The sequence below is a fragment of the Loxodonta africana genome, chromosome 2 (assembly GCF_030014295.1).
Source record: "Loxodonta africana isolate mLoxAfr1 chromosome 2, mLoxAfr1.hap2, whole genome shotgun sequence".
Taxonomy (NCBI): Eukaryota; Metazoa; Chordata; class Mammalia; order Proboscidea; family Elephantidae; genus Loxodonta; species Loxodonta africana.
The window spans coordinates 40,692,801-41,167,374 of record NC_087343.1 but is presented as its reverse complement, the minus strand read 5'-3'; the positions used below and the strand labels follow the sequence as shown (position 1 = coordinate 41,167,374).

At 40.1% G+C, this 474,574-nt stretch overlaps 4 protein-coding genes across 12 annotated transcripts; 2 read left to right on the top strand and 2 right to left on the bottom strand.

Moving 5' to 3' along the window:
• Positions 1–45,913: 45,913 nt before the first annotated feature.
• Positions 45,914–80,797, top strand: UGT3A2 (UDP glycosyltransferase family 3 member A2). Its single transcript, XM_003407887.3, has 7 exons — positions 45,914–46,397; positions 48,896–48,997; positions 58,964–59,078; positions 71,486–72,017; positions 74,608–74,839; positions 76,353–76,572; positions 78,828–80,797. The coding sequence occupies exons 1-7, from the start codon at positions 46,304–46,306 to the stop codon at positions 79,075–79,077; spliced, it is 1,545 nt and encodes a 514-aa protein (XP_003407935.3). The 5' UTR covers positions 45,914–46,303; the 3' UTR covers positions 79,078–80,797.
• Positions 80,798–110,878: 30,081 nt separating this feature from the next.
• On the top strand, positions 110,879–247,993 carry CAPSL (calcyphosine like). 5 transcript variants are annotated; one of them, XM_023545421.2, is made up of 4 exons: positions 110,879–111,376; positions 111,666–111,875; positions 118,293–118,396; positions 135,241–135,991. In XM_023545421.2, the coding sequence occupies exons 1-3, from the start codon at positions 111,104–111,106 to the stop codon at positions 118,392–118,394; spliced, it is 585 nt and encodes a 194-aa protein (XP_023401189.1). In that variant the 5' UTR covers positions 110,879–111,103; the 3' UTR covers positions 118,395–118,396; positions 135,241–135,991. The 5 variants fall into 5 exon arrangements, 3 of the variants coding, with proteins under 3 accessions (XP_023401189.1, XP_064127317.1, XP_023401187.1); XR_010318360.1 differs by lacking the exons at positions 118,293–118,396; positions 135,241–135,991 and adding exons at positions 168,574–168,653; positions 247,074–247,993 and having other exon boundaries at positions 110,881–111,376; XR_010318359.1 differs by lacking the exons at positions 118,293–118,396; positions 135,241–135,991 and adding exons at positions 168,574–168,653; positions 208,944–209,697 and having other exon boundaries at positions 110,881–111,376.
• IL7R (interleukin 7 receptor) lies at positions 162,234–190,479 on the bottom strand. Of its 5 annotated transcripts, none has more exons than XM_064271213.1 (9): positions 190,313–190,427; positions 188,003–188,147; positions 186,213–186,367; positions 174,865–175,022; positions 168,143–168,300; positions 166,144–166,312; positions 164,928–165,021; positions 163,704–163,779; positions 162,234–163,292 (listed from the first exon to the last, which is right to left on the bottom strand). In XM_064271213.1, the coding sequence occupies exons 2-9, from the start codon at positions 188,009–188,011 to the stop codon at positions 162,789–162,791; spliced, it is 1,323 nt and encodes a 440-aa protein (XP_064127283.1). In that variant the 5' UTR covers positions 188,012–188,147; positions 190,313–190,427; the 3' UTR covers positions 162,234–162,788. The 5 variants fall into 5 exon arrangements, with proteins under 5 accessions (XP_064127283.1, XP_023401185.1, XP_023401183.1 ...); XM_023545417.2 differs by having other exon boundaries at positions 186,213–186,351; XM_023545415.2 differs by lacking the exon at positions 188,003–188,147 and having other exon boundaries at positions 186,213–186,351; positions 190,313–190,479.
• Positions 239,200–458,743, bottom strand: SPEF2 (sperm flagellar 2). The gene is given in 37 exon segments (XM_023545418.2): positions 239,200–240,243; positions 246,552–246,674; positions 246,892–247,119; positions 260,019–260,198; positions 263,815–263,907; positions 270,401–270,583; positions 271,825–271,931; positions 287,111–287,340; positions 290,529–290,667; positions 292,775–292,903; positions 295,133–295,277; positions 304,281–304,461; positions 308,016–308,167; positions 319,818–319,955; positions 330,898–331,036; positions 331,117–331,244; positions 340,111–340,259; positions 353,072–353,146; positions 358,713–358,886; positions 362,712–362,869; positions 364,264–364,372; positions 371,590–371,846; positions 374,684–374,787; positions 376,934–376,995; positions 378,541–378,601; positions 380,223–380,377; positions 381,839–382,058; positions 404,345–404,513; positions 409,316–409,503; positions 413,024–413,212; positions 418,660–418,846; positions 421,242–421,306; positions 423,299–423,439; positions 425,445–425,615; positions 429,261–429,513; positions 439,501–439,603; positions 458,501–458,743. Coding segments are annotated over 37 exon segments (5,433 nt in total). The 5' UTR covers positions 458,559–458,743; the 3' UTR covers positions 239,200–240,153.
• Positions 458,744–474,574: the final 15,831 nt, after the last annotated feature.

Genomic DNA, 474,574 nt, shown 5'->3' with positions numbered 1-474,574 from the left:
ATTTGTTTTTGTTCATACTTTGAAAACAACTTGAAGAATTTTTCTCATTTTAGAAGGTAGAGAATATGTGGACTTATCTTTTAAATTACTGTATTATATATTTGTAAATTATAGCATTGAAAAGGATAAAAGTGCTCTAATATTGATGTTATTACTTCTTGGTATTTAATTTTTATAGAATGTTTTCATAAGTAAGAAATTGTAGTATTGCTTCTAAGTAGTTTTTAAAACTTTCTCAGATAAGTTCTGCCCAGAACCTATTTCCTTCAGGCAATATTTTAAAGCTCAATTAGTCCAGTGTGAATTTGAAATACACCTACATCTCTTCAGTATCCTTTATGTGTACCAGTACCTCAGCAAAGTATACCAAAAGTGTAATTTCTGCATCTCATTAGTAAATTACTTATTTATCTAATTGAGTGGACTAAGTGAAGTAGAAGATGAGTCTTTTCAAATGTGCATCTGATCATGATTTTTCAAAAGGTTAATTAATTAATGTTCAATTTTGGTGTGTGATGCCAAATGTCTCTTTAATCAGCCGTTACTTCCTGATATTTAGTGGCAAATGTTTTCCCATCTGACCAGTGAGTTGGAGGTTTAATCGGCTTTCTCTCAGATTCTCTCTGCATTTTCAAATATGTATTTAGAAAAGGCTGCAAAGTGCTACCTGTCAGTAAGTTAGCATCTTTGGCTTTATCTGTGCAAAATGTTCTTTCAGTTTGGTTTTGACAAACTCACTGACTTGCAATTGCTTTATAGTATTTTAACTTATTGTTGATGTAATGAATTTTTTGAAATGTTTATTTGATTCACTGTTAAAATGGAGAAAATTACGTAGTTTTGCATGAAATAAAGTACATTTCTACAAGTTACTAAGAATTTTACTAATTATTTATGCATATTCTACTATCTTTGAGATTAAAATCTTTTACATAGATCTGGACATTCTTTTGTTCTTTACAAATTTATTAGCAAACACTACAAAAGAAATGCTTTAAGAGAAATAATTAAATACACGCACTTTAGGTTCCACATTATTTTATCTCATAATTAAAATTAATTTTAGTAATACTAAAACCAGATTTAGGCAAACCAGACTATTAACTTCTGTACATACCCTTTTACATCTACTTTTTGAGAATGGTATGAGAAATGAAGAGAGCTATCAAAATTAAAAATAACTTTTCTTTTTTCTTTTGGCCAGTCTTCATAGCCAGAAAAAAATCCTGTGACAGAAGTAGCAAAACTGAGGAGAAAATATTACTACCCTTTGACCTTTGCCTAGCTTTCAAAAGAATATAGGTTTGTTGTCTTCAAGAAATAAGAAGAAAGTTATTTCCATAGTGAGCTACTTAAAAAAAAAAAAAAAAATTTAAAATCCTGGAAATAGATCAACTTTCTAACACATATCTAAATAGCTAAAGATATTGTGTGGCCTAATTAACCAAGTGCAAGTCAAAGCAATTTGAAAAACCTAGGTTCTTCACTTATACACAGCAAGGTTGTTTTCTGAACAGGATAAAAGAAGAAATTTTTGGTCTCAATCTGTTTGATATATCTCCTCCCATTAAGGAAAAATATAACTTTTTGGTTATGTTTGGAGGTAGTCCTAGCCAAAGCCCAGTAAATGTTTGTCAACATCTAGCAAATAACAAGTAACTTAGTACTATGAGTCCTGAGAACTGTGGGGACAATACGTGTGAATAGGCTAGATCCTTCTAGAGCAAACTCTAATTCACCTATATCTCTTGCCCCTCCTTTTATAAAGCCCATATGCCATAGATTTCACATCCTGAAGAGATAACACTGCTCTATCCTATAAATAGCCCTGTGTTGGGTTTACAGAGAATTTGACCTCACAAGTTGAATTTTGATGAAGGTTCTTACTGAAACATTTAATTTTCAAAATAAATGTGAAAGCTGCAGACAAGTGTTTCAACTGTTTGTAGTCTAAATTAGCATGAACCCCAGATACGGTTTTTTGGGGGGGTTGTAATTTTTGTTTTAAATTTATTGTGTCTTACATGAACGTTTATACAGCAAATTCGGTTTCCATTTAACAATTTTTATACAAACTGTTTAATGACATTGGTTACAATTCCCAGGTAACAATTTTTACCTGTGGGGAACTATTTATAATTGATTACAGTGGTGTTTAGCTATTTTACTTCAGTATGTTTTAAGTTACCAAGTGCATAATTTATTTTTTTGTTCTGGGTCAGAGATTTTACAGGAATTAAAACTCTATAAATACAGTAGGTTCTCTAAGTAAAACATGGAATCTATCAAAACATGGATCTTCAGAGGTCTTAACTCTGGGCAGTTTCACTCCTGTGCCTCTCTTTGGGTGTGGTCAGTAAAAAAAAAACTGAATACATAGCACAGGTTTGTGGATCTTTCTTAAAGTTTCCCCTGCTCTGCCTGTCCTCAACTCAAGTCGGGAGGGCTCCAATATTTTCTATCAAACCGGTTTAGGCCTAGGCTTAAACTTTAACAGAGACTTTCTTGAACTGCATTGAACATTCCACTCAATTTTGCTGGATAAGAAGCTTCAAATGGGTAGATTTCCCAATAAGCAAGGTAAGCACAGGTTTACTTGTGCTTACTTACTAATCTATAGTGAAAAATTTCACATTTTTTCACCTCATCAAAGATTCTGCCTCTAGCTATGGCTGGCATCTGTCTCTCTCCCAACCCCACAGCATCATCCTACAGAATCAAAGCCTTTTTTCAAATTTACAATCTCTATGGGATTGTGCTTACTTATTAAACCGTAGTGAACAATGATGAAAACAATGTGAAACCATTCAGTACAGATTAGTAAGCACAAGTAAGGCTGTGCTTACCTTGCTTATTGGGTAAGCTGCCCCTGGCTGCAAAGAAGCATAGATATTGCCTTGGGGATGTGTGTGTGTAAAATCATCCACGTGTGGATTGTTAACATTCAGATAGAACTGTACCTCTACATGTGTCTGGCTAGTCTGCTTAGCATGAAGAGGGTTTTACCTCCTCCGGAGAAAGCAAGCAAGAGTTATCTATAACCATGGGACTGGAAAAAACATTTCCTCCTCTCTCATTCATGTTATTTTGACAATTATGAACTTAGGGACATTTGCCTTTGTGTACTTTTTTGCCAGCCTCAGGGGGTGGAACTCCAGTGGTCCCACCTTGCTCACCTGAAGCAGGAAAGGAAAGAGAATAATGGTCTAACAATCAGCCTAATTACAGAATTATCTCCCTACCACAGCTGACAGGTTCTACAGGTAACTACTCTTGCTTCTGTGCCATTCCTACAATGGGAGGGTTTAGGAGCACCAAACTCTGAGTCTTGAAGACATTCTTGCAAGGTTTCCCCTGGATTGGCTACTTATTTCCTGACTGCCCCTCCCCCCGCAGCTGATACACAGGCTTTTCTTCGGTGATGGCTTACAGGTTTCCTTTTCTCTCAGTGAAGTATTGAAACACACCTGGTACCCTCTTGGCCTTCTATTTTCTTCCTCTACTCATACACCTCTCCACCTCTTGTTGTTTTTAGGTGTTGTCAAGTCAATTCCAACTCACAGCGACCCTATGTACCACAGAACAAAACACTGCCCAGTCCTGGGCCATGCTCACAATCGTTACTATGCTTGACCCCATTATTGCAGCCACTTTGTCAATCCTTTTTTTCCAATGACCCTGTACTTTACCAAGCATGACATCCTTCTCCAGGGACTGATCCCTCCTGACAACATGTCCAAAGTATGTAAGACGCAGTCTCACCATCTTTGCTTCTAAAGAGCGTTCCCTTTGCACTGCTTCCAAGACAGATCTGTTGGTTCTTTTGGCAGTCCATGGTATATTTGATATTCTTCACCAACACCGCAATTCAAATGCGTCAATTCTGTCTTCCTTGTTCATTGTCCAGCTTTCACATGCATATGATGCCACTGAAAATACCATGCCTTGGATCAGGCACACCTTAGTCCTCAAGGTGACATCTTTGCTTTTCAACACTTTAAAGAAGTCCTTTGCAGCAGATTTGCCCAGTGCAATTTGTCTTTTGACTTCTTGACTGCTGCTTCCGTGGCTGTTGATTGTGGATCCAAGTAAAATGAAATCCTTGACAACTTTGATCTTTTCTCGGTTTATCATGATGGTGCTTATTGGTCTAGTTGTCAGAATTTTTGTTTTCTTTTTGTTGAGGTGCAATCCATGCGGAAGGCTGTGGTCTTTGATCTTCAGTAAATGTTTCAAGTCCTCTTCACTTTCAGCAGGCGAGGTTGTGTCATCTGCATATCACAGGTTGTTAATGAGCCTTCCTTCAATCCTGATGCCCCATTTGTCTTCATATAGTCTAGCTTCTCAGATTATTTGCTCAGCATACAGATCGAATAGGTATGGCGAAAGGATACAACCATGACGCACACATTTCCTGACTTTAAACCACTGAGTATCCCATTGTTCTGTCCTAACAACTGCCTCTTGATATATGTACAGGTTCCTTATAAACACGATTAAGTGTTCTGGAATTCCCGTGCTTTGCAATGTTATCCATACTTTATTTTGATCCACACAGTCGAATGCCTTTGCATAGTCAATAAAACACAGGTAAATATCCTTCTGGTATTCTCTGCTTTCAGCCAGGATCCATCTGACACCAGCAATGATATCCCTAGTTCCACGTCCTCTTCTCAAACCAGCCTTAATTTCTGGCAGTTCCCTGTCGATACACTGCTGCAGACACTTCTAAATGATCTTCAGCAAAATTTTGCTTGTGTGTGATATTAATGATATTGTTCTATAATTTCTGCATTTGGTTGGATCACCTTTCTTGGGAATAAGCATAAATATGGATCTCTTCCAGTCTGTTGACCAGGTTGCTGTCTTCCAAATTTCTTGGCATAGACAAGTGAGCACTTCCAGTGCTGCATCCGTTTGTTGAAACATGTCAATTGACATTCTATTAATTCCTGGAACCTTGTTTTTCACCAATGCTTCCAGTGCAGCTTGGACTTCTTCCTTCAGTACCATCGGTTCCTGATCATATGCTACTTCTTGCAATGGCTGAACACTGACCAACTCTTTTTGGTATGACTTTGTATATTCCATCCATCTTCTTTTGATGCTTCCTGCATCGTTTAGTATTTTTCCCATATAGTCCTTCGCTTTTGCAACTCGAAGCTTGAATTTTTTCTTCAGTTCTTTGAGCTTGAGAAATGCCAAGTTTGTTCTTCCCTTTTGGTTTTCTATCTCCAGCTCTTTGCACATGTCATTATCATACTTTACTTTGTCTTCTTGAGCTATCCTCTGAAATTTTCTGTTCATTTCTTCCTTTTGCTTGAGCTGCTCCATGCTCAAGAGCAAGTTTTAGAGTCTCTTCTGACATCCATTTTGGTCTTTTCTTTCTTTCCTGTCTTTTTAATGACCTCTTGCTTTCTTCAAATATGATGTCCTTGATGTCATTCCACAATTTGTCTGGTCTTCAGTCTTCAGTGTTCAGTGTGTTAAATCCGTTCTTGAGATGGTCTCTAAATTCAGGTGGGATATACTCAAGGTCATACTTTGCCTCTTGTGAGCTTGTTCTAATTTTCTTCAGTTTCGACTTGAACTTGCATATGAGCCACTGATGGTCTGTTCCACAGTTGGACCCTGGCCTTGTGCTGACTGATGATATTGAGCTTTCCCATTGTCTTTCCACAGATGTCGTCACTTTGATTCCTGTGTGTTCCATCTGGTGAGGTCCACGTGTGCAGTTGCCATTTATGTTGGTGAAGAAAGGTATTTGCAATGAAGTCGTTGGTCTTGCAAAATTCTATCATGCAATCTCTGGCATCGTTTCTGTCACCAAGGCTATATTTTCTAACTACTAATCCTTCCTCTTTGTTTGAACTTTTGCATTCCAATCACCAGTAATTATCAATGAATGCTGATTGCATATTCGATCAATTTCAGACTGCAGAAGCTGATAGAAATCTTCAATTTCTTCACCTTTTGCCTTAGTGGTTGGTTCATGAATTTAATAATAGTTATATTAACTGGTCTTCCTTGTAGGCATATGGCTATTATCCTACCACTGATAGCATTGTACTTCAGGATAGATCTTGAAATGTTCTTTTGACAATGAATGCAATGACATCATTCCTCTTCAAGTTCTCATCCCCGGCATAGTCGACTGTACGATTGTTCGATTTAAAATGGCCAATGCCAGTCCATTTCAACTCACTAGTGCCTAGGATATTGATGTTTATGCGTTCCATTTCATTTTTGACGATTTCCAATTTTCCTAGATTCATACATCATACATTCCATTTTCCAAATATTAATGGATGTTTGCAGCTGTTTCTTCTCATTTTGAGTCATGCCACATCACCAAGTAAAGGTCCCGAAAGGTTGACTCCATTCATGTCATTAAGGTCGACTCTACTTTGAGGAGGCAGCTCTTCGCCAGTCATCTTTTGAGTGCCTTCCAACCTGGGGGGCTCATCTTCCGGTACTATATCAGACATTATTCTGCTGCTATTCATAAGGTTTTCACTGGCTAATTCTTTTCTGAAGGAGACTGCTGGGCCCTTCATCCTAGTATGTCTTAGTCTGGAAGCTCAGCTGAAACCTGTCTGCCATAGGTGACTCTGTTGGTATCTGAATACTGATGGCATAGCTTCCAGCATCACAGCAACAGACAGGCTCCCACAGTACAACAAGCTCTCCGACACGTGGGGGTCTCCACCCCCGAGATGGGGAAATTCACCTATTTCAATTAAGTTATTCATGTATTTTCAACTTTAAAAATGGTTCTGACCCAAAAGACTTGAAAGCTGGGACTGAAAGATATACTTGCACACCAGTGTTCATTGGAACATTATTCACAATACCAAAAGGTAGAAACAACTCAAATGTCCATCAACAGATCAATGGATAAACAAAGTGTGGTATGTACATATGATGGAATATTATTCAACCATGAAGAGAAATGAAGTTCTGATACATGCTACGGCATTGGTCAACATTGAAAACACGCTAAGTGAAAATAAGTCAGACATGAAAGGACAAACAATGTATAATCGCACTTACATGAAATATCTAGAATAGGCAAATACATAGAGACCAAAGTTTATTAGTGGTTATCAAGGGCAGGAGAAAGGGAGGGGGATTCATAGTTATTGCTTAAGGAATACTGAGTTTTCTTTTTTTTTTTTTTCTTTCTACTTTTTATTGTGCTTTAAGTGAAAGTTTAGAAATCAAGTCAGTCTCTCACACAAAAACCCATATACACCTTACTACACACTCCCAATTACTCTCCCCCTAATGAGACAGCCCGCTGTCTCCCTCCACTCTTTTCATGTCCATTTCGCCAGCTTCTAACCCCCTCCACCCTCTCATCTCCCCTCCAAGCAGGAGATGCCAACATAGTCTCAAGTGTCCACCTGATCCAAGAAGCTCACTCCTCACCAGAATCCCTCTCCAACCCATTGTCCAGTCCAATCCATGTCTGAAGAGTTGGCTTCAGGAATGGTTCCTGTCCTGGGCCAACAGAAGGTCTGGGGGCCATGACCCCGGGGTCCTTCTAGTCTCAGTCAGACCATTAAGTCTGGTCTTTTTATGAGAATTTGGGGTCTGCATCCCACTGCTCTCCTGCTCCCTCAGGGGTTCTATGTTGTGTTCCCTGTCAGGGCAGTCATCGGTTGTAGCCAGGCACCATCTAGTTCCCCTGGTCTCAGGCTGATGTAGTCTCTGGTTCATGTGGCCGTTTCTGTCTCTTGGGCTCGTAATCGCCTTGTGTCCTTGGTGTTCTTCTTTCTCCTTTGCTCCAGGTGGGTTGAGACCAATTGATGCATCTTAGATGGCTGCTTGCTGCTTGCTAGTGTTTAAGACCCCAGACGCCACTCTTCAAAGTGGGATGCAGAATGTTTTCTTAATAGATTTTATTATGCCAATTGACTTAGATGTCCCCTGAAACCATGGTCCCCAGACCCCTGCGCCTGCTACACTGGCCTTCAAAGCATTCAGTTTATTCAGGAAACTTCTTTCCTTTTGGTTTAGTCCAACTGTGCTGACATCCCCTGTATTGTGTGCTCTTTCCCTTCACCTAAAGTAGTTCTTGTCTACTATCTAATTAGTGAATGCCCCCTCACACCCTTCCTCTCCCTCCCACCTCTCGTAACCACAAAAGAATGTGTTCTTCTCAGTTTAAAACTATTTCTCAAGTTCTTATAATAGTAGTCTTATGCAATATTTGTCCTTTTGCAACTGACTAATTTCACTCAGCATAATGCCTTCCAGGTTCCTCCATGTTATGAAATGTTTCACAGGTTCCTCACTGTTCTTTATCGATGCGTAGTATTCCATTGTGTGAATATACCATAATTTATCCATTCATCCGTTGATGGGCACCTTGGTTGCTTCCATCTTTTTGCTATTGTAAACAGTGCTGCAATAAACATGGGTGTGTATATATCTGTTTGTGTAAAGGCTCTTATTTCTCTAGCATATATTCCAAGGAGTGGGATTATGGTAGTTCTATTTCTAGCTTTTTAAGGAAGCACCAGATCAATTTCCAAAGTGGCTGTACCATTTTACATTCCCACCAGCAGTATATAAGTGTTCCAATCTCTCCACAGCCTCTCCAACATTTATTATTTTGTGTTTTTTGGATTAATGCCAACCTTGTTGGAGTGAGATGAAATCTCATTGTAGTTTTGATCTGCATTTCTCTAATAGCTAACGATCGTGAACGTTTCCTCATATATCTGTTAGCTACCTGAGTGTCTTCTTTAGTGAAGTGTCTATTCATACCTTTTGCCCATTTTTTAATTGGGTTATTTGTCTTTCTGCAGTTGAGTTTTTGCAGTATTGTGTAGATTTTAGAGATCAGGTGCTGATCAGAAATGTCATAGCTAAAAACTTTTTCCCAGTCTGTGGGTAGTCTTTTTACTCTTTTGGTGAAGTCTTTGGATGAGCATAGGTGCTTGATTTTTAGGAGCTCCCAGTTATCTAGCTTTTCTTCTACATTCTTTATAATGTTCTGTATACTGTTTATGCCATGTATTAGGGCTCCTAACGTCCCTATTTTTTTCTTCCATGATCTTTATCGTTTTAGATTTTATATTTAGGTCTTTGATCCATTTTGAGTTAGTTTTTGTGCATGGAGTGAGGTATGGGTCTTGTTTCATTTTTTTGCAGATGGATATCCAGTTATGCCAGCACCACTTGTTAAAAAGACTGTCTTTTCCCCCATTTAACTGTTTTGGGGCCTTTGTCAAATATCAGCTACTCATACGTGGATGGATTTATGTCTGGATTCTTAATTGTATTCCATTGGTCCACGTATCTGTTGTTTTACCAGTACCAGGCTGTTTTGACTACTGTGGCGGTATAATAGGTTCTAAAATCAGGTAAAGTGAGGCCTCCCACTTTGTTCTTCTTTTTCAGTAATACCTTATTTATCCGGGGCCTCTTTCTCTTCCATATGAAGTTGGTGATTTGTTTTCTCCATCTCCTTAAAGAATATTGTCGGGATTTGGATCGGAATTGCATTAAATGTATAGATCGCTTTTGGTATAATAGACGTTTTAATAATGTTAAGTCTTCCTATCCATGAGCAAGGTATGTTCTTCCACTTATGTAAGTCTCTTTTGGTTTCTTGTAGAAGTGTACTGTAGTTTTCTTTGTATAAGTCTTTTACATCTCTGGTAAGATTTATTCCTAAGTATTTTATCTTCTTGGGGGCTATTGTAAATGGCATTGATTTGGTGATTTCCTCTTCAGTGTTCTTTTTGTTGGTGTAGAGGAATCCAACTGATTTTTGTGTGTTTATCTTTTATCCTGATATTCTGCTGAACTCTTTTATTAGTTTCAGTAGTTTTCTGGAGGGTTCCTTAGGGTTTTCTGTATATAAGATCATGTCATCTGCAAATAGAGATACTTTGACTTCTTTCTTGCCAATTTGGATGCCCTTTATTTCTTTATCTAGCCTAATTGCTCTGGCTAGGAGTTCCAGCACAATGTTGAATAAGAGTGGTGATAAATGGCATCCTTGTCTGGTACCTGATCTCAATGGGAATGTTGTCAGGCTCTCTCCATTTAGGGTGATGTTGGGTGTTGGCTTTGTATAAATGCCCTTTATTATGTTGAGGAATTTTCCTTCTATTCCTATTTTCTGAGCATTTTTATCATGAATGAATTTTGAACTTTGTCAAATGCCTTTTCTGAATCAATTGATAAAATCATGTGGTTCTTGTCTTTTGTTTTATTTATGTGGTGGATTGCATTAATTGTTTTTCTAATATTGAACCATCCCTGCATACCTGGTATGAATCCCACTTGGTCATGGTGAATTATTTTTTTGATATGTTGTTGAATTCTATCGGCTAGAATTCTGTTGAGGGTTTTTGCATCTACATTCATGAGGGATACAGGTCTATAATTTTCTTTTCTTGTGGTGTCTTTACCTGGCTTTGATATCAGGGATATGGTGGCTTCATAGAATGAGTTTGGTAGTATTCCATCCTTTTCTATGCTCTGAAATACCTTTAGTAGTAGTGGTGTTAACTGTTCTCTGAAAGTTTGGTAGAACTCTGCAGTGAAGCCATCTGGACCAGGGCTTTTTTTTGTTGGGAGTTTTTTGATTACCTTTGCAATCTCTTCTTGTGTTATGGGTCTATTTACTTGTTCTACTTCTGTTTGTGTTAGTTTAGGTAGGTAGTGTGTTTCTAGGAATTCATTCATTTCTTCTAGGTTTTCAAATTTGTTTGAGTATAGTTTTTCATAGTAATCTGATATAATTCTTTTAATTTCAGTTGGGTCTGTTGTAATATCGCCCATCTCATTTCTTATTCAGGTTATTTGCTTCCTCTCCTGTTTTTCTTTTGTCATTTTGGCCAGTGGTTTATCAATTTTGTTGATTTTTTTCAAAAAATCAGCTTTCGGTCTAGTTAATTTTTTCAATTGTTTTTCTGTTTTCTATTTCATTTAGTTTAGCTCTAATTCTTATTATTTGTTTTCTTCCCGTGCCTGTGGGTTTCTTTTGTTGCTCTCTTTCTATTTGTTCAAGTTGTAGGGATCATTCTTTGATTTTGGCCCTTTCTTCTTTTTGGATGAGTGCATTTTTTTATATAAATTGGCCTCTGAGCACTGCTTTTGCTGTGTCCCAAAGGTTCTGATAGGAAGTGCTTTCATTTTCATTGGATTCTCTGAATTTCTTTATTCCATCCTTAATGTCTTCTATAATCCAGTCTTTTTTTTGAGCATGGTATTGTTCAGTTTCCAAGTATTTGGGAATACTGAGTTTTCTGATGAAAACTTTTGGAAATAGGTAGTGGTGATTGTTGCACAACATAGTGAATGTAATCAACGTCAGTGAATTGTATACATAAAAATGGTTAAAATGGCAAAATTTTTGTTACATATATCTTATTGCACATGCACATGCACACACACAAAGTGGCTCCCAAAAACCAAAAGATTAAATTTTATGGCCTCCATTAAGCCTATGTGGTCTCTGGACACCTAGGTTATAAGATACATAAAGTGAGGAGGGAAGAATCGCCATTATTCTTATTTGGACATTCAGTTCCCACAATACATAAAATATCCACTATCATCACCTAAAGCACTGGAATATCAGAAATATTTCAGTGAAATTTCTGGTTATATGTTAAGGATTTGTCTCTACCAATACCTTGAGAGTTCCTCAGGGGTACTATATCTGAGTCTGGCCAGGTATTTCACTAGAGGAGATGTAATAAATGGGATTGGTTACATATGTGTTAGACTTATGACTCAACCCAGAGAGCAAATCTCCAGAAAGCAGTCACCCCTAGGGCTGGGAAAAGAGAAGTGAAGCGGTTGGAGTTAGCAGATTGTAGAATTTGAAAGAGGAGTGTCTTAGGTATCTAGTGCAGCTATAACAGAAATACCACAAGTGGATGGCTTTAACAAAGAGAAATTTATTTTCTCATATTCTGGTAGGCTACAGGTCCAAATTCAGAGCATCAGCTCCAGGGGAAGGCCTGCTTTTCTCTGTTGGCTCTGGAGAAAGGTTCTTGTCAACAATCTTCCCCTGGGATAGGAGTTTCTCTGTGCAGGGACCCCAGGTCCAAAGGACACGCTGTGCTCCAGGTGCTTCTTTCTTGGTGGTACGAGGTCCCCCAGTCTCTCTGCTCAATTCTCTCTTTTATATCTCAAAAGAGATTGGCTTAAATTGTAGATTAATCCTATAGATTGAGTTTACATAACTGCCACTAATCCCATCTCATCAACCTCATAGAGGATTTACAACGCATAAGAAAAGCACATCAGATGATACAATGGCTGACAATCATACAGTACTGGGAATCTTAACCTAGCCAAGTTGACAGATACTTAGGGGGACACAATTCAATCCATGAGATTCCACCCTTTGGTGCCCCAAAATTCATGTCCTTGCCACATGTAAAACACATTCACCCCATCATATCATAGCAAAAGTCTTAAATCAACTTCATGTCCAAAATCCAAGAATTATTTTTCATCTGTGAAATCTAGAATACAAATTGTCTGCTTCCAAAGTACAATGGTGGAATAGGCACAAGGAAGACCTTTCCATTACAAATGGGAGAAATTGAAGGGAAAGAAGGGATAACAGACACCAAAAAAGTCAGCCCTCAAGGCTTGAAAATAACCCTCTGTTCTCTGAGATTATTTAGGCAATGGCCCTGCCCTCCAGACTGTGGGTGTTGGCTACACTCTCCAGATTCTGGGTGAAGGTCCCTTGGCCCTGGGCTTCAGCTCCACCTTCTAGGCCCACTGGAAAGACAACTCCTGCTCCCTGAGCTTTGGGCGGCCCCATTCTCCTAGCCCATCTGAGTGGTGGCTCCACCCCTAGGAACTCCAGTGGCCATGACTCCACCCTTTGAGTCCCCAGAGTCATGTCTATGCCCTTTGAGACTGAGGCAGCTCTGTTTCCTGTGTTACTTGTCTCTTCAGCTTCTGCTTCCTAGTTCCTTGGTTTCTTGGCCCCTCAGACCTCACTGCCTGAGTCTGCTCCTCTGGGGTGTTTCAAAGCTTTGCAGCTCCACTGATAAGTGCCTGGTGGCACCCCACTCTGCAGTAAGCTTTGGCCAGAAGGCACTCAACTCTCTTGCTCCATGGGATGGCAAGCCTAACTCCACCAATAGGTGCCCAGAGGCACCCCACTCTGTCAGGAGGCCTCCTGCTAAAGGCATTTAGGTTTCTCACTCTGTGGGTTAATGCCAGTGCTGTGTCACGCTGTTCTCCTGGTTCTGCTGCTGCTGTTTCTTTGCTGCAGCTTCTTGTCATCTGCTCTCCTCACTGCTTTTGAGTCCTCACCAGAATTGTCTAACGTCCGTAATTCCTCCAACAGTCTCTTTAAGGCAACCACTTCCACATTTTAGTTATCTGTTAGAGCTGCACCCCACTCTTGTTACTAAATTCTGTCTTAGTTTTCTAGTACTGCTCTAACAGAAATACCTCAAGTGGATGGTTTTAACAAAGAGAAGCTTATTCTTTCACAGTCTAGTAGGCTAGAAATCTGAATTCAGAGCTCCAACTCCAGCAAAAGGCTTTTTCTCTCTGTCAGCTCTGGAAGAAGGCCCTTGTCATCTATCTTCCCTTGGCCTGGGAGCTTCTCCACAAATGAACCCCAAGTCCAAAGGATACGCTCTGCTTTTGGCACTGCTTTCTTGGTGGTGTGAGGTCCCCCAGACTCTATGCTCACTTCTCTCTTTTATATCTCAAAAGAGATTGGCTTAAACTGTAGATTGAGTTTATATAACTGCCGCTAAACCCATCTCATCACCATCATAGAGATAGGATTTACAATGCATAGGGAAATCACATCATACAAAATGGTGGACAATCATACAATACTGGGAATCATGACATATCCAAGCTGACAGATATTTTGGGGGAACACAATTCAATCCATGACAAAGGGCATCATGGAGTCATCGCTCAGACTTCTGAGGAAGGAGTACTGCTGGCTGCTGCTGTACCTCTGAGGGAATGCAATGAGGCTGTTTCTGGGAGTGCTAAGAGGAGCTGGAGACCAAAGCAAACTGCTACTGCTGGAACAATGATGAAGGAAATGTTTAAGAAACAAGAAGGAAGCTTCTTCTCCCCTTCTCTTGCCTTACATTCTCCCTGTAGAATACCCTATCCTAGAACCTAACATAGAGACAAAGGAGACTGGAAATGTAGTTTGCAGAGTCCCAGACTCAGCATCACATGGCAGGATACAGAAAAGTAGGTTCGTAGCTGAGAGATAGTAAGTAACCAACACATGTAGGAATTATTTTGGCTCATTCACTTGGCCAAATCAAAAAAACCAAACCTGGTGCCGTTGAGTTGATTATGACTCACAGCGACCCTACAGGACAGAATAGAACTGCCTCATAAGTTTTCCAAGACTGTATATCTGCTCCTAATTCACCAATGGACTTTTGTCTAAATGTTTGAAAGGACAGATGATGATGATAAATTTAGAGGCTGCACTTCAATGTCTTTCCAGCTCATTTGGGTAATCTGGTAAGATTTCTGCAGTAGCATGCACCTGTAATAACAAGAAATGTTTCTCCTGGCCAAGAGCTCCTCAGAAATCCCCTTGCTGTGTTTTCCGCTACAGCCTGTTCCCAAACAATGTACGAGTTTCTCGGGGCTAGCTAGCTGAGAAATCATGTTCTCGGCCTTGCTGCTTGTATTTGCCAAAGAAAATCGGGTCTTCTCAACTTTGCGTATATGAAATTGTGGTTGTTTTGGGCACCATCTCCTGGGACCACAGTCCAGAGTACTGGAAGAATTCCTAAATGGGGCATTTCCTTAAAAGAGTAACTAAATGGAATTGTATAATTGTATATTAAATGTTAAATCAAAGACTATTTTGTTCAGCGCTATAAACACTAGTGTACCAAATCTACCAAAAAAAAAAAAAAAAATTAACATTATTCTAAAATTAGCATTCCACCACGTGTCTGTCAGGTTGTCATACTGTGGTGACTTGTGTGTTGCTGTGACACTGGAAGCTTTGTCACTGGTATTTCAAATACCAGTAGGGTCACCCTTGGTGGACAGGTTTCAGTGAAGCTTCCAGACTAAGACAGACTAGGAAGAAGGACCTGGTAGTCTACTTCTGAAACCTTACTAATATAAGGTTTACGCTATTAAAACTTACATTAGTATTTAAATTTGTATAAACATTTCTTGGCCTGAAAAGGATAACTCCAAGGTATTTAACAAAGACTAGATAAAGGGAAACATCCCTTTATGAAAATATTCCAACTAATAAATGAAAAATAATAGAATACGCCATTTTTTTTACCTTCTCTTGATCTAGGCATTGATCATCAGTAGCTGTTAAATCATTTTAAAAAGAGAAAACGTCAGTGTGCCTTCTCCTATAAGAGAACGCAACACCACCACAGAGGGTGAACCCAAGTCTGATCCAGCCTCTGGATTCAGCTGCCAATTTTCAGAAAATAAGGAGGAAAGAACATGTCGAACTGCACCACGACTATGCATTTAACAAAATCCAGACTATGGGAAGCTCTGCAGGTCCAATGTTCTAGGTTATTCAACTTATAAAGTATAAAGTTAAAAGAAAAAAGGGGGGGGAGGATAGAGTAAAACACATAGATTAAAAGAGAATTAAATGACTGTTCATTTTTTTAATAAACAAGACTAATCCATAGTGTGTAGGGATGCATACTAGTGTGATAAAAAAAAAAAAAACCTCAAGAAAGTATTGTGGTTGTATAGTTGATAGTTATAAGACAACAAGGCCATGTTTACTTGTGTGTGTATGTGTGTGGGATGAAGCACATTGAAGGCATTTCTGGAATGACTAGCAAATTTCTATTTCTTTACCTGAGTGATGGTTATGAAGGTATTCACGCTATAATAGCTGAGGTACACATTAATTTTTCTGGTTTTATACATATATGTCTTATTTTATAACAAAGTTTTCCATGGCTATGTGTGTATTTTGGAATTAACTGTGACATTTCATCTGTACATTCTACATTATCATGTTTTATGCTTATCATAAAGAAAAACGTTCATAATTTCACTGACCTTTTCAAAAGTTTTTTTTTTTCTAAAGTAATAAAGCTGAATAAGAGACGCAGAGCCACTGAAGTGGAGGGAAATTTTAATGAGTGGTTTCTACGAAGCTAAGTGAAGAAAGTTTTTAAAGAGGATTAAGGTCAAATACTGCGTGATAGTTTGATCATGAAAAGGTCTGAGAATTGGCCATCGGTTTTGGCAATACAAAAATCATTGATATAAGCAGTTTCAGTGCAGCTGTTCTTGTTAGTTGCCATCTAGTTGATGCAACTCATGGCGTCCACATGTGTGCACAGTAGGACTGTGCTTCCATAGGATTTTCAAGGCTATGACTTTTTCAAAAGCAGATTGCCAGGCCTGTTTTCAAAGGTGCCTCTGGGTGGGTTCTAACTGCCAAACTTTGGGTTAGTAATTGAGTGCTTAACCATCTGCACCACCCAGGGACTCCCTTCCATGGAGTTGTTGTTATGTGCCATCAAGTCGATTCTGACTCAGAGCGACCCTATAGGACAGAGTAGACCTGCCCCATAGGATTTCTAAGGCTGTAAATCTTAATGCCACATCTTTCTCTCATGGAGTGTTTGGTGGGTTCAAACTGCAGACCTTTTAGGTTAGCAGCCGAGTATGTTAAACACTGTGCCACCAGAGCTCCTTTCAGTGGGTTGTTGTTGTTAGGTGCCACTGAGTCAGTTCCAACTCATAGCTACCCTATGTACAACAGAACAAAACACTGCCCTGTCCTGCACTATGCTCACAATCACTATTATACTTGAGCCCATTGTTGCAGCCGCTGTGTCAATCCATCTCGTTGAAGATCTTCCTGTTTTTCACTGACCCTCTACTTTACCAAGCATGACGTTCTTCTCCAGGGACTGATCCCTCCTGATAACATGTCCAAAGTATGTGAGATGTAGTCTTACCATCCTTCCTTCTAAGGAGCATCCTGGCTGTACTTCTTCCAACATAGATTTGTTCATCCTTCTGGCAGTCCATAATATAAACAATATTCTTCGCCAACACCATAGTTCAATTCTTCTCCAGTTTTCTTTATTCATTGCCCAGCTTTTGCATGCGTATGAGGTGATTGAAAATACCAAGGCTTGGGTCAGGTACACCTTAGTCCTCAAAGTGACACCTTTGCTTTTTAACACTTTAAAGGGGTCTTTTGTTTTGCAGTGAATTTGTCCAAAGCAATATGTCATTCAGTGGATTAGTGAAATTAAAATCCTCAGGGGAGTAAAGGAATTTGCCTTAGAAGCATCAAAACACAGAAAGTGCAAGTTATAGATGCAGATAGGTTGATATTTTGAAGTGCATGGACCCTCTTCAGGTTGCTTTTCTTTTTCTCAGTAAAATAAGAAAGAATGCTGTGATCTGAGAGTGAGGGAGGAGGATAAAGTGTTAAAGGTTTCAGGACAAGGCATGAAGCAGTTGTCCAAGAAAGTGGACCAGAATATTCAGCAGAGAGATGAACTTCGGTTGTGCTCATGAATTTAAAATGGGACCAGTCAGCAAGGGTATGAGCTTCCACTACACGCGGTCTGCCTTATGTTTAAATAAAGAAAAGGACCACAAGACAAGTGACAGTCAAGGAGTCCCAGAACCTTCTGTGGCGGTGTTGGGAAACTCTTATCTTTCTGGGTATCTTCTGTATATTTGTTAAGACCGAAGAATAACTGTGACACACAAAGGGTCTGTCCCCAGTTGCTTTGGTTATTAGGGCTGAGAGGGCTGCAGACGGTGCCCAGAAGGGACTGGAGTAAGAAAGCCAGGCTAGACACCTTGCTCTGACCCGCTGCCAAGCAGAAACCACCCCCTCCGTGGCCTCCCCTCCCACCCTGCGCTCCTGAGTCCTCTTGCTGGAATTCGCATCTATCTCTGCACTAGAACAAGTACGCACTAGGTCCCTGCCCACGGCATAATGCGGACGGCACAAGTCCGCCTATTGGGAGTGAGCATGGCTGGGCAGCGGGCGCTGCTCCTGGGCTGCTTCATGCTGCAGGAGGTTCTGCTCCTGAAGGCGCCAAAATCCTGACGGTAACGTTGTTCGGTGAGTGTTCCTAGCGAATTCAGCGTGCACGCACTACAGCCGCGCTTGGGCAGTGGGTCGTTCCCAAGTGGTTTTCCACTCAGAGCCTGGGCTGGAGGCACTAGTGCCGCGCCTGGGCTCCTGGGCATAGAGGAACTCGCCTCACTCCTACTGTCAGGTCCTAGAGGCTGCAAGCTGCGCCTAGGGCCCTAAAGCTGAGAGCACTGCTAGGGGAAACTGGCCCTTCCTCTAAGCCATAATCCTAGGATCAGGTTCTTCTACTGCTTTCCTTATTCCTTTACGCAAATTCGGTCTGGTCGGTTTCCTGGGGAGCTGTGGCTGAATTCCAAGTGGATCAAAGCTTAGGCCTCAAATACGAACTTCCTGCCTGAAGTATTTACATTTAAAGGACATTTTTTTAGTATTAAGGAGTAGCTCCACCTCTTTCGGAAGCCCTGGCGGAGTAGTGGTGAAGGGCTACGGCTGCTAACTGAAAGATTGGCTGCTAACCAAAAGGTCGGCGGCTCGAATCTACCAGGCACTCCTTGGAAACCCTATGGGGCAGTTCTGTGCTGTCCTATAGGGTCGCTGTGAGAATTGACTGGACGGCCACTTCCTTGTCCCCCTTGGCTGTCTTCTGGAGTCACTTTCTAGCCAGTGTAGCAAAAACTTCCAAAGAGCAGGATCCCAGCAGTAACCATGAGAAGCCATTCATACCACTGTGTGCAGTTATTTTAGGGCATGACCAAGAGATCTGCCACCAATTGCCATAGTTCTGATTTCTACTCCTGGGGACCCCATGTGTGTCAGAGTAGAGTTTTCTATGGCTGATTTTTCCGTCTTTCTTCCTGGTACCTCTAGGTGGACTTGAACCTCCAACCTTTCAGTTGGCAGCCAACCCTGTCAATTGTTTGCACCACCCCAGGACTCTAAGGGACATGGCTCTTATTAAAATGCAGTATGTTTCCTAGGAAGGGGACTGCCTTAAACTCTAAGCCCCACAAAAGCTTATCATATTGACATGGAGCCCACGGGTCACAGAACAGGGAAAATTTGAAACAGGATTGTTACAGGTGAGAGGCTCAGACAGCCAGGAATCAACCAGCAGGAAGGCTCTGGGTATCCAGGCCAGAGTTGCCAGAAGGGGAAATGAAGGTAACCGTGAAGCTTTTCTTCTGCTCACCATTCAGCCAGGGTTTATTCTAGAGCTTCTGTGTCCCTATGCTCTCACCCCTGGCTTTTCTCTCCACTGACCTTGGACCCTCCATTCCAACTTCACAAAAATGACATACTTATCCTAAAAAACAACAACAACAACAAAAAAAAACCCAAGTCCATTGCGTCGATTCTGACTCATAGCAACCCTGTAGGACACAGTAGAACTGCCCCATTGGGTTCCCGAGGAGTGGCTGGTAGATTCGAACTGCCAACCTTTTGATTAGCAGCCAAGCTCTTAACCATTGCACCACCAGGGCTTTACTCTACTAGGGGGAAGTAATTATCTATCAATGAACCAGGTGTCGCAGGTTCTTTAAGCTCATGGCCATGATGTGATCTCACTTCAATAGAAAATACTTCCTTTATCAGATATCATATCTTCCTATTCAGTGGACCACTGCCATCCAATAGAAATATGTGAGCCACAAATGTAACTGTTAATTTTCCAGATGCTACATGTTTTAGTCAGGGTTCTCTAGAGAAATACAACCAGTGAGTAGGTGTGTGTGTGTAGACAGACAGACAGAGAGACAGACAGATAGATATGAATTTACTTATAAGGGATTGGCTGAGGCAGTTAAGGGACATGGCAAGACCAAAATCCATACATCAAGTGACAGCCTGGAGACTTCTCCAGGCTTACATCCCAAGATCTATAGGTCAGGAGACTGAAGAATGCAGACTCTGGGGGAGGAATACACCCTAAGGAAACTCCCTTTTCAACTGATTGATTACATCACATTAGATTGCATTATGGAAAGTGATTACATTACATTATGGAGCAACAACTAGACTAGTGTTTGGACAAACCAATGGAAACCATAGCCTAGCCAATTTGACACATAAAATTAACCATCACACCACATTAAATTTTTTTTAACTAGATTAAGTTAATTTTAATAATATATTTTATTTAAATCAGTATATCCCAATGTAAAATTTTGCTGAAGGTAATTCAAAAATGGTTTCCGCAGTACATTGACCAGGAACTACCAAAAATTCAGGTCAGAATTAGAAGAGGATGTGGAATGAGGGATATAATTGCTGATGTCAGATGGATCTTGGGTGAAGGCAGAAAACACCAGAAAGATGTTTACCAGTGTTTTTTGACTATGCAAAGGCATTCAACTGTGTGGATCATAACAAATTATGGATAACATTGCAAAGCATGGGAATTCCAGAAACTTAATTGTGCTCATGCAGATCCTGTACATAGAACAAGAGGTAGTCATTCAAACAGAACAAGGGAATGCTGCATGGTTTAGAGTCAGGAAAGGTGTGTGTCATGGTTATATCTTTCACCATACTTATTCAATCTGTATGCTGAACAAATAATCTGAAAAGCCAGACTATAAGAAGAACACAGCACCAAGACTGGAGGAAGACTCACTAACAGCCTGTGATAAGCAGATGGTACAACCTTGCTTACTGAAAGTGAAGAGGACTTCAAGTGCTTTCTGATGAAGATCAAATACTACAACCTTCAATATGGATTACACCTCAACATAAAGAAAATAAAAATCCTCACAACTGGACAAAGAAGCCACATCATGAAAAATGGATGAAAGATTGAAGTTGTTAAGGATTTCATTTTACTTAGATTCACAATCAATGCCCATGGAAGCAGCAGTCAAGAAATCAAATGACAAATTGCATTGAGCAAATCTGCTGCAAAAGACCTCTTTAGAAATGCAAATTAAAACTACGATGAGATTCCATCTCACTCCAACAAGGCTGGCAGTAATCCAAAAAACACAAAATAATAGATGTTGGAGAGGCTGTGAAGAGATTGGAACTCTTATACACTGCTGGTGGGAATGTAAAATGGTACAACCACTGTGGAAATCTATCTGGCGTTTTCTTAAAAAGTTAGAAATAGAACTACCATATAAAAAAAAAAATTTTTTTTTTTTTTTACCATACAGCCCAGAAATCCCACTCCTCAGAATATACCCTAGAGAAATAAGAGCCTTCACACGAACAGATATACGCACACCCATGTTTATTGCAGCTCTGTTTACAATAGCAAAAAGCTGGAAGCAACCAAGGTGTCCATCAACGGATGAATGGGTAAATAAATTGTGGTATATTCACACAATGGAATACTATGCATCGATAAAGAACAGTGGCGAATCTGTGAAACATTTAATAGCATGGAGGAACCTGGAAGGCATTATGCTGAGCGAAATTAGTCAGAGGCAAAAGGACAAATATTGTATAAGACCACTATTATAAGATCTTGAGAAATAGTATAAACTGAGAAGAACACATACTTTTGTGGTTATGAGGGGGGGAGGGAGGGAGGGTGGGAGAGGGTTATTTACTGATTAGTTAGTAGTTAAGAACTATTTTAGGTGAAAGGAAGGACAATACTCAATACACGGAAGGTCAGCTCAACTGGACTGGACCAAAAGCCAAGAAGTTTCCAGGATAAACTGAATGCTTCAAAGGTCAGCGGAGCAAGGGCGGGGGTTTGGGGACTATGGCTTAAGTGAACTTCTAAGACAATTGGCAAAATAATACTATTATGAAAACATTCTGCATCCCACTTTGAAATGTGGCGTCTGGGGTCTTAAATGATAACAAGCGGCCATCTAGATGCATCAATCGCTCTGAACCCACCTGGATCAAAGGAGAATGAAGAACAAGAACACCAAGGTCACACGACAACTATGAGCCCAAGAGACAGAAGGGCCACATGAACCAGAGTCTTACATCATCCTGAGACCAGAACTAGATGATGGCCGGCCACAATCGATGACTGCCCTGACAGGGAGCACAACAGAGAACCCCTGAGGGAGCAGGAGATCAGTGGGATGCAGACCCCAAATTCTCATAAAAAGACCAGACTTAATGGTCTAACTGAGACTAGAGGAATCCCGGCGGTCATGGTCCCCAAACCTTCTGTTGGCCCAGGACAGGAACTATTCCTGAAGACAACTCATCAGACATGGAAGGGACTGGACAATGGGTTGGAGAGAGATGCTGATGAAGAGTGAGCTACCTGTATCAGATGGACACTTGAGACTGTGTTGGCATCTCCTGTCTGGAGGGGAGATGGGAGGGTAGAGAGGGCTAGAAAATGTCAAAATTGTCACAAAAGGATAGACTGGAAGGGCTGACTCATTAGGGGGAGAGTAAGTGGGAGTATGGAGTAAGGTGTATATAAGCTTATATGTGACAGACTGACTCGATTTGTAAATGTTCACTTAAAGCTCAATAAAAATTATTAAAAAAAAGGACCTCTTTAAAGTATTAAAAAGCAAAGATGTCACTTTGGAGACTAAGATGCTCCTGACTCAAGCCATGGTATTTTCAACCACCTCGCATGCATGTGAAAGCTGGACAATGAATAAGGAAGCTCGAAGAAGAAGATTTAATGCCTTTGAATTATGGTGTTGGTGAAGAATATTGAATATACCATGGATTGCTAGAAGAACAACTATTATTCAAATTTATGCAACCACTAATGCCAAAGATGAAGATTTTTACCAATTTCTGTAGTCTGAAATTGATTAAATGTGCAAATAAGATGCATTGATAATTACTGGTCATTGGAATATGAAAGCTGGAAACAAAGAAGTATCAGCAGTTGGAAAATATGGCCTTGGTGATAGAAATGATCTTGGAGATCGCATGATAATTTTGCAAGACCAACAACCTATTCATTGGAAATACCTTTTCCCAAGAATATAAATGGTGACTATACACATGAACCTCACCAGATGGAATACACAGGAATCAAATGGACTATCTCTGTGGAAAGAGACAATGGAGAAATTCAATATCATCTGTCAGAACAAGGCAAGGGGCCAACTGTGGAACAGACAATCAATTGCTCATAGGCAAGTTTAAGTTGAAGCTAAAGAAAATTAAAATAAATCCATGAGAGCCAAATTATGACCTTAAGTATATCCCACCTGAATTTAGAAACCGTCTCAAGAATAGATTTGATGCCCACAGCACAATGATCAAAGACCAGACAAGTTGTGGAATGACATTAAGGATATCACATACGAAGAAAGCAAAAGGTCATTAAAAAGACAGGAAAGAAAGAAAAGACCAGAATGGATGTCAGAAGAGACTCTGAAAATTGCTCTTAAACATAGTGTAGCTAAAGCAAACAGAAGAAATGCTGAAGTAAAAGCTGAACAGAAGATTTCAAAGGGTGGCTTGAGAAGACAAAGTAAAGTATTACAATGAAATGTGCAAAAGACCTGGAGTTAGAAAACCAAAAGGGAAGAACACAATGTTTCTCAAGCTGAGGGAACTGTAGAAAAAATTCAAGCGTTGAGTTGCAATATTGAAGGGTTCTATGGGCAAAATATCGAACGTTGCAGGAAGCATCAAAAGAACATGGAAGGAATACACAGTCACTGTACCAAAAAGAACTGGCCAATGTTCAACCATTTCAGGAGGTAGTATATGATCAAGAACCCATGGTACTGAAGGAAGAAGTCCAAGATGTATTGAAGGCATTGGTGAAAAACAAAGCTCCAGGAATTGACAGAATACCAATTGAGATGTTTCAACAAAGCTGGAAGCACGCATCTATGCCAAGAAATTTGGAAGACAGCCGCGTGGCCAATTGACTGGAAGAGATCCGCAATTGTGCCCATTCCTAAGACAGGTGAATGCAGAAATTATTGAAAAATATCTTTAATATCACATGTGAGTAAAATTTTGCTGAAGGTAATTCAAAAATGATTGCAGCAGTACATTGACAGGGAACTGCCAGAAATTCAAGCCGAATTCAGAGGAGGATGTGGAATGAGGGATATCATTGCTGATATCAGATGGATCTTCAGTATGGATTACATACCTTTAGTATGGATTACACTTCACCATAAAGGAAACAAAAATCTTCACAACTGGACTAATAAGCAGCGTCACGACAAATGGAGATAAGATTGAAGTTGTCATTTTACTTGGATCTACAATCAACACCTGTGGAAGCAGCAGTCAAAAAATCAAATGACATATTGCACTGGGCAAATCTGCTGCAAAAGACCTCTTTAACGTGTTAAAAAGCAAAGATGTCACCTTTAGGAATAAGGTGCACCTGACCCAAGCCATGGTATTTTCAATCACCTTATATGCATGTGAAAGCTGGACAATGAATAAGGAAGACCAAAGAATTGATACCTTTGAATTATAGTGTTGGCAAAGAATATTGAACAAATCTGTCTTGGAAGAAATACAACCAGAATGCTCCTTAGACGTGAGGATGGCAAGACTTCATATCATGTACTTTGGACCTTTTATCAGGAGGGCCCAGTCCCTGGAGAATGGAGAAGGACATCATGCTTGGTAAAGTAGAGGGTCTATGGAACAGAGGACAACTCTCATTGAGGTAGATTGAGACAGTGGCCACAACAATGGGCTCAAAGATAGCAATGATTGTGAGAATGGCACAGGACTGTTCAGTGTTTCATTCCATTGTACTATGAATCACTTTTCTTTTTTTAATTTATTTTTATCTTTATGTTTCAGCTAAATAGTTTATACTGAGCTGTTTTCAAGTTCACTTATTCTTTCTTTTTCTGGATTCAGTCTTTTGTTTAGTATATCAAATAATGTCTTCATTTCAGATATTGCATTTTAATTTCTTGCATTTCTATTTTTTTTAATTTTTGTGGTTTCTGTTACTGTGCTGAAATTCCGTTCATGCGTGTTATCTACCTTTTCCTTTAGGCCTTTTAACATATTTTAAAAATAGTTTCTATAAAGTCACTGTCTGCTAATTCTAACATCTATGCCCTCCAGGGTTGCCATGAGTCGGAATCTACTCAACAGCAGTGGGTTTTTTTTTTTTTTTTTAATGCCCTCCATGTGTTTGCTTCCATTGACTATTTTGTCACTTGATTATTGGTCACCTCATGCTTGATATGTATAACACTTTTTTACTCTATGCACAACATTTATGTAAAAGTACAATAGACACCAAAGTTAAACGTACTTTCCCTTTCACCTGCCAGGCAGATTATGTGTGACTGAATCAGTCTCGTCTATGGCTGAGATATGTCTGGGGTTTGCTGCAGCTTAGTTAGATTTAGTTTACCATTGGCTTCAAATAATTTGAGAGTGGGATCAGAAATTTTCTTTCAGCCAGGGCTTGGGATATGAGTTCTGGTTAGGCTCTGGATATTTCTTCACACTTTACGGCCTACCTGGCAGCTTTCTGAACTGCAAGAGTTCTCTATTTTGTAGCCTATCAGCTTTTTTGTTACCCAAGGAGTGCTGTTTTCTTTCTGTTAGGGCTTCAAACTGGTTCATTCTGGTTCAAAACCCTGCTGAAAATTTGTAGTGTCACCCCAGATATACTAAATCAGAATCTACAGTTTAACAAGATCCCCAGGTGATTCTCATGTATGATAAATTTTGAGAACCACTGGTTCTCAGAATTGGTTCTGAGACTTGGTCCCTAACCAGCAGCATTAGCATCGCCTGGGAACTTGTTAGAAATGCAGATTCTTAGCGGGATGGTTAAGATTGTATGCCAACTTGGCTGGGCCATGATTCTCAGTGTTTTGGCAGTTGTATAATGTCGTGATCACGTTCCTGTTGAAATTTAATATGTGATCACCCCCATAATGGAATCTGCTGAGTAGTACCAGCAGGGGTGGGGCCCTGTGGTGGCTCACCATCCCATCAGCCCTCATCTCTCCACCTTCTGCCACCTACTTCCTTCCTGGTTGTCTTGCAAAGGTGGTTGGCTTGTTCTGGATCCAGCAGCTGTCTCTTGTCTGACCTCTAGTTCTTGGAACTTGAGCTAGCAGCTTACCTGTCCATCTTGGGATTTGCCGATCTTCACGGCCTGCGAGCAAGAGTCCTGCTCCCTAGCCTGCCTATCTTGGCTTCACCAGCCCCTGCAGCTAATTGACTCAGGAGAAACCTTGCAGTCTTGCCTGCGGACCTTGGGGATTCCTCTACTGTCACAATCTGTGAGCGGGATCCCTGCTCTCCAACCTACTCATCTTGGGTTCACCAGCTTCTGTTGCTCCGTGATTTGGGAAAGGACTCTATCCTTACCCAAGGACTTGGGATGTTCCAGCTTCTACAATCGCATGAGCTGTTTCCTTAATATAAATCTCTCTATATATATTTATATGCATTACTGGTTTTGCTTCTCTAAGAATCCAACCTAAGACACTTAGAAGGGTCTGAAGTAGAATGAACAAGTTCAAAGCCTCTTTGTATTCTCACCCTTGCTATTATTTCTAAAATCCCCCCAGATATTAGTGCCTAGGGATATCTCACTCCACCACGATGCCCTTCCCTCAGTTGTCAGTAGGGAACCTCCATACATTTGGCAAAGGCTCAGTGAAGGCACCTTGGGGAGATGTAGCTCAGCTCTCCTTCCTCACCCTCAGCCTTCAGTGGACCACCTTCTTGTATTCAGGGAAGTCTCTGTGAGCCTCAGGTATAATTTTCTAAGCTCTAGTGCTTTGTCCACAGCTTTTAGCTGACTATCCCATGATTTGAAGACCTGAGATGGGGGCGGGGGGGTAGAGAGGGCTAGGTGGTAGGTACAGTCTTGCTCTATGACTAAGCCATCTCAGAAATGTAATCTGTCATGCCAGATCACATGTGGCAATTAAAAGTTCATTTAGTTATTTTCTTACCTTTGTCTATGGCATATTTGGTACTCTTCTTGCCTTTCCACCAAAGGTGAAAGCAGACATTTGTTGAGTTCATCCTAGGAGAGAAGTGATTTTGTTTAGATTTATTTGAATCCTGAACTGTTTAAGCACAGTACCAAGTGTCTAGTCCATAACACTTTCTCATAAATGGTTGCTTCTGTGATGAAATGGATGGGAGTAGTGAGAAGCTCAAAAACCATTGTCTCCTTTTTTAACTATTGCTTCTGCCCAAGCCCTATGGCTTTACTAAGTATGGAGCTCTTGTTCCAGCTTTTCAGCCTCAACCTCCAGAAGCCACACCCTGCCCCAGACCCGGCTGCTCCAAGGTACTACCGCCTGTATGGAATTACCTTACAGACAGCCTACAATGCCTGCCTAGTGGTTCTCAGCTTTGGCTGCACATTGGAATCACCTGGGGAGCTTTAAAAACTACTGGTGCCAGGATCCCACTTCAACAGATACTGATTTAACTGGTCTGGGGTGAACCCTGGGCACTGAGGTTTTTAAGGCTTTCTGAGTGATTCTAATGTTTAGCCAAGGTTGAGAACCACCAGTCTAGAGGAATACTGGGGAAGGTTTGAGAGGGTTATGGTTGATACTGAGGCCAGAGCTACAGTAAGGGGAAATATTTCTAACAACCAAGACCAGTTTTCAGAGAGACATGGTGACATATGGGAATTGCGAGCTCTGACACAGTTGGTGTTGTACCATGGATATCTCATCAGTTATATGTGCTGCTTTGTTGTCAGGGCTTCTCCCAACTCAGCCTCAGGATATGTACAGCTCCAGTGAGCTATACCCCTCCGTGCTGGTGCTTCTGGTCATGCAGGTCATGCTCTGCATTGATTTTTCCTCAAAGACCATGTTTGTCAGGATTAGCTGGGATGGTTGCAAAAAGTAGATACTGGGCCCCACTTTAGATCTACTGAAGCAGAACCCCTACATGTGGATCCTGGTGATTGGCATTTTAAGAACACCCAAACTGCTCTTATATAGACCAAATATTGGAGAAGCACCACAAGATTTACTCTTCCCTCTATAGTCTGTGCTACGCCCCTAAGTGAACCTATACACTGAAAGATGTTTTCACTAGGAATTCAGCCTAAGAATGTTCTAAGAGAAATATGTATATAATGATGATCATTCTTCCCAGATGATAGTCTATTTCAGCGTTGTGTAGTAGGAAGAACTTAGACTTTGGGGTCAGACACAGATTGAATTGAATCCTGGTTCTGCCCTTTATCTAATATGTTCCCTTGAACAAGTGATTTGTCTTCTTTGAGCCTCAATTTCTATGACCATAAAAGAGGGATAACCTTAGCATTCAGGGTTGTTGACAGAATTGGATGGGATGTTTGTGGAATGCCATTACAGTGACTGGCATATGTTGGGCATACACTCACTTGGATTGGCCATTATTATTATAATTGCTATACCTTACCCCTGACAGGAAACCCTGGTGGTGTAGTGTTTAAAGTGTTGGCAGTTCGAATCCACCAGGTGCTCCTCGGAAACCCTACCCTGTCCTATAGGGTCACTATGAGTCAGAATCAACTTGACAACAATGGGTTACTCCTGATCAGTTAATGATAACAGAAAAACCAGAAATGCCACTTGGCTACTGTTACTGGGAGGCAAAGATCCAGCAACTTCTGTATCTTCGTATGTGCCAGGCTGGCTTGTAAGTCTTTATACATTCTTGAGAGAATTACCATCAGTTTTTTTTTTATTATTCTTTACGGAGGCATAACTAGGGTATGGCAGGTATTGCACCGACCCTGGGTGCATGGCATCTCTGAGCAGTTTCTATTAACCCAGTACAGCCAGCAATGATCTATGGAAAATGGCACCTATGGCAAGCACTGAAATTGTGCCCCTGTCCAAACATCAGAAATCCTGGTGGTGTAGTGGTTAAGTGCTATGGGTGCTAACCAAAAGGCTGGCAGTTCAAATCCACCAGATGCTCCTTGGAAACTCTATGGGGCAGTTCTACTCTGACCTACAGGGTCACTATGAGTCGGAATCGACTTGATGGCAGTGGGAGTTGACGGGTCCAAACATCTGACACCTCTCTTTTAGATAACTTTACCATAATATCAGGTCAAAAATACAAGTCAGGCTTGTTAAGCTTTTAATTAACACATCATCATGCTTGAAGAAGGACGTTGAGCCATCCAGGGTTAGTAGAAAATGCTCAGTGGAGCCATGCACTAGGGCTGGTGCAATACCCTAGATATGTCACTGCCCTGGAGCAGCCACCACACAGCCAGAACATGGGGAAAAGAATGGCCTCGACCCCACAAGAAGGACACAAATACTCTCCATCTTCACAGCTTGCCCTGTGTCAAAGCCCACATAGGTCCCTGGAACCTGTTAGATCTTTGAGAAGGACCTGTAAACTGTGACATATGTGTTATTTTTCTCTCTCCGGCTATCTTCCAGCCCTATAAGTTTCTTTGTCTTCCCTAGAAAGGGTAGATGAGATCCAGTTACTGACCATTTAGAGTCCCTGCTGATCTCCCAGCTCTTCTGAGGGAAACCGTAGTTCAGGGTGGGGGAAGGTGTCAAGAGAATCCTCTAGAGACTATTATTAAAAACTGTTCCTGTCTTCCTCTCTCACTTACAAAAGGGGAATTTGAACTTTAACTCATCATATTACAAAGTCTGGCAGGAAAGAATACACTAATTTTGATCCTGGAGAAGAAGGACAAACCATAGCTCAGAAAAATCTTTCTTTCAGACCATCCAACTGCAGTAGCCGTTAACCAGTGGGAAAGGGGTGGGGGTAGGAGTCTGTGCTTTACCCTGAACAGGGGACACACACAGAGCTCAGAAGAAAGATCTGCTCCATAAAGAACTTGACTATTAATTGGTGGCTAATTAGCAACTTTATTTTCTTTGTTCTCTCCAGGAGTTTGAGAACCTCATTGCCAAGTTTGGAGATGCAGGTTTTCTTCTTGTATCTCTGGGATACATTGTGCACACTGAAAAGAATGAGGAAATCCTGAAGGACATGAATGCTGCCTTTGCTCACGTCCCCCAAGGGAGGTGTAGGTGCTCTCACTGGCCAAAAGATGTCAAAATGGCAGCAAATGTAAAAATCATGGACTGCCTTCCTCAAAATGACCTCATGGGTAAGAACTTTCTCCTTCTACAAACAGTGGCCCTGTCTGCCTTTCTCATCTCAGTTACTTTCCTTTAGGGTTTATTGCAGTCATTACCTTGTGTTGTTAACTGCCATCAAGTTGGTTCCAACTCACAGAGACCCTATGCACAACAGAATGAAACACTGCCCGGTCCTACGCCATTCTTACCATCGTTATTCTTGAGCTCGTTGTTGCAGCTCCACCTTGTTGAGGGTCTTCCTTTTTTCCACTGACCCTGTACTTTGCCAAGCATGATGTCCTTCTCCAGGGACTGATCCCTCCTGACAACATGTCCAAAGTATGTCAGACGCAGTCTTGCCATCCTTGCTTCTGAGGAGCATTCTGGTTGTACTTCTTCCAAGATAGATTTGTTCCTTCTTTTGGCAGTCCATCGTATATTCAATATTCTTCGCGAACACCACAATTTGAAGGCGTCAATTCTTCTTTGGTCTTCCTTATTCATTGTCCAGCTTTCACATGCATATGATGCGATTGAAAGTACCATGGCTTGGGTCAGGGGCACCTTAGTCTTCAAGGTGATGTCTTTGCTTTTCAACAGTTTCAAGAGGTCCTTTGCAGCAGATTTACCCAATGCAATGTGTCATTTGATTTCTTGACTGCTGCTTCCATGTGTATTGATTGTGGATCCATGTAAAATGAAATCCTTGACAACTTCAATCTTTTCTCTATCATGATGTTGCTTATTGGTCCAGTTGTGAGGATTTTTGTTTTCTTTATGTTGAGGTGCAATCCGTCCTGAAGGCTGTGGTCTTTGATCTTTATTAGTAAGTGCTTCAAGTCCTCTTCACTTTCAGCAAGCTAGGTTGTGTCATCTGCATAACGCAGATTGTTAATGAGTCTTCCTCCAATCCTGATGCCCCGTTCTTCTTCACATAGTCCAGCTTCTCTGATTATTTGCTCAGCATACACATTGAATAGGTATGGTGAAAGGATACAACCCTGACGCACACCTTTCCTGACTTTAAACCAATCAGTGCCCCCTTGTTCTGTCTGAACAACTGCCTCTTGATCTACGTAAAGGTTCGTCGTGAGCACAATTAAGTGTTCTGGAATTCTCATTCTTTGCAATGTTATCTATAATTTGTTATGATCCACACAGCCAAATGCATTTGCATAGTCAATAAAACACAGGTAAACATCCTTCTGGTATTCTCTGCTTTCAGCCAAGTTCCATCTGACACCAGCAATGATATCCCTGGTTCCACATCCTCTTCTGAAAAAAACTGGCAGTTCCCTATCGATACACTGCTGCAGCTGCTTTTGAACGATCTTCAGCAAAAATTTTACTTGCATGTGATGTTAATGACACTGTTCTATAATATCCGCGTTTGGTTGGATCACCTTTCCTGGGAATAGGCATAAATATGGATCTTTTTCAGTCAGTTGGCCAGGAAGCTGTCTTCCATATTTCTTAGCATAGACAAGTGAGCACCTCTAGCACTGCATCTGTTTGTTGAAATATCTCAATTGATATTTTGTCAATTCCTGGAGCCTCATTTTTCACCAGTGCCTTCAGAGCAGCTTGGACTTCTTCCTTCAGTACCATTGGTTCCTGATTATATGCTACCTCTTGAAATGGTTGAATGTCGACTAATTCTTTTTGGTGTAATGACTCTGTGTGTTCCTTCCATCTTCTTTTGATGCTTCTTGTGTTGTTTAATATTTTCCCCATAGAATCCTCCACTATTGCAACTCAAGGCTTGAATTTTTTCTTTAGTTCTTTCAGCTTGAGAAACACCGAGTGTATTCTTCCCTTTTGGTTTTCTATCTCCAGCTCTTTGCACATGTCATTAAAATACTTTATCTTCTCGAGCCACCCTTTGAAATTTTCTGTTCAGTTCTTTTACTTCATCAATGCTTCCATTTGCTTTAGCTGTTCGATGTTTGTGAGCAAGTTTCAGAGTCTCCATCTTGGTCTTTTCTTTACTTGCTGCCTTTTCAATGACCTTTTGCTTTCTTCATGTACAACGTCCTTGATATCATTCCACAACTCATCTGGTCTTCGGCCACTATGTTCAATGCATCAAATCTATTCTTGAGATGGTCTCTAAATTCAGATGGGATATGCTCAAGGTCATATTTTGGCTCTCGTGGACTTGCTCTGATTCTCTTCAGTTTCAGCTTGAACTTGCAATGAGCAATTGTTGGTCTGTTCCACAATCGGCCCCTGGCCTTGTTCTGACTGATGATATTGAGCTTTTCCATAATCTCTTTCCACAGATGTAGTCAATTTGATTTCTGTGTGTTCCATCTGGTGAGGTCCATGTGTATAGTCACTGTTTATGCTGGTAAAAGAAGATATTTGCAATGAAGAAGTCGTTGGTCTTGCAAAAGTCTATCATTTGATCTCCAGCATTGTTTCTATCGGCAAGGCCATATTTTCCAAGTACCGATCCTTCTCCTTTGTTTCCAACTTTTGCATTCCAGTCACCAGTAATGATCAGTACATCCTGATTGCATGTTCAATCAATTTCAGATTGCAGCAGCTGATAAAAATCTTCTATTTCTTCATCTTTGGCCCTAGTGGTTGGTGGGTAAATTTGAATAATAGTCGTATTAAACTGGCCTTCCTTGTAGGCGTATGGATATTATCCTATCACTGACAGCGTTGTACTTCAGGATATATCTTGAAATGTTCTTTTTGATAATGCATGCAACACCATTCCTCTTTGAGTTGTCATTCCCAGCATAGTAGACTATATGATTGTCTAATTCAAAATGGCCAATACCAGTCCATTTCAGCTAACTAATGCCTAGAATATCGATGTTTATGTGTTCCATTTCATTTTTGACAGTTTCCAATTTTCCTAGATTCATACTTCGTACATTCCAGGTTCTGATTATTAATGGATGTTTGCAGCTCTTTCTCCTCATTTTGAGTCGTACCACATCAGCAAATGAAAGTCCCGAAAGCTCTACTCCATCCACATCATTAAGGTCGACTCTACTTTGAGGAGGCAGCTCTTCCCCAGTCATCTTTTTTTTTTTTTTTAATTAACTTTTATTGAGCTTCAAGTGAACATTTACCAATCAAGTCAGACTGTCACATATAAGTTTATATACATCTTACTCTGTACTCCCACTTGCTCTCCCCCTAATGAGTCTGCCCTTCCAGTCTCTCCTTTCATGACAATTTTGCCAGGTTCCCAGTCATCTTTTGAGTGCCTTCCAACCTGGGGGGCTCATCTTCCAGCACTATATCAGACAGTGTTCCACTGCTATTCATAAGGTTTTCACTGGCTAATTCTTTTGAGAAGTAGACTTCCGGGTGCTTCTTCCTAGTCTGTTTCAGTCTGGAAGCTCAGCTGAAACCTGTCCTCATGCGTGACCTGCTGGTATCTGAATACCAGTGGCATAGCTTCCAGCATCACAACAACATGCAAGCACCCACAGTACGACAAACTGACAGACATGTCGGGGAGTCATTACCTTAGCAGGGCACTTACCATCATGTAAAAGGAAAGTATGTGTTAGCTAAAGACAAGGCACCGGAAGGCTGGCACCTTGGGGCACTTCATTCACTTATGGCCCAGGCCAGTTGTCTACAGCCACTAAAAAACCAAAACAAACCTGTGGCCCACAGGGTTTCCAAGGAATGGCTGGTGGATTCAAACTGCAGACCTATTGGTTAGCAGCCAAGCTCTTAACCATTATGCCACCAGGGTTTCCTACAGGCACTAGTGATACTTAAATAGGCTTAATGTGGCTTCTGTGGCTTCTTGCAGTTCGCAGATGATCAGGATCAGCCAAATATCATCCAAGAAATGTCTGTAAATGCTCTAGGACCTATCTGTAAACACCAAAAGAAGGCGAGTCACTGTACCAGCCCGATTCCTTCTCACTAGATGTGTGAGAGACTTGGACGTCACACAATATTGACAACAGTGTATCTTTTTGATGTGACAAAATTCCTTCCTGTCCTTCCTGGCTGAAAAAACCTGGGCATTGTGGCCACAGAATCCTCTGTACTACAGCATCCCATGGGGTTTCTTTTCTGACTAGTGCTTCTTTTTTAAAGATACTTCACATATCTAGCTGCAGATTGGATCAAAATCACCTGGTGAATTTGAAGTACCAACTTCTGGTTCCACTCCTGCAAATGTATTTTAGTACATCTGTGGTAAAGCCTAAGAATTTCCCTTTCCAAAAGTATATCAGGGGTTCCTGAGTCCCTGGTCTAGGTAAACTCCTTCTCATCAACAAACACCTTATTTTGGTCTTAATGAGACAGGGACTATATGACAGGGACTGGAAATAATAAGGTGTGAGACACAGTCCTTCATTTCAAAGTGCATCTGACCTTGTTGAGGAGCTAAAACATGCAGATTTAAAATACAGTGTACAGAGCTTTTCTCCAACCTAAGCTAAAACTCCCAGCACTACTAAGATACCAGCCAACCTGTTTTCACTGAAAGCCAAGTTAAGGAAATGGGCTTACATTTCAATAACAGGAATTTAGGGTAGAAGCTAGGAAGAATTTTTTGTCTTTAAAAGAAACTTGACAAACGTTCTCTTTTGGAGTTTTCATTTCTTTTGAGATGTTTAACTTGCAATTCTAACCAGGAACAGGAGGATACTTTTTGAGAATTCTTCAGAAGTTTATTCTATGATATATCATAATTGCCTTTGACTGAATATTTAACATTCGGCGTTTTGATATTCCTCCTCCAAATATGTGTGTGTGTGTGTGTGTGTAGTCTCTCTCTGTGTTTCTGTGTAGAATAAGGTAGTTCTCACATTTCCCAGCTCCAATATGCATGAATTTCACTTATCATGGTTTAGTTAAATAACACCAGTCTCTCAACAACATAGTTCAAATTTTAGTTACCATGGTATATTAACTGTAATTTCGTAAGGCACAAACTTTGCTATTAGCTCTTCAGCCCACAAGTTACTGTATAAATAACAGCTGTGCATCACGATCAGTGACCAATCATGTCACTTTTTTCAAAGTCTGTCAATGATTGGTACTGTACATCTGTTACTCAGTTCATGCACCGACAGCAAAGTGTGTAGTTGTGTTGCCTCCTGTCTCTCAGTAATAAAACCACATGACATTTTACAAAAATGGATAGTCAAAGAGGGAATTGGCCAACAAAGATAAAATTACAGTAAAGAAATGAAAATTGATAATACTGGAAGTGAAATTTAAATAGAATATAAATGAAGCTATAGAAAAAATACCTGACCATAGGAATGTTGACACTGCCATTGTCTGAGAGACTCTAGATATGTAGTCAGAGGAATTTGTTGTTGTTGTGTGCTGTTGAGTCGATTCTGACTCATAGTGACCCTATAGGACAGGATAGAACTGCTCCATAGGGTTTCCAAGGAGCAGCCAGTAGATTTGAACTGCCAATCTTTTGGTTAGTAGCCTGAGCTCTTAGCCACTTCACCACCAGAGGAATTTAGTGAAGGAAAATTTATTGACATTAATAAGGAAAGTGGTTGTCATTAAAAAGTATAAAGATGTCCCAGAGAAAGTGATGCCAGCAAAAAAAAAAAAAAAATTCACATTAAAGGAACTTGTTGATAAATGTTGGAAGCTGATCTAAATTTAGGAGTATGACATGTAACTATTTACTTTAAAATCACAATATTTACAGTATACCAAAAAAGCATCCTATTGAATTATTTAAACTTGTGTTGAAAAAATTTTCTTACATTAAATAAGATGGGAGGCAGGCAATTGTTGGCATTGGTTTCATAGCTTGACAATGTCAGGAAGACTGTGTCTACAATTCTTGCCCTTTACCTTCCGGTTGCAAGATGGCCACCTAGTTCCAGAGATTATATCCATATTCCAAGGAAGACAAAAAGGAGAAGGAGCAGTATCAGCTATATATATCCGTTTTATCAGGAAAGTGCAAGTCTCACAGAATTCTGTCTCTACCCAAGAGAATTCTGGTTATTCCTCATTGCCCAGAATTCAGCCATATGGCCACTCAAGACTGCAAGGGAAGCTGGGAAAGCCTCTGCACTGGCAGCTGGCAAGGAAGAAGGGACCTGGACGTGAGTGTTGGGTTAACCATCCTGTAGTGTCTGAAGAACATGGCAACAAAAAAAACCTACAGAACGCTGGGCCTGATGAAGAATAATTTTCTGTGTTCTGATATTTGGCCTTGGCCTAGATTTATACGCCAAAGTAGAAAACAATCTTGGACATGATGGGAAAGAAACATTTCTGCTACTTAGACACAGCCTCTGGCTGGGCCTCAGGATGCTACCTGACAGACTTACTCAAAGACTTGATAAGCATGATGGAGACCATCAGGTAGGGAAGAGGAGGGATGATCTCAGTCAAGAAGCCCCAGTGCTTGATTCCTGTGTCAATAAGAAGAGAGAATGAAATTATGGCTTTTGATTCCAAGGTCAGCAGAGAAGGCTGTGTGCTGTCCGTCTAGGGGCTATTGCTACAGACCAGGGGGCGCCGGGCCTTAAGGGTCATAAGAAGGATAAAAGTTTGCCTACTGAGTGTTCTGTAGAAAATGTTCTTTGCAAAGAGATTCTCTTTTCAATCAGTATGGCTCTGAAATCCTCTGAGCAAAAGGCTTTGTAGTAATGACTAGTATCCACATTAAAATGTCCCCACATGTATGGGAAAATGGGGATTTTGGACAAACCAGTAGGTGGCAAAATTAATCTCAGCCAGTATTCATGCATACTGTCCTTCCATTAAGCCTGCCCACTCTTTGCCAACTCTCTTGTCCGTACACTGGCATTAAGGTGTATAAAATGCTGTGGTGGGTATCAGGATGGAGGGAAGGGAGCATGCCACTGGGAAGTATCCCTTTGCTCTACACCCCTCAACTGCATGCAATTAGATACCATATATACCATAAAAGAAGCCCTGGTGGTGCAGTGGTTAAGCACTCGGCTGCTAAATGGCAGGTTCAGCAGTTTGAACCCATCAACTGCACCATGGGAGAAATATGTGGCAGTCAGCTTCCATAAAGATTGCTGCCTATGGGGTAGTTCTACTCTGTCCTGTAGGGTTGGTGTAAGTCAGAATTGACATGACGACAATGGGTATATACCATAAAGATAAAAAGCAAATAATACAAGCATAACCCATGCCTTCCCACAAGTAGAAAAATAAATACAGGCATACCTTGGAGATATTGGGGGTTCAGTTCCAGACCACCGCAATAAAATGAATATCGTGATAAAGCAAGTCACATGAATTTTCTGGTTTTCCAGTGCATACAAAAGTTATGTTTACATTATACTGTAGTCTATTAAGTGTGAATAGCATTATATCTAAAAAACAATGTACATACCTTAATTAAAAAATACTTTATTGCTGAAAAATGCTAACATCATCTGAGAGTTTAGTGAGTTGTAATCTTTTTGCTGGTGGAGGGTCTTACCTCAATGTTGATGACTGCTGACTGATTAGGGTAGTGGTTGCTGAAGGTTGTGGCAATTTCTTAAAATAAGACAACATTGCAGTTTGTCACATTGATTGACTCTTCCTTTCACAAAAAATTTCTCTGTAGAATACGAGTATGTTTGATAGAATTTGAACTTTCAAAATTGGAGTCAGTCCTCTCAAACCCTGCTGTTGCTTTATCAACTAAGATTATGTAATATTCTATATCCTTTGTTGTCATTTCAACAATGTTCACAGCATCTTTACCAGGAGTAGATTCCATCTCAAGAAACCACTTTCTTTGCTCATCCATAAGAAGTAACTCCTCATCTGTTAAAGTTTTATCATGAGATTACAGCAATTTGGTCATATCTTAAGGTGCCACTTCTAATTCCAGTTATCTTTCTATTTCCACATCTGCATTTACTTCCTCCACAAAAGTCTTGAACACCTCATATTCATCCACAAGGGTTGGAATCAGCATCTTCCAAAATCCTGTTAATGTTGATATTTTGATATCCTTCCATGAATCACGAATGTTCTTAATGGCATCGAGAATGATGAATCCTTTCCAGAAGGTTTTCAATTTAAGTTGCCCAGATCCATCAGAGTAATCACTAGCTATGGCAGCTCTAGTCTTACAAAATATATTTCTGAAATAATAAGACTTGAAAGTCAAAGTTACTTCTTGATTCATAGGCTGCAGAATGGATGTTGTGTTAGCTATGAAAACATTAATCTCCTTGTACATCTCCATCAGAGCTCTTAGGTGACCAGGTACAGTGTCAATGAGCGGCAATATTTTCAAAGGAATCTTTTTTTTTCCGAGCCATAGATCTCAATGTGGGCTTAAAATATTCAGTAAACCATGTTGTAAACAGGTGTGCTGTCATTCAGGCTTTGTTGTTCCATTTATAGAGCACAGGCAAAGTAGACTCAGCATAATTCTTAAGGGCCCTAGGATTTTCAGAATGCATTGGCTTCAACTTAAAGTCACCAGCTGCTTTAGCCCCTAACAAGAGTCCGCCTGTCCTTTGAAGCTTTGAAGCCAGGCCTTGACTTATCCTCTCTAGCTGTGAAAGTCCTAGATGGCATCTGCTTCCAATGTAAGGCTGTTTTGTCTACACTGAAAATCTGTTGTTTAGTGCAGCCACCTTCATCAATTATCTTAGCTAGAAGTTCTGGATAACTTGCTGCAGCTTCTACATCACAACTTGCTGTTTCACCTTGCACTTTTATGTTACGGGGATGGCTTCTTTCCTTAAACCTCATAAACCAACCCCTGCTAGCTTCGAACTTTTCTTTTGCAGCTTCCTCACCTCTCTCAGCCTTCACAGAACTGAGGAGAGTTGGGGTCTTGCTCTAGATTAGGCTTTGGCTTACAGGAATGTCGTACCTGGTTTGATCTTCTATCCAGACAACTAAAACTTTCTCCATATCGGCAATAAGGCTGTTTCGCTTTTTTATCATTTGTGTGTTCACTGGAATAGCTCTTTTAATTTCCTTCAAGAATTTTTTCTTTGCATTCACAACTTGGCTAACTATTTGGCACAAGAGGCCTAGCTTTCAGCCTGTCCTGGATTTTGCCATGCCTTCCTGTCATGGATTGAATTGTGTCCCCCCAAAATGTGTATATCAACTTGGTTAGTCCATGATTCCCAGTATTGTGTGGTTGTCCTCCATTTTGTGATTGTAGTTTCACGTTAAGAGGATTAGGGTGGGATTGTAACACCACCCTTACTCAGGTCACCTCCCTAATCCAAGGTAAAGGGAGTTTCCCTGGGGTGTGGCCAGCAAGCAGAGAGTTGGGGACCTCATACTACCAAGAAAACAGCACCAGAAGCAGAGCACATCCTTTGGACATGGGGTCCCTGCACCTGAGAAGCTCCTCGACCAGGAGAAGATTGAGGACAAAGACCTTCCTCCAGAGCCAACAGAGAGAGAAAGCCTTCCCCTGGAGCTGACACCCTGAATTTGGACTTGTAGCCTACTAGACTGGAGAAAATAAATTTCTCTTTGTTAAAGCCATCCACTTGTGGTATTTCTATTATAGCAGCACTAGATAACTAAGACACTTGCTCACTAAGCTTAATCATTTCTAGCTTTTGATTTTAAAATGAGAGATGTGTGACTCTTCCTCTTACTTGAACACTTAGAGGCCATATGGGGTTATTAATTGCCCTAATTTCAATGTTGTCATGTCTCAGGGAATAGGGAGGCCTGAGGCGAGGGAGAGACATGGGGGAATGGCTGGTTGGTGGAGCAGTCAGACACACACAACATTTATTGATTAAGTTCACCATCTTGTGCAGGCACGGTTTTTGGTGCCCCAAAACAATTACAATAATAACATCAAAGATCACTGATCACAGATCACTATAACAGATATAACAATAATGAAAAAAGTTTGAAATATTGCGAGAATTACCAAAATGTGACACAGAGACATGAAGTGAGCACATGCTGTTGGAAAAATGGCGCCGATAGACTTCCTTGATGGAGGGTTGCCACAAACTTTCAATTTCGAAAAAATGCAGTATCTGCGAAACACAAGAAAGTATGCCTGTACCAAATTTTGACAGAACTATCTCCTGAACTCCTGCTACAAGTCTTGGTAGGAAGCTAACCAACCAAACCAATTGCTGTTGTGTCAATTCCAACTGATAGAAAAATAGTGCGGAAAAGAGAGAAGGGCCAAAGACAGCCTAAGAGTGAGCTAAAAGTGTGGTCAGAAGGAGAAAACCTACATTATGTATGCAAATTCCGATAAGGAGTCCCAGATCAAACCTTTGACTACAGGGAAGGGACATAGAGCATGAAGGACCCAAGGTAATGGTCTTGGAAAGGCTTCATTTCTGAGGGAGAAGAGGGTATAAAGGAAGCAGGGAGATACTCTGGATACTGGGTGATGAAGGAAAAAAAAAGTAAAAGAGGAAAATACAGACTCCTGTAGGGCAACTAGAAAACTAGAAAGTTTGATGATGCAAACTCCTAACCCCATTATCAAAAAAAAAAAAAAAAGCCATACATTTATGAGACTGGACCTCACAACACATTTATATAAAGAATTCTTAAAACTGATGGGAAAAACATCAATGAAGAACCCAATTGCAAAATGGGCAAAAGCCAAGAACATAAAATTCACACACGCACACACAACCATTATAAATGGTCCTTAAACATAAGAAAAGATGCTTTCCTTCACTCATGTTTAAAGAAGTACAAATTAAAGCTACATTCTGACACCAGTTCTCACTTATCAGATTGGCAGACATTACAAAGATTCAGCACACACGCTGTGGTGAGGCTGTGGTGAAGCAGGCATTGTCAGCATTGCTGGTGGGAAAGCAAAATGGTAGGGCCTCATGGAAGGGAATTTGGCAACACCTAACAAAACTACATATGCATTTTCTTTTTGACCCAGTATTCTACATCTTGAAGGTTAGCCTGAACACACCTCTAACAATATGAAAATACATCTACTCAATGTAGCATTATTTGCAATCAGTTGCAAAATATTGAAAATAAATGTCCACACATAGGAGATTTGTTGAAGAAGCTATGGTACGGCCACACAATGGAATACTAGGCAGCAATGTAAATAGAATTAGGAAGATCTCCACAAACTGATATGGAATGACTTCCTGGATATACCTTCTGTGTCAGAAGGATATGGTACCTCCTATATATCTGTTTATTTTTTCCAAAAAGAAATAAGGATCAACCAGACAAAATAATCATTTTGGTTATCCACAGGGGAGGGGCAGTGGGAGTAGGGAAAGGTGGGGAGTAAGCGATACCTCTTTTCTAGATAGTTTTGATGTTTGGAATCATGTTATTGTTTTACATAGTCAAAGACTTAAAATTACATTAACAAGTATACCAAAAACCTGTTGCCGTTGAGTTGATTCCAACTTGTAGCAACCCTATGGGACAGAGTAGAACTGCCCCATAGGGTTTCCAAGGAGCGGCTGGTGGATTCGAATTGCTGACCTTTTGGTTAACAGCCGAGCTTTTAACCATTGTGCCACCAGGGCTCCTTAACAATGATGGGGGTTGCTCAAATACAATCTGTTTTTCAGTAAGTAACATAATGACAGGAAGGGGAATATAATTAACGTAAGTAACTTTTGAACACATATACATCCTCAGTCTAAAGACAAATGCACCATAAATAAATCTTAACCTCGAATTAGCAGGTTTGCTTTTAACAGTGGTATGGGTTAGAAAATCTGCACCTATGTTCTGATTGTAGGATCGGGCAAATGCGTAAATATATCGGAGATGTAAGGAGCCAGGTTTCTCACTGTTGGAGAAAGAAAATACATACAGAAAGGGAGGAGACTGGGAAGAACCCCAGAGTATCTTTTTTTTTTTTTGCTACAAAGTAAGGAAGTGCTTACAAAAAAGAATGAAGACGTTTGAAAATCAAAAACAACAACAACAACAAATACCTACACAGCAGTCAACTTGAAGGAGTTCCCACCATTACCCACGGGGCAATTTGAGCATCAAAATAAATAATGCTACTAAGAAATTATATACTCCATCCGATGAATTTAAAACCATAACCTGCTGTGGACAAAAAGTAGTTAGATGATAGAAACATAGACAGATAGGGGATAAAGGAAATCTCTTCCTTACAAAAGCAAAAACCCAAACCCATTGCCACTGAGTCGATTCCAACTTACAGCCGCCCTGTAGAACAGAGTAGAACTGCCCCATAGGGTTTCCAAGTAGTGGCTGGTAGATTGGAACTGCCAACCTTTTGGTTAGCAACTGAACTTTTAACCACTGCGCCACCAGGGTTTCCTCTTCCTTAGAGTAGCATGTTTATCTAAGTAATATTGAAGAGCTAATGAGTTTAGAATATTACCATTTTGTAACTGTCATACTAATAATTGATTTGGCAAGAATTATCCATGGGTGCTAAATCCAGTGGGTATAAGTTTGAAGATAATTCAGAATCTCAAAACATCTCTTTGCACAGTAATTAAAAAAAAAAAAAAAATTTTTTTTTCAATTACAAGGGGAAAAATAATAACTAAAGTAGGGAAACCTGCGAGGCACACACCAGTTTAACAATATCACCAATAATGGGATAAACCAGTAGCATGTGCCTGGCGTGTTCTGTGAGGTCTCTCCCTCTGCCTGTTGGAACTGCTATGTCTCCTAACACTGAGAGATCTGTGGAATCTCAGTTCTGCCAGAGCTCAGGGAGTCTTACCCTGCACCTATGCAGTCTAGTATTTGGTCAAAGACTTAAGGGGGCCCTCATGCATATTTCTAGATCTCTTTCTCCATGTAGCTGTCTTCTCACTGGTACTCTGCCCAGCTGTCCTGAACTTTGATCTCAGACTTCCCAATTCTGCAAATTCACTGTACCCTGGGTGGCTCCTCCTGTCCCCCTGGCCCCTGCACAGCAGGCAGGAAAGAAACCTCAGGAGCAAACTGGGCACATCATAAGGCTCACCTTTCTCAGGGGTCACACTGCCTGGTGTCTAACATCTGAAAACTTGCCTCATTGATTTCTATCTCATTTTATGGGTGCTTAACCCTGGTGGCTTAGTGGCTAAGTGCTACGGCTACAGCTGCTAACCAAAGAGTTGGCAGTTCAAATCTGCCAGGCGCTCCTTGGAAACTCCATGGGGCAGTTCTACTCTGTCCTATGAATCGGAATCGACTTGATGGCAATGGGTTTGGTTTTTATGGTAGAAGGGATAATCTGGTCATAATCAATTACTCTATCAGACAAAATAGGCTTTAAGGCAAAAAGCATTACCAGAGACAAAAATGGTACCTACATAACGAATACTAATTGTTCCTGAAACTGGGAAGATTCAATATCTAAAATACATACATCTGAAAATGTGTATGTGTCTTACTCATCTAATGCTGCCATAACAGAAATACCACAAGTGGATGGCTTTAACAAAGAGAAATTTATTTTCTCACAGTCTAGTAAGTTACAAGTCCAAATTCAGTATGTGGGCTCTAGGGGAAGGCCTTCTCTCTCTGTTGGCTCTGGAGGAATGTCCTTGTCCTCAATCTTCCCCTGGCTGAAGAGCTTCTCAGGCGCAGGGACCCCGTGTCCAAAGGATGTGGTCTGCTCCTGGTGCTGCTTTCTTGGTAGTATGAGGTCCCCAGCTCTCTGCTTGCTTCCCGTTCCTTTTATCTCTTCAGAGATAAAAGGTGGTGCAGGCCATACCCCAGGGAAACTTCCTTTACCTTGGATCACAGAGGTGACCTGAGTAAGAGTGGTGTTGCAATCCCACCCTAATCCTCTCAACATAAAATTACAATCTCACAAAATGGAGGACAACCACACAATACTGGGAATCATGGCCTAACCAAGCTGACACACATTTTTTGGGTGACATAATTCAATCCGTGACAGTATGCATCTAATGATGTGGCCTCAAGGTGTATAGAATAAAAATTGAGAGAACTACAATAGAAAATAGAATTGTGAGAAGTACAATAGAAAATAGAATTGTAGTGGGAGAGTTTTAAAAACTTTTAAATAAAAAAAGTTCAAACATTTATAAAAGTAGAACTTCTTGGCGCTCAATACCCAGCTGTAATGATTAACTTCTAATTTTCTTTCCTTTGGATTCTTACCTACTTTCAATCTCTTCCCCATCCCCCCCCCCCAAAAATTATTTTGAGGCAAATCCTAGACATCGCAACACTTCATCTGTAAATGTTTCAGAATGCATACTTAAGAAATAAGGATTCCCTTTAAAAAAAAAAAAATAATAATAATTTTTTTTTTTTTATATAACCACAACAGCCTTAAAGCACTTCCCCAAATGAAAAGTAACTACTTACTATCAAATATTGTACTCACATTTCTCTGATGGTCACAAAATTTTTTAGAGTTCACCTGAATCACAACATATAGGAGTGTGGTACCTGACACTTGAATCCTCATATCTCTGTCTCTGCTTTATTTTTCTTTGTAGCATTTGCCACTAACATACCACATATTTTATTATCATGCTAAGCATCATTCTATTCAACAGAGAAGCATTGCTTGGCATTTAATTAGCTATCAATATAATTGCTGAATAAATGAATACCTTTGAAGTTAGTGAACAGATCCATCATGATATGAAGAAAAACAGTAGAGTGATAGATGGCCTGGAGCCTTGTGATGTCTGTAAAAGTTCTATCTACCCATCCACCCACCCGCCCACCCACCTATTTATCTATCTACTGCCTATCTCTGTCTCACCAAAATGGGGATGGCTATGTGAAAGTTGAACAAATTATAAGAATGTAATCCTTAAACTTCAGATGAAAAAATAAGACCTGTAGACAGAAAACAATAATAGTACGAACCAGAGTACAAAGGCCTGTTGTAGGGTAAAAAACATCACAAAGTTTGGCAAATCAAAAAGAAAGTTTTATTCAGCATATATTCAAAAAGGCAAAAGTGGGAAGCAGATAAGCACGTTGCTAGAGCCATGTCTGCCAGAGTCCAAGGAAATAGTACAGAATAAGCAAGAATGGGAAAATGGACAAGCATGCTGCCACAGCCATGTCTGCCAGAGTCCAAGGAAGGTTACAGAGTCATCAGTAATACGTTAACATTGCAAATGGGCAAAACCACTGAAAGCTTCACCTTTTCACACACTGGGTAGAAACTGTGATCCTACATTTTAAATTGACCATTTCAACAATCATTGGTACAGGTTTCAGTAAGGACAGTCAGGAGGGTCTTCACTTGTCCAACAAATTTCTATTCACTAAATGTTAATAGAAAAAGATAAGAGTGGAAAGTCTTTTGTGTTCTGGTTTATGTGAAAGGTTCCCTAAGAGATATTTTCCAAGATTATCTTAGCTATTGTCTTTTAAACCTCAAGGCCCAGTTTATGTGTCCTTGTGAGTCCTTGTGAGCCCAGCTCCAGCTGGGGTCACATTCTCTATGCTCAAGGACAGGGAATAATGATTCCAATATTATTTTCTAAATCAGGCCCACTTCATCCTGCAGACGGAATCCACTGAAGGGTGCTCTCCTGTTTTAGAGCTGCACCTCTACTAAAGGCAGCCTGTGTTGAAGATAGAGAATGCCAAGATGGCTTCAGGAGGTAGCCCTCTCTCTCCTCAAGGCTGACCTTACCAGGGGGCAGAATTGAAAGCTGTCTTAAACATGTCGTTCAGGAGACTATGGCAAGCCCCCCAATCCTATTTTCTGATGCTTATTCAGAATTATAGTCTCAGTTTTAGAGTTCAGTCCTCCAAGTAAAGACCTGGACTTCCAGAGGCGCTCAGCACTTAGGACAGGAGCACCTTTTCATAAATATGTTCCTTTTAAGGAGACCCTCAGAGGAAGAATTCAGGGCTAGCAGGTCGTCCTTTTCCCTGGAGATGAGCTTCCGGAGAGTTCTTCAGCTTGGGATACTACATAAAGAGTTTAAGCAGATGCCTGGAGAGACGGAGGGGTGGGGACGACAGTTAGAACGGAGGTGGGTTACCATAAACAAGGGAAAGGGTTCATGAAAGAGCGATGGGCAGACGTCACTTCGAGGTGGAGCTGTCACCGGATTTCTTAGGATTTTCTAGGCGGGAGGGACGTTAATTACATGGGCAGAGTGAAATTAACGATCTAACTTGCTAACTCGTCCTTCCCACTTCCCGTGGTGTGGTAGGGTGAGGAGTGTCCAGCACGAGCTGGGGCAGGAGGGGCAGAAGGGCGAGAGGAAAAAGGCAAGAGAAGAAAGGCGGGATCCTTACTCCTACCCGGCTCCAAACTCTCAGCCTGCGTGCGGCCTGAGGGCGCACAGGATCCTTTTGCGGGGCGCAGGACTCGGCCGCGTCCGCAGGAGTGACCATGGCTGCGCCGCAGGCACTGTTTCTCCTCTGCTTCTTTCTGCCTGGGGCCCTGCTCTCAGAGGCCGCCAAAATCCTGACTGTGTCCCTGATTGGTGAGTGCTGGCCCCGGGAATCCAGAGACCAGCGCAACTCGAACCTGCGCAAGGACGCAGGGACCCAGCACGCGCAGAGGGACGCTCCAGGATGTTTCCACAGCGGGGGTGGTGGCTGGGGGCGGATGGGGCGGGGGGAGAACGAGAAGAGCGCGGTTTGCGGGGCAGGGAGGGGGCTCTGCCCGCTGGGTTAAAAGTGCAGTTCTGGAGAAAATGGTACTGATTTCTGTTTCTCTTTTCCTCCTCAGGATGAGTAGGCAGTCATCCTAAACTTTGTGGGGAGGGAGAGTGCGCAGTAGTTTGCCAGCAGACAGTGCAGCCAGTGTTCGAAAGCCCTTGGCGCCCAGAAGGGTGCTTCTCGGGGCTGTAATACAAGTTTTCTGAAGCTACATCCAAAAGGGACGGAGGAGCGGAGAAAGTATTTCATTACAAACAATGAGGAGGCGGAGAGCAAATAGAGAGGAGGAGCAGGAAAAATGGAGAGCAGAGGCAGAGGAGAGGAACCCAGGAACAATCGGGACCTTCCTGGGCCTCTTCCTTTCACCCTTGTAGGGTCGCTATGAGTCGGAATCGACTCGAGGGCACTGGGTCTGGGTTACTGGAAGCTTTTGAGGACGCCTGGAGCTGTTAGTTCTGCATTTTGTTCCCCTGGTTTTATTTTTGCCATAAAGAGAATGGCAGAAAAGTGGGAAAAATATTTCAGGAAAAAGAGGTCGCCATGGGGTGGAGCTTCCCTCAGGCCTTTATTCAACCCACCTGAAAGGCTCCTGGGCTCCCCTTAGGTTGCTTTTAGATCACCAAGAATCTGGGGATCTTAGAGCTGGAAGGAACCTTAGAGTTCATCGAATTCGGCCCCTCCTTTGGTTTTCCTGAGAGGGAAACTGAGGGTCAAGGAATTGAAGCATCTTTTGCAAGATCACACTTGATTCCGACCCGACTCAGAGCAACCCTACAGGACAGAGTAGAACTTCCCCACAGGGTTTCCAAGGAGTGGCTGGTGGATTTGCACTGCCAACCTTTTGGTTAGCAGCTAATCTCTCAACCACTGTGCCACCGGGGCTCCTTCCTAAATAGCACAATCCATGAATTCACTCACATTTTTTTTACCCCAAGACCATCCTCTCGACGACTTCCACTCTCAAATCCTTTACAGTGGTCACTCTCAAAACCTTTACAGTGTTTTTTTTTTTTTTTTTTTTAAATCACCTATTCAAAAAAAAATAAAAAAACGTTAATAACCTTCCCTTGCCCCCTTCTCTGATTCTTAGTAGCAGTGAAGGAAAAAAGATCCCTTAGCTCTTGAGAGTTTGCTGTTGCCCTTCCTCAGACTACTGAAGGAGAGCTGAAAGCCCCTTCCCTGACCCTGGGTGCAGCTGTGCCCACCAAGACCCACCATGAATGCCTGAGCCCATTTTCCTCAACACCCATTTCTTACATGGATTAAAATGAACAGCAAAAGCAGGCAGTTGGAGGTATAGGGGAACTTGTAGTGTAGATATCCCTTGTTAGCCCAGACCACACAAATCTTCATGTAAAATACTGAGGCAATCCAACAGCTACAAAATCATCAGGACCTTCATCTCCCTAACACCTGCCTCAACCCAGCTCTTGGCATTTGCTATTTTCTCCTGATCTGCCTTTCTCTGTTGCTGGGGTCGTTAGATTCTAGCAAAAGGAGATACTGGTGTGCTGGAACATATTCCTTCTCTTTCTTTAAGATCCTGAGATTGTCCTAAGAACAGTGATTCTCCATCTCTCATGGATATGATATCCAGCAGACTAACTCCATGCCCCATAGCTGTCCTGTTAGGCCTTAATTACATGTGGAGGAAAGTTCAGGCTCAAATTGAGAAACTTCCTGCCAAATACAGCCAAGCAATAAGGATTTGGGCTCTAAATGGTGGCTCTACCTCTTTCTTCTCCTATGGGTGTGTTTTGGACTCACATTGTAGCTCCCATATTTCTGGCTCCTGCAGTAACATAAATTTTTAAAGAGAAGGTCTCAGAAATAGCTCTGATTGATTGTCTATTAAGAAACATTCACAGAAACAGCACCGTGACAAAATTTCCACCATGCAGTTATTTCTTCAGGACTTTTTGTCTCTACAAGGCCCATGGCAGAATGCTCTCCGGGGTGAGGAACTCCTTAAGTTCTGGGCTCAGAGAGTCTCATCACCCTTTCATGGAGATCTTGAGTCCTGGAACAGAACTTTTCAGTGGAGGATTGTAACAGCAAAGATTTAGGGAGCCAGGCTCTGAGTGTGTGGGCTGAGATGGTTACTGAAGGGAGACGGGAGGGACTGATGAAGCTCGTTTCCCTGTTTTACTACCCTTACTTGTTTTACTATTTCTCTATTTTACTACCCTTACTTCTTTTACTATTTCCCTGTTTTACTACCCTTACTTGTTTTACTACCCTTCCGCTCCTGGTTTTCTCCCATCAACTTCAGACTCTTTATTCTTATATTTATAAAAGTGAAATTGTACATTTTTCCTAGGTGGAAGCCATTATCTACTGATGGACCAGGTGTCTCAGATTCTACAGGATCATGGTCATAATGTGACCTTATTTCAACAGGAAGGACTTTCTTTGTTGTCAGGTATCTTTTCTTAAGAATTCTTAGATTATTTTATCCCAGGCAACAAGCAGCAATGCCTTCTGTATAGCAGAGCTTAGCAAAAATGTTTTAAAAATATAATTGGGTTACAAGAAATGAAAAGGTGTGTGTGTGTGTAAAGTGTTGGGTAACTTATTAGGCTCTGTTGACATGGTCTCCATACTCTGTATCTCCTTATTTCTCTCTCTTACCTGGATGTCAACTCTAGCCCAGGGTACTTTCCATACATTTTTTTGGATCATTTTGATAAGTACTACTTCATTAAGTGGGACTCAAACATGCCAATGATCATGGAGATGGCACAGGATCGGCCAACATTTTGTTCTGTCACCAAGAGTCAGAGCTATCTTAATGGCAGTTAGCAACAACAACAATGTGGTTTTAAAATCTATTGAACAGTAGTGTTCAGCCATATTTAACACTTTTAATATGTAAAGATCACTTCTCTTCCTGTCACGTAGGTTACTTTTTCCTACTGTTATGAGACCTGGATGTAAGGAATAAATAATAAGGGTCGCCTTATTTATGCAGCTAAATTCCGAATCTCTCTGTCTTAGGCTGGGTTCTCTAAAGAAGCAAAACCAGTAAAGCGTATAAATATATATATAGAGAGAGAATTATATCAAGGAAACAGCTGCCGATTGTAGAGGTTGTAACATCCCAAGTCCGTCGGTCAGGATAGAGGCCTCTTTCAATTCACGGAGCCATAGAAGCTGGTGAACGCAAGATCAGCAGGTCAGAGAGCAGGGCTCCTACTCACAGGCTATGAAGGTTGAGGAGTCCCAAGGTTGGCAGGCAAGACTACAAGGTTTCTCCTGACTCACATAGCAGCAGAGCTGGCGAACCCACGATCTGTAGGCCGGGGTGCAGGACTCTTGCTTGCAGGCTGTGAAGATCAAAAAATCCCAAGATTGACAGGTAAGCTGCAACTCAAGTCCCAAGAACCAAAGGTCAGACAAGAGGCAGCTGCTGCATCCAGAACAAGTCAAAAACCTTGGCAAGGGGAGCAGGAAGAAAGTAGGTGGCAGAGGGCAGAGAGATGAAGGCTGAGGGGGCAGTGAGCCGCCATAGGGCCTGCCCCCACCAGTACCACTGAGCAGATTCCGTCATGGGGTGATCGCATATCAGATTTCAACAGGGAAGTGGTCACAACATTATACAATTGCCAAAACACTGAGAATCATGCCCCAGCCAAGTTGACACCGTCTTAACCATCACACTCTCATTGAAGAATTCTTGAAAAATCAGTGGCTGCCCATAAGTATGTGCGTAGAGATATTAGAAGTTTTTAACTGAGTCATCAAATCCAAAGAATTTAAACTAACATGATGTCATAAATCTTGTCAACGCTTCTCTGTTGACAGATAAGAAAACAGATGGCCAGAGAACTTAAACAATTTGCTCAAATTCATGTCGGGTTAATAACTGAGGTGTGCAAATCTGGGACTTAAATCTCTGGGTGGCTCAATCTGAGAGTGTGGCTGAAGCTTTGATTAAAAAATAAATTAAAAAATTAAGCATATTTGAGGAAAAAAAGTATGTTGTTGCTAGGTACTATTGAGTGGCCTCCAAACTCATTAACAATTTGCGTTATGGAGATGACACAACCTTTCTTGCTGAAAGTGAAGAGAACTTGAGGCACTTACTGATGAAGATCAAAGCCCACAGCCCTCAGCATGGATTACACCTCAACATAAAGAAAACAAAAATCCTCACAAGTGGACCAATCAGCAACATCATGATAAACAGAGAAAATCAACACCCATGGAAGCAACAGTCAAGAAATCAAAAGATAGCATTGCATTGGGCAAATCTGCTGCAAAGGACCTCTTGAAAGTGTTGAAAAGCAAAGATGTCATCTTGAAAACTAAGGTGCCCCTGACCCAAGCCATGGTATTTTCAATCGCATCATATGCATGGGAAAGCTGGACAATGAATAAGGAAGACTGAGGAAGAATTGATGCCTTTGAATTGTGTTACCAAAGAATATTGATTATACCATGGACTGCCAAAAGAAGGAACAAATCTGTCTTGGAAGAAGCACAACCAGAATCCTTCTTAGAAGTAAGGATGGCAAGGCTGCGTCTTACATACTTTGGACATGTTGTCAGGAGGGATCAGGCCCTGGAGAAGGACATCATGCTTGGCAAAATTCAGGGTCAGTGGAAAAGAGGAAGACTGTCAAGGAGGTGGACTGACACAGTGGCTACAACAATGAGCTCAAGCATAACAATGATTGTGAGCATGGCACAGGACCAGGCAACGTTTTGTTCTGTTGTATGTAGGGTCACTATGAGTCAGAACCCACTTGACGGCACCCAACAACAACAACTTCGAGTGGGCTCTTACTCGTAATGACCCTATATACAATAGAACAAAACACTGCCTGATCCTGTACCATCTTCATAGCCCTTGCCATTTCTGAGTCCACTGTTGCAGCCACTATATCAGTCCATCTTGTTGAGTCTCTTCTTCTTTTTTTTGACTCTGTACTTTACCAAGCATGATGTCCTTCTCCAGGGACTGATCATTCCTGATAACATGTCCAAAGTATGTGAGATGCAGTCTTAACATCCTCTCTTCCAAGGAACATTCTGGTAGTACTTCTTCCCAGACAGTTTTTTTGTTCGGTCTGTGGTATACTCAATATTCTCCAACACCATAATTCAAAGGCATTAATTCTTCTTTGGTCTTATTCGTTGTCCAGTTTTCACATGTGTATGAGGTGATTGAAAATACTATGACGTAGGTCAGGCCCACCTTAGTCCTCAACACTTTGAGGACTGTATTCTAACTGACATCTTTGGTTTTTAACACTTTAAAGAGGTCGTTCGCAGCAGATTTGCCCAGTGTAATATATTGTTTGATTTCTTGACTGCTGCTTCCATGGGCCTTGATTGTGGATCCAAGTAAAATGAAATTCTTGACAATGTCAATCATTTCTCTGTTTTTGTGATGTTACTTATTGGTCCAGTTGTGAGGATTTTTGTTTTCTTTATGTTGAGATGTAATCCATACTGAAGGCTGTGGTCTTTGATCTTCATTAGTAAGTGCTTCAAGTCCTCTTCACTTTCAGCATCAAGGTTGTGTCATCTGCATAATGCAGGTTGTTAATGAGTCTTCCTCTGATCCTGATGCCCCGTTCTTCTTCGTGTAGCTCTGCGTCTAGGATTATTTGCTCAGCATACAGGTTGGGTAAGTATGGTGAAGGGATACAACCCTGACACACACCTTTTCTGGTTTTAAACCGCTCAATATCCCCATGTTTTGTTAGAACGACTGCCTCTTAGTCTTTGTACAGGTTCTACATGAGAACAACTAAGTGTTCTGGAATTCTCATCCTTCGAAATGTTATCTGTAATTTCTTATGAACCACACAGTCAAATGCTTTTGCATAGTCAATAAAACACAGGTAAACACCTTTCTGGTATTCTATGCTTTCAGCCAGGATCCATCTGACATCAGCAATGACATCTCTCATTCCACGTCCTCTTCTGATTCTAGCTTGAATTTCTGGCAGTTCCTTGTGGATGTACTGCTGCAATTGTTTTTGAATTCTCTTCAGGAAGATTTACTTGCTTTTGATATTAATGATATTGTTTGATAGTATCTGCATTCTGTTGGATCACCTTTCTTTGGAATGAGCTCAAACATGGATCCCTTCCAGTCAGTTGGCCAGATAGCTGTCTTCCAAATTTCTTGTACAGATGAGTGAGCGCTTCCAGCACTGCATCCATTTGTTGATTTTCACATGTATCCACTGAACTGTTCTCAGCTAAAGTGTCCAGCTCCAGAACTTTTCCTTATGCAGCTCTGTCTTTTCCAGTATTCTGCTTTGTGAATTCTGCTTTGGCTTCCCTGAAATTGATCTTGGCCTCCTCAACATAAAGAGACAGCTAGTCCAGATTTGGGTCCCCACTTTTGTGAGATGCACCCTTGAAATTCTCTCCATCTGGTCACTAATGTCCTGAACTGCCTGGTGTCCAAAGCCTTAAAACCATTTTTTCACATATTTGGTCTTTTTTTTTTTTTTAGTTGTTTAAAGTGGGAAGTTAAATCTGATCCCTCTTACTTCCTCATGGTCACTGATCAATGTTCCTTACCTTCATTTCTTTGAAAGAGCCTTATTGAGGTACAGCTGATGTGTAATAAATCATACATATTTCAAGTGTATACTTTTATAATTGTTGACAAACCTATACACCTGTGATTTCATCATGGCAATCAAGATAATGAATATATCTATTACCCCCAGAAGTTCCCTCATGCCTGTTTGCAACCCTACCCTCCTGCCCTTCTCACCTCCCAAACCCTGTTGTTTGGTAATCAATAACATGTCACCATATATTAGTTTTCATTTTCTATAGTTATGTACTGTTCTATTTTCGGTTCTTTTATTCAACATAATTATTCTGAGATTTATCCATGCTGTTTTGTGTATTAAGAGTTCTTTCCTTTTTATTCCTTAGTAGGATTCTCTTGGGTCCCTTGGTGGCTTTGCACTGACTATTAACCTAAAGGTTGACAGTTCAAACCCACTCAGTGGCACAGAGGAAGAAAGACCTGATGATCTGTTTCCATAAAGGTTATAGCCAAGAAAACCCTATGGAACAGTTCTACTGTGCAACACATGGGGTCATCGCGAGTCAGAATCACAGTGGGTGGGTAATATTCTATTATACTATCTCTTAGTTTCCTAGGGCTGCCGTAACAAAATACTACAAAGTATGTGTTTCTAAAGAACAGAAATTTATTTTCTCACAGTCCTGGAGGCTAGAAGTCCAAATTAAGGGTGTTAGCAGGGCTATGGTCTCTCTCTGTCCACTCTAGGGAGATCTTCCTTTGTCTCTTCCAGCTCTTGGTCGCCCTGGGCACTTCTTGGTGTTCCTTGGATTATAAGTGTATCTTCACATAGTGTATACCTTCCCCCTATGTGACTGTCTTGGCATGTCTATTCTCCCTTTTCATAAGACACCAGTCAGGAATTAGGACCTACACTACTCTGATATGACCTTGTTAACCGATGACATCTGCAAAGAAAAACCCTATTTCCCCAAACATAGTCTCATTCACAGGTATGAGGGTTAGAACTTCAACATGTCTGTTTTGGGGCCACAACTGAATCCATAACATATGGATATATTCCAGTGGGTTTATCCAGTTGTCTGTTGATGAACATTTGGGTTGTTTCTAGTTTTGGGTTAGTTCAAATAAAGCTGTTATGAACATTCACATATAAGCCTCTGAATGAACATTTCCTTTCTTTTTTCTTGGGTACATATGTAGGCCTGGAATGGCTGAATCACACGATGGATAGATGTTTTACTTTTTAAGAAAGTGCCAAATTGTTTTACAAATTGGGGATACCATTTTACACTCCCATCAGAAGTGAATGAGTATTCCTGTTCCTCGACATTCTTGTCAACAGTTGATATAGTTAGTCTTTCATTCTCGCCATTCTAATAGACATGTAATAGCATCTTTGTGGTTTTTAAGTATTTGCCTTTCCTTCAGGACTAATAATGTTGAGCATCTTTTTATGTGCTTATATTCCATCCATATTTCTTCTTTGGTGCAGTGTTTGTCATATATTTGCCCATTTTTAAATTGCATTGTTTTTTATATTGAATATTCAGACTTGGTTTTGTGGATTTTGTATCTTAGTACTGTATCAGATATATGCTTTATAAATATTTTCTCCCAGGCTGTGACTTATCCTTTCATTTCTTTCACGGTGGCTTTTGAAGAATACAGGTTTAATTTTGATGAAATCCGAGTTCATGCTTTTTCTATATGTATACAAATGAACATATGATTTTTCTTCTTTATTCTGTGAATGTGGGGATGTATTAGACTGATTGATTTTCAAATGTTAATTCAACCTCACATTCCTAAGATAAACTCCATTTGGCCATGATATATTATCATTTTTATATAGTTTTGATTCAACTTGCCTTGTTTTAATATTTCGCACCTACATTTATGAAGGATATTCTATATATATATTTTTTTTTGGTAAGGTCTCTCTCTGGCCTTGGTGTCAGCGTAATGCTACCCGCATAGAATGAATTGCGGAAGTGTTCCCTCCTCTTCACTTTTCTGGAAGAGTTTGTGTAGAGTTAGTGTTATTTCTTCTTAAATGATTTGAACGCTTCAAAGAAGGAGAATGGATCCCAACCTGTAATCTGATGCAGGTATCAAAATTGATGATGACACACACACAGAAGAAAAGGTTGTAAAATTGTTTATTACTCCTATAATAAGAGGCTTTATGTGGCGAGAAGGGCAGCTTCTAAGCAGGTCCAAAATTCACTTGAAGGAGCAGGGAAAGAAGAGTGGTTTGGGATTTTTATGGTAGTGGGTAGGGCTAGGGTGAGGATTCCCCAAAGTGCTTCGAACTTCCTGATGGCACCAAAAGAGGGAACATCTTTCTTAACAGTTGACGAGATATGAGGAAGGGGAAGGGAGAAGAGCGGGGCTTAAAAGCTTTCAGTAGTCAAATATAAAAAATGGTGTCAGACTCTATTGTAGCTCTTCCCTGATGCCTGACTGATGACTGAAACTTGCCATGCCTCCTTTAATTGGGTTTGAACTTATTGAAGTAAGTCATTTTGGCACTTTATGAGGCCTGTAGCCTAAAACCAATAAGGGAGGTAAATGTTCCATTGAATGTCTTGTTCAACAGCCCAAGATTGTGTATTGAGGAGTGAAATTTGTGCCTGGTTACTACCTGTACTGTCTGGACCTCTGAAGGGAATAGGTAGTGTCTTGGTGAGGCTGTGTATTATACTTTCAGTGGTCGGTAGTTTGAACCTACCAGCCACTCGTTGGAAATGCTATGGGGGCAGTTCTACTCTGTCCTATAGGGTCGCTATGAGTTGGAATCAACTGGATGGCTATGGGATTTTTTTTTTTTTTTCTTTAATGTGTTAAACCAAGAACCCAAACTTATTGCTGTATAACCTTTCTCTCTTTGTTGGTTGCTGGATATACTGTGGTGGGGGAGGGAGACTCTCTAACTTACTCATATTTAAAATTTTCTTCCTCCAGAGAGTCCCACATCAGTATCTTCAGGGTTAGGGGCCTCCTCCGTGGATGAGGGCTCCAGGCTAAAGTTAGGTTTGAATTAATCCCTTAGATGTGCCATGGAATACCATGGGTGTTTTTCCTCTATAACCCTGAGAATCAGAATTTATTTTAGCTATAAAGATATAAGTAGCAGCAGCAGCAAAGGCATTTGGTAGTGTCCAGTGTGCCACCTGCTTTTAGGAGTTTGGACCTCACCTCAGCATGTCACATAGTGGCTGTGTTCTTACCACCTGATGGGCCTGTATTTTGCATGGAGCATCCGTCGTTCCTCCAGGTACTTTGAAGAATGGGGCTAATGTCTGGTTGAGATACACAACCAGTGGTCACAGGGTAAGAATCGTTCCCTTGAGCCCAGCATTAGTCACAGCTTATACTGGAATTGAGACAAACAATTCAATTGGAGATATGTAGATAAGCCTGGGCAGATACATCAACAAAGGACCACTTTAAAGAGCCCCAATCTCATACTCCTGTCTCTAAATTCCAATTACTGAAACTTCTGACTTAGATTGGTTAAATATTTCACATAGGCTTGGAGCACTAAGCAGTAGAGTTCGAAGTGCAAGCTTGCCAGCAGGCAGCAATTCAAAGTCTGCTCACCAGCAGGCTCCAGTGAGCAGACCAAGGCAAGAGAGCAAAGACCCTTGGTGGTGTTGGTTATTACCTAGTCATTAGCTCACTGTACTAATTGTCTTGTGGTTGCCCCTGGGGAGTGGAATCAACCCTTTACCCAAAATTTGGTTCTGACGTCGAAAGTGATGATGGCACACATTCATCAAGAGGGTATAAAAAGGTTCGATAATCATATAATGAGGCTTTTTGGGGACAGCAGGGCAGGCTCCCAAGCAGGTATAAGAAATGGCTTGAAAGGGTACAAAGGGACAACTGGCTTGAGCTTTTATTGAGGGTCTGCGTTGGGATGGAGTGAGGTTTCCCCTACATGGGCATGGGCTTGCATGGTTTGAAGTTCCTGACAGAGGGAAGGGAGGGAGCAGGCAGACCTTCTTACCAGTTTGCTCTAATGAGGCACAGAAAGGGAAGAGGGAGGTGAAACTTGAAAGCTATCGTCAGTCAAGCTTCAGAAATAGAGTCTTTGTTTACACATGGGTAATTGAGGAGGACCTGGGTGGTGTAAATGGTTAACACACTTGGCTGCTAACCAAATGTTTGGAGGTTTGAGTCCACCCAGAGGTCCCTCAGAAGAAAGGCCTGGGGATCTATGTCCAAAAAATCAGCCATGGGAAACCCTATGGAGGCTTGCAAGTGACCATCCAAGGCAGAACAATTGGTCTCTATTCACCTGGGGCAACAGAGGAAGAAGGAGAGTCTGGAATAGAAGGAGGAAATGGATGTGCACCTAATTGCCTCCATGAACAATTGCCTCCTCTGCCATGAGACTGGAAGAACTGGATGGTACCCAGCTACCATTACTGAACATTTTGATCAAAGATTCTATAGAAGAATTTTGACCAAAAAGGGGGAAAATGTAGAACAGAATTTAAAATTTCATGGAATCCAGACTTTCTGGAGCCATGGAGGCTGGATGAACTCCTGAAACTATTGCCCTGAGATAATCATTTAAACGTTAAACCAAAAATATCCCCTGAAGTCTTCTTAAAACCAAACAGTGTTGTTGTTGTTAGGTGCTGTTGAGTTGGTTTTGACTCATAGTGACCCTGCGTACAAAAGAATGAAACACCACCCAGTCCTGTACCATCCTCACAATTGTTGCTGAGTTTGAGTTCATTGTTACAGTCATTGAGTCAATCCATCTCATATTTTGAGTGCCTTCTGACCTTCCAGCACTATATTAGACAATGTTCCACTGCTATTTCTCAGTTTAGCTCAACTAGTAAAGAATATCTACATTGATCATTATGCTATTTTGAGATGTATCTATGAGATCAAACTGACAACAACTTTAAAGATTAGATAGGAACCTTAGAAGGAGTGAGTTTATATTAATAAAAAAAATTGGGAAGGAAAAACTCAGAAAAGGAGCATGAGAATGGTTGCACAACTTGAAGAATGTAATCAGTGTCACTGCATTGTATGTCTAGAAACTGTTGCATTGGTGTATGTTTTGCTGTGTATATTCTCAACAACAACAACAAAATAAATTATAAAACAAAAAAGAAAACCCTATGAAGGAGAGTTCTACTCTGACACGGGATAGCCACGATCAGAGTTGACTCAGCAGCAACTGTAGTAGTAATGGCGGAGGAGCCAAGCTGGTATGCTTGGGAGCGCAGGGGACTAATATTTTTAATCTGACCTTTTAGTACTTTTTGACTGAAAAAAAAAAACAACTATTTCCATGTCTCACGTTAAAAAAAAGAAAACCAATTTTTCTAAAACAGAAAGTAAATGGGCTCTGTAATCAAACAGACTTGCATTTAAGTACAAACTCCACCACTCCCTATGTGTGCAACCTTGACAAATGACCTTAAACTCAATTAGCCTTTGTTTTCTCACCTATAAAACGGGACTAATAGCTATACATTTAAATGAAAGCTTTAAGTGTACGCTTTGAGACGTTTAAATTGAATGAAAGTGCCTGAATCGTTGTAAGGTTCTCAGTAAATGTTATCAGTTTGTATAATTGAATGAGAAAACAACAACAACAATGATGAAAAGCCCACAAAATTTGCATGTGGGAGGATGTGAATATTCGTTTATTTTGGAAAGGGTGAACAGTGGTAGGCACGTAAGATCCCGTCAAAGATGTCCATATCCTAATCTTTATAACCAAGACAAAGAAAAAAAAAGCAACATTCAGAGGAATAGAAAATTATTCATATAAACAAACTTGGTATCCTTATGCTATTAAACTTTTTTCTCTCATTGGTGTTTTCTTAGATTTTAAAGAGGAAAAAAAGACATACCAAATCATCAAATGGCTTCCGCCTGAAGATTATAAAAAAGAATTTATGAAGTATTTTGATTTCTTTATTGAAGAATCTTTTCATGGCAGGTAATTTTATTTTATTCTTTTAACCAAAGAGTCACTATTTTAGCGATACAAATGACTAGTTGGATGCTTGGATGCTTGGAGTGAGCATAAGTGAAAGGGATGGAGAGATGGATGGATGGATGGACGGACAGACGGACGGACAGATGGACAGATGATACAGGTGTTGCGTTCCAAATCATCCAGTCCAGTCCAGATGGATGGATAGATGAATGCATGATGAGTGGATGGTTGGGTGGGTGAATGGATGGATGGATGGATGGATGGGCGGGCAGCTGATGCATTCCCAATCATCTAGTCCAGTCACTGGAGATTCTACAGTACTCCGTTTAATTCCCTCTTCACTATAAAAAAAAAAAGCATGAATAAATTTCTGCAGAAATTGGGGTGTTGTTCCCTCTGGGCCTTTCTTGCAACACTTTGCCGACAATTTTTGTCTGTAATCTCTTGAGCACAGAAACCGATATAGGCACTTTATCTCCTCATTGTTGGTGGGGAAATCAGTGAATCTTTTTCTTTTTTTCCACTTATTTTTTTCCTCCCCTTTCCCCCTGTTATATTTTATTTGACTCAATGGCAACATTTTATTTCATTAATGGAGGGAACCTTAGGAACATTGATTTTGAAGACCTCAGGCTACTTCAAGTTCTTTTAATAAAAGCAATTAACCTGGTGCACAATGAGACATGAAGCAAACTCCTTTTTCTCTCACCTGAAATGCAAAGGAATAAGAAACTCCATTCTCTTAGACAATAAAAAGATAAAAATCCCTGCCTCTCTTGGTAGCTTCACCCCTTCTTCCTCTTCTTTTTTTTTTTTTTTTAATTGTGTCTTAAGTGAAAGTTTACAAATCAAGTCAGTCTCTCATACAGAAATTTATATATACCCTACTATGTACTCCTAGTTGCTCTCCCCCTAATGAGACAACACTTTCCTTGTCTCCACCCTGTATTCCCCTTGTCTATTCAGCCAGCTTCTGTACCCCTCTGTCTTCTCATCTCCCCTCCAGACAGGAGCTGCCCACATAGTCCCATGTGTCTACTTGAGCCAAGAAGCTCACTCCTCACCAGTACCATTTTCTGTGTTACAGTCCAGTCCAATCTCTGTCTGAAGAGTTGGCTTTGGGAATGGTTCCAGTCTTGGGCTAACAGAAAATCTGGGGACCATGACCTCTGGAGTCCTTCCAGTCTCAGTCAGACCATTAAGTCTGGTCTTTTTATGAGAATTTGAGATCTGCATCCCACTGCTCTCCTGCTCCATCAGGGATTCTCTGTTGTTTTCTCTGTCAGGGCAGTCATCGGTTGTACCTAGACACCATCTACTTCCTCTGGTCTCAGGCTGGTGTAGTCTCTGATTTATGTGGCCTTTTCTGTCTCTTGGACTCATAATTACCTTGTGTGTTTTGGTGTTTTTCATTCTCCTTTGCTCCAGGTGGGTTGAGACCAATTGATGCATCTTAGATGGACACTTGCTAGCATTTAAGACGCCAGATGCCACTCACCAAAGTGGGACGCAGAATGTTTTCTTAATAGATCTTATTATGCCAGTTGACCTAGATGTCCCCTGAAGCCATGGTCCGCAGACCCCCGACCTTGCTACTCTGGCCATCGAAGCATTCAGTTTATTCAGGAAACTGCTTTTGGTTTAGTCCCGTTGTGCCGGCCTTTCCTGTATTGTGTGTTGTCTTTCCCTTCATCTAAAATAGTTCTTGTCTACTATCTAATTAGTGAATACCCCCTCCCTCCTTCCTTCCACCCTCATAACCATCAGAGAATATTTTCTTCTGTGTTTAAACTATTCCTTGAGTTCTTATAATAGTGGTCTCATACAATATTTGTCCTTTTGCAGCTAATTTCACTCAGCATAATACCTTCCAGATTCCTTCTTGTTATGAAATGTTTCATGAATTCATCATTGTTCTTTATCAATACATAGTATTCCATTGTGTGAATATACCATTATTTATCCATTCATCTGGTAATAGGCACCTCGGTTGCTTCCATCTTTTTGCTGTTGTAATGAACATGGATGTGCATACATCTGTTCATGTAAAGGCTCTTATTTCTCTAGGATATATTCCAAGGAGTGGGGTTGCTGGATCGTATGGTAGTTCTATTTCTAGCTTTTTAAGGAAGCTTCAAATTGATTTCCAAAGTGGTTGTACCATTTGACATTTCCACCAGCAGTGTATAAGTGTTCAGTCTCTCCACAACCTCTCCAACATTTATTATTTTGTGTTTTTTGGATTAATGCCAGCCTTCATTGAAGTGAGATGGTACCTCATTGTGGTTTTGATTTGCATTTCTCTAGTGGCTAAGGATCCTGAGCATTTCCTCATGTACCTGTTAGCAGCCTGTTTGTTTGGTGAGTGTGTGTTTATATCCTTTGCCCATTTTTTAATTGGGTTATTTGTCTTTTTGTAGTTGAGTTTTTGCAGTATCATGTAAATTTTAGAGATCAGGTGCTGATCGGAAATGTCATAGCTAAAAACTTTTTCACAGTCTGTAGGTAGTATATTTACTCTTTTGGTGAAGTCTTTGGATGAGCATAGGTGTTTCATTTTTAGGAGCTCTCAGTTATGTAGTTTCTCTTCTGGCGTTTGAGCATTGTTAATAATGCTTTGTATACTGTTTATTCCATGTATTAGGGCTCCTAGCATTGTCCCTATTTTTTCTTCCATGATCTTTATTGTTTTAGATTTCATATTTAGGTCTTTGATCCATTTTGAGTTAGCTTTTGTGCATGGTGTGAGCTATGGGTCTTGTTTCATTTTATTTGCAGATGGTTATCCATTTATGCCAGCACCAATTGTTAAAGAGACTCTCTTTCCCTCATTTAAATGACTTTGGTCTTTCGTCAAAAATCAGCTGCTCATATGTGGATGAATTTATGTCTGGATTCTCAATTGTGTTCCATTGGTCTATGTACCTGTTGTTGTACCAGTATTAGGCTGTTTTGACTACTGTGGTGGTGTGATATGTTCTAAAATCAGATAGTGTGAGGCCTCCCACTTTGTTGTTTTTTAGTAGTGATTTTTTTTTTTTTTTTACTTACCCAGGGCCTATTTCCATTCCACGTGAAGTTGGTGATTTGTTTCTCCATCTCATTAAAAAATGCCATTGGAATTTGGATTGGAATTACATTGCATCTATAGATCGCTTTTGGTCAAATAGACATTTTAAAAGGTTGAGTCTTCCTATTCATAAGCAAGGTGTGTTTTTCCAGTTATGTAGGTCTCTTTTGTTTCTTGCAGTAGTGTCTTGCAGTTTTCTTTGTATAGGTCTTTTACATCTCTGGTTAGATTTATTCCCAAGTATTTTATCTTCTTGGGGGCTACTGTGAATGGTATTGATTTGGTGATTTCCTCTTCGATGTTCTTTTTGTTGGTGTAGAGGAATCCAACTGATTTTTGTATGTTTATCTTGTATCCTGATACTCGGCTGAACTCTTCTATTAGTTTCAGTAGCTTTCTTGAGGATTCTTAGGGTTTTCTGTGTATAAGATCATGTCATCTGCAAACAGAGATACTTTTACTTCTTCCTTACCAATCTGGATGCCCTTTATTTCTTTATCTAGCCTTTGTTTCTTTATCTGTGCTCTGGCTAGGACCTCCAGCACAATGTTGAATAAGAGTAGTGATAAAGAGCATCCTTGTCTGGTTCCCAGTCTCAAGGGGAAAACTTTCAGACTCTCTCCATTTAGGATGATGTTGGCTTTGTATAAATGCCCTATATTATGTTGAGGAATTTTCCTTCTATTCCTATTTTGCTGAGAGTTTTTATCATAAATGGGTGTTGGACTTTGTCACATACATTTTCTGCATCAATTGAGAAGATCATGTAGTTCTTGACTTTTATTTTGTTTATATGATGGATTACATTGATTGTTTTTCTAACGTTGAACTATCCTTGCATACCTTGTACGAATCCCGCTTGGTCATGGTGAATTATTTTTTTTGATATGTTGGTTGAATTCTGTTGGCTAGAAGTTTGTTGAGGATTTTTGCATCTAAGTTCATGAGGGATATAGGTCTGTAATTTTCTTTTTTTGTGGTGTCTTTACTTGGTTTTGGTATCGGGGTATGCTGGCTTCATAGAATGAGTTTGGGAGTATTACACCATTTCTATGCTCAGAAATACCTTTAGTAGTAGTGGTGTTAACTCTTCTTTGAAAGTTTGATAGAACTCTCCAGTGAAGCTGTCAGGGCCAGGGCTTTTTTTTGTTGGGAGTTTTTTAATTACCTTTTCAATCTCTTTTTTGTTATGTGTTTATTCAGTTGTTCTACCTCTGTTTGTATTAGTTTAGGTAGGTAGTGTGTTTCTAGAAATTCATCCATTTCTTCTAGGTTTTCAAATTTGTTAGGTAGAATTTTTCATAGTAATCTGATATGATTCTTTTAATTTCAGTTGGGTCTTTTGTGATATTGCCCATCTCATTTCTTATTTGAGTTATTTGCTTCCTCTCCTGTTTTTCTTTTGTCAGTTTAGCCAGTGGTTTATCAATTTTGTTAATTATTTTAAAAAAAAAGCTTTTTTTTTGTCTTGTTAGCTGTTTCAATGGTCTTTCTATTTATTTCATTTAATTCTGCTCTAGTTTTTATTATTTGCTTTCTTCTGTTGTTCTCTTTCTCTTTGTTCAAGTTGTAGGGATAATTCTTTGATTTTGGCCCTTTCTTCTTTTTGTATGTGTGCATTTATTTATATAAATTGACCTTTGAGCACTGCTTTAGCTGTGTCCCAAAGGCTCTGCTAGGAAGTGTTTTCATTCTCACTGGATTCAATGAATTTCTATATTCCATCCTTATTTTCTTCTATAACCCAGTCATTTTTGAGCAGGGTATTATTCAGTTTCTAAGTGTTTGATTTCTTTTCCTTGCTTTTTCTGTTATTGATTTCTACTTTTATGGCTTTATGGTCAGAGAAGATGCTTTTTAATAGTTCAGTGTTTTGGATTCTGTTAAGGCTTGCTTTATGACCTAATTATGTGGTCTATTGTAGAGAATGTTCCATGTGTGTTGGAAAAGAAAGTATACTTGGCTACTTTTGGGTGGAGTGTTCTGTATATGGATGAGGTCAAGTTGGTTGATTGTGTCATTTAGATCTTCCGTGTCTTTATTGGGCTTCTTTCTGGGTGTTCTGTCCTTCACCGAATGTGGTGTGTTGAAGTCTCCTACTGTTATTGTGGAGCTGTCTATCTCACTTTTCAGTGCTGATAGAGTTTGTTTTATGTATCTTGAAGCCCTGTCATTGGGTGCATACATATTGAATATGTTTATATGCTCCTGGTATATTGTCCCTTTAATCATTATATAGTGTCCTTCCTTATCGTTTGTGGTAGATTAAACTTTAAAGTCTATTTTTTCAGAAGTTAATATGGCTACTCCTTCTCTTTTTTGATTGTTGTTTGCTTGATATATTTTTTTCCATCTTTTGAGTTTTAGTTTGTTTGTGTCTTTAAGTCTAAGGTGTGTCTCTTTTAGGCAGTATATAGATGGATCGTGTTTTCTTAATCCATTCTACCACTCTCTGTCTCTTTACTGGTGCATTTAGTCTATTTACATTCAGCATAATTATGGTTAGGTTTGAGTTTAGTGCTGTCGTTTTGATGTGTTTTTTTGTGTGTTGACAGTTTCTTTTTTCCACTTAATTTTTTTGTGTTGAGTAGTTTATATATTGTCTTTTCCTCTTATTCATTGTTGTTGATTTTGTTTTTGGTGAGTCTTTATGTTTTTCTTGCATTTTATTTTGATGTGTAGGATTGTTAGTCTCCTAATATTTACCCCTATTTTTCTAAGTTTAAACTAAAATTTGTTTCTTTATATCGCCTTGACTTCTTCTCTATATGAAAGATCTATGACTACATTTTTTAGTCTCTGTTTATTGTTTTAATGTTGTCATCTTTTACATAATGATATCACTGTTTCGATGTTTTGAGCTTTTTTTTTAATCTTGATTTATTTTCGTGATTTACCTATCTGGATCTGTATCTGGTTGCTCTGTCTTGTGTTCTAGTCTTGAGATGATATCTGATATTATTGATTTTCTAACCAGAGAATTCCCTTTAGTATTTCTTGTAGTTTTGGTTTGTTTTTTTCAAATTCCCTAAACTTCTGTTTATCTGGATATGTCCTAATTTTTCCTTCATATTTGAGAAACAGTTTTGCTGGATATATGATTCTTGGTTGGCAATTTTTTTCCTTCAGTTTTTTATATAAGTCATCCCGCTGCCTTCTTGCCTGCATGGTTTCTGCCAAGTAGTCTGAGCTTATTATTATTGACTCTCCTTTGTAGGTGACTTTTTGTTTATCCCTAGCCGCTCTTAAAATTCTCTGTCTTTGGTGTTGGTAAATTTGATTATAGTATGTCTTGGTGATTTTCTTTTGAGATCTACCTTATGTGGGGTTCGATGAGCATCTTGGATAGATATCTTCTCATCTTTCATGGTATCAGGGAAGTTTGCTGCCAACAAATCTTCAATGTTTTTCTCTGTGTTTTTTGTTATCCCTCCCTGTCCTGGTACTCCAGTCACTTGTAGATTATTTCTCTTAATTGAGTCGCACGTGAATCTTTGGGTTTCTTCATTTTTTAATATTCTTTTATCTACTTTTTCTTTGCCTATATTGGTGCCAATTGTTTTATCCTCAACCTCACTAATTCTGCCTTCTATTTCCTCAGGTCTGCTCTTCTGACTTTCTATTCAGTTGTCTAATTCTGAAATTTTATTGTTAATCTGAATTTCTGATTGCTGTCTCTCTCTAGGGTTCTTGCAGCCTATTAAATTTGTCATTATGTTCTTGAATAACCTTTTTAATTTCTTCATCTGCTTTATCTGTGTGTTCCTTGGCTTGTTCTGCATTTTGCCTCATCTCTTTCTTGATCTCTTGAAGAGTTTTGTATATAAATCTTTTGTATTCTACATCTGATACTTCCAGGAATACATCTTCATCTGAAAGCTTCCTTGATTCTTTGTTTTGAGAGCTTGTTGAGGTGATCATGGTCTGCTTCTGTATATGACTTGCTATTGGCTCTTTTCTTCGAGCCGTCGATAAGTTATTTTATTAATTTATTTTATGTTTGCTTAGTGTTTCCTAGCTTCTTGCTTTGTTTTGTTTTGATATGCCCAAATAGGCTACTTGAGTGAACTAGCTTGATTATTTGTGCCTTTGAAGTTCTAACGTCCTGTCACCAGATGGGTAGAGCTGTTACCAGGTATATGAGCTTAGGAGTCCATTCACTTTTCTTGTATGGATTCAGCCCAGATGTTCAGGTAGTTGTTTATCAAGTGTGTGGTACAGGCTCTGTCATATAGTCTTTAGGCAGGGGTGATTGGTATAGGCACAGGTATCTGGTTGTAGCAGGGGGTCACGCTCTGAACAAGGCAGGGGGCTGACAACCGTCCCCTGAGTGTTTGTGAAGAAAGCATGTCCTTGTTCCCTAGAGCACACAGCGGGGTGAGTTCTGCAGCCGGACCATGGGCATAGTCTTAGTTATCTAAAAAAAAAAAAAATTATAGTTATCTAGTACTGCTATAACAGAAATACCACAAGTGGATGGCTTTAACAAAGATGAATTTATTCTCTCACAGTCTAGTAGCTTACAAGTTGAAATTCAGGGCGTCAGCTCCAGGGGAAGGCTTTCTCTCTTTGTCCGCTCTGGTGGAAGGTCCTTGTCCTCAATATTCCCCTGGTCAGAGAGCTTCTCAGGTACAGGGACCCTGGGTCCAAAGGATGTGCTCTGCTTCTGGTGCGGCTTTCTTAGTGGCATGAGGTCCTCAACTCTCTGCTGGCTTCCTTTTCCTTTTACCTCTTGAGGGATAAAAGGTGGTGCAGGCCACACCCCAGGGAAACTCCCTTTACCTTGGATCAGGGCAGTGACCTGATTGTGGTGTTACAATCCCACCCTAATCATCTTTAACATAGAATTACAATCACAGTATGGAGGACAACCACAAAATACTGGGAACCATGGCCTAACCATGTTGATACATACATTTTTGGGGGGACATAATTCAATTCATGACATTCCAAACTTTGGCCCCCCAAAAATCACATCCTTGCAACATGCAAAACATATTCATCCCATCATATCATAGTAAAAGTCTTAACTCTAAGTCCAAAATCCAAAAATTCCCCTTCATCTGTGAAATCTGGAATACAAGTTGTCTGCTTCCAAAAGTACAATGGTAGAACAGGCAGAAGCTAGAAATTTCCATCACACATGGTAGAAACTGAACAGAAAGAAGGCATAACAGGCCCTAAGCAAGTCAGCAGAACACATTACATTAGCCCTCAAAGCTTTGAAAATAATCCTCTTCTCTCTGAACACAATAACCCTGTCCTCCAGCCTCTAGGTATTGGCCACACTCTCCAGATTCTGAGTGGAGGCCCCTCACCCTGGGCTTTAGTTCCATCTTCCATGCCCACTGGGACAGCAACTCTGCTCCTTTGGCTTTAGGCACAACATTTTCCTAGTCCATCTGAGTGGCAACTCCACTCTTAGAAACACCAGAGGCCATGACTCCACCCTTTGAAACCCCTGAGGTCATGGCCATACATTTTGAGACTGAAGCAGCTCAGCTTCTTGTCTCTTCAGCTTCTGTTTCCTGTTTTTTTCACTTCTTGGCTCCTTGGGCCTCATGCCTGCATCTGTCCTGCTGGAGCAAGTGTTCCAGAGCTCAGTAGCTCCACCAATAAGTGCTCAGAGGCACCCCACTCCCCCCAGGAAGCCTCCTGTGCACAGGCACTCAGGCCTCTTGCTCCATGGGTCAGCTCCAGCACTGTGTTGCGCTGGTCTCCTGGTTCTGCTGCTGTTGGTGCTTCTTTGCCACTGCAGGTTCTCTGCTGTGCTGGTCATCTGCCACTGTTGCAACTCTATCCATTCGTAGTTTCAAAACCACTTCCACATTATAGGTATCTGTTAGAACAGCACCCCACTCTCTTGGTACCAAATTCTGTCTTAGTTATCTAGTACTGCTATAACAGAAATACCACAAGTGGATGGCTTTAACAAAGAGAAATTCATTCTCTCACAGTCTAATAGGTTACAAGTCCAAATTCAGGGTGTCAGCTCCAGGGAGAGGCTTTCTAACTTTGTCTGCTCTGGAGGAAGGCCCTTGTCCTCAATCTTCCCCTGGCCAAAGAACTTGTCAGGCACAGGGACCCCTGGTCCAAAGGACGTGCTCTGCTCCTGGTGCTGCTTTCTTGGTGGTATGAGGTCCCCAACTCTTTGCTTGCTTACTTTTCCTTTTATCTCTCAAGAGATAAAAGGTGGTACAGGCCACACCCCAGGAAACTCCCTTTACATTGGATCAGGGAGGTGACCTGAGTAAGGGTGGTGTTATAATCCCACCCTGATCCTCTCAACATAAAATTACAATAACAAAATGGAGGACTACCGCACAATACTGGGAATCATGGCCTAACCAAGTTGATACACACATTTTTTTTTAGGGGGACATAATTCAATCCATGACAGGCACCCAAAGCTTTTTGTTGTAATGACTGGTAGGCACCACTTATCCTTGGATCCCTGTTGCAGGTGGCTAGGTGATGTAGGTGAAGCCACCAGTCCTCAGGCCCCTGATGTGGGTAGGTAAGGATCCTGTTTAATAGACAAAGTGGTGTGAAACATCAAAAATCCACCTCTCTACTGCACAGCTGAAACAGTTGATGTCAGATCTCAAGCACATACACCGTTGGAGTAACAAGGGCCTAATTTCCTGAAGTGGGCCCACACAGGTCCATGCAGAGGTGAAAAGTATTCAAGGTCTGCAGACCATTTGTTCCTGGACAGGAGCCACTTCTGTCCTGAACTCCCTAGCTTAGTAGAGCTGGCAGATTATCTTTTCCCCCAATTGTTAATTTATTCCTTCTCCAAGGCCAGGAGGATGCCTCAGGACACACAGCAGGATCTATCTCAGGCCCAGGGAAACCGACAGCCACTGAAGCCGGCTTTGGGGCTGGGGGTGTGGTAAAATAAATGCAAGTACTTGTGTTTTGCTGAGAGCACTGTTCATTTCTGGTTCCGGAGGTGTGAGTGGATTGTGCGGCTCGCAGTATCTCCCTGAAGAAACTGCGTCCCGAACACTACTGACAGCCGTGTCGTGGTCATGCCAGGGGATTGTGCCTGAGGGGCGCTGGTTCCTGCTGAGTCAGGTACAGCAACTCCTCTCCACTTCTGAACCATCTCTCCCTCCCCCTGCAGCTCAGTCTGTTTTCTAACTTTGCCTTTGATGTTCAGGGCTCCTAGCTTGTCATATATATCATCGTTTCACTTGTTTTTTCAGGTCTTTTTTGTAAGAGGGATCACCGGAAGCATCTGACTACTCTGCTATCTTGGTCCCACCTTCACCGCTTCTTTTTTTCTGAGAAAATTCTATTTATTAGTGAAAATCCATTGCCATATAGTCAATTCCAACGCATACAGATCCTATAAGACAAAGTAGAGCTGCCCCATAGGGTTTCCACGGAGCGGTTGGTAGATTTGTACTGCCAACCTTTTGGTATGCAGCTGAGCTCTTAACCACTGTGCCACAAGGGCTCAATTTACTTATTTATTAGTGAAGGTACTGATCAAATGTGGCTCTTTGCATAAAGCCTTCTCCCTCACTCAAGCTGGAAGATCACATTCCATCTTGTCTAGGTCTGATCTAAACCACTCATTTGACACCTAGTTTATATTGTGTTGTTAATTACTTTTTAAAAGTACATGCCTAGTCTGTTCTCCCCCAGTTTGATATTTCTGAGGACAGGCACAGGTAGCAGTAACTTTCTGAAAGTTTTTTTTTGTTTATTTATTAATAATTATAAATATAAGTGTTGAATTATATTCTAGGAATTTATGCTGCATTACCAAAATTATCCAAAATATTTGGCAATCATTGTCATGTGAAATTCAAATATAAAGCAGAAGGTAATTTCAGCCCATCACCTTCGCGATGGAACTTGAAGTTGGTCCTAAAGACCAGCATATAGCTAACAAGTTCTCAACCTCTGGGCCTTCTCTGACTGGGGCACTATGGTTCCGTGGTGTATAGGTTGTAGGGGGGTGTCTGGGTATTGATTATCTTCTCCGTGTAGCCAGGATGTCCTGGGGCTTCTGAGCCCCTGTGCCTCTAGGGCATCCTCACCTATTTACAGCTATGCCGTATAAACAGGATTATTTTCGATGCAGCAATTATGGGCTTCGTATATTTCATTCTTGCTTTATTCTTTTTTATATATGATGTAAAAATGCGTGTTTCTAGTTTTTAAATTAATTTTTGGATAAATTTAGGGTAAAATGCTATTGAATAATCGGGAGTCCCTGGGTGGCACAAACAATTAAGCACTTGGCTACTAACTGAAATATTGGCGGTTCAAACCCACCCAAAAATGACTGTGAAGAAAGACCTGGCAACTACTTCTGAAAGAGCAGAGCTATTGAAAACCCTATGGAGTGCAGTTCTACTTTGAAACACATGGGATCTCCACGAGTCAGAATTGGTTTTTAATGATGGGAAATCATTGCAAGAAGAATGATCCCTAAAATGGTCCCATAGGCAAAAGTCTTAATTTAGGTGTCAGTAAAACTATGGCATTATTTCCTCTAAATATCCTAGTCAGCACTGAAGTGGAAAGGCTAAATAATGTGCTTCAAAACCAGGCTATTTATTTATTTATTTATTGTAAAGTTCTTAACCCCTGGACATAGGAGGAGCCATGGTGGCATAGCGGTTAAGAGCTACATCTACTATCCAAAAGGTTGCCAGTTCAAATCCTCTAGCTGCTCCTTGGAAACCCTGTTGTGGCAGTTCTGCTGAATCCTATAGAGTCATTGTGAGTCAGAATTGACTTGATGGCAACAGTTTTTGTTGTTGTGCATAGGAAAGTGGAATTCTTATTTTTAGCGGAGATTTCAGATGCTAATATCATCATCAAAGAGTCCCCTGGGTGAGGTGATCTGTCAAATGCAGAATACATACTGATTTAAAAATAAGGACTGTCATCAATATTTACGAGACTTTCTTCAAGTTGCACAGTTTGGCTGGGAAACAAGACAGTCGCTCATAAAAAGTCGATATGTAAATGAAGGCTAAACAGAGCATCACAGAATGTGTCAAGTAGAGAGAGATCTGTGAGGTCTGCTATGTTCACAGACAACTCCTAGAGCAGAGGGGCCTTGATCTGGGTGGGATTTGGGTGAAGAGTAAAAAGCAAGGGAGAAAAAGTGGAAACATTCAAGGGAGCAGAAACACCTAGACCAGAGTGACCAGGGTAGAGGGTATTTGTGGGACAGTAGACGAGTAAGTGAGCTGCTTCCAGATACACTCTTACTTACCTGGAATATTTTCTTTGGGTCTCAAGAGTCATTTATGTATCAAGAAATTAACACCTCTCACAAATATTTATCATTTGTTTTCTTTCTTACAAGGGGAACATTTGAAAAATATTTAAAGTTAATGGAACAACTTGGGATTCATTGCAGTCATTTGCTAAGAAGAAGGGATATCGTGGATTCCTTAAAGAATGAGAACTTTGAACTGGTAGTAGTGGAAACCTTTGACTACTGTCCTTTCCTGATTGCTGAGAAGCTTGGGAAACCATTTGTATCCATTCTTCCTTCCTCGTTCGGCCCTGTGGATTTTGGGCTACCCAGCCCCCTGTCTTATGTTCCAACATTCCATTCCTTGCTAACTGACCGCATGGACTTCTGGGGACGAATGAAGAACCTTCTGATGTTCTTTGGTTTTTCTATGAAGCAAAGGCAAATCCACTCTCAGTATGACAACACCATCAGGGAACATTTTCCAGAAGGCTCTAGACCAGTGTTGTCTCAGCTTCTACAGAAAGCAGAGTTATGGTTTGTTAACTCTGACTTTGCCTTTGATTTTGCTCGGCCCCTGCTTCCTAATACTGTTTATGTTGGAGGTTTAATGGCCAAGCCCATTAAGCCAGTACCACAAGTAAGTAAAACCTTAGCACCCAATTTGGGTTTCATGCAAAGGCCCTCAATGCAGTGTTGGTGGCTGCCTCCTGCCAGTGGGAACCTGGGCTTGAAGAAGGCAGGCAGGTGAGGCACCTAGGGGCACTATGTAAGGAGGTACTAACTCTCAGGGTTGTATAAGTACAGGGCCAGGTGTTGCATGACCCTGAGACTGGGGGTGTCCTTAAATCATGTGCCTTAGGCTCCTCTCTTTCCGTACGGAAGTCCTGGCCCCGGTGGGAAAAGCCATTCAAAAAGTTGATATTTTCATTTGCATTTTTCATAATTATGTATACAATAAGTCATGGCAGCCACATACTTGCAGAGTAGAACTGTTCCATAGGATTTTCGAGACTGACCTTTCAGAAGCAGGTTGTCAGGTAGGCGAGGCCTTTCTTTTGAGGCACCTCTGGCTGGGTTTGAACTGCCAGTCTTTCAGCTAGTAGTTCAGCACTTAATTGTTTACGCCACCCAGGGACTCCAAAGACTTGAAGACAACAAACAACAATAACATACAGTAAGTATGTGGTGAGCACCCATCACATGCAAGAATTGTTAAGGAGATGACTTGCAGGAAACAACGTGAGCCAGGCTGAACCCAGGGCAGAACTATGTGAGTCTGAAAGCAAGAGCCCTAGGCTTCACGTCTGGGATCTTCTGCCTGGAGAACCCTGGCTCCTGATACCATGTAGGCCTTCTGGTCTTGGTTGGCACCTGGGCACTGTCAGTTATCGAAGCTGCCCAGGCAATTCTAATAGGCAGTCTAGCCTTAGAACCATAGCTATAGAAGTTTTTAAAAGTGAGGAGTGCTAAGATCAACTGGCTGCTTTTTGCCTATCAGCACTTTCATGGAAGTTTTCTTATGTCATCTCCGGGGACCTGCAGAGAGGTGTGATGATCTCCATTCTTAAAGAGTAGAAGACAGAGGCACAGGTGGTATAAGTGACTTCCTGTTGCCATTCAGCTCAAAGGCCAGGTGAGTTGAGGTTTGGCCTGGGCTTTCCAGGCACCAAAGTCTCAGCCCTTCCTCTACTGACCTTGCATTTCGTGAATAGGAAGAGTTGGTGAAAGACACCTGGAGGAGATGGGTTTTGAGTTGGTGACAGGATATTTTAGGAATGGAACAGGGGAAGAAAGACTCACCAGGTGGTGAGAACAGGGACCTAAGGTGTGCAGGTAGAAGTGAGTTGGGCATTATATGGAATAATTGTTAAGGAGATGAGTTATAGGAAATAACAGGTTCTCTGATGACTCTGTCTAGACTGGAGTAGTGGATGATTCAATTGCATAAATAAAATAAAGCCAGGCTAAATCTGAAGGTCTTATGGTAGGTCAGGCCTGGGCCCTGGGGCTGGAGGAGGGAATGGTTAATGAGAAAAATGGGAATTAAGGGTTATACTGACTGTGAGATGAGATACTTTTTGAAAAAAATTTATCTTCTCTGCCTTTTTCAATTTTTATATAATGGTCTTACATTGCTTTGATAATTATGAAAGGATGATAAGGCTGTTTTTGAGTTATCCTTTGGGATGGTAGATCCTGCAGTATTAAGTTGAGTAGGGTCAAGTTCAGGCAGAGCATCCCAGTAGGGTGAAGGGCTGGGAACTGAGGGCAGCCACAGAAATGAGAGACAGTTAAGGTCTGAAGAAATATTAGAAAGTAAGAGTTAACAAAACTGTGCTAAAGGTAAGATTTAGTGCATTAGATCACAAAAAAACCCAAAACCAAACCCACTGCCGTCGAGTTGATTCCAACTCACAGTGAAACTATAGGACAGAGTAGAACTGCCCCATAGAGTTTCCAAGGAGTGATTGGTGGTTTTGAACCACCAACCTTTTGGTTAGCAGCCTGAGCTCTTAATCACTGTGCCACCAGGGCACCAGGGTAAACATCAGTGACTGAGAAAACCATAGAATATCTGTACAAAACATGCTAAGTGGCACATTGGGTAAAGAGCCTTAGCCAATTCTGCCTCCATTTGTTATGCTAGAGATCTCCAGCTTCTCCACTCAGCCCAATTCCCCCTGTTGGATCCGAACCCTCACCCACCTCTGGTCTGGCCTTGGAAAACTCCCAGAAGACCATATCTCCAGTGATCAAATTGGGTGGAGGGTAGGGGGATGACCCTGATGCTGGAGTTACGGTTTTTCAATGAAGAGAGATGTTCTCACTGTCAACTTCCCTCTTCAGTAAATTATTATTGTACATGAGAGTTAGATCCAGAACTGCTAGTGCTGTTTTATGCTATAAGGACCTCAGGTATAATGTGTCTGTTTTGGTAGCTGGTAACCTGGAAGCCCTCTTCGCTCCCATTTGTGATTATTTAATATTATTTATATGTGAAAATGTGCCCTGAGGTCTCAGAAAAATCAATTCCAGGTCAGCCAGACACAGCGGACGTGGGCACAGTACAGAGGGTGCTGAGTTGTTCCAGGGGCTCTGAGAGCAGTTTCAGGGTAATGAGGAGAAGGCGCTAAGAATGTGTTTAGTAAGTAACCTGATTTTCGTTTGGCCTCTAGGCTTTCATGAATCACTTCATTCACCTCCTTTCTTTTGTTACTTCTATCTAGGACCTTGAGAACTTCATAGCCAAGTTTGGAGACTCTGGTTTTATCCTTGTGTCCATGGGCTCCATGTTAAGTACCTATCAGACCCAGGAGATTATCAAGGAGATGAACAGTGCCTTTGCTCACCTTCCCCAAGGAGTAATATGGAGATACAAGCATTCACATTGGCCCAAAGATGTGCAATTGGCAGCAAATGTGAAAATTGTGGACTGGCTTCCTCAGAGTGACCTCCTGGGTAAGGGCTTCCCAGATCTGCTTCCTTCTTTCCATTTACATGTCCTTAGAGTTCATTGGAGCTGTGGTCTTCCCTTGGGCATTCCCAGCAGCACAGGAAGGAAGCAGTTGGCAGCTAATGGCAAGGCTCCAGAGGACAGGAGAGGAGCATCCAGCTGGAGTCTTGTGAATCAGGCTCTACTTACAATGATATCAGATGCCCAGATAACCATCCCCCCTTCATTCTTTTCTATGCCATGTTTTTGCAGCCAGAAACGATATCTGTCAGGTTCCCTTGATTCTACTGCATTTGCACTGAGCAAGGTCACCCAAATACGATCCATAACAACCGGTGATCTCCAAGAATACAGTCCAGGGTGGACACATAGACACACATCCTCCTTATGTTCTAAGGGTGTGAAGAGTTCATACCTTCACCATATTGATGCCAACGGTGTCTTTTGGATGTGCCAAAATATCTGATTGCCAAGTTGAGAAACCTCATTGCTGATTATTTTGCCCATAGACTTCTTTAGTACCAGATCGTCACCCACCCAAGGGTTTTTCTGTGTGCCCAGTCTGCTTTTTGGGCACCCCACACTGCCACAGGCACTGGCTGGATCACAGGGCTCATAACCAAGATTGTGGCTCAAAATGATCTGGGAAACTTAAGAAACATGTTTCTGGTCCCACCCCTACAAATATATTCCACAGAGTGGTGTGGGACTCATGACCCCCATTTTCAAAGAGTTCACAAAGAGGTTCTGATTGAGGCTGAGAGGTGCAGGTGGAGATGACATCTTCATTATCACCAAGCATTTTAGTTTGTTCTCAATAAGAGTGTAACAGCAAGGTAGGGACTGTAAATACAGTCCATAAGGTCCATTCTCTGCTTTCTGGGCCTTCTCATAAAATTGAGGAGAAAATTCATGCAGACTCTTAAAGATGACAATGCACTGTAAGTTTTCCAAGTGCCACATGAATTGTGGTGTCAGTGTGTCAGGAATTCAGAGAAGAGGAAAATAAGTGGGCAGTGGAAAAGATGAAGAGAGGGCAAAAAGCTAGAGATCAAATAGAGATTAGGGAAGCAAAGAAAGAGGAGACAGGAAGGAGAGAGAGGGATGGATCGATGGGTGGATGGATGGATGGAAGGAAGGATAGATGGGTGGGTGGATGGATGGGTGGATGGGTGGATGGAAAGGTGGGTGGGTGGATGGATGGATGGATGGATGCATGGATGGATGGATGGATGGATGATGGATAGATGGATGGATGGATGGATATATAGCACTCTTCTCTGAAGTTTTTTCTAGGATCTCAGTGGTTTCTGGACAAGGGAAGGAGTCTTTATACAGAGGTAAAGCTTAGGATCTTGAATCTTGGAACATGCACATTTGGGGTATTCCAAGCAAAACCAGTAATTACAATGGCTCCGATACAGCTTGAGATTCCCCTGACATATTCTTCTGCCATTGCTGTACTACCTGGTGTTATAAAATGTTTCATTCTGAAATGTCCTGCTTTCTTTGAAACAGCACATTCTAGCATTCGTCTTTTTGTCACCCATGGCGGGCAGAATAGCATAATGGAGGCTATCCAACACGGTGTGCCCATGGTGGGGATTCCACTCTTTGGAGACCAGCCTGAAAACCTGCTCCGGGTAGAAGCCAAAAACCTCGGCGTCTCTGTTCAGATAAATCAGCTGAAGGCAAGGACTTTGGCTCTTAAGATGAAACAAGTCATAGAAGAAAAGAGGTATGCAGCATTCTGGCCATGTGGTCACTTAGGCCTAAAGGAAGCATTACTTTATATACCAAAGACAGTGTGTGGGTCTCCTTTGTAAGAAAGCTAAAACTTCCCAGGTATGGAATAATAATAAACAGGTATGCTAAGAGCTGACCCGTTTCCTCTGAGAGCAAGACTAGAGCAATTTAGGTTAGATGCTGAGAATCATTTTTTACAGAGATACTTGTCTCTGATGTCAGATAGATCTTGATGAGGTTTTACGTGTTTGGAATCCTTATAGTAATATTCTACTGAGGCAGGAGTTTGCCTTTGTTCTCCCCAAATGCAGCAAGATCTACATCTCTGGTTCTTTGTCCAGGCTGTTCTCTAGAACACTCCATCGCTTCTCTTCCATTGGATGGATCTTTTCATGACATTCTGGGCCATCTTCAATGTCACCTTCTCACAGGGTCCTTCTCTGTCCACCCTAGCTAATCTCCTCTCTCACTCACCCCAATTATCTTTTTTCTTTCTTAACACACCTCGGGCTTTGTAATTGTCCTGTTGTTGGCTTATGTTCTTATTTCTTGTCAGTCTTCCCACACTACAGAGTCAGCTCCATGAGGACAGCAAGGTGTGTTCATGCATTCCACTGTGTTCCAGAGCCCAGCACAGGGCCTAACACCAAGTTCAGGGTTAATTATTTCTGTTAAGTGAGTTAATAAAAGGGCCCACTGACCTCCAAGGTAACTGCCTATCAAGCATAATGACCTCATTATTAAGAAGAAAAATATATTTTTCTTTTCTATAGCTAAGAAAGACTGAACCCCTTATTAGAGTTTCAAGTGCACACACCCTCAATCAGACTTCAATGCTTAATGAGAGTTCTTTGCACACAGGAGACCCTCAAAAATCTTTGTTGCATGCTTGTAAAACAACAACATAGCTGGTGGTGCTGAGTTTGAGAAACATAGTTAAGCTTCGGGGTCTGTTAACCCTGGGGATTTTTTTTTTTTAATTGTACTTTAGATGAAGATTTGCAGAACAGACTAGTATCTCATTAAACAGTATACATATTGTTTTATGACATTGGTTAACAACCCCACAATATATTGACACTCTCCCTTCTCAACCTTGGGTTCCCTATTACCAGCTTTCCTGTCCCCTCCTGCCTTCTAGTCCTTGCCCCTGGGCTGGTGTGCCCCTCTAGTCTTGTTTTGTTTTATGGGCCTGTCTAATCTTTGGCTGAAGAGTGAACCTCAGGAGTGACTTCATTACTGAGCTAAAAGGGTGTCCAGGGGCCATACTCTTCGGGTTTCTCCAGTCACTGTCAGGCCAGTAAGTCTGGTCTTTTTTTTTGAGTTAGAATTTTGTTCTACGTTTTTCTCCAGCTCTGTCCAGGACCCTGTGTTGTGATCCCTATCAGAGCAGTCAGCGGTGGTAGCCAGGCACCATCTAGTTGTACTGGACTCAGTCTAGTGGAGGCCATGGTAGATATGTCCATTAGTCCTTTGGACTAATCTTTCCCTTAGGGATTTTTTATATATTTGCTAGGTCACGTGTTGCAAATGTTCATTTTCTGAAGAATAGATTTGTGTCTTTCACTGGATTCTGAAAGATCTGAGACCCAAAAACCCAAGAACTGCTGCTCCCGAATAAGAGTCATTCTGACCTGGAATCTTCCCCAGACATTTTGCAACATCAGGACTGGCTACATAAATTGTGTGACTGGGTGCAAATGAAAACATGGGCCCCTAGCTAAAAATGTATTAAGAATTTCAAGATGGAGAACACAGAGAATAAGTCAAGTACTTGGTCCTTCTAAGTGCAGGGCCCTGTGACACTGCACAGTCCTTATGCCCACAGAGTAGCCCTGTCTCCTTGATGCTGTTAAGGTGCAGTAGAGTGCGGTATCTTCTTGACGTTCTGACAATCTAGAGTCATATTTGTCACATAGCCCAGAGCCTAACACCAAGAGGGTGTTCAGTATATGTTCTAATACAATAATTATGTCATATATAATTCTCCCATAGACTATCATTAGCTTTCTCAGGGTAGGATTAGTTCTTTGGACTTAACACTATTTTAATAGTTTAGCTCTGTTAGCATCATGTATACATCTTCGTATGTTTATTGAACTTCCCAAGGACCCAGATAGCTAGGCATGGCTAGATCAAAAACTGTTCTTCGAAACTTACTCTTTTATGCACCTAGAAGGAAAGAATCATTCACTGTAAATCTTCTGAGACCACATCAGTAATGCCCCCCACTGTCTCTGCCAACAGGTACAAGTCTGCAGCCATGGCGGCCAGCATCATCAGGCGCTCCCACCCCCTGAGCCCCTCCCAGCGACTGGTGGGCTGGATCAACCACATCCTCCAGACAGGTGGTGGGGCGCACCTCAAGCCCTATGCCTTCCAGCAGCCCTGGCATGAGCAGTACCTGCTTGACGTCTTCTTGTTCCTGCTGGGGATCACTCTGGGGTCCATATGGCTTTGTGGGAGGCTAGGCCGCTGTGTGGTTCCAGGAAGCTAAAACAGACGTGATGGGTGATTCTAGGGCTGGGAGTGTTGGGGAATCACTGGCTCTTGGGAGGCTTCCCCCAACACTGGCCACCCATGGTGTTCTCCCATCTCCTCCACTTGCTGGTGGTACTGCCATTTGCTCCTTATTGTTTTCGTCTCTGTTCTGAAATCCTTACTCAGCACCCTCTGGCTTCTCGCCTAGTTCCTGTGTGAATTGAGCCATCTCCACTCAGACATAAACCTTCACTAGCCAGCCATGCCTTCCTTATCACTCTCATCTCCTAGGCATAGTTCTCTGGCCATTTCATCTTTCTTGTCCAGTCCTTAAACTGGGAGAAAATATTTGTAAGACATATTTCAGACAAAAAAATTGTATCTAGATCATCTAAATAACTCTTCCAACTTAATAATAAGACAAAATCCCAATATAAAAATGGGCCAAACGGTTTCAACAGCACTTCATATAAGAAGATATGCAATGGCCAATATGCACATGAAAAGATATTCGACAGCATTAGTCATCAGAGAAATGAAAAATAAAACTACAATTAGTTACCATAACACATCTGCAATGTATACAATTAAAGACTGATAATATTAGTAGTTGGCAAGAATGTAGAATTACTATTTGTACATTCCTCTGTGGATGGGAAAGTTAAACTGTACAAGTACTTTTGAAAAACTGCTCCACAGTTTCTTAAAGAGTTAAGCATACACCTACTACTATATGACCCAGTCCGTCCTAGGTATTTACCCAAGTGAAATAAAAATGTGTTCCTAGCAGTTTTATTTGTAATAGATCCAGACTAAAAAACCAACCAACTAACCAACCAACCAAACAAAAAACAAATGCCAATCAACAGATGAGTGCATAAGGGAGTTAAGGCATATCCATAAAATAAACTACTGATCAGCAATAAAAATGAGCAAACTACCAAACTACTGACACATAAAATTGTATAGATGAATCTTAAAACCAGTGTGCTCAGTAAAAGAAGCCAGACACAAAAGAATACATCCTCAATCATTCCACTTATGTAAAATCCAAGAAAATGTAAACTAATTTATGGCAACAAAAGCCAGATCAAAAGTTGCACGGGACTGTGGGGTGAAGGAGGGTGGCCTGTAAATGAGGTAACTGAAATGTTCTGTATCTTGATTTCTGTTATGGTTTTGTAGGTGTGTTCATCTATGAAAACTAATGAATCGTATACTTTAAGTGGATGTAGTTTATTGTATGCAAATTATACCTTAATAAAAATCTCTGTGGGCTATGGGTGATATACCAGAAAGATGTTTACCTGTGTTTTATTGACTATGCAAAGGCATTTGACTGTGTAGATCATAACAAACTATGGATAACATTGTGAAAAATGGGAATACCAGAATACTTAATTGTGCTCATGAGGAACCTGTCCAGAGACCAAGAGGCAGTCGTTCAAAGAGAACAAGGGGATATGTGTGGTTTAAAGTCAGGAAAGGTGTGTGTCAGTGTGGTATCCTTTAACCATATCTATTCTGTCTGTATGCTGAGCAGATAATCCGAGAAGCTGGACTATATGAAGAAGAATGGGGCATCAGGATTGGAGGAAGACTCATTAACAATCTGCGTTATGCAGACGACACAACCTTGCTTGCTGAAAGCAAAGTGGACTTGAAGCACTTACTGATGCAGATCAAAGACTACAGCCTTCCGTATGGATTACATCTCAACATAAAGAAAACAAAAATCCTCCCAACTGGACCAATAAACAACATCATGATAAAGGAACAAAAGATTGGAGTTATCAAGGATTTCATTTTACCTGGGTCCACAATCAATACCCATGGAAGCAGCAGTCAAGAAATCAATGTATCACATGGGGCAAATCTGTTGCAAAAGACCTCTTTAAAGTGTTAAAAAGCAGAGACATTACTTTGAGGACTAAAGTGCGCCTGACTGAAGCTGTGGTGTTTTCAATCACCTCATGTGCATGAGAAAGCTGGACAATGAATAAGGAAGACCAATGAAAAATCGATGCATTTGAATTATCGTGTTGGTGAAGAGTATTGAATATACCATGGACTGCCAGAAGAAGGAACAAATCTGTCTTGGAAGAAGTACAGCCAGAATGCTCCTTAGAAGTGAGGATGGTGAGACTTCATTTCACATGCTTTGGACATGTTATCAGGAGGGACCAAGCCCTGGAGAAGGACATCCTGCTTGGTAAAGTAGAGGGTCATCGAAAGAGAGGAAGACTCTCAGTGTAATGGATTAACACAGTGACTGCAGAGATGGGCTTAAGCATAGCAATGATTGTGAAGATGGAGTAGTGTTTCACTCTGTTGTAGGGTCACTATGAGTCAGAACCAACGGGACGGCACATAACAACAACAACAAATCTTTATGGAAGCAGACTGTGATATCTTTCTGCTGAGGAGCAGATGGGTTTGAACTGCCGACCTTTTGGTTAGCAGCCAACTGCTTTAACCACTAGGGCTCCTACATTACAACCACCCATATTTTTCTTTGTAAACTTATCTACACTAAATGCTCTGTAAATCTCCTTTTCCCCACATAAATCTGTTGTTTCACTTATCACATCCTAATTGTGGGTATTGAGGGAAGGCTAAATTATTTATTTAAATGTAAATCAATTATCCATACGAAAGGAAGTAAAAGGAATTCTTGTGGTCTTATCCAAACTGCTATCAAGTAAAACAAAGAAACTATTCCTGAAAAGCAGGTTTTATATTTTAAGTGTCCTTTTTTTTTTTTATGTGAATGCATTTTACCCAGTTCAACAATTTGATTCAACCAACATTGATTGATTTCATGTTTGCAGAAGATACTGTGCTGGTACTTTGGAAGATGCGAAGGTGAAGAAGACTCTCTCCTGGTCCTCTAAGATCTCTCAATTGGCTGCACACTGTCTTACTAATTAGTTAAAAGGCAAATTTATCTGTGGTCGGTGGTGCATCATGTCTAGTGGCTGCTCCTTAAGAGCTAATTAGTTTAGTGTAGTAATTTCACTTAGTGAAAGTAAAAAGACACTGCTTAAGACCACTGGGTCAGCTGTAGAAAAGAGGGATGTTTGGGGATGAAATGGCTTTTGGTATGTAGAGAAGACACTCAGAACTACCTTGGGGTAGAGGTGGGAAGCACATCTGTCACCTGCTACTGACAGCACATTCTCAGCGGGTGTCGGGCACCACAGATGGGGCTTTCTGGAAACAGCATCCAACACCAAAAGAGAAACAGAGTGTTTTTTTTTTTTTGCCCATCAAATCACACCCTATGGAAATCTCCTCAACCAAGTCCAGTATTTATTAAAATCCACAAAGAATATCACCCCCTTTGTCTCCAAGACAAGTTTTAGAAGTTGACAAGGCAGATAAAATGTCTTCTTTAGAGATCTTACAGAGTGATGACCCCACTTATCTGAGAACACCTATGATGTAAGACGCAGAACAGAACGTGGATATCAGGTCTTCATAGTTCTAGTCCTGGTTTCCTTATACCACTTCGTGATGGAAGGCAGAGGAGGGGTGGGATTGTCGTAGGTACAATGAAAGAGGAGGATTTTGGTATTTTCCTCTAAACAAGGCCATTAGACTGCTTCTTATATGACAAACTTATTGCTGAGGAATGAGTGTAAAAAAGAAGTGAAAAGAGGAGAAGACAAAGAAGAAACCAAAGATGGAAACAGTGGGAAATGGCAGCGTGAATGCAGAGAAGGAGGTAGGACTTTGAATCACCTGTAATTACACCTGCCTGCTCTCGTGTGTTGTGGTTTTAAGTCTCACCTGGTAATAAGACACCCTTCCAGTAAGCCATCTGGAGACAACAGAAGGACAAGTAAATGCTACCTAAAAAATGTAAGACAATTTTCTGAGTATTACTTTATAAAACATAGATGGCAAGTTTTGTTGTTGTTGTTGTTATTTATTTTTTATTGTGCTTTAGGTGAAAGTTCACAGCTCAAGTTAATTTCTCATACAAAAATTTATGCACATATTGTTATGTGACCCTAGTTGCAATCCCTATAATGTGACCACACACTACCCCTTTCCACCCTGGGTTTCCTGTGTCCATTCAACCAGCTCCTATCCCTTTCTGCCATCTCATCTCCCCTCCTGACAGGAGCTGCCCATTTAGTCTCATGCATCTACTTGAACTAAGAAGCACACTCTTCAGGAGTATTATTTTATGTTTTATAGTCCAGTCTAATCTTTGTCTGAAGAGTTGGCTTCAGGAATGGTTTTAGTTCTGAGTTAACAGAGGTCTGGGGGGCCTGTCTTCTGGGTTCCTCTACTAAGGCAAGTTTTGATGCCATTCTAGAAATGAAGCAATTGCTAACAAAACTTCCTGCTCGCTTCTCTCCAGCGCCAAACAGCTTGGGCTTTCACCGGCGCCGGGATTTCCTAGGCAACCGGACAGTAAACTTGAAAAAAGGCAGGGCCAGGACAGGGATTGACAGCGAACACAGCCAATCAGGCTGTGAGTCTGCAGCCATGTTTCCCAAACTATCCAATTGGAGCTAAGAGGGCGAGAGCAGCAGGCCGGAGGAAGAAAGGTGAGAGGGAGGAGGTGAAAAGCAGATGGGAGGGGACTAGTTTTTTCAGAAGCTGGAGAGAGCGTCCATAGTTTCAGTTCGAAGCAACGGGATAGCGTTTAAGGTAAATAGATTTTTTATTTTATTTTATTGATTTGATTACTTTTTGTTTTATATTAGCCAAATAAAGAAGATGGGAGAAGTTATACTCTAAAAATAAAGCCTAAAAATTCCTGACAGTTTTTGGAGAAGCAGGCATAGGCTGTCCTCCAGAGAGGTAATGGCTTGGTAATGGGAGAGGCTGTTGCCATGAGATGCTCAGATAAAAACAGAGAAAAATACATTTCATTCAGTCAGTATGTACTAGGTGGTTGGGTGTGAAGTGTTTGGGTGAATTCCTGAAACTACCCTCTGAGGTAGGTTATCATCCATATGACTTAGCTTCAGGGAGGTTAAATATCTGTAAGTCACAGAGCAATTAAAAGATGGAGCTTGGATTCAGACCTTGGTTTGTCTGACATTCAAAGCTTATCCTATTTCCATCATACCCTGCTGAATAAGAATCAGGAGTCTTATTAAAGTGTAATGACACAGCTTGTTAAAAATGGTAACAGAGTTGATGTGATTAGTTCTGGAGTTGGCAGATTGTTAAATATTATATCAGAGAATCGATGTGATCAATCATGGAAGGGCCTTAGTAAATGGCAACACTATCCAGGTGCTCAGCCTCTTGTCTTCAGTTTGGGGCTTAAGTGAGAACATACTAGGTAGATGAAATTCTTTCCTGTTTTTACAGGTCTTGTTTTTTCCTCAAAATCTCACTAATGCTGAAATCTCCTTATTTTGTTATTGGGAATTTTAAATATCATGACTTAAGTTGTGGACATTCATTTGTACTTATACTTATGTTCTAATAGCAAAAACAAGTATCAGTTCTAATAGCAACCTAATAGTATCATGCTAAGTGCTGATGACAGGAGACACAAAGGACGCAGCCCTGGCATTTAGGACTTTTAGACTCTAGTAGGGTAGGCAGCTTTGAAAACAAAGAGATACATCATAATGTAATGTGGACACTATTCAGGTTTTGCACAGGTATACACAAAGGAAGATGTGAGCAGCTCTCTGGTGGTAGTGGTTATGTGAAGCATCACCACAGCGATTACACAAGAATGAGTAAAACTTTTCCTGGTCAACATGGAAGAAGGGTGTTGCTGAAAGTGGGGATTACATAGGCAAAGGCACAGAGATGTGGACCACCATGGCGTATGCAGGGGACTGTGAAGGGGTAGAGGTGCAGAATAGGTTTTCAAGGGGTTTAGGGGTTACTTGAGACAAGGCTTGAGAGGCAGGCAGGGACAAAGCATGCACCTGATTTCAGAAGTTTGGACTTGACCCGTATGCAATGGGGAGCCACCAAAGGTCTTTAAACGAGAGTATGAAGCTCAGATTTCCATTTTATAAAGATCGCTCTGACTGCCGTCTGGAGTTTGGGTTGGAAGGGTCAAAGCTAGGAAACAATTGCAGCAGTGGAAATGAGAGATGAACAGGTCCTGGACTAAGTCAGTATCCATGGTGGTGGAAGCAAAATGGAGATGCAGAAGGTGTTCCAGGTGGTGAAATTCCCAGGACTTGTTTGGTGATTGGATGTCAAGGGCAAGGAGGATGCTAGGATGATGTTCTCAGCTAATGACCAGGGTGAACGGTGCTACGATTTCCTGAGGCAAGGAATAATAAGGAAAAGATAATGGGTTTAGTTCTGGAACATTATATTTCCAGGTACCTCTAGGTCATTCAAGTGCATGTGTTTTGTGAGAAATTAGAAATCTGGCTCTAAAGGGAGTGCATGAATTGGAATAAAGGTTTAGGTGTCATCAGTTGTCAGTGGATATGGCTGAGATCGCCATAGGATGGTGTGAGGTTGAGAAGAGGACATATAGCCAAAGCCTGGGAAACAGTGGCATCTAAGAAGCAGGAAGAAGATAAAAAAGAGACAAAGTAGGAAAGACCAGAGAAGAAGGAGGAAAACAGAGGAAATTAGATTCATAGACATTAGAAAAGAGTTTCAGTAAAGAGTAATGAATAGAGTCAACTGCTGGGAGAAGTGAAATAGGGGCTAAGAGGGACTGTTCAAGTTGGCAATCAGGTTAACTGTGACTTATCAAGAGTTTGTTCATTGAAATGACAAGTGGTGGCCAGATGGCAGGGAGCTGAAGTATGATGGGGCATGAGAGAGAAACGAGATTCGTTCAAGTAGCCTGGCTTCAAAGGGTGATAGCTAGAGGGAGTTCAGGATTGAGGGACCAGAGTGGATTCATGAACTGAAGAGAAGGAGCTGGTGGAAAGAAAGAAAAGGACATAACTGGTGGCTTCGGATCCAAGTAAGGTTGAGATCTATGTCTTAGGTACAGAGGTTGTCTTAGATGGGAACAAGCTCAGCTCTGTCTTTAGGGGAAGCAAGGATGAAGTCAGGATGATCTCAGAGATGAATACCTTTATAGATGTGGAGGAGGATGGTGTGAGGGAGTTCATATTTGGTAGCTCAGTTTTTTCTGTTACTTTTAAGACAACGTGTGGCCAAGATTTGAATTAACCCCTGAGAAGACTAGAAGAAGAATCTGACTAAGGTCATATAAAAGTATAGTTGAGTGCTTCTGAAGACCAGCTGTAGTTAAAGAACAAATGTTCAGTGGCCCCATCCATCCTGGTGTATGGGTCAGTTGCGTATTACAGCCTTCCTCTGAGGAAGAGGAGCATGAAAGAATGGAGCCAAGGTAGGCTTTCATAGTGAGGACAGAAGATCAACAAGGGCAGGTAGAGAGTGGAGGCACTGGTAGGGGTGGTCAGAATGATACACTATATGTCTAGAATGGATAGGGAAGGGAATGGACCCAGAAGTCAGAATGAGGTAGGTGATTATTGGGGCAAAAAAACAGGAACAAGGGAGATAATAAGATAATGGAACTGAAAGGTAGAGAGACAGTGATTTTGAAGTTTGAGCTTTCAGATGGGACCAGCTTTGAATAATGACAAAATGTTAGACATGATTTTGGAAAACAATGCTGAATGGATGAACAGATGAAGTTGGTAGAAATTGGAGAGCTCTGAGAACTCCGTGGCTGTAGGTTGGAAGGATTTTCTAAATGAGTTCTGAGGTTTCCCAAACTGATGGAGGCACTAGGGACTAGAGGAAGTCTCAGTGATTTAGAAAATTAAAGTCAAAAAAGGACCTAGGGCGTATGTCCCGATGGGCTGTGTGTTTCAAAGAGGGACCTGAGAAAGGGTCATGATGTCGAGGTGGCAGGGTGATCTTAGAACTGTGTGGTCCTTTATCACACCCGTTACTGTTGAGTCGATTCAATTCATAGTCACCCTACAGGACAGAGTAGAACTGCCCCATAGGGTTTCTTTTCCAAGGGGCGCCTGGTGGATTTGAACTGCCAGCCTTTTTGATTAACAGCTGAACTCTTAACCAGTATGCCACCAGGGTTTCCGTGAGGTCCTTAGTACTTAGAATTTAAGATAAGAAGCAGCCTTCGTCTGAGAAATCTGCGGGAGAAGTAAGAGTTCCTTACACAAATTCAAGTCCTAGGTAGGCTAAAGACAGCGTACCGGTCAGCATCTGGGCGGGAAGTGGATGGCACATTCAAAAGTGGGAACAGAAGAGCGTTTAATGAAAGAACAATTCACAAAGATGTGAGCAGTTTCAAGGACATAGAGAGGGATGATGAAATACCCCAGGGCTGCAACAGCAAGGGTAACTATTATTACCCTTACGTCTGAAGGGCAAGAGGAGGAGCAGTTAGCAGATCTCAGCAAAAGCTGTTAGAGAGGGCTGCCTTCAGTAAAGGACTCCAGCCACTGACAGAGAAGCAGGGAAATAAATACCCCAGCCTCTTTCTCCTCCTGCCCTCTGGTCTCCCACCAGTGCTTCCCACTGGCTAATTCCACCTGGAATCCGGGCGCAAGGAAATCTGGTTCATGCAGACCTGAGAGGTTTACCTCCTGTAGCTCAGATGTGGGTGGAGAATGGACTGGGAGAGATGTCTGAACAAACAGAATGTTCAATTCAGCAGTGAAGATAGTTGTGAGAGGAGGACAAGGAGTAGGAGATTTTTATAATGGGAGGAGGAGTTGAGGAAAGTCTGGGTGTCTCTGCGTGGAAGGTGCTCTTGGTCTTAAGAAAGCCAAGTCTCTCCTAGTAACTTTTGTGTTGGTTGAGGTACCCGGGAGCAAGGAGTTGTGATGTTTAAACCAGTAAAAAACTAGTGGCTACCAGCTTGATCCCGACTCATGGCAACTCCCATGTATGTCAGAGTAGAACTGTGCTTCATAGCATTTTCCATGGATGATTCTCCAGAAGCAGATTGCCAGGCCTTTCTTCTGAGGTGCCTCTGGGTGGACTCAAACCTCCAACCTTGCAGTTAGAAGCCGAGTGTGCTAACTGTTTATACCACCCAGGGAACAACTACAGAACAACTCTTTTGGTTTCAAGTGTCACTTTAATCTATGAAAATCCGTGAGTCTATTTATGAATTAAATAAGACTTTTCACTATTGAACTTGTAAAATTTTGCTCTTCATTCTGATCCTAGGCAGCTTCGTGTAAAGAAACAATATCCAGTTTCATAAGAGCAGCTTTTTATTTCGGAGACGAATATGCAGGCATTTGGGAGAAGATGACATTACACAATGATTACGTTATTACGGAAAAGCCGCGGGTTGTTTTCCCATGACACCCTGAGTGGTCATGAAAATTTACGCCGCACGCGAGATGCTTTGGAACGGATTTTCTCACCTATTTCAAGTCACAATTCTCTTGTCATCCAGTATCTCGTTTCTCTCTTTCTGCAGCTTGAGAATAGTTTTTTTTTTTTTTTAAGTATCTTCTCATAACATGAAGTCAAATAAAATTAAAATTTTCCAAAGACTACAAACTAAAAGGTGTAATTTGAGAGAACAGGACAGTCCTTGGTGAAGAGGTGGTTTCAAGATGTTCTTCTTTTCTCTGAAAGCTCTGCTCTGTGTTTATCACCTCTACCACGGGCCCAGTGACCCCAACAGGGCTCTTGATTCGGAGGAAGGAGATAGGTGAACATTCTCCAGTAACTTACAGTGTCAGTTGTTCTTACTAAGTATGCTTTGGACTCGATATTGTTAATAAGCTTGCCCTAATTTTATATACCCTGGTGGCATAGTGGTTAAGTGCTATGGCTGCTAACCAAGAGATCAACAGTTCGAATCCTCCAGGTGCTCCTTGGAAACTCTATGGAGGCAGTTCTACTCTGTCCTATAGGGTCACTATGAGTTGGAATTGACTTGACAGCAGTGGGTTTTGGGGTTTAACTTTTATATGGAAACTCTGGTGGTGTAGTGGTTAAGTACTATGGGTGCTAACTGTAAGACTGGCGATTGGAATTCACCAGGTGGTCCTTGAAAACTGTATGGGGCAGTCCTGCTCTGTCCTACAGGGTCCGTATGAGTCAGAATTGACGGCAATGGGTAGTAGTAGTAGTAAGTATTATATATGAATGCCTTGTGGTAGAATTTTGGAAACCCTGGTGGTGTAGTGGTTAAGAGCTATAGTTGCTAACCAAAAGGTCAGCAGTTCGAATCTACCAGGTGCTCCTTGGAAACACTATGGGGCAGTTCTGCTTACTCTGTTCTGTAGGGCTGCTGTGAGTCAGAATCGACTCAAGGGCAACAGGTTTTTTTTTTTTTTTTTGGTTTGGCCTTGTGGTGGCAACAAGAATTCTTTGTTTAAGCAATGAATGTTTTCTGAAATGTTGTGGGTGATTTGCAAGACTGGGGTAGTGGCCGGTACAAAAAACCCTGCTCAGAATCCTGGTTCTGCTGCTTACATATGAATTGGAATTACCCAAAACTCTCTACATCTCTGTTTCTTTATTTTATCAAATGGCAATAGCCATATTCCCTCTAATGCATGCAAAGACACATTGCAAGAGTTAAAGAGTTGTTTTTCAAGGCTTACTTTATATCAGACACATTTTTATTTCTGAATAAACTGATTGTGAATAATTTGTAAAACACATTTTACCTCTTTAGCAGATAGCTGACATAGAGTAAGTACTCAATAAATGTTTGCTATTGTTTATCTTTTGCATAGTCCCAGGGGTTGGTCATTTTTTTTCTATATAGGGCCAGATAGTATATATTTTAGGCTTCGAGGGCCAGATGGTCTCTCTTGCAGTTATTCAACTCTGCTGTTGTAGTGCGAAAGCAGCCATAGATTACACATAGACAAATGTATGTGGCTGATTTCCAATAAAACTTTATGTACAAAACTGAGCAGAGGACTAAATTTGGCGCATGAGCTGTGGTTTGATGGCCTCTGGTCTGGATCATTTTAGGTTATACTGGCCTGAATTGAAGGAATCCTTCGTAACTGCCCACGGCGAAGTGAGCCTTATTTGCTTTGGGGGAACAGAGGTGGAAGAATGATATATGTATTAGGTGCTAAGTCCCTCAGTTTGCGATCAACCACTAACCTGAAGATTGGCTGTTTGAATCCACCCAGCAGTGCCGTGGAAGAAAGGTCTGGCGATCTGCTTTCGTAAAGATTACAGCCAAGAAAACCCTGTGGAGCAGCTCTATTCTGTAACACAGAGGGTTACCATGACCCAGAAATGATTTCATGGCAACAGGCTTGGTTTTTGGAATATGTGCTAATTTCTACTCCCAGAGCTTGCCTTAAACTCCTCCATTGGGGTGATCCGGTTGCTCCATCAAACCCGTTGCTGTCTAGTCTAGTCCAACTCATAGAGACCCTATAGGACAGAGTAGAACTGCCCCATAGGGTTTAACTCGTTAACTCAGTTAACCAGTTAACTCGTTGCTGTCAAGTTTGTTCTGACTCACAGTGACCCTAGAGGACCAAGTAGAACTGCCCATAGGGTTTCCAAGGAGCAACTGGTGAATTTGAACTGTTGACGTTTTGGTTAGCAGGCCTAGCTCTTAACCACTGGAATAGCTCTATTTCCTCTGCCAACTGTGGCAGAAACTGTAAGTTGCCTATGCATTAGCCAGTCTCCTCTTCTTTATAAACAGAACCCAGAAGGTGGCAAAGTACCCAGCTAAAAACCAGATTTCCCAGCCTCTTTGCAAAAGTGGCCAATGAATGAGATTTAAGTGGAAGGGTTTGGGTGGAGTCTTCTGGGAACCCTTAAAAGGGGGCTGACTCAACTGAAAAGGGCAAGCTTTTTGCCCTTGCACCTTTCTACTTTCTCCTGCGTGGAGTGTGGATGTGATGGCTGGAGCTATGATGGTTATTTTATAACTTAAGACAACTTTGAGAATAAGAAAACATGGCTATATAGAAAGATGGTAGTTTCTTGGAGCCTTGATGACTACCTGAATGGTCTGTCTCTAGGCTTCTTTTATATGAGAGGACGGTCGGCCCTTATCATTTTCAGAGACAACAGCCAGTTTCTGTTTGAGTAGCTGTACACAATTCATAACTGGTATGCCAGCCTACACTGGTATTGGCAATGTGACATTGGATTTCTACCCATGAATACCTCCTGGTTTTCTGAAAGTATCAGTTAAGAGCAGTTAGGATGCAAATAAATGGCTGGATTTCCAGGTGGCTATGTGGAAACCCTGGTGGCGTAGTGGTTAAGAGCTATGCCTGTTAACCAAAAGATCAGCAGTTCAAATCCTCCAGGCACTCCTTGGAAACCCTATGGGGCAGTTCTACTCAGTCCTTTAGAGTCTCTATGAGTCGGAATTGACTCGACGGCAACGGGTTCGGTTTTTTATACAACAAGCGTTAAATCCACACACGGCTCCAAAGGCGGCATTCTAAGTGACTACAAAATAGTTAATAAGTTAGTGAATGTGGTAATTAATGACTGCAAAAGGGCAAACCATAGCCAGAACTGTGATTTTACCTGTGTCTAAAAGGATGAAGAAAGGGTGTACCAGCGGGGCCTTGTCCTTGCAACGTAATTGAAACTGCGCCTGAAAAATGGAGTAGTTGAAAGTTGCTTGGTTGATTCTAAGAGCGTGGTCATTCAAATCAGGGAATTTGAAAAATTTTTTGTATTTTGTCTTCGTGTGTGTGTGTTTTGAACACAAATCCAGCCAAATCTTTGCTTACTTTAGTGTAGTTTTGGTATCTTCTTACTCTGTTTCTTTAAGATCTTTTATTTGGCACGCTGGCCTGACTCAGAATAGATTGCAAGTAATTCCTGGTAAACCCCCCAGAGACACGAGGCAGAGCAGAGGAGAAGGGCAGGTGGAGAAAGGGACTGCAAGGAGAGCGCTGTTGACACAGCCCATGCCTCCTGAGAGTCCCAGTGGATGCTCATTACCACAAGGACTGTGATCTGGGGCCTCTGTGCTTTGGTAAACCTGGGCTTGTGCTACATTGTGTTAGTTACATGGCCCTTGGATATCATGCTAAACAGTTCTTCTCACTGTCTTTCACAACGAGAAATGCTGGAGAGACTCCTAAGGGCTGGTCAAATTCTACTGAAAGAAGAGATTATGATGGACTTAACTTTCTCACTCTTCCCAGTTCTTTCTTAGGGGGGTTGAGTCTCTTCTTGCACCGGATTGCTAGTTATTTTACCCAGGTAATTGTCAATATCGAGAGTCAACCCAAACATTGCAGGAGTAAGTTTTGCCAATTGTTTGAGTTAGAATATTTTTGGATGCAAGTAAAAGAAGACCTGACCGACAATGGCTTAAACAAATATGCACTTACGTTTCTCACATGACATGAGTGTGTAACTGAATTGTTTGCAACTCAGCGCTGTCAGGGCTTCCTGTTGGTATCTCTGTGATTCTCTTGGCCCTTCCCTCATGATTGCAAATTGGCTGCCACAGCTGCAGACATCACATTCTTACTCAAGGCAGGAGGAAGGCAAAAGCGAGGAGAGAGGTCTCCCAGAAGCCCTAAGCAGACTTTCACTTTGGCCAGAGTCTCTTTGGACAGAACTGGCTCACATGGTCACTTAGTTGGAATTGGAAGGCAGCAGGGGAAAAGGGAATTGGGATGACATTTGAATCAACTAATTGGCTATGTCTGGAAACTTAGCTATAATTCAAATTCAACAAAGTTAAAACTGCTTGAAGAACATAAGCTTCTTGAGGGTAGAGACCTCAGCTGTCTCATTCATTGCTATTGTGTTGCACATAATAGCTGTTCAATATATGTAAGTTGAATGCAGGACCAGAACTAGAGTGAAACAAGGTAGGTGCTTTGTGTACAATGTTTAAGGAAACACTCCCAGGGCTGGGCAAGTGCTGGGTTGACATTTGTATGACCCTGAGAGCCAGTGCCTCCTTAAATTTTGTGCCTAGTTCTGATCCTGGTTGAATGAATACAATGAATAAATTAAGATTTATGAAGTAAATACAATAGTGATATTTATGAGACCTTACTCTTAAATTGTGCCATATTATAAGCACTAAAATGACTTAATTCACATCCCAAAGATCAGTGGAAAGACACAAAGACTGTGATGTAGCATTTAAATGGGCTCTGGGGAGACCTACTATTGACAATAGCTGAAACATGAATTTTCAGCATTTTGAGAAAATGCATTTTAGTGCAGAGAATATTTGGTAAAGTGCCAAGCTTCATTGACATTATACATGTTATTTCCACAGTATGCCTATGTCACTAACCAAAAACAACAAAAAGACAAACCCATTGCTGTCAAGTCAGTTCTGACTCATAGTGACCTTATAGGACAGAGTAGAGCTACCTCATAGGGTTTTTTTTTTAATTTTTATTAAGCTTCAAGTGAACATTTACCATTCCAATCAGTCTGTCACATGTAGATTTATATACATCTTACTCCCTTCTCCCACTTGCTCTCCCCCTATTGAGTCAGCCCTTACAGTCTCTCGTTTCGTGCCAATTTTGCCGTCTTCCCTCTCTCTCTATCTTCCCATCCCCCCTCCAGTCAAGAGTTGCCTACACACTCTCCTGTGTCCACCTGATTTAATTAGCTCACTCTTCATCAGCATCTCTCTCCCCCGCACTGTCCAGTCCTTTTCATGCCCTCATAGGGTTTTGAAGGATCGTCTGGTGGGTTCAAACTGCTGACCTATTGGTTAGCAGCTGAGCTCTTAACTACTACGCCACCTAAAGTGTAGGCCAAATACTGTCATACTTTAAGTGCTACTTGCACGTTGGCAATCCAAAGACCAGATGTTTTCATATATTCATACAGTGGGTAAATATTTTAAAAATAATTTGTGGAAAAATTGTAAATGTTATGGAAGATAGTCAGCATAGAAACTTTGTGTTCAGATTTTTAAAAAAGACCAAAAAACTTGACGTCGCTTTATTAAACAAACAACGACAACAACTTCTGTGGCAGCAGGAAGACACTGAGTGGAATTGTTCATCTCAACCAGGTGTTTACGCTGAGTGTTGCAGGTTTGAAAACCCGCACAAGGACTCTGAGGTGGGAGAGAACGGTCATGTTGGAGGACCAGTGAGAGGCCTAGCTTTGGTCTGCACTGCTGTTCCCAGTTCTCCTCCATGGTGAAATCTTATCAGCACCCCCAGGCAAACTTCATCGACCTTCTCTGAGCTCCTAAAGTGGCTTATTAGCACCTTAGCATAGCTGTTAAACGTGTTGATTTAGTCAGACAGAGCTTTAAAAACTTTAAGCCAGGCTTAACTCCTGTCCTGCCCATCTGTAATGGGCATCCTCGGGCAAGCAGCTGGCTCCTCTGGGTCTCTGTTCACTTCTCTGTAACATTGTTGCTGTTAGATACATCTAGTCAGCCTGACTCATGGTGATCCTATGCACAGTGGAATAAATGCTGCCTGGTCCTGTGCCATCCCCAGGATTGGTTTCAGATCAGACCATTGTGATGTATAGGGTTTTCATTGGGTGATTTTCAAAAGTAAATTGTCAGGCCTTTTTTCCTAGTCCATCTTATTCTGGAAGCTCCTTTGAAACCTCTTCAGCATCATAGCAACACATAAGCCTCCACAGACAAAGGGGTGGTGGCTGATTGACCGGGAGTAGAACCTAGGTCTCCCACATGGGAGGTGAGAAGTCTACCACTGAACCGCCAATTGTTGTTTCTATTGTTGTGTGCCATTGAGCCGATTCCAACTTGCAGCGACCCTATAGGACAGAGTAGAACTTCCCTGTAGGGTTTCCTAGGCTGTAATCTTTATGGCTTGAGAAGGTGAAGTAAAGTATTCTAATGTCTTATAATGAAATGTGCAAAGATCTGGGGTTAGAAAAGAAAAGGGAAGAACGCTCTTGGCATTTCTCAAGCTGAAAGAAGTGAAGGAAAAATTCAAGCCTTGAGTTGCAATATTGAAGGATTCTGTGAGGAAAATATTGAACGACACAGGAAGCATCGAAAGAAGATGGAAGGAATACAGAGTCACTATACCAAAAAGAATTGGTCAACGTTCAACCACTTCAGGAGGTAGCATATGATCAGGAACTGATGGCACTGAAATAAGAAGTCTAAGCTGCACTGAAAAAAAGGCATTGACAAAAAACAAGACTCCAGGAATTGAGGGAATACCAATGGAGATGTTTCAACAAATGGATGCAGCCCTGGAAGTGATCATTCGTCTATGCCAAGGTATTTGGAAGACAGTTAACCCAGCCAACTAACTGGAAGAGATACATATTTGTGCCCGTTCCAAAGAAAGGTAATCCAATAGAATGTGGAAATTATCGAACAATATCATTAATATCGTACACAAGTGAAATTTTGCTGAAGATTATTCAAAAACAGTTGCAGCAGTACATTGAGAGGAAACTGCCAGAAATTCAAGTCAGATTCAGAAGAGGATGTGAAATGAGGGGTATCATTGCTGATGTCAGATGGATCTTGTCTGAAAGCAGAGAATACCAGAATGATGTTTACCTGTGTTTTATTGACTATGCAAGGTATTTGATTGTGTGGGTCATGAAAAATTGTGGGTAACATTTTGAAGAATGAGAATTCCAGAACACATAATTGTTCTCATGCAGAACCTGTACATAGACCAAGAGGCAGTTGTTCCAGCAGAACAAAACACTACTGTGTGGTTTAAAATCAGGAAAGGTGTGCATTAGGGTTCTATCCTTTCACGATACTTATTCAATCTGTATGCTGAGCAAATAATCCGAGAAGCTGGACTATGTGAAGAAGAATGCAGCATCAGGATTGTAGGAAGAGTCATTAACAACCTGTGATATGTAGCTGACACACTTGCTGAAAGCGAAGAGGACCCGAAGCATTTACTGATGAAGATCAAAGACTATACAGCCTTCAGTACGGATTACACCTTAATGTAAAGAAAACAAAAATCCTAATAACTGGACCAATAAACAAAATCATGATAAATGGAGAAAAGATTGAAGTTGTCAAGGATTTCGTTTTACTTGGATCCACAACAACACTCACGGAAGCAGCAGTCAAGAAATCGAAAGACTCATTGCATTGGGTAAATCTGCTGCAAAAGACCTCTTTAACGTGTTGAATAGCAAAGATGTCACCTTGAAGACTCAGGTGCGCCTAACCCGAGCCATGGTGTTTTCAGCTGCCCCATATGCATGCAAAAGTTGGAGGATGAATAAGGAAGACTGAAGAATTGACACCTTTGAATTGTGGTGTTGGCGAAGAATATTGAATGTACCACGGACTGCCAAAAGGAAGAACAGATTTGTCTTGAAAGAAGTACAGACAGAATGCTCCTTAGAAGCGAGGTTGATGAAACTTTGTCTCAAGTACTTTGAACATGTTATCAGGAGGGACCAGTCCCTGGAGAAGGGCATCGTGCTTGGTAAAAGAGAAGGTCATTAAAAAAGAGGAAGACCCTCAATGAGATGAATTGACACAGTGGCTGCAACAATGAGATGGGCTCAAGCATTAAAAATTGTGAAGATGGCGCAGGACTGGGCCGTGTTTCGTTCTGTTGTACATAGGATTGCTATGAGTCGGAACTGACTTGATGGTATCTAACAATAATAACAACCATCTTTATGGAAGCAGATCGCCAGGTCTTTTCTCCTGTGGAGTGGCTAGTGGTTCTAACCCCTGACTTTCTGGTTAGCAGCTGAGCGCTTGCCTGTTGCTCTACCAGGACTCCCTGAACCACCAAAAATGCAGCCATATTTGGTAGTACCTACCTCTTGAGGTGTTGTGCTAATGCAGGTAAAGCAGTTAGCCAGGGGCTTGGTCCCTAGAGTAGTTATTATGAGTATCACTACGACTTCCCTTCCTGCCTTTATCTTATCCTTTTTTTTTTTTCTTTTTTTTCCTCTAACCTTCCCAACAAGGTCTTGCTCCTTTTACTAGAGGGCAACTTCGTGTCTTCCATGACTTACATTCTCAGCTTAGGTGTGCATTAAAATCACCTGAAAACATTAAAACATTGATCCCTAGTACCTAGACCTGGAGATTCCTAGTCACTGAGTTTGGTATCCAGCCTTTATTTTTCAGCACCACCCCTGGTGGTCCCAGGTCTTTCCCCATAGCAGGATTTCAACCTCAGCGCTATTGACGTTTTGCACCAGATGCCATTGTTGTGTGTGTGGGGATAGCCTGTGTATTTAAGAATCTCACCTCTCCCCTGCTGCATGGTTTTTCCAGTGCCTTCCCTTCTCCTGTTCACCTAATTCTGTCCCTCCCTCTCCACTTCTAAACAAGTTAGCACTCCTCCTCTGTACAGTTCACTCAAGTTGACTAAACTTGCTTCAGCTTCCTGGACTCCTTCAAGCAACCACTCTTTTTCTGAAAGAGAAAGCTCAGAGTGTAGTGTCAGAAACCAAAAAAGGCTGGAGTGGGGGGTGGTGGTTTGCAGAAAGTGGGTGAGAAGTTTCATTTGAGTTTTGCAACAAAGAGGATGTGGAAGACCTTGGTGTTTTCTATACGTGGATGCTTGAATAAGTGATCTCTGAGATAGTCTTTTAAGCTCTAAGATCCACTTCTGAGTCTGAAGGCTTTTTGATTTGAAGATTGTTTAGAAATGAGAAGCTTGTAATACAATTTGTTGCCACTAGAGGGAACCAAAGACAGCCAAATAAAGTGCAGGTTGTGACTTGAGCAGCTTCTGTCTTCCCCAAAGGGTCAGCTTTCTGTCTGTCCCTGAACTCTGTTGAATCCTACTGAGTATCATGATGAGGTAGACTTCCATGCATTTGCAGCTTCCCATATCCCATCCCACAAAGGTCCTAGAAATTCAAGCAGGCAGAGAGTGTTGGCCAGTGGCAGTCAGCTGTGATCCGAGAGATAGTGGACTGTGGGAACCTTAACTGGGTCCATGTGAGGAGACCCCTGACTGTTGCTGCAAAGTCTCCTTTGGCTTTCCTGCTGGCAGCTGCACTCAGTTGGTGCCCCAAACTCCAGCCCTCTGCGTTTCATTGACCCGTGACTGTCTCTTCCCACTAGCCCCTGGCGTTTGGGCTGGGAGTGGGGGTGGGAGGGGGTGGAGCAGCAAGTAAGAACTCTAAACATCATCAGTGAGTCCTCCCTCTCCCTCAAATGGCACGTTCTGTTACTCGCCATCTTGAATGTCTCCATCTCTCTGTCTCCACGGCCAACACCTGTGTTTGGACAGCACCGCTTCTCACCTGACGGGATACAGCAACCTCTTACTGGTCAGCCCATTAGACCTTCCAGTGGATTCTCCACTGTGGCCAGAGGGGTCTTATAAAATGCAAATGGCCATTCCCTTATTTAGAACCTTTTGTGGTCTGCTGTTACTTTCTGTACGAAATCCAAACTCCCTACCCTCCCTGGCATTCCAGACCCTGTGTGACCTGGTGCCTGCTTACCTATTCAGTTTCATCTTGTTCCAAATTTCCCTTTCCATATTCCCTCCCACCCTCCACAACTCCTTCTGTCTTACAGACACCTGCATGCATACACACACACACAAACACACAATCTCACACACCTCTATTCTCCAGTAGTACTAAAATACTTGCACTTCTCTAACACTACTATTTTCTCCCTCACCTTGGCCTTAGCACTTGGTAGATAATGCTGTCTATGATAAACAATGCCCTTCCTTCTTCTACCCCCAGCAACTTAGCCTAAATAACTACATCACCTCTTCCTCCGAGAAGTCTTCAGAAAGCCCCCCTCCAGGGCAGGGTTAACCGTTCCTATTCTGATTTGTTCTAGCTCAGTAATGGGACTGCATTTCCCCTCTAGACTGTAAGCACAAGGCATCTTATTCCTCCTTTGCCCCCATACGCTTGGCGCAACCCTGGGCACTTGCTAGTTGCTGTCTGTTGAGTTGATTCTGACTCATGGAGACCCCATGCGTGCAAAATAGAACTATTCCATAGGGACTTCAAAGCTGTGACCTTCCAGAAGCAGACTGCCAGGCCTGGTGAGTTCCAACTGCCAACCTCTCAGCTAGAAGCACTCAACCGACAGCCCCACCCAGTACCTGCTCGACACTTGTTGTTGTTGTTAGGTGCCGTTCAGTTGATTCCAGCTCATAGCGACCCTATAGAACAGAGTAGAACTGCCCCATAGACATTTGTTGAAGAATGATCCAAATGAGCACATGGCTGGGGGAACGGCACAGATGTTGTGCCAACACATGGTGGCGCTGCAGCCATGTGAATTAACAGGGGCAGCCTGGACTTAGCCTTTTCGGTGGCTATGAGTCAGAATTGACTCCATGGCAACGTGTTTGGTTTTTTTTTTTTCCCTGGTGGTACAGTGGTTAAGGGCTTGGCTGCTAACCAAAAGGTGGCAGTTCAAATTTACCACCTGCTCCTTGAAAACCCTAAGGGTCAGTTCTACTCTGTCCTGTAGGGTTCATGAGTGGGAATGGACTCAGCAACAACAGGTTTGGTTTGGTTTTTCCTCCATGTTCAGAAAGGGTCTTCTGGAGTCAGGGTGTCTTGAAATAGTGCACAATAAATATTGGATATTTATTGATAAACTGAGTACTACATGTTTAAAAAGGATGGTTTTTGTGGGCATTTTAAGTACAGTGGGAGGCTGGCAGGAGAGAACATAAACTTTTTACATCAAATTAGACTGCAGAGGTAATTGCCTACGTCATCACTGGATGGAGACAGCCTCAGGAGGTAGAACAGATCGGGACACTGGATTTCTCAGTGCTGGTATTCTGGACTCTATCCTGCTTTTCTAGGAGAGCGCTCCATCGACTGTGCGTGTTCTTTTACATTTCACAAAGGCAGTGGAGGAGGAATTTCCTCTTGGGCATCAGAAGCCCTGTGTTCAGTGTTGGTCAGGACTTTTGGGGCAAGTTACCTCACCAATGCAAGCCTCGGTTTCCACATCTGCAAGATTAGTGGGTAGCACTAGATGATCTTTAAAGGCCTTATAGTCCTAACACTGTGAATTCCCATGAACTAGACTGCGTGGCTGGGACAAGTTACCTGATTTCTCTGTGCCTCGGTTCCTTTATGTCTGAAATACTAATAATAGTGACAACTAGTGCATAGGGCTTTCATGAGGACTGGGTGCATACTCAGCACCTAGTAGGGGCACAAGAAATGTTAGCAAGGCATGCTTTTAATATTATTTGCGGGTGCAAAGTGGGCCCCCTTGGGGCTCTTGCTCTCTACGTTCCTGATTCATGCTCAGAGTCTCACTTTCTCCTCACCAGGAGTGTTTACTGTATGCCTGCCTCCACTCCCCACCTGTTTCCTTGGCAAACAGAGTAAGGTGGAAAGAGAGGGGAGAAACTGTGGGAAGTGACAGGTGGGTGGCTGGGGACAGCCATTGGGCAGGTATCACAGAAAGAAGTATCAGGGCAGGAAAGACTACAGGGGTGCCGGGAAGGAGCAAGGTGGGAGAGGTGGAGCTGGGCATGGCGGAATACGGTCAGGACAAGAAAGTCCTTCAGGAAAGAACAGTCAAGGAGAAGGTGACTAGTTGAGGATTGGTGGATGTGCACATGAACACAGGATTCTGATTGCCAGTGACGGATTCCATGGGTGGGGTGGAGTTAGGGGTGGGAAGCTGGGAAATACTCCTGGGAATTGTCAGGTTGAGGTCAGGCATAACTTGGTGATAAAATAGTAACAGGCCAATGCCGGTTTTAAGAATGCTGCCAGGAAAGTAACAGATCTGGGCAGCAGATGCCCTTGCGGGGTGAGAATTTGGAACTTACTCTTTGTATCTGCCTGACATGAGTGAAGATGGTGGCCTCTAAGAGGGGTGTGTGTGGCCACCTGGAATTCTGGGGAACCTCCGCATGCTGGGCTGGAGGCAGCAGAGGAAGGCTCTGTGTAGCTTTAGGCAGAACAATTTCTTCCTAAAATGCGGTAAAGAAACTGGGACCTAGTCAGGCAAAACCTCCTTCTTGGCTCAGCATTCAAGAGAGCTGGGAGGACTTGCTCCCATCTTCGCCCATAGGATGTGCATCAGAATGAAGGATAGGAAGAAGGGAACCTGTAAGTTGGCTGGTGGGAGGCTCCACAGGAAGTGGGCTGAGTTAAGCATACGCATCTGTTAGTTACTACTGCTGGCCTGTTTTTAATCTGAGGTCCCCTCACCCTCAAGTTAGATAATAACTTAGTGGGGGGAGACCTGTGGGCTGTATTGGAATAGGACAGCCTTTTTTTAAAAGAGGGAATCAACCTGAGCACTGCCATCTTTGGTAAAAATAATTCCACCCTAGTGTGGGAAATAATTCCACCCTAGTGTGGGCCTCAGGGGCCCTGGTTGCACAGTGGTTAAGCACTAAACTGCTAACCAAAAGGTCAGTGGTAAGAAACCACCAGCGCTCAGAAGGAGAAAGATGTGGCAGTCTGAGTCTGTAAAGATTAAACCTCTTGCTGTCTAGTCAATTCTGACTCATACTACTACTACTACTGCTACCCATTGCCATCGAGTCGATTCTGACTCATAGCGACCCTATAGGACAGAGTAGAAATGCCCATAGGATTTCCAAGGAGTGCCTGGTAGATTTCAGCTGCCATCCTTTTGGTTAGCAGCCATAGCTCTTAAGCAGTACGCCACCAGGGTTTCCATTCTGACTCATAGCTACCCTGTAGGACAGAGTTGTTGTTGTTGGGCGCCCTCAAGTCAGTTCCGACTCATAGTGATCTTATGCACAACAGAACGAAACACTACCCAGTCCTGCACCATCATTATAATCGTTTTTATGCTTGAGCCCGTTGTTACAGCCACTGTGTCAGTCCACCTCATGGAGGGTCTTCTTCTTCTTCTTGTCCTCTGACTCTGTACTTTACTAAGCATGATGTCCTTCTCCAGAAACGAATCCCTCCTGACAACATGTCCAAAGTATGTAAGACGCAGTCTCACCATTCTTGCTTCTAAGGAGCACTCTGGTTGTACTCCTTGCAAGACAGATTTGTTCATTCTTTTGGCAGTCCATGGTATATCCAGTATTCTTCACCAGTGCCACAATTCAAAGGCATCAATTCTTCAGCCTTTCTTATTCATTGTCCAGCTTTCACATGCATTAAGATGCGATAGAAAATACCATGGCTTGGGTCAGGCACACTTTAATCTTCAAGGTGACATCTTTGCTTTTCAACACTTTGTAGAGGTCCTTTGCAGCAGATTTGCCCAATGCAATGCATCTTTTGATTTCTTGACTGCTGCTTCCATGGATGTTGATTGTGGATACAAGTAAAATGAAATCCTTGACAACTTCAATCGTTTCTCCATTTATCATGATGTTGCTTATTGGTCCAGTTGTGAGGATTTTGTTTTCTTTATGTTGAGGTGCAATCCATACTGAAGGCCGTGGTCTTTGATCTTCATCAGTAAGTGCCTCAAGTCCTCTTTACTTTCAGCGAGCAAGTTTGTGTCATCTGCACAATGCAGGTTGTTAATGAGTCTTCCTCCAATCCTGATGCCCTGTTCTTCTTCATATAGTCCAGCTTCTCATATTATTTGCTCAGCATACAGATTGAATAGGTATGGTGAAAGGATACAACCGTGACGTACACGTTTCCTGACTTCAAACCACTCAGTATCCCCTTGTTCTGTCTGAGCAACTGCCTCTTGATCTATGTACAGACTCCTCATGAGCTGTTCTGAAATTCCCATTCTTCGCAGTGTTATCCATAGTTTGTTATGATCCACACAGTCGAATGCCTTTGCATAGTCAATAAAACACAGGGAGACATCCTTCTGGTATTCTCTGCTTTCAGCCATCATCCATCTGACATCAGCAATGATATCTCTGGTTCCATGTCCTCTTCTGAAACCAGCCTGAATTTCTGGCAGTTCCCTGTCAATGTTTACTGGGTGATATTAATGATATTGTTCTATAATTTCTGCATTCGGTTGGATCACTTTTCTTGGGAATGAGCATAAATATGGATCTCTTCCAGTCAGTTGTCCAGGAAGCTGTCTTCCATATTTCTTGGCATAGACAAGTGAGCACTTCCAGCGCTGCATCCGTTTGTTAAAACATCTCAATTGGTATTCCGTCAATTCCTGGAGCCTTGTTTTTCGCAAGTGTCTTCAGAGCAGCTTAGGCTTCTTCCTTCAGTACCATTGGTTCCTGATCATATGCTGCCTCTTGAAATGGTTGAACGTTGACTAATTCTTTTTGGTGTAATGACTGTGCATATTTCTTCCATCTTCTTTTGATGCTTCCTGCATCATTTAATATTTTCCCTGTAGAATCTCTCACTGTTGCAACTCGAGGTTTGGATTTTTTTCTTCAGTTCTTTCAGCTTGAAAAACAGATGTTCTTCCCTTGTGGTTTTCTACCTCCAGGTGTTTGCACATGTTATTATACTACTTAACTTTGTCTTCTTGAACTGCCTTTTGAAATCTTCTGTTCAGTTCTTTTACATTTCTTCCTTTTGCTTTAGCTGTTTGACGTTTAAAAGCAAGTTTCAGAGTTTCCTCTGACATCCATCTTGGTCTTTTCTTTCTTTCCTGTCTTTTCAATGACCTCTTGCCTATAGGTTTCCAAGGCTATAATCTTTACGGATGCAGACTGCCACATCTCCCTTTACCCCTCCCCCTTACATCTTTCTTCTGTGGACCAGCTGGTGGACTGGAACTACCGACTTTTCAGTTAGCAGACAAGCACTTAACCACTGCATTCCACTGCTCCTTCGGTGCAGACTTGGAAATTCCCCTGTCTTTTTTTATAGAGTAGCTATGAGTTTATGAGTTGGAATGGACTCCACCTCATCAGGTTTTTTTTTTTTTTGGTTAACGTGGGCTTCAGGGAAATTGTCAGGACCCATACCCTGGAGGGTACCCATGAGTCGCTGGCAGAACCATTCTAGCTCCATTTTTCTGCACCTTGAATGTTATTCTTTGCACATATATCAAGCTCTCTTGCTCCTTTCCTTCACAATTCACATTAAAGTACCTCCTAGAATCCCCCATTTATTGGCTTAGGGCAGCGGACTCAGAAGATGGTCTCATATGAGGATTAGAATATTTTTGAGCTGGGATGGGATTTAAAGACCATCTAACCCAGCCCCATTTCCCTTGAGTCGATTGTGATTCACAGCAACCCTGTAGGACAGAGTACTACTGCCCCACAGGATTTCCAAGGAGCGCTTGGTAGATTCGAACTGCCGACTTTTTGGTTAGCAGCTGTAGCTCTTAAGCACCACACCACCAGGGTTTCCCTCCCTAAGTGGAGAAAAGATTGAAGTTGTAAAGGATTTCATTTTACTTGGATCCACAGTCAACACCCATGGAAACAGCAGCCAGGAAATCAAAAGACGCATTGCATTGGGCAAATCTGCTGCAAAGGACCTCTTTAAAGTGTTGAAAAGCAAAGATGTCACCTTGAAGGCTAAGGTGCGCCTGGCCCAAGCCATGGTATTTTCAGTTACATCATATGCATGTGAAAGCTGGACAAGGAATAAGGAAGACCAAGGAAGAATTGACGCCTTTGAATTGTGGTATTGGCGAAGAATATTGAATATACCATGGACTGCCAAAAGAATGAACAAATCTGTCTTGAAAGAAGTACAATCAGAGTGCTCCTTAGAACAAGGGCGGCGAGACTGCGTCTTACATACTTTGGACATGTTGTCAGGAGGGATTAGTCCCTGCAGAAGGATATCATGTTTGGTAAATGACAGGGCCAGGGGAAAAGAGGAAGCCCCTCAATGAGATGGATTGACCCAGTGGCTGCAACAATGGGCTCAGGCATAACAATGATTGTAAGGATGGCACAAGACTAGGCAGTGTTTCGTTCTGTTGTACATAGGGTCGCTGTGAGCCGGAACCGACTCGATGGCACCTAACAACAACAACCCAGGCCCTCATTTAACAGAAGAGGATATGGAGATCTCGAGATTCACTCACGGCGTCCTGGGGGCATCAGGTCTAGCACCCAGTTCTTCAGGCTCTCAGTCAGCTGCTCTTTCCTCCTCTGTGCATGGTTCCTTCTCAGAACTCGAGTCTCAGCTGCAGAAGCTTGTATGCCCCTCAGTCAGCTCAGAAGGTGGTGCTTTGGGGCCATCTGTCCTCTCTCCTATTTCTGAATATTTAAAAATACAAAAACCAAACTGTAAAAAAAAAAAAAAAAGATCCCTTTTTCTGTAAGGTCTTATATAACAAATATAGGTAAGAAACCTTTTGTTTTTTTCCTTACACTTTGGGTTTTGAGTTTTTAAATGTTCAGAAATGGGAGAGAAGGGTGATTGTGGTTAAAGAGGTCCCTGCATGGTACAAAAGGTTTTTGCTCAACTATTAACCTAAAGCTTAGTGTTTCAAACCCACTCGGAAGTGCCCTGGAAGAAATGCCTGACACCTGCATCCGTAAAGATCATAGCCAAGAAAACCCTGTGGAGCTGTTCTACTCTGTAACCAACACATAGGGTCGCCATGAGTTGGATTCGTTTCAACGTCAATGGGTTTGGCTTTAGTATATATATTTGTCAGGAGAGGAAAGAGTGTCTACTTATCATTTTTCTGCCCTGAGAACCTTGTTAAGTGTTAATGGACACTAACAGGTTAATCAAAGGAAATGAAGTAGGTATTTGCAGACATCTTCAAGGCCAAAGTGTTGAGAATCTCAGTCAAGCCAGAAGCAGCAAAATCAATGTGCAGGCCAAAGAGGAGAGTATTAAGTGTGGGTCAAAGGGAATATAGAAAATTCTTAAAAAGAGAAGAAAACATATGAGTTTGGTTCAGGAAGGAGAGTCTAGGGAAGTGGACTTCTTTTATGTTGAGGAAAGGAACTTCCAGAAAGGACAAAGCATAGTAGGGAATGGCTGTTTATTTCAACCTGTTGTCCAGGCTTGAGAAACCACGTGCTCCATAAGTAAGTAATTAATACACCAGTCACACAGTTGGTGTAGTTAAACCTTGGAAATTCTGAGAGATTTGTTTCTGTTCCCGGGAAGGGGGTGACAGAGCAAGCTGTCAGTTTCCTTCTCAGGCTGTCTTCTGGGGGCCCTGCCCAGCCCAGGCCTGCTGTGAGTCTCTCACTCTGCTCATGCTTCTGTGACTTCTCTTCTTAGATGGCGGGGACAGCGCGCCATGACCGAGAGATGGCGATCCAGGCCAGGAAGCAGCTCAGCACGACCACTGACCCCATTGAGAGACTCCGTCTGCAGTGCCTGGCCAGGGGCTCCGCAGGCATCAAAGGACTGGGCAGGTACCATCTGGGCAGGGGATGGCAGGGAGATGGAGTAGAAAGACAGGACACGGCCAGGTGAGGCTAAGACTGGCTGTGTGATCCCCAAGGTCATTTCCTTCCGTGGTCACAGCTTCTCATTTGCAACCTGCAGAGTTTGGAAGAGTTGATCTCTGAGGTCCCTTGTAACATCTTTTGGGTCTTAGGCCCATGACTGCTACAGGAGAATGCAGCTACTGGACAGCTTCAGGGAAAAGGAGAAGCATGCTCAGCAGACACCTAGCGGGCCCATGAGAGACACTCCCTGAAGCTGGGACTAATAGAGGCTGGGTTGGAGGAGGAAGGAAGGAACAGTGATTTAGATGCAATTGCAGATTTGACAGTTTTGCTATCAGACAGTCAGGTCTCCCACCTCCAGAGGCAGTGATATTGCCTGTAGGATAATTAACAACCCATCACCAGTGGGGTTCTCCCAACAGGGTGGGTCCTGTTCTCAAGTCCTCTGATGATCTGAATGTTCCTCAGGACTGAGAAACCCAAAGCAAAAGAAACGTGTAAGTGTCCTGAAGGCAGGTTCTATCTCTTTTCAACAACTACATGAAGTGCCTGCTGTGTGTTTAACATTGTGCACATCGTGGGGAACTCAGCCATGAAGAAGACTTCTCCAAGCCCCATGGAGTACTTAGACTAAAAAGAGCATCTCATAATCGCTCTTCTTATTGTCATCTCAAACGCTCAAGTCAGCATTTTTTCCTTGAACTCTTACCGTGGTATTCTTACTGATTCCTCTGCTTCTAAGCTTTCAGTCCTCCAATCCATTTAACCCATTATTGCTAGAGTTCTCTTAAAATTTTATTTTGATGATGTCACTTCTTTTGAAAGTCATTCAGAGATTTTTCTTTTTCTTTTTTTTTTTTAAAGCACAGAAATTTATTTTCTCCAAGTTCCGAAGGCTAAAAGGCCCAGTCAGGGTCTCGGCTGTGGTGATTCCTTTGTGGGCCTCTCTCCTGGTTTCTGGTGACTGGCGGCAGTCCTCGGGCCTCCTATGTTTGTAGACGATTCAGAGATTTCTCTTAATAACGAAGTTAAACTCTTTAGTATTTAAGGATATTCAAGATTATTCAGATTCTGCCACCAGCCCAACCTTCCGTCTTAATTCCACTATTGACTTCTTTATAGCAGGGCTTCCAACTGATCAGAGTCAGTTCAGTCACGGCTGATGAAGCAAAACCAGAACAGACGTGAATTGTTACAATTTGGGTGATTCAGACTGATAACCAGAATGAGAAAAATTACGGATCGAAGCCTTGTAATGGGAGACTTAGAAGACACATAGTGAGCCCTTTTAGGAGCTTAATGGGTGAGATTGGATTATTGGCAGGACTGTGGAGAGCAACACACATTCAAAGCTGCATGGTCAGCCACCATCTTTGAGTGGGGCACTGCTGTTTCCAACTCTGCTCAGAACCCCGCAGGCAAGAGATTTGGTTGCTATGCAATGCATATGCAGCCCCTGTTTTTTTAAGAGGGAGATTCAATTTCTAGCAGGGCTTCGACTTGTAATCTTTCCCATTCGGATTATCGTTCTGGTTCACCCAAATTTTAAAAATTCAGATCTGTTCCGGTTTCGCTTCCTTGGCCGTGACTGAACCAGGAAGAGCCAGTTGGAAGTCCTCCTTTATAGCTGTTCTGTAGCTCCCTCAGACACCCTAAGCATCCCATCAAAACTTTCCTCAGCCTGAAGTTTATCTCTTCTCCCTTCACTCGAAACTCTTGCTCATCCTTCTGGTTACTTCTCTCTCTCTCTCTTTCCCTCAATAAGTTTCTTAAGGGTAGGGACTGAGTCTCACTCACCTCTATATTCCTCCTCACCAGGCTTAATGTGTTTAATAGACTTTATTTTTTAGAACAGTTTTAGTTTTATATAAAAATTGAGATGATAGTACAGACACTTCCTGTATACTCCTGGACCTAGAGGTAGCTAGCTGCTGTTGGGTCATCTCTGACTCATGGGGACCTTATGTACAACAGAACAAAAATATTGTCTGGTCTCTGTCATCCTCACAATCGCCAGAATGTTCAGAACCATCATAGTTTCCCCTATTATTAAGATTTTATGTTGGAACAAATGTATGGAACATTTGCTACAGTTGATGAACCAATATTAATACATTGTTATTAACTGAAACCTGTACTTTATGCTGATTTCCTTACTTTTTATCTAATTCCTTTTTCTGTTCCAGGATCCTTCCAGAATATTTCATTATATTTACTTATCATGTGTCCTTTAAGGCTCCTGTTGATTATGACAGCTTCTCAGCCTTCCCTTGTTTTCTTTTAACTTGCCAGTTTTGAGGAGTACTGGTCAAACATGTTGTAGTTACTCATCTACTAGAATTTGTCTGATGTCTTCTCATGATTAGACTGGGGTTATGGGCTTGGGGGACTGCAGATGAGAAATGCTGTTTTCATCCCATCTTGTCAAGGCTTATCACTGTTGAAGAACACGGCAACAGGATTGAAGCAAGATTCGTTAACAACCTGCGATGTGCAGATGACACTACCTTGGTTGCTGAAAGCGAAGAGGACTTGAAACACTTAATGATGAAGATCAAGGACCACAGCCTTCAGTATGGATTATACCTCAACATAAAAAAAGAAACAAAAATCTTCACAACTGGACCAATTAGCAACATCATGAAAAATGGAGAAAAGATTGAAGTTGTCAAGTATTTCATTTTACTTGGACCCACAATCAGTGCCCATGGAAGCGTCAGTCAGGAAATAAAAGGACATATTGCATTGGGCAAATCTGCTGCAAAAGACCTCTCTAAAGTGTTAAAAAGCAAAGATGTCACTTTGAGGACTAAGGTACACCTGACTTGAGCCATGGTATTTTCAGTTGCTTCATATGTGTGCAAAAGCTGGAAATGAATAAGGAAGACTGAAGAAGAATTGTTGCATTTGAATTGTGATGTTAGCAAAGAATATTGAATATACCATGGACTGCCAGAAGAATGAACAAATCTCTCTTGGAAGAAGTACAGCCAGAATGTTCCTTGGAAGCGAGAATGGTGAGACTTTGTCTCACATACTTAGGGCATGTTATCAGGAGGGACCAAGCCCTGGAGAAGGACATCCTGCTTGGTAAAGTAGAGGGTCAGTGAAAAAGAGGAAGACCCTCAACGAGATGGATTGACACAGTGACTATAATGGTGGGCTCAAAGATAGCAATGATTGCGAGGATGGTGCAGGACCAGGCAGTGTTTCGTTCTGTTGTTCATATGGTTGCTATGAGTTGGAACCAACTCGACAGCACCCTAACAACACCAGCAAGGTTGCTGTTGATATTCACCTTGATCTCCTGATTTGTTGGGTTTCTTCACTATCAAGTTCCTCTTTTTCTCCCCTCTTTCCGTATTTTACCCTTTGGAAGGAAGTCACTAGGTGCAGGTCCACTTAAGGAGTGAGAAATATGCTCCTCTTTTTGAAGGTGGAGTGTCTACATAAATTATTTGGACTTCTTCTGCAAGGGAAATTTGTTTATCTATTCAATCATTTATCTCAGTATGGACTCATGGATATTTATTTTATATTTTTGGTTATAATCCAATAGTACTTTCTTATTGCTCAAATTGTTTCAGCTTTTTCAGTTGGCTCCTATGCTCCTTTGACATATCAAACGTAGGTGGGATTTTTGTTTTTTTAGTTAGTTTATTATTTAGTACTTCCTTACTTTCTAGCACTATCAGATGCTCCAGGATCATCTTGTATATTTCTTGCCCTAGTCCTAGAATCATTCATTTCTCCAAGGAGCCCTGGCTCCATTTATTGGAGAATGGTATTAGAAACCATGATCTGGACACTAGGTGTTCTCATTGCTACTGGGGTGTTGTTGTACACTCAGGTTTTCTAGGCCCTCTCATCTGACAGAACAAGAAAATATATGTATATATACTAACCTGTGTATATACATGTATTTATAAATATTTTTGTATGCAAGCATCTATGTCTATATTAAGTTAAACATGAGTTCACACTGATATTTCTAACTCTAATCCATTAAACCCATACCAAACCTGTTGCCGTTGAGTCAATTCTGACTCATAGCTACCCTATAGGACAGAGTAGAACTGCTTCATAGGCTTTCCAAGGAGTGGCTGGTAGATTCGAACTTTTGGTTAGCAGTTAGCTCTTAACTACTGTGCCACCAAAAAAAACAGGGCTCCTCTAATTCATTGCCACATGGGTATTTCTACTATCCTCCCCTTGCTTAACTGTAAATCCCCATTCCAACAGTGAGAAACCTGACACCTACCTTCCCCCATCCGTTTACTTGTCTAATTCTAGTATACATGTATAGCAGTGTCAGAATTGTTAATCTGTACCCATATGAGTAGAGGGCTTATGTGAAGCTCCTTTTGTATTTAATCTTTCAGATTCCACTCATTTTCAAAGTTACTTACTTCAGCACCTTTTTTCCCAAATCCCTTTACTGAGGTCGTTTCATACATTTGTAATATAGTTAGATTTTCTTATTACAGTCTACGTTCTTTCCTGGGATTCCGTGACTAAAAATTTGATTAAAATGATTTAAAAAATGTATGCATCAAGCTTTACTTTTGTGCTGTGCAGTTCTGTGGGTTTTGACAAATGCAGAAAATGTCATGTGTCTGTCATTACAGTATCATAGAGAATAGTTTCACCACCCTAAAAATCCCCTGTACTTCACCTATTCAGTCCCCTTCTTCCTTCCCTCTGACAACCACTGGTGTTTTTACCATCTCTAGAGTTTTGGATCTTTCAGAAAGTCATATAATTGGAATTATATAGTGTGTGTGTGTGTTTTAAGGGTTGTTTCTTTTCATGAGAGGCTGAGAAGAGGCGGTCTGTGTTGGAAGGAGAGTGAAGAGCAGAATCTAGAAAAAAAAAAGAATCTAAGACTTCTGTATTTTAATTTGAAAAGCCTTGAGAATGGTTTTCTTTTTAACTCTTCACGCTTACACCTTGCTCTTCATGTCTTTTATTTATTTATTTTTTTGGTGCGTGTATGTGTGTATTTTCTTCAGAGTGTTTCGGATTATGGATGATAATAACAACCGAACCCTTGATTTCAAAGAATTTGTAAAAGGCTTAAATGATTATGCTGTGGTCATGGAAAAGGAAGAGGCAGAAGAGCTTTTCAGGAGATTTGATAAGGATGGAAACGGAACAATAGACTTCAATGAATTTCTTGTCACATTAAGAGTAAGTGGCCTTGTGAATCAGTGTATATTTGTTGAGTTTTGCTTTTATGTGGTTTGGTTTGGCTATTTCGAGGCTTTGTTTTCAGAAGCTGTTAGTACATTCTGGAAGGGAGGGGTAGGAGACCCAGAACAGGTTTAGGGACTTTTTGGAATAATCATATGCCTTTCATTTGATATCAGGCAAACAATTTCACAGCCCTAAGGGGCATAAGGTATTTCATCACGTATGATACAAAAAGAGGCCCCATTGTGTGTTCATGTCTATGAATGTGTTTTTTCTCTTTCTGTAGCCTCCAATGTCCAGAGCCCGAAAAGAGGTAATTATGCAAGCTTTTAGAAAGTTAGACAAGACTGGGGATGGTGTTATAACGATTGAAGATCTTCGTGAGGTGTATAATGCAAAACACCATCCAAAGTACCAAAATGGAGAATGGTCAGAGGAACAAGTCTTCAGGAAATTTCTGGATAACTTCGACTCACCCTATGACAAGGATGGATTGGTAAGTGAAAGAACTTAATTTAAGTGAAATTTCTTCTATACAAGTTTAAATCATAAATGAGAAATTGGTCCAAAGCTGTAAAATCTCAATACACTTATACCATATATAATATATATATATTTTTTATTGTATTTTAGATGAAGGTTTGCAGAACAAATTCATTTCTCATTAAACAGTTAGTACACATATTGTTTTATGACATTGGTTAACAACTCCACGACATGTCAACACTCTCCCTTCTCAACCTTGGGTTCCCTATTACCAGGTTTCCTGTCCCCTCCTGCCTTCTAGACCTTGCCCCTGGGCTGGTGTGCCGCTTTAGTCTTGTTTTGTTTTATGGGCCTGTCTAATTTTTGGTTGAAGGGTGAGCCTCAGGAGCGACTTCCTTATGGAGCTAAAAGGGTGTCTGGGGGCCATGCTCTTGGGGTTTTTCCAGTCTCTGTCAGGCCAGTAAGTGTGGACTTTTTTTGACAATACACTTATACCATATTTGTTGTAAATACAAGAGAAATAAAATATTCTTGTAGGGACCGTCCAGAGGGTTGAGAAAGGTACAACGTGCACACACACACACACACACACACACTCATATAGACAGAAATAGTATGGTATCTCTGTAAAGCTAACTACCTGTCATCTGGAGAATGGTATTTTGATTAAACATTTTGGTTCATGGTTACCATATTTACCATACACAGCCACATTCCAATGAGCTAGACTACAGTACTGCCATCAGTTTGTCAGTTTGTTGTACTGTGGTGGCTTTCATGTTGCTATGATTGTGGAAGCTATGCCACTAGTATTTCAAATACCAGCAAGGTCACCCATGGTGGACAGGTTTCAGCAGAGCTTCCAAACTAAGACAGACTAGGGAGAAAGGCCTTATGATCTACTTTCAAAAATTGGCCCATGAAAAGCCTATGGATCAGTAGAATAATGTCTAACATAGTGCTGGAAGATGAGCCCTTAGTTTAGAAGGCACTCAAAATACAAAGTGGCTACAATAATGGACTCGAGCACACCAATGAAAATGAAGATGGTATAATGATAATGAAGATGGTATAATGATAATGAAGATGGTATAGGACGGGACAAAGTTTTGTTCTGTTATACATAAAGTTGCCATGAGTCAAAGCCAACTTGATGCCAACTAATGACAACAACAACTGTGCCTAGACTGACATAAATCTGTCATTTGTCTTTTATCAACAGCCATAAGTGGATGTTTTTACACAAAGCCTCTTCTGCGCCCACGCGTCCTGAAGGCTGTGCTGATGGGGGCTGGAGTCATTTCCTTGGCCACAGTCAGCAACTAGGGAACCCTGGAGTGGGTTACTTCCTAACCACTTTGTTGCACAGGAAGGATTAGTGGCACAGTAGACAGGAAGAAGAGGTGGGGATAATAGGGAAAGGAAACAAGCCTTTCCCCTTCTGAAGGGAATTTCGCCCAACTTTTTCCATGAAACTTTTTGATGAATTCTGTTAGCAAAGGGTGATGAAATAGGGAGGGCTTTTAGGCAGAACACTTTCCTCTCCTTCCTGCTGACATTTCTTCAGCTAGGGACAGAGAAATACCCTTCGTTTTAGATCGAAGGTATTGTAGAAGTAGATAAACATGGGCCTAAATGTTTCAGTTCTTTGGGGCAGCAATGAAGGGGCCGTATGTTTTCTTGCAATATTGCTAGTCTTTGATGTCTGAGATGTCAGTGGAAAAATAGTCAACGGCCATTTCCCCAAATTAGCCCAACTCGACATGGGATCGCAGGCTGTATTTGTCTCCTTGCTGCAGGTGGTTCCTCCTCGTTGCCAGGGGAAACCTCAGCTGCCCTTTTCTCTAACCCCAGACAGAGTAGCCAGTTGTTGAGTTGGCAGCTGATTGAAAGTCTCTACTCCCGTCATTTCTGACATTTATCTTAATAAGCCACATTAAGCTCTCAAGTACTCAAGTACTTATTGGAATTTTTAGCAGTTACAGCATTTGACGTCATCTGAATATCATAGACCCTATATTATTGCCCATGAGTCCCTGGGTAATGCAAATGGTTGTGCTCAACAACTAACCTAAAGGTTGGTGGTTTGAATCTACCCAGTGGCACCATGGAACAGAGGCCTGGTAGTGTGCTTCCTTCCCTAAAAGATTACCACCAAGAAAACCCTGTGGAACAGTTCTACTGTGTAACAGGGGGTCGCCATGAGTCAGAATGGACTCCATGGCAATTTTTTTTTTTTTTTTTTTTGGTATATTAATACCCAACTCTGGCAATGCATGACAATCACCAGGGTGCTTGCTTTAAAAATAGATTCCTCAGCTGCCCTGCAGAACCACAGAATCAGAGTTCTGTTGGTGGAGCCCAATAATTTAGTTTTGATAACTGCACCATGGAACTCTTATACACACTCATATTTGAGATTCGTAGCTCTAAAAGATTCAAAAATACCCATTTTAATTACAAAATATAATATACTTACGAATGTCATTTAGCATAATAGTGGAGCTGGGTGACATTTATTGAGCATGTGTAATTTACTAGGCTTTGTGCTAAAGCCTTTACAGGGATTATCTCATTTAATAGACGAGATAAAAATGTTTCTGAGAAGTGCTGTGTGATTCAAACCTTTGTATGCTGAATCGTATTTTAAATGTACCAGGAACTGTTGATGTAAAGTAACCCTATGATGAATTCTTTTATAAAATGAATAATAGCTGTGGATTTACCTTTTGCAAATTGAGTTATTTTGTACATTAAGATTTCTTATGGTGAAGTTTAGCTACACTTGAAATCCGTAAGCTTGTTTATGGTTAAAAATATGTAGTTGATACAGGGTCCCTATGAGTAGGAATGGAAATCCTGGTGGCATAGTGGTTAAGTGCTACGGCTGCTAACCAAAAAGTCTGCAGTTTGAATCCACCAGGGACTCCTTGGAAACTCTCTGGGGGCAGTTCTGCTCTGTCGTATAGGGTTGCTATGAGTCAGAATCAGCTCAAGGGCAACGGGTTTATGAATTGGAGTTGGCTCCATGGCAACGAGTTTAGGTTTTTTTTTTTATTCAAATAAGACAGAAATTAGAATAATGAAAGCAAGTTAGTATAGTCCCTAGCCAAGGATACTCATAAAGGTTATTGGGGCTTGCAGCCGTCATGGAATTAGATGTTGTACATCCTGTACTAATACCCCAATCTGCTTTCACAGCAGCCTCTGCATTAGACGCCATTTTGATGAAGTTATGAAAGCAACTACATAGTGTTTGAAACAGCCTTCCCTCACTCTTATTCTACCCTAAACCCGACCCTAAATGGGTGAGACTTTTACTTCTTTTCTTTTTAATATCTAGGTTTTGAATTTTTCATGTGTATATATGACATTATGATCACAAACATTTTTTAAAAAGCCTGTTAGAACTGGATTAGCCTTTGAAGAGGTATGAATCTTATCCTCCCCTCATTCATCTCATATAGGAATTTTTAAATAAGTAAATATATTTTAGGTATATTATTGAGTGTATTTTAGAATTTTATAATCAGTCTGGAACTGACAAAAAGGGACTGTATTCTATATTGTGACTAAGGAATTTCCACTGTTCCCACCTGGGACCTCTCCCTGTGAATAATATATACCCTGTCAAATAAGGTTAGTATAGTTAAGAGGCTAACCAAATGCAAGGATGTCCATTCTCTTGATTTTTCTAATGGCAAACAAAATAAGTAATAATAGTTATTACCAATGAAAAGTAATTTGCTATGTTCAGGACCAATTAAGGGAGAAATCAGAGAATTTGTGACTCAGGCCACTCTAAATAGAAGTTGACTCTCATGAGAATAGTAGACACATAGTAAGAACAACTTATGGCTCCTTCTGAAATCATCAAACTTCTGGTTTTACATGCCTCACTTCCAGATGGAGTTTAACACCTCATCTCCTGCCTCGTCTCTGCTTCTTTCTCCATTCAGAGTCAACTCATCTCCAGGTCACCCCCCCAACCCCCCACTGAGGGAGTTTGGGATTGAGGGACAGGGTTATGATATCAGTCTTAAACATGTCTTGGTGTATTGATTAGGGGTTACTTTCAATCACAAGTCATAGAAAATCTTATTCAACAGTGGAATAAACAAATTAGGGATTTTTTTTTTTTCATTGTACAAAATGTCCTGAGTTGAGTGACTCAGGTATAGCAGAGCTGAGGTCTCTGTGATTTTCTTGGCCTTTACATGATCTCTAGATGGCTTTTTAACTTCAGCTAGAACTCCTGAGTTCTAGGCAGCAGGAGGGAGAAAGAAGGAGGAGGGGATGAGGAAGGGACAGAACCTTTATCAGGAAAGCAAAGGCTTTCTTAGAAATCCTTATCAGATTTCTAGTTATATCTTATTGATGAGGATTCTGTTACTTGGCCATCCCAAACTGTAGTTGCAAGGGACTCTGGGAAGGTGAGTTTTTAGTTTTTCAACTTTTGTAATAGAGGAAAGCCAGGGAAAGGTTTTTAAGAATGTTGTATTAGCAGAAATTGGCAGCTTGGACTGAAAGAGATAGACTGGACAAAATAAAAGAAGGTTGTTGGACTCCCCAAAATCTGCAGACTGGAAGCAGACTGATAAAACTACCCAGCTTCAAACATGTGCTACCCTTCCAGAAAAAGGAAGGATTACTCAGAGGCTGGAAGAGCCACAGGTACAGAGTCTGGCAGAGCTGCAGGACCAGACAGCAGAGCCTTGAGCCATAGAAGATTATTATCAGACCTTAAAACCTAGTGGAACTTTCCCTTCTGGATTTTGAACTTGCTTGGGATCAGTGTTCTCTTTATTCCTTCCATTATCTCTCTTTTGGGACACGAATGTCTATGACTATTATCCTATGGCCTGTACCATCACTGTATTTTGGAAGCAGATAAATTGTTTCCTAGTTTCACAAGTCTGCAGATTGAGCACAATTTTCCCCAGGATTGCTCATACCCAGAGTCTCACCCATACCTTATTTAGATGATTTAGAGATTTGGGAGTTTTGAACTGATGATATTTGGATAAAATTTTGGACTTCAGTTGAGACTATCAGGATGTTAAAATGGAATGAATGTATTGAATGTTGGATGGACATGAATCTCAGCAAGAGAGTGGACTGTGTTAAGTAGAAAAAAATGGCTTTCAGAGATAAATTCACTTCTAACCCGTGGAACTTGCGGATATATCTACTTGGCAAAAGAATATTACCTTATATGACAAAAGATACGATTAAGTTAAGGGTCTTGAGGCCCTTATTCTGGATCATTCAGGTGAGCCCTGCATGCCAGTAGCTGTATCCTTATCAGAGACTGTCAAAGGGAGACTAGATCCCGACACAAATTGAGAAGGTGATATGAAGTCTGAGGTAGAGTTTGGAGTGATGTGACCTCAAACTAAAGAATTCTAGAAACCCCTGGAAGCTGGAAGAGGCAAGGAACAGATTTTCCTCCAGAGTCTTCAGTGGGAGTATGGCCCTGCTGACAAGCATGGCCCTTGATCTTGGACTTCAGACCTTTAGAAGTGTGAGAGAATACATTTCTGTTCTTTTAAGCCACTAAGGTTGAGGTATTTTGTTACAACAGCCACAGGAAACTAATACACATATTGTTAGCAAGATTTATTGGTAAAGTTAGTCACAGAGATCAGTCGAGGAGGAGAGTTCCTCGAATTCTCCAGACAATTATTTCCCTGAATCAACCATTTCAGACAATATGAGTGAATTGGAGTGTACATATCACCTAAATTATTGAGAAATAAGGTTGATGACTAATGCTTGCTTTTTGTCTCAAAAACCGAAGTAATATTATGTTCTAACGTGGGATAAACACATTAGTTAATATTCCAAAGAGACAGTCATCGGTGTAGAATTGAGAAAGAATCCAGAGTAGAGTGGATTACTCATTCTGTGCTTTGAATGAGTAATTTGGACCTTAGAAAGCGTGCAACTGAGGTGTGTAACTAGAAACCTGTTTCTTTACCCTCAGGGCAGAACTCCAACTTTTCAAAGGTAAAGGTTCTGTTATCTTAACTCAAGGACATGAAATGTAGTTTCTGACGTGGCACTGAGAGACAGTCTTAATGACAGTTGAAAAACACTTTTTTCTTCTGAGTTTCTGTATCCCTTATCTGAACAGATGGGCTCTTGCTCTTAAAGAAAGTTGAGAACCAGTGTCTCACTTGGTATTTAGGTTGGTTTGGCAATTTTCAAGATTTTCTTCCTCCCTGCCCCTTCTTACCCTGTGCTACCCCCATCACCATCCTCAACTTCTCCATTTCTCTTGTTTAGATCTGTTGCTCAGCTGTGATCACTAAAGCCTCTGTGACTTACATTTCTCTTCCACTTGCAGGTACTGGAGATGAGCCTTTACTGAAAGAAACAGTGAGAATGTTTCCTTTTTTTTTTGTTTCTAACTTTTCCGCTGCAGGTGACCCCTGAGGAGTTTATGAACTACTATGCAGGTGTGAGTGCATCCATTGACACCGATGTGTATTTCATCATCATGATGAGAACTGCCTGGAAGCTCTAAATGTATGACCTGGGGCACCAAGGTCTTGGGTACAACTGTGTGGCTCCAATGATTAAACATCAGCTCAAAAACAGGCTCATACTTGATTCAGCCCAGTGTCCCTTCCACGTCAAAACGCACTGCATTGGCTATGACTAGAGAAAAAGGCAGAAATAAAGAGACTAATTAGTTAACCTTGACCTTAACTTAGTTCTAAAATAGGAATTTGATAAAAGAACATCTGTGAAACCCCTAGCACTGTGGTTGAAACCTTCAAGATGCCTCACAAATATGAGGTTTCTTTCTTGGCCATTGATAAAAGTTTGAATATTTTTATTATAACCCTACTATTTTACCCATAGTTTGTCTCCACCTCCTTCCAGATGGTCCATTTCTAGGTGGAAAAATCTATTTTTATGACTGATTAGTCTCAATTTCTACAACTGAATCTTGAGTTTCTTTGCCTGTGGTCTGGGGGAGCCTTAGCTCCGTAAACAGATTTAAATTGACATTTTTTGGACAACTGCCTTTTTCATCCACAAGATTGGTGTGAGCCTGTGGCTACTTCCTTGAGCAGTAGAGTAATGGATGTTTAAAGTGTCCCTGTGGTTAAAACTTTGAAGCTGGCCTGTGCTCTCAGGTTTTATGTAGAACCTCTTGCTCTGTGATTGCACAGACAATATTAGCAAGTCTTCACCTGGTGGAGTGTTTACCTCTCCCCTCGCTGCCATCAGCCAATCATGTTAAGGTTCCCAGCAGCACAAGGTGGTTGGGTTGACATAGACTAAGATCAGAGGCACACTCCAAAGTTGATTTTCCATCTTGACACTTTTAGCTCAAAGTCTCCTCTTCCCAGCATTGTGCTTTGACTTCATTTTGTTGGTATGTGGAATCTCCCCTTGAAAGGTGGGCAGAAGCAAAGGTAGCCCTAGCTTCTGGGAAATAGATGTTGAGACTATATCCCTCCATCTGTGTGTTCTGTATCTGGGACCAGAGATAAAAATATAGTGACTAACCCTCTGGTTATGGTGTTGGATGTCATTGGTTGAAGGAGCTGGTGGGAGAGAACAAGATGACTACCCTTCCTTGCTACTCAGGGACAGTTCTTTTTTGTGCCACCTTTGTCCCTGGTTGCACTTGTCCCCTGATTTAGGGACATGGATTGGGGCAACAGTGCCCTTTAAGATCTTATGTATTTACGTGACTCTGGGTTCCAGATCTGAAGACACTTGCCATGTTTTTGACCAATTCACTTGTTTGCTTTTTGTTGTTGTACTTTAGACGAAAGTTTACAGAACAAACTAGCTTCTCATTAAACAGTTAGTACACGTATTGCTTTATGACATTGGTTAACAACCTCATGACATGTCAGTACTCTCTCTTCTGTACCTTGGTTTCCCTATTACCAGCTTTCCTCTCCTCTCCTGACTTCTAGTCCTTGCCCCTGGGCTGGTGTGCCCCTTTAGTCTTGTTTTGTTTTATGGGCATGTCTTTGGCTGAAGGGTGAACCTCAGGAGTCAGTTCCTTCCTGAGCTGAAAGGGTGTCTGGAGGCCATACTCTCAGAGTTTTCCCAGTCTCTGTCAGACCAGTAAGTCTGGTCTTCCGTGAGTTACAATTTTGTTCTACATTTTTCTCCAGCTCTGTTCAGGGCCCTCTATTCTGATCCCTGTCACAGCAGTCAGTGGTGGTAGCCAGGCACCATCTAGTTGTACTGGACTCAGACAGGTGGAGGCCTTGGTAGTTGTGGAGGTCCGTTAGTTTTTTGGACTAATCTTTCCCTTGTATCCTTAGTTTTCGTCATTCTCCCTTGCTCCCAAAGGGGTGAGACCAGTAGAATATCTTAGATGGCTGCTCACAAGCTTTTACAACCCCAGATGCCGCTCACCAAAGTAGAATGTAGGACATTTTCTTCATAAACTATGTTATGCCAGTTGAGCTAGATGTTCCCCATGACCATGGTCCCCACAACCCCCAGCCCAGTAATTCGGCCCCTCAAGGAATTTGGATGTGTCTATGGAGCTTCCATGACCTTGCCTTGGACAAGTTGTGCTGGCTTCCCCAGTATTGCATACTGTCTTACCCTTCACCAAAGTCACCACTTATGTATTGTCTGTTTAGTGTTTTTCCATCCCTGTCCCTCCCTTCCCTTGTAACCATCAAAGATTGTTTCCTTTTGTGTGTAAACTTTTTCATGAATTTTTATAGTAGTGGTCTCATACAATATTTGTCCTTTCGTGATTGACGAATTTCACTCAGCGTAATGCCCTCCAGATTCATCCATGTTGTGAGATGCTTTGTAGGTTCATCATTGTTCTTTATTGTTGCGTAGTACTCCAGTGTGTATGTACCATAGTTTGTTTACCCATTCATCTACTGATGGGCATCTAGGTTGTTTCCATCTTTTTGCTATTGTGAACAATACTGCAATGGGTATGTTTACTTTTTTTTTTTAAACAGACTTGGAACTTGATACCATAATACATATCAAATTAAAAATTTTGAAAACAGGTGTTGCCAGATGAGAATTATAGCAGTCACTAAAGAGAGCACCTTGCTTTGTTTCTCTTTGAGAAGCTAAACTCTCACTTACCATGGCAACAGGCTGGAAAAGGGACCTTTTGCCCTTGAGGATAGGAACATTTCCACATTATGGAGGGCTAGTTTTTTTGAAATTTATTACGCAAGTTTGGTTTTCTATTGCCTTTATTACCTAGGCTTTCACAGAGGTAGACAGGTAAAAAGATGTCAAATGTTATGAGGAAATACATAGATATTAAGTGGAAAACCAGAAGAAGTGATGAAGAAACATGTAGAAAAGATATCCTTGTTTCTGCTGCCTACACCTTGCAGATTGTGGCTGAAGATAAGTCCTTAGTTTCCTGGTCACGGTGGGTTTCAAGCCTACTGCTCTAGATAGATCCATGCCTCTGATTTTGGGTATGACCATGCCCTGTTTAGCTGGGTCCATAGAGGTAGCATGAAATTCTGAGTAAAGACTAGGTTGCAGCTATCAGCTTTGTCTTCCCCAGTGGTACTTGGCTTCCTGTGTAACACGGGCACAGGGCACTGCTATCAGATTTCAGATAACCCGTGTGGCACAGTGTTTTTGGTCAGATTCAGTTCCTTCCCTTCTCAGTTTGGTGTTTAGGTGCCACAAGCAAAGACTCCACCAAGGCCCTCTCACTCTCTGTAAACAAGATCTCCTACTAAATGGATGGTCAAGGATCACACCCCTTCTATTCTGAGCCTTGGCTATGATTTCTTGCATAGTCAGGAATTGCTTATTATTTAACCATACTCCTTCTACGGTTGAGAGTGAGAGGAACAGAGAAGAGTCATTTTTTAAAAAAGTCATTTGCTAACACTTTTCTGGATATATTATTTTCTGGTCATTTAACTTTTTAAACATTACTCCATTTGCAATTAAAAAAGTGAGTGCTTGAATTGGAAGATGCTGTCGTTAGTTGCTGTTGAGTCAATTCCGACTCAAGGAGACATTATGTGTGCAGAGTAGAACTGTTCCATAGGATTTTCAAGGCTGGCTGTGACCTTTCAGAAGCAGACCGCCAGGCCTTTCTTCCAAAGTACCTCTGGGTGGGTTCAAGCTGCCAACCTGTCAGTTAGTAACCCAGCACTTGATTATTTGTCCCACCTAAGGACTCTGAATTGGAAGGTAAAACAACAAAAACCATCTAAAACAACCCTGGGGAGCATCTGAGCCATTGGGCTGAGAGCCAGATGGGAAATCAAGCAAACAAATAAGCCAAAGAAAAAAGATGAAATTAGCTGTTTATGAAAAAGGAACGACGTGATTTGGTTATAAAAATTATGAGAATCAGGGTTTGTTAGAGCTAGCCACCAATGACGCTGACTTTTGGTTGCTAACGCGCCCTGAGGCAAACCTATGTGAGAGCAGCAGGAGAACCTAACCCCAAGTTGTTAAGAGTAGGTACATGTTGTACCTTAATTCCATTGAGAGTGCAAATGAGAAACCTAGGATTCTCATGGTGAATTGTAGAGGGAGGCAGAATTCTCCCAGCCAGCAGGCAGTCTGACTTGCACAGTCATTTAAACCATGACAGAATTTTTTCTCAGGCCCAGATGGCACTCTGGAGGACAATGCACTTGCTCTTTTTTTGGTTTGGTAGTAGGCATGGAGTCACATTTTGTATCCTAATAGCAGCTTTCAGGTGGAGCTGAGGGCCCTCCACGTTGGCTGCAAGTTGACTTTGCACACAGTATGGATTTAGGGTAAAAATTTATCCCATCACCAATAATTTATTGAACCATTGCTAATGCCATGCATGCTGTTGTAGGATATGGGGATAGAAAATGAGCTATAATAAATGCAAATCAAACCACTGACCAATAAGTGCACCAAACCAAACTGACAGCCTCCAGTCCCTAAGAGGTACGGGGGGCAGAGAGGAGGAGGGGAAGCATGGTCGGATGAAACTCCCCTCTCTGAATCCTGTCCCAGCCTCTGAAGCCAGACAGTTGAAACCCTTCATATGACAGCATGTCGAGGAATTATGTAGTAAATTGATAAATGTAGACAATGTATTAAGACAATGCAGGTAAAAACTTATTCTTGAAGGCAGGTGATTGTCTTGGTCCTTCACTTCTGTCTTGGCCCATGTAGCTGGCCTCCATTAGCCATGATGCTAAAAGTAGTTGATTCCATTCTCACTAAGCTTCCTAAAAATGGGACTGTTCTGCTGATGTTTAATCAAGTGGAGAGATTAAATTAACCGAATGTGTTCTTGGATGGTGTGTAGGTGCCTTTCCATTTCTTCTCCATGAAATTCTATTAACACCCTCTGAGTAATATACCTTTCTGGACTTAAGCATATCTATTTTGGGCATTGAGTCAAAAGTTTCACAGCTTCCAGTTTTCCTGTTTGGTTGACACACTTGCATTCTAAGAAATTATAGGCTGTTCTTTTAAATTAAGAGCTTGGTGAATGAACTGGCAATGTTTGAAATTTTCGAAGTGTTTATGACTCAAAGGACAAACAAAGGTGTCACAGTTTGATAGATGGTCATATAACGCTATCGATTGTCATGTAACTTATTCTTTTGGAAGCCAATGTTTCTGAGCAGGCTTTCCTCCTCAATGTTGCTTTTGTGAAAAATACTTAACCTCGATGGGACAGCTAGTTCTTAAATAAATAAATAAATAAAAACCCACCAAGTTAATTTTCTAAAATTATTTGCCCTAAAACAGATGATGGGTGAAATCTGTTGAAAGAAACGTAAACAAATGATTGATGGGCTTCTGAGAACACAGCTGTGTGAGAGGAATTCTTTTTGCTGTCTCAGCTGGTGTGGTGAAAGGTTGCGGTGAAACAGCTCTTCCTCTCTGAGAATAGCATGACCTTCTTGCTTAATTCTCACACTTGCTTCGCCAAAGCCAGTTTTTTTTCTCCCAGCAAACTCTAGTGGAAGATGCTCTTCAGGAGTGAAATCCACTGAAAATATGAGCAATCAATTAGTTAGTAGCTGAGGTTTTGAGATAGACCCTTGCAACTAACAGAAAGGTATATTGCGTCAGGAAAAAAAGATCTCAAAATGTGGTGGCCTTTTTCTTTTGTTCTAGGTTCTTCTCCCTATTCTTCATAAATGGAATTTATTTATTTAATATAATATATGCTTTATAGGTGCTTGGATATGGAGTACTATAAAAATACTAGCATCCCTTGAATACTGTTGATGCAACGTTAGTTTCACCAGTGTCCTTGTGAGCAGCTTGGGCCCTCCTTCTTGCTCCCAACATTGGAACTATGACAAGCAACTCAAACTTTGCAATCTCCAATTTCATGCTGTTCTAGATCCAGTAATAACTTTACAGGGGCCTTGTGGCTCAGCTCAAGTACCTGAAATTTGAAGTAAGATATGAGTATGTAGTTGGAATCCCGTCGTCAAGACTTGAGTAACTTTTTCTTTACTGACCTTAACACTAGGCATTCAGAGTCTGGTATTGATTCTGGGAAGATCCTGCTCTTAAGCTTGAGAGGTTTGAGTTGCTGGTATCCCGGAAACGCTCAGGTCACATGGCGGACTGACGACAATCAGTTCTCTGAGGGACACTTAGAACAGAATGGGAACCTGAAATTGAGAGAAAAATGACAGCTGGCACAGTCGCTTGCTACTTGCAAGGTTGTGAGTCTCAGAGTGCTTCCTTGTTGATGGAATAAAGCGCTACACAAACGCAGGGTATTATCAGATGTCAGGCATTACCTTAGAAAACCCAGCTCATTCCTTTAATTTCCAAGAAAACTAGGAAATAAAGTTCCATTCCACAAGTTTCATAATTAGTCATGCCTAAAATCTCATTTAGCGGCATCGTTCAAAAGCCACTTGCTTGAGATTGTCAGTGAGGGTTACAAAATGTGTATACTCAATCACCATTAATTCATGTAATTTAATTCACCTAAATCACCATTAATCCTCTAACTGAGCTAATTTTGATAGGGTTTGAGTGAAAATTTACTTTTGCTTCATCAATACTAAACAAAAAAAAGCGAGGGGCCTGTAAGCAAATCAGTAATATAAAGATTATAAGGGCTGTGCCTACCTGTATTAATATGTGTTTTGCAGGTGCTTGGAGATATCTATTTGCATATAAATACAGTTAGTATGCTAATCATAAAAAGTTTCCGTATAGGATTTAAAATAAGTCTCAGACCAATTGTTAGTTAATAATATTTTATTTGCCAAGCTATAGCTCGTACTATTTTCTAGACAGTGAGGCGTTCCTATACATAAATTCAATCTTTAAAAAAAATTTTTTTAATAACATTTTATTGAGTTTTTGGTGAAAGTTTCCGCAGCAAGTTAGGTTCCCATTTGACAATTTATGCATAAATTGTTCAGTGATATTAGTTACATTTATCACAATAAGTCAACATTCTCTTTGGTTTTCTGTCTGTTCCATTCCAGGACTCTAGTTTCCCTGTCCCCTTATCTTCTCATCTTTGCTTTTGAGTAATTATTGACCTTTTGGTCTCATACTGATGGTTTTTACAGGTAATATCTTATGGGTAAGGAGCCCTAGTGGTGCAGTGGTTAAGCACTCGGCTGCTAACCAAAAGGTCGGCAGTTCAAACCCACCATTCGCTCTATGGGAGGAAGATGTGGCAGTCTGCTTCCATCAAGATTTCAGCATTGGAAACCCTATGGTTTTGTCTTAGATGGCCACTTGCAAGCTTTTAAGACTTGAGGCTACTCACTTCACTAGGATGCATATCATGATTTTCGTGATAGATACCTCTGGAGCCCTGATGGCACAGTGTTTAAGAACTTGGCTGCTCACCAAAAGGTCAGCAGTTCAAATCCACCAGCCACTCCTTGAAAACCCTATTGGGCAGTTCTATTTCATCGTATAGGGTTGCTATGAGTCGGAATTGACTCTATAACAACGGGTTTGGCTTGGTTTTTTAGCTAATGGCCGGCTAATAATCGTGAACATCTTTTCATTTTTTTGTTGGATGCTTGGATGTCCTTTTTGGTGAAAGTTCTGTTCATGTCCTTTGCCCATTTTGTGATTGGGTTGTTTGTATTTTTGTTGTTGAGTGGTTGCAGTTTTCTATAGATTTTAGAGATTAGACCCTTATCAGATAAGTCGTTTCCAAAGATTTTCTTCCAGTCTGTAGGTTGTCTATTTACTCTTTTAATAAAGTTTTTTGATGAGCATACATTTTTAATTTTTTTGAGGTCCCATTCATTTATTTTGTCTTCTTCTATTTGTGCATTTGTTGTTACGTTTGTCATCCTGTTTTTACAAAGGATTAGATCCCATAGTTTTCTTCCAGGGATTTTGTGGTTTTAGGTTTAATCTTTAGGTCTTTGATCCATTTTGAGTTAGTTTTTGTGTATGGTGTAATATATGGGTCCTGTTTCATTTTTCTGTAGGTGGATAACCGGTTTTGCCAGCACTGTTGATTAAATGGAATGCTTCTGCCCTATCGAATGGGCTTTGACACCGTGTCTAAAATCAGTTGTCCATAGATGTTTGGGTTTAATTCTGAGTTCTCCATTTTATTCCACTGGTATACGTGTCTATCATTGAACCAACACCAGGCTGTTTTGATTACAGTGTTTCTATAGTATGTTTTGATCTTGAGCAGTGTGAGGCCTCCTGCTTTGTTCTTTTTCTTCAATATTTCTTTGGATATTTGGGGTTTCTTTCCTTTCCATTTGAAGTTGGTCATTAGTTTTTCCATTTCAATGAATAATGTTGTTGGGCTTTGTGTCAGGATTGCATTTACGTTTTCACTATATTAAATCTTCCAATCCATGAGCATGACATGTCTTTCTATTTTTGTAGGTCTCTTCTAGTACGTCTCTCGTAGCAGTGTTTTATAATTTTCATTGTATAAGTGTTTTATGTCCCTGATAAGGTTAATTCCTAGGTATTTTATCGATTTGGGGGCTATTGTAAATAGTATTGTTTTCTTGATTTCTTTTTTGGAGTAGACTTTGTTAGTATAGAGGAACCCTACTGACTTTTGTGCGTTGATCTTATACGTTGCAACATTGCTAAATACTTCTGTTAGTTCTAGCAGTTTTCTTGTAGAATCTTTAGGGTCTTCTATGTCTAGGATCATGCCATCTGCAAATATAGTTTTACTTTTTCTTTTCCTTTTTGAATACTCTTTATTTCTCTTCCTCGTCTTATTGCTCTGGCTAGAACTTCCAGTGCAATGTTGAATAATAGTGGTGATAATGGGCATCCTTGTCTCCTTCCCATTCTCAACGGGAAGGCTCTCAGCCTTTCTCCATTGAGTTTAATGTTGACTGTTGGTTTTGCATATATGCCCTTAATTAGGTTGAGAAAGTTTCCTTTCCTATTTTGCTGAGAGTATTTATCAGGAAATGGTGTTGAATTTTATTGAATGCCTTTTCTGCATCAATTGATATGGTCATATGGTTCTTTTCCTTTGTTTTATTTATGTGGTAGGTTATATTATTGATTTTCTAATGTCGAACTACCCTTGTAATCCTTGTAATCTGGGTATGAATCCCACTTGATCATGTTGTATGGTGTTTCAGATATGTTGCTGAAGTCTGCTGGCTAGAATTTTGCATCTATGTTCATGAGATACATTGTTCTGTAATTTTCCTTTCTTTTTTTTTTTGTGATGTCTTTGCTTGGTTTAGGTTATCAGGGTTATGCTGGCTTCATAGAAAGAGTTCAGTAGTGTTTCTTCCTTTTCTGTGTTTTCAAAGAGATTCAGTAGAATTGGTGTTAACTCTTCTCTTAATGTTTGGTAAAATTCTCCAGTGTAGCCATCTGGTCCTGGGCTTTTTTGTTGTTGTTGGCAGTTTGTTAAATGACGTCTTCAATCTCTTCTTTTGTAAAAAGTCTGTTTAAATTTTCTACCTCTGTTTGTGTAAGTTTGGGTACTTAGTGTGTTTCTAGAAATTTTCCATTTCATCTAGATTTTCACATTTGTTGGAGTACAGTTTTTCATAGTCATCAGTTATGATCTTCCTTATCTCTGTTCGATCAGTTGTAATGTCACCAATTTCATTTCTTAATTTGGTTATTTGCCTCTTCTGTTTTTTTTTTCTTTTGTCAGTCTTGTCACTGGTTTGTCTATTTTATTTTCAAAGAAGCAACTTACAGTTTGTTGATTCCATTGTTTTTCTATTTTCTATTTCATTTATTTCTGCCCTGATCTTTATTATTTCCTTTTTTCTGGTAGCTTTTGGCTTCTTTCACTCTTCCTTTTCCATTTGTTCAAGTTGTCGGCTTATGTTAGTGATTTTCATCTTCTTTTTTTTTTTTTAACATAGGCAGTTATTACTATGAATTTCCCTCTAAGTACTGCTTTTGCTGTGTCCCAAAGATTTGGATATGTTCTCATTTTTGTTTGATTTTGGGATTTTTTCAATTTTACTTTTGATTTTATCCATGACCTAATAGTTTTTAGTAGTGTAGTATTTAGTTTCCATATATATATATATATATATTTTTTTTTTTTTCTCTCTCTTATTTTTCTTGTTGTTGATTTCTAGCTTCATACTGTTATGGTCAGAGAAGATGCTTTATAGGATTTCACTCCTTTTAAATTTGTTGAGACTTGTTCTGTGTCTCAGGATATGGTCTATTTTGGAAAATGATCCATGTGCTCTGGAGAAGAATGTGTGTTGTTGTGATGGCTGGGTTCAGTATATATATGTCCATTAGGTCCAACTGGCTTATGATTTTATTTAAGTTCTCAATGTCCTTAATGATCTTTTTTTTTAAGCATGTTCTGTGTATAATTGAAAGTAATGTGTTGAAGTTCCCTACTTATACAGTGTAGTTGTCCATTTCTCCTTTCATATTAGTATTTGTTTCATGTATTTTGTGTATTGCTGTTAGGTGCATGTATATTTATAATCATTATGTCTTCTTACTGGATTGACCATTTTATTGTTATGTAATGTCCTTCTTTATCTTTTGTAATAGATTTGATTTAAAGTCTGTTTTGTCTGATATAAGTATGGCCATCCTTGCTCTTTTTTGTTTACTGGTCGCATGGAATATTTTTCTCCATCCTTTGATTTTCAGCCTGTTTGTGTCCTTATGTTTAAGGTATGTTTCTGGTAGATGGCAAAAGGATGAATCATTTTTTTTTTTTTTTTTTAATCCATTCTGCTACTCTCTGCCTTTTGCATGGAGCATTTAGACCATTTACATTTAAGGTTATTACTGAAAATGAAGTGTCTACCTCACTCATTTTGCTACTTGTTTTTTAAGTGTTTCATATCATCTTTGTTTTTTTATTCTGATTTTTCTGTTTTTGTTTGTATTTGGCTGCTTTCTTGTGATGAGCCTTTTTGCTTTCTTCTTTATTTTTTTCTGAATGTTTTTCTTGGTGATTTTTTAGTAGTTAACACATATATAAATTACAATTGTAATAGTGTTTAACATTTGAACAACAGTGAACATACAACTTTAACAATCTATTCCTGATACGTTCCTCCCTCTCCCGTATCTGTTGGTGTGTTGCCATTAACATCAATATGCAAACTATATTAGTTTACTTTGTGCTTATTTCTTACAAACTTGATGTTGCATGTTGTATTGTTCATGAGATTTAATTATTGATTTAGTCCCTGAAAATATATACATGGTCCTTGTGATTGTTGCATTTTTTGGAGATCTCTTTCTCTCTCTTATTTATTTGTTCTTCTGTGTATAGATACAAGTATTTATTTAATGCTCTTGCCTTTCCGTTTGGAGTACGCCCTTGTGTAATACTCGCAAAGCTGGTCTAGTAGTGGCAAATTCCCAGAGCATCTGTTTGTTTGAAAATGTCTTGTCCCCCCCGCCCTTTTTTTTTCTTAAAATTGTACTTTAGATGAAAGTTTATGGAACTAGCTTCTCATTAAACAATTAGTACACATATTGTTTTGTGACACTAGTTAACAACCCCATGGCATGTCAACGCTCTCCCTTTCTTGACCTTGGGTTCCCTATTACCTGTTTTCCTGTACCCTCTTGCCTTCTAGTCTTTGCCCCTGGGCTGATATGCCCCTTTGGTCTCATTTTGTTTTATGGGCCTGTCTAATCTTTGGCTGAATGGTGAACCTCAGGAGTGACTTCCTTACCGAGATAAAAGGGTGTCTGGGGACCATACTCTTGGGGTTTTTCCAGTCTCTGTCAGGCCAGTAAGTCTGGTCTTTTTTTGTGAGTTAGAATTTTATTCTACATTTTTCTGTAGCTCTGTCCAGGACCCTCTATTGTGATCCCTGTCAGAGCTGTCACTGGTGGTAGCCAGGCATGATCTAGATGTACTGGAGTCAGTCTGGTAGAGGCTGTGGTAGTTGTGGTCCATTAGTCCTTCGGACTAATCTTTCCCTTGTGTCTTTGGTTTTCTTCTTCCTCCCTTGCTCCAGAGGGGCTGAGACCAGTGGATTATCTTAGATAGCTGCTTCCAAGCTTTTAAGATCCCAGATGCTACTCATCAAAGTAGAATGTAGAACATTTTCTTTATAAACTGTCTTATGCCAGTTAAGGTAGATCTTTCCTGAGACCATGGTCTCTACAGCCGTCAGCCCAGTTATTCAGTCCCTCAGGGAGTTTGGATGTGTCTATGGAGCTTCCATGATTTTGTCTTGTATAAGTTGTGCTGACTTCCCCAGTATTGTGTACTGTCTTACCCTTCACCAAAGTTATCACTTCTCTATTGTCTATTTAGTGTTTTTCCATCAATACCCTTTCCCTCCCTTGTAACCATCTTTTTGTGTGTAGACCTTTTCATGAGTTTTATAGTAGCAGGCTCATACAATATTTGTCCTTCTGTAATTAACTTATTTCACCCAGCATAATGCCCTCCAGATCCCTCCATGCTATGAGATGCTTCACAGATTCATCATTGTTCTTTATCGTTGCATAACACTGCATTGTGTGTATGTACCATAGTTTGTCTATCCATTCATCTGTTGATGCGCATCTAGGTTGTTTCCATCTTTTTGCTATTATGAACAACGCGGCAATGAACATGGGTGTGCATGTGTCTATTTGTGTGATGGTTCTTATTTCTCTAGGATATATTCCTAGTAATGGGATTGTTGGATCATATGGTATTCCTATTTCTTGCTTTCGAAAGAAGTGCCATATGGTTTTCCAAAATGATTGTACCATTTCGTATTCCTACCAGCAGTGCATAAATGCTCCAATATCCCTGCAGCATCTCCAACACTTGTTATTTTCTGTTTTTTTGAGTTGTGTCAGTAATGCCAGGGTAAGATGGTATCTCACTGTGGTTTTGATTTGCATTTCTTTAATGGCTAATGATAGCAAGCATTTCCTCACGTGTCTGTTAGCCACTTGAGTATCTTCTTTGTGAAGTGTGTGGTCATTTCCTTTGCCCATTTTTTAATTGGATTATTTGTCTTTTTGTTGCAGGGGTGTTGGATTTTCCTGTAGATTTTAGGGATTCAACCATTGTCTGATTTGTAATAGCCAAATTTTTTCCCCCAGTCTATAGGTTCTGTTTTTACTCTTTTAGAGAAGTCTTTTGATGAGCATAAGTGTTTAATTTTTAGAAGAGCCCAGTTATCTAGCTTCTCTTCTGGAGTTCCTGTGTTGTTAGTTACAATTTGTATCCTGTTAATGCTGTGTGTTAGGGCCTCTAGCATTGATTCTAATTTTTCTTCTATGATCTTTACAGTTTTTGGTTTTATATTTAAGTCTTTGATCCATTTTGGATTAGTTTTTGTGTATGGTGTGAGATATAGGTCCTGTTTCATTTTTTTGCAGGTGCACATCAGTTTTGCCAGTACCGTTTGTGAAAAAAGACTGTCTTTTCCCCATTTGATGGACTTTGGGCCCTTGTTGGAGATTAGGTGACTGTAGGTGGATGGATTTATATCTGGGTTCTCAATTCTGTTCCATTGGTCAATGTATCTGTCGTCGTACCAGTATCAGGCTGTTTTGCTACCGTGGCTGTATAGTAGGTTCTGAGGTCAGGCATTGTGAGTCCTCCTACTTTATTCTTCTTCAATAGTGCTTTATTAATCTGGGGCCTCTTTCCATATAAAGTTAATGATTAGTTTTTCCATCTCTTTAAAGAAAGCTATTGGTATTTGGATTGGGATTGCATTGTGTTTGTAGATTGCTTTGGGTAGAATTGACATTTTTACAATATTGAGTCTATCTATCCATGAGCATGGTATGTTTTTCCATTTGTGTGTATCTCTTTTGGAAACCCTGGTGGCGTAGGGTTAAGTGCTACAGCTGCTAACCAAGAGGTTGGCAGTTTGAATCTGCCAGGTGCTTCGTGGAAACTCTATGGTGCAGTTCTACTCTGTCCTATAGGGTCGCTATGAGTCGGAATCAACTCAACGGCAGTGGGTTTGGTTTTTTGGTTTTGGTATCTCTTTTGGTTTCTCACAGCAGTGTTTCGTAGTTTTCTTTGTGTAGGTCGTTTACATTTCTGGTTAGATTTATTCCTAAGTATTTAATTTTTTTAGGGGCTATTATAAATGATATTGTTTTCCTGATTTCCTTTTTATCATTGTCTTTATTGGTGTATAGGAATCCAACTAATTTTTCTATGATTTTCTTCTGTCCTGGTACTCTGCTGAATTTTTCTCTTAACTCCAGCAGTTTCCTCATGGAGTCATTTGGGTTTTCTATGTAAAGTATCATATCATTTGCAAATAGGGAGAGTTTAACTTCTTCCTTACCAATTTGGATGCCCTTTATTTCTTTTTCTTGCCTTATTGCTCTAGCTAGGATTTCCAGCACAGTGTTAAACAGGAGTGGTGATAAAGGGCATCCTTGTCTTGTTCCTGTTCTCAGAGGGAATGTTTTCAGTTTCTCTCTATTTAGGATGATTTTGGCTGTTGGTTTTGTATAGTCCTAGGAACCCCACAGGGCAGCTCCACTCCCCCGCACAGAGTCGCTATGAGTCAGAATCAACCCAGTGGGGGTTTGGTATCTTCTCCTTAGAACCCCTAGAGGACACTCTTAGTGTTTTTTTTTTTTTTTTCTTTTTTTCAGTACTGCTCCAGGAGTTCTGGATGCTTGATTTCTGGAATTTAATATGCATGTGCAGGAGGAGGGTTTAGCTGGTCGCAGATTTTGGCATAAGTGGTGAGACTCAACTTTCCTATGACAAGGCTAGGGGCTCTCTTTGTCTTTCCCTCACAGGTGCCCCTGCGTAGGCTCTCCCATGTTGTCCTGCTGTGGTTAGAGAGCCAGCTGTTTCCTTCTGTATTCCCAGTAAGTTTGAAGTATTCCTGTCACCCTGGTGCCATTGCAGTTCCTCCTGGTCCTAGTACCCGTCCATCTTGGGCCTCAATGAGATTCAACAGCACTCTCTTGAAGCGCTGTAGTCTTCCTTCAACTTCTCGCAATTGCATAGCCTGCAAACTCCCACCGCCAATTTGCACCACCTTAAAAAAATTGAGCTCCAGCTTCCTTAGATTAGCTCCCTTTCTGTGGTTTCTGTTTGGGGTAGTGCCCTGCCCCATTCTGAAATGGCTGCAATGAGCAAGTGCTCCGGATGATAGCGGGTAGATTCTCCCAGCTCATGTGCAGTCCTCACTACTCCTCTCTCCTGCTTCTGGACTCAACCCAACTCTCCATCACCTCAGCTGCCAGATGGAGTTCTGAGATCTCCGTGCTTATTTTTATTTGTTGCTCAGCGGGTTAGTTGCTGGCGAAGTAAACAGGAACATCCACTCACTTTGCGATCTTGCTCCACCCCTGTAAATTCAGTCTCGATAGCACTTTTAAATAGAAATTGAAGCTTAAAAGCAATGTTTCTTTAAGCAGAATTTCCGCAATATTTATAATATAATTTTGAAAAGCTTTTGTTTAAAAGGCATACATGCTTTTCATGGTAAGCTATGTGTACATTGAATGCAAGAATTTGTCTTAATGGCAGTAGCTGGGATATTATTTCTGTGACCAGAAATTGAGAAGGTTTTGAACTACAAAATGATATATTACTTCCTCGACAGTATCCACTTTGTCATTTTGCCACATGTTTTCAGACTGTGGCTTGCAATTAACATGGTTCTGATTTAATAGAATTTCTCCAACTTAAAGTTTGAAACATTACCAACTGTTGTAATAATTTACGTAGCTTTTGCATTTTTCATTTTGAAGCATTTCCAAAATATATTTCCTGTTATCAGCTAAGGTGTCGCACATTATGGTTCTTTTAAAAATTTACTTACCTCGTGGTGCTTTTGGGTCATTTAAAAATGTTGTTTGTGTTACAGCTGATAATTTTTTTTTTCATTGCAAGTGATAAGATCCAGTTCAGTTGTACTCTCTGGTATTTTTTAAAAGAACAAGACTTAATTACTTATAAAACCATTATTTTGACAGTGAAGAATGAGCATTTGAAGTTTTGATTTTAATATTCCTTTCCCTGCAGGGTCGAACTACTTCCGTCTAGGAGGCCAGCAAGTTCCCAGAATGCCCTTCTAGGACTGTGGGCAATAGACTCTATGTGCTGGTATTAAGGAGTTGAGTTGATTAACAGGGAGGAGAGAGGGATAGAACCTCAGGACTGATTCCTGCTCTTTGTATCTTTGCCCTTAGCTTCATTGCCCATTATGGGACATACAAGTCCAACCATGAAATAGTAACGCATATCCAGGCTAAACTGTGAAGCTGGGAAAGATTGTCTTCTAGCATCTCTCATATGGCTAGTTCACCTGCACCCCACCATTAAATGCCAGGCATAATGTTCTTCTGGGCAGTTCCCCATTCCCTCATTCTATCCCTACATATTGATTTAGTCTTCTTTTCCCTAAAGAACTTTTTCTCTGTTGGTTTATGCTGTAAATTTCTCTACTCTAAAGTATTAGTCATAACCACAAGTATGAGTATACAGTGTACACTCTAAAATAGCACTGTCCCATAGGGCTTTCTGTGATGATATAAATGTTCTATATCTGTTCTGCCCAATATGGCAGCCACCAGCCAATAACTATTGAGCATTTGAAATGAGGCTAGTGCTACTGAGGACCTGGTTTTTTCACTATATGTAGCCAATCAATTTAAAGATAATATAGCCAGATGTAACTAATGACTACCATATTGGATAGCATAGCGCTAGAGACCTTATCTTAATCCAGAGAAATGATGGCCATGGGGAATTGTAGACCCTATGGCTGGCCAGTGGGCAGGGGGGCCTTTGGCAGCACCTGCAAATGCCCCCCATCTCAGAAAGCCACCTCAGAGGGCCAAGGTAAGCAAGACTACCCTTGACTAACCTGGCCCTGTGTGATCGCCTGTGGTAAATACAACTTAATAGGTAACATTTCTGGGAGAACTTAAAATGCTCTGCTATGAAGTATTTTGACGCATTTTCTTTTTTTCTTCTCCTGCCTTTTTTTTACCCCCAGGTTTCAAAAGAAGACTTTTTGAACTATTATGCCGGAGTTAGTGCCTCTGTTGACACCGATGCCTATTTCATTTTAATGATGAGAAAATCTTGGAGATTATGACTTTTGTCTGTTAATTCTTTTGGGAATCAGGGACTCTCAGAGAGTGGAATTATTTCGAAAGAAGTTCAGTGCTATTGATTTTGATAATGTGTAAAGTTTCTGAAAGACCTGGATTATTAAAAGCTCTAGGTCTTCAGTAATCTTTCTTAATGAACTAACCCAAAAAATAGAACATATTTATTTTTCTTAGGGTATATTTTTAGATCAGAAAGAAAGTGAAAAAGAAAAGTATAGAAGAAAGAAAGACAGGAAGGAACAAAGGAAGAACACAAGAAAGAAGGGAGAAAAGAAAGAAAGAAAAAACTGAAGTGAGATTGGAAATTGGTTCCTAAGTGAAATAATGTACTCGTTTTTATAGGTGTTCCTCTTGTAAGTGTAAATATAGATGTTTCCCCACACCTTCACTTCATTTACTGTCTTGGGAGTCTGCAGTAGGGGGTGATAAAAGGAATTAAGATACATCCAACTGTGTAAAATTTCCTGGGCTGCTTTATTTTCATGTTTCGCTTGTCTAATTCTATACAAATAAAATTAACATTTATTTTATCCTGAAATGTAATGATTATTGTTGTTGTTTTTTGCTCAAATTTTAATCCAGGCATTTAAATTCACACATGTACGTGAACAGAGGACAAAGTTCTGGTAAGAAAAAGAGGTGAGCTGAGCTGGCCTGCTTGGCTGAAGGCTGGGCTTCAATGGAAGGGCTCACTTAGCATGTCAATCTGTTAGGATAAATGAGAGAAAAAAAAAAAGAAAGTGCCTATTTGAAGCCTTGGAGACTTCCTGGAGCTTTAGGGTAAACTTGAGAGGATAAACTTTGAGCCTGCTCTCTGGAACTCCTCTTTGTGAACCCGTTTTTAGACTCCTTCGTAAGGCAGGTCGATGTCAAGTTTTCTGACCGATATCTCTTCCTCTAATAACTGCTTCTCGGGTAATAAAAAATGGTTAGAAGTTGATGGCACCCATATCACAGACTGTTCATCTTGGAAAAAGAGTAGAAGTAAGAGTGGGAGAGGAGATGGGAGGTTAATAAGGCTGTGCTTCTCAAACCTTACTGAGCACACAGATTACCTGGGATCTTGTGAAAATGTTAGTTCTGATTCAGTAGGTCTGGGATGGACTGAGATTTTGCATTTCTAACAAGTTCCTGGTGATATTGATGCTAAAAAAAATATTGATGCTACTGGGCCTCAAATCACACTTTGAGTAGAAAGGGACAGAGACACAAGCTTGTGTATTCCCAGTGTGTTTGGTTTATTTGCCCATTTTTGGTTGACCATCAGCTGGTATATGATATTTTTAACTGTGGGGCCATCATCTGCTTCTCTTTAAAGTCACAAAAAGAATGAAGGAAGTATCAAAGAAAGCCTATGGGCCTCCAGCCATGTGTAGAGGAGAAAGATCGCTGCCAAGAGGCCTCATTTGGTGGCATTTTACTTGGAGAATTTTTCGTAGTCTGGGACTGTGAAACTGAGACTTTCAGCCTTCCGGCCCCAAAGATCTGAATCTGTCAGCCCACTGAGAGAAGGCCCATCACTAAAGAGAGACCCATGTTGTCAAGTTCAAATTAACTTATGCTAAAACTAGAACACCAACTCATTAATCTATAGAGGACACAATTCTCATGTTTCCTGAGGCTAGTCCAAAGAACATAGTCTGAGTTTGAAGATGGGAGAGAATGACAGCTTAGCTCTCAGTTCAGGGTTGCTTTTAGTGGTTTACTCTCAGATACCACTAAGCAGTGCTGAGAATATGCCCATGGTATGGTAGGGTAATGCAAGTTGCTGTAACAAATAAACCCTCAAGTTTATAAAAACTCAAACACAATATATATTTATTGACTCATTTAACAGTATCATATATCAGGTATTCCTGGTCAGTGAACAATTTTCCTCCAGGTAGTGATTTCCTATCCCAGGCTTCTTCTATTGTGCACTTCTACTGTTCTCTAGGGATGCATAGTCAATGGTATCTATGTGGCTGAAGGGGAAAAGGGTACAGAGAAGGCATGCCAGCTTATGAAAAGCTATGACCTGGAAGTCACACATATCACTGCTGCTCTTGTTCCATTTGGTAACTAGTCACATGATGAAGATCCCTAGGTGGTACGAAGAGTTTAGGCTCGACTACTAACCTAAAGGTCAGCAGTTTGAACTCACCGTCTGGTCCCATAAAACAAAGCCCTGGTGATCTGCTTCCATTAAGATTAAAACCTGTTGCCGTCGAGTCGATTCCAACTCATAGTGACCGTATGGAGCAGTTTTAGTCTGTAACACATGGGGTTGCTATGAGTCAAATTTGACTTGATGGCATTGAGTTTGATTTTTTTTTTTTTCACTAACACAGTGACATCTAAATGCAAGGGAGGCTGCGAAATTAGTCTCTGGCAGAAATTATTGCTAGTGAAAATCTATACGATGGGAAGAGAGTACAAATTTTGGTGAACTGGCTCTTTCTCCCACCTGAATACTAGTGGGTGAAGTAGGTTCCTATTGCCTTCCATGTTCTGATGGAAGCACGCTTAGTAGTCTTGTTTGCCCGCAGGGAGTGGGATATTTGCCATGTAGGAGGAGTGTAGAACTGAGGTCTCTCTAACTTTAACCATATTAGCAACCAGGAACAACTTGTGCAACCATATAAGGTAAAAATTCTCCAATCAGGAAGCCCTGTCACCTGGGCCTGATGTGTCTATTCTAGGCCTTGTGGTTATCTCTGTAACAACACTGAGAAACTCATCCTTTATCCACCCCTTATGCTGCAGGGCCTAGGACTTTTCCATCTATGCTCACTAGGGCTTTCTGTGGGAACAGTGGGTATGGCTTACCCACATACTGGACCACATTATTCATGTAGGTAAACGAGCAAATTTTTGCCCTAAGGATAGATTTCACCACTTGTCTGTTACTTTGTTGTATTGTGGTGGCTTGTGTGTTGCTGTGATGCTGGAAGCTATACCACCGGTATTTCAAATACCAGCAGAGTCACCCATGATGGGCAGATTTCAGCAGAGCTTTCACACTAAGACAGACAGAAGAAGGACCTGGTGATCTCGTTCTGGAAAATTGGCCAGTAAAAACTTTACGGATAGCAGTGGAACATTTATAAAGTGCCAGAAGATGAGCCCCCTCAGGTTGGAAAGCCCTCAAAATACTACTGGGGAAGAGCTGTCTCTTCAAAGTAGAGTTGACCTTAATGACGTGGATAAAGTTCTTAGGACCTTCATTTGCCAAGGTGGCACAACTTAAAATGAAAAGAAACAGCTCTGAACATCCATTAATAATTGGAACATGGAATGTATGAAGTACATATCAAGGAAAAATTGGAAGTCATCAAAAATGAAAAAATGGAACACCCCTGAGAGTATGGCTTCCTGGACACCCTTTTAACTCAGTACTGAAGTCACTCCTGAGGTTCACCCTTCAGCCAAAGATTAGACAGGTCTATAGAGCCAACAATAGCGCATGTGACGAATGTGCTTTTTAGTTCAATCATGTATACAAGACTAATGGGCAGACTAGCCCAAAAACAAAGATGAGAAGGCAGGAAGGGACAGGAAAACTGGACAAATGGAAACAGGGAACCCGGGGTGGAGAGGGGGAGTGTTAACACATCGAGGGTTGGCAACCAATGTCACAAAACAATTTGTGTATTAAATGTTTAATGAGAAACTAATTTGCTTTGTAAACTTTCACCTACAGCACAAAAACAAAAACAAGAAAACTATGCTTTCCAGGGTTAGTTCACACCCTTGCTATCTAAAGTTAAAATGTGCCATGATTATATAAGATGTTAATGTTAGAAGAAACTGAGTGAAGTGTATACAGAAACTCTTGGTACTTTGCACCTTTATTGTAAATCTAAAATTATTCAAAAATAAAAAGAACATAAAAAAATGAAATGGAACACACAAAGATCGATATCCTAGGCATTAGTGAGCTGAAAATAAATGCTGAGCAAATAATCTGAGACCTACTTAAAGTGTTAGAAAGCAAAGATGTCACTTTGAAGACTAAGGTATGCCCCATCCAAGCTATGGTATTTTCAGTCATCTATGCAGGCGAAAAATTTTTTTTTTTATGCAGGCGAAAGCTGGACAATAAATAAGGAAGACTGAAGAAAAATTGATGCCTTTGAATTATGGTGTTGGTGAACAATATTGACTATACCATGGACTGCCAGAAGGATGTACAAATCTATCTTGGAAGAAGTACAGCCAGAATGCGCCTTAGAAAAGAGGATGGTGAAACTTCATCTCACATACTTTGGACATGTTATCAGGAGGGATCAGTCCCTGGAGAAGGACATCATGCTTGGTAAAGCGGAGGGTCAGCAAAAAAGAGGAAGACCCGGGAGGAGATGGATTGGACACAGTGGCTGCAACAATGAGCTGAAGCATAACAATTGTGAAGGTGCAGGATGGGGGCCGTGTTTCGTTCTGTTGTATATGGGGTCGCTATGAGTTGGAACTGAGCTAGATGACGCCTAACAACAGCAACAACAAAGATTTCTATGTAGATAGCTTAATTATAATTATGAGGTTATTTGGTTATTGGACTCAGAATCAGGGGTATAAGGATTAAAATATTTAATAAAATTAGGCTGGCAGTTTAACACTTTCATCTTTTCAGTGGAACCATAGACTTCTTCCTCCATGTCCCTGGAGGTCAACTAACAGGTGATCTCTCTGAAGTCTCCCTCTTTGAATGCTTCATTGCTGACTAACTACACTCAGGAAGGACGCATTCTTTATTTCCAATAAGTCATTTGGACACGTTTGCACAATCAGGCAGGATCTGGCATATCTTTTCTGCCTCGAAGCGGGGTGATTTTTTTTGTCTCCTTATCGGGCTTTTACATGACTGTGCTCCAGTTCATTGTCTGTACATTTTCACAGCAATTTTAATGTTGCTCTGATGGCTATCTTATTTCCATGTTATTTCATGCGTACCTTACAGCCAATTGAGCATGGAAATCAGATGCTTTCTCCTTGTCATATTAGAGAGAAAGATTAAGTCAGAAGAGAATGATTTTATAACTAATCAACATAATGTAATTAAAAAAAAAAACTGCGTGGGAAGAAGACTTAAAGTCTGCGAGTACAATTATTCAGTTAGAGTTGAATATGACTGGAGATGGGGAAGAAACTGTAGAGGAAAAAATGTAGAATCAAGTAGAGGTAAAAATCAGTATGTTATTAAGATATCAGCTCTAACACATTAGTTATCAAAACATGGAGGGGAGGGGAAGAGCTTCCTTTCTTCAGTTGCAAGAGCCCAGATGGTAGATATTTGCACATCACTCACTTTCAATTCAAAATCAGCTCATTCAAAATAAAATTCATCATTTTTTTTTTTCTGCCCACCACTAACCCCACCCCATCGTCTACTTATATTATTCATGTTTCTAGGCCTTAATATCTCAGCACCAACCTTCCATATGGAGTTGCCATGAGTCTGAATTGACTCCATGGCAACTAACAATAACAACAAAGTGTGACTAATTTTTTCTGATTTATGTTTTCTACTGTGGGATTTTTTTTTTTTTTTGCAGTGTGGTAATTATCAACATTCTAAATTTTTTTGTAGTCAAATGTATCAATCTTTTTTTTATTATTATTTAATGGCTTCTGACTCTTATTTAGAAATGTTTTCTACATCCAAAAGGAAAAAAATAATTCATCCATGTCTTCTAACATTTTTATTTTCATTTTTGTAATTATTTATGTCCTTGATTGATAAGGGATTTATTTTGGAGTAAGAACCAGATAAACTTTGTTCTTTTTCTCCAAATGGCTACCGTATTGTTTCAATCCCCTTTGTTAAATAATCCATATTTTCTTCACTAATTAGAAATGGCATCTTCTGCACATATGAATGTCTTAGTTATCTAGTGCTGCTATAACAGAAATACCACAAGTGGATGCCTTTACGAAACAGAAATTTATTCTCTCTCAGTTTAGGAGGTTATAAGTCAGAATTTGGGGCGCCAGCTCTGGGGAAGGCCTTCTCTTTGTCGGCTCTGGGGAAAGTCCTTGTCGCCTTTCAACATCTGTGGGCCCAGCATTCCTTGAAGATGTCCATGTGTCTTGGCATCAATCTTCTCCTGGGTCTAGGAGGTTCTCAGTGCAGAGACCCTGGGTCCAAAGGACATACTCTGCCTCCAGGTCTTCTTTCTTGGTGATAGGAAGTTCCAGAAAGGAGTTGTGGTGGTCCACTTTAGAGTGGTTCCTGCATATCATGCAGAACCGTCTGTAACCAGTCAACTGATCATATGGAACTCCCCATGAGGCCATACGTGCAGACTGGGAGGTGAAAGGTAATGTGCCAGGAGTGGAGGCCCTGAGCATTTGAGTTCCTTGTGCAACTTACTTATGCCTTTAGGCTCTGCTGAAGCCCAATCTTGTATATGCCACTTCCATTTAATGGTGGAGTGCTGCTGTGCACATCCAACTTTATGACTCTGTGGCTAAGACAACACCCAGTTCATGATAAGCAGCTTAGACTGCATGGTGACTTGGTGGCCCATGATTAGGCAGTCAGCCTTTACTAAGGCCCAGTAGTAAGCCAAGGCTATTTCTCAAAAGGAGAGTACTTACCTGCAGAGGATGGCAGTGCTTTGCCCCCAAATCCTAGAGGTCTTCAATGTAGTTCACCAGTAGGGGCCTGCCAAAGACTCCAAACGGCATCTTTATCTACCACTAACACTTCAAGCACCATTGGATCAGAGGGATCATGTGGCCCAAGTGGCAGAGCAGCTTACGTGGCAGCCTGAACCTGTTGGAGAGCCTTACCTTGTTCTGGGCCGCATTCAAAAGCAGCAGCTTTTTTAGTCATTGATTGATAAATAGGCTGGAGTAGCACATTGATAGTCAATGGAATTGTAGTTTTTGTCAGGTGCCGTCAAGTCGGTTCCGACTCATAGTGACCCTATGCACAACAGAACAAAACACTGCCAGGTCCTGCGCCATCCTTAAAGTCGTTGTTATGCTTGAGCTCATTGTTGCAGCCACCGTGTCAATCCACCTCATCGAGGGTCTTCCTCATTTCCGCTGACCCTGTACTCTGCCAGGCATGATGTCCTTCTCCAGGGACTCATCCCTCCTGACAACATGTCCAAAGAATGTAAGATGCAGTCTCTCCATCCTTGCTTCTAAGGAGCATTCTGGTTGTACTTCTTCTAAGACAGATTTGTTTGTTCTTTTGGCAGCCCATGGTATATTCAATATTCTTCGTCAACACCACAATTCAAAGGCGTCAATTCTTCTTTGGTCTTCCTTATTCATTGTCCAGCTTTCGCATGCATATGATGTGATCGAAAAAACCATGGCTTGGGTCAGGCGCGTCTTAGTCTTCAGGGTGACATCTTTGCTCTTCAACACTTTGAAGAGGTCCTTTGTAGCAGATTTGCCCAATGCAATGCGACTTTTGATTTCTTGACTGCTGCTTCCATGGCTGTTGATTGTGGATCCAAGTAAAATGAAATCCTTGACAACTTCAATCCTTTCTCCGTTTATCATGACGTTGCTCATTGGTCCAGTGGTGAGGACTTTTGTTTTCTTTATGTTGAGGTGTAATCCATACTGAAGGCTGTGGTCTTTGATCTTCATTAGTAAGTGTTTCAAGTCCTCTTCACTTTCAGCAAGCAAGGTTGTGTCATCTGCATAACACAGGTTGTTAATGAATCTTCCTCCAATCTTGATGCCCTGTTCTTCTTCATATAGTCCAGCTTCTCGTATTATTTGTTCAGCATACAGATTAAATAGGTATGGTGAAAGAATACAACCCTGACACATACCTTTCCTGACTGTAAACCAATCAGTATCCCCTTGTTCTGTCTGAACAACTGCCTCTTAATCTATGTAAAGGTTCCTCATGAGCACAATTAAGTGTTCTGGAATTCCCGTTCTTCGCAGTGTTATCCATAATTTGTTATGATCCACACAGTCAAATGCCTTTGCATAATCAATAAAACATAGGTAAACATCCTTCTGGTATTCTCTGCTTTCAGCCAGGATCCATCTGACACCAGCAATGATATCCCTGGTTCCACGTCCTCTTCTGAAACCAGCCTGAATTTCTGGCAGGTCCCTGTCAATATACTGCTGCAGCCGTTTTTGAAGGATCTTCAGCAGGATTTTGCTTTTGTGTGTTATTAATGATATTGTTCTATAATTTCCACATTCGTTTGGATCACCTTTCTTGGGAGTAGGCTTAAATATGGATCTCTTCCAATCAGTTGGCCAGGAAGCTGTCTTCCATATTTCTTGGCATAGATGAGTGAGCACCTCCAGTGCTGCATCTGTTTGTTGAAACATCTCAATTGATATTCCATCAATTCCTGAAGCCTTGTTTTTCACTAATGCCTTCAGAGCAGCTTGGACTTCTTCCTTCATTACCATCGGTTCCTGATCATATGCCACATCCTGAAATGGTTGAACATCGACTAATTCTTTTTGGTATGATGTCTCTGTGTATTCCTTCCATCTTCTTTTGATGCTTCCTGCATTGTTTAATATTTCCCCCATGGAATCCTTCACTATTGCAACTCGAGGTTTGAATTTTTTCTTCAGTTCTTTCAGCTTGAGAAACGCCGAGCGTGTTCTTCCCTTTTGATTTTCCATCTCCAGCTCTTTTCACATGTCATTATAATACTTTATTTCGTCTTCTCAAGAGGCCCTTTGAAATCTTCTGTTCAGTTCTTTTGCTTCATCATTTCTTCCTTTTGCTCTAGCTGCTCGATGCTCAAGAGCAAGTTTCAGAGTCTCCTCTGACATCCACCTTGGTCTTTTCTTTCTTTCCTGTCTTTTCAATGACCTCCTGCTTTCTTCATGGATGATGTCCTTGTTGTCATCCCACAACTCGTCCGGTCTTCAGTCTCTAGTGTTCAATGCGTCAAATCTATTCTTGAGATGGTCTCTAAATTCAGGTGGGATATACTCAAGGTCATATTTTGGCTCTCGTGGACTTGCTCTGGTTCTCTTCAGTTTCAGCTTGAACTTGCATATGAGCAATTGATGGTCTGTTCCACAGTCGGCCCCTGGCCTTGTTCTGACTGATGATATTGAGCTTTTCCATCATCTCTTTCCACAGATGTAGTCAATTTGATTTCTGTGTGTTCCATCTGGCGAGGTCCATATGTATAGTCACCGTTTATGTTGGTGAAAGAAGGTATTTTCAATGAAGAAGTCCTTGGTCTTGCAAAATTCTATCATTCGATCTCCACCATTGTTTCTATCATCAAGGCCATATTTTCCAACTACTGATCCTTCTTCTTTGTTTCCAACTTTCGCATTCCAATTGCCAGTAATTATCAATGCATCTAGATTGCATGTTCAATCAATTTCAGACTGTAGCAGCTGATAAAAATCTTCTATTTCTTCACCTTTGGCCCTAGTGGTTGGTGCGTAAATTTGAATAATAGTCATATTAACTGGTCTTCCTTGTAGGCATATGGATATTACCCTATCACTGACAGTGTTGTACTTCAGGATAGATCTTGAAATGTTCTTTTTGACGATGAATGCAACACCATTCCTCTTTGAGTTGTCATTCCCAGCATAGTAGACTATATGATTGTCCAATTCAAAATGGCCAATACCAGTCCATTTCAGCTCACTAACGCCTAGGATATTGATGTTTATGTGTTCCATTTCATTTTCGATGATTTCCAATTTTCCTAGATTCACACTTCATACATTCCAGGTTCCAATTATTAATGGATATTTGCAGCCATTTCTTCTCATTTTGAGTCATGCCACATCAGCAAATGAAGGTCCCAGAGCTTTACTCCATCCACATCATTAAGGTCGACTCTGCTTTGAGGAGGCAGCTCTTCCCCAGTCATCTTTTGAGTGCCTTCCAACCTGGGGGGCTCATCTTCCAGCACTATATCAGACAATGTTCTGCTGCTACTCATAAGGTTTTCACTGGCTAATGCTTTTCAGAAGTAGGCTTCCGGGTCCTTCTTCCTAGTCTGTCTTAGTCTGGAAGCTCAGCTGAAACCTGTCCTCTATGGGTGACCCTGCTGGTATCTGAATACCGGTGGCATAGCTTCCAGCATCATTGGAGTAGTCATTCATAAATACGCTGGAGTAACACACCCAAATAAGAGATATGTTGCCTCCAGAATACAAAAAACCCACTAGGCATTGTGTCTCCATTTTAGTTGTTGAAAGGTCCAGATGCAAAAACTTACCCCTCACTTAAGAAGGAATATTTCAACATGCTCCACACCACTGAACCCTAGAAGTTTCAGAGAGGTGGGAGGCAACTGAATTTTTGTTGGAATAATTCCCCATTCTTTAGAATGAAAATGACTAACTAATAAGTCTGGAGTCATTGATACTTCTTCCTTGCTAGGTCCAATCAGTAAAATGTCACCCTTATAATGGACCAGTGTGATGTCTTGTGGAAGGGAAAGGTGATTAAGTTCCCTGTAGACTAAATTGTGACATAGGGGTACACAGTGGTGGTGTATTCCTGACCTTACCAGCTGAAGGCAAACTGTTTCTGATGATCCTCCGAAACCAGAATTGAGAAAAAGGCATTGACAAGATCAATAGCTGCACATCCAGTTGTCTTAGTCATCTTTTGCTGCTATAACAGAAATACCACAAGTGAATGGCTTTAACAAAGAGAAGTTTATTTTCTTACAGTAAAGTAGGCTAAAAACCCAAATTCAGGACATCAGCTCCAGGGGAAAGCTATCCTTCTCTGTCCACTCTGGAGGAAGGTCTTTCTCGTCAATCTTCCCCTTCACTAGGAGCTTCACTGTGCAGGAACCCTGGGTTTAAAGGACGTGCTCTGCTCCTGGTGGTTCATTATTGGTGGTATGAGGCCCCCAACTGTCTGCTTGCTTCTCTTTCCTTTTTATCTCTTGAGAGAGAAAAGGTAGTGCAGGCAACACCCCAGGGAAACTACCTTTACATTGGATCAGGGATGTAAGCTGGGTAAGGGTGGTGTTACAATGCCACCCGAATCCTTTTTAGCATAAAATTGCAATCAGAAAATGGAGGACAATGACACAATGCTGGCAATCATGGCCCAGCCAAATTAATACACACAGTTTTGGGGGGACATAATTCAATCCATGACACAGGTACAAGCAGACTTATGACTTTGCTCAAACAATAAAACCACATCTGGAAAAGCAGCTGCAATTGGAGTGACTACCTGGTTAAGTTCCATCAGTTTTTTGCACAGGCCAGATAGATGAGTTGTATGGGAATGTGGTGGGAATCACCACCCTTGCATCCTTCAAGTTCTTGATGATGGCAGTAATCTCTGCAATTCCTCCAGGAATACAGTATTGCCTTTGGTTTACATTTTCTTAGGTAGTGGCAGTTCTAAGGACTTCCACTTGGCTTTTTCTGCCATAACAGCCCTTACTCCATGTCAGGGATCCAATATGCGGGTTCTTCCAGTTGCTGAGTATGTATATTCCAATTATGCATTCTGGAACTGGGGAAATCACTACAAGATGGGTTCAGGGACACATTGGACCCACTGTGAGACAGAGCTGAGCTAAGACTTTATTAATAACTTGACCTCCATACACCCCCACTCTTACTGGTTGGCCACAGTGATGTTTTGTGTCTCCTGGAATTAGTTTCAGTTCCGAGCCATTGTCCAGTAATTCCCCAAAATTCTGATTATTTCCTTTTCCCCAGCAAACAGTCACTCTTGTAAAAGGCCATAGATTCTGTTAGGGAAGGGTGGGAGAAATATTAACAGTATAAATTTTTGACAGTGCAGTGGGGTCCTTCCTCAAGAGGACCTGGCCTTCTCTTCATTCAAGGGATTGTGAGTCTGTAAACTGGCTCAAGTCTGGGAACTGAGTGAGGGGCCGTAACTTTCTATTCTGGCAATTAGAGTTAGGCTGTCCTTCAGTTTACCTGGAGTTCTTTTGCTTGTACAGATCAAGTACATATTTAGTAAGTTTCCCATCTATTTCATTCCAGGGGACACCATGACAAAGTAGCCAAAACCATAAGTCCATAAAACCAAACCAAACCCACTGCCATCAAGTCGGTTCCTACCTATAGCAACCCTATAGGGCAGAGTAGAACTGCCCCACAGAGTTTCTAAGGAGTGCTTGGTGGATTCAAACTGCAGTCCTTTTGGTTAATAGCCATAGTTCTTAACCACTACGCCACCAGGGTGTCCCAAAAATCCATAGGTATCAGACTCTGCTCTCTGATAAGTTAGCCATGCCCAGCTTATCTTTGCCGATTAAGTGCTGCCATTTGGCCCCTACCACCACGCAGTCTTCGTATCTGCATTATGCAGATGACACAACTTTCCTTGCTGAAAGTGAAGAGGACTTGAAGCACTTACTAATGAAGATCAAAGACCACAGCCTTCAGTATGGATTGCACCTCAAAATAAAGAAAACAAAAATCCTCACAACTGGACCAATGAGCAACATCGTGGTAAATGGAGAAAAGATTGAAGCTGTCAAGGATTTCACTTTACTTGGATCCCCAATCAATAGCCATGGAAGCAGCAGTCAAGAAATCAAAAGATGCATTGCATTGGGTAAATCTGCTGCAAAGGACCTCTTCAAAGTGTTGAAGAGCAAAGATGTCACCTTGAAGACTAAGGTGCCCCTGACCCAAGCCATGGTATTTTCAATCACATCATATGCATGTGAAAGCTGGACAATGAATAAGGAAGACCGAAGAAGAATCATGCCTTTGAATTGTGGTGTTGGCGAAGAATGTTGAATATACCATGGGCTGCCAAAAGAATGAACAAATCTGTCTTAGAAGCAGTGCAACCAGAATGCTCCTTAGAAACAAGAATGGCAAGACTGCATCTTACATACTTTGGACATGTTGTCAGGAGGGATGAGTCCCTGAAGAAGGACATTATGCTTGGCAAAATACAGGGTCAGCGGAAAAGAAGACCCTCAACGAGGTGGATTGACAGAGTGGCTGCAACAATGAGCTCAAGCATAAGAACGATTGTGAGGATGACACAGCACCGGGCAGTGTTTCGTTCTGTTGTGCATAAGGTTGCTATGAGTCAGAACCGACTTGTCAGCACCTAACAACAGCAACAACGTGGTCCAATCAGCACTATTGTAATTAGGTATCTTAATTCACCTAGGGCAGTTCCCACTATCAAATCTGACTTACATAAAATAGCAATCACAGGAGTCTTAGGGGATGCAGGGGCTCCCTTCACAAATTTGTTCTTCATTGTTGTGGTAAAATATATGTCCTCTGGGCACTTCATGTATGGTCTGTGGATCTAACCCGACAAATCCACTCTAACATGGCAATATTCCCTAAGCCTTTGGGTACCAAGGCAGGTCTGGCATTTCAACTCGATTTAGTGTAGGCCACCACTTAATTCATGCTTCTGCAAACCAACTAAATAAACTATTGTGCCCTTTTCTATCTCTGGAGCTGAAACATTGAATGAAGGAACTGTACTTAAGGAGCCCATATCAATAAACTCAGACTGATCCAACTTTATGTCCCTTGCATCATTATGCCACACAATTAATAGCCATTCCCATACATATTCCCCCAGGTTTCTTTTTGTACATATTAGAAAAGTCAAGCAATTCTTTTGGACTGTAGCATACCCCCTCCTGGGTCACATTTTGTACTTCACTTTTTGGGGCTTGCTGGGAGTTTAGTTATAGTTCTAGAAATAAAAATGATTGTTGGAATGGGTCCTCCTTGAAAGATGGTGGTGAAGGGAAATCTTCCCAGTGGGCAGAACTTCAAGCAGTGTACCTGATTGTTCACTTTGCTTGGAAGGAGAAATGGCCAAATGTGCAATTCTTTTTTATACTGATTCATGGGCTGTGGCCAATGATTCGGCTGGATGGTCAGAGACTTGGAGGGAACATGATTGGAAAATTGGTGATAAGGAGGTAAGGGGAAGAGATATGTGGATAGGCCTTTCTGAATTTAGGGGCCAAAGAAGTGAAGATATTTGTGTCTTATGTGAATGCTTACCAAAGTGTGCCCTTGGCAGAGGAGGATTTTTAACAATCAAGTGGATAGGATGATACATTCTGTAGAAAACAGTCATCCTCTTTCCCTAGCCACTTCTGTCATGCTCAATGAGCTCATGAACATACTGATCACGGTGGCAGGGATGGGCGTTATGCATGAAATCAGTAACATGGGCTTCCACTCACCAAGGCCGACTTGGTTACAGCCACTACTGACTGTCCAATCTGCCAGCAACAGAGATCAATGCTGAATCCTTGATTCACCATTCCTCAAGGCAATCAGCCAGGAACCTGGTGGCTGGTCAACTACATTGAATCACTTCCATCATGGAAAGGGCAGCATTTCATCCTTACTAGGATAAACACCCTGGATATGATTTTGCCTTCCCTGCAGTAACGCGTCTGCCAAAACTACTATCTGTGGACTCATAGAATGCCTTGCCCACCCTTACGGTATCCCATACAGCATTGCCTCAGAACAAGGGACTCACTTCGCAGCAAATGAAATACTGCAATGGATCCATGCTCATGGAATTCGGTGGTCCTACCTTGTTCCCCATCATCCTGAAGCAGCTGGCTTGATAGAACGATGGAATTGTCTCCTAAAAACACAATTACAGTGCCAGCTAGGCGGCAATATTTTGCGTGGATGGGGCAGTTTTCTCCAGGAGGCTATATATGCTCTAAACCAGTGTCCAAAATATGGTGCTGTGTCTCCCATAGCCAGGATTCATGGGTCCAGGAATCAACGGGTGGAAATGTGAGTGGCACCACCGAGTCTACTTGGCTAGGCCATGATTCTCAATACTATGTAATTATCCTCCACTTTGTGATACAATATAATCACCTACACGTTGTGATCTGAAAGTCCTGGGGGCATAAGCTTGGCTGTTAACCAAAAGGTCAGCAGTTTAAATCCACCAAATGTTCCTTGGAAACTCTAGGAGCAATTTTACTCTGGCCTATAGGGTCAGTATGAGTTGGAATTGACTCTACAGCAACTTTTTTTTTTTTTTTTTTAATGTGATTAGTCAATCAGTTGTAAGGGGAATTTCACTGGGAGTGTGGCCTACACCCAATAAATACATGGACATTCTGGCAAAACTCACTTGCTTGCTCTGGATCCTGTTTCTGGCTCATCATCATCTGACTTCTGGTTCTTGCAACTTGAATCAGTAACCTGTCACCTGATCTGCTGACTTTGGGATTCACCAACTCTGCAGTCCTGTGAGACAGCAGCCTGCCATCCGACCTGCTGATTCTGGGTTTGTCAGCCCCTGCAGCCACTTGAGTCAGGAGAAGCCTCCGGCTGATGCCTGAACCGCAGACTTTTGGACTTGCCAGCTTCCACAACAGCATGAGCCACTTCCTTGAGATAACTCTCTCTCTCTGTGTATGCTTCACTGGTTTTAATTCTCTAGAGAACACAGCCTAAGACAATGAGATTTTTGTGAATGTGTTCATCTGAACTCATGAGTTCTCCGTTCTATTCCATTAATTGTTCTGTCAATTTCTGCTGAATCAGACTTTAAAACCACTCGTAGAGCTAGTCTCTTCTCAACTTTTCTCCAGAATTGTGCAGCCTATTCTTGGGCATTTATTTATCCATACAATATTTAGAATAATAGTATATGTATAGAAAAACATCTGGAAGGCTACACATCAGTTCTGAGTATGATTATACCTGAGGAGTTGGGTTGGGGAGTGGAGTCTTTTACTTGTTACATTATACACACTGGTGTTCTAGAATTTTTGGTAACAACAAAAAAAGTATTAATTTAGCAGTAAAAATTTCAATAAGAATATAAAGAAATAACTCAGCATATGAAAATATTATAAACAAAGACCTTGATGAAGCCTCTCTCTCTGACTTTTAGGGTTGGTTTTTTTTTTTTATTTGATTCATTTGTGTTTTCCGGGTATACAATTATTTCGTCTATCAGTAGTGGTAATTTGGCTTCCTCCTGTTCAATATTTGTGCTTCTTACTTTGTCCTCTTTTCTAATCATATTTCCTGGCATTTCCAGAAAAATGTTTAATGTGTCACAGTGGAATTTATCCCTAAATTTAATGGATTACTTTTAATATTTTACCATGATTCTGTCGGAGATACATTGTTTCTATTTTTATTTTACTAAAGTTTTTATTTTTTTAAATTAAATATTAAGTACAGTTCAAATCTACATTGGCAACTTCACACTTACATTCATAAGAGTTTATGAACATATAAAAAGGTGTTTACAGCATGCTCATCAGTCTGATGCTATAGCATTTATTGAGCTTATATCTAATTAAATCTCTTAGAGTCTGAAAGTAATATTCTTGCAGATAATAGTGCCTTTAGCTCAGCATTAAAATGTTTTCTGATTATTTTCCATTTTTGTCCAATGTCTAGTGCAGTTAACACTTTCCAGCAACCAATTTGTCATAAAGATAAAAGAAAAAGTCCTCAGCTTCTACTAGTTCTTCCCTCCTCCTTGATGAGACCTATTTTTTTCCAAGCGGAAGAGAACTGGCCATAATTTTTACAGAGGAGCGGTCCTCCAGATTAACTCAGGTATTTCTGCAGAGTTCAGCATTTACACTTTAGTTTTCAAGCCTCAGGGAATTTTCATGCTGTCGGTTTCACACTTGGTTTTGACCAGTGTCTTGAAGAGTGTTAACTTGTTCCATGGAACCCACCAGATTTTATGCCTTACAGTTTCTTTGAACAGCTGTATGGTTGCAAGCTATTGCACAACTGCCCACAGAGATGCCACAAGCCATTAAAATTCAGAAGTTAGGTCAGATTTTAATGCGGATCTAAAATAAACTAAATCAATGGACAAATAAAGTTAAATACAGCTATTCATCAGATAAATGAAGCTTTGGAAAATTCTGTCTGCATTCCACTTCACCCCATCCAATTGTTTCCCCACTTCTGTGGTTACGGTGGTTAGGAGTGCAGCTGGGGAGGTAACTGTGGGTGAACAAGGCAACTGACTCTTCACATGTGTCTGCCCAGATGTGCCACTCTCTCAGGGATCTATGACTGCCTTGGTCTGAGCAGCCTAGCTTGGTAGCCTTTTATCCTGAACGGTGAGGAGGAAACAGGTTGCCTAATACTATGTCATTCACTAACATGTTACTTTACTCATTCCATGTTTATGACTGAATGCCTGCTAGATTTCAGGCATTATGCTCAGCACAAGAAATATAAACCCCAATATGTCATAGTTCCCTAGCCCAGAGGGCTTGGGGGCCCACAGGGGCAAATTGAGTAATTAAAATTGAGTGTGATGACAATAGGGTAAGTATAAGATGTTACAGGAGCATACAAGTAAGTTACATCCTGGCCTGTGGACATCAAGGATGCCTTCATGGAAAAGGTAATATCTGAGGCAAATCTTGAGGAACTAGTATGGATTAGCCAGGCAACGGGAGCAGTAGGTGCAAAGGTCAGTAACTAACAGGGGTCTATATCTGACAGTGGGCATGGTAAGAGGTGAGAAGTGGTAGGCAGGGGCTTAAGAATGGTTCCCCAAAGATGTGTGCATCCTAATTCTTAGAATCTGTAAATGTATTACCTCGCATGGCAAAAGGGATTTTGCAGCTGGGGAGATTATCCTGGGTTATCAATTAGGGCCAATGTAATCTCAAGGGTCCTTATAAGAAGGAGGCAGAGGCCTCAGAGTGAAGGAAGACGTTGCGATGACAGAAACAGAGGTTGGAGTGATGGAGATCACCAAAAATCTTTTTTACTGGGGAGCCACTGAAGGATTTTAGTTAATTAAAAGGGTTTTGGTGAAGAGTGACTTGATCAGATTTCCTCTTTAGAATGACCTCTTTGGTGAGTATGTGGAGGATTGGTCATAGGTGAGCCACACAATGGCAGGGAGAGATGGACTTTTTTGGCCTCTCTGCCCACTTAGGGTGATGTTACAACCAGTTCTAAGATGAGCCTGAGACAAAACTAAAGTAGGTCTTTGTGCCACCTTTCTCTCCTTGCCTGGAAGGCTCTCTTCTTCTCTCCCCCCATTTCATCTACTAGTGTTACACCATTTTATCCCAAGAATAAAATAGGCAGCGTTCCTGCCTTCATGGAACTCCATCTTACAAATGGAGAGACAAAGTAACAAGTAATAAACATAGACGAATAAGGTAACTAGTATTGTGAAAGGATTTTGAAGGAAATAAATAAGGAGGAATGACATTAAGGACATCATACATGAAGAAAGCAAGAGGTCATAGGAAAGAAAGAAAAGACCAAGATGGATGTCAGAGGAGACTCTGAAACTTGCTCTTGAACATCAAGCAGCTAAAGCAAAAGGAAGAATTGATGAAGTAAAAGAACTGAACAGAAGATTTCAAAGGGCATCTCGAGAAGACAAAATAAAGTATTATAATGACATGTGCAAAGAGCTGGAGATGGAAAACCAAAAGGGAAGAACACACTCGGCGTTTCTCAAGCTGAAAGCACGGAAGAAAAAATTCAAGCCTCGAGTTGCAATATTGACGGATTCTATGGGGAAAATATTAAACAATGCAGGAAGCATCAAAAGAAGATGGAAGGAATATAGAGTCATTATACCAAAAAGAATTAGTCGATATTCAACCATTTCAAGAGGTGGCATATGATCAGGAACTGATGGTGCTGAAGGAAGAGGTCCAAGCTGCTCTGAAGGCATTGGCGAAAAACAAGGCTCCAGGAATTGATGGAATATGAGTTGAGATGTTTCAACAAACAGATGCAGCACTGGAGGTGCTCACTCGTCTATGCCAAGAAATATAGAAGACAGCTTCCTGGCCAACTGATTGGAAGAGATCCATATTTATGCCTATTCCCAAGAAAGGTGATCCAACCGAATGTGGAAATTATAGAACAGTATCATTAATATCACATGCAAGCAAAATTTTGCTGAAGATCATTCAGAAATGGCTGCAGCAGTATATTGACAGGGAACTGCCAGGAATTCAGGCTGATTTCAGAAGAGGACATGGAACCAGGGATATCATTGTTGATGTCAGATGGATCCTGGCTGAAAGCAGAAAATACCAGAAGGATGTTCACTGGTGTTTTATTGACTATGCAGAGGCATTCGACTGTGTGGATCATAACAAATTTTGGATAACATTGTGAAGAATGGGAATTCCAGAACACTTAATTGTGCTCATGAGGAGCCTTTACATAGATTAAGAGGCAGTTGTTCAGACAGAATAAGGGGATACTGATTGGTTTACAGTCAGGAAAGGTGTGCGTCAGGGTTGTATTCTTTCACTGTACCTATTTAATCTGTATGCTGAGCAAATAATCCGAGAAGCTGGACTATATGAAGAAGAAGGGGGCATCAGGATTGGAGGAAGACTCATTAACAACCTGAGTTATGCAGATGACACAACCTTGCTTGCTGGAAGTGAAGAGGACTTGAAGCACTTACTGGTGAAGATCAAAGACCACAGCCTTCAGTATGGATTACACCTCAACATAAAGAAAACAAAAATCGTCACAACTGGACCAATGAACAACATCATGATAAACAGAGAAAAGATTGAAGTTGTCAAGGATTTCACTTTACTTGGATCCACAATTAGCAGCCATGGAAGCAGCAGTCAAGAAATCAAAAGATGCATTGCATTGGGCAAATCTGCTGCAAAGGACTTCTTTAAAGTGTTGAAGAGCAAAGATGTCACCTTGAAGACTGAGGTGCACCTGAAGCAAGCCATGGTATTTTCAATCGCATCATATGCGTGTGAAAGCTGGACAATGAGTAAAGAAGACAGAAGAACTGACGCCTTTGAATTGTGGTGTTGGCGAAGAATATTGAATATACCATGGACTGCCAAAAGAACGAACAAATCTGTTTTAGAGGAAGTACAACCAGAATGCTCCTTAGAAGCAAGGATGGCGAGACTGCGTCTTACATACTTTGGACATGTTGTCAGGAGGGATCAGTCCCTGCAAAAGGACATCATGCTTGGGAGAGTACAGGGTCAACAGAAAAGAGGAAGACCCTCAACGAGGTGGATTGACACAGTGGCTGCAACAATGAGCTCAAGGATAACAAGGATTGCAAGGAAGGAGCGGGAGGGGGCAGTGTTTCGTTCTGTTGTTCATAGGGTCGCTATGCATCAGAACCGACTCGACGGCACCTAACAACAACAACAAATAAGGAGGTGTGGTAGAGAATAATGGGAGTGGTCTTATTTTGGATAGCATGATCACTTCATTGAGGAGGTGACATAGAAGCTTGGATATGAAGACTAAGAAGGAGCCAGTCACATGCAGATCCAAATAAATCATGTTAAAGATAGAGAGAAGCACAAGTGCAAAGGTCCTGTGATTGGAAAAAGCTTGCAATATTTGAGGAACAGGAAGTGATTTTTATGTGTACATAAGTCAGAGAACCATTACTTGAAACACAATTCTCTTTTGGTAGTACAGTGAAAATGTAAAATTGATGAACAGCTAATATTTTGCTAGTTGACCGATTGTGTGCTATGGATTCTCTGTATTTGTTATCCATGCTTATGGAAATTCAGCATTTGAACCAAGAAGTGCTTTTTGGATATCACCATTAACTTGATGGCTGCTGCTGAATTTGCTGGCATATAGTGAGTGGAAATATCCAGAGTTTATTCAGGTGGTTCCAAAGCCTTGCTGCATATTAGAATCACTTGGATACCTGGGCTCAACCCCAGGCCAATTAAATCAGACTCTTTAGGGGTGGTTTCCGGGGGCCCCAGCAGGAAAAAAAAAAAAAAATGGCAGGGTTTGGGTGGTGGATAGAGAGAAGAAACGTTGCCAAACATGGGCAGTGTGGAAGACCTATTGGATAACTCACCAAACACACACACACACACACACACACACACACACACACACACACCCAAACACACAGTGTTCAATGCTTGCTGTGCAGAAAGCACTGATGGCCAGTCAGGGTTAGCTAGAGAAGCAATGATAATTGGTGAGGAGATGATAAAAAACCAAAACCAAACCCGTTGCCATCGAGCCAATTCCGACCCATAGCAACCTGACAGGATGGAGTAGAACTGCCCCACAGTTTCCAAGGAGTGCCTGGTGGATTTGAACTGCTGGCCTTTCAGTGGTAGCTCTTAACCACTATGTCACCAGGGTTTCCAAGGAGATGATAGTAAGAAATAAATAAAAAGCCATTTGCTTTCTCCACTCCTCCCTTTTCTAATCCTGGAGGACAAGGAGAAGGAGGAGGCGGAAAAGGAGGAGGAGAAGGAGGAAGGGGAACAAAAGGGGAAGGAGGGAAAGGGAAGTAGGAGGAGAAAAAGGGTGAGGAAGAAGAGGAGGAGGAAGGGGAGGGGAAGGAGGGGAATGGGAGAAGGAGGAGGGGAAGGGAGTGAAAGAACAGAAGCCATTATCTACCTTCACCTCTAAGTCCCTCTTGACACTTGTGATGAGGATGTGTATGGCTTTGATTTGGATATTTAAAACAGAGTTGAATTAAGTTTTTTCACTGAAGATGATGAGAAGTTTTGGCACTTGCCTCAGATGCTGTTAAGGAAAGGAAGACTTAATAGAACGCTCTTGAGAAGAGTAATTAGAGAAAAGTCAAAACAGTTTCAGGTTTACATTCCACTGAATCAAGATTCCTCAATAAAACCTGATACACACTTGAAACCTATTATGCTACACCCCTGATTAAAAGCTTGACAAGTACCCAATCACCTGAATATCAAATCAGAACTTCTTAGAATGGCATATCAGATACTTAGCCGTTGGTTCCCACCAACTCTGCCAAGCCTGATCTCCTGCCATTCCCTCCACATACTCTTTGGACTAGGGATGCTAAGTAGATGCTCCCATTGGCAGCCTCTACCGGACCATCTGCTAAAAGAACCAAGCCCAAGCCTGTCGCTGTTGACTCAATTCCGACTCATAGTGACCCTATAGGACAGGGTAGAACTGCCCCATAGGGTTTCCAAGAAGCACCTGGTGCATTTGAACTGCTGACCTTTTGGCTAGCAGCTGTAGCACTTAACCATTATGCCACCGAACCAGCAATATCCATTCTCTCTGTAAAATACATTGCCACCCACACTGAAACTTGGCTGTTGGCAGGATATTCTTTAGTTTACTCTTGTACTTCAGCTCCCACCAGGTGAGAGGCAAACTCATCCCAAGTCAATCCTGCATTCCTAAACTTATTTAGGCTAGCCATACTTGTTGTTGGAGCCCTGGTGGCACAGTGGTTAAGAGCTCTGCTTGCTAACCAAAAGGTTAGCAGTTCGAATCCACCAGCTGCTCCTTGGAAACCCTATGCAGCAGTTCTACCCTGTCTTAAAGGGTTGCTATGAGTCAGAATCAACTTGGCAGTGACAGGTTTTTTTTTAATTTTATACTTCTTGTAATTACAATTGACTCTAAGGCAATGGGTTTAGTTTTTTTTTTTTTTTTGTAAACTGGGGAGTTGTGAATATGCAAAGAAAGTGTTGCTTATCAATGAAAACTACCTCGAATGTTTGAAAAGACTTGATAAAGGCATGTTGATGAAGAAAATTGCTATCAAATTGGGGGGGAAAAGTGACTAAAAGATTGAGGGGAAATCTTTAAAAAGTTAGATGCTGCCACTTAGCTTTTTTTGCAAGTGGTTAAAGTTCTTTTTCATTTTAAAGAAAAAAAGCCCAGAATGATTGCTGATACATTATGAGCATGTGCTACCTAAGAAAGACAATGTAGAATTGTAGTGAGTGACCCCATACCCAGGAAGGTCTTGGTCTTGTAGCAAATAAGTGTTGAATGAATGTATGACCATATGTTTTAAATTAAAATAAAATGTTTAAGGTAGACATATATTATTTTCTTTGAATAAAACCTCCCTTTAACTGGCTTTCTGGAATAACTGCCAACTAACTTCTGTTTCCAACTGAGACAGATAAAAAGGCAGCAACTACTACATCTGTAAGTTTCCAGAAGTTCCATGCTCTCTCATGCAGCCAGGACTTTAAACATACTATTTCCTCTGCCTGAAATACACCCCCAAAATCCCATGGCTCCTGACGTGGCACACTCTGACTTATCCTGCAATACTATATCAAGTAAGGCTGCCTCCCCTCCTTGCTTCTTAGCTCTTCTCCTATGCGTCCTGCGCCTGTTTCTGTCATTCTGTTTTCCCCCACCCAGCACCTGAATGCCCCACGCTTTGAGTGAGAGGCTGACTTTTACTATAGAAGAAGAAAACTCCAGCTATTCCCTTTTCTGGTATCTATTGCTAGAGCCCAGGCACAAGAACTAAAGCTTAGGAACCATCAATCCCAGGCACTGGCCTTGACTTTGAACAAGCCAGCCAGTCATGTGAAGTACCTGGATGCTACCGAGACTATACTGGGGCTGAGCGCTGGCAATGGGGTGGCTGTTTTCAGTTTTTGGAGGTGTTAGTGCCAATAAAAATCCAGAATGACTATGTGGCCTCCAAGACTGGCTCCTTGCCCCTCCCCAATATTCTGTGAGTCCTCTAATAGTCTTTATTAAATTCCTTTACTGCTCAGATTAGCCCACATTAGTTTCTGTTGTTAAAGCTAAGAATCCTGACAGATACTCGGCCTTAAAGCAAAGGTGTGGTATTGTAACTACTTGTCTTTGTCCTCCACGTGACTGTGAGCTGGGAAGATGGCATGTCATCTCTGTGGCCTCAGTGTTGACAACAGTCAGAGTTGTGCATAGCAGATCCTCAACAAATCATTGTTAACTACATAATGGATTTATCTATGAAAAGAGGTTCCTCTGAGAATCCAGGTCCATGAAATGATGATAAATGGTCCCAGAATATTTCCAGTGGTTGCGAGGAGCTGGGGCTTATTTTGGGTATCACTCTACTTGTAGTTCTCACAGAGGACAAGCACAATCACAAAGAGTTCCTTGTTGTTTAATTAAATATGAGATGTAATAGACATGGGATACTTATATACTTAGCAGCTCTGCAAAATGTTTGTAATGCACGTGGAAAGTACACAGTCAAATCAGAGACCTTCACTGTAGTGAATGATAGATAGTTTTAGGAATAGCCCCAAAGACAAAACTCTGAGTTCGCAGTAATGCCATCTGACCCGCATCATTTCCAGCTGCCCTACCACACGTTCTCACCATCTTCCTGGCCAGGTCCAAGTCTTGTAGCCCCTCCAGGACAACTAAGAAAACGCAAGTATGCATACTTGACTTTTCTGCTGCAGATTTCCAAGGAAACCAGATTGAACGGCGAGGCAAAATCTGGTAGAAAATCAATCAGAATAATTTCAAACACCCTCAACCCAAGTATGGTTGTGCAATTGACCAAATTTGTTATCTATTCCTTAGTTTTCTTTTCATGTCGTGCTAGGAGGAACTGCAAGTTTACATCTCTGATTTTATATGTTATCTCTGACCAGGAGTTTGTCTTAATGAAATCCAAAGGAGGATTGGGCAGAACCAATTAGTAATCTTCCATTATATATTGTGCCTGGGTAGATAATCAAGCATTAGCAGCAATTATTTTTATAAGAATATAATACATGGCTTTTAAATGCCTCCAATAACAGACAGACACTCACACACTAAATTGCAACGATAACCTAGATTTAAAAAACACCGAAACATAGGATTTTAGAGCTGGAGGGACCTCGGTGCTCCTCTAGACTTACCTCCTCATTTCTTTGAAAGATTGTCTATTTATGTCAGGGATATAAATTTATGGCTTCCAGTGCTGACTCACCACGTGAGAATGAGTAACCTACCTGCCCTCTCTGTGTCCCAATATTCCCATGAGTCAAAAATAATGATAAACATTTCATAGGGCTTATGTGAAGGTCAGTAAACTAACAGAGATCCAGTTTGGTCATGAGTTGTATGTGACCTCCTCTTTGAGATGTGGCTCCCTTTGCTACCAAATATAAAGAACATTTGCCACCTGATCACACCAGGCAGACTCTACTTTTCCTCCATGCATATTTATGTCACTTTGTGACACTTTCCCTTACCATCCCCCAATACAGTGCTTTGAATATACCTCCATTATAGCATTCCATATTAGTAGAATCATTTGTTTACACACATCTCCCTTCTGTTTGATTTTGTTCTTTATGAGGGCAGGGTCCCAATCTTATCTGCATTTTGATTCCCTGTGCCTAACACCATGGTTGGCACATAGCAGGCTTTCCATAAATGTTTGTTAAGACAATGAAGGAAATAATGCGTATGAAAGTGCTTTGAAAATCACGAAAGCACTAAGCAAATCTAAGGTATTATAATATATCCATTACCACTTATGCAATGTAAATCACTTTGGAAAGCACAATACCCAACCAAAGAATGTTGCTGGGTGCCATCCAGTCGATTTTCACTCACAGCAACCCCACGTGACAGGATGCAACTGCTCCACAGGGCTTTCGAGGCTGTAATCTTTACGGGAGCAGATCTCCAGGGCTTTCTCTTGCAGAGCCACTGGGTGGGTTCGAACCTCCAGCCTTTTGGTTAGCAGCTGAGCACTAAACTCTTATGCCACCCAGGCTCCCCAAAGAACAAGATGGTCTAATTATTATTAGGCTTCTAAGTCAACAGGTAAGGTCCATCAGTACACAATTTAACACTCCCTTTTTTTTTTCACAGACATCACAAAATCAAACAAAACAAACAAAAAATTACTGCCCCCCAACACTAAAAATAGAACAAAGAAAAAAAATTAAAAATTAAACAAGAAATCCCCAACAAAACCCCAGGCCTACATACATCTTTCCTTACTTCCTTCTGCCACCTCTGGTCTGTGTGGTTCTGTGTACAACCAGGGCCTGGGGCCTTGCGGGAGAGGGGCTAGCTGTACTCCTCTTATCTGAGATTGCTTGGGTGCCTTGACATTTTTGGAGATAAAAAAACAAAACAACAACAACAAACTAATAACAGCAAAAAACCATTTGCCATCTAGTTGATTCCGACTCATGGTGACCCATGTGTGTCAGAGTAGAACTGTGCCTCACAGGGTTTTCAGTGGCTGATTTTTCAGAGGTAGACCACCAAACTTTTCTTCTGCGGTGCCTTTGGATGGACTCAAACCTCCAATCTTTTGATTGGCAGCTGAGCTTGTTAACTGTTTACACCCCCAGGGACTCCCTTGATTGAAGATAGTCATTAGAAATTCATCCAGACCAAGGAAGGCAAGAGGACAAATGTCAAATGGTAATAATACTTGATAGGCCTCTTTTCTATATCTTCAGAAATATGGCCAGAGTCTGTTCACTCACTGCATGCTTGTAAGTCCTTCCTGAAGTTTGTGGAATGTCCACCCAACGCTGTAGAACATGGAACAATTTGTGGATAAATCTGGATTGGGGCAGTCAGTGCACAGAAAGCAGAGGCCATTCCCTGGCTCGTTGCTCACATGGGCCAGTGTCCAGGGTCAGCGACAGGTTCTTCTGAGGTCATCAATGGATGCAGACTTGGGGGATAGCATCAAGAGGATTAAAGTCTTGATAATGAACAATGGGAACACTGGGCTTCTAATTTATCCCCCCAAGAGCATTGTTTCTGAAAAACAAAATGAAATGGGCTTCATGGCTTTTCCTTGGCTTCTTCACCTTCTGGGGACATGGCTGGCCATGGCACGTCACACACCATGAAAACATTTCTACATTTTTTCTCTTAGCTGTGTTTGTTTGGGTAACCATATGTCCCCACTTGTCTAGGACAGTCCCAGTTCATGCTTGTTGTCCTGGAGTAATTATTTATAGCTTTTCCTTTCACTTTCAAAAGTGACCTATTAGGACAGTTAACCATTTGTCACCTTATAAGGAGTGGGCTTGGCAACCAAGAATGGGACAGTCCCTAAGTAAGTGGAAAGTGCATAACTCAGGGGAGACTGCACTCAGACTCACGGACATCCAATCTTGGCTCCACCCCTTGCTGAGTGGGCAACTTGGACAAGTTACTTCATCCCTTAGAGCCTCATTTTATCATCCATGAGAAAGAGAATAATAATAATAATTGCACCCACCTCCCAGGTGTGTTGTAAGGCTGATGTGAGAAAAAATGTGTAGAGCACTTAATACAGCATTGGGTATACAGTAAGCCCTGACAGTGGTAACTATTATTCTTATTCTCCCTTCTTTCTTTTTTCCCTCATTCCCTTCCTGTCTTCCTTTCTCCATCATCCTTTTTTCTACCCTTTCTCTCATTCTTTCCTGTTTTTTTTTTTTTCTTAAATAATGCTGTTGCAATATTTGGGTGGCCTGAAACTTTGTGACCAAATCAACATGGTAAAGGCTGGACGCTCTTGTTTCTTGTGGGATGCCCCTGAACCAGAGAGTGGCCAAAGCAGAGTTTCAGAAGTTTCTGAATCCTTTAGCTCATGCAGGAGAGATGGGTTAATTTTGTCTTCTTTGTGTTGCGGGAGAGAGTGGGAGATCTGAACATTCCCTCTCAGCAGAGTAGGAAATCTGAATATTCCTTCTCAGCCATCTTTGCCAGTCAACGGTTTCAGTCCTGAGTTTCGTAAAGTTCACTGATTTTGGTAGAAGCTGGACATGGTGACGTATGCTTCTTCTTGACTCGATCCCAGAGAAGTGAGGATGGGCTGTCCCTGGGAAGCTGGGTTCAATGTAATGATTCCTGATTGGAAAGGAAAAGGAGGGAGCAGAGTACTGTTTGTAGTTCCAGGGCTAAGCAGCAGACCCTGGTACACAAGGGGCCCATTTTTGCCACCATCTCTGCAGTTTGGGGATCTGGAGGAGGGGAGCTCATGGACATTACAAGTGCTGATATTTCCAGGCAGGCATCTCAGGGTTGAATCTCCTCTAAAAGTTTCTGGGGTGAGGACTGCATGCTCAGAGGGCCAGCTGAAGACTTGCACACCTCCTGCAAGCTCCTGCTTCTCAGACTCCTCGAGTGGTGGAGAAAAAGTGCCCTGCAGAAAGTCTTCTGCTTCATCTCTGGCTTGAATGTCATCCACCTTATGAATCTGACAGTCCAGGAAGCTTTCAGGATTGAAACTCACATTCAGATTCTGCATGGAAAAAGAGACAAGGCATGAAGACTGCGCCAGAGAAACATGCTGCCAAACATTCAGTTCAGGGGGAAGTCTAAAGAACTTTCTGACAAGGGTTCACCAGGGAATGTCACAGGACAACCCACATGTTCCTCAGTTGACTCTTTGCTTCTGGCAGTGCTATAACGTGCCAGGGTTTGAAGTGACCAATGGCTGTGCCTTCTGACCTTGAGAAGCCTGGGAAGTTCTGAGACTTGTGTCTCATTTTAGTGCCCTACCTCTAGGGAGCTGCAGCTAGGACCTTATAAGGGACTCTAGTTATAGGATCCAAAAAGGACCAAGAATTGAAGGTCAACTGTTATCCTGGAATGTCATTGTTGGCTCCTGGACTGTCTCCAACATGGTAACAGAAGCATCAGAAACACTCACTTTTTTTGGTTTCTTACACAGTTGTTCCAGAGTCTTCTTATGATCAGGGAGATTGGGCCATACAATAGGCTTAATTCTGAAATAAGAGAACATTTTTAGATGAATGAATGGCAGAGGGAGCAGGCACAATAGTTCTTTCCATTTATTATGAGGCAGGCATAAGGAGATGGGATTTCTGATCTTGGCTCTGCCACAACTATGTGGGTAACCTTACACAAAGTGACTTGTTTTCTCTGAATCTCAGGACCAGATGTCACTGCCATTGATTTACTCTGTGAACACGACATAACAATGGTGCACCACTGGGACGGAGCCCTAGAGGAAAGGAGCAACGAGGCTTGGAAAGAGACAGTTTTGGTGTAGCCCTGGCCCTCTACTCCCACTATAGGTATTGTCTTATTATTCCTTCTCTTTATAGGCAGCAACTCCTCTGCCCTAATTTTGCTGGAAGTGCTTTGATTCCTAAGTTACCCAGGGAAATAGCTTTAAGGTGGTGCTTTTCAAATTGGTGTATTTCTAATCCTGGGGATATGTGGTCCTGTGCTGATGGCACCTGTCAGAACCTTAACTAACTTAAGGTGTGCATGTTTAAAACATCATTTTTTTAAAACAATGAAATAAATATGGTCTCATCATTGAGTAGAATGCAAAAGCCCCACTAATTCGTGTGCTCAAAGTCAGGACTTCAAACACATGTTGCGTTGGCCACAGGCGTCCCACCTGCCCAGGCACACTGATGGCATGGCTTCTACTCACTTTCCCCTTTTGGAGACTTTGGAGGAAAAGTAGGGGAAACACTGCCTTAAGGAATTCTCTTTTGGGGGAAGAATTTGCCCTATGTCCAGCTGATATATTTTTCACCTCTTAAGAAATTTACAGTGTCAGTGGAAAAGAGGAAGAGCCTCAATGAGGTGGATTGACACAGTGGCTGCAATAATGGGCTCAAGCATAACAACGATTGTAAGGATAGTGCAGGACCAGGCAATGTTTTGTTCTGTGGTGCATACGTTCGCTATGAGTCAGAAGCGACTCGACGGCACCTAACAACAACAATAACAAGAAATTTACTGTGGAAATTCACCGAGGCCTGAGGATGGGAAGAGGTATGGAGCACTGTAATTCCTGAAATGATTTATTTTCCCTTTCTCATCAATGAACATGGTTAAAGTTATGACTGTCTGGGATTCTGAACAATCACCCTCTTGATGAGTTGAAGAAAGTCACCTTTTTTTCCATAACACACAGGTTAAGATGACCAACAGGGCCACAGAGAAGAAACTCAGAATGCCGATAGTTTGCAAAACAGGATCCATCCTCCCTGGAATACAAACATAGATCTTGGCTAGCATTCATTAAGCAGGTAGTGGGGTAGACAGCAAGGATGCATTGCATTTATTTAGTGAATCGTGCCTGTTTATTATTTCTTGAAAACTATTCTTCAGTAAGTAGTATAATTTGCTAACATTATGGGGGAGTTCTGATTTCACTGACTTGGATGGTGAGGCTGAGAACATCTTTAACTGGAAATGCAAAAGAGATCTAGCCTCAAAGGTACCATCTCTGCCTCCCTTACTCCCACCACCAATGTGTCTACACCAAGGGAATGAAGCCAGAATGAGGGATGTTTAGATGAATGTTCTACCTGGCAGTCTCGACAATTTCTAGTGAGGTTGGAAGGTGGGTATTATAGAAAACTTTGCTCCCTCATCCCTCAAAAGGAAGGTATATGTAGGTGTTCCAAGTCCCCAGGGGCCTGCCTGAGCCATATTCTTAGGATCTTCTGGCCATTATCACTTTCTAGATCCATTAAAAAAAAAAACCCCAAACCTGTTGCTGTCAAGTTGATTTTGACTCATAGCAACCCTGTAGGACAGAACAGAACTGCCACATAGGGTTTCCAAGGTTGTAAACTTTACGGAAGCAGACCACCACATCTTTCTCCCAAGGAGTGGCTAAACACTTAACCACTGTGCCACCAGGACTCCAGTCTAGATCCATAGAACATATTAATTATTCTGGAAAAGAAGTCATGCAACAGCCACACCGACCTGCCTATCCATTATAGTAATAAAAGCATCCCCTTAAGGAGCCTTAGAGAAACCAGCCATTTGGATCCCAGCATAAAATGGTAGATTGGAGGTAGTGGTGGGAGATTTTGTTCAGAATTCTTAGCAGCGATCAGAAATATCCAGGACAGCAGCATCCAGACAGCCTGTACCAGCTAATCAGCTACTAAGAACCCTTCATCCACTTGCTCCCTTATTCATCACAAAGTGGATAAAGATGACAGGGCATTCTCCAGACTGTAAGAATGCCCCCTGTGGGAGTTCTAACTTGCAGGTTAGTTTCATCTCTCTCTCTCTCACTCTCGCTCACACACTTTCACATGCAAAGCATTATGGGAAGGAGGAAGGACAAAGACTCTATAGTTACTCCTCACCTGTGTCATTGGTTTCTGGAGTTCTGAAATGGTAACTTGGACTCCACGCACTCCAGTAGCCTTCAAAATAGGTTCCATCAGGAATTGATCGAACTTTAACCTCATACATTGCTCCAGGTTGTAGCTTTCTCTGCAGGAGTTCCAGCTTTGTACTCGATAAGTTCATGTTCTAAAGAGTAAAAAGAGTCATTGCATATTTAAAATGAAAAAAGAGGGGGTTGCCAAGATCTCCCGAATCATTCCAGGTTGAGCTTCTTTAGTCACGTGGGCCCTATCTTGAGGTTCTCTAACATTTGTTAGAAGGAGTAGCTTTGACATGTGGAAGGGTCAGCAGCAAAATTAGGGGCAGAATCTGTCATAATGTCATAAATGATGCTGCAAATGGCCAAGGAAGGCAGCGGTACAATGGGTCTTTATTCAGGTGATTAGGTTCCCTGCTTTCTGGAAGAGGTGCATCACTCTCAGGCTCCCATTTTCATTTCTACACTTCAATCTCTTCTTTGTCTTTCTCTTGTTTCTCAAGCCCCACGGGAGATAAAGGGAAATAATAAGGGTTAGTGAGCAAGAATTATTTCCTTCCAGAAGGATACTATTCTTCCTTGCAAACAGCAATGTTGGGAATGCCAGTTTCACAACAGTCTCCCTAACACTGTGTATTATCCTTAATTTTAAAAATCTACCAGTTTGAGAGGTTAAAAAAAAAAAATTCAATTGCTATTTACACTTGCATTTGTTACTTTTAATATATTCATTGAATTTTTATATTTCTTCTTTTTTGAAAGTTTTTTTCAAGTTCTTTGCTCATTTTCTATTGTGATATTTGTCTATTTCTTAATGATTTATGAGAGCTTTTTATATATTAGGAAAGCCTGGTAGTGTAGTGGTTAAAAGTTTGCCTGCCAACCAAAAGGTCGGCAGTTCAAATCCACCAGGCACTCCTTTGGAAACCCTATGGGGTAATTCTACCCTGTCCTATGGGGTCACTGTGAGTCAGAATCAACTTGACCGCAAGGGGGATCTTTACATATTAAGGCTACTAAGTACCTCTGGGTAAGTACCTCTCAGTTACATATGTGGCAATTTAAAACTAATTTTTAATTTGCCTTACAATTTTGATTATTGTGTGTGCTGACATATATAAGTCTCTATTTTTTTTCCAGTTTTTTCCTTTGTTTCCCTGCTTTTATGTTTAAGATGTTTTTCTTTTTTTTTTTTTTAATGTGGTGAAAGTATATACAACGAAATATTCTCCAATTCAACAATTTCTGCCTGTATTTTTCAATGACATTGATTACATTCTTTATGTTGTACAACCATTCCTGCTATCCTTTTCCACATTATTCTATCACCATTAACGTAAACTCAATGCCCCATAAGAAAAAAACTTTCCCTTTCCCCTCTCCCTGCCACCCCTGTAATAATCTTTGGTTTCTATATATTTGCTTATTTCATATAAATGAGGTCATACAGTATTTGTCCTTTTGAAACTGCCTTATTTCGCTCACCATGATGTTTTCAAGGTTCATCCATGTTGTGGCATGCATCAGGACTTCATTCCTCTTTATGGCTGCATAATGTTTCCTTGTATATGTACCATGTTTTGTTTATTAATTCATTTCTTTATGGACACTGCACAAAGGTGTTTTTTTCCCAAATAACATGTGAAAGTGATATCAAACATGATACTTTCTGAGGCCCACAAATAAAGGGGATTGATTAGGTCTCAATCTATATTGTTAATTTTGACTGCCTAATTCAGAAACATTATAAAGACAAAAGACAGAGCAATTAAAAAAAAAAATCAGAGCTAGAACATGAACGGGCCAAGAAAGATCCAGGTTTTGTGGGGCCTGAAGTTTATACAAGAACTTCTTTCAGTAAAAGGTACATTTTGAACACAAAATTGCTAGGTGCCATCCCAGAGAAAATATGCCCCTGGAACTGTGATATAGGCAACATTAAGAAGTTTTTATTTCATAAATGTGATCGAGCTACATACCATCCAGTCGTTTTCATTTTTTTCCTGGCGGTAGGCTACATCATGCACTAAGTCTTTGACATAAAGCTTTTGCAAGTGCGATGTATTAAATGTCACTAAAAAGTCATTTGCTCCCTCGCGATAGACGACTCTTAAGTCAAAAGGAGCCTCGGGTTTAACTGGAAAGGGAAAAGAAATGAGGTCAGTCTCTACAACAGTCAACAAGGTAATAATTTTTAAAGTCCATCTACTCTGAAAATCACATTTCCTCTCTGTGGTAGTAACCATTTCTTCTCTTCCTGGGTTCAAAGCCAGACTACACTTCCCAGCATCCCTTACTGTTAGGTGTGGCCTTGTGATAAACGTCAGCAGCAGTGATGTACACGCAGCACCTCTACTCCTGGCACCCAAACCCTCTGTGTATGACTCCAGTCTTTTTTCTTCTTCCACAGTTTAGAGCCATATGTTGAAGATGGTAGAGCCACAGGATGGACAGAGCCCTGAATATTGTTTGGAGGAGCACCACCCACAGGTTAGGAACACCCATTTTGGCTCTTACGTGAGTAGGGAATAAATGTATTGTTTTTGAGATATTGTATGTTTTGGGGCCTGTTGTTACAGCTACTAGTGTTACACTCGAACACATTTTCTTTGCCTTTTGAATACTATAGAACTTGTTACTAACTAGCCCCAAAGCAAGAGCATTTAAATTTTGACCAGTTGGTGTCGAGTTGATTCTGACTCATGGTGACTCTGTGTGTGTCAGAGTAAAACTGTGCTCCACAGGGTTTTCAATGACAATTTTTCAGAAGTGGATTGCTAGGCCTCTGGGTGGACTCGAGCCTCCAACCTTTTGGTTAGCTGCCGAGCCTATTAACTATTTCCACCATCCAAGGACTCCATTTAAACTTTGAGTCTTCATTATTTCAATAAAATTAGGATATGCTGGGGGTCTTGCACGTCATTTAATTGACATAGAAGTTGAGGGTCTGCACCCTGGCCCTGGCCGGTAAATTGCAGAGTGACATCAAGCTGCCCCCTCTCTCAGTCTTGTCTGCAAAATAAAAAAAAAAACAAAAAAAAAAACCCAAAAAATACAACCCACTGCCGTCAAGTCGATTCTGACTCATAAAGACCTGATAGGACAGACTAGAACAGCCCCACAAGGTTTCCAAAGCTGTAAGTCTTATAGGACAGAGTAGAACTGCCCCATTGGGTTTTCAAGGCTGTAAATCTTTACTGAAGCAGGCTGCCACATCTTTCTCCTGCAGAGCAGCATTCAAACAACTGGCCTTTTGGTTTGCAGCTGACCTGTTTAACCACTGCACCACCAGGGCTCCTGGTGTTGTCTGCATTGACTCTAAACTCCGATCTGGCTTTCTTTTGTTGGCCTATGTCACAAAGTTGCTGTTAGGATCAAATGTCCCTGATATGAAATGCTTTTGGAAGGAAGCAGGTATTACTTGAAGTAGAACAAACCCTGAGAAAGATTTGAATTTCTAGAAGAGCACCTGTGTTCAGGCTGGCCTGAACCTTCCCTGTCCTGGCCTTATAGCTGCTCTTTCACCATAGCCTGGGAAGCTAGTGGTCTAAGGAATGAGATGGCTGCCTTTTTTGTATGATTAATGCCAGGAAGACTAATAGTGACCCTGTAGGACAGAGTATAACTGCCCCATATTGTTTCCCAACGCAATGCGTCATTTGATTTTTTTTTTTTTTTTTGCCCTTTAGGTGAAAGTTTACAGCTCAAGCTAACTTCTCATACCAAAATTTATACACACATATTGTTATGTGACACTAGTTGCAACCCCTGTAACGTGACGGCACACTCCCCTTTTCCACCCCAGATTTCCTGTGTCCATCCAACCGGCTCCTGTCCCTTCTTGCCTTCTCATGATGCCTCTGGACAGGAGCCGCCCTTCTAGTCTCGTGTATCTGCTTGAACTAAGAAGTACACTCTTCATGAGTATTATTTTATGTTTTATAGTCCAGTCTAATCTTTGTCTGAAGAGTGGGCTTTGGGAATGGTTTTAGTTCTGGGTTAACAGAGCCTCTGGGGTCATGGCTTTGGAGGTTCCTCCAGTCTCAGACCATTAAGTCTGGTCTTTTCATGTGAATTGAAGTTCTGCTCCATACTTCTGTCTCGCTGCATCAGGGACTCTTTTGTTGTATTCCCTGTCAGGGTGGTTATTGGTGGTAGCTGCACCATCTAGTTCTTCTGGTTTCAGGATGATGGAGTCTCTGGCTTATGTGGTCCTTTTGGCTAATATTTTCCTTGTGTCTTTGATGTTCTTCATCCTCCTTTCAGTTGGGACCAATTGGGATAGGACCAATTGGGTTGGGATTCAAGTGGGTTGGGACCAACTGATGCATCTCAGATGGTTGCTTACAGGCTTTTAAGACCGCAGACACCACTCACCAAAGTGGGATGCAGAACAGTTTCTTAATAAACTTTGTTATGCCAATTGACCTAGATGTCCCCTGAAACTATAGTCCCCATATCCCAGCTACTCTGTCCCTCAGAGTGTTTGGTTGTGTTCAGGAAACTTCTTAGCTTTTGGTTTAGTACAGTTGTGCTGACTACAGAAGCAGATCACCAGGCCTTTTCTCCTGTGGAGCTGTTGGTGGGTTCAAACCGCAGGCCTTTAGGGTTGCTATGAGTCAGAATTCACTCGATGGCCCACAACAACAACACTGTCAGACAGAGATGGGGGAACACATAGGTTAAAATCTAATCTAAACTTGGTACTAATGAGAGCATGTATGTTCATAAAATGTACACTCAGTAGACTGAGCTGGATTCCAGGCTGTCTGAACTGGATTTTTAGACTCAGTTGGTGACCCAGTAAAATGAAACCTGTGGCAGAGTTTGGCCCAGTTATTACAGGCTGTTGCTCAGAGTGGAGAAAGCCTAAGTTTATCCTTCATTGCCCTAACCCTGTGCTGTCGAGTCGATTCCGACTCATAGAGACCCTATAGTACAGAGTAGAACTGCCCAACAGAGTTTCCAAGAGGTACTGAAAAAGGGGAAGTGGCTCTTTCTTACCCTTGGATGTTTTGTAAAAGGGGAAGTTTATCCTCTTTTAGATGTACTATAAAAAGCAAACTGCCCTAGAGGGAAGCAGGAGGAAGGGAGCAGGGGTGGAGAAACAGATCAACAGGGAGAAAACTGCCCACCCTGTTACTTCTCCTGAGCCAGGTCATATCCTTCATTTAAGGAAATACTTAAGATTCATGTTCTCAACGAAACCTCCTCAGGCTAAATCCTCTGCTCCATCCCATCCCCTAAAGACTCTCAATAATGCAGGAATTCAGGAAGAACAGAACTAATATTGGTTACACTTCTAAGTGCCAAGTGCTTTACTTATGTCATTTCAAACAATATGAGCCACATAACACCTGTTTGGGCATCGTCCAGCTGTGTGTATGTCCATCGTCCCATAAGTTTAGCAACAGGACCTAGTGGTCATAGGGAACGCAACAGCTCCCCTCAGGCAACACATATATCTCTTATCTCTTGCATACAAAGTGATTGTGCAGTCCGGCAGCCATTTTTTATTATGAACCATTGTATGTACTTCAAATTTTTAATATAATAGGCTTTACGGGGTTGTTTTGTAACTATAGGCTGTACATACGTTGGATGTTCATAACCTGGGGACTGCCTGTATATAATATGGTATTGGCACAACGTCCAAATCACATAACGTCTTATTTCACAGAACATATTGTGGACGATAAGTGACGTATGACTGTAATGACTTTTCTTAACTCTATTGATTAGGAAACTGAGTCTCAAAGAAGTTAATTAAGTTCAGTGTGTTGTTGTTGTGTGCCCTCAAGTGGATCCTGACTCCTGGTGATCCTATAGGACAGAATAGAACTGCCCCATAGAGTTTCCTAGACTATAATCTTTATGGGAGCAGATCACCAGGTCTTTTCTCCTGGGGAGCCACTGGGTGGGTTCAAATCTTTCGGTTAGCAGCTGAATGCCTAATCATAGGCCCACCAGGGCTCCTTTTCAAGCTCCTCTAGAATGATTTAGCTAGTAACTGGTTGCAGTCAAGTCGTTCTGACTCATGGTGCCTCATGCGTGTCAGAGTAGAACTGTGCTCCATAGAGATTTTATGGCTGTAGTTTTTCAGAAGTAGATCGTCAGACCTTTCTTTTGAGGTGCCTCTAGGTGGACTTGACCCTCCAATCTTTCAGTTAGCAGTGTTAATGAGTTAACCATTTGCATCACCCAGGAACTCCATAAAATGGTTTAACAGGATTTAAATCCAATTCTGTCCAATTCGAGGCTCACTCTCCTTCATTTAGCTTTTGCTTTTACTATTTCATTATCTTATACTTGGCTTGGAAACCCTGGTGGTGTAGTGGTTAAGAGCTACGGCTGGGCTGCTAACCAAAAGGTCGGCAGTTGCAAATCTACCAGGCGCCCCTTGGAAACACTATGGGGCAGTTCTACTCTGTCCTGTAGGGTCGCTGTGAGTTGGAATCAACTTGATGGAAATGGGTTTTTTTTTTTTTTTTTTTAAATACTTTCTTATCCAGACATTCCAAAACAGGCTGGTCTCTAGCTGAAATGGTGTCATTGAGAAAATCAGAAATAGGTGCCCGTTCCTCAAGTAACATTTTTCATAGTCCATATATTGTTACACAGTCTGAACAACCTTATCACTTTTGCTGCCAGGAACAGTGGGAAGACAGGAAGTTGCCCCCTCCAGCCTTATTGGGGGACCACATCTAAAGAAAAAGAGCTGTCAGGGAGCTCTGGTTCTGGGGTTCAATCAGGAGCATCCAATTTAAATTCAATTAAATGTCAGTTCCATTAATCAAGTGTTACATTAGGAATCAGGAGAAGATGCTGCTATGAGACCATGTCTCTACCACCCTCATCCTGCTTTCCCTGATCCCCGCCCCCCAAGTGCTTTCCAAAGCCCCTAGGGGCTCACACCATCCCCTTTCATGTGCTACTGGCTGTGTTCAAACTCTCTTTTCCTCCCTGCTGATCGCATGAGGCATGTCAGGTTTGCAGTTTGCTGGGGGTGCAGAATTCGGGCCTCTAAGAGCATTGGGCAGGTGAGATCTGGGGATTCAAATGGGGTAGGGTGTTACCTGGAGCCTGTGGGTGTGCCATGAGTACTCACATGCTAACTCTCTTTTAATTATGCTGCTGTAGACTTCAGTAGCATAGAGGCTCTCCCCTGCTACTCCAGGACCCTGTAGAAGACCTGAGAATCTACGCTTTCTGTCCTCTCTGAGAGAAGTGAATATGTATTTACGATGTAAGTGGTGAACCCTTAGATATGGTGCCCTTGTGCAGTGCACAACTTGAACAACCTCTCATAGCAGTCTAGTCTCCAAATGACCAAATCCCAGCTTGCTCATGTTCCATTCTCAGAGATACCCTATTGTTGCCATACTCAACTTGGACGGCACTCATACTGGCAGTAGTCAGTGTTGCTGTGTGGCTAACATGCACAGCTCTCTGTCTAATGTCTCTTTTCTACTACCTCTGCTTTTCTACAGGATAATTGTTCACTCATGGAACTCCTGCTTTTACCCCTTATTTTACTATCTCAGTGAGACGAAGTTGAGGCTAGACTCCAGGATTATCACCTCTTTCTTGTCTCTAATAAGTATTGCTCTCTTATCATTGATTTTCTTTTTGGGAGGCAGGAGGTTGGACAATAGGAAGAGAAACAATTATAATATTTAAAACCAGTAAAAGCATACATCTCTGCTATTACTTTGAACAGTTTTTTTCCCTCGTATACATTGTTTTATTTGTAAATCTCCATAGGTAGAATAAATACAAATAACATCCCATTGCACTGATATATCATAATTGGCTTGGACATTCCCTTATAACAGGATATCCTGAGATTTTGAAAAATAACCTTATTCACTTCAGGGTCATAAATATGTAAGTAATAGAAAAAAGAAAAAAAAAACTTTGTGTCTGTATTCCCAACGTTTGTGATTATTTTGATTTGTTTGCCTAGCAACCAAATGGTGAACTGGTAATTAATATTGACTAAAAACCATGAGTCAGAATCAACTCGATAGTAGCAGGTTTGTTTGTTTTTTGTTGTTAATAACCAGTTAGTTGAATGGATTTTCTGATTTATATCATTCTGCTTGTAGATATTATATAGATCCAAAGGATCGTGTAGATTTAAATCCAATTATAATTGTATTTGAGGTGTAATTGTTATCATTTTTTTTTTTTTTTGGCAAAGTTTAACATGCGTATTCTTGGCCAAATCCAAATCAGATTTGCTCTGTGCATCACTCCCCAGTAATAAGACTCATAAGAAGGCATATTTAGTTTTTAAAATAACTTGACAATTGTGGTAACCACACTCAGAATGCGATGGAGCTATGGGCAGAAGTCTAGGTTAGAAAGGAAAGGATCTGTGTGAGTGGATGAAGCAGGCCTACCTCCATTTAGACTCTTCATACAGATTAGTTCTTGCTGCAATTGGTAGTTGCTGTTCCACCCTCTGCCATAGCTGAGTTTGGGGACTCTCAAAATGCTCTTACAGCAGGAATTCGTAGCATAAGTTTCAAACTTTTCATTTCTTTAAAAAATTATTTCCATCAGACAATTTCCTATTATTTATTGCAGATTATTGGCATGATTTGTCTACTTTCAACTACCAAAAGTCCAGACACAGTGTTTTCTGGTATCTAAAAATCTGACAGTGGCAACCACATCCCCACATACAACTTCTTACCTATCTTGACTATGTTCATTGTTTTGCAAGTTATGCTCTTCTGTCCCAGTTTCACACAGATATCGCTGTCTCCAATCAGTAAGAATTTCTTTGTCCTGATGAAATACATGTCTTGCAGTTTATTCAAATTCAGGCAATTTACCTCCAAAAGCGCCCCACTGTAGAAATGAAAAAAGAATCTATTTTAATTCAGGCAGGACTTTCTGCATACAGTGGAATAGCAGCCTATGTAGATTTCGGTTGTATGACTTCACCTTTGTCCATAAGTATGTGGGTGTGCGTTGGTGCATGCGCGAGACAAAGTAAAGAAAAAGAATTAAAATAATGTGGTCTCCTGCTGCTTTTACACTCGCTGATGACTGACTGAGGCATCAGACGAAATCACACCTGAAATTGTTAAAGCATCCTCCTGACCATCATGGAAAGAAATATGAATGATTTTTTTTAAAAAGGTTTCTTGATCATTGAAAAACAAGAAGATAAAGGAAATCATAGAATAGTCTAAAGGACTGTATACCTAAAATCACATATATTTAATGGGTAATTTAACAGATTTTCATAGGTAATTTGAACTGTGCTCAACTTTTGCTTGAACAGCAGGCTTTAAAATCAACCCTTTTTTCCACACTCCCTAACTTAACAGGCAATAGTAATGCCTTAGGAATTGGATTCTGTCACTTCTCTGTCCTCTTCCTTCCAATTAAGGTCAGGCTTTTAGGAAACTTAGGAAGGGAGAATGTTGCCTATTGTGCAACTAGTGAGTCCCTGGTGATGCTAATGTGCTCCACTATTAGCAGAAAGGTTGGAGGTTTGAGTTTACCCAGAGGTGACTCAGAAGAAAGGCCTGGCTATCTATATCTGAAAAACCAACAATTGAAAACCTTGTGGAGCCCAGTTGTACTCTGACACACACTGGGTTGCAGTGAGTTGGAATCAACTAGAAAAACAATGGTGGATTGGTGGAACTAACATCAAAAGCTCTAAATTTTATGCTTAAAAAAAAAAACCCTATTAAAAAATTACAAGTGTTAGTTCCAGTAATGGTAGAACTGGTTATATCAGACTAAAAAAATGAGTGAGGTTAATAGTGGCTCCCAAAAGGTATGCCCAACTACTAAACTCTAGAACCTTTGGATGACCTTATCCAGAACAAGGGTTTTTGGAGATGTAATCTTATCTGGAGGTGGGGTCATCCTGGGTTAGGTTGGATCCTAAATTCAATGACTGGTGTCCTTATAAAAGACAGAAAAGGAGAAGATACACAGAGACACAGAGGAGAAACCTAGGGGAGAAGATCATGTGAAGATACAGGCAGAGTTTGGAGTTAAGCAGCTATAAACTAAGGAATACCACCAATTGCTGGAAGACACCTGAAGTTTAGGAAAGAGGTATGGAACAGATTCTCCCTCAGAGCCTCCAGAAGGAATCGAACCTGCTGAAACCTTGATTTTAGACTTCTGGCCTCTGGAACGATAAGCAAATTAATTTCTGTTCCTTTAAGTCACCAAGTTTGTGGTAATTTTTTTATAGCAGCCCTAGGAAACTAATACATGTAAGGAAGCCACAACAGCTCTCATAATATTAGACAATGTGGTTTTCATGGCAAGAAGTATTACTAGAGATAAAGAGCAACATTTCATAATGATAAAACTTTCAATTCTTCGGGAAGATATAGCAATAATAAACCTATGCGTGCCTAACAAAAGAGCTTTAAAACACATGAAGCAAACACTGACAGAAATAAAGAAATAGAAATTCCACAATCATTGTTGGAGATTTAACATTTCATCTGGAAAGCTGATGTAACAAATAAACAAAAAAATCAACAAGTTACAGAATCTAAACACTGTATACCACCTTGGAACTAATTGAGATTATAAAATACTATACCCACCAACTACAGAGTATGCATTCTTTTCAAATGTTTATGGAAATTCACCAAGATATGTAGTAAAACCAGTTGCCCTCGAGTTGATTCTAACTCGTAGCAACAAAGTAGAACTTACCCATAGAGTTTCCAAGGAGCGCCTGGTGGATTTGAACTGCTGATCTTTTGGTTAGCAGCCATAGCTCTTAATCACTATGCTGCCAGGGTTTCCAGATATATGGTATGGTAGGCTATAATGCAAGTCAATAAATTTCAAAATTCTGATAACTTACAAATTCTGCTCTTTGACCAAAACAAAAGTAAACTAGAAAGAACTAACAATACCATATAAAGTAAAAAATATTTATAAATTAACACCTTTTTTACATAATTATGGGTAAAAGGAGAAATATCAAGAGAAATTTAAAAATATTTTAACTGAAAGATAATGAAAATACAGCAAATCAAAATCTGTGGTCTACAGCAGTGCTTAAAGGAAGTTTTAAGCATTAATTGCTGCTTTTTACTAGAAAAAGAAGAAAGGTTTAAAATAAATGTGTTAAGTTTCTATCTTAAGAAAATAGAAAAAAATGAACAGATTGAACTCAAAGTAAATTGATGGAAAGAAATAATAAAGAAAGTGCAGAAAGCAAATTAAACAGAAATAGACAATACAAAAATTAACAGAGCTAAAAAGTGTTTCTTTGCAAAGGTTAATAAAACTGATACCCCTAACAAGAGTGGTTAAAGAAAAGAAAGCAAACATGTAAATTACCAATATCAGGCATGGAAGCCGGGATATCACTGCAGATTGTGTAGACATTACTGGTAAAGAAATGTAAAAGTTTATGCCAATAAATTTAACAACTTAGATGTCATGGAACATTTTCTTGTAAATACAAATTAGTAAAATCGACCCAGAAGAAATTAAATACCTAAATAGTTCTATTTCTTTCAAAGAATTTAAATTTATTAGCAAAAAAGTACTCTGTAAAGAAAACTCTATGCCCAGATGGCTATATGCTGGTGAATCCAATAAAATATTTAAGATGGAAATAGTACCAATCTTATACAAATTCTTCCAGAAAATAGAGGTGAAGTGGACACGTTCCAACTTGTTTTATAAAGCCAGTTGGACCCTGGTACCAGAAAGAAATTTTCAGAGAGATAGTCATTCCTCAAGAATATATATGCAAAATTCCTCAAGAAAATATTAACACATTGATGCTAATACGTTACAGCCAGGCGGGATGTATCCCAGGAAATCAAGATAGGTTCAAAATCCAAAGCCCAATCAGTGTATTCATCACATTAAAGAACAAAGTATATAAATAATCTGATCAACTTAACTGATGCAGAAAAAGCACTTGAAAAAATCCCACTTTCATTCATGATAAAACAAAACAAAACAAAACAAATAACTCTCAGCAAAGAATAGAAGGAAACGTCCTCAATCTGATAAAAGACATCTACAAAAAAACCTACCGTTAATATTATACTTCAAGGTGAAATTTTGAATGCTTTCCCTCTAAGAGAACAAGGCAGGGATGTGTGTCACTCTCCACATTCCTGCCAACAATCCGATCTTTCAGTGGGGCGCTGCTGTTTGTTTCCTACAGGCAACAGATTTGGTTGCTATGCAACAGGCATGCTGCCCTCATTTATCTTGGCAATTAGTGAACCGGTTTGAAGCCCTGCTACAAAGCAATAGTAATCTCAATAGAAAGAATATTAGGTTCAGACAAAGACTTATACATCTAAGGTTAACTGATTTTAAACACAGGTACCCAATCGATTTTAATGGGGAAAAGAAAGTCTTTTCAGCAACTGAAAATAAATGAGTAAATGCATGGAAAAAATGAATCTTGATTATCCACAAAAAATAGAGATAGATTAAAAAATTAGAGACCTAAATACAAATCATTTAGAAGAACACAGGAAAATATCCTGCCATCTTTGTGGGTAGGCAAAGATATCTTAGCAAGGACACAAAAAGCACTTAACATAAAAGTAAAAATTGATACACTGAACTTCATCAAAATTAAAAAAATAAACTTTTGTTTATTTTAAGATACACCACTAAGAAAATGAAATGGCAAGCTACAGACTGTCAGAAAATAGTTGCAGTACATATATCAGACAAAAGAATTGTATCTAGAATATATGAGGAAATCATACCCATGAATAATAAAAGGGCAAACAACTCAATGAAAAATAGGCAAAAGACTTTAACAGATATTTGACAAAAAAGACATACAAATGTCCAATAAGCACATGAAAAGATGGTCAACATTTTTGTTATTTGAGAAATGCAAGTTAAAGTCACAATGAGATACTATTTCAAAACTCTAGCATGGCTAAAATTAAAAAGACTGACAACACTAGATGTTGGCAATCATGTGGCTCTTTCATATACTGCTGTTGAGAGAGTAAAATGGTAGAGCCATTTCCGAAAACTGGCACCTACCCTGTATCATAAGGGGATGTATTAAGGTTTGAAAACATATGTCCACAAAATGTCTTGCACAAGAATGCTAATGTTGTTGTTAGGTGCCATCGAATCATTTCTGACCCATAGCCACCTTATGTACAACCAAACGAAACACTGCCCAGTCCTGCGCCATCCTCACAATCATTGCTATATTTGAGCCCATTGTTGCAGCTACTGTGTCAATCCATCTCATTGAGGGTCTTCCTCTTTTTCATTGACCCTCTACCTTACCAAACATGATGTCCTTCTCCAGGGAATGGTACCTCATGATAACATGTCCAAAATAGTGAGACAAGCCTTGCCATCCTCTCTCCCAAGGAGCACTCTGGCTGTACTTCCAAGATAGACTTGTTTGTTCACAGTCTGTGGTATATTCAGTATTCTTCACCAACACCGTAATTCAAAGGCATCAATTCTTCTTTGGTCTTCCTTATTCATTGTCCAGCTTTCACATCCATGGAAAGTAACTGAAAATATTACGGCTTTAGTTAGACACACTTCCTCCTCAAGGTGGTATGTTTGCTTTTCAACACTTCTTTTGATGCTTTCTGTACTGTTTAATATTTTCCCTGTAGAATCCTTCAATATTGCAACTCGAAGCTTGAATTTTTTCTTTAATCTTCTCAAGCTGCCCTTAGAAATTTTCTGTTCAGCTATTCTACTTCATCATTTCTTCCATTCTCTTTAGCTACTCTATGTTCAAGGACAATTTTTAGAGTCTCTTCTGACATCCATTCTGGTCTTTTCTTTCTTTCCTGTCTTTTTAATGACATTTTGCTTTTTTTTTTTTTTTAATGACCTCTTGCTTTCTTCATATATGATGTCCTTGATGTCTAGTCTTCGGTCATTAGCGTTCAATGCATCAAATTTATTCTTGAGATCGTCTCCGAGTTCAGGTAGGAAATACTCAAGGTCATATTTTGGTTCTCGTGAGCTTATTTTAGTTTTCTTCAGTTTCAACTTAAGCTTGCATAGGAACAACGATGGTCTCTTTTGCAGTTGGCCCCTGGCCTTCTGACTGATGATATTGAGCTTTTCTATCATCTCCTTCCACAGATGTAGTTGATTTGATTGCTGTGTTTTTCATCCGGTGAGGTCCACGCGTATAGTCTCCGTTTATGTTGATTAAAAATGATATTTGCAGCGAATAAGTTGTTGTTCTTGCAAAATTCTATCATGTGATCTCCGGCATCGTTTCTGTCACCAAAATGACTTGCACGAGAATGTTAATAGCAGCTTTTAAAAAACAAGAGCCTAAAACTTAACAAAACCCAAATATCTGTCAAGAGGAGAAAAGATGAAAAATTTGTGGCCTACAAATATAGTGGAATTACTACTCAGCAAGAGAAAAGATGAACTATGAGACACGCAGCAACAGAATAAATATCAAAAACCTTATTCTGAGGGAACAAACGCAGACAGAGCCAACCCTGTGTTTTTCCATTTTTAAGAACTATCAAGAAACAGTAAAACTAAACTTTGGAGATAGAATTCAGAACTGTGATTGCTCAAGGTGGTTGAGAATTGACTGGAAGGGGACATGAGCTGTCTTTTTTGAGGAGAAAGAAATATTTTACATCTTAATTGAGGTAATGCCTAAGTATTTTATACATTTCTCAAAAGTCACTTAAGATTTGCATATTTCACCAAATGTAAATTTAACGCCAAGAATGAGCTGTTATCAAAAAAGAAAGCAAATAAAATTAAATTAATGAACAGTATAATATTATAGAAGTAATGCAGAATGTATATTCTCGTTGTGAAAAGAATTACACAACACAGAAGAAAAAGTAAAATTACTGACTTCCCTTTATTACCCCAACCGTCAATTTAATTTCTCTCTCCCTTGTGATAACCAGTTAGGCAACTGTTTTTCCCCCACTATGTGCTCTTTAAACCCAGCCAAATAGCCCTAAAATTAGGTATAAAACCAGTTTCCATTGAGTTGACTCTAACTCACGGCAACCTCATGTGTCAGAGTATAACTGTGTTTCATAGGGTTTTTGGTGGCTGATTTTTTTTGGACGTAGATCACCAAGACTTTCTTCCAAGGTGCCCCTGACTGGACTTGCACCTCCAAACATTAGCAGCTGAGTCCTTTAACATGTTAACTGTTTGTACCAGTTGGGGGTGGATCTTGGCTGAAAAAACGTGCCTCTGTATGTACTTCATGTATAGTTTACATGAACAAATTTCTTCTTATTAACAAGATTAAAAAAAAAAATCAGAAAGTGTATGTTGTAAGAAGGCCCTTTTCTACTTAACCTAGAAATGTGTATTATTGTTTTTTTGTTAAAAGACGTGTATACACTTTTCTCTTCATGCGCTCGAGGGAGTGCTTTCTAGGATGATTCCTGGACCTACGCGGAAAGAGTAACATGTCTGTGTGGTCTGAGGTGAACTGGGCATGGGGTTAATATCCGAGGAGAACGTCCCAACTTCAGGCATAAAATTTTTCACCTTTGGGCTGCCGTGGTCTTTGAGTGACTGGTTAAACTCCTATAGTCGTGGAGAAGTGGGGGTAGGTGAAGAAATTTTAACTATATTAGTTGGTTAAATGCATTAATTATTGGTAGAGCAGTCCTTACAATCTTTCCCCCTAAATATAATTTTTTGTTAACAGATATCTTTCAGGGTGTGCAGTTGTTAGGGCTTTGAAGTATGTGTGGGTAGAAATTTCTAGAAGGTGTGTCCGTTAGGGTAGATGGGTTTGCCTACTTGGAATAGAGTAAAAATAAAACATAAAATTTAAGGTAAACTAAATCACCTCAGGGAAACAAACAAACTTGGAAGGAGTATCTAAGATGGAAAAGTCTGAAGATGGCAACATTGTCATGATTTGATGAGTAAAGATGGAAGGGAAAAGTAAGAGTAGGCTCCCATGTTCTGAATTTTAGGACGACATGCGATGTGGAGAAATTAAAAGGGTAATGGCTTTTAGCTCAGTCCTTAGGTTTAGAATGCACTTGTAAGTGATGCATGTGTGCAATATCCCATAATAGATCCTAACCATGTAGCAAGTTTCTGGTACCACTGTATAGTTTAGTACCGTAAAGTACATTTCCCTGGTTGGCGTAAAGAAATACTTTACATGGAAATATTGAAAAGCAAATACTGCTTTTGCTTCTCACTTGACCTTGAAAGAAAGAATCTAGCTGAAAAAAAAAAAATTTGAACGATTTTGGGAATTAGTATAGTTTACGGCAAAAAGGACTAACTTAACAACACTCGACAGATGTTGCTAGTTAAGCCTAAAAAGTCAGGTAAATTTGGCAGAGTGCAGCCTGTGACGGTGGTGGTAATTGAGGAAAACAAAATGTTACATGTTTGAAGTGGTATCTGTAGGCGGTACATGGGAGTGACGGTGGTGCCCCCAAGAATGTGGAAATAAAGGAAATGCGATTGCCTTCTGAGAGCTGACTATGAAATCTATGCAGATACCTACAAGCAGGGTCTCAAATTCAAATGCCTATTTGGGGTCTAGGTTGGTAAAATAAAGGAGAGAAGTTAGCCTAACTTTAGAACCAGAGATCTCATTCCCAATCTATAAGTACCTACAAGAATTCTGCTCCAGCTACTTTTTTGCAGTGTTATCAGATGTGATTTTAAAAGAGATACCTAGATTTTTAAATGCCAGCAACTAATTGAAAAAAAATGAACCACTTTGAGATATGAACAAACACCTTTGGTCTTAAAATCAACAAATTTCCTTTGTTTTGCTTCTATATTTAATGAACAACCTTTTGACTATATTTTTAACTAAAATCCGACTACACTGAGAGAATGAGCTATCATTTACAAGCACCTACCATATGCCAAAAGGAGCCCTGGTGGTGTACTCGTTAAGTTCTTGGCTGCTAAAGAAAGGTCAGTGGTTCAAACCCACTAGCGGCTGGCTCCAGGGAAGAAAAGACCTGGCAATCTGCTCCTGTAAAGATTACGGCCTTGGAAACCCTATGGGGCAGTTCTATTCTGTACTAAAGTGTCGCTGTGAGTCGGAATTGACACAACGGTAATGGGTTTGGTTTTTCAGTTTACCGTATGCCAGACACGAATCCTTTCTAGCCCAATGCAAAACAGTTTTTATAATCAGAGGGTTTAAATAACTTTCTGGATCACAGAGCTATTGGGATTTTAACCCAAGTGTCTGTCTCCAGTGCCTCTACTTTTATACTCAAGGAGGCTGAGAGATGGTTAGAATTTTGGTAAATCAAAAATTTTCAGCGCCTCTCCCCCTGCCTTATCCCCAGTAAGGGTGGATTTATGTTGATACTCAACCTCCTGGCCCTTCTTGCCTTCCTCCACCCCTAATACCAGCTTCTGTAGATTCTGAGTCCCGTACGCATAATGCATTTTGGGGAGTCCCTGGATGGTACAAATGGTTGTAGTTCTTGGCTGCTAAACAAAATGTTGCATGAGCAAGTCCACTCAGAGGAGCCTTGGAAGAAAGGCTTGGCAATCTACTTCTGAAAAATCAGCCACTGAAAACCCTATGGAATACATTTCTACTGTGACACGGATGGGGTTGCCATGAGTTGGAGCCAACTTGACGGCAACAGTGTAAAATAGGTAATGGGCATGTTGGTAATCCGACTGTGTGCTTGATTAATCCAAGTCCAACCCTGAGAGACAGATCAATTCATTGAATACTAACTAAATCAGTTTCAAAACTTGAGAGGCTAGGGGCTAGACCCCAGGCGGGTGATAAATTCATCTAGGAAAAGCGCTCTTGAGAGAGAACAGCCTGGCGTCTACCAACAATCTCACCTGTGTAATGACTTCAGAATGCACAATTTTTTTATGATTTCCAATTTCTTCTTGATTAATGTATATTAACATGAGAAAAAGCTCCAATAAAGCTAATTTCATTGTGGAAAAGAAATCCAACCTAACCAGCAAACACAGCAGTCTGCTTAGCTGAATTTAATTTGAGATACATTGCCCGCTCTGAACCTAACCAAAAACTGTACAAATTTCCCTCTCGAGGTACAGGTACTTCTTACAGAAATCACTGCTCTGTAAAAGCACCCTCATTTACTTAGGAGTTCATATGACGGTTTTGGGTCTGCACAGTTTCACACTGAAAGTATGTCAAAAAGCAATCCTTTTCCCATTGAAATACCTGAATCCAATTGAAAAACCCAAACAGACTATAGGCAGATTAAAAACATGACAGGAAAAATCTAGAGACTTGTTAAAGGAAGTGGGTAAGTTTATTTAAGTGTGGTCAGATGTTGTGTGAGTGAAAGTGGACCCAAAGGTCAGTCTTGGCCTGGCCAAGAGAAACCTCAGTAAATGCTGCAGTCCGCCAACCAGCTGTGCGGAAAACCTCAAGTCAAACTTCTGTGTTGACTTGACTGCATTGTTTCAAAGAATTTTTTGGCTGCTTTAGCATAGTCTAGTTGCAGCCTGAGGCCAGTGGTGATTCAGCTGTAGAATTCTCACCTTTCATATGGGAGACCCAGGTTTGAGTCCCCGTTCAGCGCACATCACATGAAGCCACCACCTAACTGTCAATGCAGGCTTATGTGTTGCTATGACCTTGAACAGGTTTCAGCAGAACTTCCAGACTGATACAGACTAGGAAGAAAGGTCTGGCAATCAGCTTCCAAAAATTAGCCAGTGAAAACCCTATGGATCACAGCATTGATGTTGTTCGTGGGGTCACCACGCATTGAGGACTGACTGGGCAGCACCTAACAACAGTTGAAGCCTGGACTCTGGACATTGTAAGTTCCTGCTCTCTTGACAAATTTTATTCCCAGAAATTGTGTTATGGAAGTGAACTAGGAGAAGGCAAATGGATAACACCCTGCAGAATACAAGTCCAAGATTATAATTATCCAGTGACTCTCTCAGGAAGCACTGCATGAACAGATGCGGGAAGCTTCCGTAAATTAATGTAAGGCATAGAATTCAGAGCTCGTTTGGACTCTATATTGTGGGGGACCCGCTGAGAGTCTCTGAAACTTAAGACGCCCTCCTTACTACTGATGAATCTTGTCACACTTTTCTCACTAGAAACTCATTAACAATTAGGTCATCTGATATAATTTTGGAGATAGCCATGAGTCAGAATTTCACATTAGAGTATTTTTTCAAGTCACCAGAGATAGTAACCCTCGGCAACAAGGGATGACTGTATTGAGGAGGGAGAAGACAAAGCGCCCGGCGCTCTTTAGTAAACTTTCAAATCAGAGACTTTTTCTTTTATCCTGCCTTTTCTCTGAGGCCTCATGAAACCAAGAGTGAATTTATTCCTTTAGATTTTTAAGAAAATTTATGTTGAGACGATCATCTGAAGTCAAACTGTCAAGAGGATGCCTAGAGATTTGATGTTATGCTTAACATTTATTTTTCTTAAATTTTCACTGAGTTTGCTTGGGTTTGGAAGTTAGGGCTACCTATCTGCATAGAATCCTGACTTACTGCCTCTTCTCCATTATTGACTGCACACTGAATGATTCCTCAGAGTGTTTTACCATATTAAATTATTTAATCATCACGACCCCTCTCTGAGGTAGGCATATCTCATCCTACAGGTAAGGAAACTGTTGAGGCACAAGTAAGCGACATAACTTGTTCTAGGTCAAAAAGTTAGTAAACATTTTTATAGGGATTAGAAATCAGACTCCTGGGCTCCAGAGTGCAACTTGAAGACACCAATTGTCTCATGTTGAGTAAAATCAATTTTTTGGAGGAATGCTGTAGGAGAATCAGTATTTAAATTCTATTACGAAGTCAGGAGAGGTGTGGAATTTCCAAGATCCATACCATCACTGACAGCAGGACCTGGAAGGTAGATTATGAGTTTCTTTGTCTGAGTCTTTTGATGAAGGGCAAGGAGTTTTAGAAGATTTTAGTGAATTCATGAGATTTGTAATGTTTGAAAATTAGGCCACACATTCTTTCTTTTGAGGCTATTGCTCTGCGATACATGAAAGGAGAGACTGAGGGTTTCTAAACACCATTGAAACCACCATTCCTCACCATATTTCAAATTCCAGATTGGTGCTGTTGACATCTGGGTCATCTAAAGCACAGGTCAGCGAGTGCTGGGATCCATTCACTTCCAGCTGACTGTAGCATGAGAATGAGTAGTCATCTGGCTCTGCGTCTTCCAGGTCTCCTGGGGAGGAACAAATCTGCAGCCATTAATGAAGCAAATAAATGTGTCCTTCTGAAATTTGGAGTGACATTTATAAGATAGCAGACTTTAGTGGCAGGCATAAAGAAGTAATTATAGTTTATTGAAAGAAGGAAAGCCAAAGGGCAAGAAGAGTAAGGCTTAAAAGAAAAGAAAACAAAAAAACAAAGCACACAAAGTTTTCTAGTAGAAATAAAATTTCATCACAATGAATAAATAACCTCTAGATAATATTTCCAAATATTTTGGCCATTGGATTAGTGCATTAGCGCACTAACTAGTGCATTGGATTAGTAATCTAGAATGAGGAACGGAACATACTCTTTCCTTTCTTTAAATTGGAATTTCTTCAATTAGTTTATACCAATCAGAGACACGTTGTCTCCATCTTTCATATGATATCTAATCTATGACTTGATTACTCATCTTCATTTATTTCCTTCCAAGTGTTTTTTTTTTTTTCTTTTATATGAAGGAAGATGATAGATACTGTACAGTTAGAAGTTCGCATTTTTAAGGGACAGCTTTCGCTTGATTTAGACTTTTTTTTAACTAAAAGTAGCATTGATTATCTCCATTGTGAGAATACTTTCTGAAGGCAACTTCTCTTAAGATACTGACTGAAGCAAACGCAATTAGATAAAATAGAATTCAGATTTAATAGAATTCAGATCTGGTGGACCTTTCTATAGATCCTGTGGATACCGTTCCCATTTGGGGAGGCTGGAAAATTCTGTCAGCAAATATATACCGATTAGGATCAGACAACATACAGAGAAGCCAAAGTGATTCTCAGAGTGGTTCAGCGTAATCCTATGGCTGCTTCTGCCCAATCATACCAGGAATTAGATGCCCCAAGGGCTTCGAGGATGGCTCAGGACCTGGCAGTGTTTCGTTCTGTTGTACAAAGGATTTCTATGAGTCGGAACTGACTCGCTGGCACCTAACGACAACAAGGATTTTGAATTGGGTCCAGAATGTACTAAAATCAAACCTCAACTGAATGTCCCAAAGGCCATGGAATGTCCAAACAATGCTCTCTTTAGTAAATAGCTCAGTGGATCCATGGGAAAATTAGTAAAACCGGCTGTGAAAGGACCAATCGGTTGGTTCCGTCAGAGCAACGATTTGGAACAGCTTCAGCAAGATACGAGTTGAGGGCACTGCTCACATCCACAGGCATTTGTTTTTTGATAATCCTCAGAGTCCATTCAGCTCACAATTCTGCCTCCAGCAAAGTCACCTTGTGTAATATCAGCCTAATGCTGCTCCTGATGGCAGTATTAAATAACGAGGGACAGCCCATCATTTAGGGCTAACATCTCAAACCATGTTCGCTCCGGAATTTTATTGACTTTGATCTTGTGCCCTAAGAGTGAGCACCTTTCTAAATGGAGTGGTTCTCGTTGGTGTTAGCCTGCCTGTGCACGGCAGTAGCCACTTTTTCTTGACCTTTCCTCGTCTTTGGAACTTCCATCCAGTACTGCATATCAGAGTCTGTGTTGTTACTATTTGTATTCAGACATCCTGTGGCTCAGCTTTACCTCCCAAACGCTTCGACATAAAGTGTAAGCTGGAGAGAGCTCAGTCTAGTCTAGGCCGGGTACCAGCATAACAAAAGACTTCCACTGACCTTAGTCATCCAGCCTGGCAAAGCGGTTTTGCTGTATATTCCCAATCACGGATGCCCTGTTCATACGTGTCTTCCTGCACTTTAAGTGGCTGTGTTTTAAGAGGTAGTTTATTCGTTCTTTCACAGATGTTAGTGGGCAGGGTTGCTATGTAACCAAGAAAAACTCCCCTTAACAACTTCCAAAATTGCGTGGCATTTTACAAAGAGAAAAATTCCTAGCTAAGAGTAGTAGTACAATTAGGACTTCTTGTGCCAGAGCTGGACAGATGTAGGTTTAAATTCTTGTTACACTACTTGGTAGCCTTGGTCCTCAGTCAAATTACTAAACCTCTGTAAGCCTCAGTGTCCTGACATGTAAAACTATCTTGTTATGAGGAATCATTGAGCAAACACATACAAAGACTTAGCCTAGCATACAATAAACACTTAATAAGGGTTAACTATGACATTCATCTAAGAGTTTGGCTGCTAACCAAAAGGTTGGCGGTTTGAATCTACTAGGCTCTCCTTGGAAACCGTATGCGGCAGTTCTTCTCTGTCTTTTTGGGACGCTATGAGTCGGAATCGACTTGACAGCAATGGGTTTGGTTTTTCGGCTTAAGATATTCATCATGATTTTTGAGAAATAAGTAATGAAAAAGTAAAACAAGAATTCGAATTCTGAAAATACACATGAAACTTTGGGGCTTTTCTGAAAGAGTTCCATGGCAATTGAAAGTGTTATGTTACTATGGTTTTGCAGTGACATAGAGCTTTTGAGCAATGAGTTAATCTGTTATTCTCTAAGTGCTCCCTACCTAAAATATTTACCCGTAGATTTTGGGGGGAATATTATATTATATGCAAGGCACTGTACTAAGTGTGGTTTAGAAGGCTTCTTCCTTCTGAATGGAATAAGTTGATTGAAAAGTTTAAATGGTTTGGATTTTTCAAAAATACCCTTTTCTTCTCTTGGTCAGCTTGTGTGGTTTTCAGAGAACCAACTTATCTTTCAACGAATCAGCAACTGATAAGTGTGAATTTCTTACACCTTAGACTGGGAAGTATATAGATGATCTTGTGGATGGTGGTTACACATAAAATGCCTTTCAGATGTTCTAAAAAAAATAAGAAATTTAAAAAGTTGAAGTGAAAACTCAGTTTTCAATTAGAGTTACTTCTTTTAAAAACAGTGTGGCCACCAGGGAGAAGTAGAAGGAATATGTTAGACGAAAAAAAGTAAGATTTATGTGAATGTGCTATTTTTTATTCTATGGGCCATATTTCCATCAAACTTGCCATGCGTCTCTCTGCCTTTGTGCGTTTACCATGGGATAACGATCAGCCCCACAAAATGATTCATACATGCTCACGCTGTGAAAGCCAACCCTCTGACAATTCCCTTAATGAGAAAATTCTAGGGATTTCCAGCCTCAGTAATTACATGACTTAAAATATCTAAACTGAGTCATTAGGCTGATCTGGTTGACGTTATCTACAGCAAATACTTTAAACTAACTCTTGAAGTGAAAAGGCTTAATTTGCAGGAACAAATAGGTGGTTCAAGTTCCCAGATGGCTTCTGTTGCTGCTACTTCACCTTACCTGACTGTTTTGTTGTAATTATTAGGTATGTCTGCTTCTAGGTACTAGATATTTTTAAGATCCCCGAAGAGAATTATTATAGGGGGACAAGTTTGTTGATAAGGCAACAATAAAGCATGTTTCAAGGAAACAACTCACTCAGATCTTTCTCCATTCAGCTAGTCCCTAAGAATCCCACAGGAATCTATCAAAACAAAAGAATTTTGAAGGCATTTTCAAATATTTATTGAATGCCTACTGTGTTCTAGACACCCTATTAGGTGCTAGGGATATAACACTGGCCAAAGTAGACAAAGTTCTTGTTTCTGGACATGATTTTATCATGAAAGAGAGAACTTCCTAAAAACTGAACAAAACAAATCTAGCTTGATTTCTTTACAGGGTGAAATTACCTTGGAGATTGACCAACAAGCACAATCATAGCATTGATATGGGTGTTCTTTTAGTATGAACAGAGGCATCAATCAACATTTAAGATCCACATTATGAGAGTCAAGCTTATTCCTTCTTGGTAGTTCTAAGATCATTTACAAACCATCCACCGTGTTGTCCCCATGTCCCCTGTCCTGGTGGTCAGAATTTCTATGCTCTAGTTCTGAATGCATGCTAAGTTCTTAAACTTCTTTCCAACCTGGTGCCCCAGCTCAGGTCTCATAGGGATCTGAGTAACCTAAAATATATGCCGGAGATCATACACAATCCTAAAGAAAATTTAGAAATGACTCACCGTTCTGCGCGTAGCCACTTTCTCCAGAAGCGGCATGAAGTAAATAGAAAGCCATACCAAAAGCTGTACCTAGAATTGTCATTCTGAGAGAGAGAAAGGAGAGAGCAGGCGTGTGAGCCTACATGTACGAATGAATGAGAGAGAGAGAGAGATACTTAGATCTACAGCTTTATACTTATTTAACCACAGACAGGGGGAAGTATAAACACAGCAGAAAAGAAGGCAAGTGCCAGCAACAGGAAGTCTAAGTAAAGGTATTGCTGCCGCAGGGTCGGATTAAGGCGTGTGAGGGCCCTAAATACTGATAATCTGTGATGCCCCTTCCTCCTCTAATATTTTTACTATATACCACATTTTCTACAAGAAGGATATTCCACATATTCTACGACAAAGAAAATGAGTCAGTGTTTCAACAATCACTGTAAAATTCTGTTGATCTCCCGCAATGATAAATTGACTTTCACCAATTTTGCTATAGGCTTATACTTCAATTTTAATGCTTGTTTTATAATAAATGCTATAAGTAAAAATGACAATGAAAAGATATCAAAAGGAAAATTTAATGATAAGAAAACAAATACTGTATTTTATTTTCAGGAAGATCTTTCATCTCTAACATGTTATAATTAAAAACATTTCTTTCTATTCTTTGCTCGTACAAAATTCTTCAAAGATTTCATCACAGTTAAGGTGCTGAACAATATCTACTTCCATACATAATAAGGATAATGAATCGAGTCTTTCTTGAATTACTGTTTTATGCTGAGGGATTTTGAGTCTCTTTAGGGACAAAATTAATGTTCTTTTGTGCAGTTTGTGATCATTAAAGTTAGGATTATATGTAAAGCAGTTTCAACATTGGGAAATATGCACTGTATTTTATCTTCTATTATGGAATCATACGTGCCTACCTGAGTAAAATTTGTCTTTCCTGAATCTGTAAACTCAGTTCTCGTGTAAGAATGAAATTGTCACACTTCCCCATTAAAAGGCTTGTATTTAAGTCTTTGGGATAAGACTACACTAATTTCTTGGGTGCCTTCATGCTTTCTTCATCAGGCATATCCACATTCTTTGTTGTTTCCTTGAAAGACAAATTTAGAAACATACTCATTATTGCAAAACAGAAACATATTTTGCATGATAAATAAATGTTGAGTTTTGTGTCTTTATGTGCCTAATACCTAATTTATTAGCATATATAGAATAATATCAAGCTCTGTGTCCTACATAACAGACAATAAAAAATGAAACTCACTTGGTACATAAACTAAAACTTTCCTCTTTAGATAAATATTAATAATTCCAGTATTTTTGGGACATTTACTATGTTAGTATTATTACTCATGTTAGTATTACATTAAATGTATGCTTGATTGCATCCATGTGTATGCCAAACATATTTTAAAGTTAGAGTTATAAATATTATTGTTTACAAGCTTAGGACATAACTGTATGTAAATACTATACAGTTAAAGAGTAACTTGATTGAATTCATTGCAGTGGTTGACATACTCGAGTTCCCTCGCTTATGCATGTCATCTGGGCCTGGAGTTCCCGTTGTATGCAAGAGCATACCCTTGTGTTTGTATCATGACAAAGAGCATGGCTGGCCCTCCTGGCTGGAGTTGTTGGATCAGCAAATGTGGATGTACAAGGCAGTTCTCTCAAAATGGTTCAGAGACCTGTTATCTATTAATATAACCCGTCCTTGCCCTCATGTTGCAACCAATTTCATATTGGGTGAATGTAGCAAGAGTTAGACTCTACAGCCTACCCCTACCTCTTGTTTATTAGAAAGAAATAGGACACTCTGAAGAGAGCTGCTAAGATAAGGAGTTTCAGTTACACAGGAGAGGACTGTAGGAGACAGATGTCAATGAAGGTGTTAAAGTGGTAGAGGCCTCAAAGCTTAAACAACCTTGAGCATGGCCATTCTTGTGACCCTGTGTGAACTTTTTTTCCAGTCAGCACATTCTCATATACTAGAGCTGGTATCAATTTCATTTAGTGCCCTGCTGGTTCCCTTCCACTGTGGCACCCGCTTTTCCTTGTGTTCTGTTTGCTTGGTATCTATGGATCTTTGCTTTGAACAGTTAGTGCCCCTGTTTTGTTGATGCCCTAAGCTCGTGCTTACCTTGCTTATTGGGTAATCCATCCCTGTGCTCCTATAAGCAGAGGTAGAGGAAATCAGGGATAGAGGGCATTGTAAGTTATTATAAAAATAGAATAGTTGCCATTGAGTGGACTCCAACTCATGGTGATCCCACGTGTGGCAGAGTAGAACTATACCCCATAGGGTTTTCAATAGCTGATTTTTCAGAAGTAGATCTCCAGGCCTTTTTTTCAAGGCACCTCTGGGTGGACTTGAACCTCCAACCTTTTGGTCAGCAGCTGAGCACGTTAACCATTTGCACCATCTAAAACAAAATACCAAAACAGTTTCTGTTGGGTTGATCCTGATTCATGGTGACCCCGTGTGTGTCAGAGTAGAACTGTGCACCTCGGAGTTTTCAGAAGGAGATAGCCAAGTCTTTCCTGCACGGAGCCTTTGAGTGAATTTGAACTACCAACTTTTCAGTTCGTAGCCAAGTACTTAACTGCTCAGGGACTCCCAGGGACTCCTAAATTATTATACCCCTGTGGTATTTCTTTCCATGGCACCTAAAAACAACTTGTATTTCTTGTAGTCCTCAAACTTACTGGGTTTATTTCAGAATAAGGTGGTGGATTCAAGTTTATCCTCCAGCCATGTCAAGCTGAAGTGTGAACAGGGTCCACTTTAAAAGAGTCACAAGACAAAAATCTAAACTTAAAAAGCTAATCAGTTGATTGTTTGGGGGTTGAATTTTATTTAAGGAAAGAGTCTACACTTTACAAAGTATTCGTTGCAGGTTTATTTATTTATTTCTTCCTCACAACAAAATCTATCTGCATTCCTATCTGTTGTCTGCAATATATAGAGCTGTAAAATAACTCAAAGACAATATAAGGTGCAGATAACTACAGCATGTGCAGTAATAATTTTTACTCATTTCAAAGTCATTTATAATTTTTTCCAGACACCGTAAATAAGCTGTCTTAGTCATTTGTGCTGCTGTAACAGAAATACCCCAAGTGGATGGTTTCAACAAACAGAAGTTTATTCTCTCACAGTCTTGTAGTCTGGAAGTCCAAATTCAGGGAGTCTGCTCCAGGGGAAGGCTTTCTCCGTCTGCTCTGGAGAAAGGTCCTTGTCATCAGTCTTTCCCTGGACTAGGAGTTTCTCTTCGCAGGAACCCCAGGTGCAAAGGAGGTGCTCTGCTCTGGGTGCTGCTTTCTTAGTGGTCTGAGGCCCCCCGTCTCTCTGCTCGCTTCTCTCTTTCATATCTCAAAAGAGATTGGCTGAAGACACAATCCAAACTTGTAGATTGAGTCCTGCCTCGTTAACATAATTGCCACTTATCCCACCTCATTAACATCATAGAGGTAGGCTTTACAACACACAGGAACATCACATCAGATGATTAAATGGTGGACAGTCACACAATACTGGGAATTATGGCCTAGCCAAATTGATGTACCTATTTTTGGGGGACACAATTCAATCCATGACATAAGCTATCTGGATTTCTACCCAAAGCTAGACCCTCTACTTGAGCACTAGATTTAATTAATCCCTTTAATCTGTTCAGAAGAAGGTTATTGAAAAAGAGGAAGACCCTCGACGAGATGAATTGACACCCTGGCTGCAACAATGGGCTGAAACATAACAACGATTGTGAGGGTAGCCCAGGGCCAGGCAGTGTTTTGTTCTCTTGTACATAGGGTAGCTATGAGTTGGAACTGACTTGGCGGCATCTAACAACACCTGTTCAAGGACATCGTTTGGCCTTTTCTCTCTATTATATCATCAATTTTTTCCGTTTTCTCAACATTCCCATCACAAGACTAATATCTTTTTAAAACTTACTAACCCCTTTTCCCTCACCAGCTATCACTTGATTTCTCTGGTTCCTTTGCAACAAATCTCCTGGAAAGACTTAATCTATTTTTACTAGCTTCAGTTCTTTTCCTCCCACTGCTAAGACCACTCCAGTCGCTCTTTAGCTAAAAGTCGAAATCAGAGTTTTAGCCATGTAGATTCCTTCTTTGTCTGTAGCCTTGGGCATTCCTTGGTTTCTGGGCTAGCCTCACACGGCATCTGTCTTCCCTGGTGTGTACTTGCCTCTGTGTCTAATTCGATCTTTTTTTTTTTTTTTAATTTTATTGTTTTAGGTGAAAGTTTACAGTGCAAATTAGTTTTTCATTCAAAAATTTTATACAAGTTGTTTTGTGACATTAGTTGCAATCCCCAAAATGTGTCAGCACTCTTTCCCTTTACCTTTCCACTCTGGGTTCTCAGTGTCCATTCATCCAGTTTTCCCGTCCCTTCCTGCATTCTTGTCTTTGCTTTCGGGCAGGTGTTGCCCATTTGGTCTCATATACTTGATTGATCTAAGAAACATTTTCCGTATGTGAGTCACTGTTTGTTTTATAGGCCTGTCTAATCTTTGGCTGAAAGGTAGACTTCGGGAATGGCTTCAGTTCTGAGTTAGCAGGGTGTTCGGGGACCATAGCCTTGGAGTTTCCTCCAGTCACCGTCAGACCAGTAAATCTGGTCTTTTTTTGTGAATTTGAATTTTGTTCTGCATTTTCTCCCATTCTGCCTGGGACACTCTATTGTGATCCCTGTCAGAGCGAGGTCGGTGGTGGTAGCCGGGCACCACCTATTTCTGGGCTCAGGTGGGTAAAGGCTGTGGTTCATGTGATCCATCAGTCCTTTGGACTCATATTTTCCTTGTATCTTTGGTTTTCTTCATTCGCCTTTGCTCCAAACATGCTGGGACCAATAGTTGTATCTTAGATGGCCACTCGCAAGCTTTTAGGACCCCAGGGGCTACTCATCCAAGTAGGATGCAGAACACTTTCTTTATGAACTATGTTATGCCAATTGACCTAGATGTCCCCCGGGACCGTGGTCCCCAGTAGCTCAATCCCTCAACGCCTTGGGATGTGTCTAGGAAGCTTCTATGACTTTGCCTTTGTTAAGTTGTGCTGACTTCTGTATTGTGTGTTGTCTTTCCTGTCACTGAAGTTAACACTTGTCTACTATATAGTTAGTGACTTCGCTTCCTCATGTTGCCCCCCCCACCCCACCACCATGCAACCATCAAAGATTGTTTTTTTTTGTGTGTGCAAATATTTTGGATTTTTATTGTAGTGGTCTTATACAATATTTATCATTTTGTGATCAACTTATTTCACTCAGCATAATGCCCTCCAGATTCATCCATTTCCTGTGAGAAGTTTAATAGCATCATCATTGTTCTATATGGTTACATAGTATTCCTTTGTGTGTCTATACCATAACTTGTGTTTCCATTCATCTGTTAATGGGCACTTAGGTTGTTTCCTTCTTTTTGCTATTGTGAATAATGTTGCAGAGAACACCTGTGTGCATATGTCTATTCCTGTGACAACTCTTTATTTCTCTAGGGTATATTCTTAGGAGTGGGATTACTGGATCATATGGTGATTTTGTTTCTAGCTTTTAAAGGAGGTACCATATCGTTTTCCATAGAGGTTATAACATTTTGCATTCTCATCAGCAGTGCATAAGAGTTCCAATCTCCCTGAAGCCTCTCCAACATTTGTTATATTCTGTTATTTTGATTGTTGCTGTTATGTTGTTGTTAGGTGCTGTTGAGTCTGTTCCAACTCATAGCGACCCTATGTACAACAGAATGAAACACTGCCCAATCCTACGCCATCCTCACAATTATCTCTACTCTTGAGCCCGTTGTTGCCGCCACTGTGTCAATCCATCTCACTGAGGATCTTCCTCTTTTTTGCTGACTCTCCACTCTACCAAACATGATGTCCTTCTCCAGGGACCGGTCCCTCCTGATAACATGTCCAAAGTGTGTGAGATAATATGTGCTTCTAATGAGGATTTTGGCTGTACTTCTTCCAAAACAGATTAGTTTGTTCTTCTGATAGTCTATGGTATATTCAATATTCTTTGCCAACACGATAATTCAGAGGTATCAGTGCTACTTCAGGCTTCCTTATTCATTTCCAGCTTTCACATGCATATGAGGTGATTGAAAACACACTGGCTTGGGTCAGGCACATTTTGGCCTTAAAGTGACATTTTTGCTTTTTTAACACTTAAAGAGATCTTTTGTAGCAGATTTGCCCAATGCAATATGTCATTTGATCTCTTGACTCCTGCTTCCATGGGAGTTGATTGTGGATCCAAGTAAAATGAAATCCTTGACAACTTCAGTCTTTTTTCCTTTGGATCATGATGTTGCTTATTGGTCCAGTTGTAAGGATTTTTGTTTTCTTTATGTTGATATGTAATCCATACTGAGGGCTGTGGTCTTTGATCTTCATCAGTAAGTGCCTGAAGTCCTCTTCACTTTCAGCAAGCAAGCTTGTGCCAGTAATCTTGGGGTAAGATGGTATCTCATTGTGGTTTTGATTTACATTTCTCTAATGGCTAGTGATCATGAGCATTTCCTCATGTGTCAGTTAGCTGCCCGAATGTCTTCTTTGGTGAAGTGTCTCTTCATAACCTTTGCCCATTTTTTAATTGGGTTATTTGTCTTTTTGTTGTCGAGGTGTTGAAGCGTTCTATAGATTTTAGAGATTAGATCCTTTCCGCATGTCTTAGCCTGCAGGTTTATTTTAAATAGCTTCGCTTTAATCTCTGAACATACAATAAAACCAAACCATGCCTGTTGCTGTCCAGTTGATTCTGACTCATAGTGGCCCTATAAGACAGGGTAGAACTGCCCCACAGGGTTTCCAATGCTATAAATCTTTATAGAAGCTAACTGTCACATCTTCTTCTGTAGGAGTGGCTGGTGAATTAGAACTGCTGACCTTTAGGTTAACATCCAGGTGCCTAACCCACTGCACCACTAAGGCTCCGAACATACACTAAAAAAACCAAACCAAACCCATTGCTGTTGAGTTGATTTTGACTCACAACGACCCTATGGGGCAGAGTAGAGCTACCCCATAGGGTTTCCAAGGAGTGCCTGGTAGATTTGAACTGCCAACCTTTTGGTTAGCAGCTGTAGCTCTTAACCACTATGCCACCAGGGTTTCTGAACATACACTAGAGAGGTTCATATGAACAGCCATTTTTCTCCTTTTTTCTCTGTATATCTTTGTTCTTATATCTCACCCATCATAGTAGACATTCAAGAATTATTTGTTCAATGCAGGTGTTGGCTAAAGCTGGCCCACCACCTGTTTTTTGTAAATAAAGTTTTATTGGAAAACAGCCATGCCTATTCATTTGTATATTGTCCAAGGCTCCTTTTGTGCCATAACAGCAGAGTTCGTTAGTTGACACAGGCTGTATTGCTTGCAAAGCCAGAAACTTTTACTGTCTGCCCCTTCATTGAAAAAAAATCTACTGATTCTTAATTTAATAGATTAAATAGTGACTTTCTCAGTGCCTTTAAAATAGGATTCTATTTGTGAAAATCTTATTACCACAAATTTTCAGGAACATAAGGGTACATACAAACCACGGTGGTGCTTATGTATACAAGGCAGAAGACTGAGACAGTGACATAGATTATTTGGCTTCTTCCTACACTTGTCTGCCAATTAAAATTGCTCTGAATGTGACCTCGTGGTTAAAGAAGTGGTGTTTGTTAAGCCTGATGACTCCTGGAGAGTGACTGTTGGATTTTTTCTTTAAACCATCCTCAGCGCTCAGAGCAAAGGTCAGTAGCATTCTTGCCATCAACAGAAAGAAAATGTGTTTTGTGAGACTTAGCTCTGTGCAGGTCTTCAAACGAGTAACCTAACCTGGACGCAGGCCGTGAAGTAGCACCCTCTTGATCACAGTGGCTCTCTTTTGGAAAGAAACCACAAGACTGCAGTTAGAAGGTGATGGATACAGAGAAAGTGAGTGGACAGTGAATTACAGACTTTGATTTGATTCACTGTCATTGGGTAGAATTGATCCTTGGTCCTGTAAAAATGACTAAATTAACAGAGATAAAGAACATCCTCCAGTGAGTAAAACCAAGCCAGAGAGTCTTTGAAAGCTGCACGAGCTAGCTTGTCTCGTCATCATAGCTATTGATCGTGACAGTCTAATAACATGAGAGAAGAGGAGGTGGCAGCATTTATAACAATTTCTAGAAGTTCCTCTTCAGTTTTGAGGCAGGCTCAGAGAGAGGTAACCAGATAATGCGAGCCTGTTATAAACCGAGCTCCAGACTACAAACCTGAGGATTATTTCAGAACAAGAAACCAACTGAAGAAGACATATTTTATCTCCCCCATCTGCTGGGGCCTTTCCCTGACATTTTAAAACACCTTCCAAACCAAATGCAGAGTGACAATTTTGTAGGTCAGATAATAATTTGTGTCCTCATTTGTAATCTTGTTTTGAAAGCTTGGTTCGAAAATCCTAAACCCGATTCACAAAAATTGGTATGTTTTGTGCATTGAGCTGAATACTCTTTCAAGAAAGCTGTAATGATAAATTCCTACAAACTATGTAAGTATTCAGAGAAATCACAAATTACAGCTGTCCACCAACACGGATCTCATAAAATGCTTACAGATTGTCTCTCAATGGGCGTGTAATTGGGTCATGTCGCTTTAAATTCTCTTGTTTATCATTTAAGTGGACTATCATTTTGATTGTATCTCTTTCCTTTAGTTGTGAAAATGTAAAAGAACAAAGCAAAGACACAATATTTTGGTACAGCTTGTGCTAGTTCGTTCAGGGGATTTCCACTGGTGCACTTACTCTCTTTGGGTGGGGCCAGGAGATGCCGAAGGACCTCAGAGAAACCTAAATAAAGAGTGGGGAGCTCAAAGACGTGAGAAATCTCACCAGTCCTTCTAAAGATTGGACCCCTGTTGGGGCAGTGGTTAAGAGCTTCGGTAGGGCAGAAAAGTGGTAGCATCTCCATTTCTTTACCCAGATCTTGTTAGTCCTTTGGAAACTTAGAAAAGTTGAGGGAAAACTTCCTTTCTCTACCTGTCTCCCAAATAAGAGACACCGAGATAATGTTTTGTCATTATTGTTTCTGGTGGATTCGAACTGCTGACCTTTTGGTTAGCAGCCAAACTCTTAACCCCTGAGCCACCAGGGCTCCCTGAGAGAAGTAAAGGGAAAGGAAAACAGCATCAGGAAAGACTCTCCGGGGGTACGAGCCTCCAACTGAGAAATCAATCATGATCCAACCATCAGGGTCTGGGCAATGTGAGTCCTTTGACATAACAGCTTGGTTGGACCATCCATTTTTTCCTTTCCTTTTTGGTTAAGAGCTACGGCTGCTAAGCAAAAGGCCAGCAGTTTGAATCCACCAGCTGCTCTTTGGAAGCTTTATGGGGAGGTTCTACTCTGTCCTATAGGGTCGCTATGAGTTGGAATCGACTCAATGGCAACTTTTTTTTTTTTTTTCCTCCTCTTGTCACTTTCTTTCATCTCCACCTTTCCCTTTTTTCTTTTTATGCTTTGTATTCCTTTAGTTTCATGAGTTCTGCTGATATGGTAAATCATTAAAAAGAAAAGACTATTTATTGCTTTTCATATACAAGCAGAACATATTGTTGTGTATCAGCGAGTTGATTCCGACTTATAGAGACCCTACAGGACAGAGTAGAACTGCCTCATGGAGTTTCCTGGGCTGTAATCTGTACGAAAGCAAATTGCCAGGTCTTTTCTCCCTTGGAGCCGCTGGCGGGTTTGAACCTCCTGTCCTTTTGGGTAGCAGCCAGTGCTTATCTGTTGTACCACCAGGGCTCCTCTCCCAACACCAGTTGCTAATAGCTCTCTTTTTTCTTTTGTATATTGTTCGGGTCATGTGTCAAATAGACAAATCACATAAAAAAAGATTCTTTTATTCTCACACTGTTATAGATTATGTATCTTTTATACATTACTGGTAGAGTCCTAAATAGTTCAGACAGCTGACCTTTTAGCTATATTTGAGATCTTGGAATATTGAAGTTGGAGGAATGTGCACGTTTCATTTGGTTGTCTTTGTTTAATTGATAAAATTCTACCCTAGCAAGTCCTGTGTTTTCTGTCTTTGTTCCAATCAGTAAGGACAAATGTTTTCCAGGGCAAATTCAGGCTGAGCATCTTAGCTTATTACTAATGTTCACTAGCTTGACTTGTGTTTTAGGAACAGAAGTTTTCATTTCTACCCTTCACCGAGATTATAAATTTAGAGGGAAAACAGCAATGCAATATCTCTTTTAGCACTGTTGGGAAGCTTACTGTTTCAAGAGCAAAAGTATTTTTTTCTGAGTCAGAAAAAAACATTTAATAACCTGTCCTTGGAAGCCTTGGTGGTGTAGTGGTTAAGAACTATGGCTGCTAACCAAAAAGTTGGCCAGTTCAAATCTACCAGGCACTCCTTGGAAACTCTATAGGGCAGTTCTACTCTGTCCTTTGGGGTCACTATGAGTCAGAATCAACTTGATGGCAGCGGTTTTTTTTTTTTTTTTTTGGTTTAATCTGTCCTAAATGAGAAAGACTTAAAAGCTACTCACCTTATAATTGAGTAGGACAGTAAGCCAAGCAGTAATATCACTAGTGGCAGTAGCAGAAGAAGCAGTAATGGTAGTAATAATAATAGTATTAAAGGCAATATATGTTACTATAGGAATAAAGCCAGATATGCCGTCCAGTTGATTTTGACTCATGGTGACCCTGTATGCCTCAGAGTAGAACTGTGTTTCATAGGGTTTTCAATGGCTGAGTTTTGGAAGTAGATCACTAGGCCTTTCTTCTGAGGTGCCTCTATGTGGACTTGAACCTCCAACCTTTCAGTAGACAGCTGAGCGTGTTAACCATTTGTGCCACCAAGGGACATTCTTGGAAAAATATGGTTGAAAAATACTTGAAAAGTCCCAAAACACATTCTATGAAATCTGTATTGACTCTCTCCCATCTTCTACTCTCACTTACCTTCTTTAAAAGAGTTAATTAAGATTTTATCCTTAAGGTGGAAAATAACCTGGGTACCTGTCTTCTTCTGGGGGGAGAAAATCCAGGCCTGCTCAGTGAGGTGGCCAGAGACTCTCAAGAGCTCTGGGGCGGGGGAAGGGCAGAGGGGAAGAGAGGAAGAAAGGAAGAAATGAAAACAGCCAAGGGTGTCAAGTAGCTGGGGAGAGCTGTAGGGAAACCTAATTTGGCTCTAGTACTAAATGAAGCAGCTTTAGCATTTTATCAGTGAGTGCTGAGTCAGCCCCTAGGGCCATGAGGGGGAATCCCAGCATCAGAGGTTTCATTTCCAGGAGCACAACATTTTCCTTTGTGTGGCTCTTCTTTCATTTCCCTTTCCTCCTTACCCTACGTCTGTCTTCAGCCCCAGGCCTGATTGTCATTTGCATTATTTCTGGGCAGCATTTGACATGTCAAAGCTGCTTTGGCTTGGCAAGATTTTTGTCTCTGTCTTTGGATGCAAGGAAAACTGAATCTTGGAGTGCCAATTTCTTTTTACTACTTTGCTAAAGACATTTCTAGTATTTTGACTTCAGGACAGGTTCACATTTCAATAAAAAAAATGGGAACAAGGGGAAAGTGCTATGCCTTCTGGTAACTGCTGTGCCAAGGAGTGCTTCTGGGGCAGCTGAAGCCCACAGGCCCTGTCTCAAGCCTCACTTGGGGGACGATCAGCTCACAGCCAGCTCCTGCTACCCATTCTCCTATTAGGCACAGTGCCCCATGGTGGTGGTGGTGTTTTTATGTGGTGAATATGGATATAACAAAATATTTGCCATCTTAGCATTCTTCATGTGTACCATTTAATGACATTAACTGTGTTCGTCTTTTTGTGCAACTATCACCATTATCCATTTCCAAATTTTTCTATCACACTTAATAGAAAGAAACCCAGCGTCTCCTTTAAGTGATGAGTTTCTGTTTCCCCCTGTCTCCCCACTGCCCCTGGTAACCACCAATAAACTCAGGTTCATATACATTTGCCCATTCTAGATATATAAGTGGAATTGTAAAGTAGTTATCATTTGTGATTGACTTACTTCACTCGGCATGATGTTTTCAAGGTTCATCCACGTTTAGCATGGACCAGGGCTTCACTTCTCCTAATGGCTGAGTAAATTCCATTACATGTATGCACCACATTTTGTTTATCCATTCATTTCTTGTTGGACATTTAGGTTGTTTCCATCCCCCCTGTTGTTTTTGAGGAAAGTCTGGATTAAGTAACAGGGCCCAGGATGCCCCTTACTGTTTACCCTCATGCTACCCTTCACCAATTCCATTGCTTCATGGTGAGCTCCTGTCCTGCAGAACATTCTCGGAGGGGCTGAAGTGTAGACTGCCGTATCCAACTAGCACACCCAAACTCAGATAACTGGAAGAAATGGCAAGAGCCTTCAATTCTATTTCACATGTTTTCCTTGCTGTCTTAGAACTCAGACCTCTGTGCAAATTGATTCCAAAGAACAGCTCTGGGTCTCACAATTTCCCAAGCTAAATATGCAAAGCCAACATTAAAAGGGACCGTGAGTGATTTGTGGAATTGCCGCCGAGAAGCACATGGGTACCTAAAAGAGAAGAGGCAAGAGGTCAGTGTCTTGCCAGACTACATCACCCAGTGCTGAGTTTTTTAGATATAATTGTCACTTTTTCTAGATACTTTCTAAGAAAATGGTAAAGTACTGCCTACTTTCGCTTTCTCAAGCATAAACCTTTATGCTTTTACTTTATCATGTCTCAATTTAACATACAATATTCTTTTGGAGTATGTATGAGTTGGGCTATCCTGCTGAAACAAGGATACCACAAGAAATCCAGTGGCTCTAACAAGATACAAATGTATTGCTCTCTCATCATGGATTACCCAGTGCAGGTAGGCAGCTCCATGAGTTCGTTCAATTAAGACCCAGTCTACTCTTCCATTTCCTAGTATGTTGCCCTTGTCTACATATTTGACGTTAGCTTGCCAGCACTACAATCTCATTCCAGCCCTTGGGAATTAGATAAAAGGAAAAAATCAGGAGAAATAAATTTCCTTTTAAGGACATGATCTGTGAGTTGCACAATCACTTCTGCTCATATTCTATTGGCCAGAACGTAGTCACCGTGACCACTTTAGCTACAAGGGAGGAAGGGAAATGCAGTCCGTAGAGGGGTAACTGTGTGCCCAGATGAAAGGGAGAATGGATATTGGGGAGAGTGAGTTTTATACTCAGTAGTTGTGCAACAGTGTGTATCATCCAGAACATAGGCAGCAGTAGCCATCTCCACGTGTGGGAAGAGAGTAGGCATTTGATCTTGGGATTCAAGGGTAAGAAATGAACTAGCAGGTGAGCAGATCTAGGTCTGGACAGGGTAGAGCTTGTATTTGGCCCATGGGGAAGTAATGCTTTTAATATTTTTATCAGGGCTATGTTTTCTAATCTCAGATCTGTGATTCTAGGAGGCTTTAAAAAACCCTAAAATAAGGGTTCTAAATCTGGGCACTCCATGAACCTCCTGTAACTCTCATTAAAATATGAGGGCAAAAGATCTATTTCTTTCATTAGACTCTTGAAAGAGACTATGCGCCCGAATTTAAAATGGATCCGGGGTGACAAAATGCCCCAACAGTTGCATTGTCACTGTGGGGACCACTGGCTGCAGGGATTCATGGAGCTCTTCTGAATTCCTTTTTTTTTCCCCCCTTTGGTTTTAAAGTAGAGACATTTATTTTCTCAGTTCTGAAGGTTAGAAGTCCAAATTTAGGGCATCAGCAGAACCATGTTCTCTTTCTCTTGGCTCTAGTATCAAAAGCCTAAATGCTTAGAGAAACACCAAAAATTAATGTAACAGAATATATGTGTTTTGAGTAGACACAGTTCAAATCAGGCAGTATCAGCCTGCATTGGGAAGGTGCTCGGAAGAGAGGAAAAGAGTGTTATATAGGTCATTATTATGTTAATTCCTCAGTAAAACCAAAAAGCCAAACATTCCTCAGTAAAACCAAAAAGCCAAACCCAGATTCCAACTCATAGTCGACGCTATGGGACAGAGTAGAACTGCCCCATAGAGTTTCCAAGGAGCACCTGGCAGATTCAAACTGTTGGCCCTTTGGTTAGCAGCCGTAGCACTTAACCACTGCGCCACCAGGGTTTCCAATTCCTCAGTAAAAGACAGCATCAAAGCACAGCAGTGTTTCAGGGGCAGTTTGGTTAGAGTCACTAAGGACCTGCCCCCCACCCCCCCAAAAAAACTGTTGCCATTGGGTCGATTCAGCAACCCTATAGGACAGAGTAGAATTGCCCTGTAGGGTTTCCAAGGAGATCCTGGTGAACTCTAACTGCCAACCTTTTGGTTAGCAGCCGAACTCTTAACCACTATGCCACACACAGCCTCTAATCAGACCCTGGAGTTCCTGCTTTTCAAAGCTGGCTGCACAGAGCTAAGTTTCCAGAAGAACCATTGCCTAATGCAAAACACTCTCCACTAAACTACTCACTGGGCTATTGTTTGACCTGAGGGTGACTACAGGGAACCAGTTCCTTAAAGGCGCAAGGTAAAAAAAAAAACAAACCAAACCCACTGCTGTCAGTTGATTCTGACTCATAGAGACCCTATAGGACAGAGTAGAACTGCCCCATAGAGTTTCCAAGGAGCGCCTGGTGGATTTGAACTGCCAACCTTTTGGTTAGCAGCCCTTTTCCATAGTGGGAAGGAGGAAGGAAGGAATTTATTTCTGCAGAATTATAAAGTTGGAGGCGTAGGCAGAGAACTTTAGACTTAATACACGGGCTCATCTTTTACTTGCTTATTCACTGAAAAGACTTAGTTTTTCCAGCTAGTATGGACAGCTGATTTTTGCTTGCACTCCTCACTTTACAATGCCCCCTCCCCTAAAGGGCATAATCTTATTTAAGTAAAATCTCAGATTCAGTTTAGGAGTGTTTTTCCCAGGTTTTTAGAGGGTTCTTTGTGAAGACAGAGGAGGCAGGAGGGAAGAGGAGGAGGCTGAGCCAGCAGGGCTGTTGTAGGTATTAATCACTGCCCCCTCCCTACCTCCACCCACAGGTTTTACTTCCCCCTTTTGCTCTTCTCATTCCTTACTGGTCATAGGCGAGCCGGGCATTCTGAACTCATGACTCAGGGAGGAAAGGTGCTAGCTGAAAGCACAAGAGCCTCCTCTAGGCTTTGAATTTTAAAAGTACTGAAAGACAAGAGTGGCACAAGAGGGTAACAGAAAAGAGGATACCTCACCCTCCCTCCATCCTAAAGGACTGCCCCTCCTTCCTCAGATCAGAAAAGGATTCATTGGGGGAAATAATGGAGAGAAGTGATGGGAAAAGAGGGTCATGTTATTATTGGTGACCAGGGGAAAGTGAGAGGGAGGGGAAAAATGGTACTCACTGCTTAGGGGACACTGAGCTTCTGCTAAACGTGATGGGAAATTTTGGAAATGGATAATGGTGATGGTTGAATGACAGGATAAACATAACTAATGTTACAGAATTGTACATGTGAAGAATGTTGAAATGGGAAATGATTTATTACATATGTTTACTATTTAAAAAAAAGGAATTAGGGCTATGGTCTCCATCTGTCTGGGGAATCCCATATCCTGACACCACCCAGAGCTCTGCCAGTCACCGTTCCCATGGGGCCTGGTGATGATTTCACTTTATCATGGCCATAAATTTCCTCTCCAACTGTCCAGTAGGAATGATGCTTTACTATGATCTGGCTTTTCCCCCAACAAGGTTTTGGGTTATTGCTAAGTCTTGGAGAAGAAAATAGGCCTTGGACACTTAAATGTGGCTGGAGAGAAAAGCCCCCTCTCTCCTTATCCCCTCTACAGACCTGTACTTGAGTGGGACTGAAGGAAACAACTTGAAAATACTCTGAGCCAGGAGAATGGGTAACCTCCTCTCTGTAAATGTGCCTTGTATTATAGTTGTCTGTGTAAGATTTTGTTAGAAAAATAAATGAGTTCCATTGCTCAAAGTTTGGGAATCTTTGAATTCTAGTGACTAGAGTATGAACTTGAAATCACACCTGGATTATAATTCTAGCTCTGCCAGTGCCTCTTATCTGTAATTTCTTCATCTGCATATTGAGGAAATTGTATTTAGTTCTGAGGGCTGCTCTGTGGTTGAAGTACATGATTCGGTGCCTGTCACATAGGTATTTTGTGCATATGAGTTTTCTTCACCTTCTCCTTTCATGAAGAGGATATCAAATATGACAAATGATATTGGGAAATATTAAACCACATGTCTCCTCTATCATTAACTTTTACCCCGTGACCTTGTCACATTAGGTCTCTATTGCACCAAGTGAAAATTGTCATACTAGGAAACAAAGGCATCAACTACCTGGCCTTCAAGTTCAAAATCCACACTCTTTAAGCCAGAAAAGATTTAGAACAGTAGTTTGTCAAGGAAAACTCTCTCCCTTCCCTACGTCATCCTGAGCGCCAATGCAACTCACTTACTCACTCAAGGACAATTAGATAAAGAGCTTTGGACTGCAGAAAGAGAGAGAAAAAGAAAAAAAGAGTCATAGTGGAGAACTCAGTTAAATGCTGATGAGCACTTCTGAGATGGAGCCCTGCATCCTAGCCCTTTCCTGCACTGGGATACAAATCCCAGGAGGGGAAGAAAGTCCCTAGATAGGCTTGGGAGATGCAAGACTAGAGGGGACCCATGGTGCTTCACTTTGTACCTGCATCCTAGGTACTTTTTGGATCTGAGGGATTGAACAAGACGAATATGTGGTTGAATAACTGGCAGCTCTCCAAGGGTAGACTTAGAGGATACCAGTGCTCAAGTGTGGCTAAAGACAAGATTTTAATATTGGTTGAGGAGCCCTGGTGTCACAATGGTTAAGCACTCAGATGCTAACCAAAAAGTTAGCCATTCGAACCCACCAGTGGCTCTGCAGAAGAAAAGACCTGGTGATCTGCTTCCATAAAGATTACAGCCTAGGAAATACTGTGGAATGGTTCTACTTTGTCATAGGGTTGCTATGAGTCAAAACTGACTTGATGGCAAACAGAAAGAGCAATATTGGTAGATTGTTGGCTTACTTTGTTTTGTATAAGAAAAGAAATGGCTGATGTGTGTGGGGAGGCAGGGTGAGATATGAGCATAGATGTAGAGAGCTTGAGTGACTAAAGAGAAAGGGTATGAGACTCATGAGGGGGTAGACTGAACAGATGCGGCAGCTGCCATGTGATAGAGAACTTTGGATAGAGGCTTTAAAAGACTTTTAAGCTATGTTACTGTGTATTGTATGATAAAATAGCTCTACTCCAAATTCCCAAGAAATCTTCTGTAAAGTCTATATTAGTTACCAGTGCCTTTGGAGTATGTATGTGTTTTCAGTGTTAAAAGTTGTAGGGTGGCTATATGGCAGAAACAAGGTTACAAAAGGTATTCATTGGTTTTCTTGGAGCTCTAGGTTTCTGTGGCGGTCCTCAGGGTACATGTGAGGGGGTGGCAATGGCAGATGGTTCTGTTTTCTCTGCCAGTAGTACAAGTCCCTCGTTAATTTTTTAATACATTAAAACCTCCTTTAAAATTTCACTTTGAAAAGAAAATTTCACTCTTAAGAGCTTTTGTCTGAAAAACAGGGAACTAGATGATCTCTAAAGTAAATTCTGTGGGGTTACGGAATGAATGCAAATAGATTAAGTAAACAAGTAAAAAAAATACATCTGTCCTTTTGCATTTTCTAGAGGGTTTTGTTAACAGCAATGTGGTTGTTGTGTGCTGTTGATTCGATTCCCGCTCATAATGACCTTATAGGACAGAGTAGAAATGCCTCATAGGGTTTACGCACACACTATAGGGTTTACAAGGCTGTAATCTTTACAGCAGCAGATTGCCAGGTCTTTTCTCCTGTGGAGCCACTGGTGGGTTTGCACTGCCTACCTTTTAGTTAGCAGGTGAGCACTTAACCATTGTGCCACCAAGACGCCTTTAGATATAAACAAAAAAAACCAAATCCATTGCTGTTGAGTTGATTCTGTCTCACAGCAGCCCTATAGGACAGAGGATTGCCCCACAGGGTTTCCAAGGCTGTAAATCTTCACGGAAGCAGAGTGCCACATCTTTCTCCTGTGGAACCTGGTGGGTTCTAACTGCTGACTTTCCAGTTAGCAGCCGTGTGCTTAACCACTGCACCACCAGGGTTCCTTCCTTTAGCAATAGGTAGAGGTAAAGCAGATGGGGGCAGAGCAAAACCAAGATGTGACAATTCTGTCCTAAAGAAGAATCGTTTACTCCTGAAACTTATGGTCCCTGTCCCTCCATTTCCTGGGCTTCCTTTTTGTCTAACAGAAACGTTGGCATTGCCTTTCTCTTCCCATCTGCCTTTCTTTGCATTTTCTCTTGCTATTCCAAGTGAGATTTAGAAAGTATAGTGGGATTAGTAACCCATTAAACTGGTGCAAGAAGGTAAAGCTCAGCTGTCCTGTTTGCTTCTGATTGTAGTGTTCAATATATTTTGTCCTGGGCTGTGTCCTAAAAGAGAGCAGAGAGTAATAACAACCATGTATAGTAGAAGCTTTCTTATTTGGCCTTTCCATAACTGACTCTTCAGATTAACCAGTGGTCTCCGTTTCCTCTGCAGACACACTGATGGACGCTTAAGGCTCGCAGACCACCCAGAGCATATTGCTGTGACCAGTGGAGTGATTTACTTACCAAAGACAAACTATGTTTGTCTGTAAACTTGCTTATGCCAACTAGACACATAGGTTGGTTAAACATGAGATGAACTGATGAATTTACAGCGTAAAATAAAAATTGTTATTTCTATGAAGATGTATTTAAAGTAAAAGATAAAAAGTTGTTTAATTCATTGCATTTTAGTATCGTAGTCAAATAAGATGTGAACGGGACCATTGTTAATTATTGGTAAAAAACAAAAGCATAAACCTCTACACGCATTCTGCACTAAATTTCAAAACTATCATTAAGTTAACACTCTATTCCAAAGAAATGGAAACTGGAAATTGTGGGATGAGGCCTTAAGAGTGTACACGGAAAACAGCATCAAACTCCAATACAAGGCTCTCTAGTCAAAGGAAAGCCCTTAGTCCTGTATGAAAATACTGACATATGAATGCACATTAAGATGTGCTAAGTTAACATGTTTAGATGATGATTTTTAATGACTCTACCCTTTATTATCATTTTCAGTTAACTGAACAATCCCCACTCCTGATAGGAAAGGAGGGTGTCTGTAGTGAAGGCATTTATTGTTTTATTTATGCCTCATGACAACTTTGATCAGTAGTATTATCCGCATTTTACAAATGAAGTATCTAAAACTTACTCAAGGCCACAAGCTGGAATATCCATGAAAAAAAAAAATAAGGAATAAAACAACCGTCTTCTAAATAAAATTCTTAAATTTTAGGATTCATTCATTCATTTCTCTTTTTTTTTTTTTTTAATTCTTTGAGCAACAGTTAGAGACTAGATCCTAAGGACACATAAGGACTTTTAAAATATCTGCTGTCAAAATGGGAGAATATGGCAATTGCACAGTTAACCAGAATACAAGAAGGAAAAGGCTAAATGCCTTCAGAGAGTTCTCATCAAGGAGAAGGTATAGACGGCAGAGAGAAACTTTCTGTGCAAGTTTATCCTTTGAGTCTCAGTTTTCTAATTTTTAAAACACATACAATGATGTCTTTTGCAAAGGGCAATTAGGAACCTTAAAGCATTTATCGTATAACCAGGCATATAACAGATGTTCAGCAAATGATGACCATTGAAAGAGCCATCAGATCTGCTTCCTTTGTTGTCCTCTGCACCAAAGGTTGGATCTCTTGGCTACCTTTGATTGATTCTAGGCAACCTTGGGCTGTTTTTATTCAATCCCCAAAGCCAGTCGAGTGGAGAAATAAAAGCAGTCAAATGAATCCTTGGTGGTCAGGCACAGCACCCACTGAAACTTTGCCTTTCAGTCCCCATTCTGGTGCTAGGTAGATGCAGCCCTGGAGCATTGCTGCTCTTCTCCCCCAACTCCACAAGTCGCCTGGTCTTAGGTTGCAGGAGGAACAAGACAGCCAGGGAAGGAGGAAACCCGTTTACTCTGAGGAGTGATTTCACAAACTCATTGATGGAAAGAAGGTATGAAATAAACAGTCTTCACTTGGGTCCACATTTATTTCATTGCTCCTGGGTAGACAAGTATTCTCTATTATTCCTTTTTACCTTATAAATGAATGAATGAATGAATGAATAAGCAAACAAATCAATCAATCCCATTGCCACCTAGTCGATTCTGACTCATATCTATAAATCAAACCAAATCCATTGTCGTCAAGTTGATTCCAACTCATAGTGACCCTATAGGACAGAGTAGAACTGCCCCACAGGGGTTTCAAGGCTTTAATCTTTAACTGTCTCATCTTTCTCCTGTGGAGTGTCTGGTGGATTTGAACCTCTGACCTTTTGGTTAGCAGCCAAGTGCTTAACCACTGCACCACCAGGGCTCCTTTTAGCTACCCTATTTAAGTCTTGGAAATCTGGTGGTACAGTGGTTAAAGAGCTTGGCTGCTAACCAAATGGTTGCGAGTTTGAATCTACCAGCTGCTCCTTGGGAACCCTATGGGGCAGTTCTACTCTGTCCTATCGGGTTACTATTAGTCAGAAATGACTCAATGGCAATGGGTTTGGTTTTCTGGTTTTATACAAGTCTTTATTTGCACCCCCACTTGGCAAAGAACAGGTGTTTTTCACTGCTGATTTTCCTGTACACAGATGTAGTTTTTCCCTCTGTGTTCCCATCGATTTTGGGTCACCGTTTCTCAGAACATGTTTCTCTTTTTTGGTCATCAAGGTGCTTCACATTCACAAATGAACTAAGATACGAGATTCAAAAATGTTATTTCACTATGTTTAAAGGGACAGTTATTTACAATTTTGCATTTCTTCACTCGGAAAAATAAATTTAAAAAATTTAATCAAAATAATTAAAAAGGTGTTTGAAGTGTATCTACTGTTAATCACTGGCTCCAGACAAAATGCATCAGCTTGAATCATCTCCTTTCTTCAAATGTTTAGTCATAAAGCATCACTTTCAGTCTTTCTCTGATTAGCACTGAAAACAGAAACCAGTGCCACTAGCTCTTTCCCTCAACTTTCTAGGTAGAGTTTTTGCAATTACAAGAAATGTTTGTTTACGAAGCAATTGAGGGAATGACCGTGATGCAAACCAAGCATCTGTCATGAATTCCAGCAGGCAATTGCTATAACCAGAATTGAGTCCAATTTCTGTCATAAGGGGGGCAGTCATTATAACTTCTATCAAAAGAGCAATCTGAAAGCCTGAAAGGTGAATAGAAAGAACCCCAAGCAGGAGAGAGTAATGTAGCTCATGGTAGGAAAGCTGCCAGTGAAAAAGCAATTTCTCAGAATGTAGCACTGCAGTAGGGAAGGGCAATGATTGATCAGCTTGAAAAATCGACAATGGCCCCTAAAGGAGCCCAGTGAAAAAATGCGCACCCTTGGGGCTCACTATCCTTCCTTATCATGGGTGTTGTTTTTGTCATCGTTGTTAGCAGTGTCATCATCATCATCATCATTGCTAATACACACTGAATACCTACTGTACCCTTCTGTTATTTCATTTCATCATCACAAAGACCCTATTTCACAGGAGAGGAAAGTGAGATTTTGAAAGGTCAATAACCTTCTCCTTTAAGGAGGATGCTAGTCTATACGCCTCCAAACCCATGCTCTTAACTGCTGTACTGATCTGCCTCGGAGGAACGCTGATGGCTCAGTGGTTAAGCACTCAGCTCATAATCAGCCCCACCCAAGGGCTCTGCAGGAGAAATCCCTGGCAATCTGCTCCTGTGAAAATTACAGTCTAGAGAACCCTATGGGGCAATTTTACTCTTTCACATGGGGTCGCTATGAGTCAAAAATCAACTCGATGGCACCTAATGACAACAATCTGCCTCAAGAACACAATCTAGAGACCATATATCTTGGAAGGAGCCAAAATCCTCAAGTCAGCCTGGGCCTAGAAAAGACTCTCTCAAAACCACCTCAGCAAGGGAAAACTTCTCAATGCTATATCTCAGAGAAAGAGACTCTACAAGGTACTTGACAGTTTAAATGCTGAACGTATTTTATTTGTCCCTCTGTCACCTTCCTATAGCCTCCTGAGTACTCATGGTAATGAGTTGAAATTCCCTGTTCATTAGTCTGTGTCCTTCACTAGGTGGCTATTTCCTAAAGGGAGGCTTGATGTATTGTCCATTTCTGAGTTGCTGTTATAGTACTTTTGTACACAGACGACTAAGGTGTGTCTTACCCAGGCTATGGCCTTTTCAATCATCTCCTATTCATGAGGAAGTTGGTTAATCAAAAAGGGAGACAGAAGAAGGGCTGATGCATTCGAACTGTGGTATTGGCAAAGAATACTGAATATACTGTGGACTGCCAGAAGAACAACAAATCAATCTTAGAAGAAATACAACCCGAATGTTCCTTTGAAGCAATGATGGTGAGACTTTGACTTACTTTGGGCATGTCAGGAAAGACCAATTACTAGAAAAGGACATTGTGTTTGGTAAAGTAGAGCGCCAAAGGAATTGATGGAAACCCTCAATGAAATGAATTGCCATAATTGCCACAACTATACTCAAACATACCAGCAATCATGAAGATGGTGGAGGACTGGGCAGCATTTTGTTATGTTATACATAAGGTCACTGTGACTGGGAGGTGACTCAATAGCACTAACAACACCAGCAACAACTACAAAGTTGGTGCTCAACAAGCATTGAAAAATTTAATGCAGAGGAGAGTATTCATAATATTGATTGTGAAGTAGGAGTCATAGGATTATAACTCTCTGGAGCTTCATTACAGGTCTTCTAGTTCAATCTCCCCAAAAAAGCTTACTGGATGAAGGAACGCTTGAAATTTAAGCTAACTCCATGCAGTAGGTTAAGCTCATTTTAGTTGTTGTTTGTTCTGTTTTGAAATGAGTGGAAATCAAGAATTGGTACTCCCTGTTTTAGTCAGAGGAGCCTTTCACATAGATGGAGAACATTACTAAATTACATGTAAATCTTTTTTCTTCTCAAATCCTCTTATGTTTTTATTGTTGCTTTGTCTTCCAGCCTTTTAGCTATATGGCTTTTTCTCCTCTGATGTCTCTCTAAGTTCTTCTGTTTTCGCCTAGTTTACCGTCTGGTTTTAGATCACAGAACAAGAGCCTAGATGCCAGCAAATGTCTGTCAGTGGTGACTCTGTCAAGAGCCTTACCGTATTTGCTATAACCAGAAAAACACTCCTGCACCTTCCATGAGAGCAAATGCAGGTGCTATGTTATTTCAATGAAACAAACAAGAAAAGAGAAATCCTTCGGGTTTTTGAGGTAGGTTCCTATTTAAAATTTTCAGAACTGAAAACGAGTTGACTTCGAGTTTAAAAAGAATATTGGTTTAGTTGACTTGGCTCAATTTGCCCTCATATTCTTATTTCAATTCCCTATGAAAGCAGGCCATAGTCATAAACAGGTTTTTGCCCACCTTCCCTCTCTTTCAGTCCCTTCCAGCTTTTTGTTGCAGATAACACACAGTTGGCTCAGTTCTGGGTGGCTGCAACTATTCCTGGCTTTGTTATCTTGCGATGGGTTACTGTGTCAAAGAAGTGGTATTTTCACCATTGCAGACAGCATCTTGATGTTTCCTGATGATTTACCAATATGCTTGCTGAACAACAACAAAGAAAAAGATGTTCAGGTAGGAAACTTTAGAGAGACTGGGTTTTCCTGTTTACATAGATTAGACAACAGTTCAATTTGACACATCGACTTTTGTTTTTGTGACGCGTCAGAAGTTGATTTTGTTGTTAGCCGCTTTGAAACAGTGGCACACTTTGAGACTGAATTTTTAAACGAGGAGGATTTAGTTTTGTTTACAGGCAATAAAAACAATAAAAATCTTGAGCTAATTTTGAATTGGCTTTGTTTCTGAAATCCAGTTCAACCCAAGTCCTTTCTTTCTCCAGACCTGTTATCTCTTGAGCTGTTAGCCAACTTGAGGTCTAAGTCAGCACTGTGGGCTAGAACAGTGTTTGGTATCAGGTTTTGCTTACGGATACAAATCGTTCTTCAACAAATTGTGGGAGTAGAGAGCGTTGGTTAATTTGATACTTTACCTGTGGTTTATAAGTGTTAAAAGCATTTTCTCCAATAAGGGAACACCCAAAATGCACGTAATTAGGACTTTGGCAATTATATACTAAAAAAATGAATGGATGAGTGGCTCATCTGGGTAATTGTAGAACTTGTATACACTTAGACCCCCCCTCCAAAAAACTTAAGCAAGGATCTTTTTGAGTCGTATTTCTATGTGACCTCAAGAGAGAATACTTTACATGCCCCCAGACCAAAAAATCTATTGCCGTCCAGTCAGTTCTGACTCACAGCAACCCTATCGGAGAGAGTAGAAATGCACCATAGGATTTCCAAGGAGTGCTGGTGGATTCGAACTGCTGACTTTTTGGTTAGCAGCCAGTCTCTTAACCACCACTCCATCAGGGCTCCATTTTATGTGCAATGGTGTCCAGTATCAAAAACGTGGTATCAAGGCAATGTCATAGCCCAAAAATCAAACAGATAATTTGATCAAGTTATACAAACACCTTTTAAATTCAGAGATTACAAAAAATCATTTAGAAGTGAGACATCATTCTAATAAGAAGAATTAAATTGGTCACTTAAGAGGAGGTAAGAATTGACGAAAGGAGCAATTTGGTTCTTAAGGATGATGTTATGGATTGAATCGCCTCCACCTGAAATGTGTGCCAACTTGGCTAGGCCATGATTCCCAGTGTTGTGTGACTGTTCACCATTTTGTCATCTCATGTGATTTTCCTGTGTGTTGTAAATCACACCTCTATGATGTTAATGCCCCCACGTGTCTGTCAGTTTGTCATACCGTGGGGCTTGTGTGTTGCTGTGATGCTGGAAGCTATGCCACCAGTATTCAGATACCAGCAGGGTCACCCATGAAGGACAGGTTTCAGCTGAGCTTCTAGACTAAGACAGACTAGGAAGAAGGACCCGGCAGTCTACTTCTGAAAAGCATTAGCCAGTGAAAACCTTATGAATAGCAGCGGAACATTGTCTGATATAATGTGGAAGATAAGCCCCCCCAGGTTGGAAGGCACTCAAAAGATGACTGGGGAAGAGCTGCCTCCTCAATGTAGAGTCAACCTTAATGACGTGGATGGAGTAAAGCTTTTGGGACCTTCAAAGAAATCAAAAGACGCATTGCATTGGGCAAATCTGCTGCAAAGGACATCTTAAAGTGTTGAAGGGCAAAGATATCACCTTGAAGACTAAGGTGCACCTGACCCAAACCATGGTATTTTCAATCACATCATATGCATGTGAAAGCTGGACAATGAATAAGGAAGACTGAAAAAGAGTTGACGCCTTTGAATTGTGGTGTTGGTGAAGAATATTGAGTATACCATGGGCTGCCAAAAGAATGAACAAATCTGTCTTGGAAGAAGTACACAGAATGCTCCTTAGAGGCAAGGATGGCGAGACTGCGTCTTACATACTTCAGACATGTCAGGAGGGATGAGTCCCTGGAGAAAAACATCATGCTTGTCAGAGTACAGGGTCAGCGGAAAAGAGGAAGCCCCTCAACGAGGTGGATTGACACAGTGGCTGCAACAATGAGCTCAGGCATAACAATGATTGTAAGGATGGCGCAGGACCGGGCAGTGTTTCGTTCTGTTGTGCATAGGGATGCTATGAGTCGGAACTGACTTTATGGCACCTAACAACAACAACAACAACAACAACAACAACAACAGCATGATGTTAATGAGGAAGATTAGAGGCAGTTATGTTACTGAGGTAGGACTCAATCTACAAGATTAGGTTGTATCTTGAGTCAATCTCTTTTGAGACATAAAAAAGAGAAATGAGCAGAGAGATAAGAGGGACCTTCTTTCACCAAGAAAGCAGAGCTGGGAGCAGAGCACATCCTTTGGACCTGGGGTCCCTGGACTGAGAAGGTCCTAGACCAGGGGAAGATTGATGACAAGGGCCTTCTTCCATAGCCAACAGAGGGAGAAAGCCTTCTTCTGGAGCTGGCACCCTGAATTTGGACTTCTAGCCTCCTAGACTGTGAGAGAATAAATTTCTGTTTGTTAAAGCCATCGATTTGTAGAATTTCTGTTACAGCAGCATTAGATAACCATGACAGATAGTAAAGAACTCATAAAGAACACTCAGTTCCTTAAAAAAAAAAAAAGAAATATGGAAAATAATGTCACTGTCTGAATAACCAAAAAAATTCAAACCCACTGCCGTTGTGTCAACTACTGACTCACAGGGACCCCAAAGGACAGAGTAGAACTACCCTATAGGGTTTCCAAGGAGCACCTGGTGGATTTGAACTGCCAAACTTCTGGTTAGCAGCCATAGCTCTTAACTACTACGCTACCAGGGTTTCCATACACAGAATGGGGCTTTGTAGTAACATTTTCTGTCACTTTGCTCCTGTCTGATTAAAGAGGCTAATTCCATGATTTTCATTTAAGTTCCAGATAAGTGTTTCAGAGAAGGCGTGTATAACTGGAAATAGGTTAGCTGGTGTTGGTAAGTGATTTGCAATCGCGCAACACATTCCCATTGAAGTAGCTCAGGTCAGTGTCCTGCTAAGCATAATTTTACTTGTTTGAAAAGGAGTTCAGCTATCACAATAAAAATCTATGTAATATTTGAAAACAAGGGGGAAAAAGTTAAAGTTAGTCAATCCTCCCCCCAAGGTAAAGATCTTTGAGTTGTAATCCATTCAGAGGGAATTGGGCAAGAATAACAAAACCAGCCAGTCAGACTTGAAGCCTGAATAGAAGACAGTAAAAATTGTGTTTAAAAACAAAATATTATTACTGTGGGCCAGATAATTCAGAAATTCTGTTAAATGTAGTAACAGGAACGGAGGTTTAATTTGTCATTGCTGTCTAGTTGATTCAGACTCATAGTGACCCTATAGGTCAGAGTAGAACTGCCCCATAGGGTTTCCAAGGAACAGCTGGTGGATCTGAATTGCTGACATCTTGGTTAGCAGCTGAATTTTTAACCACTGTTTTTTTGTGACACCAGGGCTCCAGAGGTTTAATTAGGTATTAATAAAGCCCTGGTGGCAAATTAGAATTGATTTGACAGCAATGAATTTTTTTGTCACCCTAAAACCAAAACCAATTCCATTGCTCTCAAGTTGATTCTGACTCATAGTGACCCTATAGGACAAAGTAGAACTGCCCTATAGGGTTTCCAAGGAGTGGTTGATGGATTTGAAGTGCCAACCTTGTGGTTACCAGCCGAATTCTTAACCACTGTACCACCAGGGCTCCTTTGTCACCCTACCAAAAACCAAACCAAACCCAGTGCCCTCAAGTGGATTCCGACTCCTAGCGACCATCACCCTAAAACCGTCACCCTAGCTCCTGTAAATGTATGATTTGATGTCTGAAAAGAATAGAATCTTATTCCCTGAAAAATATCATAAGTAGCTGTTGAATTGGCTTTGATTCACGGTGACCTTATGTGTAACAGAACAAAATATTGCCTGGTCACGCACCATCTTCATGATCTTTGATGTTATGGATTGAATTGTGTCCCCCCAAAATGTCTGTCAACTTGGAGAGGTTATGATTCCCACTATGATGTTAATAAGATAGATTAGCAGCAGTTATTATATTGGTGAGATCTACAAGATTAGATAGTGTCTAAGCCAATTTGTTTGGAGATATAAAAGAAAAACGCAAGCAGAGAGATACGGGAACCCCATACCACCAAGAAACAGCACCAAGAGCAAGGCGAGTCCTTTGGAGCCGCAGTCCCTGTGCCTGAGAAGCTCCTTGATCATGGGAAGATTGATGACAAAGACCTCCATCCAGAGGTGACAGAAAGAAAGTCTTCCCTGGAGCGGACAGCCTGAATGTGGACTTGTAACCTACTTGAGAGAATAAATTTCTCTTTGCTAAAGCCATTCACCTGTGGTGTTTCTCACAGCACCACTAGGTGACTGAGACACTCGGTACGTTTGGGTCTGTTGTTGCAGCTATTGTGTCAGTCCACTTTACTGTGGATTTTTCTCGTTTTCATTGGGCCTCTGCTTTACCAAACATGATGTCCTTTCCCAGTATGGGTTATAGTATCCTGGATATACCACTATGAAGGTATGAGAGTGGGTGGCAGTCAAGTTGCAAAGCACACGTCTTTTGTTTGCTAAGTCTTCCTCCTTCCAATCTATGAATCACCCTACTAGTCCCGTCCCTGCAATACTGTTTGGCTGCATTTCTAAGAAATAGCAGCAGGTCTAGTTTCTAGTGAATTTCAGTTGACCTTAATATTCTTGAGGTCTTGGGAGGAGGCTGAGTGGGACTTGATCTCCCTGGTGACTTCTTAACCCATAGAAGCTAATGCCTTGGGGTTATGCTTGGACATTTATTGACCAGTGCCAGGTCAACACATCCATGCAGACTTGGAGATCCCCTGTTTCCTTTGTGGATGACCTTTGGTTCCCACAGACGGAGGTGAGAGGAACACAAAGTTATTTGCCAAAGACTGGTGCTTGGTACCAGAAACCCATAGAACATCAATTTATGCAGATCCTCCTTAACAAGCTATAAGTAAACAGTATGCTACCTATCAAAAGAGTTGTAAGAAATGTTAATGCAGGTGGCAAGAAAAGTGAGAGAAAGAAGACTGTCTTTATCCTACTCTATAGCTGGAATCTTCCTTCAGGAAGGAAACTTCTCACAAAAGAAGGCATCTGATAGCAGGTGTTTTGGATGTCTGAATGTCTAGATGTCTCAATACCTTTCTATTTCCTATAAAAATGGATACTATGGGTGATAGAAAGAGCCCCTGTGGCACAGTGGTTAAGCGCTCAGCTGCTAACCAAAAGGCTGATGGTTTGAACCAGCCCTACCAGCGGTTCCACAGGAGAGAGATGTGGTAACGTGCTTCTGTAAAGAGTACAACCTAGGAAACCCTGTGGCTCAATTCTATTCTGTCTTACTGGGTCACTATGAGTCAGAATCAACTTGATGGCATACAACGACAACATGGGTGATAATAGCTGAGCATATTAGATTACATATTTCTTTAGGTCTAATAGGTTTGTCATTAAAGTGAAACTAAATTTTGTTCTGGATGTTACAAGGATAAAGAGCTAGAAACCTATACTCTGCTCCATTTCTGAAAGAGTTAAACCATTGCCCTATAAAACCAGGACCGTGGCTTGGAAACAATCTTCGATATTATCTGAAAATCTTAAAAAAAAAAAAATGCAACTGTAGCCTTATTTTTTTTTTCTGGCTGATCTGCCCTACGTGTATTTTAGGTGTCTGATTGTGCTCAGATGTGGGTAAGTGGTGAGGAGGAAAAAATAATGTTTCTTAACTCTGAGGATAAGAAGATTTCAAATTATATGCATCTCACATACTTTCTTAGTCTGCCCCACATTCTGCACCATGATGTGGGGTTAGATACTGCTTATCTGGTGTTTATTTCTTTGGGGGAAAACAAGCATTGAAAGCAAAGATATTACAGATAGGTGCAATTTCTGAGCTATAAGAAGAGGAATCAGCTGGTACCTCTCAATTAAGACCTCAAGGGGATTTAAATAACACCTAACAACAACAACAACAACAACATGGTGTCTCCCCTTAAAAGCAACTAATTTTGGGCGATCTCAGATCATGGCCATTATCGAAACACCCAACTTTACGGTCATTATTTTTCCCACTGTAAAACCAATCAAACCGGTTAAGCAAAGATTCTAAAAAATTCATACCAAAGTCATTTTAAGGAAGCTAAGAGAGGAAACCATGTTCTCAAAGCATTGAATTCTAATGTTTTATATTAAAATGTATGTATATTTTGTTCTTGAGACCATTACATAGGTGTGTGTTGATATAAAGATAAAATTTTACAATATATATATAAATGCACTCACACACATATATGTATAATTTTACAAGGATATAGTATCATATATGCTATTTTAATGTACCTTTCCTCTCATTTTTTTTTCTTTGCCCTCTTCACCCACTGTCACCTGTTACCCCGTAAATCTAGGTTAACAACCTAGTTAGTGTACATCTTCCCATATTTCTCTACATGCTCATAGAATCATATCCAAGATATACACACACACACATTACACACTACACACATACATATTTGTACACACATGCATATACTTTTAGTTTTATGTCTTTTATTTTGCAGAAGTAAAATCATATAATACATTCTTCCCTGAATCTTGTTTTATTCACTCAACAATACCTTGTGGAAATTTCTCTAAAACAACTGGTCAACTCCGAAATCTTTGTCTTTAGTGACTACACAGCATTTATGGTGTGGCTATACCACAATTAATTCAATTATTCCCTGTAAATGTGCATTATTTTTCAGTTACTTGCGCTGCAATAAACATGCATGTATGTATGTGTATACCAAAACTTTTCTCTGTACTAGATTTACAAGAAGGGTATTTCTGGGTTGAAGAGTTCAAATATTTTTAACTTTAAAAAATACTACAAGATCACTTCAAAAAAAGTCTGCATTAATTTACATTTATACCAGCCACACATTAGAGTAAATAAAATGTTCTAAATACTTGCTACTCAAAGTATGGTCCATGGACCAGCAGCATTGGTATCATCTGGGAGCTTGTTAGAAATACAGACTCTTAGCCCTACTCTAGACCTACTGAATGGGAATTAAATAGGATTTTATTTAATAGGATTAAATAAAATATAACAGGATTTAATAGAATAGATGATCTATATGCACTTTATAGTTTGAAACTCAGTGTATAAAATCACTTGCAATCTGTTAAATTGGGGGTATTTTCTCTTTCAGAGAAATGTCTGAAAGGTTAATTAAGAAATTAGTAATATTGGTTGACTCTTGGGTGGAGGAGCATTGTGGGGCTGGCAGACAGGACTGGGATGGAAACTTGATTTTCAGCCTAGTTTTGTAACCTTTAACTTTTCCCATGGGCATGGATTATCTATTTAAAAATTTTAAACAAATAACTCCTTGCAAAAATAATAATTATTTTTCCATCCTCAAATCTCCTGGGAGATGATTGGCCTGCAGCTCCGCATGTATCCACACACTCTACCACCGACGTTCATCAAGTTTGTACACTCTAGTTTAAGAAGTGTGTGGAGAAGGAAAGTTCTCCAAGCCACACAGTTTGCCTTTTGAGGATGTGAAAATGTAGTGATGTCAGTGGGGGTTTATCCACTGAGGTAACTTTGACAGGGAAGACAGAGTGAGTCAGTGCCACAGGGTAGCTTTGGACTGTTCTCTGCAATATCTCCACAGTTTAAACTGCAATTACCATCCTGGTGTCAAATTTGCAATATTTAAGATTTTCCTACACCAGAAAATTCCATTGAAAAATTGTGACAGATTCGATTTTTTGAAATACGAGAGTTCTTAGGTTTGCTGTCAATCAGAGAACTGACAACACCTCCAATTGCAGAGTCCATGGTTAGGTTTGCTGGCACTAAGATGGTAGTGGGGTTTCTAGGGGTGTGGTAGGTATCCCTGCCTCTGAGGTCAGAAATGGAAAGTCCTCACCACCCTGTTGGCTTCTTGGAATAAGATTCCACCCTATACTTCAATAATCCATTGTGTATACAACTTATTCTTGGGAAGTATTTCATGCAGGCTAAAATGAAAATACATGTACGTTAAAATTGGCTCTGAAGGTTAAAATACATGAGTCTTTTAAGTCTAGTTTCTCCACATTTTGTCACCTTTTCATCTAAATGTTGTTAGCTGCTGGGCAGTCAGCCCTTGACTAGTGACAACCCCATGCACAATGGAACTAAACGTTACCAGGTCCTACACCATCCCCATAATCGGTTGCAGATCTGACAATTGTGACTCATGGGGTTTTCATTGGCTGATTTTTAGAAGTAGGTAACCGGGCCTTTCTTCCTAGTCTGTCGTAGTCTGTTTAGCATCATAGCAACATGTAAGCTTCCACTGACAGATGGGTGGTGGCTGCGCATGAAGTGCATTAACCAGGAACTGAACCCAGGTCTCCTACATGGATGGAGAGAATTCTATAACTGAACCACTGTGGGTCTACATAGCTTGAAATTACGGGCAACAATTCAAACTTACCTGGTCCTTGAATCCATCCTCTCTTTGAGGTCCACCAGTCTCCTGAAAAATGTAGCCCATGTATTTTTGAGAATCATCAGCAGGGACAAGGGCGTCTCATATATGCTCATAAACAAATTTGCCTGGTTACTAGAGAATCTTTCATTTCTTATTTTTCTCTGGCTTTGCTCCCTTCCTCTGATTGCTGCCCCTCCTGCCAGGAATTCTTTTCCCTGCAGAGCACCTTCTTTCTCCCATTAGGCATCTGTCTCCTGGGCAGCTGGATATCTGAGCCCTGATGTGTGTGTGTATATTGGGATGGGGGTGGGGTGGGTTGGGGGTGGGATAGTGTGGGGTGGAGGGGGCAAAGCTGCATGGCATTGTTCTGGATGTGGGAATGAACTGTCTTTCTTCTTTGGCAGGGAGAGAGATAGATTAACCAATAAGCACAATACACACTGGTGTACAGTAAGCAAGGTACGCACGGGCTTAATCGTGTTTACTTACTAATCTGTAGAGGCACCGTGTCCCAGGGGTTCAGTGAAATAGCCCTTCCCACCCTTTACTCACAATTCCCTCTCTCCTGGAGGCGGGGCCAAGATGGCAGAGTAGTCAGACATTTCTGGTGGTCCCTCGTACAATAAACACCCCCCAAAACAAGAGACTCAATTATATATGACAATCTAGGAGCCCTGAACATCAACGGGAAAGTTGAGGAATTGGACTGAGTGGCAGGAGGAGGGAGAGATGGTTCAGAAGCAGTGAGGAGCTGTCAGACCTGACAGCAAGAACTGGCACCCCATAGGCTAAAGCCACTGGTGCGAGTGCAGAGAGGCAAGCAGTGGTGTTTGGGATGTGTTTTCCACATCGGGAGAGACTGAGTGACCTTCAGAATCTGTGAAAAGTGGTCCTCTCAGCAAGAGATAAGTACTTGCGTCTAATCCACCGCATGGACCAAAAAACACCCTTTTGGAAAAAACTATCTCCGGTTTACCTGACCCCTTGCTGCTCTACACTGGGTCCCGAGCTGGCTTCAGTGATAGCTGTTTTCCTTGGGCTGGAAGTAGGACCTACCTTGTGCTCTGAGCCATCTTCCTGGCCTTGGAGAAGGAACAAATTAACAAACAGGGAAAAGTAATCTGCTGTTAGAGCTTCGAAGGCACCAAAAATCAACTAGCTCGCATGAGCTGCCTATTTGGGTATATCAAAATAAAACAAAACAAGACGCTAGGACACAGTAAGCAAACATAAAATAAATAAATACAATAACTTATCGATGGCTTGGAGGTAACAGTCAATATCAAATCACATGAAGAGGCAGTCCATGATGGCTTTAGCAAAGCTCCTCCCCCCAAAAAGAATCCCAACTACCCAGGTTTGGTAACAGCATTTTCTGGCTCCTTGTACACTCAAGGTCCATTTTGTCTCAGGATTTTATCTTCTGCGTATGTGCTTCTAAATCCCGGATTAAGATTATGCTGGGGGCCCTGTTATACCTGCAACAGAAACCCTAGGCCCATGAGAATTAATGGTTTATTACTTGGAGTTCTCTGAGCTCTAGTACCTAAGAAAGGATTCTCTGGCTAAGTAGGTACTATCTGCTCAGCTACTGAGTTGCTTCCAAGGATAGTGGGCTCAGTTGGCCATTCAGCCAGGACCAATGTCTCTGTCAGGACCAATTCTACCAGCCCTCAGCCACTTCCTTTTGTTGTGTCCAGAGTGGAAATGGAGATCAGTTCCATCCTGCATGGGAAAGAGCAGCATGCACCACCTTGCAGGGAGTTTGAGGGAGGAGGGGATTGTTTTCCATTCTCAGTACTGCGGTACCTCAGAACTGCTGCCATGTGCAGCCCCAGCTGAGAGGATGTTGGATGTCAGTGGTCCAGTGTTGGGTGTTGGGGCAGAGGTGGAGAACCAGGGAATGGAGGAGAACAAGGTAAGCGCCTTCCCCCAGCACTCTCCTAAAATCAGCAATGATATTTGCAAGAGATCATTCTATTGCCTCAGAGTTTTTATTTTCACAAAGTGAAAGGGGATGTGAGGGCAGGGTGGGCGTGACGAATACATCTTCTGATCCTCCTCTCCTGTCCCAGGGAATTTCTGTGAGAGAAAGCCAGTACCAGTTGCAGTCAACTCCAACTCATGGTGACCTCATGTGTGTCAGAGTAGAACCACAGTCCATAGGGTTTTCAGTGGCTGATTTTTCAGAAGTAGTTTACCAGGCTTTTCTTCGAAGACACCTATGAGTGAACTGGAGCCTCCAAACTTTCGGTTAGCAGCCCAGAGCGTTAACCATTTGCATCACCCAGGTACTCCCCCGTGAAAGGAAGGGAATACCTAATGAATTGGATATGTTGCCAGTTCGGAAATAAATCCACTACATATGGCTTCCTGGTCAATAGTTTGATCACAATTGTTGTGTTAGTAGTTAGTAATCACCATCTCAGGGCCTTGCCCTGTTCCTAGTCATAGGGGGAGGAGTGGCTACAGGAAGCTGTGCTGGCTTTTCCACTTCAATTCAGACTTGCAGGTGACATCGAGAGGTAGGTAGAAGATACCTTGCTAAACATCCTCCTATTGCAAAGGAACCTGCGGGCAAATGCACAGCCGAGTTGTGCAATGTGTTGTGGGCCTGTCCTAGTTTACCACTTCCAGGTTTTCAAGGCTCAGCCTTGTCCCACGCGTATGTGCACAGTCTCTGCCCTTCTGTGCCTGGCATGAGTACAAGATGCAGGAGTTGAGAAAATGGGCTGTAGAGTGGGTGGTAGCGCTGATCTCAGTCCAGCTGTGCACACTCAGGCCTCCCAGGGGTCAACTGTCTGGCAGCCCAGGAATTACAGTGCAACAGTTGGAGAACCCTGGATGCTGAATTGCTTTCCTTTCTCAGACTGTTTTATTCATTCATCCACAAGGTTTGAGTGTCCAGGTATGCTGGGAGAACAGTATCGAGGCTGCAGCACATGGCTGGTCAGTTTGTGCACTGCAAAAATGCAGTCAGCTGTGAGGAGAACCCAGTGCTTGAGGAGAGCGGGGACTGAAATCTATTAGCCAGCCTGTTGCGTCCTGCTATGGTGCCGGATCAGTTCAGAGGAAGGGCAGTCTTTCTATAATTCATCCTTCTAAAGAGTGACTTGTGAGGATTTACACAACGGACCTGTATGAGCTAGTGGTGGCCCTGGGGAGATGATTTTAAATTGCGAAGCCTTGGTTTAGGGGCCTCTACTTTCACCATCAAGACCAGACCTTCTCCTGACTTGCTTGAAGTGACACCTTTTGGGAACCTGGCAGTTGAAAACCTATAGGAGCCCTGGTGGCACAATGGTTAAGTAAGCCCATGCCCACTAACCTAAAGGTTCATGGTACAATTTGTGGTTCAAATCCACCCAGCGGATCCTGTAAAGATTACAGCCTAGCAAAACCTATGGGGCAGTTCTATTCTGTCACATGGGGTCGCTATGAATCGAAACTGGTTCGATGGCACCTAACATCAACACATCACACAGAAGGCTCATAGTGTATTTGTTTGGCTTACACAGAGTTGGTCCACACAGTGTTTAAAATATTTGAATTGGCTGCCAATATTTAAAATTAAGAAATATAATTATAAATGTTTATAAATATAAATTTTCAATAAAGAATGTTGAATATACCATGGACTTTGAGAACAAATAAAGCAGCCTTAGAAGAAATAGAACCAGAATGCTCCTTAAAAGTGAGGATGGCGAGACTTCGACTCACTTACTTTGGGCACACCACCAGGAAAGACCAATCACTGGAAAAGGACAGCATGTTTAGTAAAATACAGAGTCAGTGAAAATGTGGGAAATCCTTAATGAGGTAGATTGATAAAATAACCATAACGATGGACCCAAGTATACCAGCGATCATGAAAATGGCACAGGGCTGGGCAACATTTCGTTCTATCATATTTAAGGTTACCATGATTTGGAGCTGACTGGATGGCAACTAACAAACAACAACAACATTTAAAATTAAAGCAATTTCATATAAAAATAAGAACTTCTGGCTTCCTATGGCACTGACAGGCAACACTTGGTAGTAACTGAACAAATCTGTCTTAGAAGAAGTACAACCGGAATGCTCCTTAAAAGCAAGGATGGTGAGACTATGTCTGACATACTTTGGGCATATTCTCAGAAGGGACCAGTCCCTGGAGAAGGGCATCATGCTTCGTAAAGCAGAGGGTCAGTGAAAATGAGGAAGATCCTCGACATGATAGACACAGTGGCTGCAACAATGGGCTCGAGCATAACAATGACTGTGTGGATGAAGGGTGGCGTTTCGTTCTGTTGTACAGAGGGTCGCTACGAGTCGGAGCCAGCTCTACGGCGCCTAACAACAACCACAAATTAGTGTGTGACGTAGTCCTCCCCTGCTCTGTTGCCTCTCTGGCACTGAGGACGAAAAGTAATTGCTGCTTATCGTAGTGCTTATGCTCTTTTTTCCTCTAGTAGAATTAGGAGAAAAGCGAAATCTTCCCTGTGGGAAAATTAAAGCCATCTTTAAAGAAAAAAAATCTGGCCTGCTGTATATTTTTAAATTACTTGCCAAGTCCCTCTAGGATTTGTCTTTGCAGCCCACACCCTTAGTCAAATAGTCACATAATCAAGGAATCAAGGAAACCTGAGAAATTCAGTTATAGCCCCTAATATTTAATTGGCCATTAAATTCAGCTGTCTAGACTACAGAAGAACCATGATTTATCATGACTTCTCTGTATTAGAGGAGCCCTGGTGGCACAGTGGTTAAGAGATTGGCTGCTAACTAAAAGGTTGGCAGTTCAAATCTACCGGCCACAACTTGGAAACTGTATGGGGCACTTCTACTCTGTCCTGTAGGGTAGCTATAGGGTCGCTATGAGTCAGAATCGGTGGCAATCGGTATTTTTTGGTTTATACCCAGTGATGTCTGTACTTGGCCCACAGGTGAAAGAGAAGCTGTCTAGTCTAACGGTTAAGGGCAAAGTCTCTGGAGACAGATTCCTTCCTGAGTTCCAACCCTAGCCTCTTATTAGCTGTGTGAACTGGGATCAGCTCTTTAACCCCCTTCATGCCTTAGCTCCTTTCTTTATATAATGAGAATAGTAACATGGTGGTGCAGTGGTTTAAGCACTCGGGCGCTAATTGAAAGGTCAGTGGTTCAAACCCGTCAGCTGCTCCTTGGGAGAAAGATGTGGCTGCCAGCTTCCATAAAGATTACAGCCTTGGAAACCCTATGGGGGCAGTTCAACTTCATCCTATAGGGTTGGTTTGAGTTGGAATCGACTCGACAGCAATGGGTTTGTTTTTCTATTTTTGGTTTACAGATGAGCATTAAAGAAGTTACTTCATATAAAGTGCTTAGAATAGTGGCTGGCCCATGCCAAATACCCAGTGAGTATTTATTACTACCTGCTTGCTACCTTCTTCCTCCCTCAGGAAAATGCGGTATTTGGAAATGTGGCTATCAAACTGAAGGAAGTTGCCCTAGGGAAGAAACAACAGCATATTTTTACAAGTGGCGCCTTGACATTTTAAAGAAACTTCCCAAGCAATGGTGCTGGCAAATGGGTGAGCCTTACGAAGAGATCAAATCAGCTTCCGTGGAGTCGATTCAGACTCATGGCGACCCCGTGTATGTCAGAGTAGAACTCTGCTCCACAGGGTTTTCAGTGGCTGATTTTTCAGAAGTAGATCACCAGGCCTTTCTTACGAGGTGCATCTCGGTGGACTCAAACCTCCAACCTTTTGGTTAGTGGCTGAGTGCATTAATTATTTGCATCACCCAGGGAAGCAGAAGCCTTAGGAAAGGTAGCTGAATTTAGGGAGAAACCCTAAAGGCTCTGATGGCATCAGAAATCCAAGCACTGTCTTCTTACTGAAGCTACTGCTCCTGTAGAGCACGGTGGCGAAGTCTTTCCTTATTTTACAGGGCCTTTAAAGTGAAATGGGCTCAGGCCCTGAAACTGGTGGGAAGAGAAGAGCAAGCCCTCAGTCTTCGGAGTGCATGGTGGAGTCTGCCGTAGTGTGAGGAGGATGTTGTGGTTCCAGCCTGGTTTGTGGGGGCACAGCAAGGTGAGGCTGTTTCAGAGACAGGGCTCAGTATCGCTGTCTCCCTGCGGTTAGCGTGAAGTGAGCAAAGACACAACAGCATTTGCTTGGAGCTCAAGTGCTCACGGCTTTGCTTTGAGCCTCACACGGCCCTTTGGGCCTTTGAACTGCACCCACAAGACTCCCGTGGCATCTCTATCCAGATTTGTTTTGAAACAAGCTTGAAAACAATTTCACCCTGTCCTGTGCTCAGAACCTGAGTGTGAATGTGTGTAGATTTGTTTGTGGCTAGCTCAGTAGAATCTTCAGTAATGCCGCTGGTTACAGAGGATGTCTTGCTCAGTCTCACGTCTTTGTCAGAGAACGTGACAAAAAAAAAAAAAAAAAAAAAAAAACTATTGGAAAGAGCTATTCCTACAGGCAAAATGAATTTGTCTTTAAGTCAAGTATGCTGGTAAAATATGAGAGGAGAGGGAATATGTTGCAAAGGGTGTTGGAGGCAGAATTAGGTCAAACTTTGTTTAGGTAAGAAATGGATAGGGAGTAGGCGAGGGGTCTAGAGAGAGCCGAGATAGTGGGGGCTGCTGGGCTGACTTGAGCAAGGTTAGAGTAGGCCTCAGATCCTAGAAAGAGCTGAATTTAATAGGCTTCTTGGTTCCATTAGCTTCCACGAATCAATCAGCCTCAAACAGATGCACCCTGATCTTGCCCAGCTCTCTTCTGCAGAGCTGCAGGGGGCCATTTGGAAAGGAAGAAAGTGACCCTCCTCCCACCTACGCACACACACACATGCACGCACGCACGCATGCTCATCATCATCATCATTGTCGTCATCACCCTGGAAGGGTTAAAGCAGTTCTCTCCACAGATCTAGCATGAGGGAGCATTGGTGGTTCAATTCCAGCCTCCCATGGGGGAGACCCGAGTTTGATTTCCAGTGAATGCACTTCATGTGCAGCTACCAGCTGCCTGTCAGTGAAGGCTTGAAGGTTTCTGTGATGCTGAATAGGTTTCAGGGGAGCTTCCAGACTAAGACTAGGAAGAAAGGCCTGGTGATCTACTTCCAAAAATCAGCCCATGAATACCTTATGGATCACAATGGTCTCATTCCCAACCGATGGTGCAGGACTGGGCAGCATTTCCTTTCCTTGCACATGGGTTCACTAGGAGTTGGGGCCCGACTCAATGGTAGCTGACAACTGCTCTGAAAAGTTACTGTCCACCTCCTAGAATTTCTGTTACTGGGAGACAGCCCTCTTTATTCATTAATTTATTCTATATTTATTGAGTGTCTAATGAGTGCTAGAATCTGTTGGGTGTTGAGTGTGAGAGAAAAATGAGTAAACATAGAAAGATAAATTACAGTCAAATTCTAACACGCTAAGGAATCTGGAATTGGTGAGAGACTGGAGAGAAGGCTTTTAAGCAAACATGTGATGTGCTTTAAGCAGAGTTTTAGGAATATCATTCTGAGAGTAGTATAGAGGCTAGACTGGTACAGAAAATGGAGGATTGGAGAGAAATTGAGAAAGTAAAGAGTCAGCTGAGAGCTATTTCAAGAGTCTAGAAGAGAGGTTTTGAGGCCTTTTGAAATAATATAGTGACTGCGGGACCTGCAAGGAAAGGACAGATGTGAGAGTCATATAGAAGAAATAATCAGTAAGACAGACCCCTAGTGGCATAGTGGTTAAGAGCTCAGCTGCTAACCAAAAGGTCAGCAGTTTTAATCCACCAGGCACTTCTTGGAAACTCTACAGGGCAGTTCTACTTTGTCCTACGGGGTCACTATGAGTTAGTCGATTCGATGGCAATGGGGTTTTTTTTTTTTTTTTTTTTTTAAATAAGAGTTGGGTGTGATGGGAGAGAGAGAGCAAGGAGGGAAGGATGACTCTAAAATTTTGAGTGTGAGAGAGCAGGAGAACCATGGGTGTTGGCATTGTAACAGAGTGGGAAGTCAGAAGGAAGGGCTCTTCCCAGAGAATCTCAGGGATGGAAGGAGCTGTGAAGTCATCCAGCCGAATCCTCCATCCAGAGTCTGTTTCTTCTTTGTTCACATGATAACCTTTCCTTTGAGGACCCCAGGCTGGCCTGGGAAGGGTAACAGCTAAGTAGTTGGGATATGGTGTTGGGCTCCATGAGAAGGGGTTCTAGTGCAAGGAAAAATGGAGTGCTCCAGCAGTGGGGTGTAGTCAGAATGTTCTAGAGAAAGGGGAGATCCAAATATGATGAAGACTAAGCTCAATGGGCCTGTTGTGGAGATGAAGTTGGGGTAACAGGGCTGAGACATGGATTCAGTAGAGATAGAATTCCATCCAGAGCAGGATAAAATGGTAAGTATTGGTTTCCTTCCATCGCCACCAACTTCCCTGCCACAAGGTACCTGGGCTCTGTCTGAATTCTTCTGGCAACAGCAAGCTCACAGCTGAAATCTGTCATGCTGTGGTGTTCACCACTAGTGTCGGTCCATTCTTGGGGACCACAGAAAAGACACTTCTTCTGGAGAGCCTTTCAAATGGTTGAAGATGGGTGTCCTAAGTCTGAAGCTTCTCTTCTCAAGGCCAAGCACTTGACACCTGTGCTTACTGTCACCTAGACTGAGTCCTTAGACTGCTTTTAATGTGCCAAAGTTTGGAGTTTCTTCACTTCTGAATATATTCGGCACCTCTGCATACATAAAGGTGCACATGTTAACATGTGTGCCCATCAACTGCACACAACATTGCAGTTGCGGTCTGACCACCACAGATCAGAAGAAAATCAGCATTTCCCTTGGTTGAGCTATTATACTACCACTAATGCATCTGGTGGCCCAGTGGTTAAGAGCTCGGCTGCTAATCAAAAGGCCAGATGTTCTAATCCACCAGCTGCTCCTTGGAAGCCCTATGGGGAAGTTCTACTCTGTCCTGTAGGGCCGCTATGAGTCAGAATCAGCTCAACGGCACTGGGTTAAAGCATCTAAGGAAACTGAATTCCTTAGGGCCACAATCATAATTAGATTCAATTTACTTTAAGCAAAATGTTTTGTTTTTATTTTTAAACACACTGTTAAGCCATACTTCCCCTCTCCTGTGCTTGTAAACCCAAAAAAACCCAAACCCAGTGCCATCAAGTCGATTCCGACTCATAGCGACCCTATAGGACAGAGTAGAACTGCCCCATAGAGTTTCCAAGGAGCACCTGGTGGATTCGAACTATTGACCCTTTGGTTAGCAGCCGTAGCGCTTAACCACTACCCCACCAGGCTTTCCCCTGTGCTTGTACACTTGGTTATTTGTACCAAGTTTAGTGACCTGGGTAAGAGGATGGCTTTTGGGGTTAGTATTGGGTTCCTAGTCTGTGTCTTTTATTTACCAGTTGTGTGAAGTTATATAACCTCTCTAAATCTCATTTAAATCACACAAAAATGGCAATCTTATAGGACCTACTTCATAGAATTGTGAGAACTAAATGAGACAAAGCATGTAAAACTCAGCACAGTGCCTGGATCATAGTAAAAAAACCAAACAAACACATTGCCTTGAGTCAAGTCTGAGTCATAGCAACCCTATAGGATGGAGTAGACCTGACCGCATAGGGTTTCCAGGGCTGTAAATCTTTGTGGAAGCAGATTGCCACATCTTTCTCCTGCAAAATGGCTGGAGGGTTTGAATCACCGACCTTTTGGTTAGCAGCTGAACAGTTAACCACTGTGCTACCAGGGCTCCTCAATAAATATTAGCCATTATTATCTATTGTTACCTATTATTAGTCTCTTAACCTTGTTGGGTGGGACTCATTCTTCGAGGCATTATTGGGCCCTCTTTCTCTTATTAAACATAACTCAAATATCTCTCAACATTGTGTCTAACATAATTATACTTAGCATGGATTCTGTACCTCTCTTTGAATTTCTTTTTTGATATGCTGTATCGTTGTGGTTAATAAGAGAGACATGGTCAGTAAGAGAGACAGCTAATAGTCTGCTGAGGAAGACAGATAATGAATAACTCATGTGATGAGCCCTTTGGGTTTGCTGAAGTCACTCCACCAGTTAAAAATTCACTTGTCTTTGCATCTAGCCCATATTTGTTTATCTTGTCCCCAAGGATATCACGAACAACCCTGCAGAATGCCTTACTGATATCCAAATGCACTGTATCTGGCAAGGGATTAGGGGTGGAGTGGCAAAAACTCAGGCGTGGAGATATAAAGCTAAGCAGCCCAGAAGGACTTTCAAGCCAGCAAGAAAATATGTATAAACTTCTAGATCTCATCTGAGTCTGCAGTGAAGAAGGAGTTCATTTGCATAGAGATGAGGTAAGAGAAAAGTTAACAGAGTTCATTGCCATGGAAGCCAAGGGAGGAGGGAATTTCAAAGATGAGAGAGTGATTAATAGTATGAATTATGGAGAGAATTCACCACTTCATTTGTTTATTGAGGAGCTGATTGGGACCTTTATGAGATCGATTTCAGTGGAGTATTAAAAAGGCCAACTATTTTAAGGGGTTAGAAAATGATTGGCTGCAAAAAGAGAAAAAAACAGAGAAAAATCGATGAAAATAAAAAATGAATTCATTGAAAATGTGAAGAAAATTGATAAATTTCTAGCCAGACTGACCGAGAAAGAGAAAAGATATAAATTTCCAATGCCAGAAATGAAAAACGGGTCATTACTGCAGATTGTGCTGATATTAAAAGCATAATAAGGGAATGTTATAAACAACTTTTTTGTCAGTAAATTCAAAAACTTAGATGTAATGGACAAATTCCTTAACAGACACCAAAACTTACTCAAGAAAAGATAATCTTAATAACCCTGTATCTACTAAGGAAATTGAATTAATAATTAAAAATCTCCCAACAAAAATCCAGGCCATATGGCTTATCTTAGTTATCTAGTGCCTCTATAACAGAAATACTATAAGTGGACAACTTGAACATACAGAAGTATATTCTTTCACAATCTAGTAGGCTAGAAGTCTGAATTCAGGGTGCCAGCTCCAGGGGAAGGCTTTCTCTCTCTGTTGGTTCTGGGAGAAGGTCCTTGTCATCAATCTTCCCCAGTCAAGGAGCTTCTCAGCACAGGAACCCCGGGTCCAAGGAACAGGCTATTCTCCTGGTTCTGGTTTCTTGGTGGTGTAAGTTTCCTTTATCACCTGCTCACGTCTCTCTTTTATATCTCAAAAGAGATTGGGTCAAGACACAATCTAATTTTGTAGAATGAGCCCTGCAAACTAACATAACTGCCACTAATCCCATCTCATCAATATCATAGAAATAGGATTTACAACACATAGGAAAATAATATCAGATGACAAAATGGTGGATACTCACACAATACTGAGAATCTTGGCCTAGCCAAAATGATACACATATTTTTGGGGAATACAATTTAAGCCTGACATGGCTTCATTGTGCATCCTACGAAATATTTGAGGAAGAAATAATACTAATTCTACACAAACTCTTTCATAAAATGAAAGAGGGAATACATGCTAACTCGTTTATGTGGCCAGCATTAACCTGATATAAAAACAAGATATACTACAAGAAAATAAATCTTGAAAACAAAGCTACAGACTGACACCTCTCCTCAATATGGATAAAAAATCCTCAGCAAAATATTACCAACTCAAATCCAATGATACGCAAAAAGTATAATACATCCCTGGAATGCAATTCTGATTCATCACTTAAAAACCAACCAAAATAATTACCCATATCAATTTACTAAAGAAAAATCATATAATCAATTTTCTGGATGGAGAAAACCTGTGACAAAATTGAATATCCATTTAAGATAAAAGTGGCAAGTGATAATGTAGTAGTTGAGTGGTGGGTGAGTGTAAACTACCCTTTTAAAAAGTCTGGCAGTAAAAAGAAAAAGAGAAAGACAGAATAGCTACTCCAGGAGTAAGAACAGTGGAGCCAAGGGAAGGATTTTTCCCCCATTACATGAGTCTTGAGCATGTTTGTAGGCTGATGTAGCCAGAAGAGAGAGATTGAAAAAATACAGGAAATAATGATGGACAAGGTTCTCAGAGGTTGGGGAGGGAACAGGGCCTATAGCACAGTAGAGGCAGATGGTAGACTTCAAAATGTTCAATATTTCTGGGACTGAAGGGCTGGAGGAGAGAATAAAGGTAGATGCAGAGGTTACTTGAGAAAGTGAAGAGGGTCCACTGTGGGACGAAAGAGAAAGGTGACCTCCATTGCAGAGAATTTCCCAGAAATTGATCCAAAATACCAATCTTTATTCTAAAGGAAGAAATGGCTCTTTGAAATAAGTGGACCAGGAGTCAGGTGTGAAGGAGAACTGTTCAAGGGAAGAAATGGAAGAGAAAGAAAAATCCGTGGGTAAAAAAATGAACTCCACCAGCTTCACACCTTTTATTCATCCTCAAATGGACAAGAACAAATGGAAGAGATAGAGGAGACATTTCTGCATGTACCACACATTTGTGGACATTGGATTTTTCTTTCTCATCTTTTCTCGAGGTAATACTTTTATTGAGACATCATTACTACTATATTTATTTTACTAGAAAATAGCATCAGCTTCCGTGTATTTTCATAGAAATACTGTAGTAGTATTTTGGCAGTTTTAAAACGAGCCTTGAGTGTTTTCAAATTTTTTCAATCTGACATGAACTAAAAATGCAGTAACTGTTGACCAGGACCACTGCCTGTAGAGTGGTTGGTCCAGCTGTTCATGACCCTGTGAATACAGACCTCTTCAGGGCTGACTTCAAAACTAGTATTTGGGTTGAATATACAGAGTTCTGTAATGCATGGCCTTCTTGGGGGAGATTTAAAATCTGATTAACTCTTTTAAATTGGGAAACTCTCTGAATTTCCCAAATTGATTTGAGTAAATATATATTGAATGTTATTACAAAAATCCCAAACAGTCCGGGACATAAATGTTTAGCTACTGACATGCCAAGTTGGGAATAAGTGGTCCTGGGAGGAATGTTGTGGAAGAAGTTCCCATGAAGTAGGGAGTCAGACTAGATGGCCTCCAAAGTTCTTTCCAGTCCTAAAATTATAGCACTTTGTGGCTTTCCAAGGTTGCCCAAAGCAATGCTAGGGCCAGATCTAATGCTTTTGCCATGATCTCATCAAAGTTTTTTAACTGGGACCTAAATTTGGTTTAAGGATTTAACTGACAGTTAAAAGACAACTAACTGACGCCATATTCAAAGCAGTGCTAACACATTTAATGGCCCGCCTTTTTTAAAGGAATATGCTATTTATGCCTGTCTTCCCACAGCACCCCCACCCCTAGGCACCCAAGTGGTCTCCCAAGGTCTGCAACCAATTGACCTTGTGACACACATGAATAGCCTTTGTTAGCATAAATCTAATGGCCTAGAATAAAAAGGTGAACCAGACTGATCAAAGTCCCTCTCTTGGAGTCCTAAATAGGAAGCAAAAAATTGTTTTATATCCAAGAGCAGAAAATACCTGAAATGCATAGCGAGTCCGATGTAAGCACCAGCCACTACCACTTGCTTTCAGGATGCCGAGGACTACTACTTTGTACCTAAAGCAGAGCTTGCATGGGATTCTCCCAGAGAAAGGAGGGTCATCCTAGCCGAAACTCATTTCCCTGAGGTCCTTTCAAGCCTGCTAATTCTAGTGAATGCCCAACTGTCTTCAGATGTTTAGGGAGATTCTACAAGTTTCCTACTTAACAACCTTGTGCAAGAATATTTTTTTACAGCAAGGGATACTGTTTGCTCTATTTTTAACTTTTTCTCATATTGCTGTGTAATGTTGTCTTCTCTAGTTCAATCCTAATGAAATGGGGATTAGCTTACTGCCTGTGTCTTTATCATGATATTTTAATTATTTTTTGAATTTTATTTTAGGCTATTTTTCTGTTTCCTTCTCTAGAATACCTAGAATTATCCTGTTTACCCATTTATGAAATCAGCTAAGGTGGAATTGTGAAAACTCTGACAGGGTTTCTTCCATCTCCCAGGCACCCTCCTGGGTCACCATTCTCCATTATCTTGGAGACACAGATTCTGAGATTGAAATCTCAGGTGAACCTTGGCCCACAAGAAGGAAAATTAGGAAATCTTTCACTATCTAGAAATAGAATGTGATTTCTATTAACTATAAAAATTGTCTTTCGATTGATCATTATTTTAGTGATCAATCTAAATGTGATACTTTCACATATTTTGCACAAATATATCAACACAAGTGAAGGCTGGCTGTGCTGTTAGTCACACTGGTACTGATTTCCTGGAGACCTTGATTACTTGTAGTTATTTTACCCCATGGCCTCTGAAGATATGGGCACCAGAGCAGATGCAGTCCCATAGTAAGAACTACTCTCAAATTATTTTAGGGAACTTAACTATTTACTTAGGAAGCCCTGGCAGCGCACTAGTTGAGTAGTTGGCTACTAACTGAAAGGTTGGCAGTTCTAACCCACCAGCCACTCCATGGGAGAAAAATGTGGCAATCAGCTTCCATAAAGATTACAACCTCGGAAACCCTATGGGGCAGTTCTACTCTGTCCTGTAGGGTTGCTATGAGTCAGAATCAACTCAACGGCAATGGATAACTAACTCTGAGAGGTTAGTGAAAATTGTCACCAAGGAGAAGGACAATTTCAAGCTGACACACATATAGGAGCGTGGGGGTGAGCAACAGACCACTAAAAACCTTATCAAATAGAAGGTGTGAGTTATGCTAATAAAAGGTGCTTTCTTCTATGTAATGGCCTTTCACTTATTCAGCAAAGATTTAATAACAGACTACCATATACCGGGAAGATCAAAGACCACAGCCTTCAGTATGGATGACACCTCAACATAAAGAAAACAAAAATCCTCACACCTGGACCAATGAGCAACATCATGATGAATGGAGAAAACATTGAAGTTGTCAAGGATTTCATTTGACTTGGATCCACAATCAACAGCCATGGGAGCAGCAGTCAAGAAATCAAAAGACGCATTGCATTGGGCGAATCTGCTGCAACGGACCTCTTCAAAGTGTTGAAGAACAAAGATGTCACCCTGAAGACGAAGGTGCGCCTGACCCAAGGCATGGTATTTTCAATCGCATCATATGCATGTGAAAGCTGGACAATGAATAAGGAAGACTGAAGAAGAGTTGACACCTTTGAATTGTGGTGTTGGTGAAGAATATTGAATATACCATGGACTGCCAAAAGAATGAACAAATCTGTCTTGAAAGAAGTACAGCCAGAATGCTCCTTGGAAGCAAGGATGGTGAGACTGCGTCTTACATACTTTGGTCATGTTGTCAGGAGGGATGAGTCCCTGGAGAAGGACATCATGCTTGTCAGAGTACAGGGTCAGCAGAAAAGAGGAAGCCCCTCAATGAGGTGGATTGACACAGTGGCTGCAACAATGAGCTCAAGTATAACAACGATTGTAAGCATGGCTCAGGACCGGGCAGTGTTTCGTTCTGTTGTGCATAGTGTTGCTATGAGTTGGAACTGACTTGACGGCACCTGACGATGACAACAACAACCATATACCAGACATTATTTTAGGTTCTGGGGCACAGCAGTAAGCAAAATACACAAAATCCCTGAGTTCGTGGCACTTACAATCTAGTGGAGTGACAGTCAAGAAACTAATAAAAAAGTTGTCAGATGTTGATAAGTACAATGGAGACAAATAATCGTGGAGGTGGAGGTGTTGTGGGTTGTTCCTATTATGTATTAGGTGGTAAGGTTACAGTTGAACTGGAATCTGAAAAAAGTCAGAGGACAAGCTATGCAGATATGTGAGAGAAAAACAGTCCAAGCAAAGAGAACAGCAAGGGCAAAGGCCCTGAGGCAGGAATGTGCCTGGAGTGTTTGAGGATTAGCAGGATGGATTTGTGGCTTAAGCAGAGTGGGCAGGGGGGAGACTAGAAGGAGATGAGATCAGAGAGATAGCAGGGGGCTAGGTCAAGATGAGGACTTGGGCGGGACTTCACGAGACAGGATGCCAGTAGAGGGTTGAAGCAGAAGGAAGGCATGACTTGCAGTAGGTTCCCTCTGTCTGCTGTTGTGAGAACAGCCTGCAGGGGGAGCAAGAGCAGGAACAGGGCAACCTGGTAGCTGGCTATTGCAATAATCCAGGCAAGAGATGTTAGTGGCTTGGGCTGGGCTTCTTATGGCAGAGGGGTGAGGAAGACTGCATTCTGAGTGCATCTTGAAGGTACAGCCTGAATATTTTGCTGATGAATTGGAGGTAGGGTATGAGAGAAAGAATGAGTATGAGAGAGGCCAGCCAAGGATGACTTAAAGGTGTTTGGCCTGAATAATAGGAAGGATGGAGTTGCCTGAAATGGGGAAGGCTCTGGGAGGAGCAGGTATGAAGGAGAAGAATTCAGAAATTCAACATTGGACATATTGAGTTGGAGGAATCCCTGGGTGTGCAAATGGTTAACATGCTGTTAACCAACCAAAAGAGTGGCTGTTCAAGTCCACCCAAAGGTACCTCAGAAGGAAGGACTGGAGACCCACTTCCAAAAAATCAGCCATTAAAAACTCTGTGGAGCACAATTCTACTGTTACACACATGGGGTTGCCATGAGTTGGAGTTGATGCAACAGTTTTTTTTTTTTTTTTTTTTTTAAATTTTATTAGCCATCCATGTGGAAATGGAAGCAGTCTGTAAGAGAAACAATCTCAGAGTTTGGGGAGGGTGAGAAATAGAAATTTCAGCATTATCAGCATCTATAATACCTCGAAAGCCACGGGAATGGGTGAGATGATACAGGATTGACTTTGGATAGGGAAGGGCTGAGGCCTGGGCCCTCCAACAATTAGTGGTCGAGGAGAAGCGGAGGATCCAGAAAGAAACCCTCCAAAGGAGCAGAGGAGACCCAGAGAGGAGGGTCACAGAAGCCAAGTCACTGAGAACACATTATTGTTGACTTTTTTTTTTTTGGTTAACACATTCTTGAGATAAGTATCATTGAGTCACTGCTTTATACTAGTAAAAAGACACAATTATACAAGTGCATCTATCTGTAAAGGAAACATTCTATTAAGAAAACATTATGAATAGATGATAGGATTGTGACTGTTTTGGTATTTTAATAATGCATTCTCCTCTGCTGCTGGGATAAGCCTTGGAATTTTAGCACATGGACCAAGAACTATGAAATTTATATAACAGTACTGCCTTGAGATAGAGTCTTGGGGGAATTTTCACCTATAACTACCTAATGTGGATACTTCTCCCAGGGAATGTTCTCGATTTATATGTATGTTTATTTTTACATATATTGTTCTGGTACCTTCTATTTTCAGAGCCACTTCAAAATCTATTCTTTCTTACTTTGGATTTTTGCTCTCTGTCTGAGTTAATGAAGGTTCCCTTTTTCAGTGGCCCTCATAATCTGGGAAAGGTCATATCTACACTGACTATCCTGATGATAGTAACATATACAACAAACACCATGTTCACGTATGACGTTTGGAAGATCCATTGCCAAGACACAAGCACTTTATAAAAGCAAGGCACTGACACGGACATCATATTTTGTTAAAAGGACAAAGGAGGAAGTTGGAGAATATTTAAAAGTCAGGTACTCTGAAGACAAAGTGGGACACAAGTGCCTTCTTTTGGCTTCATTTCTTTTCCTCTGTGAGTCTTGAAGGTGATCTCTCTCCATCACTTCCTTGTACATGTTCACTCCTTTGGAGAACTATTTTAATATCCTAAGAGAAAAACATTCAAAGTAGAAGTTACAAACATTAATAAATAATTTAGGATTAATTATCAAATTTTCACTTAATACGTGGCAGTAATTAAAGTTTTTTTTTTTCCTTTGGGAGAACAGTTCCCCATTTCACTTTAATCCTGGGCTGTAACTTTTAGATGTGCTGTTGGAAAGATATGGAAGATCTTAGAGCCTCAGTTCCGTCTAATAATGGAGTTCTCTTCATATTAAATAACATTTGTAAAAGCAATAAACAGAGTCAGATATGTAATGAACAAGCCAAAAGATTAGTTATTTTCTTAGTAATGAATAAAAAACAGTGTTTGCCTTCTATTAAGGAAAATTCTAATGCTCAATTAATAATTTCCATAGATTTGTAGAATTTTAGAATAGCAGATTTCTGGGATTGCTTATTTTCTCCATTTTTTTTTTTTAAATATTAGGGGTAGACCAGTCTGCTTTTTATCTGCCTCAAATGTCCACTTATCTTACATCTTATATCACAGTTTCCAAACAAATTTAAAAAATTATTACAATGTAGAAGGGGTGCAAACTCAGGTGCAAAATATGAAATTACATTTGTGTAGCTTTTAGTTCTTTTATTTCACAAATTTAGGGAAGTGCTTTAGGAACATAAGATTTCTTTCTTCCAAGCTGAGGTCCAAAGGTTTCAGTTTGACTGTGGTCATTTTACTCATGTAAGTCCGTCATCTGAGCTGACTCCTGCCAAGTGACGTCACACATTGCGTTTATCAGTCACTGTCAGGAATCATGGTGAATCATTTTCCCAAGAGATCTTGCTCTTTGAAAACACTGATGTTCTGCAGCCAAAGGTCAACTTTGAGTGAATCATGGAAAAAAGAAAAGCTGGTCACCACTGACCTTTCTATTCATTCCCACTGCTATCCTTAACACCATGTCTTCTCTGAATACTGTATCTATAATAACTAATGCTGGGCGTTGAAAGTTAAGTTGGTGATTAGAAACGAGTTGACCTGTGTTTATTTGATGCTCCGTAGTATAGGAAAAATTATAAACTCCAGATATGTTTGAACCAGCCTTGGCTCAATTTATAGCTGGAATCAGGGACCATGATTTTCAGTGGCAGTTAAGGGGGAACCTTGAGAGAGTCAGAAAACAACCACCATATTTTGTTATAAAGATAAGAAGATTGGAGAATTTTTTTTTTTTTAAGTCAGATACTTTAAAGACAAAGTGGGATCCAATCCCTTCAAGTCACACTTATAATAAGTATTTTCCTCATGCCATTGGGTCCTGACTCCTTTGTTTATAAGAAATTCTCCTGTGACATTGTTTTTAACACTAAAAGGTTTACTGCTTTCTCCTTATTCTTAAGGAGGATATATGCTTGATTTATAGGTTTGCTAGAAGAAATGGACATTCACATATTTATTATAAGAAACTATGTTTGTTAGATTGCTACAGAAAATTGTTCGCTTACATTTCTGAATATATTTGTCATAGAAAATTGACTTTGCTCACCTACGGCCCAGTTACAGCGCTGATCTTGTTACTTTTAACTAAGCCATTCTCTTAATTATTTAGAAATATAACTTGAAAATAACTCCTTGTATAAGGTCTAGGAAGTAGAATTAAATAAATGACTTGAACCGATTAACTGTAAAGCTCAACACAAAAGCTGGCTCTCCCACATACGTAACTGGTTACATTGAGCTTCCTGGGCCCTGGGTTTGGACCCCATTTTGGATATTAGCAGGTCTAAGCTTTGTCATCATGGTGTGAACCAGTGAAAGCTTCCTGTCCCTCCAAAGAGAAGACGCTCCATTCGGAGATGAAATGCCAGCTTGTCAATCCATTCAGATCAAACCTTACACGGCTCAGAAATGATTCTTGCACTTGAAACTACCTAGAGTCTAACACTAATAATATTAATAATATCTCATATTTATTGAGTACATTTTATCTGGAGGCACTGAGCTAAGTACTTTATGTGGATTAACTCATTTAACTCTTACAAGAACCTGATGAGGTAGGATTGATAATTATCCCTATTTTACCGATGAGGAAACCGAGGCTCATTTGAGGCCACTTGCCCATGGTCACACAGCTCCTAGGTGTGAACCCAATCAGTGTGACCCCAGAGGACACTCTCCTAACTACAAACCCAGGCAGCCTCGCAATAGGCGCAAAACTAAAACATACGATAGGTATGCATATTCTCAAATACACATGTTTTCTCAAATACACATTTTAAAATGTTGCTGCTTCTAAACCCGAATCTCGTAAACAGAGATGTTGGGCAACAGCCTTCACTTCCCACTGTTTGTAATAGCAAATAACATTTCAACCTGAAAAACCACACTGTAGCTTTTGCTCTACTTATCTAGAAAGATCTTCAAATAACATCACTGTGTGGTTAAAGTTCACTTTAAAATGTGATATATTTACTTGTACATGGATATCTGGAGAACAAAAATGATGACAGGATGAGTGTGATGTTTCCTGAGGTTTTTTTTTTTTTTTAATTAACAAAAATGAGAATCGAGCACTTTACTGGAAAGGGATGTGCTTTCATTTCAGAGTGTCGGGGTTTGGGCTTCCCAGGTTATGGGCACAGCTCTCCTTGTTTCACAGGCATGTGACCGAGTCGTGGTGTGGTAGCCACTGTCCTCTCATCAGAATCCTTGGGGGAGTGACAGGGAGAAGATGGGAAGGATGAAGGACGAGGCGAGCGAGGGTTGAAGCAACTGACTTGGATAGATCTGAATCACCCCAGCAGAGAACTAACTAGCTAGTTAACTCTCTACTATGAAAGTGTCAGGTGATACTAGCACTGTGGTTGGTTAATTGGAGGTCAGACACTCTAGCTTGGTGGCTCTCAGCCAGAGCAGTACCACCTACCTAGGGAGATTTTGGAAGTGTGAAGAGGTGTTTTTTTGGTGGTCAAAGTGTCAAGATGCTCCTGGAACATAGTGGGCGGGGCCTGGGATGTTAGCCATCCTGCCGGAATCAGGACAGTCCCACACAATGAGGAACTGTGCTGTCCACAAGGCCGGTAGTATCTGAGTTGAGATACAACTCAGGTTAATAAAACTCCTTGCAAAATGAGGGAAATACATGATTAAAAAGAGCCCTTTTGCCTTCATCTTTCCCTGAGAGGGGAGCTGATCCCCTAAGGCAGTCACATGTTGGCTGTTTTCTCTTCTCAGGCAAAAACCTAACACCATCTTCTCTGAAAAGTAACTATATTTGGCCACTCTGGCCAAAGTGAGGATCTTCCCAAAGGGTCATGATTTTGCAGGAATTTTCCTCCCATTATGTGCTGTAATTGTGGCATTGTTTTAGGTGCCCACTTGTTCTTGCTAACAGAAAGATAAATTCCGTTATGCTATGCACAATTCCGAAAGATTTTTGTGAATTATTTTGCAGATTCGAATTAAAAGGGCTATTTCCTGGAACATGAAATAGTTCGTAGAATGAAGTGTGGGATAATGTGATTGGTCCATGGAACCCACTTTATGCAGAATGCTGTTTGCTGAGAAGAAAGCAAAGGGGAGCAGATCCAGGCACCTGTGACTCTCCCGCATCCTGCACTTGACACTGGCTCGCCCTTCCTCTCTAGTTGTCTAGTTCTTATGGGTCTAGTTCTGATGAGCTCTGTCCCCCCTAATTCTAGAGTTACATTGGTTATGCCTTCCTCATCCTAAGAAGAGAACTAGTGAACCGCCAGTTACTGTCGGGTTGATTCAAGTGGAGAAGAAAGCCAGTCTGTATTGATGAAGTATGAAATATAGGAAAATGTATAAGTTCAGATGCAAACAGTAAGTATGTAGTGACAGTATGAACCTACTGAGTGTATGAAATTACGTATAGTAGGATTTATCTTATATTAGCAATAACTGGAACACTGCTTCCAACTATTTGGGGCTTATTTAAATAAAGAGACACAAATATATATATATTTAAAAAGGAACCCTGTTAAATGCAGGAACATAATGATATCATATGGCTAGGAAACAAACACTTAGGAATGAAGAAATTAATATCATATGACGCTCCTGCTCAGAAGCATGTCAATTCTACATTGCTTTTCAATTCAGCCCAAATTTCCCCTTGTGACTTTGTGTTTTGTAATTTTGCCTGAGGTTACTAGTTCAGTGGGGTCACTGCAGCCTGTGCAGACCGGCTCTTCAGTCATGTGGTTTATGCTCCTCCCACACACTCCTGCTCCCACCCATACTTCTCTCACCTGGGTCATTGTCTCTTCCCCACCCACAAGCAAATCCCTGTAGACTTTCTCCCCTTTTCCTCCCCTTTCCAGAATCTTGGCCATCTTATTTCTTCTTCAGCAGACTCCCTCCAGGCATCTAGCACAAACAAATGTCCTATGTTTTGAATTCCTGTAATTTTGCACTTTGTTGGTTTACCTTATAGGATTCATTTGTAATTCCTGCTTGTAAAAATGACCTTGCAAACAGGAGTGGAATTTTCTTGACAGCAGCAACTGCATTTGGTACTTGTGTTGTGTCTCTCCCATGGCTCTTTATACTACTGGCCTTAGTACTGGTGTTGTTGTTAGGTGTTATTGAGTCAATTTTCAACTCATAGTGACCCTAGCTGATGGAGTAGAATTGCCCTATAGGGTTTTCTTGGGTGTGATCTTTTCAGAAGCAGATCGCCAGGTCTATCTTTGGTGGATCCTCTGGGTAGGTTTGAATCGACAACCTTTCGTTTAGCAGCTGAGCACTCAACCATTGCACCACTAGGAGTCCTTAGTGTCAGTACTAAGTGCTCAGTATTGAATAGTAATCGTATAGCCACCATTTCTAAAGTGCTTCCCATGTGCCAGAGGCCATGCCAACTGCTTTCCCTGCAAAATCTTATTTAATCCTCACCACAAATGCTTTATATATGTGTAACTATTATCCCCATTTAACATATAAGGAAGGAAGGATGAAGAGAAGTTAAGGTCAGGTAGCTAGCGAGCGGTGGATGCAAGATTTGATTCTATTGCTTTCCGATTTTGGAGTTTGTGTTCTTAAATGCTCTGAAATCACCTGTGTTCTTAAATGTGGAAACCCTGGTGGCGTAGTGGTTAAGCACTACAGCCACTAACCAAAGGGTCGGCCGTTCAAATCCAACCAGGTGCTCCTTGAAAACTCTGTGGGGCAGTTCTACTCTGTCCGATAGGGTTGCTATGAGTTGGAATCGACTCGACGGCACTGGGTTGGGTTCTTAAATGCTATAATCGCACTTCACTACTAAATGGATCTAGAGTCTTGACACCTACTAGCTTGTTAGAAATGAATTCCAATCATTACTAAAACAAGTGATGAAATTTATATTAAAAAAATTAGCAATCTAGAACAAATGAAGTTTAGGCACAAAACCATAGAAGTCTGGATAGTCTCGTTACTGGGTATGGGAAGAAACCTGCAAAAGGTACTTGGTTATCACTGAGAAGTCAGGAGTGAATGCATGTTCGACTACTTGCACTTTATCAAAGTGAAAGCGCTTTCATCAGAAATCCAGCAAATCCTTTGTAGTCCTATAAACGACTGGCCAGAGTCAAATAGGGAGACCTCTTGATGTTAAACCGGTATCTGAGACAGTTGTAGCAACTTCTCACACTCTGAAAGGGGCTGGTCTCAGCTCTGCCTTCCTTAGCCCTGGCTGTTGAAGATCCATGGATGTGCATTTAAGCATGCGTGGTTGAGACTTGCTGTGTGATCTCTGAGTTGCAGGTTCTTCCTTTCTTCTGCTGAGCTGGCCCAGTCTCTATGGGTTTCATCCTCAGTTTCCCCATTTTGCACACTGATTTCCTCATAGAAATGGGACCCAACCTTTCACATGCACTGTCACGCCTACTGCCTAGACAATGTGTATTATGATTAGAGTAGACTGCATATGTCAGCACTTGGCTAGGGATGATGGTCTGAGCTATTTCTCTTTGGCCAGGGGGATCCTATTCTCCATACTCTTCAATCAAGGGCTGGCATCCTTAGGGGGCTGGAACGATCCAGAATCTGATTACTCCATCCCCCGGTTATAAGTATTACCTGCCTCTGAAGTCTTCTGTTGTAGACCCAGTGAGTAGCCCCATGGCACCGATGAAGCAGCCCTACAGTACAGATAGCTGCCGACTGTGCCCGAGTTTGTGGCACTTTGGGAACTGAGGGCTGGCCTGATGCTGTTACTGGCTTAGATTCCCTGTTCTGGCTGAGTTCAGTTTCTTCTTCCTCCCTGCTAGCCTACCTTACAGATGTCCCTGTATGTCCTGAACCTGCACTTAGCCAAATTAGAACACCTTTGGGTAATACTTACAGGCATTCTATAGTCTGAATAATTTGAAATCAGGTCTTGAATAAAAGGATGCTTCAAGAGAACAGCAACTTCAACTGGCTCCAGATTCTTGGCACCTAGGTCCTGAAATATTTTTATGAATTTCTTTAAAGAAAAAGAAGAAGAAGAAGAAAAAAAAAAACACAAAGTTAATTAACTTTAAAAATCCAGCAGATGTTAAAATTGTACTTACTAAATGAATGTGCCATAACTTCTCTACAATGATACATTTTGAGAACAGTTCCGTGAAAATATGCTCAAAATTTGACAGCAACTTTCCTTACGTACAGGTGGCCCCTTTTACAAAAATAATGTAACCAACCTCATAATAAATGTTCTCTGTCTTTAGGTGACTGGCAAATCTGTCACAGTCTTGTGCTTCGATTCCTCCTTGGAACACTTTGAGTAGTGTTTCCATGGAAATCTTTTCGGTGTTAGCATTTTCAGGGATTTCGTCTTCCTTTTCCTCTTTTAATTCCCTTTCCTCTCTTATATTTTCCTCAGGTTCAGGAGATGCTGCCACTGGACCCACATCAGTAAAGGAGAAGGTCTACAAAGGCCAGTGAAGAGAACATGAAATAAGACTGAAGTCTTGGCAACAGCAGAGGCATTTAGAAACACCAAGTTCATCACACACTTTCCATGCAGTGGAATAATAGTGCCTACCACAAACTAGCTAAACAAAGTTTAAAAGACAATATGCTAGTTTCACTGGAAATCACATGATGAAATCCTAGATCAAGTTTGCTCATGGTCTATAAGAGGCCTCAGTGTGAGGTGTATCCTATTCATCTCTATACCTCCTTGGGCTTACCATACTGCCAGGTCCATCACAGTCCTCAGTCAGTCAGCGCTGGAATAAGTTAGTGTAGACTTATAAGCATAAATGTAGCTTTTTAATAGTATTTGCTTTTGAAAATTGAATACAGTTGAAAGATAATGGCAAGTTAATATCTCAAGCTTGATTGATTCTAAGAGTTTCAGGAACATTGCTTTGTATATTGGTGGGTATTTTAACCCAATTAGACATTTAGAAGGCAAAACAGAAAACAAACTTGAATATAGAAAATCAGGTTGAGATTTCCATTGCTGCTCTTTGAAACCTGGGCAACAGCCATGAACTCAGGCATTTACATTTTGCATTGGGTAAAGAGTAAATTCCATCAGAAGTAATTTATTATGCGTCAAAAACTTGAAAAATATTCATACCATTTGACTCAGTAATTATAGAGCTAAGAATCCTAAAGAAATAATTCATATCCACAAATATTTTTACATATGGGTGTTCATTCCGTATTATTTACAGCAAAAATAGAAAACCTACATTTCCAAACAAGGACAATGGGGACACAAATTATACTACATTTGTGACAGAATACTATGCAGCCATGAAAACTATGATTTAAACGAATAGCCTTTTTTTTTTTTTTAAAGAACGGCATTAGAAAACACATGTTAAATGCAAAAAGGATACAGAACACAAACTAATAAATATACCATGATCTTAATTTTCTTATATTATTACAGTTAACAGTGGTTACCTCTGGATAATAGAATATTTTATTTCTTTTTTCCTTTGTACTTTCTAAATTCCCTACAGTAAATCTCTCCCTCTCGCTGTCCCTCTGTGTGTGTGTGTGCTTGTGTGTGTGTGTAACCAATATTTGAAAATGGAAATTTTGGAATGCTGGCTGGCCAGATGGTGGAGAATACCTGAGTAGCGATTCTCTTTTATCCCCAGGAAGGACTTACGGTTTTGCTAATGCTAATTTAGGTTTAAAACAAGAGGAGGGTGCCAATGTCTGTAAACTTTGAATTAAATTTAAGCATTAAGTGCATAGATTGTGTAAGGACTTTCCCAATAGCCATGTAAGTCCCATGTATGAAAAGATTTGGCACAGCACAAACTTAAGCCCCGTAGCCATATGCTCCTGTTAGAAATTTTGGAGGGGCCATAGGCAATGGAACAAAGACAGGTTGCATTTGCTCTAATTTGGATTTCTATATCCTTTGCTAAATCATAAATTTAATCTAGAAGAGAGTGAGAGCAAGAGAAAATGCTCTACAAGTTGAAGATTTAGGAATTAAGTATAAATATATATGCATATATTGGTATGTCTATATATTTGTGTGTATATAAGCATATACATAAACACATACATGCACATACACACACACCTATATATAGATATGGAGCCCTGGTGGTGCAGTGGTTAAGAGCTCTCCTGCTAACCAAAAGGTCGGCAGTTCAAATCCTCTAGCTTCTCCTTGGAAACCCTGTGGGGTAGTTCTACTCTGTCCTATAGGGTCACTATAAGTTGGAGTCAACTCGATGGCAACAGGTTTGGTTTTTTGGTTATATGTAGATACACACACACACACACACACACACACACACACACATAGTGGTTAGTTACTGTCAAGTTGATTTCAACTCATGGTGACTTGGTATGTGTCAGAGCAGAACTGTGCTCCATAGGGTTTTCAAAGTTGTGACCTTGTGACCTTTTGAAATAGACTGCCAGGCCTATCTTTCGAGGTGTCTCTGGGTAGGTTCAAGTTGCCAACCTTTGGGCTAGTAGTCAAGCACTTAACTCTTATGCTACCCATTTATACACACACACAGACACATATATATATGTTCAGTCTGTCTCCATTCTAAAAAATTTGGAAATACTACATGGCAGAAATGTGAACCTGGCCTTTGTGTCTCTACCTAGGAGGCTTGAGGATCATGCTGTGGATACCTGTCAATAATTTCCTGGGGCAAAAGATCACCTAGCAGAGTGAAATGAACATACTCGGAGCATAAAACATCATGCTGTCTGAACGAAGGATGCATACATACATTTCTATTCAGAGTGAAGCATAAGTGCTCTGAGCACAAGATACAGACAGAGCCTGTGGGTGGGTGAATGACTAGTCTGGTTAGATAAGCAGGGACACCGAAGTTAATCAGTGAAGGAATCTGGCCTCTCTGCAGCAATTCTGTAATTGTTGTGTGCTGCTGAATAGATTCTGACTCATAGAGCCCTCATGTGACAAAGTAAACTGCCTCATAAGGTTTTCTTGGCTATAATCTTTTATGGTAGCAGATTGCCAGGTCTTTCTCCTGTGGAGCCTCCGGGTGGGCTCAAACCACTGACCTTTCTTTTGGTTAGCAGTTGAACACTTAACCGTCGGAGGGACTAATTTTTCCAAGAGGACATTGGTGGTCCAGTGGTAGAATTCTTACCTTCCATGAAGGAGACCAGTGTTCAGTTATCAGCCACTGTACCTCATGAGCAGCCCCCACTGTCAGCGGAGGCTTGGGTGTTGCTATGATGCTGAATAGGTTTCAGTGGAACTTCCAGACTAAGATGAAAGACTACAAAGAAAGGTCTTGCAATCTACTTCTGAAAATCAGCTGATAAAAAGCCTATGGATCACAACTGATCATGGAGATAGTGCAGGACTCGTCAGCATTTGATTCTATTGTGTGTGGGGTCCTCATAAGTCAGGGACTGATTTGATAGCAGCTAATAACAACAATGACAACAACGTAATAGCAGCTAATGACAACAACAACATTAATAATTTCTCAAAGGCCCAATATAATCATCATGGGATAAATGATTTTTTCTTTTTTTATATCCTATTTATTTTTGGTGGCAATATATACAACCAAACATGCAACCATGCACAATTTCTACATCAACAGTTCAGTAACATTGGTTACACGCTTCACATTGTGTCATGATTCTATCTCTACCCATATTGTTTCATCACCATTAATTTAGGCTCTTTGCCTCTTAAAGTTCTCATCTGTGCTTTAGATTATCTGCTGTCAGTTTACAGTCATATAGATAATTCTTTATAATACTGTTATGCTTGAGGCAAACGTTATTAATTGGGCTAAAACTGTTACTTAGTTTAACAACGGCTTTATGGAATAGTTTTGGTTCAAGGTTTAAAGATTATTTCTGGGCATTATATTTGGGAGTTCCCTCAGTCTCAATGGATCCAGTAAGCTTAGCTTCCATGTTAGTTTGAAGTTCTGTTCCACATTTTTCCTCCTTTTGATCAGAATCCATCTGCTGGGTCCGTGATCAAAAGGTTCAGTAATGGTAGCTGGGCACCATCCATTTCTTCTGGTCTCATGGTAATGGAGGTAATAGTTTATGGAGGCAATTAAACCTGAAGTCCAGATAAGTGCATTTTTTTTTTTTAAGTCAAAAGGTAGCAAATTAAAGAATCTGAAATTTTAGAGGAAAGAATCCTTAAACGATTCGTGTCATGGGATGCTTTTTGAAGTTCTGCTATTATTTGCATGCAGAGCTCTCTAGGAGGTTGTGAAAGAGGAGATTTAGTGGCTCAGTGGGAAGGGAGGGAGATGAGGGAGCCAGCAAGCGTGACCAAAGAAGCCTGGTTCAGCCGCCTGAGGACAACAGGGTGTGCAGAGCAGGGGGCGTCCTCCAACAGAAAGCTCTGGAAGATAGTGATTATGAATGTGGCTGCACAAACAAAACCAGTGATGCCAGTTTGGAGAAAAGCCAGTGCTTCTGAATGAGGAATTATCAGTGGCATCCAAGCTCTGTGTGAGATCCATTATCATCTAAGCAATGGAACAGATGGTGGTGCTGCCAAACGCCCTGTCACGTGAAGCTAACTCTCAAAGGTGGCCCTCAAGGACTGTGTGCAAATGTGTCCAAATAATGGTGCTGGATGTTTTCCTGACTGTGCATTTCTATTAATCAGTCAGTTGGGTCCTATATCTCAGAAGGTGGCACGGAAGTTCAGTCCTTGGGACCAACATGGGTAAAGTTGTCAAGGAGCAGAATGGAATGGAAATGTATGTGTTTCAAATCCCAGGACCTCAAAGCCTCCTGCCAAGATGCTTTTTACAAGACTTCTAAAATGTTGGGGATTCAGGTTCTTAATTTATGGAATTCTCACAGCACAACCTCTTGCCACACAGGTGACAAAATGAGTCGTTTTTCCAAATGTCACTCATTTAAAAATTCACCAGGATCAGCGCATTGATGATGAGGGCCATGCTCTTGTGCTTCTTTTAAATTACCCACGAAGCCACGTCTTTAAACAGAGGTCTGCACCACACCGGGTACAATCAGCTTGGGTAGCAGAAACAGAGTAAGAAGGAATGGAATATTAGGGCAATTGTTAGCTGCTTATGCAGAAAACAAAAGCAGAGACTTGCTTGACTGTCTTAGGAGTGAAAATGGATCTGTTGGAGGAGATATTTCTGAGGTTATGGCTTCCTGGGGTGAGGTTGCCCAGGAAACCAGAGCACAGTGGGAAAGGGAACAGAAATGGAGCAGTGTGATTGGTGACAAGATGGTGAGGACAAGAGGTGAGGAAGAATGGAAGATGTGGATGGATCCTCTGTTTTAAGAACTCCTGGGGTTCACTCCAAGCCAGGAACCAGGCTGCTTGTGTGTGACAGACCAGGGGCCCTGTCCCCTGTCCCAGTCAATCTCCACTGTGCAGTATGCTTGGTTCAGTTCCTGTACAGTGTGCTTGGGGTTTAAAAGAGCTCTTGAGAAGAACGTTGTAGGAGAGTTGCCTCCTGGGAGGGAGCAGAAGCAGACCAAACAAATGAGTGGTTCAGGGAAGGAAGGGGCACAGAGCCTTCCTAAGATAGCTGGCCTGGCTGTTACCCATCCAGGAGGCTGTCTGTTGCTGTGGCAACAGCTCTAGCAGATGTTTCTTTTTTCCTAGTCATTTCAGTTCATTGTGGCCTCCTGGATCCTGCTATTGCCTCTGCCTGCAATGTCTGCTTCCTTCTCTCTGCCTTGGAGACTGGACTCCCTTCTTTCCCCGCTCCGCCCCTTATTCCCTTCCTTCCTAGCCATATTTGCAAACATTATTTGAGTACTTGCTATATGGCAGCTACTTGGGAGCACATAAACATAGGTAGGAGTCCCTGGGTGGTACAAACAGCTAATCTGCTTGGCTACTAAGCAAAAGGTTGGAGGTTCAAATGCACCCAGAGATACCTCAAAAGAAAGGCCTGCTGATCTACTTCAAAAAAATCAGCCATTGAAAACCCTGTGGAGCACAAACTCATGGGGTTGCCATGAGAATTGATTTGAAGGCATTGTTGTTTTTGTTAGGTGCCCTTGAGTCGATTCCGATTCATAGCAACCGTATGTACAATAGAATGAAATGCTGTCCGGTCCTCGCCATCCTCACAATCGCTGCTATGTTTGAGGCCATTGTTGCAGCCACTGTGTCAATCCATCTCCTTCAGGGTCTTCCTCTTTTTCGCTGGCCTTCTACTGTACCAAGCGTGATGTCCTCCAGGGACTGATTGCTCTTGATAAAAAAAAAAAAAAAACCCTTGATAACATGTCCAAAATATATGAGATGAAGTCTCACCATGCTTGCTTCTAATGAGTACTCTGGCTGCACTTCTTCCAAGATGGATTTATTCGTTTTTCTGGAGAAGATTTGCCAAATGCAATGCATCTTTTGATTTCTTGACTGTTGCTTCTGTGGGCGTTGATTGTGGATCCCAGTAAGATGAAATCCTTGATGGCTTCAATCTTTTGTCCATTTATCATGATGTTGCTTACTGGTCCAGTTGTGAGGATTTTTGTTTTCTTTATGTTGAGGAGTAATCCATACTGAAGGCTGTGGTCTTTGATCTTCATCAATAAGTGCTTCAAGTCCTCTTCACTCTCAGCAAACAAGGTTGTATCATCTGTATATTGCAGGTTGTTAACGAAGGCACTAAAAACTGGTAACTGGTAAAAATGATAATTTCTATGGTGTTTGATGAACTCATAAATATTGCATAAACATTGATATCCTTGGCATTAGTGAGCTGAAATGGACTGATATTGGCTATTTTGAATCAGACAATCATATGGTTTACTATGCCAGAAATGATATCTTGAAGAGAAATGGCATTGCACTCATCCTCAAAAAGAACATGTCAAGATCTGTCCTGAAGTACAACCCTGTCAGTGATAGGGTTGTATCCACATGCCTACAAGGAAGACCAGTTAATAGGACTATTATTCAAATTTACACACCAACCACTAAGGCCAAAGATGAAGAAACTAAAGATTTTTACCAACTTCTCCGGTCGGAAATTGATCAAACATGCCATCAGGGTGCATTTGATAATTACTGATGATTGGAATGCAAAAGTTGGAGACAAAGAAGAAGGACTGGCAGTTAGAAAATATGGCCTTGATGATAGAAACAATGCCAGAGATTGCATGATAGAATTTTGCAAGATCAAAGACTTCTTCACTGCAAATACATTTTTTGACTAACATAAACGGCAACTATACATGTGGCTTTTGCCAGATGGAATACACAGGAGTGAAATCGATTACATCTGTGGAAAGAGGCAATGGAAAAGCTCAATATCACCAGTCAGAACAAGACCAGGGGCCAAAGGTCGAATCGCTCTTATGCAAGTTCAAGTTGAAACTGAAGAAAATTAGAACAAGTCCACAAGAGCCAAAGTACAACCTTGAGTGTATCCCACCTGAATTTAGAGACCATCTCAGGAATAGATTTGACACGTTGAACACTAATGACCAAAGATCAGACCAGTTGTGGAATGACATCAAGAACATCATATATGAAGACAGCAAGAGATCATTAAAAAAGACAGTAAAGAAAGAAAATACCAAAATGTCAGAAGAGACTCTGAAGCTTGTTCTTGAACGTTATGTAGTTAGAGCAAAGGAAGAAATGATGATATCAAAGAACTGAACAGAAGATTTCAAAGGGCAGCTCAAGAAGACAAAGTATTATAATGACATATGCAAAGACCTGGAGGTAGAAATCCAAAAGGGAAGAACATGCTCAGCATGTCTCAAGCTGAAAGAGGTGAAGAAAAAATTCAAGCCTCGAGTTGTAATATTGAAGGATTCGACAGGGAAAATATTAAACGATGCAAGAAGCATCAAAAGAGGTTTGAACGGATACAAAGAATCACTATATCAAAAGGAATTGGTCAACGTTCAACCATTTCAGGAGGTAGCACACGATCGGAAACTGATGCAAGGAAGCTGCAAAGAAGGCATTGGTGAAAAACAAACCTCCAGGAATTGATGGAATACCAATTGAGATGTTTCAACAAACAGATGCCTTACTTGAAGTACTCACTTTTCTATGCCAAGAAATTTGGAAGACAGCTACCTGGTCAACCGACTGGAAGAGATCCATATTTATGCCTATTCCCAAGAAAGGCGATCCAAACAAATGCAGAAATTGTTTAACAATATCGTTAATATCACACGCAAGTAAAATTTTGCTGAAGATTATTCAAACGGAGTCGCAGCAATGTATCAACAGGGAACTGCCAGAAATTCAAGCCAGATTCATAAGAGGATGTGGAACAAGGGATATCACTGCTGATGTCAGGTGGATCCTGGCTGAAAGCAGAGAACACCAGAAAGACGTTTACTTGTGTTTCATTGACTATGCAAAGGCATTCAACTGTGTTCTTAATAAATTATGGATAATGTTGTGAAGAATGAGAATTCCAAACCAATTGTACTTATGAGGAACCTGTACATAGATCAAGAGGCAGTTGTTCAAACAGAACAAGGGGATACTGCATGGTTTAAAGTCAGGAAAGATGTGCATCAGAGTAGTATCCTTTCACCATACCTATTCAATCTGTATGCTGAGCAAATAATCTGAGAAGCAGTACTATATGAAGAAGAACTGGGCATCAGGATTGGAGGAAGACACATTAACAGCCTTTGTTATGCAGATAACACAACCTTGCTTGCTGAAAGTAAAGAGGACTTGAAGCACTTACTGATGAAGATCAAAGACCACAGCCTTCAGCACAGATTACTCCTCAACATAAAGAAAATGAAAATCCACACAACGGGACCAATAAGCAACAGCATGGTAGAGAAAAGATTGAAGTTATCAAAGATTTCATTTTAATTGGATCCACAATCACGGAAACAGTAGTCAAGAAACCAACATAGCCATTGCATTGGCAAATCTGCTTCAAAAGACCTCTTTAAAGCGTTGAAAAGCAAAGATGTCACCTTAAAGAATAAGGTGCGCCTGACCCAAGCTATGGTGTTTTCAATTGCCTCGTATGCATGCGAAAGCTGGACGATGAATAAAGAAGACTAAAGAAGAATTGAAGCCTGTGAATTGTGGTGTTGGTGAAGAATATTGAATATACCATGGATTGCCAAAAGAATGAACAAATCTGTCTTGGAAGAAATACAACCAGAATGCTCCTTAGGAGCAAGGATGGCAAGACTGCGTCTTACATACTTTGGACATGTTGTCAGGAGGGATCAGTCCCTGGAGAAGAACATCACACTTGGTAAAGTAGAGGGCCAGTGAAAAAGAGGAAGACCCTCGACAAGATGAATTGACACAGTGGCTGCAACTATGGGCTCAAGCATAACAAGGATTGTGAGGATGGCGCAGGGCAGGGCAGTGTTTTTTCTGTTGTACATAGGGTTGCTATGAGTTGGAAACAACTTGATGGTGCCTAACAACATAAAGGTGTTTGGGATGTGGATTAAGGGGTGCCAGTACACCAAACTTTTCATGGAGATGGTCACCATGAGTTGGAGTCGACTTGATGGCAACAGGTTAAAGAGTGGTAACACGTTGTTCCCAGATTCAGGGTACAAACAACTTAGCAGTAGGATTTAAATAGATAAACAAATCCCTGCCCAGTTGATACATGTCTCCTTACTGGTGCTTTGAACTGGTTGGTTTTGGTTCGAACCCCTGCTGAAAATTTGCATTTCCGTTCCAGATATACTGGATCAGAATCTACATTTTAACAAGACCCCTAGGTGATTCTTACCCCCAGCATCATTAGCATTGTCTGAGAATTTGTTAGAAATGCAAATTCTCAGCAGGGATTCAAACCTGAACAATCCAGTATAAGGCCTGCTCCTTATTCCCGACTCCTTTGTCCCTCTAGTCTATTCTTACCACAGCAGCCAGAGACTGCAGATACAGTAAAGCCTGTGAGAGCTGGAACTTGAAGGGACTGCCTTGTTTTTCTGGGTCTCACAAGTTTTCTGCTTTGACAGGATGCCGTCTTATCACTTTTCTCTTACTTGTTTTAGTGGAAAATATCTGAGTTTCCTTCTCTGACAGGTTTTCGCTTTACATGGGTTCCGACTTTCACAGGTTTTACTGTGTGTTTTAAGTCAGATGACCTCAGGCCTCCAGTGACTTCCTCATCTCATGCAGCATTGAAGTCAAGGTCCCTACAGCGGCCCTCAGAGCCTTTGCTTCCCTCAATTTCCTTTCCCACTACTCTTGCCCAGTGGAAGAGATTTTTTGTTTTGTTCTCTGCTGTATCCCAGGTCAAGAGTGGTCCTAGTGCACAGAGGTGCTCAGTAAATGTTGTTTGAATAAATGACGGTGTGCATGAGATGATGCTCAGCCCCACCAAGAGGTTCTGAATATAAACGGGGTACAGTTTTTTTACAGTTGAGTGAGTGCTCAGTGCCTGTCTTGGATGTCAGGGGAAGCTTCAGGAATGATTTGGGATTTGAAGGAGGCCTTGAAAAATGGGGAGGCCTCAGGCTCCTTGAGATAAGATGAAGGGTATGCCAGGTGGAGAGAATAGCAAGAGGAAAGGTAGGAAGGCAGGGAAAAAAGAAGGCACGAATACCTCTTTTGATTGGTGTCTTAGCCATCTAGTGCTGCCATAACAGAAATACCACAAGTGGATGGCTTTAACAAAGAGAAATTTATTTCCTCACAGCCTAGTAGGTTACAAGTCCAAATTCAGGGGAAGGCTTTCTCTCTCTGTCAGCTCTGGAGGAAGGTCCTTGTCCTCAATCTTCCCTGAGTGGAGGAGCTTCTCAGGTGCAGGGACCCCATGTCCAAAGGATGTGCTCTCCTCCTGGTGATGCTTTCTTGGTAGTATGAGGTCCCCTGTCTCTCTGCTTGCTTCTATCTTTTATATCTCAAGACATTGCCTCAAGACACAGTCCAATCTTGTAGGCTGAGTCCTGCCTCACTAACACAACTGCTGCCCATCCTCCCTCATTAACATCAGAGAGGCAGGATTTATAACATATAGAAAAATCACACAATACTGGGAATCATGGCCCAGCCAAATTGATACACACATTTTTTGGGGGGACATAATTCAATCCATGACAATTGGTAAGGCTCATGTTAATCTGTCCTTTAGTCTGCATTCCGTCCATGTTTGGTATATAATTCTGTCATTGTTTTCTGCATGGATGGGGTAATTAGACACAATCCCTTCAGGAGAGCTTATTGTGCTTCTTCTGCGTCCCTCACAGATTCCGGAGCTATGCAATGGGCATGATTTGCAGTTAATTAATTAGTGGATTGATCCACTCAATAAAAGGTTTCCTGAGCTCTGTGCCAGGCTTGTGGTAGGTTCTGGAATGCAGAACAAGACAGCTGTCCCTCCCCCTCCCCTTCCGGGCTCCATGGATGGGGGAGGGGCTTAGAGTTCACAGAGGAAGCTATGAAGAAGTAATTATAAATGTGAGGAGTATTGTGAAGCGGAAGCACCGAGTGCTATGGGGGGCATTTAGCAGGATGTGCCTGACATCGCTGGGGTCAGGGATGGCCTCTTTGAGAATGGGCATTTCATTGGTGCCTCATGGTGTGCTCTGATCCAGGCTAGAGTTAGGTTAAGGAGGACCAATCTATTGGGGGACAGAGAAACATCCCTGGGAAAGCTACAAATGTCGTCCCAGTGGGTGCAGATCATGGCTAACTCCTCAGTAACTGGAGAAATTTCAACTCGTCTTCTACCTTCTAAGAAGACAGCATTCACGAGCAGAAATAAACACTCACTGCTGCTCTTTCCATCCTTGTATACGTGTTGAACCAGTATCTACAGCATGCTGGTTTGAAGAACACCAAACTATTAGCTTACAATGGACTCTGTTTGGCCTTGTTTTTGGCCCTGGTGGAGGGGGAAGGAGATCTTTCTGTCCATCTGCTTGGGGCCAAACTTTAGGATTGTGTCCAAGAGAGCCTACCTCTTCCTGGATAGCCCCCATTTTTTCTAACTACCCAGCACTCTCTTATTTTGACAAATATGTCTGAAAAGGGAAGAAGTGTGGCTGGGACATCTAAAGAGTCTGGACTGGGCAGGACCCCCTTCTCTTCATGTCTGCAAAGGGAGAAGAGAAAAAAGTGCTCCATTAGGAGAGTCCCAACAAGGTCGGCTTCCTCTGTGGACTCTAAGCCCTCTGCCAATCCATGGAGACTGGAAGGGGAGGGAGAGGGTCAGCTGTCTTGTTCTGCATCCCAGAACCTACCGCAGGGCCTGGCACAGAGCTCCTTAGTTAGCACCTGTCCTCAGGCTCTTCCACTTGAAGAAGCCAGAGATGTCAGATCCTTGAAATCTAAGGGGAACGTAAAGCAGTATCTTAATTAGACATTATGTCCTTGGATGCAGGGACACAAAGTGCCTGTGGATTTTAGTTGGCCAGGCTCTGGCCCAAAACACTCATCAGTTCCATGCAGTATGGGAGGTGTGCCTGAGTCCTGAACTTTTTTTATATGGAAATTTCACACCATTTAACTAATAGGTTAGGTGGATATCCAGCTGTTTTTCATTACCTGGGTCAGCTTTACAGAGCAAACTTTGATTCTACAAAGAAACTTTGAGCAAATTTTGATTTTACGACAAAAGCATTTGTTGGACATGACTCAACAGTTATTAATCTAATTCAGTAAGCTGGTCCCTGGATGGTGTAAACAGGTTGTACTCGGCTACTAACCTAAAGGTTGGCTAGCCCAAACTCACCTGGCAGAGGCCTGGAGATCTGCTTCTGTAAAGATTATAGCCAAGAAAACCCTCTGGAGCAGTTCTCCTCTGTAACACATGGGGTCGTCATGAGTTGGACTTAACTCGACAGCAACAGTTTGGTGTTTTTGGTTTACTCCGTATAAAGGAGGAAACCCTGGTGGAGTAGTGGTTAAGTGCTACAGCTGCTAACCAAAGGGTCGGCAGTTTGAATCCACCAGGAGCTCCTTGGAAACTCTATGGGGCAGTTCTAATCTGTCCTATAGGGTCGCTATGAGTCAGAATCCACTCAACAGCACTGGATTTGGTTTTTCCTGGCTTTATGTATAAAGAAGTCCCTCGGTGGCACAGACGATTAACATGCTTGACTGGTAACCAAAAGGCTGGAGGTTCAAGTTCACCCAGAGGCATCTCAGAAGAAAGGCCCAGTGATCTACTTTCGAAATATCAGCCATTGAAAACCCTATGGAGCACAATTTTAATCTGGCACACACGGGGTTGCCATCAGTTGGAGTTGACTCAACAGTAACTGTTTATTGCTTTATATGTGTAAGGCAGTAAGTTAGGCCTCTGGGGAAATACACAGATAAAAAGACCAACAGAGTCTCTGTTGTTAGGAGTTTAGGATCTTTTGGCATCCTTCTTCAGGTGCCAGTGTGAGTCCATTTCTGGAAGGCAGTTACCTTATCTACAAGTGGAGTAGGAGTTTTAATCCTCCGGAAGACGTGAGTCCCGATAGCCACACTGAGGGCCCTGTAGACGCCTTCCACAGTATCTGGGTGACAAGCAAAATAAAGCAGCATCTGTGTGTAGTCAAGCTGGGGTGGGTCCTTTTCATAGTCAGCAAACAGCCTGAAGAAAAACTGGCAAAGGAAAAGGATTCAATCAGAGACAAAATTTGTACACTCTGGCAGTTAGTTGGTGGACACAGAAAGGAAGAATTCCTCCAAGTGTTTACCTTCTGAGAATTAATAAGAATTATGAGAATTCAATTAGTAACATCAACATGTCATGGATGGTATTAACTGAAGGAAGTCTCTGGGTAGTGCAAACAGTTGGTGCACTCGGCTGCTCACTGACAGGGTTTGAGCAGAGCTGGCATGAGCTGACTAGCGATGTTTCTCTCTTATCATGAGGCTGTTGCATTATCCACGTGAAATGACTGTGGCTTCTTCAGATGGCAGCAATGGGACTGGCGTGAAGTGGTCTGATCCTTGGTTTGTTCTGAAGGTGGAACTAACAGGATTTCCTGAGGGATTAGATGTGGGGTTTGAAAAGAAAAATTGGGAATGACTCAAGATTTTGGTCCCAGCAACTGGAAGGATGGAGTTTCCATTGATTTAGATGGAAGAGGCTTTGGGTAAAGATGGAAGTGGTGGGTGGCAGGGAGGTGAGTGAGATCAGGTGTCCAGTTTTGGACATGGTGGGCTTTGGTGTCTACTAATATTTAAAGTGGAGAAGTCAAATAGGCAGTCACATCTAGGAATCTAGAGTTTGGAAGAGAAGTCTGGGGAGGAGATAGACATTTGGGATTCATCAGCAAATAGATAGCATTTAAAAGCACAAGACTGGCTTTAACAAATATTAACCAGCCAGAGGGAATGGAAGGATCCTATGTGCTTTCACATGGACAGAAACTGTGAAAAAGAGATTAGGGCAATACCTGTGAATTTTAATATGGCAAAAACTCAAACCACTTTTCTCGGGAAAAACCTCTCTGGATTTTTAAACGGTGGGGATGTTGCTCTTGGTGCTGAGTGTGTGGAAAGCTGGGCGGTCAAGACATATGGCCCACCGGGCCTCGGCAGTCACAAGAAAGTACGTTGTCACTGTCAGGGGACAATGATGTGATTGCAACACAGAGCTATCTCACGGTTCCTTTTTCGGTTCAGCTGGACCTTTTATTCAGTGCCTGGGTCTCTGAGGTCAGCCAGGCCCAAGGACCATGGCTTTGCCAGTCCCCAAGAGCCCCTGAAAAGTGTGACTCAGACACAGGACTGAGATCACAGAAAACACCAATGACAAACTATGGGAGCTGGCTGAACCCTACACTGTGGCTCAAGCTCTTACTTTAGGAGAAGACAGAGGCCTTGGGAGATGAAGGGATCTGCCTAATGTCCCACAGTGAGTCATGGCAGAACTGGGAGCAGAACCTGGGACTCCCAATTCCCAGGATTCCCGATTCATGGGGGCATTCCTTTTTTCCTCATTTGGTCTTTCCTGTTCTAATTACAGCAAAAGTACTTCTCTTTGTTGCTTTACATTTTCTCTTTGGATGTCTTTCTTTAGCATGTTAACCATTAACCACTGTTTATCCTTGTTTAGTTAACGTGGTTAGCTTCCGCATAGCTAATACTTATACTGGGCTTATTATGTGCCAATTGCTGCTCAAAGAATAATGCACGTATGAACTCACTCCACACAACAGCCCCACTAGAGAGGGGTTATCATCATCCTTATACTGATGAAGAAACAAGGCACAGAGAGGTTAGATAACTCTGTTAAAACCTCACAGGTTGTAAGAAGTGGAATCAGGAGGCAAAGTGTGTACTTTTAATCCCAGGGTAAGGGCACTGAGATTTATATAATGCTAAGTACCCAATCCCCAGGGCATTGAGACGGTGGAAAATATCCTTTTCTAAAAAAAAAAAAAAAAAATTTTTTTTTTTTTTTATTCTCTGGACATCACCACCACCACCATCATTATCACACACACTCACAAACACACACGTCTGTTAGTTATCTTTTGCCTCGTAAAAGCACTTCTTTCTCAGACCCTATAGTCCCTGCTGGCACAGTGGTTAAGTGCTAGGGTGCTAAGTGAAAGGTCAGCAGTTCAAATCTACTAGCTGCTCCATGGGAGAAACATGTGACAGTCTGCTTCTGTAAAGATTACAGCCTTGGAAACTCAATGGGGCAGTTCTACTCTGTCCTATAAGGTCGCTATGAGTCAGAATCAATGTGCTGGCAATGGGTTTTAATGGGATGGGTCTCTCACTGCTTCCAATTGTTCCTTTCTTTACCTATCATTTTCCAGCAGTTTGGACAGCAGCAGGTGGGAGCCACACCCTTCCTTGGTAACTACTGGAATGCCCCTTTCCACGTTTCACTGCCTCATAGTGTCAGGGCTGACCAGCAGTCAGCCTTCTCGTTTAGTGTCCAGGTGAGCCGCTAAAAGGCCCCAACTTCAATCAACATTGCTAAAAACTTCTGGCTAATAAAGGAAGTACTTTTCACTTAGCATCATATTCAAACTGCCAGTTTGCCGTTATTGCCAACTAATGAAAAGCCTGATGATGTTGTTGCGAGGTTCATTGACAAAATCACATAGAGGTAGTTTTCCAAAAGTTTTATAGAATTGATCTCAGTCCTCCAGTTTCACATAAAACAAATAAACAGGAAAAAAAAAAAAAAAAACCCCAAAACAAAAAAACTGTGCCTGCAACTGCCAACCTCATATCTTGGGCAATTTTTTTGGTGGCGGGGGGTGGGGCGGTAACTCCCTGCTCCCTTTCTTCTACCCCCATCTCCTGCTAGGATCTAGCAGAGATGCTGAAAAAAATACATGTCCAGTTGAAGGGAACTGCTCACTTTGGGTTATAACTGGAGTCATATTCAATTTTGTACTGCAATTTTGAACTAATGGCTGGCTGGGAATTGAACAACGGATACAATGTTATACATAGTTGGCTGCCCTGTCTAAATCTACCATTCAGCTTTCCCACATCTTCTTGAGTTTGGCTGTGCTGGGTATATTTCCATATTTTAAACATTTACACTGAAGTCCGAGTGGTTTTCAGATTTTAAGCTTCATTTTGGCCTCAGGGATACAGACCAATAATGATATTATTATTGATAAAAATTATATTGAGAGCAACAAGCTCTGATGGGCTATGGGCAATTCCACATGCAAACCCATGATGCTAAGGTTAGTCAAAGTCAAAGACAAATGGACAAAAATATGAATTGGTAAAATGGCAGAATCTTATCTGAAGCTTTTAGAATTGGAAGGGCCCTCGTGTAGTGGCTAAGAGCTACAGCTGCTAGCCAAAAGGTCGGCAGTTCAAATCCACCAGGTGCTCCTTGGAAACCCTATGGGGCAGTTTTACTCTGTCCTATAGGGTTGCTATGAGTCAGAATCGACTAGATGGCAACGAGTTTTTTTTTCTGGAGATAAATATTTCGAGTAACATACTAGCTTATTTGACAGATGAGAAAAATGAAAGCCAGAGAGGTTATAGAAATTGTCCAGGATCACAGGGAGAGTTAATAGTAGGACTCTGTGAAAGATTTTGGCCCCCACTTCTCCCAGAGCTCCCCCATGCTGCCTCCTTTGTGAGTATTAAGTTTGCATTTGGGGGATATAGCAAAGGAATGGAAAGGAGGGAGTCCAAAACAAACTACACAAGTGGAAGGAAAGACGAAGAAGACGATCAGCAATGTTACACTACTACATTCTTTAAAGGTCTTAGTAATTACCTCTATGAGGTGTTCCTGCCTATTAAATGCCAGAGGTTCAAGAGGATTTTCTGGAATTTTTATCTCTTCATCTCCTGTAAACCACAGACCAGCCTACACAGAACATAAAAATGAAAATCATTAGAATATTAAGCTGAAATGTCATGACTCCTCTAAAAGCGGAGGAAGTGGAAACATTTTTTTTTTCCAATTCTCTAAAGCAGTGGTCTCCAAAGTGGGTCACATCAACCATGGGGTGCAGGAGAGAATATTGGAACTGCCATTTACATTGATTTTTATCTCTTTTAATAATTAAAAAAATTTTTTTTTTTTTTATCATGTATATAATGTATTAGAGGAAACCCTGGTGGTGTAATGTTTAAGTGCTACAGCTGCTAACCAAAACGTGAGCAGTTCGAATCTACCAGGTGCTCCTTGGAAACTCCATGGGGGCAGTCCTACTCTGTCCTGTAGGGTCACTATGAGTCAGAATCGACTTGACGGCAGTGGGTTTTTTTTTTTTTTTTTTGGTTTATAATGTATTAGTACAATGGTGGTTGTTATTAGTTGTCATCAGTTCCGATTCATGGAGACCTCACGTGTGCAGAGTAGAACTGCTCCATAGGGTTTTCAAGGCTGTGACCCTTCCCAGGCACATCGCCAGGCCTTTGTTAGGTATATTTCTGCCATTGGAGGCAATGCTTGGATGGGTTCAAACCACCAACCTTTTGGCTAGTAGTTGAGTGCCTGGTACAGTAGTACATGGATGTAATTTATAAATGAAAATCCACATATGGGGGGTGCTAGCTATATTTTAACTGTTGGGTCATGGGATGAGCTTGGCTATTACTAGCCTAGACTATGCCTGCACATCTATGTTTTGGAGGAGCCAGTGCACTTATGGAGCTCTGGTGGCACAGTGGTTAAGCGTTCGGCTGCTAAACAAAAGGTTGGCAGTTCGAATCTACCAGCTGCTCCTTGGAAAATAATTCTGTGGGGCAGTTCTACTCTGTCCTATATGAGTCAGGGTTTGGTTTGGTTTTTTGTGCTCCCATAACAATAGCTAACATTCCACATGTCCTGTTCCATTGCTGTCTGTTCTCAGAGCCCAGCATGGTGCTGGTACATGTTGTGGGTGTTAGAAATCTTTGTTGAATGACTGAGTAGCTCAAGATCTCAGGTCCCTTTTTCATGACATCCTTTTCTCTTAGCCCATATTTGACACCATCTATCAAATCCTCTCAATTCCTATTTGGCAATGCCTCTCCCAGCTCTCCTTACCTTCCATTCCTACTGCAGCTACCCTGACGCAGAGCCTCATTATCTCCATCACAGCCACTCCAGTGACCACAGAGTTGTTTTTGTTTCCAGTTTCACTCTCATTTGTTTCAGCTTGTACTACACAACCATATCAATCTTCTCAACATTTAGCCTTCCCTGCTCAGAACATTCCCCACTATCGCTCTTTTGCTCACATCGTCTCTCCTATTTGAGGTGACCTCCATCCACCTTTCACCTAGCTAAGCCTACATATCCTTCCAGGCTGACTCAGATCACAGGCCCTCCCTGATCTCTTCTCTGAATTCCAATTTTACCTGTTGTTTGTACCATGTGTTTGACATTTAGTCCATTCCTTTGGGTACTGTCATTCATTTTGGTTGTTACACATCAGGTGTTTAAAATCCTCAGGTTCAAAGAATGTATCTTGGCAGGTGTAATTTTTATACATTGTAAAAACTTCATATACAAAAGCTTTTTGTTCCTAGGTCATGCTGCCTTACTGCCTTCCAGAATACAATCTACACCTAAACTGCCTACTGCCAAGAGCCATTGGCTTGCTCAGTCTGACTCTGGCCTATGCTGTATGCCTTCCTTCCTTAAAATTACCTGTGTTTTGGGAGAAGGCTGGAAAGGCACTGGGTAGAAGGTTAAGGGGATACAACCCCCAAAGGTGAGTGCTGGGGTGAGAGACACTGCCTAGGTGGAAGCCTGTAAAGGAGAAGAGCCAGTGGAACCAATGGTCCAGCTGGGGCTCAGACTTAGAATATATGTGGCTTCTGCATTAACTAGGAGGAGATGCTTGTCCAATGGCTAGTCTGTGGGGGATAGGGTCCTGATGACACACCGTATGGAGAGTAGAGAGATAAGGAGCAGAGATAAGATTTCTGCTTCTGGCTATGATTGAGTAATGAGGTTCAGATTTATTCTCCTGCCTTAATAACTAGAAAACTGGACAAAGCATACGAAACAATGATTTTTTTTTCATACTCTAGACAATAGACAATGTGGAACAGTGATTCCTGAAAGGAGGAAAGCAAATGGGGGGGCCCTGAGATTGTTCCAAGCTAGAGAGTCTCCAGGCTGCAGGGACAGGAGAATCCAAGCAGAGACTGGAGGTCTTGTTGAATTGAGAGAAGCCAAGATGGCTGGAATTTATAAGGCAGAATGCTGGAGAGTAGGTCACTACACAGAGAGAGAGCTTTGGAGACCTGCAGTGGGGTATCCTCAAGTCTTCACTGAGAGATGATCTGTGGATGTGTTTGTGTGAGAAATACTAGAGGCTAGAGAAAGAACCTCTGGAAGCAGTAGGCTAAGAAAATTCTTGAGACTCACACAGGACTGGGAATGGTTTGTATTACACGAGTCAGAGTAGAAGGGCCTCCTAATACATGAGGCATTAGGAAGTGCCCTCAGAAAGATATTGTCTTAATACCCAAACCAAACCAAACCCACTGCCGTCCAGTCAATTCCAACTCATAGCAACCTTATGGGACGCTATGAACTGCCCTACAGAGTTTCCAAAGCTATAAATCTTTATAGAAGCAGACTGCCACATCTTTCTCTCATGGAGTGGCTGGTGGGTTTGAACTGCTGACCTTTTGGTTAGCAACCAAGCTCTTTAACCACTGCACTACCAGGAAAGGCTGTCTTTGTCTACCTTTATAACCATAATGTAAGCCTAAAAAGGATGAAACTGATTCCAAGTAATGTCACTGCATGCCTGACAATATTTAAAGGTATACAGCAAAATCCAAGCCCTAACAAGATGAAATTCAGAATGTCTGGCATCCAATATAAAATTACTAGGCATGTATGCAAAAAAAAAAAAAAAGCCAGAAAACAAGACCTAAAACTTGGAGAAACATCAATCGATAGAAACAAACACAGAAATGATATAGATGATAGGATTAGCTTTAAAGCACCTATTCTAAATATATTGTCTCTATTCAAGAAGGCAGAGAAAAACATAAAAGATAATGAGAAAAGAAATGAAAGATATATAAAAAAAGGACTCAAATTGAGCTTCTAGAGATGAAAAGTACACTGATAAGGACAGGAAAAGTACACTAGATGGTATTAATAGCAGATTAGATTCTGCAGAGAAAACCAGTGAACTTAACACAGCAACAGAAATGAACAAAATGATGAACAGAGAGAAAAAAGACTGGAAAAAATGAACAAAGCATCAGCGACCTGTGGGACAATATCAAGTGGCCTTATATACGAGTAATTGGATTCGAAGAAGGGGAGGTTCAGAAAAAATGTTTTAAAATTATCCTGAAATTTTCCAACTTTAATGAAAAGTACAAACCAAGGATCAAAAAAGCTCAACAAATTCCAAGCAGAAGAAACTTGAAGGGACACAGTAATCAATTGCTGAAAACCAGTGATAATGAGGAAACATGGAAAGAAGCTGGGGGGTGGGGCACAGAGATCAGATTCCTACTCCTCCTCCCATTTCTCAATGAACTACCAACTTCATTTGTAATTTTTTAAATGCACGGGGATTTTCCTTGATTCTTAAAACCAAGGTTTAATATGTATTCATTTTCTAAAATGATGTTTATATATAATATTAATGTTTAATGATATTTTCTAAACATGATGTTTAATAAATTATAAAATCATTTCCAAGTGTTCCACAAAAAAGGCCACTTTAGAAAGAACAAAACAAATAAGTAAACAAACAAAAACAACCTAACAGGAAAACTACTTATTTTTTCTTAAAAATCACCAAGAAAATTTTATCAGTGTGAGTGTTAAACACAACATTCTGCTTCAGGGGATTATTAAACGACGTCTTTTTAGAATATGGAAATGCCCTTTGCATTCTCTTGTGAAAACACGGCCAAAGAATTTTGGGGATTTTACTTCTCTTTAGAGAACAGGCGCTGCGCTGTTTGGATCCTAGAACATCTGACTCATTACGTCCGTAATAACATGCGTTCTCACGGATGAAAGATGAGTCGATAGTTCAACATCAAAGAGTTCTACCCCAGTGTGACTAAACATCCACACCCCTAGAAGGAAGCATGTGACAGGGGCAGCAAGGCTGGCAGCAAAAGTGTACAGGCTCTCCTTGTCTCTCATGGCCCGATCGATTTCCCAAATGCAGTATCCTATGTCATTTTAGAATTTGGGGAAATCAGCCATACTGTTTAAGTGGCTGCTGTGGTGAACTTGCAATTAGTCAAAGGAAAAAAAAAAAAAAAAAAGAGACAGACAAGATTAAAAAGTATAGTAGAGAGTCCTTTTCTCACAGAGAGCTTCAGGTCAGCAACACAGTTTATTATTTTACTGTTGCAACGTGGCATTTCCAACAAATTTTATTAAAAATTTCCCTAGAAGCTCTTTTGAGTTATCCCATGAAGCATCATTTTTTGGAGGGGAGCTGGCAAGGATTGTGAATTTATAAAAGAGCCTACAAGGTTTTCAAGTGGGCCTGGGACAACTAAGGAGTGAGAAGTAGGAAGGCAAAGGAGAGGCAGAGCTCAGAAATCAACTGAATTGTTAGGGTAAGTATTTCTGAATTTCTATTAAATGCAGTATCCCACTTTTTCTAAGAAATTCACACCTTCGGTAAGGGAGCTTTCTGGTTTTGGCTCAGCGCTTTGTTCTTCTCATGTTTGTGTAAAAGGATGTGCAAATTGATATCCTGTGTTAGTTGCTACATGCTGTAAATAGTGAAGGTTGGTAACTTCACAAATGCCAACTTTTTAAAACCTTATGCCATGTATAGAAATGGATTAAGTTTGCTCTGCTGTTATTGTTTTTGCTGTTAAAATCACCTTAACAAATTGTAATCCCAGGACAGTGATAGCTTTTATAAATTGCTCTACTTGGGAAATAAATGCATCAGAACCCCATCAGCCAAGAACCTGTCTTGATTATTAGCCCTGAAAGAACCTCCTCAGTATTCAAGTGGTATTTTTTCTGGCTCAAATATATGAGCATGGAAACCTCAGGGCTGCCTAAAAACACTTCAAAGATTAATTGAAGAAGTAAAGAGAAGTAGGAAGGGATACCTACCTTTCGATGGTGAAATTCATGTGCAATAGGGGCACCTATAGAGTATCACTTTTTCAAAATTAGTACCTTATAAAAGTCCCATCTTTCATGTCTACTCATCACGGTGAAACGGTGAGCAACACAGTACATCCAATTGTTGTTGTTAGGTGCAGGATGACACTGATTCCAAGTAATGTCACTGCATGTCTGATAACATTTAAAGGTATACAACAAAATCCAACCCCTAACAAGATAAGGCCTCTCTCGGGGAATTTCATTCTCACTCTTTCCTTACTCAGATTTCTCAAAGATGAGTTGATGTTTCTCACCTTCACTTCTCAACAGCCTTATGTATTTCTTCAACCCTCTGCAATCTGGCTTCCGAGCCCATTATTCTACCAAAATTGCTCTGGCAAAGGCCACCAGTTGTATCTAATCTGCCAAATTCAATGGCTAGTTCTTATGTTACTGGATCATCCACCACTTTACACACATTTCTTGGGTGATTTCATCCATTCTTAAAATCAAATTTGCAATCATTTCTGCATCTGCTGTTTCAGATTGGACGTTTCTGTCTGCATTTTCATAGGCATTTCAAACTCATCTTGTAAAAACGTCTCATCATCACCCCTTCACCCAAAGGGACAAAATCTGCTCCTTTCCCTGTGTTCTCTATTACTGTTGCTGCTTCTTTCAGAGATTCTAATTTAATTTATCTGGGGTGAGACCTAGGCATTGGAGTTTTTAAAAGCTCTTCAGGTGATTCTAATGCAGAGCCAAAGTTAAGAACCACTGGTTAGGAGGTTAGGAGAAGGATAATAAAATTTATGTGACTCCTTCAAAACTCTTAGTTCTTCCAGAACCCAGAGATGAACAGTTCTGACTTTTTCAAATTCTTTCCCTGTGTGTGGAAGACTTTGGCCTGGGAAAAAGGTGACACTGCCTTGTTCTGCCTTTAGAGTCCTTCGGTAGCACAAATAGTTAAACACATTTGGCTGCTAACTGAAAGGCTGGCAGTTTAAGTCCACCCAGAGGCTCCTTGGAAGAAAGTCTGGGTGATCTACTTCTGAAAAGCCAGCCATTGAATATTCTAGAGAGCACAGTTCTATTATGACACACATGGGATTGCCACAAGTTGGAAATGACTCAATGGCAACTGGTTTGTTTTTTTTTTGTGTGTGTGATCTCTGGGTGCCTAGACATGGGCAGCCTAGGGGTAGAATACTGACTGGAGACATGGTGATGAGACATCAGTGAGTAAGACACTTCTTAGGTCAAGAGTACTCCGGTTCTAGTGCCACCAGGTGTTCATAGCAACCTGCATATACTGCTCAAGAGTGACCATGCCCAGCTGCTCCTCGTCCACAGTCTTGAACCTCTGCAGGGTCTCAAGGAGTTCCTCTTCCAGCGGGATGGGCCACGGCAGTGAGGCTAATAACAGGAATTTCCTCCAGTCCACAAACTCCGAGTTCACTATTAATAAAGACGTTAACTCCTGTAACTAGAAGAAAACAGGAAATGGCATTGGTATATATGTATGACTCTGTCTTGAAGCTGTCCTTGCTCAGGGTTTCATAGTAAGAAATTCAGAAGAAGGAAGTAGGCTTTTATGTTGGCAAGTAGAGCCAGTCCTGAATTTGCTACCTTCGGCTCAACCAACTGATCCATTCACCAGATGGTAGGTATCTAGAAAGTGTTTCCCTTTTGCTTCCTTGACACTTGTGTTTTTTGCTTACTGTTACACAACCAGCATGACTGTTACACAACTAACAACAACACACAACCAATGTACATACCCACCAAAAAAAAATGTACATACAGTATAGGTCAAAACATGGCATATATAGGGTTCGGTACTATCTGCGGTTTCAGGCATCCATGGGGGGAAGTCTTGGAATGGATCCCCCATGGATAAGGGGGGACTACTATATAGAGTGGAGTCCTAGTGGCATAGTGGTTAAGAGCTTGGCTGCTAACCAAAAGTTCAGCAGTTCAAATCCACCAGCTGCTCCTTGGAAACCCATTGGGCAGTTCTACTCTGTCCTATGGGGTCACTATGAGTCAGAACCTACTCGATAGCCCATAACAACAACAACAACAACTGTATATGAATCCTGTTTACTTCGTACCTTTTTAACAGAGGAGAGACAACTATGACAGCTGTAGGATGTGCTAGGGCTCTCCAGCACATAGAGAAATAATCTTTCACATTTTGTTTCTGGTACATTCTTAAAGCACAAAAAACAAAGACTGCCAGATCATGTATTATTACTAGTTAGGATCATTCCATCTGGTAGTAATAGATACAAACTCACTTATTGAGCCTAGTGGCCTCTTTAATATCTCATTGACTGTTGGTGCCATCATTCATTCTTCAGATAGTAAGCATGTGCTTGGAAACACTGGTGATGTAGTGGTTAAGAGCTACGGCTTCTAACCAAAAGGTGGGCAGTTCAAATCCACCAGGCACTCCCTGCAAACCGTATGGGGCAGTTCTACTCTGTCCTTAGGGTTGCCAGGAGTCAGAATTGACTCAACAGCAATGGGTTTAGGCATGTCCATACTATGTGTCTCAATTTAAGTTCATTCATTTCCTCTATTTTTATTGCTTATCTGCCAAATGTCAGACACTGTGCACCTACTCGTTATTTTATGACTATTGACTCTTTGATCAAATAAGACGAATGCTTAAAGCTTTGAAACCTAAACAAGGAGAAGACTTAAAACACAATTGAAGCTTACTTCAGGTTGGTTGAGGTGCATCCAAGTACTAGGAAAGTTGTTTGTTCCAAGGTTCAGGGTCACCAAGTCAAGCAGAATGTCAGTAAATGTTTTATTTCCTATTATGCCTAGTAATAAAAGGAAAAAAGACTTTGTTATTTATATTATGTGATAGGAGTTTTTTCTTGGTAAAATAATTTTGTTTATATAATTAAAAAAATTTAACCCTTTGAGAAACAGAACACATTCTGAACACCAGAAAATAATAATCGATTTCCTGATGCTCTCTCACTTTTATTCTTGGCTAAGTCAAAATGTTCTTTTTAGCTGAGTAATAAAGCACTCCAGATTGGGCAAAATACTGAGTCTTTACTCTTTAGTTTGAAGTCTTCTTTGACCTTTTACTGAGGATAGGTTGACTACTTTTTCTTTTTTTTAAACTCTCTAAGATTTCTTATATGCAATAGGGCATAAGAGTAAACATTTTTGGTGAATACAGAATAAATGTGTTTCAAATATATGCAAACCATCACTACATTCAAGGTAACACATTTGTCTTCACATTGCCCTTGAGATCATAGTATATTTGCTTCGGCAAATGTAGAGAGATTTGAACTGATAAATTACTGGGTTGAAAGTGCTAATTTCATCATTTAATTAGCTCAGCACTTCCAAGTCATAAAAGATCGCTAACCTTTTAAATGCTTTGCTCTTATATACTAACCTGCTTCACTCTGCCCAAAATGAAATGTCTATTTTGCCTGTTTTCTCAATTCAAATTGCAAGCACATGCATTACCAAAGAAACAAGAAAGCAAAGGAAATGAAGCTGCCTTAAAAAAAAGCTTGGCTACCACCACACAGCAGAGATACCTTTCGGGCCAAGAGAGACTCCTATATGTATACAGGTATCTTTCAGGTCCAGAGCACATAGCTATTCTTCTTTGTTTAGGAATCAAAAGAGTGAAACAAAGACGTGGCGTCTCAATTTTTTCCTTTTACACCTAAGTTTCTAGCATTTCTAAAAGTCCTACATGAACTTCATTATTTCCTCTAAGCTTTAGGAAAATGCACTGATCCTTTAAAAATTTCAGCGGTTCAAACAACATGTACAAGTTTGAGACTGGGAGGGTAATTTTCTGAGTAGCAAGGGCAGAACACTTCTTTCTTTGATATGAATGGGCATCCAGCAGGTTGCTGAGAAACAAATTCTTTATCCCTTTTGTTCAAACTTGAGTATCCGATTTTATAGAGGTGAGAATATTTTCCCAGGTAGTAAAATTTTCGGTGAAACAAGCTTTCTATGATACGTTGGATTTCAGATAAATCAGAAAGAAATCACTCCTGTTCCTTGAGATGAAACTGTAAATAAAAGCTGTTGGATCACGAAGAGGCTAAGAGTAGTTTACGATTCTGGTGCGTGAACAATGTATTTCCACTGTCTGTAATGGTGGTGGTGGAAAACAAAGCATTGTAAAACAGTACTTTTGGTTCTCAAAGAAATTGCTAATCTGAGGCTCTTGGTGTGAAATGTGACAACAATTTTAATGTTTGACCATGCCACTTAAATGGCCAAAGCATACAGTGACATAATTTCCATATATAATGAAGTAACAGATGCACTTACAAATTTTGTTCATGGACACAAAAGAACTGTGTCTTTCAGTGTGGCCATAAGTTAGCTATCTAAAGCAATGTCGTTTATAATTACCCAGGATAAACAGCTAGTATGCCAGGCTTAAGTGAACTCAGACCACAATCACGGTCTAGCCATCGTTAACAATAGCTCTCAGAAAGTTAACATCAAAATAACGCCCCTGCTCAAGAGCACACCCCTCCACTGAAAGAACGAGAAAGAATGAATAGATACAGAAGTACTAGTTAGAAAGTTACAGGAAACCATTCTTTGAATTTGTGCTTTGTGTTTGGAAGATGCCAAATGTCTAGTCAATGACGAAGACTAGTTACTATTTCCCTTTTCAAATTTCAAGTTTTTGGAAATCTTTTTTTGTCTCCCCTTGGCTGTGCTCAATGACGAAGTCAACATTTTTCAAATTACTAATCACTTTCATAATGGCTTTCTGAGCCTGATGAACAATCAGAGTTAGATCTTGTATCACCTGCTGAAGATGGTGTTCTTGTATTCCATAAATGGATAGCTTTCTTAGGGTTAAAGTTATTAATGTCTGGAGAATTCAACTGAATTATCAGGAGATCTGTCATACTCTCAGCCTTGGTTTTCACATGCGTATGTGAATTGGTACGCTTCATCTGACTAAAGCCACGTTCTGCTTCAGCTGAACTTGCAGGAAGGCTCAATACTAGGTCTACCAGTGTCAGGATATTCGGATACTTGTGTAGGTAAACAGAATTCACAAAATCCCAGGTCAACTTGCGAATGTTCTGAAATCTAGAAGGAAGAATGAAAAATGTGAATGATTTAGAGCACCCAGGTTTTACCCAAATATTTACAAGTATCCACTAGTTTACTCAGCTTGCTTGCTTCCTCACCTGGCATAAACCTCCAGTTTCAACATGCTCCATTCAGTGTCTACTTCATCGATTTTCACATTGGCAGCTTCCAACACTGGTTCATAATGTGCAATCAGGATAGATACTTCCTTTTCTCCAAATTCTATATTCGAGATGTCAAAGTCAAAGTTACATATATAAAAGAAACTCACACAAGTAATCAAAGGACAGTGGATTCAAGCTCAGCACAAATTGGCTACCTTGATTGATCTTTCTGGGCCACAGTTTAAAGCTTCCAATCGTGGACGCTTTCACCACATCTTGGCTAGCATCTTGGAAACAGCCCCGCAGCCTCTTGATGAGATGTGTTAATACCACATTTCTCACAGCAGAAATGTTTCCCTTTCCTCTGAGGTTATTACCATGAAATTGTGTGACTGAATCCACCCTTCGTTCTTTTGGCCCTGGTCTAAGAAAAAAAAAAAAAAAAAACCAATAAAAGTTTACATGAAGAAGCACCTGGCAAATAATTTTCCAAATAAAACTGTCTGGTTGGACAGAGCCTTAGACTGCTTCCAGCCCCTCACCTCGACTGGTACATTCTGAGCATTTCCAGCGTTGACTCTAAAGTGGCAAATATGTCAGCGATTGAGGAATTTCTGTTCTGATTGACACGGGAAAGAATGCTGAGCACATTAATAACATCCAACAAGAAATGGGCAAACTTAATGATGTCAGCTTGGAGAATGAACTCTAGAAGTTCTTTGGCTTTCTGTTGACTGGCTTCATTTCTGCCTTCACCTGCCTGTAACACAGGTTGGGAACAATGTAGTGGTTTCCCTTTCTTAAAATTATTGTTTCAAATCGCTTAACAAAAGTATTTTCTGTTATTCTGAAAAAGTAAAATAATATGGTATTTCAAAATTACTTACTGAATGCAGTTGCTGGACAATTGCAGGATATCCCTTAAGAAACTTCTGGAGGGCTGCCTGTAATCCGTGAAGCCACCTCCTGCCTCCAATTTGAGAAGGCATTATAGGTTGAAGGTGAAGGCCTTTGAATACAGTTTTCAGGGAACTCTTGTGAAGAGGAGAATGGTGATAGAAGTGATAAATGCTGTGGAGGAGGTCTCTGACATGGTTGTACAAGGGAACACTCTGGAACACCGCCTTGTAAGATAGTTCAAGGCGGTGTGCAAAGCAATGTACGGTCTGCACGCATGGCTGGATTTCTCGTAAAAGCAGGGCCACTCCATTGTTCTCTGCCTCCATGGCAGGAGCGCCGTCACTTCCAAAGCCAACCAGTTTCTTGGCCCAGTCTTGACTTGACAGCCTGAGTTGAAGATTTATTTCTAGAGTTTTCTCAATAGCATTTTTTATTGCCAGAGGATTCTGCTTTTCTACTGTCTGTACTCCAACAATCTGACAGTGCACTTTTCCTGCACGTGCAAACTGCACATAGACAAGCTCGGCTTCCTTGATGGAACCGTCTCTGACTCCATCGCTGATGACAGAGAAAAATTTACATTTCTCTAGTTTCTCTCTTAGATTTCTCCGTTCAACTTCAGCAATAAAATAAGCAAACATTCTAGCTGACTTGTTCGTTCTGAATACTGGGCCGATGTCAACTCCCTTCATATCATCCAACTTGCACATCCAAATAAAATCTTTGAGGGAATGGCCCGTTTTGGCAATAGCATGGCATGATCTGAATAAGTTCTCCACTCGGCCGAGGGTGACTTTGCTCATAGTCTTCACCATCAGCTCAGTGGCGGCTTTGTTCACTGGAGAGCCACTTGTTGCTTCCATTAACGAAGCCTTGGCATGAGCCTCGCTGAGGTGATGTGCGTTGAGAAACTCAGTCCTGAAGTTGTCAGTGCCATAAGAAAAACTCACTTGACTTCCCTGTGACTTCACCCCATGCTTACGACACAGGCTACAGAACATAAGATTTAATATCTCATCATATACAAGCCAAGGGTATTTTTTCAGCCAGATTTTCAAAAATTGATTATTCCTCTTGGGAAGGTAATCGTCAAGCATCAGCAGCTTTTTCCGGTCCTTGGTGACACGATCAACATCATCTGGAGGATTTCTGCCTTTAAAATAACTCCACGTTGTTAATTTAAGCAACAAAGTCTAGCCTCAGCCTTGCTTAACCCTTGCTCCCACATTTGCTCATTATTTCTGAGAAATTTATAGTGAGAGTTTATTACTTAGCAGGTATTCAGGTAACTGGTTTATTCTATTTAAGTGTTTCAGGTGGTTTATTTCATTTAATCCTCACAATCTATTATCTACATTTTATGGTTAAGAAGTTGGACCAACTACTAATGTCACCAGAGTCCCTGGGTAGTGCAAATGGTTAACGTGTTTGGCTGCCAGGTTGGTGGTTGCATCCACCCAGAGGCACCTCGGAAGAAAGGTGATCCATTTCTGAAAGGTCACAGCTGTGAAAACCCTATGGGACACAGTTCTACTCTAAGACACATGGGGTTGCCACGAGTTGGGAATGACTCAATGGCAACTTTTTTTTTTTTTTTTTTTTAAGGATTCTAGATTGATTACTGCATTTCTGTGATCTGAATCTGATCTAGTAGAAGAAATTCACCCACTGAGAGAACCACAAAGTGCACGGGGGCCACACTTCTCTTCATGGTAATTCCTAGATTTTGCCACCTGGCAAGATACTCCTGATGATAACGTCAGTTTTTCTACATTATGCCTTTTCTAAGAAATCTTTCTGTATTTCTTGGTTTGTGTAAATGTCAGACTAGCTTAATTGAAGCAATTTTCACTTCAAAATATGGGGCTTACTTACCTGCAAATATCTATTATTCATATTTTTATCATTTTCTCAGAGACACTAAGTCTAGTATCTCTGAAAAATCCATAGAACTTTCCACTTACCTCTTTCAGGCAATAACCCAGGTATCTTTTCTCCTGCCTCTAGGTTACTTGAGGCTTTGTAGAGAGATTAACAGTGTCTGCTCACCCCTCAGATGTCATGTCTTTCCTCTTCTAATCCATTCTCCACTTCCCTTGGCTCTTCGTGCCTTTGATAGCCCTCCCCTGTGTGTTCTTTGCATGCCACTCGAGACTTCACAACCTGATTTTGTGGTCTCACCTCCTGCCTTTTGCCCTAGCTGGTTTGTTTGCTGTTCCCTAGAAATGTCATATCCACTGCTACTGAGCCTATTCCGACTCACAGTGACCTGTAGGACAGAGCAGAACTGCCCCAAAGAGTGTCCAAGTCTATAAATCTTTACAGAGGCAGATTGCCACATCTTTCTTCTGCAGAGTGGCTGGTAGGTTTGAACCTCTGACCTTTTGGTTGGTAGCCAAGCACTTAACCACTGAGCCACCTTACAAATCTCTATGTCTCCTCCATTTTCCCTTTGCTGGAATGTGCTGCCCCTGCTTCCCTTCCCAGAAGACTCAATTCAAAAGTCTCCCCTGAACTAACCCTTATGCTGACCCACATAGACAGCAATAGTACTAACCACTCTTATATATAATATACTAATATATGTAAAAAAACAAAACAAAAACTAATAGCTACTTCCTCCTTTGAGCTCCTCTGAAAACTGGGTGGCTACTATAGTCACTACAGCCAAGAGTTCTGAATTTGTACCCTTGACCTCCCACCAAAAATAAGAGAGGTCTTCAGGAGGGGCTCAAAGGACGTGTCCCTGTCAGATTACTAGAACAATGTTATAGCTCATGACAACAAAGCACAACCTCTCTTGAAGAAGGAGTGAGGCTACAGAATTTGCTGGATTCTGTTCTTTCCAGAAAACCTCTCAGTAGAGGCCAAAATAGCTACAGACCAAATCTTTAGGGGCATTATGCAGAGTACTGATAGGCTTGCTAGGAGAAGGAGTTCTCATGGTTTAAGTAGGGGCAGAGGAACACTGCTGAAGTGTTCTAGCTTCCACAGAGTTCTGATTGTTTCCGTTAGAGAAGGCCGTCTTCCTGATGTATTTGGCCCTTGATACTTAGAGACAAGATGTACCTACTCAGAGCGTACTGCAGTACACAAAATGAGCGTTTTTGTTTTGGATGCTTATAGTCCCTGAGGGGCCACATACATAATGCTTTAATTCTACCAAGTGGTGTCGTTTTTTCTGGAAGCATTCTGGGGTAATGCCGTGTGTGTATATTAGGGTATGTGCACCTCAGAGCACTGAACTAATATTTTTGGCAGATAAAAAGAATAGTTCGTATAAATATTATATAAACTTATATATTATATAATAATATAACCGTAATTATATACTAATTATAATTATGTATTATATATGATTTTACTATATAAGATATAGTGTATAAAAAAAGTGTATATATACAGTAAAACCTGCAAAAGCTGATAACTGTATAAGGTGGAAACCTGTCAGAAAAGGAAAATTCAAATATTTTCTACTAAAACTATCTACAAAATAGTTGTAAGATTGCACCCTGTCAAAGGTGGAAAATTTTTGAGACCCAGAACAACAAAACAGTCCCACTGAGTTCCGGCTCTCACAGGTTTTACTATAACATATAATAACCCCAAAAAACCCCAAACCTGTTACCATCAAGTCAATTCTGACTCGTAGCGGCCCTGCAGGACAGAGTAGAACTGTCCCATAGAGTTTCCAAGGAGTGCCTTGTGGATTTGAACTGCCGACCCTTTGGTTAGCAGCTGCAGCTCTTAACCATTGTACCACCAGGATTTCTGTAATATATAATAGCTTATAAAAAAAAGCAAAACTCATTGCCATCTAGTCGAATCTAACTCATGGAGATCCTATAGAAGAGAGTAGAGCTGCCCCATAGGGTTTCCAAGGAGTGGCTGGTGGATTTGAACTGCCAAGCTTTTGGTTAGTAGCCGAGCTCTTAACTACTGCATCACCAGGGCAGTGGAATATAATAGCTTACGTTACACTTAAATTGCACATTCTATATGTTTGGAATTTTTCCAAGCACTTTACATTTACTAGTTGATTTAATCATCATAACGACCCCATGAAACAATCATCATTATGGCTCTCATTTTACAGATGAGGAAAATGAGGCGGGGGGAGGTTAAGTAACTTGCTTAAGATCACACAGCAAGCTAGGGGCAGAGGTGGATTTGTAAAGAGCAGTCTGATGTCTGTCATCCATCACGGGGTGTTGTGGGTAAGAAGTGAATTAACGTATGTAAATTGCAAGCACAGGGTCTGACACCTGGTGAGCACCTTGCAAATACTGGCTGTTGCTACAATTCAGAAAATACTCACTAAATATCGCTCTGTGCTGGGAGTATGCTTTGGAAATGATTGCTGGCACAGTTGGTGGAAAGAATGACTTGCTAATTCTTCGCTGGCTGTTGCAAGCTACTCCTAAAATTCTAAACTATGGGTATTTGCTAGGTAACAAGAAAAATGTAAGCGTCATTAAACTGCATTTTGCACAATCTTGTAAGATTATCACTTGTTTTTGTTGTTAGGTGCAATCGAGTCAATTTTGACTCATATTGATCCTGTGTGCAACAGAACAAGACACTGCTCAGTCCTGCGCCATCCTCACAATCGTTGTTATGCTTAAGCCCATTGCTGCAGCCACTGTGTCAATCCATCTCATTGAGGGACATCCTCTTTTTCACTGATCCTCTGCCAAGAGTGATGTCCTTCTCCAGGGACTGGTCCCTCCTGATAACATGTCCAAAGTACGTGAGTTGAAGGTTCGCCATCCTTGCTTCTCAGAAGCATTCTGGTCTTCTTCCAAGGCAGACTTGTTCGTTCTTTTGGCAGTCCATGGTATATTCAACATTCTTCTCCAACACCACAATTCAAAGGTGTCAATTCTTCTTCAGTCTTCGTTGTTCATTTTCCAGTTTTCACGTGCATTTGAGGTGACTGAAAACACCGTGGCTTCGGTCAGGCTCACCTTAGCCTTCAAGGTGATATCTTTGGTTTTCAACACTTTCAAGAGGTCTTTTGCAGCAGATTTGTCCAGGGAAATGCATCTTTTGATTTCTTGACTGTGGCTTTCATGAGTGTTGATTGTGGATCTAAGCAGAATGAAATCCTTGACAACTCCAGTCTTTTCTCCCTTTATCATGATGTTGCTTATTGGTCCAGTTGTGAGGAATTTTGTTTTCTTTATGTTGAGGTGTAATCCGTACTGAAGGCTGTGGTCTTTGATCTTCATCAGTAAGTGCTTCAAGTTTTCTTCACTTTCAGCAAGCAAGGTTGTGTCATCTGCATAATGAAGGTTGTTAATAAGTCTTCCTCCAAACTTGATGCCCTGTTCTTCTTCATATAGTCTAGCTTCTCGGATTACTTGCTCAGCATACAGATTGAATAGGTATTGTGAAAGGATACAACCCTGACACACACCTTTCTTGACTTTAAACCACACTGTATCTCCTTGTTCAGTTCGAATCACTGCGTCTTGATCTATGTACAGGTTCCCATGCGCACAATTAAGAGTTCTGGAATTTCTATTCTTTGCAATGTTACGTAATTTGTTATGATCCACACAGTCAAATGCCTTAGCATAGTCAATAAAACACAGGTGAACATCTTTCGGGTATTCTCTGCTTTCAGCCAGGATCCATCTGACATCAGTGATAATATCCCTTGTTTCACATCCTCTTCTGTATCCGGCTTGAATTTCTGGCAGTTCTTTGTCCATATACTGCTGCAGCTGCCTTTGAATGGTCTTCAGCAAAATTTTACTTGCCTGTGATATTAACGATATTGTTCAATAATTTCAAATAGTTTGGTTGGATCACCTTTCTTGGGAATAGGCATAAATATGGATCTCTTCCAGTTGGGTGGCCAGGTAGCTCTCTTCCAAATTTCTTGGCATAGACCAGTGAGCACTTCCAGTGGTGCATCCTTTTGTTAAAACATCTCAGTTGGTATTCTGTCAGTACTTGGAGCCTTTTTTTTGCAAGGACTTCTTCCTTCAGTACCATTGATTCCTGATCATATGCTACCTCCTGAAATGGTTGAACATCGACCAATTCTTTTGGGTATAGTGACTGTGTGTATTCCTTCCATCTTCTTTTGATGCTTCCTGCATCGTTTAATATTTTCCCTGTAGAATCAATCCTTCAAAATTGCAACTCGAGGCTTGATTTTTTTTTTTTTCTTCAGTTCTTTCACCTTGAGAAATGCCGAGTGTGTTCTTTCCTTTTGGTTTTCTATCTCTAGGTCTTTGCACATGTCATCATAATACTTTGTCTTCATGAGCTGCCCTTTGAAATCTTCTGTTCAGCTCTTTAACTTTATCATTTCTTTATTTTGCTTTAGCTACTCGATGTTCAAGAGCAAGTTTTAGAGATTCTTCTGACATCCATTTTGGTCTTTTTTTTTTTTTCCTGTCTTTTTAATGACCACTTGCTTTCTTTGTGTATGATGTCTTTGATGTCATTCCACAACTTGTCTGGTCTTTGGTCATTAGCATTTGATGGGTCAAATCTATTCTTGAGATGGTCTCTAAATTGGGCTCTCGCGGACTTGTTCTGGTTTTCTTCAGTTTCAACTTAAACTTGCATATGAACAATTGACAGTCTGTTCCACAGTTGGCCCCTGGTCTGGCTCTGATTGATGATACTGAGCTTTTCCATCATCTCTTTCCACAGATGTAGTGGATTTGATTCCTGTGTATTCCGTCTGGCAAAGTCCGCGTGTATAGTTACTGTTTTATGTTGCAATGAAGTCATTGGTCTTGCAAAATTCTATCATGGGATCTCTGGCATCATTTTTATCATATTTTCCAATTACCAATCCTTCTTCTTTGTTTCCAACTTTTGCATTCCAGTCGCCAGTAATTATCAATGCATCCTGACTGCATGTTTGATCAATTTCAGACTCCAGAATTTGGTAAAAATCTTCAATTTCTTCATCTTTGGACTTAGTGGTTAGTGCACAAATTTGAATAATAGTAGTATTTATTGGTCTTCCTTGTAGGCATATGGTTATTATCCTATTACTGACAGTACGGTACTTCAGGATAGATCTTGAAATGTTCTTTTTGACAGTGAGTGCAACACCATTCCTCTTCAAGCTGTCATTTCCAGCATAGTAGACCATATGATAGTCCAATTCAAAATGGCCAATATCAGTCCATTTCAGCTCACTAATGCCTAGGATATCAATGTTTATGTGTTCCATTTCATTTTTGACAATTCCCAGTTTTCCTAGATTCATACTTCATACATTCCATGTTCTGATTATTAATGGATGTTTTCAGCTGTTTCTCTTCATTTTGAGTCATGCCATATCAGCAAATGAAGGTCCTGAAAGTTTGACTCCTGTGTAGGTCAGCTTTACTCTGAAGAGGCAGCTCTTCCCCAGTCGCATTTTGAGTGCCTTCCAACTTGAGGGGTTCATCTTCTGGCACTATATCAGACAGTGTTCTGCTGTTATTCATAAGGTTTCACTGGCTAATTCTTTTCAGAAGTAGACCACTGGGTCCTTCTTCCGAGTCTGTCTTAGTCTAGAAACTCAGCTGAATCCTGAGTTTCTAGACTGCCACGAGTGACCCTGCTGGTATTTGAATACCTGTAGCATGGCTTCCAGCAACATAGCAACATGTAAACCCCCACAGTACAGCAAACTGACAGACTCGTGGAGGGATTATCACTTATAAGGTTATTTTGTGACAACCACATCAACAAACGATAATTTCATCTAATTCCTACCTCACCAAAGGAGATTTAGAACCATCATGAGTGGCAGAAATTGATCATAAATGGAGGGCTAAGTATAATCATACTATATGATGCATTTTCAATTTTACATTGGCTTTAGTAATGACTATTTTGAATTTTTAAGTGGGTTAACCAATACTCAGAAGAAAAGTTCTTGTTTTACTTCTTTCTATTTGTAGACTGATATTGGCTATTTAAAGTGTTAAAGTGTTAGATCATTTGTTTTAATCAAAGACTATCCATTTTCCTCAATAATTCTATTTGCATAGCTTAATTAAAAGTTGCATAGTATAATTTAATGACATCAAGACTCCTTGTAAATTTGCTTAAAAATCCTACTGTGGGTCCAATAGCCTAATAACTGTTACATGTATATCTGCGTGGTTTTTTTTTTTGAAAAAAATCCACATGTTCATCATATTTTAATGTCTTTTAGTGAGCTTGAAAGTTGCATCTTAGATATCATTGGTTGAATGGGAATATATGAAATAATATAAGGAAATATCCATATTTCTTGGCTGAGAAATAGCAGTAACTTTCAAGTTCCAGCAAGAAGTTCTGTAGGACTACATATGACACAGTGGCTGCAATGATGGTCTCAAGCATAACAACGATTGTGAGAATGAAGCAGAACCCAGCAGTGTTTCATTCTGTTGTATGTAGGGTTGCTGTGAGTCCGAACTGACTCGATGGCACCTGACAACAACACACATGAAGAAATGTACCACTTTTAGCCAGTTGATCCATACTTTCAAAACTGACACCATTTCAGCTAAGATGGTCTTTGGAAATTGTAGAGTAAATTGTATGTAAAGAGAAAGGAAGACATGATAAAAGATTGTTTTCCAGTTATTAAAGGAATACAACAAAAGACTTCATTTAAAAGGTGGATGGGCGTATATTGTTTGAGGCAGTGAACAATAATTACAGAACCGAGGAAGAAAGACAAAGCAAGAGGATGCTTTTGTGGAGACAGGTGGGAGGGGGAGAGGGAGCGAGTGGGAATTATGGGACTTTCTCAGGGAGGGTCAATGTCAATATTGGAACATGACTTCAAGGCTGTCATCAGAGAGCCTCTGATTCTGTGACCCTGGGCTGGGGAAACAAAACAAAACAAAAAAATGCTAATTCCCTGCCCACCCTTTATTATTAATGGGGCCCTGGTGGCACATGGTGGCACAGTGGTTAAGTGTCTGGTTGCTAACCAAAATGTTGGCAGTTTGAATCCACCAGCCGCTCCTTGGAAACCCTATGGGGGCATTTCTACTTTGTCCTATAGGGTCACTATGTGTAGGAATCCACTCAAAGGCCATGGGTTATTCTTATTATTAACATTATTAATAAAGAAAACAGTACTCATAAAAAATAATAACAGTGAATATTACATCTAATGATAGAATACCAGGCACTGCAATAAGTAATATTTCTACTGATATTTATATAGATGTAGATATTCACACATACATACACATACACACATACACATACATATATCTCAAAAACAATGTACGCAATATATATATTCCAAATGACATAACTCAGTTAACAAAGGAAAGGGTTTAAACGGTTTGCTCCTAGACACTAACTCACTTTGAACAATTCAAATCCCCAAATCCCATCGTATTATATAGCTTTTAAATTCTGCTGGGATTACAGCTGTTACTCTTTATTCTGGGTTAATTCTCCAGCTTGGGTGGGTGAAGTTGGTTCTCCAGACAGAGAAGGCTTCCCCTTCTGTTTGCCTGCAGCTCAAGCAGCTGGGAGGGAGAAGCAAAACAGACTCCTCACCATCCCCTGAACATCCACACTCATGCCTCATCCACATGTTGGCTAGTGGCAGGCAGTGCCCTGAACTTCAAATACCCTCCATACCCTTGCCATCAAATACATTGCTCTTTACTTCCTTCAGTTCCCCACTTCAAGGTATTCCTGCACAGACTTTTCCCTCACCAACCTTACTGAACGCTGATTCTCTTTTGCTTTGCATTCTTGAGTACTTTTATAAAGTTGATACTTTGTTCTAGAGAGAACTTAATTAGTGGTTTATAGTTTTGTCTTCTTTGCTTGCTGTTTCAAGCGACAGTACAGACTCCCTGAGACAGGTGGTTTGACTTTGACAAGTCGCTATGGAGTTGATTCCCGCTCATGTGGACTCCGTGGGTGTCACCGCAGGATCATGCTCCATAGGGTTTTCAGTCAGTGGGTGATGTTTTGGAAGTAGGTAGCCAGGCCTTTCTTCCAAGGAGACTCTGTGCGGACTCAAACCTCCAACCTTTTGGCTACAAGCCGAGTGTGTTAGCTGTTTGAACTACCCAGGAACTCTGGTTTGCCTTTTACTTCTTTTTTTTTTTTTTTTAAATGAACTATTCATCTCCCTTCCCTTTTTCTTTCCTGTTCCTACCATACTTTCAAAAACAGTTGTACTTGGAGACACATGTATCTGTTGACATCTTTTAGTCCTAAGGGTTTGTAGAATTAATCTTCTAAGACTTTCACATATCAAGTTAAAGCTATTGTTATTTAATTTTAAGCTTTTAACTGACATATAAACTCTGGTTTTGAGGCTGGATCCAAGAATGGATAACACCAAGAATACTAGGGTCCCTTCTGAAAGGGATTATGAGTGGCAGATAATTTTCAAAATCTGTTTCCACTTACTCAAATGCACCAAAAGGTTTCAGTTTTGCCGTATTAATTGGGTCATTTCCTCTCAGGCACCCCAGTGTAGGATTAAAGCAAAATTATATTTCATATCTAGAATCTTTTTATTTGTGCTTTTTTGTTTTATATTGTTAAGAAATTGTGTGACTAAAGTGAAGAGCAAAAGCAACTTTGAAGGGGGAGAGATTTAATAAAGGGCATCGTGAAGGCCACACAACAGGGGAGAGGAAGGAATCTGTCTGACTGAAGGACTCCAAGGATTTCAAGGGCTGGCTTTATAAAGGTTTCTGTTCTGTTTTGTTTTTAGTACCTGCTGATGGACACGTTTCCTTCCTGTCCAAATGCTGCCAATCTGAGTGGTGACCATCCATACCTTGTGTGTTCATACCTTGTAGGTGTAAATGCTGCTCAAGTTGATTAGATGAACTGACGCATGCCAGGGGAGGGTTTCACGCTTACACCTATTTCATCTATTGGGTTTAGCCAGGAAGTCTTCCGAACCACAGCAAAGTAATGCCCTTAATGAGATTTGATGTGGGTTTCTGGAAATACTGGGCTTTTTAAAATTGAATGGAATATAATCATTATGAAAGTAGAATCACGAAGACTAAATTAATGTCAGTTGACTACTCTCTAAGGAAAAGAAATGATTTTCTAATAGTAGAATATGAATAGTAGAATATCGTAGAAGACAAAATAAACCCGTTTGTGAGGGGCACCTTAGTTCTGTGAGAAGGAGCAAGGACTTTGAATGCAAATAGTCCAGAAGGACACGTGACCATAGGCAAATTGTTCAACTGTTCTGTGACTCAGGGTCCAGACATATACAATGAGATGATAATCCTACACAATCCATCTGATTTAACTGTGCTATCCATTGATGGACCACATTGAAGAATACCTGGCTGTAGGAAGGGCCTGAGTAAACAAAACTGGGTAGATGCCAAAGAGCCATAATGATAAATAGTGAAGGAAATAAGGAATTTGTGCACAGCAAGTAACATTTAATCAATTAAGCAACTATCTGTCAAGAATTTATGTAGTTTTAGTCACTATCTATAATGTATTGAGGGAAAGGGCAAATATAAAAAGGAAATTCTCTGCTCTGTGGTCTCCTTTCACAGACAGAAACACAAACTCATAATTCTGATACAAAACTTAGACTAGAAGTATGCACAAAGGCTGTCCCTCAATTGCCAGATGGAGTAATACTCAAATTTACCAACTTGTCCCATAAGGAGCCAAGGGGGAGAGGAAAGAAAAATTACCAGGAATGCGGATTGCCATACTGTTAAAGTATTAGTTGCTGTGATTCTCCTGGCACTTTACTTCAAATCTTTGTTGTATGAAGCAAATATGTGATAAATTAGAACAAAGTAAGGGCTCATTTTAGTGCTATGCAATCCAATGGACTGATTTTACTTGTGGACAAGTGATTATTACCTTCCTTAATCTTAACCTTTTCACGATAATTGTTTTTTTCCTACCTTTAGGTGCCACATCTAAGAACTGACTTCGAAGACTGTCAAGTTGCTCAATAGTCAGGGTCCCGTTTTCTTCCTTTTCTACAGGTGGGGGACGTATTGGTGGTGGAGAATCTGGAAAGACTTTTATATCACCATTAATGAAGAAGTCTTCTTGGTTTAAATAAAGTTCATTCTGAATTCTTGTAGATGTTTCAATATGATAGCGAGCTACCTCAGTTAATTTCTCAACACTAAAAGAAGAAAAAAGTTATCTCCATTAAAGACATCTATGAGACTAACAGTGTTTGCTTGTAAGACATATATAGAAAGTGAACACACTGTATTGTTAAGTTAAACAATTCAAACTGCATGTTTAAAATTTTCGATTTCTCCTCAATTTTGGAAAAAAGCAGGGTATAAATAAGTCTATGCAGATTAAAAACAAAATACGTGTTAATTACTAGTCATTCATTTTATGTAGAGCAGAACAAAATGAGAAAACATTAAGTATGGTTTTAATATTATTATAACATTTTACTATGTGTGCAAGAATACATAAAGGACATATTTTATTCTAAGTATAAGCTGGAATAAGGTTAGAGGACAGAATAGCCAGTAAAATATGACTGTTAGAATATACATTTACTTGGAATTGGGGTAAATGAAAGAGTGAACCAGATTCGATAATGTGTTTTAGAAGAGTGGATTTTCTCTAACGTTGTGTCAAAGAGTTTGTTGTTATCTAAGATACAGTCATCAGAATGGGCTCTGATGCACACAACCCCCTGAAGTTGCTTTGCTTCACCGAGAATAACAAACCCTAACTAGATCACGTGGCTGTAAGCAGCAGTGGTTAGCAACGACGATGGTGTAGTAGAAATAGCACTGGAAGCTGAGTTCTCATTCTCGGACATTCTCTAGCCACGGGTCCTTGGTAAATCACTTAAATGCCCTGAGTTTTGTCTTTACAGCGGAACCAATAACACACCATCCCCTACCTTAGGTTTGCTGTGTGGAATCATATAGAGCATATGGATTTAAACCATGGTGGAGAGTATAGTTATGCCCGTAATTAGTGAAACAACATTTTAAAGGCCAGAGAAGTTTTATGCATGAATAAGTACAATAGCACTGTGTTGAAAAGCCTTGTTCAGTGTTCAATATCTTACAATGAAAGATTGAACATCACAGGAAAATGAATATTTAATATGCTTTTATATAATTCAGGAACACTAAATTATTCATATACTGAAAGTAAAAAATAGTTTCTTTTCAAAGATACCCTTGAATTCAACCCCAGCATGCAGTCTTTGAGCGTCCATATAGCATGTATTATCTAATTAGTTTATGCCTGAGGGTGTTTGTGTGCTGGGGAGCAGGGGAGAAGGACATCCAACAGCTTCTGACTTTAGAAGGTGAGGGAGGAGGGACTGCAAAAGGAGACACTCAACCATCGTCAGATTTTAGGACAGGTGTACGCCACCTAGTGGAAGATTACCAAGAGTAATCGGCTACTGGGAGAGGAAAAAAACGCCAGGAAAAGAAAAAATAGGCTTTGGCATTCAAAGAGATTTGATAGCGCTTTCTTTTGTTTCATTTTTTTTTTTTTCTTTGTATCACCAAAGAGTTTTTGTAATAATAAGAACAGAAAGTGTAGCCAAAACTTCTAGGTTTTAATTTCTTGTGGCCACAACACACGAGAGCATCTGCAGATTTAGAGGACAGAGACGTATACAGCATTAATCAGTACGTGCAGTATAAATCTGAGTACATCTGATCAAAATAAGAAGCGTTTACACTTGATAGCTACGCGGATGGCAGCCATTGATCCTAAGAGTCAGGAAGGCCCATTTTCATCTTTTTTAGGCAGGCAGAGAACAGAGCTAAACGTCTCTGCTCTGTGATGCTCGTATGTTATAACATATTCAGTAGCGAAATTTATAACACATTTAGTGGTGAAAATAAATATATATATATATTTTGTTACTCTGGAGTCAGCAGTTTTTAAACAACTACCTCGTCGATTTTACAGCAGGACTTTCATTATGAGACAAGGATGGAGAAAACAAACCATCAGAACTGGTTTTTAGAGGGCCGATGTTGCTTCTGAGATACTTGACATTTGAATCCTATGTACATAGCAACTTCTCAATTTTCAGTAAATGTTGCAAACTGTAGTGTATCACAGAATCTAGATCTAGTAGAAACCTCTGAGATAGCCTGGTTAGGGTGTTTCCTTTCATAGAGGAAGGCGACGAGGCCCAAAGTGATTAGGCATGCTGCTAATTTTGTGGACAATGTGGGACCAGAAATCAGGTCTCTTCTTCTCAGATGAGGGCCATTTCCACTCTTCTGAGCAGTCTCTTTATGCCTTCCAGGGGAGAGCTCAGAGAAAGAGACTCACTGCCCCTCACTAGCAACAATAATCTGGAAAGCCTCTGGAGGTCAATGGAAAAGTACAACTGGGTATTACCCTTGCAAGGGAATTGGCCTAACTGGCCAAGGGTTCCAGTGAATAGCTTATTAATCTCCTCTTAATTGGCCCTAACTAATAATAAGTCTGAAAGGATCCGTGGTGGCACAGTGGTTAAGCGCTCTGCTCCAACCCTTTGGTTAGCAATTCCAACCCACTAACTGCTTTGCAGGAGAAAAGATGTGACAGCCTGCTTGGTAAAGATTACAGCCTTGGAAACCCTATGGGACAGTTTTACTTTGTCTTATAGGGTTTCTGGAAACCCTGGTGGCATAGTGGGTAAGTGCTACGGCTGCTAACCAAGAGGTCAGCAGTTCAAATCCACAAGGCACTTCTTAGAAACTCTGTGGGGCAGTTCTACCCTATCCTATAGGGTCTCTGTGAGTCGGAATCGACTTGACGGTAATGGGTAATGGTAATAATAAGTCTGGCACTAGAAAGATATGAAATACTATCTTTTGAAAATTAAAAAAAATTACCTACAATCTTACTTTGTAAACCCAGGTTCTCACTGAGCAGTGTGAAAACCAAACTCATCAATAACATGTAAAACTTGATATTGAAGTAGAATGCTTTGACACACGATTTACTGTTTGAAAAGAAGTCAATACAAATGTGATAAGAAACGCTTACTGCAGGTGTTCACATATGTGATTTCCTGAAAAGTCAAAATTTATATTTGTAAATGTAATTTATATTCATAAATTTACATTTGTAAATACCTTAAAAGTCTTTGACAACTTTATTACAGAGGAACAGGAGCCCTGGTAGTGCAGTGTTTAAGAGCTTGGCTGCTAACCAAAAGGTTGGCAGTTCAAATCCAACAGCTACTCCTTGGAAACCCTATGGGGCAGTTTTGCTCTGTCCCGTAGGGTTGCTATGAGCCAGAATTGACAAGATGGCAATAGGTTTGTTCCCCGCCCCCCACCCCCTTTAGTATTTTTAAAAAGCCATGCAATACTTTACCTGGCCATTTCGTTCAAGTATCTCTCTCCAAGCCACTTTTCCATGAGCTTATATACATCTACCACCTTTGTTACTAGATCTTCAAGAAAAGCCAATGCTTTTGTCTTTATCAGTTCAAGTCGAAACTGTGTGGCTACCTCTGTTAAGAAAGATAAATGAGGATTTTTTTTTTTAAATGTACTATATGTACATGCATTTTCTGATGAACTGAATTTAATTTTAAACCGATCATGCCTCAGTTTGTGAAACTCCAGGTGCACATTTACTAAACTAGCCATGTCATTCAGAAGCAAAACATACTCTGTGCTAGAGAGTCATTTAAGACATTACTTAACCCCAAATTGTACTTGAGCTTTAAATTCGTCACATTTTATAGCAACATACTGTTCGATAAACTTGGAATGATTAAACACACGTAGATAGTTTTGAATTAAAAAAATGAATACCTTGGTTTGGTAATGCCATTATATTTGTCAGCACTGGTAAAACTAGCATAAAACCAGTGTGTCCCAGGGCCTGACACTGTTCCTGGTATATAATGAGGGCCATGGATGTTACCTCCAAAATATCTTTCCAATCTCTTTCCTTTATTTTTTTCCATTGCCACTGGCCTAGATTGGGCACCGGTTATCTCTCAGCCAAACTACTGCAATAACCTTATTTCTGCTTTTTCCAACTTCCTTTCCCCACATCAAATCCGCTACCTAACTTATCTCACTTGCAGATATGATCATAACAATTTTTCTGCTCAAAAGTCTTCACTAGCTTTCAGTTGCCATAAGAGAAAATCAAAATTGCTTACGGGGCCTATATGACCTCATCTCCCAAGCTTCTCCTGCCCAGCATATGCCTCATGCTCTCAAGCTACTCGCGGGTAAACAAATGTGCTCCTTACCCTCTCTCTGCCTTAGCATGTACTTTCCCTCTGCCGTCCTTACCTCTGTTTGTCCTCTGGGCAAACTTTTCCGTAGTCTTCCCATTCAGTTCAAACAGTAGTTCCTCTGGGAAGTCTTTCTTAATTCTTCACAACCCCTCCCCTCCCATGCTCCTTTTGTCCCATATGCGTGTCTCAAATTTCACAACACATTATAAGCGACCTCTTGGGTTTCTCTTCCTCTAGATTGAATTTCATTTGTCAGTTTGTTTTACATTTGTGCATATGTGCAGTTACCACAGGGTCTGGTGCATAATGGAAACTCAATGAACATTTACTATATGAATGAATGAATTTGGTCACACTAAGGGGCATGTGATGAACAAATTGAAACAAGAAGTTTCATACTGAAAACCACTGAAATCAGATGCAAGGGCAGATAGTAGGGAGAAGCATGTGCTGTGACTTTCCTGATTCCACAGGTCTCCCTGACTTTAAATTTTACTGTTGGGATTGTGGAAGCAAGTAGTAGTGGGATGGGGAGGAGGGAGAGGAGAGAAGCAAGGGACAGGAAACATCCATAATAGCTAGTGGTCACTAAGTAAAGGTGTCCCAGACTACCTAATGCTGCATTGTTGTGGTCGTCTAGTGTACTGACCATGGTTCCTTTCAAATTAGGATATTTTTGCTCAGTTCCCAGATCTTTTCAAACTTCATTTTGAATTGCATTACAGTTAAAGTTGGAAGATAGTACAGAGTAGAATTTGTCTTGTAGAGTCCTTGCTAACTACAGAGAAGAAGGCCCTTGAACATTAGAGATGCACCATCGTCTCTTCTATGACTTCTAAGAACCTACTTTTGGAACCATTTATACTTCAGTCAGAATTCATTTTCCTAAGAAGAGGCCCAAGTTATTCTCATTATAATATAAAACCACTTAACTTAGGTAGCCCTGAGACATTTTTTGACCTTTAAATTAAAACAAATCCCTACAGGGGAACCGATTCGCCAGCAATGGGTTTGGTGGGGGTTTCTGTAGCATTTTCTTTGTTTATATTCTTTGCAATTTTCATTACTGATGTTGATTTCTTAAACCCTTTCCAAATTCTCTCGGTGCCTTTTTGAGATCTTGGCAGACAAATTACGACTGTGATTAGGGGATGCCAATACATCTGACTCATATGTCAGTCACACTTGTGCTTGGTCCTCATATAGTCAGATGAAAACAACCAGCTAAATGTTCTACTTTTCTATCAGTTTGCTTTGTGGTCTATAGATACAATCTGAGCAATTGGTGAGCTGGTTGTGCGCTGTTTGCCTACTGGTCTATTTTCTACTGAAAAGCATCATCTTAATTCTTTCCAATTGCTACCTTCACATTGCAGGGCAGCAAGGTGTTCTTCCTTTATTTTGAGTCTTAGTTCGTTTTTCTTTTCTGTATCGGTGAATTCCTCTGGGGTTACCACTACAGGAGAGGCTTCTGCTGCAGGTGGTGATTTGCCTGAAAGGGCAATGAAACATGCTGGGTACACAAGTGCTCGCACACACGGTCCTGGGACAAGATGAGTACAAAGTTTATAGAGCTATCAACCTCTGGAGATTTGGAAACTAGAAACCCTGGTTGTCACAGTGAGTGGTGAAATATTGATAGTCCTACCTGGAAACTCTTCCATGTGGTGTCTAGGCTGAACTCCTATAAAAACACCCTGTTTGTGTAGCATCATGGGTAAATGAGGTGCGAAGCAAGTGCAGAGATGATGACAGAGTATGGGGACTGAAGTCAGCGAAACCCAACACAGTGCAGGTGCCATTAGCCACCCACAGAAGATGGCTTGTGTTAGCAATGTGTTTCCCAGGTCTGCATCGAGAAAAGGTCAGAGAATAACCTCAGAAAAATGGGGCTGAGCTGTGATTGATGTTCAGGAATCTATAACCCACCTAATTATGTTTAGTTAGTGCTTAAGTATAAGCAGTTTAGTGATTACATAAGAAAATTAGAAAATAAGAATTTGGCAGTATTTGTCTGAGGATTTACCAATGGGAGATGACAGTGTGATTCTAGTTGTGTCTAGGTTTTTACAATTCTATTCCATTCAAAAAATTTTTCTTAAGCGTCTGACCTCAAAGTGTTTGTAATCTCACAAAGAAGGCATAAATGTAACCAAGGAAATTGTGATAAGATATATTATTAATTGCAATAATAAATGTATGTACATGTTACAAATGAGCTTAATCACTTTGGATTTCTGTTTTATCAGCTGTAAAATTAAGGGATTGAATATCGCTAGTTATTCCATTAAGGTGAAGGGAAGCATTTCCCCCCAGTGCTGCTTATTTATTTTATTGCTACCATCTGAGATGGACTAAAGTGACACATTCTTTTTCATTGTCTTACTCTTGCCTTTGCCTCAGGTGCCACCAACCCCTCATGTCCTTTCTCTCCTTGCTAGCATCGTGTCTTGTTAACTCCTATGGTCATTGCTTTGCTGCTTCTATGCACTCCATCTGGGAAGCCTTTCCCTGTCCCCTCAGATTGAGGGAGGTGACCTTGCCCCCAAGGTACCTGTACCTCCCCTATCAAAGAACAAGGACTGGTCAACTGTTTATCTGCTGCTAGATGGGAAGCTGTAAATTTTGTTTATTTATTTATTTTTGTTTTATTATTATTATCTTTTTTTAGTCACTAAAGAGTCTCTGGGTGGTACGAATGCTTAATGCACTCTGCCACTAAGTGAAAGGTTGGAAGTTTGCATCAACCCAGAGGCACCTCAGAAGAAAGACCTAGTGATCTACACCGGAAAAACCAGCCATTGAAAACCCTATGGAGTGCAGTTCTACTCTGATACACATGGGGTCGCCATGAGTGGGAGGCAACGCGAGGGCAACAGGTAGTAATGATGATTGTGTCCTTGGCACCCTCATAGTGTATTGCACACAGCAGATTCCTAATAAACACATGCACAACTGATTAATGGAGTGACTTGCTCAGGTCCTTTCTTCTGTTCTCTTGCCTCAGGGCACTACAAAAATATAAAAATGGAAATATTTAGAAGGGAGGGGAATGCTTGTGGGAGAGCTGGCCTTAAGGTTAATTGTGGGTCTTTCCCTATCTGAGTTTTCTTTCCTCTTTATTTATTTATTTATTTTATCATCCATCCTGCCTCTAGGCAGAGATTTAGGTGGGAGGCCTCCAAAAGAAGGGAAATGCTTGAATTAAAGTGCCCTGAAAAGAATATACATATAATTAGCTTTTGACCTTATCTGGGTTACTGTAGCAAGTGGCAACTCCTTTGCCAATTCTGCTTACATAGTCTGTTTTTAGAGTCCTTTAACATGCATGACCTGGTGGTGCAGTGGTTAAGAGCTCAGGCTGCTAACCAAAAGGTTGGCAGTTCGAATTCGCCAGCAGCTCCTTGGAAACCCTACTATGTCCTATAGGTCACGTGATGGCAATGGGTTTGGTTTTTTGGGTTAACATGTTCAAAACAAGGTTTATCCTACCTGAATACCCCGAATACCCCTGGATATTTGGATCAATAAGTTGGGTGGGACTGGTATGTAATATGATTTGCCAGCTAACACCACAGACTCACAGAAACCTGGGTCCCTCATTTAAACCTAAAGAACAGTGTTCTAGTGACTTAAAGGCCCATGTGCCTGGTTAAGTGCTTCTTTTCTACCAAAGAGAGGTTGAAGCATCCAGGGTTGTGGATGCTAAAATCATGAATACCTTTTGTTTTTTTGTCTGCCTTTTGTTTCTTGGGTTCCTTTTTGGCTTTTTTATTTGCAATTGTCTGAGTAGGTTTTTCTTTTGTATCTACTTGTTGATTTTCCTTTTCCTCCTCCATGTGCTTCTGATGAATTTCAGCAGCCACCTGGTTGTGTATCAGCAATATATCAGTTAACGTGGCATTTATGAAATACGATAACCATTTGGATTTAGTCATCACCAGATCTCGTTGAAACCTCATTCCACTGTAAACCATGCCTATGTACTCAGCCTCTAACAGAATCCACACTCTGATTTTTAACTTAATCATTTGTGGGGAGCTGCTCACTCTCTCCAGCTCTGTCTACAATGCAGCCTTGTGTTTCCTTACGGCACCCCTGTATTTCCTTCAGTCCGTCATGGCTCCATAGTTATGCAAACAGTCCCCTCTTTTTAAATCTCAGACACTATGGACTTACCCTCTTTTCTTCCAAGTTCCCGTTACCTCTGGCCTCCAATCCTGGGCATTTCCCTGTGAATGGTTTTTTAAGGAGTTTAGACCTTTTTTCCCTAATTGCTCTACCTTCCATGAAATTTTAATACTGCAGATATACAGTGTATCTGTTTATGTACTGTATGTATATTTGTGCTTCATACCTAAAAAGAGTAAGACTTTTTTTGCTCTCTTCGCCCACCCCAACTCATTAATGAGAATAAATGCTCTGTGCTAACTGGGGAGTCCCTGGATGGTGCAAACAGTTAACCCACTTGGTTAAAATCTCAATAGCACAATTGATGAGGAAATGGGGGTTCATGGGGCCTTATTTATGTATTGGCATGCTTACTGTGTCCAAGCCTGATGTTATTTCTGGGAGAATAGGGGGAGAGGATAGGAGGAGAAAGAGGGAGACTGATGGAGGTGAATGGAAAGATGAATAAGACACAATCTCTACCCTTAAAGAAGCTTACAGTCCTGCAGGTGGGAGAGACCAGTCAATCCTGCCTTCTCCAAATTCCTGCCACATTTGATGTCACTTGGCTCAGCTCTTAACTGTCCCCAAATGTTCTATGAATGTTAAGTCTCTCCCTGAGCTCCAGATGGGCTGTAACCACCCCCAGAGCCAAACCAGTCCTACTTCTTTGTATTCTCCATAGCTTTTTAGCACCCATGCTTTGCTTATAGGAGATGCCCAGTAAATGCTTATTAACTAACAGAATTTCTTTTAAAATAATCATATTCCACTAAAGGCACCCACATCTGCTTCAATCTCAGCAGAACCTTGGAGGGACACAGCAAGGCTTCAAAGAGTAAACCACTTTTTAACCAGATACCCTTTTGATACAAATGGATTTCATGCTATACACTGTACTTGCAAATTCTTGGTAAAGCTGAAAGAAGACTTGTTAAAATTCTCTCCTAAATTGCAAGCAATTCATTTTCAAATCGGTTCTTGTAAAGCGCAAGTTAGCAATTTCCTTTAAAATTGGAGTTTTCTACCTCGTAAACAACCTCGCGATGATGATGATGAATTATCATTATCTTCATTTTGCTGGGCCACTTGCCTCCGAGACCTCTGGGACTCGTTCAAAAATTAACATAATTCACAATATATCCAGAAATCTAGCTTGTAAGGCTAGAGAGAACTTTAGAAATAATGTATTGACATTGTGGGTGTTAAACATGACTTGTTTCTTCCAAATTATTCCACATATGCTAATTAGAAAAGAATTTTGTTAAAAATCAAAATAGAATGCTAAATGGACAGCTCTGGGAGAAACTGCTGTAGAGAAAAAAACCAGGGTTAAAGTGCTCTCATTTAAATTACACTGATCTCAGATGGCACTGTTTCCCCTGCAACAATTTATGACATCACGCCTGCCTCATTTGGAACTCAAAGTTTCTTAAAGGTCATGTGACATCATAGTCATAAAAGTCTATTGTTGTTAGGTGCTGTCAAGTTGGTTCAGTATCATCGATTCTCGATCATATGCTCCCTCCTAAAGTGGCTGAAAGTCGACCAATTCTTTTTGGTATAGTGACTCTGTGTATTCTTGCTTTTTCTGGCTTAACAAAGAGAATTTTTTTTTGTGTGTGCATGCTTTAAGTGAAAGTTTACAATTCAAGTCATACGAAAACTTATACACACATTGTTATGTGATCCTAGTTGCTCTCCCTACAAGGTAACAGAACATTCCTCCTCTCTACCCTGTATTTCCCGTGTCCATTCAACCAGGTCCTGTCCTCTTCTGCATTCTCATCTCACCTCTGAATGGGAGCTGCTCATTTAGTCTCATGTATCTACTTGAGCCAACAAGCACACTCTTCACCGGTATCATTTTATATCTTATAGTCCAGTATAATCTTTGTCCGAAGAGTTGGCTTTGGGAATGGTATTAGTTCTTGGCTAACAGAGAGTCCAGGGGTCATATCTTCTGGGGTCCCTCCAGTCTCAGTCAGACCATTAAGTCTGGTCTTTTTACTAGAATTTGAGTTCTGTACCCCGCTTTTCTCCCACTCCATCAAGGACTCTCTGTCGTGTTCCCTGTCAGGGCGGTCATTGGTGGTAGCCGGACACCATCTAGTTATTCCCTTCTCAGGCTGATGGAGTCTCTGGTTTATGTGGCCCTCTGTGTAGCCTTTCCACCTACTTTTGATGCTTCCTGTGTTGTTCAATACTTTGCCCATAACCAAAAAAATCTGTTGCCTAGAGTTGATTTCAACTCATAGCAACCCTATAGAAAAGAGTAGAACCACCACATGTGTTTCTCAGAAGCAGATGGTGGATTTGAACTGCTGTTCATTTGGTTAGCAGCTGAGCTCTTAACCACTGCACTACCAGGGCTCCACTTCGTCCATAGAATCCTTCGATATTGCAACTCAAGACTTGAATTTTTTCTTTAGGTCTTTTAGTTTAAGAAATGCTGAGTGTATTCTTCCCTTTTGGTTTTTGTCTTAGGCTGGGTTCTCTAGAGAAGCAAAACCAGTAATGCGTATAAATATACATAATATATATATATATATGGAGATTTATATTAAGGAAAGAGCTCACGCAATTGTAGGGGTTGGGACGGTCCCAAATCCTTGGATCAGGATAAAGTCCTTTCCCAATTCACAGTGCCGAAGAAGCTGGTGAACCCAAGATGAGCAGGTTAGGGAGCAGGATCCCACTCACAGGTTGTGACGGTTGAGGAATTCCCAGGGTAGGCAGGCAAGACAGCAAGGTTTCTCCTGAGTCACTTAGCTGCAGGGGCTGGAGAACCCAAGATAGGCAGGTCAGGGAGTAAGACTCTTACTCACAGGCCATGAAGATTGGCCAATTCCAAGAAGGACAGGTAAGCTGCTAGCTCAAGTCCCAAGAAATAGAGGTCAGACAAAAGACAGCTGCTGGATCCAGAACAAGCCAACCACTTTTCAAGGAGAGCAGGGAGGAAGTAGGCTGTGGAAGGTGGAGAGATGAAGGCTGAGTGGGTGGTGAGCTGCCACAGGCCCCACCCCTGCCAGTACCACTCAGCAGATTCCATCATGGGGGTGATCACATATAAAATTTCAAAAGGAAAGTGATCACAACATTATACAACTGCTGAACACTGAGAATCATGGCCCAGCCATGTCGACACACAATCTTAACTATCACAGTTTTCTAACTCCAGGTCTTTGCACATTTCATTATAATACTTTACTTGTCTTCTCAAGCTACCCTTTGAAATCTACTATTCAGCTCTTTTACTTCACCATTTTGCTTTAGCTTCTCTACGTTGAAAGGCAACTTTCAGGGTCTCTTCTGACATCCATTTTGGTCTTTTCTTTCTTTCCTGTCTTTTTAATGACCTTTTGGTTTCTTCAGCCATGATGTCCTTGATGTTATCCCACAACTTGTCTGGTCTTCTGTCATAGTGCTCAGTGGGTCTAATCTATTCTTGAGATGGTCTCTAAATTCAGGTGAAATATACTCAAGGTTGTACTTTGGCTCTCACAGACTTGTTTTAATTTTCTTCAGCTTTAACTTGAACTTGCACATGAGCAATTGATGGTTTTTTCCACAGTTCACCCCTGGCCTTGTTCTGGCTGATGTTATTGAGCCTCTCCATTGTCTGTTTCCACAGATGTACTCAGTTTAATTCCTGTGTATTCCACCCAGCAAGCTCCATGTGTATAGTTGCCTTTTGTGTTGTTGAAAAACGACGTTTGCAATGAAGAAGTCACTGGTCTTGGAAAATTCTAGCATGCAATCTCCAGTGTCATTTCTATGTCCAAGACCATATTTTCCATCTACCAATCCTTCTTCTTTGTTCCCAACTTTTGAATTCCAATCACCAGTAACTATCAGTGTGTCTTAATTGCATGTTTGATTAATATCAGACTGCAGAAGTTTGTAAAAATCTTCAATTTCTTTGTTTTTGGGGCCTTGGTGGCACAGCGGTTAAGCATTTGGTTGCTAACCAAAAGGTCAGCAGTTCAAATCCACCAGCCACAAAAGGTCAGCAGTTCAAATCCACCAGCCACTCTTTGGAAACCCTATGGGGCAATTCTACTCTGTCCTATAGGGTCGCTATGAGTCCGAATGAACCTAAAGGCAATAGGTTTTTTTTTTTTTTTTTTTTTGGCATAGATAGTAGACCATATGATTGTCCAATTCAAAATGGCCAATACCAGTCCATTTCAGTTCACTCATGCTTAGACATTGGTCTTTACGGCTTCCATTTCATTTTTGATGATTTCCCATTTTCCTAAATTCACACTTCATTCATTCCACGTTCTGATTATTAATGGATATTTACAGCTGCTTCTTCTCAATTTGAATCACGCCACATCAGCAAATGAAGGTCCTGAAAGCTTTACTCCATCCATGTCATTAAGGTCGATTTGATTTTCAGGAGGTAGTTTTTTTCCAGTCTTACTTTGAGTGACTTCCAGCCTGAGGGTCTCATCTTCTGACTCTATAGCGGACAATGTCCTTCTGCTATTTATAAGGTTTTCACTGGCCAATTTTTTTAGAAGTAGATTGACAGGTCCTCCTTCCTAGTCTGTCTTAGTCTGGAAGCTCGTCTGAAACCTGTACACCATGGATGAACCTGCAAATATTTGAAATACTGGTGGCATAGCATCCAGCATCACAGCAACATGCAAGCCATCAAAGTACAACAGACTGACAGACTAGTGGTAGAATACAAACATAGAGGATATCACACAAAACTTAATCTTAGTAAAATTGAAATTGTAGATATGGAAAAATCCCAGAAAAAATAAAATTGACCATAACCACTTCAGGTTTCTTTCAAGAAGATATAGAAAACACAAAGTATCCTATACCTGATAAAGAAAATGAACCTTTGGGGATGGAGGATGGGGAAAACATTATAGGCCTGGATGACTTCAAAAAGAAATAATTCCAGCCTCCACAATTTGAACAGTAATGACTGATGAGCAGATGAGTTGTGGGATGACATTATATATAAAGAATGCTAAAGGTCATTAAAAACAGGAAAGAAAGAAAAGGCCAAAATGGATGTCAAATAAGACTCTGAAACTTACTCTTGAACATAGAGCAGCTAAAGCAAATGAAAGAAATGATAAAGTAAAAGGGCTGAATAGATTTCAAAGGGTAGCTTGAGAAGAAAAGTAAAGTGTTATAATGAAATGTGCAAAGAACTGGAGTTAGAAAATCAAAAGAAAAAAATTTGCTCCACATTTCTCAAGCTGAAAGAACTAAAGAAAAAATTCAAGCCCGGAGTTGCAATATTGAAGGATTCTATGGTGAAAATATTAAATGATGCAGGAAGCATCAAAAGGCGGTGGAAGGAATATACACAGTCACTGTACCAAAAAGAATTGGTCCACATTCAACTATTTCAGGAGGTAGCATCTGATCAGGAGCTGATGGTACTGAAGGAAGAAGTCCAAGCTGCACTGAAGGCAATGGTGAAAAACAAGGCTCCAGGAATTGATGGAATACCAATTAAGATGTTTCAACAAATGGATGCAGCACTTGAAGTGCTCACTTGTCTATGCCAAGAAATTTGGAAGACAGTTATCTGGTCAGCTGACAGGAAGAGATCCATATTTATGCCTATTTCCAAGAAAGATGATCCAACTGAATGGGGAAATTATTGAACAATATCATTAATATCACAAGTAAGTAAAATTTTGCTGAAGATCATTCAAAAGTGGCTGCAGCAATATATCAACAGGGAACTGCCAGAAATTCAAGTCAGATTCCAAAGACAACGTGGAACCAGGGGTATCATTGCTGATGTCAGATGGATCTTGGCTGAAAGCCAAATGTGTTTTATTGACTATGCTAAGGCATTCGACTGTGTGGATCGTAAACAAATTATGGATAACACTGAGAAGAATGGGAATTCCTGAACACTTAATTGTGCTCCTGAGGAACCTGTACATAGATCAAGAGAAAGTCCTTGAAACAGAGCAAGGGGATGATGTACAGTTTAAAGTCAGGAAAGTTGTGGATCAGGGTTGTAGCCTTTCACCATACCTATTCAATCTATATGCTGAGCAAATCATATGAGAAGCTGTATTATATGAAGAAGGATGAGGCATCAGGATTGGAGGAAGATTCATTAGCAACCTGTGTTATGCAAATAACACAACTTTACTTGCTGAAAACAAAGAGGACTTGAAGCACTTACTGATGAAGATCAAAGATCACAGTCTTCAGTATGGATTACACCTCAACATAAAGAAAACGAAAATCCTCACAACTGGCTACATCATGATAAATGGAGAAAAGATTGACGTTGTCAAGGATTTCATTTTACTCGGATCCACAATCAACACCCAGGGAAGCAGCAGTCAAGGATCAAAAGACGCATTGCATCGGGCAAATCTTCTGCAAAGGACCTCTTGAAAGTGTTGAAAAACAAAAATGTCACCTTGAAGACTACAGTATGTCTGACTCAAGCCATGGTGTTTTCATTTGCCTTGTATGCATTTGAAAGCTGGATGATGAATAAGGCAGATCGAAGAAGAATTGACATCTTTGAATTGTGGTGTTGGAAAAGAATATCAAGTATATCATGGACTGCCAAAAGAACGAACAAATCTGTCCTGGAAGAAGTACAACCAGAATGCTCCTTAGAAGCAAGAATGGCGAGACTACATCTCACATAATTTGGAGATGTTATCCGTAGAGATCAGTCCCTGGAGAAGGACATCATGTTTGTAAAAGAGAGGGTCATCGAAAAAGAGGACAATCCTCTGCGAGGTGGATTGACACAGTGGCTGCAGCAACGGGCTTAAGCATAACAGCCACTGTAGGGATGATGCAGGACCAGGTAGTATTTTGTTCTGTTGTGCATAGGGTAGCTATGAGTGGGAACTGACTTGAGGGTATCTAACAACAACATAGCAACAATGAGTGCTGAGGTATTATGTGTAATTTTATTGGCTAAAGTTGAAGATATCACATACTCTAACATACATGCCCAGCAGTTATGTGTGCACATGTATACCCATGGATGTGTACAAGAATGTTCACAGCAGTAGTATCCATAATGGCCCCAAACTGAAAACCTAAATGCCTATCAATAGCAGATTGGTTAAATTGATAGTGGTATATTCACATAATGGGGCATTAAACTACAACAAAAATGAATAAACCACAGCTAAACTCAACAACATGGGACGAATCCGACATGTGATGTTGAGTAAAAGAAGACACAAAAGATACAAAATGCAAGTCCATTTATTTAATGTTCAAAGCAAACAAAGCTAAACTATATTTTTAGGGATAAAAACTTGGGTAGTAAAACTCAAGAAAATCAAGGGAAGTATTACAAAAGTGGCAAGATGGTAATTGCCTTTAGCGAGGGTGAAGGGGTTGCGATTGGAAGGGATACAAGGACTTGGCAGGTATAAATCTTGTCCTTTTCTTCCCTTGTGTGCTGGCTACATGAGTGTTTACTCTGGAGGGTTCATTAAGTTGTGCCCTTATGTTTCGAGTACTTTCCTTATGTGTTTCAAGATGCTCAAGAAAAAGTTTAAAAAAGAAGTAAGTTTACAATCACTTCTGCGAGGAAGGAGAGAAAGAGGAGAGGAGAATAAAGAGGAGGAGAGAGAAAAAGGAGACAGGAAGCTGTGGTGTGAGAAAGGTCAGAGAAAAGACCCGGGAGACTGAGTGGCCAAGAAAGGATGTTGACAATGCCAAAGGGGAAATTTTAATTGTTTGCTGTGAGGTTTGTGATGCAAGCTCCTTTCTACCTCTTCCACAAAACTTTTCGGAAAGTTGACACTACTTTCTGTTTGAATGGGATATTTTGTGGAAACGCAAAGAAGACTTAGTACAAAACAAGAACAGAAACCATGTTGTCAGACTCAATTTCAGGATGAAACTGTGTGTCTCCTGTATGATGCCAATCCCTCTGCTTGGGCTAACCTTATTTGTATGCTTTTTCTTTCCCTTTGGATTAAATACAAGTTCCTTACAGGCAGGGACTGTGGTCTTTTCACCTCCCAAGGAGCGGTGGTAAGTGGAAAGGGCATGAACTTTGAAGTCATAAATACCTAGGTTCAAATCCCGTTTCTGACACTTATCTGCTAGATGACCTTGGGCAAGTTTCTTAACCTTTCTGAACCTTAGTTTGTTCACTGTAGAGTGGACACTAATATTTACCTCACAGATGACTTTTTCTAAAATGCCTTGTAGAAAGGCTGCAAACGAGAGGCCTAGAGGCCAGATATGTGTTTTGTTTGGCTCTGCACAATACTTTAAAAAGTTTTATTTCATTTTGAACATTTTAAAATTTGGAGATTTCACATTAAAAAATCTGGATTTCTGGCTTTTCTTGAAAAATATGGCCACAGTAGGCTGCATTCTTAAACGGCAAAGTTGTCCAGAGTGGAGTAGCAATTGCCCCTTTGGACACAGGGGTGTGATGTCCACTTGGGCACTGTCCCACCCCTCCCTATTGTGTTATACTTGGTCAGCCTCATTCAAGTTCCCTGATTGGCTCTTTAGGCCCCTGCACTCTGAACCCAGGCCCGGCATAAAAAATAACCTAAGTGTTGGCTCACTTCTTTCTTGAAATCAATTATTCATTCATTGAATAGCTTAAAGGAATTGTATAAATTTCTCTTTATAGTGTATTACCAAACTTGGTATTTAGTGACTGGATATTTCTAAGAGAAAATATAATAATAAGTACTGCTTACCATGCTAGATATTGCTAAAGAAGCCTGTTGCCAAGTGTCCATTACCAACTTCTCATCTGCCTCAAAGTTTAACTCTACGTTTTCTAGCGAGTTATCCATCTTGCCCTTCAGTATTGTTTTTAGTTTTGGTTTGGACATAGCTGTTTCTGGAGAAATAGATATTCGAGGAACTAGAGGAATTCTTTGGAAGACAAACAAAAAAAGAAACATATAAACAACAAATAACAACAAAACACAATTTTCAGGTTTATTCTCAGAAATTATGAGGCGTGAGGGTCAGGAAAGGGTTAAACAACAGTGATTATGAAGAAATGCAATTTTGAAATTTCTCCAGGGCATTAGCTTCTGACCAGGAATAAATCAGTCACGAAAAACCAAACTAAATGGAACTGGGTGTCACTTGGATAAGAGGACTAGTATCAGTTGGCATCCTGAAGTAGACAGATGTGAGTTCTGAAAGGGGTACCCCACAGAGGCAACCAGGTTTTGGTGATCGATGGGGAAGAGTTACAGCAGCCCTCCTATTCTTGAGCATGGCTCATGGAGGGTTTCTCTGTGTTTTGTAAACAGAGGTTAACTCTGTTTATACAAACAGATTTAAGATCCTCCCCCTCCTTCTCTCAGTCATAACGTGGACATTTTTGAGTGTCCCTGGTCACATTCTATCTCCAATAGCTCCCACGGTCTGAAAGGTTAACAGAAGAAGACTGAGAGACACCAGGTGAGTGTGTATACCGTGACTGGGGTCCATCATCAGTGATACAAAGTGCAAAAACCTCTCAGCTTGGGGTGGGAGTTGGCAGACAGGAGCTCCAGAGATGCCTTTTTTAAACACTAAGGAGAGTCAGGAGTAATAATAGGAACACATATTTGGTTCTGCAGACTCAGAGTGCCAGGGGAACAGGGCAGTGATTCAGAAAGCTGATTGTGAACTCCAAAAAATAATTAGTTTGGCCTTGTTTTGAAGCATCAGACATAGTTTCTTGAACTTGGCCATCTGATTCTTACAATGCTTAGAATTCTGACAGTGTACCATGCCTATAAGGCAATGTGTTGAGAATTCACTACTTAGTACACATGTATCTACACGAGTAAATTAGATTTCAATAATCAAATGATGCTAAATCTCAGTTGCTCCAAATTGACTGTGATTTTTGTGACCAGTTAGTTAAGGTTAAAGTTTGTTTGATCATCTCTTGATATTCAATACAGTACAATATGTATTTCTCAACGCCTTGCTTTGGAGGACAGCAGTGGTGGCATATCATTTAGAAAAAGAATGGGAGTTTATTTACTGGAAAAAAAATGGTCTAGCTAGCTTTGCCACTATCAGTAGATATGAACTTGGGCATGCCACTTGACTCTCTAGGGCTCACATCCTCCTGAAATAAAACAAATATAATAATAGTGATAGGGATAATGATGATGATGATAAAAAATAATATAGGGTTGTTGGGAGAAATAAAATAGACAAGATACATGAAAATGCTTAGCACAATGCTTATTTCCCTGTATATGTTAAAGAGACTGTGGCTGATTGGTTGGTACGTTGGCTGACTGATAGTTCCAATAGATACTCACAACAGTGATTTGAGGTTGAGATTGGTGCACAAGTGTTTTTTGCAGAAAGTACGAACTGGCTGTTTTTTTGCTCATTTCATTCTACTAACCAACATTAATAGCTTTGCCATTATGCCTGACTTGCTGTTTTATGCTAAGAACAGAATGCACCGCTACTCTAGACATTGCAAGTTGGCCCCTTTTTATGGATCTGATGGTTCATATTGCCTTTGGAATTAAGTTTTTTTTTAATTTCAAAGTTCTCTTTCAGGAGCTTACTGAGTCAAACATTCTCTTGTGTTTTTATCAAAAGAGTGAAAACTTTTCTTCTTGTGTGTTCTTCCATATACAAGGGTCTAATAGGGACATGGTGGAACTAGATGAAAGAAAGAGAGAGAAGACCACTGCATAACCTTATCACCTTCAGGCCATCTCAGATCCTTTTTAGGAATAAGAAAGGGTAAAATAAACAAAGCAAAAACATGCAATACTCACAATTAAAATACTACATGAAAATAAGAATAGCTTATTGCTATATTGTGCTATAATAATATTTGTTGTTGTTAGTTGCCATTGAGTTGGTCCCAACTCATAGTGACCCTATGTATTACAGAGTAGAACTACTCCATAGGGTTTTCTTAGCTCTAATCTTAACAGAAGCAGGTTGCCAGGCCTTTTCTTCCACTGTACTTAGGTGGGACAAATGGTTAAGTGCTTGACTACTAGCCAAAAGGTTGGCAGTTAGAACCCACCCAGAGATGCCTTGGAAGATAGACCTGAAGATCTTCTTCCTAAAGGCTTTTCAGTCCAGTGCAAACCTTTTGTGCTATGTAGGGACCTTAGAATAATAATCGTCACCAATTATGAGAGCTGGGACTTGATCTCAAGCCTTCTGATCCCAGATATGGTGCTAAATGTTTGTGGGTTTTATTTTCTGTAATCTTCACAACAACCCTACTTTACAGATAAGGAAACCGTGGCTTATGAGAGTTTCAGTGACTTGCTCAAACAGAGAAATTGTTTTAATTTACTTACTTTTTTTTTTTTTTAATAGCTTGCAAGTAGTAGACCCAGGACTTTAAAACGTTTGCTACCTCTCATCTAGTTGTTGCAACTGCTTGTTACTTGCATTGACTGAGCAAATTTGTAAAAAATGCACTACTTCCAATATAAAATACACAGCTTATCACTTTGGAGATTTAAATTTAACATTCGGTGACTGTACATTACTTTTTTAAATCTAAAGCCTTGGTTTTCCCCCTCTTCATATTTTCTTATGGCCTGCTTACTGGTAATGAGAAAATATTTTAACTCTTAATTTTATTCTATTAATTCATTTTTTAATGAATTCATTTAATTTTTAATGATTTTAAATTTACTTTTATTATTTTAATTCTTGTTCTTAGCTCTTTTTTAGTGTTCCATAGTATAAAACCACATCACAGGAATTATCACCACCGCCACCGCATCTCTCTGGGGCCTTTTTCTATCTGTTCAAGCATCTCAGGATTTGGGATCTTGTTCTTCTCCCATCCCCACCTATTGGGTCTACGAAAGCAATTATTTACAAAGTTTTATATTAGACAGGATTGTTTGGCTGAAAATATAATTTTTCTTTCATTCTTATCATCAATTTCATTTTCTAGTTGGCAGGATCTGATGTTGAAATATTAACCATGCTTACAGACACGTGGAGTCATAATCGCATTTGACTCATTCTTTATTCTCTATTTCCTCACTTGTAAAAGAAGACTCACACCTCTTCCGTTTTCATTTCTATAATATGATGTATATGTATATACCCACACATACATACTAAGACACTAAAAGCTGCTTGGGATCTTTCACGAAACTGGTAGAGGTTCACAGCTCTTTACTAAAAACCCTTGGAACCAAAAGTATTTGCAAATTTAAAAGTTATAAATACCATATATTACCTAGTATCTGCAGCAGAGCCTGTGAACGCACTCCATAATATCTCTGCAGGAAAATGAGCAAAGATTCACTGCAAATGGGATACATCTACATTAAACTTAGAAAAAAATTTTTTTTTCCACTTTTTAGAGCTTTTCTGGATTTTCAGATAAAAGATTATGAATGTGATTAGTGGCATGTAATTTAAAATCATACATAGTTTTATGCTCATAACAATTGCAACGGAACACGATAGCTTACTTAAGCTGGTTTTCTGAAACATCTTTACCATCCAGTTGGAGCAATGGGACTCGAATAAATTTCTTATTGTCTTCTACTGGGATTTTGCTTTCCATTGCTCTGTAATAATCCTGAAGGAGTCTCTTTGTATCTTGGAAACGGCTCAGTTCTGCCTTTAGGAGGAAATGTGAATGTTAATACCCAAGAGAGAACAAACGGAGCTGTATGAATTACCTACGTAGAATTCTCCAAGAACAATTTTAAAAGCATTTAGATTGAAATTAATTTTCTGGAAATTAAGAAATAGAATTCACCACATGTGGATATTTAAAATTCCATAAAAATTAAAGATAACTAGTGGCTTTGTCCTCTCTGTCCTTATATGTATCTTCCACTTGACTTCAGAATATAACATTTCTACTGCTCTTAATATTGTTGACAAAGGTTCAGCATGTATGATATCTGTAGTGCACTTTATTCATTATTTTGATATTAGAAATTCTTTCTGTGTCCTGTGGTCAATCACCCAATGCATTAACAAACATTTGATTTCTATCCATAGGTAACATATTAGTTGATTTGGGAGACACCCAAAATATATAAGACTCGTTCCTGTTCCTCTGGTAACATAAGGTGATAAAATGATAAGGAATATAAATGGTAAAATACACTGATAACAAACAGTTCTTTTTCCACAGTTTCCTTCCTTACTCAGTGTATGTGGCAGAGAGACAATTTCTCTGGTGCTCACAGCTAAACCCCTCTGCTGGCATTGCCAGCAGGTGCCTTGAGGAAAATGGAAGAGCACAGAGGAGCCAGTGGCAATTAGTATTAATTATTAGCATGTTGCGACTCCCTTGTCAGCACAGGTCATTTCCCTTGGTGGTAAGGCTGAATGCTGAATACCATACATGTAGATCTCGAGTCATCCAACATGTTCTCCTACTAGGCGTGTGGAGCTACTTAAATCAGTAGCTGAGGGTCTAAACAGAGAAGCACTAAGCAGATAAATTTATGATATCTACTTTATATCTAGTTAATGGTAGTCTCTGAGTAGCACAAACAGTTAAGTACTCAACCTGCAGCCAAAAGGTTGGCAGTTCAAACCCACAGAGAGACACCTTGGAAAATAGACCTGGAGATCTGCTTCCGAAATGTCACAGCCTTTAAAAGCCTATGGAACAGTTCTACTCTGCACACATGGGGTCGCCATGAGTTGGAATCGATTCAAAGGCAACTAACACCAACAACATCTAGTCAATTACAGAAAATGTCTTGAGGACTGATGTGTGCCTGACTCAAGCCATGGTATTTTTCAATTGCTTCATATGCATGTGAAAGCTGGACAATGAATAAGGAAGGCTGCAAAAGAATCGATGCTTTTGAATTATGGTGATGGTGAAGAATATTGAATATACCACGGACTGCCAGAAGAACAAATAAACCTGTCTTGGAAGAAGTACAGCCCAAATGCTCCTTAAAAGTGAGGATGGGGAGACTTTGTCTCACATACTTTGGACATGTTATCAGGAGGGATCAGTCCCTGGAGAAGGACATCGTACTCCATAAAGTAGGAGGTCAACCAAAAAAGTGGAAGACCCTCAATGAGATAGATTGACACAGTGGCTGCAACAATGGGCTCAAATGTTGCCATAACTGTGAGGACAGCACAGGACCAGGCAGTGTTTTGTCCTTTATACATAGGGTTGTTATGAGTTGGCACTGACTTGACGCCACCTAAAAACGACAACATTTTTTTCTAAAGGGCAAGAAGACCAAAACTGACCAAGTGCTCAAAGCCCGTAGCTGACCCTCACCCAATGATATTCATAAAAGGATCCCCATACTTGTCAGGCAATTAATGTTGCTACTTATTTAATAAAACATCAAGAAATATTCTTATACTGCCATATTTACAGTTCAGGACAAAATAAAAATGTCTGCTTTTATATTGTAGTCTACAACAAAAGACTAGGACAATTTCAATAAGTTTGTTCTTGATATATAAGAGAATAAACCAAATGGCTCCTGAAAAGTTCTCTGCATTATTAAGCTTTGCTAGCTAAATAACTGAGACAGGAAGAAATTCATTTGGTTAATCTGATTTCAGGTTTTAAAATAAAAGTGCCATTCATACATTGGTTTAAATTATAGAACATGTTTTAAATGATCTCATTGGATTTTAAGTCATGAATATGTATTTAAGTAACTTTGCAAGCTAGCATTTGGAAATGACTAGGAAAACTAAACATTTTTCTTTCCTTGCAAAGAACACAAATTGAGTTTTAAAATAGTCATAGTAGGCTAATCTCACAGTTAGACAGTAAGTGTATGTACTTCTCAGGTTTGTTTGGGTAAAACAATAAAGAGAAAATGAGTCTTCTAAATTATATTCACGAGAACATGCACAATGCCACACTGACAATGAGTAGAAAGCAAATGTAACCCAATTAGCATTAATTGGATATAAAAAATCCATATATATATGTATATAATTTAGTTATGCTTTATTTATTTATTTTTTTAGGTGAAAGTTTACAGCTCAAGTTAGTTTCTCATACAAAAGTTTATACACATATTGTTATGTGACCCCAGTTGGTATCCCTATTATGTGACAACACACTCCCCTTTTCCACCCCTAATTTCCCATGTCCATTCAACAAGCTCCTATCCCTTTCTGCCTCGTCTCACCTCACCTCTGGACAGGAGCTGCCCATTTAGTCTCGTGTATCTACTTGGACTAAGAAGCAACTCTTCACGAGCATTATTTTATGTTTTATAGTCCAGTTTAATCTTTGTCTGAAGAGTTGGCTTTGGGGATGGTTTTAGTTCTGGATTAAAACAGAGTCTGGGGGCCATGTCTTCTGGGGTTCCTCTAGTCTCAATCAGACCATTGAGTCTGGTCTTTTTAAGTGAATTTGAGCTCTGTACCCCACTTTTCCCTGCTCCATCACGGCCTCGCTGTTGTGTTCCCTGTCAGGGTGGTCATTAGTGGTAGGTGGGCACCATCTAATTCTTCTGGTCTCAGGTTGATGGAGTCTCTGGTTTATGTGGCCCTTTTTGTCTCTTGGTCTAATATTTTGCTTGTGTCTTGGGGGTGTTCTTCATTCTCCTTTGCTCCAGGTGGGTTGGGACCAATTAATGCATGTTAGATGGCCACTTGCTAGCTTTCAGGACCCCAGACACCACTCACCAAAGTGGGATGCAGAACATTTTCTTAATAAACTTTCTTATACCAATTGACCTAGATGTTCCCTGAAACCATAGTCCCCAGACCCCTGCCCCTTTTACTCTGTCCCTGGAAGTGTTCGGTTGTGTTCAGGAAACTTCTTAGCTTTCAGTTTAGTCCGGTTGTGCTGACTTCCCCTGTATTAGGTGTTGTTTTTCCCTTCACCTAAGATAATTCTTGTCTACTATCTTCAGTGATTTCCCCTTTCCCTCCCTCACCACCATAGTAACCATCAAGGAACGATTTCTTCTGTGTTTAAATGTTTTCTTGAGTTCTTACGGTAGCGGTCCCACGCAACATTTTTCCTATTGCCACTGATAAATTTCACTCAGCATAATGCCTTCCAGATTGATCCATGTTGTGAGATGTTTCTCCAATCATTCTTTATCAATGCATAGTATTCCATTGCTTGAATATACCATAATTTGTTTATCTATTCATCCATTGATGGACACCTAGGTTATTACTATGTTTTTGCTATTGTGAACAGTGCTGCAACGAACATGGGTGTGCATATATCTATTCCTGTGACAGCTCTTATTTCTCTAGGATATATTCCAAGGAGTGGGATTGCTGGATTGTATGGTACTTTTCTTTCTAGCTTTTCAAGGAAGTGCCAAATAGATTTCCAAAGTGGCTGTGCCATTTTTACATTCCCACCAGCAGTGTATATGTGTTCCAGTCTCTCCACAACCTCTCCAGCATTTATTATTTTGTGTTTTTTGGGTTAATGCTAGCCTTGTTGGGGTGAGATGGTATCTCATTGTAGTTTTGATTTGCGTTTCTCTAATGGCTAACGATCATGAGCACGTATCTGTTAGCTGCCTGAATGTCTTCTTTGATGAAGTGCCTGTTCATACCCTTTGCCCATTTTTTAATTGGGTTATTTGTCTTTTTGTTGTTGAAGTTTTGCAGTATCTTGTAGATTTTAGAGATTAGACCCCGATTGGATATGTTGTAGCAAAAAAATTTTCCCAGGTTACATTTTTACTCTTTTGGTGAAGTCTTTTGATGAGCGTTAAGTGTTTGACTTTTAGGAGCTTCCAGTTATCTAGTTTTTCTTCTGGTGTTTGTGCATTGTTGTTTATGTTTTGTATTCTGTTTATGCCATGTATTAGGGCTCCTAGCATTGCCCCTATTTTTTCTTCCATGATTTTTATCATTTTAGATTTTATATTTAGGTCTTTCATCCATTTCGAGTTAGTTTTTGTGCATGGTGTGAGGCATGGGTCTTGTTTCATTTTTTGGCAGATGGATATCCAGTTATGCTGGCACCATTTGTTAAAGAGACTGTCTTTTCCCCATTTAATGGACTTTGGGCCCTTGTCAAATATCAGCTGCTCATAAGTGGATGAATTTATGCCTGGATTCTCAGTTCTGTTCCATTGGTCTATGTATCTGTTGTGCCAGTACCAGGCTGTTTTGATTACCAAGGTGGTATAATAGGTTCTAAAATCAGCTAGTGTGAGGCCTCCCACTTTGTTCTTCTTCAGTAATGCTTTACTTATCTGAGGATTCTTCCCTTTCCATATGAGGTTGGTGATTTGTTTCTCCATCTCATTAAAAAATGTCATGGAATTTGGATTGGGATTGCATTGTATCTATAGATTGCTTTGGGTAGAACTGACATTTTCACAATGTTGAGTCTTCCTATCCATAAGCAAGGTATGTTTTTCCACTTATGTAGGTCTCTTTTGATTTCTTGCAGTAGTCTTGTAGTTTTCTTTGTATAGGTCCTTTAATTTTCTGGGTAGGTTTTTTCCTAAGTATTTTACCTTCTTGGGGGCTATTGTAAATGGTATTGATTTGTTGATATCCTCTTTGAAGATCTCTTTGTTGGTGTAGAGGAATCCAGCTGATTTTTGCTATGTTTATCTTACATCCTGATACTTTGCAGAAATCTTCTATTAGTTCCAGTAGTTTTCTTGTGGGTTCTTTGGGATTTTCTCTGTATAAGAGCATATCATCTGCAAATAGGGATACTTTTACTTCTTTCTTACCAATATGGATGCCCTTTATTTCTTTTTCTTGCCTAATTGCTCTGACTAGGGCCTCTAGCACAATGCTGAATAAGAGTGGTGATAAAGGTTATCCTTGTCTGGTTCCAGCACTAATAGGATATTGATAAATAACTTTGGGGAATTGATGTAAAGTATTGAGAGTTTATACAAGTTATTAGTGATTAAACCACGGCATTATATAATTTGATAAATAAATTTAGAAATCAGCTAACTTTTCCCCTTTAACTTAGAGAACTAAATTCATTAATAATGATAAGTTATAAAAGAGCCTACTTTATACTGTTATTGTTATGGGGAAGCCCTATTATCTGTGCCTTAGGCTAACCACTTTATAGTGATTATGTTATATAAATTATTAATATATTTTAAGAAGGATAATTGGATTCATAATAAAGCTAAATCTGAGAAAGATGTCATAGTATATCCAGGATTCCCATTTGAGCAGAATTAATCAAAATTTCTTTTACATTTGTGATAACTAGTAAATATTCCTTTGTAACTATTTTTCTTAATTGTCACAGACTCTTAGAACTGAAATGAATCTTAGAAAACATCTAACATAGCATTTTCTAAAATTTATTGTGCTATAAGCTGTTAGGAGCACAGAGGTTAAGAGCTTGGCTGCTGACCAGAAGGTGGGGAATTCTAATCCACCAGTCTCTCCTTGGAAACCCTATTGTGCTAAGAGTCAGAATCGAGTTAAAGACAATGGTTTTTTTTTTTTTTTTAAATAGACTGTTAATGAGTACCTTGTTGGAGATAAAACAAACAAATAAAACATTCTCAAGGACAAATAGTTTCAGAATTCCTGCATTAACATACCAAAAGGAGTTCTCCATTGCAAGACACCTTGATATCTTTGTTGTTGTTGTTAGGTGCCCTGAAGTCGGTTCGGACTCATAGCAACCCTACGCACAACAGAACAAAACACTGCCCAGTCCTGTGGCATCCTTACAATCGTTGTTATGCTTGAGCTCATTGTTGCAGCCACTGTGTCAATCCACCTCGTCGAGGGTCTTCCTCATTTCCGCTGACCCTGTACTCTGACAAGCATGATGTCCTTCTCCAGGGACTGATCTCTCCTGGCAACATGTCCAAAGTATGTAAGATGCAATCTTCCCATCCTTGCTTCTAAGGAGCATTCTGGTTGTACTTCTTCTGAGACAGATTTGTTTGTTCTTTGGCAGTCCATGGTATATTCAATATTCTTCACCAACACCACAATTCAAAGGTGTCAACTCTTCTTCGGTCTTCCTTATTCATCGTCCAGCTTTCACATGCATATGATGTGATTGAAAATACCATGGCTTGGGTCGGGCACACCTTAGTCTTCAGGGCGACATCTTTGTTCTTCAACACTTTGAAGAGGTCCTTTGCAGCAGATTCGCCCAATGCAATGCGTCTTTTGATTTCTTGACTGCTGCTTCCATGGCTGTTGATTGTGGATACAAATCAAATGAAATCCTTGACAACTTCAATCTTTTCTCCATTTATCATGATGTTGCTTATTGGTCCAGGTGTGAGGATTTTTGTTTTCTTTATGTTGAGGTGTAATCCACACTGAAGGCTGTGGTCTTTGATCTTCATTAGTAAGTGCTTCAAGTACTCTTCACTTTCAGCAAGCAAGGCTGTGTCATCTGCATAACACAGGTTGTTAATGAGTCTTCCTCCAATCCTGATGTCCCATTCTTCTTCATATAGTCCAGCTTCTCGGATTATTTGTTCAGCATACAGATTAAATAGATATGGTGAAAGAATGCAACTCTGACACACACCTTTCCTGACTTTAAACCAATCAGTATCCCCTTGTTTTGTACGAACAACTGCCTCTTGATCTGTGTATAGGTTCCTCATGAGCACAATTAAGTGTTCTGGAATTCCCATTCTTCGCAGTGTTATCCATAGTTTGTTATGATCCACATAGTCAAATGCCTTTGCATAATCAATAAAACATAGGTAAACATCCTTCTGGTATTCTCTGCTTTCAGCCAGGATCCATCTGACATCAGCAATGATATCCCTGGTTCCACATCCTCTTCTGAAACCGGCCTGAATTTCTGGCAGTTCCCTGTCGATATACTGCTGCAGCCGTTTTTGAAGGATCTTCAGCAAAATTTTGCTTGCGTGTGATATTAATGATGTTGTTCTATAATTTCCACATTTGGTTGAATCACCTTTCTTGGGAGTAGGCTTAAATACGGATCTCTTCCAATCAGTTGGCCAGGAAGCTGTCTTCCATATTTCTTGGCATAGATGAGTGAGCACGTCCAGTGTTGCACCTGTTTGTTGAAACATCTCAATTGATATTCTATCAATTCCCGGAGCCTTGTTTTTCGCCAATGCCTTCAGAGCAGCTTGGACTTCTTCCTTCAGCACCATCAGTTCCTGATCATATGCCACCTCTTGAAATGGTTGAACATGGACTAATTCTTTTTGGTATAAGGACTCTGTGTATTCCTTCCATCTTCTTTTGATGCTTCCTGCATTGTTTAATATTTTCCCCATGGAATCCTTCACTATTGCTACTCGAGGCTTGAATTTTTTCTTCAGTTCTTTCAGTTTGAGAAACGCCGAGTGTGTTCTTCCCTTTTGGTTTTCCATCTCCAGCTCTTTTCACATGTCATTATAATACTTTATTTCGTCTTCTCGAGAGGCCGTTTGAAATCTTCTGTTCAGTTCTTTTACTTCATCAATTCTTCCTTTTTCTTTAGCTGCTTGACTCTCAACAGCAAGTTTCAGAGTCTCCTCTGACATCCACCTTGGTCTTTTCTTTCTTTCCTGTCTTTTCAGTGACCTCTTGCTTTCTTCATGGATTATGTCCTTGATGTCATTCCACAACTCATCTGGTCTGCTGTCACTAGTGTTCAATGCATCAAATCTATTCTTGAGATGGTGTCTAAATTCAGATGGGATATACTCAAGGTCATATTTTGGCTCTCGTGGACTTGCTCTGATTTTCTTCAGTTTCAGCTTGAACTTGCATATGAGCAATTGATGGTCTGTTCCACAGTTGGCCCCTGGCCTTGTTCTGATATTGAGCTTTTCCATCGTCTCTTTCCACAGATGTAGTCAATTTGATTTCTGTGTGTTCCATCTGGCAAGGTCCATGTATATAGTCGCCGTTTATGGTGGTGAAAGAAGGTATTTGCAATGAAGAAGTAGTTGCTCTTGCAAAATTCTAACATTCGATCTCCACCATTGTTTCTATCCCCAAGACCATATTTTCCAACTACTGATCCTTCTTCTTTGTTTCTAACTTTCACATTCCAATTGCCAGTAATTATCAATGCATCTAGATTGCATGTTCAATCAATTTCAGACTGCAGAAGCTGATAAAAATCTTCTATTTCTTCATCTTTGGTCCTAGTGGTTGGTGTGTAAATTTGAATAATAGTCATATTAACTGGTCTTCCTTGTAGGTGTATGGATACTATCCTATCACTGACAGCATTGTACTTCAGGATAGATCTTGAAATGTTCTTTTTGACGATGAATGCAACACCATTCCTCTTCGAGTTGTCATTCCCAGCATAGTAGACTATATGATTGTCTGATTCAAAATGGCCAGTACCAGTCCATTTCAGCTCACTAATGCCTAGGATATCGATGTTTATGCATTCCATTTCATTTTTGACGATTTCTAATTTTCCTAGATTCATAGTTCGTACATTCCAGGTTTCGATTATTAATGGATATTTGCAGCTGTTTCTTCTCATTTTGAGTTGTGCCACATCAGCAAATGAAGGTCCTGAAAGCTTTACTCCATCCATGTCATTAAGGTCAACTCTACTTTGAGGAGGCAGCTCTTCCCCAGTCATCTTTTGAGTGCCTTCCAACCTGGGGGGCTCATCTTCCAGCACTATATCAGACAATGTTCTGCTGCTATTCATAAGGTTTTCACTGGGTAATGCTTTTCAGAAGTAGACTGCCGGGTCCTTCTTCCTATTCTGTCTTAGTCTGGAAGCTCAGAAGAAACCTGTCCTTCATAGGTGACCCTGCTCGTATCTAAATACTGGTGGCATAGCTTCCAGCATTACAGCAACACACAAGCCCCTACAGTACAACAAACTGACAGACATGTGGGGGCTTCATGTCTTAATATGCCAACATTCATCGTCAGTCTCCCAGGGAGTGAGCAGTAGAGTATGTAGCCCTTCTCCAAGTCGTTTGATCACAGAGCCCTTGTTTTGTGAAACATTTTGTAGGACTAGATTCCCTTGGAACCCAATTTAGGAAAACTTATTTAGCTGTCTTACAGGCCTGGGGAGACTTTCATGTGGGTTCTTTTCATCACTCCCTCACAAACATGTGCAAACCTTTGCTTATGAGCTTCCAGAACAAGAAGCTCATTGACTCATAGGCCTATTATTTGATGAACAGTTGTAATCATTAGGCACTTTCTTCATGTATTGAACTGAAAACTACCCTCCTATAATGTCCATCAAAATTCTACTGAGCAGTGTAATATAAAGCTCTTTTCTGTTATACTTGGCAAGCCTTCAATTATTCAAGCAACAATAATGGTTAAGCAGTGATTAAGATTTTTAGCTCTGAGGTCAGCCTTCCTCAGTTCAAATCTCAACTCTGCCGTTTGCTAGCTGTGTGATTGGACAATCACCCGCACTTGCCTCACAGATGAAGATAACAATTTACAGCACAGGGTTTTTGAATAGGATAGGTTTAATGTGTTCATACAGGCAAAATCCTTAAAACGGTGCCTGACGTGTACACATACACAGTAAGTATTTAATAAGTGTTAGCATTTATTCACTGCCATCCCCTATATCTTATCTTTTCCTAGTTGATGTTAGACCTCAGTACAGTTGCTCAGGATCAGAGCACAGAATGTAGGTATTTCTGAGCTGTAATAGACTATTTCCAAAAGAGGCATATATTGCTCTAATCTTGAGAAAGACTCAGCAAAATCTCTTTTCACAGAGCCTTCACTCTTGGATTTCAGCTTTTACTGCTATAATAAGTGGGTTTTTTTTTAAATTGAGGTAAAATTCACATAACATAAAATTAACCATTTTAAAGTAAACAATTCAGAGGTAATTAGTACATCCACAATGTTGTGCAATGGCCATTTCTATCTAGTTACAAAATGTTTCATCTCTCCAAAAGGACACCCCATGCCCATTAAGCAGTCCTCCCTCTAGCCCCTGGCAACCAACAATCTGCATATTAACATGTGTGTATTTATTTGAGTACTAGTTTTCAATTCTTTTGGGTACAAATGTAGGGGTAGAATTGCTGGGTCATAGGTAATTCTGTTGAAATTTTTGAGGCACTGCCAAACTGTTTTCCACAGCATTTTACATTCCAACCAGCAATGCATGAGGGTTTGAATTTCTGCACAGCCTTGACAACACTTATTTTCTGTTTTCTTTATTATAGCCATCGTGACCAATGGGATTTTTTTCATGTGCTTGTTAGCCATTTATATATCTTTTTTTTGAGAAATGTCTATTCAAGTTCTTTGCCCATTTTTTAATTGGGTTGTTGATCTTTTTGTTGTTGAGCCCATAAGCTTTTGATGCACCTGTTCCCAACATTTGATCTCTGCTTGCCCAAACTGGTGACCTAGACTGGCTTAGGCTACTTGGGCTTCTCACTTTATTCCTTTGCACAGCCCAAGCATTGTGGATCTGGCTGTTTCCTGGTTGTGCCCCAGTTTTGTCCTCTGGTTCAAGTAAACTATTTCTGATTCCATCTTCTCCTCCCAATCGAGACTTCTAACATTCCTCAATAGGTCTTCCTTGTCTTGGAATCCTGACTTCCTTAAACCTCCCACTTGGATCCCAGAGCTAGTAGTCATTGTGGCTGTTACTGTCCCCCGGATCTCTGCTGACTTTTCAGGCCTCCTGTAATCCAACTTGCCACTGCACCCTGGGTTGTCCCTTTGGGTGTTAGAAATACTAGCATTTATCAGTCATTTTTGATAAAGCATATTTGAGTACCTACTATGCACAAGCTCTTGGAATTGCCAGCTAAATATTTTCATTTCCTGTAGTATCTTTTCAAGTAAGTTAATTGAAGACTAGAAAAGTACCTTTTCCTCTTCCCTATTCTCACTGCTATTCTCTTTAGGAAAAAAAACTCATGTAGACATGGGTACAAATAGAAGTTAATCAGGTTCTTCTGATAAATGGCCCACTGTTTCCAGTACAGACAGAAATATTTTATTTTTGGGAAGTAAACCCTAATGTGTTTGATCTTGCCCATGGCTTTGAAGCAGGGCTGCCTTCCTGGGCTTTGGCTGGCCACCTTTTGGTGTTTGCTTTGAGAGGCTGATAAGGTGAATAACCCAGTTGTAGATACTATCTCTCTGGGCCATCTGCAGCAAAGCTGGTGAGTAGTTGCTTGGATGCTCCTGGTTCTGGTGCTTACTGAGCTCAGACAAGAATTATTCATTTCTTTTAATTTCCTTGGCAAGCTGGAGCTCATGCCAGGCAGGCAGAATGTTATGAGCAAGAAGAGTCCTAAATGTACCAATATTTTCAAAGGCGTTGTTAAGTGAGAAAACTGGCTGTGTCAGGAAGAGTCTGTGTCATCCTGACCTGCTGGTCTTACCTGCATGAGTGAAAAGAAATGGTTCATTGCTATTCCAATCGAGTCCTGTAACCAGCTCTCATTAATGATATCAAGACGCTCCTGTTCTGCCTCTTCCTTCCGGGCATCACAAATGTCCCACAGACGGTCTCTTAAATCCTGAAGGTAAAAAAACATTGCTAGTATGTTTGACAGTTATGGCTCAAATTAGCTGTGTGTAAGAAACTGAAATACTTTACTGTCTTATAAAAGTCCCCAAAGAAAATTTGGACCTAATGCACTCATGTATTTAATTTATTCATTCATTCAACAAGTATTTATTTTGCTTCTACTCTGTCAGGCCCTCAGTTTCTAGGACTGCTTCACTAAATCATATGTCCGTTGTTACTGTTGAGTTGATTCTAAGTCACAGTGACTCTAAAGAACAGAGTAGAACTGCCCCAAAGTGTTCCTAAGGGGTGGCTGGTGGATTTGAACTGCTGACCTTTTGGTTAGCAGCTGAGTTCTTAATCACTGTGCCACTGGGGCTGGCATAGAGCACATATGATATTCACCAAGAGAGCTAGCTGAATGAGATTGTCCAAAAATAAGCTTTGTATTCAAGAAAAAACAAATCAAATCTGTTGCCGTGGAGTCAATTCTGACTCAGGTCAGAGTAGAACTATCCCATAGGGTTTCTAAGGAGCAGCTGGCGGATTTGAACTGCCAACCTTTTGGTTAATAGCCTAGAACAAACTGTTTGCGCTACCCAGAGACCTTATAGTTAACAACAGTGATAAAAAAAAAAAAAAATCATGTACTGAGCCCTTGCTTTGAGCGTGTCAATGTTGTGAGCATTTTATGCCTGACAACAACCTTATGAGGTAGGCATTTCTGGATTGAATTGTGTCCCCCAGAAAGATATGTCCAAGCCCCTACATCAGTGAATGTGACCTTGTTTGGAAATTAAGGTTTTTCTTTTGTTATCAGTAAGGAGCCCTGGTGGCACAGTGGTTAAATGCTCAGCTGCTAAATGAAAGGTTGGTGGTTCACACTCAGGAGCCACTTTGAGGGAGAAAGATGTGGCAATTTGTTTCTATAAAGTTTACAGTCTTGGAAATCCTGTGAGGCAGTTCCACCCTGTCTATGGGTCACTAGGAGTCAGAATCCTCTCGGGGGCAACGAGTTTGGTTTGTTTTTGTTGTTGTTACCAGTTAAGTTAAACGAGGTCATACCAGAACAGGGTAGATCCTAATCGCAGTGCCTTCTGAGTGGTGTCTTATAAAAGAGGAGAATAGACATGGAAAGAGAAATACACAGAAGGGAAAGGCTAGGAACTCCGAGAAATACCTGGGGCTGCCTAAGCTGAAAGATACAAGGTAGGATCTTCCCCTTCAGAAAGAGAGAGCGTGGAGCCCTGTCAAAACCCTGACTTCAGACTTCTAGCCTCCAGAACTGTGAGACAATAACCTTCTATGGTATTTTGTTTCAGCAGTCCTTAGAAACTAAGACAATACTAGCATCATCTTCATTTTGCAGATGAGGCAACAGTCACCTTAAGGTTATTTTCCTAATGTCACACAACAAGAAAATGGTGGAGTCAGGATATAAGCCTGGTCTTGAACAATATACATCACTACATTAGGCCTCAGTTACTTCATCTGTAAAATGAGGCTATATTCTTATCTTTTTTATTTGTAATATATATTTAAAACTAAAACTATTATTATAATCATATTCATATTAATAACATAATTGTTAATAAAAGATCTCATTAATGAAATATATACAATCCCAAACTTGACAGTTTTCACAACAGTAATAATTTACTGAACACGTCCTATGCATGATAATTTTCTGATAAGAAAATTGATGCACAGAGAGGTTAAGTCACTTTCCTAAGGTTTCAGTGTGGTGGAGTCAGGAATTTGAACCTAAGTAGTTTTATTCCAGTACCTGGAGTGAATTTTATTTCTTTGATGTTGTATTTATGGTGAAGCCCTGGTGGTGAAGTGGTTAAGAGCTATGGCGGCTAACCAGAAGGTAGGCAGTTTGAACCCACCAGCCACTCCTTGGAAACCCTATGGGGCAGTTCTACTCTGTCCTTTAGGGTCACTATGAGTCAGAACTGACTTGACGGCAACAGATTTTGATTTGTATTTATGGAGTACTCTGTGTCTGGAGTCTCACCTGAACATTTTGGTTCGTTACCTGGTGGAGGCTGCACATAAAATGGAGATATCACAAGTCCTTTTTACAGCTGTATAATAACCACTAGCACAGTACATCGCTATTTTAGAGCTGATCTTAATATTCCATGGGCCTTTCACAAATGTTCTGTCAGGCATTCAATAAGCACTGGCTTGTGCTTAACAAATGTCTGTACATTTTTAACAGATAGAGGAAAAAGTACAAAAGCAGGAGCCTGGAGAATTTGCATCCCATTTGCTTTCTGCTGCTCACTCACTGTAAAACCCTCCCAAGTAACAGCATCTCTGCGGCTCAGTTTGCTGATGGGTAAAATAAGGACAGCACAATAGTAGAACTTATTATCATGATAGGATTCAAATAAAATAATCTAAGAACAAGGAATATTACTGGGCATATGAGGGATTAAAACAATGAGTATTTACTGCGAGCTAACCCAGGGGTACTAGCACCTATCTGTCAGTTAGCTGAACTGTGGTAACAGGTTTTGCTGTGATGCTGGAAGCTATGCCACAGTATTTCAAATACCAGCAGGTTCACTCATGGTGGAAGTTTTCAGTGATGCTTCCAGACTAAGATAGACTAAGGAGAAAGATCTGGTGATTTTCTCCTGAAAATCAGCCAATGAAAACCTTATGGATCACAACAGAATATTGTCCGATACAGTGCTGGAAGATGAGCACTTCAGTTGGAAAGCACTACACCACAGCTGACAATGGACTCCAATATTCCAATGATCATAAGATGGTGCAAGACTGGGCAATGTTTTGTTCTGTTGTACTTGGAGTCATCATGAGTTGAAGTTGACGTGACAGCAACTAACAACAACAACAAACCAGAAGCGGGCTGGTTTTCAACCAGTACGGCTTGTATGACCATAGTAGTTGTTCTTAGCCAGTCTTTTCTGATTGGTCCATGGAAGGTCATTTGGTGCCCATGCTGTGTCACTTGCTAAACATTCTGACAATCAGTGCTGTACAGAGAGATATATACATTGTCATGGACTTCACATAAGCTCATAATCATTGGGTGAGGACTGAGGCAAGAGAATAATCTGTAGGTATTTGTGGAGGAAGCAATGTAGAGAAAGAATAGAAGCAGTTATCTATGTTGGCAACTAAAGGACAAGGAAGAGTGTGCTAAGTGTTATAGAAAATAGAAGAAACTGTCTTCAGAATCAAGAGGAAAGCAAGATCTCATTTGGCTTTGGAATGGAAGTTGGAGAAGTTTGATATAGCATTCTTGGAGAAAGGAAGGCCATGGAAAAAGAGGCAGTAAAAGAACAAACGAAAAGAGGTCAGGAATCATAAACAGAATTTAGGAGGAATAAAAATAAGTGACTAACATTTTTATGGAAAGATATTCAATGATATTGATAAAAACAGAAATTCAAATTAAAAGAAGATAGCCTTTTTTTTTTTCCATTTTTGTTCATCAAATTGTCATTAAAAAAAAAAAAAAGAAAGAAAGAGAGACAGAGACCAATTATTGTACCTTGGATGGCTGCTTGCAAGCCTCCACAAACAACGGCCTCCTTTGCATAAGACCAGAACTGGATGGTGCCCTGCTACTATTACTGAACACTTTGATCAAAGATTCTATAGAAGAATCCTGATCAAGAGGGAGGAAATGCAGAACAGGTATTCAAATTCTCATGGAATCCAGACTTTCAGGAGTCATGGAGGCTGGATGAACCCCTGAAACTATTGCTCTGATATTTTGTATATATATATATTTTTTGGTTTTCAGTATTTAAAAAAAAAAATTTTTTTTAGTACAAATAGGCAAGATGGTGAAGTGTCTGTTCATATCCTTTGCCTGTTTTTAATCAGATTGTCTTTTTGTTGTTCAGATTTTGAAGTATGCTATAGATTTGAGAGATTAGACCCTTGTCAGATACATCATAGCTGAATTTTTTTTCCCAGTCTGTAGGTTCTCTACACTTTTAGTGAAGTCTTTTGTGATAAGTGTTAAGCGTTTAATTTTTAGGAGCTCCCAGCTATCTAGTTTATCTTCTGGTGTTTGTGCATTGTTAGTTATGGTTTGTATTGTATTTATGCCATGTATTACCACCCCTAGCATTGTCCCCATTTTTTCTTCCATGATCGTTATCTTTTCAGGTTTTATATTTAGGTTGTTGATTCACATTGAGTTAGCTTTTGTGTATGGTGTGAAGTATGGGTCCTGTTTCATTTTTTTTATAGACGGATATTCAGTCTTGCCAGCACTGTTTGTTAAAAAGATTGTCTTTTTCCCATTTAATGGGCTTTGGTCCTTTGTGAAAGATCAGTGGACCATAGGTGGATGGATTTAAGTCTGGATTCTCAATTCTGTTCCACTGGTCTATGTGTCTGTTGTTGTACCAGTACCAGCCTGTTTTGATTACCATGGCTGTAGAGTAGGTTCTGAGATCAGGTAGCATGAGGCCTCCTACTTTGTTAATTTTCTTCAATAACGCTTTGCTTATCCGGGGTATCTTTCCTTCCTATATGAATTTGGCAATTAGTTTTTCTCTCTCATTAAAGAATGCTGTTGGTATTTGGATCAGGATTGCATTACATCTGTAGATCACTTTGGGTAGAATTGACATTTTTACAATGTTAAGTCTTCCTATCCATGAGCACAGTATGTTTTTCCTTTATGCATATCTCTTTTGGTTTCTTGTAGTAGTGTTTTTCAGAGGCCTTTTATGTTCCTGGTTAGATTTATTGCTAAGTATTTTATCTTTTTAGGGGCTATTATAAATGGTATTGTTTTGCTGACTTCCTTTTCAAAGTTCTCTTTGTTGATCCATAGTAATCCAACTAATTTTTGTATGTTGATCTTGTATCCTGCTATTCTGCTGAATCTTTCTATTAGGTCCAGTAGTTTTCTTGTGTAGTATCGTCTCATCTCCAAATAGGGATAGTTTTACTTCTTCCTTTCCAATTTGGAAACCTTTTATTTCTCTTTCTTGCCTTATTGCTCTAGTTATATCTCTAACATTGCTCCAGCACAGTGTTAATTAGAGTGGTGATAAAGGGCATTCTTGTCTTATTCCTGTTCTCAGGGGCAATGCTTTCAGCCTCTCTCTGTTGAGAATGATGTTGGCTGTTGGTTTTGTATGATGCCCTTTATATTTTCCTTCTATTCCTATTTTATTGAGAGTTTTTTTTTTTTTTTAAATCAGGAATGGGTGTTGAACTTTATTAAATGTATTCTGCATTGGTTGAGACGATCATGTGATTCTTTTCTCTTGTTCTATTTATGTGATGGATTATGTTGATTGATTTTGTAATGTTGAACCATCCTTGCATACCTAGTATGAATCCCACTTAGTTGTGCTGTATTATTTTCTTGATACGAGGCTGAATTCTAGTGGCACAGAGGTTAAAAGCTCTGCTGCTAACTAAAAAGTCGGCAGTTCGAATCCACCAGCTGCTCCTTGGCAACTCTGTGGGGCAGTTCTACTCTGTCCTATGAGTCAGAATCAACTCGATGGCAACAGGTTTGGTTTGGTGTATTCACAAGTGATATTGGTCTGTAATTTCTTTTCTTTTTTTGTGGTGTCTTTGCCTGGCTTTGGTTTCATAGTTATTCTGGCTTCATAGAATGAATTCAGGAGTACTTCCTTTTCTATGCTCTGAAATAGTTTGAGTAGTACTGGTATTGGCCCTTCTCTAAATTTTTGGTAGAATTCTCCAGTGAAGCCGTCTGGGCCAGGGCTTTTTTTTCACTGGGAGTTTTTTTTTTTTTAATTACCTTTCAATCTCTTCTCTTGTTATAGGTCTGTTCAGATTTTCTATCTCAGTTTGTGCTGGTTTAGGTAATCTGTTATGACCCTTTTTATTTCAGTTGGGTTATCTCTTTTCTTATTTGGGTTATTTGCTTCCTCTTTTGTTTCTCTTTTGTCAGTTTGGCCAATGGTTTGTTGATTTTGTTAATCTTTTCAAAGAATCAGCTTTTGCTCCTGTTGATTCTATTGTTTTTCTGTTCTCTGTTTCATTTATTTCTGCTCTAATCTTTATTATTTCCTTTATTTTGGTGACTGTACCAAAAAAAAAAAAATTTTTTTTTTTTTTTGGCACTATAACTCAGAACCAATTCAATGGCAATGGGTTTAGTTTTTCCTTTTTTGGGGTGGGGGGCTCCTTTTGCTGTTCTTTTTCTATTTGTTCAAGTTATAGGGCTAATGTTTTGATTTTGGTCTGTTCTTTTTTTTTTTTGATGTGTGTGTTTAATGCTATAAATTGACCTCTGAGCACTGCCTTTGCCGTGTCTCAAAGTTTTGGTATGATGTGTTTTTATTCTCATTTGATTCTAGAAATTTTTTGATTCCTTCTATTACCCAGTTGATTTTAAGGAAGGTGTTATTCGGTTTCTGTGCATGTGATTTTTTTCCTTTTTCTTTTTGTTATTGTTTTCTACTTTTATGGTGTTGTGATCAGAGAGAATGCTTTGGCTTATTTCAAAGTTTGGGATTGTATTGAGGGTTTTTATGTAGCCTAAACCATGCTCTATTCTGGAGAATCTTCCATGTGCATTGGAAAAAATTGTATATTTTGCTGCTATAGGGTGGAATGTTCTATATATGTCTATGAGGTCAAGTAGGTTGATCCTGGCCTTTAGATCTTCTGTACCTTTGTTGAGTTTCTTTCTAGATGTTCTGTCCTTTACCGAGATTGATGTGTTGAAGTCTCCTACTATTATTGTGAAACTGTCAATTTCTCTTTTCAGTGCTGTTAGAGTTTTTTTTTTTTTTTTAATGTATTTTGGAGCCCTGTCATTGGGTGCATAGATATTTACTGGGGTTATGTCTTCTTGGTGGATTGTCCCTTTAATCATTATATAATGTTCTTCCTTGTCTTTTATGGTGGATTTTGTTTTAAAGTCTATTTTATCTGACATTAGTATTGCTGTGCTTGCTTTTTTCTGGTTACTGTTTGCTCCATACATTTTTTTTTAAATCCTTTGATTTTTACTATATTTATATCTCTGTGTCTAAGGTATGTCTCTTATAGACAGTATATTGATGGGTCATTTTTTAAATCCATTCTGCCATTGTCTGTCTCTTTATGGGTGCACTTAAGCCATTTACATTCATTGTGATTATTGGTAGGTATGAGTTTATTGCTGTCATATTGTGCTTTTTTTTTTTGTTGGTGCTGACATTTTCTTTGCTCCTCTTTCCCGTTCTGAATTCCTTTTGTTTGTGGATTTTCTTCCATTATTATAGATTCTGTGTTTACTTTTATCTTTTTCTTCTTTTTTATTTTGATGAGTAGGTTTGTTAACTTTCTTTGCGGTTACCTTGAATTTTACCCTTATCATCCTAAGTTTTAACCAGTTTTTTATTACTTTATATTGCCTTACCTTCCTCTCCATTTGAAAGTTCTATACCTACCCTGTTTATTCCTCCTTTTATTGTTTTGAAGTTGTCATCATTTACAGATTAACATCTCTGTTTCCCGGTTTTAAGTCTTTAAGCTTTGTTTTATTATTGAGAGTTCTTTACCTAGGTTGGTATCTGGCTGATGCTGTCCTGTGTCCTAGACTCCAGTTATTGTGTGATGTTGTTGGTTCTCTAACCAAAGAACTCCCTTTCATATTTCTTGTAAACTTTGGTTTGGTTTTTATGAATTCCCTTAATTTCTGTTTATCTGGAAATGTCCTAATTTCACAATCATATTTGAGGGAGTGTTGTGCAGGATATATTATTCTTGGATGGCGGTTTTTTTTTTTTTCTTTCAAGGTTTTATATATGTCAGCCCATTATTTTCTTGCTTGCATGGTTTCTGTCAAGTAATCAGAGCTTAGTCTTATTGTTTCCCCTTTGTAGGTGACTTTTCATTTTTCTCAAGCTGCTGTCAAGATTCTTTCTTTGTCTTTGGTTTTGGAAGTGTGGTTATGATATGTCTTGGTGACTTTCTTTTGGGGCCTATCCTATATGGGGTTTGCTGAGCTTCTTGGATAATCATCTTTCTGTTTTTCACGATATTTGGGATGTTTTCTTCCACCAAATCTTCAACAATCTTCTCTGTGTTTTCCATTTTCTTCTCCTGTTCTGGAACTCTGAACACTTGCAAATTTTTACTCTTTATTGTGTTCCACATAATTCTTCAGTTTTGTTCAATCTTTGCTCTGATTTTTCGTCAAAGTGGCATCAGGAATTTGCTGATCAATCTTGCTGATTCTGTCTTTTAATTATTTCAAATTTGCTGCTAAAACCTATTGCATTGTCCATTTCTGAAATTTTGTTTATCTTTTGGATTTCCAGTTGCTGTTTTTTGTATGATTTCTAATTATTTATTTTGACATTTTGTTCTCGTATTATTTTCCTGAATTTTTCTGCTGCTTTGTCTGTATTCTCCTTGATTTTGGCTGTTTTCATTGGCTTTGTCTGAGTTTTCCAAGTTTTTGTCTGTGTTTTCTTTGCTTTTGTCTGCGTTTTCCTTGATCACTTTTCTAATCTCTTGGAGAGCCCTAAATACTAGTCTTTTGAATTCCATATCAGGTGATTTCACTGCCTTTTTTTTCTACTGGAAGGTTATGTGATTTTTTATTTTGGTCACTTTATGGAGCCATCTTGTCCTGCTTTTTTATACGTTTTTCATATTTTCTGCGGTCCCTGAGACATTATTTTCCTTATATATTGATTGTATGTTTGTTTCATTCTACCTTTTGGTTTGCTTTGATATGTCAGAGCAGGCAGACTGGGCATACTGTGCGTCCTGCTCATCAGTGGACACGATAGCTCTCACTACCTTTTCTGGTGGGCAGGGCAGCAGCAGGCAGGGCAAGCCTGCTTTGCTGTACACTGGTTTGGTGAGGTTACTGAGGGTTGACTGGGTGGGTACTATCTGTCTCTTAATGTTGGTCCAATGGTATGGAAGTGTTCATAGCCCCTTGCCAGATGGGCTGGGGTGTTGGACAGGGAGTGATATGGGCTCGCTTCCCACCATTCATCAGCTGGTTGAGTGGCAGGACAGAAAGGGTGGTGTGGGCCTGGTGTGGTGGTGGCCCTGAGTACTGGGAATGCTCTAGCTGCAGTGGCTAGGCATGGGCCAGCAGGAAGGGGGAGAGGTAGTGTACAGGGCTAGATAGGAGGGAGAAAGAAAAGAGAGAAAGAAAAAAAGAGAAGGCAGCATGGTAGTAGCTGGCAGGTGGGGGCAGGGCAGACCAGGGGCCAATGGGAAGAGGGAGAAGTGGCATACATGGATAGGTAAAGGGAGAAAGAAATAAAAATAAAAATAAATGGCTGTGTGGTGGGGATTGGCAGGTAGGGGCAGGGCAGACCTGTGTCAGCAGTGGGCCAATCCATCAGTGGTACTCTATCTGCAGTGGCATAACAGAGCTGCAGGAAAAGGTTTGAAGGTGGCGTACAGGGCTAGTTGGGAGGCAGAAAGAAAAATAAGAAAGGAAAAAAAAACAGGGTGACATGTTTGGGGCTGATGAGTGGAGGCAGGCAAAAACTGGGCAGTGGTGTGCCAGTACACCAGTGGCTCTCTAGCCATAGTAGCACAGCAGGGACAAGTGTGAAGGGGGGAGATATGACATAAACGGCTATGTGGGAGAAAGAAAGAAAAAGAAGAAAGAGAAAAAAGAAAACAAAGAAACAAAAATTGTGGTGCAGAGGGAGCTGGCAAGTGGGGGTGAGGTGGACCTGCAGTGTCAGTGAGCTGGTGGGTCTCTAACCATGGCAGTGGAGTGGAGGTGGTGGGAAGGGGGTGAGGTGTTGTAGGCAACCAGATGGAAGGGAGAAACAAAAGGAAGAAAGAGGAAAAAAAAAAAAAAAAAAACCCATGGGAGCTGGGTGGGTCCAGGGGGAAGGCTTGTATTGTGGACTCTGGTGGTGGGGCTGCTGGTATGAGGGTTTTCTTGCTTCTACTCACCAGAAGGGTGAGGAATGGAAATGCATGTTTCTCTGGTGACTGGGCACTCTGTCTCCTGTTGGAAGCTCCGTTAAATTGCCTTTCTGTACTTGCTGTCCAGGGTCTTTGCTGGCTGTGTTCCAAGATGGCGATGCTGTGCCATGTTAGTTGGCACGGAGCTCCAGTACATATCTCTCCTTGTTCTCTGTTTTCCATGAGTTTCTTCTTCCATTTGGTGTTTGGTCTACTTCTTTATCCCTTCATTTGAAGTTTAGGGTTCCAGGGTGGACTTTTGTATCTCTTTTACATAGTTTTTCAGGTCTTTGCTGCAGAGGGACATCTGGTGCATTTATGTAGGGTGCTATGTTGGCTCCACTTCTCCAAAACATTTTTTTTAAAATAATTTTGTGGCTAAAGGTGATGTCAATACTGCAATTATACACTATTTGGTAATTAATCATAATGAAAACATTACAATAAAAAAAACTATGGACATATCCAAACCTTTCAGAGAAGCTTTCTGTTTCTCTTGACTATTCTTGCCAGAGACGTCTCTTTTATTTTGTTTTGATATTTTGAGTTTAATTCCTTTTATTTGGCAATTTGTCTACCAAGTGCCAGGCACTGTACTAGCTGGAGATAAAAATATGTGTAAGATTTGGTATTTGACCTCAAGGAATCTATTTAGTAGAGTCAACCTTTTGGGTTTTCTATGCAGTTCCCTCATTCCCCTTTTGTGTCCCATCAACTGATCATATAATTGCATTCAAGAAAGGCATGTGTGTAATACCAGGGGTGGAAAGAGTTACATGGTCCAACAAAGAGATTAGCAATATACAAAACAGATGCCAAGAACACTCTGTGCAAAATTTGGCTCCTCTTTTCAGAAGTGCTGGTCACCATATTCTCACTCCAAACTCAAAGCGCAGAAGAGCCATTGTTCTTGAAAGCTGGCAGGAAAAAGTTCAAACCATCTCCCTTGTCATCCTTACACCTCATGAAAGTAAGAAGGGAATGAATTAAGGTTTTGCTATCCAAGATGTGAAAGGGTAGGAACCACTTACATTCACTCTTTGGTGTAATTCTGCCTTGGTTTCCTCATCATCCCACAGGTCATCAGGAAGAGAGTTGAAATCAGCTTGCCAGTGAGCTACAAAATCTTGCTTGTGATCTGGACGCATTAGAAAGTGCTGGAAGCTTGTTCTGTAAGGCGTTAAGAGAAAATGGATCTTACGCATCATACCTATAAAATGTAAAATTCTAACTTTGATAACTTTGCTTACCTAACCTCATATAAGTAAGCAATCACAGTATGCTGGTCTTCTCTCAGATGCCTCAGAACTGTTTTGATGGTTTTTATATAGGAACTTTCTATTAGTTTCCAGTAAGGTACTAGAAATGAACGTATTTCCTGTTAAATGGTAAAGCATAGAAGTCATTATGTCAAACTGAAAATTCTGAATAATTTAGTCAAAAGAATAATACTGTGCAAGAAGATCAAGATGCAAAGGCAATTCCTTAAAGCTTTCTCTGTGAAACTTCTTGTCCTTCTTCCTTTGCTTCCCCCAGTTAATTCCCATTCCAAGTAATTCTTCATGTCTCAGCTTTGACACCATTTCTTCTAGAAATCCTTGCTTAATCCTACAAGGCATACAAAATTCATTCCTATTTAAAGTTGAGGCAACAGAGGCTAAATAACTTGTACAAGGTCACACAGCTGGTGAGTGACATAGCTGGGATTTGAACACAGGAAGACTGGTTCCAAGCCCATGTTTTTACACAACTCACTCTACTGCCTCAATGTATTTTTTCTTTTTTAATAGCTTCTAGCATGTTACTACCTACTGGTAGAAACTACCTACTTGAGCACTACTTTTAAGGTGTTCCTTAATCTGGCCCCTATTTTTCTCCTCAAGGTCTGTCCTCAAACCTTCTGCTCCTGAACATATGAAGCTAATTGCTTTGACTGCGACTCCCCCTCCCTACATTCCCCACTCAAGAAACTCATACTTTAACAGATAACCTTGCAGTGAAGCCACTCCCAGACTCTTTTTGTGAATGTTCCAAACTAAATTTACCATTCCCTTCTTTATGTTGTAACATTTTAAGCACCTGTTACGGGTACAATTACAAAATCGTGTTATAATTAGTTGCTTATGTGCCTGTGTCCCAGCACCAAGTGGATTGTGTTTTTGGACATATGAATTGTAACTTGCTTATTTTATATTGCTGACACTTAGTAGAGCACTTGCCCATAATAGGTGATGAATAAATGTTACCATGGATGTATATAGATTCACCTGATCTCAGTTTTATCACTAGTTAAAATTTTAAGAGAATGGATGGCTCTGTCTAGTTCTAAAGTTGACAAATTCAATGTCCAACCATACCTCAAGTATTCACTTAATATAAATTCATTTGTGTAAAGGAACACTTTCAATTCCTTTAATATTCCTCTGACATTACTATAACATCCTTTCCTGACATAATTCCCACCCTTTTGGTTTCTAGTTTGTCATAATCTCTCTTAAAGGGTGTGGTGCCAGGATGGTACTAAAGACTGTTTTACATAGGCACACACTAAAGCTCCTTCCTGGCTGGCATCAGTCCATTAGTCAACACTGTGTATGGAGAATTACCACAAAAATGGACTGAACTGAATTAACATCCTGCTCACAGCTCTCATGTATCCACAAGGACTTCTTGAGACAATTGCCAAATACTATTTTGAACTCAAGAGGTATTATTTCTAAGATGTTCCCCTGATTCATCTGTCCAACTTTGCCATCGGGAAAAGGAATAGGTCAGTTCAGCAGGACTTACTCTTACCTTTGTTTTTTCTTTTCTTTTACTATTAAACTTCCAGGACTTACTCTTACTCTCCATGAGCATTTTTATAGTTTAGAAGAGCTCAGAAGTCATGCATTTAATGATTTGCTGTAGAGTTTTGTCAGGGAATGATGTACAGATTATCGGCCTCTGTTTTACTAAATCCCATCTGCCTTTTCTTAAGTATTGAGACATTTGCCTATATCTGGTCACCTGGGATTTCTTGTATCCTCTGTAAATTCTGTGAGTTTCAGGCAATGTTGTATCTGTAGGTCCTTCTAGTCCCTGGGATATAATTTTTCTTGGCCTGGGGACTTGAATGGACGTGATATGAGGTGTTCAGATCCATTCTTTCCAATTAAATAGTCTTCTTGATGGAGAAGACTGAAACGTAACAGAAATTCAGTAGCCAAGGCTGCTGTTACCTGAAGCTTCAGGTCGGCTCATTTTACACAGGCATCTTCCAAGATTCTAAGACAGGCCTTACACTTCATTCACATGGTAGTGTGTTTTTCAAATTTTCAAAACTGAGATTAATTTTTTAAGTGCAATACTGGTTAAGTCTGCTGTCTCTTTCTTATCTGATTTTCCATTTGTCATACTTCCCTTCATAAGGATACTTCCCATAATGCCATGTTGTTGTTGAATGCTGCTGAGTCAATTCCAACTCAGAGTGACCCTATAGAACAGAGTAGAACTGTCCCACAAGGTTTCCTAGGCTGTAATCTTTACTGGAGCAGATCACTGGGTCTTTTCTCCTGTGGAGCAGCTGGTGAGTTTGAACCACTGACTTTTTGGTTAGGAAGAGAGTGTTTTAACCATTGTGCCACATGGCTCCTTTCCAAATGCCATACTTCTCTTCATAGCTATGAAGCTGAAAAAAAATGTTCTAAACTATCAATTAAAAAAAAAAATTCGATCAATCATATTAGAGGGAAGTCTGGATTATCTTTTATTCTCTCTATAAAAAAAGTGATATCACAAAATCATTGTTATATGTAAAGACAAAGAATATACACCCATGGGTGTAGGAAAAAGAATAGAGGTGTACGGAGAAAAAAAAAAAAAAGTTATTTGTCTCTTGTGACGTTTGTGGTATTTTTCAGTTTTCTAAGTTTATAAAAATATTTAGCTAAAAAATTCACAAATATATATTCTCTTTCATACCCGATTTTCTGTGTATATTTTGTGTTCTCTTCTTAAAGACGGAGGGCCTAGCAAATCTTCAGGCCCCATAAAACCTGTGTTCTACTTTCATTAATTTCACTTTATTTCTCGTCTCATTTAAAATGATTTTAGGCTACCAAATCTGGGTTCCTTTTTTTTTTTTTCATTGCATTAGGTAATCTAGCTACAAAATCTTTTTTTTTTCTCTTTGTTATTTTGGCAAAGATTTTTGTAAGTGCCCTAGACTGTATTCTTTCAACATTTGAGTGTCTGTGATGAGCCTGCCACTCATTGAATTCCTTCCATTATTTTCCCTAATTCTTTTGATATCTGAGCTCTCAAAAGAATTCTCAGGTCACATTAGTTTCTCTGAGTCTTAATTGGGACCCTTAGATCAGATTGTTGTTTCCTGAGGCTATCCATTTCTCCTAGAGCCATATTCAACCTTTAGAGTCCAGGTTATGATATGACTGTATTTTTGAAACATGCTTTCCTAGCAACTAGGGTACTTACCTGCTTATGTTCAGCCAGATTCTTCTTTTTCTTCTTCCACTATTACTTTCTCTTAGTTTAATGGTCACTTTCATTCACCCAACAGTCATATTTGTTGGTTTGTATTAAATTCAAAGTAGAAGCCCCTTTGTTGTTTGTTAGGTGTCATCCAGTCAGCTCTGACTCATAGTGACCCTATGTACAACAGAGTGAAACACTGCCCAGTCCTGTGTCATCCTCACAATCGATGCTATGCTTGAGCCCATTGCTGCAGTCACTGTGTCAATCCATCTTGTTGAGGGTCTTCCTCATTTTTTGCTGACCCTCTACTTTATCAAGCATGATGCCCTTCTCCAGGGACTGGTCCCTCCTGATAACATGTCCAAAGCATGTGAGAAGTTTTTCCATCCTTGCTCCTAAGGAGCATTCTGGCTATACTTCTAACAGATTTGTTCATTCTTCTGGCAGTCCATGGTATATTCAACACCAAAATTCAAAGGCACCAATTCTTCTTCGGTCTTCTTTATTCATCGTCTACCTTTCACATGCATATAAGGCAATTTAAAACACCAAGGCTTGGGTCAGACACTTCTTAGGCCTCAAAGTGATATCTTTGCTTTTTAACATTTTAAAGAGGTCTTTTGAAGCAGATTTGCCCAATGAAATGTGTCTTTTGATTTCTTGATTGTTGCATCCATGGACGTTGATTGTGGATCCAGTAAAATGAAATCCTTGACAACTTCAGTCTTTTCTCCATTTATCATGATGTTGCTTATTGGTCCAGTTGTGAAGATTTTTGTTTTCTTTATGTTGAGGTGTATCCACACTGAAGGCTGTGGTCTTTGATCTTCATCAGTAAGTGCTTCAAGTCCTCCACTTTCAGCAAGCAATTCTGCATCATCCACATAACCAAGGTGGTTAATAGGTCTTCCTCCAATTTTCATGCCACTTTATTCTTCATATAGGCCAGCTTCTCGGATCATTTGCTCAGCATACAGATTGAATAGGTATGGTGAAAGCATAAAACCCTGATGCACATCTTTCCTGACTTTAAACCATGCAGTGTCTGCTTGTTCTGTTTGAATGACTTCCTCTCAGTCTGTGTAGAGGCTCCTCATGAGCACAATTAAGCGTTTGGGAATTCCCATTCTTCAAAATATTATCCATAATTTGTTATGATCCACGTAGTCGAATGACTTTGCATAGTCAATAAAACACAGGTAAACATCTTTCTGATATTCTCTGCTTTCAACCAAGATCCATCTAACATCAGCAATGATATTCTTCCTTCCACGTCCTCTTCTGAATTCAGCTTGATTTCTGGCGGCTCCCTGTCCATGTACTGCTGCAACTGCTTTTGAATGATCTTTAGCAAATTTTACTTGTATGTGATATTAATGATATTGTTCGATACTTTCTGCATTCTGTTGGATCACCTTTCTTCGGAATGGGCATAAATATGGATCTCTTCCAGAAGGTTGGCCACTTAGCTGTCTTCCAAGTTTCTTGGCATAGACAAACGAGCACTTCCAGTGCTGTATCCATTTGTTGAAACATCTCAGTTGGTATTCCGTCAATTCCTGGTGCCTTGTTTTTCAACAATCTTTCAGTGCAGCCTGGACTTCTTCCTTTAGTACCATCAGTTCTTGATCATATGCTACCTCCTGAAATGGCTGGACATGGATCATTTCTTTTTGGTACAGTGGCTCTGTGTATTCCTTCCATCTTCTTTTGATGCTCACTGTGTCGTTTAATATTTTCCCCGCAGAATCCTTCAATATTGCAACTTGTGGCTTGAGTTTTTTTTCTCAAGTTCTTTCAGCTTGAGAAATGCTGAGTGTGTTCTTCCCTTTTGGTTTTCTATCTCTATCTCTTTGCATATGTCATTATAATACTTTACTTTGACTTCCTGAGCAGCCCTTTAAAATCTTCTCTTCATCTCTTTTACTTCATCATTTCTTCCTCTTGCTTTAGCTACTTAACATTCAAGAGCATGTTTTAGAGTCTCTTTTGACATCCATTTTAGTTTTTTCTTTCTTTTCTGTCTTTTTAATGATCTCTTACTTTCTTCATGTAAGATGTCCTTGATGTCATTCCACAACTTGTCTGGTCTTGGGTCATTAGTGTTCAATGTGTCAAATCTATTCTTGAAATGGTCTCTAAATTCAGGTGGGGGTATCCTCAAGGTCATACTTTGGCTCTCGTGGACTTGTTCTAGTTTTCTTCAGTTTCAACTTGGACTTGCACATAAGCAGTTGTGGTCTGTTCTGCAGTCAGACCCTGGCCTTGTTCTGACTGATGATATTGAGCTTTTCCATTGTATCTTTCCACAGATGTAGTCAATTTGATTCCTGTGTATTCCATCTGGCAAGGTCCATGTGTTGGTGAAAAAAAGTATTTGCAATGAAGAAGTCTTCTATCATGTGATCTCCAGCATCATTTCTACCACTAAGGCCATATTTTCCAACTACTGATCCTTCTTTGTTTCCAACTTTTTCTTTCCAATCACCAGTAATTATCAATGCATCCTAATGGCATGTATGATCAATTTCAGACTGCAGAAGTTGGTGAAAATCTTCATTTTCTTCATCTTTGGCCTTAGTGGCTGGTGGGCAAATTTGAATAATAGTTGTATTGACTGGTCTTCCTTGTAGGCGTATGGATATTTTTCTGTCACTGACAACACTTACATCAGGATAGATCTTGAAATGTTCTTTTTGAGGATGAATGCAATGCCATTCCTCTTCAAGTTATCATTCCCATCACAGCAGGTCATATGATTGCCTGATTCAAAATGGACAATACCAGCCCATTTCAGGTCACTAATGCCTAGGATATCAATGTTTATGCCTTTCATTTCATTTTTGTCTTTTTTCAATTTTCCTAGTTCCGTGCTTCATACATTCCAGCTTCTGATTATTAGTGGATGTTTGCAGCTGTTTCTTCTCATTTTGAGTCATGCCACATCAGCAAATGAAGGTCCCAAAAGCTCAACTCCATCCACATCATTAATGTAGACTCCACTTTGAGGAGGCAGCTCTTCCCCAGTCACCTTTTGAGTGCTTTCCAACCTGAGGGGCTCATCTTCTGGCACTATATCAGACAACGTTCTGCTGTTATTCATAAGGTTTTTACTGGCTAATTCTTTTCAGAAGTAGACCTCTGGGTCCTTCTTCCTAGTATGTCTTAGTTTGGAAGCTCAGCTGAAACCAGTCCAACATGGGTGACCCTGCTGGTATTTCAATACCAGTGGCATAGCTTCCAGCATCACAGCAACATGCAAGTCCCTACAGTATAACAAACTAACAGACAAGTGGGGGAAAAATCCCCTAGAGTTCTGTATTTTGAGAGTTGAAACTGCCAGCAAGTTCATTCAAAAATTGGTCAGAAGCTCTGCTTTAACCTGAGTATTACTTTTGTCAGTAGAGTCCCATGTCCATCAGCCTCTGAGGAAGGAAGTAGAAGGTTCCAAACCTCCCAGCCCCTAGAAGGAAGAGGAACAGGTGCAGGAGGAGCAGGTGCAAGAGGATCAGGAGGAGAAGGGGTGCTGCTATAGGTTGGTGAAGTGTGAGGGCATTGACTAAGCCATAAGTTTCGAGGCACAGTTGCCCCTTTCCTGGAGTCCTGCCTCTTGGGAGTCTGTTCTCATGCTTCCACAGACTAGAAAGCAAAGACCTCTCACTCTGACTGTCTTCTTGCTTTCCTCTGCACCTTCCCTTGTAGCTAGTAAAGGGGGAAGGCCCGGGCTTTCCTTGTACTTGGCTGCTGCTCTGCCTATGAAAGCCCGATGTTGAAGTCATCTCTCTTCTCTCTCCCCTGCCATATGCCTGTTGAGGTACAGTAAGTCTGGGGTCCTCACAGGCCTAGAATTAGGGTCACCAGACAAATACAGGGTACCCACTGCTGTTGAATTGATTCCATATCATAGAAACTCTATAGAACAGAACAGAAATGTCCCATACTGTTTCCAAGAAGCACCTGGTGGATTCCAACTGCCTACCTTTTTGTTAGTAGCCAAAGCTCTTAACCACTACGCCACCAGGGTTTCCAAATACAGAATTCTTAGTTAAATTAGTTGCTTATCTGAAATTGAAATTTAACTGGGTGTTGTATATTTTTATTTGCTAAATCTGGAAACCATACCTGGAACCCACGTACTAAGATGGCCTTTCCCCTGCACCTGTTTTCTCCTGTGTGCCAGCGTCCTCTGGGTAAGGCTTTCCTCTTTCTGCATGGGTAAGCTCTGCAGCTACAGTGCTGGGAAGCTTAGAGTGGGGGAAAAGACAATAGAGCGTTCCACAGCCTGCTTGGTTTCCAGGCTCGCAGCCACTTCTAGCTGTAGCAAAAGGAGTTCTCCACATGTTCTTGCTTAGGTAGCTAGAGGTCTGTGTTGGATATCTTCCACTGTCCCTCCAAACACATTTTCTACCCCTTTCACTCTGTTCAGTGCCTTGGGAGGCTGACTTACATGAATGACTAGCAGGAGATGTGAGGGTTTGAAGGATCTGAGGTTGGGTTATGTTTTCCCCTGCTTCTCTCTGCTGGTCATTATGGGTGACTGTGTTCCTCTGCTGACAGCCACAGCTTCTATCAGATGACCCACTCGAGGTCCAAGGGTCTGCTCCTTCCCTTGCCTCCTCAGACATAGGGGCCATAATAACTCCAGCTAAACCTAGTCACGGGTAATCCTGCTTCTTTGACAGTTTTTTTTAATATATTTGAAAAAGTAGCCTCTGTTTGGCTGGGTGATGGCAATTATACTCATTTATCATATTTTTTTAAATCATAATTACATCATTTAACTTTCCCATCTTTAAGTATTCTCTGCTCTAATTTTATCCTCAAGGATAATTATTTCATTAGGGACCCATCAAGAATATATTGCATGCTCTGCATCGTGTTTGACTGCTTAATAAAGTGAATTATTCCACATGTTTCTTACTCTCCCAAAGAACTTAGAATATAGTGGGCAGATAAGACATATGCCCCAGGAAATCTCAGTAACAATGGCAATACCGCAATTGCCGCAATTCACATCTGAGTCTCAGATGGTCAGTATTGAGAGCTCATAAGAGTAAGAGATCACTGGGGACTGGCATGAAAAAGATGTTTAAAGGAATACTATTTTATGAGATTTTTCCCAAGAGTACTGAAGTATCTATTACAGCAGCCAAACTTGTCTTGGCAGCAACTGGACTGTGCAGTTGACAGAGCAACAAAGAACTGGACAGAGCCTCGAGGGCTCACTGGTGGCAGCTCCTTGCCTTTCACTACAGTAACTATTTAAAGTAGCTGTCAGTTATTTTATGGGTTTAATTAGTTTAAAAAAAAAAAAGAAAAGACAAAAAATTCTCCTATTTCTAAAAAACCAGAGGTTAAACTTCATTTAAAAGCATTATGATATGGGCTTAAGAACCTGGATGGAAGGCTATAATTTGCTGGGTGTGTGTTCTGGGGAACTCGTTCTTCCAGGAAACTGTATCTCTGCTTGTCCTCGGGGAGAAAATTGGTCCTCACAGAACTCATTTGTTCCCTCAATTTTAGCATGACTCAGAAACTCAAGTGAGTAGGACAAAGGATGAGATGTGGTTCAATGAGTAGTCTCTAAAAAAATTGCCTTGGCTATTTTGATGAGTATATATATTAAACCCAACAACCCAGTGCCGTCGAGTCGATTTCAACTCATAGCACCAGCTATGATAGGCCTTCTGGCTTGCAAACAATGGTGAATCTTACTCTGAACAGGAAAAAGCATAGATTCTCCTAATGCATACTGTAAACTACCATACCTCAGGAATTGGTTCATTCACGTAGACCCATTCTTCAGATCCTGGCTTAGGCAGTGGTGGTACTACCGGAGCAGGTGACGTATCTGCAGACTCAGTAGGTGACTTCTTTACGGGTTGCTTCCCGCCTTGTGTTTTTCCTTTAGGAGAACCTTAAACATGCATATTAAATCATTCCACTATAAGCAGATATATGAGGCCAGATTCTGGTCTACGTCTAAATCTATGATTGCCATGGATTCAGGCAATATGTTAACTACTTTTTAAGTTCCTTTGGCAGCCTTACCAAATCAAAAATCAAAAGTCTCATCTTTTCAGCCCCCAAATTACCCAGTTATATATATATATATATATATATAATTTCTAAGCAATTCAACTTCTTTCATCTCATTGGCAATGAAAAGTAACTTGATATTTTATTTTCACCTCTGTCCTTTCTTTCCACAATGTATATGTGACTCTTAAGAAGTTTAGACCCTAAAGTAAAGAATATTTCACTTACAATTACCGAAAAAAAAAAAAAAAAAAGGAAGTTATAACATGAATGGAGATCTTGGTATCACTTGGAGCCCAGGGGAAGGGGCAGAGAGGTTGGAGGCTATTTTAAGAGTCAGCCAGAGTAGGTGAAAGATGCGGGGCAAGAAAAGAATGGGCATTGTAGCTCCAGACTATTCCCACATTCCCTGCCTGCGACACAGAGTGTCTGACAAAAAAACTATAATCCTTGCCACAGCTGAGGAGTATGGCTGGAGGTAGTTGCTGTGGCATAAACCTGGCTGCATTAAGGCATAAGGAAGAGGAGGAGAAAAAGATAAAAAGGAAGGATCCTAATTGTCAATTCAGAATCCAGAAAGGCCATAAACTTCATTTTCCCTGATAACCTGAAGAGTTGAATCTACACAGGTCAAGTGGCCTCCTTAACATGCTCTCAAAGACCTTGTGTGCTGACCAGAGTACCTTAACTCAGAAAGCAGCGCCATTTATTATAGTTTAGAAATTCATTCAGTTTGAATTCCACTTACCTTCAGATTAACTATCTAGCTTTTAGATGCAGTTTACAGATGCCTATAAAACCAGGAACATTTTCCTTCCCCCTCAGATTTACTTCTTTAAAGATGATTATTTAATGATAATGCTGTTTAGGAAAGTATATCTTCCACTTTTTCGCTCATTAAAAATACATGGATTATAAATAGAGGAGAATTTGTCAATTACATTCCGTGAGTTTAGGCGACTCCTACCTATACATTTAAAAATAGTATCCATTATCCATAGGTCTTAAGCTGCACCTAACTTTGTTAAAAATTTAGAAAGTTCCAGAAAATATTTGTTCAGGTAGAAACCAAAATGTTCATAATTTGATTCATTTTTTCTGTCTGATGATTTTTCCTCCTTTGACCTGAATCTCTGGTGAAGAAAAAGTGATGATCCTATGGCCATGTTAAACTGAATGCCTCTAAGAAATCCTAAGAAGAAGTGTCTAATTAAAAAGGTGAGTTTGGAGTGATTTTCTTTTTCTTCTTTCCTTAAATATAATGATCATTTAGCAAAAAGTAAGAGAGCTAGGGAATCATTGTTGGACCGTTGTGCATTGATTCCATGTAACTTTTACCAAATTTTCTAACAAAGCAAGTGCTGAAGGGCAGATTTGAATGAATAAAAATGTGTGTGAGTCATAGCAAGTGAACAAAATTAGATGCCATTTTTGTACAAAACTTTTATCTACATCTTAAATGTAACAAGGGGCATTCCTTTTAAAATACCACCCACTCAGCCATATGAAGGTTTCCATTTCTAATAAGATATTTGATTTCACTTATAAAATTAGATCATTGAGTTCTTAGTGTAATGTATCAATTTTACATGAATGAAAGGGATAGAAGTAATCTATGTTTAGCATGTGAAAAAGGCAGATTCTAGCTATTTTTTTTCCAGTTTCAATAAGCTGATGGTATCACACAGAAACCCGTGGAGCTATAATAGATGCCAGTAAGATAAAATAAGGCAAAGAGAAAAATACAATTAAAAAAAACAGATTTAATCTAATCAATGTTATCAGTAATGAAGTGGTCAAAGAAAGGTGACAAGATGAAGCGATAAATTTGATCAAAGAAAATATCAGTAGGAGTTTAATAAAGTTCTAAGTAGAGTCAAGAGTTGAAATCAAAATTTAAAAGTAAGAAAGGAAATAGTTAATTCTTAGAGTAAACCATGTCAATTGAGGAGTGGACACTAAGAAAACTAGAACAATTTCAAATTAAGTCGAACTACTCAGGAGGGCAAGGTGGTTATAGGAAAGAAGAAAAGTCTGAATATTTGGAAAATCTGATTTACTTATTTCTTTTTTTTCAAAGAAAGGCATTATTATTATTTTTCAGCCCCCAAATATTTCCTAGTATGACCAGATTGAATCAACAACTTCATATGTAGAAGCTAGAAGATGAGTTAACAGTGATCACTTCCTTACTGCCTGGGGGCCAGCCATGTTTGGCAAAAATCAACTTTTTGTGAACAGATAGTGCTGCCTGGGCTGCAGACAGTGGCAACCAAAGCTGAGACTCAGGAGATCTTGAATAAGATGACAATTTTAACTCAGATATGGAAGAGATTGAAGCAACGTGACCAGGAAGGGGCAGAGGCCAGTGCTGGATAAAGAGCCAGAGAAGGAACATGCACCAGCTTATTTTTTAACCCACTATTGACAAGCTAGAGCCCTGGAGGCTCAGTGGTTAGGAACTCAGCTGCTAATCAAAAGGTCGGCAGTTCAAATCCACCAGCTGCTCCTTGGAAACCCTATGGAGCAGTGTTACTCTGTCCTATAGGGTTGCCATGAGTCGGAATTGACTTGATAGCAACTGGTTTGGTTTATTGACGAGCTATTTTGGAAGAGCTCGCATGGAGAGGAAGATTTCTCTATTTAGTGTCGTAGAAGTCATGTTGTTACTTTGTGTGGACCTGGGAATATGGACTCTGGACAACTGTAAAGTAATGAGACTGGTTATCTGGGATCACTTATGGGATCTAATTTTAGAGTAATTCTGTATCAGTAATAAGTGGTGGAAACTCCCCAGCTCAACGCCAAAGAGTCTCCTTTCAGCCCTCTGTCTTTAGTAATATCTGAAGGAGTGCTTGGTCTGAGGCCAATAATAATAAAATAATAATAGCGTGTATTTATTCAGTGTCTACACTACGCCAGGCCCTGTTCTGTGTACTTTTTGTATATTTACTAACTTCTTCCTTACAATATTATGTGAGAAGTTACTTTTATTACACCATTTTACAGCTGAGGAAACTGAGGCATACTAAGGTATAGTAACTTGCCCAAGGTCAACCATATGGTAAATGGCCAAGCTAGAATTTCAGCCTAGGCAGGCTGGCTCCAGAGCCCCTGCTTTTGACTGTCACACTTCATTTTAGTGCCTACCGATGCAATTCATATTCATAAATATTCATTAAATTGATATTTAGAAATTTAAAAAACTTTATAGCAGTTCTTACAATACTATTTACTTGGCTCATAAATTGATTATAACTATGATTGTTCTCTATTTACATTGCATGCCAATTTTCTTTTTCCACTTCTGGTAAAAAATAAAAATAAAAAAATAAAGGCAGAGAAAAGGATTGATTAAAACTCATGCCTAAAGTGCATCAACAGTATCATTCAATTAACTTAAACTATGGAGACAATACAAAGGCAAACTCCAGGGAGGCTACGAGCAATTTCGTATTGTAAGTTAATGTGGTAGGGTAGATTACATTTGCCAAAGAGACAATAGGCACTTACTCTCCCTTTTAGTAGGTTAAAAGTTCCTAACAGAGCACTTCCTTATTTATTTTGACTCTCAGTTTGCTCATCTTTGAAGTGAGGAAATAGTAATTCCTATCTGATAGGTGGGAAACCCTGGTGGCGTAGTGGTTAAGTGCTATGGCTGCTAACCAAAGGGTTAGCAGTTCAGGTCCACCAGGTGCTCCTTGGGAACCCTGTAGGGCAGTTCTACTCTGTCCTGTAGGGTTGCTAGGAGACAGAATTGACTCGACTGCAATGGGTATCAGATAGGTGATTATGAGGATTTAATGAAATTACACATGTAAGTTATCTTGTATAGTGCCTGGCACATAATAGGCACTCCATAAAAGGTAGTTTGTTTTTATGATTATGAATTGAAATTGTAAAAGGAGATTGTTGTTGAATTTTGCTACTGAACCATCATAAATTAATCATCGACTTTCAGATGTGTGTCATCAATCTTCAGAGGAAATGGAATGTGTTTTGCAATTGCTGTAAAATCTGTTAAGACCTTGTACATCCTAACAGGTACCAGGTGATAAAAATCTATTTTAGAAATTAACCCAGGAAAAGCTTTTTTTTTTCTTGTTGAATTGGTATATCTCCTTCTCTCTGGAAATATGAATTCACCTTGTTTGCCAGATTGTTCTGAGTTTATTTAATGAGCCATTACAATAAGCATCATGCCCTTCAGATAGACACGCTAACTCCTTCATTTCAGTGCTTTGGATTTTTATTTCTATTGCAACAGCATTATTATATATATGTTTCTTTATTCTAATCCAATTTAAATATTTTGGGAAGAATGTATATTATAAATAATATATTAGAAATAATTGAATGTTTCTGATATTTCAATGGCTACAAGAATCTGCCTTGCTCAAGCATTAGTATGTAGCAGAATCACCTGGAGGGCTTGTTAAAATACAGACTTCTAGGACCCATTCCTGGAGTTTTAGAATCAGTAGGTCTGGGGTGGGGCCTGAATATTTGCATCTCTAACAACTTCCCAAGAGTTCCTGGCTGACGAAAACAGATAAGCGCTCTTGACTACTGGCAGAAAAAATTACTGGTTGAACCAGGGCTTCGAACTGGTTTGAACTGGTTCGGTCATGGCCAATGAAGCGAAACCAGAACAGACCTGAATTTTTACAATTTGGGTGATCCAGAATGATAACCAGAATGGGAAGAACTACGGGTAGAAGCCCTGGAATGGGAGACTCAGAAGAGGTGTGGTGAGCCCTCTCAGAAACCTGTTGCATGAGACCGGATTATTGGCAGGACTGTGGAAAGCAACACACATACAAAGCAGCTAGTTGGCCGCCATCTTTAAGCAGGGCACCACTGTTTTCTACTCTGCTCAGAATCTGACAGGCAAGAGATTTGGTTGCCATGCAACGCGTATGCTCCCTTGTTTTCTAAGAGGGAATTTGGGTTTAAGAGGGACTTCGGCCTGTAATTTTTCCAGTTCCTTTTCACCCCAAAATTAAAAAATTCAGGTTTGTTCCTGTTTCACTTCCTTGGCCATGAATGAAACTGGAAGAACCAAAGCCCTGGTTCAAACCCACCCAGAGGCATCTTGGAAGATGGCTCTGTGATCTGTTTCCAAAAGGTCACAACCTTGAAAACCCTATGGAGCAGTTCTACTCTACACACATAGGGTCACGATGAGTCGGAATCAAATTGACGGCAACTAAAAACGACTACAAGTTCCCAGGTGATTCAGATGCTGCTGGTCTGGGAACCACACTTTTAAGAACCACTAATCTAGTAAAATTACCTAGTTATTTCAACTTCATTTTATCTTTACCGTTTTCCCTCTGTCCTTCTATGTGTTTTCAATTAAATGCCATTAATGTTTATGACATTGACATTAAAATTATTGATAAGTAGCCTGGTAGCAACTATAATAATGGAATCTGTAAGTAATTTCAGAATAGTTACTAAAGCAGCATACCAAATGTTGTTGTTGTTAGGTGATGGTGAGTCGATTCCAACTCATGGTGACCCTATGTACAATAGAACAAAACACTTTTGTCCTGAACCATTATCACAATCATTGCTATGCTTGAGCCCATTGCTATAGCCACTGTGTCAATCCAACTTATTGAGGATCTTCTTCTTTTTCCTTGACTCTCCACTTTACCAAACATGATGTCCTTCTCCAGGGACTGGGTCCCTCCTAATAACATGTCCAAATTATGTGAGACAAAGTCTCGCCATCCTTGCTTCTAAGGAGCATTCTGGCTGTACTTCTTCCAAGACAGATTTGTTTCTTCTTCTGGCAGTCCATTGTGTATTCAATATTCTTTGCCAACACCATAATTCAAAGGCATCGATTCTTCTTTGAACTTCCTTATTCATTGTCCAGCTTTCACATGCATATGAGGCAACTGAAAATACCAAGCCTTTGGTTAAGCACATCTTATTCCTTGAGGTGACATCCTTGCATTTCAACACTTTAAGGTGGTCTTTTGCAACAGATTTGCCCAATGCAATATGTTGTTTTATTTCTTGACTGCTGCTTCCTTAGGCATTGATAGCAGATTCAAGTAAAATGAAATCCTTGCCAACTTCAATAATTTCTCCATTTATCATGATGTTGCTTATTGGTCCATTTGTAAGAATTTTTGTTTTCTTTTTGATGAGATGTAATCCATACTGAAGGCTGTAGTTTTTGATCTTCATCAGTAAGTGCTTCAAGTCCTCTTCATTTTTAGCAAGCAAGGTTGTGTCATTTGCATATCGAAGGTTGTCAATAAACCTTCCTCCAATCCTGATGCTGCATTCTTCTTCATGTAGTCTAGCTTCTCAGATTACTTGCTCAGAGTACAGACTGAATAAGTAAGGTGAAAGGATACAACCCTGACGCATACCTTTCCTGACTTTAAATCACCAGTATCCCCTTGTTCTCTTGGAATGACTGCCTCTTGGTCTACATACAGTTTCTGCTTGAGCACAATTAAGTGTTCTGGAATTCCCATTCTTCTCAATGTTATCCATAATTTGTTATGATCCACATAGTCATATGCCTTTTCACAGTCAATAAAACACAGGTAAACATCTTTCTGGTATTCTCTCCTTTCAGCCAGGATCCATTTGTCATCAGCAATGATATCCCTCACAGCACTTCCTCTTCTGAATCCAGCATGAATTTCTGGCAGTTCCCTGTCAATGCACTGCTGCTTTTGAATGATCTTCAGCAAAGTCTTACTTATGTGTGATATTAATGATATTGTTCAATAATTTCTGCATTCTGTTGGGTCATCTTTCTTTGGAGTGGCACAAATGTGGATCTCTTTCAGCTGGTTGGCCAGAAAACTCTCTTCCAAATTTCTTGGCATAAACAAGTGAGCACCTCCAGTGCTGCATCCATTTGTTGAAATATCTTAACTGGTATTCTGTCAATTCCTGCCATTTTGTTTTTCACCATTTCCTTCAGTGAAGCTTGGACTTCTTCTTTTGGTACCATCAGTTCTTGACCATATGCTTCCTCCTGAAATGATTGAGTGTCAATCAGTTCTTTTTGGTTCAGTGACTGTGTATTCCTTCCATCTTCTTTTGATGCTTCCTGCATCATTTAATATTTTGCCCAAAGAATCTTTCAATACTGCAACTTGTCTTAGACTGGGTTCTCTAGAGAAGCAAAACCAATAAAGTGTATAAATATCTATATAGAGATTTATATCAAGGAAATGACTCACACAGGCGTACAGGCTAGAACATCCCAAGTCAGTGGGTCAGGCTTCCTGATTCACGTAGCCACAGGGGTTGGCTAACCAAGATCAGAAGGCCAGACAGCAGGGCTCTTGTTCACATGCTGTGAAGAAGGATGAACCCCAAGATTGGCAGGCAAGATGGCAGGTCACCTGCTAGCTCAAGACCCCAAAACCAGAGGTCAGACAAACAGGAGCCAGCTTCAGGATCCAGAATTAGCAAAAGCCTGTGAGCCTTGTCAAAGAGTCCACCTATATTTGATGAAGTCTACACCCTCAAGGAAACTCCCTTCCAACTGATTAGCTCATAGCAGATTCCGTCATGGAGGTGATCACATCATTATATGACTGCCAAACTACATCATAACTCCCAAACCACTGAGAATCACGGCCCAGCCAATTTGACACACAACTTAACAATCACACAACTCGAGCCTTGAATTTTTTATTCAGTTCTTTCAGCCTGAGAAATGCCAACCCCGTTCTTCCCTTTTGGTTCTCTAACTCCAGGTCTTTGTACATTTCATTATAATACTTTGTCTTCTCAAGCCACCCTTTGAAACTTCTGTTCTGCTTTTACTTTATCATTTTTCCTTTTGCTTTAGCTACTCTATGCTCAAGAGCAAGTACCAGAGTGTTTTGACATCCATTTTTTTTTTTTCTTTCCTGTCTTTTTAATGATCTTTTGCTTTCTTCATGTATGATGTCCTCAACATCATTCCACAACTAGTCTGGTCGTGGGGCATTAGTGTTCAATGTATCAAATCTGTTGTTGAGATAGTCTCTAAATTCAGGTGGGGTATAGTCAAGGTTGTATTTAGGCTCTTGAGGACATGTTTTAATTTTCTTCAGCTTCAACTTGAATTTGCATATGAACAATTGAAGGTCTGTTTCACAGTTGTCCCCTTGTCTTGTTCTGACTGATAATATTGAGCTTTTCCATCGTCTCTTTTCACAGATGTAGTTGATTTATTCCTGTGTATTCTATCTGGTGAGGTCCACATGGATAGTCACCATTTATGTTTGTGAAAAAACGTATTTGCAAGAAGAAGACATTGGTCTTGCAAAACTCTATCATGTGATCTCCAGCATCATTTCTATCACTAATGTCATATTTTCCCACTACCTATCCGTTTTTGTGTCCAACTTCCACATTACAATCACTGATAATTATCCATGTATCTCACTTGCATGTTTGATCAATTTCAGATAGCAGAAGTTAATAGAAATCTTCAATTTCCTCATTTCTGGCGTTAGTGGCATAAATTTGAATTAGAGTCCTACTAACTGGTCTTCCTTGTAGGTGTATGGGTATTATCCTATCACTGACAGTATTGTACTTCAGAATAGATCTTGAAATGTTCTTTTAGACAATGAAAGTGATGATGCCATTCCTCTTTCAATTTGTCATTCCTGGTGTCATGGATTGAATTGTGTCCCCCCAAAATATGTGTATCAATTTGGCTAGGCCATGATTCCCAGTATTGTGTGATTGTCCACCATTTTGTCAACTGATGTGATTTTCCTCTGTGTTGTAAATTTTACCTGTATGATGTTAATGAGGTAGGATATGTAGCACTTGTGTTAATGAGGCAGGACTCAATCTACAAGATTGGATTGTGTCTTGAGCCAATCTCTTTTGAGATATAAAGGAGAGAGGCAAGCAGAGAGATGGGGTGACCTCATACCACCAAGAAAGCAGTGCTGGGAGCAGAGTACATCCTTTGGACCCAGGGTTCCTGGATGGAGAAGCTCCTAGAGCGGGGGAAGATTGATGACAAGTGCCTTCCCCCAGAGGTAATAGAGAAAGCCTTCCCCTGGAGCTGATGCCCTGAATTTGGACTTCTAGCCTACTACACTGTGAAAGAATAAACTTCTGTTTGTTAAAGCCATACACTTGTGGTATTTCTGTTATAGCAGCACTAGGTGACTAAGACACCTGGCGTAGTAGATCATATGATTGTCTGATTCAAAATAGCCAATGCCAGTCCACTTTAGCTCACTAATGCCTAGGGTATCAATTTTATGTGGTCCAATTCACTTTTGATGACTTTCAATTTTCCTAGATTCATGCTTTGTACATTCTATATTCTGATTATTAAAGGATGTTTGGAGGTGTTTCTTCTCATTTTCAGTCATGTCACATCAGCAAATGAAGATCCAGAAAAGTTTGACTCCATCCATGTCATTGAGGTCAACTTTATATTGAAGAGGCAGCTCTTCCCTAGTAGTATTTTGAGTGCCTTCCAACCTGAGGGGCTCATGTTCTGGCACTATATCAGACATTGTTCTGATTCTATTCATAAAGTCTTCATTGGCCAGTTTTTCTTTTTACAAGTAGACCACCAGGTTCTTCTTCCTAGTCTGTCTTAGTTTAGAAGCTCCACAGAAACTTTTCCACCATGGGTGGAAATACTGGTGGTATAGATTCCAGCATTGTAGCAACACACAAGCCGCCACAGTATGGCAAACTGACAGATGTGTGGGGAGTATATCAATTAGTAATACTAATTCATGGGACAGCCACCAGTGCTAAGATGATATTATTTCCAACCATTTTTTCCACAGGACTGTAGTCACAACTGATATTCCTTAACAAGAGAATTCTGTAGTCAAAGTGTTTTGGAATATTATATATTGTATTCTCCACTTTCTTAGAGATATACATTAATACATTCAGTCTTCTGTATCTGCGGGTTCGGCATCCAGGGAGTCAACCAACTGTGAATCAAAAATATTTGTGGGGAAGAAAAAACACTTTTTTTGGTTGTCATTATTTCCTAAACAATATGCTATAACATCTAATTACATAGTATTTGCATTCTATTTGGTATTATAAGTAGCCTAGAAATGATTTAAAGTATACGGGAGAACATGTGTTGGCTATATGCAAATACTATGTCATTTTACATACGGGACTTGAGCATCTTCTGATTTTGGTATCCACGGGGGGTCCTGGAGCCAATCTCTCATGGACACTGAGGGATAGCTATATATATAAAAAAAAATACTGTAATAAAAAATGCTTTAACTTGACATAACTCAGTGTTTTCTGAACTTAGTTGATTATTCCATACACAACTTTCTTCATTTAGTCCCTAATTAACATCTCCCAGTTAAGGCTATAAGGAGCCCTGGTGGAGCAGTGGTTAAGCACTGAGCTGCTATTCAAAATGTCGGTGGTTTGAACGTACCACCTGCTCCGAAGGAGAAAGATGTGGCAGTCTGCTTCTGTAAAGATTTACAGCCTTGGAAACCCTCTGGGGCAGTGCTAGTCTTACAGGGTCACTAAGGTTCGGAATGGACTTGATGGCAATAGAAAGTAAGGCTATAGGGTTAAAAAGCCATTGTTTCATGAAGGAATAAGATGGGACAGTGGCATTGGATTGAAGAGAATAAGAAATGCTTTAATAACACCCTGAGTGCAATGGACAATGGCATCTCTGAATCGAGGTTTTGGGGGGGGCGGCGCAGAGGGTAGGGATTGATCTAATATGCAAAGAAGAGCATTAAACAATGAATAAGCTCTGAAGAAAGGAGATGATTCCACAAACCGTAAGAGACACTTTAAATTTAATTGTTATTAAATGGCCTGTGAGACGAACAGTCATGTTTTCATATGTATCAGAGGTGTTCATCCCAATGATGTTATTGTCGAATATTAAGAATTAAAATCATACGTCTTCTTTGTAATGAAGAAAAACACATTTCCATGTAGCAGAAAGATTTCTACATCTTGACCAAGATGTCACCGGTTTCAAATGTTATTTAACACAGCAGAATTTTAGTAAAGTAAAAGCAAAAACTTTTGAAAGTACTCGGAGTTAGTTATATTGAGCTAACAATACAGCTCCTATGTATGTTTCACTTGTTTAACTCGTGTGTTCTTGTATGGTTTGTTTGGAGTCTACACGTTTTCAGTTAAGGAAGCTCTTAGAGTGTGTGTATTAGTACGCCTGACTTGGCGATCGGGCACTCAATACGCATAGGAGTATTTCATTCTAAGATGTCCCTTCTTTCACAAGATGTGACTAATATAAAATGCGAAAATTATTCTGATATTAGGAAACAGATGAGAGTTGAACATAAATTGTAGCCCTTAAAATTTTTCCTAAATTTTTGTTATTTCAGTGTTAACTCACCAAATGGCTCTTGTTCTGTAAGCCTATCAGGTTATGCAATTGGAGTAGAAGGATCGAGTGAGATCTGAGGCTCGTGGTTATCTGTCTTTAAGTATCAAAATAAAGACATTTTTTAGCATGTTGTTTTGTGAACATTGCACGCTTTTGTACTGCAATGGCATTGGTAATTTGTGATGAAAAGTTACGCAAAGACACCTACTTTGTGACAGAGTCTTTTGAATGTAGCCTGGAAAAAGTCAATGGTATGCATCCATAACTACATCTCAAGTTTTAATCAATTGGTTGCTAAAGCAGCTTCGGAAACCCTGGTGGCATAGTGGTTAAGTGCTATGCTGCTAAACAAAAAGGTCAGCAGTTCGAATTCACCAGGCGCTCCTTGGAAACTCTATGGGGCAGTTCTACTCTGTCATATAGGGTCAGTATAAGTCGGAATTGACTTGATGGCAGCGGGTTTGGTTTTTTATAGCAGCTTCTACATAAACATAACAACTAATATGCTTTTTAGGATGATAGAGCCAGGATTTTTTTCTACCAACCATTAATTACTTAAAAAATTATATTCCCCTTATTTCACAGAAATAATTAAAATAATATATGTTGAAAATAAATATAAATGAGACCAGTATGAGAACAAATATAATTAAACTGGAAGGTCAAAACCAGGAGAGGAATTGGAAGGCAGATATTGAGGTCAGAGGTAGTAGTACAGATATGAAATCTGAACCACTCACTATTTTAGTTCTGAATTTCCAGAAGGCCAAAACAGAAAAGGAAATATCATTGTTTAAAGATGCGCATTATCTAATCACTCAGAGAAAGAAAGAGTTTCCTGCTCCTTGATTCTGAATGAAAATTTTCATCCGGTATTTCATGTGGTGGCAACTGAGCGATGTAGGGGGCTGGATGTTGGTATAACCAAATCCCACCTCTGCTGTTATGTTGTACTGTGAAGGAAGTTGAGGAATTTATAGCAACATGCTTATCAGTGAAAGGCACCCCAAGAAAATACTGTTTAGTACGCAGCTTTCTGATGGTATAGCTTAGTGAAGTATAAGTCGTGTAACATCTCTGATAAATGGATATTCTGGTTATTCTCTAAATTATTGCTTGAAAGCATCACTTTTTCTCAGCAGGGGCCTTTGCTAAGAGCCAGGCAGCGGAAAGTTTGAGGCTATCTATCTTTTCTGGCAAGGGCTTATGACTTACAAATGCTTGAGAGACATATTCAAGGTATCCTATACACAAGTCTAGCTGTTTTCACTGAGAATTGTAAAATGCAGAATTATATTTAATCACATCTATCTTATCTGCTGTACCTTTTCTTTTGAGTGAAGTGTCACCTTTTTTCCCTATTCCTTCCTGAAGAGTTTCATGCTTACCGTGCTAGGGTTCTAAACAAAATTCCACACACAAATATCATTCATGATTTTCCTCGATAGCCTGGGCTATATGACTTGTAAGCAATCAAATATTATTTCTCACAGGTAAACATGTTTCTATACCACACGATATGGCTCAGGCCTTTATTGTAATTTAAAATTAATCAGTAAACACACCATGGATGGAAATTTCTTGAAAAGCAGCACTGATAGTACTAGTCTATCTTGTCACACTGAGAAGTTTAATTCTAAATTTAATATTGACATTTGGTAGTGAATTTGATTATAAACTCTTCAACGGAACACAGCTGTGGGGTTTTTCAAATTTATTAGAAGTCCATTTGAAGCATATGGCTCTATTTGGATTTACTTCAACCGAATGGTACTTATGCAATAGGACAAATAGATCTATAAAGGGCATGATGCCAAACATTTTGAAGAAGAGCTAAAAACCACATCTGTTTTGCTATGTGGTGTCCTTGAACTTCTCTGGACTACATACGTGGTTGCCTTGTGATGTCTCCATTTCCATTTTGCATTAACTGTAACTTGTAATGCAAAGGATGGCTTGGGTACACTTATCTTGAATTCCCTGGGATCTAGTTGAAAATAGATATGAAAAGGGAAAAACGGGAAACTGACGATGATGAACAAGATGTCCCAAATCATAGACTCCCTGAAAAAAATTGCTGCATCTCTCATCATTCAAAAACAAGTTCAGCCACTTTCCTCCTTTTGTACTGGCTACAGTTTTGCTTACTTGTTTGTTTTTTCTTCATTGGGAGGATTTAAAGTATGACAAGTTAAATGCCTTTGATAGAGATACCCCATCTGACTTGTTCTTTGTATTCAGAAGTGAAAGTTATGAGCATGTGTGAATGCAGAGCAGCTATCACTTACGTTTTAACAATTGGGTAATGGATAGAGGCTGGAAGAGTTTTAAGGTGTCTCATAGTAAAAGCGTAGATTGCCTGAAAGAGACTGTTGGTAGAATTATGGATAGCAAAGGCAGTTCTGGGGAGGGCTCAGAAGGAGGTAAGGAGAACTACAGAGAAAGTCTCTATCGTCTTAGAGAATACGTATAATGCCAGCAACAGAATGTTGCTAGAAATGTGAATGTTAATTGTGCTTCTGGTGAAAATGATGCAAATGTGATTGGACAATGGAGGAAGAACAGCGCTTTTTATGCAGTGGCAAAGAACTTGTCTGAATTATGTTCAAATGTTTGGTGAAAGGCAGAACCTGTAAGTGAGGAACTTGGATATCTGACTGAGGAGACTTCTAAGTAAGATCTTAAAGGGCCCACATGGTTTCTGCTTGCTGCTTAGAGTAAAATGCAAGAGGAAATAGGTGGACTTAAAAATGAACTATGCAAAATGAAAACAAAACTTAAAGATTTGGAAAATTCTTTCATATCCTAGAATTTCCACCAAGGATCTGGCTACACAATCTTTTATTAAAGAGATTAAGCCTGTGACTAATGGATGTAACCAACTACCACAGCAGAAAACCCATGAGCTTAGACTGGAGCAGACAGAGAAAGAACGAAAGGAAAGAACGTTATCTGCTTCTTGGAATTCTACAGGCAGGAAACAGGCCAAAGGATCTATATCTGTTGTCCTCCAAGAAGAGAAAAGGACCATCCCTGGAGCAGCTCAGAGATCAGCAGAACTGTTGGAAGAAGCACGGAAAGCAGGGCCTTCTCGATTTCAAAGGATGGAGCCACAGCCTCCTAGGTTTCAAAGAGTCGGATCTTTGCTAGCTTGGTTGGAGGGTGTGGGTCTGCCATTAAAGCGTGCCAGTGGGATGGGGCCGCTGCCCAAAGCAGAGGGGACAGGGCTGCCATGCCCAAGGGGCACAAGAATGGAGCCTGCCAGTGGCCAAGAGGGTGGGGTTGCCACTCAGACGAACTAGGAGAATGGGGCCTCCTAAAGCTGAGAGGGGAGAATTGCTATCCCAGAAAGCCTGGAAGGCAGAGCTGAAGCCCAGGGCCGAGGGGCCTCTCCGTAGAATCCAGAGAGTATGGCAACACCCAGAGTCTAGAGGGCAGATGGTTTTAGAGAACAGAGGATTATTTTCAAGCTTTGAGAGCTAATATAAATTGTTCTGCTGGGTTTTGGACTTGGTTGGTGCCTGTTATCCATTCTTTCCCTCCAATTTCTCCTATTTGTAACGGAAATGTCTACCTTGCGCCTGTTCCACTATTGTTCTTTGGAAAGAGATAACTTGCAGTCCAGATTTCACAGGTTCACAGATGAAGAGGAATTTTGCCCTAGGATGGAATAAGCCTAAAGTCTCACCCATATTTGATTTAGGTGATTCAAAAGATGAGCGTTTGGACTTGGAGTTGACTTAAGGCTTTTGGGATGACATGATGGGGTGACTGCATTTTACACATAGCAAAGACACGGATTTTGGGCGCTCAAAGGGCAGAATGCTATGGATTGAATTGTGTCCCTCAAAGTATGCATTGTAATGGTGGCTTAGTGGTTAAGAGCTACAGCTGGTAACCAAAAGGTTGGCAGTCTGAATCTACCAGGCCCCTTAGAAACGGTATGGGGCAGTTCTACTCTGTACTCTGTCCTATAGGGTCACTATGAGGTGGAATCGACTCAGCGCCAGTGAGTTTGGTTTTGTTTTTTTTTTATGCCTGTGGTTATAATGAGCTGTCTTTATCATGTTAATAAGGCAGGATTAGTGTAGGGTATATCCTGAGTCAACCTCTTTTGAGATGGAAAAGAAATTAAACACAGAAGCTAAGAAGCAGAGATGGGGAAAGATGGATGCCAAGACATATGGAGATCACCCAGGAGGAGATGCTCAAGAGACAGGGGCCTTCTTCCACAGTCAACAGAGGGAGAAAGATTTCCCCTAGAGCCGGCATCACGAGTTCAGATTTTAGCCTCCTAAACAGTGAGAAAATAAATTTGTTTGTTAAAGTCACCCATTTGTGGTATTTCTGTTACAGCAGCACTAGATAACTAAGACAGCCACCAACCAACCAAATAAATAAATATGACCCAAGTGCTTGAGTTAAGTTTATTTTTTTCAATATAAGCTTAATAGTCAAGAATTCTAAATAAACTCCTAGTTCCTTTAAAAAAATATTCTGGGTGACCCACTATTTAACTGTCTCCAAATTCTGACACTAAGGTGACAGAGCAAAAGTGGCAAGAATGGAGAGATCTTAGACACTAAACCTATAAAGAATGTGGGCAAATCTAATTACTGCTGGGAGCAGCACTCACTCTGCCCATTTTTAACCAATTTTAAAATATATTCGAAGGGTCCCTGATGGCACAGTAGTTAACGTATTTGGCTGCTAAGTAAAAGGTCAGCAGTTCAAATATATTCTAAAGTTGCAGAAAACATTCCTAAATAGCAGCATGGATAGTATTATTCTGTTTTGCCACACTTTAGTTCTAAATTCAAGACTGACATTTGGTAGTGGATTTGATAATCGACGCTCCTATGGAACATAACTGGAGTATTTCCAAACTTAATCCCAAGTATGTTTGAGGTAGATAGTTTAAAAAAAAAAAAACTGCATAAAATGTAGAACTATATTTGGGCAAAATGGACTCAGCACGCTATGCCTCCTTCTTTATCCCATTTCTACCTTGATTTTTCTTTTAGTAAATAATTCCTTTTTTCAAACTTTGAAAGAAGATTGAAATTATTTGAGTTGGGCATGTTCTGAAGCCTCAGATTTTAAATTCTGACAATATTCTCTTTTGACAAACATTTTAAAATTACTCATATAAAAACAAACAAACCTGTTAGAAACTTCCTTCTCTAGAATCTCTTAACCAAGTACCCTGAGCTGCAGGGGCAGGGCTGTGGACTTTACTGCCCCATCGATGCCCTTGAATCTTGAGATTTTTCTCCTGGTAATGCAGTGTTGTTGGAAGACAGAGATTAGGCATCTGAAGATTAACCTTTCTATACATTTTTAAAGATCAGGCACTAGTTCTGCCCTTGGTGGAAAAAAGAGACAGGTACAACCACTATTTGAAGCAACAATACATTTATTATTCCTCCAATGCATAGTATTCAAGAATACAATTTTAAAATTGCAAACAAACTTAGGAAGTGTCATCAACAGAAGCAACTAAAGACTGGTTTCAGAAAATGGCTCAAATACATAGCTATTCCTGATTGTGAGCAAGCCTGGCGGGGTGGAGGTGGGCAGAGCCGTTATCCAATGCTGGGTAATTTCAAGCTCACTTAATTTGATGGGAAAACCATCCCAGTTCTAAACGGCATTTTAAAGATTCCCATTTTTTCTCAAGACCTCCGAATTGTTTTTAATTCCTAATGGGGTAGTGGGAAAAGGATATATACTTAATTCATGGGTTTGTGTTCTTTGCTCATTAGATAAAAACCTTTTTTTTACGGTTTGTGTATTTTGCCCTTAGTTAAGTCCATTTTGTTGGAGTAAAATGGTCTTTAATAAACCACAAATAAATGCTATTAAAGTCTTCAAATCTATTCATTTAATATAAATAATTTAGAATAAAATTCAGGCCCAGTCCAAATAAAGCAGAAAGATTACGAAGTTTAGAAACACAACGACAGGCTATCAAGAATATCTAGGTAGTCTTGTGTAACTTGCCAGCCACTTATAAAGCTGAAGCCAGAAACTAGAGCCACATTTGTTTCATATATATAGCGCCTAACTGATACTGACATTCTATCAACATCATGTTTTATAGCAACTGAGCGCTTTACTTTTGTTAAGTAATCATATTCATTTTCTACCACTTAATGATATGCTTGGAACCCTGGTGGCATAGTGATTATGAGCTCGGCTCCTAACCAAAAGGTCAGCAGTTTGAATCTACCAGCTGCTCCTTGGAAACTCTATGGGCAGCTCTACTCTGTTCTGTAGGGTTTCTACTAGTACAAATCGGCTTGACGGCAATGGGTTTGTTTGTTTGTTTTTTAATGCTGTGCTCATGGTCCTTAGCGGTTAAGGATCTAGAAAGAACCTAAGCTAAAAAATATTCTGTGCACAGGCTCTGGATCTATATATCCATAAATATATCATTTTACTGAGATGTCTGGTACTTGTTTGTTTCTTTTTACAATCACATAGCACTAAAAATTACAGTTACATAAGAATTCTAGTCTCCAGGGAGCGCTGTTGATTTGTTCCCTTATTCTTGTGGACACTGGCTAAGCTAATTCTCATTTTACTAAGATGTTCTCTCTTGTTACAGAAACATAACTCTTCAGTTCAGCAAACAGACATTTGCCCCCTCATTCTGCTTTAAGTTACTTTTTGTTATTCCGTGTTTGTCCCACTTCTCATATGGGGTCTTATTCTAATCAGTAGATCTGAGCATGGCAACTCCACATTCCCTCCTTCATAGTGACGTGCCTGGGCTTTGGAACAATTACTTTCTTTGTTACTAGGAGGCCCTTTCCACATCCTTCTGAATGAATAGCTTTGTTTTATTTACATGATTGAAGTTACCTACCTAAAGTCTAATACAGTGATACTATATATTATAATTCCGCTCTACGTGAAAATAAGAAACTGAAAAACAGGATTATAAATCATTCTGTCAATCACCTGATTGTGGTTTTCCTTTTGCAGGATGAGTTTTGGAAGCCTCTCCCTGAGGGGTAATTTCTTTCTCTTTTTCTGGCTCAAGAAGAGGAGGAAATGGAGGAGTAAGAGGTGGAGCCTCAATTGGGGAAGTGTCTTCTTTTTTCTCAGCTTCCTTTTCTTCTAATTGCTTATTAACTTCAAAAGGACAATAAAACAGGCCTTCATTAGGGACTCCAGACCCCGACTACTTCATTTGCACTAAGACAAACCTAAATTACACCCATTCCTCACTTATCAACGTGGTTAGGTTCCAAAGACTAGGTTGTTATGTAAAAATTCGTGTTATGTGAAAATGGAGGAAGACCACATCAGATCACAAAATGAAGGATGACTACATCATTACGTAACTGCCAAATTACATTATTACATAACTGTCAACCTACTGAGTGAGAATCTTGACCCAGCCAAGTTGACATATAACGTTAACCATCACAGCCAATGTTACCCTCGCCTCACACCTCAGCATTCGTTACGGCCAGATGTACATTGTTAATGTGCAAAATAGTCAGAGAGTAGATTTTTTACTCTTGTCGTCAATGGGAAATGTTGGATACTGAGATAGTTGATAAGTGAGGAGAAGTGTAATATCAAATTGCTCTTACTGGTTTAAGACTAAATTCGTGATTTAGGGCTCTCCAGGAAACCATCCAGAACATAAAGCTAAGGTTTTAAGGCTTCTTTGTCTGGTAAGAAATACAATCTCCTTTGCCTCTTGGTAAGAAGCTCTGGTGGAACAGTGGTTAGGCACTTGGCTGCTAACTGAAAGGTCAGCAATTCTAATCCACCAGCTGTTCCATGGGAGAAAGATGTGGCAGACAGCTTCTGTACAGCCTTGGAAACCCTATGGGGGTAATTCTACTCTCCTATAGGGTCGCTCTCTATGAGTCAGAATCAACTCAATGACAACGGGGTTGCCTCTTGGTGGTGGTGGTGTATTTTTGTGTATGGAGCAAGTAGAAAGGGTTGGGGAGGGAGTGCCAAATGTAAAAGTAATAACCTAGAGGTACCTAATAAAAAGAAATAGGAAAATGAACTGTAAAGCACATAGAATAGTGCACAGCACATAAGTGCTCAATGAGCATTAGCAATTTATTCATTCATATAACAAACACTGAATCTGAACTGTGCCTTGAAGGAAAGGAAGGGCCATAACAATAAGAAACTATACTGTTACTCCTACTACAAATAACACTAGGCATAGTTCTAATTGCCGCAGATACAACAGTAAAACAAATCAGAAAAAAAATCATTGGCCTTGTGAAATTTGAATCCTAATGATGGAAGATAACCATAAATATGATGGATAAGTGAATTTATATAAGATGTTGGAAGGAGAAATGCTATGGAGAAAAGAAATAGAGTAGACCAAGGGATATCAGAAATACTGTGGGCAGCTTTTTAAGTTTAAATAGAACATTCAGCAGGGTAGGTCCACTGAGAGGGTGACCTGAAGACGGTGAGGGAGTGAGCCTTGTGGCTATCTGAAAGAAGAGTGTTCAAGCCATTGGAAACCCTGTGGATCACAATGGTCAGAGCTGCGACTGATCATGGGGATGCTGTAGGACCAGACAGTGCTTCATTCAGCTGTTCGTGGAGTTGCCTGAGTCAGGGGCTGACTCAAGGGCTGCTAAAAACAGTTATTGTTAGGCGCTTACCCTTCTCCAAGGCTTGTTTCAGGTTCACCTCCCCAGACTGCCCTAGGTCTCTCCAGCCAGCTTTACTAGCCGCACCATTACACTGAATACCTGCTCTCTTGTGTTACTATTCCTTTCTATATATGCTCCCTTTGGAGTTACTGGGTGATACAAAAAGTTCCGTTTTTGGCTACTAATCAAAGAGTTGGTGATTCAAGTCAACCTGGGGCACTTCAGAAGAAAGGACTACAGATGTACTTCTGAAAGATCACAACCATTAAGAGCCCTACAGAGTGCAATTCTATTCTGACACACGTGAGTTGGAACTGACTTGACTGCCACTGTACTCTTTTTTTGGCCTTAGATTACTATTTTCAATTCAGCAAGCAGGTAGACTTCAGTCTATTAGATGTTTTTTCAAAGTGGAAATTAAACTTTTTTCTAATTATAGTTATTGTTAAAAAAAATACTTTAGATGAATAAATAGGAAGGAAAATTGCCTATTAAGTTGTTTTGTGCCTCTCCTTCCCCCACCATTAAGTATGTTATCAGGAAGGATCAAACCCTGGAGAAGGACATCATACTTGGTAAAATAGAGATTCAGTGAAAAAGAGGAAGACCCTCAATGAGATGGAGTGACACAGTGGCTGCAACAATGGGCTCAAACATAGCAACGATTGTGAGGATGGTGTAGGACCAGGAGGTGTTTCATTCTGGTGTACATGGGGTTGCTATGAGTTGGAACCAACTTGACAGCACTTAACCACAACTTATACTGCCAGACTTTTTTCTGTGCTTCTGTATTTAATATATATATATATTATATATATATATGTACTTTTAAAAACAAAAAACTGGGTTGTTTTATATACATTGTTCTATAACCTGCTCTTTCCTACTTAACAGTATAATACAGGCATTTTTTTCATGTTGGAATATATACAAAAGTACCTCTTTTTTTTTTTTAAACATTGGGATGCTTAGTACAGAGTACTAAAAAACCCCCAAAAAAGGCTAGGTAAACGTTTATTGTTTTAATGGTAAAATATTTTCATTAAGGTAATTAAGCATTAGAATGTAAATCTTAAATAATGGCAATCGTGTCTGTTAATGTAATCACTGACTAGAACGCAAAACTTTTCAGAAAATGTTGAAGTTGAGTCTGGTAGCTACCCAAACTGAACTGATTCCAGTGTGTAGCTTCAAGTACATTTCAGCATTTCTTCAGAAATAAGAAGAAGCAGACCTTAACTTAGCCTTAACTGAGTCTCCAAAAGAGACTCTTCTATAAGATTGCTGTGGGAGATTTCCTCGCTTTTCTCAGCCTACCTTCTATCAAATGATAAGCTAGTCCTCTTAAAATAATGTATGGGTGTTTCTCTGGGAAAAACATTTAGATGTAGGAGCTCTTCTATTTTAAGTCTGAGCTTCTGGATCTCCTTGGGGATTGTGGCTTATACCTATGGGCTCTTTGAGTGTCAGTTAACTGATACATTAGGGTAGGTAGTTAGGTTCTAAATCTACTGATGGGAGACAGTGCTATCCAGGCAATTTTAGAATCCTTGTGATGTTCACAACTTTAATCCTTTTGTCATATACCAAGAAATTGCAGTTACCAATATAATTAGGAGCGATTGATAAACAAAAGGGAAAAGATTTCTTTTCCAAATCATTTCTCAAATGTAAAATCCCAATAGTGGCCTGGCATTGGCAGTACATGATGTTAAGATTCCTTTCAATAATAAGCTCCAATAATACTATGAAAATTTCATGGTAACTATTAAAAAAAAAAAAAAAAAAACTAGTGATTACAAAAAAAAAAAATTTTTTTTTTTTTTATTACTGGTTGGGTGAAGGAGGAAGGGGGTCAGGATGGTTTAACACAGATGAGCTATACTGCAGAAGTAGACTAACAAATAAGTCATTAATAATTGTTAAGTTCATACCAACACAGGTAGAGTCAGGGGTAATGTTTTTGTTAGTGTTTCTATTTCAAAAAGAGAATTCACTCACTGTTTCCTTGCAATGCTCAAGTTAATGAATTTAAATCTTTATAACATTCTTAATATTAACTCTGTGATTTCTTGTTTTGTTTGACACTAAAAACAATGCTTTCAGTGAGATTACCTCTTTTTCATTAAATTAGATGAAAAGGAAGAGGGGAAAAGATATTTTATGCAAAAATCTGAAGTAGAACAAAACCCTTGTTGATAGTAGTAATCCGAGTGCAACAGAAAGCTGTGTAATCACACTGTAATTTTCTCCTAAACCCATGAAAGCCACATTTTAGTCACATAAGCTCAAAATGATAAACGAATATAATTACCTTTATTCTTTTTTTTCTGCATCTCCATCACCACAATTTCTTTTACTCTTTGGCATAAAGACTCTTTATCTATGTCAGCATTGACTTTTATCAAAATATTTTCTGGCTCTGAAAACCATTGTTCCAACAAGGGCCAGTTGTCCAAGAAGCCTATAATTCTGCAAAATCAAAATATTATGTGAATATCACATATTGATTGAAATACTGGAGTGACATTAAGCATGGTTTATCTCATGTGCACAATTAAACAGGAGACTGTCGAAATAGTTGAATCTGAAAAAGCAACTTTAAGAAACCTATAGGCAGCGAATTATCATTCACTTTGGATTCAAGAAGAAATTATTTAATGCCATCAAGACATATTTTTCAGAAATATGAAAGAATAAAAAAAGATACGAAAATGTCACCATTTCTGGAAACCATTAATGTAAGTGTGGAGTTTAAGAGAAAATCTGAGCAAACATGATGGACTGATGCCACTGGTGCTCATTGTAAAATAACTCTGAATGCTCTCCTGATGTAACTGTAGCCTTGTCCGCCATCTGTCATCCACTTTTTTCTTGGAGATGGAAGTTGAAGAGATCTTTGAGTGGCTCAGACTTAATAGCTTGGTTCAAAAGTACTCTTGGAATGATTCTTGAAATGTTTTCTTTTTTGAGAGTAGGGAGCCTTGATGTAGCTCAAATGACTCTTCCCTGGCTCACTTCATATTTTTAGACTTCTCATGGCTTCATGAAATGTCTAATTTTGTCTAAATCTTCTTATTCAACAGGCAAATTGCATACATCCAAGAGAATGCCAGAAAACTTCATTATAACAAAACAGAAGTGGTTTAGAACTAAACCTTATAGTCTGATGGTTGTTATTGTGTGCCATCAAGTTGATTCCAATTCACAGTGACCCTATATGACAGAGTAGAACTGCCCCATAGGGTTTTCCAGGCTGGAGCAGGTCATCAGGTCTTTTTCTCACAGGGCCACTGACAGGTTCAAACCACCAACCTTTTGGTTAGCAGCCAAGCATTTAATCATTGTGCTACCAGGGCACCTAGTCTGATGGCTAAATCCATTGCCACCAAGTCAATTCCGACTCATAGAAACCCTACAGGACAGAGCAGAACTGCCCTATAGGGTTTTCAAGGCTGTAATCCTTATAGAAGCAGATTGCCATATCTTTCTCTCTCGAAGTGGCTGGTGGGTTTGAATTGCCCACCTTTCAGTTACTATTATTAACCATTTTGAAATCTCATGGTCTTCCCTCATACTTGCTGACTGAGGATTCCATTTAAGGAACTTGTAAATTAATGTAACCAAGGACAGCAGTGTTGTCTGCGTTAACTGTCCCCGCCCCCACACAATGACTTGTGCTCTGAATGCAAGGTAGCATGTAGATATTTCATTCAAGGTCAAAACTACTAAGTTTTGTTTTACCTGTAAAAGACTGAATGCTAGGAAATATATCTTTTTTCTAGTTCTGATGATTCCAAAGTGGCTAAGTGTCAGTCTACTCAAAGGGCAAGAAACAAGAAGCAGACCTTTAGATTTAAACTAACCTGTGCTGTATCTGGTCTTTCAAAGTCTGGTTCTCATCTTTATCTTGGTTTTCAGCGGCTACATGTTGACTGATATCTTCAGAAGGGGTTTCACGTAAAAATGCTTCAGCTAAGGTATAAAAACTGTTTAATCAGATAATTTATCAAACCAGTCAAAGTTGCTATTAACTGCTAAAAATGTACTGTTGCAAGAATGCCAAAGAGCTATTATCCTGTCTTTGGTCCAATATTATTTAAAACTGTTTAATAACATGGTGAAAGAGTACAGTTTTGGGATCAAAACCTTTCTGGAAAATTGTGGAAAATGCAATCCAATGAAACATTAGAAAGGAGCTATAGTTTCAGTGTAGAGGATCTCAGGGTTGGCGATGAACAGATGAGAATGAAAAATGATGGGTCATCATGAATAACAAGCTTGGAAAGGATTAGCCAAATCAACATTGTGGTGTAAAAATAATTAACAGGACAGCCATAAAGTCAAATAAACAGAAAATTATTTGGTAATATTACATTGCAATACAATGAGATAATTTACCTTTTTTTCCACACTTTATGGTTTTCCTATAAAATAGACATAAGGGAGTTGAACACAAAAGGCCGAAAACAAAAACAATCTCAGCAGCTCTGAATAAGTCCTATTCTGGATTAATGGTACAAAGTTCAGATTACTCATAAGCTTAGAATAAATGGAAAATCATAAAGAAAAAATAAAGCCTTGAAGTAGATTAAAAGGAATTAGAATTTCTCAGTGAACGCAAGAGAACATTGAAGAGTCAATTAATAGTGTTCAAGAAAACGAAGGACTCTCACAGGGTACAGCAGTCAGTTGTTCTCCATCCACATTCATGAGAGAACAAGGGGAAATGGATTTAGAATATAGGATAATGCTTTTAGGTTATTTATGAAACCCAAGGATTAGTGACATCAGAACAGGTGACTGAAGAAGGCTGTGGAGCTCTTCTCTTTTTCTTTCTTTTAATTTTACAGTGCAAATTAGTTTCTCATTCAAAAATTTATACATAAATTGTTTTGTGAAGTTGGTTGCAATCCCTGCTATATGTCAGCACTCTCTCCCTTTCTATGGGTTCCCCGTGCCCATTTGTCCAGTTTTCCCGCCCCTTCCTGCCTTCTTGCCTTTGCTTTTGGACAGGTGTTGCCCGTTTGGTCTCATATACTTGATTGAACTAAGAAGCACATTCCTCACATGTTATTGTTTGTTTTACAGCCTTGTCTGATCTTCTGCTGAAAGGTGGATTTTGGGAGTGTCTTCAGTTCTGACTTAGCAGGGCATCTGGAGCTTATAGTCTCAGGGTTTCCTCCAGGTTCTGTCAGAACACTAAGTCTGGTCTTTGTTTGTGAATTTGAATTTTGTTCTACATTTTTCTCTTGCCCTGTTCGGGACTCTCTATTGTGATCCCTGTCAGAGCACCTGGTGGTAAAAGCGGTGCATCATCTAGTTCTTCTGGGCTCAGGCTGGAGGAGACTGTGGTTCATGTGGGCCATTAGTCATTTGGACTAATATTTTCCTTGTGTCTTGGGTTTTCTTCATTCTCCATTGCTCCGGACAGGATACGACTAACAGGTGTATCTTAGATTGCTGCTCAAAAGCTTTTAAGACCCCAGATGCTACTCACCAAAGTAGAACGTAGAACATTTTCTTTATGAGCTATGTTATGCCAGTTGACCTAGATGTCCCCTGAGACCATGGTCCCCACCCCTCAGTCCCAGTAACTCAGACCCTCAAGGTGTTTGGATGTGTCTAGGAAGCTTCTATAACTTTGCCTTGATCAAGTTGTGCTGACTTCCCCTATATTGTATGTTGTCTTTCCATCCATCAAAGTTAAAAGTTGTCTACTGTTTAGTTGTTGATTTCCCCTTCCCACCCATCCCCTCCCTCGTAACCATCAAAGATTGTCTGTGTGTTTCTGCATGTAAACATTTTCTTGAGTTTTTATAGCAGTAGTCTCATACAATATTTGTCCTTTTGTGATTTACATATTTCACTCAGCATAATGCTCTCCAGATTCATCCATGTTGTGAGGTGTTTCACAGATTCATCATCATTCTTCATTGTTGTGTAGTATTCCATTAGAAACCCTGGTGGTGCTGTGGTCAAAAGCTCCACTGCTAACCAAAAGGTGGGCACTTTGAATCCACCAGTTTCTGCTTGGAAACCTCATGGGGCAGTTCTACTCTGTCCTATAGGTTCACCAAGTTGGTATCAATTCCACGGCAACAGGGTTTTAGTATTCCACTGTGTGTATGTACCATAATTTGTTTATTCATTCATCTGTTGATGGGTACTTGTTTCCATATTTTTGCTATTGTGAATAATGCTGTAATGAACATGGGTATGCATATGTCTATCTGTGTGATGGCTCTTATTTGTCTTGGATATATTCCTAGGAGTGGGATTGCTGGATCGTATGGCATTTCTATTTCTAGCTTTTGAAGGAGGTGCCATATCATTTCCCACAGTCGTTGTACCATTTTCCATTCCCACCAGCAGGGTATAAGAGTTCCAGTCGCCCTGCAACATCTCCAACATTTGTTATTTTCTGTTTTTTTGATTAGTGCCCGTAATGTCGGGGTGAGATGGTATCTCATTGTACTTTTGATTTGCATTTCTCTAATGGCTGGGGATCGAGAGCATTTCCTCATGTGTCTGTTAGCTGTCTGAATGCCTTCTTTGGTTGGAGCTCTTCTTGGGAGATGTTATCATGTACTACCTGAGGGTCACTACCTCATATTTGTCAAGGACTTCAGCACATGGATGAGCATTCCTCCCTCCCCAAAATATGCCTATGCGTCTGCCCTTCCTCTTCTTTCCACTTCAGCACTCACTCCCATGGTCACGTCCTGGACTTTGTGATCACCCTGAGCAACTCTGTCTCTGAAACTCTGAAGACTTGTGCTCTTATCACACACTCTTACCCTCCTGGCACTCCCAGGCAGCTGATGAATCTCTTCAACATCACCCAGTTCCTAAAATCTTATCTTTTCTCCAAACTTACCTGATTTCACTTTATTTTTTAGTAAACCTAAATTGAACCCTTCAACTCTCTCCCTGCCGAACAACATCAATTTCTTGGTCTCCTTGTCCTTCTGCTACACCAGATGGAAAGCCCTCATATTAAATGAACATATTCATCTCTTTTCTCCCAGATTACACTTGTACTGGTAGGCGCCTTTAAAGAAAAATACACAGCCCTGTGACTTGTAATCTCATTAATTCCCTGGCTTGAAAATCAACTAAGCTCTTAACTCCATATATGCTCCCTTTCTTAAAAATAAATAAGTAAATAAATATTAAAGAAATTATAAAAATTCTCTTGCCGTGGCTTTTTCCTTTCTTCCACAGTCAAGCTGCTTCTGTGTTACCTCCACTCACTTTCTTCACTGCCCCATCTTCCATTCATGCCTCAATCCACTGCAGTCCATCCTTCCCCCACTGCTACACTGAAATGGCTCTCATTCCGTTCACCCAAAACTCCAAAGCTCATGGGCACGTTTCAGTCCTTACCTTACTTGAGTTCTCTGTAGCATTTATAGCTAAAATTTAACACATGATTCTTTAATGTTCTTACACATACTATGTTATTTTATATTCACAACAAAACTTGTGAAGTAGAATTAAGATACTTTGACTTGCCCCAAATCACACAATTCATAAATGGCAGAGGAGGGATTTGGTTCCAGTCTATCTGACTCCAGATGCTACACTTCTTCTCAATTTTTAAGCTTTTTATTAAATTTTACCTGCCAAGAAGTATGTATGTACAGCTCGATGAATTCACAAACTGAGAACAGCCGGCACCCAGATTAAGAAACAAACCTCTTCAGCCCTGGAGCCCCGTCATGCTCCTTTCAGTCACTATTAGCCACAGGGGTAAGCATCCAGAGCCTGTGCTCTGAACCTCTCTGTAGCTCTCACCATACTACGACCAGTGCTGCTGACTGATGGCCCACGGCACTGGCTAAAAAGCCGAGGCAATCACTTCCTTTCCCATCCTGACCATCTTTTACCCCCACACTCACTTTCCCTCTCCTTAGGTCACCATGGTCTCCTGCCTGTTGCTTGAGTCTCTGCCCAGCCCTGGCTGGACTGACATTCAGCTTTGCATCTCACCTGGTGTGGATGCAGTGTGCTTCCCTGCCATGGTGCTATCCAGAGCTCTTCATGGATCCCAGGTACTGCAGAACAGATGCTGCTCCCAACCCTGGCAGCTGGGCTCCCACATCCCAACCTAGGTCACAGGAGGACTCTGGGATAAAGTTGGAAATCTTAGCTTGGTAAATACACTTCAGCTGGCCCTGCTTACTCTCTAGCCTCGTTTCTACCACTCCTCCATGCCTTGCTGCCTCTCAGCCCTACTGAAGTACTTGCTGTTCTTTACATGTACGGTTTAGGTCTATTTCCCAAGCGGTGCAATGTTTTTCTCTCTCTCTTCCTCCCTTTCTTGGCTTGACTGACCTCTCCTTGTGCTCGGCATACCTATTATAGCACGTAACAGACTATTATAACTGTCAGCTTACTTTCATTTCTCCTCACGCTACACTGTGAACTACTTCTGGATGGGGACTTGCTCAGCACATTATACAAGCTAAGTAAATATTTACGAGTGGTGTTTTATAGCCCCCATCACTCTATGCCAGTGCTGTCTGATAGAACTTTCTGCTATGATGGAAATGTTCTATATCTGCTGCCCACCATGGTAGCCATTAGCCTCATGTGTACATGAAATGTGGCCAGTGTGACTGAGGGACTGAATTTTTAATTTATTTGATTTAATTAATTTAAATTTATATAGTCATATGTGACTAATGGCTACTACACTTGATAGCACAACCTTATAGTGTAATCATTTGGCTCCTTATCTGCAATTTCTTTGAAGACAGTGTTCATTTCTTCTTTATCACTTTACATCAGTGCCTCGCCCAGTGTCTGGCACTTAGCAGGCATGGATAAATATCATTGAATATGTGGATGAACCAAATATTTTAGAAGGATAGAGTTTTATCTACCCAAAATAGTTCAGGTGGAGTCTTGCTTAAGATGAGGAGACTAAAATGGCAAAACGGCCTTTCAAAGGCCATTCAAATCTTATATTCCAAGGAAAAAAATCTTTAAGATATGAAAGAATACTTTTTCTTAAGTTAAAATACTTGAATATGAAAGTGGTAGCTTGACTTTCAAAGTTATAGACAACTTTGAAATTTAGAGTACACAGTTTTAAACAAAATGAGTAAGAACTATAAAATTAATGAGCTCATACTACTTTCCATGGCTTATCACTGTTGTTATCAGGTGCCGTCAAGTTGGTTCTGACTTGAAAAAAAAAAAAAAAAAGATGGCCCTAATCCAGCATTTGATTCAGTGTACCTCAAACCAGGAAATGTACAGTCATATCATAAATATATGACAAAAAGAAAAAAAATCACATTGTGCTTTAAGGTCTATTTCTGAAGGGAGATGAATACGATTATTTATGAATTATGTGCATAAAACACGACAAGAGAGAAATTCTCCTTGGAGTAGTAGAGAAAGGACATTTTCAAGCCTACTCTAGACTTATCAAGGGTCTAGAATTAAGAAACTAAACTGCCTAGTTGCAGCCAGTTCAAATGAGAAATAAAGAATGTTGAAGTGAATCTGTTAACAGATGAAAAATTGGTTACTATCTATACAGCAGTGTAATATTTAGAAAATTTTTTTTACAGGGTAGAAATTAATTGTATATCAACTGAGCAAAATTAATTTCTTATTTTTATGGGCTAGAATCATTTGTATTACTATCGGTTTCCTAAAATTTTCAGAGTTATAGAAGAGCCAAGTTGAAGCCAAGGAAAGACAGACTCCTGTAGAATCAGATAACACTCAAGGGTCCATTCCACAATACCTAGCCTTCCACTGAAAGCACATACTGTAATGTTTTGTTCATTTCAAAGTTTTTCACAATTTTTCCTGATGTATTTACTGCAAGCTCATTATTATGTGCCAGGCTCTATCCTAAGTATTTAACACCCATCCCATTTAACCCCCATAACAATCCAATGAGGCATTCTAGTGTGACTGTGAAACCGAGGCTTAGCATAATGAGTAACTTTCCCAAGGTCAAATAGTTCCTAAGTGCCAAAGCTGGGACTCAACAATACATGATTTCACCCCTACGTATTTCATTTGTGGAATAAAGTAACACTTTCATTTCAAGGATGAAACATAGTTAAATAAACCATGATTTATGAGTTTTCCCAAGAATGCTCAACCTCACCATAGGAGGACTTTAGGCAACTGATACCTGCCTGTCAGAGTTAATGTCTGTTGTCATCGAATTAATTCTCTTAACAATCCTATAGGACAAAGTAGAACTGCCCCACAGGGTTTCTAAGGCTGTAATCTTTACGGGAGCAGACTGCCACATCTTTCTCGTGTGGAGTGGCTGGTGGGTTCAATTAGTGGCCAAGTGCTTAACCATTGTGCCACCAAGGGTCATTAGAGCTAATACACACTGTAATAAAATCAAGAGAAGAGTGTGACCAGATCCTTGCCTGCAGCACAGGTATAGTTTATAACCTTCACTAGGGTGCCCACCAAGATGTATGGGACAGCCACAAAGACCTCCTCCATGCATTCAAGTCTGTGCCAGGGGAGCTGCCAAGTTGATGGAAGGGTTCAGACAGAGGTGTGTAGTTGGCATAGAATTCTCTGCCAGACCATGGCTTATCCTGCAGTGCTGAATACTGACAGTCAAAACAGGATAGATGGAGCCATAAAGGCTGGATGAATCTATGAAACTATTGCCCTGAGATAATCTTTAAACCTTAAGCCAAAAATATCCCCTGAAGTGTTCTTAAAATCAAATAATTGTTTAGCTTAACTAGTAAAGAAAGTCTGCGTTCAGCATTGTGCTCTCTTAAGAGCTCTCTATATTGGATCAAGTTGACAAAACCAACTCAAAAGATTAGATAGGAACCTTAGAGGCCAGTGAGTTTATGTTAATGAAGGTGGAACAACTCAGAAAACGAGGGTGAGGATGGCTGCACAACTCGGAGAATGCAATCAATGTCACTGAATTGTACATGTAGAAACTGTTAAACCGATGTATGTTTTGCTGTGTATATTCTCAACAACAACAAAATTAAAACAACAACAACAAAATAAAACAAGATAGAACTGTGCTTAGCTAGATAATTCTTTGAAAGGCAAAAAGGGATTCTTTATTGCTGACTTGTAAATGTGAATATTTACTGACTCAGTCAAAGAACAAATAAAACAGTTTTCAATTATATGTAAAAGTATTTTAAAAAAAAAAGTGTCCAGCTTACCCGTGATGTCATTTATGCGACTCAGTGTGGAAGAATCTGAAATATCTAACAACAAGGCAAAATCAAGTGCAGAAGGGGGAACAGGTACTTCTTTGGAAACTGTAGGATCAACAACCAATGTGGATATTTGTGTTCTCTTTGCCTCCAATTCTATTTGTTCTTTGTTGCACCCTGTGAGAGCTTCCTCAAGAAGCTTTGCTTGGTTTAATGTCATTGGAAAACCATCAAGGATCCAGCCTTGATCCACAGGTACCTGACTAAATGGAAAAAAAAAAAAAACCATGAATATTTTTACAGACACAAGCACTTTGGACACAATGATACAATGAATATTACCTTTTCTCTTTCAGTTCCACAATCACCTAGTGCATGAATTTTATTACTTTACTGCTAAAAGATTAGGTTTACTCATGCACCACAAATCACTCCCTTGTTTAAATCCTTCAGTGGGTCCTTGCTGCTCACCGCATAAATTCCAGAGGTCTTAACATGGTATTAAAACTAACTGGCTACAACTTACTTTTCCATAACTTCCTATCTTACAATTTTGAACCATTTGCTTCAAAAAAGCTGATCTTCCCACTGTTGCCTGAGTATGAGTTGCACTTTCTAGCTTTTGTTCATAGGCTTTTCCTCCTTTGAACCTCAGTTTCTTCATCTATACAATGGGATAACATACCTCACAGGGTAGTTGTGAGATGATGCATTTAAAAAACCCAGCACAGTGCTTAGCAGCATGGTGGATACTTGTATTGAAGACCTGGAGAGTTCTCCTATCCTACCCCACCCAGCGTGGAGTTATAACCTCCTGAGCTGAACTCCTTTGACTCTCACTTCACGATATAATTGGTAATTATTATATTTCTTGACTTACAAAAATTCAAGTGAGTTTTATCTCAATTAGGTCATAAGCTGCTAAAGTGTGAAGGTCATTTGTTGGGTTTCTGCATGCAGCAACTTGTCTTCTATAGAGTAGAAGTGCAACAAGAATTATTACTTCAGTACTTCAAATTGGAAAACAATGTAAAAAGGGCATAATTCTCAATTTTGCTCTTCTAATCCCTTAAAAGATATAAAATCGAGACTTTTGCCTTTGGATTAAACTTATTATTTTGTTTCTTTCTCTGTTACAACTCATATTAAACAATATGATCTCCTTTCCAAAGGTCTGTAAGTTTGCTTTGGTGCCTGCAGATAATATGGTGAGGGAAAAGGCAGCATATTGTTTTCCTCATTTTTTGGGAAACTGAAGTTCAGATAGGTTACATTGCTTGCTCAAAGTTACAAACCTGCAAATGACTCCAAGTCCAGTAATCCTTCTACAGTATCAAGCTGCCTTTGGGCTACTGCATAAATTTCCTCCATTAGCTTACTGTATTTTGCATATATAATTTGTCCAGAGGTTAGTAATGCATTCTGCATAGAATGAATTTGTTGATTCGCTGGCCTAAGATGCAGAAAATTTCCTTGAGTACATGGCCAGGCCTGGGTGACCTCTTCTGCTGCCCATGGCCGCAGGTGCCATTTCAGAGGAGGGTCAGCTGTCATGTGAGGACACCAGACTGGGAGTTGGTACACCTGGGCTCAGGCTCTGTTTATGCAGGTAACCAGATACATAACTCAGAGTACCTCCTTGAGCTGCTACGTGTCAACGCTTCCCCATTGAAAAGGGATGGGCTGAATTAGACCAAAGGGTTTCACATTGATGACAGACCTCTGGAGGTGCTTCAGGGGCAATGGAGGAGGGGGTTGGTGAGGAAAATGGAGTTCTTAGGGTAGGGTTGTTGACATTCCACCTCCACTGAAATGAAAGTTTTATATATTCTGTTTTGCATATATGATGTTCTTTGAAGAAAGAGCCTTATGACTAAAACAATCTTTATGCCGGTTCTGAGAAACTACATCACCAGTCTTAGAATAAAATCCCTTCCAGCTCCCAGGGCAGCAGCCTGTGACCTGGTTTTTGAAGCATTGCATTCAAACAGCAATCAGTCCAAGACACACATCATAATTGAGAAGCAACTTAAATCTTTCACGTAGTCTCTTAAGAAAACACCAAAGTCCAGTCCAGATGCATAATAACACTTCTTTAAAACCCTCCTTCATCATCTCTCTAAGTCTTAATATTTACCACAGATGTTAGCTACCCCAATTCTATTTCCTCATCCACGCTATGTTCTCCAAAACTCTTTCACAGTAGCCTTTTGGTTAATTTTTCCCATCCCTCTCAGCCTCATCTCTTTATTAAAACGATCAACTGAGCCTCTATGGCTTCTTTAAATTTCTCCCTTCCTTCATAACCTGGAAACCCGGGTGGTGTAGTGGTTAAGTGTGATGGCTGCTAACCAGAAGGTTGACAGTTCAAATCCACCAAGCACTCTTTGGAAACTCTATGGGGAAGTTCTACTCTGTCCTATAGGGTTGCTAGGTTGCTAAGAGTCGGAATTGACTCAATGGCAGTGGGTTTGTTTGGTTTTTTGTTTCATAACCTGAGTTCCACATTACAAAGGAGAGTTGAGGAGAATAATTCCTTCTTAGAAAGCAGGAAAGGAGGGATTACAAAATGATAGCACATTTTGATTTTTTTCTTTTTCCCTTATTTCATGAAGAAGAAGAAGAAGTGCTATGCACTTATGGTACTCCTTGCCTGTGCAGCCTCTGCTTTGTCACTTCCTTCCTGCCCTAGCACTGCCTGTCTGCAGAAGCCCAGCCTCGGGATCCCCAGGTTCAGCCCCTTGATCCCTACTTCCTGAAATGAAAAAGCCCATTGGCCTGTGACCACACAGTTAGGGTCTCTCCCTTCCATAATATGTCCCTTGGCTTTGCCAAGTATCTGCTTTCTCCTTGAGTTCCCTATAGGGTATAGAATCTTGACCGTGTGGGTGAATGAAGTCAAAGTTGGTAAAGGGTAGCAATGAAATATAGGCATGCAAATAAAAAATATCTTTATTTGTTTTTTCTTATGTAAATGAGTAGTATTTATTAGATATTAAAAATAAAAATATTCATATATTTATGTACTTTTTGTTTATATATCCCTGTGTGATAAAGAATATATTAAATAGACACCAAAAAAGAAAAACGCAATACATACTTAATAGCATTAACCATGATGCTAACCAGCAACCCATCAGGAATGCTCATTCCTTTCTTCAGCAACTTTTCTGATTTTGCACCAAGCTGAGCACGCACAGTGAGCTGTGGAAAGAAACAATTACTGGTACAGTGCAGTTTGATGGTTAAAGTTATGTGTCAACTTGGCTAGGCCACGATTCTCAGTGGTTTCGCAGATATTATGTACTGTAATCATCCTCCAGTTTGTCATCTGATATAAGCTGCCTGCTACCTGCCCGGCAGATTTGGGGTTCATCAGCCCCTGCTACAAGTGAGTCAGGAGAAGCCTCCAGCCTGCCACTGACCCACAGATTTGGAACCTGCCAGCGTCCACAATTGCAGGAGCCATTTCCTTGAAATAAGTCTCTCTTTGTATATTTACATATATACTTCACTGGTTTTGCTCATGTAGAGAACCCAGCCTAAGGCATGCAACTAATTTAAAAGTCAGATTCCAAATGTTTGGAAGGAAAAAGAAATTAAATGATCATGAACTCTGATGAAGATACTGGTCATTTAGCACAATTCCGGGATCCGTAAAGCATTTAGGGAAAATTTAATTAGCTTTTGTGTTCTGTCCTGTGTTCATAACTAGGATATGTAGGAAGGTTAGTCCAATGCAAGCTATTCCTCATGGCTAGAACAGAAGCTTTCCTAGTCTAAACTCAGCCAGCAGAGTGAGCATTTGATAAGTCAGAATATACTGAATCTCTCCTCAAACCCTGTAAAGGCTTCCATTTAAATAAAAGCCAATGTCTTAATCATTTCCCATAAGGCCTCCCTGGCAGATTCTTCTCCATCCCCCTCGTCTTTCTGCTTTCCCGCTGTGCTGGTCAGGCACCTTTCTGCCTCAATGGCCATTCCCAGATAGTCTTGCTGTCTGGGATATTTGCCCCAGATCAGTTAGTTGACTATTTCACTTCTTTCAGTCTTCTTGAATCTCACTTTCTTAAGGAGGCCTGCCCCATTTAATATTGCCACCTCCTATTTTCCCTTTCCTGGGAGCTGTGCTCTTAATCCTCCTTACTCTACTTTTTCATTCCTCATGGCACACATTAGCTTGTGGCATACTACATAATTCATACATGTGTTTATGGTTTACTCTCTGCCTCCCTTTACGAGAATGGAAACTCTATAAGGGCAGGGTATTCTGTTTTTCTGTTTATTGATGCATTCCAAATATTTACAGCTGTGCATGGAACAGAGTTGAACTGAATATGGAACGGACGTGGAATTTTTTGGGGGGGAGTCATAAGTCAATAAATGTAAATATAAAAATATACTTAGCTTTTGTGCAAATTTAAATTTCAAATATATAGAGTAAAAAGTACAAGGCCCCCTTTATCTCTTTCTCTAGGCCATTTCCCTTCCCATCAGGCATGTTTCTGGATATATCTTTCAAAAACCTTTGTCTACCATTAGCAATTCTGTAGTCTACAATTGTTTTCCATGATGAAATAGACAATAAAAGTAATCAAATGTAATAAATAACATAAATGACATCCCACTTGTTCAATCTGGTCATTGTATTTGCAGATGCAAAAAAATGCTTCCATACACAGTGAAGAAATAGTGAGGGAGGTGCTGTATACATATTCCAGGGATGAATTAAAAAACCCTGTAAAGTCACAAAGAAGGCTAAGGATAAATTCTAGAAAAAAAAAAAAATCGAAGGTAAAAATGTGTGGAAGAAAATAAAAATCATATGTCAAGTGGTAAAGAAAAAGACGAAATCCCTGGGTGGAGCAAATGGTTAGGTCAGCTGCTAACCCAAGGGCTGGAGGTTTGGGTCCACCCAGAGCTGCCTCAGAAGAAAGGCTTGATGGTCTGCTTATGACCAATCAGCCACTGAGAACCCTACGGAGCATAGTTTACTCTGACACACAGTGGTTGCCATAAGACACAACTGATTAGACAGCAACTGGTTCTAGTTTAAAGAAAAACACACGAAAAATAAATTTGGTCTAAGTCTAAAATGGCAAAAAGGTATATGTTTACTTTCTCTCCCAGCGAAATTGAATAGCAATTTCCACCATTTTAGATATAAAGAATATTAAGTAAACCCATTTTACTAACTTTAGACTAGAAAAGGAGAGTTTTAGCTAGTATTTTACCATCAAATTTACGTTAAAACCAAAGAGGAGTAGATTATTTCATTCCACTTGAAGACACACCAAGAGGTCATGAAATACGCATTGAAAATACTAGTGGCCGAAATGAGAGTACTTACTTCAGAGAAACTATCACTGGTTTTAACTTCTTCAGTTTTTGGTCTTTCATTAGTATTAGTACCTAGCAATAAGAAAAGTAATAAGAACAAAGTTTCAGTACTTAAAACCAACAACTAGGTCAGTATTCGAACCTCTTTGGTTTTGGACAGATGGGTCATTGGATCCAGCTGTGCCTGAGATACCCAGAGGAAGAAAGTAATAGAATCACCACTACGTGGCTTTTGCCTTCACTCCACACCTGGCCTTTCCCACATCCTTCTTTCTGATATGGCCTGAATGCATAACATTATTATTATAAATAGCTTAACATAGTTTGCATACTCTTTTTGGAAAAAAAAAAAGAAAGCCAAATTTCTCAAAAATATTGTTAAAAACTTAACTCCCTACACTTTTACCTTCCTGGGTTATCAAATTATAGATAGCATGTCTTAAAGCAGATGACTCTAGAAGTCAGAAAGGTTTTTAGTTAAATTATATGTAAATAAAATAAGTTTTTATAATCTATTTATAATTAATTATGCAGGTAATAAAATTTGTGCCATATGTTGTTGTCAGGTGCCATTGAGTCGGTTCCAACTCATAGCGACCCTATGTACAACAGATCTATGGCTGGATCCAATGACCTATATGTTATTCCGTATAAGTACTTTTTAAAAAATTTTTTTTATTGTGCTTTAAGTGAAAGTTTACAAGTCAGTCTTTCACACAAAAACTTATATACACCTTGCTACATACTCCCGATTGCTCTCCCCCTAATGAGAAGTATAAGTACTTTTAATAGTTCAAAAAAATCAATGAAAAGGTATCTCTTAAGGAACAAACAACTGGACGAAGGGGAAAGACAATCTCCCTTTAAAAGATGAAAATGCCAACCCCTCTGGCAGAGTTGCCAGCTCATACTAAATCTATACATTGTCCGGTGGTGGTGACAATAATGCTGTCACAGGAAAAAAAAAAAAAAAGACAGAAGGATCTTGGTTTATGCCAGAAACTACTTAATGTGGCAGAACTTTCACTACTACAAGTAGAAAAGACATTTCAGATTTATTACTGCTTTCCTTCAACGGTTCTACAAAGGGTCCGAAGGACCAAAGCCCAGATCCCCAGGGAGATAATTTTTCGTTAGTTTTGGGAAGCTTCTTTCTGTTTCCCTGCTCAAGGTTGGAAAAAGCTTGGCTTCATCTAAAGAACCACTGTTCTGGTGGGTGGAAGAGAGCAGACCTTGCAGCATCCTTCAATGCAATGAACATACTACTCACATAGATCTGCATGGTGAGAAGAAACAAATCCTACCTCCCTGTAAAGCCAGGAAGGGTGAGGGTGATTTATCCTGGCTGTTTTCATACCAACAAAAACAGGCAACTTCCTGAAACAGGAGTGTGGAAAAATCCCTTTGCAATTTTCCTTTCTTACTCTGCAGTTGTAGGCAAGGGCTAGGGACCTCTGTGCTTGTCTTGTTCCTCTGCCAAAGGACCAAGTAGACAACTAAGCAACACTCCTCCGGCACGTCTGTGCTCCTGTACATTTATTGTCTCTTCTGTCTCTGTCTCCAGTGTAAATGATGCATGATCTCTTTTTCTATCATGTGTATTAAGTATAGTTTTACCTTCTGTTGCTGGTAGTGCTTCACTTGGAACAGGTTCCTCTGAAAATGCATTTTGTTGGTCCTTTGGAGGAGAAAACACACATACACACACGAATAGGAACACATTTTAACATTCTAATTTTATTTCTACTAGGGTTTGAGAAAAATACACTAACGATACCAAGTACCGAAGTTTTGGTCCTAAATGATGATTTTGAGAAGAAAAAAACAAAATTTAATGATAATTTCACTTACAGAAACACCAGTAACCTGTGGTGTAATCTGTCTTTCAAATGACCCTCAATTATTAGGTAAAATATAGCAACTGCCATTTTGGTTATACAGTGAGCGCTGAGAAAGAGGTAGACTATGAAAAAGCACCTTAGAAAGATCAGTTCCATAAACAACATGTAGAGGTATCAGTCACAGCCACAGGGAAATAAATAAAACACACATACATATCAACATGCTGATGAGAACTGAAAGAGTACCATTACATGGAAGGAGAGATACCATACAATGAAGAAAACCTCTACCAGTTATTTTCAGAATTCATGGTTAAATGGTATTTCTTTTGCAGCCCATGTAAATGATCTGCTAATTTATTCAATTGCAGACACAGCACAAAGTAGGGGAAAGAGTACTGAATTAAAAATTGGGAACGCCGTGTTCCAATCACAGCATAGCCACCAATATGCGATATGATCCTGAGAAGTCAAGTCATGCTTAGGGTCTCTGTTTCCTCCTCTGTAAAATGAGGTGCCTGGACCACATCAATGGTTCTCAAGGTGGGGCCACATTCCCCTAGAATCTTTGTGCAATAACATGACAAAATGCAATACTGATGGGACTGTGTTATGCACGTAATCATACAGAGACCAAAAGGGGAAAAAAAATTCTCAACATACTAGTCTAGATCAGAGGTGGGCAAAATACAAACTCATCGGCTAAATGTGGACTATAGCTGAATGGGCTAGCACTGTGAGCTGTGAAGACTGAGCTGGGCATCTTCTCCCAGTCCTACTCCCTTCCCATTCCAGTACCTGCCTCTGCAGCTGCTGCACCTACACGTTGGGCCTTTACTCTTGGCAACTGCCAAGCCCTGGGTGGTGGAATCTCAGACCAGATGCTGACAAACAACTTGGTGAGTTTCCCCCAACCTTCCTACTCCCCACCACCACATACACACTCCAGCCTCCTTGCATCCCTTTGGTTTCAGTGGCTCTTTTGTCAGGAGAATGTCTCCAAATGACTGATATTGGGCACAAAGAGGTCTCATCACCCTGAACTGTCCATTGCAAGGCAAAACGGGCGAGAGGGGCTGGATAGGAGTTTTTTTCTTATTGTATAAGTACCCACATAATACCCTCGATTTTGCCTCTTGACCTACAGAGCCTAAAATATTTGCCCCCTCTTGCTTTACTTTGCTTTACAGAAAAAGTCTACCAACCTCTGGTCCAAATGTCTTGTAGGTTCCATTCAGCTTCAAAACTCTACTGTGCTAAAAATCCATGAAACCAAACCTGTTACAGTCAATTCCAACTCACAGCGAGTTGTAGGACAGAGAAGAACTGTCCCATGGGGTTTCCAAGGAGCGACTGGTAGATAAGAACTGCTTACCTTTTGGTTAGCAGCCTAACGCTTAACCACCAGGGCTCCTCTACTGTACCATTTGTGGAAAAGAAAACTAAAATCCCACTTGCCTGGCTTTCTTCATTACTGTCTTGTAAACCTGGAAGATCCTTTTCTTCAGCTTCTTGCTGAACTGGTAGGGCCTCAATGACTTCTTCCTTGTCATGAAAGGCTTGGATAGCTTCTTGGACAAGAGTGTCAATAGAAAGTATCTGAATAGGAAAATCTAAAGTATAAAAGTTAATTTTATTAAGAGCTTTTTATTTGGGAAAGTGACATCATTGTCCTTATGTGCTGGGGCCTTCCCTATAACACTGTCTTTAGAGTCCCCTGGAATTGTCTTTTGGATTGAGCTGCCCCCCTTTTTTAAATTGCAGTAAAATTCATATAACATAGAATTCACCATTTTAGCCATTTTAAAGAGTACAGTTCAGTGGCATTCAGTACATTCATAGTGTTCTGCAACCATCACCGTCTACCAGTTCTAGAACATTTTCATCACCCCAAAAAGAAACTCCATACCCATGAAGCAGTTTTTTCCAACCCCACCCCAACCTGACCCTGGCAACCACATCTGCTTTCTGTCTTTATGAATTTTGGATATTTCATATAGAGGGAATCATATATGTCTGCTTTCATGCAACCTAATGTTTTCAAGGGTTGTCCATATTGTAGCACTTATCAGTACCTCATTCTTTTTTATGGATCGATAATATTCATGGTATGGATATATCACATTTTGTTTATCCATTCATCAGCCGTGCACACTGGGATTGTTTCTATTTTTAGGCCATTGGTATGGTGCTGCTATGAACATTTGTATACATTTGTGTGAGTACCTGCTTTTATCTCTTTTAGTATGTATACCTAGGAGTGGAATTGCTGGGTAATACAGTAATTCTATGTGTAACTTATTGAGGAACTGCCAAACTGTTTTCCACAGTGACTGTACCATTTTATATTCCCACCAGCAATGGATGAGGGTTCCAATTTCTCCACATCCTTGACAATCCTTATAATTTTCTGTTTGCTTGATTATACTTATCCCGGAGTGGTATTTCACTGTGGTTTTGTCAAGCTGCTTTTTAAGGAGGTCCTTTTAGCATTCCAGTAATTACCTAATCCTCCCGCCTTGTAATGAGTACAAAATGAACTTGTATCAGGGCAAATTTTGGTTTCCAGTGGAAATGGCAATAAGTAAGTATATTGAATAAAGGCTAATGAAACAGACAGAAACCTGTAATTTTGATTCTAATGGGAAAAAAACCCAAAGACTCATTATAGAAAGAGAGTGAGAAATTATCAGATGTTAAAGAATTAAAACATTTACTATTTTAAGTGGATGTTTTTGTATTTGTGACAAATTATTAATTTCCTACTTTATCGCTAAAGTAAATAAAATATGTGAGCAAAAGTTAGAGACTTATTATTTCTCTCTATACTATGTATCATCACTATTTAGGGTGACAGGATGACCGGGTTTGGGGGACTGTCCCAGTTTATGACTCTATACTCCCTGAAGTGTTCTGGGTTGGACAGTAAGTATGATCACCCTGTTATCACCTTTTTGATGACAGAGATTTCTCAATATATAAGCATATTTTCTAAAGGCATACATGTAGCTATTTGCAGCTACAGTCAGTGTAAATAGAATCTGATAAATGAAAAAGGAAAAAAAAAATTCTACCTTTTTGTAGAGACTTTAAACTGGTAGTTTTTCCACTAAATGTTTTCCCCAATAAGCACCCTTTAATAGCAAATGAAGGTACTTCAGGTACTGTTGATTCAGCTTGAGAAGGAAGAGTTTTTTCAATTAGCCTGTGAAGCACGTGGCCCAATATGCTGTTGTTGGAGGGTGGTAAATTATCAACCATTTCTTCTGGTAAGGACCACTCTCCAACCATGTTCTGCAAAAATAACAAAGAAACAAAATGAAAACATTCTTAAAAATATAATTTAGGCATATAAGAAACCTGAATATTAAAAGTAAACCCAAATTATAGCAAAGAAAAATGGATCAATACTTTGAATACTTAATTATAATTGATAATTTTCTAGAACTTAGCCATATTTTCTTTTCTTTTTTAGCCATATGAATCATGATAATGAAATTACTTCTAGTTCTGCACAAAGGTGAAGAATAGCAAGCACCAATGTTATTGTAACATAATAGGAAAGAAGATAACAGATGTTAACAAAACTTAAAATTTTTAAACATAATGTTATGTATGACTCTATTATAATAACTTTGAATTTATTACTGGATGGTAATAAATTACATTCTGAGAAAATACAAATAATTAAAATTAATTTAATTGGAACATTTGAAAACATGAATAGCTATGAAAGAAACTGAGATGGTGTCAAAAGAAACATCCCTAGGAAACTTGGAGACACTAATGATTGAATAAATTTTTATTACTTTATTAAGCAGAAATTCAGATGTTATTTAAAGTTTTCTAGAGTACAGAAGAAGCTTTCCAGTTCATTTGAAAAGACTAACATAACCCTGATACCAAAAGGCATCAAAGGTAATTAGCTAAAACAGCATCTGAAAAAAAAAAAAAAAACTACAGGTCAATTGGAAATATTTTGCAGGAATCGTGCATACAGTATTAACAAAATCAACATATTAAGAGACAATAAAGATTCCAATTGACATTTAATGGACACTAAAAAAAAAAAATTTTTTTTTTTTTTTAAGTACTACATACTGTTTGAATGAATTTTCTGAAACGGCTCTCATACAACTCTGATATAGGTATTATCTTCCCAAGTTACTTGTTTATGGTCATAATAAGTAGTAATGGCAGAGCTAAGAATGAGACTCAGGCAGTCGAATTCCAGAACAGGAGTTTATAACCAATATACTATATTGAAGTCGTTTTGCCATGACTGAATAAAAGTTATTTCGTGAATACAAGGATAGTTTAATATTAGAAAATTTATTTTTATATCACATTAATAGGTTTAAAAAAATGTGGTCATCTTGACCAAGAAACATCTGATAAAATTTCAGATTAAAAAAATACAAATAAAATTAAAACTAAATAAATCTCTCTTGCTTGCTTTATCTTTTTTTTTTTTTATTGGATAAGCAGCTGTCCAGCAACAATTTATTATTACCAGGCAGAAATTCAGGCTGCATTGTTGGTGGTGATGTTTGCTGTCATTAAGTCAATTTTCGACCCATAGCTACCCTACTGTCATAAAAAGACAAAAAAAAAAAATTTCAAAACATAAGGAGTTTTTTGTTCATATAAAGCAGCTGATTGAAAATATTAGGTAATCTACTATTGTGGACTGAATTGTGTCCCCCCAAAAGAAGTTCTAACCCCTGTACCTGTGAATGTGACTATTTGGAAATAGGACGTTTGAAGATATTATCAGTTAGATGAACGTGAGGTCATAGTGGTGTGAGGTGGGTCCTAATCCTATGTGCCCAATGTCCTTATAAAAGAGAAAATACACAGAGATGGAGAGACAATGGCCATGTGAAGATGCAAGAAAAAGAGACTTCCCCCCAAAATTTAGTTTTAATTTTATTTGTACTTTTTTTTTATTTGAAATTTTATTAGATGTTTCTTGGTCAAGATGACCACTTTTTCTTTTTAAACTATTAATATGATATAAAAATAGATTTTCTAATATTAAACTATTCTTATATTCATGAAATAACTTTTATTCAGTCATGGCAAAACAACTTCAGTATAGTATATTGGTTATAAATTCACATTCTGGAATTTGACTGCCTGAGTCTCACTCTTAGCTCTGCCATTTATACTTATTATGACCATGAACAAGTAACTTAGATTGGGAATACCAAGGATTTCCAGTTGTTACCAGAAGCTAGGAGAGACATGGGACAGGTTCTCTTTCAGAGCCATGAGAAGGAATCAAAATGGCTGGCACTCTGATTTCAGACCCCTAGCCTCCAGAATTATAAGATATAAAGCTTCTGTTCTTCTAAGCCACCCAGTTTGTGCTATTTAGTTATGGCAGCCCTAGGAAGCTAATACAGATGGTATTTTTCTGGTTACTTGAAGATCTTCAAAAATGTCTTTAGCACACATGAAACAATTTAGTTACATTATGACGTGACAATATACATCCACAATATTGACAGAAACAAGGTTGAAATGCATGTCATTTAGGATATATTTTAAGATAATTTAGAAATCAATATATTTAGCATATAATATATTTAAATATTTATGATATGTATTTATCAAACTATGCCCCCCTCAGATCTGTCAGTTTGGCATCCTGTGGGGGCTTGTGTTTTCCTGTGATGTTGGAAGACATGCTTCTGGTATTCAAACACCAGCAGGGTTGTCCATGGCAGAGAGGTCTCAGCTGAGTTTCCAGACTAAGACAGACTAGGAAAAAGGGCCTGGCGGTCTACTTCTGAAAAGAATTATCCAGTGAAAACCTTATGAATAGCAGTGGAACACTGTCTGATATAGTACCGGAAGATGAACCCCTCAGGTTGGAAGGCACTCAAAAGACCACTGGGGAAGAGCTGCCTCCTCAAAATAGACTTGACATTAATGATTTGGATGAAGTCAAGCTTTCAGGACCTTCATTTGCTGATGTGGCACTACTCAAAATGAGAAGAAACAGCTGCAAACATCCATTTATTAATCAGAACATGGAATATATGAAGTATGAATCTTGGAAAATTGGAAGTCATCCAAAATGAAATGGAATGCAAAAACATCAATATCCTAGGCATTAGTGAGCTGAAATGGACTGGTATTGGCCATTTTGAATCAGACAATCATACGGTCTGCTGTGCCGGGAATGATAAATTGAAGAGGAATGGCGTTGCACTCATCATCAAAAAGAACATTTCAAGATCAATTCTGAAGTGCAATGCTGTCAGTGATAGGATAATATCCACACACCTACAAGGAAGACCAGTTAATACAACTACTATTCAAATTTACACATCAACCACTAAGCACAAAGATAAAGAAATTAAAGATTTTTACCAACTTCTCCAGTCTGACATTGATCAAACATAGCAATCAGGATGATTGATAATTACTGGTGAATGGAATGAGAAAGTTGGAGGCAAAGAAGAAGGACTGGTAGTTGAAAAATATGGCCTGGGTGAGGGAAATGATGCTGGAGATCACATGGCAGAATTTTGCAAAACCAATGACTTCTCCATTGCAAATACCTTTTTTAACCAACATAAACGATGACTACACATGTGGACCTCGCCAGATGGAATACACAGGAATCAAATCGGCTACATCTGTGGAAAGAGAAGATGGAAAAGCTCAATACTATCAGCCAGAACAAAGTCAGCAGCTGACTGTGGAACAGATCATCAATTGCTTATACGCAAGTTCAAGTGGAAACTGAAGAAAATTAGAACAAGTCCACAAGGAGCCAAAGTACGACCTTGAGCATATCCCACCTGAATTTAGAGACCATCTCAAGAATAGATTTGATGCATTGATCACTAATGATCAAAGACCAGACGAGTTGTGGAATGACATCAAGGATGTCATGCATGAAGAAAGGAAGAGGTCACTAAAACACAGGAAAGAAAGAAAAGACCAAAATGGATGTCAGAAGAGATTCTGAAACTTGCTCTTGAATATCCAGTAGATAAACCGAAAGGAAGAAATGATGAAGTAAAAGAGCCAAACAGAAGATTTCAAAGGGTGACTAGAGAAGACAAAGTAAAGTATTATAATGACCTGAAGGTAGAAAACCAAAAGGGAAGAATATGCTTGACATTTCTCAAGCTGAAAGAACCAAAGAAAAAATTCAATATTGAAGGATTTTGTGGTGAAAATATTAAACGAAGCTGGAAGCATTAAAAGAAGGTGGACGACATACACAATGTCACTATACCAAAAAGAAACGGTCCATGGTCAGCCATTTCAGGAGGTAGCATATGAAGAAGTTCAAGCTGCCCTGAAAGCACTGGCAAGTGACAAGGCTCCAGGAATTGCCGGAGTACCAATCGAGATGTTTCAACAAACGGATGCAGCACTGGAGGTGCTCACTTGTCTACGCCAAGAAATTTGGAAGACAGCTACCTGGCCAGCGGACTGGAAGAGATCCGTATCTACACCTACTCCCAAGAAAGGTGATCCAATCAAATGCGGAAATTATCGAACAATGTCATTAATATTACATGAAAGTAAAATTTTGCTGAAGATCATTCAAAAGCGGCTGTAGCAGCACATCGGCAGGGAACTGCTAGAAATTCAAGCCAAATTCAAAGACGATGTGGAACCAGGGATATGATTGCTGATGTCAGATGGATCCTGGCTGAAAGCAGAGAACACCAGAAGGATGTTTACCTGTGTTTTATTGACTATACTAAGGCATTCGACTGTGTGGATCATAACGAATCACGGATAATACTGCAAAGAATGGGAATTCCAGAACACTTTTTTTTTTTAATTGTGCTCATGAGGAACCTGTACATGGATGAAGAGGCAGTCGTTTGAACAGAACAAAGGGACACTGAGTGGTTTAAAGTCAGGAAACATGTGTGTTAGGGTTGTATCCTTTCACCATACTTACTCAATCTGTATGCTGAACAAATAATCTGAGAAGCTGGATTATATGAAGAACGGGGCGTCAGGATTGGAGGAAGACTCATTAAAAACCTATGATATGCAGGTAACCCAAATTGACTTGCATAAAGTGAAGAGGAATTGAAGCACTTACTGATGAAGATCAAAGACCACGGCCTTCAGTATGAATTACGCCTCAACATAAAGAAAACAAAAATCCTCACAACTGGACAAATAAACAACAACATGACAAACAGAGAAAAGACTGAAGTTGTCAAGGATTTCATTTTACCTGGATCCACAATTAACACCCATGGATGCAACAGTCAAGAAATCAAAAGACGCATTGCATTGAGTAAATCTGTTGGAAAAGATCTCTTTAAAGTTTCAAAAAGCAAAGATGTCACCTTGAAGACTAAGGCGTGCCTGACCCAAGCCACGGTGTTTTCAACTGCCTCATAAACATGTGAAAGCTGCACGATGAATAAGGAAGACCGAAGAAGAATTGATGCCTTTGGATTGTGGTGTTGGAGAAGAATATTGAATATACCATGGACTGCCAAAAGAAAGAACAAATCTGTCTTGGAAGAAGAATAACCAGAATGCTCCTTAGAAGCAAGGATGGTGAGGCTGGGTCTTACATACTTTGGACATGTCAGGGGGGATCAGTCCCTAGAGATGGACATCATTCTTGGTAAAGTAGAAGACCAGTAAAAAATAGGAAGGCCCTTAACCAGATGAACTGACACAGGGGCTGCAACAGTGGGCTCAAGCATAACAATGACTGTGAGGATGGAGCAGGACTGGGCAGCGTTTCATTCTGTTGTACACAGGGTCAGTGTGAGTTGGAACTGACTCAACGTACCTAACAACAACAAAAACATCAAACTATACAAATGCGTCACGAAAGGAGAGACTGGAAGGAGGGAGCGGGCTGACTTATTTGGGGGAGAGTAAGTGGGAGTATGTAGTAAGGTGTATATAAGTTTATTTGTGAGAAATTGACTTGATTTGTAAACTTTCACTTAAAGCACAATAAAAATTATTTTAAAAAAATTAAAAAAAAAACTATACAAATGTAGAAACAACTTTATCTTGTTTCAGTGGTGCAGATGTCAATCATACACAAAACTGTCAAAAATCACACACATACACAAAATTGAAAATTATGAATCTGAATCATATTAGTTTTTTTAAAATCATGTATGTATCCCTTAAATCCAATCGAAGATGATCAGTTCTATTAGCCCTTCTGCTATTAAATCACTTGGACCAATCACCTTAGTTTTCTTAGTCCAAATCTTTAGGATAAGAAAACATGAACATAGCCCACTGGGGGAAACAAATGCCCTCATCAACATATGCTCCCATGAAAACCAAAGAGAGAAGAAAACCAAAAGGCAGAGCATGCTATATTGCTTTAGGAAACACCCACCAACTTCCAGTAGTCTGAAATAACTATCTTGCCTTAAGTCAGTTTTGATTTTTTTTTTTCCTTAGGAGGAAGGTATGTGTATTATATATTTATGATTTAGCTCAAGTTCCCCAACCATTTTCTGAGCGGACTTCTTTAGAAAAGATCCATTTTTTAAACCATAGGCCAAATTAGATCACTCAGAACCAAGAGCAAATAGATGATGTACACCATCATTAAGTAATGAACAAGTCACATTTCTGGCTTATAAATGAGTCTTCACTTTTAGTCCACATCTCTTGACTAATATTACAAAGTGGCTCATATTAACAGATGTGGTCTACATGTAGAGCTATTTTTCTAAATACCTTGAAGTTAAAAAAAAAAAGTCATTCATCACTTTATCCTATTTAGGCCATTTCTGACAATGTTTCCATAATTATGCTATATCATTATAAATAAATATATGCCTATGTTCTTGCTTTTTCTTTTATCAGTGTCCTTTTCATATTCAGTATTTGACAGAAAATGCTTGCTCAGTAAATAAGACTGTTAAATTTGATAAGTGCTATGGATGGTTTAATGAACCATGGTAGCACAATGGTTAAGTGTTTGGCTGCTAACCAAAAGGTCCATGGTTTGAACCCACTAGTGGTGCAGAGGGAGAAAGGCCTGGCAATCTGCTCTCATAAAGATTACAGCTTAGGAAACCCTATGGGGCAGTTCTACTCTGTCTTATAGGGTTACTATGAGTTGAAGTTGACTCAACGGTACACAACAACAAACAATAACATGGATGATTTGTCTGGTTTTGTGCCAGAATTTCTTATATGACTACCCTGGAGATAAGGAAACAATTTTTAAACAATGACAAAAAAACAATTTAGCAAAGTTTTCATAAGTTGTTCTTTAAAATTGGTGGAATTTATTAGTACAGAAATATAATTATGTTTGACTATCACTTCTGTAAAAAGTGAGTCTTTTTTTTAATTATTTTGTTTTAGATTAATGCCTTAGATTTTTCAAACAAGTTTGTGCATATTATCTGTACTATTCAAAATTAGCTATATGCTGAATGGATCTGAAGAATTATTGATTACATGATGATTGATTACTTGTTTCTGTTTTCATTCTTTGGAATTGTACGTATTTCTAGTTGTTGTTGTTAGGTGCTGTCAAGTTGGCTCCAACTCATAGCAACCCTGTGTACAACAGAACGAAACACCGCCTGGTTCTGTATCATCCTCACAATCGTTATGCTTGAGCTCATTGTTGCAGCCACTGTGTCAATCCATCTCATTGAGGGTCTTCCTGTTTTTCGCTGACCCTCTACCAAGCATGAGGTCCTTCTCCAGGGACTGATCCCTCCTGATAACATGTCCAAAGTATGTGAGACACAATTTTGCCGTCCTTGCTTCTAAGGAGCATTCTGGTTGTACTTCTTCCAAGACAGATTTGTTCTTTTGGCAGTCCGTGGTATATTCAATATTTTTTAGCAACACCACAATTCAAAGGCATCAATCCTTCTTCAGTCTTCTTTGTTCATTATCCAGCTTTCAAACATATATGAGGTGACTGAAAACACCATGGCTTGGGTCAGTTTCCAGGGTGACATCTTTGCTTTTCAACACTTTAAAGAGGTCTTTTGCAGCAGATATGCCCAATGCAAATACCTTTTTTCACCAACATAAACTGCGACTATACATGTGGACCTCGCCAGACAGAATACACAGGAATCAAATCGACTACATCTGTGGAAAGAGATGATGGAAAAGCTCAATATTATCAGTCAGAACAAGGCCAGGGGCCGACTGTGGAACAGACCATCAATTGCTTATATGCAAGTTCAAGTGGAAATTGAAGAAAATTAGAACAAGTCCACAAGGAGCCAAAGTACGACCTTGAGCATATTCCACCTGAATTTAGAGGTCATCTCAAGAATAGATTTGATGTGTTGAATGATAATGACTGAAGACCAGAAGAGTTGTGGAATGACATTAAGGACATCATCCATGAAGAAGGCAAGAGGTCATTAAAAAGACAGGAAAGAAAGAAAAGACCAAAATGGATGTCAGAAGAGATTCTGAAACTTGCTCTTGAATGTCGAGTAGCTAAAGCAAATGGAAGAAACGATGAAGTAAAAGAGTTGAACAGAAGATTTCAAAGGGTGGCTTAAGAAGACAAAATAAAATATTATAATGACACTTGTAAAGACCTGGAGATAGAAAACCAAAAGGAAAGAAAAGCTCAGCACTTCTCAAGCTGAAGGAACTGGAGAGAAAATTCAAACCTTGAGTTGCAACAGTGAGGGGAGGCATTGAAAGAAGATGGAAGGAAAACACAGTCACTATACCAAAAAAGAATTGGTTGACTTTCAGCTATTTCGAGAGGTAGCATATAATCAGGAACTGATGGTACTGAAGGAAGAGGTCCAAGCTGCACTGAAGGCACTGGAGAAAAACAAGGCTCCAGGAATTGACAGAATATCATTTGAGGTGTTTCCACAAATGGATGCAGTGCTGGAGGTGCTCATTAGTCTATGCCAAGAAATTTGGAAAACAGCTACCTGGCCAACTGACTAGAAGAGATCCATATTTATGCCTATTCCAAAGAATGGTGATCCAACCGAATGAGGAAATTATTGAACAATATCATTAATATCACACACAAGTAAAATTTTGCTGAAGATACTTCTAATTAGACAAAGGATAATTATTTCATGTAATGTGACTAAACAGAAACTGACCAAATAAGAAAACAGAAACCAGTAGAAACTATGTTATTTTACAATTAAAAAAAAAAATGGTTTAAGTCCAAGACCAAGTTGAAGTGGCAAGTTGCCAATGTACTAATGCATAACCTGTGTTCCCATAATGATTCTGCTACTTGCTTGCTTTGCAATCTAGTCAACTCCCTCATCTTTGAAGCAGGGATAACGACATCTCACAGGGTTGTTGTAAAGACTGAATGGTGTAATGCTTGTGTGAGTAGTCTGTATGACTGATGACTTTAAACATTTAGCTAGTGTTCTCAGACTGCTGCTGGAGAGAGTTCATAATAGTGTCACACAGGAGGGGTGGCAGCACCCACATTTCTGCTCAATGGGAGAAATCACATTCAGCTTGGACCCCAATCAGAAAAGCAAGCTTCCTCACAAGCGGATCAAACTAAAGCCCTCTTCCGTCACAAAATTAGTTGTAGAATGTGGCCAAACACAAAGGAATAGAATGTTGACTGTGAAGAGAACAGAATGCTTTGGTTAGGATAAGTGAAGCCTGACTTGTGGAGATAAGATGATCAAGAACGTGATTCAACACATTTTGCAGAGCCACCTTAGAATGACAGTTGACATAGTTCTTAGGTAAACCCAAGGAAACAGGCTGCGTCAGGTAAACATCTCCAAACAAGATGGAACAAGAACATGATGAGTAAAAAGGTCAGAAGAACTTTAAAAAGCAGGGAAATTCAGACCACAATGAAGGTTACTAGTTTAACTACATTGGGCTAAAGACATTTTACCAGTTCATTAGTGAAAAGGAACTAGAAATTTGCATGGTTTGTTATGTATATAGGTATGATTAAATTAATTATAGGATAAAATATATAATTCTTTATGCCTTTAGATATTGTTATAAGTAGACATCTGACTTAGTTTCAAGACTTTGATGCTCAGAGTGGACAATGGCAGATAAGTACCACCTGGTACAGACTATTGCTTGTATAGACTATTGTGTAGACTGTCGCTTGTGTAGATGTGCTCCATGTTATAAAAGTTTTTGATTAATGCAAACTGCTGTGTATATATAAGAAATAATCATTAAGATGTTTTTATTTTAATATATTTGTTTCATGTGTCTGCATAAATATTATCAGATGAATTTTTGACAAGGTGTTCCTGCATGACTCAAGATTCGCCAACACCTAGGGGGTCCGCCTCTCCTTGACTATCCTCCCCTGTGAATCCTTGCCTACCTAAACACCAAAAAAACAAAACAAAACAAAAACCTGTTGCTGTCAAGTTGATTCGGACTCATAGGGACCCTAAAGGACACAGCAGAACTGCCCTACAGATAGGATTTCCAAGATGCAGCTGGTGGATTCAAACTGTTGACCTTTGGTTAGCAGCCGAGCTCTTAACCACTGCACCACCAGGGCTCCTACCTATACACAGACGTCATGAATTACAACATAAACAGCCTCTGCTCTTGGTCAAAGGAGCCCAGATGGTGCAGTGGTTAAACACTAGTCTGCTAACTGAAAGGTTAGTGGTTCAAAGCCGCCAACTGCTCCATGAGAGAAAGATGTGACAGTCTGCTTTCATAAAGATTACAGCCTTGGGAATTCTGTGGGGGCAGTTCCACTCTGCCCTACAGAACTGTTATGAGTTGGAATCCACTCGATGGCAATGGGTTTGGTTTTTGGTTTTGGGCAGCAAATGTGCTTGAATGTGGGCTGAGGTTCAACTTTCGAGGGCAAGCCTAAAATCTTCCATGTGCTCATGAGGTTCCCTCCTTGACTGAAACATTGCCCAGGTGGTTGGATGATGATGACGATGGGGCTGCATAGTTTTTTCAACCGCTTCTATTTACTTCTATGTACACATCTACACTTGGAACAAAGCCATAAGTACAACTCATTTGCATTTCTTGCCACTCCTAAAGATCCAAGTTGTGAAAAGAGCTTCTTCATCCACGCTTTTAAAGAGGACAGAGACATGGTCCATTAAACAAACTGGATAAACAGAATCTCAGTCTACAGATATTCACCAGTCCATAGAAATCTCATTCTTTTACTAGCACTTCAACAAATAAATACAGTCTTATTGGGTTATGCTAATGATATTTAGTGGAGACATTCAAATGCAGATTTGTAAAGTGGTACTAACCTGAAGGTACACATGATCAAGTGCTCGTCATCATAGATTGCCAGAACTTACCAACATTTGTATGACCTAAAGTGCCTCCGACATTCTTCCAGTAGGCTCTAAGTGTCCTATAATTCAATTACTCATGCATTCAGAGGGACAAGGAAAATGCTTTTTCCCATAAGAGAGAGAAAGAACTTCCTAGGGGAATGCAACAGTTCCACTGTTTTTGACATCTGCTAGTTCTTTTGGGTCTTCCTGAATTTTAATATTTTTACCTATATTTGATAAAACCAAATATCACACTGATCAGCTTGATACAGTGGCCAGAGGACTTAGGGTGGAAACTTGTAATAAAAAGAATCAGGAAATACCACAGGTGGTACTTGCACAAAATGTAGGCATACCTCTTTTAGAGTTCAGCCTATGTGCTACAACTGCCCCATATCAAGACATTCAGGCTGCCTTAACTCTGCATCTACCATGGCTGGCCTTCTCTTGGTACAGCACTCTGCAGGAAGTGAGTAATAGACAACATCCTGTCATACCTGAAACACAACTAAGGCTTGTAGTAATCATCAACATGGGTCGTTGTGGTCATTAAAAAAAAAAAAAAAATTTTTTTTTTTTTTTTTACCAAACCTCAAATTCCAGGGGGTATTATGTTTGTCATGACAGATCTTTCTCTAGCTACTCAAGGCTTCAGGGTCAACCTCTTCACTGAATTTGTCCTTTTTTTTTACTGGCTTGAATCCTTGTCAGTACACCCTGTCTTGCCCACCTTTTCTTGGAACGTAATTTACCATTTGTACTGTATTTTCTAAGAAAGTGACTGCCAAATGCTTTGACTAGGACTCTCCATGTGAAGTACATTTTACACTGTGACCTTGTATTTACATACATATATAGGTATACATAAAACAGAAAAAAAATTTTATGAAATGCTTATCCTTCCTACTTGTGATGTGTTTTATTTTCTATTATATTGTATTGCATCGTACTGTATTAATCTTACTTAGTTCTAGTGCCATTTTTTAAAATAAATACTGGTTGTGTCCCATAAACTGATTTTACAATTTGGCCTCAAACCACTGTTAGAAAAGCAAATAATGAAAGATATTTTATTGGACTAGACACCAAAAACCCTTAGTCATAATTTAATTTCTACAGTAGTTACCATCTAGGATTCACCTCTTTGATATCTGCATTTAACCTTAATAGTTAAGTAAATCCTAAACTTTATACTAACAGTGACTCAACACAGAGAGTTGAAGAGTAGGTATTTATTTACCAAAATATATTTTTAATAATAAAATCTCTCAGCATAATTTCTCGTAACTGATTATAATTATTTTGAAAATTCAGCACACTCAAGTTTTAGATCTACTTGTGTGATTACTTTTAGATCTTAGTTATGGGTTGCTTACTTTATAGTATTTGAGAAAACAGTTTTTTGTTCAAATACTGTTTTTTTTCCCACAGTAAAATACTCTTTTCCCTAAAAATTCTTATCAAATAACGTATCACTTATAATAATTCAAAATGAAAAAAATTTCAGGTGTACTGGAAAATAATCAGATTAATAGCTAAATTGTATCCAAAGGAAAAAGGTTTAGTGAATGGGAGACTTGAAGCAATTTGTTAACTCAAGTCCAAACACCTTGGGCAGAAAATGATATTTTAACCAGACACAACCCAAATGCTCATTTTAATATGCCAATTAATTGGACAATCTACGTATTTCCCCCTCAAGCTTTCTAGGTAACAGCACTTGGGGAAAATAATTCCTTATGAACATTGACTGTATTCACATTACCAAACAACTCTCTAACTGTAAATCTTTTTCCTGAATGAGTCCAGTGTTTGGGAAGAGAAAACGTATCAAACTTGAGCCTGGATAGCAATGGAACAGGGCTGGTCAGGAATTCAAATAATTAGCCTGGAAGATGCCAAAGAAATAGGTAGGAAAGAAGTCAAGTACAAAACGGTCAGAAGCTGATAGGTGAAGGTTCAAGCAAGTGGGCTGAGTCCTGAGTCTTGGAAGAAGGGATAAGAGCTGCCTGTGGGAATGGGTAGGCAAAGAGCTATTCTATGGCAGAGGCTATTCGTGAACTGGATTATTTTATATTCCCACCTGGCTATTTGCCTTGCGTCTCCTAAACTAGGTTGACCCAACTGTGTACCTCATGACTGGTGGACAATAAAAACTAGCTGCAGACATTCCAGCTGTTTGTGGTAGATGCCTAGGGCCTCCTCACTTTGCTTCCAAGCCTTTAATCTGAGTCCTGTTCTGTTCCTTTTCTGCCTAGCTTACAACCTGCTGGCTTTATTTTCATTTTCTAGTTGGGTTCTCACCCAATCTCAGCTTTGATCATTGGCATACTCAAAAGACTTGGCTTGGATCCATCTCTGCTTCTTCCTGTTTCTGGCCACATCAGGTGAATTATCTTGACCATCTTGGTTTCAGCTCTGAGAATTCAAACCCTGGCACCAGACAAAATTCTGATCTGATCTCCTAGCTGACCCTCTGGCTGGGCCTGTCCTGGTGTCTCACCAGAGGGAATTGATTATTATTGGAGCGCACCTATTGCCATGGCAACAAAGAACGTCTACTTGGCTATATTCCACTTACTGTGGTTGGGAAACTTGGCACTCAGAAAAAAAAAAAAGCCAAACTCCACAGGGAAGTAATAAGGTAAGAGTCTAACTTTTGGATCTCTGTCTTTTGTGTCCCCTTCCTGGATTTTCTCTCCTCCAGCCACTCTCAAACCCTGAGAAAATCTAGAGGAAATTCTGAATTCATAATTCAGATTTAAAAATTCATGGCAACTACTCAGGATTCTCAGGAAAAGTGGAAATGTGGTTGTACATCTTGCCTGGTGAGGAGTGTTGCTTGTGTAACTTGGCAGCCCCATAGGGGCAAACTAACACAATGTTTCTTCATCACTTATGGGACCTATAGTAGTGTCCCAATGGAAAGAATTGGTGCTGTCATCTACTGCCTTTGACAAGGAGATAGGGAAGAGAGTGCAGTTAGCTGATGTGCAACTGAATTGTGACTTCTCATCCAGGAGCTTTCATGGAATGGTCCATGTGTTGGAGCCCCATTTCAAGAAGGTCTCAGAACAACTTTCAAAGATCAACTGGCCCTGGCAAATGTACCTGGCAGCCTTGCTATGCTGCTTAGCCTCTAATCAGCTCAGGGTATGGTTGTTTACCTGGCCACATCTTCCTGCCAAACAGCCTGGCCTTCAGATTCCACACAGCCAGGGAGGTGGGGATATCCACTTCTCACTGCCATTGGCAGGGGGTGCATCTCCAGAGACCAGGCATGTCTCTATTGTAGCTAGTCCAAATCCCTGTGCCAGATGGCTAAGTCTGGGCCACCCCATATCTACGGGCAGGAGATGCAAACACTTAGCTCTACTTCACCTGCCATCTGGAGCCCCAGGCTGAACTGGAGTGTTCTGGCAAGAAACAGAAGTGGGTATAGCCAAGGCCTGCCCATCGATCCATTCCATGGTTAATTCTGAATCATCAGGAAATCTGAAGAATTGGTCCTGGTCCAATAGTGGCTTTCACTCAAAGATACGATCACTTCTGTCCCAGCAATAACTTTCCCAGTTTTCTCTGATCTGATATTGTAGAACAGACGTATTTGATTCCAGTCTTTCACAGAAGACGACCCAGGGCAACATCCATTTATCTACTTGTGCTTATATTTAAAAGGAAATTCAAATTGGCCATAGTCAATTACTCAACAAGCGACAAAGTTCACTGTCAAAGCCAATAGGACTGCACTTAAGGGAACTTGGCACCTTACTATGCAACCCAATCACTCTAGCTTGTACCAAGCTCAGATGTTCAGAGATCTCAGCACTTGCAAGCAGTGTCTGGCCTTCTTCTTTCAAACTTTGAGTTACAAATTACTTAAATACCAGGCCACCAAATTCACTAGGCTGATACTTTGTCTTGCATGTCTGACTAGCAAAGCGTAGTTGAAATTAAGTCACCCTGAGAAATCCTCTGTCCTGAAAACTTATATCAACTGCTGATAAAATCCAGTACCAAAACAGGAAGCAAAGGCTTCTGCTTATCGCATTAATTCCAGGCATGTCCAAAGTGACTCACTTAGGAGCTCAGTAGAGAAGGAGCTTATTCACCCAAAAATGATAGGTTCCTATTCTTGGTTGCAATTTCTGCCCTGGCAAGTTACAGTGATCTTTGCAAGGCATTGAATGTGCACACTGGGAATTGCAGCAGCTGTGCGGTTAACCCAACTTTTCAAAACACAATTGTCTGCATCAAAAACAAATTAAGACTCAAAGCCTACTGCATTTCTCTTGACTTCCCATGTGCCCTTAGGATGACATAACTTTCTCCTTGTGGTTCTGCTGGTGGTGGCCTTACTAATAAAAATAGTAAACTGCATTCTTAGCTGCTCATACTCAAGGTGGTGATCTCCCTCAAGATCATCTGCATACTAATTTTCATAGTTTCACTGCTAGAAGGAAATTTCTAGACACCTCTACATCTGAATTCACTTGTCTGTTGTCATTGCCTAGCCAATAGTGGAGTCAGGCAGAGAGCATTAACTAGACTTGTTCCAAAGTGACTTACTTAGGAGCTCAGTGGAGAAGTAGCTTATTCACCCAAAAATGATGCCACAAAAATATGTAGACATTGTGACTTGTTCTGTCTTGTCACTGCAAAATTCACAAAGATTTTCCACACAACACTCTCTTTCATAGTAATGACCACTGTCATCCTCTTTATTTTCTTCGTTTCACCTCTTAGGCTGATACCTCTAAGCACTACTGACCACTCAAAAAATGTTAGAGGTGGCACTGACCAACGTATGAAATACTGCTACAGGTGCAATGCACCAAAGAATATGGTTGACTGGCTCTAGGAACTAGACAGGAGTGGTGGACGGGGCTTTCAAGTGGAAGAGCTTTTCTAGTTCTCAGTCCAACACATCTGCCCCACACCAAAATTCAAAAACTTCTTTGAACCATTTAAGTTCCCTGACATTATCAACCCCATTATATTCTTGGTATATCTTTAGAGTTCAGACCCTCATGGCCTGTCTCCAAAGTACTAAGTGGGGAGTTGGAGTAACTGATTAAAGATAAGCTGGACTTGATGCATAGAACCAGGCTCTTGTACTTGGCAAGGTAGGTAGAGGATAAACCAGAAAAAATCAGTGATGGTATGCCCAGGGAAGTCTTGACGATTCTCTGCCTTACCTGGCTCTAGATGAGAGGAAGCCTGGAAAAGGATTGGATTTTTCCCTCAACGGTGTGGTCAAGAGCAAATAAAAATGAGTGGTGGGCATTCACTCTAGTCTTATTCATGTCAGTCATCTGGGACTCTTTTCTTTGACTCTGCCCTTATTATCCCCCATTCCATTCCTATCTGGGTGCCAATTCTTTGGCTTTTTAAATAGTTTCTTGATTCTGGTCAATGCCTTGGCCTTAATGCCTTAACTGAACTATTCCTACTGTGGTTCTCTAATGAACGCAGTTTGTCTCAATTCTAGTAATTTGAAGTCAAATATCATTCCCATGACTCAAGTTTCCCTTCCACTCCCTCGACCCCACAAACAAAAATTCCAGATCTCTGCCAAAGCCACATCAGCCCTGTGAGATCCTTGACTCACAATAGGTAGAAGATAGCCTTTTTTTTTTTTTTTTTTTAATTGGATATCAAGGGCCTAGGGCAACTATATATCCCTTTGAAAACTAATACATTGATATTCTGCTCTATAATTAGTTTAATTTAGCTTGATTACCATGAACCAGTATTTTAGGACATACTGGTGACCCACCAAGACACAGCCACATAATAAGGCCTGGGCAGAAAAAGCCAGCCAGGCTACCTTGCTATTACTGAAGGAATTTAGGGAGTTAGAGGCAAAACTCTTAAGGAAATGGAGAGGAGAAACTTTACCTGATGAAATGCATAACCTAGAAAATAAACGACCAATAGTGGGAATGTTCTTTCAGCACCAAACCTTTATTAGATCCTTTTTGTTTTGGGAGGCTGATCATGATTCTTCTCACCTATCTTAGTGGATATTTGTATTTTAGCAGGTGACCCTGATGGTTTAACCCAAAGGAGTGGTAATGTGGGACATGAGGTACAATGGCAGGCTGAATTTTTAAAGCAGAATATCTCAACTCCCATTGTTTAAGCAACTGCTTACTCTGTCTACTAAGTCAGTTATATTTCCACATATCTGAAAAATAAAATATATAAACACAGAATCTGTCAGGGCCTTTCAGACCTTCATAATAAAATTTTCTAAGTTTACACATAAAATTGATAATCGAAACAGAATCAATGCTTAGATTCGTCAATGGAATCATCTTCGTAGTCAAAGGACAGGATTTAAGGTTAACACTTTAAGACCTGAACATTAAGATTTCTTTCTCAGCAGGGGACAAAAGAGGCCTGGGCCATGAAACAGGCAATTTCATTTGAAATTAAGGGTTCCAACACTTAACTACTAAGCTTCTACTTCAAGAAACATTTTATAAGGGTCTCAAATAAACACAAATACCTTTTTTTTTTTTTATTGTGAGACTTTCAATTTCACCATTTGCATCACGATGTAAAGAGGGGTCTAACAAATCTCATTGTCCCTGAGGATTAACAAATGTTGAAGTTTCCCCCTGAATACATGGGGTGGCTGAACTGGTGAGCGTTGACAGATGCTGCCACTTTTATATATTCTCATCAGAAACATCTCTATGCCATTTTTAGTTCAGTCATGGCAGTGGGGAGAAAGCAGGTCACAGATAAGAGGTTTTGGCTAAGTGACTCTTCTTCCCCCAAACTTCTTCCCAGCTGGCAGCACTAAAAATGGATGCAGCTGAGAGAGCTCTGCCCACATTAGCCTTATGGTATATCTTGTTAATTAAAAAGTTATTTAATGATTTACTTACATGCCTTTAAAACTCATCTACTAAAATCTATCACTGTGCTTGGGTCAGTTAGCCAGTGATGTCACCTGAGGGGTAGAGCCTACGGTTGATTCTCTGCCTGTAAGGGAATTGCTTAAATAATGAACTATGGAGATTGGGTCAGTCTTTGGGAAGTCAGGGAGAAAAGCAGGAGCTAAGCTGGAGAGTCCACTGCCAAAGTCATATCTAAAAAGTCACTGGATTGCCACCAAAGACTAGTGTTGGATAGAGAGGGTAGGGTAGGGTTGGAGAGAGAGAGAAGCATTTAGGTCACACGAACCAGAGGAGTCCTAGGAGGAGTAAACAACCTTGTGGCCCATTTATTCATGTGTTCATATTCTCCAGCGGAAATAGACCTAAAAAATCAAAACCAAACCCATTGCCTTTGAATCGATTCCAACTTGTAGAGACCCTATAGAACAGAATAGAACTGCCCCATAGGGTTTCCAAGGAGCAGCTGGTGGATTTCAACTGCACACCTTTTGGTTAGCAGGTGAGCTCTTAACTATTGCGCCACCAGGGCTCCAGGGAATAGACCTAGTGATAATTTATGTCATTGTACAAACAATTTTGGGCATGGATACATACACATTTGCTGTAATGACAGAAGTATGAATGTTGAACCAAAGCATATATAAACATATTTTAAAGTCAAGTTCATGGAAAATTGTGAGCCAAAAATGCTGTTGAAGCAAATGTGCATTACAGCACACACTCTAGGGTTAACCCAACAATCACAGCAAACTGAATTGATCGTGATGAACTTAAGGTGTAATTTTTCAGTAAAAACAAGAAGAGCAGCAACTAAAAACCATGGCCAACTCAAAACAACATGAAAAATGTCCTAGAAACAATACATCTTTCCTCCAAATGGTAGGAACCCCAACTATACTGGTTGGGGGCTCGCACAGTAGAGGTTTGCAAATTGCCATTCACTCTGTGGCAGAGGCTTCTTAGAAAAATCTGAGTCTTCAGGAAACCATGGTCATGAGCTAATTTTAGTTTTGAATACAAGATTTTAGTTTTGAATACAAGATTTTAGTAACTCTTATACTCATCTAGTAGGTTACTGCTTGTAAACAGCTTATAAAACAAATGAATAAGTAAACAAACAAAAAACACTATTGACTTGAGAATCATTTGCCAGTAAGACTGATGGAAAAGATCTGCATTTGGGAGAGTGTGGGGTTCATCAGGCGAAGTCAACTGCATAAATGAGAACCACTGGCAGCTATTTGGAGCTGTGGTTGCCAGATGAACTGGAGTAGCTGGGCCTCCTGGTTTATCCCAGCTGCCCATGGTCCACTGGTTTTTAAGGGTCCCCGGTGGTACGAATGGTTAATATGCTTGGCTGGTAACTCAAAGGCAGGGGGTTTGAGTCTACCCAGAGGCACCTCAGAAGAAGGCCTGGTGATCTTTTCTGAAAAATCAGTCATTGTAAACCCTATGGAACCCACTTCTACTCTGACACATGGGATCACTATGAGTCTGAGCTGACCCAAGGCAACTGGTTACCCACTTGCTCACTAAGTGACTCATTATCATTATCCTTGTCATGTGCTTGGGAACCCACATGGGAGTGTGGCTGCTCTTGTGATGCTTTTCCCGTTTCCTTCTGAGGAGAGATAAAAGGTAGTTCTGGCCACAACATTTCTGGACTAGAGCCTTCTACAACCTTCTCACATGTAGCCATTTTATAAACTGAGTGTGATGACTTAGGAAATAAGGTTAAGAAAGAAAAGTTAGGTTTTCGGCTGCTGGATATAACAGATACAAGAACAAAAAATGTTTTTATGCCAATTTCTAGGTATAACACTTTAAAATTTCAAGCATAGAAACCTCCTCTAATTAAGTTTTAAACACCTGGACTCAAAACTGGGAGCTTTCAGGTCTTTAGGGGTAGCAGGTATTGATATCAATAAAAGTGTGTTAAAAATGTAAACTTTTGAAGATTAGTCTATACATTATGCATTTATCTGAAAACATTAGAAATTCTGAACAAATTTAGCAATAACAGATGTGTGTAACTGTTTTCTTTAGCTAAGCTAGGATGTTTTGTCTCTCTGCCTCTCGTGAAAGGCAAAGTCAGATGACATACTTTACAAGTGGAAAACATTTAATTTTTACTTGAATATAGGAACAATTAGGACAAGTTCCCAAAGATACAAAAACACAACATAGGTAATGATCATAGAATAGCTTACTCACGGGATATCCTAACACTTGTGTATGGAATAATTCTCATTACGTAGTAAAACGGAACAGAGCATGTAAACACGTATTAGAAATTCTAATATAAATTTAATTTCTAGAAAAACAGCAAAGGCTATAAAGAAAATAAACTGCATCACCAGACGTTTACAAACTCCTACCAAAAGTCTACAATTTTCTGCAAAAGAAAACGTACTAGCTGCTTCAGGATGTGGGCAAGACAAGTGTGTTCCTGTGGTAACCATTTCCCAAAAAAGAAAAAAAAGTTATAAAGAAAGACAACTCCTTTGCTAAGCTGCAGTCTACCAGGTCTCCTGATTTATGAGAGCAACAAGAATAGAAGAGATTGAGCGGTTTAAGAAATAACTTAGAAATAAATATGTCATGAATCAGGAAAATTTGTCGATTGGAATAGCTTTTAATTTATAATGGAAAGAAATCTCTTCATGTAGCTTGATATTGTCAAAGCATTTTGTTATGAGGCATTTTACTTTAGGTTGACATACTGGATCTACAATGCTACAAAATAAATAAGCACATATATTCCTCAAGGTTCTAGTCAATCCTTCCAAAGTCATTGCCGTCAAGTCGATTCCAACTCATAGTGACTCTTGAGGACAGTGTAGAACCACCCCTAAGATTTCCTAGGCTGCAGTTTTTATGGAAGCAGACTGCCACATCTTTCTCCCTTGGAGCAGTTGGTGGGTTTGAAACATCGACCTTTCAGTTAGCAGCTGAGCACTTAACCACTGTGTCCTCAGGGAATTGACTCCACAGGCTTCAGCGTTAGCTCTCTTTCAAGCTGTAAACTCTGTGAGGGCAGTCAGTCCTCGCCGGTACCCATTGCCATCGAGTCGATTCTGACTCATAGTGACCCTATAAGACAGAGTAGAACTTCCCCATAGGGCCTCCAAGGAGTGGCTGGTGGATTTGAACTGCCGGCCTTCTGGCTAACAGTCGAAGCTCTTACTACTCCACCAGGGCTCCAGTTAGTCAATCCTTATGACATATTAATTCTTTTGGTGATACAAATTCATATCCATTCAACTAAAATATGTTGTACACTTAGTTTCTCGTAATCTTTCCTTATCTTTTTACCACCAACTTAACTTCTTTTAATATTTACATAATTAGTGCTCCTTTACCCTGTCGCCTGTTCACTGTGTAAAATTCATTTTATTCATTCATACTCTCAATAAGCATTTATTATTTACTACATATCAACTTCTTTTTTTTTTTTACGTATCAGACAATGACTGGGTCAAATCATCTTTCCTTGTCTTTTTTCACACTGAATGCACCACTCTTGGGAATTCATTCAATAATTATCCCTAATAATACACGGTCTCATTTTTCATTCCATTCTGTTGATCTACCCAGAACTTCAATAGCCATTATTTTTACATCTTTTCTTCTAAAGATGGGCTGGAATGGGGTAGGGAGAGGCAAGTGGTAAGGACACAATTTAATATTTATTTCTTGCAAACAACAAACAAAGCACTTGACTAAGTGTTTAACACAGATTACCTTAAGTTTCACATCAACACAATGAGGCTGGTATGTTTTTATCCCCAGTTCATAAATTGGGAAACTGAGTCCCCTAGCACTGAAGGGATTGGTCACCTCAGGTCACATAACTAGTAGATGATAATGTCAGTATTGGACTCCTAGTCTGTCTAACCTAAAACTCTTAAACAATTTTTCTGAGAAGCACAGTTGGCACCCAATAACATTTTTTAATTAAATCTTTCAATATTGTTTTAATTTATGCTACTCATAAAACTTTAACCCCCTCTTCTTCCATTTTGCCTGCAAAAACAATATACTTTTCAGATTAATTACTAAGTAAATGCCTTTTAACAGTGGTTTTTGAGTCAAAGGTAGGCCTTGTGCGCCAAGAAAAAGAATGCAAATAAATAAAGGATTTTTAGAATTATCTGCCCAGATGATGTATGGAGCTTGATGTTTTCAGACTACTCTTCCAGTGTCACCGGAATAATAGATAATAGATTACAAATAATCTTGACATTTAAAAATTAGTACTGTAGGTAAAAATAAACCAAGGGAAAACAGAAACAGAAAAAAGTCCATCTTTATGAATGGGAATAAAATTAAATATCACAAAATTAATGTTAAAGAAAAACCATTTATTATGTTGCATTCTTTCTATTTAGTCCTCATCAGTGGGTACCTTATATTCTTCATAATCCTTGCCATCTAGCAAATCCCTTTTCTCCAGTTCTATAATTTGTTCTTCAGAGGGCTTAGCTGGTAGATACTTAATTTTGGCTTGTTCATAAATGGGTTTTCCATTAAAAAATAGTTCCTTCCAATCATGCATCAACTTATATGGAATCAGACTACAGCAAAAACAAATAAAAAGAGAGATAGAGAGGTAGAAAAAAAGCTAGAAATTAATTGATAGTCAAATACACCTTTATCTTAATCTTTTTGATATTAATATTCATGTAATTAACTCACTTTTGTCAGTATTAAATAGAAAACACTGAGGAATGTTTTTAAAAGTCATCAAATATGTTTAACGATAATAAAACCACCGTACATTAGTTTTTTCTGTTACATATTATTTTATAAGTATGTAAACCTAAAAAAAAAAAAAACCTAGCTGTCATCTTAAAGGGGCCTTGGAAAGAATTCAGTCTCTTCATTTTGCACTGAGACCTGGAGTGAGGTCATACAGCCATTTGATAGCAGAGCTGGAAATTAAAGAACCAAAGTTTTCTGATAATGTTTATTATTTTTATATATAATAGTATACTGTTCTGTTAAAAACTAAAAAACTCGTTGCCACCAAGTCAATTCTGACTCATAGTGACCCCAAAGGACAGAGTAGAACTGCCCTATCAGGTTTTCAAGGAGTGGCTGATGGATTTGAACTGCCGACCTTTTGGTTAGCAGCCAAGCTCTTACCCACTGTGCCACCAGGGCTCCATTGTTCTGTTAGGGCACAGGAAATAAACACTTACGGACAGCCAGTAGCATTCAGTAACATTCATTCATTCATTCAAAGCGACTAAGTTCCAGGCAGTTTACTATGTGTTAGGAATATAATTGCAAGTGAGATCCCTGACCTCAAATGGCAGACACTGGGGAAGAAGGACTGAGAGATAATCACACAAATGAGAGTTCTGAGTGAGAATGATAGGGTACAGTGTGAAAGCAGAGCAGTACAAACCAATTTAAATTGGTCGTCTAGGAAGGTCTCTGAGGAAATGAGCATTAAGCTGAGGCCTCAAGAATGACGAAGAGGTCACTAGAACATACTGACAGGAAAATGGCTCTAAGAGGAACAAAGTGTGGAAAGAAAGGAAGGAAAGGGTCTGGCATGGTTCAGGTGCATTTCTCTAAAAAGAGTTGGACAACTGAAATTACAACTTAAAAAGTGGTACTTCAAATAAATGTGCAGCTTGAAATGTGACCATATTATGTTTTCTATGAATAAAACATTAAGCACTGTGAAAGGCTACTTTCAGGAGCCCTGGTGGCGCACTGGTTAAAGCACTCAACTGCTAACTGAAATGTCAGCAGTTCAAACCCACGAGCCACTCCATGGGAGAACGGTGTGGCAGTCTGCTTCTGAAAAGATTTACAGCCTTGGAAATCCTATGGAGAAGTTCTACTCTGTGCTACAGGGTCACTATGAGTTGAAATTGACTTGATAGCAACGGGTTAAAGGTTACTTTACCGAGCCCTCATGGTTCAGCGGTTAAGTGCTCAGCTGCTAAGCGAAAACCACCAAACCTGGCAATCTGCCCCGGTAAAGATTGTTGTTGTTAGGCAACATTGAGTCAGTTTCGACTTATAGTGACCCAATTTACAACAGAAAGAAAAACTGCCCTGTCCTGCACCATCCTCACAATCATTGTTATGCTTGAGCCCACTGTTGCAGCCACTGTGTCAATCCACCTCTTTGAGGGTATTCTTCCTTTGCCCTGACCTTCTACCAAGCATGATGTCCTTCTCCAGGGATTTGACCCACCTGATAACATATCCAAAGCATACAAGATGGAGTCTTGCCATCCTTGCATATAATGAGGATATTGGCTGTACTTCTTCTAAGACTAATTTGTTTGTTCTTCTGGCAGTACATGGTATATTCAATATTCTTCCCCAACACCATAATTCAATGGCATCTGTTCTTTGGTCTTATTTATTGTCCAGCTTTCTCATGTATATAAGGTGACTGAAAATACCATGGCTTGGGTCAGGCACACCTTAGGCCTCAAAGTGATATCTTTGCTTTTTAACACTTTAAAGAGGTCTTTTGGAGCAGTTTTGCCCAATGCAATGCATCCTTTAATTTCTTGACTGCTGCTTCCATGGGCATTGATTGTGGAGCCAAGAAAAATAAAATCTTTGACAACTTCAATATTTTCTCCATTTATCATGATGTTGCTTACTGGCCCAGTTGTGAGGATTTCTATTTTCATTATGTTGATTTTGAGGTACAATCCACACTGAAGGCTATAATCTTTGATTTTCATCAGTAAGTGGTTTAAGTCCTCTTCATTTTCAGTGAGCAAGGTTGTTTTTTTTTTAAGGTTGTGTCATCTTTACACAGCAGGTTGTTAATGAGTCTTCGTCCAATCCTGATGCCCTGTTCTTCTTTATATAGTCCAGCTTCTCGGATTATTTCCTCAGCATACAGAGTGAATAAATATGGAAAAAGGATACAACCCTGAGGTATACTTCTCCTGACTTTAAACCACGCAGTGTCCCCTTGTTCTGTTTGAATGGCTGCCTCTTGGTCTATGTACAGGTTCTGCATGAGTGCAATGAAGTGACCTGGAACTTCCATCCTTCACAATGTTATTCATAATTTGTTATGCTCCACATAGTCAAATGCCTTTGCATAGTCAATAAAACACAGGTAAACATCTTTCTAGTATTCTCTGCTTTCAGCTAAGATCCATCTGACATCACTGATGATACACCTTGTTCCATGTCCTCTTCTGAATCCCATTTGAATTTCTGGCAATTCCCTGTCAATGTACTGCTGAAACTGTTTTTGAATGATCTTCAGCATAATTTTACTTGCATGTGATATTAATGATGTTTGATAATTTTCTCATTCTGTTGGATCACCTTTCTTTGGAATGGGCACAAATATGGATCTCTTCGTGTTGGCTGGTCAAGTAGCTGTCTTCCAAAATTTCTTGGTATAGAGGAGCGAGCACCTCCAGTGATGCATCCATTTGTGGAAATATCTCAGTTGGTATTCTGTCAATTCCTGAAGCCTTGTTTTTCGCCAATGCCTTCAGTGCAGCTTGAACTTCTTCCTTCAATACCATAGGTTCTTGATCATGTGCTACCTACCGAAAAGTTTGAACATTGGCCAATTATTTTGGTACATGACTCTGTGTATTCCTTTCATCTTCCTTCTATGCTTCATGCATCCTTCAATAGTTTGCCCATAAAATCCTTCAATATTGCAACTTGAGGCTTGAATTTTTCTTCAGTTCTTTCAGCTTGAGAAATGCAGAGCATGTTCTTCCCTTTTGGTTTTCTAACTCCAGGTTTTTGCACATATCATTATAATATTTTACTTTGTCTTCTCAAGCTGCCCTTTGAATTCTTCTGTTCAGCTCTTCATCATTTCTTCTATTCACCTGAGCTACTATACATTCAAGAGCAAATTTCAGAGTCTCTTCTGAATCCGCTTTGGTCTTTTCTTTCTTTTCTGCCTTTTTAATGACCTTTTGCTTTCTCCACGTATGATGTCCTTGTTGTCATCCCACAACTCAACTGGTCTTAGGTCATTTGTGTTCAATACGTCAAATCTATTCTTGAGATGGCCTCCAAATTTCAAGGTTGTATTTTCATTCTCGTGGATTTGTTTTAATTTTCTTAAGCTTCAGCTTGAACTTGCATACGAGTAATCTATTGTCTGTTCCGCAGTTGGCCCTTGGCCTTATTCTGACTGACGATATTGAGCTTTTCTGTCAACTCATTCCACAGATGTAGTCAATTCGATTCCTGTTTTTTTCCATTTGGTGAAATCCATGTGTATAGTCACTGTTTATGTTGTTGAAAAAAGGTATTTGCAATGAATGAGTCATTGATCTTGCAATGTGATCTCTGGTGTCAACCAATCCTTCTAGTTTGTTTCCAGCTTTCACATTCCAATCCAGTAATTATCCATGTATCTTGTTGCATGTTTAATCAACTTCAGACTGAGAAGTTAGTAAAAATCTTCAATTTCCTCATCTTTGGCATTAGTGGTTGGTGAGTAAATTTGAATAGTAGTTATATTACCTGTTCTTCCTTGTAGGGGTATAGACATTGTCCTATCACTGACAGCATTGTACTTCAGGATAGATCTTGAAATGGTCTTTTTGATGATGAACATGATGCCTTTCTTCTTCAATTTGTCATTCCTGGCATAATAGTTCATATGATTGCCTGATTCAAAATGGCCAATACCAGTCCATTGCAGCTCACTAATGCCTAGGATGTCGATCTTGATGTGTTCCATTTCAGTTTTAACAACTTCCAATTTTTCTCGATTCATATTTCGCACACTCTGCATTCCAATTATTAATGGTGTTTTCAGCTGTTTCTTCTTATTTTGAGTCGTGCCGCTACCAGCAAATGGAACTCCCGAAAGCTTCATTCCCACCTGTATCATTAAGGTTGACTCTACTTTGAGGGTGCTGTTCTTCCTCAGTCATATTTTCAGTGCCTTCCAACTTGAGGGGCTCAGTTTCCAGCACTATATCAGACAATGCTCTGCTGCTATTCATAAGGTTTCATCGGCCATTTCTTTCAGAAGTAGACTGCTAGGCCCTTCTTCTTAGTCTGTCAGTCTAAAAACTCTGCTGAAACTTGTCCTCCATGGTGACCCTGCTGGTATTTGATATACCGACAGCAAAGCATTCAGTGTCATAGCAACACACAAGCCACCACAGTCTGACAAACTGACAGACACATGGTGGGAGAATTTAGATATAATTTTTAAATGGAAAAAAGACATTAATACACCTTAAACAAAGCTGGTTAGTGGGAGAATTAAGTCAGTAACCAAGGTCATCTGGGTGCTACTTCTTAGTCTTCTTTTCTGAAACACTTTGCCTGTATTTATCAATGTGCAGTCTCTTTTAGAATTTTATCATTTTTCATTATCTGCTTTGTTTCTACTTACTTATTTGTTAACATTCGATAGTCTGCCACTTTAGTGGACAAATCAAGTATGTGATCCAAAATTTCTGCACACAATGAATAATGCTTTTGGTAACGAGCTTGAGCCCTTTCCACAGCAATTTGTTCATGAATTGCCTTCTCCCTGAGGGCTTGCTCCTCAAAATCAATCTTGGCTTGTTTTGCTAAGGCCTAAGAGAGCAAAAAGAGATATTTTTATGTCACTATAATTACACAAACATTCAAATGAAAATAATGTCATAATTTTCATAACGCCAAAAATTAAATAGAATGGAACCTCTCTTTACACCAAGAAAAAATTAATCATGAATGAGCACTTTCTCCTTAATACGTTAAGTACTGAGTATGATGGCAAAGACAATATTGGGAACATTCTACCCTTAGCTTATCTTATAAGTTAAACGTACAAAACAGAATACAGTGAAAATGGCGTAACTAGGGAAAGCTAATGTGGATTAATGATAAACTGGACCTTAAACATTTAAAAAGGATTACTGAGCTCACAGACTGCAAATGGTCAGGGCCTGGGGATCACAGAGAAACAGCAAGTCTGGTGCCACATCCCAAGCATAGCTGACCCCTCACCCATCTCAGAAGGCTCAACCTTGAGGCATCTGCTGTGGCCAATCCCTTTTGTCTTTAGTAGGAGTATTCTAGGATACTGATTGTCACTTAGAAAATATTCTGGAAATTCCCCAATTAGACTGGTTTGAGAATATCACACAATTGCCAACAAGTGTTTCCCAGTTCAAACAGCACCACCACCACCCCTTGCTGTTACAGCCTTAATAAACTGATAAAGAATCATTTATATAAACATTTATTTCTATAGAAAGTAAAGAGACACTTGGTTCGTCAACACTTTCTACTTGGTTTACACCATTAATTTCTTTAGGAAACCCTTTCTTCACCCAAAGCAGGAAGGTCAAACTCAGCCCAGCCAAGCTGAAAGTAACACAGTATTCAATTCCTGCCGGTCAAATAGCCAAAATGTTGCTTTTCAAAAAGCTATGCCAACTCCTTGAGAAATCCCATCATGTCCTAATATGCTCCAGAAACATGACTCGCCTCCTGTAACTCATTGCAGTGAGTGTAAAATTGAAGTAAACTTGGACTTTGGGGGAGCTGGGGTCAAACTGAGGCTCCAGCTTGTGTACAAAATTCAAGTACTATCCGGGAGACATTGCACAAATCATTTAGCCTCTCAGGGCCTCTATTTCCTCAGTGTAAAATAGGAATATTAATAGTACTTGATGTACTCAGAAAAATTAGCCAAACATCTTTTCAGAGCAAACATTTCTATATCATGATACTACTCATAAGTGACTAGATATATGCCAATGGACGACTGTGGAAGGTTCATTTTGTTTTGTTTTTTAATTTAGTTATTTTAGTTTTCTTGCAAAAGGAGTTGGGCTGAGTCACCTCTACGTCAATTTTGCATGTTCTGCAGGCTCAGGAATTACACCAGAATTTGTGGTTGTTGTATTGTTTTGTAGGCTTTGCTGTGGTGGAGAAAGAATGCAGTTTAAGTACAAAGCTTTATGGCACACTCCATGAATTGTGAAGAGTCCAGAGAAAGGAGGAATGAAAGAGAGCAGGAGTCATTACATGAGAATTTACGAGAGTGACATTAATGTGAGGCCTAAGGCTGATTCATCCCGGAGTGCCTGTGAAATATGTGCAAATATCGAGACGTGATGGAATCTAAGACTCAAAGGGAACAACAGAGTTTCTCTATCTAGAAGAGCTTTCAAACTTGGGTCGCTGCTATCATCTCCTTCCCTTCTGCCCTCCTTTCCTTTCCAGGTATCTAGTCTTCCTTCTTTTATACTACCCCCCAGCCTGCCTGCTGAATACACCACTATTTCCTGCTGCATTACAGCAAAGTGGGTTGCAGCCTAAAAAGAGAATGAAGAAAAGGAAAAAGGAAGTATGTGGGAGGTAATAAATCTCAGTGGTTATGAGCTGGAGCTCTGGAGTCTGGCAGAGCTGGCTTTGCTTGGTGCTACACTACTGACAACCTGTGTGACCCTGAGCCGTCTAATCTTCATTTTCCTCATGTGTAAAATGCAGATAAGAAGAGCGTCTACCTCAAATGGCTGCTGCGAGAATTATATGACATATGCATGCTAAAACCCATCATTTCTAATGTAATCAAATCCCACTCAATTCATTCAAGTCTACTCTCATCAAAGAAGAGGGATGAAACAACTACACAGATAATACAGCTTTTGAGGCCAAAGAAGAAGCTCGGGGTCAGTGTCCACACAGCTCAAATTCACAGGGTATGGCTCCTCCTCTCTATCCCACCCCAGTCCCAACATTTTGGCTGTATCTGTTCTATAAAGGGAAAAACACAACTTTCCTATCTCTGGAGAGCATGGTACTTTCCAAGTGACATTTCTAAAAATTGCATATTTTGGCAAAAGCTATACTGCACTTTCACCGAATATCCTAGTGGGATCCATGAAGCTGACAAATAAAGCACTGCCTTCCCGTTTTCTGTAAGATTTTCTCTTCTGCCTGGTCTGGTTTTATGAATGTTTTATGATAGTAAAGGTAGGTTATCTAAAATGCAATTCATATTCACTTTCTACCTCTTCCATCAAATCTGGACTAACAGAATGAATAGATCTGAAACAGTTCTCATAGGAAAGAGACAAGAAGTGGTCCATATAAACCATGAATAAACTAAATCTGTTTTGGTTTCTAAAATCTACCTCCCTCCCTCCCTCCCTCCCTATCTATCTGTCTGTCTATAAAGTTAAAAAAAAAAGCAATGTATTAAGTATTTCAAAGATTGGGTGTTTTGATTTTCAGAGCTATTAAAGCATTTATACCCAAAGCCACCACAGTAACAAAGAGCATACCTAGCACCCAGATCATTCTTAACTACAATGAACCAGAGTATTTTGGAGAAATGGCTCATTCTGGTTCTGAGAAAGGAAAAGCACAATGTGGGCCTGAGAAATCTTATTTTATCAGAAAGCAAGAAAGTGCTAACTAAAGACTAACTGTATTGGTGAAAGAGGCAGCTTAAAAGTACTCTCGCTGGCCTGAGAATGCACACCTAGACTGACCAATACCAAGACCCGTTCTCATAAAGTTAGGGGACTTTAAGGAAAAAGAAAGTCCTTTGGGCATCTAGACAATAAAAGCAATGACTCAAGAGAATAAAAATTAATCATCTTTTTGACAGCAACACTTATACCCGAGGAAAATAGAGTAGCATGATTTAAGATATTTAAAAAAAGAAAATGTGAGCCAAGAATTTTATATCCAGGAAAATTAACAATTAAGTATAAAAGGCCCAAACTGTTACCCATATAGAAGAACTCAGGGAATATTGTTCCCATGAGAACTTCCTGAGGGTATGTCAGAGAAGGGCCTTCAGACGATCAAAATGACAAGACAGATATTGACATGAAGACTGGTGGTGAACGTTAAATATCCAGTCATCTGTAGAACCAAGACTAAAGAAAGAGATTTTAGTATACAATGGCTATTTACTCTCTCAACGTAGCTGCACAACTATAAAAATGTGAAGTGAATAGGGAGATTATAAATATATTAAAAAAAAGTATCTGTTATTAGGTGATTGGTAACGAAATATGGATTTGTTTACCATAGCTTGGTAGAAAAGATAAAAGATAACCTTAGAAAAAATTTCAAGGGAAATACTATTTACCGCTTCTCGATCAAGAGCATCCTGGAAATTTTTAAGTCGTCTTTCCTCATACTGTTTTTCTCTGAAAATTCTGTTCTGCCATAAGACTTCCTTTTCGTGCCGAACATGCATGAGCTGCACAGCGATCCTGCGCTCCTGCTGGGACTGCCTCATCAGTCGGTTAATCAGCTGCTCCTCCCGGTAAGCCTCCTGAACGACACCATGGGAAGAGCCAATTATTTGTCAAGGCGACGTCTAAATTCCCCTTCGAGCTAGGAAGCCTATACATAAATAATTTTAAAAGGCATAATAATATTTATTTCAGAAAACTCTGCCATTTGATTTGTTTGAACATGGCAAAAATCAAATTATAAAAATGAAAATTTCCAGCAGTAGGTTGTATGATTCGGTTATCTAGAAACATTATGGTATTGCAACTCCCAATCATTTTAAATGAATTACTACTTCCTTTAAAATCTGATCAGAAAACAAAATTGGTGATTGTTTTCAAGGATTTATAAATCAGGGATATAATTCTCAATTTATAACATGTGTCAAGAGGCAGAGGATTATATTATATCCACTTTAATATAACTACTAGTTGTAAAATGTATGCAGATATTTTCTATCTAAAGATGGCAGATCTGATCAGTTCCCCGTGGGCACGTTACAATTCCTGTGTGAGGAAAAGCTAAAAAGTGATAGGATGGAAAGGCTGAAAAGCTAAGGGAAAATGACCTACTGCTTACTTTAGAAAATCTGGAAGAGAATTTAGAAGTTTTTGGCTATATTAAAGTACTCCAAATACTCAAAGGGGAATCAGCAAATGAACAGTAGAAAAAGTATTAAACTGGGAATCAGAGGACCTGGCTGCTAGAGTCCCAGTTCTACTATTAATTAGCTGTGTGACCTTGGGCAGGTAACTGGGGCTCTTTTTTTTTTTTTTCAGAGCCTCTGTCTTGGTAGATAAAATGAGGGGTTTAGATGGGAGATGATCTCCAAGGACCCTTCAAGCTCTCTCACCCTGTACAAACAGAGACATCCTGTGGAAGGAGGAGGTAATTATAGTATTCAATAGAAGAATACCTAAACATTGAAGATTTCTATTTAACACCCAATAATTCAATAATTTAGGAATAAAATCGGGCATTATTAATAACATTTCAAATGATCTCTCCCACTTTGAAATTACAGGAGAAATACAGTATCTTTGACAAAACCAAGGCACTGATAACAATAACAATGTGGTAAATGCCAAAACCAGAACTGGGAAATAATGTAAAAATGGAGATTAAATAAAAGCTAAACTGAAAAATGACATTGTTTCTGTTAATAAAACGCATTATATAAAAATACAATCATGAACAACTTTGCAGACATATATCTCTTCTAGTTATAAAATTCTAAAGTTTTAATGTTAATCATTTGGGGTATTTGAAGATCCAATAGTGTAGACGAGGCAGAATGTAAAAGTGGCTGCAACTTATTCCTCTTTCTGCATCCACATCCCTGCAGCATGACCCTGAAGATATTCCCATCAAGAGATGGAATCTTTTTTTCCACCCCAAACAATAATTTGGTCATGTGATTTGGATTGACCAATGGGACATGAACAGAAAATATACTTGGGGTCTGACTTTCTCATTACCCTTGGAGCCTCTGCTGCCACCACATGCATTACCCCAGCCTGTCCTACTGGAATATGAAAGACCACATAGAGACCGGTCCAGTTTTGCCAGCTGGGCCCAGTGAAGCCATCAGAAATCAAACAGCCCCAATCAACCTACCAGCTGACCAAACACGTATGAGTTGGCCCAGCTGGGACAAACAGGCACAGCTGAGCCCAGCCCAAACTGTCAACCATGTTTTGGGGTGGGTTTTTACAATAGATAAATGGTACATAAGGCACAGTCCCAGTCATCTTTTAAAAATATATAGCCTTGTTTTTTTTTTCTCCCAGTGGATGCCAGGAGATTTGGCTGTGTTATATGGCAAAGCAATTTAGTGGTCAAGATGACATCTGGTTATTCTGACCCTTATGAAGAACAAACTTGATTGATCAAGTAGGGGTTGATTAACAACACATTATGAACAAAAAGGAAAGAAAAAAGGAAATTAACTGTGGAATGGTTGAGTCAATGCAATGCATATGAAGCTTCAGTATGAAGAATGGGCAGGTCTATTAGGACTAGATCCAAAAGTTGAGTGAAAAAAAAAAAAGATTTATTTTTTGTTCCATTGGTAAGTAGTTCATGTTTTAGAAACAACTTGTTTTCCAAAATTTCATGGAGATGTGGGATATATTTTCTCATAGAAACAAAGCTATAAGTTGTGGTGAGGTATTCAGGGTAGCTGACAGATACCTGTTGAATTTAGAACATAAACAAAATATTCTGTATTTCCAATGAATAAAATGGAAGTTAATAAATAATTCACTGCTCTGTTTTAATTGTGAAATAATTGTATTTAACCATACTTGGAGAGTACTTAGGCAGGTATAGAATCCAGAACATCCTAAACATGATTGCCAGGCTTTCTGCCTCCACCCTGAGTGGGTGCTAGAAGTTTATGCTGGGCCACAAGCCTAGCTTAATTCTTCAAAAATGCCAGAGCTGCTTTTATCGTTGAACAGGGCACCAAAGGAAAGTTCTGGCAGCCAAGTATACAAGCGAGTTTTAATTTAAGAAGCAGGGGGTCAGGGGAAGGGGGAGTCTGGTGTTAAAATACCAGCTCTCTTTTCCGAAGCATAGAAAAGGTTCTGGGTTGAGTGAACCGCAAGTGCCAGCTGCGATGCCAGCCAAGTGACCACAGAACCAGCTGGGTGCTAAATCAAGTTCCCAGTCTGAATATTTTCACTTAAATTTCCATAAGGTACTTTAAAAAAAAAAAAAAATTTTTTTTTTTTTTTTTTTTTTCTGACACCGAACTCACTAACTACCCTCCAGATAGATCTGGTCCTTTCCCAGTATTTCCCCATCTCAGTTCATGACCCTACAATACTATAATACTAAGTTTCATTAGGGTCATCCTAAATTCCTTCTTTTCTATCATTCCTAATATCTAATCCTTCAACAAGTATTCAATTTTGCCTTCTATATATTTCTTAAAACCATCCCTCTACTCCATTCTATACCCACTGACACCACCCCTGCCTTGGCCAACACCAACCCCTTCCTATGGTATCTTCCCCACCACCTCACTCACAAAACCCATCCTCTAAAAAGTCAAAATGATCTTTTTCAACTTTAAATCTCATCATTTCATTCAAGTTATTACATTTCTTTATGAATCACTAGGCAAGACAACAACTTGAGCATAGCTTTCTGGCTCTCTCTTCACAATTCCAACTAAAATAGGGGTATATAAACTCCAAGGGAAAACTACAACAACTTGGAAACTAGGGGAAAAAATTTTCAGGCATTTCTAATAGATGTAGTGCAAGTGAAGCCAGAAGAAAATCATCCAGGGTTGACAGGTGATTTACCTTCTTGAAAAGCAGCAGGGACTTCTGGGAATCAAAGAAAATCCTAGCCTTGACAAATATAATTTTCTCTTTGTGAATTTCCCATTTAACCCCTGTGGAGCAGTGGCACTGTGTCAGCTGCACAAAGAGGCAGCGGACAGTACACTAATTGAAGAGGAGACAGTGGGAGTGGTGGCCCCTTCAGTAAGCCCCGGGCCTGGCTCCAGGAATTGCAGCTGTCCCAAAACAGCGAACAAGCAGCCTGGAGATGGCGTTCCCTTGCTGGAAATGTCCAGAGCTCTGACTCCCTCTCATATCCCTCAGGTTGCTGGATCCCTGAAGAGACTTCCAGCTAGAGTCTTGAAAAGTCAATGCTAACAGAATTCAGTTGGAAAGTGAAGAAAGTCAGAAATAATTAATTCATCCCATTTTCCAGGTAAACACCAGGCCTAGACTGTAAGCAGAAAAACAATAACAAAAAGTCTTGCAGCCAACACACAAACATTCTGTAACAAATGGAAGCATGTTCAAAATTTCACTGCTAGTTAATGAAACTTGAAATGGGTAGCTATTTTAAAATCTACTTTTTGATTTTCTCATTTTCATCATTTATAGCTTTTAATTAAAAGAGTAAAGATAGTACATGTGAATCGAAGTAAGAAATAACCTTCTAGCACAAAGAGACATGCAGAGTTATTTTTTGAATAAAGGAAGTGTCTCCAAATTGTCTTTTACCTTTTATACATAAAGATTTGTCCTATTAATGATCACAGCTGAAGTCATCTTTCTCCTCAAGCCTATTCTTATCATCTTCCATATCTCAGCAAAGACACCTCTATCCACCCAGCTGCCCAAGTGGCCTTTCACCCCCACATCTAATGAAACATTAAGTCCTATTGATTCTACTTCTAAATTAGCTCTTGAAGCCACTTCTCTCTATCTCCATTACCATGACTCTAAATTTAAACTGGGATCATTTCTCACATGGATTATAGCAACAGCTATAACTTGTTTTGCTCTCCTGTTATCCTTTCTCCAGACTAAACCGAGTAATCTTCGTAAAGGCAAATCTGACCTTGTGACTCTTATTCCCCTTTGCACTCTGGACAAAATCTCCTATTTCCCTCTCCATAGCTTACAAAGCTCATTATGATTTGGCTGTTGGTGATCCCTTGAGTGTCACCAATATGCTGCTCCAGATCTCAACTTTTAGTTTGCTGGCTGCACTGAGCCTTTTTATGTGATATTCTCTCCTCTGGAAACACACTGCACCTTCCACCATTTAGGCATCCCTGGAAACGGCTCCACCTGAACCCACCCTACCTTCAGTTAGCTAATTCCTGACCCTTTCTCCTTTTAGGTCTGTGTAACCATACTCCAGATACCTTCTCCCAACCAAGCTGGGTGGGAACTTCTACCCCATGTATTACCCCCTCTACCCTCATAGCACTTTCACACTTTAATGCAATGGCTCGTTTGTAGATCACCCTCTAAAACAGCAAGCTCTGTGAAGGTAGGTTCCTTGTCTTGATTGTTTATCGTGTGTGTCCCTAAGCCTAGCACAAGCACCTAAAGCAGAGAAAAGGCTCGGTAAATATTTGTTCAATGAAAGAGAAGACCAGTGATTCTCAAACTGCGGCTGTATCAGAATCACCCAGAAGGCCTATTAACATAAACATCTGGGTCCCACCCCAGAGTGTCTGATTCAATAGGTGTGGGATGCTTCCAATAATCTGCATTCCTAAAAGTTTCCAGGTGATGATGATGTTGCTGGCCCAGGGAGCACAATTTTGGAAACACTAGGGTAAACCAATGAATAAGCTGAGAGTACAAATTTTCTGTGTTGTTTTCATAAAAAGTTCTGTTTTTCCCCCTCTGAAAATAATAATAGATACACATTGTTGACGTATATTTTAGATTCTTCAGCAAATATTTTATGTAGGTTTTTTTTTCTGAGTGTATTTGCTGTTATGATGTAAGGATGTACAATTGACATTTAATTCAGATTGGCAGACAACTGAATATTAGAAATTTGAGTCTGCATGTGTGTGTGTGTACATGAAAACGGAGCCAAAAGAAACACACACACACATATGCACATGCATATATGTATCTACGTATGTGTGTGTGTATTCAAGACTACATTTCATAAAATTATCAGCACTTTTATTTAACCGGTATCTAAATATCTTACCTCCTGTGCTTCATGGGCTATTAATTGGTCCATTAACAATCTCCGTCGTCTTTTCTCCCTCTGCTCTCGTGCGAGAGCATCTTCTTCTAGGCGCTTCTGAATTTTTTTAATGTATTCATCATCTGAGTAAGTGTTCAGCAAATCCGTAGTCATTTGGCCTGAGGTATCTAAAGAAGTCTTGGATGCACTAAGGACAATAATCTTTAATTTAGATTTTAAAAAATAATGTGGTAAAACATGCCACTACTTGTGACTATGGAGAAAGGCATGAGGAGAAGGCTCCCTTGATTGTTCTGCTAATTTATTAATACAAACATTAAAGCAAATATTAGATCTTTGGTGTGGCACCCATAGCTTATCAATGGGTTCCATTTGCTTCATGGCATTTCTGGCCTCTCTGTGAAGTCCTCAGCATAACCTTTCCAGGCCTAGAGCCTTCTTGTTCTTTCACTTCTCACAATCTTTACTCTACCTAGATAGTCTTTCCTTTGAACCATCTTTTCCTTGCCCCCTCATCATTTCTCTCCCTCTTTCTTCTGTGAGACTCTTGCCTGTTTTTGAACAATAGTAAGCACGCCTTTAATTACCCAAGCATCAGAAAAGGCACATATCTAGAACAGTCAGCCAGGTATACTAACGTCAAGACTCCAGGGAATACTTCTACTGGTGGTTCCATCCTCTTCCACTCTCCTCTCACCTATGAAAATTCAAGTTACTCTACAAGCTCCCAGATGAATCTGACTGCTTAGGGCAGTGGACCAGCTCTTATGGGAAGCTCAACAGTTGAATATTGACCCTTGCTCATCCTGCCACTCTTGCAGCCACATAGGTCTGATCTGGTCTCTCGCCAAAGTCCTGGAGACCTAAGTGAGAAGGTGTTTTGTTCTATCTCGTGTTCAAATTCCTAAAGGGTCAGGAGGCCCCTGGTAGTCTTCCTACCAGAAAGCAAACACATTCAGTGTAATGAGAAAAGTAGTGGCTTAGTATAGAACTTACGTATTCAATCAAAATTTATCTCTAGAAGATACGTTTTTATGTGTACGAGGATCAAATAATTGTCAATTCTTACCTGCACACCTCTTTAAAAAGTAAACAGAATATAACTGTACAATGGTGCGAGAAAAACCAGAATGTTACCAAATTTACTTGCTAAGAAATAATAAATTTTCAGTATTACAAATAATTATTTTTAATGTTATGCATAATAAATGTATTTGATTTAGACTACAACTTATAGTCTTATTCAAAAGACAAGGATACATTATTAAGTGTGTAGGTACTACATAGTCATCAATTCTCATATATCCAGAAGTACTCTTGGATAAGCATAGATAACTTGTGTTTAATGAAGTAATAATCATTGTATACTTACAGTACAGATCATATTGTATGTGTTAACTCTACGGTTGCTAAATTGTATAGACACTGAAGGGTCCCAGGAAAGGCAAGTACAGCTGCAGAGAGTATCATTCATCAATAAGTACACAAAAGTATTTCAATATTTTAAACAACCAAATGGCCATTCTGGTGGATACAATCTATACATCATTCCAGAGTGTGTGGCTGGTGAGGTGAGTGAAAGAGTTGGAAGACAATGAGTGGTTTCATGGGCCAGGTTGGGTGTAGTAGGGTTCAGGGTTCAGGGTTCAGGTGGCGGCTGCATGGGGGACTAGGCTTGGCTTATGTTGCTTTTAGGGGGCAGGGGCAATGGTGACAAATCTGAGGGGGGATTAGAAGAGGGCACTCTGCAGAGGATAGGAGGAAAAATAATGTATGTATTCTCCATTGTGTTTGATTTTCTTTCCATGACTGACTTCCTCATTTCTTCTTCTTTCCTAGCTTTTCCTTATTTGTCTTTATTTGACTTTGTCCCTCCCTTAGCTCACAGATATAATAAAGAACTGAAGAATATAATTTATGTCTGTTTTTCTTCTTTAACAGAGATTTATTTCCTATTCCATAAAATATAAATGAGTAGATTTTGGATAGTTTTCTTTACAAAAGGCAAAGAAACTCAAGTTGCTCTAACATATATAGTTCCCAATTGATTACATTCTGTTAATCGATGACCCCCCCCGACAGAAAAAAAGGGGGAACTTTATCTTTACCTAAATGAAGCCTATTAACCAGAGACTTTTTGCAATGCTTCGCTGAACTGTCTTGGTGTCATTTGTTCAAAAAACTCATTCAACAACTCTTAATTGCTGGTTCCTGTGCTAAATGCTGAGGATAAAACAAGGAGAAAAAAACTAGAGTCTAATAAAGGCTTTGCTGTGATGAATTTAAATAAGTACTAGTGCAAAACAATTCTAGCAAATATTTAAAAAATATGTGTGAACTTAAAACAGTACAGCGTAGAAAATAAACTCAACGTCTTCTAATAGCCACTTCCCTCTTGACCTTTACAGAAGTCATTAAAGGACCATTAATGTGAATTTCGTCTCATTTATCTTCCCTCATATGCCCTCTTAATGAAGATTCTGCAAAGTGAAAAGATTCCAGATAAACTATTTCTAAATACTCACAAGCTATGTGTAAAAGAGAACGCAGTTTTATGATTCTTAAAATATCTCACATCCCACCTTTCTTTTGCCTGGAGATCCTTTTTTATTAATGCTTCAAACTTCTTAATCTCATTGGCCACATCCTTTAAAGAAAATTCATTATCAGTTCTCTGCTTCTGAAAACCACTGAAAATCATCAGCTACCACATCTAGTCAAGTTTATAAGGTGATATGTATCATTCACTCTAGCTAATTAGAAGGCAAGATATGAAAAGTCTGCATTCTAAATTATCTTCATAATTTGTATAATTCTTATTTGCTATTTTTCAACTAGGCTAAAAATTCCCAAAAGAACATGAAAATTGCCTAAACTAAATCACTTGTTTCAGGATTCCAGTTCTGACAGCGTACCAAAAGTCATATAATGAGAATGGACGTTATCAGCAATCAGGACATTTATCTTTAATTGCAATTTTTTAAAACTTGAATAAGCATTATTTGTATATAAATTACTATTTCTTAAAAAAATTGTCTCAGGTATTTTAAACATTCCTTGTGCAACCTTATTTACTTTCTTTGTCCTCTGAAAATTAATTTAGCCCAACCACTGCCTATTGCAAATCCTTGTTAATACTTATTAATAAACTTTAATCAAGCCAAAGAAATACGATAATATCTTACTAAATGGGGTCAGAAGGAAGCCTCTGTGGGTGGTATTTTTTAAGAACCCACATACAGAACATTTTTTAGTATTTAAAAAAGCAAAGAAAGGTGGATTGATACAAAATGCCATGAAATTAGCAGTCAGAGGGCCCTGTCAATCCTGCTTTTCTAACACTGTGAACTTGGGTAAGTCAGATCATCTTTCCGAGTCTCAGTTTTTATGTACAAAATGGAGAAAACAATACCCTACTTAGAAATTTATTTACCAATTAGATAATGTGAAGTACTCAATCCAGAGCCTGGCATGTAGTAGATGCTCAATAAATAGTAGCTAGTATGGTGTAGTGGTTAAGTGCTATGGCTGCTAACCAAAGGGTGGGCAGTTCGAATCAGCCAGGCGCCCCTTGGAAACTCTATGGGGCAGTTCTACTCTGTCCTGTAGGGTCGCTATGAGTTGGAATCGACTCGACGGCACTGGGTTTGTTTTTTTTTATTATTCTTTTTTCTTAGTCACACAAAAAAGTATCATTAACAGTCATTGTAGCATTATACAGTGCAGATTGAGGGCATTAGTTTCAAAATGTAGTATTGCTCCCCTATGAAATAGAATCAGATTGTATTGTATGAAGTGATTAACAGTTGGTATGGTCTAGTAGAATATCACTAGTTTTGTTGTCGTTGTGTGCCATCGAGTCGATTACGACTCGTAGCGAACCCACAGGACAGAACAGAACTGCCCCATAGGATCTCCAAGGAGCAGCTGGTGGATTCGAACTGCCTGCCGATCGTTTCTTTAAGCAGCCTGAGCTCTTAACCACTTCACCACCAGGGCTCCATCACCAGTGTAGGTATCTTAAATTTAAACATACTTAACATAATGAAATTCATAGAAAAATAGTACAGAATGGTAAAGAGGAACTGAGCGAAAAAATTCTGTAGAAATAGAGCACAGATGATATGTGTAACATGATTGGCCCCTGCTGTGGCACAATGGTTAAGAGCTCAGGATGCTAACCAAAAGGTCAGCAGTTCAAATCCACCAGCTGCTCCTTGGAAACCCTTTGGGGAAGTTCTACTCTATCCTATAGGGTTGTTATGAGTCAGAATCGACTCAACAACAAGGAACTTGGGCTTGGTACCCATGGCAGCTCTGACCCATTGACAGCAATACTCGTCCTGGCCTAGTATGGTAGTAGCCTCAGGATCCTTCTCAACACGGGACTCCAGTCAGGGACTCACATTTAACAGGAGTTTGCCATGCCTGACCTAAAGCCAACATTCTCTGATTCTGAACAAATAAAAGTGTAAAATGGATATACACAAATTGGAGAAGTCTTCAATGAGAAGGGACGAGGTCAGAAATAATTTGACAATGAAGTGGCAGATTTTGGGAGGTCTCTCTGTATGTTTTAGGGAAAGACCATTCTTTTATTAAGACAAACAAATCACAATATTAAAGGATTACCACTTACCTCTGCCTCTTTCTTCTTTTTCATCATTTTTTGGGCCTCGAGTGCTTTCAAAGTACGATTTGATGCAGGTTTAGGAATCTGTATGATAGCTGCTTGGATTTTGGCCATTATTTCATTCTGACGTCTTCTCCCTAAGCGTTGCTGCATATCCCATATACATTAGTAATTCAGTTCATCAGAAAAATAGGCAATGCTACACTCTCACAGATACATATACTTTCAATTAATCTACTGGAATTTTCAGAACTCAGCAATTAACCAATGACCTAGGTGTGACAGTTGTGTAATGTTGTGAAACAGGTGTCAATATGACTTGTTTTGAAAAATAAGATGCTAAAACACAATTTTTGAATCCCCAAATTATGCCTATCAAATGTCACTCTGGGTGATGATATGAAAAAGATAATAAGGTGTCCCAAATACAGAAGCATGTAATTCTTTCCCAGTCCCAGATGTGACCTGTCCACCGAAGGGAAGCCTGAAGAGAAAAATCAGTCCAGGAGATGGCCTCTAGCAGGGCTCTTGGTGAACCCAACAAAAATGACAAGCTTCCCAAAACCCCAGTCACACTTAAACCACCAGTTCAGGAATTACCTCAAACTAAATTAATACTAAATTATGTGATATTATTGTTGGATCATCTCTCCTGTGTGTAGAAATAACGATTTTGAGAAGAATATAAGCAGGAAGGCCCAAATGACAAAAAAGAAACTGAAAATCAGATAAAATGTTAAAAAAAACCAAATTACGTAAAAGGTAACATGTGAAACCAATCATGATTTTACTACTAAAGCATTCTATTAGAACTAATAAGGCCATTAGTTGCTGTGTCCAAATATAAGAAACTCCAATTTACCATTAAAAAGGCTGTAATTATAAATAACTTCAAAAATATATAAAATATAAATAACTATAAAAATATATAAAATTATTTCTAGCATGTTAATAATTGTCTGGTTTTATTTTCTACTATTTCTTCATTTCACCTTCCAAAATGTGACTTTTTATTTCACTGCAATATGTCTATCATTTTTTTTTTCTCAAGAAAATCAGACATAATTCTCTGCCTTTTGCACTATTTGATTCCTATGGTCATTGTTAACACAATTTATTTCAGAGTATTTAATGAGGTCATAACACCATCCTTTAGAAACTCCCTGCATCAAATTTGGCATTTCAGTCAGACAGGCTGATTCCCTTTGAATTGGAGTCCCAGCACTTGGTCTCAATTTATTACTTTTAAACAGCTTTGTCTCCTTGCCAGGCACTGCCAAGGGGATACACAATCCTTTATCCACCCTCTGGCAAGTATTAAAATTATTAGCTCTTCCAAAATCTCTCTCACATTCTTCCCTCCCTCGCCCACAGGAGTTTGCATGTCTTTCTTCCTTCATCCAGTTATCTCTTATTTAGCTGACTACATTCGGCATGTATTAATTTCTTATCATTCTAAATATATGAATTTTTAAAATGATTTATACTGCAATGAGAACAGCTGTAATTATTTTGCCTATAGTTTACACATTCCAAATTCCTAGCCATCTGAAATTCTCTTAAAAGTCTTTGATAATTCTAAGCACCATTATCCTCTCATGTCCTTAAGGCATAGGAGATCATTAAAGATTTTTGAAGAAATTTGAGATGTGGCTAGAAATTGGTTAAGGTGAGAAGCAAGGGCCAGAAGAAGAGATATCTGAGGTGGTTTGAAAGGAAGTAGGCAGAGAGTCACCCAGCATTGTCAGGAAGTGAGATATGCGGCAGGAGAGAGAGAGAGGCCAGGAGGAGGCAAAGGAGGAGAGAGGTGAAAAATTCCATTCTGTCTCCCTCTGTGGTGACCAGTGGTCTTAAGCCTTGGCTGGGGTAGCTAACAGCAACCTCCCCATCACCAAAGAGTCTGAAGCAATAATTTCTACCAACTCATCTTACTACTCCAGAGAATGGTAGCTCTAGTTCTTAGCCACGAATAAAGGTGATAGTCAGCAAGCATGGGGATAGAGAAAAGGGTTGGTAAGAGAAGTAGCAGAGCATGAGTCACGCATTAGGACAACTTGTGCCACATTATACTTATGCAATGCGTACTATAGGCTTAAACTGCTAACAGTATACTATGCATTAACGAACTTCTAGAAAAATTGTTCTATAAAACCTTTTCGATATTAAAACATCTTTGTTCTTCCTTGAGTTTTTGAAATCTTTCGTCTTTCTCAAATTGTACACGGACAAGTTCTTCTTCCACGTGTTTATATTTTTCTTGAAACCTGTGTGTAACCCGCATCAGATTGAAATCAGTTTGACGTGGTATCAGGTTTCTAAGTCTCTAAATGAAGAAAGCATTTCAAGAGATTCTGGTATTAGAGAATAAACAACATATTGTCATTATAAGCACACATAACATTTGTCTTCAAAGTAAAATTTCTATGAACTACCATTTTTGATGATTAAAATAAATGAAAGCCCCATACCAATCACTTGTACCTTTAACTGAAAGCAACACCAACAAAATAGATTTAAATCTCTTATTACAGAATAGCCTCATAGACACTTTTATAGTTAGATTTTTTACAGTGAGTTTAATTTTCAAAGAAGGGTATTTGTATTCTTGGAAATACATTTTCACAAAAGTAACTTTTAAAAACCAGTTTCACCACATAAGAGGTGATATAAGAAGTTAGATTCTTCCCATTACTTAGGTCACTTTTTAGCAAAAAATGAAGACACACTAAAACTCTCAGGCCACTAGAAATGAGAGGGGTGCAGCACAAGAGAATGAGCTCTTAAAGATGATTATAAAGGGCAACTGCAGAATAACACCCCTAATGTATTTAATTAAGCTCAATGGCACTGGGTTTTATATCCAAAAGTCATCTTCTCAGAAGTCAAAGATTTACTTAAAAAAAAAAAAAAGGTACCACTGCACAAATCATTCTGGCTTGTCTCTTTTAAAATTGCTTCAGTAGATACTGTCACTTACTCAAAACAACATGTAAAAACCTTTGAGATAGCCTTAAGCCCTTTCACGCCCACCTGCTTTTCTCAGTCAAAACAATGGCCTTGACTTCATCTTCACAGAGCAATGAAATGTGAGCTCTCTTAACTTCCTACCTCTCCACTTCAACACACGCCAAAATACCTATTAAGGTATTTAGGGTATTAAGATATTGCATAGCCTACTGGTTGAGTGTGTGGCTTCTAGACTCAGATGGCCTAGGTTTGAGTTTCAGCTCTACCACCTACTAGCTGCATGAATTGGACAAATGACCTAACCCTTCTATGCCTCAGTTTCATCATCTACTAAAATGGAATAATAACAACACTTACAGGGCTCTTGTGAAGATCAAGTGAGATAATATACATGTGCACCAGGAGCAGGGCTTGGTACATGACTCCATGCTTTCAATAAATTTTAGTCATTATTAATATTACAACATAATAAAGACCACATCTCCACCATCCGGTATCAAAGAACAAGCCACGTCTACTTTTTTGTATAGATAAATGCCCCTCCACCTGAATCACTGATTGCATCTGCCTCTTTTGTTCTCCAGGGGATCTCCCGCCAAGCTGTGTGCCTCATATCAGTCTTTCATATCTCCTGCCACTGATTCTTTTTTTCAACTAGCAAGTTATCCCAGTCTATATATCCACAAAACAAACAAATCAATAGCCTTACGCTTCCTTTGAGATTCTCTCCTTCCAGCTACTGTATTTCTTTTCTCTTCTCCTTTACCTCTACATTCCTTGAAAGGATAATCTATGCTCCCTTCTTTCACATCTCCAATTCACTCCCCAACTCACTGCAATCTGGCTTTTACTCATACCATTCTACTGAAGCATGTTGCTCTCTCTGAAATGTAAACTCTTAAGATGGTTGGGGGCCTTGGGTGGCACAAATAGTTAAGGGTTCAACTACTAGCCCAAAGGTTGGCAGTTCAAACTCACCCAGAGGCACCTTGGAAGACAGGCCTGGCAATCTGCTTCCAAAAGGTCACAGCCCTGAAAATGCTATGTAGCAGTTCTATTCTGTGCACATGGGTTGGCCGTGAGTGGGAATAAACTTGATGGCAACTAACAATGACAACAACAAAAAGAGTTGAGACTTTTCCAGTGTCATTCACAGTGAGGCACCTAACATAAAGTAGGAGCTCATTAAATATTTGTTCAACAAATGAATGATTGATTCTCAAAGACTGTATATGACCAACATTAAACCAATGGCCTCTGGGTGATCCGCTTATAGCACTTTCCATTGTAGACTGCTTTATAGTTTACAGAGCATTTTCTTGTATACCATCTCCTCAAAGACATACAAAAGCCCAACTCTGAGGCAGGTAGAATGAATTACACTCACTTTTACAGTTTTAAAAAAACTGAAGCTAAAAGTTTTTCAGTGACTGGTCCAAAGTCAACCAGCATGCAAGTGAAGGATGCAGGATTTAACAGTAAATTATGGGGCTTTAATCTTAATCTAATTTCCCAGCTTTGTATAGGTGCTGAGTCCATTCTGCTACCAAGCTTCTGGGGATGCCTATCAACAATGGACAAATCTGAAAATGGGGGTGGTCCTCACATCTGTTATGTCATGATGACATTAAAACGTTTTAATTATCTCCATTTCTATTTAGTGCTCTGTATCAGTGTAGCTCATCATCCAGCCTTGGAAACCCTATGGGGTGGTTCTACTCTGTCCTATAAGGTCACTATGAGTTGGAATCGACTCAATAGCAATTTTTTTTTTTTTTTCTTAATCAGTGCAGCATTCAGCATTACCTTAGAAGGCTCTCTCTAAGTTTTGCTTAACATAGGGAAATAGCATAGGAACTGGAGAGAATCATCGACTAAAAAGTTGTACCAACTAATCGAACACATCTAATGAGTATTTGTAATGGTCAAAGCTCTGAACTAGGCATATTTCTTAAATCTAAGGTACCAAAAGTCTTGTGAGGCCATATGACAAATAAATAATGAAGAGTTAGGTAACAGTTATCAGGAGCAGAGGGTTAATAGCCAGGGAGTGAGAATGACCTGTGCCCTAGGAGTCCCAAAGGAAGAAGTCATGTGTACTGGAAAGGCCGCACAGAACTAGATGGAGAAGAAAAGTTTTGGGGAAGAAGAGAGATGAGACGGGTAGGCTTGGGTAAAAGGAAAAAAAAAAAGCATGAATATACAAGTCATTTTCAAGGACAGGCTGTCTTTCAGCGTCAAAGAAAGAAAGAAGTTATGCTAAACACAAAAAAAGAACTAAGATTGTAAGACAGGTTGAGACCACATAGTGAAGGACCTGAATGTCAGTTTAGAGTAGACACAGGGTATGTATAAAACAGATGGTTTGGGAGCAGAGAAAGAACCCAGTCAAAGCAGAATTTAGGGAAGATTAATCAAGAAACTGGTTAACCTCTAGCAGAGAGCCTGAAGATAAGGAGCCATGTTAGCAGGTTCATGAGGCCATCTGAGAAGATATGATAAGAGTGGGAATGGAAAGAGGGCAGACATAAAGACTACTGGAAATTACGAACAAACAATCTGATAAGCCACTAGCAGTGTGGATAAGATGGAAACCCCCCCCAAAACAAACCCATTGCTATTGAGTCAATTCTGACTCATAGCCACCACATAGGATGGAGTAGAACTGCCCTATAGGGTTTCCAAAGTTGTAAGCCTTTATGGAAGCAGACTGACACATTTTTCTCCTGTGGAGTGGCTGGTGGATTTGAACCACCACCCTTTCAATTAGCAGCCAAGCACTTAACCACTGTGCCACCAGGGCTCCTGGATAAGATGGAGGGAGACATCAAAAAGGGATAAGTGAAATCAAAACATTAGCATAAAATAAAACCTAAGCAGGGCCAACAACATAAGTAAATGATATAGATACCCCATGGGGCCACTTTCAGAATGCAGCATCACTGTTATTTCTTTGTGAGGTTTTACCCTGCGACATACATATGTTTCTTTATGTACCTACCTCTCGAAAAGCCTCACTTTTCATGTTTTGAAGTCTTACACTTGTCAGAGGCTGCATGGTTTGCATTTCTGATCCAGTCATTCCACTTTTCTTCTTTTTCTGAAGAGCAATGTACAATTGATATAAAAGTTTTGTGGCTGCCCCAGGCTTTTCGGTTATGATGCTCTGGGCCACATTCTGATCAAACTGCACACCCAGAAGGTGAAGCGTTGGCTCCAGTCGAGAAAAATTATTAAGTTTGGCGCTTGAAACCCTAGGTGTTGAAAGTATTTTACATAATTAGACAGTGGCATTGAATTAAAACAAATTAACTTTTTTTTTTTTAACAACACAGAGCAGAGGGATAAACCTGATTCAGTATTACGAATTATACCATGTTCTCCTCCCTGGAACCACTCATTTATGTAAATAGACTAGGATTTCTAATTGTCCAAGTCTACCTGAATTCCATGCGTTTATTTCTCTTGAAAGGCTAAACTAAAATCCATTAATTTTATACATTTTCTGCTCTAACTTGATGATATAATTTCTACAGAAAGTCAACACAAAGCCAGACAACTAAACGCCTTTTTCCAAATGGAAAATCTTAACTATGGTTTTGAAAAAAAAATTTTTTTCTACTCTGAAGGCAAAATTGCGATTGAAATGTCAATTTCTTTAAATGATATAAATACCAGAGTCTGAAAATAGTCCTAAATGTTGCACTGGCAACTCTGACATGATCCTCTCAGGTACTGTCTGAAATATTTAATTAAATAATGTTAACTACACAATCAAATTAATTATATAATCTTCACTGTACAGTTTACAGTTTACAGTATGACCTTAAAAATCAATCAAGACTTTCTAATTAGAGGTTACATTTATTTTTGAATGATCTATTATCAAATTAGGCCCAAATTTTAGAATAAATTTCATTAATTCATTCATTTATTTCTTCAATCACTGTGCCACTGGGGCCTCAATCTTTCAATTAGGAGACACTTACTAAGTATCCATTACATACCAAGGATTTGTTAAAGTGTGAGGGTTAGAAAGGTGAGTTAGAGTCGCTGCCCTTGAGGAGTTCATAAAAAAAAAAATTTTTTTTTTTCTAGGTGTTGGGAAAAGAAAATGGGTAAACAAGTAATACTAAACTGAGTTAAGTGTTTTAGTAGACATCCCAAATAATCTAAGGTGGTTAACGAGCCTTAAAAATCTAGTGACAGATGGAAGGTAAAAATACAGGACGCATTTTCAACTCCTGCACCTCTTATGATCAAAACGGATAAAATCTCAATTTTTACACAAGACACTGGCCAGTTTTCTTCTTACTTTAACTTCCTCATGATCAGTGACATTATTTAACAGAAAAAGTATACTGAATATGCTTGAATATAAGTCAAGCATGCCCCGCCCCTACCACACACCCCCAGAATATCTCAGAACACAGGGGGTTGCTATATATTTGAGTCCTTACAGAATCTCTAAAATTATGAGGTGTTCACTCAATTACTCCATTTTGGACTATAAAACTACCTGAAGAAATACAATGACCTTCAATGACCTAAAGTTTTGTAAACTTAGGGAGACCATTTAACAGAATGGGAAAACAGAAGATATTTTTAAAGGGGAGGTTAAGAAAAAAGTTGGTCTGTTTGCTTTTTATTACTGAGCTGCAAGAGTTCCTTATACTATATTTGGGTACAACATCACTCTTAGGAATATATATTCTCAAATATTTCTTCTTAGTCTGTGGCTAGACTTATAGTTTGTTCCTAATGTCTTTTGATGAGCAAATGTTTTTGGATTTTAATGAAGTCCAACTTATAAATTTTCTTTCCTTTATTGTTTTCTGTGTTATGCCTTTCACATTGAGGTCTATGTTCCACTTATGTTCCACTGAGGTCCTAAAATGAGAGGATAAAGTAAACCATGTTCTGAAGCTGATGACTGAGAAACAGTGTAGTCAGATCGGTGGCATGCTCTCCCATGCTTAGAGAAGTACTTATCATACCCTTTCCATCTTCCAACCACAGTTGACATTTCATCCCTTTCCCACCCTTGGAGTCCTATGTGTCTTGCACATTAATACATATTTGGAAAGATGTGGACTCAGAGACACTTGTCAGAGCTTTGGTCTGGGTGACAACCTTGGGCTCCAAAATAAATCACTACTCATTTCCAAATTTTGTCAAAGCCCAGCCCTGCACCCAAGAAAAGGGAGAACACTTCCCTTCCTCTCACTTGTACCATGTAGCCCCCCAAATGCAGTGTGTTGTTGTTGTTCTTAGGTGCCATCAAGTTGGTTCCAACTCATAGCGACCCTATGAACAACAGAAGGAAACACTGCCCTGTCCTGAGCCATCCTTACAATCGTTTTCATTGTTGCACCCACTGTGTCAATCCACCTCATTGAGGGTCTTCCTCTTTTCCAGGGACTGATCCCTCCTGACAACATGTCCAAAGTATGTACGACACAGTTTCGCCATCCTTGCCTCTATGGAGCATTCTGGCTGTACTTCTAAGACAGATTTGTTTGTTCTTTTGGCAGTCCATAGTATATTCAATATTCCTCACCAACACCATAATTCAAAGGCGTCGATTCTTCTTCGGTCTTCCTTATTCATTGTCAAGCTTTTTTCCAACTTTCGCATTCCAATCACCAGTAATTGTCAATGTACCTTGACTGCATGTTCGATCAATTTCAGACTGTAACCCCTGATAAAAATCTTCTATTTCTTCATCTTTGGCCCTAGTTAGTGGCTGGTGTGTAAACTTGAATAATAGTCTTATTAACTGGTCTTCCTTGTAGGTGTATGGATATTATCCTATCACTGACAGCGTTGTACTTCAGCATAGATCTTGAAATGTTCTTTTTGATGGTGAATGCAACACCATTCCTGTTTGAGTTGTCATTCCCAGCATAGTAGACTATATGATTTTCTGATTCAAAATAGCCAATACCAGTCCATTTCAGCTCAGTAATGCCTAGGATATCGATGTTTATGTGTTCCATTTCATTTTTGATGATTTCCAATTTTCCTAGATTCATACTTCGTACATTCCAGTTTCCAATTTTTAATGGATGTTTGCAACTGTTTCTTCTCATTTTGAGTTGTGCCACATCAGCAAATGAAGGTCCCGAAAGCTTTACTCCATCCATGTCATTAAGGTCAACTCTACTTTGAGGAGGCAGGTCTTTCCCAGTCATCTTTTGAGTGCATTCCAACCTGGAGGGCTCATCTTCCAGCACTATATCAGACAATGTTCCGCTGCTTTTCATAAAGCTTTCACTGGGTAATGCTTTTCAGAAGTAGACTGTCGGGTCCTTCTTCCTAGTCTGTCTTAGTCTGGGAGCTCAGCTGAAAGCTGTCCTCCATGGGTGACCCTGCTGGTATCTGAATACCGGTGGCATAGCTTCTAGCATCACAGCAATACGCGAGCCCCCACAGTACGACAAACTGACACGTAAAATGCAGTGTACTCCTGCATATTTTGTGACTCAGTTACCCATCATACTGTGGCAGTCAAGTCTATTCCAACTCATAGTGGCGCTATAGGACAGAGTAGAACTGCCCCACAGGGTTTCTAAGGAATGTCTCGTGGATTCAACTGCCGACCTTTTAGTTAGCAGCTGTGCTCTTGATGATTGTACCACCAGGGATCCCAGTTACCCGGTAAGCTTTAAAATTGCTTTTGCAGGCTGGCCAAAGAAGTCAGGTATGATAGGACTTCCCTATGGAAGGTTATGCATACATTCCTAATTTCTAACCAATCAGACTTTTGGAAACATAACTGGTTTCTAAGTTGGTGGAATCCTGCCTTTGTCATAGCATATTCTCAGTCAGTGTGGCATCATAACTAACAGTTGTTTTTGAACGGGGAGAAACCTCTGGGACATCTTTGCTCTGGAGACAAATCATGACGTAAATGATGACTCCAAGAGAATAAGGAACGTACTCTGGGAACGTTTTCTCCCTCTCTGCCTGCAGTCCTTATTTACCAAGGGATTACATTTCTCCTCTCCTGTTTGCCACCTGGTGAGGGAACACATCTTCTTACAGGTTAAGTAGATACTGTCCTTTCAAGGATACCTTTGTTTTTTTTTTTTGTTAAATAATCTGCTAATTTTTACCCTTTGGGAAGGACTAACGATATTTAACAACAGAATTCTTTCAGAGTAGATAAGCTAGTCTTAGAATTAAATTGTTTCCAAGACACAAAACTTCAAGGTATTATTACCAAATACTTAGTTTAGAGTTTATGTTTTAGACTAAGGAAACTAAAAATATTTAGAAAAGATCCCCAAGTCTTAAGACTTGGCACTGGACAAAATAGGCTTTGACAAAGAAGAATCCTTTCCCTACCAAATATACTTGAAAAGGGTCATTCCCGTGGATTTACTGATCCTTGCCTCATTTAAAAGACCAAATACCCTGGAAAACAGTGGGTAGTGCCAAAGCTGAAGATAAACGGTATTTTGGTTGTCAGTACAGGTAGGTCCCTTTTCCCACTATTAAAAAATGCGATCACTCTCAGCAGGATGAAAAGTTAGCCCTTTGCAGTGGCTGATATGCAAGGCTGCTGCACATGGAAGTACACAGGCAACATACCTGCCCAAAGATGGGGGTGAAGGTATGAAAATCATCCTGTGTTCAGCTTGCCAAGCTCTGGCCATGGCATGGAGCTGCTTCACCTAAAAACAAGGCCCCCTTCCCTTTTGTTTACACAAAGGCCCCTCTGCTCACCAAGACCTTTGTCTACATAGTCATTTCCATCCAGATGGGGTCCCTTTTCCCACTTCACACAAACGCCCTCTGTGGCCCTGGTAATTAGGCAATTTAATATATGTAAATTACGGCAAGAGTGACCTGGGCAATATTACACTTTAAGTTTCCTATGGCTGAACACATATACTTAGAGCAGAAATAAATGAAACAGTGAATAGGAAAAACAATATAGAAAATCAGTCAAACCAAAAGTTGTGTCCTTGAAGAGATTAACAAACCTGCAGCTAAACCGACCAATATAAAGACAGAATACTCAAATTATTAAAATCAGCCATGGGAAGAGGAGGCATCACTACTGACCTAACAGGAAAAAAAAAAAAAAAAGATTATAAGCAATGTTGGAATACTATGATAACTTAGACTAAATGAAAATATTCCCAGAAAGAAATAGAAAACCTAAATAGACCCATAACAAACAAAGAGACTGAATCAGTAATTTAACAATTTCCCACAAAGAAAAGCCCAGGTTCAGGTGGCCTCACTGGTAAATTCTACCAAGCATTTAAAGAGAAATTAACACCAATACTTTACAAACTTGTTCAAAAAATAAAAGGGAAGGGAACACTTCCCAACTCAGTCTATGAGGTTAGTATTACTCCGACACCAATACCAGAAAAAGACATTACAAAAAAAGAAAACTACAGACCAATATCTCTATGGATATTGATGGGAAAAATCTAGCAAACCAAACCCATTAATATATATATAAATGACTATACACCAAGACCAAATGTGATTTATTCCAAAAATGCAAGGTTGCTTTAACATCTGAAGATCAAGAAATATAATAGAACATGTTAATAAAGGATAGAAACAATATAACCATCTCAACTGATACAGAAAAGTATCTGACAAAACTCAACGCCCTTTCTTGATTACAACATGGAGCAGAGTAGGGATAGAAGAGAAATTCCTCCACCTAATAAAAGGCATCTAAGAAAAACCTACAGGTACATCATAATGATGAAAGATTGAATGTTTTTCCCCTAAGATCAGGAACAAGACAAGAAGGACTGCTCTTGCTACTTCTTTTCAGCTTTGTTCTAGAAGTTCTAGCCTGAGCAACTGTGCAGGTAAAAGAAATAAAAGGCATCCAGATTGGAAAGAAAGAAGTAAAACTATCTATTCACAGATGACATAATCTGTACATAGAAAATCCCAAGGTATCCATAAGAAACTATTAAAACTAATAACTGAACTCAGTAAGGTTACAGGATGAAAAAAATACAAAAATTAATTATATTTCTATACAGCAGAAGTTAACAAACTAAAAAAATTATGTAAGGAATTGCTTTTACAATAGCATCAAAAGAGATAGTTAGGAATAAATTTAACAAAAGAAGTTAAAGATTGCACACAGAATACTATTAAACATTTTTAATTAAAATTAAAGATTTAGATAAATTGAAAGACTTCCCTGTTCAAGAATTGGAAGATATAATATTGTTCAGATGGCAATACTCTCCAACTTGTTGTACAGATTCAACACAATTCCTCTCAAAATTCCAGCTGTTCTTCCCCCTCCCCTTTGCCAGAAACTGGCAAGCTGTTTCTAAAATTCATATACTAATGCAAAGAACCTAGGATAGCCAAAACAATCTTGAAAAAAAAAAAAAAAGAACAAAGTTGGAGTACTCACATTTCCCAGTTTTAAAGCTTACTCCTAAGCTAGAATAATCAATACAGTGTGGTGCTAGTATATGGGCCAGACCCAAAGGACATATAAAATCATTAGAAAAGAACTGAGAGCCCAGATTGAACCCTTGAATTCATAATCAAATGATTTTTGACAAGGATGACAAGACCAGTCAATGGAGGAAGAAGAGCTTCTTCAACAAATGGTGTTAAGACAATTGAATATCCACATGCAAAGGAATAAAGATGGACCTCCACCTGATACGATAGAAAAACTGAACACAAACTAGATCAAGACCTAAGTGTAACAGCAAAATTGTAAAACTCTTAGAAGAAGAAAACATAGAAGTGAATCTTTGTGACCTTGATTACGCAATGATTTTTTGATATGACACCAAAACACATCAAAAGAAAAAATAGATATATTGGACTTCATCAAAATTAAAGACTTTTGTGGAAGAGTACCATTAAGAAAATGAAAAGACAACCCACTGAATGGGGAAAAAGTATATTTGTAAATCGTATATCTGATAAGGGACTTTTCTGCCAAAGATATAAAATAGCACACACAATTTAACAGTAAAAAGACAAACTAATTGTGCTCATGAGGAACCTTTACATAGATCAAGAGGCAGCTGTTTGGACAGAACAAGGGGATACTGATTGGTTGAAAGTCAGGAAAGGGGTGCATTAAGGTTGTATTCTTTCACCATACCTATTTAATCTGTATGCTGAGCAAATAATACGAGAAGCTGGACTATATGAAGAAGAACGGGGCATCAGGATTGGAGCAAGACTTATTAACAACCTACCTTATGCAGATGACACAACCTTGCTTGCTGAAAGTGAAGAGGACTTGAAGCTCTTACTAATGAAGATCAAAGAGCACAGCCTTCAGTATGGATTGCCCCTCAACATAAAGAAAACAAAAATCCTCACAACTGGACCACTGAACAACATCACGAAAAACGGAGAAAAGATTGAAGTTGTGAAGGATTTCATTTTACTTGGATCCACAATCAACAGCCATGGAAGCAGCAGTCAAGAAATCAAAAGACGCATTGCATTGGGCAAATCTGCTGCAAAAGACCCCTTCAAAGTGTTGAAGAGCAAAGATATCACCTTGAAGATTAAGGCGCGCCTGACCCAAGACATGGTATTTTCAATTGCATCATATGCATGTGAAAGCTGGACGATGAATAAGGAAGACCGAAGAAGAATTGATGCCTTTGAATTGTGGTGCTGGCAAAGAATATTGAATATACCATGGACTGCCAAAAAAACAAATCTGTCTTAGAAGAAGTACAACCAGAATGCTCCTTAGAGGGAAGGATGGTCAGACTGCATCTTACATACTTTGGACATGTTGTCAGGAGGGATCAGTCCCTGGAGAGGGACATCACGCTTGGCAGAGTACAGGGTCAGGGGAAGAGGGGAAGACCCTCAACGAGGTGGATTGACACAGTGGCTGCAACAATGAGCTCAAGCATAACAATGATCGTAAGGATGGCTCAGGACAGGACAGTGTTTCATTCTGTTGTGCATAGGGTTGCTATGAGTCGGAACTGAGTCGACGGCACTTAACAACAACAATTTAAAAACAGGCAAAGAATTTGAATAAACATTTCCCCAGTGAAGATACACAAATAGCCAATAAGCACATGTAAAGATACTCAACATCATTACTTATTAAAAAACCTTTTGCTGTCGAGTCAATTCTAACTCATAGCGACCCTATAGGACAGAGTAGAACTGCCCCACAGAGTTTCCAAGGAGCACCTGGTGGATTCAAACTGCCAACTTTTTGGTTAGCGGCCGCACCTCTTAACCACTACACCACCAGGGTTATTCCAGAAATGTAAATCAAAATCACAATGAGTCAGCACTTCGCACTCACTAGTATAAAGGATAGAAAAAATATAACCATATCAAATGATACAGAAAAAGTACCTGACAAAACCTAACATGCTTTCATGATTACAACATTCAGCAGAGTAGGAATAAAAGCAGTATGGTTATAATAAAAAAGACAGACAATAACACATATTAGCAAGGGTATGAAGAAGTAGGAATCCACACTTATTGCTAGTGGGAATGTAAATGGAAACAGTTTGGCAGTTCCTCAAAATATAGAGTGACCATGTTGTTGCTGTTGTGTGCCATGGCATCGATTTTGACTAATAGCGACCTTATTTGACTGAGTAAAACTGCCTCATAGGGTTTCCCAGGCTGTAATCTTTATGGAAGCAGACTGCCATATCTTTCTCCCTCACAGTCTCTGGGTGGGTTCGAACGGCCAACCTCTTGGTTAGCAGTTCAGCGCGAAACCACCATACCACCAGGGCTCCTTAGAGTGACCATATGACCCAACAATTTCACTCCTACATTTATACCCAAGAGGAATGAAAACATATGTCCACATGAAAAACTGGTAAACAAGTGTTCATAGCGGCATTATTCATAATAGCCAAAAAGTAGAATAAACTCAAATGTCCATCAAATGACGAATGGATAAACAAAATGTTGTATATCAATATTATTGAAATTATTTGGCAAGGAATAAAAATAAAGATGTACTGATACACACACTAAAACATAGATGAACCTTGAAAATATTATGCTAAGTACAAGAAGTCAGTCACAAAAGACCACATATTGTTTAATTCAATGACATTATAGAATAAGCAAATCCACGGAAACAGAAAATAGATTAGCAGGTTCCAAGGGCTAAGGAAGGGAGAAGAGGGAGATGCTACTAATGAGTACAGACTTGTTTTAGGGCGATGAAAATTTTTTAAACTTAGTGATGATGGTTATGAAGTATGGGAATATACTAAAACCACTGAGTTGTACACTTTTATATGGTAAATTTTATAGTTTGTGAACTATAGCTCATTAAAGCTGCTAAAATAAAAAGAACATTATGGATATTTGTATTAAGCCAGGCACTCCTTGGATATTTGTATTAGCTAAGTTCTATTTTATATTTTTAAAATAGGGAATATTAATTGGCCACTGTCATGGATTGAATTATGTCCCCCCCAAAATGTGTGTATCAGTTGGGCTGGGCCATCATTCCCAGTATTGTGTGATTTTCCTCTATGTTGTAAATCCTGCCTCTACGGTGTTAATGAGGGCGTATGGGTGGCTTTTGTGTTAGTGAGGCAGGACTCAACCTACAGGATTGGACTGTGTCTTGAGGCAGTCTCTTGAGATATAAAAGACAGAAGCAAGCAGAGAGACAGGTCGACCTCATACCACCAAGAAAGCAGCACCGGGAGCTGGCGCATCCTTTGGATACAGGGTCCTTGCACCTGAGAACCTCCTTGACCCGGGGAAGACTGAGGACAAAGGCCTTCCTCCAGAGCTGACAGAGAGAGAGAAAGCCTTCCCTTGAAACCAACGCCCTGAATTTGGACTTTTAGCCTACTTAACGTGAGGAAATAAATTTCTCTTTGTTAAAGCCATCTACTTGTGGTATTTCTCACCTAGTCCTGCTATAACAGCCACCCAGGACACTACATGCTGTTTCACATCACTTGAAAGAAGGAAGAACCAATTAATGCAAGAAATCTGGCTGAAGGTTGCCGGTTTAAATGGATCCCACCTGGAAATGAGGTCTTGTTGCAACCATATAACATGCTCCCTTTTGTCCTGGACAACAGACAATACATGAGGAAGCAACGATTTCCATAGCCACGGTCTGCTTGGCTGGTTTAGGTTTGGAAGAGATCTTATGACTGATGATTCTTTAAAGGTAACTTTGGAGACTAAGATATTCTAAATGTCAAAGGAATTAACCTTTTTTAAAAGTAAAGAATAATCTCACTAACCTGCTTTCTGAAAATTCTGGAAAATCATCCTGAAGTTCAAACTTATGAAGAACTTCTCCAATTAGATAGCCACTGGAAAATGCCTTTGCAAAGGACTTGGGACCTGAATTTTAAAACATTGAGATATAAAAGTAAATACAATGTTGCACATAAAAACACAAACGAACCCACTGCCATCCAGTCGATTCTGACTCAGAGAGACCCTATCTTGCTGCATATAAAACCAAACCATACCTGTTGACATCAAGTGGATTCCAACTCATAGCAACCCTATAGGACAGAGTAGAACTGCCCCATAGAGTTTCCAAGGGGTGCCTGGTGGATTTGAACTGCCGACCCCTTAGTTAGCAGCCACTTAACCAGTACACCACCAGGGTTTCCATTGTTGCACATAGGACTTATATATTCTCATTAGGTACGAACAAAATCAAAATTCCATAATGTAACTTGAACTGTACATGACATAAAATATTTCTAAAAACAACTATTTTTTAATAATCAAAAGGAAAACAATGAAGTTTTACAATAGACATAAAGATGCAAAAGAGGTGTAAATCAACACTTGGTAACATGAAACTCTGAAAGAAAAGAAAGACAATCTTTGCTTAAAATAAACAAAACATAGCCAATAAAACTTATAAATAACTTTAGCTCTAAAACTGATATTTTACAAAATTACACTCTAATATCTCAGTTATTCCTGCAACCTATGGGTGATGATAGCATATTCTGGGCAAGTGAGGTACGATTTTTTTTAACCTTAAGATTTAATTTTAGCCTTTTACACTTTCTTAAATAACTGAATGTCATCAAGCTTTTCCTCAGTGGTTCAGAGGTGTTATTTTGGGCCAATTGTAGTTCTATGCAATGATGGAGATGGTCCAGAGGAAAGGTTGCAGGTTTTGGAGCCAGAAGCTTGTAGGTTAGAATCAAGGCTTCAAACTGGTGTGTCCAGATTAATCCCCTGCTGAGAATTCACATTTTCACCCAGATACACTGAATCAGAATGTACATTTTAAGATTTCAGTATATCTGGGGTAGAGAGGCAAATACATAAGAATGATCTGGGGATCTTGTTAAAATGTGGATTCTGATTCAGTGTATCTGGGGTGGAAATGCAAATTCTCAGTAGGGGGTCGAATGAGAACGAACCAGTTCAAACCCCTGGTTAGAATCTTGGCTCCATTCCTTACTAACTTTGCAAACCTTGGCAATCTGCTTAACCTTCTGAGTTTCAGTTCCCTCATCTCTAAAACAGATATAATAGTATCTGTCTGGGAGAGGTATTTTAAGGATTCGAAGTAATATATGAGATTTGCTTGGTAGCTGCAACATAGTGGGTACATATAGCAAGTGCAGAAAATTTGAAAAAAAAAAAGTTAAATGAAATTTGCTTTCTTAAAAAAAGTCTTTGATCCCTCCTTAGTTTTAGAACACACACACACACACACACACACACACTTTTTTTTTTTTTAATGCAGTGAAGGATATAACGTTTCATGATATTCAAGGACAAAATAATTATGAATTTATACAAAATAAATTGTATCATCACTGGCCAAAACCATCATCTCCAAAATGATTTCAAAATCCTCTAGAAATTTCTACGTGTTTCTATCCAGGTCCTTGAGGCAAAAAGTCAAAGCACTATATATCATTGTGATATCACAATCTCAAACTTATCAGATTTTCCTCCTTTTTTCTATTTGACAGAGGAGCCCCGGTGGTACAATGGTTAAGCACTAGGCTACTAACCAAAAGGTTGAAACTCACACAGTAATTTCTCAGAAGAAAGACCTGGGGTCTGCTCCCATCAAGATTACAGCCTAGAAAACTCTTTGGGACAGTTCTACTTTGTCACATGGGATCGCTATGAGTCAAAAATTGACTTGATGGAGTCTAACAACAACAACAATAATGATAAAGTGGCGAACTGAATATGAAGAAATAGCATTTCTTCACACTTCATGATGTGTAGAATTGATCCTTGATTATGTGGTTGCTGGGACAGGCAGGGTGAGGTAGACTGCTGTGAAGACCATTATGCAAAGATTTCACTCAGAAGGCCACATATTATCATAAGATTAAGAATCTTTGCAAATCTAACACCAGGGTGCAATTTTATTCAAAGATTTCCCAATGTTCCCTCTTAAAATATTTTATATTTTGAATAATAGCCTAATTCTTGGGTTGAATCAATCCAATAATGCAGGTAGCTAAATAAAAAAATGCCAATTGTTCCCCTTGACGTGACCTACTCAGGGTGAGCTCCCTGGCTTCTCACAGGTCTTGTGAAGAATAATAAATCATTAAATGGAAAACAGAACGGTCCCAGGCCCATGGTAAGTACTCAACAAATACTAGCTAATAGTATTTCCTTGAATCCATGTGGTTTAATTTAATGCCTACTATTTTTATTTAGAAGGTTGCCAGTCATAACGAATTATGGATAACATTATTGTGAAGAACGGAAATTCCAAACCACTTAATTGTGCTCATGTGGAAACTGTACATAGACCAAGAGGCAGTCACTCAAACAGAACAACGGGACACTGCATGGTTTAAAATGAGGAAAGGTATGTGTCAGGGTTGTATCCTTTCACCATACTTATTCAATCTGTATCCTGAGCAAATAATCAGAGAAGATGGACTATATGAAAAAGAACACAGCATCAGCATTGGATGAGGACTCATTAACAACCTGTGATATGCAGATGACATAACCTTGCTTACTGAAAGTGAAGAGGACTTGAAGTACCTACCAAGGAAGATCAAAGTCTAAAACCTTCAATGTGAATTGCACATCAACATAAAAAAAACAAAAATCTTCACGACTGGACCAATAAGCAACATTATGAAAAACAGAGAAAAGATTGAAGTTGTCAAGGGTTATATTTTACTTGGATCCACAATCAACACCCATGGAAGGGGCACTCAAGAAATCAAAAGATGTATTGCATTGGGCACATCTGCTGCAGAAGACCTCTTTAAAGTGCTAAAAAGCAAAGATGTCATTTTGAGAACTAAAGTGTGCCTGACCCAAGCCATGGTATTTTCAATTGACTCATATGCATACAAAAGTTGGACAATGAATAAGGAAGACCTAAGAAGAATTGATGCCTTTGAATTATGGTATTGGTGAAGAATACTGAATATACCATGGACTGCCAGAAGAACTAACAAATCTGTCTTGGAACAAGTACAGCCAGAATGCTCCACAGAACGGAGGATGGTGAGACTTCATCTCAGATACTTTGGACATGTTATCAGGAGGGACCAGTCCCTGGAGAAGGACATCATGCTTGGTAGACTAGAGGGTCAGCAAAAAAGAGGAAGACCTTCAACGAGATCAATTGACACGGTGGTACAAAAATGGGCTCAAACATAGCAATGAGTTGTGTGGATGGCCCAGGGTCGTGCAGTGTTTTGTTCTGCTGTACATAGGGTCACTATGAATCATAACTAACTCTGATGGCACCTAATAACAACAACATTTAGAAGGTAGGAGACATTGGTGGTTCAGCAGTAGAATTCTCTCCTCCATGTGGGAGGCCAGGGTTCGATTGCTGGCCAGTCTGTAGTGGAGGCTTGCATATTGTTAGGATTCAGAACAAGTTTCAGGGGAGCTTACAGATTAAGTCAGCCAAGGAAGAAAGGCCTGGAGATCTACTTCTGAAAATCAGCCAAAAAAAAAAAAAAACCCTACAGGCCACAACGGTCCTACCTGATGGTGACGACTGGGCAGCACCTTGTTCCATTATGAATGGGATCACTAGGAGTCAGGCAGCTAACAACCACATGGATATAAAGTTCAAAGAAGGACAATCAGTTGTATATTTCATTGTCAGCGTAGTTTACAACAAATAAGTAAATACAAAACATCCGTCTGCAGCTTTTAACGAATAGGACACTTCAGACTTACTGTGTGCTACCTCCGCAGAAAGAGAACAATGAGGGAAGAGCTATAGCAAATGACAAAAACAGAAAAGGGGAAGCATGGGGGAAATTAGACGTGCAGAAAATTAGACAAAGAATGAAACAGATGAAGAAAAAGGATATAAGACAGGAATGTATAACATGAGAAGATAGATAAAAAGCCAGAGAGAGAGAGAGGGAGGGAGATGGAAAGTGATAAGAGAGAGAGAAAGAAAGAGAGTAAGAAGAAAGAAAAAGCAAGAGAAAGATTTTTTTCCCCTTTGTTTTATCATATTTTTCTTCCCGCTAACTGTTGCTTAATACTGTGTCTAATTTCACGATGGCCAACTCTAAGTTAATTTGCACTAAACTACTGCAGTTTCCTATGGGGATAAACCCCCACTTGTCTGTTAGTTTGTCATACCGTGGGGGCTTCCATGTTGCTGTGATACTGGAAGCCATGCGACTGGTATTCAGATACCAGGAGGGTCAACCACAATGGACAGGTTTCAGCTGAGCTTCCAGACTAAGACAGATTAGGAAGAAGGACCTGGCAGGCTATTTCTGAAAAGAATCAGCCAGTGAAAACCTTGTGAATAACACTGGAAAACTGTCTGATATAGTGCCAGAAGATGAGCCCCCTAGGTTGGAAGGCACTCAAAAGACAATTGGGGAAGAGCTGCCTCCTCAAAGGAAAGTCGGCCTTAACAACGTGGATGGAGTCAAGTTTTTTGGACCTTCATTTGCTGATGTGGCATGACTCAAAACGAGAAGAAACAGCTGCAAACATCCATTAACAATAGGAACGTGGAATGTACAAAGTATGAATCTAGGAATACTGGAAATCATCAAAAATGAAATGGAACCCATAAATATCAATATCCTAGGCGTTAGCGAGCTGAAGTGGACTGACATTGGCCACTTTGAATCGGACAGTCATCTGCTCTACTATGCCGTAATGACAACTTGAAGAGGAATGGCACTGCATTCATCATCAAAAAGAACATTTCAAGATCTACCCTAAAGTACAACACTGTCAGTGATAGGATAATATCCATACACCTACAAGGAAGACCAGTTAATAGGACCATTATTCAAATTAATGCACCAACCACTAAGGCCACAGATGAAGAAATCAAAGATTTTTACCAGCTTCTGCAGCCTGAAATTGATCAAACATGCAGTCAGGATGCACTGATAATTACTAGTGATTGGAATGGAAAACTTGGAAACAAACAAGAAGGATCAGTAGCTGGAAAATATGGCCTTGGTGATAGAAATGATGCCAGAGATCGCGTGAGAATTTCGCAAGACCACCAGTTTATTGCAAATACCTTTTTTCACCAACATAAACGACAACTATACACATGGACCTCACCAGATGGAAAACACAGAAATCGAATCGACTACATCTGTGGAAAGAGATGATGGAAAAGTTCAATATCATCAGTCAGAACAAGGCCAGGGGCCGACTGTGGAAGAGACCATCAATTGCTCATATACAAGTTCAAGCTGAAACTGAAGAAAATTAGAACAAATTCATGATAGCCAAAGTATGACCTTGAGTATATCCTACCTGAATTTAGAGACCCTCTCAAGAATTTTTTTTTTTGTCTCAAGAATAGATCTGACACACTGAACACTAATGATCAAAGACCAGACAAGTTGTAGAATGACATCAAGGACATGATACATGAAGAAAGCAAGAGGTCATTAAAAAGACAGGAAAGAAAGAAAAGACCAAAATGGATGTCAGAAGAGACTCTGAAACTTGCTCTTGAACATTGAGTAGCTACAGTGAAAGGAAGAAATGATGAAGTAAAAGAGCTGAATAGAAGATTTCAAAGGGCAGCTCAAGAAGACAAAGTATTATAATGACATGTGCAAAGAGCTGGAGATGGAAAACCAAAAGGGAAGAACATGCCCTGCATTTCTCAAGCTGAAAGAACTGAAGAAAAAATTCAAGCCTTGAGTTGCAATAGTGAAGGACTCTATGGCAAAAATATTAAAAGATTTAGGAAGCATCAAAAGAAGATGGAAGGAATAAACAGAGTCATTATATCAAAAAGAATTGGTCGATGTCCAGCCATTTCAGGAGGTACCATATGAGCAGGAACCAGTGGTACTGAAGGAAGAAGTCCCAAGTTGCACTGAAGGCATTGGTGAAAAACAAGGCTTCAGGAATGTTTCAACAAATGGATGCAGTGCTGGAAGTGCTCACTTGTCTATGCCAAGAAATTTGGAAGACAGTTACCTCGCCAACTGACTGGAAGAGATCCATATTTATGCCTATTCCCAAGAAAGGTAATCCCACTGAATGCCGAAATTATTGAACAATATCATTACATCACACTCAAGTAAATTTTTGCTTAAGATCATTTAAAAGCAGCGGCAGCAGTATATCAACAGAAATTCAAGCCAGATTCAGAAGAGGACATGGAACCAGGGATATCACTCCTGATGTCAGATGGATCCTGGATGAAAGCAAAGAACACCAGAAAGACATTCACCTGTGTTTTACTGACTATGCAAAGACATTCAACCACATGGATCATAAAAAATTATGGATAACACTAGGAAGAATGGGAATTCCAGAACATTTAATTGTGCTCATGAGGAATCTGTACATAGATCAAGAAGCAGTCGTTCGAACAGAACAAGGGGATACTGCATGGCTTCAAGTCTGGAAAGGTGTATGTCAGGGTTGTATCCTTTCATCATACCTATTCAATCTGTATGCTGAGCAGATAATTCGAGAAGGTGGACTATACGAAGAACGGGGCATCAGGGTTGGAGGAAGACTCATTAACAACATGCCTTATGTAGATGACACAACCTTGCTTGCTGAAAGTTAAGTGGGCTTGAAACAATTACTGATGAATATCAAAGACCACAGCTTTCAGCATGGATTACACCTCTACACACACACACAAAAAAAAAATCCTCACAACTGGACCAATAAGCAACATCATCATAAACAGGGAGAAAATTGACGTTGTCAAAGATTTCATTTTACTTGGATCCGCAATCAACACTCATGGAAGAAGCAGTCAAGAAATCAAAAGATGCATTGCACTGGACAAATCTGCTGCTTTAAAAGAACTCTTTTAAAGTGTTGAAAAGCAAAGATGTCACCTTGAAGACTAAGGTATGCCTGACCCAAGTCATGGCATTTTCAATCACCTTCTATGCATGTGAAAGCTGGACAATGAATAAAGAAGACCGAAGAATTGACGTCTTTGAATTGTGATGTTAGAGAAGAATATTGAATATACCATGGACTGCCAAAGGAATGAACAAATCTGTCTCGGAAGAAGTACAACCAGAATACTCCTCAGAAGCAAAGATGGCAAGATTACGTCTCATTTACTTTGGACATGTTATCAGGAGGGATCAGTCCCTGGAGAAGGACATCATGCTTGGTAAAGCAAAAAAGAGGAAGACCCTCAACGAGATGGGCTAACTCAGTGGCTGCAACAATTGTGGGGATGGCACAGGACTGGGCAGTGTTTCATTCTGTTGTACATGGGGTCACTATGTGTCAGAACCGACTCAGTGACACCTAACAACAACAACAATGGGGATGAATACGCAAGTTCACTTTAGGACAAAGAATAATGAATGAACATGAGAAATAACTGAATCTTGGGGGCCCAGTGACAATCTTCATCCTGCCCCTAAAGTGATTTTCATGCAGGACTGAGGTTGTCTAGAACAACTTAACCGTTTCTCCAAATTTCCAAGCCACATTTCTGGTTTCCATCATTAAAGTTTTCTTTTGCTAAAATCTTTGATATAGGCCTTCTTGAAGGGTATGTATTAGGCTGAGAAAGCAGGTGAAATGGTTTAAGGTGCTTCTCTACCAAAATGGCCCAGAGCCATCTGGAGAAAGCACATACAGGAGATACGCACTCTACCTTTCAAAGGGTACCAAGGAGAGCATGGGCTCTGGAAAAAATTATCTGAGTTTGACTCCTTGCTCATTTAGAAGCCTCTGGACCAAGGACAACTATATAGCCATAGTTCATCATGTGTAAAAGAGGGAAGGTGATGGGTTCTGCCTCATAAGAATTGTTTTAAGAGTTAAATTAGATATCATATGATAAATGCTTAGCATAATGCCTGGCACATATACTATGTGTTCTGTGACAATTTTTATTGTTATTATTAGGTACCAGTTGCTATCAAGTTGACTGTAACTCATGGCAACCCCATGTGTGTCAGAGTAGAACTGTGCTCCATAGCGCTTTCAATGGCTGATTTTCCAGAGGTAGATGCCCAGGCCCTTTATCCAAGATGTATCAAGGTGGGTCTGAACCAACAATCTTTAGGTTGGCAACCATCTGGGACCCAGCAGTGTTTCGTTATGTTGTACATAGGATCACTATGAACCGGAGTCCACTGGATAGCACCCAATGACAACAACAACCGGAACTTCATTATTACGTCCCATTTGCTGTGGAGTCGATTCCAAGTGTTACAGAGGAGAACTGCTCCATGGGGTTTTCTTGGCTATAATCTTTATGGAAGCAGATTGCCAGGCCTTTCTTCTGTGGCACCACTGGGTAGGTTCAAATCACCAACTCTGAGGTTAGAAATCAAGAGCAGACGGTTTGCAACGCTCACGGACCTATGTTATTATTGTCGATGTTGTTGTTAGTTGCTGTGGAGTCAATTCTGACTCATGGTGACCCCAAGTGTGTAGAATAGAACTGCTAGGCTTTTCAAGACTGTGACCTTTCGGGAGCAGATCACCAAGTTTGTCTCTTGAGGCACCTCTGGGTGGATTTGAACCGCCGACCTTTCTGCTAGTAGTCAAGCACTTAACCATTTGCACCACCTAGAGACTCCTTGTTATTATTAAAAAAGAAGAAACAAAATCAGACCCATTGCCATCGAGTCAATTCCAACTCATAGCAATCCTATAGGATAGAGTAGGACTGCCCCATAGAGTTTCCAAGGAGTGCTTGGTGGATTCGAACTGCAACCTTTTGCTTAGCAGCCATAGCTCTTACCCACTACACCACCAGGGTTTCTTTGTTGTTATTACTGCCTCCTAATTTAAGAGTTTAAAAACAAAAAAAGCCAAACCCATTACCGTTCTGTCAATTTCAACTCCTAATGACCCTATAGGACAGAGTAGGGTTTTGAAGGCTATAAATCTTTACAGAAGCAGACTGCCACATCCTTCTTCATGGAGCAGCTAGTAAGTTCAAAGCAATGACCTTGCAGCTAGCAGCCAATTGCTTAACCATTGCGCCACCAGAGTAAGTCATATTAACTGCACAATTTGTAAGCTCAATTAATAGATCCTAAAGTACAAATTAAAGTACAAATGAAGGAGCCTTGCTGGTGTAGTTGTTAAGCACTTGGCTGCCAACTGAAAGGTTGGCGGTTTGAACTCACCAGACGCTCTGCAGGAGGGAGATGTGACAATCTGCTTCTGTAATGATTACAGCCTTGGAAACCCTATGGGGTAGTTCTCTGCTGTCCTACAGGGTTGCTACGAGTTGGAATGGACTTGACGGTAACGGGTTTTTTCTTTTTTTTCTAAAGTACAAGTATCCTTGTTTCAAAGGTAATTCAGTACTCAGGAAGGAAATATTTGACGTTGTCGTTTAATTCAGATACATGCCCACCCTTGGAGCTAGATGGGTTACAACTCCTCTACCAGACTGTGAAAGCACACCATAATCAAACAGTTATATTTCAACAGCAAAACATTTAAATATTCGTATTGACTGGCATAAATAAAGACTAAATATAACCTCATAGACGTTCTGGTCAGATTTTACTGCCAAATAGTAGAAGGACAAACTTTTGGTTCTCAGATTTTGAAATTAGAGATAAGGGTTTGTAGACCGACCTCTCCTACTCCATGACTCACTGGCCTTTGCTACTCGTTTACTAAAATAGCAAAGACGTAACCTACATTGTTGTTGTTGTTAGTTACCATGGAGACAATTCTGACTCATGGTAACCCCATGTGTTTAGAACTACTCCACAGAGTTTTCAAGGCTGTGACCTTTCAGAAGCTGATTGTCAGGCCTGTCTTCCAACATGCCTCTGGGTGGCTTTGAACCGCCAACCCTTGACTAGTAGTAGAGCATTCAACCATTTGCACCCCCTAAGAACTCCTACATTATCAACCACATTTAAAAAGCCGAGCAAATGTGCTTTTACTTGAGAGAGAGAAAAGCAGCCACGGATACCTGAGAGCTGGCCTGGTAGTGTTTGGGTGTTGCTCAGTGCTGGCCTGGCTTTCACAGCTAGCCTTGGCATTCTCCTCCTGAACATTAACAATCGCATAGCACACCAACTTCAGATAAGGCTACTCTGACCCTTCTGAATCAAGACAAAATCACTCTACTCACATCTAACTCAGACAAAAACAAGACTATTGTCCAAACCACAGAAATGACCAAACATCACCCATTCATAATATGAGTGATTGCTACTTCTTTACCAATCATGGCTTCACCTTATTTCACCCATCCCACCTTTTAGATAAGATTTATTAAGATACCCAACCATATAATTGCCAATGCTTCTTGACAGGATCTAATTCAGAGCAAAGCACTACTTCCTTGAACTCTCCCCAAAAATCACCTAATTAAGTTCAAATGCTACAATGGTCACTTTCTGAAGCCTTCTTATTGAGACATCCCCCAGTTTTCCCATGGTATGAGCTCTCTCTCATTGAAACAAGTCAATAAACCCAACTTTGTTCAACTACAGGTGTGTCTTTGTCTGGAGAGCATTGACAAATTCTTTCTCTACAATGTAAGAAGAGGATGATCAACCTTTATAATTTCATCCTTTAACAGTTTTATCATAGTTCTCAAGAAGATTAACTACCTGAAACTAAATCGCAATTGCTATACTATTACACTGTTTAATGGTTAAAAGACTGGGTGTCATTCTTTTCTTGGAACTTCAGATGTGAAAGTTTTGACCTTGATTTACACAATAGCCATCTACTATTAAATTTGCTGTCTTAACTTCTAATCATCAAAAGTCAAGTTTCAATCAAGAAAAATGCTGTTGAGATAGCCTGGAAATATTGGAAATCCGTTGTGATACATCAGAAGCAATATGTTTTCTAACAACCTTAAGGGCTGAAGTCTGAGACTCATTTTGGGTGGTTTAATGGCACCCAGTTTTAAAACCAATGAATCTATTCCAATGTGCCACTACCTAGCTGCATAACCCTAAAGAATCTCTACACATATCTGGTTTAATCTCACATCTGCCAAAGAAGAAGTTAAATTAAATGAAGTCTCAGACACCTTTTCAGATCTAAAGTTTTATGATTCTATGAGATGGTAAGGCCACAGGGGAATAGAAAGGTCCCCACAATACACAATAAAGTACTGTGTAGAAATAAATACTTAATAGGATATTTTGACATCACTTTTTTGGGAGCCCAGATGGCACAGTGGTTAAGCGTTTGGCTGCGAACCAAAGGCTGGCAGTTTGAATCCAACAGCCGCTCCTTGGAAACCCTATGGGGCAGTTCTACTCTGTCCTATAGGGTCGCTATGAGTAGGAACCAACTCGGTAGCAATGAGTTTGTTTTTTGTTTTTTTTTTTTGTATTCCTTTCTTAAAATACAATTTGATACTTCTGAAAAGGCCTGGATATAAGATTTAACAGACAAAGTATAGATTTTATACAAGGAGACCCTAATAAAGTATGCCCTTAAAATTTGGGAAAAAGGATAGAAAGTGTCACTCTTCAAAAGAAAAACTTCTAAGAGTTATTATAAAAGGACAAGATGAGCCACCTGAAAACCCCACTCAGGAAAAAAAAAACCTAATTAGCAAGAGACCTAGAATATCTCTTAAAACTCACAAAAATGTGCTATTTAAAATGTTTAAATATCATGTACAGTATAATTGTGGAACATAGTAATTAACCTTATTCAGAATAGATGTATGATACAATAGAAGAAGTCACAAATACTGTAATTCCAGGAGGTTTTCATAGCAGAAGTAATGCTGGGAAACAACATTGCTCGGTGTGGCTTCTCTAACCACTCTCTAGGAGGAAGGGATTCTGATTCTAACAGCCTGTCACTGCTTTCTTCATAAAATATCTCCGGAGCAGAAAAGTAAAGCACATAAAATATTAGCTTGATTTGAGTATTCTTTTGTTGATATCTAATTTAGAATTAGGAGCCCTGGTGGTGCAACAGTTAAGTGCTTAGCTGCTAACCAAAAGGTTGGTGGTTCAAACCAAACCAGCAGCCCCTTGGGAGAAAGACCTGGAGATCTGCTTCTGTAAAGATTACAGCTGAGAAAACCCTATGGGGCAGCTCTACTCTGCCACATGAGGATGCTGTGAGTTGAAAATCGACTTGATAGTACTTAACAGCAACAATTATGATTGTCAATAGGCCACAGTCTGATTTATAAATTTGTTTATCTCCTGAGTGTACCAGCCCACCAAGAAAGCGTTTATGTTCAATCGTCAATATGTTATTCTGCTATCCTTCTGCCCATGATAAACTGGTACCCTGGCTTACAAAATCATCAGGATGTAATTTCAGTTAGTGTAAAACAATTCCTAAGAACTTGCTTAAAGTAATAAAACAGAGCTTCTAAAGTCATAAAGCTGAGGAGCAAAGTACCACGGTGACCTTCTCAAGATGAACAAATTCATAAGGCTCAGTTTAAAACAGTCTTTAGTCCACTTTTGCCTTACTCATATACTCTCGAGCAATAAACAATTATTTACTAAGTGCCCACTATATGACAAGCATGCCTTGCATTATTCTAAAATGAGAGACAGAAAACCAGTTGAAATAATATTTGTCTAGCATCTACTACACGTCAGGCACCATTTGGAATCACATTTCATACTCTCCTTAGTATACACAATTATTATTCTCGCTGCTCAGGGTACATATAGGTCCTTGCCCAGGCCTGCACTATTTTCATGATCATTGGTATGCTTAAGTCTATTGTTTTGCTCATCTTCCAGCATTATATCAGAAAATATTCTGTCAGGATCCATAGGGTTTTCATTGACTAGTTTTTGGAAGTAGATCACTAGGTCTTTCTTTCTAGTAGGAATACACCCTCATTTAGCCAAGCATGGTGCTATTAAAGGATATTTAGACCATTTTTTTGCCACTATAATCCATGTGCCAATAAGCATCCTTATTCAAATATTCTTGCATATTGGTGCTTTTTTTTTTTTCATATGATCAATTCTGAAAAATGATATTTGGCATTAATTACCTCTCAGGAACTTTTCTAAATGCTTCACATATATTATCTCATTTAATCTTGACACAACCCTATGAGATGTTATTACCTCTATTTTAAGAATGATGAAATTGAGGTGTACAACCTGCCCAAGGTCATTAGTTACTATTGGTGGATAAGAGATTTGAGAGTTTAAATAACTTGCCCAAAGTTACTAGGTAGTAAGTGGCAGATAAGAGGCTCACACCCAGGTGGTCTGCCTACCAAGTCCATGTTCTTAAAACGACTCTTACCCAGATTGCCATATTACTTCCCAGAGGCTGCAGCCATTGACAAACCTCTGGATGATTTCTAGAAACCATTCAAAGGCGTCCCTTGCACCATGGAATGGCTTATCTAGGGATAGCATCAACCCCAGGCAGCGTGCTGCATCAGGTGCACAGACGGCTATCTGGTTTCCAAACACAACTAAGTGTCTTCCCTGCCTTCTGCAAAGCCTTTTATAATGTAGAGTTTGGTTACCTCGGGGACTGTCTCTCCCCTTAGCACACTCATAGCAGTTGGGACCAAGAAATGAATATGTATTGCTAGTGAATGGGATGCAGAATAGTGCAGTAGGCAGGGTGTCTCTGCTAACAGCTTCCAGATTTACACTTCGGGGAAGCAGACACTGGGGATCTTCCATTCATGGCTTACCTTGTTAAGATCCTTACTTAAGAAGTCTTCAGTTTTTTGATGCTTACAGAATGAAGGAATTCCTTTCTCCCCTCTCAAGACCAAAATTCCCCAAATTGATTAAAATTGTAATAGCATACTACTGTTTTTATGTTTCTTATTAATTTTATATACTGTTCCCAAAAGTGTTTCAATCTGCAATAGAACCCTGGGGACTTACGCAAAGGGTGTGGTTTTTACAAATCAAATAAAGGAACCAAATTAAATTAAACAATCTGGAACTATTTTTTCCTCCCTTTGGAGCAATAAGACTTAAGCGTATGATACTGCATTTTGGCTCTTGTGGTGAGACAGGTGTGAGCAAAGAAAAATGCTAAATATTGTCCTGAGTTTAGCATCATATTCTAGGAGAGAGGCAGTCAGGGACACAATAGGATAATCACAGAGCCCTGGGAGAGAATTTATCGCAGCTAACAGTGAGTGTGTGGATGGTGGTTTGGCAAAGAAAATAGTCCTGGTTTTATGTCTCAAGAAAGGCAACTTGAGGCGCTGAATGTTAAAGATTCTAATGATGATAATAAACATATTGCAAAACCCTGCAGAAACACTACTACTGGTCTAGCAATGTCTGTGGAATGACCTAAGTTGGGGCTGGCACCGTTGCCCTCTGGTAGAAAGTCAGGATTACACAAGAGTGCTTCTGGGAAAACAGATTGAAATGATTTGCGCTGAAAGCCCCTTGCCTTGAGCACAAACCATGTTGTCGCTGTTGCTAGGTGCCGTCAAGCCGGTTCAGATTCGTAGTGACCCTGTGTATAACAGAAGGAAGAACTGCCTAGTCCTACCATTCCCACAACCATGGTTATGCTCGAGCCCGTTGTTGCAGCCACTGCGTCAATCCATCTCATTGAGGGTTCTCCTCTTTTTCACTGAACCTATACTTTACCAAGCATGATGTCCTTCTCCAGGGATGGATCCCTCCTGATAACATGCCCAAAATACATGAGATGAAGTCTTGTGATCCTGCCTTCTAAGGAGCATTCTGGTTGTACTTGTTCCAAAACAGATTTGTTTGTTCTTCTGGCAGTCCATGGTATATTCAATATTCTTTGCTAGGACCATAATTCATAGGTACCAGTTTTTCTTCAGTCTTCCTTTTTCATTGTCCTGCTTTCACATACATACGATGTGAATGAAAATACCGTGGCTTGAGTAAGGCTCACCCCAGTCCTCAGATGATATCTTTGCTTTTTAACATTTTAATTAAAGAGGTCTTTGGCAGCAGATTTGCCCAAAGCAATATGTTGTTTGATTTCCTGACTGCTGCTTCCATGGGCGTTGATTGTGGGTCCGGGTAAAATGAAATCCTTGACAACTTCAATATTGTCTCCACTTATCATGATGTTGCCTACTGGTCCAATTGTGAGAATGTGAGCACAAACCATACCACAAACTGGTTGTGTGCTCAAGCCAGTTGTAAGCATAACCATAAAAAGAAAACCAAACCATCTTCAAGTTGATTCTGACCTCTGTAAAGTGTTGAAAAGCAAAGGTGTCACCTTGAAGACTAAGGTGCACCTGACCCAAGGCATGGTATTATCAATAGCGTCATATGCACGCAAAAGCTGGAGAGTGAATAAGGAAGACTGAAGAATAATTGACTCCTCTGAATTGTGGTGCTGGCAAAGAATATTGAATATACCGTGGACTGCCTGAAGAATGATAAAAATCTGTCTTAGAAGAAGCACAGTCTGATTGCTCCTTAGAAGCAAGGTTGGCAAGACTTTGTCTCACATACTTTGGACATGTTATCAGGAGGCATCAGTCCTTGGAGAAGGACATTTCGCTTGGTAAAGTAGAGGGTTAGCAAAAAAGAGGAAGACCCTCAATGAGATGGATTGACTCAGGGGCTGCAACAACGGTTCAAGCGTATGGAAGATTGTGAGGATGTCTCAGGACTGGGCACTGTTTTGTCCTGTTGTACATAAGGTCGTTAGTCAGAATCGACTTGATGGCACCTAACAACAACAACAACATATACACATAAGAGTCCCTGGGTGGCACAAATGGTTATGGCACTCAACTACTAGCTAAAAGGTTGGAAGTTCGAGTCTATCCAGAGGCACCTCGGAAGAAAGACCTGGTGATCTGCTTCTGAAAACTCAGCCATTGAAACCCTACGGAGCAAAGTTTTACTATAACACACATGGAGCTGCCATGGTTTGCAATCTATGCCACAATGACTGGTTTATATATTATACTAATTAATAAAGCCACACCAAACCTGTTGCTGTCAAGTCGATTCCAACTCATAGCAACCTTACAGAACAGAGTAGAACTGCCCCCATAGGTTTCCAAGGAGCACTGGTGAATTCAAACTGCCAGCTTTTTGGTTAGCAGCTAAAGTTCTTAACCACTGTGCCACCAGGGCTCCATACTAAACAATAGCATATAATATTATAGACACTACTTTTAACAGTTATATTACATTTATTGTTGTTGTTCCGACTTATAGCCACCCTATGCACAACAGAACGAAACACTGGCCGGTCCTGCGCCATCCTTACAATCGTTGTTATACTTGAGCTCGTTGTTGCAGCCACTGTGTCAATCCACCTCATTGAGGGGCTTCCTCTTTTCTGCTGACCCTGTACTCTGCCAAGTATGATGTCCTTCTCCAGGGACTGATCCCTCCTGACAACATGTCCAAAGTATGTAAGATGCAGTCTGACCATCCTTGCCTCTAAGAAGCATCCTGGTTGTACTTCTTCTAAGACAGATTTGTTTGTTTTTTTGGCAGTCCATGGTATATTCAATATTCTTTACCAGCACCACAATTCAAAGGCGTCAACTCTTCTTCCGTCTTCCTTATTCATTGTCCAGCTTTCACATGCATATGATGCAATTGAAAATACCATGGCTTGTTTTTTTTTTTTTTTTTTTTGGGTCAGGCGCACCTTAGTCTTCAAGGTGACATCTTTACTCTTCAACACTTTGAAGAGGTCCTTTGCAGCAGATTTACCCAATGCGATGAGTCTTTTGATTTCTTGACTGCTGCTTCCATGGCTGTTGATTGTGGATCTAAGTAAAATGAAATCCTTCACAACTTCAATCTTTTCTCCATTTTTCATGATGTTGCTCATTGGTCCAGTTGTGAGGATATTTGTTTTCTTATGTTGAGGTGCAATCCACACTGAAGGCTGTGGTCTTTGATCTTTACCAGTAAGTGCTTCAAGTCCTCTTCACTTTCAGCAAGCAAGGTTATATCATCTGCATGACGCAGGTTGTTAATGAGTCTTCCTCCAATCCTGATGGCCCGTTCTTCTTCATATAGTCCAGCTTCTCGTACTATTTGTTCAGCATACAGATTAAATAGGTATGGTGAAAGAATACAACCCTGACTCACACCTTTCCTGACTTTAAACCAATCAGTATCCCCTTGTTCTGTCAGAACAACTATCTCTTGATCTGTGTAAAGGTCCCTCATGAGCACAATTAAGTGTTCTGGAATTCCCATTCTTCTCAGTGTTATCCATAGTTTGTTATGATCCACACAGTCAAATGCCTTTGCATAGTCAATAACACACAGGTAAACATCCTTCTGGTATTCTCTGCTTTCAGCCAGGATCCATCTGACATCAGCAAAAGAATGAAGAAATCTGTCTTGGAAAAAGTACAACCAGAATGCTCCTTAGAAGCAAGGATGGCAAGACTACATCTTACATACTTTGGACATGCAGGAGAGATCAGTCGCTGGAGAAGGACATCGTGCTTGGTAAATTACAGGGTCAACGAAAAAGAGGAAGACCCTCAATAAGATGGACTGACACAGTGGCTACAACAATGGGCTCAAGCATAACAACGATTGTGGGCATAGCACAGGACTGGGCAGTATTTCTTTCTGTTGCACCTAACAACAACAACAAATAGGGTTGCTGTGGTCGGAAATGACTCGACAGCAGTGGTTTTTTTTTTTTTTTTTAATGGTTTGTGCTCACAACTGGTTCATGGGATGGTTTGCGCTCACATCCTTACAACTGGATCTATAAGCAAGATCATGATAAATGGAGACAATAATGAAGTTGTCAAGGATTTCAGTTTACTTGGACCCACAATCAACATCCTTGGAAGCAGCAGTCAGAAAATCAAATGATGTACTGCATTGGGCAAATCTGCTGCAAAAGACCTCTTTAAAGCGTTAAAAAGCAAAAATATCACTTTGAAGACTACGGTGCCCCTGACCCAAGTTATACTATTTTCAATTGCCTCGTATGCATGAGAAAGCTGGACAGTGAATAAGGAAGGCCACAAAACAAACCATACCAGCTGTAAAATGAACTACTGAAGAAATCAGAGAGGCGGAGGTGGAGTGCAGTGCTATGCTAGCATTACTAGGCTGTCACGGAAATTGTCAGAGGGTAAAATTGCCTCTGTGGTGTTAGATATAGAAACTTTGGGTGGCAACTTTATGATTAGGATGGAATCAGGTTGGTGAGAAAAGTCAGCTTGGGACAAAAGCTAATAGTGGGCAAAAATAGCTAAATTTGATAAATTTAAGATTTATAAAAATATCTAACATTTATAAAAAAAATTTATACATGTTAACATATTCCGCATTAACTCATTTGACACGCCTTTTCCACCTTGGCAGTAAGGCATAGAAAGTATGATTGGACTTAGTTTACACTGGAGGAAACACACTCAGAGAACTTGTAACTTGCCCAGGGCACACTTGTAATAGTGTGGTAGCTGGTACAAGAACCCTGGCTTTAAGGCTCCATTGGTTGGCTCGAACACCATTCTTCTGATGATGCGTAGGGGCCAATGTCAAGACCAGACTACAGAGTCCAATAAACCAATAAACTCGTCTCTCCGTTTGAGCAAAAGGAGTCTTCCTAACCCAGCTATTGCTTAGAACCACACAGTAGGTCAGAAACCCTGAAGGGCTGGGCCCGCAGCGATGATGCGCAACGCAGGAGCGGAGGAGTGCGGACGTGAGGAGGCCGGGTGGTGGTCTGCCAGGGGGCCGGCCTGGGGCGGTGCAGAGCGGGGCTCCCCACTCTCCGACGCTGCCCGGCCCGGCAGGAGCCCCACCTGCGCAGCTCGCGCCTCCCCTCAGCCTTCCAGCAGCGCGCTGCGCTCCAGCTTCCGCGCCCCGCCCGCCCACCTCCCGCTCGCCCCCGGCCGTGGTCACTCACTCACGGTCTGGGACACTTTCAACTCCTGGTTGAGCCACTGGCACAAAATCTCCGACATGGCTCAGACAGCGCTTCAGACAGCGAATAGGTGCCGGTAACACTGCGGGAGGCCCGCCCACCGGCCTGCGTCTTCCAGTTGCCAAGGGCAACCCGTTGCTAAGGAAGCGTATCTAAGGAGGAGCTGGGGGATAGGTTCCGAGAAGAGGGGACACCAGAGCCCAACAGGCAGAGGACGGAAAACCGTGGACTGCCCCCTGCTGGCGGGTGAGACCAAAATGTACTCAAGCCCAAAGGACTCTGAAGGGGCGTTGGCGGGAGTGTGGGCCTTGAGGGGGACTGAGTGAAGTGAGCAAGGTGTGGGTGAGCAGGGAGCAAGGCAGGAAAGCTTATGGACTGAGCAAGCGGTTCTTAGAAAAGTAGAAAGAACAAGGAAGGGCTTTTTGATTGAAAGGTTTATTTTTTGTTGTCTTTTAAAGAAACTCATATTGAAGTTCTTGTTCTAAGGGCAGCAATTTTGTCATTGATTTACAGTTTGCTGTTGTTGGTCCTCTACTTCACCAAACATGATGACCTTCTCTAGAAATTTATGAGTCCTGATGACTTGTCCAAAGCAAGCGAGTTGGATTATGTTCTGTTGTGACCCATAGGGTTTTCGCTGGCTAATTTTGGAAGTAAATTGCCAGGCCTTTCTTCCTAGAATGTCTTAGTCTGGAAACTTCCCTGAAACCTGTCCACCATGGGTGACCTTGCTGGTATTTGAAATACTGGTGATATAGCTTCCAACATCACAGCAACATGTAAGCCACCACAGTATGACAAACTGGCAGACAGGGGTGAATGTCTCATCTTGGATTTACCCACATTAGGAAGATTGTAAGAGTCTAAAAAGGCTCTACAGCTTGGGGAATATATTTCATAAAGCTGTATCCATATCGCAAACACTTCATGATGGAAAGCCTTTGGCTATGTGCCTAGAAATGGTCTCTGAGACATGCCTGCTTGTTGTCACCTGGTAGTTTATTTAAATTGATGACTAGTACTGCGTTTAGTGAGAGGTTCTCAGCTTTAATTTCAGTCAGTAGAACCTGAGGAATTGAAATCAATGTTTTCCAGATTGCTGAGACAATTGCTTTTCAGGAAGGATGTAGATGATAGAATACCAAATCCCTGGAAGCCCTGGAAGAAAATACCTGCTCTCATAAACAACATGAAGATATGGGCTGGTTTTCTCACATCAAAGTGAAATACTGCAGTGACTACCTCTAAGGAGCTCTTTGGTTGTTTGTTTTTTCTTTCAAAGGGTTCTTTGTGGTGTTTGTATTTGGAACCTAACCCATAATGTGCCCATATGGTATTTTGGAAAAGAAGCTTACATATAGGATTTAGATAGATGAAGATACAGTTTCCAAAAAATAAAAGGCGAAGTCCTTCATTTCTCAAAAAGGGGATGGTATTTTTTATTTCCGTTTCCAAAGCAACCAACTTGAAAAGGACTTGACATGAAAATATTGATGAAAATGTCAAGCTCTGCCTAAATTACATGCATTTTGCTGTATGTTTTCTCTTGAAATTTTCAAATTAGGTGCCATTCCAAATGAATATTAAATTCATTGCCTTCCCATTGAAATCTCAGCTCTGGGTAAGGCTTCTCATGCTGTTGATATTGGTGTTTTGCATTAACATAACATATGACTTGTTTGTTTTCCCATGTGGAATCAGTTGGATGAGAAAGAAATGATTTAAAAATGAACAGTTTTCCATCTCTTCTTGACATAGCTTCATTATAATTTTGTAATGAATTTTTTAGAATATCTGGCTCCTGCATCCAATTGTAACTACCCTAGCAATTATAAAACCAAGTAAGATGTTTTCTTTATAATGCATTATCTGTCATTTGAAATACAAATCTCTATTTCTCTTCTCTAAACAATCGAGAGTGAACTATATACTTATTTTGAAGTTACTAGGTAAATTGGAAAGTTGTACTGTTTACTGAAAATGTAATCCATTGAAAAATTTACACATTCTTTTAAAAACTGATTATAACATTTTTTTCATATTTGGAATGTTACACTCTCAATAAAGCTCATGCTTTGGAACCAGACACACCTAGGTCTGGATGTCTGCTTTTGATCTGGCTAGCTCTTTGACTTTAGGGAAATCAGTTAAGCTCTCTGAACCTCAGTTTCCTTAACTGTAAAATAAGGACATCAGTATTTATTTCACAGTGTGGTGAGGATTAAATGAGAATATGCATATAATAGTGCCTGGTCCCTAGTAGATGCTAACCAAATGTTTCTTTCCTTTTCTCTTAACACATTATCTCTACAAATGCTATATGAATTTAGGCGTTGCATTACAGTTTGGCTTAGTTTTGAGTAGCTCAGATTTGCTTATAGTATTTCAAAAGCTTTGAGGCAATAATTTCATGTAGCTGTTTTGATGGATTTATGACTAGTTCAATATTTATATATACATGCATACAAACATATAACCAAAAAAAAAAAAATTGCCCTCTAGTCAAATCTGACTCATAATGACCCCATAGGACAGAGTAGAACTGCCGCATAGGGCTTCCAAGGTTATAAATCTTTATGGAAGCAGACTGCCACATGTTTCTCCTACAGAGTGGCTTATGGGTTCGAACTGCTGACCATTCAGCTAGCAGCCGAATGCTTTAACCACTGTGCTGCTGGGGGAATGCATATAACCAACCAACCAGCCACTCTGTTGCCATTGAGTTGATTCTGACTCAAGAGACTCTATAGGACAAAGTGGAACTGCCTCACAGGGTTTCCACAGAGCAGTTGGTAGATTTGAACTGCCGACCTTTTGGTTAGCAGCCATAGCTCGCTGTAGTTATTAGCCACAATACATAGACATATTTTTAAAAACATCTTACTTGGCTCTCCATGTATGTCCTGCATGCATCTCCTTATAATATACCTTTCCCTTCTTATCACCTTAGATCATTCTTTTGTTCTCACTCCTCAGCAGGTTTTGCAGTGACCTTGCTCACTTCACATTCATTGATTCTACAAATGTTTGCCCTGTGGCTCATAATAACCACCTACACTAGTTTTCCCTGTCTCTTCCCCTCTGGTCCATCCTCTATGACCAGTCATATTCACTGCTCTAGTCCTCTAGTCTCATGAACTCCACTAGAGCAGTGTTAACCAACAGTGGGTCTTGACCTCCTAACAAGATGTCTAATTAATTTAGTGGGTCAGGATCAGAATTCTTCATAAATGAAACAGTAGAGAATAAAATGAAATAGAAAATATCAGAGTGCATTGCATGTGGTAAGGATAAATGTGTTGTTTTGAAACATTTTTGTTTTAGTTATACATGTACGCACATTTTACTTATACACATATGTGATTACATGTGAATGTGTGTGCGTGTATAATTTAAACAGTATTTCTCACTGCAGGTCATGGTTAATAAAACTTGAAAGCCACTGTCCTGGAGGAAGTTTCTCTATGATTTAGTCTCAACCTAACCTTAACTGTAAGCCACAAATTCCCTTTCAACACTCTGCTCCCATTTCTTTATCAGGCCCCAATTTTCCCACTTCTAAATCTATAATTTATATAAAAAATGTGTTTTGGAAACCCTGGTAGCGTAGTGGTTAACAGTTCATCTGCTAACCAAAAGGTCAGCAGTTCGAATCAACCAGGCACTCCTTGAAAGCCCTGTGGGGCAGTTCTACTCTGTCCTATAGAGTTGATATGTGTTGGAATCGACTCGATGGCAATGGGTTTTTAAATGTGTTTTCCTTGCTTCTTTGTAAAAAAGGCAGCTTCTTGTCAGCCAATCCTGTCTGTCCTTCAGGGTTCAGCTCATCAGCTACCACTTTCATAAAGCCACGTCCTACTCCCTTCACCCTCCCAATTCCATCTCCCTTCTGAAAGCCCAAAGTACTTTTTTTTTTTTAACTCTCATCCCAGCCCCCTCTTGCCAACTGCCCACAACTCAGCCAGGAACTCAGTTTTGCAATCTTCATATCCTCGTTCTCAACACTTTTTCAAATGAACGTTAATTTAGGCTCTCAGGAGAAGAGACAACTCCAGTTCTTGTTATTTATAGCAAGTAACAGTTCTGCTCTGGAAGTTCAATTCTATTTCAAACTTCTTGAAGTCTTCAGGACATTTGTGGGAGACAGATGTATGACCCTTTCTCTTGGATGCCTGATTTTCCAGGTCCACATGGTTTGTCTTATTTATGGGTTGCTTGTTTCACAGGCAAATATTTGAATTTTCAATCTTTGAAAGCAATTGGTTTTGAAACAAAATCAGGTTAAAAACAAAACAAATAACTTGGGACCATATGCCAAAGTTTGAGTAATAGGTTCTATCACTAAGGCAAATGAGCCAAATATCATTTATCAAAATTCTTGTGTCTAGTTAAGTCTGAAATATTATATACGTAGTTTAGGAGTCCAGGGAGCCCTAGTGGCGTGGTGGTTAAGGGCTCGGCTGCTAATCAAAATGTCATCAGTTGAAATCCACCAGCCACCTCTTGAAACCCTAGAGGGCAGTTCTATTCTGTCCAGTAGGGTCATTGTGAGTTGAAATCAACTCAACAGCAGTGGGTTTAAGCAACAGCAACAACATGTGTATGTATATAACCTGTTGCCATTAAGCTGATTTATACACACACACGTAAATCTGTGCTAACTGAAAGGTTGACAGAATCTACCCAGAGATGCCTCAAAAGAAAGACGTGACCATCTGCTTCCAAAAGGTCAGAGCCTTGAAAACCTTATGGTTTCTACTCTGCACACATGGGGTTGCCATGAGCCAGAATCAACTCAACAGCAACTAAGAACAACAGCAGTACAATAGATGTGAGGTCTTATCCTTGTTGGCCTGAAATTTGTGCAATGAAATCTGTATTTGTATAGAGTACTTTGGCCAAAGAGTTTTGGACTGGTTTGTACATCTGTTTCTGAATTTATGTATTTATAATTTACCCATTCTGCCACTGAGATGTACATAACCTTGTCCTATAATAGACATGATAAATGTATAGAATTGCTGAAAATTTTATTATTCTTTCAGTATTTTATATTGTCTACAGAAACAGAACCAGTGAGATAGATAGAAGGATGGATGGGCAGATGGATAGGTAGATAGATATAGATAGGTAGGTAGGTAGGTAGATTGATAGATGATATATGGATGGATGGATGGTTGGATGGATGGATGGATGGATGGATGGATGGATGGATGGATGGATGGATGGTAGGTAGGTAGATGATAGATAGAGAGATAGATGATAGAGAGATAGACAATAATGATGATGATAGATAGATGATAGGTAGGTAGATAGATTAGATAGATGATAGATTAGATAGATAGATAGATGATAGATAGATAGGTAGGTAGATGATAGATAGATAGATAGATAGATAATAGATAGACAGACAGACAGATAGATAGATAATGCTGATAGATGATAGGTAGGTAGATAGATTAGATAGATGATAGATTAGATAGATAGATAGATTAGACAGATAGACAGACAGATAGATAGATGATAGATAGATTAGGTAGGTAGGTAGGTAGATAGATGACAGGTAGATAGATAGATAGGTAGATGATAGGTAGGTAGGAAGGTAGGTAGGTACGTAGATGATATGTAGATTTCCTTCAAGGATTTGTCCAATTGTGCAATTGCAGAGAGCTGGCAATTCCAAAATCTATAGGTTAGGTGACAAGAAGAGTGAACAGTAGGAGTTCTGGGAAAATGTCTGCTTATAGTCTGAAGACAGAATACACCCTAGGGAAATTCTCTTTTTGTACCTAAGGCTTTCAAATGATTAATTGAGGCCCACCCATATTATGGAAAATAGTTATGTTTTACATGAGACCAACTGATTTAATCACATGTAACTACTTTGTAGGAGCCCTTGGGTGGTACAAATGTTTAGTACACTAGGCTGCTAACCAAAGGTTGGAAGTTCAAATCCACTCAGAGGTACCTCCGAAGAGAGTCCTGGCGATGTACTTCCAAAAAATCAGCCATTGGAAACCCACAGTTCTACTCAGACACACAGGGTCACCATATGTTAGAATCAACAGCAGCTACTTTATAACAGCAATTAGACTAATGTTTTACCAAACAATTGGGCACCATAGCCTGGCCAAGTTGACACATAAAATTAACCATCATACATATGTAGACAACAATCCATTTTGTAATCCTGAATACTTCTGGAAGACTAATCGTCCTTCATTGTGCTATTTTCTTACCTTATAAAACTGCAGAAGTTCCCAATTTCCTGTTAAGATTATATGCCAAACTTTCAAAACAATACATCATCTGGTTCTGTTCTACTTAGTGAATTTTAGATCCCCACCACATTCCGTTACAAATAACCACATGCCGTGCTAATTCCTGACTCCATAATTTATGAACCAATTGCACCAAAGCCTACTCTTTAATTCAAATCAGATTTGTCTCCTAAAATTTGTGTTGACATTCCTTACTGTTTTCCGTCTGCTTTCAACTCCACTGGCCTGAGATGCACCAGTAGAATCTGGGCTATTTGAGTGCTTGGATTTTTTTCATTTTCGCATACTTAGAATCTAAAACCAAACCAATTACCAAACCCATTGCCATCCAGTCAATTCTGACTCATGGTGACCCCATGTATTACTGAGTTGAACTGATCCGTGGGGTTTTCTTGACTATAATCTTAACAGAAGCAGATCACCAGGACTTTTCTTCCACGGTACCACTGGGTGGGTTTGAACCACCAACCTTTAGGTTAATAGTTGAGCACAATCCATTCGTGCCACTCAGGGACGTTAAACCTAAAACAGTGCTTATCAAAAAGGCCACTAAATAAATGTTATGGCATGAATTGTTGTTGTTAGGTGCTATTGAGTTGGTTTCGATGCATAGCAACCCTGTGTACAACAGAACGAAACAGTGCCTGGTCCTGAGCCATCCTCACAATTGTTGTTGTGCTTGAGCCCATTGTTACAGCCACTGTGTCAATCCATCTCATTGAGGGCCTTCGCCTTTTCTGCTGACCCTCTACTTTACCAGCCATGATGTCCTTCTCCTGACAACATGTCCAAAGTATGTGAAATGTAGTCACACCATCCTTGCTTCTAAGGAGCATTCTGGCTGTGTTTCTCCCAAGAGAGATTTGTTTGCTCTTTTGGCGGTCCATAGTATATTCAATATTCTTCGCCAACACCATAATTCAAAGGCATCAATTCGTCTTCTATCTTCCTGATTCATTGTCCAGCTTTCACATATGTATGAGGTGATTGAAAACACCATGGCTTAAGTCAGGTCCACCTTAGTCTTCAAGGTGGCACCTTTGCTTTTTAACACCTTAAAAAGGTCCTTTGCAGCAGATTTGCCCAATGCAATGCATCGTTTGATTTCATGACTGCAGCTTCCATGGGCGTTGATTGTGGATCCAAGTAAAATGAAATTTTTGACAACTTCAGTCTTTTTTCTGTTTATCATGATGTTGCTTATTGGTCCAGTTGTGAGGATTTTTGTTTTCTTTATGTTGAGGTATAATCCATACTGAAGGCTCTAGTCTTTGGTCTTAATCGGTAAATGCTTCAAGTCCTCTTCTCTTTCAACAAGCAAGGTTGTGTCATTTATATAACGCAGGCTGTTAAGATTCTGCCTCCAGTCCTGATACTGTGTTCTTCACATAGTCCAGCTTCCTGGATTATTTGGTCAGCATACAGATTGAATAAGTATGGTGAAAGGTACAACCCTGAATTAATGAATGCCACTAGAGCTTAGAGGTGAAAAGTTTCTAACTCTAGGATTTTATTCACGGTCAGAATATTTTTCATGTTAGAGGCTACAAAAACAAAATGCGTGTATGTGTGCGTGTGTGTGTGTGTGTACATGTTGAGAGCAAAGCACCTCTGGGTACCTTTTTTTAGCCTAAGCTAATTTCTTTTGGGCGGGGGGAGGGCAGGTATCATCTACATTTCTGTGTCCTCTGAAAGAGTAAATACAGAGTTAGGTGAGGGGGAAAGTATTTTTAAGGCTTTCATGGAAGTTACAAACTTTAATAGAATTCAAAGATCTTCTAGAGACTCTATGGAACACATACCCTCAAACTTCACTTGGCAGATTCCATAGTACAGGAGAGTATTGTCCTTAATAAGTCAAATCTCCAAGGGGAAGAAAGTTTGCCTTCAGGTTAAGTGTTCCCTGGGACAAGCTTGATTTATGCATTACTAACCTGGATGCTTCAATCACGCTTATTTTGAATTGTCTCAGTTAGTCAAGTCCAAAGTAAAGCCTATATTGACTTTCAGCAACCAGCAATTCCATTACCATATTCTTAAGTACCTTATCTGATCAAGTGATTAAATTGTCAAATCTTCTAAAAGTCAGGAAGACTGGGTCAAGTTCTGCAAGAAAGAGAGCCAGACACATAAATGAAGCATGAAGTTCACTTCAGTTACATGTCTTTCTTATTGTGTTATCATCTGCATGATTTTACCGAGTTAATAACAGGTCTGCAAAGTTTTACTCATTCTAAACCACCCACATGGGAGAAAGGCAAACTGTGATGAAATTATAATGAAAATGTATCTATATTTGTCAAGAAGGTTGATTTTTTTTATGCCTAATTAGTTTTTGGAAAGTGGAGCTGAATGTTCAAGTATTATTAAATTGATACATCTACCAGATAGATCTCTTTTCATATTAAATTTCTGCAAGGCTCACCAAATAATCCCTATTAAAATGCTTAGGGCATTGCCAAAGACAAGACAAGATTTTAACAGCTATCAGGAAATGAATGATTGTAATGTATGCTACTATAATGACAATAACAACAATGTAATGTTAAAATAGCAATGATATGATGACCAATAATTATATTAAGTCCTATTACTTTGAAAGAACCTGTATGTCATCAATCAAGGTAGAATTTTTACTCTGACAAAAAGTTCATAACGACTAGTCTACTGAATATGAATATGCATAATTGCATAATTTGTCAAATAATGGAAATATTCTGTATCAGAAATTCAAATCCAACAGAAGGTCTCTAGGTACTAGTAATTTACATATCATGTTCTTCAGTATATGGAGATAAATAGATATATTTAAAAAAATAAATATATATCATATATTATATGGCGCTCCCTGGGTGGCAGGCAAAACGGTTATGTGCTCGATGACTAGCCAAAAGGTTGGTGGTTTGAACTCACTTAGATGTCCCTTGGAAGACAGGCCTGGCAATCTGCTTCTGAAAGGTAACAGCCTCAAAAACTCTATGGAGCAGCTCTCATCTGCATACATGGGATTGCTGTGAGTCGGAAGTGACTTGAGAGGAACTAGCAACAACAACACATTTATATATATTTATATATATATGGATATGAATGTATGCATCTAAAACATTGCATGAGAAATGGAAACAGAGGAACTCCCTGCTTGAAAAGGCATGAATAATTGGAAGGACAGTTCATTGTAGACAGAATTACGATTCAAGGCTTCCCCAATTCATAGAGTTAATGCTCAAGGTTCTTGCTTTTATCCAAGACATTTTTTTCCTCCAAAAATATTTCACTGCCCACCATAACTCTATAGAAGAAAATTCTGCTTGTCTATTAATCAATAAAAGCTCCTAAAGTTAAAAGAATCTGTCAGTGATATTCCATCCTTGTGTTCCTGGTGCCTGGCAATGAATAGATGCTCTATGAATATTGTTTGAATAAAAAAATAAAAGTGGATTCACTAAATCAGCCATTTCCAAGTTGTTTTTCTGATCAAACACCTCATCATTAAAAAAAAATCAGAGACCTTCTGCTTACTAATAAGAAAAGAGACATGAACTACAACACCGTTTTTTTTTTTTATATACTTACTAAATAAAATTTGAAAATACTCCAAAATACAAAAAATTTCAAGTAGCAGACAAAAAGATATAAATGGAAGTTTTAATTTTTCATGCTACCTTCTTACTCAAGCCTGACACATTTGTCTTCCCATCAACAACAGAGCAGAAATCAAGTTTCTTAGTATGGCATTCAACACCTCATAGGATCTAGCCTCTGTCTACCGTTCATCTGCATCTTCCACCACAACTGCTGTCCCTCACATCTTCTGCCTGTGTGCCCACCACCTAGAGTGCTTTTTTTCTACTTCCTCAATGAGATATGTTATTAAAATCTTGCTTTTCTTTCAATGTCTGGAACAAATGCCAGCTCTCCCTGTATATATTTTTCTCCCCCCCTGCCTTTGGATTTAATCTTACTTCCTTGTGTTTGTACGACATTTTATTTGTGCATCCATTTCAGCTATTTACCACATTATACCTTTAATTATCATTATTTGTGCATGTATGTACTATTATTCTAGATTCTAAGAGTCTTGAGGGGCTATGTCTTATTCAACTTTGTGTCCCCCAGTAGTGACTAAAACAATGTTTTGCACATAGGAATAATTGAGGGAAGTCCAATGAGTTTAATTATCCTTTAGTTGAAGGGGAAAGATGGAGAACATTTCAAAAGATACTGAAACCATCTTCCTTATTTATAAGGTCATTTTGACAGCATTTGGAGGAAAAGAAACTAGAGATAATTAAACTTCTATCTTGAGAAAGAAGCAAAATGCATTTAAAGGAAAGAAGCCTTTGCAGTATTGCAAATACATAAGAATACAGCCTTTGAAACAAGTGGTCATAAGCAGTAGTCATAAAACACCACAGTTCACAGTATTCATACAGCGCCTCCATCTTACAACTGATTCAGGTCAATCAGTCATCCTGATGCCGTCATCTTCATGGCAGAGAGCGTTTAAGCTGGAAATGACTAGTAGGTCAAGTCCGTGGATGTTGCCATGACCCTTTTCATACTACTGTCTTGAAGAGTTTTGCCAAATTAAAGCTGTAAGTTCTGCTGAGGTGCTTTCCTGCCAAAATATCCACCTTTAACCCACTTCCATGGTAATGAGAATGCTGTGAAAAATGAAAAATTTGGGACACTTTGTAAAGGCTAGTGCAGCCAGTCTGAGAGTGATTACGAGTGGCCATATTGGCACATAAACATAGTTCACTGTACCTCAATCCACAAGCACAGATGTGTAACATTCAAATTAGCTTCAACAGCAGTAGAAAAATAATAGTACATTGTCTCTTAAGTGCAATCTCTTTACTCAGTACAGATTTACAAAAAAAATTCACAATGAATATAGGGTGGGTATGCAATATCTGTGGAGAATCCCCAGGTTCACTTTTTATGGATTTGTAGGGTGTCATAGAATATTTCTACACATATGTTCTGTTCGGGCCTAGACCTAAAGAAAAACTTCTATCAGAAAGTCCAAGAGGAAAGGAGAACGTTCCCTTCAGGTGCAACACTTTGTCTACTCCCCAAAGCCTGCCTCCTCCTTCTCTGTTCTCTAACTCAACAAATGGCCTCACCATCTAGCTGGTACCTAACTCAGAAACCTCAAATCATCCAAGGCACCTTCGTTTTCTTCAGTCTTCACATTCAGTCCCCAACCAAGTCCTGTTGGCACAATCTTCCTATCCATCCTCTTTTCTTCATCTTTACTTATCCGTTATTACCTAACATACTCAGTTACTCTCATTTCCAGTGTTGTAATAGCCTTGGAATTGAGTTTTTTGTTCCAATATGGCCCCTCTCCAGTCCATTATTTACACTATAGATTACAGAAGATAATTGTCCTAAAATGCAAGCCTGACTGCATTACCTCCAAACTCTAAGTCTTTGAATAACTACCACTTGCCATCGAGTCGATTCCAATTCAAAGTACCCTTATAGGAGAGAGTAGAACTGCCCCCACAGCTTTTCCAAGGAACAGCTGGTGAATTGGAACTGCTGCTTCCTGGTTAGCAGCCAAGCTCTTAACCACCTTGCTGCAAGGCTCTGAATGACTGTTAGTTCCCTAAAAAATAAAGTACAGTGAAAGTACAGTACTGTAGATTCTTTTTAATTAGCAAAACAAACAAACAAAAAATCAAGCCAATTCTGAGTCATAGTGACCCTATAGAAGACAGTAGAACTGCCCCATAGGGTTACCAAGGAGTGGCTGGTGGGTTTGAACTGCGAACCTTTTGGTTAGCAGCTGAACTTTCAACCACTGCGCCACCAGGGCCCCCTTTTAATCAGCAATATCTGTTTAATAGTTTCAAAAAAAACCTCTGGATAGGTGAAGTTCCTCTCTACTTGTAAGGCAAATATTTATTGAGTGTTTACTGCTTTTCAGATGTTTTGCTACACGTGGAGTATGCACACCCACTATACCTTCACTGCATTATGGGTTAAGGAGCTTCTGTAATCTATGATCAAAATTGTAGCTGTTGTTGGCTGCTGCTGAGTCAATTCTGACTCATAGCAACCCCAAGTGACGGAGTAGAACTGCCCCATAGCTTTTCCAAGGCTGTAAGTCTCTACAGAAGTAGACTGCACATCTTCTCCTACGGAGCTGCTGGTGATTTTGAACCGCCAGCTGTTTGGTTAGCAATTGATTGCTTTAACTACTGTGCCACCAGGGCTCCTTTAAAAAAAAACTTGTATAATAACACCAAAATTATACAGTGTACAAAAGAGAGATGCTCAAAAAACTGTAACTATAATTTTTTTTTTTTTATAGACTTCAAATTCAATCTGTTAAATTTAACAATTCTCAGGCTTAAGAATCCAGGACAGAAAAACTCACAATTGCTTTTATTTTATTTTAATTACCTTGCTACATTATAAAATTGAGTAATAAAAAGTGGTAATTCTTTTAGTATTAGTATGCCTGAATGAACTGTCTGAACAAGAGCTATTTAGAAGATGAAAATGTGCCAATCCCTCTACTCTCTTAAACTGGATTGTCTCTTGGGTGGGTAAGGTTTCTTTAAACTAAAGGATATAATCAAATTAGAAAGGTCTGCCTAGTTTCTGAGCCTTTGGAAAGGAAAATAAAAGGTCGATTTAAGTAGCCTGAAACAGTCTGGGTTTGGAATTGAATCTTCATGTGATCCTGATGTCTTCAGGTGAAGCTGTCTCAAGCAGTCACTGTCTTTAATAATGGTCTGGGCTACTGGAGAAAAGTCAACAAGGCTTTTTCATTTTATTTGGATCTACAATCAATGACCATGGAAACAGCAGTCAAGAAATCAAACGATGTGTTGCTTCGGGCAAATCTGTTGCAAAAGACCTCTTTAATTAAAGTGGTAAAAAGCAAAGATGCCACTGTGAAGTCTATGAGCAACCTTTACATAGATCAAGAGGCAGTTGTTCAGACAGAACGAGGGGATACTGATTGGTTTAAAGTCAGGAAAGCTGTGCATCAGGGTTGTATTCTTTCACCATACCTATTTAATCTGTATGCTGAACAAATAATCCGAGAAGCTGGACTATATGAAGAAGAATGGGGCATCAGGATTGGAGGAAGACTCATTAACAACCTGCATTATACAGATGACACAACCTTGCATGCTGAAAGTGAAGAGGACTTGAAGCACTTACTATTGGAGATGAAAGACCACAGCCTTCAGTATGGATTACACTCAACATAAAGAAAACAAAAATCCTCACAACTGGACCAATGAGCAACATCATGAAAAATGGAGAAAAGATTGAAGTTGTGAAGGATTTCATTTGACTTGGATCCACAATCAACAGCCACGGAAGCAGCAGTCAAGAAATCAAAAGACGCATTGCATTGGGTAAATCTGCTGCAAAGGACCTCTTCAAAGTGTTGAAGAGCAAAGATGTCACCCTGAAGACTAAGGTGCACCTGACCCAAACCGTGGTATTTTCAATCACATAATATCCATGTGAAAGCTGGACAATGAACAAGGAAGACCAAAGAAGAGTTGACGCCTTTGAATTGTGGTGCTGTCGAAGAATATTGAATATACAATGGACTGCCAAAAGAACGAACAAATCTGTCTTGGAAGAAGTGCGGCCAGAATGCTCCTTAGAGGCAAGGATGGGGAGACTGCGTCTTATACACTTTGGACATGTTGTCAGGAGGGATCAGTCCCTGGAGAAGGACATGATGCTTGGCAGAGTACAGGGTTAGCGGAAAAGAGGTAGACCCTCCACGACGTGGATTGACACAGTGGCTGCAACAATGAGCTCAAACATAACAACGATTGTAAGGATGGCAGAGGCCCGGACAGCATTTCGTTCTGTTGTGCATAGGGTCGCTATGAGTCAGGTCCAACTCGATGGCACCTAACAACAACAACAACAATGATGTGGAAGACATATTGTTCAAACACAACTCAGAACAGGCCTCTTTAAAAAGATGAATTAATATATTATAGGTGCTTTGCTTTCTTATGTTATATTCGCTAATTACTTAAGTTCTGTATCTTTGGTAAAGGTTAAGACATTGACTTAGCTATTTATTTCCGTGTAATAAATTACCCTAAAATTTAGTGGCTTAAAGAAGCACACACACATTTACAGTTGTCCCTAGGTGTCCAAGCAGGATTGGTTCCAGGGCCCCCTGAGGATACCAAAATCTGAGGATACTCAAGTCCCTAAAATAAAATGGCATAGCATTTGCGTGTAACCTACATACATCCTCCCATATACTCTTACATCACTTCTAGAATACTTACAACACCCAATACAGTGTAAACGCTATGGAAATGGTTGTTATACTGTATTGTTTAGAGAATAATGACAAGACTACAAAGTCTGTGCATGTTCAGTACAGATGCAACCATTGTAGGCCTAACAGCATAGTATACATCAGCAACAACATAACTTTTTTTTTTTTTTTAATATTTTCGATCATTGTTTGTGGAAGAAGTGAATGTGGAACCCGTGGATACAGAGGGCTGACTGTATCATCTCTCAGCTTCTGTGGGAGAAGAATCCAGGCAGCTGGTTCCACTGCTTCAGGGTCTCTCATAAGACTGAAACCAAGGTGTCAGCAGGGGCTGTGGTCTCATTTGAAGGTTTGACTGGGGAAGAAGCCACATCCAAGATCACTCACTTGGTTGTTGGGAGAATTCAGTTCCTCAAGAGCTGTCGGACTGAGAACCTTGCTAGCAACCGGCTGTACATCACCTTCAATTCCTTACCATGAAAGCAAGCACTTATACAAGATGAAAGTCATGTTCTTTTATCACGTAATCTCAGAAATGACATCTCGTCACCTTGCTGTAGTTTATTTGTTAGAAGCAAGTTACTAGGGCCAGCCCACACACAAAGGGGATTGAAAAAGGATGTGAATACCAGGTAGCAGGGGTCATGGGGAACCAGAAGCTGCTTACCACAATCCAGAGCATCTGTGCTGATGAATAAGGTTGTTTCTGTCAAAAGTCATGTGTTATAAGTGAGTTTTTGATAAGTAGAAGAATGCAGGCAGTTAGTAACTGAATGTACTACCAAATAACTCCAGTATATCATGCTGCTAGTTATGTGAAACCTAAACCAAAGCTGTTGCTGTTGAGTTGATTCTGACTCATAGCGACCCTATAGGACAGAGTAGAACTGCCCCACAGGGTTTCCAAGGAGCAGCTGATGGATTCAAACTGCTGACCTTTATGGTTAGCAGCCAAACAATTAACCACTGTGCTACCGGGGCTCCAGTAGTTATACAGGGAGACTAATGTGGTCACAAGAGAATGATGAATTTGTTCATTTCATATCTGGTATGTTTAAGAGCATATGAGTCTTCCTATATAAATAGCTCTTAAAGATCAAAAAAAGATACCAGATATGAAATGAACAAATTTGTCATTCTCTTGTGAAAATGTATTCTCTCAGACGAAGGCCAATCCACTTCAGCATGACTGTGGGCAGCATGGACTGCAAATAAAACCAATATTTCTTTCTAATGAGAAAGTTTTGAATCTTCTCAAACAGCCATAGAAGTACAGGACTGAGCCCTTAGAGTACCATGCCTTAGGAAATGGAAGAATTTTCTAGTGGCTGTCATTGATTCACTGCATCATCTATAAACTTTCTAATTGGAACCTGTGTAATTTACATTAAAAAATAAAGCAAGGGTTAAAAACAGACACCTACAAGATGTCACCAATGTCACCAAAAGTGGTGTTCAAGAGTGGCAGGGTTCAGTAACCTTTCGTGT

Coding starts and splice junctions, on each gene's coding strand:
- UGT3A2 (XM_003407887.3), top strand. CDS start 46,304: ATGGCTGCGCCGCAGGCACTGTTTCTCCTCTGCTTCTTTCTGCCTGGG. Junction 48,998..58,963: donor AGGACTTTCTTTGTTGTCAG/GTATCTTTTCTT, acceptor GTGTTTTCTTAG/ATTTTAAAGAGGAAAAAAAG. Junction 74,840..76,352: donor TCCTCAGAGTGACCTCCTGG/GTAAGGGCTTCC, acceptor TCTTTGAAACAG/CACATTCTAGCATTCGTCTT.
- CAPSL (XM_023545421.2), top strand. CDS start 111,104: ATGGTTTTCTTTTTAACTCTTCACGCTTACACCTTGCTCTTCATGTCT. Junction 111,377..111,665: donor AATTTCTTGTCACATTAAGA/GTAAGTGGCCTT, acceptor CTCTTTCTGTAG/CCTCCAATGTCCAGAGCCCG. Junction 111,876..118,292: donor CCTATGACAAGGATGGATTG/GTAAGTGAAAGA, acceptor TTTCCGCTGCAG/GTGACCCCTGAGGAGTTTAT.
- IL7R (XM_023545415.2), bottom strand. CDS start 190,394: ATGACAATTCTAGGTACAGCTTTTGGTATGGCTTTCTATTTACTTCAT. Junction 175,023..186,212: donor AATCTGGAATTTGAAATATG/GTGAGGAATGGT, acceptor TCATTTCTACAG/TGGGGCGCTTTTGGAGGTAA. Junction 163,780..164,927: donor TGTGTGTTATGGAAAAAAAG/GTGACTTTCTTC, acceptor CTCTTATTTCAG/AATTAAGCCTATTGTATGGC.